We start from the raw sequence: 572,812 nt of genomic DNA, 5'->3' as shown, positions 1-572,812 counted from the left end.
GCCAGCAATAACAGTAAATTGCACTTCTAACACAATCTGTGACTTCATGCCCTGGCATATCCCTGCCAGAACGATGTTTCATTGAGTATAGAATGCCAGGAGTGGCACGAGGACTATCTGAAAATGAGATGCCAACCTGCTGAAGCTACAACACAGAACTGCCTGCATGCTAAGTAATGGAAGTAGCATTCTATATATCGGCAGCTAAACGATCCCACAATCAACGGATCAGGCAAAAAAGCTCTTCAGTCCAGCTACATCCCTACTGCGAATGGTAGTTAACTTTTTATTAAATAAATTTAGTGTACCCAATTAAGGAGCAATTTAGCATGGCCAATCCACCTAGGCTGCACATCTTTGGGTTGTGGGGGCGAAACCCATGCAAACATGGGGAGAATGTACAAACGTTAACAAAACTTAATGAAGGAGGAGGCTCCAGGAATATAGTCATCCTCAAATGATAGTGGAGCCCAGCAGGACAAATATAAAAAGACAACGGTGAAGCATTTGGAACCCTCTTCGGGCAGAAGTGCCAAATGGATGATCGATCTTGCCAGTCTTAAGCCAATGCAGCCCATTCCATGTGATATCAATGATGTGGAGATGCCGGCGTTGGACTGGGGTGAGCACAGTAAGAAGTCTTACAACACCAGGTTAAAGTCCAACAGGTTTGTTTCAAACACGAGCTTTCGGAGCACGGCCTGCTTCGGTATTCACCTGAAGAAGGAGCCGTGCTCCGAAAGCTCGTGTTTGAAACAAACCTGTTGGACTTTAACCTGGTGTTGTAAGACTTCTTAATGTGATATCAAGAAATGGCTGAATGCACTGATTATGGCAAAGGCCATCAGCCCAAACAACATCTCTGTTGCAATGTTCAAAACACAAATTCCAGAACTAGCTATGCCTCTAACCAAGCTTTTCCAGTATAGCGACTACACCCAACATGAGAAAAAAACTGCCCGGGTATCTTCTGTCCACAAAAGCAGGATAAATCCAACCCAGTCTACACCCAATTATCAGCAAAGTGGTGGAAGGTATGGTCCACATTGCCATCAACTGATACAACTAATCTGCTCAGCGAGACTTATTTCGGGTTTCACTAGTACTACTTTGCTCCAGGTGCCATTACAGACTTGGTCCAAACATGGACAAGAAAGCTGAAATTCAGAGCTCAGGTGAGAGTGGCTGCCCTTGACATCAAGGAGCATTTGACCAAGTATGGCATCAAGAGAACTGGTAGACTTGAAGTCAATTGGAAAGATTGGCAAAACTGCCACTGGCTGGTGCATACTCAGCACAAAGGAAAAAGGTTGTGTTTGTCAGTAAGTTACTGTGAAAAGCCCCTAGTCGCCACATTCCGGCGCCTGTCCGGGGAGGCTGGTACGGGAATCTCAGCCCAAGGACATCATGACTGGAGTTCCTCAGGGCAGTATCCCAAGTTCAACCATCTTCAGCTGCTTCATCAATGCCCTCTCCACCCTGATGACTGTGAGTATTCAGTTCCATTTAAAACTCTCATAATGAAACACTTTATGCCCTCGTGCAATAGGACCTGGACAATATTCAGGCTTGGGTTGATAAATGATGTTCTCACCACACATAACTGATAAATGAACAACAATAGAGGCTTTAGCCACTATTCCTTTACATACGGCAGCATTAACAGTACTCGATCCCCCACGATTAACATCCTGGGGAGTCGCAATTGACCAGAAAATGAACTGGACCAGCCACATAACTACTGTGACTACAAGATCAGGTCAAATGTTGGTCAAAGGCAGTGAGTAGTTCACCTGACTCCCAAAGCACGTCTTGCCTGGATGAGTGCAGCACCAACAAAATGCAACAAGTTTGACATCATCCAGGGCACAGCAGCCGGTTTGACTGGCAACCTCTCCACCACCTTAAACATTCACTTCCTCCAGCACTGGGGGAAGTAAGGGTGGAAATTGCAGAGGCGGTGACTACAATCTTCCTTAGATACACCTTTAAAACAGGCGAAACAATTTAACCTCAGTGGTGGGAAAACTTTTAGAAACGATAATTTGGGGCAAAATTAACGGCCTCTTGGGTATATGTGGATTCATTTGGAAAATCAGTCTGGATTTGAGATAAAGTCAAAAAATAATTTAAACTCATTTTATTGAGTTTTTCCACCAAGTAACGATGAGGGTAATGTGGTTGATGTACACATGGACTTCTAAAAAGTGCTTGATAAAGTTTCACATAACACGTTTGTCAGCAAAGTTGAAACCCATGGCATAAGAGACCGACAGCATGGATACAAAGTTGGCTCAGTGACAGGAAACAGTAGTGGGAAAACAGTTGTTTTTCAGACTGGAGGAAAGTATTCAGTGGGGTTACCCGGGGGACAATATTAGGAGCACCTCTTTCCTTGATCTATGTTCGTGATCTAGACTTAGGCGTACAAGGCCCAAATTTCAAAATTTGCAGATGGCACAAAGTCTGATTTAGAGAGGATTTAAGTGAGGGGCTTCATGGGGGTGTATAAAGGCGGAAAGGTAGCAGATAGAATTTTATGCAGAGAAGTATGAAGTGAAGAATTTTGGAAGAACTAGAAGATGTAATATAGAATAAAAGGTGCAATCCTGAAGTGGGTGCAGGGCGCAGAGGATTTTTGAGGTATATGAGCCGCAAATTATTGAAGTTGGAAGGGCAGGTTGAGAAAGTAGTAAATAAGGCACATATCGGATCCTAGGTTTTATAAATAATGACAGAGTGCAAAAGCTAGTAAGTGGGTGGCAGGATAGCACAGTGGTCAGCACTGTTGCTTCACGGTGGCAGGATCCAGGTTCAATTCCCGGCTTGGGTCACTGCGGAGTCTGCATGTTAACTCCGTGTCTCCATGGGTTTCCTCCGGGTTCTCCAGTTTCTTCCCACAAGTCCCGAAAGACGTGCTGTTAGGTAATTTGGACTTTCTGAATTCTCCCTCTGTTAGCACTGGGACTATGGCACTAAGGACCTGGGTCACTGTCTGTGGAGTTTGCACATTCTCCCTGCGTCTGCGTGGCCCCTCCAACCTAAAATGCCTCAACTGGTTTCAAATCTTCACCATGGACTGCACCACCAGGCTCCCTGAATATCTACTCTGCGCCATTGGCAACACTGCTGTCTCTCTGGCCTTTAAGCTGGACCCCTTGCAAGATTCCTTCCCCATCCTAACCCATTCTACTCCCTTTCCTTCCCACCATTGCCACATCTTTTCCACATTCAGCACCCAATAATAATGAAGCAGGTTCAGCAGCGCCCCCCCCCCCCCCCCCCCCCCCCGAAGCCTCTGTCTCTGTAGCAGGGTCCTCCCCACTCTTGGCACTTTCCCCGTCCATACAAAATCCAAAATAATTGTGTCCACCTTCCGAAAAAAGGTCTTTGGTATAAAGATTAGGAGTGTCTGAAAAATAACCACGAACCTAGGCAGAATAGTCATTTTTGCCACTTGGACCCTTCCCACCAAAGCCTATTGCAATGTATCCCACCTCCTGCGACACCCCCGCCCCGGCCTCCTCTACCAGCTTTGTTAAGCTCTACTTGTGGAGCATTGTCCATTTCCTTGCTATCTGAATCTCCAGATACCTGAACCTATCTCTAGCTACCTTAAATGGCAACCCCCCCCCCTTAATTGGCTCGCCGTCCCAACTCATTAACCGGGAACACTGCTTTTCCCTACATTCAGCTTCTATCCCGAGAACTCCCCAGACCACCCCAGCAGGCCTATGATCCTTCCCATGCTGGCTAAAAGCTTTTATCCAGTGTTGAACTCACTGCCACTTCTCTTCCAGGAATGCCTACCCTGAAGTACTTCCCTTCTCTCCAACAGGATTTGCATATGTCCCTCTCCCGCTTTCCACCTTCACTGCTTTCCATTTCTCTCTTAATGTTGGACAAGGTATTTACCAAGACTCGCTTCCACAGCCATATTTCCTTCTCAGTGACCATCTTCGTCTCCGACTTACCCCACGGGGATTTCAACTTAAATGACAGCCTGCATGTAAACTCCAAGATTACAGGCACCTCCAGGATATGCAATATTCTTTGAACATTTGCTCTCACCGCATGCTGAAAGCCACACTCAGTGCCATGTGCCGCCACTCGACATCTCTCCAACAGCACCGTCTTATTCTCTCTCAAAGCTGTCCCTGTCCCCAGTTTCATTTCGTCCTTCGCATCATTCGACGCCTGAACAAGAAACTTTTCCTGATTCTTGCAGATGTTAAGAAACACAAGCTTCAACAACTTATCAACACCACTGCCCATCCTAGGCCCTCCACCAATCCCAATCCCTCGTACCCAATTTCTTCTAGCCCCAGTCCTTGCCACGTGTTCACCATACCCTCCGACCATCCCCTCTCTGAGGCTGAGCGTGCTGTTCTCAGCAAAGGACTCGGCTTTGTACCCTTACGTTCCCACCTCAATGAATTCCGGGCTCGACATGATGTTGAACTCTTCTTTCATGGCCTTCGTCTCCTTGCCCACTTCTTTGGTTCCACAGATCCTTTCATGTGCCTCCAACATTCTGCCTCCCATTGGAAACCCGCGCCGGGCCAATTACCTGTCCTCGGTCTTTTAATTGAGAACTGTCGACGGGACATTGGCCATCTTAATATTTCTGCCCTCTCATCCATTCCAACCTCTCTCCTTCCGAACTTTCTGCTCTTCACTCCATCAGGTCTAACCTGCCGACAAAGGGAGTGCTGTTGTCATCTGGAGAACAGAACCTCTCCCTCGCAGAGGCTGAGTGCCAACTCTCAGATACTTCCTCCACCCCCATCTTATCCCCCCTTTCCTTACCTTTTCTCTCTTTGCTTCCCCCTTCCCCTCCCTCCCATCCATGCACCCCCTCTTCCCCATCTGTCACAGCTTACCCTCTGATTTTAGTTCCTCTGCTGTTTGGCCTTTCACACCTTTTATTCTCTCTGAGGACTGCCATTAGCACTCTTTCCCCTTGGTTTCTGTGGCTATTATCACTCTACCTTTGGTTTCTGAGGCTATGACTCATCTTTCATTCCCTCACCCCACAGTATAAATATCTCCCACTTTCTATGGCTTTTAGCTATGACAAAGTGTCATTTGGACTCGAAGCGTTAGCTCTTTTCTCTCCCTGCAGATGCTGCCAAACCTTCTAAGATTTTGCAGCATTTTCTCTTTTGGTTTCATCCTTCCCATACTCCCTAACAGGACCAAAACATACAACAATAGGTTGTCGGCATATAGCAACACCCAATGCTCCCTCTGTCCCTTCATAATCCTATGCCACTCAGCCAGCCTCTACTTCCTCCAACTGGGGAAACAACAGCTCATCCATAAACCGTCCATGTCCCCCTCCTCTCCCCCCAGGTCCACCTTGTACAATCCCTGGTAATACTCCCCAAACGCCTTATTTATCTTCCCCGGCTCCGAAACCACTTCCCTAGCCCTGTCTCCTCAATATTTCCCTGGACGTGGCCTGCCTCGCAGCAGGTGCGTTAGCATGCAACTCACCTTCTCTCCATACTCATACTGCACCCCTCTTGACCTGTGTAGCTGTCCTACCACCCGCCCCGTTGTCAGCCTGTCAAATCGCCACTACAGCTTTTTCCTCTTCGTCACTCACCCTCTTCTGCCGGGTTTGGTAACCAGCCGTCATACCACTCCCGGGGGAAACTACTTCGCCGACCTTCAACTACACCTTTTCGTCGAAATGACACCCACTATCCGGTAATAAGAGCTCTTTCCTATGCCTTCGAGCAGGAACTGCCCTGTGTGCAACCACTCACCATGGCCACCACTGGAAATCCCTTTGAAACATTCTTAGTATATTGAAGCGGAAACCACAAAGAAAAGATTATTACTGCTTAATGGGTACAAACAGATAAAAATAAATTTGTAAAAGTTTTTTCTATTTCATGTATCTATACATTTCTTATAATTAAAAAGTTATCTTATTCAACAAATACTTCCATTACATATCTTTTTGTCATTTAATGCGAGGAGTGATTCTGATCTTTTGGTCTCACACAATCAGTTTAATACAGTGAGTGCTTCTGGAGAGCTGGCTTTTCATTAAAGACACGTGCACGCATCCACAGACTCACCTCTCACACACACACATACTCGTATCCTCTTGGCCCCTGCAGTTTCAGCCCCGGTCGTTTTCAGCCATTGCTGTTCTCGGGACCCCCATGGTTTCGGCCTCTTCCACTCCAGAGATGTGACTTACCTTGACCCGGCATCCAGCCACCTTCGTTCTCGGTCTTGCCTGTGAGTTTAAATTCACTAAGTCGATATTTCCAGCTCATCCAATCACAGGCTGGCGTCTCAGTGCATTGGCTGCTGATATGCTGGCACATGCAGCCAACAAAGTGAAAAACCTGCCTTCGATTGATCCACCTGGAAGTTCAGCTTTTTTCCAATTTAGAACAGCCAGACCTATTACAGAACCCCTGGATGAGTTGCAGAACCCAGTTTGGGAATCCCTGCCTTAACACAACCTCCACAGAACAGCAATTATGTCAATATCTTGAACAAATGCAAAACATTGTTGCTTGCCGGATAATATAGAAGTTGCATCATTGCTGAGGATTGTTATTTGTGTATTGCGCATGCTTAGCTGTATGCAGCCATTACAGTATTGAACTAACTTTATTTACACCACCTCAATAGAGACAGCAGCAGAGAGGGCAATATAACAAAATATTCTGATCTTGCAATATGCTACACTCACTCCCCACTTGAAAAAGATGTATACATTAAAATATAAAATGCTCATGTATATAAGTTCCCAGAATATAGTATGACTAAACCAACATCAATAATAGCTGAAATTTAACAAGTTGGGTTGCAGACTTGGTTTTACTGTAATCACAACCAAATTCTATGTGACCAACAGTGCCAGAGTAATTTACATGTAAAAGCATTGTTTACTTCTACATCACAAATAATAAAGAACAATACAGCACAGGAACAGCCCTTTGGACCTCCAAGCCTGTACTGGTCATGATACCACCCTTGGGGCAGTACGGTGGCGCAGTGGGTTAGCACCACTGCCTCATGGTGTCGAGGTCCCAGGTTTGATCCCAGCTCTGGGTCACTGTCTGTGTGGAGTTTGCACGTTCTCCCCGTGTTGTGTGGGTTTCGCCCCCACAACCCAAACATGTGCAGGGTAGGTGGATTGGCCATGCCAAAATGACCTTTAATTGGAAAGAATTAATTGGGTACTCTTAAATTTATTTTTTAAATGATACCACCCTTGGCTAAAACCCTAAAGAACAATACAGCACAGGAACAGGTCCTTCGGCTCTCCAAATCTGTACCGACGAAAGGAATAACTTTTTTCTTCTTCCTTCTGAAATACTTTTAATTAACCTATTTAGCTTCTTTCTCATTGTTAGGTCATCTCTTTCCATTTACATTAGCTTGACTCTAAACAAACTAAACGTTCCCCTAGGAGTGTGTTTAAAATCAATTGCCAAGTTCAGCAACCTGCTGTACGACAGAATTCTCCCATCCTGCTCGTGGCGGGTTTGGTGAAGGACGGAAGTGGAGAATCAAGCAGGGGTCGTAAAACCACCAGCATAAAAACAGTTTGAAATTCTCCCAATGGCAGATTAGGGGCGGGCCAATTTAGCTGCTCGCTGCCTGTTGGAATGAATGTCATACACTTTTATTCATTCAGTGTGGGCAATTTTTTATTCATTCAGTGTGGGCATCACTGGCTGGACCAGCATTTTATTGCCCATCCTGAGGGCATTTAAGAATCAACTACATTGCTGTGGATCTGGAGTCACATGTCGGCCATGTCAGAAGTTTAGCTGCTGTTGTATAAAGAGTCAAAGGTACTGCTCCTTTTTACAAACACCTTTATTTCACTTTAACAGACTCTGCACAAAACTCTATCTTCACATCACCTGACACAAAGGCCACCTGAAGCCTCTTTACATATCAGTGACAATTATTGGATATTTAAATGAGACAACGAACTGGAATGTCTCTTAACCCATTACTTAACAGGCCAGACCAGGTAAGATGACCGATTTCCTAATGTAAAGGACACCAGTGAATCAGATGTGTTTTAACAACAATTAACAATGGCTTCATGTTCATCGTTAGACCTTTAATTCCAGATTTTCAAAAAATTAAATTCAAATGTCACCATCTGCCACTGTGGGATTCATATCCAGCCCCCAGAATACTAGTCCAACAACAATACCATGCACCACTGCCTCGCCAAAATCTCAGACCTTCTAATCTGTGTCACGCCAGCAGGAAATCACGTCAACTGAAACCCATTTGAAAAAGAGTGATGTGCACAAGGTAGATCTCAGTTCACTTGAGACTCCGATGCAAGTTCACCATACATAGCCAACCTGTCAGAGCGTGTGCACTTCTGTTGTGCTGAATGCCACTCCGACAGGAGATAATCAAACCATCCCCTCTTGACATGCAGTGACATTACCATTGTTAAATCACCCACCAATTTAAAATCCTGGGGGCAACCATTGCTCAGAAACTGAATGGGACCAGCCACATTAATATTGTACCAACAGGACTGGGCCAGGGAGTAATTCACCTGCTGACACCTCAAAGCCTGTCCGCCACCTAAAAGGAATAAGTCAGGAGAGTGATTGAATACTCTCCACTTGCCTGAATGAGCTCCAGCAACAGTCAAGAAGCTCAACACCATCCCAGACAAAACAATCAGCCTGATGGGCACCCCATTCACCACCTTCAACAGCCATTGCCTCCACCACTGACAGACAATGGCAAAATGTGCACCATCTTCAAGACATAATGCAGCAACTCACTAATGCTCCTTCAACAGCAGCTTCCAAGCCTGCAACCTCTACCACCTAATGGACAAAGGCAGCAGGCACATGGGAACGCTACCACCTGCAAGTTCCCCTCCAAACCACTCTCCTCATAGCTAATGCCCTCCATACCAGGCAACATCCTGGTAAATCTCTTCTGCACCCTCTCTAAAGCCTCCACATCATTCTGGTAGTGTGGCGACCAGAATTGAACACTGCTCCAAGTGTGGCCTAACTAAGGTTCTATACAGCTGCAACATAACTTGCCAATTTTTATACTCAATGCCCCAACCAATGAAGGCAAGCATGCCGTATGCCTTCTTGGCTACCTTCTGCACCTGCATTGCCCCTTTCAGTGACCTGTGGACCTGTACACCTAGATCTCTCTGACTTTCAATACACTTGAGGGTTCTACCATTCACTGTATATTCCCTCCCTGCATTAGACTTTCCAAAATGTATTACCTCACATATGTCCGGATTAAATCCATCTGCCATTTCTCCGCCCAAGTCTCCAAACGATCTAAATACTGCTGTACCCTCTGACAGTCCTCATCGCTATCCCCAATCCCACCGACCTTTGTGTCGTCTGTGTCATGACATGCGGACATGCAAATAATGATAGGCACAGACAGGCAGCTAATGAACACAGAGAATAGGACATAACCAATGAGCAGGCAGGACACTCAGGGGTGGAATCTCAATATAAAAGGCACGAGGCACTCACACTCGGCCTCCTTCCACTGATGAACATCTACAGAGTGAGTCAGGGTGTATTTACAGTATCACACCTCCAGCACATCGCCAAGAGCTAGTCTCGTTCAGTCAGACAGAGAACCACACTTAGATTAGCAGAGAGTCAAACTCACAGCGAACTGTGCTACTGGTTCAATAAATCAGATTGAACTAACTTCAAGGTCTGGAGTATCTTTTGGTTAAAGCTGCATCCAGTTGCAACCTGTGTTAGCCCAGAGTACATAACACAACAGTCTGAAAACTTATTAATCAGACCAGTTACATTTTCCTCCAAATCATTTATATTTACTACGAACAGCAAAGGTCCCAGCACTGATCCCTGTCACAGCCCTCCAATCAGAAAAGCACCCTTCCATTGCTACTCTCTGTCTCCTATGACCCAGCCAGTTCTGTATCCATCTTGCCAGCTCACCCTTGATCCCGTGTGACTTCACCTTTTGTACCAGTCTACCATGAGGGACCTTGTCAAAGGCCTTACTGAAGACCATATAGACAACATCCACTGCCCTACCTGCATCAATCATCTTTGTGACCTCCTGGAAAAACTCTTATCAAGTTAGTAAGACACGACCTCCCCTTCACAAAACTGTGCTGCCTCTCGCTAATATGTCCATTTGCTTCCAAATGGGAGTAGATCCTGTCTTGAAGAATTCTCCAGTAATTTCCCTACCACTGAAGTAAGGCTCACAGGCCTGTAGTTCCCTGCATTATCCTTGCTACCCGTTTAAAAAAATAAATATAGAGTACCCAATTACTTTTTTTCCAATTAAGGGGCAATTTAGCGTGGCCAATCCATCTAGCCACAGCCTTTGGGTTGTGGGGGTGAAACCCACACAGACACGGGGAGAATGTGCAAACTCCACACAGACAGTGACCCAGGGCCAGGATCGAACCTGAGACATCGGTGCCGTGAGGCAGCAGGGCTAATCCACTGTGCCACCGTGCTGCCCACTTGCTACCCTTCTTAAACAAAGGAACAACATTGGCTATTCTCCAGTCCTCCGGGACATCACCTGAAGACAGTGAGGATCCAAAGATTTCTGTCAAGGCCTCAGCAACTTCCTTTCTAGCCTCCTTCAGTATTCTGGGGTAGATCCAATCAGTCCCTGGGGAATTACCTACCTTAATATTTTTCAAGACGCCCAACACCTCGTCTTTTTGGATCTCAATGTGACCCAGGCTATCTACACACCCTTCTCCAGACTCAACATCCACCAATTCCTTCTCTGGTGAATACTGATGCTAAGTATTAATTTAGTACCTCGCCCATTTCCTCTGGCTCCACACATAGATTCCCTCGCCTGTCCTTCAGCGGGCCCACCTTTTCCCTGGCTACCCTCTTGCTTTTTATGTACGTGTAAAAAGGCCGGTGGTGATGTTTGATCTTTCCAGCGATGTTTTAGATTACACCCCTAAAGCATTTCAATTGTCCCTCTGGGAGTCTTCTGCCACCGTGTTAATGCAGTTGCTTCAGGAGTCTGATGTCAGGCATGCGAACAACACGTCCTCCCCAGCAGAACTGGTTTTAAGTGATTAGCGTCTTGGTGCCGGGCAAGTTGGCTTTGGAGGTGACGCTGATGTTGGACCACCTTCCTTGCCCCCGGATTTGGAGGATTCTGCTGGTACTTCTCCGGTGCTTTTAGGTGCCTGTTGTATGGTGTCCAGGTCCCTGAAGCACATGGATCACTGTTGCTCTCGGAAACCAAGACCCTAAGTTTGAGATCCTGTTCCTCAAATACTTTTTTAGTTAAGCGAAGGCTGATATGACACATTGGCGGCGATGATAAATGTTATTGTCTATGTATGATATAATAATCTTTATTGTCACAAGTAGGCTTGTGTTAACACGGAGGGAGAATTCAGAATGTCCAAATCACCTAACAGCACGTCTTTTGGGACTTGTGGGAGGAAACCGGGGCAACCGGAGGAAACCCAAGCAGACATGGAGAACATACAGACTGCACAGACAGTGAGCCAAGTCGAGCCAATTGAACCTGGGACTCTGGCGCTGTGAAGCAACTGTGCCAATCACTGTGCCACCCCATGCCTTCACTGAGAGAAGATTCCCTAAAGGTATGGGCCCATCAATTGATTAAGGCTGAACACAAACTTTACTATCCCTAACAGAGAAGGCAATATACATTACACTTTTCATTGTGAGTTCCTGTGAAGCCCTTGAAATGCCACAGAATACAAGGGTATGGGCCAAGTGCTGGAAAATGGGATTAGAATAGATATATGTATTTGATGGCTGGCATATACAATGGGCCAAAGGGTCTTTATGTGCTGTAAAACTCTCTAACTGTAATTTGTAACCAATACCCTATTGCTTAGGTACACGGGCAGCACGGTATCATTGTGGATAGCACAATTGCTTCACAGCTCCAGGGTTCCAGGTTCGATTCCGGCTTGGGTCACTGTCTGTGCGGAGTCTGCACATCCTCCCCGTGTGTGCGTGGGTTTCCTCCGGGTGCTCCGGTTTCCTCCCACAGTCCAAAGATGTGCAGGTTAGGTGGATTGGCCATGATAAATTGCCCTTAGTGTCCAAAATTGCCCTTAGTGTTGGGTGGGGTTACTGGGTTATGGGGATAGGGTGGAGGTGTTGACGTTGGGTAGTGTGCTCTTTCCAAGAGCCGGTGCAGACTCGATGGGCCGAATGGCCTCCTTCTGCACTGTAAATTCTATGAAAAAAAGATGCATTTTTTTGTTTTTAAAAAAAAAAACAAGTTTAAACTTGCGGCAGCAAGAAGACGAAGCAGATATAAAGCGAGAAAATAAAATGCTGCAACTACTCAGCAGCAGGTCTGACAGCCGTGTCGCGTCTTTTCGTCCGACGTCACTTCGTCCAACGACACTTCGTCCACGTCTTTTGGTCCAACGTCTTTTTGTCCACACGTCTTTTGGTCCAACGTCTTTTTGTCCAATTATCCAATTACAAATTTAGCTGGACTTACCTGGTGATTTTTCTTAACTAGAAATAACTGCAAATTATCTTCGATGTAGTGCAGTAACACAGACAATATGGAAAACATTGCAAACATTGTTAGAAATACTTGTTTAGAGTTCGAATGCTCTTATTTGACTGTTAAGTGCATGAAACTAGAAAGTATTTGCGCGAAGATTATTAGTTTCTCCATTTCCCACACTAAAATTCATGGCTTCTCGGAATGAGCTGCCAATTAGTGCCCAATTAGAGACAGTTTTGTGGTACACATCCGTGCCAACTGGATACTGAATGGAGACTGCCCAAACTCTCTTTAGCCTGGCCCCTTACAAGCTCATTACATCTGACAGCACTGGGGTTGCGTTTAGGTGAAAGGCCAATGTCTGATCAACGGGACCAACCCTTTCCCACAAAACTTCATAAAATGTAGCCGATTTAATTTATTTTAAAAAATCTGCGAGGGACATGCAGAGCGTTGTCACTCACGCCTGTGAACTTCTGTTAAATGAACGTTTGATAGTTCATTAAGGGAGGCATATGCAGGGTGACACCGAAATGTCAATTCCGGTGATTGAAATTTTAAAATATATCCATCATTTGGGGCACTGGCGCCTGGCATATTTTAATGCAAAGGTCTTTGCAAAATGTGAAATGACAGCTTTGCGATTCGCAGATATTAAACTGATTGTCGGAAGGAACTTGGTTCCCGTAAGTACACTAACACAGCAAAATCTGAATCAATCCGTACATGATCGGAATATACATTATTCAATATAAGATTTCAACCCTCTGCTAGGTAAAGTGCAAACACCCCTCTTGCAGAAAACACATACGAAAGGTGTATCACAAGGAATGGCGTGATTATGACAAATTGCAGCATCGGTTTTCAGTGATGTCCCCACTGCTAGTTACAGAGCCGGATCAAATTTAGACTGATTAAATGTTCTGTTTATATAATCCCTATTTCAATAATCCACGCAGAGATCAACTCTGGCAATATAAGTCAAGTTACAAAAAGTCTTTGACAAAAAAAATCATCCGACAAAAAAACGTAACAAGTCACAAAAAGTCTTTGACGAAAAAAATCATTGGACAAAATGACGTTGGACCAAAAGACGTGCGGACAAAAAGACGTTGGACCAAAAGACGTGGACGAAGTGTCGTTGGACGGAATGACGTCGGACGAAAAGACATAGCACCCTGACAGCATCTGACAAGAGAGGCACGGCGGCAGAGTGGTTCTCACACGCCACAGATCCCGGTTCGATTCTGGCCTTGGGTGACTGTACAGAGTTTGCACGTTCTCCCCGTATCTGCGTGGGTTGCCGGGTCCTTCGGTTTCCTCCCACAGTCCAAAGGTATGCAGGTTAGGTGAGTTGGCCATGATGAATTGACCCTGGACAGGCATGTGCTGGTTAGGTGGGGTTAGGTAGATATAAAGTGATGGTGGTTTGGGGGGGTAGGGTGTTGCAGAGGGTCGGTGCACACTCCATGGGCCAAATGCACTGTCGAAAATCTATGGAAACATCTCCACATCATGGAAACAAAAGTTGGCCCCTTTGCTATGATCAGAGACGGGTGACAAGGCTGCTCTCATTTTACTGTCTCATCATTAAATCAGGGGGGGGAAGTGTGAAAAGCAACAACAGAAAAATCAGCTGGGGTGGATGGATGGTGGTGCGTTTGTGTGTGTTTGGGGGGGGGGGGGGGATTTCTCCTGTTCTTGTAAATCTACTCTCAGTGAAACATAGAATTGAGCCGTGGTGACGTCTCCGGGATCTGACGGCTGTGGATAATTTCTTTCTTCCGATTGGTGCTGATGTTGTTAATATTTAAATGATAGGCTGGAATGGGCCAATGTGTGAGAGTGAGGAGGAGGCAGGCAGCAGTTGTTTGTCTGTGTCTGCCTTGCCTCTGGGTCAGCTCCTTGCATGTGACTGAAGCAGCCAAGAGTGACAGAGCATGGATCACAGTCAGGGCTGCTGCGAGGCTGAACAGAGCGGGCAACGCTGCCTGGAGAGCAAGCTTCTCACCTTTCTGTCCATGGACTAAAACAATAAGGAAAGTGGAGGGGGCTGGCGGGGGAGAGGCGAGCTGCCGGCAGGCTTAACTTTCAAAGCCCTCCCTGTGCTGGTGGTGCTGGATGAAGGATGGCCAGCCTACCAGGAAGTCGAGCGGCGGCGCTGACCGTGTTGTGCAGCAAAGCTGGGAGAGCCACACTGCATCCACTCGGATTGTGTCCAGTGCCGGCTTCCCCTGGAGCCGCCGCCCGAAATCCCGCAGGCGGCTTCACCTTGAGGAGATGGAGGTCCACCTCCTCCCTGATGGGCTACTCCGAACTAACCAGGGAAAGATCGAAGACTGTCACCTCTTTCTACAATCAATCTGCCATAGATGCCGCAGCTGAAAAGGTCAAGATCATAACTGTGTGTGTGTGTGTGTGTCTTCTCCAAGGTTGTTTCCCCCCCCCCCCCCCCCAAACCACAGAGGAGGCCGGGGTGAGGGGAATTGATGTCGACAATGACTTAAATAACAGTTCACATATAACAAACTATGAAGCTCAAAAATCTCTGGGTCAGTAAATACTGCACTGATTTTTTAAAAAACATGCTCTGTTTATTTGTTACCAGAGGGAAGCAATTGTTTTAGGCTAATGTAAGTGCTGGTTATAGCGACATGCCTATGTTCTGGGAATCTATCTAAAAAAATGTGTTTGCTCTGAGTTGGGGCTTGACCTTCTGACGAATGCTGTTGTGGCTGAGAGACTCTTTCCCCTCCCCCACCCTGTTTACCACATAATGCTTTGATATTTGCTCATATTTTCTAATGGTCATTCTCAAGAATCTGGGAACCAAACTAATCCTTTTTTCCCCCCTGCCCCTATAATCAGTCCTATTTTTTTTTAAAAAGGGGGGTCATTAGGGCAGCACGGTGGCAGCATTGTGGATAGCACAATCGCTTCACAGCTCTAGGGTCCCAGGTTCGATTCCGGCTTGGGTCACTGTCTGTGCGGAGTCTGCACATCCTCCCCGTGTGTGCGTGGGTTTCCTCCGGGTGCTCCGGTTTCCTCCCACAGTCCAAAGATGTGCAGGTTAGGTGGATTGGCCATGATAAATTGCCCTTAGTGTCCCTTAGTGTTGGGTGGGGTTACTGGGTTATGGGATAGGGTGGAGCTGTTAATCTTGGGTAGGGTGCTCTTTCCAGGAGCCAGTGCAGACTCGATGGGCCGAATGGCCTCCTTCTGCACTGTAAATTCTGTAATTATATTTGTAACTAATTGGGCTTGTCTGTTGGAGCATCTGCTGGCGACTGAGATTTATCTCCAAAGCCAACTATCGTAGCATTTTCTGTCTTTCAGATTGGCACTTCTGTAAAATCTGCCTGGGAGGGGGCTGGGTGGGGACAGCCACCCACCCCCCGTGCACAGAATAATAACAACACATCTTGTTTGCTGAAGAAAACATCAGCTACTCAAACCAATTGTTGGCAATTGATTCTGATTATAACAGAGAGGGCCATGGGATTTCCCCACTTTGTTTATTTTTAATTGTTCTCATTCTCGCATTTTTGGAATTTCCTTAAGACTGGTCTAGAGACTCGATCAGCATTTGACCACTAGGAGTCGGTGAGAGCAGCCAGAGGGTTATTTTTCACTCCTCTTGACTTAGCACTAAGACCTTAGCACCGTGGGCTGAACAGCTGGCTTGTAGTGCAGAACACTGTCAGCAGTGCGGTTCAATTTCTCCATCGGCCTCCCCAAACAGGTGCTGGAATGTGGTGACTAGTGGCTTTTCACAGTAACCATTGAAGCCTACTTGTGACAATAAGTGATTATTATTTTATTATATCTAATTAAACGTCACAATTTATTTTTACAAAAACAGGAAAGATGAATTGGCCTGATTCAAGTTATTTTGCATAGCTGACATTGCTCAAAGTTGATTTTTGGAATCATGGTGCCGATAGCCTCTAAAGCGGCTGAAAACTGACAGTTGTTTTAACTTGTTTGACTTTTTTTTCTGACACAAAACCTCCTACTAACATGGAAATTACCATACACCATTTGTACCCCAGACTAGTCTGATACTTACTTCCTTTCAGAGTTGGAAAGAGAAACCCGATTTCTATTTTAGTCTCATACATTTTATTTCAGTAGAAAAGGCTTTGTGCACACAGTCAAAATAGAGATAAATTTACTGAACAGATGTCTCGCACTACATGCCAACCAAAGATGTAAAATGCTTGTACAGTCTTGCTATGTGCACAAGACCCAGAACTCTGAGCCACCATGAATATCTGACTATTGGGTCCTTATGCGGCGTGATGCCTGTAGTCTATATATTAATTTGCTTGCTAAATAGGTGCAACTGGATTCCCATATTAGCTGCATGTGACTAGTAGCTAATATATTGAAGAGCAGTGCTCTTTCACATGCATTGTCATGGTCAAGTACCAGGCTGATTGCACTTTGTAGTACTAAAGAGGCTGAAAGTAAGGAGCTAAGAGATTAAGTTCTTGCGATAATCATACCAGACCAATACATTTTGCCTAACTGCACCAGCACTGATCTCTTGACTTCCACCAAGTCGCCCTTCCATCTTCTCTTTTCCAGAAAAAAGTGCCCTAGTCTTTCCTTAGATTTTTGTGTGAGCTAGTAGTTCCGATCAAAACTGCCCTGCTCAAAGTTGTACTGACAAGGTGGACACTCGACGGCAAACAATTTTTATATGTAAAGCAGTGCATCCTAAATTTAGTATGTTCCAGATTACAGGAACTTAAATTCAGAATTCCAATGCTGCATATTTAGAGGGCCATAGTGAATAGTCAGTGATGTACAGGGTGTGGTTTTTGCATTGGCTGTGCTCCACAATAATAGTCCCCAGTTGGGCATGGTGATTCAGTACAGAGTCGGCCAGCAAAATAGCTGCAACCATATTGCTTCCCCCTCCAGATGGCAGCCAATAACTTTTACTAGGGTGGGGTTCCATCGAGCAGTGTTTTCCAAACTATTTTACAATCTGACCCCATTGTAACACTTGAAAATCAACATAGCCCCAACGGCCAACAAAGAAAACTGGTAAAGCAGTATGCTAACATCAAATATATAATTATCAAAGTTCACAGATTATTGATCAACGTATAATAATACATCACATAAATATTAAAAACTGTGCTTTAAGGTAGCTTGTAAATGGGTTACAGCCAACTCTCCATAATGATAATAGTGGCACAGTGGTTAGCACTGTTGCCTCACAGCACCAGGCACCCAGGTTCAATCCTGGCCTTGGGTGACTGTGTGGAGTTTTCATGTTCAACCTGGCCTTGGGTGACTGTGTAGGTTTCCTCCGGGTCCAGTTTCCTCCCTCAGTCCAAAGACGTGCAGGTTAGGTGGATTGGCCATGGTCAATGCTTTTTGAATAGGGCGGGGAGATAGAGTGCTCTTTCAGAGAGTTCGTGCAGACTCGATGGGCCAAATGGCCTCCTTCTGCACTATATGGACAGAAGTCTCAATGAAGCCCCGTTCATCCATGGCCGTGCCTGTTTCCTGCTGCATAGTGCCCCATATAAAGATGGTGGCTGTTAACTGGTGAAAGCTGCACAGCTGCTGCCCCTCAATGCAAACATGGGACCAGCAACTTCTTATTGAGGGTTTGTGGCCCAGCCAGGATATCTATGCCTCACCCGCCAGGTTCATTGCCCTTTCTCTGTCTTCCCTGGGAGAGAAGCCAAGCTAGGCCAGGGTCAGTCTGGGCCTTGGCACCTCTGCAGGTTGCAGTCTTGGAGGAGGAGGAACTTGGCACTCCCCAATTGGGGTCACGGCCACTCTTTTTGGGAAGCCCTGCCATAGAGAGTTTAGCCTTGTAGTACCTTTCAGATCCTCAAGTGCAAGTGTGTCAATGAGTGTCAGCAGGCTATTGAAGTTTATAGACCTGCCTTCATCCAATATTCACATGTTCACACTTTTCACCAGGACTCGAGTATGGGAATTCTGGAGATATACAATATTTCCCAGTGTAGAGTGGGGAGAGTGAAATGCAACCCCACTTGTGTTTATTTCACACCTGATGTGCCGATGTCAAGCCCTCTGATGGGTATTTAATTACTGAACGCCTAGGTCTGCTCCCTAGTCCACGAATTCGGTGTGCAGACAGAGCACAGCCTTGGGAAATCACTGACTTGAGTCGGCATTTCCATCCATCCTTGCGATACACCCGCAGTGCGTGAGCACTGATCCTGTTGGCAAGATCGTGGAATCTCTGTGGGGAGCCAGACTTGGCAGTTAGGGCAACACATTCTGGACCCGTTGGGGGATTAGTATCACACGTCGATTGAGAAGTGAAGCACCAAACTGGGAGAATCCAATGAACTGAATGGCATAGGGAATTTGGTGAGCGTGGTATAATGGGTGGAGAATAAAGAGAGGATGTCATCAAACTGAAATTTTATGTGCTCTTATTTTAAGCCTTTGTTTTAAAACTATAAACCAGTGGCAGCTAACAGCCCATCGGCTGTGAGTTAGTAACTTGAGAACTGAGAATTGATTGTTGTGAGCTGACTGTTGACTGACTAGTTTTAACTAGGGAAGTTTCTTTTAAAAATAGTTTTATATATTAGACTATTGTTGGGTCTTGGGCAGCATGGTGGCACAGTGGTTAGCATGGTGGCACAGTGGTTCGCACTGATTCCTCACAATGACATGGATCAGGTTCGATTCCAACCTTGGGTGATTGTCTGTGTGGAGTTTGCACTTTCTGGCCTTGTCTGTGTGGGTTTTCTCCGTGTGCTTCTTCCCACAGTCGAAAAGATGTGCAAGTTAGGTGGGGTTGTGGAGAGAGTGGGGGAATGGGCCATTAGTAAGGTGTTCTTTGCAGACTCAATGGGACAAATGACCTCCTCTGTACTTTAGGGATTCTATGGATTCTGAGGAATATCTTCTGCAGCATGGGGCTGTAAGCACCAAGCTCAGAGGATCTGCCAAATGGAGGGACGTGCACCGAACTCTCACTCTCTCCAGATTCTAGTTGACGCACTTTGTGACACCAGGAAGACACCATGACACCCCAGGGGCAACTGTAAATCTATAAACATTCAGAGTTGTACATTAGATCTAAAAGTGTTCTTTTTTAAAATAAATTTAAATTATTTTTATTCCAATTAAGGGCCAATTTAGCATGGCCAATCCATCTAACCTGCACATCTTTTGGGTTGTGGGGGTGAAACCCACGCAGACATGGGGCGAATGCGCAAACTCCATACGGACAGTGACCCAGGACTGGGATGTGAACCCGGGTCCTCAGCACTGTAGGCAGCAGTGCTAACCACTGTGCCTCGTGCTGCCCTTAAAAATGTTGTTCTTAGGCAAAATGATTATAGAACAGTACAGCACAGAACAGGCCCTTCGGCCCTCGATGTTGTGCCGAGCAATGATCACCCCACTTAAACCCACATACCCCTAACCCAACAATCCCCCCATTAACCTTTACACTACGGGCAATTTAGCATGGCCAATCCACCTAACCCGCACATCTTTGGACTGTGGGAGGAAACCGGAGCACCCGGAGGAAACCCACGCACACACGGGGAGGACATGCAGACTCCACACAGACAGTGACCCAGCCGGGAATCGAACCTGGGACCCTGGAGCTGTGAAGCATTGATGCTAACCACCATGCTACCGTGAGGCCCCATTAAATTATGTGGAGATGCCGGCGTTGGACTGGGGTGAGCACAGTAAGAAGTCTTGCAACACCAGGGTAAAGTCCAACAGGTTTGTTTCAAACACGAGCTTTCGGAGCACTGCTCCTTCCTCAGGTGAATGAAGGTGAATTCACCTGAGGAAGGAGCAGTGCTCCGAAAGCTCATGTTTGAAACAAACCTGTTGGACTTTAACCTGGTGTTGTAAGATTTCTTACTGTGCAAAATGATTAGGCAGCTAAGACCCATCGCCTGCCGTTCCGATGCCCTGCGCAAACGTTGAGATGCTTCATGTGTCCTAGATAAATCACGTGCAGAAAGTGAAACCGGTTGCTCATGGTTTCTGAGCGTGAGGAGCGGCTGTAATTGCTGTGGGTCACAAGGCGATCTGGGAGTTTCCTGGATTATACATTTCGGGAGGTGGTCAACATGTAGCTACAGAGAGTTTGGGAGGGTAGCATGTTGAATGGCTGTCAGGCAAGATAGTAAGAGATAGGCAGTGCAGGAATCCTTCCAGAGCACAATGTCTTCAAAGCCAAATCAGTGGAGATAACCACACTTTGGGGAATTTGATCGAGAGCACATTCTCTGCAATCACTTTGCCCCGCGGTGTGGTGAGAGGCAGAGAAACTTGTAACAATGCAGTGGTCATAGGGAAGTCACTAGAGGAATAGACAATTGCTTCTACAACTGGCATCATGAGATGTGCATGGTATTTTGCCGCTCTGGTGTCTGGGTAAAGGGTGGAATTTGCAGAGCATGGCCACAATCTTCCAATCCCCCTTGAATGTGAAAATGGGGCCAGATGGCTGAAAGATTTGAATTGTTACGCACGTTTCAAAAACAAAGGGCAGAGGAACAAAGCCGACCAAGCCAGACCAAACGTTGGCTGTTGGGGAAACCTTCAGACGCTATGAGCAGAATTTAATCGCAACAAGAATGGACGGGTGGGGGTCAAGTAGGATTTCTAAAAATTCCGAGCTGTGTCCAACATGCCGACTTCCAGCCTTGGCAGAGACAGGAACAGTCACCCAAATAGGTTCCGGGAGGTGGGTTGGTGCCCCCCACACAAACATAGGAAAGTAGAGGAACAGGAGTAGGCCATAACCCCCCCAACCTGCTCTATCATTCTGTATGATCATGGCTGATCCTCTTTCCCCATAGCCCTTGATGCCTTTACTGTCTAGAAATCTATTTCTTTCTTAAATATACTCAGTAACTTGGCCTCCATAACTTTGTGGTAGAGAATTCCATGGGTTCACCACCTTACGAATGAGGAAGCTTGTTATTCTAAATGCCCTACTCGGTATCCTGAGACTGTGGCCCTTTGTTCTAGACACCCCCGCCCCCAATCCTTATCCAGAGGAAACAACATCCCTGCGTCTAGTCTGTCCAGTCCTGTCAGAATTTTATACCTTTCAATGGAGTCTTCATTCTTCTAAATTCCAGTGAATACAGGTCCAGTCAACCCAATCTCTTGTACGACAATCTTGCCAGCCCAGGAATCAGTCTGGTGAACTTTCGCAGCACTCCCTCTCTGGCAAGTATATCCTTTCTTGGATAACAAGACCAAAGCTGCCCACAATACTCCAGGTGTGGTCTCGCCCAAGGCCCTATACAACTACAGTAAGACACCCTTGCTGCTGTACTCAAACCCTCAATCCAGTCAAGATCAGGGCTAGTAATCTGGGAAGGTGATTGACTGGCATTTCAAAAAGTAGGGACTTAAAAATCAGTGCCTACTTCTAATTGCCATAAAGTGAATCGTACTGCCCAGCTTGACTACGTTGTTTGAAGTGGGTGGTTGATAAGCATCGTGCAGCTCATATTGTTGATATGGACCTTCAAAATGCATTTGATCATATAATAGACTAGGTATTAGAAGTTAAACGTAGAAGATTAAAGGGACAGAAAAAGGAAGAGCATTGATAAACTCTGCTGATTACTAACACAGAAAATGCCTTACCTGAGAACAAGGATATTTCGGAAGTCCTGCTGTGCAAAATGTAGACATTTGTGAAAATATATGTAAAACAGATAAATAAAAGGAACGTAGGATAAAGTTCTCCCAAGAAATAAGTGTCACTTTAGGTGGGTTTCATGGGATGGTTCCTGCCGGGTGTTTGAGTGTGATGCAGACCAGTATTCATCCACACTTAAGTCATTTCTCACTGAAAACTCCCACGCTTCAAACTAAAGACGATGGTGTGACCAACTCCTCTGAGATCAGGGCACCCTTTTAAAAGGGTGCCCAGATCTCTGAGGATGAGGCCCCCCACCCTTCCACAGACATGGCCAACGCCACCAAAATTCGACCTGGGGGGTGCATCCCCCTTTCCCCGATATCATCCAGGCATGTGGGTGACTTGGCCCCACATCTATCCATCCTCCTAGGCATTGGCCCTCTGTCCCTAAAATGAGCATACCTCAATTATGGGGTAGCTGATGCCCCCCCCCCCTCCATCTTTAGGCTTCTCCCTTCACCCCCCCCTCCCCACCCTTAATATCCCACCTTTCAAGGGCATGGCCCTTGTGGCCAGTGCCACGTTGGCAGTGCCCAGGTGCCAACCCACTGCCTTGCCCTGTCCCTCCCATCTGGTTGGGGTCCAATGGCCTCCGAGCCCTCCAGTGTGGCCATCGTGTCTGATTTCTGTTCCTGGATGCCATACTAATTCGCGCTGGCATCTGGCTTTGCCAGTGGGGCCGGTGAATGCCGGGTGCCCGGAGATTGCAGCCTAATGATTCATTTAAACATGCTTATCTGGATCACACCCAGTGAGGTGTTGCATTGAGTGGTAAATCCAGTGGCTAGGTAGGGCATCCTGGGTCTGGTGCATCGCGTGCGGCTGTGCACTCAACCCAAAACCCATGTTTGGCCCTTCCCACTATGCACCCAGCGTAACGGGATCGGCGCCTGGCACAACGTGTTGGGAAAATTGCTCCTGGTAGTTTTTGAAGGAAGGAAGTTTGAAAAGAAGTCAATTTTGAGAGTATTTGGGGAGGATGGAGGGGAAGGGGTTTTGTCCAGCTCTATGGAATATTTCTGCTCCTATCATAGATGTTGGTGGGAAGCCTATTGCCACAGAAGGAAATAATTTGAAGATGGGACCTTCATTTTTGTAGCACCTCTTGTGATTTTAGTATGTGAAATGAGATGAAAATTGCTTATTGTCACAAGTAGGCTTCAATGAAGTTACTGTGAAAAGCCCCTAGTCGCCACATTCCGGCGCCTGTCCGGGGAGGCTGGTACGGGCTGTGTCCCAAAGTGCCTCACAACCAATGGTGGGTTTTTGAAGTGTAGCCACTGCTATCATGTAGGGGACTGAGGCCAACACTTTTACACAGCAAGGTCTCACGGTGTTTGATTTTAGTGAAATTGGCCAGGAGATATTTGTTGACCATGACATTGGGAGGATTCTCATCCCTGTTGTGCTGTGGAATATTCTACACAGGCCGGAGAAGGCATGTGGGGCATTTGTTTACCAACTTATTCAAAAAACGTTGTAGCACTCCTCCCTTAGTACTGGACCTAGATTATGCGGACAATTTGTGAAGCAGGACTCCATCCCACTACCTTCCGACTGCATGCTGACGGTGCTGCTACCAAGTCACAGCTGGTTGTTTCTTTCGACTAGGGAAATTTACCAGAATTGGGGCCCAACAGACAGCAGGAGCTTTATTTGCATGTTTGCTGAGAAAGAATGATTTCAACATCCTGCTGTGTTTTTCAGGCATCCGTACGTCTGACTCCGACGACCATGTTGTATTCTGGGAAAACCCCTGATGGGAGTCATAACCTGGTAAGTTGCATTGAGTGGTAAACCCAGTAGGTAAGGAAGGACCTAGTGAAAGCAGCAGCTAGAAACATTCCCAAAAACGTCGGCCTGGGGCAGCATGGTGGTGCAGAGGTTAGCACTGCTGTCTCATGGCGCCCTGGACCCAGGTTCGATCCCGGCTTTGGGTCACTGTCCGTGTGGATTATGCACATTCTCCCCGTGTCTGCGTGGGTTTCACACCCACAACCCAAAGGTGTGCAGTGTAGGTGGATTGGCCAGGCTAAATTGCCCCTTAATTTCTAAAAAAAAAAAAAATCAACGTTGGCCTGCATTACATAAAACATATAGTGCAGAAAGAGGCCATTCGGCCCATTTGCGTCTGCACCAACCAACATTAAGCCCTCACTTCCACCCTATCCCCGTAACCCAATAACCCCTCCTAACCTTTATCTATCAAATCTCCATTTAGCTGCGTTCTCTCCAAGGAGAGCAGTCCCAACCTCTCCAATCTGTCCTCATAACTGAAATGTCACATCCCTGGAACCATAGAAGAAAAGCTAAGTCAGTCTGGAAGGCAGAGTGATTATAGACCAATAAAGGCACAAGGGAGTAGTTTGGCAAGGCTGGATGGCATTTATTTGAATGCAAAGAGCCTTGTGAGTAAGGCAGATGAGTTGAGGGTGTTGATTGACATTCAGTAATATGACATTATGTTATAAGCAGAGACATGGTTGAGGGAGGGGAAGGACTGGCAACTCAATATTCCGGGGTATAGAATATTCAAGCGAGATGAGAGGGGGTTCAAGGAGTTAGTTACTGCAGTAAGGAGGGACGACAGCTTAAAAGGTTCCTAAATGAGGCCATATGATTCAAAGGGGAAATCACATTGCAGGGAGTGTGCCATCGGCCCCCAAACAGTCAGGGAGTGTATTGTGGGAAGGCAAATATGTCGGCATGTTTTCAAAAAATATATATAAATAATAGGGTAATAATAGTTAAGGTTTTCCACTGCCCCAATATTAACTGGGATAGCCAAAGTGTGAAAGGCTTCAGGAGAGCTTTTTGTGCCAGTACTAGAAAGTCATGCAAGAGACTTTAACAATCTTTATTATTGTCACAAGTAGGCTTACATTAACACTACAATGAAGTTACTGTGGAAAGTCCCTGTGGTCAGAAAATAAAAGTTCTGAATTGGGGAAAGACCAATTATAATAGGATAAGACAGAGTCTGGCCAAAGTCGACTGTGAGCAGCTACTTGTAGGAAAACCTACAACAGAGCAGTGGGATTCATTCAAGTAGGGAATGGGGGTGAGTACAGGGCCAACATGTTCCCGTAAAGGTGAAGGGTGGGAGCAACAAGTCCAGAGACCTCTGGATGTGAAGGAATATCAGGGTTGGATAAGGAGATTAAAAAAGGGAGGCTTATGGCAGATACCGAGGATTCAAAACAGCAGAAGCCCTAGAGAAGCAAAGAGCGTGCAGGGGGTTACTCTGAAAATAAATAAGGAGTGCGAAGAGGGAGCATGAAAAGACACTGGCGGGTAAAATAAAGGAAAACCCAAAGGTGTTTTAGAAGTATATTAAGGGCAGAGGATGACCAGGGAAAGAGTAGGGCCTATTGAGAATCAATCAAACCAATGTGGAGTGGAAAATGTAGGTGAGGTAAATGAGTACTGTGCATCTGTGTTCACTATGGAGAAGGATGATGAAGTTATATAAATCAGGGAGGGAGACTATGATGTATGGTCTTGAACAAATTAACATTGAGAGGGAAGCGGTATTAACGGTTTTCGCAGGTTTAAAAGTGGATAAGTCCCCAGGCCCAGACGAGATGTATGCCAGGCTGCTGTGGGAGGTAGGGGAGGAGATTTCAGAGGCTGTCAACAATTTTCAAATCATCTTTGGCCACAGGAGAGGTGCCAGAGGACTGAGGACAGCAAATGTGGTACCATTATTCAAGAAGGGAAGTAGGGAACACAATCCCTCAGGACTTGTTGTCCGGTACTCTGCTTCTCTGAAATTGATCTTCTAACTAGTTCCTTTAGTTCTCCACGGTTTGGCCATTTTCTCACCCAATCCCAACATTCACCTTTAATTGCCACAGTTTTAAATGTAGATAAAACTCTTTTTAATAATAATATATCCTTTGGAGGGTACATACAGAGTCCTTCAACAGTCCACGGGTTGTTACTTCCTCACAGAAATGGAGGGGGTTAGTCAGGCAGGTTCATTCTCGCCTGAGTCCATGTTGTCCGCTGTTTTAATAGGTGCTGGAGCTTCACCCCTTTTAAACACGTATTACTTGTGAAATAGCTTGTGATATAGGCAATGCTGCAAAAATGGCCATATGTTCTTGTATATTTTATTCACAACTTTTTTTTCCCCTCATTAATTCAAGGAAAGGCTGCATATTGAAAGACAGAGTAATGGATTATGCAGTTTGAAAACTAAATGCTTTAAGAAGATTTTGGATATTTTCAGTAAGGCAAAATACCCGATCTGAGATTTGTTCAAGTTTGCCTCCAGAGGGGGTGGCACGTGGTGCAGTGGTGAGCACTGGGAGTGTGGCGCTGAGGACCCGGGTTTGAATCCCGGCCCTGGGTCACTGTCCGTGTGGAGTTTGCACATTCTCCCTGTGTCTGCGTGGGTTTCACCCCCCACAACGCAAGAGATGTGCAGGTTAGATGGATTGGCTATGCTAAATAAAAAGGACTAAAAATAATTGGCTACTCTAAATTTATTTTTAAAAAACACTTTTTGTGTTGTACACGTTGTACAACTCTGAATGTTTGTAGATTTACAGTTGCCCCTGGGGTGTCATGGTGTCTTCCTGGTGTCACAAGTGTGTCAACTAGAATCTGGAGAGAGTGAGAGTTCAGCGCACGTCCCTCCATTTGGCAGATCCTTGAGCTTGGTGCTTACAGCTCCATGCTGCAGAAGATATTCCTCAGAATCCATAGAATCCCTACAGTACAATAAACAAATCCAATCCAGTACAGAAGGAGGTCATTTGTCCCATTGAGTCTGCAAAGAACACCTTACATGTGAAAGAAAACGGATACTGTGCCTCTGGCATCGATTATAATTTTATAGCTTAGGTTTTTTTTACATTATAGTTTTAATTACTGGAAACAAAGCAATCAATAGCTAGATGTCAATAGTGCGAGATGGGCACTTACCTGGCAGCATGGTGATGCAGTGGTTAGCACCGCTGCCTCATGACGCCGAGGTCCCAGGTTCGATCTGGGCTATGGGTCACTGTCCGTGTGGAGTTTGCACATTCTCTCCGTGTTTGCGTGGGTTTCACCCCCACAACCCAAAGATGTACAGGTGAGGTGGATTGGCCACGCTAAATTGCCCTTAATTGGGGAAAAAAAAGTAATTGGGCACTGTAAATTTTTTTTTTTTTAAAGTGTACCTCCAGAATCTTAGAGTCGATCACAGAAAATTTGCAGCACAGAAAGAAGCCACTCGGCCCATTGAGTCCGTGCTGACCAAAACACATAGCTAACCACCCAGTTGAACCCCACTTTGCAATATTTGGTCCATCGTATGGCAGCTTGTGGCAATGTGCACATCCAGGCACATTGATGTATTGTGTGTGCGATGTAGTGTGCGGGTCAAGGCAGTAATACTTTAAGTTTGTATTTTTTCTTGATTGCACAGAGAAATGCCAGATACCTCTACAACGAATTGCCTGTCCGCATTGCTCATCGCATTAAGGGATTTCGGTGCCTTCCCTTCATCATTGGCTGCAATCCAACGATTCTGCAGGTGGTAAGTACAACCAATTAATAATTGAATCCACCCTAGAGCTGTTGCTAAATTGAGGCGCCACTGTTCAAAGTACTGAAAATAAATTCATGAAAACTGATTTTTCTTTTTTTTTCTTTTTCTTTTTATAAATTTAGAGTACCCAATTCATTTTTTCCAATTAAGCCCCTTATTTAGCGTGTTCAATCTACCTACCCTGCACATCTTTGAGTTGTGGGGGCGAAACCCACACAGACACGGGGAGAATGTCCATGTGGAGTTTGCACAATGACCCAGAGCCGGGATCGAACCTGGGACCTCAGCGCCATGAGGCCGCAGTGCTAACCCACTGCGCCACTGTGCTGCCCAAAACTGATTTTTCTGATTGCTCAAGTATTGTGATTTTTCACCATGAGGAAAATCTAGTGTTAGCACTTTGTGCAGCTAGAACTCAAAACTTTTAGTTATTCGGTTAAATAAAAGTTTTATATCATTCTTTTTCGTAAACAAATTGTGCTTAAATATGCAATAAATTTCCAAAAACAATAGACACAGCTGTAAATGGGAACATTGAAAGGGGAGGAAACGGGGAAAGCCGGAGGGGGGGAGGGGGGCTTCAAAGTTAGTTGAGGGATAGAGAGCCAATATTGCGAGAAATGTGTCCGAGCTATACAAAGAGAGACAATCCAGACCATACAGAGAAGGGGTTCAACTGGGTCAAGACTGCTGTCTTTAAGAAGGGGGTGAGGTTCGGGATGCTGTGCCCAGCCCACCTTTGGTTGACCCATAACGCCCGCGAATAGTATAATAATAATCTTTATTGTCACAAGTAGGTTTATATTAAACTGCAATGAAGTTACTGTGAATATCCCCTAGTTGCCACACTCTGGCGCCTGTTCGAGTACACAGAGGGAGAATTAAGAATGTCCAAATGACCTCTAACAGCACGTCCTTTGGGACTTGTGGGAGGAACCCCGAGCACCCGAAGAAACCCACACAGACAGGGAGAACATGCAGACTCTGCACAGACAGTGGCCCAAGCCGGGAATCGAACCTTGGACCCTGGAGCGGTGAAGCAACAGTGCTAACCACTGTGCTGCCGGCGGAGGAAGCAATGGAGTTTTTGAGAGACCATGAACTGGCAGGACAGGAGGACATTGAACTTTGGAGAAAATGCCTTTGGAGGGGGGAGGGGTTTATGCCCCCCGACCAGGCTGGTCACATGGAATGAGAGGGGGCTGAATGGGCCAGTCAGACGGTCACGTATGTTCGCACACCAGAGTTTAAAGGCGGACGTGGCACTTCTACAGGAAATGATTTTGAAGATTCAGGACCAGATTAGGCCGAGGAAGGGATGGGTTGGTTAGGTTTTTTACTCGGGGTTGGATGTGAAGACCCGGGGAGTGACGATTCTAATAATTAAGTAGGTAGTGCTTGAGGTGGGGAATATAGTGTCAGACCCGGGGTGGAGGTTTGTGATGGTGATGCCAGTGGTCTTGGTGAATGTTTATGCCCCAAATTGTGATGATGTTGTTAGTTTCTGACCACGCGCCGCACCGGGGATTAAGAATAAAGAAAAATTACAGCACAGGAACAGGCCTTTTGTCCCTCCCAGCCTGCGCCGATCCAGATCCTCTATCTAAAACTGTTGCCTATTTTCTAAGGATCTGTATCCCTCTGCTCTCTGCCCATTCATGTATCTGTCTAGATACATCTTAAATGACGCTATTGTGCCCGCCTCTACCACCTACGCCGGCAATGCGTTCCAGGCACCCACCACCCTCTGCGTAAAGAACTTTCCACGCATATCTTCCTTAAACTTTTCCCCTCTCACCTTGAACCCGTGACCCCTAGTAATTGAGTCCCCACTCTGGGGGAAAAAGCTTCTTGCTATCCACCCTGTCTATACCTCTCATGATTTTGTAGACCTCAATGAGGTCCCCCCTCAACCTCTGTCTTTCTAATGAAAATAATCCTAATCTACCCAACCTCGCTTCATAACTAGTGCCCTCCATACCAGGCAACATCCTGGTGAACTTCCTCTGCACCTTGTCCAAAGCATCCACATCCTTTTGGTAATGTGGCGACCAGAACTGTACGTAACATTCCAAATGCGGCCGAACCAAAGTCTTGTACAACTGTAGCATGACCTGCCAACTCTTGTACTCCATACCCCTCCCGATGAAGGAATGCCTAATACCTTCTTGACCACTGTATCAACCTGCACAGCCATCTTCAGGGTACATTGGACCTGAACACCCAGATCTCTCTGTACATCAATTTTCCCCAGGGCTTTTTCATTTACCGTATAGTTCGCTCTTGAATTGGATCTTCCAAAATGCATCACCTCGCATTTGCCCGGATTGAACTCCATCTGCCATTTCTCCGCCCAACTCTCCAATCTATCTATATTCTGCTGTATTCTCTGACAGTCCCTTTCACTATCTGCTACTCCACCAATCTTAGTGTCATCTGCAAATTTGCTAATCAGACCACCTATACCTTCTTCCAGATCATTTATGTATATCACAAACACCAGTGATCCCAGCATGGATCCCTGTGGAACCACTGGTCACAGTTCTCCATTTTGAGAAACTCCCTTCCACTACTACTCTCTGTCTCCTGTTGCCCAGCCAGTTCTTTATCCATCTAGCTAGTACACCCTGAACCCCATGAGACTTCACGTTCTCCATCAGCCTACCATGGGGACCCTTATCAAATGCCTTACTGAAGTCCATGTATATGACATCTACAGCCCTTCCCTCATTGATCAACTTTGTCACTTCCTCAAAGAATTAGATGTGGGGTTGTTCGCAGATGAGGAGGTGTGCGAGCGGTTGAGGACCGCCATTCGGCGGTATATGGAGTTGAATGACACACAGGTGAGGTTGAATGACACACAGGTGAGGTTTCGCCTGCTCCACTCTGGGAGGCGCTTAGGCAGTGGTCAGGGGGGAGTTTAATTGATTCGGGTGCGCAGGGACAAGATGGAGCAGGCAAAGATGGCTAAGCTGGTGGAGGAGATCCCGCAGGTTGATAGTTGACACTCTGAGACCCCAGAGGCAGGCTTGTTGAAGGAGCGGCAGAAGCCCAGATGGAATTCAGGTTGTTGTCTATGGGGAAGGCAGTGAGGCAGCGGTGGAAGGCCAGGGGGGCAGTGTATGAATATGGGGAGAAGGCGAGCGCAATGTTGGCTCACCAACTCAGGAAGCAGGAGGCGGGAAGGGAGATTGGTACGGTGAGGGATGGGAGGGGGAGGGTTGGTCCAGGACCCAGTGAGGGTGAATGGGAAGTTTGACAAATTTTATGAGAGATTATATGAATCGGAGCCCCCGGCTGAGAGAGGATGCGGCAAGTTTTAGATGGGTTGGAATCCCCCAAAGTGGAGGAGGATCTGATAGGTGGGTTGGGCTCCCATTGAACTGGTGGGCATGCTGGAGGGTATGGGAACGATGCAGGCAGGGAAGGTCCTGTGCCCGGATGGGTTCCTGGTGGAATTTTATAAGAAGTTTTCAGGAGATCTGGGGTCCTGCTGGTAAGGGCATACAATGAAGCGAGTGAGAAGGGGGAACTTCACCCATTGTTATTGCAGGATTCAATATCCTTAATTCTGAAGAAGGATAAGGACACGGAGCAGTATGGGTCTTACCGGCCGATCTCGCTGCTAAATGTGGATGGCCAAACTGCTGGCAAAGATCTTGGCCTCACGGATCGAGGACTGTGTAACCGGGGTTGGTGGAGGAGGACCAGACAGGGTTTGTAAAGGGGAGACATCTGTCCAAACGTCCTGCGCTTATTAAATGTGATTATGATGCTCCCGGTGGGACAGGAGGTGAAGGTGGCTGTCGCTATGGACGCGGAGAAAGCCCTTGATCGGGTAGAATGGGAATATTTGTGGGAAGTACTGGGACGGTTCGGGTTTGGGGAGGGGTTTGTGGATTCGGTCCGGTTGCTATATAGGGCACTGGTAGCAAGTGTGAGGATGAATCGGGTGAGCTTTGGGTATTTTGGATTGCATGGTTAGGAAGTGGGTAGTGGGGGAATGGGAACGGATGGAGGCAGCATCTTGTTGGGACACTAGTTTAGTGGCACTGTTGATGGCGCCTCTGCCGTTCTTGCTGGCCAGGTGCTCCACAAGCCCAGTGGTGGTGGTGGTGGCCCTGAGGGTGTGAGGACAGTGGCAGTAACACCTGAGGTTTCAGGGGGCCTCGGTTTGGGCATCAATCTGTGGGAATCATAAGTTTGCTCGGGGGGGGGGGGGGGGGGGGGGGGGTGCTGGATGCGGTATTCCGGGGGTGGGGATCAAGCGGTTTGGTGACCTATTCATGCGTGGCAGCTTCTCGAGCCTAGAGGCTGGAAACTGAAAGAGGAGAATGAACTACCCAGTGGGAATGTGTTCCGGCATTTACTGGTTCGGAATTATGTTAGGAAGCAGGTGACGCCCTTTCCCGACCTGCAGGGGCTGCAGGACCAGGTGGTTTCGAAAACAAACAGGAGTTGGCGAGGGTATAGTGTGTTGGAGACGTATAAGGAATTAATGGACTGGGAGCGTACCCCGACAGGAGAAGTCAAGCGGAAATGGGAGGAAGAGGTTGGGAGGGACATGGTGGCTGGGTTATGGGAGGAAGCTCTGAGTGAACGCATTCTCTTTGTGTGCTAGACTTAGCCTTATTCAATTTAAAGTAGTCCATAGGGCACATATGACGGTGGCCAGGATAAGCAGCTTCTTTGAGGGGGTGGAGGATAGGTGTGGGCGTTGCGCAGTGGGGGGGGGGGTCCACGGACCATGTCCACATGTTGTGGGCTTTTCCGAAACTGTAGGGATTCTGGCAGGGGTTCGCTGACGTTTATATCTGAGGAGAGTGAAGGTTGTCTCGAGTCCAGAAGAGGTGATCTTCGGAGTTTTGGAAGACCCGGGTGTCCAGGGGGCGACAGTGGCTGACGTCTTGGCCTTTGGCTCCCTGGGAGCCCCGCAGACAGATCTTGTAGTCCCTAAATCTTTCAATCGTCTCATTGCCGTGACTCATTTAGGAGGGCACTGAGGAGGATGTCCTTACTAAAATGAAACATTCTCCCCTCACACCAATCATGCCCAGTTTCTAATGAGGTTTTTATTATCTAAAACATGAGGAGTTGGTACAGAATAGATGGGGAGAAACTGTTCCTTTGATGAAATATCAAGACACCGGATGGACAGATTTAAGGTGTTTGGCAAAAGAACCGAGGCAACATGAGGAAAACATAGCAAAGGGTTCAGATCTGGAATGTATTACCAGAGTGTGGTGGAGGCTGATCCAGTCATGGCTTTCCTAAAGGAATTGGATGTACAACTGAAGAGAAAAGAAATAGGGTTACCGGCAGCACGGTAGCACAGTGCTTAGCACTGTTGCTTCACAACGCCGGGGTCCCAGGTTTGATTCCCGGCTTGGGTCACTCTCTGTGCGGAGTCTGTACGTTCTCTCCGTGTCTATGTCGGTTTCCTCCGGGTGCTCCGGTTTCCTCCCGCAAGTCCCGAAAGATGTGCTGTTAAGTAATTTAGACATTCTGAATTCTCCCTCTGTGTACCCGAACAGGTGGTGGAATGTGGCGACTAGGGGCTTTTCACAGTAACTTCCTTACAGTGTTAATGTAAGCCTACTTGTGACCATGAAGATTATTAATTAAAGAATGGGACTTAGCTACGTTGGCCCTACAGAAAGCTGGCATTAATCAATGGGCCGAGTGGCCTCCTCCTGTGCTGTTACCACTCCAAGTCCTACTCATGATTATATTTTCAGGTAGCTGAATAATCATTCGTATCAAATTCACAAAATTATTTGATTGGTTGCTTCCTGCTACTCATCAGTTAGGGATTGGCAGCAGTTGACAAAAATGAAGTTGATCGATCTGATTGGTCACTTTTCTTCTGCTGGATCATTCTTCAATGGTGCCCACACTGACTAAATCGAAGAGATTGGATCAAGCTTAGTTGATTACCAATGTCATGAACCGATCTTCATTTCTGTCAATCACTTCGTATTTTATGCCTCTCGGCTGTGACAACCAGAAGTGTAACACTTTTTTCTGAGGCGTGACCCTGCATTGGCCACTCTGTCACCTTCAGAAGGTCAGGGCACGATGGGTGTGCGCTGAATGCTGACTTGTAGTTTGTTCCTTTTCTTTCAGCACGAGCTGTACATCAGAGCCTTTCAGATGTTGTCTGATTTCCCACCTGTGAGTATAGCTGCAGCCATTTTACCCCCACCTGCTTCTTTCAAGGTGGAGATAGCGCTCTGTTTTTCATCGGTAAGATTTGATAAGTTTTGTACAAATCCAGCAGCACAAGAGAGGCGACCCCCTCTTTCCATTGCTTCCTTAGATCACCGACACTAAGACCGAGACCCAATACTGCAAGATGATTCGTCAGCTCCTAGACGACCACAAAGATGTTGTCACGATGCTGGCTGAAGGTTTCAGAGAATGCCGTAAACATGTGCAGGTAGGTTAAATCCATTGTCGTGTGGGGTTTCTTTATCCTTTCATGGGATGTGGATGCCCCTGGCCAGGCCAGCATTTATGTCCCATCCCTAATTGCCCTTGAGCTGAGTGGCTTGCTAGGCCGCTCCAGAGGTCAGTTTAGAGTCGACCACAATGCTGTGGGTCTGGAGTCGCATATAGGACAGACCAGACAAGGATGGCAGATTTATTTTTTTAAGTATCCAATTTTTCTTTTTTTTTTCCAATTAAGGGGCAGTTTAGCATGGCCAATTCACCTATCATGCACTTCTTTGGGTTGTGGGGGTGAGACCCACGCAGGCACGGGGAGAATATGCAAATTCCACACGGACAGTGACCCGGGGCCGGGACCGACCCCGGGTCCTCACAGCCATGAGGCAGCAGTGTTAACCACTGCGCCATCTTTCAGATTTCCTTTCCTGAAGAATATTAGGAATCCAGATTTTTGTTTTTCAATACAATCATTACAGTTTCATGGTCACCAACAATGAGACCCCATTCAATCTCAGATTTGTTAATTGAATTAAAATTCTAATGGCTCTCATGGTGGGATTTGAACCCATGCCCTTAAAGCATTAGCCTGGGCGTCTGGATTACCCATCCCATTTGTGGGCAGATCGGAGCACCACACCTTAGGAAGGTGTAGCGTAGGTTTACAAGAATGATAACTGGACTACAGGGGTTAAGTTACAAGAAGAGGTTATGCAAATTAGGCCTGTTTTTCACTAGAATTTACAAGGTTACGGGGTGATCAGATTGAAATTTTCAAGATATTGACAGGGCCGATACATGTAAACTGTTCCACTGGTTGGAGGTTGTAGAACTAGGGGGCATGGTCTAAAAATGAGGGCCAGATCATTCAGGAGAGATGTTGGGTAGCACTTCTTCACACAGTGGGTGGTAGGGGTTTGGAACTCTCTTCTACAAATGGCAATTAATGCCAGATCAGTTGTTAACAAAACCTTTTTGTTTAGCATAGGGATTAAGCGATATGGTCCAAAGGCAGGTATATGGGGTTAGGGCATAACATGTTCTCATTGAGTGGTGGAGCAGGCTCGAGGGGCTGAATGGCCTACTCCTGGTCCTATGTTCCAACATGTGACAATATCTCTCCCTCATTAGGGAGTTCCGAGTACGAGCTGTCCTGTTAAAATGAGTTCTAACTTTTGATTGAAAGAACGGTCTAAAACAACTATTTTGAACAAGATGGTTTTCGTTAGCTCAATTGGCAGCACTTGAGAGAGGGTTTGTTTTGAGCATGCCAGTTGTGCAAATTTCAGTGTTGGGCTGGGTGCCATTTTTGACAGTTGATTGTCTAATGGTAAATTATTGAATTGTCCGTCAGAAGGGCTCTTCAGCCACACTAAGGCACTTGAAATGGTTTATATGTGCCCAGTCCTGGGATAATTCTATTGTAGTCTCTCCTAATCTGGCCAGTTCTGGATCCATCCCCTCTGCTTTTCAACAACTCTAGAGCTACCCAACTCCTAATGCACAAACCTGCTTTGACTAAAGACAACTTAAATGCCATTGTTTTGAACTTACTTTTTTGATTGTATTCAAGCATCTCTTGGTGCAACAACATGATCCATGTGTGAAACTTCGGCGTTATTGCGCTCTCTGGCCATTTTGAATTGTGTGTTCTTTCAGATATTTTGCAAATAAAGTATATATTTTGCAACAACAGAAAACATGATCAAAAAGAGGTAGATTTTGAGAAAAATCTTAAAGGAATAAAAGAGAGGGGGGAAGTTTGGGGAGAGAATTTCAAGCTTATGCCCTTGCAATATCTGAAGGTGCAATCGCCAACAGGGTTTAAAATTGGGCAAGTTCGGGCAGCATGTTGGCGCAGTGGATTGCATTGCTGCCTCATGGCGCCAAGGTCCGTTCAATCCCGGCCCTGGGTCACTGTTTATGTGGAATTTGCACATTCTCCCTGTGTTTGACTAGCCCCCCCCCCCCCCCCCCCCCCCCCCAACCCAAAGATGTGCAGGCTAGGTGGATTGGCCACCCTGAATTGCCCTTAATTGGGAAACTGAATTGGGTACTCTAAATTTATAAAAACAAAATTTGGGATGCACAAGAAGCCATAACTGGAGGGTTGTGGGGCTGCAGGTGATTAGAGAGATGCAAAGGGTGTGTGGGTGCATTTCAAAACCATTTTAAAATGCCGCTGTTGCCATACTGGGAGCCAATCTAGCTCCGAGAGTACAGGGGCAGTGGGAGAAGAGGAGAATTTGGTGCGGGTTAAGATTCAAGCAGCTGAGGTTTGAACAAGCAAGTTCACGGAGAGTGCAAGGTGGGAAGCCAGCTAAGAGGGTATTGGAATGGTCAAGCCTGCAAGTAACGAAAGGCACAGATGAAAGCCCTGAAGTAAGACACTTGCTAAAAGGGTGTTTTCCGTTGCATTTCATTGTAAATTCTCAATTTTCCAGGATGAATCATTGATCCGTTCTTTCCTGGACAACACACTGACCTCTCGACTCGGAATCAGAATGCTGGCGACGCACCATCTAACCCTGTACGAAAATAATGTAAGTACACAACAGGACAATAAAACCTTCAGTAAAGATCCACTCCAACTGCCTGCACTTTTTGTGAGTTGCGTTCAGATTCTGGCAGGGTGTTGTTTGCACAGCTTTATCCGGAATTCCTATCTGGCTGTCAGACTTGCTGAGCCAGCCTTTTGTTGAAGGGGATTTGAAATACCAGGTGCTGAATCATGGCCAGCCGTCTCTCCGGGTCAGACAAAACCAGCTTCAGCCAGTCTAAAAGCAGAACTTGGCTGGTTCTCAGAAGCGAGGTGCTTGGTTTGCACATAGGGAAAATGTGTTGCAACTGGGGGAGGGAATTACTTCAAAGTAAACACGGGATATGAGTGTAATGAACATATCCAGTGGAGTGAAATCCATCTGCTGCTGGGAGCTAAGCAATCAGTGTGTTGTCCTTCCGCGTGACTCTATCTGGATAAAGTGCTGATTATGATTTAAGTGCTACCCATGGTACGTATGGTGTAGCAACAAATGCTGAGGGCGCCCAAAAGTTACTGAGTGACAGCTAGCAAAGGGAGGCAAGGGTGTTGTTAACAAGGGCAGAATTCCATGATGGCAATAGTTGCTATTTTATGTTGACGGTTGGCTTGGAAATGTTAAAATTTTCCCCTTCAAACCAGGCAAATAAAGGTCAATGATTTTTTTTCTGAATCTCTGGTGGAGATCAGCCTCCTAAAAGAGACAGCAGCAGAGCACCCAAGGGTGATGGGGCCCATTGTGTGTGGGTTTTTTTTCAATCGAGGTGAGGTTGGTTACACTCTTGCTCTTCGACATGTGCACTAAGATTGAGGGCCAACCACTTGGCCATCGCTGATATTCACTCTGGGAATACCAGTGTTGCCAGCGCTCACAACTCCCAAGAAGTAACATTTACCGATCATTGATCAAATGGAAACCTGATGCTGTGGTATGGGAATGAAAGAAAGATCTGCATTCATTTGGTGTCTTTCACAACATCTCAAAGAACTTTGCAGCCACTTTGAGTTTGTATAAAATACAACAGTCAATTTGTGAGGGGCAAGATGACCAGCTAATCCAGTTTTAGTGATGTGGGAGAGGAGTAAATCTGGCGAGGAAACCAGGGAGAATTCCCCAGTCTTTCCCCACATATATTCCCATTGAGTCTTCTATGTCCATTGGAAAATGCAACCAGGGGCCTTGATTTAAAGATGTTTCATCTAAAAGATGCCTCACACAATGTAGCTCTCCTGCAGTACCGTATTAGAATATCAACCTGAATTTTACACTCTGGTCTCTGGAATGGGGATAGAACCCATAACCTTCTGTTTCAGAGGCAAGGATCTTACCACTGCACCACCACTGATGCTGTTGTTTCTGAGACCTTATTCCTTCTGTGTTAACCTGTGCCTGAAGTTACTTATGCAGCTGTCATCAATGGGTGGGATGTATGTTTATACCTAGGACTAGCTCCAGTGCAGTTAAATAAAGTATGAGTAAGAAGGCTGGTCTCAGTCGGCAAGGGTACCTCTGAGCTCTGTTCCCTGTTGTCACTCAAAGCCCTTCAACACTCATTAATCTGAACTCAGGAAGACCATTGGTTTCCTGGCCCAAAACATATTTGGCATCTTTGGAAGGATATATTGATGCGGTGAGATGCAATTTGGTGGGAGGGAGCATGTGTGGAGCATAAACACCTATCAGGGCAAATGGCCTATTTCTGTAGATTCAATGTAATGTCTTTCCTGAATTCTGTTCCCCTATTTTCTTTCCACAGCCTGACTTTGTGGGAATTATCTGCACGCGATTGTCTCCAAAGAGGATCATTGAGAAATGGGTAGATTTTGCTCGGTGAGTTTCCCCCTCGGTTATAATGGATAGCTGGTTGGAAGCCGTGGGGAAGGTGTGGGACTGGTTCTCCGAGGGAGGGTTGGAAGTGTGAAGCCCTGTGGATCCCTGGCATTGTAGTCCAAGAGTCTTATCCAGTGATACTGGTCTGGTTCCCAGACTGCTCACAGATGCTGGAGTTGGGCACAGCAGGCTTTACTGCTGATGATGCCTCCCAAGGGAAGGAGACATATAAACAGTGATTCTCCATATACAGTACACTCAAACGCCTACTCCTCTTTCATTCCCTAAGAGGTCATTGGCAACCATGGGCTTCCATTTGATTGGCTCATGGTTATCCTTGGCAAAGTACCGCTGTGGTTTGCCGTTGCCTTCTGCGGTATGACTGACCAAGAAACATTTACTATTACTGCTTGCAATCAGGCGTATTGGAAAGATTTGCTGACTGATAATCATCATCCAGGTTATGTACACCCCTTCCATGGCCACAAAGCACTAGAGAGGGACTTGAACCTGGAGCTTCTGGCAACAGTCAAGGATGCGACCCAAATATCTTATTCCTTCTGTGTTAACGCGTGCCTGAAGTTAATTATTTAGCTGTCATAGGGATGTATGGTTATATCTAGGACGAGTTGCAATGCAGTTAAACTAAGTACGAGTGAGAAGGATGGCCTCCGAACAGAAGAGAAAATCAAAGATCACTCGCTGGTTCATCCATTGTTACCAGATAGTAAGACCTGAAAGTGAATTCTGTAGAATGGTCATTTGGATCCAAAACGTTAACTCTGTTTCTCTCCACAGATGCTGTCAGACCCGCTGAGTTTATCCAGCATTTTCTGTTTTTATTTTAGACCAGAATGTGAATTCTATTATGTAGCCACGCTAACAGATTTTAGCAAAACCATGGATCAGAAACATGTCACCTCAATTGAATGCCTGTAAAACTCGACATTACCTGGTTTGTGAAACCAATTACTTCTGGGAACTCCTTCACCATTATTTTTCAAATTCGGACCCCCTTCTGTCCCTCTCCCTCAGAGTAAAATAACACCATGCATAAAGTAACTGGCAGGGGCTTCACTGACTCTCCCTGAAGTTGGGGTTTCAATTTGATTATATATAGGATTCAGTCTTTAGTGCAGTGCGTTTTGATGCCAGCGTGCTGTGGTAAAGTTAGGATGTGGCACACACTAGCACAGTTGAACTAGAAAACCAGACGAGTACACAGATCATGGTTGCAGTTGCTTTTAACCCCTTTTCCTGTGTATTCCTAGAGGGGGGAAAGAAAAAAACATGTCTTCTGGCAGAACTGCCTGGGATATAACTCCTAGGAGAGGGTTTCTGCTGAGATGGTAATCAACGTTCATTATCTCTGCAAGAGTTTACAGTTCAGACTTTGCATTGCATCTCTTCCTTTGAAGTGTCTCAGTTGGCAAAAGGGTGTGACATTTCCGTTGTCTCCCTCAGTGCTGCAGCATCTTCTCTGAAAGGCCGCACCTTTGGTGCAGTACTCCCTCAGTGCTGCAGTGGAGTGCCAAATTGCATTTTAAACTGGTCTCTGGAGTGAAACTTGTACCTACAACCTTCTGGCTCAGACGTGTGAGTTTTACCAACTTTAGTCATGAAAAGCGGGAACTCCAAACGGATGTGTCATCCAGTTATTCTGGCACACTTTTAATAGGCAGTGGGTGACCATCAAAAGGAGCTCGACCTGTTCCTGGAAATGGGTTACTTAATTGTCTTGTGTTTTTTTGTTTTAGCTGCTCTCTCTGCATAATAGTACCTAAATCCCAGATTGTAAATTTTCTTTTTATCTATTTCCTTTTTTAAAAAATATTTTTATTCTCCTTTTTCACATTTTCTCCCGGATTTCCACCCACCAACAATAAACGATAACCAGCACCAAATATGTCAATCCCCATAACAATAACAGCGATCCCATCCCCCCACCAGCCCCCAAACATCAGCCCGCATGTTTACATAAATAAATGACAAAAAGGAATCAGGGATTACCCATAGACACCCTTAATCCACACAGCCCCCCTCCCCCCAACCCTCCCATCCACCCCCCCCCAACTAGTGTTCAATGTTATCCAGTTCTTGAAAGTGCATAATAAATAATGCCCATGACTTGTAGAACCCCTCCGTCCTTCCCCTCAGTTCAAACTTAACCTTCTCAAGAGTCAAGAATTCCAACAGGTCCCCCCGTCACTCCAGGCAACAGGGTGGAGAGGCTGTTCTCCATCCCAACAGGATCCGCCTTTGGGCGATCAACGAGGCGAAGGCTACGATATCTGCCTCCGCACCTTTTCCAACCCTGGCTGGTCCAACACCCCGAATATGGCCTCCTGAGGACCCGGGTCCAGTTTCACATGCACCACCTTGGAGATGACCCTAAAAATCTCCTTCCAGTAATCCTCTAGCTATGGACAGGACTAGAACATGTGAACGTGATTAGCCCCCCCCCCCCCCCCCCCCCCCCCGCAATGCTCACACACATCTTCTACTCCTTCAAAGAATCGGCTCATCCTCGCCCTCGTAAGGTGTGCTCTGCATACCACCTTCAGCTGTATCAGTCCCAACCTCGTGGGTAGGCTGGAGGAGTGCCTCCCGAAGGTGATAGGTGAGGTGGAGCCACTTACTCTCCGGAACACCTCACGCCAGACCCCCTCCTCTATAACCTCTCCCAACTCTTCCTTCCACTTTGCTTTGATCCCTTCCAGTGGTGCCTTATCCTCTTCCAAAATAGCTCCGTAAACTGCCGACACTACCCCCTTCTCCAGTCCCCCTGTCGTCAGCACCACCTCCAGCAATGTGGAGGCCAGTTCCTCCGGGAAGCTCTGTATCTCCTTTCTGGCAAAATCTCGAACCTGCAGGTATCTACACATTTCTCCCTGCTCCAGCCCATACTTCGCTTCCACCTCCCTCAATCCTGCAAACCGCCCCCTAAGAAACAAATCTTTTAGTGTCTTAATCCCCTTCTCTTCCCATTTCCGAAAATTTGCATCCCACCTCCCTGGCTCAAATCTGTGGTTCCCCCGAATCGGCATTTCCTTTGACCCTGCCCCCAACCTGAAGTGTTGGCGAAACTGCCTCCAGATTTTCAATGAAGCTATTATTAACGGACTCCCTGAGTATTTCCCCAGAGCTATCGGGAGTGGCGCTGTTGCTAGTGCTTTCAGTCCCGACCCTCACAAACTCTCCTCCATTCTAACCCACTGGGAATCAACCCCTCTGACCCAGCTCCGCACCTTCTCCACATTCGCCGCCGAATAGTAGGAGATCAGGTTCGGGAGACACAAACCCCCTGCCTGCCTTCCCCTCTGTAGCAGCACCTTTCTCACTCTGGCCACCTTTCTCACTCTGGCCACCTTCCCTCCCCATATGAACGAGGTAATCCTTCCCTCAATCTCCCTGAAAAAAGCCTTTTGCAGGAAGATCGGTAGGCATTGAAAAATAATCAGAAATCGCGGCAACACATTAGTTTTAACCGCCTGTACCCGACCCGCCAGTATCAGAGGGAGACCATCCCAACTTGCCAGATTTGCATTCATTCTCCCAACCAAACTAGAGATGTTGTACCTGCAAAGCCTTCCCCACTCCCGGGCAACCTGCACCCCCAGGTACCTAAAGTGAGTCCCTGCCCTCCGGAATGGCAGCCCCCACCCCCGGCCGAGACACCACAAAATATTCACTCTTGTCCAGGTTCAGCTTGTACCCCGAGAAAGACCCAAATACTCGCAGTAGCTCCAGTATTCCCCCTAGCGACACACTCCAATTCCAAACCGCTCCAGAACTGCCATCAAGTACCCCCATTTTACCCGGTCAAACGCCTTCTCGGTGTCCAATGCCACAACCACCTCTGTTTCCTTCCCTTCCGCCGGTGCCATAACGACGTTCAAAACCCTCCTGATGTTTGAAAAAAGCTGCCTCCCTCTCACGAACCCCGTCTGATCCTCACCTATCACCTTTGGGAGGCACTCCTCCAGCATACCCGCCAGTACCTTCGCCAATACTTTTGCATCCACATTCAGAAGTGATATGGGCCTATACGACCCACACTCCGTCGGATCCTTATCTTTTTTTTAGCAACAGTGAAATCGATGTCTGCCCCAAGGTTTGTGGCAACACCCCCTTCCCTATCGCCTCTTCAAACATCCCCACCATCAGGGGTGCCAGCTTATCCTAGAATTTTTTATGATATTCCACCGGAAACCCATCCGGCCCTGCCACCTTCCCCATCCTCCCAACGTATCCTTTATCTCTTGCTCCACTATTGCTCCTTCTAATGAAGCCCTGTCACTCTCGCCCTAGCCTCGGGTACTCCAACCCATCTAGAAATTCCCGTATTTCACGGTCTCCCCCCGGGTGGCTCTGACCTGTACAGCCTCTCATAAAACTCCTCAAAAACCTTGTTAATCAGCCACGGAGCCACCACCAACTTCCCTACCCTATCCCTCACCTGAAGAATTTCCCTTGCCGCTGCTTCCCTCCGGAGCTGACCTGCTAACATATCCATTGTGTTTGGGGCCATCCATGGAGCTATTTCCATGTTCATAAACTGCACCCCTTGCTCATCTTAGTTGGTGCACTGCCTTCCTGGTGGATAGTTGGTCGAAGCTCGCCTGTAGTTCCTTCCTCTTTTCCAGCTTCGCTGGGTCCCCATCTTCTGCATAATTCCTATCTACCGCCAACCTCTCATCTATTGCCCTCTGCTGCTCCAACCTCTCCTCTTTGTCCACCCTGGCCTTAAACAAAATTACCTCACCCCTCACCACCGCCTTTAGAGCCTCCAGACATCTGCCTTCGACACCTCACCTGTACAGTTGAAACCTACATATTCCGTAATTACCTTTTCAATTTTCTTACAGTACACTTGGTTCCCCAAAAGCCCCACATCCAGTTACCACCCTGGCCTCTGCGCTACCCCCTTCTCCAGCACCATATCCACCCAATGCGGAGCGTGATCTGACACTGCATTTGCCAAGTATTCCGACCCCTTAACCCCAGCCAGCAAAGCCTTTCCCACCACAAAAAGGTTGATCCGCGAGTATAACTTACGGACCGCCGAGAAAAACGAGTTCTCCCGTTCCCTTGGGTGCAGGAACCTCCAAGGGTCCACCCCTCCCATTTCCGCCATTAGCCCAGCTACGCCTTCGACCCCCCCCCCCCCCCCCCCCCGATGGGACCAGCGAGCGTGGCCGTGATCTGTCCAACCTTGGCTCCTGCACCAAGTTCCAGTCCCCCCCCCCCACAATCAGCTTGTATGTGTTCAAGTCGGAGATGGCCCCAAACACCTTCCTTGTGAATCCCACATCGTCCCAATTGGGACCGTATACACTTAACAGCGCCACTAATCTCCCCTCCAACACCCCTGTCACAATCACATATCTACCCCTTGATCTGCCACCACCTTCTCCATCTGGAAGCGTACCCTTTTGCTGACCAGCACTGCTACCCCTCGAGCCCTTGCGTCAAATCCGGAGTGGAACACTTGACTAACCCAGCACTTTTTAAGTCTCACCTGGTCCTTCACCCTCAAGTGAGTCTCCTGGAGCATTGCCACACCGGCTTTCAAACTTTTAAAAGATGCGCAAGCACCCTTGACCTCTTGAACGGTCCTCCTAACCCTCTCTCGTTCCACGTGACTATCCTAACTGGGGGTCTCTCACCCCCCCCCCCCACCTTTCTTATCCACCATCATCATACCACCGGGCCCTGCCCCATAAGCCTGACCCGCCCCTGTCCATTGTTAACATCGAACCGGCTCCCCCCCTCCCAAGAATCCCCACCCCCTCGCTCTCCTCGTAGGCCCATTGAAGCCTGCTATCCAGGCTCCAACGTTCGCAGCCCTCCTCTCACCTCCCCTCCGTTCACTAGCTGACTTTAGTTAGCTAGCGCGGGTGGCTGCCCCCGCCAAGATGTATCGTCCCCTTGCACCCAGTCCCAGAGTCTATTTCCTTTTTTAATGATACTCTGGGACCAGTCGTATCTTACCTTCGAGCTCTAGTGGTCTTGTGCCACAATGTAAATGCACTCACCTGGGGAATGCAGTACAGCATACTGTGCTGAATCCTGATTATATCTCCAGTTTGAACGCAGTGTGTAGTATGATCTACTTACCTGTATCTTGGATTTTCCTTCGCAATGCTGTGGGCAGATTACTAAAACTGGAACACTATGCGCTTCGCAGTGTCATGGTGTTCCCAAACCAGAAGCACACTATAAATTCACTTGACATCAGAATATCAAGACAGTGCACATTCACTTTTTCTACTAAAACCTGTGCAAATCCAGTGTGCAATGAATAATTCCACAATACAGAAGGATTAAGGTAACCCACTAACATAGAACATAGAACATAGAACGATACAGCGCAGTACAGGCCCTTCGGCCCTCGATGTTGCACCGACATGGAAAAAATCTAAAGGCCATCTAACCTACACTATGCCCTTATCATCCATATGCTTATCCAATAAATTTTTAAATGCCCTCAATGTTGGCATGTTCACTACTGTTGCAGGTAGGGCATTCCACGGCCTCACCACTCTTTGCGTAAAAAACCCACCTCTGACCTCTGTCCTATATCTATTACCCCTCAATTTAAGGCTATGTCCCCTCGTGCTAGCCACCTCCATCCGCGGGAGAAGGCTCTCGCTGTCCACCCTATCTAACCCTCTGATCATTTTGTATGCCTCTATTAAGTCACCTCTTAACCTTCTTCTCTCTAACGAAAACAACCTCAAGTCCATCAGCCTTTCCTCATAAGATTTTCCCTCCATACCAGGCAACATCCTGGTAAATCTCCTCTGCACCCGTTCCAAAGCTTCCACGTCCTTCCTATAATGAGGCGACCAGAACTGTACGCAATACTCCAAATGCGGCCGTACTAGAGTTTTGTACAACTGCAACATGACCTCATGGCTCCGGAACTCAATCCCTCTACCAATAAAGGCCAACACACCATAGGCCTTCTTCACAACCCTATCAACCTGGGTGGCAACTTTCAGGGATCTATGTACATGGACACCGAGATCCCTCTGCTCATCCACACTACCAAGAATTTTACCATTAGCCAAATATTCCGCATTTCTATTATTCTTTCCAAAGTGAATCACCTCACACTTCTCCACATTAAACTCCATTTGCCACCTCTCAGCCCAGCTCTGCAGCTTATCTATGTCCCTCTGTAACCTGCAACATCCTTCCGCACTGTCTACAACTCCACCGACTTTAGTGTCGTCTGCAAATTTACTCACCCATCCTTCTGCGCCCTCCTCTAGGTCATTTATAAAAATGACAAACAGCAACGGCCCCAGAACAGATCCTTGTGGTACGCCACTCGTAACTGAACTCCATTCTGAACATTTCCCATCAACTACCACTCTCTGTCTTCTTTCAACTAGCCAATTTCTGATCCACATCTCTAAATCACCCTCAATCCCCAGCCTCCGTATTTTCTGCAATAGACGACCGTGGGGAACCTTATCAAACGCTTTACTGAAATCCATATACACCACATCAACTGCTCTACCCTCGTCTACCTGTTCAGTCACCTTCTCAAAGAACTCGATAAGGTTTGTGAGGCATGACCTACCCTTCACAAAACCATGCTGACTGTCCCTAATCATATTATTCCTATCTAGATGATTATAAATCGTATCTTTTATAATCCTCTCCAAGACTTTACCCACCACAGACGTTAGGCTCACCGGCCTATAGTTACCGGGGTTATCTCTACTCCCCTTCTTGAACAAAGGGACCACATTTGCTATCCTCCAGTCCTCTGGCACTATTCCTGTAGCCAATGATGACCTAAAAATCAAAGCCAAAGGCTCAGCAATCTCTTCCCTGGCTTCCCAGAGAATCCTAGGATAAATCCCATCCGGCCCCGGGGACTTATCTATTTTCACCTTGTCCAGAATTGCCAACACTTCTTCCCTACGCACCTCAATGCCATCTATTCTAATAGCCTGGGTCTCAGCATTCTCCTCCACAATATTATCTTTTTCTTGAGTGAATACTGACGAAAAGTATTCATTTAGTATCTCGCTTATCTCCTCAGCCTCCACACACAACTTCCCACCACTGTCCTTGACTGGCCCTACTCTTACCCTAGTCATTCTTTTATTCCTGACATACCTATAGAAAGCTTTTGGGTTTTCCTTGATCCTACCTGCCAAAGACTTCTCATGTCCCCTCCTTGCTCGTCTCAGCTCTCTCTTTAGATCCTTCCTCGCTTCCTTGTAAATATCAAGCGCCCCAACTGAAACTTCACGCCTCATCTTCACATAGGCCTCCTTCTTCCTCTTAACAAGAGATTCCACTTCTTTGGTAAACCACGGTTCCCTCGCTCGACCCCTTCCTCCCTGCCTGACTGGTACGTACTTATCAAGAACATGCAATAGCTGTTCCTTGAACAAGCTCCACATATCCAGTGTGCCCAACCCTTGCAGCCTACTTCTCCAACCAACACATCCTAAGTCATGTCTAATGGCATCATAATTGCCCTTCCCCCAGCTATAACTCTTGCCCTGCGGGGTATACTTATCCCTTTCCATCACTAACGTAAAGGTCACCGAATTGTGGTCACTGTTTCCAAAGTGCTCACCTACCTCCAGATCTAACACCTGGCCTGGTTCATTACCCAAAACCAAATCCAATGTGGCCTCGCCTCTTGTTGGCCTGTCAACATATTGTGTCAGGAAACCCTCCTGCACACATTGTACAAAGAATGACCCATCTAATGTACTCGAACTATATCTTTTCCAGTCAATATTTGGAAAGTTAAAGTCTCCCATAACAACTACCCTGTTACTTTCGCTCTTTTCCAGAATCATCTTCGCCATCCTTTCCTCTACATCCCTAGAACTATTAGGTGGCCTATAGAAAACTCCCAACAGGGTGACCTCTCCTTTCCTGTTTCTAACCTCAGCCCATACTACCTCAGAAGAAGAGTCCCCATCTAGCATCCTTTCCACCACCGTAATACTGTCCTTGACTAGCAGCGCCACACCTCCCCCTCTTTTGCCCCCTTCTCTGAACTTACTAAAACACCTAAACCCCGGAACCTGCAACAACCATTCCTGTCCCTGCTCTATCCATGTCTCTGAAATGGCCACAACATCGAAGTCCCAGGTACCAACCCATGCTGCCAGTTCCCCTACCTTATTTCGTATACTCCTGGCATTGAAGTAGACACACTTCAAACCACCTACCTGAACACTGGCACCCTCCTGCGAAGTCAAATCTGTGCTCCTGACCTCTATACTCTCAATCTCCCGTACCCTAAAACTACAATCCAGGTTCCCATGCCCCTGCTGAATTAGTTTAAACCCCCCCAAAGAGCACTAACAAATCTCCCCCCCAGGATATTGGTGCCCCTCAGGTTCAGATGTAGACCATCCTGTCTATAGAGGTCCCACCTTCCCCAGAAAGAGCCCCAGTTATCCAGAAATCTGAATCCCTCCCGCCTGCACCATCCCTGTAGCCACGTGTTTAATTGCTCTCTCTCCCTATTCCTCATCTCACTATCACGTGGCACGGGCAACAACCCAGAGATAACAACTCTGTTTGTTCTCGCTCTGAGCTTCCATCCTAGCTCCCTAAAGGCCTGCCTGACATCCTTGTCCCCTTTCCTACCTATGTCGTTAGTGCCAATGTGGACTACGACTTGGGGCTGCTCCCCCTCCCCATTAAGGACCCGGAAAACACGATCCGAGACATCACGTACCCTTGCACCTGGGAGGCAACAGACCAAACGTGAGTCTCTCTCGCTCCCACAAAATCTCCTATCTGTGCCCCTGACTATTGAGTCCCCAATTACTAATGTTCTACTCCTTTCCCCCCTTCCCTTCTGAGCAACAGGGACAGACTCCGTGCCAGAGGCCTGTACCCCATGGCTTACCCCTGGTAAGTCGTCCCCCCCACAAGTATCCAAAACGGTATACTTGTTACTCAGGGGAACGACCGCAGGGGGTCCCTGCACTGACTGCTTCTTCCCAGTCCCTCTTACAGTTACCCATCTATCTCCAGTCTTTGGTGTAACAATTTCCCTGAAGCTCCTATCTATGACCCCCTCTGCCTCCCGAATGATCCGAAGTTCATCCAGCTCAAGCTCCAGGTCCCTAACACGGTTTTTGAGGAGCTGGAGTTGGGTGCACTTCCCACAGATGAAATCAGCAGGGACACTGACGGCGTCCCTCACCTCAAACATTCTGCAGGAGGAGCATTGTACTGCCTTCCCTGACATCACCTCTAGATTTAAAAAATAACAAGAAAAAGAAAAAGAAAGGAAGAGCTTACCTGATATTACCTCAAACCCTGCTCCCGCTCAAAGGTAAGCAAATTTAAAGGCACTCACTCACCTTCACGACAGGCCCCTGCTCCCGCTTCCCAACCACCGTGGGATGGGGGGGTTGGTTAGAGGAGGAGGTAGGGTGGGAAACACTCACGAAGTGTTTCGGGTTTAACTGTCACTTGCCAACAGCCTCTCCACAAACCACCTTCAACTTAGGCTGACCGCACTGCACGTATGCAAATTTCCCCAGAACAGCTGATCAGTAGCTCTGCTCTGCTGCCCTCTGCTGGATGATTGCCTTCACTCAAACTCCTCAGGTCCCCTTCGCAGATTCACCTTCAACTTAGGCTGACCGCACTGCACGTATGCAAATTTCCCCAGAACAGCTGATCAGTAGCTCTGCTCTGCTGCCCTCTGCTGGATGATTGCCTTCACTCAAACTCCTCAGGTCCCCTTCGCAGATTCACCTTCAACTTAGGCTGACCGCACTGCACGTATGCAAATTTCCCCAGAACAGCTGATCAGTAGCTCTGCTCTGCTGCCCTCTGCTGGATGATTGCCTTCACTCAAACTCCTCAGGTCCCCTTCGCAGATTCACCTTCAACTTAGGCTGACCGCACTGCACGTATGCAAATTTCCCCAGAACAGCTGATCAGTAGCTCTGCTCTGCTGCCCTCTGCTGGATGATTGCCTTCACTCAAACTCCTCAGGTCCCCTTCGCAGATTCACCTTCAACTTAGGCTGACCGCACTGCACGTATGCAAATTTCCCCAGAACAGCTGATCAGTAGCTCTGCTCTGCTGCCCTCTGCTGGATGATTGCCTTCACTCAAACTCCTCAGGTCCCCTTCGCAGATTCACCTTCAACTTAGGCTGACCGCACTGCACGTATGCAAATTTCCCCAGAACAGCTGATCAGTAGCTCTGCTCTGCTGCCCTCTGCTGGATGATTGCCTTCACTCAAACTCCTCAGGTCCCCTTCGCAGATTCACCTTCAACTTAGGCTGACCGCACTGCACGTATGCAAATTTCCCCAGAACAGCTGATCAGTAGCTCTGCTCTGCTGCCCTCTGCTGGATGATTGCCTTCACTCAAACTCCTCAGGTCCCCTTCGCAGATTCACCTTCAACTTAGGCTGACCGCACTGCACGTATGCAAATTTCCCCAGAACAGCTGATCAGTAGCTCTGCTCTGCTGCCCTCTGCTGGATGATTGCCTTCACTCAAACTCCTCAGGTCCCCTTCGCAGATTCACCTTCAACTTAGGCTGACCGCACTGCACGTATGCAAATTTCCCCAGAACAGCTGATCAGTAGCTCTGCTCTGCTGCCCTCTGCTGGATGATTGCCTTCACTCAAACTCCTCAGGTCCCCTTCGCAGATTCACCTTCAACTTAGGCTGACCGCACTGCACGTATGCAAATTTCCCCAGAACAGCTGATCAGTAGCTCTGCTCTGCTGCCCTCTGCTGGATGATTGCCTTCACTCAAACTCCTCAGGTCCCCTTCGCAGATTCACCTTCAACTTAGGCTGACCGCACTGCACGTATGCAAATTTCCCCAGAACAGCTGATCAGTAGCTCTGCTCTGCTGCCCTCTGCTGATTTGGTTTGTAGCTAATCCACAGATGTGCAAATCCTGGTCCTTTTGTGCTTCGGCCTACAGGATATTTGGGAGTTCTTTAGTCCGAAGCCATCCATCTCCACCGACCAAAGTCTTATTTAGACCGAGTTTACGTTAAAGATTAATTTCTGCAAAGGTATAATACTTTTGACCTTGGATTTGTGATATTCTAGTGATTGCACCATCTAGATTATTTGGAAATGGATAGATCATGGTAATGAGCTGAAGAGGGAAAGGTATGCAGTCTGTTTGGCAATGAACTGCTAGTTCATGGCATGTCAAGGACAGGGGAAGGTCTGACTGATATTCCTGTCATTGCTCTGTGTGTGATCCAGTGCTTGTTAAAATTAAACATAACAGCCGGGTCCTTGACTTTGTTGGAAGCACGTCATTTATTCTATTTTTCACCTTGTGTCATTCTCGTTGCTTTTACTGTATCTACATCTATTAACTTTCTGTGCCCTAGCCCTCACTATTCACCAAGCAACCCACCTGCTATTGCCAATGGCAGAGCGGGCTCGGGGGGGGGGGGGGGGCTGAATTGCCTACTGCTGCTCCTAGTTCTTAATTAATGTGACTAGTTCCTGACCTTGCCTGTGCTGAGGGCATTGAACAGGACCAGGATGAGGGAATAGGGAGCATTTGTGCTGTAAGTCACTGTCTGCTAAACTATAGAGCCCTGGGAATAGACTTGTCGACTGAATCTAGATAGCAGACTGGATGGGGGCAGAGAGGGTGAATTTCAGGATGCTGTCGATAGATCCTGTAGTTCCTTGATTCCAGTTTTCTCCTTTTCCACTCCTCAACGATTAACCCTATTTAGATGAGGGAACTAAATGTAATATTTCCAGGTTTGCTGATAACCACAAAACTTGGTGGGAATGTGAGTGGTGAGGAGGATGTTGAGAGGCTTCAAGGAGGTTTGGACAAGTTGAGTGAGTGGGCAAATACGTAGCAGGTGCAAGATAATGTGGATAAATGTGAGGTTATCCACTTCTTCGGACAGAGAAATGGAGTGTTAATTAAATGGTGACAGATTGGAAAATGTTGGCGTACAAAGGCACCCGGATGTCCTAGTACATCAGTTACTGAAAACAAGCATGCAGGTGAAGCAAGCAGTTAAGAAAGCAAACGGTATGTTGGCCTTCATTGCAAGAGGACTCAAGTGCAGGAGCAAGGATGTCTTACTGCAGCTGTACAGTGCCTAGGTGAGACCACACCTGGAATATTGTGTGTAGGTTTGGTCTCCTTACCTGAGGAAGGATGTACTTGCCAGAGAGGGAGTGCAGTGAAGATTCGCCAGGCTGATTCCTGGCAGGACTGTTTTATGAAGTGAGAATGGGCCGACTGGGCCTGTATTCACTGGAGATGAGAAAAATGAGGGGATCTTATTGAAACAAGTAAATGCTGATGGGGTGGACAGACTGGATTTAGGGATGTTTCCTCTGGCTGGGGAATCTAGAACAAGGAGACACAGTCTCAGGATACGGGGTAGACTATTTAAGATTGTGATAAGAAGTTATTTCTTCACCCAGAGGGTGGTGAACCTATGGAATTCTCTACCACAGAAGGCTGTGAAGGCCAACTCACTGAATACATTTCAGAAGCAAATAGATTTTTAGACATTAAAAGCCGATGGGGGAGGGCAGCACGGTGACACAGGGGGTTAGCCCTGCTGCCTCACGGCGCCGAGATCCCAGGTTCGATCCTGGCTCTGGATCACTGTCCGTGTGGAGTTTGCACATTCTCCCCATGTTTGCATGGGTTTCGCCCCCACAACCCAAAGATGTGCAGGCTAGGTGGATTGGCCATGCTAAATTGCCCCTTAATTGGAAAAAATGAATTGGGTACTCTAAATTTATTTGGAAAAAAAACCTATGGGGAGAGCACTAGAGCTTGGCACTGAGATAGAGGATCGGTCATGATCATATAGAATAGCAGAGCAACTTTTGAAGGGCTGAATGGCCTACGTTTCTATCTAGTTTACACTAAGGACGTTCGGAGTTCTTAGCTTCCTATTGTATGGGATATTATATTGTCCCAGAATTGTGCAACACAGATAGTGGCCAAAATCCTACCTACTTCCGGTGTCAATAAATGTTTCTCCACATGTCACCTTGGGTGCTTTTGCCAATCATCTTAATTCCAAACCTCTGATTATTGATGCTTCAGCCATTGAAATGTTTTCTTCTTTTACTCTGAACCCCTCCATGGTTTGAAACACCTCTTATCTAATTTCCTCTTGTCCTCTTCGCAGCAATGAGGCTAATCTCAGCATCTCCAAACTATTCAAGTAATTTACAATCCTTAATTCCTGGAACTATCCCAGTAAATCTCTTATCCTCTCAAACTTCCACATGCTTCCTAAAGTGTGGTGCCCAAAATTGGACACCCAATTCCAACTGGGGCCTGAACTCATGTTTTGTAAAAGTTCAGCATAACTTCTTGATTTTTGTACTCTTATATGCCTGTAAAAACCCAGGATCTCAAATGCTTTATTTATGAACTGGTATGTTCTCGCCTTCAAAAGTCTGTCTACTCATCCATCCCCTCTTAAAATTGTATCCTTTAGCATGCGTTGTGTCACCCCATTTTTCCGATCATCTGTCACTTTTCCCAATTGAATTTCAGCTGCCATGGATCCACCCATTTCCTGTCAACGTTCCCTTGCAATCAGTTTCAAGTCAGAAGTTGGAATCCTGTGGATAGTAACTCCCCTCCTGACTTCCCCAACCCTGTCCACCATCTTCAAGGCACTAGGCAGGGGTTTGATGGAATACTCTTCCCTTGCCTGGATGGGTGCAGCTCCAACAGCATTTACAAAGCTCGATACCATCCAGGACAAAGCAGTCGGCTTGATTGGCCCCTCATTTACCACCACCACCAACATTCACTCTCTCCATCTACGACGCAGAGTAGCATCAGTGTGTACTATCTACGAGATGCACTGCAGCAACTCACCAAGGCTCACTCTATGGACGTTCCAAACCCACGGATTCTGCCACCTAGAATGACAAAGGCAGCAGATACCTGAGTACATTCCCTTCCAATGATACTCCCCTCCCTAGACAAAGTAACACTATTTAGTGTATTAAGTAATGCTATTTGGCCCATCGAGCCTGCACTGAACCTCCGAAAGAGCATTCCACCTAGGGCCACCCCATCTCCACAATCTCATAACCTAACCTACCACACCTTTGGAGGGAACCGGAGGTTAGTCAGTCACTTTTAGCGCTGTCAAGCAGAGGCGGATTGATCCTTGGTAAGATTGGGGTGTTAGGTTTGGAGTTACAATCAGATCATCCAAGATCTTATTAAACGGCGGAGCAGGCTCGAGGGGCTGAATGGCTTGCTCCTTGTTCGTATGCATGTCCTAGTGAATGACAGTGCAATTACACTGGTCAGGATTCTGTCCCTTTAGGTTTCAGAGATGCACCACAGTAGGATAGAAATTTGAGAAGAGAGATATATGGGGATGAGGGGTGGGGGGAGCGAGCACTCTGGCTTGTACCTGTAGATCCTCCGGTGTCCGTGTGACGCTTACTTCGGAGTCAGAATGTTGTGGGTCCCGTTCCAGAGACTTAAACGCACAAAATTGAGGCTGACCTTGTCCATGTCAGTCCTGAGGGAGTGCTGCATTGTTGATGGGCACTGTCTTTGGATGAGAAATTAAATCGAGGCATCGTCTGCCTGCTCAGGTGAGCATAAACAAATCAATGGCTCTATTGTGAAGCACACGGGGGAATTCTCCCTAGTGTCCTAATAGACTCCTGACGGGACAGAAGTAGGCCTTTCTGCTGTCTGGACCCTTTTTTTTTTTGAAAGAGCTGTCTAATTCCCCCAGCTTTTCCCCCATAACCCTGCAAGTATTCTGTGGCACATGTTTTAAACGTGCTATTGAAATGCTTCCATAACCATTTCAGGCAGTACATTCTGAATTATTCCAATTCTCTTCCCAAACCAAGTATGCACCAAGGCAGGCACTTTCCATAGCTAGTAATACCCGGAAAAGGTCACTGGTCTGTCGCTGGGGGCTTGTAACCTGAGGGGTACCACTCCACATCAAGCATGGCTGACCAGAAGACTGTCCCGCTCTTACCGTTGATGTGTTGGAAGGACTTTGCAGGTTGCCGCTCAACCTGTTTGGCCACGTTATGAACGCACCTTCCAAGGATGGCACAGTGGTTAGCACTGCTGCCTCATGCCTCCTAGGACCCAGGTTCGATCCCGGCCCCGGGTCATTGTGTGGAGTTTGCACATTCTCCCCGTGTCTGCGTATGTCTCACCCTCACAACCCAAAGATGGGACTGGCAGGTGGATTGGCCACGCTAAATTGCCCCTTACATTGGGGAAAAAAAAGAATTGGGTACTCTAAATTTAAAAAAAAAAATGAATTTGCCTTCCTTGGCCATCACACCCTGGGGTTGGACTCTAGCTTCTTGCTCTATGGCAGGGACAGTGCCCACTGTACCAAAGGCTGCCTCATTCTGGATTCTAACATCATATTTACCCCAGCTCCTCTTAGTTAATTTGCTCATGTTATGATGCTGGAGAAAAACCTCTGGAATCATCCACTGAAATATTGGACTTTAATAAGACCTGAGTTTTATATTTTTAAGAAGGACACAAACCCCAAAGGTGGCTGAGAATGTACTGCTGGCTCCTGACCGGAATGGCTGCAGGGGGCTTCTCAAAGGAGCAATGGAACCCCTCCCTGTGGTTCCAACAAGGTCATTCTGAAATAATCCAAAGACTGATTACCTTCTCTGATAAAGACAAAGGAACAGGTCCATTCCAAAGACCATGGGCATAATTGCCTCGACCGACTAGTGGACTCCAGTTCGAATGCACTGGAGTTAAAAACTATCTGAGAGAGCTGCCAGTGTTTCGCTGCCCATCGGTCTGTGTGTGCTGTGTGTGTGTGTGCTGTGAGAAATAGCAGCCTGACATTTGCCACACTGAAGATGATATAGTAACCAATGCAGAGCTCCTGCAAAAGAAAACGCGTTCTTTTGCAAGAATATCTGAAGCTCTCTCTCTGACTGTGAAAGTCAGATTGCATCTGGAAGAAGAACTGAAATCTCTCTATCAAACTACAGAACATCTGAACTGAAGAATCAGCTACTGGGATCAACCTGTATCAGCTGCAACGTGTCATTATCTACTCCTCACAACTCTTAGACTGTTTCGTATAACTTTTTGCTATAATTACTGACTTCTAACCTGTATGAATGTAGATGCACGTGCTTTACCATTTCTCCTTGCCTTTTTAGTTGTTAATAAACTTACTCTATCTTAACTCAAAGAAAACCTGGTTAAATTGGCTCCTTTTTAAACATAACTTTGTTAGGTTATACCTTTGTTGCTACCAGCAGAGGGTGGGTTAAATAAAGACACCGAGCCACTCATTCCTCTTCACCTAGATTTCTACAATCCAGGGGTATCCCAGCTGAATGGTGACCAGTCAAGGGGTCTCGCCCAGATCAACACTTTTGGGGAACCTCACCTGGGGCTGGTTGTAACACTCACTATCTTCAGTCTTTGTATTCCTTTCACTTATTGACCCTTCGGCCATTGGAAATAGATTTTCCTTTTGAGTCTAGATTAGAAACCTTCACTGGCAAATATTTAACCCTTATCCAACATCACTAAAATATTATTTTGTCAGTAGCATATCGCTGTTTTGGGGGCTTAATGCGTCCAAATTGATTGCCCCGTTTCCTACATTACTACTGTGACCTACGTTTCCAAAAGATTGGCGCTATACAAATGCAATTCTTTCTTCTGCCTCCTCCAATAGGCCTCAAACTGAGTGCACTTTCATTGGATGGTGGACAATCAGTATTGCTAATGTAAACCAATAGCTTCATAGTAACCTTTACTGTTACCAGCTTTTTATTTCAGTTCGGAAATTAGATTGTTGAACTTTTTTTCTTCTATCACAGAATGTGGGTGTCGCTGGCTAGGCCAGCATTGATTGCCCATGCCTAATTGCCCTTCAAAAGGTGGTGGTGAGCCGTGCCTTGATCTGCTGCAGTCCATGTGGTGTGATTGCCACCCATAGTGCTGTTGGGGAGGTAGTTCTAGGATTTAGACCCACTTCCAGTCAGGGTGGTGAGTGGCTTAGAGGGGTGTTCCCAAGCATCTGCTAACCCTTGTCCTTCCAGGGGTGAGATGTTGCAGGTTTGGTGGATTCTGTTGAAGGAGCCTTAGTGAGTGCATCTTGTGGAAGGTACACACTGCTGCTACGGTGTGTTGATGGTGGGGTAAGTGGATGTTTAAGGTGGTGGATGTCATGCAAATCAAGCAGGCTGTTTTGTTCTGGATTGTTGGAGCCACACTCACCCAGGCAAGTGGAGAGTATTCCTTCACATTCCTGACTTGTGCCTTGTGGACAGTGGACAGATATGGGGAGTCAGACGGTAAATTATTCATTGCCAAATTCCAAGTCTCTCACTTGCTGTTGTTGCCACAGTATTGATGTGGCTAGTCCAACTCAGTTTCTCATCAATGGTAACCCCCAGGATGTTGCTAGTGGGGCATTCGGTGATGTAACACCATTGAATGTCAATCGAATATGGTTGGATTACCTCTTGTTGGAGGTAGTCATTGCCTGGCACTTGTGGGCACAAATGTTACTTGCTACTTGACAACCCAAGTCTGGGTATTGTCCAGGGTCTGCTGCATTCGCACATGGACTGCTTCAGTATCTGAGGAGTTGAGAATGGTATTGAACGTTGTGCAATCATCAACGAACATCCCCACTTCTGACCTTATGATGGAAAGAAGGTCATTGTTGAAGCACCTAAAGATGGTTGGTCCTCAGGTACTATCCTGGGGAATTCCTGAAGTGATGTCCTGGAGCTGAGATGCTCGGCCTCCAACCATTGCTAGTCCAGTGATGTAACCACCCACATCCTCTCACAATGAAGCAAGAAGAAAGTGGATTGGATATTGACTCCAGTAAGTTCTGGCAGTGACCCAGTGTGGAACACTGGCTATGTGCAGTACTTCAAATAGACCAGCCCACGACTTTTGGGACGGTTTTCTTGTCAGCCCCTTTAGAGGTGTTTAATTCATTTTAACTGGCTATGTGCTAGAGCACAGGACGTGACTGCCCAGGAAATATTTGAAAACATCTGCTTTTACTCTTGTACTCAACTGAGCATTGAGGATTGCAGCTTGAAATAATTCTTGTTGAGACATGGCGTGAAGGGGCTGGTGAAAATACATTTATACAAACGATTATTTAAATATGGATTCATTACTTCAAGTAGGAAGATTTATTCACAACATTTTAGACAAAGGAAAGAAAGGACTTGCATTAATATAATGGCTCACATTTTCCAATTTACTGTCTGAACAGTTCCGAACGGCACCAATCGCAGGAAGAGTACCATTTGTCTCCTGGCATTTTTAAAGACTAGACTTTCCATGATGGCAGCTCCCTAAAACCTCCATCATAGAAACCCAGGCAATGACAGCGCAGCAGAGGCCAAGCCGCGCCCCCATTTTACAGCACTAGCTGCCATGTTCTGTGAGTGAGTTGGGAGAGGGGGAACGGAGGGGTGTGTGGGCCGTCTGGCATAGGATCTGGAGGGGTGTGATCGCTGCTTGGCGGCAGGAGGTGAGATGCTTGCGAGCGCTCTTGCGAAGCTGTAAACCAGGGTGAGTATCAGATAAACAGACCAAGTCTGCATGGCTCTGGCCATTCATAAAACAATCCGGGTGGCAGCACGGTGGTGCAGTGGTTAGCACTGCTGCCTCCTGGCACCAAGGTCCCAGGTTCGATTCGGTTCTGGGTCACTGTCCATGTGGAGTTTGCACATTCACCCCCTGCTTGCGTGATTTCCCCCCCCCACCCCAACCGAAAGATGTGCAGTTAGGTGGATTGGACACGCTAAATTGTCCCTTAATTGGAAAAAATGAATTGGGTGCTCTAAATTTAAAAAATAAATCAGTAAAACAATCTGGGCAGCGTAAATCTGACTATCAGAAGTTCAGACTGCCCGTGGAAGTACCAAGGATTTATTAACATCGCGACTTCCAGTGGGTGCCAAGGGTATCTTTTGGGGCACCTCCAGTTTCTGACAATCTGGAGACGGGAATATGTTATTACACATCTCAAACATTCTCAATTGCTCCATGTGCTGTCACATTTCTTTGAACTGTACTGGCTGTTCCCGGATAGTAAACCACCATCTGGCAGTGAGGCACAACCCATGTAGGTGGTGCTGCTAATTGAAGGATACGTTGATCGGGACGCCTGGAGATTTCCCTGCTCTTGTTTGCAAAATGCCCTTTGGTGTTCAACATCTCGCCTAAACAGCAGATTGTTGTTGACTGAAGAAGAACCCGATTAAATATTTTAATAAAAACATTAACTGGCAGAGAATGCGGGAATAGGTTTGGAGCAGATTGTTTTGATGGACAGACACAGTGGGCCAAGGGATTTTCCCCTCTGCTGATGTTTCACTGATTCTGTGAAGGTTGAGACGCATTAAAGTTTGAATTATTTTGGCCAGTGGTCAAAGAGTTCTTCAACCAACTTTGATCAGAATGTGAATATTAAACTAATCTCTGTGCTACTCAGCGCACCCACTTACTGTCAATCAATTTGAACTTCAGTTCACTTCACTGGTGGGAATTGAGTTAATTGCCAGGCCTCGTCTCACGGCTGCCATTTATATGTATTGTGGTGGGCGCAGGTGGCCTTCCCTTCCAGGGATGCAGTGAGTGGTGGGGTGGGGTCTTGGCGAGATGCAAAATGTTGGACAAAATTTTAAATCAGTAGAAATGAGAGAAAACCCAGCTAAATTCAAAAAAAATTAGTAAATCTATTTTTATTTGGATAGTAACTAAAATCTGAGGAAATGAGACTTCAAAAAGTCTGTGATCATGTAAAATGAAAACTAAATTATTTACACCTGATAAGACTTTTAATAAAATGTTATCCTTTCATGGGTTGTGGGCGTTGCTGGTGAGTTCAGCATTTATTGCCCATCCCTAATTGCCCTTGAACTGAATGGGTTGCTGGGCCGTTTCGGAGGGCAGAGAGTCCACAACATTGCTGTAGGTCTGGAGCTTGTAGGCCAAGACCAGGTAAGACTGGCAGATTTCCTTCTCTGGAGTGAACCAGATGGGTTTTTACGACTACTGATGATAGCTTGCATGGTCACAATTACTGAGACTAAGGCCGGAACTCTCCAGCCGTTTACGCTGGCAGGGTCGTCTGGTCCCATTAACGGCGCACCCTCGCTACGGGTTTCCAGATGACGATGGGTGTGAACAACAGAAACCCCATTGACAGCGGTAGGACCAGAAGATCTTGCTGCTGGCCAAGATGGGCCACCTCCCTGGCTTGTCCAGTAAATCCCACCATAGGTTTATATTCAAGATATCCTTTATTCATTTAATTTAAGTTTTCCCAGCTGTCAAGGTGGAATTTGAACCCTCGTCCTCGGAGCACTTGCCTGGGCTAGATTGGAGTTCACTTTAAATATCAGCCTTATTGATTTTGTTCCCTTTTCTAGGCGCTTATGTGAACATCAGTACGGAAGCTCCCCTAAAGTCCGGATAAACGGCCACGTGGCAGCAAGATACCCTTACATGCCCATGCCTCTGGACTACATCTTGCCTGAGTTGCTGAAGAATGCAATGAGGTGAGCACTGTTTCTCCACAGGGTGATGTCCACATCAGAGTAATCACTAGATCTTTGTGGGCAACTTTCTTAGAGGATAAGAGGGATGCACTTTATGCTTCGTTGGTATGTGCAAAATCCAGGTAATTATCATCTGCACATACCAACCATCTGGCCCAAGGAAGCTCCTGGATCCTTGGATTGTTGTATTTTATTAATATTTTCAGCTATGTTCTATGTCATTGAAACATAGATGAATTTTACAGTGCTAAACCATTAAAGCGTTGATAGTGGCACAAATTTCTAAAATTCAAGCAAAACACCTTTTCTTAAAAAACATTTCCTCTTTTTCCCATTTCTATCTCCTCTAACCAATCCTTCATTCCTGACATTTCCTTTCTACTCCTTGAAGGAATTGGCTCTGAACTTCCTGAATAATCTGCTGGGACTGTGCTAAAGCGCTGCCACAATCCATTAGTACAAGGCAACGATCAGGCCTCATTCACTGCCGACCAGTTTTGGGGTATTCCAGTCACTCGTATGTGGGCAGAAGGTAGAAGCTCCGATCTCTCTGGTGCCGTGATTGCGCATGTGACTCCACCAGTGTGTCATCATGGGACCTGCCCCTTTTGATTTTTTTCTCTCTCAAGTATTTGAAAATAGGACATGGAAACCCGGTGAGGCTGCTTTCCGCTTTCCCCACCAGGGCTAACATTTAGAAAAACAACTCTTGGAAAAAGAAGTCAGAAAATTCCACCCAACATTGAACACGGGGCCATGAGGGAGCAACAGGGCACCAAGAGAGGGGTTGCATGGGGCAACCTTTCAATCTGAGGCACAGTGGGATTTTACAGATGAGTGGGGCAGGTAGGTTTTGGAGGATACACCCTTCGAAGCAGAGAGATTCACTGCCCCTTGCAAATTAGGCGGTCCTCCCCTCTGATCCTGTAAGCACTCCCAGAGATCAGTGTTGGGGAACACCATGGGTGCATTCCTGTTGTAAACACTGGGATTATGCTCCGTGGATCTTTGGAGCCATTATCTTAGGTTAGCTGAACCTGGCTGGAGAGGCAAATTTTCGGTCATTTGGAAAACCGTACATAGGCCTTGACGTAGTCTGCACCATAAACAACATTTTCCGACCGTTCCCTCTGGTTGCTTACGGCAAGCCCCCACTGCAGATTCCCTGGTGGTGGAGAGTGTGAACAACATGAAGGCAGTGGCAGGACTGTTGCTTGAGCAACATGAGGGCAGCACGGTAGCACAAGTGGATAGCACTGTGGCTTCACAGTTCCAGGGTCCCAGTTTTGATTCCCTGCTGGGTCACTGTCTGTGCAGAGTCTGCACATTCTTCCTGTGTCTGCGTAGGTTTCCTCCGGGTGCTCCGGTTTCCTCCCACGGTCCAAAGACGTGCAGGTTTGGTGGATTGGCCATGCTAAATTGCCTTTAGTGTCCAAAAAGGTTAGGAGGGGTTATTTGGGTTGCGGGGATAGGGTGGAAGTGAGGGCGTAAGTGGGTCGGCGCAGACTCGACGGGCCGAATGGCCTCCTCCTGCATTGTATGTTCTGTGATCAATAAGCAAAGTACAAATTTAAATCTGGACATGATACAGGTCCTTGGAATCCAGTTGCACCAGATGTAATTGTTTTCAATCTTCAGGACCTTTTACATGTTTAATTGACAGTCTGTCTGACAATCTGACCAGCCTCAATGTGAGGAATCTGATGTGAAAAGTTGGGAGTTCTTGTAAATGCCACAGAATTCCTGGCACCAACTCGAAACGGTTTAACATTTTGAGTGGTGCTGTTGTGCGGCTGAGTCGAACTTCAACCTGCCTTTCTGCCCTGCTTTGTCTATTCGCCTGTTCTCGCTAATCTGCATTGCCTGGGGAAATGTCCTCTGACACGGCCATAATTGGAATAGTGGCCCCAGATAAGATGTTAGTCACATCTTCATGGATGGTTCCCTCTTTTTTTATAAATAAGAGCTATTAAAACTCTTGAGGTTGACTTTTTGGCTGACAGTAGTCATGTTATGCAACTCGTAACTTGTTTAAAAAAAATAGTTCATGTTTTCTGACAGTGTAAGCTGATCTCCATTCTTATCAACAGGATACAGCCGGCAGCTAAAAACAGCTCTAAACCCCTCCTATTTCTACACTGAATGTATTTGGCAGCATCTCTGACCAGCATAAAAGAGTTCTGTCTGGAGATTGTTTTTGTTCAAACTTCTCACAGCATTTTAGCTGAAGTGGGGATATTTGGCCGTGTGGGATTCTTCAATATGTCATGTGACAACTTGTTTTCAAATAGTTTATTTCACAATCCTGTTTTTTATAACTTGTTTTTAAAGTTTAGAGTACCCAATTCATTTTTTCCAATTAAGGGGTAATTTAGCGTGGCCAATCCACCTAGCCTGCACATTTTTGGGTTGTGGGGGCGAAACCCAGCAAACGGGGAGAGAATGTACAAACTCCACATGGACAGGGAGCCAGAGCCGGGATCGAACCTGGGACCTCGGTGGCGTGAGGCAGCAGTGCTAACCGCTTGCGCCGTCGTACTGCCCCTGTTTTTTAGAACTGACTAGTTACTTACTATGATTAATCTGTGAACCTACCAGAAGATAGTTAATGGATACCAGATACTTGAGATTTACTGAATAGGGAGGGCTATCTAGTTTATCCTTCCAGAGTATTTTCAAACTGCTAGGGCCCATTCGCTCCATTGCTTCTGTTCCTCGTTGTTGCATTGATCTTTTTTTCCCCCCATCCTCAAGCCCACTTGTGGGGTTGCCTTCAGTGGCCACTCCCAGTAAATCCCCCACTCTTTTTCCACCCCCCACCCCACCACAACTCTCGAACACAATTTCTACTCGGGTTGCCAATCCTCCAGAATTGGCCTGGAGTCTCCAGGAATCAAAGATCGTGACGATTGGAGAATCTTCGGAATATTGGCTTCTAAATATTGAGAATGAAAAGCCTGAGGGTATAATGTGTTTGGCTGCGGTTTTAAAAAGGATTTTGCTTTGCTTCTAGGAAATAGCAGATTATATTGACCAGAAAAATGTGGCTTGGCTACGGAGGTCCCTGGGGAGTTAATGTACTTTTTCAGCCTGCAGAGGTGGTTTGTTTGTAAGCTTGGGAAGATGAGGTCATTGATGGGTGGAGCCCAGGAAATGCGGAGAGTTTGGAGAAGCATAGAGAGAGAGAGAGAAGTTGAATTCTGATCTGCCTGTCTGAGTCCAAAATTCTTTCTAAGTAGGATAGTTTAAAAAAAAGAGTAATAATATTTTAAAGCAGGACACTCTTGTCTGAAGACCAGGAAGAGACTGAAGCAACCTGATTGAAGCAGCTACAGCCAGAGTCTGTACCAGGGTTCTAACCAGAGCCGGAATCTGTTCTGCAAAGCAAGAATTACTCTGCCCTGCTGATTTTTAAACTTAATTGAGTGCTGTATGTTTATTTTCTTGTTGTTTAATGGGAAATTGTATAGTGTTGAAGGGTAATTGTAAGCTGTTCTTTTTGGGTGTGAAGTTAAAAAGTTTAATATTTCAATTGTTTTGTTTTAGAAATACCAAAGCCCTATATATTGTTTTAGGCAATCACTCCTGGAGCGAATCATTCTGCACAATCTTGAAATATACTAAAATGTTGGGGTTTTGGTCCAGTATCCTAGCCACTGTTGGGGTCTGGTCTGGGATTGTAATGAGATCGATCTCCAAGAATTGCTTTGCTATTACTTCACTGTTTCTGGGTCACACTCCCTAACTGTGGCTGTACTTAAAGCACATGGACTGCAGCTCACCACCATCTTGTCGAGGGCAATCGAGGATGGGCAATAAATACTGGCCCAGCCAGCGACGCCCACATCCCTTGAAACAATTTTTTTTTTTAAAAAGTTCATCCAGTGAGCAGCCGGGGAGAAAAATCATTGGAAAGCCAGGGAACTACAGACCAGTGAGTCTCACGTCAGTGGTTGGGAAACTATTGGAGAAGATTCTGAAGGAGAGAATCGATCTGCACTTGGAGAGGCATGGTTTGATCAGGGATAGTCAGCATGGATTTGTCAGAGGAAGGTCATGCCTAACAAATTTGATTGAATTTTCTGAGAATGTACCCAAGTGTAACCAAGTGTGTAAATGAGGGTAGTGCAGTTGATGTGGTTTACATGGATTTAAGCAACGCCTTTGACAAGGTCCCACATGGGAGACTTTTAAGAAGACAATTGCACATGGCATACAGGGTGATTTGATAAAGTGGATTCATAATTGGCTTAGCTGTAGGAGACAGAGGGTGATGACCGACGGCTGCTTTATTTTCTGGAAGCCAGTGACCAGTGGTGTACCACAGGGATCTGTGCCGGGCCCCTTATTGTTTATCATTTATATAAATTACATAGATGACTAAGTGGGAGATCAGTATGCGGGATCAGTAAGTTTGTGGAAGACACAAAGATTGGCTGGGTGGTTAACAGTGAGGTTGAGTGTCTTGGGTTACAGGAAGATATAGACGGGATGGTTAAATGGGTGGATAAGTGGCACATGGAATTTAACCCAGAAAAGTGTGAGGTGATACACTTTGGAAGGAGCATTTAACAAGGAAATATACTATGAAAGATCTGGCACTAGGAAGTTCCAAAGAACAAAGGGACCTTAGTGATTTTGTCTATAGATCCCTGAAGGCAGAAGGGCAGATTAATAGGGCGGTGAAAAAGGCATACGGGAGACACTCCTATCAAGCAGGGCATAGATTAAAAAAGCAGGGGCGTCATGATGGAGCTGTGTAGAACTTTGAGGCCACAGCTGGAGTAGTGTGTACAATTCTGATTGAATCATAGAATTTTCATAGAATTTACAGTGCAGAAGGAGGTCATTCGGCCCATCGAGTCTGCATCGGCCCTGAGAAAGAGCACCCTACCTAAGCCCATACCTCCACCCTAACTCCACACCTCCACCCTATCCCCGTAACCCCACCTAAACTTTTTTGGTCACCTAAGGGCAATTTAGCATACTCAATCCACCTAACGTGCACATCTTTGGACAGTGGGAGGAAACCGGAGCACCCAGAGAAAGACCACACCAACACGGGGAGAACATGCAGACTCCGCACAGACTGGGACCCTGGAGCTGTGAAGCAACTTTGCTAACCACTGTGCTGCCGTGTTGCCACATTATAGGAAAGATGGAAAGATATGATTGCACTAGAGAGGATTGACCAGAATATTGCCTGGGATGGAATATTTAAGTTATAAAGAGAGGTTGGACAGGCTTGGGTCGTTTTCTCTGGAGCAGAGAAGACTGAGGGGTGACCTGATTGAGGTGTACAAGATTCTGAGGTGTATGGACAGTGTGGATAGGGAGCAGCTGTTCCCCTTAGTTGAAAGGTCAGTTACGAGGGGGCACAAGTTCAACGTGAAGGGCAAGAGGTTTAGTGGGGTTTGAGGAAAAACATTTTTACCCAGAGAGTGTTGAGGGTCTGGAATTCATTGCCTGGGAGGGTGGTAGATGTGGGATGCCTCACATCCTTTAAAAAGGATCTGGATGAGTACTTGACATGCCATAACATTCAAGGATGTGGGCCAAGTGCTGGCGAGTGGGATTAGGTGGACAGGTCAGGGGCTCTCGTGCATCAGTGCATACTCGACGGGCCGAAGGGCCTCTTTTGCACTCTAGTATTCTGTGAGTCAAGCACTATAACTGGATAATGAGTCTTTTAGCTTTCTAATTGGCATCGAAAGGCCGAACGTCACAAGGATGGGTGTGTTGACTGGCTAATGGGCGCAAGTCATGTGATAAACCTCCAGGAATACAGTTGGGATCCCAGTTCCACTGGCATCACTTCCTGCTCCCTACTGCTTAACAACCGGCAAACATATTGCACCAATTTTGTCAGTCCCCCAACGTAATCTATGAAACTTCTGTTTGGCCACCTCAAACCATTTTTTTTAGGCAGAGAGAAACCTGACTTCCTTTGTCAATATTTCACTTGTTTCCAAAATCAGATTGACCAAACTCTCCTTGTTCCTCTTCCTTTGACTCGCTATCTTTTTCCCTATTCTGCTTTGTGTTGTGTGACTTGCTGGTGTCTGATCGGTCTCTCACTCCCATGACTCAGTTTGCCCGCCTCTCTCTCTCGGCTTGTAATTCCTCGGCTAGATGCTTTGCCTACTGCTTATGATTTGGGACCAAGCAGCCTGCCACCTGCAGCACGTCGACTGCAGAGGTTGGCGACGCGCCACAACCATCTCCGGGGCAATTAGCAATGAGCAATAAACACTCAGCTGGCCCAGCCAGCGACACCCTCGTCCCATGAAAGAGTTTTCATTAAAAACTTTGTCAGCTTGTTTGTCTATCATGAGGCACTTGCTCACTCTCTGGATCTTTAACTGCACGGTAGAGGTTTGTTGCCTTGCTCCATCATGGGAGCTTTCTTTGCTTCCTGGTTACTGGGCCCATCTTTCCTCGGAGCCTCTTGTTGTGAGGACTTGTCATAACAAACAGGCCAATAGCCCTAGTACAGTGTTTCAAAAACATATTAAGTCATCAACTCAGTTTAAATTTTAAAAAGTGATTTACTAAGTGTGTTTTCCTCTTAAACAGAACCTTCTGGTGGAGGCAGCGTGCATGGCATGAAAACCATTTGACACGTTGCATGTCTGACTCCATTCTGTTTGCAGGGCTCAGTAGAAATATTTGAGTTGTTTTCTTCTAGAGTACTTTGCAAAACACAGCCTGTGGTAACTAGTTCCTGGAACCTCACCCTCTGTGAATGCTGCCAGCCCCCATAAACACTGCAATAATTAATCCAGGGAAGAACAGCCCCTTCTATTAAATCATTGATGTGAATTTGGTCTTCTCTGCCCTCTGGGGATTCATAGAACTGTTGCTGTTGAGCTTCAGGCCATTGTTTATCGTCAGTGATGACCTACTTTAAAGTTGGTGCCTGTCCAGCACAGACTCCGATGCCGAGACTTTGGTGAGGCTGCTTATTGTAATCATTGAGATCTGAAGTTGTTTATCTGTATAGTCAATTTATTTCCCCCTAATGCTTTGAAAGTTGTTTTTCTCCAGTTACAAATTTGCCACTGCAGAAACACATTTGGGCAGCAGGGTAGCATGGTGGTTAGCATAAATGCTTCACAGCTCCAGGGTCCTAGGTTCGATTCCCGGCTGGGTCACTGTCTGTGCGGAGTCTGCACATCCTCCCCGTGTGTGCGTGGGTTTCCTCCGGGTGCTCCGGTTTCCTCCCACAGTCCAAAGATGTGCGGGTTAGGTGGATTGGCCATGCTAAATTGCCCGTAGTGTCCTAAAAAGTAAGGTTAAGGGGTGGGGGGTTGTTGGGTTACGGGTATAGGGTGGATACGTGGGTTTGAGTAGGGTGATCATGGCTCGGCACAACATCGAGGGCTGAAGGGCCTGTTCTGTGCTGTACTGTTCTATGTTCTATCACTGTCTTATCCTTAACTATTTAGTCGGAGTCGATTTTGTTCATTTTTGTTATTTGTTTCTGGGGTGTGAATGTCACTAGCCAGGCCAGCATTTATTGCCCATCTTTAATTTCCCTCAAGAAGGCGGTGGTGAGCCACCACCTTGAGCGACTGCAGTCCATCAGGTGTAGGTACACCCACAGTGAAGGGTAAGTGGGAGGAAGAGTTGGGGAGGGAGGTGGAGGCTGGCCTGTGGGAGGAAGCTTTGAGGAGGGTGAATGCATTCTCGTTGTGCGCTAGGCTTAGCCTTATTCAGTTTAAGTGGCCCACAGGGCACATATGACAGTGGCCACAATGAGCAGGTTTTTTTTGAAAGGTGTGGGCGATGCGCGGGACAGACCGCAAATCATGTCCACATGTTTTGGGCTTATCTGAAGCTTGGGGGATTCTGGCAGGGGTTTGCCGACGTTATGTCGGAGGTCTTGAAGGTGAAGATGATCCCGAGTCCAGAAGTGGCGATCTTTGGAGTGTCAGAGACCCGGGAGTCCAGGGGGCAAGACAGGCCGACGTCTTGGCCTTTGCCTCCCTGGTAGCCCGGATACGGATCTTATTAGAATGGCGGGACTCGGGTCTGCCGAAACCGGGGGTGTGGGTGAGTGACCGAGCAGAGTTTCTTAGGCAGGAGAAGATAAAGTTCACCTTGAGAAGGCATGTGGGTGGGTTTGCCCGGAGATGGCAGCGTTAATCCAGGCCCGGGGGGGGGGGGGGGGGGGGGGGGGGGGGGGGGGGGGGGGGAATAGGGTGGTTGGGGAGTGGGAGGCGGGATGATCAGTGTTCGGTATTTAGTTGGTTTGATTATTTGCAGCCCTGTTGGCTTGTTTTGTTTTGTGGTTGTGTTTGCTGTGTAAATATATAAATGCCTCAGCAAAATATTTTTCAAAATGTACACCCACAGTGCTGTTAGGGTAGGAATTCCAGGAATTGGACAGTGAAGAAATGGTGACATAGTTCCAAGTCAGGATGGTGTGTGAAGATGGTAGATTTTAGATCTATAAGTAAATATATGAATTATGTTGGTTGGTGTGGTGGTATGAATGGGAGCACTGCCATTGGTGCAGAGCATGGGTTTCCCATTGGCTCTGGCTGGTCATGTGCCTCTCATCCGATTGGCTGGGACTAGTCATGGGACTGCTCACCAATTGGTCGAGAGGCAAGTCGACCCCGCCTCCGAGGCGGGGTATAAGTACCCAGAGTTCCCGGCGGTCGGCCTTACTCTGTAGTCGATCATCGGGCTAACAATTAGCTGATTAAAGCCACAGTTCGGATCCTAATCGGGTCTTGAATCCAATTGATGGTACATCAGTTGATGATTGTGCAGGCTATAGAAAAAGGGCAGTGCATATGTATGTATGTTTTTATATATGTGAGTTACCAAGTTACATTCACCACAATATGTTTAGACAGTGGTTACATACATAGAATTTATGACCTGCTGGTTATATGCCCATCGTTTATGCTCCATACGAGCATCTTCCCACCTTACTTCCTGTCTCCCCATTCTCCAGCAGCATTTATCTAGCTTCCTCATAAATAGATCTTTTGCTACTGATCTCATCACTCCCATGTTATAGCACGTTCCACAACTCTGGAAATTTGCTCCCTGGATCTCTCAATGCTCCTTAAAACCTAGATCTCTGTCCAAACGTTAGGTCTCTAAACATTTCTCTTGCATTTGGGTGGCACGGTAGCATTGTGGATAGCACAATCGCTTCACAGCTCCAGGGACCCAGGTTCGATTCCAGCTTGGGTCACTGTCTGTGCGGAGTCTGCACATCCTCCCCGTGTGTGCGTGGGTTTCCTCCGGGTGCTCCGGTTTCTTCCCACAGTCCAAAGATGTGCAGGTTAGGTGGATTGGCCATGATAAATTGCCCTTAGTGTCCAAAATTGCCCTTAGTGTTGGGTGGGGTTACTGGGTTATGGGGATAGGGTGGAGGTGTTAACCTTGGGTAGGGTGCTCTTTCCAGGAGCCGGTGCAGACTCGATGGGCCAAATGGCCGCCTCCTGCACTGTAAATTCTATGTAAATTTAGTTGTCTGAAATCCTGTTATGTGATTCGGTTTTGAACTTTGATAATGCTCCTGTGCAGTAGCTTTGGGATCCTTGAATGCGTTAAAGGCACTACTTAAATGCAAGTTGTTGCCGTTAAGTTCCTTACAGGATTAATTGGTGACTACATTATATTTACACCCCATAGCTTTGGAATCTCACAAGTGTCATGTGAGAGTACCTTTTATAAATGGGTGTGTATATAAATATCTGTAGTGAGAGTACCTTTAAGAAATGGGTGTTTACTACAGCAGTGATGTCAGAGTGGGTGGAGCTGGGCTGTCTGTCAGCTTTTTACTTTTGTTTTTGAGCAGGCTGCAGGGTGTGTTTTAGTTTCGTTTTCAGTGTTGGAGTTGAAGCCAGACCAAGCAGGTGTACTGCTGTTCTCTCTGCCATCAAAATACTATCTCTGGATCATTTGGTGAATTGAGAATTATAAATGTTTTCAGTAGTGACTTTAACCTGATGTGCTTCTGGTAAAAGGTGTTATTTTTAAGTCGTATGGCTTAAAAGCTTAAAAGGTTTACTTAGTGCTGTAGTCTTTTGGGGTTGTTTTTGAATTAATGGTTGCTAAGATGTTCACTATGTTTTTAAAAAGGTTAACTTGAGTACATAGAATAAACTTTGTTTTGCTTTTAAAAAATACTTTTCCATTTCTGCTGTACCACACCTGTAGAGTGGGCCGTGTGATCCCCATACCACAATCTATTAATCCATGATACACGGGGGGGGGGGGGGGGGGGGGTTCTCTAAACCCTGACCCATAACACAAGTGAAACCCATCTTCTCCATGTCTACCGTATTGGCCCCCGTTTGTAATTTGAAAGAACATAGAACATGCAGTGCAGAAGGAGGCCATTCGGCCCATCAAGTCTGCAGCGACCCACTTAAGTCCTCACTTGCAACCTATCCCGGTAACCCAATAACCCCCCCCCCCCCAGCCTTTTTGAACACTAAGGGTAATTTAGCGTGGCCAATCCACATAACCTGCACGTCTTTGGACTGTGGGAGGAAACCGGAGCACCCGGAGGAAACCCACGCAGACACGGGGAGAACATGCAGACTCTGTACAGACAGTGACCCAACGGGGGAATCGAACCTGGGACCCTGGCTCTGTGAAGCCACAATGCTAACCACTTGTGCTACCATGCTGCCCTTTTTACCAAGTCACCTTTTAAGTCCATTTCTTCAGTTTTTCTTGACCGCTGTACCCATTCCGTTTTGTTATCATCCTCTTGAGTCCTTTTGGCACTTTCTCCAGGGCTTTCTATAATTTTCTACAATGGAAACCAGAGCTGTTCACAGGACTCCCCAGTGTGGTCTAGCCAAGGTTCTAGTTGAATCTTGAAAGATTGTTGTTACTGGTAAACAACCTGATCTTCCGTTCTGTAGTTTTTGAGATTTGCTGCCTGCAACTCCCTGCCAGATATCAGGGCCGGGTTTCTCCGTGGTGAGGTACTGCTGCTGGTGAGGACGAAGAATTTTGGTGCCCCATTCTCTGGCGGCAGGAGTCTCTACATCCGCCGCTAGTCAATGGGATTTCCCATTGAAGGCATCCCACGCAGCCGAGATACCCGCGGATGGAGCTGCGCTGCCAGAGGGACCAGAGAATCCCGCTGCCAGCAAATGGCTCGAGAATCCCGTCCCAAATCCCCTGTAGATACCCTCCTCAGCGGGACAGTGGATTTGAATCCTTAACTGTGTTTGTTTGTTATCCGACAGCTCCAATATTTTAGAATTGAAATGGCTCAAACTAACATGTGTAAATGCACCTCTGTATGTCTCATGGCTTTTAATTGTCTGCCTTGTCTCTCTCCTTTCACAGAGCCACAATGGAGAGTCACCTTGACACTCCTTACAACGTACCTGACATTGTGGTCACCATTGCCAACAACGATATTGATTTTGTCATCAGGTAAATCATGTTTACCTTGTAGTTTAACTTGTGCCTGTTTCTTTGTGATGACAGCCTCTTCTCCTCATCGATTTTTCTTCAGACGTTATTATTTTTTGTGTCAACTATGCAGTTTGCCAGGTTCCCCAGGAACTGCAACCAGAAAGCAACATTATGCTGAGTGTCAAATTTCCCATTTACCCTCGCAGAACCTGTCTACTGGGGCAGACCTGTGCAGGGAGGCTAGTGAAGGGTTTGACACGGAGTCATCCAGATTCGAAACGTCAGCTCTGTTCTCTCTCTCCACAGATGCTGTCAGACCTGCTGAGATTGTCCAGTATTTTCTATTTTTGTGTTAGGTCAGTAATAGCTGCTTGTGAGCGTTGGAAAGGTGGGTTGAAAGGGGGGTGATACTGAGAGTCATTCCATCCATACTCTGTGTCACAGTTCAATAGGCCACATCAATAGAACCTCAGTAACACTTTAGGCTCTGCCAATAATGAGGGAAACCAACAATTATTTGGGTGCATAGGTTGTTTTTAATGTGTAGTGAAATGTCCCAATGTGTTTCACAGAAATACTAATCAAGCAAAGTAGACACCAAACCACATTTAGATATTGAGAGGTGACCAAAACCTTGGCTAGTTAGGTTGTAAGGGGGTGTTGAGAAAGATGGGGAAGGGGAAGAGGTTTAGGGAGCGGTGTTTCAGAGCTTGAGGCCCAGGCACCCGAGGGTGCAACCTGCAGGATTGAGGCAAAGGAGAGGATAGAAAGTACTCTAAAACCTGCCCCGATAGATCACTTTTGTATGGAGGTCTTGGGGAAACACGTAACTCTTAAGTTAGGTTTGAAAGCGATGCTGGTAACTTTGCGGCAATAATAGATTCTTGCTCAGCAGTAAGGCCAGCTCATGGAGTTGGTCTTCTCTGTTGAAGGAGGTAACTGTGACACATTGTCCCCTTGTGCAGTGCTTGGTGTTGGGAGTTGCTGCATCACTCCCACCAGAGGTGCATGTAAGTAGCTAACTAAATATATTAATGATTTAGATGAGGGAACTCACATAGAATCATAGAATTTACAGTGCAGAAGTAGGCCATTCAGCCCATTGAATCAGCACCGGCTTGGATAGAGCACCCTACTTAAGCCCACACCTCCACCCTATCCCCGTAACCCAACCTAACCTTTTGGACACTAAGGGACAATTTAGCATGGCCAATTCACCTAACCTGCACATCTTTGGACTGTGGGAGGAAACCAGAGCACCCGGAGGAAACTCATGCAGACATGGGGAGGAAATACAATCTCCACACAGTCACCTGAGACCGGAATTGGACCCGGGACCCTGTGCTAACCACATGGCCACCATGCCATAATATCTCCAGATTTACAGATGTCACAGAGTTGGGTGAGCTGTGAGGAGGATGCAGAGATGCTTCAGTGTGTTTTGTATAAATGTGAGGTTATCTACTTTGTTAGCAAAAACAGGAAGGCAGATTATCATCTCAATGGCTATAGATTGAGAGTGGGGAATATGCAAGGAGACCTGGATGCCCTTGTACACCAGTCTCTGAAGGTAAGCATGCAGGTACAGCAGGCAGTAAAGAAGGTAAATGGTATGTTGGCCTTCATAGCGAGAGGACCCCAATATGGAAATGGAGATGTCTTGCTGCAATTATAAAGGGCCTTGGTGAGACCAAACCTAGAATGTTGTGTGCAGTTTTGGTCTCCTTATCTGAGGAAGGATGTTCTTGCTATAGAGAGAGTGCAGCAAAGATTTACCAAACAAATTCCTGGGATGGCTGAACTGGCGTATGAGGAGAGATTGAGTCAGTTAGGTTTATATTTGCTGGAGCTTAGAATGAGGCGGGGAGGGGAAGAGAGAATCTCATAGAAACCTATAAAATTCTCACAGGACCAGGCAGGGTAGATGCAGGAAGGATGTTCCCGATGGCAGGGGAGTCCATAACCAGCAGTCACAGTCTAAGGATCTGGGGGAAATTATTTAGGACTGAGATGAGAAAAAGTTTCTTCACCCAGAGTGGTGAGCCTGTGGAATTCGCTACCACAGAAGGTACATGAGGCCAAAAAATTGTATCTTTTCAAGAAGGTGTTAGATATAGCCCTTGGGCCTAAATGGATCAGAAAATGTGGGTGGTGGAAAGCGGGGACAAGTTATTGAGTTGGATTATCAGCCATGGAAATGAATGGTGGAGATGGCTCGAAGAGACAAATGGCCTACTGCTCCTATTTCCTATGATTCTAACCTCTAACACATATTAAATGAAAATGAAAATCGCTTACTGTCACGAGTAGGCTTCAAATGAAGTTACTGTGAAAAGCCCCTAGTCGCCACATTCCGGCGCCTATACGGGGAGGCTGTTACGGGAATCAAACCGTGCTGCTGGCCTGCTTGGTCTGCTTTCAAAGCCAGCGATTTAGCCCTGTGAAGGGGGAATAGAGCATGTCCAGGGAGTTAGACCAGTCATCTTCACATTGGTAGGAGGAAAAATAAGAAAAGCTTGGCAGATGGAAAATGTGAAGTTATGCACATTGGTAGGAAGAATAAAGGAGCTAAATATTGTTTAAATGGAGAAAATGGCAGCACAGAAGGATTTGGGCGTCTTAGTACATAAATCACCAAAAGCTAGATTGCAATTTTAGCAGGTAAGAGGGAAGGTAAATGGAATGTTGGCCTTTAGGTCAAAGGGAATTAAGTATAAAAATGGGGAAGTCTTATAAAAACTATACAAGGCATTAGTTAGACCACACTTGGAATACCAACCAGTTTTGGTCCTTTTATCTAAGGAGAGATACACTGGCATTGGAGGCAGTCCAGAGAAGGTTCACAAGGTTGACCCTGGGTATGGAGGGATTTTCTTATGAGGAGAGATTCAGTAGATTGGGCCTGTACTTTTTATTTTCAGTTACGGGCTGTGGGGCTTGGTGGTTTGGCCAGCATTTATTGCCCATCCCTAGTTGCCCTTCAGAAGGTGGTAGTCTGTTGCCTTCTTGAACTGCTGCAGTCCTTCGAGTTGTAGGTACACCCACTGTGCTGTTGGGGAGGGAGTTCCAGGATGTTGCCCCAGCGACAGTGAAGGAATGGCGATATATTTCCAAGTCAGGGTGGTGAATGACTTGGAGGGGAATCTCCAGGTGGTGGGGTTCCCAGGTATCTGCTGCTCTTGTCCTTCTAGATGGTAGTGTTTGTGGGTTTGAAAGGTGCTGCCTAAGGAACCTTGGTGAGTTACTGCAGTGCATTTTGTAGATGGTGCACACGGCTGTCACTGTTCAACGATGATGGAGGGTTTGAATGTTTGTTGGTGAGTTACTGCAGTGAATCTTGTAGATGGTGCACAGGACTGCCACTGTTCGACAGTGATGGAGGGTTTGAATGTTTGTGGAAGGGGGAGCCATCAAGTGGGCTGCTTTATACTGGACAAGGTCGAGCTTCTTGAGTGTTGTTGGAGCTGCACTCATCCAGGCAAGTGGAGAGTATTCCATTACACTCCTGACTTGTGCCTTGTAGATGGTGTACAGGCTTTTTGGGTGGGTGGGTGGGTGTTGGTTGGGGGGGGGGGGGGGGGGGGGGGGAGAGGAGAATCAGGAGGTGAGTTACTCACTGTAGGATTCCTAGCATCTGACCTGCCCTGGTGTTTAGGCAGTCTGGCAGCAGGGCAGCACAGTGCAAAACTTTGTTGCCTCACACCACCAGGGTCCCAGGTTTGATTCCTGCTTGGGTCACTGTCTGTGCGAAGTCTGCACGTTCTCCCCATGTCTGTGCGGGTTTCCTCCGGGTGCTCCGGTTTCCTCCCACAAGTCCTGAAAGATGTGCTTGTTAGGTGAATTGGAAATTCTGAATTCTCCCTCAGTGAGCCCGACCAGGCACCGGAGTGTGGTGACTAGGGGCTTTTCACAGTAATTTCATTGCAGTTTTAATGTAAACCAACTTGGGACAATAATAACCATTTAAAAAAAGAAGAATGAGAGGCGAATTTGGGATTCTCAAGGGATTACATAGATACATAGAACATACAGTGCAGAAGGAGGCCATTCGGCCCATCGAGTCTGCACCGACTCACTTAAGCCCTCACTTCCACCCTATCCCAATAACCCCTTCTAACCTTTTTTGGACACTTCAGGGCAATTTAGCATGGCCAATCCACCTAACTTGCATGTCTTTGGACTGTGGGACGAAACTGGAGCACCCGGAGGAAACCCATGCAGACACGAGGAGAACATGCAGACTCAGCACAGCCAGTGACCCAGCAGGGAATTGAACCTGGGACCCTGGCGCTGTGAAGCCACAGTGCTAGCCACGTGTGCTACCGTGCTGCCCGTGCTTGGCAAGGGAGATGCTGAATCTATCTTATGAGTGAGTCTAGAACCAGAGGGCATAATCTTAGAGTAAAGGGTCACCCAGTTGACAAATATGCGGAGGAATTTCTTAAGAGGGTCATGAGTCTGTGGAATTCTTTAGCCCAGGTGCTGTTTGTTAAGTATTTTCAACGCTTGAGATAGGTAGATAGATATTTAATCAGTAAGGGAATCTAGGTTTATGGGGATAATGTGGGAAAGTGGAGTTGAGGATGATTAGATGAGTCACAATCTCATTAAATGGTGGAGCCTGACTTGATGGGCTGAATGGCCTACTTTTGCTCCTACTTCTTATGGTCTTATCCTATGTAAATTTGTGTTTGGGGCAGCATGTGGCGCATTGGTTAGCACTGGGACTGCGGCATTGAGGACCCGGGTTCGAATCCCGACGCTGAGTCACTGTCCGTGTGGAGTTCGTACATTCTACCCATGTCTGCGTGTGATTCACCCCCACAACCCAAAGATGTGCACGTTAGGTGGATTGGCCACACTAAATTGCCCCTTAATTGGGAAAAAAAAAATTGGGTACTCTAAATTTGAAAAAAAGTAAATGTATGTTTGCACGTGGCATTCAAGTTGCACCACTCGAAGGGCAGGATGTTCTCTCTCGGCTAGGTAACCGTTATTTTCCAAACAACATAAACAGAGAAAAAATAATCATCTGATGTATCTTATTGCTATTCCTGGAAGCTTAGGGTGAGGAATTATGCTGCCGCATCTCCCTCCATCATAACTGTGACCCTCACCCCAAAAGTGCTTCATTGCCTGTGAAGTGTTTTCACGTGTCCAGGATGGAAGTCACTCTATAAGAGCAAGTTTGCCCTTTCTTCAGCAGGCTGGTTGTTTATTTACGACCTGTTTACCTTCATTTCCCTAAAAATCTCGAGTCAGTACAGATCACTTTCATGACCATCGCTGGCCGTGCTTCTGAAACCTGATGCGTGAGTAAGCAAAACTCTGATCACAGATGTTCCTGGAGTATATTACACACTTGTCTTGCCAAAATACTTCAAACATTCCTGTCAGAATACAGACAGCAAGTGCTGCCACTGTGCCGACCGATCTCATAGTGAAGTGTGGAGTGATGGCAGAATAAGGAAGCCACTTATTCTGAAAGCAAGGTGTCCGTTTTCACACCTATGCTGACGGCAAGTCCTACCTCACCATCGCCTATGATTCTTCCCCTATTGCTAAATTGTCTGATCGCTTGCCTGACATTTGATACTGGGAGAGCAGAAATTTCTTGCAGTTAAATATTAAAGAGAATGAAGCCATTGCTTTCAATCTCAGCTCCCTAGCAACTAGTCCATCTCTGTCCCTGGCAACTATCTGAGACTAAACCAGTCTGTCCGCAACCCTCATGACCTGTTGACCCTGAGATGAGCTTCTGACCGCACATTTGTGCCATCATCTAAGACCACCACTAACATTGCCCACATTTGCCCCTGCAGAGTTCATCTGCTGCTGAAACTCTCATTCAGCCTTGTTCCCTCAAGGCATAACTATTCCAATGTACCTGGGGCTGGTCTCCCACATTCTGTACTCCAAAAACTTTATATCATTTAAATCTCTGCTGCCCGTGACCGTGCTCGCTCACATCGCCCATCACTCCTGTGCTTGCTGGCCCATGTTAGCTCCCAAACAAGCAATGTCGACATTTGAAAATTCTCATCCTGATCTTCAAATCTCTCTTGCCCCCGCCCCCCACTATCTTTTTAATTTCCCCAAGTCCCACATCGCTCCAAGATATCTGTGCTCCTTGTCCTGTGGACCTTTCAGCATCCCAGATTTTAACTGAGCCGCACCTTCAGTTGCCGAGGCTCCAGGCTCTAGAATATCTTCTCTAAACCTCACTGACTGTCTACCTCTTCGACCACTCCCTGAAACCTCCTCCTTTTGACCAAGCTTTTGCGCTCTGCCTTACTTGGTTTGGTGTTTAACCTTTCTGTATAATGCCTCTGTGAAGTGCCTTGAGATGTTTTTAATACTTTTAATATAAGTTGGTAAGTAGTTCAATAATGTTGAGGAGCAAGGAGACCTGGGAATGCAGATGCATAACCATTAAAAGTAGCAACACTGGTTTTAAGGCCGCATGGAGTGCAAGCAAGTTACTGCAGCTCATGTCTAAAGGAATAGAATCCAAAAACAGGGAAGTTGCGATCTGTTCTATCGAACCTGGGTTAGAGGAAGTGTGCGGCCTCATTTCCATTCTATGGGAGAGGTAGCAAGGCGATAGAGATAGCTACATCCTCTCGATTTTTGTTACATCTGCGCTATCCGGAAAGATTAGAACATAGAACATGGAACAGTGCAGCACAGAACAGGCCCTTCGGCCCTCGATGTTGTGCCGAGCAATGATCACCCTACTCAAACCCACGTATCCACGCTATACCCGTAACCCAACAACCCCCCCCCCCCTTGAGTGTAGAACTGGAGTCACCTATCGATATGAGGGGCTGTAGGACATTGACAAATTCCATGGAGTTGAGCACCTTGCATGGTGCCTTTCTTTTGACTAACAGCCTGTGAGCCACAAGATTTATTGCAAGTTATTTCGCAATGTACCATAGCTGAATTCCCCCATTCCTTTTGGAGTGAGGAATGGCTGGCTCAGATTTTTTAAGGTTCTGTCCCTTTTGTTTTGGACCTCTCACCAGAAGAATAAAAAAAAATCTTTCACTATTTAATCGCATCTTAAATACCCCAAATAAATCACACTAATCCTCAGAGGTTCAGGCCTAATTTATGTAACCGCTCCTCGTTATTTAATCACTTTAACCTTGATATCATTTTGATAACTGCATCCCTTCCAAGAGGAGCATATACTTTCTTAGTTGGGGCAACTAGAACTCAAAGCAGCACGGTGGCACAATGGTTGGCGCTGTTGCCTCAGCACCAGGGACCCGGGTTCAATTCCAACGTTGTCTCCATGTGTTTCCTCTGGGTGCTCTGGTTTCCTCCGACTGTCCAAAAGCAATGTGCAGGTTAGATGGACTGGCCATTCTAAATTGCCCCTCTGGTGTCCAAAGATGTGCAGGTTAGGTGGGGGAGTGGATGTAGGTAGGGTGCTCTTTCAGAGGGTCGGTGCAGACTTGATGGGCCGAGTGGCCTCCTGCATTGTATACTTGAGGAAGAAATGTGAAGGTATCGGAGAGCGTACAGAGGAGATTCACAAGAATGATTCCAGGATAAAGAACTGTAGCTATGAGGTTGGGACTGTTTTCTTGGAGGAAGGAAAGCTGGGAGGAGACTTGATAAGAGGTATTCGAGATTCTGAGGGAAATGGACAGGGTAAATAGTGAGAAACTTCCCTCAAAAGAGCATCAGGAGCTAAAGGGCACAGAATCAAAATAATTGGCAAAAGGAGTAAAAATGATGCAAGGAAAATCCTTTTCACCCAGAGGGTGGTTGGAATCTGGAACAAGCTTCCAGAGAGGGTGGTGGAGGCCAGCTTGATCGAGGTATTCCAAAGGAGTTGGATTGCTATCTGAAAAGACTGAATGTGCAAGGTTACAGGGATAAGGCAGGGGGTGGGTAGGATGTTCCTTCAGAGAACCAGTGCAGACTCGATGGTCCTTCTGCACTGTAAACGTTCAGTGATTCTCTAACCCATCTACCTTGCAGTAAAGGCCAGAATTCCATTAAACATTTTGTACCTGCTTATTTTTAGTTTCTAAGGGAACAATAAGCAACAAATGTCATATTGAAGGTCGCAATGGTAATGGCTGTGACATGTCACCGACTGCCATGTCAGAATTAGTGATATCAGTGGGTCAGTTAGTGTGTATGAGTCAGCTTTGTACAGAAAGATGTTAGCATGACGTGCTCTAGCAGAAAGATTGCAGCTTCAGTTTGAATTTGTGTCACGATTATTGGTGTTTGAAAGTATTATCGATGTTATTCAGTCCAGTACAAGTATGCCCTCTAACTCAGTGGCCAATGAGTGGGTGTTTGGTTGAAAATAGAGATTAGAAAATTAAACTGGTGGGTAGTCAGCTGACATTGCAGCTTAACATGTGCTTTTATCTATCTTTCATGGGATGTGGGCATAGCTGGCAAGGCCAGCATTGGTTTCTCGTCCCTAATTGCTCTTAAACTGAGTGGGCTTGCTTGGCCATTTCAGAGGACAAGTTATACTTTTAAAATTCATTTTTACGCAATGTGGGCTTCGCTGGCAATGTGAATATTTGTTGCCCATCCCTAATTTCCCTCGAGAAGGTGGTAATGAGCTGCCTTCTTGAACCGCTCCCAGCCCATGTGGTGTAGATATACTAGCCGTGCTGTAGGGGAGGGAGTTTCAGGAAATTTGACCCAGCAGCAGTGAAGGAACAGCGATATATTTCCAAGTCAGGATGGTGAGTGACTTGGAGGCGAACCTCCAGGTGGTGGGGTTCCCAGGAATCTGCTACCCTTGTCCTTCGAGATGGTAGTGGTCCTGGGTTTGGAAGGTGCTGTCTCAGGAGTCTTGGTGAGTTGCTGCAGTGCATCTTGTAGTTGGTATATACAACTTTTGCTGTGTATTGGTGGTGGAGGGAGTGAATGTTTGTGGAAGGGGTGCCATTCAAGAAGGCTGCTTTGTCTTGGATGGTGTTGAGCTTCTTCAGTGTTGTTGGAGCTGCACTTATCCAGGCAAGTGGAGAGTATTCCATCACACTCCTGACTTGTACCTTTGTAGGTGGTGGGCAGGCTTTGGGGAGTCGGGAGATGAGTTACTTGCTGCATGATTCCTAGACTCCGATCTACTCTTGTAGCCACAGTATTCATCTGGCTAGCCCAGTTTAGTTTCTGGTCAGTGGTAGCCCCCATGGTAGTGATGGTAATGCCAATAAATGGCAAATGACGATGGTTTGATTCGCTCTTATTGGAGGTGGTCATTGCCCGCCACTTGTGTGGCGTGAATGTTACTTGCCCCTTGTCAGCCCAAGCCTGGGCATCGTCCAGGTCTTCCTGCATTTGCACGTGGACTGCTTCAGTGTGTGAGGAGTCATGAATGGTGCTGAATATTGTGCAGTTATCAGCGAACATCCCTGGCTTCGTGATGGAAAGAAGGTCTTTGATGAAGCAGCTGAAGATGGTTGGGCCTTGGACACTACCCTGAGAAACTGCTGCAGTGATGTCCCAGAATTGAGATGACTGACCTCCAACCACCACAACTATCTTCCTTTGTGCTATATGACTCCAACCAGTGGAGAGTTTCCCCCCTAATTCCCATTGACCAGTTTTGCTGGGGATCTGGAATCACATGAAGGCCAGACCGGGTAATGATGGCAGATTTCTTTCCCTAAAGGGCATTAGTGCAATAGATGTTTTTTTTCTGACAATCGATGATCGTTTTTAGGGCAGCACAGTAGCACAAGTGCATAGCACTGTGGCTTCACAGCACCAGGGTCCCAGGTTCGATTCTGTGCGGAGTTTGCACGTTTTCCCCGTGTCTGTGTGGGTTTCCTCTGGGTGCTCTGGTTTCCTCCCACAGTCCAAAGACGTGCAGGTTAGGTGGATTGGCCATGATACATTGCCCTTAGTGACCAAAAAAATGTTAGGCGGGGTTATTGGGTTACGGGGATAGGGTGGAAGTGAGGGCTTAAATGGGTCGGTGCAGACTCGATGGGCCGAATGGCCTCCTTCTGCACTGTACGTTCTATTTCTTGGTCACCGTTACCGAGACCAGCTTTTTACATAGAATTTACAGTGCAGAAGGAGGCCATTCGGCACATCGGGTCTGCACCAGCTCTTGGAAAGAGCACCCTACCCAAGGTTAACACCTCCACCTTATCCCCATAACCCAGTAACCCCACCCAACACTAAGGGCAGTTTAGCCTGGCCAATCCACCTAACCTGCACATCTTTGGACTGTGGGAGGAAACCGGAGCACCCGGAGGAAACCCACGCACACACGGAGAGGATGTGCAGACTCCGCACAGACAGTGACCCAAGCCGGAATCGAACCTGGGACCCTGGAGCTGTGAAGCGATTATGCTAACCACCATGCTACCGTGCTGCCCCTTTATATGTGATCTATGAATTGAATTACATGTTACCAGAGTGGGAATTGTCCTTGAATCATTAGCCTGGGTTTTTGCATTACTAGCCCGGTGACATTATCACTACCACTACCTCCCCCACCCCCACCAACATGTGACCTGAACATGGCAGAGGCAAACTTCAGATTAGCTTTCAGGACTGCACATAGTTGATTTTGGACAGGGATATCTGCAGAGGGGATGGAAGGGTCTGGCCTATTTCTGCTCTGACTGTGATGTCACCCAAGTTTGTCCAGGGATCATGTTGCAATAATAATGTGACAAAGATTCAAACAGGAGAAAGTTGCAATAGAACCTAAATATTTCAATAGCAAGAACAATATTGAGCTGTCTTCTTTTTCCCTTCACCTCGTGTTCATTCCTGTTTACTGGATCTTTTGTCCAATTAATTTTCTCTTCAGCTAGTACATTTGGGTGTAATTGTAAGCCGCACTGAACTAAATGAATGTCAGATGAGTTGTCTGGCTGTCTGCCATGTATCAAAATTAAAAGGCCAAGGACTGCCAGCAGGGTTCTGGGAAATGGATCAAACCAGTTTGCTGAACTGACTGGATTAGCTGGGCAGACCACGCAGAAATCTGAAACCCCTCACATGGCACAAGAGGAGCAAACATTTGCTTCTTTCCTACTCGCGGACCAAAATGAAAAATGACGCCGCCTGTAGTGAATGCTCAAACAGGACCGTGCAGAAGAGAGTTCATGGATGGTGCGTTGAAATCATCCGTTGGAAGTAATCCATTGTGTGCAGTTTACTCCCTACATTGGTAGACTTGGTTGGCTGGACAGCTGGTTTGTAATGCAGAGTGAGCCCAACAGCGTGGGTTCAATTCCTATCCCAGCCGAGGTTGTTAATGAACCTTCTCAACCTTGCCCCTCGCCCGAGGTATGGCGACCCTCCGGTTAAATCACCACCTGTCAACTCTCCTCATCAATGGGGAAAGCAGCCTATGGTCACCTGGGATTATAGAGACTTTATTCACCGTTGTTATGTCAGAAAATGTGATAATTAGTAGCTGCACTAAACTCTCACAAACACCAACGAGACAATTAGCCAGCTAACCCATTAATTGAGGGATATATATTGGCTAGGGCAATTTTTATTAATTCAAGAGATGTGGGTGTCGCTGGCTAGGCCAACATTTATTGCCCATCCTTAATTGCCCTTGAGAAGGTATGGTGAGTTGCCTTCTTGAGCCACTGTAGCCCCTGTGGGTGTAGGTACATCCACAGTGCTGTTGGAAGGGAGTTCCAGAAAATGACTCCACTACTCTCATTTGTGTAGTGCCTTTCGATCATTTAGTTTAACATCTCCGAAAAGACCGGGCCTCTGACCGGGTCAGCATTCCCTCTGTATTGCACTGGAGGTCACCTTGCAGTGTGCTTTTACATATTATAAAAATGATTTTACTTAAGTTATGAAAGGCCTTCTATAAAAATAGATGGGAATGTACATTGGTGGTCGTTTTCATTCAGTGTACAATACGGAAAGGTTTGTCTTTTCCTTCCCTTGAGTTTTCCTGTATCCAGTCTGCCGCCATCTGACTTGGCGTGCGGTCCCTGGGTTTGCCCCCTACTCCCACGTTGTACATTTGATGTCTCTCCAACCCTTTCTCCTCTTCCCCCCCCCCCCCCCTCCACTCCCCCCGGGTTGCGCGTTCCTATGGTTCCGCCTAGTGTTTTATTTCTCTCTTTTTTTCTTTCTAACTTCCCGTTTCCCTGTCTATTCATTGTTGCTAGCCTCGAATAGGTTCTAGAACAGGCCAATGAACTGCCCCCCCCCCCCCCCCCCCCCCCCCCCATGCATTTAGGAAGCCTTCCTCCAACCATTGGACAGCATATTTAATCTTCTCCAGTTGGAGAAATTCTGAAAGGTCAGCGAGCCAGTCCGCAGTGTAGATGGTGCTGCTGATTGCCAGCCGAGCAGGATTCTTTGGTGTGCGATTAGGGAAGTGAAAGCTAGGGCATCTGCCTCTTCCCCATGTGTAGCTCTGGCTGCTCCGATACTGATGCTTCACAGCGCCAAGGTCTCCGGTTCAATTCTCGGCTCGGGTCTCTTTCTGTGCGGAGGCTGCACGTTCTCCCCGTGTCTCCGTGGGTTTCCTCCGGTGCTCTGGTTTCCTCCCACAAGTCCCGAAAGATGTACTGTTAGATAATTTAGACACTCTGAATTCTCCGACCCTATACCCGAACAAGTGATGGAATGTGGCGACTAGGGGCTTTTCACAGTAACTTCAGTGCAGTGTTAATGTAAGCCTACTTGTGACAATATAAAAGATTTTTATTATTATTTTTGCTTTTGTGCAAATCCTACTCATCTACACAAGGGATTTCCTTCTCTTGAGATTTGTCCTCTCGTGTTGAAGCAGGTCTGAGAGGTGAACATGCTCAATTTATTTTGGAATGAGAATAAATTTACTTTGAAAATTGCTTTCACTGAGAGAACACCTCCTTCACTAAATTTGTTGAAATGGGTGAACACACTGGATCGTTATGGTAACCACAAAGTCAGATTGACGAGGAGATCAGATCCTGGTCAGGGTGCTGTCTCAGCAGGTTTACAGCTCACAGTTAGCAGCCAGTAAGGCAGTGAGCTGCAGTAAGTGGTAGGTAAAGTCTGCACAGATTGCACTGGAGGGTGTGCAGAGGCATGTTGCCTGGGATGAAACATTAAAGTTATGAAGAGAGGTTGGATAGGCTTAAGTTGTTTTTGTTGGAGCAGAGAAGACTGAGGGGGTGACCTGATCGAGTGTACAAGATCATGAGGGGTGTGGCACAGTGGATAGGGAGCTGCTGTTTCCCTTAGTTGAAGGGTCGGTTATGAGGGGACACAAGTTCAAGGTGAGGAACGGGAGGCCCGGGGGGATTTGAGGATAAACCTTTTTACCCAGAGGGTGGTGAAGGTCTGGAACGCGCTGCCTGGGAGGGTGTAGAGGCGGGTTGCTCAGTCTTTTTAAAAAGTACCTGAATGAGCACTTGGCACGTCTTAATATTCAAGGATCTGGGCCAAGTGCTGGCAAATGGGATTAGGATTGGCAGATCAAATGCCTTTCATGCGGCGGTACAGACTCGATGGGCCGAAGGGCCTTTTCAGCACTGCAGTTTGCTGTGTTACTGAAGTAGCCAGTGGCAGCTGGTCTGTCAGAACATAGGTACATAACATTACCATCACTGATAGGAGGCAGGCATTAAAAGTGGCAAATATACAAGGTCATTTAGCAGAATGAGAGGTACAAAGTGCAGTGTCAGAGTCAAAAGCAAACATTGATTCTGCGGGAGCCCAGCACGTCAGTAAGATCTGAGCAGATTGTGTTTGTGATTTTTCAAGTTAATGATTAATAATAAAAAGCACATTGGATTTCTGCAGCTGCTGTACAATACAATATGAACACGACATCTCAAAACACTTTTGCAAAACCATACCTGATTGAATTATGATTTTCTAAAGGTCTGATAATAATGGATACAGTATTAGTATTATCCCCAGAGAACATCGTATAAATGTAAGCTGTCATTGTAAAGAGCCATAAGGGAGTCCCCATATTGCACCTCCTGTCGAACACTACAGCACAAAAGTATTTGTTTGTGGGATACAAACACGGCAGATTTTATCACCATCCCTGGCTGCACTGAAGTGAGGATGATTGGCCTTCTCGAACTAATGTGAGGGAGTTGGGTGGGGAATTCTAGGATATGGATTGAAGGAATATGCCCCAGAGTGGATCCTAGATGACTTGGAGGGGTACTTGGAGCCTTTGGCCATTCTTAGTAGTGCAGGTTGAAGAGGGAAAGTACTGAAATGAACTTGGGAAAATGATGCAGTTCATCCTGTACATGGTAGGTACTGCATCCACAGTGCACTGGTAGTGGAGAAGAGTAGATATTGAGGCCCGTGGCAGGAGTACCGATCAAATAAAAAAACGTTCTGTCAGATAGCGTGGAGTTTGTTGACTGTTCTTACAGCTGTACCCATCCAGATGACTGGCAAGTATTTCATTGTATTCTCTGTAGGTAGTGTTTTGTTATTGGACAAGAGGAATGGTTGGGCTGCGCATTGCCGTGGCTTTCTCAAGGTGTTAATCTGACAGATTCAGTTTAAACCTCTGGTCAGTCAGGAGCCCTTCACGGTGCCCCAGACATGGAAATGTTGGAAGTTAGCACTAGATGACGGAGCATTCTTTTATTCTTGATCATTACCCCCGCAGTCACACGGTGTGCCTGTTACCTGGCTCCTGGCAGCTCAAAGCCGGCCTTGCTCGAGTCTGTCTGGCATGAGCCGAGTTGCGAATGTGCTAACCACTGTCGGATTCCCGCTGAATAGACCCACCTCTGGAGGGAAGGTCATTGATGAAACAGCTGAACATGGTTAAGCCAAGTGCACTTTCCTGAGGAACTTTGGTAGGAATGCTTGTATAACCTGGCCTGTAACAAACACCACCATCTTCCTGTGTCTTCACTGGAGGGTTTTCAATCAAAAGTTTATTTGTTTAAAATCTATGTATCCTGAACAAGGGCTGAATTGATGCAAATTTTACAATCAGTCATTTTTCAGCATAAAATACAAAAAATTATACAACAGAGTGAAATAGCGTATTGATCATGAGACTGGGGTCCTTACACTGTCTGAATTCAAAGGCTAAGATATGGTGTTGGATTATTCTTAAATCTTTATCATTTTGCATCGTAATTCCATAGGTTGTTTTGAGTTCCATCACTGGTAGCACTTATTAGGGTTTCTCTTTGACCCCAGTTGACTTCATTTATACTTGTGCTTGTGATGTGCTGCCTTGTTGTTGAGGACAGACAATCCCTTCTATAACAACGTTATCTGGTGCCCTAGATTCTGGTAGAACCCAGCTTAGTGTCAGTGAGCAGATTGGCACTATTGATGACTCCTTCCATCCCTTTTATTGATAGTTGGAGTAAGGTTGATTCTGGGTGGTAATTGACTTGTTTAATATGGATTGCCCCACATGCACCATGTCTTCCATTTCCCAACTCTGTTCCCACTGGAGTTTAGAAGAGCGAGAGGTGATGCGATTGAACTAAATAAAATCCTGAATAGTCTTGGCTAGGTGGATGTGGAAAGGATGTGTCGTCTCGAGGGTGAGTCCAGAACTAGGGGGCACTGTTTTTAAATTAGGGGGTCACCCTTTTAGGACAGAGACGAGGAGACTATTTTGTTGTGCGACTTTGGAACTCTGTCTCAGAAGGGGGTGGAAGCGGGATCATTAAATATTTCTTTAAAGTAGAGGTAGATAGATTCTCGTCAGGTAATGGAATCAAAGGTTATTGGGAGTAGATGGGAATGTGGAACTTGAAACACAAACCGACCACCCATGATCTTATTGAATGGTGGAGCAGGCTCAAGGGGCAGAATGGCCTGCTTCTCCTATTTCCTATGTTGTTATGGATATAGTGTATTCTTTAAGATGGTTGAAATTCTAGATTATCTGAATATGTCTCACATTCCATCTCCCTTAACCAGAATGTATTACTTTTGCAGCAAAAGATATTGGTTTTACAGACCCTTAGCTTTTATATTTAAATAATCACTTGGATCTGAACTACCAAAACTGGTCATACAAGTGATTGATAACAATCCTGAACTTTTAATCAATCATGCCTGAAATTATTGATCAACGGAGTTTACCTTTTCACATTGATTTTGGTGATTAAAATCCCCAGCTCTGGCCAAACCTTTCCCCCCTCGGGATGGTCCTCGTTGAGGAAATGGGCTGGAATGAAATATTATCAGGATTGGCATTTCCTCGAACGTGCTTTGCAGGGCACAGGCGGACAGCTGGCTGAGGAGTGAGGATGCTGAGGCAGTAGATTGTAATGCAGGTCGTGGTCTGTCATTTTTACTGTAGGGTCTCGGACCGCGGAGGGGGAATTCCTCACGGTATCGTTGACAAAGTGACAGACTACCACTTCACCACAGCCGAGGAGAGCTCGCAGGATGACAGAATGAACACCTTTTATGGCCACATGGTCAACAGTGGCCCACAGTCGGGACCGATGCATGGGTAAGGAATGAAAGGGACAATAATGGGAGCCTGGGCCAGAAAAACCTTCCAACGTTCTGCAGTGGTAACCCTAGCCAGTTTTCGAGGTCCTACTTGTAATTCAATAAAGAATTGAAGGTCAAATTACACTGACAGAGATGTGGCTTACAGTAAGTACAGATGGAGGCTATTCAGCCCCTCGAACCTGTTCTGATCTATATCATTATATTTTCTTTATAATCACACATGGGATATCAGTGTCGCGGGCTGGGCCAGAATTTATTCCCCATCTCTAATTTGCCACTCGGAGGGCATTTAAGAGTCAACCACATCGCTGTGACCCTGGATTAAGTCAACAGATTTCCTTCCGTGAAGGACATTAATGAACCAGATGGGTTTTTACAACAATCGACAATAGCTTCATGGTTTTCATTTGACTTTTGAACCCTGGTCGCTGGAGGATTACCCTGAGTTTCTGAATTCCTCATCCAGTGACAATGCCACTGCACTACTCTCTCCCCTTACTCCCTTTGCCCATCTTGGTTCCATGTACCTTAACACCCAGAATCGAGCTGCAGCATTTTAGTTTGTCAGTTGCTGAATATAAGATTTATCTGAATTTGTGTCAGCCAACGTTAAGCTCTTCAGTGTAATTTCCTGAACCCTTTTGGCTCTAATTTCAATAATCTGGGTAACACAAACCCCTCTCTGCTGCCACAATCTGGTTCACCATAAAGCTCAGGTTCACCATGAAGATCGGGTTCATGGGGTTGGATTTACCTGATGATTCTCGTCAATTTATCTGCCATTTTTCTGGGCTTGCCACACACCCTCCACCAAATCTAGAGTGGCCGATTGGGAGTATCCCCACTTAGAGTTATATTGGTCAGCCCTGATTGTATTGTCCAATAGATGTTCACTTATCCCTATCGTATACAAGCTTTACAATTTCTATCACTCCTACTCCATCTTTAGTTTCTCCATGTTCACATTCATATTCAAATGATCCCCTGTGGATCAAGATCATTCACTCCAAATCACATTGAAATAAAACTCCTCGGAAATTGTTTTCAAATCATTTGATTTGATTGCAGGAGACTGCAAGGAGTTGCCAACTATCACATCTTGGGCTCAAAACGTAATAAAGTTAAGCTCAATATGTCCAAAATGTATGAATATGCAATTCAATTTGAAGGGACCATCCCAGTCCGTACCCAGGTCCCTTGTCTATCTCAGCAATGTCTATTTTTGTTTTGTTTATTTAAAATAAATTTTAGATTACCCAATTCATTTTTTCCAATTAAGGGTCAATTTAGCGTGGCCAATCCACCTACCCTGCACATCTTTGGGTTGTGGGGGTGAAACCCACGCAAACACTGGGAGAATGTGCAAACTCCACACGGACAGTGACCCAGAGCCGGGATCGAACCTGGGATCTCGGCGCCGTGAGGCTGCAGAGCTAACCACTGTGACAGCGTGCTGCCCTGTCATTGTCTATTTTTAATACTTGATGTGACAAATGCACTCAAATTTTGATCCCATTGTTTTTTGTTGAGTTAACTAGCCACTGACCATTTACCCCAGCCGGGGAATATTGGGTCAGGTGGCGGAACCTGCCAGAATTCCTGTGCCTGATTGCAATCTCTTGACCTCTTACTTGCTACCTTGCCGTTGGGTGAGAACAAGATCCCAGTTTGTTGCAATGTCCCATCAACTGACTGCTGAACAGCTGAACTGTGCAAAGGGAAGAGTGATTCCCATCCTTGGCACCATGACCCAGTAACAAACACTGCTCCCCAGGAGGTATGGGAAAGGCAAAGAACTGGAGAAGTCATTTTACGATTGATAGTCTGAGCAAAACAGGAGTGGTTCTGACAGAGCGATGGAACTTCCAATTCTGTCTCGTCACCAAAACCATATTTTTTTAAATAACTTCTGTTTCAGAAGGATGTTGCGGGAATAGTAAAAACATCTGTCAACAGTGAATCATCCGAATTCCTTCACCTTAAATGTACGGCAATAATTGGAAATCGGAAGGGCAGCACGGTGGCGCAGTGGGTTAGCACTGCTGCCTCACGGCGCCGAGGTCACAGGTTCGATCCCGGCACATTCTCCCTGTGTTTGCGTGGGTTTCACCCCCACAACCCAAAGATGTGCAAGCGTGGTGGATTGGCCACGCTAAATTGCCCCTTAATTGGAAAAAATGAATTTTTACTCTAAATTTATAATTTAAAAAAATAATTGGAAATCGGTCTTGCAGGTCATTGAATTCTCCAATGATTTGAATTAAGTAATTGAAACAGCCAAGAGAGAATCTAGACACTCTTAACTCTTATGTAATCGGTACAGCCGAGTCAAAGGTCCTGGGGGTGGGGATAGCGGGCGGATGGGGGGGGTCACTGATCCTCTGGGCTTATTCCCTCTGCAACCTGTAGCCCAAATTCCAATTGAGGTGTGAGAAACCATCTGGGTAAGATTTTTGAAAAGTGTCTCGGGGTGCGGAGGGGTTTAGGGATGTTCCTTAGTTTTTCCAGGAACTTTGCCCAAGAGGGCACTTGCTCAACCCAGTGCTCCATTGAGGGAGATTCCTATCAAAGGTCCTCAAGGGAGCGCAGCGCGGTGGTGCAGTGGGTTAGCCCTGCTGCCTCACGGCGCCGAGGTCCCAGGTTCGATCCCAGCTCTGGGTCACTGTCCGTGTGGAGTTTGCACATTCTCCCCGTGTTTTCGTGGGTTTCGTCCCCACATCCCAAAGATGTGCAGGCTAGGTCGATTGGCCGTGCTAAATTGCCCCTTAATTGGAAAAAATGAATCTACTATTCTAAATTTATATTTAAAAAAAGTTCCTCGAGGGAATTCTCCATTTGGGGGCATTGGAGAAAACTCTTCCAACCCTGGCCTTTCCTGACTCGTGGTGTCTTTTATTCTTTCATGGGATGTAAGTGCCTCTGGCAAGGCCAGCGTTTGGTTACCTGTTCCTCATTGCCTTTGAGAAGCCTCTCTCTGTCAAAACTGCAGGGTGCCACAGCAGCACTGTTGGCACCGCCAAGTGACCCCAACAGTGGAAGTGACCCCATAGCTGTCGAGGCAGCATTTAGTACGGTGATGCCAATGTGTGCCGTGCGGCAGGGACAGTACATTATGTTGGGCATGGTGCCGGTGTGCAGTGACAGTGCATGTGGTGTATGGTGTTGGGATACACGTTTTTGCACACAACGTACTCTGCTATGTTTTTACTTTATTTCTGTACAGTACAGGGAATGCAAGATTGTCAATTATTCGGATGAGACATTGAACCAAGGCCCAGTCTGCCTCCGAGGTGGATGCCGAAGATCTCATAGCATGATTTGGAGAAGAGCAAGAGAGTTTTCCCCAGTGTCCTAACCAATGCTTCAAACCAGGGTCACTAAAAATTGGCATCGCTACAAACAGATTATCAGATTGCTGTATGTGGGATCTTGCTGTGCACAAATTGGCTGTTGAGTTTCCTACATTACAAAGACACATAAACTTTGAAAGTACTTCATTGGCTGGGTCTTACAGTTGTGTAAAAGCACTAAATGAGAGAGGTTATATCGATCAGGAATGACAACTTCTCTCCCTCTGAAAAAGAGAAGATAAATGGGTGACCTGATTGAGATCTTTGAGATTATGAAAGAATTTGATAAATTAGACAAAGAAGTAGTTTCTACTTGAGGAGGATGAAACTAGAAGCCATAAATATAAGATGATCACTAATAAATCCAATAGGGAATTCTTAATAAATTTTCAGTTAGAATGCAGAATGTGGCTAAAATAAATTGTTTGGATGCATTTTAGGGGAAATTCTAGATAAGTAAATGAGGGGGAGAGGATTGGAAAGATGGAGTGAGGTGAAGAAGGGGTTGGAGGAGGCTCACCTGGTGCCTGTTTCTGTGTTGTGAAATCTGTGTATTTTTGGAATTAATGAGGCCGGCTCCATCAGTGCACAGTACGGTAGCATGGTGGTTAGCACAGTTGTTTCACAGCTATGGGCTCCCCGGTTTGATTCCCGGCTTAGGTCACTGTCTGTGCGGAGTCTGCACTTTCTCCCCGTGTTTCATGGGTTTCCTCCAGGTGCTCCGGTTTCCTCCCACAGTCCAAATATGTGCAGGTGAGGTGGATTGGCCACGATAAATTGCCCGTAGTGTCCAAATAGGTTAGGTGGGGTTACAGGGATAGGGTGCAGACTCGGGCCGAATGGCCTCCTTCTGCTCTGTAAATTCTAAGATTCTATTATTCTAAGTACTGAGATAACCACACTTAGATGCATTTTCGACCAATTTTGTTGCCATTAGCCCCTGAGGTTTCCAGATTAGCCGTTAACACAAAACAGACTGATGTCAGTTGGCAAATGTACAATGATCGTTTTAGTCAGCAAATAAGTCGATATTGAAACGTGGTTAAATGGAGATTACTGGAAAAGTGAGATTGTGGAATAATCCGAGTTTCTATTCTGATATATTCAGAATGAACAATGGAGAAACACTGTGAACTGATGGGCAGGGTCACTTCATGGAATCATTTGGTTAATGCATTGTCCCTGATGGATTCTCTGACCAGGCTGCAGTAATAAAGCTGTCCTTTCTGTTGTTTGCTCAGGTTTGGCTTTGGCCTGCCCACCTCCCGTGCTTACGCCGAATACCTGGGGGGATCACTCTCCATTCAGTCTATGCAAGGCATCGGAACAGATGTGTATCTTCGTCTCAAGCATATCGATGGGAAAGAAGAAAGCTTCCGCATCTAAGCCAGTTCAGCTTAATCTTCTGAGGTGGCGATTATTAATGAGTGGTTATGTAGCACTATCCCTGAGATCCAAATGCAACTAGACATAAACTCCAATCATTCTGCTTTTGGAAGTAAAATAAAAAACCCTGGGAGAAGGGCCCCTCTTAGCAACGCTTGCAAATTGGAGAGTGGAGTGAAGGACCTCTGATTGATGTTGGAAAGAAGGGACTGCCTGGGAAAAAAAAACTTAACAATTAAGTTGTTCAGGTGGGCTTGAATGGATTTTGAATAAGGGGACTTTCATTGGCTGAACTGATGTTAAAGATGGCAGCCGGGTCAGCTGCCTCACAGCGACCAGCCACTTGGTCAGCAGTGCCCTCTGCTGGTTTGAGTCTGCTTTTTCTTTCCAGCAAGTGGCAAATGGTTGATCGTGGAAGACTTGAGGGGAAACGAATGGAAATCCCAACCCACCTACACAAACGAGAACAATTTTTAACTCTTGGAATGTAGAGAAACATTTATTTACTACAAGTTTAATACAAGCATAGTACAATAATTTCAGAATTTTAATCTTTTATAAGAATGGATGATAACTATTTCTGTATTTGACAATCAGAGGCTGCCCATTTTCCTACTGAAACCGCAGTTTGTTCTGCATTCCAGGTATTTGAATATTAATCCTCATCCTGTGTGTATCGTGAGAGGAACAATGGTTTTCATTCCAGATAATACTAAAAAGAGATTCTGTTTAAATACCATTCATTTAATTTTTTTGGAATTGAAATTGCAGTATTTTTTCAATGTTGGTGCTACCCATTTCACCTGAAGCTCCTGCACACAGATCAGAATTATAGAGTCTCTAGCCATCTATTGTGTAGGCCCTGGAGGAATTACCTGCTCAATAGAAATAGCCGATTTGGAATGGGAATCTAAAGCAACCTGTTCATGCAATCATTACCACAGCACCACAGTGACCCAAATGCTATTCCAGACTCATGATGTGTAGATTCACCTTTCTGGACCACGTAAACTGCTGCGCCCATTTACACAGAGACCACCTGACATTTGCCAGCTTGCAGTGTCACCTTTGTGGCTTAATGTTGAGTCAGCTCTTGATAGTACATCGAGACACAGTTCGAGCACTTCCTGAGGTTTCAATTCCCATCCTCCAACAAGCCGCCTGACCCCCGTCGACGCATGACATTGAGTACTCCATGACAGGGTAGGTCTTTATAACTGCTGGATTGGGAGCTTAAAAGCCATTGGAAGCAGTGAAACCCCTGGGGTACAGCTGCAAAGGCAATTGCCGTGTTGTGGAATTACCCTTGCAGTAGGCAAGGCTCTAAAGACAGGCTATGGCCAGTCTTCGCTTTCCTCGAGTGAAAGACGCGAACCCTTAATACAAGGAACACACTGTTTAAAAAGTTCATTCCTTCTAGCACGAAGATAAGGGTGGCTAAATTGAACAGAATTGATTTTTTTTTGTGTGAATAACACGATTCCCATCTTTTAACTAATAAAGAAAACACATCTGATATCTAAAGATGTTCATTTTTCTGAATAGCTTAAATCATTGAGACTGACTTTGGAACACGTCATGAGTTTTAACAAAAAATTATAGAAATGATCCCTAGAAGTTTAAAAAAATATAATGAATTCCTGATTAAATGCAATTCAAAATAATTGAAGTTTTATGTTCAGAAACAAATAAACGGAGAACTTGGGACTTTCGCCCTCTTCACATGAAGTGATGTTTTAATAACTTGCTCGTTTGCAAATTTAAATGAGTCTCCTGATTGGTCCAGAATTTCCTGGTGTGATGATAGAAGGTGATTTTTTAATTTTGTTGTTGAAGACTGCTAGTTATTACAGAGTTATTAGTGTACAGAAAATGCCTGTGTATTTATGGTATTGAATATAGTGAATAATTATCAATAAATTGTCACAAGAAGGAAAGTTGAGTCTGGTGCTATTAAAATGTAAATTATGTCCTTGATAATTGTACTTTTATCCAGCCTCTAGATTTAATTACCTGCTATCTGGAAATATCTCAAAAATTGAGAGGCCGCTCATGAAGCTTATTGAGAAATTTAAATAAAGGTAAATAAGAGCAAAAACTTTCAAAGCATTCAAACATATAAACAGCAACAGTAAAACAAGAGGAAAAAGTTTACGGTTGTATTGTTTCTGTCTCCTGCCCAGTATTTTACAGGCATCCCTGGCAAGGCTGGCATTTCATAGAATCATAGCATTCCAGCAGTGCTGAAGGAGGCCATTTGGTCCATTGAGTCTGCATGAACCCTCTGAAAGAGCACCCTGACCTTTGCACAACCCCCTCCCCCCCGCCCACCAATAACCTTTGGGCACTAAGAGGCAATTCAGCATAGCTAATCCACCTAAGTTGCACATCTTTGAACTGTGGGAATAACCCGGAGGAAACCCATGCAGACACCGGGGGAACATGCAAACTCTACACAGTTACCCAAGGTTGGAATTAAGCCCAGGTCACTGGCGCTGTGAAACAACGGGCCACTGTGCCACCCTTATTTACTTACCCCTTGAGAGGTTTGATGGGAAATTGCGTTCTTGAAACCACTGTGCTCCTGCAAGAGCTGTTGAGTAGGACTTTTGACCCAGCGCTAATAAAGGAATGGCGATATATTTCCACGTTAGGATGGTGTGTAACTTGCAGAAACCTTGCTGGTGATGATATTCCCATACACGGGCTTCCTTTCTCCTGGGTGGTAGAGGTGGAGTCTTTGGGAGAAGTAGTCACAGAAGCCTTGGCGAGTTGCTGCAGTGCGTCTTGTAGATGGTGCACACTGCTGCCTTTTGGCAGTAATGGAGGGAGTGAATGGTGAAGTTGGTGGATGGGATGGCAGCTGTCCAGCTTATTCTTAAAAAATATTTTTATTCAAGGTTTTTACATATATCCATGAAAATAACAGTAGACTTTAACATCAACATGAACAGAAACCACAAATCCCCAACCTCCCCCGATACCAGCACCCCGCCTTCCTAATTTTACCCACAATCCTCAACCTTGCGCACGATGAGGATGTGTTCACCTGTTCACCCTCTACAAGGCCTCTTTCCACATCCCAACCGCACCTCCTCTCCCATCTACATTTAATCTCCACCACCAGAACGCCGCAGGTATCTAAAACCATTCCCTTTGGGCAACTCATTCAATTCCTCCATCTACTCCAGCCCCACGAACTTGCCTCCTACAAATAAGTCCCTAAATTACTCTATCCCCACCTGCCGCCACCCCTGGAACGTCACCGGCAAAAACCTATGGTTTTGACATAATAATCTTTATTATTGTCACAGGTGGGCTTACATGAACATTGCAATTAAGTTACTGTGAAAATCCCCTAGTCGCCACATTCCAGCGCCTGGCTGGGTACACAGAGGGAGAATTCAAAATGTCCAATTCACCTAACAGCACGTCTTTCGAGACTTGTGGGAGGAAACCGGAGCACCGGAAGAAACCCACATCGACACGGGGGGAACGTGCAGACTCTGCCCAGACACTGACCCAAGCAAGAATCGAACCTGGGACACTTGAAGCAACAATGCAAACCACTGTGCTACCATGCTGCCATATTGCCGCTCACAACAACATGCCCTCCAACCTGAAATGTTGTCTACACTGGTTCCACACCCAGAATGCCAAAACTACCACTGGGCTCAGGGAGCACCTGACCGGCAAGAACGGAAGGGATGCCAACAAGTGCCCTCAAACACAGAGGATAGTGGATGCCTGGAACTGGCTGCCGGAGGAGGTGGTGGAAGCAGGGACGATAGTGACATTTAAGGGGCATCTTGACAAATACATGAATAGGATGGGAAGAGGGATACAGACCCCGGAAGTGTAGAAGATTTTAGTTTAGATGGGCAGCATGGTCGGCATGGACGTGGAGGGCCGAAGGGCCTGTTCCTGTGCTGTACTTTTCTTTGTTTAACACATCCCCCTACATGACACTGCCTCCATCGACTCCCACACCGATCCTCCTCCACCACCTATTTCCTGGGCGTTGCAATATTCGCTGCCCAATAATTCATCAAATTCGGCAACGCCAGCCCCCCCAACTCGCTCCCCTCTCCAGGAACACCCACATCACCCGCCGGGTCTTCCCCACCCACACAAACTCTAAAAGTATCCCGTTCATCCTCCTGAAAAAGGACTTGGAGATAGGGAGATTCTGGAATACAAAACTGGGCAGCACCATCATTTCACCGTCTGCACCCGCCCAGCCAGTGACAGCGACAACACATTCCACTTCTTGAAATCTGCCCTCATTCCCACCTGCAAATCCATCCAGTGGCGTGTGATTGCAAACCACAATCGGCGAGTATGAGTTGACCAACCCCACTAGCAGCGCCTTAACCATCACATGAAAGTCGATCTGGGAGAACACCCGGTGCACATGTGAGGATATGAGAACTCCTTTGCTCTCTGCATCCCAAATCTCCATGGATGCACCCCCCCCCCATTTGACCATGAACCCCGTCAACTCCCTAGGCACTGCCAACACTCTTGACGACTTAGGACTCGACCGGTCCAAACCGTATCCCAGACCCTATAACCAGCCTATGCGTGTCCAGGTCCACGATCCTCCCTAACACCAGCCTCATAAAGTCCACATCGTCCCAATTCAAGGCATACACTTCACCAGGATCACCGGCATCTTCTCCCACTTCCCACCAATCATCACATATCTACCTCCCGGATTGGCCACAATGCTCCCCACCTCAACACCGCCACCCCCTCGTCTTCATGTCCAAGCCCTAGTGGAACACCTGTTTACCCATCCCTTCCTCAGCCCTGTCTGATTTCCCCCAACTTCAGGTGCATCTCCTGCAAGAACGCACCCTCCGCCTATAAGCGCCTCAAGTACACAAAAACTCGCAACTGCTTAACCGGCCCATTCAATCTTCACACATTCCACGTGACCAGCCTGGTCAGCGGGCTCTACCCCTTTCTAAACCAGCCCCCAGCCGACATCACGCATCTCTCCAGGCCCACCCTAGATGTCCACCGCTATTTCTCCCTTCCTGACTGCGCCACACCAATCACTCACGTCAGCAACCCTCCTCAACTAAACAAAGAACCGACCCAATTTCTCTCCCCACACCTTCCTCCTGACAAACACCCAATTCATCCCCAGTAACCAGCCCACCCAGTTAGCATGGTGGCCTCTACCCCAGGTCTCTGACTTTCCCTCACCCTCATAGTCCACCCCATTCCCAACCCTCTCACCCTCATAGTCCACCCCGCTCCCAACCCTCCCTCACCCTCATAGTCCACCCCATTCCTAACCCTCCCTCACCTTCATAGTCCACCCCGTTCCCAACCCTCCTTCACCTTCATAGTCCACCCCGCTCCCAACCCTCCCTCACCCTCATAGTCCACCCCATTCCCAACCCTCCCTCACCCTCATAGTCCACCCCATTCCCAATCCTCCCTCACCCTCATAGTCCACCCCGTTCCCAACCCTCCCTCACCCTCATAATCTGCCCCGTTCCCAACCCTCCCTCACCCTCATAATCCACCCCGTTCCCAACCCTCCCTAACCTTCATAGTCCACCCCGCTCCCAACCGTTAACAAACAAAGAGAAACAAAAGACACACTCACCATCAACGCTCCCCCATCATAGCCTTACCCAATCCACCCAATATGCCCCACAATTTACACAGAACTTCTCCCAGTCGATGGTCTCTCATAAAGTCCATTGTCTCCTCTGGCGAGTCAAAATAAAATTCCAGCTTTTAATGCATCATCCACAAGCGTGCAGGGTACAAAACCCTGAACTTCAACCCCTTCTTGTAGAGGGTGGCCTTCATCCGATTATACCCGGCCCACCCCTTGGCCAGCTCCGCACCCAGGTTCTGGTAAATCCGTAGGTCACTCCCCTCCCAGGTCTGCCTCGCATACCTCAAGGTCTTCTCTTTATCCAGGAACCAATGGAGCCTCACCACCATCGTCCTCAGTGGCTCCCCCACTTGAGCCTCCTGAGCTCCCTGTGTGCCCGATCCATCTCGAGGGGCCGGTCAAAAGCCCCCTCCCCCATCAGCTTCTCCAACATGCTCCCCACAAACTTGATGCCCTCCGTACCTTTGGGCATCCTGACGATCCTCAAATTCTGTGTCCTGGAGTGGTTCTCAAGGTCCTCCAGCTTCTCTTTCAGCCTCTTCTGGCAGCTCATCACTATCCCCTTCTCTGCCTCCAGTGAGGTCAACTGATCCTCATGCCCCACCACCTTCTGTATCACCAGGCCCTCAACCCCCTGCCTCTGCTCCACCCGTTTGATCGCCGCCCTAAGCGGCTCCACCACAATGGCCAAATCCTCTAAGGCCTCCTTCCTCTGCTGCTGACTTTGCCATTTAGGAACTCCACCAGCTGCTTCATCGATCACTGGGAGGGGAGGGCTTGCCCTCCACCATCTACACCTGTGTCGTACCACAAAAACATTTGTGTTGTAACTGCTCTCTCTTCCTTGTGGCACTCCTCGTCCGCTGATCCATACACCAACCTCACCAGAGGAGTATCACCTTCCCTGGGTACTCACGCACCTTTTTACCCTCAAACACCGCAACATTCGGTGAGGAAGGACCAAAAAAATCCACCTTGAGCGGGAACCACCAAATGTGCGACCACTCACTCCATAGCTGCCACCGGATGTCAGCTGTCGAGCTCCTGAGTGCTTTTGGAGCTGCACTCACCCAGGCAAGTAAAGAGTAAATCCACCCTCCTCCTGATGGTGGACTAGCTTTGGGAGTCAGGAATTCTATTGTCATCACTATATTTATGTGGCCTTTCCAGTGAAATTTCTGGTCGGGGTGTCTATCAGTTTGGTGATGGTTAGGGATTTGAACATATTAATGCCATTGAACATAAAATGGAGGAGGATAGACTCTCTTTTGTTGGAGATAGTCATTCCCTGGCACCTGTATGGCATGTAAGTTACTTGTCATCTGCCTGCACAAGGTTGAATATTGTTCAGGTCTTGCTGCATGCGGGCATGGACTGCCTTAGTAGTTGAGGAATTAGGAATGGACTGACCACTGTGCAATCATCAGTAGACACCTGCACTTGTGCTGGAGTAAAGGTCATCGAAGCAGTTGTTAGATGGCTGCACTGAGCGTACTCCCTAAAGAACCCCTGCAGTGATGTCCGGAGATCTGATTTTGGAGCACGTCTTCAGCACTCCTGTCAATACTCGTCGTGTGCAGAACCATCTCTTTATCACGTGGAGTGAATCGAATTGGCTGAAGACGGCGATCTGTGATGTTGGGTTTCTCTGGTAGAGGTCGAGATGGATCACCCATGAATGCTTCAGCCTTATTTTTTGCACTCATATTAGGCTCTTCCACATCATTGAGGATGGGGATATTTGTTGAGAATCCTCCTCCAGTGAGTTGTTTAATGGCCTATTGCCATTCCCAACTGGATCTGGCAGGACTGTAGAACTTTGCTCTGATCTGTTGGTTGTGAGATCACTTAGCGCTGTTCATAACATGCGGCCACTGTTATTTTACATACATGCAGACTGGTGTTGTATCTTATTAACACTACTAAATAAGATTTGTATGTATTCCTAAAATAAGATTACTATATTAAACTATGCTATCTCTAACTACAGAACTCTCAAATACAACTGGTGTCTCCTATGCCTAACCATCTTCTATCTCTTCTACTCTATTCTCCTGGACTCTCTCGTCTCTCCCAGAAATCTAAGAGCCAGTGCAATTTATAGTACTGTTCCTTAGCTCCCTCTAGTGGCTAGCTGGGCTACGGGGATAGGGTGGAGGTGTGGGCTTAAGTGGGCTGCTCTTTCCAAGGGCCAGTGAGGACTCGATGGGCTGAATGGCCTCCTTCTGCACTGTAAATTCTATGATTCTGTGATTCTATGATAACTCTTCACATTTTGTACATTTGTATAATGTCACAGGCGCCACGTTTTTAGGTATACCTGTGGCTGCTCTTCTACACATAATTGAACCAGGGATTACCCTCCATCTTAATGGTAATACTAGAGCAGGGGAGATGCCAGGCCATGCGTTTACAGATTATGGTGTATACAATTCTGCTGCTGTTAATGGCCCACACATGGATGTCCCATTACGCATTGCTAAATTTGTTCTGAACCTCTCCCATTTAGCACTGTGGTAGTGCCACGCATGATGGACAGTGTGTTCCGTGTGAAGACAGGTCATCACCCGCACAAGGAGTGTGTGGTGGTCACTACTACCGATATTGTAATGGACAGATTAATGTAGCTATGAGCGGTAGGAGAGGTCAATTAAGGGTTTACCCTCTTGTGGGTGTTCTCATCTCGAGATGAAGGTCCACTCCAACAGAAAGTCTCAGCCAGCTCGGGCACGAGGAGTTCTACTGAGCCACTCTGGGTTGTGTCAGGTGATTCATGTGGTTTATTCTTCCTTTCTTTTCGTGGTTTGATTTTCTTAATGAATTGAATTCGAATTCCACCGGCCAGTAGGATTTGAATTCATATCTCTGGAGCATTTGTTAAGGCCTCTGCAATACTAGCCCAGTAACACAACCATTACCCTGACTCCAGCAGAACTGAAAGAGAAAATATCTGCAGCAACTTAACTGCCTGATTCCCAGGGTTGGGTGCAAGACAGGAGGCTGCTTATTCAATTAAACTATTATTATATCCATTTCAACAGCTTACCCTGGTTTCCACATTACTTACACCCCATTCATATTTTAATCAATTAACCCAGGAAACTTGCATATACAGTAGCTTCCTCTGCTGATGAATATTGGAGGATTCTGGCTCAACAACAGTGTGACTACAGTATATCTTCATGACTACAGTATAACTAATATCAAGAAATTCAGAGCAGCACGGTGGCACAGTGGGATAGCCCTGCTGTCTCACGGCACTGAGGTCCCAGGTTCGATCCCGGCTCTGGGTCACTGTCCGTGTGGAGTTTGCACATTCTCCCCGTGTTTGCGTAGGTTTCACCCCCACAACCCAAAGATGTGCAGGCTAGGTGGATTGGCCAGGCTAAATTGCCCCTTAATTAGAAAAAATGAATTGGATACTCTAAATTTATAAAAATAAAAAAACAAATCAAGAAATTCAGCACCTGATGATAAATATTCTTTGTCGAGGCACGAGGCAGGGAAGCCTGTGGTCCCCGCTGCTATTCGCACTGGCAATTGAGCCATTCAATCAGCGAAGGGGTGGACAGGCAATCAGAGAGGAGGCAGGAAGCACAGTGTTTCACTCTATGCGGATGACCTACTCTACGAGTTGAACCCCCTGGCCAGCAAGGGCAAGATAACAGAACTCCTGAGGGAGTTTGAAGCCTTCTCGGGTTACAAACTTAGCCTGAGCAAGAGCAAAATCATCCCACTGAACCATCGAGAAGGAGGAAAAAAGCTGGAGACGCCACCATTCAAACTGGTCCAATCCAAGTTCAGTTACCTGGGGATCCAGATAGTCCCCAACTGGACGTAGCTCCATAAGTGGAACCTGTCCAGACGGGTGGAGGAGGTGAAGAGGGACCTGGAGAGATGGGACTCACTCCCGCTCTCCCTGGCGGGAAGATTGCAGACGATAAAAATGAACGTACTGCCAAGGTTCCTCTTCCTATTCAGATCCCTCCCGATCATCATCCCCAAATCCTTCTTCACCAGGGTTGATAAACTGATCGTGGCCTTTATCTGGGCAGAAAAAAAGTCCTAGGATACTCTGCCAAACCTCCTAATCTAGTACTGGGCAGTGAATACGGAGAGGGTGCGGGTATGGTTGGGCGAACCGGAGGCAGAATGGGTGCAGATGGAGGAGGTCTCCTGTACGGGGATGCCCCATTGGGCGTTGGCCACCGCCTCACTCCTAGCCCTCCTCCCACCCCCCCTCCCCCCCAAGCAAACACTCGAGCCAGGTGTTAGTAGCCACATTACGGAGCTGGAACCAGATTGGACACCTATGCAAACTCAATGGCATGTCTGTTGCGGCACTTCATGGAAGGAACCATGGGCACGATTCTCCGCAATGGCCGACACCGGAGTGAAACCCAGAGTGTTTCACTCCGGCGGTGAAGGCCGCTCCTCACCCCCTATTCTGCTCCCCCCCCCCCCCCACCCCCGGGGGACTAGGAGTGGCGTTGCGAGAAACCCGGCCGCTGGGCCTTGACGCTTGCGTCAAAGCGGCGCGCCGAGAATGATGCGGCCGGCAGCACCTAAGTGACGTCAGCCGCGCATGCGCAGGTTGGCCGGCTCCAACCCGCGCATGCGCGGTTGCTGTCTTCCCCTCCGCTGCCCCACAAGATGTGGCGGCTTGATATTGCGGGGCGGCGGAGAGGAAAGAGTGCGTCTCGTAGAGACACCGGCCCGACGATCGGTGGGCACCGATCGCGGGCCAGTCACCTAACGAGCACGCCCGTGGTGCTCGATCCTCTCTCCGCCCCCCACAGGCCCCACACTTGCCCGCCGCGCGATGTTCACGCCGCCAGCATGAACCCGTTGGGGTCGTCAGGCCGCTCGGCCCATCCAGGCCGGAGAATTGCCGGTCACCGGAAAAACAGCAAGCGGCGATTCTCCGAGCGCCGTGTCGCAAAACGCGACACGCCATTTTGGGGGGGGGGGGGTGGGAGAATCGCGGGGTTGCCAGAGCGGCCCTCTCGTGATTCTCCCACCCGGCGTGGTGAGCGGAGAATCGCGCCCCATAAATTTATCCCAGCAAAAATAGACACCGCCTTCCAAACATGGAGTAAAGACGGAGGGGTACTGACGGTGAGGGACATGTAAGTGGACGGTAGAGTATTGACACTGGGGAAGCTAACAGAAAAGCACCAATTCCTGAAAGAGAATGAGCTTCAGCACTTTCAGCTCTGAGACTTCCTTCACAAGGAGACCACAGCGTTCCCCAGGTACCGGACACATCCTACTAGACAGGCTACTAGCACCAGACTTGCTAGAGAGAGGTAAATGTGGCGACAGATACAGATGAGTTAGAAGAGGCAATGGCCCCACTGGACGAGATGCAAGAAAAATGGGAGGAGGAGCTATGCTTGGAGATAGGAGGACGACTCTGGATCGAAGCTCTGCACAAGGCTGCACCCAACCAGGACACTCATGAGTTGGTTCTTTCCAGAGGTGGAGGACAAGTGCGAGTGGTGCAGGGAGGATATGGCCAACCACTCTCACTTGTTCTGGTCCTGCCCAAAATCCATCAGCTTCTGGACCATCTTCTTTGAGGCCATGTCCAGAGTGAAGTGTATAAAGATGGAGCCATGCCCCTCAGTGGTGGTCTTTGGGATATCGGAGCATCCAGAGCTCTTTGCGGGGAGAGGGGCTGACGCCCTGGCCTCTGCCTCCCTGATTGTCCGGCGGAGACTTCCGTTTGGATGGGGCTCGGCAGCACCACCTCAGACTGGCTCTCCAACCTAGCAGAGTTCCTAAAGAGGAGAAGAGGGAGAACCATACCACAGAAGGGGAAAATGTGCCCTACACACCGAGGTGCCCGCACATGAAAGTGACAAATAAAATGTAACTGTATGTAGTCTCAATAAGTGCATAGAAGTAAAAAGGCCAATCCACCCAACCTGCACATCTCCGTACAGCGGGAGGAAATCAGAGCACCCGGAGGAAACTCACGCACACACGGGGAGGACATGCAGACTCTGCACAGACAGCGACCCAAGCCGGAATTGAACCTGGGACCCTGGAGCTGTGAAGTAACTGTGCTATCCACAATGCTACCGGGCTGCCCTTAAGAACAAATTAATCTACACTCCACTATTCTACCATAATCCATGTACCTATCCAATAGCCGTTTGAAGGTTCCTAATGTTTCCGACTCAACTACTTCCACAGGCAGTGCATTCCATGCCCCCACTACTGTCTGGGTAAAGAACCTACCTCTGACTATATCTTCCACCATTCACCTTAAATTTATGTCCCCTTGTAATGGTTTGTTCCACCCGGGGAAAAAGTCTCTGACTGTCTACTGTATCTATTCCCCTGATCATCTTATAAACCTCTATCAAGTTGCCCCTCATCCTTCTCCGTTCTAATGAGAAAAGGCCTAGCACTCTCAACCTTTCCTCGTAAGACCTACTCTCCATTCCAGGCAACATCCTGGTAAATCTCCTTTGCACCTTTTCCAAAGCTTCCACATCCTTCCTAAAATGAGATGACCAGAACTGCACACAGTACTCCAAATGTGGCCTTACCAAGGTTTTGTACAGCTGCATCATCACCTCACGGCTCTTAAATTCAATCCCTCTGCTAATGAACGCTAGCACACCATAGGCCTTTTTCACAGCTCTATCCACTTGAGTGGCAACTTTCAAAGATCTATGAACATAGACCCCAAGGTCTCTCTGCTCCTCCACATTGCCAAGAACCCTACCGTTAACCCTGTATTCCGCATTCATATTAGTCCTTCCAAAATGGACAACCTCACACTTGTCAGGGTTAAACTCCATCTGCCACTTCTCAGCCCAGCTCTGCATCCTATCAATGTCTCTTTGCAGCCGACAACAGCCCTCCTCACTATCCACAACTCCACCAATCTTCATATCATCTGCAAATTTACTGACCCACCCTTCAATTCCCTCAATCCAAGTCATAAATTAAAATCATAAACAGCAGAGGACCCAGAACTGATCCCTGTGTTACGCCACTGGTAACTGAGCTCCAGGCTGAATATTTGCCACCCACCACCACTCTCTGGTGATATAGGTTGAGAGATGGTAGATTTAGAACTGGGATGAGGGGGAAACTATTTCTCGCAGAGGGTGGTGAATTCGCTGCCCCACAGTGCGGTGAAGTCTGAATCATTAAATTATTTCAAGAAGGAGATAGATATATTTCTGGAACAAAATGGGTTAACAGGGATAGGAGAACAGGTAGGGAGATGATTTTGAGATCAGGAAGAGGTCAGCCATGATCTAATTGAATGGTGGATCAGGCTTGAGGGTCTGAATTGCCTACTTAGAACATAGAACAGTACAGCACAGAACAGGCCCTTCGGCCCTCGATGTTGTGCTGAACAATGATCACCCCACTCAAACCCATGTAACCCGTATACCCATAACCCAACAATCCCCCCATTAACCTTACACTACGGGCAATTTAGCATGGCCAATCCACCTAACCCGCACATCTTTGGACTGTGGGAGGAAACCGGAGCACCCGGAGGAAACCCACGCGCACACGGGGAGGACGTGCAGACTCCACACAGACAGTGACCCAGCCGGGAATTGAACCTGGGACCCTGGAGCTGTGAAGCATTGATGCTAACCACCATGCTACCGTGAGGCCCCCTTCTGCTCCTAATTCCTATGTTCCTATAAAGAGATGTCCGCAATTGTAAGATGGAACAATATGAAGCAAAGACTCACATGTAATACATGGAAAACACCAATAAATTTTTTTTCGGAAAGGTGAATTGTTTTCAGTCCCTTCCTAGCTCTGTGGGTATACCTACGCATCATGGACTGCAGTGGTCCAAGGCAGCAGCTCACCACCACTTTCACAAGGGCAATTAGGGATGAGCACTGAATGCTGGTCTAGCCAGCGACTGCCACATCCCGAGAATGAATAAAACATTATATACTTTCTAACTAAATAGATGCCAACTATATCAACTATTTAACAATTATGTAGGAGCGCTCTGCAGCTTCTCAGCTCTGTATATCTCAGCTCTGTATAAATACGGGCGGCACGGTGGCACAGTGGTTTGCACTGCTGCCTCACAGAGCCGTGGACCTGGGTTCGATCCCGGCTCGGGGTCCCTGGCTGTGTGGAGTTTGCACATTCTCCCCGTGTCTACATAGGTCTCACCCCCACAACCCAAAGTTGTGCAGGGTAGGCGGATTGGCCACGCTAAATTACCCCTTAATTGGAAAAAAAAAAGAATTGGGTACTTTTTAAGAAAAGCTCTGTATAAAAACAGAAATGGTCACAAGTGCTGAACACAGTCACGACAAAAAAATGCACAAGCAAGATTCAAAACAACATTTTATTGAAACCAAAGTTCATTCACAATCACATGTACATCCGCCCATCAAAGCACATATTTACTCCCAACAGAAACAATACAACATCTGTCTGAAAGGGATCAGGAGGTAAGATTTAGGCAATGTAATTACTGGGATATTTTATCAATGATGACCTTCACAGGCAGTGATATAGCTGATCAATGTGTTAGAAACGAAAAGCCGACAAGATAACGTAACATAGTTATGTTACTGGACTAGCAATTCAGACCTGGATTCAAATTCAGTTAATTAAATGAAGCATCATCTTTAGTTCTCAACCCGAAGGCAGGTCCTACGATCCTCTAGTTTTGTCTGCGAGACTGATTCTCCTGGTCCTCCACTTTCTCCTCCAGCCGCCTCTGTTGATCCCGCATCATCCCCATCTCCTCTGCCATCGAGGCAAGCTGCTCCTCGTGCACCCCCACTGTCTCCTCCACCTTCTGGATCGCCTGGTTCTGGCCTCCAGCCTCGTCTCCAGGTGGTCAATCGATCCAGGCTTTTATCAGGTCCACCACCCTAGCCAGGTCCTCCAAATTCTCTTTCCTCTGCTGGGTGAACCTCTTGTTAAGGAAGCCCACCAGCAGTTCTGTCGACCATTGAGAGGGCAAGGCCGATCCCTGACCCTCTGCCATCTTCTCCTGTGTCGCAGGCACAACCCCAGCTATCTCCAACTATCCCTTTCTTTTTCGGCTTCTTCTGGTCCACGAATCCAGCCACAAATGGGACACACTTCCCGACCGCCCCAGTTGCACCTTTTTAGATCAACAAATCCACCTGTTAGCCGGGGAAAAAGTCCGAAAATCCCAACACGAGCGGGAGCCACCGAATGTGCGACCACTCACACCATGGCCACCACCAGAAGCAAAAGGGAGGCGAGTTAATAATATTCTTGTATAAGCATAATTTTAAGAGTAATTATATCAGGAGAGTTTGCACATCCTGTGCTATGTGGCAATCATGATAGATTCACTGTGGAGCATGTGTGGTGCTGGGCAAGTCGTGGATAGCACTTTCAGTAAGGTGGCCACACAATCAACATGTACAAACACCGCAGCCAATCACCAGTTAGAATACACACACTATAAAGGCAGAGGGCACCACGGTTCCCGCTCATTCTGGGTGCTGCCTCTGAATGTAACAGGAACTCATCCAGCCCAGCACAGACTTACAACACGTGCTGAGAGAATCAACTGGTTAGGACAAGGCTGAGGTCTCTAGTTTAAGTTAGCATCATTTAGACCCACAGTCATCGTGTGTTAGTTAGTTAGAAGTAGTTAATAAAATTAAGTTGACCTTCATCAGTGTTGGAAGTGTCTGTTCATCTCTCAAGTCTACACTAGACAACACATCATGATACCAGGAGTTGAGGAATGATCGCACTTCTGAGACCTACCTTTTAGTGATCTGCCTTCCACCAGTCTCACGCCATCCTACAGAATGGACTCCGTTCGCCCCCCGCCGCTGCCTCTCCGCATTGCAGGGAATCTGTGCTCCAACTGGAAACTGTTCAAACAGCGCTTTCAGCTGTACCTCGAAGTCAGGGACCTGGGGGCTGCCTCGGACGCACGTAAGGTTGCTCTCTTCCTCTTCACAGCCGGTGACCATGCTCTGCACATTTACAACTCGCTCACCTTTGATGAGGGGGAGGACAACTGTTGTTGGAAGTCCTGCAACTGTTGTTGGAAGTATCTGTTCATCTCTCAAGCCTACACTAGCCAACACATCAACCACCAGGCAGAGAAAAGCAGGGGAGTCCCCTGCGGCCATCCCCCTTTCTAACAGATATACCGTTTAGGATAATGTTGGGGGAGATGACTGTGTAGGGGAAAGCAATGACAGTCAACTTCATGGCACCATGGGTGGTTCTGCTGCACAAGAGGGGAGGAGGAAAATTGCCAGGGCTATAGTGGTAGGGGATTCAATTGGAAGGGGAACAGACAGGCATTTCTGTGGCTGCAAAAGAAACTCCAGGATGATGCGTTGCGTCCTTGGTGCCAAGTTCAGGGATGTCACGGAACGGCTGCAGAGTATTCTGAAAGGGGAGGGAAACAGACAGATATAGGCAGAAAAAGGGATGAGATCCTGCAAGCAGAATTTAGGGAGCTAGGAAGTAGATTAAGAAAGAGGGCCCAGAAGGGAGTAACCTCTGGATTACTTCACGTGTCACTGGAAATAAGAAGTAATCCAGATGAATGCGTGGATGGAGAGGAAGGAGGGGTTTAAATTTCTGGGACATTGGGACCATTTTTAGTGGGCGGTGGGACCTGTACAAGCTGAACCAAAATGGGACGATGTCCTTACAGGGAGGTTTGCTAGTGCTGTTGGGGAGTGTTTAAAGTAACTTGGCTGGGGGGGGGGGGGGGGGGGGGGGGGGGGGGGGGAGAGAGGGGGTAGGATCCTGAGAGAAGGTTCAGCAGGGGGAGATGCACAGCCAAAATTCAAAGAGACAGCAGGTGAGTCAGGAAGGCATAGAATTTCTACACCAGTTAAATCACAACGGAGTTTGGCAAAATTGGATAGTATTTATTTTTATGCAAGGAGTCTGACAAACAAGGGGGAAAGCTGATTTTAATAAGATCAGATCTGATTTGGTAGTGTTAATGTAAGCCTACTTGTGACAATAATAAAGATTATTATCAACACACTGCCATTTTATGGATTTCATGACTTCATAATTCTGTACGTGATTTCTCCCGTTAACGTTGACTCAACTTTGTACAACACACGGATTTAGGAATCATATTGACTGATGCACCCATGCTAACCTCCATGTTTACCAGGGCACCATGTTTGGTCAAAAATGCCCCGCGAAAGGGCAGCACGATGGCACAGTGGTTAGCACTGGGACTGCGGCGCTGAGGACCCAGGTCTGAATCCCGGCCCTGGATCACTGTCCGTGTGGAGTTTGTACATTCTCCCCATGTCTGCGTGGGTTTCACCCCCACAACCCAAAGATGTGCTGGTTAGGTGGATTGGCCACGCTAAATTGCCTTTTAATAGGAAAAAACATAATTGGGTACTCTAAATTTATTAAAAACACAATGCCCTGTGAAGTTCCACTGAACATATTTGTGCCTTGGATTGTATGGGTTTCAACAGACAACTCATTAATTTGGAGCTGTTTAACAACCTGATACAGTGACTACCATTTCCTCTTGCCACTGTTTTCTCCAGTTCACCATAGGTCCACAAGACATAGGAGTAGAAGTAGGCCATTCGGCCCATCAAGTCTGCTCTGCCATTCAATGAGATCCTGACTTATCTGATGTGATAATCCTCAACTCCCATTCCCCACAACCCTTGATTCCCTTACTGATTAAAAACCTGTCTATCTCAGCCTTGAACTTAATTAAGGACTCAGCCTCTCCAGCCCTCTGCAGTTAGGAATTCCACAGATCAACTGCCTTCTGAGAGAAGAAATTGCTCCTCATCTCCGTTTTAAATGGACAACCTCTTCCCTCTAAGATTATGCCCTCTGATTCTCAACTCTCCCACAAAGAGAAACAATCTCAGTATCTACCCTGGCAAGCCCCCTGAGAATCCTATATATCCCAATAAGGTTGCTTGTTCTAAATGCCAATGAATACAGACCCAACCTACTCACCTCTCATAAGAAAATCCCCCACACCCCGGATCAACCTAGTGAAACTTCTCTGGACTGCCTCCAATGCCAGAATATCTTTCACTCGGTAACAGGACCAAACCAGTTCACAGTATTCCAGGTGGATCTAATAAGTAAAACTATAGTTTTAGCAAGACTTTCCCATTTTTATACTCCATTCCCTTTAAACTAAAGGCCAACATGCCATTTGCCTTCCCTCTTATCTGCTGACATTGCATTCTAATTTTTTGTGATTTATACACGAGGACCCTCAAATCCCTCTGTGCTGCAGCTTTCTGCAATCTTTCTCCATTTAAGTAATATTCAGCTCCTTTATTCTTCCTTCCAAAGTGCATAACTTCAGATTTTCCTATATTATATTCCATCAGCCAGATTTTTGCCCACTCGCCTTAGCAGTCCACATCCCTCCGTCAACTCTTCGTGTCACCCTTACCACTTACCCTCCCACCTATTTTTGTGAAAACTTGGCAATAGTACATTCACTTCCCTCGTTCAAGTCATTAGTATATATTGTAAATATTTCAGGCCCCAGCACTGACATCCTAAAAATGCCTCTCTTATCCCAACTCTGTCATCTATCAATTAGCCAATCCTCTATTCATGCTAATATACTACCCTGAACACCATGGGATCTTATCTTACTTAGTAGCCTTTTATGTGGTACCTTATCAAATGCTTTTTGAAAACCCAAGCATATTACATCTACTGCTTCCCCTTTATCTATCTTGCTCATTACCTCCTCAAAGGATTCTAATAAATTTGTCAGGTATGTTTCCCCCTTCATGCGCCATGCTGACTCTGTTTTGATTTATAATATGTATTTCTAAAAGCTCTGCTATTACATCCTGTATAATGGACTCTACCATTTTACCAGAGACTGATGTTAAAGCTAGCTGGTCTATAGTTGGCTATTTATGTCTCCCTTTTTGAATAAAGGTGTTATGTTGACAATTTTCCAATCCTCTGAGATTTGTCCAAAATTTAAGGATTCATGGATGATTGCTTACATTATCTCTGTAGCTATTTCTTTTGATGTGGAGATGCCAACGTTGGACTGGGGTGAGCATAGTAAGAAGTCTTATAACACCAGGTTAAAATCCAACAGGTTTGTTTCAAATCAGTAGCTTTCGGAGCACTGCTCCTTCCTCAGGTGTTGATCAACCATCTTAGCTGCTGAACTCCATTTCCTGTCCAATCCAGCCAACCCTGTCCTTCCTTTGTAATTACCTTTATTTAAGTTTAGCACAGTTGTTTCTGACCCAAGTTTCTCACTCTCAAACTGAATACGAACTTCTGCCATGTTATGGTCACTGTTCTGAATGGATCTTTTACTCTGAGATTATTTACTCTGAGGGGTTGGTTTAGCATAGTGGGCTAAATTGCTGGTTTGTAAAGCAGACCAAGGCCAGCAGCATGGGTTCTATTCCCGTACCAGCCTCCCCAAACAGCCGCCGGAATGTGGTGACTAGGTGCTTTTCACAGTTAGTTCATTTGAAGCCTACTTGTGACAATAAGCGATTTTCATTTCATTTATAAATCTGCCTCATTATACATTACCATAATAGCCTGATTCTTGGTTTGATCCACAGCATATTGTTCCAGGAAACTGTCCCGAATACACTCTATGAATTCCTCCTCATGGCTACCGCTGAGAATTTGCTTTGCCAATCCGTATGAAGATTAAAGTCACCCATGGTTAATGTATTGCCTTTTTTAACTCTCTCGTTATCTTCTGATTTATTCTCCATCCTACAGTATAGCTACTGTAGGGGGCCTATTGACCATTCTCACCAGTATCTTCTTCCCCTTGTTATTTCTTAATCTCCCCTCATATGGATTATACATCTTCCGGTGCAAGATCATTTCTTGCTATGGTACTTGTGCTGTCTTCCACTAACAAAGCTGCCTCAGCACCCTTTCTATCCTGTCTGCCCTTATGAAATCTCACATACCCCTGACTCTTTGGCTCAGAAATTGGATCTTCTTGTGTCACATCTCTGTAATGGCTATAAAATCAGACTCATTGGCCTCAATTTGTGTTGTTAATTCATTTATTTTGTGCCAAATACTACATGTGTTTAAGTAAAGCACCGTCGCTTTTGCCTTTTTACAATTTTCCTCCCTTTGACCCTATTTGCTGCTGTCTTTTTATGTTTGTAAACTCTGTCTCTTCCTGTCACATTAACATTACCTAAATAACTGCCTTGCAATGCTGACATATCCTTTTGCTTTGTAAGCCTATATATCTCCTCTCCAGTATCATTGCACCCTCTATTTAGTTTAAAGCCATTTCTACTTCCCTAGTTCGGCGGTTTGCAAGAACACTGGACCCAGCGCCGTTCAGAAATAGGCCGTCCCAGTGATACAGCCCCGACTTTCCCCAGTCCTGATGACAGTGCCAAACGAACCAAAATCCATTCCTCCCATACCAGTGTGAGTCACGTATCATCTCTCTAATTTTATGTACTCTATGCCACTTTGCATGTGGTTTAGATAATAATCCAGAGTTTATAACCTTGGAGGTTCTGTGGTTTGAGTGTCTAGCTCCTCAAACTCTCTAAGCAGAACCTCTTTCCTCGTTCTACCTGCCTTTGGTATCTACACAGACCACGACAATGGGACCCTCCCTCCCACAGCTAGCTCCTCTCTAACCCAGAGCACATGTCCCAAATCCTGGCACTGAGCAGGCAACACAACCACCTGAACTCTGGCTCTATGCCGCAGAGAACAGAGTCAATCACCCTCGCTGTAATGTCCCCTATTACCACTACATTCTTATGTGCTCCACCTGCTTGAATGGCTTCCTATGCCATACTACCATCGGCAGTCAGCTGATCCACCCTGCGGCCCCCCACTCTCATCCGCACAAGCTGACAGAACCTCAAACCTGTTGTAGAGGCTGACACTCCTGCCCCCTTGGTTTCCTTACCTGCCACAGCTGCAGTCACCCCCCCCCCCCCCCCCCCCCCCCCCCACCCTTCATTCCTTTGACATGCCTTGAAAAAAATGACCCTTTTTGCAGCTGTACCATTCTGTCTGCAGATCGGCAGTTCCGTGTCCAATGTTGGCCTAAGCACCAGTAACAGGACTTTGCCGTACTTCTGCTATAGTAAATGTAGTGATCTCTAAATGTGCATGTACACAAGGGGCTAATGTGTAATCAGTAGCACCACATGATCACTAGAGGGCCGGACCAACAGGGATATAAAAGGCAACCACATTGGGTCTCTCTCTCTCTCTCTTGGGTGCACTGTGACCAGGGCACTATTAGACGAGTTCAGATGGCTAGTGGAGTTACGTATAGTTACCGTAGTTAGATCTTGTTAATCTTATCATTAGTATCAAAGTTAAAGTAAAGAATTCATGCAATTATTGTTATAGTTACCCAATAAACCTTTTGTTACTACTGGACAAGTTTGAGTCTTCTTCATCGAGATTCAGAAGACCTCATCATTAACCAAGGTTTGAGTAGCACATGTTACCTACCACACAGGTAACAACACAGGCGAGTGGTTTTAACAGAACTAGTTAGATTAGGTTAGACAAAAAGAGAAGACAATTCAGACTGGACATTCGACTGTGGAAGACTTTGCAGCAAATGGATCCTCGCCGACTAACTATGGGACTCATTGGACTTCTGGGGCAGCTGGAAACAACCGGTAATTTAAGTTATGACTGGAAAAGATTTGAAGCAGCCAATGATTTAAGCATGGTCTCTGATGCAACGAAAATAGCACTACTAACTCTCAATAGAAGGGCATAAAGCTAGAAAAATCTAATTGCTTTAATTACTTAGAAGGTGAAGACAACACCAAAATAGAAGAAATCCTCAAACAAAATTGATGAACACTGTAAGACTCAGTCTGGTGAGATGCCGAAAAGATTTAACTCTTGCATAAATATCAGAGAAATGGATGGCCCATCACTGATTTTATTACAAATCTCAAGTTACTATCACAAGGCTGTGATTATGCTGATTTCAGAGACACTGGGGTAATGAATCAATTAAATTCTGGACCATCTGATAAAAATTTGAGGGAAGAACTATCACACAATAAGTATCTAACCTAGAAATCGCTATACAAAAATGCCTTGCTTATGAACAAAAACAAAATCAAAACTTTGAGTCTCTACAAACACAGAATCATTATCTAGAAAACAAAATTGGTAAAAATGGCGCGAACACTCACCATGAGGCAGAGGCAAGATCTCACTCGATGCAACAGCACTTTTTGATTGGCAGCCATCTTGAGCGAGAGCTTTCCGGCCAGTAGGCACATGCGCACTTCTCAAAAAGGAAAACGGCAAACTACACTTGCGCGCATGCGTGAGAAGCCGCGCATGCACAGTTGCAAAAAGAGGGCACAGTAAAGGAATCTCAAGTTGCGCATGCACATTCGATTCCTATGCATGACGTCACGAGTGTCATGGCATCAGAGGTCCCAGACCACGCCCACTTAAAACGTAAATGCATGAAAATGAACAAAAAGAAATTTAAAGCTGCAAAACCCAATTTTTTTACCTCAAAAGACAGAACAATGCCCAAACTTACACCAGCAGTTGAAAATAACTTTCACACCACCCTGGAACAAGCAGTCTGCAGCACCCAAAGTGAAGAGCACAATGACAAATCCGAAACCCAAGAAGATGATTTGTTCATTGAACATGAAGAGAACGATAATAACTCCAAAACAAAAAGAGATGATTTGTCTACTGAACAATACAATATTACACAGACATGGCTGAGTTATTCGGATATGCTGATCACAGCATCAGCAACATGGCTGCAAAGCTCAACGCGACTCTACTCATGGTAGATGATTCTAATACCATGATGCCATGGCAGATCGTCGATACATTGGATGACAGCAACCTGTCAAATACCCAAGAAGAAGACGACGCACACAGAGAGCACAGAACAACTCCGTTGAGAGAGCACAGAACGACTCAATTGAGAGAGCACAGACCGACTCTACAGCGAGAACAATACACAACTCCACAGAGTGCACGATGAAAGACTCCACAGAGAGAGCGATGAAAGACTCCACACAGAGAGCGACGCAAACCTCCACAGAGAGAGCGACGCAAACCTCCAAAGACAGCTTTATGACAGACTCAAAAATGGAAGCAAGCAAACACTCCATAGTGAACACCATGCATGAACAAGACTATGAAAGTCTGCCAAGCTCACGTGAACAACAAAAAGACTATGACAGACTACCCAGCTTATTTGAGCCACCAGAACCCAGCTCATTTAACCAACAAGAAGACAGTCTATCCAGCTTATTTGAGCCACCAGAAGAAGAAGATTATGAAAGTCTACCCAGCTCATTTAACCAACAAGAGGACACTGAATGACTACCCACTGTATGTGAGACAAGTGACGAAGAAATCACAATTCCCATACAGGCTGTGCAGAATCACAGCAAGACTGACAGATCTCAGCTCGTCTGTACAGAAGCACTCAATAATCAGAGGACTGCTACTCATGAGTCCAGAGAGACCACATCAATTGAAATCTTGATTTTGACTCCAGAAGAGGAGCACCAAGACCCACAAGAGAATGAAATCGTGAAGATTTTGACTCCAGAAGAGGAGCACCAAGACCAACAAGAAAATGAAATTGTGAAGATTTTGACTCCAGAAGAGGAGCATCAAGAAACCAAAGGTGATTCAAATGAACCAGAAATAACTCCAGAAGAGGAGCACAAAGAAATCAATGATAATTGAAGTGAACCAGAAATGACTCTCGAAGAGAAGTACCAAGGAAGCGAAGAAGAGGAATCAAATCCACCACAAATGACTGATGTCTCTAACATCAATGCAACATCATTCTCACAATTCTCAAGAAGAAACGCTCAATGTGACAGATACCACAAAGGACACTGACACCAATAACTGTGACAATGACTCAAATCATCCACACAGAACACTCATTGAGCATAACAAGAACAACAAAAACTGCAAGAATCATAACAGAAACAACAAGCATGACAAGAAAAACAACAGAAACAACAGCAAAAACAACAAAAACCGAAACAAGCATGACAAAAACAAGAAAAAGAATGACAACAACAAGAACGACAACGAAAATGACCAAGGAGGAAACAACAATTAAACAACAACCTGTACAACATGGTACAACTCTGCACATGAAGGACAATGCCACAGCACACGACAAAACAATGGCAAGACTTCAAACATGCCATGGCATGGCAACAAATCTCACGAAATCACATTTGCTCCACAACAAACAAGCAAACCAGCTGTCAAGAAAGATGACATACAGAATCAATACTGCAAACACAGGAAAAAGTCATGATCAGACAACAAAGATGTAACACAGAATCGCTACCGCAAGCATAGAAAAACAAAAAGCATAAATCAGACAACAAAGTGATTCGACCATTCAAATACCTCATTGATGACATCTTGGTTACTTAAACACAGGAACATTGACGACGTTCACAAAGAAATAACAACATCAACATCACCACTTCAACAACAGAAGAAGAAAGCAACTCGACCGAACAAACTCAAAGTATGGCCTCACAAATTTTTTAAAATTAAGATTGGACTCATAAATATTAATTGGCTTTGTATAATCATCAAGATTAACTTGTACATAACATAATTTGTCTCCTTATTTCATGCAAGCGAAAAAGCCCAAGAGGCTAAATGTATTAACATTTGATGGACTAACTGATTGATTTTATGTAATGCATTTGCAAACTGCATCCATTATGTTTGTTCAATTTTCTTCACAACATACAGAAAATATGTAACACGAGAAAAAGGGGGATGTAGTGATCTCTATATGTGCATGTACACAAGGAGTTAATGTGTAATCAGTAGCACCACATGATCACTAGAGGGATGGACCAATAGGGGTATAAAAGGCAACCACATTAGGTCTCTCTCTCTCGGGTGCACTGTGACCAGGGCACTATTAGACTAGTTCAGATGGCTAGTGGAGTTACGTATAGTTACCGTAGTTAGATCTTGTTAACCTTATCACTAGTATCAAAGTTAAAATAAAGAACTCATGCAATTATTCTTATAGTTACTCAATAAACCTGTTGTTACTACTGGATGAGTTCGAGTCTTCTTCATCGAGATTCAGAAGACCTCATCACTAACCAAGGTTTGAGTAGCTCATGTTACCTACCACACAGGAAACAAAACATGGTACCAGGCGTGTTGGCTTTAACAGAACTAGTTAGATTAGGCTAGACAAAAAAAGAGAAGAAAATTCAGACTGGACATTCGACTGTAAAGACTGCTGTCGGGGGCCTTCTGCTTACATGGCTGCAGCTAACTTACTTCAGTAGACGACTGGTAGTTGTTAACTGTGTTTCCTCGAGTCCATGTACCACTGTGTCAATGGAAGATGCTGTTTGACAAATGTTACGCTGCTTTTCAAGAAAGGAGGGAAGAGAAAAAACAAGGATGTAGTGGTATTGTCACTGGGCTAGTGATCCAGGGTAATGCTCCTGGGACCTGGGTTCAAATCCCACCAATGCAGATGAATACATTTGAAATCAACAATAATCTGGAATTAAAAGTCTAATGAAGACCATGAATCCATTGTCAATTGTTGTGAAAACTCATCTGGTTCACTCATGTCCAATAGGGAAGGAAATCTGCCATCCTTACCTGGTCTGGCCTGCATGTGACTCCAGGCCTGCAGCAATGTCATTGATTCTTAAATGCCCTCTGAAAGGGCAATTAGGGGTGATAAATGAATGCTGGCCCACATTATATGTATGAATATAAAGACAAAGTAATGATACATAGATCAGGCCAGCAGAACAAGTTGGAGGAGGGGCTGAATGGTCTCTGCCTGCTCGTATATGAGACTACCTTTACTTACTAATGGCCCAGCAAGCCATTCAGTTCAAGGAACAATTAAGGCTGGGCAATAAATGCTGGTCCATCCCATGAATGTGTAAAAAAACAGTGGGCATAAATGGGACTTTCTCAAGTTGTCAGGCAGTGCACAGTCGAGTGCCGCAAGGAACAATGCTGGGGTCTCAACTATTTACAATTTATATCAATGTCTTAGATAAAAAGACAGAGAGTAGCTTATCAATGTTTGCTGGTGATATAAACTAGATGGGCAGATAAGCTGTGGAGAGGACACAGCGAAACTGCAAAGAGAATACAGATAAGTTAAGTGAGTGGGCAACAAGGGAAGAGGCAGATAGGAAGAGTGCAGTTATTCACTTCGGTCATAAGAATAAAAAACAAAATATTGCAAGTGTTGATGTTCAAAGAGATTTGGATGTCCACATACAAGGAACGCAAAAAGTTAGCATGCAAATACAACAAGCAATTAGGAACGTAACTGGCATGTTTACCTCTATTACGAGGGGATTGGAGCTTTGATGAGACCACATCTGGAGTACTATGTGCAGTTTTGGTCTCTATATTTAAGAAAGGATTGCAGGTGGTACACCAAAGGTTCACTATGTTGGCCCTGGAGATGAGAGGCTGAGTAAATTGGGCTTATGTTCTCTGCAGTTTAAAAGAATGAGAGGTGATCTCATTGAAACCTACAAAATCCTGAAGGGGCTTGACAGGGTGGACACTGATTGTTTCTGTTGATTGGGGGAACCTAAAACATGGGGGTGTGGGGGGAGGGAGAGAAACACTCTGAGGATAAGGGGATGATCATTTATGACTAGAGATGAAGAGAAATTACTTCACTCAAAGGGTTGCAAATTCTTGGAATTCTATTCCTCCGAGGGTTATGGGTGCTCCATTGTTGAACACATTTAAGGCTGGGACAAACGGATGTTTGGTCTCTCGGGCAATGAAAAGATATGGGGAGCGGGCAGGAAAGTGCGGTTGAAGCTCAGACGTATTGAATGGTGGAGCAGGCTCAATGGGCCATGTGCTCTACTATTGCTCCTATTTCTTATGTTGTGTTCTATGTCAGAAGTTAACTTTGGCAATGTCAGAAACTTGCTGTGAATGTGTTCACTTTTTAAAACTACACACAAACCTGTCCTGCAATGTTCTCTCTTGAAATTCTCCAAAATTCCAAACGTCCTGACTTGGAATTGTGTCACGGTTCCTTCGGTGTTGCTGGGCCGAAATCCTGAAAATCCTTAACTAACAGCACTGTAGGGATACCTACAACACAAACTGCCGTGGTTCACTACCTTTTTCGAGGGCAAATAGGGATGGGCAATTGGGCCTTGGTTGTGACACTATAATCCAATGAAGGAATAAAAAAAGAATCTCATCACCTACACAATCACACTTGTTTGGAAATGCAGGCAGTACCATTGGTCAACACAGAACAGGTAGGAGAGGAACTCGCTGTCGGCGGGACCGCAAGATCCCCCTGGCGAAAACAGCCGGAAAATTCTCGCCATTATCTTTGGCCTACACTCATTCAGGCCTGGCAGAACAGCACGTCATGCTGCCTGAAGGGAGATGCCATTTGCATCGACTGCTAAATTGTTTAGCCACTGGACTGCAAAGTAGTGCCGCATGACATTCATCAACGTGACAAAGGTTGGCAAGGTAACACACAAACGCTTTCTTCCGTGCCCGCTCTGGGCAGTGGGCACTATCACTCTTTCGGCTCTTAAATTAACACATCATGTACTCGGGTTAAAAGACAGACATGCATTTATACAGGGCCTTTCATAAAGCCTCAGGATGTCCAAAACAATTTACAGCCAATTAGGAACTTGTTAAAGTGCAATCACTTTTTTAACTGAGAAAATCTTTGCTAATGTACACACAAGGGGATAAGGGATAATTTAGGTTAGCTATGGTGGATGAGAGATAAATATTGACCAGGACTCGAGGAAGAATTTCTTTGTTCTTTTTTGAATAGAACCCCAAAGACAGGAGATCATTCAGCCCATTGTGTCTATGCCAACTGTTGAATGATTTATCCAATTCATTCCATTCCATTCCTCTTTCCACATAGTTGCTGCAGAAAAATCCATCTTCTAGTATTTATCTAATTCCCTTTTAAAAGCCTTTATTGAATCAGTATCCATCTCTTTCAGGCTGTGCATTTCAGATCATAACTCACTTTCCGTGCACGCCTCATCTCAACTCTTTCGCCAATTATCTTAATCAATGCCTTTTGGTTACTGACCCTTCTGCCACTGGGAAGAATTTCTCCCTACTTATACAAAAACTTAAGGAGGCGGTTAAGGCCAATTGGGAGGAGGAGTAGGAGATGGCACTGGAGGAGGGACTGAGGTGAGAGGTGCTGCGGAAGGTGAATGCCTCAACCTCGTGTGCGAGGTTGGGGTTGATAACAATAATCTTTATTGGTGTCACAAGTAGGTTTACATTAACACTGCAATGAAGTTACTGTGATGAGAGGCTGAGTAAAGTGGGTCTCTATTCTCTGGAGTGTAGAGGCAAGCCATTCCAACTGAACGTGCTTAAGCAGGAGAAAGGGTGAACTCATTTCTGATTTCCCTTCATAGCCAGAGTCTGGTCAATCACCAGCTCATTGCGGTGCCCACTATGCCAAAGGCACATTTTACACTGAAATTCCATGTCACTGTGTACTGTGCAAAATGTAACAATTACAACAGGTGGAAGAGGTTTAAATTTAAAGTAAATCTTTATTCAAGTATATTGAGATTTCTGAAGAATAGCATGTTTTGTGCAGCTACAAATTCAAAATAAGGATCAGGGAAGCAAGGACCAACCAGCTGAATGTTATTTACAAGTGGTGTGCCTACAAAACATCAACTGAGAAATTACTCATATCTTTACAAAATTCTGCATTTATTTTCTATTAACAAGGAGAACACCAGGAACGAAAATCACAACCTGAATTATTCGGCATTCCACAAGAACTTGTGTGGCCCTCACCAAGTATTTTGGTCAATAAATATGTATATGACACATATATACCCAACATTAAAATTCAAGTCTTGGGAGTTGGAGGGTCCCTTCAGCAGTCCTCTGCTTTTGTTCTTATTGTTTGCGGATTGAATTTACTTGCTCAATATTGCTGCACATTAAAATGACACAACCCTCCAATTTGCTGACCTTTAAGCCAGTTCAGACAATGCCGCCAAAATGTGGTTTAACAATTTTAAAGCATGAACATAGGTTAAACAGATATAAACAAAATAGGCCTAATATTCCCCCTGCTGCAGGAATGACATAATATAGGGGGAGTTTCACATCCGGCTAAACAAGTGTAATTAACAAACCCAGCAAATAGCACTTGAACGGAATGGACAACTCTTTATTTGGACTAAATATTAAACAGAATTGCACCGACCCCCACAGGCTTGAACCATACAGAAGGGAGTTTTTTGTGTATAAGGGGCAACTCGAGCCAGGATTACTTTAAATATGCCTCAATAAACTGTACCAGAGGCATAAATCCTGACCAACAAGTAAAGGAAGGGGACAGGTCAAAATCAGAAGATACACCATGTGTCATTCAATGGCAAGATACTATTACAATTTTTAAAAAGTGGCACTTAAAAAAAAAAAACTGGAGACAACGTTGAACCTTAATTTAAATATAATTACAACCTATTTGTTCCGATGTTTTGAGACAGTCAAAAAAACATTTGGCTTTGGACTAGAGTTTCACGTAAGCAATACAATTTGACACTTTAAGCAGTTAACCTGCAGGTTACAGTATATATTCCAACATGTACATACAATGTGTCCTCTGTGCCTACTAGTTATTCCAGCCAGCCACAGACAGCAGAGATATCTTTCATTGGTGTTACAGATGTGCCCAAAACAATGGGGCCTCTCCTGGTTGAGTTTTTCTTAAAATACAACAAATTTTCACATTTGATTGTCCTTTCTTGAAATCCTGTCTATTTTAAAACAGACTGCCGGATGGGAGCATTTTAAAAATAAAAGAGATCAGCCCATTGGAGGAGATGAGGTGTCGGAGTAGCATATTTACAGCACATTATATTTGTGATTACTGCAGGTATGTGCTAATTTACCAAGACTCCAAAGACAGCTGCAGGTCTTTAAGCTTTGTAATTTATTAAGTGAAGATGTAATTTTTACACACCTCAGAAAACTACTGTAAAAGTCTTACTATCCCTGGTTGGGTTTCTCCTGAAACCACCATTTTGATTTGAACTGTAAGCCATCACCTTCTTTTCACAAAGATTACTGCAACAATCGCTTTCAACTCTTACAGAAAATAACAGTTATAAAAAAAAATATTTGAAATTACTTCCCAAAAGCAAGGATGAAGTTCCACGACAAATTTTAAACAAATGCAGTGAAGCCACCCTGAAAATTCAACAAATGCTGCAGCAAACAAAAAGGCATTTTGATTTTTTTTTTGGCACCCAGGTAAGAAAGAAGTTCTGAGGTACAGTCACAGGAATTGAAGCACAAAGGTTAAAAAAAATACAATGACTGGTTTCAATGCAGAATAGTTTGGGTGCGCATTTAGAGTCAGATATCTCCACATGGGGAGAGATCAGTATTTAGGTTGCACACTAGTTGCAGTACAGCTCCAGTTTAAGCCAGGTTTAAAAGAGCTGAGTTGGGGAGTGTCACCATGGCATCCAGTCTTTAAATTGGTAGGAAAGTAGTAAATGCTGTCCCACTCCTCTTATCCTCCTAATACAGCAACAAGAGGAGCAGAGGTGTGTGCATGTACATAACCCACTCCCTGTTGGACATGGTGGCCAACCAGCCTGTATAACACCCAAGACTTTCCACATGCGGAACTATTAGTCTCAAATCAGAGCTGCAAACAGCAACTTCTAATGTATGTTTTGGGAACAGCAATGGTACATAAGAATTCAGACAATAAGCATCAGATAACAATTAGAAAGACAATTATTTTTGAACATTCAGATCAGTGTAACAATCACCACCTTGGGTCTAAATCACCAGATTTAGACAGCAGCCTACAACTTAGTGCATTCTCATGACAGTCCTCTGCTTATTTTATTTGTAATCTAGTTGTTAACCTGTCTATATTAAATGGTTAACTTCCCTGTTAAAATAGGCAGAGGAACGTCATGTGGACTCAAAGCATTTGTCCACCAATACCAGCAAGTCATTTCTAGGATTATATTATTACAAGCTATCATTATGGCCACAGGATTTAGTTTTATGGAACGCATGCTTCATCCAGTTTGGTTTGAATTCAAAAAGAAACATTCCTTCACAAATAAGGTAAAGATACAGAAGGCACTATTATAATGAGCAAGCATAACTCAACAGCATCATCCTTAGTTCACCGAATATTTGGAAGGGTTCTCAAACAAACTGCACAGCAACATGCATTTATATAGCGCTTATCCAAGTGTATTTTACATTAAGGAAATGCACTTGAAATAATGTCAGTCACAAGATTTGACAATGATGACATGGGAGGGGTGAGAGATGTGGAAAGAGGGGTGAAAAGAGTACCTGACTGATCTTCACTACTCTTGCACCTTTTACTACAAGTAATTCCATTCACTCTTTCCCGCTATAAACAATGCTGCAACAAAGGATGAAAACTCAGAGGGCAATTCACTTTACTTCTTTGCCACTTAGAACTATTTTGGAATTAGGAGCAAACGTACCAACCACAAGGCAAAACAGTCTCAATTAGATATGGACATGAGAGGAGCCTGTGTCAGCCGTGCTATTTTCCCACCATAGCTACTTTTTTCTCTATCACAATCGCAATAATGCCCTACAATTTGTCAAACGAGTGACCTGCCTCTGCAGAATGAATAGGACATGAAGTTAGATTTCTGAAAACGAGAAGAATGGTAAATTGTAGGTTAATTAAAATTGAGTGCTAATACAAAATTAGAAGGATACAAATACAAGTACTCTCCGCCTTCTCTAGAGAGCGATGCGGAAAAGACTCCCCACTTTGAGCACTAATGTTGCATCAATTAACACCTTGGAAGGTGATTTTACATTTACTGCTGGAGATTGGGTTCCAGAATCCAATGTCCATACATTTTACCATTCTCCTGTTGCGATGACGGGGTGGAAATGTAGGGAGATGGTGGATGGTCAAAGGGCTCTTGGGGCATATAGAAGATCTCTTTCTCTGATGATACTGATACTCCAGAGCCCAATTCCTTTTGAATGAAGCTTAGCCTGTCGATGATTTAGTGCTTTGTTCATTTTTTGTTCATTTACTCATATCTAAGGAGGGTTTTATGGCAGCAAAATGGAAGTTTCTGAAAGGTGGCACTGTACTTTTTGAAGCACATTAGTGACAGCTAATGGTAGGTTAGAATGGCTGAAGTATTAAAAAAAAAAGTACAGACTTTTAAAACCATAAAACCTACAATGTTTTGCACTTAAAAACAACAGGCCCCGGTTGGCTACAGAACATAAACCCAATTGTGGTTTAATATCTGAAAATGGAAAATAAAATTAGAAGTTTATAGTAAAGTAAACAAAGAATATTTGTGCATTTACCCAGTCTGATAAGCACTGACCAGTCACATTTTGCACTTTATATTAAAGGAGCAGTGGCTGCAGTCCCCAACAGCTCATTTAAACCAACCTTCCACTTTATTAGTAGGACCTACCTCTGACTGAATTACATTGACAAGTGGCACCATTTTCACCATCCATAAGTAAACAGCAAATTATAGGTTGTCGACACACTGATCTGATCAGAATCTGATCATATTGAACTGCATAAATTAGGTCTTCACTGTGTTACAACAAGGGATTCAACAGATAAAAGCAGTATATAAATTAACAAGTTTAGACACGCGTGTTTCTATAGCTTACTGACTAAATAATTCTCAATTGTTTGCATGCTGTTTCCATTTAAAAGTTTGCATTAAAATAAATCATAAAGCTCTGACTTTTTCCAGTAGATTACTTTAAGAACAATGCAACATTTGATGGGTTGAAATATTTTTGAATGGCAATATTAACCTTGGTAATCTAATTTGCTTTTTTTTTTGGACATGAAATACTCCAAAGATTACTGATCTAAAAAAGGAGGGCTGGTGATATTAGCAGACACATCTGGATGGCATTGCCCTGTTGCCATTTATTGCAACAATGGCTAGACAGGTAAATGTTGTAAAAATGTGTTAAATATCAGCAATTAATTTAGCTACTACCATTTCCAAGTATGTGATCTGGAACTCTGCTGGAAAACCAATCCACGTCAAAAGACCAAAGGCTTTGTTCTTCATAACTCAAACCATTGAATTAAAATGTTGTTCCTGCCTAATCATCCATCAGTGGACATAACATATGTTCCTCCAGCCAAACAACAGAATTTCGGCATTTGTTTAGCTGGGACACCCAGTTAATTCCTCCCAATACTGATCCTACACATTCAATCCAGTGTCATGTTTCTCCTTTTTGTTGAAATGATGAGTGGTGTAGCTTTGAGAAATGTTTTTTAAATGCCATTGTTTAGCATACATTTTATTGAATTTAACACAATCCCTTTTCACTTTTGTGATCCTTTGAATCCTGTCTTTGTACTGAAAAAATACTAACTTTTGGAAAACTTATTTCTAGGAACTCTGAAAGAGAAAGGCAGAAATGACAGCTCAGAATTTAAAAGTCAACACACTTTTTTTCAAAATAGAAAAGAAAATCGCACACACACACACACACACAACAAAAATCACTGGTGAATCCTGCAGGAGATTATCTTAAAGTGAAATTACCAATTTAAAAAAATATATTTTTGAAATTATATCATATCTTTTAACTTCCAATTTGGATTTTCTTTGTGGTTAAAAAAACAAAATTTTTACAACTCTTCCAAATGAGCACAAAGAGGATTAGTTCCCGTCAGCTGCATTATCATGGAGTATTTCTTTAAGATGTTAACCGTACAACATAAGCAGTGGAAAATTTAGATAATTTTATATTACTTATAAAAGTCACAAACAAACCACAGAAAATTCACAGAGAACTATATAACCCGATGTGATGTAAACCCTCTAAAACTGGTGTCAAAGTGCTTTCATACTAGTTTCACATATGGATTAAGCTTCCTTGCACCGTTGGGTAAATGTGTAAACAAATGAGCCATTGTGTATGCAGACTGTATAAATCGAATTCACTAAGTGCACACATTAAATGATAATCTGTACTGGGCCAGGTTTCCACTGTGAACCACAGCGCAGCTCAGTGCCACTGAAACCAAGAAATAATAAGAAACCAAGAAGTTAGGTTTACAGGAAAATAGTTCTGCTGAAATTTTAAAAGTCCATTGCAAAACGGGGAAGTAAAACACCTCATCCACGGACCTTTAAGGAGCATTTATGTCAGGTGTTGTTACCCCCAAAAATTAACCATATACAGCGGACTGTTTAGCTTGCACATTCAGATGTACACGTATGGAGCATAGGCTGTTGACCAACGAGTTTGTGAGCTTGCACTGCACAGGAAGGGGAAAATGCTGCACTGGTTAACAGAGAAAATAAATATTTTTGTACAACAGAACAAGAAGTGTAGAATTTCTTCAGAATATTGTGCTGTTTTCAGCATTTTTTTTTTTACTGACGATTTTATCTTTGGATCTAACAAAGCCGTCAATATTTTGGTTTTAGGTATAAGTTTGATAACACACCCCTTCAAAATGTAATCTATTTCAAACCCCGCTTGAATGATTTCCCCATTGTTTACAGGAAGCAGCAGACGCTTAATTAAAATGCACAGAATTTTACAACTGATGTATAAGCAGGTACCATCCATATTCGAAGGGTGCAGGTGTGGCAGTAATTTTATACATTCTGAAACAATGAATTCAGTTTTTGTTGTGTATATATGAGATATACAGACCAGGTATTGTTTTATCCATTAGGTAGCATGCTGTGGCCAGTACTTGGAATTCTTTGCTGCTAATATTTGTCGGGAGGAAGCGAGATACAGTCGAGGACAAGAAGCGGGTTTACATTGTTTTTGAAGCCAGACAATAAGCAAGGCTGTAAGGAGAGTCCTCCATTTATCAATCATTTACCCACCCTCTCCAACAGTGCACAGACTAATAACTGAAACTTAAAGATGGGTGCAATCCATGTGGAAAATTGAGCCCTCTGTTAATTTCCTAGAAATATAACCGTGAATCTTTGCCCAAAAGAAAGAAACTACAGATCAGATAATGTAAGAAAGTATCAAACACCCTGAACCCTACAGCTCTAACTAGGGCTGTTGAATACTATTAATTGGGATGGTAGTTCTGAGCCGCTTCAGCAAATATAAAGGCATTTCACCCTAGTTGCAGAACAAACAAATTTACTCGTATTAGAATCTACGGTAAAGGGCACACTTATCAACAAAAAACACATCCAATGTTAAGACAAGGCCATAATCCCAACAGTGTTTCTTCACTAGGCAAAAGAAATACAGAATTTATATCAACTGTTTTTTTGAAATGCGTGGTATCTCAAAATGCTCAGAGCATTCCCATTTAGTTAGGTTTTTGGCAGCATACTAATATTTAAAAAATTCTGCTGCTATCTACAGGCTAGATGTTACAGATGCACTTAAAATTTTTCTATAGCTAATAAAGCAGTCATGTTTAAGAGAATCATAGAAACTGACTGTGCAAACCGTTCTAACACGGGCCAAATTGGGGTGGGCATGGTAATTTACAATTAAAGTTAATTATTAAAAGCCTTACCCAACACAGATTTTTAAAAAAACTCATTTTATTTCATTTTTACACGGGCAATGAATTGGAATTTCCAAAATTGCTGTACCCTGGCTGGAACTGTAGTGATGGAATATTAACAAGATGGTACAGTAGGAATTGCGGCACCTATCTGCTCGATTATCTAAATGGTCTAAAACAGTTATCATGCTTCCATTTTCTTTATCCCATTTAAAGCAGACGAAACAACTAATAGCAAAATGATTCCTTTCAGAGTATTCATTTTCTCCAAATGCAATCGCTGCAGGTTTGCAATTTCTCTGATTAAAAGACTGCTCACTTAATTATGCCAGGTGGGTTGCTATGTGCATTTTCAAATACGATGAAATACGAACAATATCATTAAAGTAAAGCACACCCTACAAAACACAATTTTGTAACTAAGTGTGTCAGACACTTCACAGCATATCCTTTCCTATCAATTCTGAGCAGGACAGAACCATCACAGCAACCAATTTGGTGTAAGTAAATGTGCCAGTCTGTCTTGACCAAAGGAATAAGATGTCACGGAGAAAAATCCATCGCGGGAATGAGTGCAGTCTATTAATGAGGGGAATTATTTCACCACTCAAGTTTTGCAAACTGACTGAGCTAGTTTTTCAGTATTAAGGTAATGTGCTGACCCACAACCTATGCATTATAGGTTAGAAATTAGGTGCAGCAAATCGGAATGTCGACAGAAGAACTGTAATTTAAAATAGACTGTACTTGTTAGCAGTACTGGATATTGCTTTGGACTGTATTCAAATTTAGCTTTGAAGAGAAACTGGCAGCTGTCTTTTCCAAAATTAAATTGCAGCCCATCTTTAAGCTTTGTGTTTTTTTCAAACATGCATAATATCTCCATGTTCTGTGTATTTTTAAATATTCCCTAAATCTACCATATTATTATTTTCTCTTTGGGAGGGGGGGGGGGGGGGGGTGGAGGTGGAGGAAGAGAAAGAGGGATGGGAATTTTCTACCAGAGCACTTTGCTCAGAACCCTGTATTTGCAATACAAATCATTTTTGTCCTAAACCATGCTTCATCTTCTTTCCCTGGAATCACTGTCACTGGATCACTGACTTTACCGGCAGTGAAAGACATGATCACCATGACGACTCCAGACTGTCACGCATGGCCCACAAACACACACACCCCAAGCTGCAGATGGAGGCTTTTCTGATATTTTACATCTGTGCTGTCTCTGTCAGGACTTGGAGGAACATTTCAGCAAGGCTTATGGGCATCCGTGAGGCTACTTTGTCAATTGTAAACTTCTCTTTAATAATTTGTCTTCCAAGAGTTCAAAGGGGGCAACATTTGCCAGCCCTTCCACAAGTTGCTGACAGGCCTGGGGAGAAATCAGTTTGCAATTCCGAAGGTCGATTCGAGTAAGGTTTGGGCAGTGTTTAAGCAGCAATAGGCACTGATCCGTTATTCGATGGCAACCTGAAAAGAGCAAGTTAGAAGAAACGAGGTATCAGCAAATGCCAACAAGTACTATTAATACAGGCATTGTCACAGTAAAGCCATTTTCGTATTTTTCCTCGGTTTTAGGAGGACTGTCTTACAATTATTAAGGTTTCTGTCACTCTCCAGTTTGTTACTGTGGTATGCAGTCATTATCTTTTCACCATGAGCAGATATTTTTACTTTGGTGATGGTGTTTTTGCCTGCCAAGTGGAACAAATTGTGGGCGAAATTCTCCGACCCCCAGGAGGGTCGGAGAATCGCCTGGGGCCGCCGAAAATCCCGCCCCCGCCGTGGCAGAGATTCTCCGCCACCCGGGAAGTGGCGGTGGCAGGAATCTCGCCACTCCGATCGGAGAGGCCCCTGCGGTGATTCTCCGGCCCGAATGGGCCGAAGTCCCGCCGCTGGGAGGCCTCTCCCGCCGCCGAGGTTTGAACCACCTCTGGAACGGCGGGATCAGCGGCGCGAGCGGGCCCTGGGGGGAGGGGGGGCGCGATCGAACCCCGGGGGGTGCCCCCACGGTGGCCTGGCCCGCGATCGGGGCCCCCCGCTCAGACTCCGGGCCAGTGCCCTGGGTGCACTATTTCTCCTCAACGGCCGCCGCGGAAGAGAATCCCACATCGCGCATGGGCCGGCCGGCGAAAGCCTTTCGGCCAGCCCCGCTGCCGGGGGCGCTGGTTTTTTGCGCCAGTCTTCTGGTGCCAACCGCTCCGGCGCGGGGCTGGCCCCCAAAGGTGGGGAGAATTCCCCACCTTTGGGGAGGCCCGACCCCTGAGTGGTTGGCGCCACTTCCCTACGCCGGGACCCTCCGTCACACGCTGGGTAGGGGAGAATCCCGCCCTCTATTCCCCATTTAGGCAGGAAAGGAATATAAATGCGTTTAGCTCAAGAGCTTTTAGCCTTAATCGGCCTGGGCACACCCACATCAGCAGCAAATTCTGATCACAAGAATCTAGACCGAGGCAATTTTTAATTTTCTAAAGGTGAAACCTCACCAAAGTAATTTTCTCTTGAATATGTTGGGCGGAATTCTTTGACCCCCCGCCGGACGTTGAATCGCCAGTGGGCCGCGCGAATCACCGCCCCGATGCCAGGGCGCAATTCTCCGCAGAGCGGAGAATCGGCGCCACACCGGCGTGGTCGGCACGGCACTGGTTGGGGTATGCGGCGACTCTCCGGCACGGGCTGGCGCACCGATTCTCCGGCCCAAATGGGCCGGGCAGCCATCAACAAAAAGCCGAGTCCCACCGGCGCTGTTCTAGCATCCTCAGAGCCGGCGGGACCTCGGCGTTGAAGGGTCCAATGGCAGCCTGTGGAGGGGGAATGGGGGTCTGACCTGGGGGGGGGGGGGGGCTCCGTAGTGGCCTGGCCCACGATCGGGACCCACCGATCGGCGGGCCGGCCTCTCTGTCGGGGAGCCTCCTTTCCTCTGCGCTGGCTCCTGTAGCCCTGCACCATCTGGCGTCGGGGCCGACGTGGGGAGGAAGGCCACTGTGCATGTGCTAGTTGGCACTGGGCCAACGGGAAGAAGGCCACTGCGCATGTGTGGACCCCGCGGCGCCGGGTTCACGCAGGGGTCGGCAGCTGGAGCGGCGTGGGCCGTGCTACCCCACTGTGGCCCGGAGAATCGCGTTTCGGAACAGGCGCCGATGCCGGAGTAAAACACTCCCGTTTTTACACTGGTTGCGGCACTTAGCCGCCCGATGGGAGAATCCCGCCCGTTGTGTTTGTGAATATTTTTACTCTCAGCCGAGAATCAATGACTGATGTAAAGATGGCAATAATGACCCACATATTCGTCCACTCAGCGCCAATAAGGAAATAGAAAATGTTGGTGAGACACCAATGACCTTTTTACCTGAAAGGTTAATTTCACTCAGTGTTTCGCGCGTAGAAGATCCGGGTGCTGTCAGGAGGACAATCGACTGATCAGTCACATGGCTGCACTGGCTGAGGTCCAGTTTGTTCAACATTGGCATGTGGCGGGTCATCAAAGCCAGTGAGCAGTCGGTGATGTCCAGACCAGCTAACTGAAATTCTGTCAAGTTCCACAGTTTACTTTGATTATGGTTCTGACCTATGGAAGACAGAAAAAGGGTAGTTTATTTCAAAGGTCATGTTAAATTTAGAGATTGCAGCACAATCATAATCAAAGGTATGCAAGATAATAAACTCGGTGCACTCCTTGCAAAACAACAAAATAGACAGATTTCTCTCCATTGCTATACAGGGTTTTCTCCTTCACCCCTTGATTGTTGTGTTGGATTTTCAAGCTTGGGGCAGAAAGGTGATAAAGGTATGCACTGCTGAAAATATAAAAATTACCCACATTAAATTAAAAATAGTCTGAGAGGAGGATGATTTTAGTCCAATTCAATCTATTTTTGTATATTGCAATTGACAATATGATTATGTGTCTTTAATATGGTTTCCAGGTATGAATATGATATTATGTTACATACCATTAATTGGAATACAGATTGGAAGGTGGGCTGGGGAGGGTGTCAAGAGAGGGAGGGAGGAGTTCCTCCGTAGGGGGGAACAATGCCTTGGAGGAGCCAATAGAGGAAGTTGGACAGAGAACTGGAAGCATAATCTTGATCTCAATTTATCCAATTTTTAATTTTGAATGCTACTCAGGGTGAGAAAAAAATCAGATGCTAAACTTAATAATGGCATATTCCACTGACATCTCCAAACTTTGTCACTCACAAAGCGATATTCATTTCTGCACAAGCACTTCATGAGAATCACTTCAATAATAACCAGTATAGAGCCGTGAAGATTTTAGAGGTTCACAATCCAGCAAATCGAATGCTTGTTGAAAATGATCACATCAGGGTTGAATACCATCATTCAACAAACATGTAGTTTCTGCAGGTCCGACTGGATTAAATTCCACAAAATTCTTCCAGCATCTTGCTTGTTACTCTGTATCTTTAGATTTGGACATTTCTCATAACAGTAGATTGATCCCAGTGTTACTGGGACATGCATTTCACAATTGGAATTAGGTGTAAGCTGTTCAGCGCATTTCTTTTAAATCAAAGTTGAAAGTCATTTTAGACATCCCCAGGTGCATTTTATTCAAAAATGGTGGATGTAGGGGGTCTAAGTAAAGGAAGTTACGGTAATAACATGCTGTGCCAATTGTCTTCTGAGTTGTTTGTTAAGTCATGACATGATTTAATGTATTGTTTGTCAGATCAGGACAGCCCAAACCTTCAAAAAGCTGTTCCATTTGGACAGCTTTAATTCTTTGCTCTGTCATCTTACTGAAATATCAACTCTTAATGGAGACTTGGATAGAAGCCAAGATCTAACGCTGTATATGTAGCTCCGAATCTGAATTTATTTACGTTCTTTCTGAATCAAACTTCTCATTTTTCATTTACTTCACTAACGAGGGACTGGGGTATGTGTGTATATGTGTGGAAGGGGGTGGGGGTAAAGAGAGGAGAGATGGAAGGGCATGTTGCATTTAGTAGAAAGGATTGACAAAAATCAATTTAACGTTAAACATGTCGATGGATAGCAATACTGAAAGAGAATCTAAACATTAAAAAAAATGGAGAACCATTTCCCCAACATCTGGCAGTCCCAACTATTCAAATGTGATAAAAACAATTTTAACTTTAAACCAGTAAGTTGTGGAAGCGCTAGTGAAGAGTCATGCTAAAAATATATTAAATGAATACATCACTGTAAAAATGAAACAATAGGTTCAGTGCTTTACTGCAGATGAAAAGAGCATGATACTAAATTATTGCCAATGGATGAGATATGTGTACTAACTCTTTGAACTGACCTACTCTGCAATCTGTAGGTGGGGAAAGCAACTCTTTCATCTGGGAGTCTTTGAGATCCGCCACCCAGCGAAGATCGAGCATACGTAGAAGGGGGCAACTTGCTGTACAAAGCGCAGAGATTGCACTCCAAATGCAACCTGCTAGTACCAGTATTTTCAAATCTGTCACAAAAAAAGTTACACAAAAAATGAAGACATAAATACAAAATAGGCTTAATCCTTAACCCACAAAATATCTGAGAACATAATTCAGATAAACTTTCAAGTGGCTATTCATTCTGCACAATTATTCTTGGACATGCAGACTGTGCCATTTACAAAAACATTGTACAGGGTGGAAAGGCTTCCATACTAAACAAAGCAGCGGGAAGAAGCCTAAACTGCTCTCCTTGGAATGAAGCTCCACTTTAACTGGTCTTCGGTGGGAACAATAGGGCTAATTAGTCTTAAACCCTTCTGGTACAGAAAGACCATTTTAAACTTCCATAAGCACAGATTTCAGTTCCCTTTTATCAGCAGAAAACTAGGGCCATAATGTTAGTATCACAGCTTATGTGTATCTCTTGGAGTCTTAGAAACTTTCATCAACGCCTGTAACTCCCCCCACCAAGTCACACCATCATGACCTGGAACTATTAGCATCATTAATGTTGTTTGAAGAAGTACCTCCCACATTTATAAAAGAACCACATCAGTGCACCATAATGAAATTCCTTGAAATAACTGACATTTAACAGCACTTTGATGATGTAGATGACTTTTTCCACTTGACAAAATATTTTCTGGCTTATACCATTACCAAAAATTACATATATTATTATTTTTTTAAACAAACAATTTTATTGAGGTAGTTTTTTGGCATTGTAAACAGTTACAGACATCAACCGAAAAAAAGCAAAAAAGGCAAAAATGTGCAAACATCCACGTACATTCAATACTTCAATTGTAACATACTGCACAAGCCCGCTCCTTTCCCACCGGCACTACCCGCCAATTTATCCTTCCTACTCTACTCTACCCCCCCACCCCCTGCTGATGCTCACTCTCCCGCAAAGAAGTTAATGAATGGTTGCCACCCTTCGGGCGAACCCCTGTACAGATCCCCACAGGGCGAACTTAATTTTTTCCATACCCAGGAAGCTCAACATGTCCGTAAGCCACAACTCAGTCTTTGGGGGCTTTGAGTCCCTCCATGCCAATAATATTCGTCGCCGGGCTATCAGGGAAGCAAAGGCCAAAACATCAGCCTCTTTCTCACCCTGGACTCCCGGGTCTTCCGAAACCCCAAAAATTGCCACCCCTCGACCCATCGCCACCCTTGTTTTTAGCACCTGGGACATGATCCCCGCAAATCCCTCCCAGTATCCCCTAAGCATCGGACATGTCCAAAACATGTGTATGTGGTTCGCTGGTCCTCCTGCGCACCTAGCACATTTGTCCTCCACCCCAAAGAATTTGCTCATCCGAGCCACCGTCATGTGGGCCCGGTGAACGACCTTAAATTGGATCAGGCCGAGCCTGGCACATGTTGCGGTCGAATTCACCCTACTCAGGGCTTCTGCCCACATCCCGTCCTCCATTTCCCTGCCTAGCTCCTCCTCCCATTTGAGTTTCGGTTCCTCCGTCTGGGACCCTTCCTCCTTCATGAGCACCTTATAAATACGAGAGACTCTACCCTCCCCTCCTTCCCCCCTAGAGACTATTCTGTCTTGGATCCCCAATGGCAGGAGGCATGGGAAGGATAGGACCTGTCCACGGACAAAGTCCCGCAACTGTAGGTACCTGAAATCATTTCAAGCCACCCAGTATTAGTTAATCAGACTCGGCAAAGCCAGCCCTCCCTCGCTGCGGCTCCTCTCAAGCATCGCCTTCTTCACCCGCAGGGATTTTCCCGCCCAGACAAAGCTCATGATCATCTTGTTAACCTTTTTGAAGAAGGACTGTGGGATAAAGATCGGGAGGCACTGAAATATAAACAGGAATCTAGGGAAGATTGTCATCTTTACAGTCTGCACCCTCCCTGCCAGTGACAGCGGGAGTGCATCCCATCTCCGAAACTCTCCCTTCATTTGCTCCACCACCCTGGCCAAATTTAACTTGTGCAGCTTGCCCCAGTCTTGCGCCACCTGGATCCCCAAGTACCGGAGATTTTCCTCAACCAGCCTAAATGGTAGCCTTCTCAATCTGTTCTCCTGGCCCCTTGCCTGTACCACAAACATTTCACTCTTGGCCATATTTAATTTGTATCCTGAGAACTGGCCGAACTTCCTCAACATTTCCAGTATACTTCCCATCCCGGCCACTGGGTCCGACACGTACATGAGCAGGTCGTCCGCATAAAGAGAGACCCTATGTTCCACCCCGCCCCTAACCATCCCCTTCCGGCTCTCAGCGCAATCGCCAGCGGCTCTATGGCCAGCGCCAACAGCAGCGGAGAGAGCGGGCAGCCCTGTCTTGTCGCATGGTATAGTCTAAAATACTCTGACACTTCTCGGTTTGTCCTGACGCTGGCCTTGGGGGCCTGATATAATAACTTGATCCAATTCACCAATCCCTCCCCTAACCCAAACCGTCCGAGCACCTCCCATAGATAGTCCCAATCCACCCGGTCAAAGGCCTTCTCAGCATCCATCGCCACCACTACCTCCACCTCCCTGCCCGTCGGGGGCATCATTATCACATTAAGTAATCTTCTCAAGTTGGCCGATAGCTGCCTGCCTTTCACGAACCCAGTTTGGTCATCCTCAATCACCTCCGGTACGCTGTCCTCAATTCTGATCGCCAGTACCTTTGCCAGGAGCTTGGCATCTACATTGATCAGGGAGATTGGCCTGCAGGACCCGCACGCTTCCGTATCTTTATCCCACTTCAATATCAGTGATATAGTGGCTTGCGACATCGTCAGTGGCAGGGTCCCACTGTCCCTTGCCTCATTAAAAACCCTCGCCAAGACCGAGCCCACTAACTCAGAGAACTTCCTATAAAACTCTACTGGGTATCCATCCGGCCCCGGAGCTTTCCCCGACTGCATGGCCTTTAGGCCCCCCAATACCTCCTTCACTCTAATCGGGGCCCCCAGCTCATCCACTAGCCCCCCACCTACAGTTGGGAATGTTAACCCGGCCAGAAACCTTTTCATCTCCTCCGGTTCTTCCGGAGGCTCCGAAGTGTACAGCTTGCTATAGAAGTCCCGGAATACCTTATTCAATCCTGCCGGGTCCTCCACTCTGCACCCCTCCCCATCCATCACTCTACTTATTTCCCTGGCCGCCTCCCTCTTCTTGGGTTGCTGCGCTAACAATCTGCTAGCCTTTTCCCCATGCTCGTACACCACGCCCCTCGCCTTCCTAAGCTGTTCCACGGCCCTACTCGTGGATAGCGCCCTAGTTTCCGCCTGTAGTCTCTGCCTCTCCCTGAGTAAAACCTCCCCCGGGGACTCCGCGTGTCCCTCATCTATCTGACACATTTCCCTAACCAATCTGTCCATCTCTGCCTTGTCCGCCTCGGCCCTGTGGGCCCCAATTGAGATCAACTCTCCCCGCACTACTGCCTTTAGCGCCTCCCACAGGCCTCCCCCGTATCATTCACCTGAAAATAATTTTGCATACATCTCCAAAGCCTCTCACAGATCCCCTCCTCCGATAGCAGTCCCACGTCTAGCCTCCATTGTGGGCATTGGTGCTTCGCCCCTCCGACCTGCAGGTCTACCCAGTGCGGGGCATGGTCAGAGATAGTGATTGCCGAATATTCCGTGTTCTTTATCTCCCCTATACAGTCCCTGCTTAGGACAAAGAAGTCTATCCTAGAATATACTTTATGGACGTGCGGGTAAAACGAGTAGCCCCTTCCCGTCGGCTGTCTGGCTCTGCCCCCATTTCAAAAACTACATATATTAATTCCAATTTTTGTGGCTGTAATAAACAAAAGCTGCAATACTCTTGAAGTCCGTAATTGTTTCATGCAAGTTAGAATCTACAAAATTAAATTAATCTAAAATACAAAGAAAAATTGACTCAATTTTACTCAGATCAGCTATAATATGACCCCATTTTGATTTCTGCTTACATTACATGCTATTATGGTAATTAATATTGTAATATGCTTGTGTCAATACGTTATTTCTCAATTGTTGCATGAGGAGCTAATTGTTGCACGAGGAGTACTGGCAGTATAATATCCTGGTTAATTTTCTAGCATTTTAAAGCATCACTAAATTATGAGAATTGTCCATTAAAATGAATTTGTCCTGAAATGTACCACATTTCAGCAGTACAGCAGCCTTCATTCATCACTGTGAACATCTGGTATCATGATGTGGAGATGCCGGCGTTGGACTGGGGTGAGCACAGTAAGAAGTCTTACAACACCAGGTTAAAGTCCAACATGTTTGTTTCAAACACTAGCTTTCGGAGCACTGCTCCTTCCTCAGGTGAATGAAGAGGTATGTACCTCTTCATTCACCTGAGGAAGGAGCAGTGCTCCGATAGCTAGTGTTTGAAACAAACATGTTGAATTTAACCTTGTTGTAAGACTTCTTATCTGGTATCAGTGTAACGAACAAAATTGCACAAGATCAAGTTAAAAATAAGTTCAAATTTTGCATATAAAAGTGAGGTACACACATAAAACCCAAACCTTGAAGATGCACAGCCTTGAACTACTGAGTAACATCAGTCGCTAGAGCATCAGAGAGCCAACATATGCATTGGGAATAGAAACCCAGTTTTATGGAGATAGATCAACACGTTTAGTTGAGATTAATGATGGTATCAGACTGAACAATACATTTTCCAATACAACTTTCTTATTATGACAAACTTTGTACTCAGCAAAAAAACTTGGGTGCGATTAAGCGGACTTAAAAGTAAGTCCACTATTGAGCACGCATGGCGGGGTGATTCTTGGCAGCTGCAATCATCCCGCTATTCAACGGCTGTCTTTTCAGTTCCGGAACGTTTTGCACCAGAGACCGCACTAAAGAGGAATTTCCTCAGCTCACCAGCAGGAAAGGCTGCTTGCAGATTAAGCCGCCATTTTGATCAGCAGCCCCAATATTCCCACCCAACTTTCAGGACCCACCTGGATACCCCCCAAACATCGAGGTGCCTGGGAACCCCCACCCTATGGGCGAGGCCCTCCTGATCCCAAACCCTGGCAATGCCAATCTGGCACCCAGTGGCCCTTCCAGGGTCAGGCTGGCAGTGCCAAGGTTCCTGGATACCACCCTGCCCCCAAACACCTGGGGGTCTCCAAGGCCTGTGAGGACACCCCACCCCTCCGAAGTGCTGTTACACCTGATCCACGTTTGTGTGGACCAGTGCTAAATGACACCCTGGTGACGTCTTGCAGGCCCAGCTGTCGAGTCCCAGGTGCCAGGTGAATCTGGTGTCCGGGTCTTCAAATGAACAATTAGGCTCATTTAAAAATACAGATCTGGATCTCGGCAGGTGATGAGTCGGATAACTCACAATTGACACCAAGCCCGATTTTGAGCTCTCGCATGATTCACCCATTGCACCCAGATCCGCCATGCGCGACCGGGTCACTGAATTGCGCTCCTTGCGTTTGTGAGATATCCTTTTAAATCCAAAGCAAAACGAGCGTGGAAAGAGGTACAATTGAAATTCCTGGTGATAAGGTGATCAAACGTTTGAGAAGTTAGACTGTGGCTGAGGCAGCCATGGTGATGAAAGCCAAAACAAAAAGTCTAAAGCTAATTGAGTGGTATTGTGTTTCTGCCTGTGCGCTGCAGCAGGCCATAGTTATAAAAAACAGAATTTGTGAGGAGAAACAAACAAAGCTCTCCAAGAAATGGTCAGTCTTCTGTTTGGTAGTAAGAAAAAAACACAACTCCAAAAGCTTGGTGAAACAACATTTGAGTTAGCCATAAGGGACTGCGATACTATAAGTGGTACAAATAACTCAAGCATGCTAAAGAACTGAGTGTTTGTATTAGAGAACCAGACAATGAACTGGGTGTTATTAGTTGGTCAGTTGACAAGAGACTCTGGAAAGCTATGCCATCAGGACTGTCGTGATCCAAATGAGAGAGGATTCATAGACCTGCGCCTTGTTGCCGTTAACTGTAACCACAGATTTTGGTTAAAATATGGCTGCCTTTGAAAGCAACTTGAGGGCCAAATCCATTGAATGGGAAAATGAAAGATCCTATGTAGCAGAGGCCAAGTTGGAAAGACTGGGAGATATCACGTGGTGCCACAATTGAGTGGGTAATGATGGGGGTTATTGTAATTTTATGAGGCGTATCTTTGTTCCATCGACTATTTCAACTAGTACAAGTGAAATTCATCTTTGAGTGAAATACCATTTGTCTGTTAATGCATGCTTACTTTTATATTAATTTTGGGTTTGACTGTTACGGTAAACATTTTAAAATGCAAAACTTGTTACTCGATTCCTTCTGTCAGTGTTTTTTGGGATTCCTTTATTTTATCAACTTAAGAGATTTCTACGGGGATCGTAACATTTACACATGGTCCATTTCTTCTCCATAAATGATTGTACTTGTGTCTAGAGCAGGACTGTGAACAGGTACTAAACACTGTAATGGCTGGGGTAATTAACCCTTTTCATCTGTTGCAGGTGCTGTCTCAAGCTTTAATGCAATATATTTTACAGTTTCTCATTAGAAGCAGCTCAAACCCAGCAGTCTATTTCACAGTTTCTCACAAAATCATTCATCACTGCCATTCAAACTTTGCTCAATTATTTGAATTACTGGCTGAAGCAATCTCTGGTCTCAACTTCATTTTCAATTATTTTTCTCTTATTTCTGAAGAAAGCACAGGAGATTAATTTATTGTCCGAATCACTTAGCCATCTTCCCAAAGGGCAGCACCAATCATTTCACTGCCAGTAGCAAAAGTATAAACAGTCTATGTCTGCCTCAAAATGGCATAAGATACAGTTAAGAAAGCCATTCTTGATATAATCAAGTACTCAATTAGGTGTCAGAAATGTTTCTATAACATAAACATGCTTTGAAGTGAACTGGGCACAAATCTTTAGAAATTGAATTCTGAAGAAAAGGAATATTCTCCTTCCTCCTATGCTTGACAGTGTCAAAGATAAACAGCACAAATCTATTCATTGAGATGGTCAAATGTGAATAAAAGAGGAGGGTAGACAATTATCATCTTTCAGAAATAAACTAGCATACATTTGAATTGTACATCCGATCCTTCCAAGATACTATACCATTCAATGTTTGGATCCCCTTATCAATTTGAATTTCTATTTGTTTTATTTTGTGGGATCAGTCATTGACAAGGCCATGCATGTTACTTATTCCTAGTTGCCCTGGAGAAGGTGAGTCGCCTTTGTGAACCGCTGCAGTCCATGTGGTATAGGTGCATTCACAATGCTGTCAGGGAGGGAGTGCTAGGATTTTGACCCAATGATGGATCGGTGATATAGTTTCAAGTCAGGATGGCTTGGAGGAGAACTTGCAGGTGCTGGTGTTTTTATGCTTCTGCTGCCCTCCCGACGAGTTGCAGTAGTGTATCTTGTATATAGTACAGACTGCTGTCACTGCGCATTGGTAGTGGAGGGAGTTTAAGGTGATTGATGGGGTGCTGATGGTGGGCTGTTTCTTAGATGGTGCTGAGCTACTAGAGTGTTGTTGCAGCTGCACTCAGTATTACATCACTCCTGACTTGTGCCTTGTAGACTGACTTTGGTGAGTCACGAGGTGAGTTACTTACCACAGAATTTCAAGTCTCTAACCGGTTCTTGTAGCCGTAGTATTTATATGGCTGGTCCAGTTTTTGGTCAATGGCAACCACAGGATGTTGATGGTGGGGATTCACTGAAGGCAATGCCATTGAATGTCAAGAGGAGATAGTTAGATTCTCTCTTGTTCAAGATGGTTAATGTCTGGTACTTGCCATTTATCAGCCAGGCTTGAATGTTGCCCAGGTCCAGCTGCATATGGACGCTGACTTCTTCAGTGCCTTAGAAGTTGTGAATGGCATTGAATACTGCAGTCATCAGCAAATATCCCCACTTCTGACTTTATGATGGAAGAAAGGTCAATGGGTCAAGGACACTTCCCGTAGAAACTCCTGCAGTGATGTCCTGGGCTTAAGATTGCCCCCTGACAACCATTGTAGAGTCGTCTCTCCATCCCCCCTCACCTCCACCAATTTCCATTGATTTCAATTTTACTAGGGCTCCTTGATACTAATTTGGTCAAATGCTGCATTAGTGTCAAGTCTAGTAACTCGCCCTTCACTCTGGAATTCAGTTCTTTCGCCCATATTTGGAACAAGGCTGTATTGAGGTCAGGAGCTGAGTGGCCATGCTGAACCCAAACTGAGCACCGGTGAGCAGGTTATTGCTAAGCAAGTGCTGCTTGATCACATCTTTTATGAAACCTTCCATCACTTTGCTGCCGATCAAGAGTAGACTGATGAGGTGGGAACTGGCTGGATTGATTTGTGCTGCTTTTTGTGAACAGAACATACCAGGTCAACTTTCCACATAGCTGTATGGATGCCAATGCTGTAGCTGACTTGGAACAGCTTGGCTAGTGAGGAACTTCTCACCTCATTCCTAAATGGCCTAACCCATATCCTGAGACCATGATCCATTGTTCTTGAACCCCCATAACCGTTTGTTCTAGACCACCTTCAGTTTCATTAGCCAAGAATTATTTTATTCAATTGAAGCTAATAGACATAGGTCAGCATTTCATATTCGATTTAATTTGTCTTGCTCAAATTTGGAGTAGATTGGAGTTATTTTTAGGTACTATTCAAAAAAATTAAAAATGCATCAACTCTGCCAAACTACCATGTTCCAAGAGTGGCAAGCAGCAATGCCTTCCTTTCTTCACCTTGGTATAGATATTGAACTGCACCATGGTCAGAAATACACTACAGATGACTGATTGGTGAAATGGAGATTACGTAGGAGGCAGTCACCCGTTGGAATGTAAGGCACCAATCTGGATCACACAGTAAAATGGAAGGAAGAAATAAATCCCTTAACCCATTACCAATTCACGATGTTCACGGAGAAGTTACTATTATAGTCCCCAACTTTGTGCACATGCAATGATCGTGGATTCACCCTCGAGATCAAAATTCAAGCCTATCAAGATTCAAATTGCTTAGGAGGGGGTGAGACTCTCAGGGAATCAAGGGGAGGAGCCTGAAAAATGAACTAAAGCCCAAGATCAACCAATGTCGTACTGAATGACGGAGTAGGCTTGATAGGCTATATGGTTTATTCCTGCTCTCACTTCTTCAGTGTTCTTGTCCTAACAGACTGTATATTACCAGAGGGAATCCTGTAAGTTAAAATGGGCATTGAGTGATAAATGGCTAATTGTTTAAACCAACTGCACATATTTTATTTAACCACCGTTTTAACTAAAGGATAATATATTTAGCAATTGTTCAGTTGGCTAAACTCAGTCCCTTTGCTCTCAAATTACAGACAGGATTTCCCATTCTGTTGAGTCCATTTAGACAGTAAGAGTTGTTACAGTAATTCCAGTGGCTTGCAACATCCTGTACATATTTTAATTTGCATTATGAAGTACCATAATCTTATGATACATTCACAATCATACATTGGGTGTCAGTGTGACGCATAAGACACTAAAATAAGAGAGTGTGAAAACTCCTGAAACACAGCAAAGTGAGATTTTCCCCTCTTCTAGAGATGCTCAGCAGGCCCTGACTCTGGATTAAAGCTTCATTTAATTATAACTTTAGTGACTGTGAAAAGAGGAATATCTTCACAAAGGAGCGAGGCCAGCAAGTTTTAAAGAGTGTGAGTTCACTTTGGGACGGAACAAGAGTGGCGGGCCAGCCACCACCAACTGTAACCAGGAGTCCGTTTGGTAAGACATCAGATGACACCAAGATTGGTGGCATTGAGAATAGTGAAGAAGGTTGTATAAGATTGCAACAGGATTTTGACAAATTGGGCCATCGGGCCGATGAATAGCAGATGGAGGTTAAATTGGATAAATGTGAGGTGATGCACTTTGGTCGATCAAATCAGGCAGGACCTACTCAGTTAATGGTCGGGAGTTGGGGAGAGTTACAGAACAAAGAGATCTAGAAGTACAGGTTCATAGCTCCTTGAAGGTGGAGTCGCAGGTGAACAGGGTGGTGAAGAAGGCATTCAGCATGCTAGGTTTTATTGGTCAGAATATTGAATACAGAACTTGGGACTTCTTGTTGAAGTTGTGCAAGACATTGGTAAGACCACACATGGAATACTGTGTGCAGTTCTGGTCACCCTATTTTAAGAAGGATATTGTAAAACTAGAAAAAGTTCAGAAGAGATTTACGAAGACGCTACCAGGACTTGATGGTCTGAGTTATAAAGGAGAGGCTGGATAGGCTGGGACTTTTTTCCCCCGGAGCGCAGGAGGCTTAGGGGTAATCTTACAGAGGGCTATAAAATAATGAGGAACATAGATAAAGTAGATAGCCAATATCTTTTCCCAAAGGTAGTGGAGTCTAGAACCAGAGGGCATAGGTTTAAGGTGAGAGGAGAGATACAAAAGAGACCAGAGGGGAAATGTATTCACACAGAAGGTGGTGAGCACTTGGAACGTGCTGCCAGAGGCAGTGGTAGAGGCAGGTACAATTTTGTCCTTTAAAAAGTAGTTAGACCAGGATGGGGACTCGCGATTTTTGGGGTTGGGGTGGAGCCGGGAGTGCAAGAGGCGAAAGAGGCCGGTGTGCTGGCCTTTGCGTCCCTAGTAGCCCGGCGAAGGATCTTGTTACAATGGAAGGATGCGAGGCCCCCAAGCGTGGAGACCTGGATCAATGACATGGCGGGTTTCATTAAGCTAGAGAAGGTCAAATTCGCCCTGAGAGGGTCGGTACAAGGGTTCTTTAGGCGGTGGCAACCTTTTCTCGACTATCTGGCTCAACAATAGGGTACGGGGACAGTAGCAGCAGCAACCCGGGGGGGGGGGGGAGAGGGGGGGAAGGGGGAGGGAAAAGGTGGGGGGGGGCGGACAATGACTATGTTTGTTTATTTAATTTAAATTTATTTTGAAGTTCTTTTGTTGTTCATTGGGGTTGGGGGGGTGGGGGATGGGATACATGCGTCGATACGGTCTGGGGGTGGTACGGTTATTATGGGTTATTTTGTTGCATTTCATTGTTTGTCGTTATGTTTTATATTTTCTGTAAAAAATTCCAATAAAAATTATATTTAAAAAAAAAGTAGTTAGACAGTTACACGGGCAGGGTGGGCATAGAGGGATATGGGCCAAATGCGGGCACGTGGGACTAGCTTAGTGATAGAAATTGGGCGGCATGGACAAGCTGGGCCGAAGGGCCATCTATGACTCTATCATAGGGAAGAACATAGGCGATTCTGGTGAACGTTTCTTATTTATCTTAAATACAAAATTTTAATTGGTGCAAGTAGAACATTGATTGAAGTAATAATAATATAAACACAGGATAACAGCAAATTACTGTGGATGCTGGAATCTGAAATGAAAGAGAAAATGCTGGAAAATCTCAGCAGGTCTGGCAGCATCTGTAGGGAGAGAAAAGACCTAACGTGGAGTCCAATGACTCTTTGTCAAAGCTAACAGCCAGAGAATGTGGGGAATATTTATACTGTGGAGTGAGAATGAAAGATGAGTCATAGCCACAGAACCCCAGGGAAACAGGGTGCTATTAGCCACAGAAACCAAGGGAAAAGAGTGCTAATGGCAGTCCACAGAGAGGTCAAAAGGCGTGAGAGGCCAAACAGCAGAGAAACTAACATCAGAGGCTAAACTATGACTGATGGGAGATGTGGGGGAGGGGAAGGGGGAAGCAAAGGGGAGAAGGGGTAAGGAAATGTGGATAAGATTGGGGGGGGGGGGGGGTTTAAATATATATTAAGACAGACAGGAAATTAATTAAAATTCAACCAGTAAAATAACTAATTAATTAGTTAAAACACTGCAAAGGTAGCACGTCAAGTGATGTGTTGAGGCTACAGAAAATGGAAGTTCGTAGACACAGTGTAATCCAACATAAACACATCTGCAATAACTTCTGTGGCTTCAAGAATTTCGGCTCAGAGTTATTGAGCTGGAGCCTGAACTGTAGAGACTCACATGAGGAGGGGGAAAGTTATCTGGACACTGTTGCAGGAGGAGATCACACCGCTTAATACAAGGTCATTTGATTGGGTCTATGGTAACATTCAAAAGGGTGTGACTGAGAGAGGCAGGTATGGGGACCCTGAAGTTAGAAGTGGAGGAATCTCAGACCTTGCAATTGTCCAATAGGTTTGAGGTTCTTTGAGCTTGTGTGGGATGAGACAGGGGGCTGTAGGGTGGATGAGCAAACTGACCAAGGCACTGTGTTACAGGAGGCCTTTCAAGCGGGGGAAGTTAATAGGAATGTAGTGGTAGTAGGAGACAGTATAGTCAGGGCTCAGGACATGATCTGGGCTGGATAGGAACTTACAGTGGGAAGATGCAGTTCTTGTGGTCCTCTTGGGTACCAATGTCAGAGGTAGGATTAGGAAAGAGATTTTGTTCAGAGAGTATGAGCTGCTAAGGGCTAAATCAAAAAGCAGAATTTCAAAGGTAAATAATATATAATGACCTCATAGTAAAGGCAGCAATGATCATAACATGATTGAATTTCACATCCAGTTTGAGGGAGAGAAGAGTGAGTCCCAGACTAGTGTTTTAAACTTAAATAAGGGCAATAATGATGGTACAAAGACAGAACTGGCTAAACTGAACTGGGAAATGAGGGTAAGGGATAGGTCAGCAGAGATGCATTGTAAGATATCTAAAGAGAAATTTCATAACACTCAGCAAAGACACATTCCAGTGCGAAAGACAAACTTTATGGGATGCACGCACCATCTGTGGCTAAGGAAGCTAAAGATTGCATCAAATTGAAATTGAAATTAAATCGAAAGAAAAAAATGCAATTCCACGATGATTAATGGCAGGTCAGAAGATTGGACAGAACATAAAGAACAGCAAAAAAATGACTAAAAGAATAATGAGAGAAAAATTAAGAGTATGAGAGAAAACTAGATACGAATATAAACAGATAGTAAGAGTTACTACAGGTATTTAAAAAGGAAAAGAATGAGTAATGTGGGTATTGGTCCTCTAAAGAACATGTTTGGGGAATTAATAATGGAAAATAAGAAACAGCCTAATATCTGCCCCTGGGAAAATGCTAGAATCTATTATCGAGGTGGTTAAAGCAGGGCTACTTAAAGCAAGTCAACATAGCTTTGTGAGAGGGAAATTGCGTTTGACTAATTTATTAGAGCTCTTTGAGGAAGTAATGAGCAATGTGGATTAAAGGGAACCTGTAAATGTGCTGTATCTGGATTTTCACAAGCTGCCACCTCAAAGCTGACTACACAAAATGAGAGCTCATGGTGTGTGTGTGTGGGGTCTGGGGGAGGTGGGGGGGGGGGGCGGGAGGGAACGGGACATATTAATAATGGATAGAGGATAGTTTGGCTGACAAGAAACAATCAGGAAATAGAGATGGCATAAATAGTTTTGAATTGGTAAGATGGAAACAGCAGAACACCAAAGGGATCAGGACTGGGCCCTCAACTATTTACAATTTATATTAATGCCCCTGGCTGAAGGGACCGAATGTATGTTTGCTAAATTTACTGATGATACAAAACAGCAGAATAAATTGTGCAGTCACAAGAGTCTGCAAAGGGATACAGATAGGTTGAGTTATTGGGTAAAAATTTGGCTGATGCGGTATATTGTGGGAAAATGTGAATTTGTCCACTTTGACAGAAGAATAGAAAAGCAGCATATTATTTAAATGGAGAGAGACTACAGAATTCTGCGTACAGGGGGATCTGGGTGTTCTAGTACATGGATCACAGTTAGTATGTAGGTACAGCAAGTGACGAGGAAGGCAAAAGGAATGTTGCAGTTTATTGCAAAGGTAATAGAATTTAAAAGCAGTGGGAAAGTGTAAACTCCACACAGATAGTCACCCAAGGTCGAAATTGAACCTGGGTCCCTGGTGTTGCGAGGCAGCAGTGCTCGCCACCGTGCTGCCCTTCTCTCCGGGAGCGAGTCCATGCACAAATTGATATACGATATATTAAAACAAACTTTATTACTAACACAGAATTAAACTAACTTTAACATCCTGCAAGAAATGGTATTAAATTACCAGTTAAACATTGCTTAACAATAAAATGAAACACTAACTCCCAACTGTTAACTTTTAATCTCTAATCATGCAAGCCCATCTCAGGTTAAAACCCACGTTTAACCACACACAGTATTACTACTAAACATTGGACAGAGATCGTTTGAGACTACTTGAGAGAAAGACCTGACGCCCTGTCAGAATACTGCAGAATCTCTGGCTGTATTCTTCAGAATCTGCTTCTTAGCTTCTTTTCCAGCCAAAAACTAAAATTGAAAACTCCACACCTGATTGATTCAGCCGTGACTCCTCCCATTAACTACATCATCTCTATCCCACTAACTGGGTTATGACCATCTTTTGACGGCTAAACACAATGGGCGGGATTCCCCGTCCTACCAAACCCATTTTCTGGTGTGAAGTGCCCCTGCTGACAGTGGGATTCTCCATCCCGGCAGCTGGCCAATGGGCTTCCCATAGTGGCCACCCCCACGTCGTTGGGAAATCCGCTGGCATGCGTGCGCTTCTGGCCAAGTGGAGGATCCTGCCGATGGAGAATCCGGCCCAATGTCTCAAATTATCTACTCAACAGATGAACCATCTTTCTAGAAACAAAATTCCATTAGCCCTATTCAGGTAAACAATATACATGCTTGGAATGAATTCTGATTTTACTTGGATGACATCTTAATTGCCTGTTTTGCAGCCAACGTATCTGTCTTTCTTTTAAACCAGGATTTAAAAAACATACTGCAGCAGTCACATACACATACTAACCCAGGCTTTAAACCATTACTGCACCAGATTCCTATCATACAATATATATCTGAAATTCTAACATTCATTACAGGTGTCTTGGCCAATATCAACTTATGTCACAAAGGCACATTATTTGGACATTTCTCATTACTGTTTGTGGGATTTTACTGTGTAGGGCTTTGGGAAATCCTGAGTTTGTGAAAGGATATGCATTCAAATTTTTTCTTTAGCTGTTTTTTTTCCTATCCATTCTTCCCTGGGATGTGGGTGCTGCTGAGAAAGCCAGCATTTATTGTCCAGCCCTAACTGTGCTCAAGATGGCGGTGACATGGTGTGGGGAGGAAGTTCCAGGATTTTGACTGAGCAACAGTAAAAGAACGGCGGTATATTTCAAATGAAATGAAATGAAATGAAAATCGCTTATTGAGTAGGCTTCAATTAAGTTACTGTGAAAAGCCTCTAGTCGCCACATTCCGGCGCCTGTCCGGGCAGGCTGGTACGGGAATCGAACCGTGCTGCTGGCCTGCTTTAAAAGCCAGCGATTTAGCACAGTGAGCTAAACCAGCCCCAGCCCAAACCAGCCCAAGTCAGGACGGTGTGCAACTTGGGAGGGGAACTTGTACGTGGCGGTATTACCATCATGGGCTTTCCTAGATGTCATGGGTTTGGAATGCGTCCAGCATGATGATAGCACTATTCTAAAAGCTATCCAATGCCTAAAAACAAGCAATCTACAAAATCCAAAGATGTGTGGGTTAGGTGGATTGGCCATTCCAATTTGTCCCTTAGTGTCTAAAGGTTAGGTGGATTATGGGGTTACAGGGATAGGTCCGTGGAATGGGTTTAGGTAGGTGCTCTTTCAGAGGGTCAGTGTAGACTCGATGCATCGAATGGCCTCCTTCTGCACTGTAGGAATTCTATGATACTACGCACTTCGTGTTTTTCTGGATTAATCTGCAAAACAGTATTTCTTTGGCAAAATCTTAAAGGCAGTTTGCAACGTAGGGGATTAGGTGGATAGGCCATGCTAAAATTGTCCCAAAGTGTCCAAAGGTTAGGTGGGGCTACGGGGATAGGCTGGAGATCAGGCCTAGGTAGCTGTCAGATAGTCGGTGCAGACGCGATGGGCCCAATGGCCTCTTCTACGCTGTAGGGATTCTATGATCTCAAAATAGCAAACTTAAATTAAATTTGCACCATAATTAAATTGTGCAACATTCCCGACATTTCAATATTACATATTTAATGAGCTTTTAATAAAATCTGCCTCGTTCTAGAGACACTGCATTAGATACCGTTTCAGAATTCACAAATAGAGGAACCAAATCCAGTCTTACTTTGTAACTTGTTTATGAGCCAACTGAGTTGCTTTTTGGAGATGTTTGTCCAGCTAAGGTCCAGTATGATGGGCTGTCTCCTGATGATTCCACTCAGCATAGTTGGAGTGATTGATATGCAGCCACTCAGGTTAATCGTGATCCACAATCTCTTGTCACAACACCTGCAAACATTAAGAAAATAAGTCAGTCAGTAAAACCATGCTGTAGCCTACTAAAAAGTGAAAGTGAATGTTTTGATAAAATAGGACCATTATAATGTATTTAATACTCAAATACTGCAGCAGTGTCGCAGTGTCCTAGGCCCAACAATCTTCAGTTTTTTCATCAATGATCACCATAAGGTAAAAAGTGGGGACGTTCGCTGATGATTGCACAATGGTCAGCTCCATTCACAACTCCTCAGAAAGCAGTCCAGGCTTGGGCTGACAAGTGGCAAGTAACATTTATGCCAAACAAGTGCCAAGCAATGATCATCTCCAACACAAGAGAATCTATTCATCATCTTTTGACATTTAATGTCATGACCATTGCTGTATCCCCATTATCAACATCCTGGGGGTTGCCATTGACCAGAAGCTGAACTGGACTAGTCATATAAATACTGTGGCTACAGGCCAAAGGCTCGGAATCCTGCAGTGAGTAACTCACCTGCTGACTCATGAATACTTGTCCACCATCTACAAGGCAACAGTGTGATGGAATATAGGCCACTTGCTGGATGCATGCAGCTCCAGGAAACACTCAAGAAGCTCGACACCATTCAGGACAAAGCTTGATTGGCACCCTATCCATAAACATTCACTACCTCCACCACTGATGAACAGTGTTAGCAGTGTGTACCAACTAGGAGATGCCAGGAACCCACCAAAGCTCCATTGATAGCACTTTCCAAATCCTCAACTGCTACCATCCAGAGGGACAAGAGCAGCAGATGCATGGGAAACCAGCGCCTGGAAGTATCCCTCCAAGTCACTCACCATCCTGACTTGTGAATATATTGCCGTTACTTCACTGTCATTGGGTCAAAATCCTGGAATTCCCTCCCTAGCACTTTGGGTGTACCTATACTACATTGACTGCAGCGGTTCAAGAAGGCAGCTCACCACCACCTTCTTAAGGGCAATTAGTGATGGGCAAGAAATGCTGGCCCAGCCAGCCAACACCCACATTCCATGAAAGAATAAAGAGAAACTCAAACTGCTCCCTGAAAAATGTCAATTCATTTTAGATTAAATCACCCATGGTGTTGTACATACATGAGTCAGCAGCCACATAAAGGTACGCCAGCTAAAATGTGACTCGGTAAATGTGCACAATGCAGAGGTCTTACTGTACATGGTTTGTGGGGCCTCATCCCACTGCCACTCGTATTAATCCAATGGCAGGCAGGGAACTCACCATGCGAGAACAACAGGCAAACCCATGCAGGGATAGTGTTGGGATTAAGCCTCTCATTTAAAGACATTCAATGCCTGATCAAGGGATCTGGCATTAGGAAGAGGGTTTGAGAGCCATCTCCTACCCTTTGCTATTGAACACCTCCCCGCCCCCCCCTCGCAAACCCAACCCCATAACTGATTCTCACCATCATACACTTATGGCTTGAGATCCAGCAACCTAGGCCTTGGGTGGGTGTTGTACTGGCAAGTCGCATGGCATTGTTGTTCATTAGAGCTGTTGGTCTCCTATTGGCTGACTGCTCTCGGCAGACGGCACTTCCACCCCCAGGATCCTTGATCCCAAGAAAAGCCCGTCATTGTCCAGTTAAGTACCTGTGTGACAATTAATCTGGCAGGCTTTGTTGAAAAAGGGCGACGCAGGGCTCTCACTGTCTCTCCAGTCGGTGGGAGAGATTCCTGTCATCTTCATTAAGTATTACTCAGACTCTATCTCCATTTAAAAAGTACACTAATTTCTACAGGACGCCAAGTATTGGGATTCAATTCAATACGTCTTGCACTATACTGTTTTCTCAATTCTTTCATTGGATGTAGGTGTCAGTGGAAAGGACAGCATTTGTTGCCAATCTCTAACTACCCTTCAGAAGTGGAGTCACCTCCTTGAACTGCTGCAGTCCTGCGCAGGTGCATCCATGTTCTGTTAAGAAAGGAGCTTAATAGCTTGCCTAAGCATGGACTTATCCAATTGTTCAGGTACCATTCGTTTTAGGGAGCATTATTGATCCATATCCCAAGCAGCACAAAAAACCCACACTGGCCAGAAGCACTTTAGAACGGTCCAGTTTTGAAGTTTTGAATTCCGCTGAGGAATCAGCCAGCTTTCAGGCTGCATCAGCAAGTTTCTGTTCCACTTGAGATGGTGTTTTTCCCCTGCTGGCTAGAATTATACTAGCACAGCGCAAACTACTTTCAGTAAAAGGGAACTGCACCGTGACTCTGCATTTTCAGTTTTGCACTTCTGCAAAGCACAAAGAAACAAGTATCAGCTTGGTTGCTAGAGCCAGTAGCCTACTGGGTAGCCCCCCTTGGAGATACATCTCCAACTTGAATCTCTCCAACAGAGAGTCATCAGGTTGGAGACATTCCGACATTTAAGGGAGAGGAGAGGAGAACCCAGAGTTTGGTCACATCACGTAGAGAGGTACAGATTCAAAAAAGGAATAGTGTCTGTTTTTATTCATTCAAGGCATGTGGGCTTTGCTGGCTAGGCCAGCATTCATTGTGCATTCCTGGTTGCTCGAGAAGGTGGTGGTGAGCCGCTGCCTGGAAACCCAGGAGCCCATGTGATGCAGGTCCATCTCTGTTTTCTTAGGAAGGAAGTTCCAGGATTTTGACCCAGTGATAGTGAAAGAACGATGATACAGCTCCAAATCAAGATGGTGAGAGGCTTGGAGGGGAATTGCAGGTGCCGGTGTATCCGTGCATCTGCTTCCTGTGTCCTTATAAGTGGGCTTGGAAGGTTCTGTTGAAGGAGCCTTGGTGAGTTGCTGCAATGCATCTTGTAGCTGGTACACATTGCTGCTACTGTGCTTTGGTGGTGGAGGAAGTGAAAGTTAAGGTGGTGGTTGGGGTGCCAACCAAGAGGGTTGCTTTGTCCTGGATAGTGTCGAGCTCCTTTGGTGTTGTTGGAACTGCACTCATTCAGGCAAGTGGAGAATATTCCATCACATTCTTGACTTGTGCCTTGTGGATGATGGGCAGTAGGCTTTGGGGGGGGGGGGGGGGGGTCAGGAGGTAACCCTCCTGACCCAAGGATTCCAAGTCTCTGACATGCTCTTGCAGCCACAGTACTTATATGGCTAGTCCAATTCAATTCCTTGTCAATGGTAACCCTCCAGGATGTCAATGGTGGGGGATTCAGCAATGATAATTCCATAGAATGTCAAAGGATGTTGGATTCTCTCTTTTTGGAGATGGACATTGCCTAGCACGTGTGGCATGAATCCTACTTGCCACTTGGCAGCCCAAGCTTGGTTACTGTTGAGGTCTTGCTGCATTTGGACATAGACTGCTTCAGTATCTTAGTTGTCGCAAGTAATGCTAAACATTGTGCAACTAGTATGGCCATGACCTAGAGACAAAGAGAAACCCAGTCAAATTGGAGAACAAGGATCTGCAAAAACTGACCCTAACTTGCTGCCTCAGAGGGCAAGTATGAAGGTTAACTGAAGGGCAACCAGAATACAGACTATGGTACCGTAGCGCAGAAGAGGAAACGTAGTGTGGTAGTTGTAGGGGATTCAGTAATAGAGGGAAAGCGGTGGTGTAGTGGTAGTGTCACTGGACTAGTGATCCAGAGGCAGGCTAATGCTCTGGGTCATGGGTTCAACTCCCACCGTAGCGGCTGGTGGAATTTAAATTCAATTAATAAATCTGGAACTAAAAGCGAGTCAATTGTTGTAAAACTCCATTAGATTTTAGATTGTTATGGAAAAATGCATGGATGTGACATAAATCAAAGTTCTAAACTGGGGGAAGATCAATACGATTTAGGAGAGCAAAAAGGGAACATGACAGGCAAAGTAAAATAACGGAAAATTCTAAATTGTTTTACATTAAGTTAAAAGGAGAACTAGGGAAAGTAGGGCCTATTAAGGACCACAGTGGTAATTTGTGTGTGGAGCCGGAGGACATCGGAGGGTTCTAAATGAATACTTTGTGTCAGTGTTTACTAGTGAGGGGGGCAAAATCAGAGAGAAAGACTGTTAAAATTAAAGATATTAACATAGACAGAGAGGAGGTTCGGAGTGATCGGGCAGGCTTAAAAGTATATAAATCTTCCGGGCCAGATGAAATGTATCGCAGGCTGTTGAGTGAGGCAGGCAAGGAAATAGCAGGGGTGCTGGCAATAATTTTCAATTCCAGAGGACTGGAGAATAGTCAATGTGGTGCCATTACTCAAGAAGGAACCTACAGGCCTGTCAGTCTAACCCCAGTGGTGGGGAAACTATTGGAAGTAACTCTGAGAGACAGAATTAATTTGCATTTGGAGACAGAATTGATTTGCATTTGGAGACAGAATTAATTTGCATTTGGAGAGGCAGCGATTAATCAAGAATGGTCAGCATAGTTTTGTTCAGGGAAGGTCATGTCTTACCAACTTGATTGAATTTTTTGAAGAGGTGACCAGGTGTATAGATGAGGGCAATGCATTTGACATGGTTCACTTGGACTTCAGAAAGGCTTTGGTAAGGTTCCACGTGGGAGACGGATAGCAAAGGGAAGAGCCCATGAGGTCCAAGGAAATTGGGCATATTGGATCTAGAATTGGCTCAGTGGCAGAAAGCAGAGGGTGGTGGTCATGGGGTGTTTTTCTGATTGGTAGCTCGTGTCCAGTGGGGTCCCGCAGTGATCAGTGTTGGGACCCTTGAGGATGATACGAAAATTAGTGGGGTGGTAAATAGTGAGGAGGATAGCCTTAGATTACAGAAGGATATAGACGATCTGGTCAGATGGGCTGATCAAGGCAAATGAAATTAAATCTGGATAAGTGTGAGGTGATGAACTTGGGCATGACAAACAAGGCAAGGGAATACATGATGAACCCTGGGAAGCACTGATGATCAAAGGAATCTTGGTGTGCACGTATACTGGACTGGTGGATAAACTGGCTAAGAAGGTATATGGTATTCTTGCGTTTATTAGCTGGGGAATAGAGTTTAAGAGCAGGGAAGTTGTGCTGAAACTGTACAAAACATTGGTTAGGCCACAGCTAGAATATCTTGTGCAGTTCTGGAATCTGCATCAGAAGAAAAATGTGAAAGCACTGGAAAGGGTGCAGAGGAGATTTATCAGTATGTTACTTGGGCTCAAGAGTTTGAGTTATGAAGATAGATTGTATAGACTGGGATTGTTTTCCTTGGAGCAGAAGAGACTAGGAGGGGGCTACATGATTGAGATGTATAAAATTCTGAGGGGCATAGATGGAGTAGACAGGAAGAAACCTTTCACCTTGGTAGAGGGACCAATGACATGGGGACATAGATTTAAGCTAAGAGCAGGAGGTTTCGAGCAGATGTGAGGAAAAGCATATTCACCCACAGGGTGATGGGAGTGTGGAACTCACTGCCTGAAAGGGTGGTGAAGTCAGAGAGCCTCATAACATTTAGATATGCACTTGTGATGCCAAGGCATACAAGGCTATGGACCAAGTACTGGAAAATTGGATTAGAATACTTAGGTGGTTGTTTTTGACCGGTGTTGACGCAATTAGCCCATTATAACTATGACCCTTCCGGTTCAGTATTGTCCTTTAGAAAGGAAATCTGCTGTCCTTACATGGCCTGGATGTCCAGACCCATAGCAAAGTGGTTCACTCTTAACTGCCCTCTGAAATGGCCCAACAAGATACTCTGTTGTATGAAATCGCTACAAAGTATAAATGGGATGAAACTGAATGGACCACCCAGCATCAACCTAAGTACTAGAAACTACACCAACCCCATCAACCTTGCAAAGTTCTCCTGACTAACATCTAGTGGCTTGTGCCAAACTGGGAGAGTTGTTCCACAGACTATTCAAGAAACAGACTGACATGGTCATACTCATGGAATCATACCTTACAATGCACAAGGCACCATCGCTGCCCTTGGGTATGTCCTAAGGTTTGCTGCCCATGTCTAACCTGATGCCGTGAGATTTCATGGTGTCCAGAGTCACTGTTGGAGAGTCCAAGGGCAACTCCCTCCGCGACTGTGTACCACTACGCTCTGCTGGGACTGTCCAATTGACGATGTTTTCAACATCGACTCTAGACATCATGAAGTCTCCTAGCATTAGGTCAAACATTTGTAAGGAAACCTCCTGGTGGCTACCATCTACCACTCCCTCAGCTAGTGAATCAGTACTCCACTATGTTGAACACCACTTGCAGGAAGTACTGAAGGTGGCTAGGGTACAGCTTACACTCTTGCGGAAAACCATCACCAAGAGTAGTTTGGTACCACCATTATTGGCCAAGCTGATTGAGTCCTAAAAGACATAGCTGCTAGACTGGGTCTGCAGCAGGAAGTGAGGGAACCTAATGGGGGAAAACATACTTGACCTTGTCCTCACCAATGTACCTGCTTCAGATACATCTGTCTATAACAGTATTGGTAGGAATGACAATCGCACAGTGCTTGTGGAGACAAATTCCTGTCTTCACATTGAGGATACCCTCCATAGTGCGTGGCACCACCACTGTGCTAAATGGAATAGATTTTAAGCAGATCAAGCAACTGAAGACTGGGGCATGTGCAGCAGAATTATATACAAGTACAATCTATAACCTCATGGCCCAGAATATCCCCCAATCGACCATTAATATCGACCCTGGTTCAATGAAGAGTGCAGGACAGGATGCCAGGACCCGCACCAGGTATACCTAAAAATATAGCGTCAACCTGGAGAATCAATAACACAGGATTCTTTGGAAGCTAAAGATCAGAAGCAGTATGTGATAGACAAAGCTAAGTAATTCAACAAGCAACGGATCAGATCTAAGCTCTGCAGTCCTGCCACATCCAGTCATGAATGGTGGTGGACAAGAAACAATTCACTTGAGGTTTTACAAATAGCCCAATACTCAATGATACAGAGCCCATCACATCATTGAAAAAGACAAAGCTGAAGCATTTGCAGCCAAGTAGATGATCCATCTCAACGTCTTCCAGAAAACCCCAGAATCACAGAAGCCAGCCTTCAGCCAATTTGATTCACTCCACAAGATATCAGGAAATGGCTGAAAACACTGGATACTGCAAAAGTTATGGCCATCGACAATATCCTGGCAATAATACTGAAGACCTGTGCTCACTCCAGCACCCTGACCCAAGCTGTTCCAGTACAGCTACAACACTGGCATCAACCTGACAATATGGAAAATTGCTTAGGTATGTCCTGTACACAAAAAGTAGGACAAATCCAATCCAGCCAATTACTGCGCCATCTACTACTCTTGATCATGAAAGTGATGGAAAGTGTCATTATCAAGTGGTACTTACTCAGCAATAACCTGCTCACTGACCCTCAGTTTAGTTTCAGCCAGGGTCACTCAGCTGACCTTATTAAGCCTTGGTTTAAACATGGAAGAAAAAAACTGAACTCCAAAGGTGAGGCGAGGATCTTGACATTAAGGCAGCATTTGACCGAGTGCGGCATCAAGGAGCCCTAGCAAAATTTGAAGTCAAAGCTAGCACAAAGGAAGATGGTTGTGGTGGTTGGATATCAGTCATCTCAGTCCTGGGACATCACTACAGGAGTTCAAGGTAGTGGCTTAGTTCCAACCACCTTCAGTTGATTCAACAATAACCATTCCTCCATCATAAAAGGTCAAAAGTGGGGATGTTCACGGGTGATTGCACAATGTTCAGCACCATTAGCGACTCCTCAGGTACTGAGGAAGTCAATTACCACACAAATGCCGGGCAATCTAACCATCAAACCATTGCCCCATGACATTCAATGGCATTAGCATTGTTGATCCCCCATTATCAATATCTTGGTGGGCGCTGTTACCAATGGCAAGAAACTGAATTGGAATAGCCATATAAATATTGTGGCTACAAGAGTAGGTCACATGCTCGGAATCCTGCGGCACGTAACTCACCTCCTGACTCCCCAAAGACTATCCACCACCTACAAAGCACAAGTCAGGAGTGTGATGGAATTATCCCCACTCTCCAGGATGAGTGCAACTCCAACAACACTCAAAGATCTTGACACCAACAGGAAAGAGCAGCCCGCTTGGTTTGCACCCTATCTACCACCTCCGATGCACAGTGGCAAAAGTGTGTACCATCTACACGATGCAGTGCAGCAACTCCGAAAGCATCCTTCAACAGCACTTTCCAAACCAGTGACCTCTACCATCTAGAAGACCAAGGTTAGCAGATATATGGGAATACTACCACCTGCAATTTCCCCTCCAAGCCACTCGTCATCCTGTCTGGAACAATGGCATCATTCCTTCACTGTCACTGGATCAAAATCTTGGGACTCGCGTCCTAACAGCACTGTGGATGTACCTACACCACATGGACTGCAGTGGGTCAAGAAAGCAGCTTACCGCTACATTCCCAAGGGCAATTTGGGATGGACAATAAATGCTGTCCTAACCAGCGACACCCACATCCCTTGAACAAATAATGAAAAATGAGAGGGTTGGATAGCATCCCGTGTAAACAGGATCACAGAATCGTTAAAAAAGGGACACAGAATTCTTCCTCACTGGAGGTGGTAATTCGACCCATTGGACACGATCTACCAGTCGTGTCACGCCTGAACGGGAGTGCAATGCGGATAGTAGATGCCGGGAGAAGCCTTCAGTGGGCTTCCCGGCAGCCAGTATATTTCCAGCGCCCAAGTAGGTTTTAAACCCACTTCGGCATGCTCACTTGGGATCTACCAGGCTCCTGGCATCCAAAGGCCTCCCCAGGGAGACCCCAGCTGTGTGACGTTCAGTACTGGACCGCGCAGAATGCCAACCGGGGGGGGGGGGGGGGGGGGGGGGGCTCCCGGGTCATCAGATGCCTCCGAGTGATCAGGCAAAGGGCAGGGTGGTCCACTGCCCCTCTCCCTGGAATATGGACAATTGGCACTGCCACCCTGCCTAGGTGAGCCATGCCCATTAAAGGAGGGTGGGGGAGGAATGAAGCGTGGGGGGGGGGGCAGGTATGAAGGAGCCTTTTTAAGATGAGGGAGTGGGTGAAGGGTGGAGATCTTGGAAGGGAGGGAAAGAGGGTGTGGTAAGGCGTGAAAGGGGGTGCCCACAGCGACCCCATAGTGGGGTGTCATCACTTGGAGCGATGTGGGGTAATGCTCATATGTGTGCGCTCATGTGTGTGGGGTGACATTGCTCAGGGGTGGGGGAAGAGTCTGACAAGCCCTCTTAGAGGTTGAGGCACCCTATCAAAATGGTGGCCCAATGTCAGTGGAGCTGGTCTGGCCAGCGGGTTCAGCTCCCCAGTGATGAAAATAATTCTAAGTGTGGGCTTGACTGGGGAGAAACTCCCGAGGGCCCAAAAAAGTGAGTAAGTGTGATTATATAGTGGTGGGGAACTCGTCCACAGAGATGGCAAGAATCTCGCAGCAAAACCTGCCCCAAAGGACACAGAAACTTTTCATTAGATCGTTCTCATCATGTCTGCAGCGGCTCTCCATTGTAGCAATTCACTTAGTGCTACTATCCCTCCTTCATCCTAAAACCTTGCACATTCTTCCTTTTCAGGCAACAATCAAGTTCCCTTTTGATTGAATCTACCTCCACCACACTCTCAGGTAGTGAATTCCGGCCTTAACTATCACTGCTTGAATACGTTTTTTCCTCATATCGATTTTGCTTAATTTGCCAATTACTTTAAATCTGTGTCCTCGCACTCTTGATCCTTTCATGTGTGAGAACAATTTCTCCATATCTACTCTGTGCAGACCCCTCATGATTTTGAATACCTTTTGGTTCCACCAGCTGCTGTGGTGTGATTTGAACCCGGGCCCCAAGAGGATTAGGTTGGGTCTTTGCATTACTAGACCAGTAACATTAAGAAGACATGAGGATCCAGAGTTCCACATGGTACACTGTCGACCTGGTGCCAGAGTGAGGTTATTGGAGGAGGGGGAGGATCCAGTTGTGCTCGATTATCTTGGGATGGAGGGGAAGTTAGGTTGGCAGCTGTTTAGTGGAAATAGGATAGAGTTAGCAAGAGGTGGTTCTCACAGATAAGATGAGCTTGGAGAAGGCATATGAGAAGACAGAGAAAGTAAGCGAAGATGCAAGTTTATGGTTAGGGATACAAGTAAGGTTGTATCCCCTGAAATTTAGAAGATTAAAAGGAGATTTATTAAGTTCAAGATATCTACATCATTTCTCTTGGTCTACCCTATTTCTATTACTTGGGGAATCCAGGACTAGGGAAAATAGCCTATAAAATGAAGCTAGGCCGTTAAAGAAATGAAAATGCTGGCAGTAGTTTGCAATTTCTTTAAAAATGGTAGTTAATGCTAATTCAACTTTGCTAATGTTAATTTTGTATCTAAAATGGATTGCTACCTGTTAACCAAAAGGTATTAAGGGAATTGAGGCAAAGATGGGTATAATGAGTTATGCCACAGGTCAGCCATGACCTTATTGAATGCCACAAGTTATAAATGGTCTATTTCCTATTCCTATGTTCCTAAATGGTCAAGGCTTCAACTGAAGCTGATTCCGGAGGAATGTTATACAAATGTATTGGGTGCTCATCTATTATCACTAACAATAATGTACAGCAGTGGTGGGCAACCTGCATCTGGGGGCCACATGTGGCCCATCTGGGTTCCGAGTGCGGCCCATGAGACATTTTGTTGACCACTGCCCACGTGTAAAGTTACCACGTTCCGTTAATTTCCATCCGTGTAGTTTTCTTTCTACTGATATGACTGAAGTGATCCTCACGTAAGCAAGGGCAAGTGAAGTGAGGTGTGTTCATCGCTCACAACATTGACTGTGATAGCAATTTGCTCCTTCCGCGTCCAAAAGGTAAATGTTTATTTTGTTTTTAACCATTTGAAGTTGATAATATAAGTCGTTATGAAATATCGGCGTAAATGAAACGTATTTAATCTTATTCATGGAGCCATGGTTAGTGAACAAGTTCAATTTCAATCTTGTGGCCCACTGAGATAAAGGAGGACCACTCATCCAGCCCACACGAGCCTCGGTTGTACATCACTGATGTATATCTTCTCTAACATGCAATGGTAAAGAGTGAAATAAACCTGAAATTTACCAGCAGGTGGCAGCAGCTGTATAGAAACGCTATTGGGTGCAGAAAATTGCGATTGTTCAGGATTAAACCTGTGTTATGCAATACAATCTTAACCATATTTACACTTGCCTCAGCTAAAACTCAGCAAAACAGAACAATTCTCTGCGAAAAGCTTTTTCCTGTAAACTGACCCACTATCGCCTTGATCCAATGTCAATGTTGTGAAATATGCCCTCTAATAGTAACACAATGCCATACTGTACATGCAAATAGCCGGACACATTAACAAGATACCTGAATCCCCAATTTAAAAATTGGGTCATTTTAAGAATTTACCAAACAATATTTGAGATTAAAATTTAAATCATACAAATGATTCTGCTTTTGAAATTTAATTGAAAGTCCAGCTGTGGTACATTTTGATCCATTTTGCATCTTTATTTGCTGTACTTTTAAATTAACAGGGTTTGTGGAAATCTTTCTGTCATAATATCCACTCGTATAAAATGAGGTGCAGACAGGTAGTGATTGACACACAGGATGACCAGTAAGCACACAACACAGTGCAGCCAATCACCAAACAGGACACTACTACTATAAAGCGAGAGGGCACTAGGTTTCCCACTCTCTCTGGATCCAGCCACTGAGACAGTCAGAGTCCACCAGCTAGCAAATGCAAACACCATGCGGTAGCTAGTAAGTCTGGTCAGGCTACTATTAGGTCTCCAGTCAGATCTGTATAGTGTCGACCCACAGCTGAATATGTTTATCAGTTCTATCGTTGAATAAAACAGTGTTGGATTTTTTTCCAGTGTTAGACATCTGTTTCTAGCTTCCCTGCATCGAGTGCAGTCCACATCGAACCAACCTGCCTAACACATCACTTTCCAAAAACAATGGCTGCGATTCAGCGGAAACATTTCTAAGTGTAGGAATTGATGCGAGCTTCCGGGTGCTTGGCCAGCAATGCAATTCAACATTAACTGGTACACTTAACGAGACCTCATGGGCTTCTTGCCGCAAATAACGGCTCACCAACTGTTTTCCAGGACCGCGCTCGTTAGCGGGGGGCAGGCAAGGTCCAGCAGCACTTAAGCTGCACTTGCTCAGCCAACACAAGCTAACGGCACTGAGGACACCAGCCCCAAGATTCGGGGACACTGACCTGGGGAGGCTCCTGGATGCGGTGGGTGAGCTACATGGCAGCCAGTGCTGCCTGGGATGAGGTGGCGGCAGCCGCGAGTTCCAACAGTATGGCCAAGAGGATTCGCCAGCAGTGCAGGAAGAAGATCAACCTCTTCCACTGGGCAGCACGAGTAAGTAGGCACCAACGCCCCCCCCCCCCCCCCCCCCCAAGACCCATATACTCCCACAGGAGCACCCATCCCTCAATTCTCTGAGCGACCCCCCCAGCCCGCTCTCCCCCTTCCTTCTCTCCTAACCTCTCCGTCACACCCCTCTCCCAACACTGTGAACCACGCCTGTGGCTAACGATATCCTCTCTCTGCCTCTTCAGGTAAAGCTCTCCCACAATTAGCGGGAGAGGGCCCAGACATAAGAGTCCTCACCTCCTTTGTGGAGCGGGCCCTGGAGATGACTGGGGTGGCGGAGGACAGGTCAGTCAGCCACATGGACGCCGCAGAGGTGAGGTACCACTGGGCTTCACCTGGAGGACCTGTCAAATGAGAGTTGTTATTGCCTTTCTGACTGACCTATCCCTCCCACTGACCGCATCTCCATTCTGATGCAGATGATAAGGAGCAGCTGGGACATTCAGAGCGAGATGTCAGTGTTGCTCCAGCAGATCCATAATAGCTTGGAGGAGTCCCAGAGGCTACAGTTGCAGGAGATGGCGGCGGCAATGAGTGGCACCGAGGCCAACACTGCTCGGGCGGCGACTGCAATGGAGAGCCTGGTGCATGATGTCGGCACCATTAATGAAGGATCTAAGGCGTCGCGCAGTCGGTGACGGCCATGGCTGAGGATCTCGGTAGAATGACCGCCTTGCTGGGGAATGTCACCCAGCACCAGGCTGACCTTGACGAGGTTCTGCGGGACATGTCCCGCTCTTAGATGAGCATGGCCGAGGCGTTGCGGAGCTTGTCCCAGTCACTGAGGAGCATCGGCGAGGGCGTCAACACCATGTTGCAGAACATGGAGAACCATCAGGTCTGGCAGAGCCAGATGATGTAAGGGCTGCCGCAGCGCGAACCAGTTGCCCCTCTGTCCCAAGGTGGACCCCAGAGCCCTAAGGGCACCGATTGGGAGTAGGGGGTGCTGAGTGCCAGGCAGACAGGTCCCATGGAGTGGCGACGGTGGGCACCAGTTACCCAGAGTTCCACCCTCTGATGAGGCCACTCTCGAGTCCGCACACAGGACAGAATGGCATGACTGTGCATGTGCCGCCGACAAGTGAGCCGGGGCCCTCTGGCCCCAGAGGACGCCCGCCAGAGGGATCGAAGGCAACGGGGCGAGGTAAGCAGCTGGCAGCCTCTCCTTCAGATGTGTATCCTGGGGAAACACCACATTTTACTGGTAGAACTAGGAGAGTAAAGCATGTTGAGGATCACTGAGGGAACTGGGTGGGGGGGGGGGGGGGGGGGGGGGCAGGGATGCGGTGGGGAAGGTGGAGGCAGCACCTTTGGTAGTGCGGTATTGTATAGCAGATTAAACACGTTTTTGCACAATCATTATGATGCTTCTGTCACTTTCTTCCACAATATGGGCTGACTCCCGTTGCACACCTCTCGGCAGCCTCCCCGTGGTGCTCACCCACCCTTCGGCCATGGACATCTTCCCGGAGCTGTATCCCATCCCTGGGTGTTCGGATGTTGCGTTCAAGCACAGTGCCCCGGCATCAAGATCTGACTGGGAATGTCTCCCACATGCTACATGGTCCGCCCACCCACGGGAATCTACTTGGCATGTATCAAGTGCTCACACACTATTTTCAATTTAATATTTGCAATAGCCTTCAGCCGTGCAGCCAGAGGCCTCAGCAGCCAATGGGGCTGTGGGTGATTGGTGGGCAGAGACAAGGGTTGCCCCCGGAACAGGTGCACACAATCCAGGGTTTGGCATTGTGGTGCCACGAGCGATTGCCCCCCAGTGCCTCCCCCTACCCCTCCAGTTGGCAGCCCACCCCTGCAGAGGGTCCCCCACACCCCACCGAGCACTGGAGTGGCATACCCAGCGCCCCGGGCTCTTTGCCTGTGAGCAAAGATGGTTACTCATTTCCTCGGCTCCCCACAGAAGCCCTTCCGCCAGGTTAATGTTTTTCAAAAGGAGTACTAATCGACGCTAGTGTGAGCACTTGCGGGGGAGGCCGCTGAATGACGGGAGGCCATTGGATATGGGGGTCACTCTCGTTGATTGTATGGAAATGGGGCTTAAATGGTGATAATTGGTTTCTCGCCACGCTATGGTGAGGTCTCGATTTTGTCTTTGGGACCGGGCTGGTTGCATGGCAAACTGTTTGGCACCCAGTGTGGATCTCGCTTTTAGCTTCTCCAGCTATTCACCGGCCCTCGTTACGCTCGAGTGAGAGCGCAATGAGGCTGGAGAATTATGCCCAATATTTTCACCATTCTGTTAATTCTGCATTAATCTGCCCAGCTATTGTCAGTTGGACAAATGGTGAGCATGCACTGACATCCCCATTGTTTATTTAAAATTCAGAAGAAATTTAAGGTATTAGTCACTTATCCCTGTCTGCTGCACTATACCCATGGCACTGCAGGCAGGGCCCTAAAGCTCTATTCATGCAATCTGGGAAGTGTACTGAAAACAGAATCAATCAGCTCATCTCCTTGCACATCTCCAGACAAAATATACACCTGCAGCTCCACAGCACTACACTGGGACTTTTCTCATTGGTTACCACTCCAGCTCTCCGATGACAACAGCATTCCAGAGCACGGTCACATTTATTATTTTTATTTCAATTGAAACAAAAATATTCAACATTCAATTGTACAGAATGTGGAAGAGATTTGTTTTGCTCATTCTGGCAATTGGGGGTGTGTGTTAGCCACGTAACATTTATTATCAATCCCTAATTGGCCTTGAACTGAATGGCCATTTCAGAGGACAATGAAAAGATTCAACCACACTGCATTGCATCTTGAGTCGGCCACGAGCCAGACTGGGCAAAGACCAGATTTCCTCTCCTGAAGGGCATTACGACAATATGGTAGTTTTGATTATATTTTTGTTAACAAACAATTTTATTGAGGTATTTTAGGCATATAGAAAAAGAGACATTGTACAGTACAAAAAAAGTCAAGACACAAATTACAAATTAAACATAGTGAAAACCACGGCTCTGTTCACGCACGGACCTGCCTCAATATCCCCCTACTCTACTCTACCCTAGCCCCCCCCCCCCCTTTGCTGACGCTTACTCCTCTGCGAAGAAGTCAATAAATGGCTGCCACCTTCGGGCGAATCCTAGTAGAAAACCTCTCAAGGCGAACTTGACTTTCTCTAGGCCATGAAAGCTCGCCATGTCCGATAACCATACCTCAGCCCTCGGGGGCTTTGAGTCCCTCCATGCTAACAGTATTCGTCGCCGGGCTACCAGGGAAGAAAAGGCCAGAACGTTGGCCTCTCTCTCTTCCTGGACTCCCGGGTCCTCCGAAACCCCAAAGATTGCCACCTCCGGGCTCATTACCACCCCAGTTTTCAATACCCGGGACATGACATCTGCGAATCCCTGTCAATACCCCCTAAGTTTAGGGCACGACCAGAACATGTGTACATGGTTAGCCGGCCCTCCGGCACATCTAGCACACTTGTCCTCCAGCCCGAAGAATCTGCTCATCCGGGCCACCGTCATGTGGGCCCGGTGCACGACCTTAAACTGGATCAGGCTGAGCCTGCCGCAGGTTGCGGTCGTGTTTACTCTGCTCAAGGCTTCTGCCCAAATACCGTCCACCAGCCCCAGCCCCAGCTTCCATGGCTACCACTATCTCTACCTCCCTACTCTCCGGGGGGCATTATAATCACGTTGAGCAGCCTTCTTATGTTGGCTACCAGCTGCTTCCCCTTTACAAACCCGGTTTGGTCCTCCACAATTACATCCGGTAAACAGTCCTCAATTCTGGTCGCCAAAATCTTGGCCAGTAACTTGGCGTCTACGTTGATCAAGGAGATCGGCCTGTGTGACCCACAAGCCTCCGGGTCCTTATCCCCTTTCAGAATGAGCGAGATGGTGGCCTGCGACATCGCCGGGGGTAAACTCCCTCTGTCTCTTGCCTCGTTAAAGACCCTGACCAACACCGGCCCACTATCCCGGCAAATGTTTTGTAAAACTCCAGCGGATACACGTCCGGCCTCGGGGCTTTACCCGACTACATGACCTTCAGGCCCTCCAATACCTCTTCGATCCTGACCAGGGCCCCCAGTCCGTCCACCAAGCCCCTCCCCACTCTTGGGAAGGTCAATCCGTCCAGGAATCGTCTCATATCCCCCGGTCGGTTCCGAAGTGTACAGCTTCCTATAAAAATCCCTAAAGACCTTGTTCAGCCTTGCTGGATCACCCACTAGATTACCTTCCCCATCCACTACCCAGTTTTGATTATTATTAACAATACTAATTATTGGAGGATTTAATTCCATATTAATTAATTGAATTTGAATCCCCCCCTCCTCCAGCTGCTTTGTGCAATTTGAACTTATGTTTATGCAGTATTAGTCTTGCCCTCAGGATTACTAGTATATTAACATTGCCACTACGTTAGGGAGGGGTTATTGGTTTATGGGGATAGGGTGGAACTGAGGGCTTAAGTGGGTTGGTGAATGGCCTCCTTCTGCACTGTATGTTCTATGTTATTGCCCCCTAAAGGGCGAGGTGGGGCAGGGAGGTGAAACTGGCTTGGGGGGGGGGGGGGCAGGGGGCAAACCAGTCGGAGTTTTCTGTTGCCACCTCTGTCCCCCAGGGAGCTATCCTTTATCCCTCCTATTTCTCAACTATATGTTGTTCGTCAGCAACTTCATCCAGAAACAAGTCAGATTCCACATTTGTACTGATGATACCCAACTCTACTGCAATGCTATCTACTGATCCATCCATTGCTGCTGATCTGACATGCTGCTTGTCCAACCTCCAGCACTGCATCAGCAGAACTTTCCTCCAATTAATTATTGGGGAGATCACAGCCACAGACTTCCCCACCACAAACTCCACTCCTGAGTCACCAAATTCATCCCTCTCCCTGGCAATTGTTTGAAGAATATTTCCAGCATTTTCTGTTTCTATTAATATACAATGCACATTGATTGCTGGGACAACAGTGTTGTCCTGTGAGGAGAGCTTAAGTAAATTTGGGTCCGTATACCTATCTGTTGTTTAGTACTTCTAATGCAGACCTTCCTGACTCGCCTTCCGTGCTGATCTTCCTGCTCATCAACTCCCTCTCCTAAACCCTCGTTGTGAGTGAGGGCTTGGGCTAAAGTCGACAAAATGCGGGAGGGAAACTGCAAAGCAGCATAATTGTTTTCTTTTTAAAAGTCTGGGCATGCTCCGTGCTAAAGCGAAAATAATAACACTGTTATTAGGAAACCTCCATAATTTACCAACCACGCTACAATGAAAAGGCGCTATTAGAACACTCTTTAAATGGGGGAATATCAGTACTCTCTGGAGTTTAGATGAAAGGTGACCTCATTGAAATATATGATTCTGACATTTTGTTGACCACACACAGAGTTGCCAAATTCCACTGGTTTGTGAATAGGTATCTTTGCTGATCACTAAAAAACAAATAATTCTGGTAGTTTAGTGGCATAGCCTGACTTTTAAGTAGACAACAAAGAAATCTCCCAAAACAGCATTCAAATTGGAATTCAGAGCAAGCAAAGACATCTCAGAATAATTGTTTTTGGAGCATGCTGTGTCATAAACACTCAAGGAAGACTGCCATGAGATAAAAAAATTTCACCAGAACCCTGCATTTGGAGAGCCTGTCATTTGAAGTAAATTAGGTATTAACTGTAATGGAGATTGTGTCGAGCTGCATTGCCCATTGTTTCTTTTATTATTCCTAAGTCATTTGAGTTTGTTAAGTGTTATCTCGCGGAAAGCAATAAACCACAGGACCTTATAAGGAAAGTGAAAGATCAAATGGTTTAATTGCATTGGTGGTGTTGAACAGCAATGGCATTGTGCATTATATTCAGAAATATGTCAAGCCTTTTATTGGAAAAGGTGGACAAATGGAGTAGAAATGCAGATCCTTTCAGCTGACACAAGGCACAAACCCCACTCTTCTACCCAAGTTGACAAATCCACTTCAGGGTCAAGTTAGAGCCAAGTTTTCATACCTACATCTGAAAAGGCATGCAGCACCTTTGAGAAATCTAATCCACCGTTATGTTCAGTGAAATTCAAAATTGAAAATTCTAGATTAAGGTTTATTTCGCTTTTTATTAGACTAATATTTTTCTGTCAGAGCTCCGGACAATTCAAGAAAAACTGGTAAGTACAAATGAGCTAAATGAAATGAGTGCAGATTGACAACAATGTAATGACAACAATGTAACAGGCCAACGTGACAACAATGAGGCAGGCAATATTGGAGTTTGTTCTTACTTTGTCTAATTCACAAGTGTCCCATATCTCTGTAACTGAAGATATGACCTTATGCATGCAATAATCCTGAATGGAAACTGTAGGAGAACAATGGACTTACTTTAGTATGCACTAGGCATGCAGCCTCATGGCATACTCCTGATCTCTCAGACTGATGGGCAAGTAGCACTCTCACTGCACCGATTTTAAACTGGGGCCAAGGGTAACACGTGGCTGGCAGCATGAGCAACAGACTCACCCTAATTCACTGACACTATAATACTTGGGTTGATTACCTTATTGTAGGCACAACTCCTGCCTGAACATAGTGCAAATAACATGGAGGGCATAGAGCAAGTCAGGCAGGATGCATAGAAACATTACCGTGTAGAAAGAGGCCATTAAGCTCATCGGGTCCGCACCAGGCAAAGAAAAGAGAAAAGAAAGCAACTGCTCCTTTTAATCCCACTTTCCAGCAAGTGGTTCATAGTCTTGCAGGTTACAGCACTTTAGATGCTGATCCATGCACCTTTTAAATGAAGTGAGCATTTCAGCTTCAACCGCCAACTTACACTCACCACCCAAATGGGTGAAAACATCTTACCTCATATTTCCTCTAATACTTCTACCCATCGCCTTAAATCTATGCCCCCTGGTAATTGCTGGGGGAAACAAGTCATTCTTGTTTCCCATATCTAGACCCCTCATAATTTTGGGACCCGTAGCCTCCTCCGTTCTAAGGAAAACAACTCTAGTTTATCCAATCTCTCCTCATAGTTGCAATTTTCAATCCCTGGCAACATTCTTATCAATCTCCTCAGCACTCTCTCCAAACCAATTGTGTCCTTCCTGTAATGTGGTACCAAAAATTCCAGCTGTGGCCGAACCGGCATTTTAAACAGTCCCATCATTACATCCCTGCTTTTGTATTCAGTACCTTGCCCAATAAAGAAAAGCATTCCATATGATTTCTTGACCATCTTCTTGGCCTGTCCTGCACTTTCAAAGACTGTGGACGTGCAATCCAAGGTCCCTCAGTTCCTCAACCCCTCTCAATATTATCCATTGGTTTGAGAATTCCCTTGCTTTGTTTGCCCTCCCCAAATGTATTACCTCACACTTTTCCAGATTGTGTTCCATTTGCCACTTCGCTGCCCACTCAGCCAAATCATTGGTATAATTCTTGAGACAACAGCTATCCTCTTCACTATCAACTACACAGCCAATTTCTGTGTCATCTGCAAATTTCCTAGTCATGCCTCCCACATTCAATTTTAACTCATTAATATATACAACAAACAGCAAGGGCCCCAAGACTGAAGTGAGCCCTGTTGAACACCACTGGAAACCATATGCCATTCACAAAAACATCCATCATTTCTGTCACTGAGTCAATTTTGGATCCAACATACTACCTTTCCTGTACCCCATGAGATCTCACTTTTTTGACCATCTGCCATGTGGGACCTTGTCAAATGCTTTACTGAAATCCATGTTGACAACACCCATTTTACTATCCTTATCAATCCTCCTTGTTACTTCCTCAGAAAATTCTATTAAGTTAATAAGACACGATCTTTTCTTAGCAAAACCATACTGGCCATCCCTGATCAATATACACCTTTCTAAGTGACAGCTTATCCTGTCTCTCAGAAAAAGCAGTTAATGTGGACTTGCTGGAATTGTCCCTGGCAGCAGTCAAGGTTACGTCAGTTGGGGTGGGGCAGCTATCAGGAGTGGGGGGAAGGGGAGGGGGGGCAGTGAAATCTGGACCAGAAGAGGCTCGGCATTTCTTTAGGGAACCTGAAGGAGCACCTCAGTCAAGATAAATGAAAAACAATTAACAAATGAGTTTCATGTAAAAGCTAGTGAGGCTAACAGCACTTGCCATTATTTATGTGCAAATCGGACAGCAGCTGTCAAAGATTGCACATTGCATACAACAGATATTTAACTGCTATTGTTCAGCATCACAAGCTGGCATTTTTAGATTAACTTTTCCAGTCATTGTCTTATAACAATGCATGGAAAATTCTTAAAATGCTGGTTGCAGCTGCAATCCAGGACTGACGAGTATAGACCAATCTGCAGTGATGGACAACATGTGGCTTATGAGTCCTGTGTGGTTTTTCTGTGTAACTACTGCTCTTCGACCATGATTGACCGCAGTGTGGTTTCTCTGAGTGTAGCATCTGCTGCTGATGCAATGACTCAGTCACAAAGGTGGAAATCCCTTTTCTGTGGGGGAAAGTGTTTGGTAGAGCAAACTTGAAAAACAGAACGGGCATGTTTCTGCAGCAATGAGAAATGTGTTCATAGAATCCATACTCTGCAGGAGGCCATTTGGCCCATCAACCCTCTGAAGGAGCACCCTACCTAGGCCCAATGCCCTGCCCTATTCCTGTAACCCCACCTAACCTCAGAACATAGAACACAGAACATACAGTGCAGAAGGAGGCCATTTGGCCCATCGAGTCTGCACCGACCCACTTAAGCCCTCACTTCCACCCTATCCCCATAACTCCTTCCAACCTTTTTTGGACACTAAGGGCAATGTAGCATGGCCAATCCACCTAACCTGCACATCTTTGGACTGTGGGAGGAAACCCATGCAAACACGGGGAGAACATGCAGACTCCGCACAGACAGTGACCCAGCAGGGAATCGAACCTTGGACCCTGCCACTGTGAAGCCACAGTCCTAGCCACGTGTGCTACCGTGCTGCCCTAACTTGCACATCTTTGGACACCAAAGACAATTTTATTATGGCCAATCAAACTAACCTGCATCGGACTGTGGAAGGAAACCAGCGCACCCAGGTAAAATCCACACAGACACGGGGAGAATGTGCAATCTCCACACAGACAGTCATCCAAGGCCGGAATGGGCCCCGAATCTGTGGCGTTCCCAGGCTTAATAGTGGTACAACTTTGAAATGTCAAATACCAGGCCCGATCTAACCAAATGGGAACAGTCCCATGGTGGGCCCATTTAGCTGCATGTTTCCCGGCACTCTCAGCACCGAGAAACAACCTGCTATTTAACGCCCATCTGGTTAGATACTGAGCCTCAGAGGGAATGCACGCACGAGGCCACACTGAGCTCTGTTTTCTGTACTGAGGAGTTTTGCTCGCTAGAATCATTGTAGCAAGAGATTGGGATGCATCCTGACCACTCAATGTGACCTCCAAACTTTCCCCCACAGCCCTAGTTCCAACTCATTATAAGGGGGGTCTCCGGAACCCCTCTGCAACCCCCCCCAACACTTGCGCAGTGCACATCGCGGCCCGATTACCGCCGTGCAAAGAAATGGCAGCTTAGCATCTTGGCAGTGTCAGCCCTGATACACTGGCATTGCCCCTGCCAGCTGGCAGTGCCACTCAGGCACTGCCAGGATGCCACCCAGACTGGCACTGCCAGGATTTATGGCTGGTACTGCCAGGGTGCCCAGGCGGCATCAACAGTGCCAGGGTGTCACCCAGCCCAGAAGGCAAGCTCCCGGGGGCCTTCAAAAGTTCCAAAATGTCACCAGGTTGGCAAGCCATTTTTTGTAACACATAGTTTTGTTCCTGGCATGCTTTTCACATATCTTCTTGAAGCAGGGTTAGTTCCCCATCTTGAGGGCAACTGTAGAATCAGGATAGTCTAAGCCATGAGATTACAGATTGTAGTGGAAGAAAGCCCAATTTTGAACTCCTAAAATCTGTTCAGAATCTATCCCATTAGTACAGTGTACTTCATTACAAAGGCAGAACCTTTATCTCTCGAAGGTCCCTGGTCATTCCTACTAATACTGTCATGATAGATTGATGGGATTTTCCTGTCATCATCTGTTTCTGGCCCAGTCTGGTAGACATGTTTTTCAGAACTCACCCAGCTCAGTCCCTATTGGTATTACTGAGCCTCTCTCTTGGTGATGGCCATTGAAGTCCTGCAGGATACATTCTGTATCCTCACTACTATCAGTGCTGATTGTGGAGGAGTACTGATACATCAGATGAAGGAGGGTGATAGGTTGTAATCAGCAGGAAGTTTCCTTTACCGTGTTTGTCTGTTACCATAAGCTACTTGGGTCCAGAGTCAATGTTGAGAATTCGCAGGACCACTGCTGCTTAACTATATATCACTGTGCTGCCACCCAAGGTGGATCTATCATGCCAGTCAAAGAGAACATTCCCAGTGGATGGGGAAGTCCAAGATGATGGCTGAAAGGGATTGTGAGTGGCTCAGAGTGTATGAATTTGTTAGACTGGTTTGTGAACTAGACCTCCCAATTCAGACACAAATCCCCGATGTTAGTGAGGAAAACTTTGCAGGGTTGGTGTGCTGGGTGGCGCATCTAGATTTATTTTCATCATACTGTCTCACAGTTGATATAATGGAGTGGCTTGTTCAGTCAATTCAGAGAGCAGTGTCAACCACATTGCTATCAGTCTGGAGTCATGTGAAGGCCAGATCAGGTAAGGACAGCAGATTGCCTTACTTGGAGGACAGTAGTGGGCTTTTAAAGATAATCAAGTAGTTTCACAGCCTCACGGTAGCATGGTGGTTAGCATCAATGCTTCACAGCTCCAGGGTCCCAGGTTCGATTCCCGGCTGGGTCACTGTCTGTGTGGAGTCTGCACGTCCTCCCCGTGTGTGCGTGGGTTTCCTCCAGGTGCTCCGGTTTCCTCCCACAGTCCAAAGATGTGTGGGTTAGGTGGATTGGCCATGCTAAATTACCCGTAGTGTAAGGTTAATGGGGGGATTGTTGGGTTACGGGTATACGGGTTACGTGGGTTTAAGTAGGGTGATCATTGCTCGGCACAACATCGAGGGCCGAAGGGCCTGTTCTGTGCTGTACTGTTCTATGTTCTAAATGCAGACACTAGCTTCTTATTCCAAATTTATGTATTTAAACTGCATTTAAATTCTCCAGCTGCTGTGTTGGTATTTGAATCATGTCTCCAGATCATTAAACCAGGCCTCTGGACTGCTATAACCACTATACTACCGTACCTCTCCTTACTTTATTCACACCGCATGACAGCACACAGAAATATGAATGGTCATACTCAAGCAAACAACAGCTATGAAGACCCAAGTTTGGAACAATGACAAAGAGATCAGCTGTTCTTGGCAGAATTGCTTGACTAGTTCTATTTCTTTTCTGCTGGGGAGAAAATCATTTTCCTGCCTGTTTATGTGTGAAATCAATCCCCTAAACATGCCAGTCTTTTCTTTCAACCCTGAATCAGGTAGACCGATTACATTGTGCTTTCAGTCTCCAGCATTGCTGAGGAAACAGCAACCAGTTACAGGGAAGCACAAATGTCCAGCTGGAATTCAATATTCAAATTGGTCACCTTCCCCAGTTGATTTAAAATTTGATATTTCTAGAAATAGTTTTCAATCACACCACCACAACCAAGGAAGACGTATTGAGAAGATGTGTTTTACAATTTGCTCTTCATATTTTTATATACTGATTCATACTTTGCAGTTTTACATACTTTACTCAAAATGAATCATTACCATCATAATTGAAAAATTCAATAACTACTTCACTTGAGGAATATGTTTTTAAGATGTTCAGACCTCTGTTCTGACAATGTGTGCTCACAAAGTCTCAAAGCCAGTTGCTTTTTGAAGCTAGCCATTTCACGCAGTTACTATGCAGTAGCAAAACGAGGATACTACCGTCAAGGCAAAAAGATGTTGCCACACAGATGAGTAATGTGGTATATGAATTTCAGTGCTGGTGTGATACCAGTTATGTAAGCAGCATTCCCTCAACGAACTGGTGGATCTCATCAAAAAGTACATCCCTTTAACTGACCATGCATACTGGCAGCATACTGACCATGCTCAATCATGGTGTGGAGATGCCAGCGTTGGACTGGGGTGAGCACAGTAAGAATTCTTACAACACCAGATTAAAGTCCAACAGGTTTGTTTCAAATCACTAGCTTTCAGAGCACTGCTCCTTCCTCAGGTGAATGAAGAGGTACGTTCCAGAAACATATATATATATATAGACAAAGTCAAAGATGCAAGACAATGCTTTGAATGCGAGCATTTGCAGGTAATTAAGTCTTTACAGATCCAGAGAGAGGGGTAATCCCTGGTTAAAGAGGTGTGATTTGTCTCAAGCCAGGACAGTTGGTAGGATATCGTTTCACTGCCAGTGATCTTATACCCATTTTTCCACATTAAAATTACACTGGTAAGGGCAGCACGGTGGCCTAGTGGTTAGCACAACCGCCTCATGGCGCTGAGGTCCCAGGTTCGATCCCGGCTCTGGGTCACTGTCCGTGTGGAGTTTGCACATTCTCCCCGTGTCTGCGTGGGTTTCGCCCCCACAACCCAAAAATGTGCAGAGTAGGTGGATTGGCCACGCTAAATTGCCCCTTAATTGGAAAAAATAATTGGGTAATCTAAATTTATAAAAAAAATTACACTGGTACAATGCATTAAACTGCTGTGCTAGCAGCCTTGTTCTTCTAAAGTCCATTGAAATCACAGGCCGCACTAACGGCCTAGTCACATCCGACTCGGGAAGCCTCTCGAGAACCCTCTTGCGAGATTTACAAAGCTTTTATGTCTTGTGAGATAATAACGAGGTCTTGTGATCTGATCCCACCCGCAATGGACAAAATCAAGATTTGCATATTTAAGTGTGCTTTATATTTAAGTATGTTCGCGCCGGAGTTACCGAAGGCGTGGGATCTAACAGCCTCTCCTTGGAGACCCCAAATGGGTGCTGTTTAGCACTGGTTTCTACAAATGTGGACCAGGTTTAGCGACATTTGGGCGGTCTCCCAAGCGATTGGGGGGCCCTGGGTGGTTGGGCTCTGGGCAGGGCGATACCCTGACACCCTTGTGCCACCTGGGCACCATAGCATTGCCAATTTGCCACCCTGGCATTTCCATGGTGGCACCCAGGTGCAATTTAAAAATGCCACTCCGATCTCTTCTTGTACTGGCGAGTTGAACTCTTTAGTGCAGGAAATGAGCCCAAATACGGCCTCAAGAGGGGCATTCATCGCCGAGGCCCAGAAGTGAAGTAGGGTCCCATTTAATAGCGGGGTCATTCTCGACGCTGCAAGCACCAGGAAACACCCCACCAAACATGCCGAAAACGGGACTCTTTTATTTTGTTTAAATCGCACCCCACAAGTCTATCCGACTCTAGACCGAGTAAAACCATTAAAACTGGAGTTGATCCATGTAATAATTCTACAGCTTATGGACAATATAAACATGCCATTGAAATTTATTTTGATGGTTTCATCATCCCTCCATTTAGAAATGGTTCAATTCACAAAGATTTGAGTTTTGTAAACACAGTTCTGAGAAAACACCTATTACTCTGCACTTGAATGCTTTCCGCTGAAGCAAGTAGTAACAGGCTACCTAGCTTTCGATCAAAGTAACCAAAGCTTCATCTCAATAATTTTATTGAAGTTAATCAAAGTTCAATTACAAATGCCACTTAAGGGCCACACACAACTTATTATAAACCAGAATCATTGACAGCACACAGAACTTTCAAAGCCCGGAAATCATACCAATGTGTCTTATTATTATCTAGTTTTATTGCCCTATACTTCCTGTGGCCTCTAGCAGTTCTTGTCAAACTGATCTCTTGTAATTTCACAAAGAAAGAAAATCAAACTACCAATGCTGCACTTCCTGGGAAGAACATTCCTCTTTAACCAGTTGTGTCCTCGAGCTTTCCCAAGATGGTTTCTCAGATGCACCATAAATTCCATACACGTTATAGCCAAAGTTATCAAATAGAGTCAAATAAGTTACGTCCACTAAAATACCCTAATAACATATCTAAAACAGAATACTGCATTTGCAACAAGATATGGAAAATCTTTTGGATGGCTCATCCAAAAATTCTTGTGATCCTTTAAATTTCAATCCAATTTTGCAATGCAGCAGAGCATGATACACTGAAAACGATGTCTGTCCTACCTGCAGATTAACATCTCATAGAAAGTGCTCCCACCAGCAGCTAGCGCTATGTGCTTGAAAATGGGACTGTCCTTGAGATTGTTTTCAAAGTTTTCTTCATTAACAATAGAGTTAGAAACCAAAAGGATGCAATCAAGCGACAGTAGTAAACAGTGAGAATAGTAACTGACTTCAAAGGGCACTGACAGATTCGTGAAATGGGAAGATGTGTAGCAGATAAAATTTACCAGACAGAAGTGTGAAGTGCTTCATTTTTGTCAGACGAATGAGAAAAGGCAATATAATGGATACGGTAAAATGTTAACAGGGTGCACTTACACAAAGTCTTTGAAAATGGCACGGCAGTGATCAGGCAAATTTGGACGCTCGGCTTTATTAAAAGAGGCACAGATTACAATAGCAAAGCAAAATTATGCCAAACATGCCCAGAGCCCAACCACCCAGGGGCCCCCAATCGCTTGGGAGACCGCCCAAATGTCGATATTGTCCATAAGCTGTAGAATTATTACTACATCATGTCTCAGCTGGAGTATTATCTCCAAATCTGGTCACCAAGAAGGATGTGAAGGCATTCAAGAAGCTGCAGAAGCAATTTAACAGAATGGTACATGTGATGCAGGGCTTCACTTCTAGGGAGACTAGAGAAATAGTTCTTCAAGCAGAGAAAGTTAAGGAGAGATTTGGTATACAGGTATTCAAAATTATGAACAGATTTGGGCAGCACGGTAGCACAAGTGGATAGCACTGTGGCTTCATAGCACCAGGGTCCCAGGTTTGATTCCCCGCTGGGTCACTGTCTGTGCGGAGTCTGCACGTTCTCCCTGTGTCTGCGTGGGTTTCCTCCGGGTGCTCCGGTTTCCTCCCACAGTCCAAAGATGTGCGGGTTAGGTGGATTGGCCATGCTAAATTGCCCTTAGTGACCAAAAAAAAGGTTAGATGGGGTTATTGGGTTACGGGGATAGGGTGGAAATGAGGGCTTAAGTGGGTCGGTGCAGACTCGATGGGCCCTTCTGCACTGTATGTTCTATGATCTATGATTTCATAAGAGTAAACAAGAAGAAACTGATCCAGTGACAGTTGATAACCAGAGACAACAGATTTCAAGGTCATTACTGAACCAGTAGCAAGGAGGAGGGAGATCCTCTTGCAGGGGCGTAGCAAGAGGAGGCTATCTCATTGTGCAACAGTGTTCAGTATCATCTCCGTCTGCCTCCAATTCTTCATCCCCTCCCCGATGAGGTGTCCCCTGCTTAGGTTCATAATCCTCCAGGTCCATGCCCATCAGGAGGCACATGAAATGGAGAGTACAGCAGACCACCATAATGACAGAGACATTTACAGGACGGTAATGCCGGGCACAACATGATTGCACCAGGCATTGGACCCAGTGCCTCTAAATCTGCGATGCTCCATCAGTTGTGATCCTGATGTGTTTTCCAGTACTAACCTGCACATCTTTGGACTGCGGGAGGAAATCTGAGCACCTGGAGGAAACCCACGCAGACACTGGGAGAACGTGCAGACTCTGCACAGACAGTGACCCAAGACAGGAATCGAACCTGGAACCCTAGAGCTGTGAAGCAACTGTGCTAACCACTGTGCTACCGTGCTGCCTATAAATTCCTGTAAATTTAAGCAACAACTTTTTACTTGTACAAGGGCTGGTTTTCCTACTGACAGCAAGGTATTGAAACCCTAACTGCCAGCCTGAGAAGAGCAAAATTGGTGAAATTGATAATGGTGTCATGGAAGTTGCTAACTTTGATCCTTCTGTCTTGCAGTAATTCGATTGGATTTTGTACAAATCTGGATAAATGCAAGTCCTAATTGGCAGTTGGATCCGGTGATGGCGGACAAGATAGTAACAAGATTTACAGCAAACTGATGAAAATAGATGTGATTGCAAATTTACAAAATGTCATACCACATGGAGAAAAGGAACAAAGCTTGACCCAATGAAATTACAATTTCAACCCATTAAGTGTTCAGGTAAACTAGAACAATGGTCTGAGCTGCCTGGAGGAATGAGATTACAATTTCAACCCATTAACTCTTAGTGAACCGATATGCTCCCACATTTCCCTCTTTGTGCTTACCAAAGCACAATAAAACAGGGCAGCAGGGTAGCATGGTGGTTAGCATCAATGCTTCACAGCTCCAGGGTCCCAGGTTCGATTCCCGGCTGGGTCACTGTCTGTGTGGAGTCTGCACGTCCTCCCCCTGTGTGCGTGGGTTTCCTCCGGGTGCTCCGGTTTCCTCCCACAGTCCAAAGATGTGCGGGTTAGCTGGATTGGCCATGCTAAATTGCCCGTAGTGTCCTAAAAAGTAAGGTTAAGGGGGGGGGGGGTTGTTGGGTTACGGGTATAGGGTGGATACGTGGGTTTGAGTAGGGTGATCATGGCTCGGCACAACATCGAGGGCCGAAGGGCCTGTTCTGTGCTGTACTGTTCTATGTTCTATGTAAAACAGAAAAGTAGCAAGATCATCTAAGCAAAATTAATAATAATCGGGCTACCAATACAGTCTCTCGTTCAGTCCATGGGTCATGATTACCCCACGGCCGCCGCTTGATCCAGCCTCATCCACAATGGGGATTTCCGGAAGATCATTCTTATATTATGATGACTTTGGGCACAAGTTAGGCCACATCAAAGTCCAACAAAGGAGGGGAATCAATGCTAGGTACAAAATCCAATCAAATTACTGCAAGACAGAAGGATCAAAGTTAGCAACTTCCATGACACCATTATCAATTTCACCAATTTGACAGACTGTTCCATATTCAGATAGAGCTATAGTGATAGGGGATTCGATTGCAAGGGCAGTAGACAGGCGTTTCTGTGGATGCAAACGAGACTCCAAGAAGGTCTGTTGCCGCCCGGGTGCAAGGGTCCTGGGTGGCCGAGTGGTTGCAGGGTGAACAGCCAGCGGTCGTGGTGCATATATAGGCACCAACGATATCGGTAAATAACGGGATGAGGTCCTACATGCTGAATTTAGAGAGTTAGGAGATAAACTAAAAGTAGGATCTCACAGGTAGTAATCTTGGGATTGCTACCAGTGCCACGTACTAGTCAGAATAGGAATGGCAAGATAGACAGGATGAATGTGTGGCATGTAAGATGGTGCAGGAGGGAGTGATTCAGATTTTTGGGACATTGGAACCAGTTCTAGGAGGGGTGGGCCCATTACAAATCGGACGGTCTACACCTGCGCACGACTGGAACCAATGTCCCGGGGCATTGTTTGCTAGTGCTGTTGGGGAGGGTTTAAACTAATGTGGCAGGGGGATGGGAACCAGTGAAGTCAGAGGGTGGTAAAGAGGGGACTAACCGAAAACCAGTAAAGAGAAAAGTGGAAGGCAGAGAAACAGATTGAACTGCCTAGTATGGTAGGGGGGTGGGAACCAGAGCAGTAGGTCAGCGAGAGGAATAACTGAGGGAGAGCTACAGACTAAGGCCAGTAAGATTAAGACAAGAGCAGGCAGGGAGTGGTTGGTATAGTTTCAATGCGAAGAGTATTTCCGGTAAGACAGATGAAGTTAGAGCTTGGATTAGTAAATGGAATTGTGATGTTGTTGCTATTACGGAAACTTAGTTGAAAGGGGGACATGACTGGCAGCTAAACACTAGGATTTAGGTGCTTCAGGCAGGATAGAGGGGGATGTAAAAGGGGTGGGGGAATTGCATTATTGGATAAGAAGAATATCACAGCTGTGCTGAGGAAGGACACCTTGGATGGTTCAGGCAGCGAGGCAATATGGGTAGAGCTCAGGAATAAGAAGCATGTTGTCACAATGTTGGGTGTTTACTACAGACCTAACAGCCTGCGGGAGATAGAGGAGCAGATATGCAGACAGATCTTGGAAAGCTGCATAAACAATAGGGTTGTTTGGTGGGTGATTTTAACTTTCCCTATATTAACTGGACACACTTACTGCGAGAGGCATGGATGGAGCAGAATTTGTAAGGAGCATCTAGGAGGGTTTCTTGAAACAATATGTAATAGAAACCTCTAAAATTCTAACAGGACCATGGGCGGCATGGTAGCACAGTGGTTAGTACTGTTGCTTCACAGCTCCAGAGTCCCAGGATAGATTCCCGGCTTCTGTACGGAGTCTGCACTTTCTCCCCGTGCCTGCGTGGGTTTCCTTTGGGTGCTCCGGTTTCCTCCCACAGTCCAAAGATGTGCAGGTTAGGTAGACTGGCCATGCTAAATTGCCCTTAGTGTCCAAAAAGGTTAGGTGGGGTTACTGGATTGCGGGGATCGGGTGGAGGCGTGGCTTAAGCTTAAGTAGGGTGCTCATTCCAAGGGCCGGTGCAGACTTGATGGACCGAATGGCCTCCTTCTATACTGTAGATTCTAAGAAATTCTATGAAATAATGGAGAAGAGGGTATCTGTCACTTTGGTGATGCATTGGTGTGCAGCCACCTGTAAGGTATTTCAGAGGTCTGCACGGGTACTAATGTCTGTGACCCCTTCGGTAGCAAAATTAGGAAGGCAGATTATTGAATGGGTGTAAATTGAGAAAGGTGGATACTCAGCCAGACCTTGGTGTCCTCGTGCATCAGTCGCTAAATGTAAGCGAGCAGGTACAGCAGGCAGTAAAGAAGGCAAATGGTATGTTGGCCTTCATAGCGAGAGGGTTTGCGTATAGGAGTAGAGATGTTTTATTGCAATAATTTGGTCATTGATGAGGCCACATCTGGAGTATTGTGTGCAGCTTTGATGTCCTTATCCGGGGAAGAATGTTCTTGCTATGGAGGGAATGCAGCAAAGGTTTACCGGCTGAGTTCTGGGATGGCGGAACTGTCATACGAGGGGAGATTAAGTCGGTTAGGATTATACTCATTGGAGTTTAGAAGAGTGAGAGGGGATCTAATAGAAACTTACAAAATTCAAACAGGATTAGTCAGGGCAGATTCAGAAAGAATGTTCCTAATGGTGGGGGAGTCCAGAACCAGGGGTCATAGTTTGAGGATAAGGGGTAAGTTTTAGGACTGAGAGGAGGAGAAATTTCTTCATCCAGAGAGTGGTGCATCTGTGGAATTCACTACCACAGAAAGTACCACAGAAGAAATTAGATATACCTCTTGGGGCTAAAGGGGGGAGGGGGAGGCGGGATCAGCGTATTGAAATTGATGATCAGCCATGATCATAACGAATGGCAGAGCAGGCTTGAATGGCCGAATGGTCTCCTCCTGCTTCTATTTTCTATGTTTCTATGACCATCTGCCTCAAGAGCCGCTGTCTCCTTTGGCACCGGTTCTTAGTCATGTTTAATTATGTCTTACGTCTGCAGATCCTGTGCCCAGGATAGTATTGCTTTCCTCTTTGCACCCCTCGTCCCTCTCCTGTGACCTCCTAATGATCAGCTCTGTCCTTCCTGTGCAGGCTGCTACTCCTCATCTCCAACCGTCTGGTTTGCGGAGGTTACAGCACCCATTTTGAGCTCCGTCCTTCCAGTTTCTCAGCTAGAATTCAAACAGCCTTGTCCACTGCTCGTGTGCCCAGATGACACACGTGGGAGGGTGACAACCCCAGAACTGGCAAAGTTCTTAATGCTGGCTCCTCCCCAAGCTTGTCATGGGCTGCTGCAACTTTAATTTGAAAGGGTTAAAGCCCTTTAAGATGCAAAAAGCATTTTCAGACACCGTTATAAATTCTTCTCGCCTCCATGACATGCCTCAGACATGGTCCTCAGACAACTGCTAAAATCCAGCCCCCTCTGGGAAAATTCAATTTGGGGACGATAGGGTTTTAATAAGCTGGAAAATCGTTTAATTGGCCCAATGAGTGTAGGCCTGCGCTCTCTTGTCCATCAAAGGGCAGCACGGTAGCATAGTGGTTAGCACAATTGCTTCACAGCTCCAGGGTCTGTGTGGAGTCTGCACGTTCTCCCCGTGTGTGCGTGGGTTTTCTCCGGGTGCAACGGTTTCCTCCCACAGTCCAAAGATGTGCAGGTTAGGTGAATTGGTAATGCTAAATTGCCCTTAGTGTCCAAAATTGCCCTTAGTGTTGGGTGGGGTTACTGGGTTGTGGGGATAGGGTGGAGGTGTGGGCTTGGGTAGGGTGCTCTTTCTAAGAGCCTGTGCAGACTCGATGGGCCGAATGGCCTCCTTCTGCACTATAAATTCTATGAAAAGACATTAGGGAAGACAGAAATGGAGGCGGGACTTCCAGTCATGCAACATTGCAGCCATTGTTTCTTTTACTGGCCCACCATATTCCATGCCAATGTGGCCCTTTGCGTCCTTGTCTCCTTTCTGTTGCACCTAAAATTCAGTAATGATTTAGGCTATATAACAGATCACAAAGTTTAGGCATCATAAGTACAAGTATTTAATAGCACTGGTCGCTGCAACCCTTTATCATCAAGCCCATGGGCTGCTTTGTGCTTAGCACTTAAAAAAAAGTACTTTAAAAAAATGTAATTAGTTGAGTCATATCCTAAAGAAGCTTTACCAGATTTTTCTATCACCAACCCCTCTTGTCTGAAGAATAAGAAAGCAATGAGATGACACACACTTTGAGAAGTCTGTCAAGATGTATTTAACAGGCTGAAACATGTTGATTTTTATATGCAGTATATCCTGTGGCAATATCCCTCACAATCTGAGAGATGCAGAATATGACTGTTTAACATTTTCACCAATGTAACCAATTCTCAGCAAACACATTGTCCTTTGATATTCCAATTACAAACCTCATGTTGACAACTGCTTTGGTTGTCTATGTATCTAAGATACGAACTGATGTTTAACACCTCTCATTCCAAATTCAATACACAACAGCTAATTCTCAAACAGAGCTTGCTAAGAAATGCAATAACAACTAAAAATAGCCAGTTTACACACCACATTTGTCTCACAGTCTATTGTTCAATAATTTAATCAAACAGCACCAATATTTTTAAGAACTATGTACTATGAAAATTTAAAAAGCGGTTTTAGATCCATGTCAATTTGTATCTCATCTCTGCTCTAAACAGCTGCCTGGCTCAATGCCACCAGTTTGCACTACCTTCCCCACCAAATAAGCTGCCAGATAGCAACCAAAGTATATACAAACATTTGCACACCAAACAGGCTTAAATTTAATAACTGGAAAATAACCTGGCATAACTGGTAACTGAATAGTTTTCAAAAGCAAAATACAATGGATGCTGGAAATCGGAATTAAAAACAGGCAATGCTAGAAATATCCTGCAAGTCAGATAGCATCTGACGAAAGATGAAAAGGATTTCAGGCTGATGACTTCCATGATGCCAACAATTAATAAAATGGAGGAACTCATGGAAATTGGTAGATCTTTCATTGATAAATTAATAGAAACAAACAAATCTCAAGGCATAATAATAATCTTTACTAGTGTTACAAGTAGGCTTACATTAACATTGCAATGAAGTTACTGTGAAAATCCCCGAGTCGCCACACTCCGGCGTCTGTTCGGGTACACAGAGGGAGAATTCAGAACGTTCAATTCACCTAACAAGCACATCTTTCGGGACTTGTGGGAGGAAACCGGAGCACCCGGAGAAAACCCACGCAGACACGGTAGGAACATGCAGACTCTGCACAGTGACCCAAGCCGGGAATCGAACCTGTGTCCCTGGAGCTGTGAAACAACAGTGCTAACCACTGTGCTACTGTGCCACATGGAAGCATTTACTGCGTCTACGAGAAAGTATGTAAAGTAGTAGTCTAGGAAATTAGTTATAATCTTCCAATGCTGGTTGGATTCAGGGATAACAGATTGAAAGGTAGTAAATACCACAATATTATTCAAAAAGTTAGGACGAATAGGACAATGTGTTTCATGTCAGTAACAGAAAAATGTAAATGATCAGCATTAGAATAAGCACTTCGAAAAATATTAGCTGATTATTGGGAATCAGCACAGTTTTGAGAAAGGTAAGTTATGTCTTACCCATTAGAGTTGTGCCACAGATGTAGGTTGAACTGAAGATGTTTAAGGAGGAAATAAGTATTTAGGGATTAATCACTCTCGTGTGGCATCGGACATGATGAGTGAAGAGCACATTTAATCTCAAGTAAAGGTACATTTGTCTCTTATCTGTATATAATACTGTTGGTTTACATCACTTGTAGCAAAATAGCAAAATTTCATGCAATTTGGAAAGAATCGAACTGATTTGGTTGACGCATAGGAGATTATGAAGGACTAAGAGAGACAAACTCCAGCAACATCACTGACTGACAGGTGAGTTTAACTACAGTGCGACATGGATAGTTTCCATTATAAATGTTGTCACAGCAATTTTAATGGAAATAGTTGATCACAAAAAGTATTACAAAAATAGGATAACAGGGAATATATTTTAGTAGACAATATGGGTGTGCAGATTTAAAAAAATATATTATGGATGAAAAAAATACAGGAAACTGAAAGCGTCTCAGATTCGGAGGGTCAGGACCCTTGTCAGGAATGTTTACACCACCCTCTTTTCTCCCGATCCGTCCAGCGAGGATGCTCGTAGAGTTTTGTGGGACGGCCTACCACAGGTCGACCCAAAGGGCACTGGGACTTTCAAAGCTCCTAGAAGCCTGGAGGAGCTGACCAACGCCCTTGAATGCCCTTCCAGGGGCAAAATCCTGGATGGCCTGACAGCGGAGTTCTTCATCACGTTGTGGGACATCCTGGGGAACGACTACGCTGGGCCTGGGGGAAAGCATTGCGACTGGAGAATGCCCCTTTTCTGGCACAAGGCCACCTGTGCCCTGCTGCCAAAAAAGGGGATCTCCGCCTCCTGAAAGACTGGGGCGAGCGTTCTCCCTCCGCAGCACAGATTATAAAAGCTTTGCCAAAGCCTTGCCTCTACGGTTTGGCACAGTGCTGGACCACATGATCCACCCTGACCAGTCCCAGGGGCCGGACCATTTATGACACCATTCATCTAGTCCGGGACGTAAACTACCAATCCCAGAGGGCTGGTTTGATGAGCACTTTCCTGTCTCTCGATCAGGAGAAGGTGTTTGACAGGGTGGGTCACGAATACTTATTTGGAACTCTGTGAGCATTTGGGTTCTGGACACATTTTGTCGCCCGGATCCGACTTCTATACACCTCTGTCGAGTGTCTCATTAAAGTCAACAGGTCGTTTTGGGCGAGGAGCCTACGGAGGAGGCTGTTGGGACTGACTCTGTGCAGGCCAGGCATCGGGGTGGTCCTTTATGTATACGCCAGTGACATGCTCCTCATGTTCACGGACCCTGCTGACCTGCGGAGGATGCAAAAGTGTCAGGAAATGTCCATTGCCAGGATCAACTGGGCCAAGTGTTCTGGAGTCCTGGATGGCCCATGGCAGATAAACCGCTTCCCGGAGGAGCTCAGGCCCTTCAACTGGAGCAGAACCAACATCCTCAACTTGGGAATCCATATTTGACCGGCTGAGGAATCCTGGCTGGCTAACTGGAAGGAGTTGGAAGTCAAGGTCACCACTCGCTTGGACCGCTGGACAGGACTGCTCCGAGTGCGGTCTTACAGGGGTCGAGTTCTCAGCTGATTGCCTCTACGTTGCAGTGCTGGCTGTTTACTTTGACCCCATTCCCTGACTTTATCACAAAACTCCAGAGCATGCTCGTTCAATTCTTCTGGGTCGAAAGACTGCATTGGGTTGCTGCGGGGTTCTGAGTCGCCCGTTTAGGGAGGACGGTCAGTCGTTGGTATGCCTTCACACCCAGGTGGCGACCTTCTGCCTTCAGACACTGTAGCAATATCTCTACGTTGAGCTCCCTCTACGATGTGCCCCGAAACTTATTTCTTCCGCCAGGTGCACGGCTTCAATTACGACGAGCAGCGCCTGTTTATCGACCTGAGGGGTCTTCGGAACTCCTTGCAGGTGCTGCCTGTCTTTTACCAGGACCTTCTGAAAGTCTGGAACATGGTCGCCTCGCGTTGCAGCTCTCCCCGTTAGGAGTAGTGGGTATCGTAAGGGAGCTGCCGCTCAGGAATCCGCACCTTCGCCAATACCCTTTCAGATGGCTGGCAGAGCGGAGGGCTGTAGCTGATGGGGCGACCAGGATCGGGGATGTGCTGGGCAGCGGAGGGGTGGGCTGGATGACACCCCATGAGTTGGATCAACATGCGGGGGTGAGTAACCGATGCTATCTTATACCTCAAAATGGTCGTGCTTGGACCCCAGGGCACTCATGGTCTTGCTGTCTGGCGGCGGAGGTCCCCACAGGTGGTTCCACTATGGAGGTGTCCTCCCCCTCAATCTTGAGGATCTTGGGTGGAGGGTGCTCCATGAAGCAGCACCATGCAATCACCATTTGCACTGGTTCACGGGCACCCCTGGCGCCTTCCCTTTTTGCAGGCCCATGGAGTCCGTGCACCATGTCAATGGTGAGTGTTGTAGGCTGCACCCCCTTTCCAGTTTTTTGAGTAATTCTTTTTTTGAAGGGTTATTTGCACTTCAAACCCACATTCCTGATCTACGGGCACCCAGTGCGGAGAGATGCGGGGTAGGAAGAGTACCTCATGAGCCGGCTCCTGGGCCTGCAAAATTCACCATTAAACCGATCCAGGTAGCGGCCGGACTGTCTGCCCCTTTTCTGCGGCTATGTCTGCAGGTGGGTGTTTTTTGCATTGGCTTCGGTGCTTCAAGGCCTACCTGGCTGCGTCGACGACTTCCTCCGTTACAGATGAACAGAAACTAAGTCTTCTCCATGCACGGGTGAGCCATCGTATTTCTACTCAAATTGATGAAGCTAACTCTTACACTGAGGCCCTCGTGATACTTGACCGCCTGTACGTGCGGCCCGTGAACGAAGTCTACGCGCGACACATCTTCACAACTCGTCGCCAGCTCCCTGGGGAGTCGCTGGATGACTATCTACGCACCCTCAAAGCCCTAGCACGCAACTGTAACTACCAGGCCGTGACAGCCACTCAGCACATGGAACTCGTCGTCCGAGACGTGTACGTTGCGGAAGTGCGATAAAATTATGTGCGGCAGCGTCTCCTTAAGAAAGGGGCCCAGGACCTGGAGGACACGGTAAAACTGGCGACCTCGCTTTTCAAAGCCTAACTGCGTTCCCGACCGATCACGCAACCCCATCGTGGACCCCCGACCAAAGGCTGCCCCAGGCCTGTGCTGCGCGGCTACCCGCTCACCATGGAGGGCTATCTTGCCATTTTTGCGGCCAGCCCCAACACCCCGGCAGCAATGCCCGGCACGCAACGCGAACCGCAGCAGCAGCGGGCAAAAAGGACACTTCGCTAAGGTCTGCCTGGCCAAATCTAAAAACTCAAACCCTAACTCGAACACTCGCTCCTCCGACTCTCAGGCCCGCAGACCCTGCAATGTGGCAGCGTGTCTGCCGACTCCGCCTCCACACAACATGTGCCACTCACGGGGGCTGCCATCTTGGCCATCCTCCCCCACGCGGCCGGCCATGTGCGATCCATGGGGGCCGCCATCTTGGGCGCCATTTTCCTCGCCGCTCGCCACGTGTGATCCATGGGGGTGGCCATCTTCCTCGCCGCCTGCCACGTGCAATCAACGGGGGCCGCCATCTTGGCCATCATCCGCTACGCCACTCGAAGATTATGACCTTCGCGGACAGTCACCGCGGGGCCGCTCCAGCACCGCCGACCACGCCACCGACTATCCTCAACTCAGCACAGTCACCTTGGACCAGTCGCGGCCCAAGCACGTCAAGAGCTCCATGATGTCCGTCCGGATCAACGGATACGAGACACCGTGCTTGTTCGACTCCGGGAGCCCTGAGACTTCGTTCACCCGGATCTGGTAAGGCGCTGTTCGCTCCCGATATTCCCGACACAGCAAACAATCTCCCTCGCCTTGGGGTCGCACTCAGTCCAAATACAGGGGCGCACTACTGCGACTCTGACAATACAGGGCGACTAATTTCCAATTGTCTGTACTCTCAGACCTCTGCGCCCCTCTCCTCCTCGGACTGGATTTCCAGTGCAACCTCAGAAGCCTAACACTCAGCTTAGGCGGACCCCTGCCCCCACTCACTATATGCAGCCTAGCAACTCTGAAAATCGACCCACATCCACTCTTCGCTAATCTCACCGCCAACTGCAAACCAGTGGCCACTCGCAGCAGGAGGTATAGTCTACAGGACAGGGTGTTTATCAGATCTGAAGTCCGGTGTCTTTTGCGTGAAGGAGTCATAGATGCCAGTAATAGCCCTTGGAGAGCTCAGGTGGTGGTCGTCAAGACCGGGGAATAGCTCCGGATGGTGGTTGATTACAGCCAGACCATTAACCGGTTCACGCACCTTGATACGTACCCCCTCACCCAGATTGAAGACATAGTAAATCAGATCGCACAGTGCCGCGTGTTCTCCACGGTGGACCTGAAGTCTGCATACCACCAACTCCCAATCCGCCCGGAGGACCGCCACTACACGGTGTCCGAGGCAGACGGCCGCCTCTTCCATTTCCTCCGGGTTCCCTTTGGCGTCACAAACAGGGTCTCGGTGTTCCAACGAGCAATGGACCGAATGGTGGACCAGTACGGGCTGCGGGCCACTTTTCCGTACTTGGATAACGTCACCATCTGTGGCCATGACCAGCAGGACCACGACGCCAACCTCCACCGATTTTTCCAGGCCACCCAAAAACTCAATCTCACCTACAATAAGGAGAAATGCGTTTTCCGCACTATCAGGCTAGCCATCCTCGGCTACGTCGTGGAAAACGGGGTCCTAAGACCCGACCCTGACTGTATGCGCCCCTCTTACAACTCCCTCTCCCAAGGCCCTCAAGAGGTGCGTCAGATTTTTTTCATACTATGCCCAGTGGGTCCCCCAGTATGTGGACAAAGCCCGCCCACTATTTAAGGCCACCCTCTTCCCACTGTCAGCCGAGGCTCGCCAGGCCTTCAACTGCATTAAGGTGGACATCGCCAAAGCCGCCACGCGTGCGGTAGACGGGTCCGTCCCATTCCAGGTGGAGAGCGACGCATCAGAGGTCGCTCTCGCTGCCACCCTTAATCAAGCAGGCAGGCCGGTAACGTTCTTTTCCCGAACCCTCTCTGCTTCGGAACTTCGACACTCCTCAGTCGAAAAGGAAGCCCAAGCCATTGTGGAAGCCGTGCGGCACTGGAGGCACTACCTCGCGGGTAGGAGGTTTACCCTCATCACTGACCAAAGATCAGTTGCCTATGTGTTTGACAACTTGCAGCGGGGCAAGATCAAGAATGACAAAATCTTGCGGTGGAGGATTGAACTCTCCACCTATAATTAAGATATAGTATATCGCCCTGGGAAGCTTAATGAGCCCCCAGACGCCCTGTCCCGCGGCACATGCGCCAGCGCGCAAGACGACCGACTACAGGCTATCCACAATGACCTCTGCCATCCGGGGGTCACCCGGCCCGCCCATTACTTCAAGGCCCGTAACCTGCCCTTCTCCACCGAGGAGGTTAAAGCCGTCACCAGGAATTGCCCGATCTGCGCGGAGTGTAAATCGCACTTCTATAGACCAGACAAGGCCCACCTGGTAAGGGCATTCCGGCCCTTTGAACGCCTGAGTATTGATTTCAAGGGCCCCCTCCCTTCGAACAACCATAACACCTACTTTCTCAACATTATAGACGAGTTCTCCCGTTTCCCTTTTGCCGTACCATGCCCCGATATGACCACCCCCACAGTTATCAGAACCCTGCACAGCATCTTCACCCTGTTCGGTTTCCCCAACTATGTCCACAGTGACAGGGGTTCGTCCTTCATGAGCGACGAACTGCGTCAGTACCTGCTCAGCAAGGGCATCGCCTTGAGCAGGACTACCAGCTACAACCCCAGGGGGAACGGGCAGGTGGAGAGGGAGAACGCGACGGTCTGGAAGACCGTCCTACTGACCCTACGGGTCCAGGAATCTCCCGATCCCTCACTGGCAGGAGGTCCTCCCCAATGCGTTCCATGCTATTAGGTTCCTCCTTTGTACGGCCACAAATCAGTCTCCTCATGATCGCTTATTTGTCTTCCCGAGGGGAACTACCACGGGGGCCTCGCTTCCATCCTGGTTGAGGACACCGGGCCCTGTCCTCCTTCGGAAACACGTCCGGACACACAAGACCGACCCCCTGGTAGAGAGGGTCCAGCTCCTGCACTCGAACCCCCACTACGCGTATGTTGAACAATCCGATGGCCGGCAAGACACCGTTTCCCTCCGGGACCTGGCACCCGCAGGCTCTACCACCACAACCACTGATACACCCCCCTACACTACACCCAACCCGACCTCTGACGCCCCGCGTCCCCGCACGTATTTGCTTCCCGCGCTCCCTTCCACCCGGCATACCAGTCCGCAGGAACGAAGATCAGGAAGAGCCATCCCCGGAGTCCACCCACGGACCTGCACCGAACATCCTTCCACAGCCATCCAAAACGGCTGGAACACCAATGCTTCGTCGGTCGCAACGCACTATCCGGGCGCCGGACCGACTGAACTTGTAAACCCTTCACCCCCGCCGGACTTCATTTTTTTAACAGGGATTGAATGTGGTGAATGTGTGACTGGTAATTCACACTGTACCTTACTGTTGTCACTGTGGGCCCCATTTGTGAGCCACTGTGCGGCTCTGCCCACAGGGGGAGATGAGGAGCATGTACAGGGCTCCGCCCTAGACTCCGCCTCCTTTAGGGAATATAAGTGCTGCGGTCCTGCGAGACCGCCCTCAGTATCGTGCAGTTGCAGGCTGGCTCACTTGTGAGCCGATTAAAGCCACAGTTTACTCCAACTCGTGTCTCTGAGTGAATTGATGGTCGCATCAATGGGTACCATGTTACTGCAGATTGGCTTCCGACTGGTTTTTTTTACTACTCGTTCTGCATTTTGCTTTGTCGTTTCGTACGATGACCCGTTTGTATTCTGTGCCTGCTGGTTGCCAAGGGATTGGTGTCCTCATTGTATTGTCTTTTCTATTTTTGATACTGTCAATAAATCAAAATATGTGTCGGTTGTATTTGCTACGTGCTCCTGCTGGTAGCTGCTAATGCCTGGAGGCTGCTGTTGCTGCTTTCTTCCTTTTCTGTAACCTGAATGAAGGACAATTTTTTCTAAGATACCTGGGTCTGGGAACACTGGGCTCAGGGGGACGTACGAGTCCAGAAGGCAATCCGGTTTGAAGCAAGAAGACACTGTGGGACCTGGTGAATGATATTGATCCAAATGGGCCGCCTGATGACGCCATTGAAAAAGTGTTTTTGCAGATTGCTGATGTTTTTGTCGTTGTTGTGGTGAGTGCTGCATGTAACTGGCACGTCACCGGGGGTTAAACACGCGGAAGCCAAGGCTGTTCAACTACACCTCAAGTGCCAGTGGAATATGTAGATGCTGCAATTTGTTTCCGGTGAGATTGGGCCGTGTGGGAGGCCTGCACAGGTGCGGCTTCTGGATAGAGAATGGCACTGATACGTAGAACAAGTAACATATTGATGGACAGATAATTTCTGTGACAAAGTTCTGGATAGGATAACACATTCTCGGGCTTATCCTTCATTTCTGTTACGGAACCAGTGTTTGGTTTTTCTGTGAAAATTAGCTGATATAGCTTTGTATTGGTACCAATATAGAACGGTGACATTCTCTTGTTGTTTGATGGTTACTGTGATATGTGGAATGTTATGTAGTTGATGTTACTGTTGACCGTTTAATAAACAAAATATTCTCAAGTGCATTCCCATGGGTACACGTGCCATGCCTCAGATGAGTCTTATTGCCTAGCATTCCAATCACACTGCGAGGCCTGGACACTTTGCCTGAACCCAGGGGGTGTCAGCACCAGAGAGGCAGGAGGCAACAATTAAACAGCCAAGAGCTGGGCTTCAGCACTGGTGATATCCCCGCAACCAGAGGGTACCGGAGCTCGGCCCCCTAATGTTCCCAGCAGGGGTCTGGGATCTAGGGGCTCCTGCTGTGACCAAGGGTGAGCGGGGTTCTCCAGCACAACTGGCTCGGTGGAGGGTGGGGGATTTGAGTATCCCAGGATGGAAGCCCTAACTAGTTGTTGGTCTCTCCCCCTCTCCAATTTCTTACAGAAAGCACATTGGATGGTGGTCTCGACCCCGCAGTGGAAGCCCTTGCGGTGCTGGTGGCAGCCCAGGCGGCCAGATGTTGGAGAAGGCGACAGCAGCAATGAAGCAGACTAGAGGCGGAACCCCATGTGCAGGGGGCCGCTACCCACCATGCAGATCCAGCTGCCCAAGAGACAGAAGATGGACCCACAGAAGGACGCCGGCAATGGCCCAAGGTGTACAGGCGTCATTGGTGTTTTGAGGCGATGATGGACAGCATGTGCTGCAGGAGGCTCCGTCTCAATGAGGAGATGGTGCGACACTTGTGCCAAGTTCTTGCGGACGTGGCACCCCATGGAGAAGGACACCTGCTCCTGGTGTCTGTGAAGGTCACCGCGGCCCCAAACTTTTATGCTACTGGGTCATGCCATGGTTCGAGCAGGACTTGTATGGCATATCAAAAGCTACAGCCCACAAGCGCATCTGTGAGGTCACAGATGCCCTTATGCCCGAGCAACAGACTATATCAACTTTGAGCGGCTCTGAAGGGCTTTGAGAAAGAGTCATCCAGAATCGAAACGTGAGCTCCGTTCTCTCTCCACAGAAGCGGTCAGACCTGGTGTGACTTGTCCAGTATTTTCAGATTTTGTTTCAAATGCCAGCATCCACATATGCTTCTGGATCATGCAAGTATGTGCCTGATTCTCAGGGAGCATGCATGGCAGTTACATCCTGGGACACTTGGAGATTCCCGGCGTCTTCAAGGACCATCCCAGGATGATGGATTAGCTCTTGGGGGATAAGTGGTACCCGCTGAGGTCCTGGCTGATGACACCAGTGCGGAGGCCGAGACTGAGCCGGAGACCTGATATAATAAGGCTTATGTTGCCACCCGTTCTGTCAATGAGCGGTGCATCGGACTGCTCAAAATGCAATTCCAATGCCTGGACAGGTGTAACACGTTTTAACAGTGAACATTCAAAACCTTCATTGTCCCTAGCTACAGACGGTGAACCGCCAAACCCCCAGTGCCTGCTCAATGATCGCCAATCTTCTTCACCTTGCGCGCTCTGCCGCTACATCTAGCTGTATCCCCAAGATGCACATCAGAGCTGGAGGCAGTCTGCTGTTTCTCGCGCCATTTGGCCAAAGATGCCCTTGGCGAGCATCCTCTGGGGTGCCTGGTGCCAGAGGGCACCGGCCAGCTTACTGGTGTCACTGGCATCATTGCGCCACCTATTCTGCCTGCTGACCGCGAGACATGCTGGTGTCAGGAGGGGGTGGGGAAGTCGGGTGAGGTGGAAGCTGCTTTCGTTTCCCTGGTGGCAGGCACCGGGTTGGCCTACCACCTCCCGACGGAGCCCATAGGGCCCTGGAGGTCTCCATGGGATGGACGGGAAGTTGGAGTGAATCCAGAGCCCTCTGCCTCATCCAGCTCTGCCAGCCTTGACACCTCCCTGTTGTCAGTACTATGGTATTGACGGCCTCAGCGATGCTCCTCAGTGACTGGGACATGCTCCAGAACACCTCGGCAATGTCCACCTATGTCTGGGCTATGTTTTGCAATGCCTATGCAATGTCCACCTGCATCTGGGACACGTTCCTCAGTGACTGGGACATGAAGTCGAGGCCCTCAGCCCTGGTCGATGCTGACTGGGCCACGCCTTGGAGACCACCACTCATGAAGCTGACCTTGTGCTGCAGGCTTTCCATTGCAGTAGCTACCCGAGTAGTGTTGGTCTCGGTGCCATGCATTGCCAGCGCCCGTAGCCTTTAGGAGCTTCCAATTGACTATACACTCAGCGGAGTATCACTGACATCGTCTCCTGAATCTCAAGGCCTTGTCGTAGCGTCTGCATCAGCTCTGGGATAACCTTGCCCGGAGACTCGGCATCTGACTGGGACTCAGTAGACCTCTAACTCCTGATTCTCTTCGATGTTCCTGCCTCCAGCTGATGTCATCAGCAACTGTGTGGAGGTGACTGCTGTGACACCTCAATGATGGTATCCTCAGAGCGGTCATAGAATCCCCAACAGTGCAGGAGGCCATTCAGTCCATCGAGTTTGCACTGACCCTCTGAAAGAGTACTTCACCCAAACTCACTCCACCCTCAATCCGATTAACCCCTTAATCTAACTTACAAATCTCTTTGAACATGAATGGGCAATTTACCATGGCCAATCCACCTTACCTGCACATTTTTGGACCATGGGAGGAAACAGGTACACCTGGAGGAAACCCACGCAGACATGGGGAGAAAGTACAAACTCCACACAGTCACCCAAGGCCAGAATTAAACACAGGTCCCTGGCGCTGTGGGGCAGCAGTGCTAACCACTGTCCCACCGTGCTGTCCAAAGGTCCACCGAGGTGTTCTCTTGGGTGGTGGGAGTGGGCGGCCCAAGATGGTCCTGCCCCATCAGATGGAGATCCTACGGGAGAAAGGACAGGTGATCAGTGGGAGGGAAGGATCATTTTGTCTGACAACTCACTTGAGGCAGGTCATCTGGGTGAAGGAGCAGTGGATCCTCACCTCTGCGGCGCAGGCCAACCTAGCTTTTCTCTCCTTGGCCAACCCAGTGTTTTCCAGGGCCCGTTCCTCATCGGGAGTGAGGACTGATGTCTGGAACTGCACCGCTCACCTGGGCCCAGTCCGGCCTATTATCGACTAACTTCTCCTGCAGGGACAGAGGGACGGCATTGAGAGCCACCCGCTTGGTGCACTAGTGGGGTGCCTTGGCAGGTGGCATGTGTGAGCATCGTACCTGGACATGGAGAGGTTGTACTGGTGGGTGCCATGGCGTGCTGCGGCACAATCCCGGTGATCAGATATGGGGAGGGTGCGAGGTGCCAGCCACTAACATATTGGGGGGAGGCAAAGGTCAGGGGATGGCTGGCGGAACTGATGTCAGGTGACTGCTGTTAACTTGTCCTTGTGGCCCGGTGGGGGTCGCTAATCTTTCTCCGACACTGTACTGTTATGGGCCAGGGTTTAGAGAACCCCAAAGTGTATCATGGAGTTCACCTGACCCACAACCTTTAATAGATTGTGGTATGGGGAGCACACGGCCCACTCTACAGGTGTGGTACAGCAGAAATGGAAAAGTATTTTTTAAAGCAAAACAATGTTTATTCTATGAACTCAAGTTAACCTTTTTAAAACATAGTGAACATCTTAGCAACCATCAATTCAAATACAACCCCCAAAGAATACAACACTACGTAATCCTTAATAACTTCCCAAACGCCATCCAGAAGACAAAAGAAACACCTTTTAACAGAAGCACAAAAGGTTAAAGTCATACTGAATACATTCACCAAATGATCAAGAGATAATCTTTTGATGGAATAGAGAACAGCAGTACACCTGCTTGGACTGGCTTCAGCTCCAACACTGAAAATGAAACTAAAACACACCCTGCAACAAACAGCCTAAAACAAAAGTAAAAAGCTGACAGACAGCCCAGCCCCACAGACACTCTGACATCACTGATAAACACCCATTTCTTAAAGGTACTCTCACATGACACCTGCCCCCAAGAAAAAAAAAATAAACCATCAACTTCAAATGGTTTCATTTTTCACTATCCTTTAAGAATTGCACATAGTAAATATACTTTTTCGTTTCAAAAAGCAACACACGCAACAGGTATAATAATATAGTCCATTTTTGTTCCATTCTTCTTCCAACTAAAATCCTTCTCGATTTACAATCTCTTTGAACAAGAAGGTCTCTGCACGATCGTCCATTTCTCTATGCCTCGACACTTCTCTTTAAAGTCAGATACTTTAGTTCAATCTGATCACAGAGTCCCTTGTAGTTCTCCAACACAGGAGCATTGGTTATCACAGCTTTCAGGCTGTCAAATGCCTGTTGAAAGTCCGCTGTCGACTGAAATTTTTGACGTTTCCTCAGCAAGTCCATCAGTGGAGCAATCACGCTACAAAACGTTTGCACAAATGTTCGATCAAATCCACTCATACCAAGAAATCGCATTATTTCCCTTCGCCTTGAGAGTATTGAAAACTCCTCAATAACTGTTGTTTTCACATCCCGTGTGACCATTCGACCCTGTCCAACCGTGGTGGTGGCGGACTTGAGAGTCTGGGGGCAGTGGAGGAGACATGTGGGAGCAGTGGGAGCATTGGTCTGGTCCCCAATCTGCGCTAATCATCGGTTTGCCCCGGGGAGGATGGACAGGGGGTTCCGAATTTGGCGGAGAGCAGGAATTGAGAGGATGGGGGACTTGTTTATAGAGGGGAGCCTTCCGAGTATGAAGGCTCTGGAGGAGAAGTTTGCATTGGCGGGGAGAAATGAATTTCGATATCTGCAGGTGCGGGACTTTCTGCGTAGATATGAAAAATTAAAATCGCTTATTGTCACGAGTAGGCTTCAATGAAGTTACTGTGAAAAGCCCCTAGTCACCACATTCCGGCGCCTGTTCGGGAGGCTGTTACGGGAATCGAACCGTGCTGCTGGTCTGCTTTCAAAGTCAACGATTTAGCCCAGTGTGCTAAACAGCCCCAGGTACCAACCTTCCCACTCCTGCCACTAAGGGAGATTCAGGATAGGGTGTTTTCTAGAGGATGGATAGAAGAGGGGAGCGTTTCTGACATTTATAAGGAACTCATGGGATCAGAGGAGACGCAGACCGAGGAGCTGAAGCGAAAGTGGGAGGAGGAGCTGGGGGGAAGAGATCGAGGAGGACCTTTGGGCAGATGCGTTGAGTAGTCAACGCGACCGTGATGTGTGCCAGGCTCAGCCTGATTCAATTCAAGGTCGTGCACCGGGCTCACATGACAGTGGCCCGGATGAGCAGATTCTTTGGGGTGGAGGACAGGTGCGCAAAATGTGCGGGAGGACAGGCGAACCATGTTCACATGTTTTGGACATGTCCAAAGCTGAGGGGATTTTGGCAGGGGTTTGCGGACGTCATGTCTAAGGTATTAAATACAAGGGTGGCATTGAACCCAGAGGTGGCGATTTTCGGGTTGTTGCAGGATCCGGGAATCCAGGAGGAGAAAGGCAGACGTTCTGGCCTTTGCTTCCCTGGTAGCCCAGAGGCAGATATTACCGGCATGGAGGGACTCGAAGCCCCCAAAGTCAGAGACCTGGCTATCGGTCATGGCTGGCTTTCTCTGCCTAGAGAAAATTAAGTTCGCCATGAGAGGGTCATTGTTCGGGTTTGCCCAGAGATGGCAACCATTCATCGACTTCTTTGTAGAGAATTAATCGTCAGCAGAAGGGGGGGGGGGGGGGGGGGGGGTCGGTTAGTGTAGACTAGGGGGTTAAGTAATGGTAGGACCTGTGGAGGAGGGAGGCGGTATTTGCACTATGTTTATATTTTTATGTACATTGTTTATATTGCTGCTGTTACAATGCCAAAAAAAACCTCAATAAAATGTTTATTAAAAAAAAATAATTATTAAAACCTTCCCCTTTTTCTCTCCTTCCTTTTCAAAGTACCTTTTAAGCATATTCACATGACACTCTCCGTGAGTTTTCCTTCTATCTGGCGTTTTTACCACATAATTCACCTCACATAATTTCCTTTCAATCTGATAAGGGCCACAAAACCTAGCTTTTAAAAGGTTCACCTACCACTGGGAACAATACTAAAACTTTATCTCCACAGGCAAATATACGACCTTTGGATTTCTTGTCCGCCACCTGCTCTATTTAATCGTTCACTAAAATTTGACACACAATGTAATTTCCAGTTTCTCACTCACCAATTTTTCCTTCATCAATTTAAGTGTTCCTCTTACCTCATGACCAAAAATTAGTTCAAAAGGACTAAATTTGGTTGACTCATTAGGTGCATCCCTAATTGCAAACAGTATGAATAGAATTCCTTTATCCCAATCCTCCGGATAATCATGACAATAAGCCCTCAACATTGTCTTTAATGTCTGATGGCATCTTTCTAATGCTCCCTGCGATTCTGGATGGTACGCAGTTGATTTAAATTGTTTTATTCCTAAGCTATCCATAACTTCTTTGAATAACCTTGAGGTAAAATTTAATCCTTGATCCGATTGTATTTCTCTGGGTAGTCCATGTCCAGTAAAGAACTTAAGTAACTCCTCCACAATCTTTTTAGCTGTAATATTACATACTGGCATTAATGGTCTCTGGAAACCTCGTAGACACAACCATTATCGTCAAAAGATATTGATTCCCACTTTTCGTTTTAGGAAGCGGTCCTACTTAATCAATTGGGACTCGTGGAAAAGGTTCCTCAAATGCTGGAATGGGTATTAAGGGCACTGGTCTTATCACTGCTTGAGGTTTCCCTATCACTTGACATGTGTGACATGATTGACAAAATTTAACGACATCTTTATGTAGTCCAAGCCAATAAAAATGTTTTTGTATTTTAACTTGAGTTTTCCATATCCCCAAATGACCTCCCACTGGTACCTCATGTACAACTCGCAACACGTCCTTTCTATACCCTTCCGGTAATACTACTTGATGAATTTCTGCCCACTTTTCAGCCGCCTGCATATGTAAAGGTCTCCATTTTCTCATCAAGACATCACTTTTACGGTAATAAAACTCCGGTATACACTCAGATTCCTCTTTCGTGTATGCTTTCTGATACATCCGTTTTATTTCTTCATCTTTCTGTTGTAACTCCACCAATGTTTCCGAACTAAAAATATCTGCCCCATCCTCCACCTGTTCTTTTCCAACCATCTGATCAAAAATGGTTCCTAATAATTGCACTTTACCTTTATCTTCACTCTTTGATTTCTCTTCTTGTCTTAACCTGTGACTTTGCGATCTGGTTACTACACAATCCGGAAAAATCTCAGGATATTCGTCCTTCAACACTTCAGTTGTCTGATTTTCCACTGGCTTATCAACCAGAGTAGGCATCACTCCCACCTTCGATCCAGCTATATCATTACCCAAGATAAACTGTATTCCTGGACAAGGTAGTTTCTCGATTACTCCTACTACCACTTCATCACTCTTCACTGGACTTTCCAACCTTACCTTATATAATGGAACACTACTCCTCTTACCCTGAATTCCACATATTACCATCTTTTCTGGCAACATTCTTCCCAAACTACATAACTTCTCATCTCTCACCATTAAAGATTGACTAGCTCCCGTATCTCTTAAAATTTTGACTTCTTTACCTGCTCCTCCAGATACACATGAGTAAACTTTACCCACACAAGTAAATTCTTTAAAGAGATCTGGCACCTTCTTATCAATCACCTCTTGATCAGGCTGTACAATCTTTTGCACCTCCTTCGCTTCACTTGGACTTTCCTTTACCACTTTCACGACCCCCACTGTCTTATCCTGTTTTACCACATCAGCCTTCCCAGTGCTTTTCTTCAACCACCAACACTGTGACTTTACATGGCCTAGTTTATTGCAGTAAAAACATTTGAAACTTTTCATGTCTCTTCCACCCTCCTGGATTTCTTTTTTAATCTGAGATACACTCTCCTCATTATCTCCCATCAGATTACCTTTACTTTTACCACGAGTATTTCTCATGTCCCCAGTTTTTATCCCTCACAGACTAAAACTGATGTTGGAAACTAAGCTTTGATTTATGAACTAATTAATAATCATCTGCCATTTATGCTGCAAATCTCACAGTTTTAACCCTTTGCTCTTCCACACGAGTTCTTACAACGTCAGGAATTGAATTTATAAACTCCTCCAAAAGTATAATTTATCTGAGAGCTTCATATGTTTGATCTATTTTCAAAGCCCTTATCCACCTATCAAAATTACCCTGTTTGAGCCTTTCAAACTCCATGTATGTTTGACCAAATTCTTTCCTTAAATTTCTAATCCTTTGTCTTTAGGCACTATTTCGTATGCACCCAAGATGGATTTTTTCACCTCCTCATACGACCCAGATACCTCCTCCAGTAGTGATGCAAATCAGCTTTGTTTGAATCAGTAATACCCACATGTCCTGTGGCCATTTCATTTGTTTAGCTACCTTCTCAAATGAAATGAAAAAGGCTTCCACCTCCTTCTCGTCAAACCTTGGTAATGCTTGGACATATTTAAATAGATCCCCACCAAGCTTTCGACTTTGACGCTCTTTCTCGCTATCCTCATCACTATCATCCAACTGTACGTTTCCCTTTACATCTCAATTTTAACTGACTGCTATGTTTCATGGCCATTTTCTGAAGTTCAAACTCTCTTTCTTTATCTTTTACTCTGATCTTTATCTCCCTTTCTCTTTCTGTGTTCTGTAGGGCTATTCTTTCTTTTCTCCTTTCTCACTCCCCTTTTCTTTTTCCTCTCACTCTCTTTCTTTTTCCTCTCTTTCGTATTCAAGCTGCTTTAATTCTTTCTCATGTTCCATTTGTTAAATTTGTAACTGAATTTTTGCCATTTCCAATGAGTCAAACTGTATCTCAGGCAACTTTAAATGCTTAGCCACCACCATAATTACCTCACCTTTTTGCATTTTGTCAGGTAATGTTAACTGCAATGTTTTTTCCAAATTTAACAGTGCTTTTAGTCTCTGTCCGTAAGGTACTGCGTGTGACCGTCTCCACTCCCAAAAACCTCAGAGCCTCTGGAAGAGCCATTGTCCACAACACACTCCCCAGTTAAACTAGAATACCACACCTGATAAGCAACCACAATATGCTCACCCCTCACTGTCTTTAAGTTCACTCAGCCAGTCCAATAGATAGACTTTTATCCCGCACGAGCCCCCAATTTGTTATGGGCCAGGGTTTAGAGAACCCCAAAGTGTATCATGGAGTTCACCTGACCCACAACCTTTAATAGATTGTGGTATGGGGAGCACACAGCCCATTCTACAGCTGTGGTGCAGCAGAAATAGAACCATCAATTCAAATACAACCCCCAAAGAATACAACACTAAGTAATCCATAATAACTTCCCAAACACCATCCAGAAGACAAAAGAAACATCTTTTAACAGAAGCACATTGGGTGGGATTGTCCGAACCCCACGCCGGGCTGGAGAATCACTGCAACCTCACCATGATGCCCCGACACCGGCATGCGATTCTCCAAGGAGCGGACATTCGGTGCCATTTGCACCGGCGCGTTTGGCACGGCGCGGTCGCGAGCCGCTGTCCGCGGCCGGGCTGCCGATTGTCCGGCCTTGATGTGCCGAGCGGCCGGGCAGAAACTGCAGAGTCCTGCCGGCGCCGTCCACACATGCTCGCAGCCGGTGGAAACTCTGCGCGCAGGGTCGGGGGGGGGGGGGGGGCGGTCTGTGGAGGCTAGGGCGCTCCTTCACTGGGAAGGGGGGGTTCTCCAATGGGGTCTGGCCCCTGATCAGGGCCCACCATCGGCGGACCGGCCTCTCTAGCCCCGGCCCTATTTTGTTATGCGGCTAGCCCCTGAACCCCCACGTCATGTTGCGTTGGGCCGCCGCGTTGAGGAATTCCCCCGCGCATTCGCGGGTTGGTGCGGCGCCACTGCGGATGCGTGGGTTGGCGCGGCGGCCACTTGGCAGCGGGGAGGCTGGAACGGCATGAACCGCTCCAGCGGCGTGCTGCCGTGAAACGCGATGGCGTTCACAACAGCGCGGACACTCTGCCTCCATTTCGGAGAATCCCTCCCATCAGGTTTACATCCATTACCGAGAACATTTATCATTCTGAATTCACTAATTGATCAAGAGATAGTCTTTTGATGGCAGAGAGAACACAAGTACACCTGCTTGGTCTGGCTTCAGCTCCAACACTGAAAACAAAACTACAACACACCCTGCAGCAAACTGCCTGAAACAAAAGTAGAAAGCTGACAGTCAGCCCAGCTCCACCCAAACTCTGGCATGACTGATAAACACCCATTTCTTAAAGGTACATTGCTTAAGCACCCATTTCTTAAAGGTACTCTCACATGACAGTACGGATCTCCTCATTGTCACGCTGCCCGCACGGGCAGCCGCTGCCACTGCCTCTCAGATGGCATTGGTGGCCCTGCTGCTGGTCCTCTGATCCCCTCAGCGGAACAGGGTGACTTGTCTCACCTCCACAGCATCCAGAGGCCTGGCCAGGTCTAAATTGTTGGCGGAGAGGATGGAGGAGTGTGTCCCCGGGGTGGTGGCAGAAGATCAAAAAGGCTTCGTGAAGGGCAAGTAGCTCACGAGTAATAAAGACGGCTGTTGAATGTGGTGATGAATCCGTCGTGGGCTCTGGTACCGGAGGTGGTGGTGTCCATGGACGCGGTGAAGGCATTTGATCGGGTCGAGTGGCGGTACTTGTTCGAGGATTTGGGAAGGTTTGGGTTTGGGCCGAGATTTGTGGCATGGATACAGTTGCTGTATGTGGCACATGTATGAGGACGAATGATATGAGCACACAAAGCTTTGACTTACACAGGGGTATGAGGCAGAGGTGCCCGCCGTCACCGCTGCTGTTTGTGCTGGCCATAGAGCCATTGGCGATGGCTTTCAGGGGGTCAGCAGAGAGGTGGTGGATTATGAGGGGGAAGAAGGAGCATCGGGTGTCGCTCTATGCCGATGACCTGTTGCTGTATGTTTCGGATCCGTTGGAGAGTATGGTAAAGATTATCGGCCTGCTGGGGAAGTTTGGAGGGTTCTCAGGGTACAAGCTGAATGTAGGGAAAATAAAGGTATTCCCGGTGAATGAGCTGGCACAGCGGGCGAAATTAGGGGGAATGCCATTTACGGCAGTGAGAGATAGGTTTAGGTATTTGGGGATTCAGATAGCGAGGGAATAGATGGGGCTCCATAAGTGGAAGTTAACGAAGTTGGTGGAGGAGGCTAAGGAGGATCTTAAGAGTTGGGATTAAATGCACTTAATGCTTGCAGTGAGGGTCCAAGTGGTGAAAATGAATATTCTGCCGAGGTTCTTGTTTGTCTTACAAGCTCTCCCGAGCTTTATACCAAAGGCCTTTTTTCAGAAAGTGGATATGATCATTTCTGACTTTGAATGGGCGGGGAAAGTGCTGAGAGTGGGGAGAACCCTACTACAGAGGCAGAAGCAGCAGTGGGTGTTGGCGTTGCTGAACTTGTTTCATTATTATTGGGCGGCGAATGTGGACAAAGTGCGGCGAATATGGGAAGGAGCAGGGGTAGAGTGGGTTAGGATGGAGGAGGAATCTTGTAACGGGTCTAGTTTGAGGGCTATGGTGGCAGCGTTGCCAATGGCTCCGAGTAGGTATTCAAGGAGCCCAGAGGTGCAGTCCACGGAATCAGCTGAGGAGGCATTTTAGTGTGGAAGGGACGTCGGTGCTAACGCTGCTGTGCGAGAATGATGGGTTTGAGCCGGGAGGGAATGGATAATGTTACCAGGAGGTGGAGGAACGTGGGGCTGGTCAAGGTGAGGGATCTGTATTTGGAGGAAGGGTTCACCAGTCTGGAGGAGCTAGGGGAGGGGGTAGAGCTGCAGAGAGGGAGTGAGTTCAGGTATCTGCAGGTTAGGAACTTTGCGCTAAAGGTCTGGAAGGGGTTCCCTAGGTTGCCAGGATACATCCTGCTGGAGCGACTACTGCTTCCGGATGTGGAAGGGGAGGGAAAAATTGGGGATATATACAAGTGGCTGGGGGGGGGGGAGGAGCAGGGAGGTGAGCGGGTGGTGAAGATCATGGAGAAATTGGAAGCGGAGTTGGGAGGGGTGATCAATTGGGGAGTATGGAGTGAGGCACTGCATGAGTTAAGGGGCTTTTCAGGGGGGTATTGAGGAAAGATGGGGCACGTTTGTGACCGTGTTTGAGGGGCTGTTTATCGTGGGGAAGGTCAAACAGGGGAAAAAACTGTGCGGACTGTATAGTTGATTGTTGGGAAGTATGTTTCCTGGGGTGTTGATACGCTGTAACCTGTTTTGATGCATGTTTGTAATAAAATGTACTTAAAAACAGAAGCCTGGTCAAGTCAGCATCCCTGAAGCATGGAGCAGGTCTGCGTGGTGCCATGCTTGTGTGCTGACTAGGAGTGAGTTCGGAGAGAGCGTTAGCGTGGAGCTGCAGGGTACGAGTCTAGCGAATGGAGGGGGGGGTGAACAGCCAGCTGTCGTGGTGCACATAGGCACCAACGATATAGGTAAAAAACGGGATGAGGTCCTACAAGTGGAATTCAGGGAGTTAGGAGTTAAACTAAAAAGTAGGACCTCAAAGGTAGTAATCTCAGGATTGCTACCAGTGCCACGAGCTAGTCAGAGTAGGAATGTCAGGATAGATAGGATAAATGCGTGGCTCGAGAAATGGTGCAAGAGGGAGGGATTCAAATTCCTGGGGCATTGGGGCCGGTTCTGGGGGAGGTGGGACCAGTACAAACCGGACGGTCTGCACCTGGGCAGGACTGGAACCGATGTCCTGGGGGGGGGGGGGGGGGGGGGGGTGTTTTCTAGAGCTGTTGGGGAGGGTTTAAACTAATGTGGCATGGGGATGGGAACCGATGCAGGAAGTTGGAAGGTAGTAAAACAGGGACAGAAGCAAAAGGAAGTAAGGGGAAAAGTGCAAGGCAGAGAAGACATAGTCAAAAATCTAAAAGGGCGACAGTACAAGGTACAGTGACTGAGGGGAGCTCAGTGAATAGGCCCAGTAATAACAAAAGGAATAAAACTGGAGATGTTAAGATTCAAAACAGAGGTAAAAAAACCAACATAAGTGTTACACTTAAGTGTTACCTGAATGCTCGTAGTATTCGGAATAAAATAAATGAGTTGATGGCACAAATCATCGTAAATGACTATGATTTAGTGGCCATTACTGAAACATGGTTAAAGGATGGTCACGACTGGGAGTTAAATATCCGAGGGTATCAAACTATTCGGAAGGACAGAGTGGATGGTAAGGGAGGTGGTGTTGCTCTGTTATTTAAGGATGACATCCGGGCAATAGTAAGGGATGACAATGGTGCTATGGAGGATAAGGTTGAATCCATTTGGGTGGAAATCAGGAATAGTAAGGCGAAAAAGTCACTGATAGGAGTAGTCTATCGGCCACCAAATAGTAACGTTATGGTGGGGCAGGCAATAAACAAAGAAACAACTGATGCATGTAGAAATGGTACAGCAGTTATCATGGGGGATTTTAATCTACATGTCGATTGGTTTAACCAGGTCGGTCAAGGCAACCTTGAGGAGGAGTTTATAGAATGTATCCGCGATAGTTTCCTAGAACAGTATGTAATGGAACCTACGAGGGAACAAGCGGTCCTAGATCTTGTCCTGTGTAATGAGACAGGATTGATTCATGATCTCATAGTTAGGGATCCTCTCGGAAGGAGCGATCACAATATGGTGGAATTTAAAATACAGATGGAGGGTGAGAAAGTAAAATCAAATACTAGTGTTTTGTGTTTAAACAAAGGAGATTACAAGGGGATGAGAGAAGAACTAGCTAAGGTAGACTGGGAGCTAAGACTTTATGGCGGAACAGTTGGGGAACAGTGGAGAACCTTCCAAGCGATTTTTCACAGTGCTCAGCAAAGGTTTATACCAACAAAAAGGAAGGACGGCAGAAAGAGGGAAAATCGACCGTGGATATCTAAGGAAATAAGGGAGAGTATCAAATTGAAGGAAAAAGCATATAAAGTGGCAAAGATTGCTGGGAGATTAGAGGACTGGGAAATCTTTAGGGGGCAACTGAAAGCCTCTAAAAAAGCTATAAAGAAGAGTAAGATAGAGTACGAGAGTAAACTTGCTCAGAATATAAAAACAGACAGTAAAAGTTTTTACAAATATATAAAACAAAAAAGAGTGGCTAAGGTAAATATTGGTCCTTTAGAGGATGAGAAGGGAGTTTTAATAATGGGAAATGAGGAAATGACTGAGGAACTGAACAGGTTTTTTGGGTCGGTCTTCACAGTGGAAGACACAAATAACATGCCAGCGACTGATAGAAATGAGGCTATGACAGGTGAGGACCTTGAGAGGATTGTTATCACTAAGGAGGTAGTGATGGGCAAGCTATTGGGGCTAAAGATAGAAAAGTCTCCTGGCCCTGATGGAATGCATCCCAGAGTGCTAAAAGAGATGGCTAGGGAAATTGCAGATGCACTAGTGATAATTTACCGAAATTCACTAGACTCTGGGGTGGTCCCGGTGGATTGGAAATTAGCAAACGTGACACCACTGTTTAAAAAAGGAGGTAGGCAGAAAGCAGGAAATTATAGGCCAGTGAGCTTAACTTCGGTAGTAGGGAAGATGCTGGACTCTATCATCAAGGAAGAAATAGCGAGGCATCTGGATAGAAATTGTCCCATTGGGCAGACGCAGCATGGGTTCATAAAGGGCAGGTCATGCCTAACTAATTTAGTGGAATTTTTTGAGGACATTACCAGTGCAGTAGATAACGGGGAGCCGATGGATGTGGTATATCTGGATTTCCAGAAAGCCTTTGACAAGGTGCCACACAAAAGGTTGCTGCATAAGATAAAGATGCATGGCATTAAGGGTAAAGTAGTAGCATGGATAGAGGATTGGTGAATTAATAGAAAGCAAAGAGTGGGGATTAATGGGTGTTTCTCTGGTTGGCAATCAGTAGCTAGTGGTGTCCCTCAGGGATCCGTGTTGGGCCCACAATTGTTCACAATTTACATAGATGATTTGGAGTTGGGGACCAAGGGCAATGTGTCCATGTTTGCAGATGACACTAAGATGAGTGGTAAAGCAAAAAGTGCAGAGGGATTTGGATAGGTTAAGTGAATGGGCTAGGGTCTGGCAGATGGAATACAATGTTGACAAATGTGAGGTTATCCATTTTGGTAGGAATAACAGCAAACGGGATTATTATTTAAACGATAAAATATTAAAGCATGCCGCTGTGCAGAGAGACTTGGGTGTGCTAGTGCATGAGTCACAGAAGGTTGGTTTACAGGTGCAACAGGTGATTAAGAAGGCAAATGGAATTTTGTCCTTCATTGCTAGAGGGATGGAGTTTAAGACTAGGGAGGTTATGTTGCAATTGTATAAGGTGTTAGTGAGGCCACACCTGGAGTATTGTGTTCAGTTTTGGTCTCCTTACTTGAGAAAGGACGTACTGGCACTGGAGGGTGTGCAGAGGAGATTCACTAGGTTAATCCCAGAACTGAAGGGGTTGGATTATGAGGAGAGGTTGAGTAGCCTGGGACTGTACTCGTTGGAATTTAGAAGGATGAGGGGGGATCTTATAGAAACATTAAAAATTATGAAGGGAATAGATAGGATAGATGCGGGCAGGTTGTTTCCACTGGCGGGTGAAAGCAGAACTAGGGGACATAGCCTCAAAATAAGGGGAAGTAGATTTAGGACTGAGTTTAGGAGGAACATCTTCACCCAAAGGGTTGTGAATCTATGGAATTCCTTGCCCAGTGAAGCAGTTGAGGCTCCTTCATTACATGTTTTTAAGGCAAAGATAGATAGTTTTTTGAAGAATAAAGGGATTAAGGGTTATGGTGTTCGGGCCGGAAAGTGGAGCTGAGTCCACAAAAGATCAGCCATGATCTCATTGATCATGGCTCGAGGGGCCAGATGGCCTACTCCTGCTCCTAGTTCTTATGTTCTTATGAATCAACTGGTGGGACAACCAGTGCCAGCGTGAAGCTCGTGGGGGATCATTTTCGACACTAAGTACTATTAAATACGGGCTGCGGTCTTGGTCGTCAGGAAACAACTAGGAAGTCATGCCCGATATGACATTTGGACCTTTTTCCATTAAATTGGGTCCAGAATCTGGCATTACGATGAGTAAAGGATGGGGTGGAGGGCTGCAAATGATAATATCAGTTAGATTTGCAGATGACAAAGCACTTGCAGCAAGTACTAAAGAATGATTACAAGAACCACTGCAGAGACTAATAACAGCAAGCATAAACTTTGGAATGAAAGTGAACATTGGTAAAACCAAGGTGGTGCATCTCTCAAATACAAGAAATATTCATATAAGGAAGAGAACGAGAGAAAAAGTGAACAAATTGAAGCATTTGGAAAGCATAATATCTGCAAATGGAAGATGCAATCCAGAAACATACCAATGGGAAAGGCCATGTTTGGCAAGAAGAGACAGTTGCTAACCAGAAAGCTGAATAAATGTCAAGATATGACTTGTAGTGAGCTTGATTTGGAGTACTGTTTGTTTGGATGGGAGACTTGGACCTTACAGAAAGAGAAGATCGACTTGCTAAATAACTTTGAAATGTGGGTATGGAGGGGAATGGAAAGGATTAGTTGGACAGAAAAAGTAACAAATGATGAATTGCTGTGGAGCGTGAATGGACAAAGAGATTTGCTGAATGTAATTAGTAACAGACAAGAGTCTGGGTTGGCCAAATTTTAAGAAGAAAGTCAACTTGTAAGAGACATTGTGGAGGGAAGATGAAAGAGGAAAGGAAGGAAGAGAATATTAATGCCGGATAGCTTGAAAGTTGAAGGAAGTTATTGGCAAATGAAAAGACTGGGTCAAGACTAAGAGACGCAAAGACTATGACCCAAAGACCTGCTTTTGGGCAGAGCACACATGATGAGCAATAAAAATGTAAATTGGATAAAAGCAAATTACTGTGGGTGCTTTGACAAAGAGTCATCGGGCTAGAAACGTTAGCTCTTTTCTCTCCCTCCAGATGCTGCCAGACTTGCTGAGATTTTCCAGCAAAAATGTAAATTGTTTCAGTTCCATACATTGAAAGATTATGGCATAGATAAAAAATCTATAATGTTCTCAGCCATAAATATTTGAAAGCAGGCCAGCCTACAATTAAGTAAACAAACAAGATTATAATTTAGAGGTAATATAGAACCATCTTCCCTCACTCACACAGCCATTTCCATCAACAAACCTACTCCCCGTAATACAATCCCTTAACAGCCTCCCCGAACAGGCGCCGGAATGTGGCGACTAGGGGCTTTTCACAGTAACTTCATTGAAGCCTACTCGTGACAATAAGCGATTTTCATTTCATTCTTCACAAGTATCAATTTATAAGGCGTTTCCCTTTACAGAATTGAAAAACTTGATGGATTAACAATTAATTCCAGCAAATAATCTGCTTTCCCAGAATGTCAGTCTCGGCTCAGTGACTGTACACTCAACTGTGTCAGAAGGTCAACTCCAGAGATTGGAGTACATAAGCTAGGCTAGTGTTTCATAGTCCTGAGGGAGTACTGTACTGGAACTGCTGCCATTTTTGAAGAGGCTCCAGCTGCCCTCTCAGGTGGAGTTAATAAGATCCCATGGAGCAGGTGTTTTCTCCCAATGACTTGGCCAATATTTATTCTTCAACCAACTACAGCAGATTATCTTGTCACTTTCTCATGCTGCATGATATATACCTTGCTATGTGTAAACTTGTTGCCACATTTCCCTCAATTATAATGACTATCTTTCAAAACAAGTCACTTTAAATTTATTAAAAATCTACAACAAATTAGGCTTTCTTCTGAGAGAAGACGGAAGACTCTACATTTGAAAAATGAATTTTCAGGGCTAGCACTAATTCTGATGTTTTACGCAGTTGAAAAACACAGTCCTGATTAATGAGGCACAACCTTTTCATTGTTTTTAAATGAAAAAAAAAATAGTTCACACCAAATGAGTTAATTCTATGTTGATTTGAACTGCAAAGGCTGAAACCGCACACGCTCCGTAGGAGGAGAGTATGTACTATGGATTTCAATGTCCAGATGTTGGGAAAGGTGCAAAATAAGAACAAGGCCTTCGCAGAAGTCCAAATATCTACCCTATGCAAGGAAATTAAACAATCTTTTAGTGCTTACTCTTTTTCTGATTAATTTCAAGGATTTTACACACACATTTCTAATTTAAATCTGAACCTAGAACTGGACAGAATGATCACAGCGAGGATGTCAGCATACATCTTTCTTCCTGGTTAAAACTGACAGCATTTTATGGCATCCGTGCACACATTAAACGTGGAAATCCAGAAGTTACTCTCACTGAAGTCCTTGGTCAATACAGCATTAAGAACTTATGACATTTCCTCCACTCAGAGGATCCAACATGATACCCCTGAGAATTAGTCACAAGTACTTTTTCAGTATCCTGTTGTCAACTTAATAGATGTCAGAACCAACTATCTGGAAATTCTCTACAGTAGCCTTTCCCAGGTCATTACCGTATGTCATGGAATAGGGGGTTCATCAAAAACACTGAATTTTTAAAATATTTAACTGAAAACCGCACCCTTTGAAATATAAACATATTTTCATCTGCATTTTACAGATTCCACTGTATTTAGAATTTATCATAGAATTGTGCAATGATATATTCTGTTAGAATAAATTGTATCAATATTGAAGCAACCATTAGCAATTTAAATCACTGCCCTAAACTGATTCCTGATAAAGAAAATAAATTGGTCTAAAGTATTAATTGTAACAAATGTATGAAAGTAACTAAAACAGAAAATGCTGCATGAACTCAGCAGGTCTGGCAGCATCTGCAGAAAGAGACAGTTAATGGGCGGGATTTTCTGCATGCCCCTGCCGCGAGTTTGGTGGAGGCAACCCGTTTTTGGACAGCAGCAGGATTGTCTTGATCCTGCCGCTGTCAAAGGGATTTCCCATTCTATGCACCCATTGCTGCCCACGACAGGGGTTCGCCATCAACAAGACTGGAAGAGGAGCTTAAGGGCAAGTGGGGGGACGAGCTAGGAGGAGAGATAGGGGGAGACATAAGATACAGGGCTATGGGCGGACACCCTAAGCAGGGTTAATACCTCCTCATCATGCGGCAGGCTTAGCCTGATACAATTTAAGGTAGTCCACCGGGCACACATGACAGCAGCTAGGATGAGTAAGTTTTTCGGGATAGAGGATAGGTGTGCGAGGTGCGCGGGAAGCCCAGCAAATCATGTCCACATGTTTTGGGCATGCCTGAAGCTTAGAGGGTTTTGGCAGGATTTTGCGAAGGCAATGTCCACGGTACTAAAAACACGGGTGGTGCCGAGTCCGGAGGTAGCGATCTTTGGAGTGTCGGAAGATCCGGGAGTTCAGGGGACGAAAGAGGCCGACGTCTTGGCCATTGCCTCCCTGGTAGCCCGGAGACGGATCTTGTTAATGTGGAAGGACCCGAGGCCCCAGAGTGTAGAGACCTGTGTTAGTGACATGGCTGGGTTTAGCAGTCTCAGGAAAATAAAGTTTGCCTTAAGAGGGTCAATGTTAGGGTTCTCTCGGAGGTGGCAGCCGTTCGTCGACTTTCTCGGGGAAAATTTAAATGTCAGCAGATGCAGTATTCCAAAGGGGGTGAGGGGGCGGATTGTTGTTGTATGGTTGAGGTGCGTGAAGATTGGGCTGGGGGGGGAATTGTTTATTTTACCATGTTGATGTTATTGTTTATGTTACTGTTATAAAAATTTTCAAATACCTTGATAAAATATTATTTTAAAAAAACAAGACTGGAAGATCCCGCCAGTAAGAACGGCTGGAAAACTCTGGCGACATTTTGGATCTTAATAATCCTACAGAATTGTAGAAAGATCATTTAGATCTGAAACGTTAACTTTTTCTCTCCACAGATGCTGCTAGACCTGCTGAGTTTCCTGTTTTTATTCCATGAAAGTAAATGATTGATTCCTCAAACCAGGCAACCACTATTGCATATTCCCATGGTTTGGTGCTGAAACTGGATGTGCCTTCACCGTCCCTTGTTCCATATAACCATAGAATCCCGCCAGCGCTGATGATGGCCATTTGACCCATCGAGTTTGCACCAACCCTCTGAATGAGCACCGTACCTAGGCTTACTCTCCTGTTTTATCCTAGTAACCCCATCTAACCTGCACATCTCTGGACACTCAGAGGAAATTTTACCATGGTCAATCTACCTACCCTACACATCTTTGAACTTCCCTTCCCTTCCAATGTAGTCAAGAGAGAGGGGGCTTTGGGATTCAATGACGCATAACTCCAGAGAAAATAAATTCTGGTCCTGAATTTGAGGCTATTTTTTCTTTTAAAATTATGCACGTTTTCAACCCAAGGCCACCAGAGCAAACTCTTTTGGAGTTCCTGCGATCTTATTGGAAAATGACTTACCTAATCATTGTGTAATTTCTCAGCTTTGTCAGACACTTGGAGATCTCTACTTGACCAGGTTAAACACAGCTTAAGAGTTGGTCAACTATTTAAAGAGCAGTTTCTTCATTAAAAGATAGCTGAAGAAAGAATCTGCCTTAAATAGAGAAAATACATTCCGACGAATTGATTATCAATGGAGGAGATCATGAAACAGTGATGAGGATTTTTAAGGACGACTCTGCGCCTTCAGTTTAGTTGTTTACCATTTATTTTCCCTCAGTTTTAGTTTTCTCTCATTACTCTATTTTATTTGTCTATTGCACTTTGCTTCCCTTTATTTATAGCTCACTTTTATTCGCATCAGTTCGGTGTTCATTATACAAGGTTCATTTATTTTTGTTTTGCTTGACTTGGGAAGTATTTCAACAAAATTAATGGTGAAGTTCATGTCTTCAAAGCACAGAGCAGATGTGCAAGGAATAATGCTGACAACTATTGTTACCGTAAAATATTAGACATTAATAGCAATGGATTCTTCAAGATTTCTTAAAAGTACAATTTTAGTAAAACCATTCTACCATTATGTTTAATGGTTAAAAATCCTGTTGCTTACTCTGCCCAGTTTATTATTGATGGATTTAAACCGGTTATGATTGCTGAGCACATGAATCACATCCCCACCCACCGGAGTGACTTTTTCAGAATATTATGAACAGGGGAAGAAGAAAGGTCTGAACAGAAGTACTTGTTTAGGCAGTCTCCTTATTTTAATTAAAAGGACAGAGCTAATTTTTGAAGAAGTTTTTCCCCCCAAAATATTAATTTTCTTATTAACGTGGGAGACTCTCAAGTTGGCTTTCCTCCACTCTGGTGATCTGTCAGAGCACTGCTAACATCAAGGGATGTTGCACAGCCATACAACCCAAATAAATTTTACGACAGGCTAAGGGTGCAAGTGTGAAATGAAATGAAAGAGGTCGATTTGTAAAACTGAAGGAAATAACAATTGTTGAATTAGGGCACCACAGGAGATACGAATGAACTAAAAAAAGTGAAATTAAATAGTTAATTCATAAAATTAAATGACAATATCTCAAAATTGCCAGTTAAATTCTGCAATCAATTTAAATATTAGTGGAAAACAAAATAAATACAGAAAATGAACAGTGAAACAGAAGGATTGTCAGGGCAAAATTACAGGAGAGATTTATCCATTGGATTGTTGTCAACCAATAATTTAATATACAAATTTTAAAATGAACTAACTCCATTTAAAATAAAGGATTTCTGCACTATTCAGCAACTTATCCGTGTTAAGTGCTCCTTATGTGAAATATACTGCACGCATCTCCACTCCATTGTATTCAATTGTCATGAATTCTCACACAAGTTTGTACAAGGACCTGGGGCGGGATTCTCCCGTACCCGGCGGGGCGGGGGGTCCCGGCAGGACAGAGTGGCGTGAGCCACTCCGGCATCAGTCCGCCCCAGAGGTGTGGAGTCCTTTGCACCTTTAGGGGCTAGGCCCGCCCCAGAGTGGTTGGCGCCCCGCCGGCCAGCGTGGAAGGCCTTTGGCACCGCGCCAGCCGGGGCCGAAGGGACTCCGCCGGCCTGCGTGGGTCCGCGCATGCGCGGGAATGTCAGCGGCTGCTGACGTTGTCCCCGCGCATGCGCAAGGGGGGTGTTCACCTACGGGGCAGCCATCGTGGAGGCCCACACGGCAGGCGCGAAGGAAAAGAGTGCCCCCACGGCACAGGCCTGCCCGCGGATTGGTGGGCCCCGATCGTGGGCCAGGCCACTGTAGGGGCACCCACCGGGGCCAGATTGCCCCGCGCGCGCCACCCCCCCCCCCCCCCCCCCCCGGACCCCAGAGCCCAACCGCGCCGCCAGGTCCCGCCGGTAAGGGACCTAGTCCAATTTACGCCGGCAGGACCTGCATAGAACCAGTGGGACTTCGGCCCATCGCGGGCCGGAGAATCGTCGGGGGGGGGGGGGGGGGGGGGGCGCTGTGAGCGGCCACCGACCGCTGCGGTGCGATTCCCGCCCCCGCCGATTCTCCGCGCCAGAGAATTCGGCGGCCGGTGGGGGCGAGATTCACATCACCCCCCGGCGATTCTCCGACCCAGCGGGGGGGGGGGGGGGGGGGGGGGGGGGGGGGGGGTCGGAGAATCCCGCCCCTGTTTACATACAAGTGTGACGAATGGAGAGTTTTATGATTATTAGATTCTAAATATTGGGACAATTTAAGGGTTAAAAGCCTGGGATTATAGTGGATTTGACTGCAGTGGTCATGTTTTGAAAAAGGATTTTTTTCTTGTAAAGGCCTGGGAACTCCTGAGGAGCCTGAAGGTGAAATTGACCAAAGGAATGTGGTTTCTCAGTCTGGGCTAATAAAGTATGGTTTGACTGGGGAAATTCCCTGGGGAGTTAGTTAACTTGTTTTACAGCTTGGGGAGATGATGCCCTGGCCGGGTGTGGCCAAGAAATGCAGAATCAGGTTTTGGACAGAGAAGAGGTGAAGTTTGATCGGTCTGATACTGAGTCCACAATTCACTCACAGTAGGATAATTTTAGAAGAGTAATAATATTTAAAGCAGAACAGTCTTGTCTGGGGACAAGGAAGATGCTGAAACATGCCAGATGAACCAGCTTTTTGAAGGCATTCAGCCAGAGTCTGGAGGGGTTCTGACAAGAGTCAAATCTGTTTTAGAAAGCAGAAGTATTACTCTACTCAAAGATAGATTGAGAGGTGTATGTTTATGTTCTTGTTGTTTAATGGAAAATTGAGTAGTGGTGTTTAAGAGGTAAGCTGTTCTTTTTGGGTGTGAATTTAAAATGTTTAATATTGTATTCATAATAAAGTCCTGTTTTAGGAATACTCAAGCCCTATTTCTACATGCAATCACTCCTGGAGCGAATAATTCTTTCTGCACAATCTTACAAATAAAAATAAAATATTGAGGTTTTGGTCCAGAATCCTAGCCACTACTGAGGTCTAGTCTGGGATCATAATAGAAGCGAGACATATTGTGATTGCTGCACTAACAGTTCTGCAATCTGATCTTGCTGATTTTCTGCAGTCACATATGTAACCCAAAGTCAGAGACAACCTTTACTGCTTTCATTTTTAAAAAGCTACATGATATTTTTATAGTATTAAAATACTCCTCCATTAAAAACGGATTGTGAATGATTTGTCTACATTTAGCTAGGAGGGCTGTTTTTCAATTGGAGGGGAACAGAAAAAAATCTCAATTGGAGGGGAACAGAAAAAAATCTCATTGTTTATCAATTTAACTGCACCATATTCTGATGAAATACACAATACTGGGATGAATTAGTAGTTGAAACAATTAATTGCAAATTGATTTTTCATTTTGTAGATGCATTAAAGGATGTGTCCTCTGGACAATCCAATGTCCTAATTACTTGGTGTTATTTACTTTCATTGCATTCAGATCAAAGATGGGAGGAATCTCTTTCAAGTGTTCTTATGAAACCAAATGCAGATGCCAGAGCACTGCAAACCACACGGCTGCAAGCTGGACTATCACTTTAATGGTCAATTACCAAGTTTGCAAAATGCTTTTTGATTGATTATAGGAAGTACATTTTGCTTTCATACAAATGGTGGCATGGTTTTGGTCACAACCATTGTTAAACTATAGAAGTGTAATATAATCCAAATAGAGTTAATTGAATAATTACACAAGGGACCATATTCTTAAAAACAATACTTAATAGTTTCATATTACATCAACATGTACAAATATGTTACAACTAAACTATACATAGATAAAGCAGTGGCCTTGTAAAGAGACACAGACTATCGGCTGAATATCACAATCCCACCTCACATTATCCAAGCCATAAGAAGAATTGTTTTCCAAAACTCTGGCAATACCAGAAAATTAGCATAAGTAAGGTTTTCAGCCTGCAAACACTGCAAAGTTGAACAGCTATTGTAAAATGGAACTCCTTACAACTAGCTCTTACATCAGGTTTGCTACTACTTTCTTAACACAAAGTTAGTGAAAAAATACCATCTCCACAAAAAAGGTCATCAAAACAATTAACTGAAATTCACTCTGTGAACACAAAACAGCAACATTTTACATTGCGGGAATTACTTTTGTCATTAAATGCCACAGTTGCAATCCACTGGCAGTTGAATCACCCAGGTACACTGGCCAGAGTCCAGAACAGTCCCAGCTCCTGAGAAAATTTCACTTCATTGGCCTCATTACAGTAATTCTGCTAAAACATTTCAAAATGTAATCCGGCTGCATATACATTTATCAAGCATGGATGATATAATGATTGTGTAATTCACTCTACACCCAATTCAGTTACAATTAAAGTTGACCCCCCCCCCCCCCCCCCCCCCACTAAACTGGACAACAAGTCTGCACAGATCGAAAAGGAGCGTGGCCAACTTTGAAGACACAAGTCCAAAATTGGGAACGAAGAGAGCTATTCATCCCAGAGAACCAATTCTCTGCTGATTTCCATGCCAGTTCCCTTTGCTTCTTTTCTCCTGCCACCTGACCACCATGATGTCTCCTGGAGTTTGAAGGAAAGTGTCTAAAATCTGAGAGGAAGTACAAGCTAAAGTGGAATTACCCTTTCTCTGCAGTTGTAAAGTCTTAGATTTCCCCAGAAAACAGTGAAAGGCTTCTTATGCAAAAATGATATGTCACAAACAGTCTCAAAATGGTTATCATCAATTATGAAATCCGTGTCAGATACCATAGAACAGAATCATAGAATCCCTACAGTGCAGGAGGCCCATCGAGCTTGCACTGATCCTCAAAACAAGCACCCTACCTGGGATAACTCCCTCACCCTATTCCCACAACCCCGTAACCTAACCTACACGTCCTTGGAACACCAAGAGGCAATTTAGTATGGTCAATCCACTTAACCTGCACATCTTTGGACAGTGGGAGGAAACCAGAGCACCCGGAGGAAACCCACACATCTTACTGAATGTTACATTTACCTATGGTGGTTTCATTCCACACAATTTAAACAGCCTCGTTCTTCCTAATATAGCATAAAATGAGATGAAATGAAAATCGCTTATTGTCACAAGTAGGCTTCAAATGAAGTTACTGTGAAAAGCCACATTCCAGCGCCTGTTCGGGGAGGCTGATACGGGAATTGAACCGTGCTGCTGGCCTGCCTTGGTCTGCTTTAAAATTATTCTGGTAAAGCACATGACTTTGCCTGATCACCTTGAATTAGTGCCTTGCTGTAATCTATTTAATAATAGCTTCCAACAGTTTCCTGTGAAAGATAAAATTCTAAAGGAGGTGTAGGAACAGAAGGACTTGGGGATTTGGGTGTCTAAATCATTCAAGGTTATATGGCAGATTGAGAATTATAAGGCACATGGGATCCTGGGCTTTATGAATAGATGTATAAAGTACAAAGAAAGTTATGGTCAACTTTTATATAACACTGGTTCAGCCTCAGCTGGAGTATTGTCCAATTCTGAACACCACACTTTAGAAAGGGTGTGAAGGAGTCAGAGAGGGTGAAGAAAAATTTTTGAGAATGGTTCTAGAGATGAGGGACTTCAGTGAGGTAAATAGATAGACAATGTTGGGGCTGTTCTCCTGAGAAGAGAGAAGATTTGATCGAGATATTCAAAGTCATTTGGGATCAGGATGGATAGAGAAATAAATGGTTTCTATTGATGAAAGGTTAAACGGACACTAATTTGCTGAGGAGACATGAGGGGGAACCTTTTTTATGTAGTGACTGGTTAGGGTCTGAAATGCAATGGCTGAGAGTATGGTGCTGGCAGATTCAATCATGGCTTTCAAGAGGGATTTCGCCATTAGGAGTGGGATGAGCTGAGTAGCTCCTAGAGAGAGCTGCCATGGACATGGGTTGAATGACATCTGATATTCTAACAGTCATTACACTATGACTGTAATTAGTGGTTGAGAAAGGCACCATTGGAGGAGCATGGCAGCAGATTCTACATCACTGCATGTATGTTACATGGTAGGGGAAGCTAAAGCAAGAGACCCCGGTGGAAAACAATTTGAAGGGAGAAACAACTTGCATCAAAAAAATATTGTATCTCTTACAAAATTCATAGAAACATAACTTTCAAAATCTAAATATTCTACAGTATTATGTGCTTTTAGATTCTAAATTTAGTCGATACTGAAGATATTTTCGGTTGCTTCAGCTAGAGCAGAAAAATAACCTAATTCGCCTTTTACCTTGGTGTAAAGTAATACGGCTGTCTTGAGAATTTAAATCTTTTGTTACAACTGAGATAGCAGATTCCATGGATAATGTTATGATGTTAGTGGAATTTACTGAGAACAAGATGTACTATGTTTTTTTTCCTCAAAGTATCGTTTTTCATTCTAGGGTGAGTACCATGTCCAATTATTGTATTTTCAAAAGAAATGAAATCCATTACCTTTTCGTAATTGTGAAGTTTGAGGTATTGAAAAGTGACCTCAGTAATCAAAGTCTCAATGGCAGTGTGACTGCTGATGGATGGTAATAGATCAGAGAGAATGATATTGCTCCCTTTTTCAGTGTTAATTTTATCCTGATTAGATTGGATGACTGAACAACTCTCAAAGATCAGAGACACGAATAAGCTGTATAAAATATTTCTTGTCTATCCGTTACATGTGGATATAGTTTGCATTTATTTGAAAGACCAGCATTTTGTTTGTGCAGTATATAAGCCATAAAAACAGGATGTTGCAGTAAATGTAAGATACAGTTTAATAGGAACAGTTCTAATTTGTTTCCTTTTTATTACTTAGAAGGGATATTTTGAAGGGACTTTGGTTGTTCAGTGGTATCTAACTATTCTCATTATAATCCCATAATGGTGATTAATTTTAGGAGGCAGATTTGGGAGGCAAGGTTTGATCATGAATAGTCAGCATGACTTTGTCAGAGGGAGGTGATGTCAAACAAATTTGATTGAATTTTTTGAGCATGTGACCAGGAATGTGGATGAGGGTTGTGCAGTTGATGTAGTTTACATGGATTGCAGCAAAACCTTTGACAAAGTCCCACATGGGAAACTTATGATGACAGACATCTATTCTAGTAACTGGAAGCCAGTGTCCAGTGGTGTACCACAGGGATCTGTGCTGGGTCCCCTATTGTTTGTAATTTATATAAACAACATAGATGACTATGTGTGGGGTAGTATCAGTAAGTTTGTGGATGTCACAAATGTTGGCCGGGTGATTCAGCATGTCTAGCAGCATCTGTGGATAGAGGAGAATCCAAAGTGACTCTTCTTTGGAACTAATTAATGAAAGCTCATTCAACACAGTTAAATTCCTTCAAGTACTTAATCTCTTCTTAAAAAAGCAAAACAGTTGTATACATAACCACACAAAGTTTTAATAACCTCTGATCTGGCAACCAAACGGTGAACTTACAACCCTGTGATATGATAGGTTGTAGTAATTAGCCAAGCATTAATAATATTATAATGGTAGTACTTCAGGATATGGCAAGAAACAGGTCTTGAAACTGCTGGAGCAGGTCTTTTTCAACGCTCAGACACAGGCACACTTTTTTAAAGTTGAAGGGCTGGCAATTTAAATAACTTGAAAGCTTGACAGATCTACGTACCTTAACTGGACTTTGGGGGTATTTCTGACTACTCTAAAGATTTGCAATTCCCACATTATGGGATAGAACGCTTACTGCAGAAAAAAACATGGAACTCTTAAATTAGATTCAAATCGTACATCAAAGCACAATAAGGACCCCATACTAAGAATGTGAAACATATAGTTCCAGAAATATTTTTTTTGTAACTGATTTATAACTGATCACACCACTTACTATTCACTTACATCTGAACTCTCATTTGCCCCAGGTTTTTCTGCTGTGGGTAATTAGTGACTAATGTTAATTCCATTGATAGCAGATGGCAAAAGAAAGGCAGAGTCTAATGTTAGTCTTTTGTCTCAGGCTGGTTTATTTACAAGACAGCTCAGCACAGTGACAGACTCTTGTAGTTACTCCCACACCCTACTGGATTCTTCTCTATCCACAGATGCTGCCAGACCTGCTGAGTTTTTCCAGCACTTGCTTTCATTAATGAATGAGAGTGTTTTTATATATAGTAAAGGCTGTAATGTTGGAACATGGCTCCTAGGTCTTCCCATGGTGGATACTCGGTAAATTAACAAAGAGGATGTAAGGGAAAATGATGAACCCTGATGAACTTCATCCTAGATATTCATCCTAGATCTTAAAATAAGTTAGATAGCAGTTGCTGCATTGATTTTCATTTTCCAAAATTCCCTATAAATATTTATCCTATTTTAGGTTGTCCCAATTTGTGCCTCTTTATAGGTTTGCCAGTGCGCATCACCTGTCTTTAATAATGTAATTGGCATAATATAATTGCCATACAGTGCAATTGCTGATACATTGATGGCTTTGCATCGTTCTTCATGCCGCTCACATCATGTTCAATGCCAAGTCGATTATAGCACAGCCGAAGGGCAGGTAAACAAGAATCTCAACATCCAAATTTCTTCATTAAACTACACATATGCTTTGTCTGGACGCTGCTGTCCAATTCATTCTGCAATATCTATGAGCACCATTATACATAACGAAAAATCCAGGCTAATGTATTGATGGTGCAACACTGGATAACATTTAATGTAAACAGACATACTTTCAAAAAGTTTCCAAAAGTTAATTAAGCTGAATTAAATGCGGGACATTTAAATGACTCATGGTCCTAAACAACAATATCCAAAAGGTTGATTGTGCAGGAATTATTAGTTCTGACATGGTTATTACCACAAAAATACAAATTCAACAGGAGACTCAGTCTCTACTGTGCTGAACCAAAAATGTATTTCTTTAAAAAAAAACACACACCGCCCCTCCCCTTGAATTTGTGTCCCCTCGCAACTGACCCTTCAACTAAGGGGAACATCTGCTGCCTATCCACCCTGTCCATGCCCCTCATGATCTTGTATACCTCAATCAAGTCACCCCTCAGTCTTCTCTGCTCCAGCAAAAACAACCCAAGCCTATCCAATCTCTCTGCATAACTTAAACAGTGTTGCTGCTGTTGAAACCAATAGAATACAAATTGGGTGTGCTCTACAGTGGGTTAGGTAAGGTGTCTGATGACCTCAATCAAGCAATGCATCAATCAAGGAGATACAGATTTAATTTTTATTAGGTTTATTATAAACATAAATACTTCCTGAAGCAATCAGTATTAACATATTTCACAGAATCACAGAAGAACGCAGTGCATAAGCGGCCCTTCAGCCCATCAAGTCTGCCCCAACTCATTAAAGACCCCTGACCACCTAATCCCATTTGCCAGCACTTGGCCCATAGCCTTGAACATATGCTTATCCAGGTACTTCTTAAAGGATGCGAGGCAACCTGCCTCTACACCCTCCCAGGCAGTGAATTCCAGACCTTCACCACCTTAAACAGCCCGCCCCTCACCTTGAATTTGTGTCCCCTTCGCAACTGATCCTTCAACTAAGGGGAATAGCTGCTACCGATCCACCCTGTCCATGCCCCTCATGATCTTGTACACCTCGATCAAGTCATCCCTCAGTCTTCTCTGCTCCAGTAAAAACAACCCAAGCCTATCCAACCTCTCTGCATAACTTAAACATTGCATTCAGGAAACATCCTGGTGAATCCCCTCTGCACCCCCTCCAGTGCAATCACATACAACTGGCGACCAGAATTGCACACACTACTCCAGCTGTGGCTTCACCAAAGTTCTATACAACTCCAACATGACTTCCCTGCTTTTGTAATCTATGCCTCGATTGATAAAGGCAAGTAGAACATAGAACAGTACAGCACAGAACAGGCCCTTCGGCCCTCGATGTTGTGCCGAGCAATGATCACCCTACTTAAACCCACGTAACCCGTATACCCGTAACCCAACAATCCCCCCATTAACCTTACACTACGGGCAATTTAGCATGGCCAATCCACCTAACCTGCACATCTTTGGACTGTGGGAGGAAACTGGAGCACCCGGAGGAAACCCACGCACACACGGGGAGGACGTGCAGACTCCACACAGACAGTGACCCAGCCGGGAATCGAACCTGGGACCCTGGAGCTGTGAAGCATTGATGCTAACCACCATGCTACCCTGCTGCCTTTTGGGCTATCGTGCCTGCGTTGGTCAAAAACAACTACCTAATTATTCTAATCCCATTTTCAGCACTTGCCTTGTATGCCACTAAACGCTAGACTATTTTGAACCTTAGAATAGACTAAAAAAGATCATTTTTTCTGCCTTGCCTATGTTCAATATCCCCTTGCAAATTGCAAATATTTAAGATGCAAAATATAATAATTTAATTAGCTAAAGATTTGGCTATTAGATTATGTTTCCCCTTTCAAACAAATCTAGAAGGTCAACTTGGGTGTAGAAGTTAACTTGCTGTGTTTACATGTGAAAACCTTTGTCACAGCATCATATGTCCCTTTTATTCCATCGGCTTTAACTTTGCTGACAGGCCTGTTATGTGACACTTCAACCACCTTTTGGATGTTCATGTACAAATCAACCCTCACTGTTACTTCACTGAAAAACTCAAATCAAATTAGTTAAATGTGATTTAGTTGCACTTAACAAATGCATTCTTGCTTTCTTCAATGAATTCGCTTTTGTCCAAGTTACTTTCTAAAGGCTTTCTCATCATCAAGATTAAACTGACTGGCCTGCAGTTGCTGCAGTCATCCTTGAACCCTCTTTGGAACAAGGGTCAAATAATATTTTCAGTTCTGTAGATCTCTGCACCATCCCTCGATATAAGGTGGATTAGAAGATTTTGACCAGTACCTCTGCACTGTCCAACCTTTCTTCCCTTGGTATCCTCAGCTGCATCTGATTCCATCCTGGTGACTAATGAACAGTGAGCCTTTCTAATACCTCCTCTTTATCAGTTTTCAGTCTTTCCAGTATCTCAAATACCTGATCTTTCATTACGCTTTTGGTAACATCTTCTTCCTTGGTAAAGGCAGATGCAAAGTACTCATTTAATGCATCAGCCATATCCTCTGCGTCAATGTGTAAATCCTCTTTTTGGTCCTGAATTAGCCGTACTCTTCTTTTTACATTTTACGTGCCTATAGAAGACTTTTAGATTCTCTTTTATGTTGACTTCCTTCTTTACTGCTCTTATTTTCATCTCCCTCTGAATCTTCTCTACTTAGCTAGTTCCCACTTATATTATCTACCGCAGACATTGTCAAAGTCGGGGGCGCAACCCGCGTGCGGGTGTCAGGAGGGTCGTGGAGCCGTCCGGTGCGGCACTCCGATCGTGCAAATCCACGTGCAACAGCCGCAGCAGCCAGCTTTAAATAATGCCGGCTGCAAGCGGCCTTCAAAATGGGCAACGTATAAAAAAAAATGCAGCCGCACTGCGCATGCGTGCCCGCTCAGTTTTGCGCACCGATGAGCGGGCACGCATGCGCAGTGTGGTCGCATTTTTAAAAATCTGGTCCCAGCCTTTTTGAAGACCATGCGCAGCTAGCATTGTTAAAAGCCGGCTGCAGAAAGTTTGGGGGAATGTTGGTTGCTTTCTGAACTTTGATGCTGATGAAGTGGAAGTCTCTTACTCCAAGAATGGTGAGTGATCCAATGATGGTTTCACCTCAGCTGTAACTTCAACCAAGAGGTGTCAACTTTTTAAATCTTGATTTTTAAGCATTCCAAAACAAAGTGCCTGAAGGTCGTATTTGGAAGTTTTATCAATTCATTGATTTTTAAGTGTCTTTTTTTTTACATTTTTAATTGTAATATTTAGGTGAAACGTGGTGACCCTCTAATTTCTAGAGGATGAAAACATTTTCAGTTTCTGCACTTTTATCCTGTAAAGTTTATCAAATAAACGCCCCCCCCCCCCCCCCGAACTTGTAAAGAAAAAAGCTGACTGCTGCGGCTGTTGCCAGAGAATTTGCGCAATTGGAGATTATTACATTTCATAGAATTTACAGTGCAGAAGGAGGCCATTCGGCCCATCGAGTCTGCACCGGCTCCTGGAAAGAGCACCCTACCCAAGGTTAACACCTCCACCCTATCCTCATAACCCAGTAACCCCACCCAACACTAAGGGCAATTTTGGACACTAAGGGCAATTTATCATGTCCAATCCACCTAACCTAAGATGCAGAAGATTAAAAAAAAAAATTATATTTAATCTTCCTGCCTGAAGGGAGGCAGAGAGCAGGTCATGCCCCCCAAACATTGACATCACGTGCTTTGGGCATGATTGCGATTCCTCCATTTTGTCAGCAGCAAACAAGGTAAGAGAAAATGGTAGGTTGCGAAGTTCGGCCGGCGTGGGTTGCGAAGGTCGGCCGCCGTGGGTTGCGAAGGTCGGCTGGCGTGGGCCGCGAAGGTCGGCAGGTTGGTAAAAATGGTAAAAAAAAGTTTGAAATGGGCAGCACTGTGGCGCAGTGGGTTTGCCCTGTTGCCTCACAGCGCCGAGGTCCCAGGTTCAATCCTGGCTCTGGATCACTGTCCGTGTGGAGTTTGCACATTCTCCCTGTGTTTGCATGGGTTTCGCTCCCACAACCCAAAGATGTGCAGGTTAGGTGGATTGGCCACGCTAAATTGCCCCTTAATTGGGAAAAGAAAATAAATTGGGTACTCTAAAGTTATAAAAAAAAGTTTGAAAATCTATCGGACAATTACCCCGGGCACCCTTTTTCTGCTTTGACTTAATTTCTCTCTATCATCATCCAGGGAGCTCTGGAATTGTTTGTCTTATTGTTTCCTCTTGAGGGAATGTACCTCAAGTGGTGCCCAAATTATTTCCTGTACAAGGCAGCCCTTGTGCCCTTAGGAGTTCTGCATGTCATCTTTGATTTCAATTTATCTGGGCTAGATCTGTTCTCATCTCTCTGAAATTGGTCTTCCCCCAAATATTTTTTACTCTAGATTGCTTTGTCCATTTCCATAGCTAACCTAAACCATGTGAAATTATAATCACTGTACTCTGGATATTCCCCTATTGACACTTGATTCACCTGTCCCACCTTATTCCTCAGAACCAGATCGATCAAAGCGCCTTCCTCATAGGACTGGAAACACATTGATGTAGAACTTTCTCCTGAATATACTTCACTCGCTGCCATTTACACCATTACCACCCCACTCTACATTAGGATAATTAAAGACTTCATTATAATTACTTTATAGGTTTGCACCTCTTCAATACTCCTGCAAATTTATTCTTCTATATTGTTCCCATTCGAATACACCTAGTATCATGGGTGTCTATTATTTCTTAGTTCTAACCAAATGGATTTGACTCCTGACCCTTTATAGAATATCCTCTCTCTCTGCGATTGCATTATCTATAATCAATAAGGCTACCACGGGAAGGGCAGCATGATAGCACAGTGGTTAGCACAGTTGCTTCACAGCTCCAGGGTCCCAGGTTCGATTCCTGGCTTGGGTCACTGTCTGTGTGGAGTCTGCATGTTCTCCCCGTGTCTGCGTGGGTTTCCTCCGGATGCTCCGGTTTCCTCCCACAGTCCAAAGATGTGCAGGTTAGGTGGATTGGTCATGCTAAATTCCCCTCAGTGTCCAAAAAGGTTGGGTCGGGTTACTGGATTGTGGTAAGGCTGTTGTACATATATGTTCACTATTGTTCTACTGTTCTATCGCTATCATTATCTCCACTATTATTTATACTTACTGTTATTGCTGTTCTGTTATTGGTTGTTGCTGTTGTACTGTTGGAATGTTGTTATTGGTGCTGCTGTTGGCTCCGCCTATGGCTCCGCCCCTCTGAGGAGGTATAAAGCCCGTCGATCTGGGGCAGTCTTGAAGTGCGGGAGGAGCTACAGTTTGGCACACTTTTAGTCTATTAAAGCATCGGTTCACTACGACTCAGCATCTCGACTGAATTGATGTTCATCAATTTAATAGACTAAAAGTTTTTTTGATAATGGATACTGCCCTCAAACCTGAACGTCTCCAACTGGACCCGCAGGCCGCTGAAGCGTCGGCTATCTTTGAGCATTGGCTCAGTTGCTTAGAGGCCTACCTCGACTCCTCTGGTTTCCCCGGCACTCAAACAGCGTCTCCTCAACGCCCGGGTGAGCCACAGGATCTTCCAGTTAATCAGGGACGCGGCCTCGTCTACGGAGGTTGTAGACGTACTCAAGGGACAGTTTGTGCGGCCGGTCAATGAGGTCCTCGCTCGACACCTCCTGACCACGCGGTGTCAGCGTCAGGGTGAGGCGCTCGCAGAATATCTTCCTGAATTGAGGGTACTTGTCCGCAGTTGTAACTGCCGGGCGGTCTCTGCATCGGAGCATTCAGAGCTAATGATTCGGGCACTTATGTGGCTGGAGTCCGGTCCAGCTATATCCGGCAACGTTTCCTCGGAAAAGGGGCTCTTGACCTTGAGGCGACAGTGAAGCTGGCTACCTCATTAGAAGTGGATTTCCAGAGCCTCGAGGCCTTCCCGTCCGACCACACGGCATCCTCGGGGACGTCAGAGGCGAAGCCATCACCCAACCCAGGCGTACCTCACCCCTGCGCCACGCGGCTGCCGGCCAGCTCCGGAGAACCTTGCTGTTATTTCTGCGGGCAGGGCCAGCATCTCCGGCAGTGCTGCCCACAATGCAGCGCTGCGTGTAATGAGTGCGGCAAGAAAGGTCATTTTGCGAAGGTATGTCTAAGCTGCTCTAAAGCCCCAAAATCAACAGCCTGTCAGGGCCGGCCTGAGGCTCACAGACCTCGCAAAGTAGCATCGTGCCTGCCGGGACCGCCCCCTTCCGCCGCGTGCGACCCGTGGGGGCGCCATCTTGGCTGCTGTCATCGACGCGGCCCGCCACATGTGGCCTGTGGGGGCTGCCATCTTGGCCGACATCGTCAACGCCACCATGTTGTGATCACGCTGCTGCCACAAATAGTCCTCTGCATTACCTCAGCTTGGTCCAGCTCGACCAGTATCGGCCTTACCATCTGCAAAATTCTATGATGGCTGTCAAACTCAACGGGCAGGAGGCGTCCTGTATTTTCGACTCCGGGAGCACAGAAAGTTTTGTCCACCCCGATATGGTAAGGCGCTGCTCCCTCCGGGTCCTCCCTATCCTTCGCTTCTGGTTCGCACTCCGTGCAGATCCGGGGGTATTGCATCGCAAACCTGTCAAAACAAGGCGTGGAGTACACTAACTTTAAGCTCTACGTCCTTCCTCATCTCTGCGCTCCCCTCCTGCTTGGTTTAGATTTCCAGTGCAACCTCAGAAGCCTAACTCTAAAATTCGGGGGATCCCTGCCCCCTCTCATGATCTGCAGCCTCGCGACCCTGAAGGTCACCCCTCCCTCGCTCTTTGTGGACCTCACCCCAGACTGTAAGCCCGTCGCCACCCGGAGCAAACAGTACAGTACTCAGGACAGGGCCTTCATCAGGTCAGAGCTTCAGCGGCTCCTGGAGGAAGGGATCATCGAGGCTAGTAACAGCCCCTGGAGAGCGCAACTGGTGATCGTCAGGACCGGGGAGAAGAACCAGATGGTAGTCGACTCCAGTCAGACGATCAACCAGTACACGCAGCTCGATGCAGACCCCCTCCCGCGCAGATCTGATATGGTCAATCAGATTGCGCAGTATCGAGTTTTCTCTACGGTAGACTTGAAGTCCACGTACCACCAGCTCCCTATCCGGCTGGAAAACCGCCAGTACACTGCTTTCGAGGCAGATGGCCGCCTCTTCCATTTCCTCCGGGTCCCCTTTGGCGTCATCAACGGGGCTTCGGTCTTCCAACGAACAATGGACCGAATGGTGGACCAGTACGGGCTGCGGGCCACGTTCCCGTACTAGGATAATGTCACCATCTGTGGACCAGTACTGGCTGCGGACCACGTTCCCGTACTAGGATAATGTCACCATCTGCAGCGATGACCTGCACGACCATGACGCGGACCTAGACAAATTCCTCCGCACCACCCGACTTCCTAATTGAACCTACAATAAGGAGAAATGTGTTTTCCCGGCCAGCCATCCTCGGCTATGTCGTGGAAAACGGTGTCCTAGGGCCCGACCCCGACTGCATGCGCCCCCTTCTCCAGCTCCCCCTTCCCCACTGCCCCAAGGCCCTGAAATGATGCCTGGGTTTTTTCTCGTATTATGCCCAGTGGGTCCCCAACTACACGGACAAGGCCCGCCCATTCATTAAGTCCACCATTTTTCCCGACGGCTGAGGCCCGCTTGGCTTTCAACCACATCAGAGCCGGCATTGCCAAGGCCACGATGTACGCTATGGATGAATCTGTTCCATTCCAGGTGGAGAGCGATGCGTCTTGACTTTGCCCTGGCCACTACCCTCAACCAGGCAGGAAGGCCTGTCGCCTTTTGTTCCCCATACCCTCCGTGCCTCCGAGATTTAACACTCCTCCGTCGAGAAGGAGGCACAAGCCATTGTGGAAGCTGTGTGACACTGGAGGCATTACCTGGCCGGCAGGAGATTCACTCTCCTCACAGACCAACGGTCAGTTGCCTTCATGTTTAATAACACACAGCGAGGCAAGATTAAGAACGACAAGAGAATCGAGCTCTCCACCTATAACGACGACATCTTGTATCGCCCTGGGAAGCTCAATGAGCCCCCAGAAGCCCTATCCCGCGGTATATGCGCCAGCGCGCAAACAGACCGGTTACGGGCCATCCACAACGACCTCTGTCACCCGGCTTCTTCACTTCGTCAAGGCCCGCAACCTGCCCTACTCCACTGAGGATGTCAGGGCTGTGACCAGGGATTGCCAAATCTGTGCAGTATGCAAGCCGCACTTCTATCGGACGGACAAGGCTCACCTGGTGAAGGCCTCCCGCCCTTTTGAACGCCTCAGCATGGACTTCAAAGGGCCACTCCCCTCCGCTGACCGTAATGTGTACTTTCTCAACGTTGATGAGTACCCCCGCTTCCCGTTTGCAATCCCTTGTCCTGATATGTCCTCTGCCACTGTCATCAAGGCCCTGCGCAGCATTTTCTCCCTGTTTGGTTTCCCCGCCTATATACATAGCGATAGAGGCTCCTCTTTTATGAGTGATGAGCTGAGTCAGTAACAGCTCAGTAAGGGCGTCGCCTCGTGCAGGACTGCAGCTACAACCCCCGGGGGAACAGGCAGGTGGAGAAGGAGAATGCTACGGTCTGGAAGGCCGTCCGTCTGGCCCTATGGTCTAGAAGTCTCCCGCTGGCAGGAGGTCCTCCCTGACTTGCTCTACTCCATCCGGTCGCTTCTGTGTACTGCCACAAACGAGACCCCTCACAACCGTCCCAGGACGTTGATCTCCGGGGTCTCGCTCCCGGCCTGGTTAACGGAACCTGGGCCAGTCCTCCTACGGAAACATGCAAGGAGCCATAAAGCCGATCCCCTGGTCGAGTGGGTTCAGCTTCTCCACACGAACCCTCGGTACGCGTATGTGGCACACCTCAATGGACGGAACACAGTCTCCCCTCCAGGACCTGGCTCCCGCGGGTACCCCCACGGCCATTATCACCATGCCCCTCCCAGCCAACTCCCCACCCACACCAACATCTCCCACAGGATCCTTTAGCCCTGCCTCTGCGTCGTCACCCTATCCGGGACACTGTTGTGCGGATGATGTGCTCCCAGAGCCGAAGGTCTCGACGCCAGCGTCCACGCCGCAGCCGGAACCGAGGTGTTCGGAGCGAACAATTCATCCTCCTGTGAGACTGAACTTGTCAGTCCGCTTCACCCCCGCAGGACTTTTTTCTTAACGGGGGGTGAATGTGGTAAGCCACGTATGGCTACGTAAGGCTGTTGTATATATGTTCACTATTGTTCAACTGTTCTATCACTATCATTATCTCCACTATTATTTATACTTACTGTTATTGCTGTTCTGTTATTGGTTGTTGCTGTTGTACTGTTGGAATGTTGTTATTGGTGTTGCTGTTGGCTCCGCCTGTGGCTCTGCCCCTCTGAGGAGGTATAAAGCCCGTCGATTTGGGGCAGTCTTGCAGTGCGGGAGGAGCTACACGTTGTCACACTTTTAGTCTATTAAAGCATCGGTTCACTACAGTACTACTCAGCGTCTCTGAATTGATGTCCATTACACACTTCAGGTGCTCACATGCATGCAGTGCAAATCTGATTTAGATGTTCAAGAGCAGCCTCAGATCATTCTCCCAGTAGAGTAGCCCTGATTCGGAGGTCATTAATATACCAAAGGGGAGTGTGGGCATCAGTTCAAGCCTGGTTCCAACTTGCATGGCCTCCTTGTGAAATAAGTTTAACAGCAAAAAATTGGCATGAATAGCTTAAATTCATGTCCCATGCAAAAACTGTTTATTGAAACATTTTAGATCTGTAATACACATGAATATTGGAGGGAAAAGTTTAGCTCATTTGACCCTGAAGAGTAGCACAATACTGACTTTTAAAAAAGAATCACTCTGGGATCAATATTGGGGGAGGAAATGGTGCCATTTCTGCTTCTATAAAATATACTTGTTGATGTCAACATATTGGAATTTTTCCAACTGGAAAATCGAGCAGGCTGCTGGCTAGTTTTGAAAATGATAATTTATCATATCCTTAACAGCTAGAGAATACAACAACTTTGGCATCTGGGAACAGTGAGATACTGAAAGCAATGTTTAATCTTTTAATCTTATGAGCGGTTTAAAAAAATCTATAACGGAAATTAAGGTTATACAAAATGTTAAAGTAGCTACCTAATAAGAATGAATAGTTTGTGCACTATTTTTGTGTTATACAATGCCAAAATTAAATGGGCTAGTATTCAATTCCATGTAAATACAATACTGGTAGAATGGAATACAATCTACTGCGAACCTTATAGTGAGCAAGGCCCAGCCCCACTACAATGTAATTGCCAGTTAATCATCTGATACTGATGCCTATCAAATCACATCTTATAACACATCCACACAATCACAATGTAAGGGTGAAAAACTACATCTGAAACTTTTTTTTTAAAGCTAGAACCGCCACTTTGAATTACAAGTCTTTCAAAGATTATGTGACTAGGGGAAGATGGTGGAGTAGTGATGATGTCACTGGACTAGCAATCCAGAGGACCAGACTAATGCTCCAGGGTTCAATTTTAAACACTAAGACAAATTCCACCATCTGCCAGGTGGATCCACTGCAGATGGTGGAATTTAAATTCAATTAATTAATCATTCTGGAATATAAGATAGCCTCAGTAATGGTAACCATGAAATTATCGATTGTCATATATTCACACATGGTGTTTGAGGTCTTCACTTGGTCTGGCCTACATTTGACCCCAAATCCACAGAAATGTGATTGTCTCTTAATTGCTTACTGAAGTAGCCTACCAAGCCACTCCGTTCAAGGGAAATTACAGATGCGCAACAAATACTGGCCTTGCTACCAATACCCACATATGTGAAAGAAAATAAAACTTCCATTGTTAAAATAAGCTTTTTTAAAAGTCAAAAATCTCTCCTTTAAGGTCACAATACCAAGCATGCTGAACGAGATGGAACATTTTCCTTTCCTCTTTTGTTTCATTACTCAGCAGACATTTATTTAACCTAGAATCAATTAAGTGAAATTAACAGTATTCAAATGCTGGAGATGGTTATTTCCTGGAAATTAGATTAAAACTAAATGACCATTGCCTTTAAATAGAGCCATTTTGGCATGGTCTTGCTTCCCATTACGGAATCTTGGCATCTCTGAATTCCGTTAAAACATCCCGCAAGGTTTGACCACCCTGTCACTGACATTGTGATAGCACTGTGCTCACTGCCAAAAATCGGTAATAAAGACTGATACAGCTTACCACCAGGCAGCCCAGGGTGAGCAAACCTTAATTAGAATGACAAGCCTTTACTGATAGTTCAACCGGTGGTACTCATTTTAGCCAAATACCAAGGGATCAGTCAACCAGTTCCTGGATCTTACATTACTCGACCTAACTCTCCTACTTTCTGACAATGATTGCACTTCATAATACTCCACTGGCCTTAGAGTGCTTTGGGGTGTCCGGAGGTTGTGAAAGGTCGTATACAAATTCAGGTCCTCTCTTCTCTAGGCAGGACTAAACTCAAGAACATAAGAAACAGCAGAAGACCACGTCCTGTTGTGCCTGTTTCACCATTCAACATGATCATGGCTTATCTTGGGCTTCAATTCCACCTTCATGCCAGAAGGACCCTGTCAAGCCACTTGATATTCCTGAATGCGTCAATTAAATTTGAAATCATCTCTCATTCTTCTAAACTCCAGAAAACATAGACGCAATTTTACTCTGCTCTCGTCATAGGACAACCCTCTCATCCCACCCAGGGACCAATTGAGTGAATCTTTTTTTTAATATAAAATAGAGTACCCAATTATTTTTTCCAATTAAGGGGCAATTTAGCGTGGCCAATTCACCTAACCTGCACATCTTTGGGTTGTGGGGGCGAAACCCACGCAGACACGGGGAGAATGTGCAAACTCCACACGAACAGTGACCCAGGGCCGGGAACCCGGGTCCTCAGCGCCGTAGGCAGCAATTCTAACCACTGTGCCACCGTGCTGCCCTCAATTGAGTGAATATTAACTGTACTGCCTCCAACGCAAGTATATGCTTCCTTCAAATTGGAGACCAGCATCTCACACAGGCTCTTAGACTGGACTCCTGGAACCTGAACTAACAAGTGTTAGTCTAACAATGGCTTTCTGTTTGATCCGGTGTTGTGATCAGATTTCAGGACAGCAACCTCCTTGAGCTGGCTTCCTAGTGAATTATGACATTCCTATCTTGGCAGCAGTTCCACAGAAGGATGGGTCGATGGTTCTGCAGCTATGGTGGGAAGCCAGATGTAGTATTTTAAATACCAGGAACCAACTCAAGAATGCCAGTCTCCTTGGACCCAACTAAAACTGTACCAACAATAAATATGTCAATTAGCCACATTGATCAGTAACTTTAAATTAACAAAAATAATATTCAGGTTAAAATGTATTTTGCAATAAATTAAACTGGGAATTCTATATTTTATATTGCATACTATTTGAAAGCAATTTTTCAGGTAGTAGTTATGGAATGTTTGTTTCAACAGAATCAAGTTGATGAAGATGCACAATTTATCCTTCACCTGCCAGCTGACATACTCACACCATCGTGTAACTATTGCATGCACACACAAGTCAGATGCACTCAACTTTCAAGGTAGATCGGGAATATGCAATCAATATTGTAACTGGCTGATTTCCTAACTCTGTTATCACCAATGAGGCCACTTTGAACCACTGAACCACTAAATCCTCAGAGTTTACAAGAAAAGTGACCATTTGAACTATTGTGCCTGCGGTACTCTTTTTAGAACAATCCAAAAATCAGTTCTATTGCTTTTCCAATAGTGATGCATCTTCTTCCATTTAAAAATATTTATGAACATAGAACATACAGTGCAGGAGGCCATTCGGCCCATCGAGTCTGCACCGACCCACTTAAGCCCTCACTTCCACCCTATCCCCATAACCCAATAACCTCTCCTAACCTTTTTTGGTCATTAAGGGCAATTTCTCATGGCCAATCCACCTAACCTGCACGTCTTTGGACTGTGGGAGGAAACCGGAGCCCCCGGAGGAAACCCACGCAGACACGGGGAGAACGTGCAGACTCCACACAGACAGTGACCCAACCAGGAATCGAACCTGGGACACTGGCGCTGTGTAGCCACAGAGCTATCCACTTATGCTGCCGTGCTGCCCATTTATGCAAATGTTCCTTAAAATATATAAATAATCTCTACCTGATTGCTCCTGGTTTCCCAGCATTCTATTCTCCAATAACCTCTATAAAAGGTACTGTAGCTCATGGTCCACAGATGAATCAAGCAACAGCCTGAGAGTCATCTTCATGGAATCATACAATGTCCAAGACATCATCTTCATCAGACGTGGCGGTGGCACAGTGGTATACAGTCAGGAGGGAATTGCCCTGGAAATTTCAGCATCATTTCTGGACCCCATTCAATCTCATGAGATCAAACATGGGCAACACAATCTCCTGCTGGTTAACACCTTCAATGGCACTACCATCGCTGAATCCTCCACTAATATCCTGGGAATTACTATTGATCAGAAACTCAACTGGACTAGCCATTTAAATACTGTGGCTATAAGAGCAGATCAAAGGTTATGAATCCTGCCGTAAGTAACTCCCCTCCTGACTCCTAAAAGCCTGTCCACTATCTACAACGTACAAGTTAGGAGGGTGATGGAATACTCTTTCCTTTCCTGGATGAGTGCAACTCAAATAACACTTGAGTTTGACACCATCCAGGACAAAGCAGTCTGCTTGATTGGCACTCCTTTCACCAAAAACATTCACTCCTTCCTCCACCATCACACAGTAGTAGCAGTGTGTGCAGTCTACAAGATGCATTGCAGGAACTCACCAAGGTTCTTTCGATAGCATCTTCCCAACCACTATCATCTAGAAGGACCAGTGCAGCAGATACATGGGAACACCAGCACAGGCGAGTTGCCCTCCAAGCCACTTATCATTCTGACTTGGAACAACATCGCCATTCCTTCACTGTCACTGGGTGAAAATCCTGGGACAGACTCCCTCATAGCACAGCAAGTGTCCCCATGCCACATGGACTGCAGAGGTTCAAGGCTGCAGCTCACCACCACCCTCTCAAGGGCAATTATGGATGGGGAATGAATGTTGGCCTAGCCTGTGAAGACCCACATCCTTTGAATGAATAAAAAAAGAAACTACACCCCACAGCTGATGAATCAGTATTCTTCCATTCTGAACACTACTGGGAAGGAAGCACTCAGGGTGGCAAGTGCACAGAATGTCCTTCTGGTGGGGGACTTCAATGTTCATCATCATGGGTGACTCGGTACTGACTGCACGACACTGCAAAGCTGGGTCTGTGGCAGGTGGTGAGGAAACCAACAAGTGAGAAAAATCTACTTGACCTGGTCCTTACCAGTCTACCTACAATAGAAACACCTTCCATGACAGTACTGGTAGGAGTGACCACCATAAAGTCCTTATGGAGACAAAGATCTGTCATCACATTGAGGATACCCTCCACCTGTTGTGTGGCGCCACCACCACGCTAAACAGATCTAGCAACTCAAAACTGAACATCCATGAAGCGCTGTGGACCATCAGCAGCATTATTATATACAACCACAATCTGTAACATCATGGCTCAACATATCCCTCACTTTAACATTAAGCCAAGGACCCTCCACAGAGCGGGTATCAAAAGGATGGGAGACTTGTTTACAGATGGGACTTTTGCTAGCCAGAAGGCGCTGGAGGAGAAATTCAGGTTGCACCCGGGGAATACCTTTAGGTACCTGCAAGTCCGCGCTTTCTTGAAGAAGCAGGTGGTGGAATTTCCGCTGCTACCTTCCCGCAGGATACAGGACAGGGTGGTCTCGGACATGTGGGTAGGAGACGGAATGGTATCAAACATATACCAGGAGCTGTAGGAGCCGGAGGAGGCCTCGGCGGAGGAGCTGAAGGGCAAGTGGGAGGAGGAGCTGGGTGAGGAGCTGGATGAGTGCTTGTGGGCGGACGCCCTGGGCAGGGTCAATTCCTCCTCATCTTGTGCCAGGCTTAGCTTGATTCAGTTTGAGGTGGTCCACCGGGCGCACATGACAGTGGCAAGAATGAGCAAGTTCTTTGGGGTGGAGGACAGGTGTGTGAGGTGTTCAGGGAGCCCAGCAAACCATGCCCATATGTTTTGGGCATGCCCGGCACTTAAAGAATTCTGGCGAGGCTTTGCAAAGGCTATATCCAAGGTCTTGGACACTCGGGTAAGGCCAAGTCTGGGGATAGCGATATTTGGGGTGTCAGTAGATCCAGGAGTGCAGGAGGCCGGGGTCCTGGCCTTTGAGGTCTAGAGCTGAGTGACCTGGATATAACCCAAACTGAGCATCAGTGAGCAGTTTATTGTTGAGTAAGTGCCTCTTGATAGCACGCTCGACAACCCTTTTCATCACTTTGTTGATGATTGAGTGTAGACTGATGGTGTGGCAATAGGCCAGGTTGGATTTGTCCTGCTTTTTGTGGACAGGACTTAACTGGACAATTTTGTACGTTGCTGAGTAGCTGCCACTGTTATACTGGAACAACTTGGCGAGGGGCGCAGCTAGTTCTGAGCACAAGTCTTCAGCTCTCTTGCTGGAATATTGCAGTATTCAGTGCCTTCAGCTATTCTTTGAGGAGTGAATACAATTGGCTGAAGATTGGCTTGGTAGCCCGGAGACGAATCTTGTTAATGTGGAGGGATGCAAAACTCCTAAGTGACTTGGGTCAGTGACATGGCTGGGTTTCTAAGTTCGGAGAGGATAAAGTTTGCCTTGAGAGGGTCCTTGCTGGGGTTCTCCAGGCAGTGGCAACCGTTCCTTGACTTTCTCGCGGAAAGTTGTGGATAGATTTTTCTTGTAAATGGTAGTTATCCCACCTTGTTTTGTTAAGTTGTTAATTCTTTTTCTTCCCTTCTTTTAGTAATGGTTTTGTAAACATTCTGTAAAATTTTAAATAAAAACAAGTTTAAAGCCAAGGACCCTGGTTCGATGATGTATGCGAGAGGGCATTCCAGGAGCAACAGCAGGCATACCAAAAACGAGGAGTCAACCTGTTGAAGCTACAACACAGACTGACTGCATGCCGAACAGTGGAAGCTACATGGGATAATACCAAAACAAACAGATCAGATTCAAGCTCTGCAGTCCTGCCACGTCCAGTCGTAAATGGTGGTGGTGGAAAATTAAACAACTCATTGGAGAGGAGGCTCCACAAATATCCCCATTCACAAAGATAGGGAAGGCCAGCACATCAGTGCAAAAGATAAGGTTGAAGCATTTGCAACAATCTTCAGCCAGGAATGCTGAGTGGATGATCCATCTGGACGACCTCCCGAGATGCCAGGCATCGCAGATGCCAGTCTTCAGCCAATTGTATTCACTCCTCAAAGAATAGCTGAAGGCACTGGATACTGCAGTATTCCAGCAATAGTGCTGAAGACTTGTGCTCAGAACTAGCTGCGCCCCTAGACAAGTTGTTCCAGTATAACAGTTGCAGCTACTCAGCAACGTAAAAAATTGTCCAGTTAAGTCCTGTCCACAAAAAGCAGGACAAATCCACACCATCAGTCTACGCTCAATCATCAACAAAGTGATGAAAAGGGTTGTCGAGTGTGCTATCAAGAGGCACTTACTCAACAATAAACTGCTTACTGATGCTCAGTTTGGGTTATATCCAGGTCACTCAGCTCTAGACCTCTTTTAAGCCGTGGCCCATTATTGGCACAAGAGCTGCACTTGACATAAAGGAAGCACTTGACGGAGTGCGGCATCATGGCACCCTAGCAAAATGGAGTCAATTGGAATCAGGGGGAAATCTCTCCACTGGTTGAAGTCATACCTAGCACAAAGGAAGATGGTTGAGGTTGTTGCAGGTCAATTATCTTTGTCGCAGGACATCACTCAAGAAGTTTCTCAGGGTAGTGTCCTTGGCCCAACCATTTTCAGTTGCTTCATCAATGACTTTCCCTCCATCATAAGGTCAGATGTGGGGATGTTTGCTGATGTTTGCACCACGCTCAGCACCACTGCAACTCCTCATATACTGAAGCAATCTGTGGCCATATGCAGCAAGACCTGGCAACAAGCAGACTTCGGCTGATAAGTAGCATTCGTGCCACTCAAATGCCAGATAATGACATTCTCCACAAAGAGTGAATCCAACCAACTGATTCAATTACATTACCATCGCTGAATCCCCTACACCTAGGAGCTACCATTGACCAGAAACGGAGCTGGGCTAGCCAAATAAATACTGCGGCTACAAGAACAGTTCAGAGACTGGGAATTCTGCAGAAAGTAACTCACCACCTGACTTCACAAAGCCTGGCCACCATAAAAGAACAAAGAAAAGTACAGCACAGGAACAGGCCCTTCGGCACTCCAAGCCCGTGCCGACCATGCTGCCCGTCTAAACGAAAATCTTCTACACTTCCTGGGTCCGTATCCCTCTATTCCCATCCTATTCATGTATTTGTCAAGAAGCTCCTTAAATGTCACTATCGTCCCTGCTTCCACCACCACCTCCGGCAGCGAGTTCCAGGCACCCACTACCTTCTGTGTAAAAAAACTTGCCTTGTACATCTCCTCTAAACCTTGCCCCTCGCACCTTAAACCTATGCCCCCTAGTAATTGACCCCTCTACCCTGGGGAAAAGCCTCTGACTATCCACTCTGTCTATGCCCCTCATAATTTTGTAGACCTCTCTCAGGTCGCCCCTCAACCTCCGTTGTTCCAGTGAGAACAGACCGAGTTTATTCAACCGCTCCTCATAGCTAATGCCCTCCATACCAGGTAACATCCTGGTAAATCTCTTCTGCACCCTCTCTAAAACCTCCACATCCTTCTGGTAGTGTGGCGACCAGAATTGAACACTATACTCCAAGTGTGTCCTAACTAAGGTTCTATACAGCTGCAACATGACTTGCCAATTCTTACACTCAATGCCCTGGCCAATGAAGGCAAGCATGCCGTATGCCTTCTTGACTACCTTCTCCACCTGTGTTGCCCCTTTCAGTGAACTGTGGACCTGTACACCAAGATCTCTCTGACTTTCAATACACTTGAGGGTTCTACCATTCACTGTATATTCCCTACCTGCATTAGACCTTCCAAAATGCATTGCCTCACATTTGTCCGGATTAAACTCCATCTGCCATCTCTCCGCCCAAGTCTCCAAACGATCTAAATCCTGCTGTATCCCCTGACAGTCCTCATCGCTATCCGCAATTCCACCTACCTTTGTGTCGTCTGCAAACTGATTAATCAGACCAGTTACATTTTCCTCCAAATCATTTATATATACTACGAACAGCAAAGGTCCCAGCACTGATCCCTGCGGAACACCACTAGTCACAGCCCTCCAATTAGAAAAGCACTCTTCCATTGCTACACTCTGCCTTCTATGACCTAGCCAGTTCTGTATCCACCTTGCCAGCTCACCCCTGATCCCGTGTGACTTCACCTTTTGGACCAGTCTACAATGAGGGACCTTGTCAAAGGCCTTACTGAAGTCCGTATAGACAATATCCACTGCCCTACCTGCATCAATCATCTTTGTGACCTCTTCAAAAAACTCTATCAAGTTAGTGAGACACGACCTCCCCTTCACAAACATGCTGCCTCTCATACGTCCATTTGCTTCCAAATGGGAGTAGATCCTGTCTCGAAGAATTCTCCCCAGTAATTTCCCTACCACTGACGTAAGGCTCACCGGCCTGTAGTTCCCTGGATTATCCTTGCTACCCTTCTTAAACAAAGGAACAACATTGGCTATTCTCCAGTCCTCTGGGACATCACCTGAACAGCGTGAAAATCCAAAGAGTTCTGTCAAGGCCTCAGCAATTTCCTCTCTAGTCTCCTTCAGTATTCTGGGGTAGATCCCATCCGGCCCTTGGGACTTATCTACCGTAATATTTTTCAAGACGCCCAACACCTCGTCTTTTTGGATCTCAATGTGACCCAGGCTATCTACACACCCTTCTCCAGACTCAACATCCACCAATTCCTTCTCTTTGGTGAATACTGATGCAAAGTATTCATTTAGTACCTCGCCCATTTCCTCTGGCTCCACACATAGATTCCCTTGTCTATCCTTCAGTGGGCCAACCCTTTCCCTGTCTACCCTCTTGCTTTTTATGTACGTGTAAAAAGTGTTGGGATTTTCCTTAACCCTATTTGCCAATGACTTTTCATGACCTCTTCTAGCCCTCCTGACTCCTTGCTTAAGTTCCTTCCTACTTTCCTTATATTCCTCACAGGCTTCGTCTGTTCCCAGCCTTCTAGCCCTGACAAATGCCTCCTTTTTCTTTTTGACGAGGCCTACAATATCTCTCGGTATCCTAGGTTCCTGAAATTTGCCGTATTTATCCTTCTTCCGCACAGGAACATGCCGGTCCTGAATTCCTTTCAACTGAGATTTGAAAGCCTCCCAAATGTCAGATGTTGATTTACCCTCAAACATCCTCCCCCAATCTAGGTTCTTCAGTTCCCCTACTGAAACGTCTACCACCTGGCCGGGCTCATTCCCCAATACCAGGTCCAGTACAGCCCCTTCCCTAGTTAGACTGTCTACATATTGTTTTAAGAAGCCCTCCTGGATACTCCTTACAAACTCTGCCCCATCCAGGCCCCTAGCACTAAGTGGGTCCCAGTCAATATTGGGGTAGTTGAAGTCTCCCATCACAACAACCCTGTTGTTTTTACTCATTTCCAAAATACAATCTACAAGGCCCAAGTCGGGAGTGGTGATGGAATACTCTCCATTTGCCTGGATAAATGCAGTTTCAACAACACTCAAGCTCAACACCATCATGGACAGCCCACTTGATCCCCACCCCATCCACCGCCATCAACATGCATACGCTAGACCACCAACGCACAGTTGCAGCAGTGTGTACCATCAACAAGGTGTACTGAAGCAACTCACCAAGGCTCCTCCATTAGCACCATACAAAGTCACAACCGCTACCATCTAGAAGGATAAGGGCAGCACGTGTAGAGAAACACTACCTGCAAATCCCCCTCTGAGTCACACACCATCCTGACTTGGAACTATATTGCTATTCCTTCATTGTGGCTGGGTCAAATTCCTGGAACTCGCATACTAGTCGCACTGTTGGTGTTCCTACAACACATGGACTGCAGCTATTCAGGAAGGCAGCATATCATCACCTTCTCAAGGGCAATTAGAGATGGACAATAAATGCTGGCCTAGCCAGCGATGTCATATCCCATGAAAGGATTTAAAAAAGCATGCTACTTGTTGAATCAAAGGATTAGAATAGCCCCGGCCACTGATTCTATTTTCCTGAAGCTTTCAGAACCAATCTGCAATTTTAACAGAGGCCCTCGGGCATGATAGTTTGAGCTTAGCCAATTGTAGGAGATGGAACATGACTTTCTTGTTTACAGAAATAATTTAAAAGAGCTCCTTCAATATTCACCAGTATATATTGCAACTTGGAGCAAACATGCACAAAAATCAACAAAACAACAGGCGTAGCATTTATATTGTGCTTTTCATTGGCAATACTTAAATCTATGCAATTCTGTTCAAAGTTTGTTTATCTTCCAGAGTTCTGCCTTGTAGCAGAAAAATCAAGAGCAGGAATTGTTGGTCACAGTATCTGCTGAACTATTTACCATTAATATTTTCAGTTTGATATTTCACATTTGTGAATTCACATGTACTGATGACTGTACCGGCTAGACAAGCTATCACTGATGATCTTAAATAAAAATCGATTGCTCAACCCCTTCTTCGAAAGCAGGGTCCCTCAGTGTAAAAGAACTTCACATGAAGGCCTGGTTTTTATGTCTGATTTACAATGACCTGCTAAGTGCCACAACAGTTTACAATTGCTTTTATAATAGGCAAAGTTTAAGGATGCAATATGAACAGCATCTATGTTGATCATTTCATTATAACGCGAGTTACTTGAGAAACTATTCTACTGTGTTTCTAAAGCAGGAAGGATAATTGTTAAATGAATGAAAGAAGTCAGGATAGGGCTCGCTACAATTTTCAATTTCCTAGGTTCAAATATATTACATGTAGGGTAGGGTGCTCTCTCAGAGGGTGGGGTGCTCTTTCAGAGGGTCAGGTGCAGACTCGATGGGCGAATAGGTCCCTTGTGCACTGTAGGGATTCTATGAACATTTTTAGTGCAGCAACTTCATTTCAATGTTCAATTTACTATAAGTGGTGCAAATTAGTTTTTCTCAAAGTGTTTATACTGAAATTAAACCCATGTTCAAATGTGAAATATATTTATGAAACTTGTAATTTCAATGATTAAAAATTGCATAAACATACACAGGCCATAAAAGATTCCCAGTTGTGTGTACTTCGATATGTTGAGAACTGAACCGATTTGTAATATATCATTCTCTCATAGTTTATGCTACTTAGAATATTTGATTTGTAAATTAAACCCTACAGTTTGATTCCTGGAGGCTGTTATGCAGTAGAGCACTCTCGAAATTAATCAACCAGAAATTTCTTAGCCTACATAGGCTGCAGGAAAAATCTAATTGCAAATCATGAAGGATTCAAAGTGGTAGATCTGAATTCCAATACATTAACATGTGCCTTTCTTTTATATTAGCATTCAGAACGACAGAATAAAAATAGTTAATTTGATGACATGTGAGCATCTCAAGGCCAGTATTGGCTGCCCATCCCTTAATAGTCCTCGAGAAAGTGGCGGTGAACCCACTTCTTGAACTGCAGCAGTCCTTCAGGTGGTTAGGGAATTTTAAGGTATAACAAGATAATCAATGTGATCATACAAATTGTCCCAATTCAGAACCCAGTACTACAGTGTCTGAGCAAACTTGGGTAATTGTTCACCCTAAAGCAAAATACTGCAGAAGCTGAAAATTTGAAATAAAAAAAGAAAATGCTGGAAATATTCAGCAGGTCTGACAGTTCTTACAAAAGATCATCAACCTAAAACATTTACTCTGTTTCACAGATGTTGTTAAACCTGCTCAGTATTGCCACCATTTCTTCCATCGGGCAGGAAGTACAAAAATCTGAGAACACGCACTGACAGATTCAAAAGCAGCTTCTTCCCCGTTGTTACCAAACTCCTAAATGACCCTCTTATGGACTGATCGGATCGCGTCACACATCTTCTCTACCAAGTACTACTACACTCCTGTATGCTTCACCCGATGCCTGTGTCTATGTATTTACATTGTGTATTTTATGTTTGCCTATTATGTATTTCCTTTTCATGAACAGAATGATCTGTCTGAGCTGCATGCAGAACAATACTTTTCACTGTACTTTGGTAATCCAACAAATCCTATTCAATCCAATCGAATTCTGTTTTTTAAGTTAGGCAAGCACTCATTAAGTTTCAATTGTACAGTCTTAACACTTACACTTCACACCTTGTAAATAAATGGAGGCTGACTTCCATTTTTTTTTCACAAAGATTGTGGCTATAATTCATGCACAAGCAAATTAATTACTAGAATTATAGTTCTTTCGAAAAAGGGAAGAACGGAGATACAGAATCGAACTCTGCCAGTGATTTTAAAGAATTTCAGCAATTACAATACACTTGTTACATCACTGACACTTACCATTTACTCCAGGTCTTGCACACTCTCATACAGATGCATAGGTCCTTATGGCTGAGGTACCTGAATATTGCCAGCCACACCTCCCGTTGCATCACATGTTCTGATCCACCAGCCAATGGCAGAGAATCAGGTTCAGGGCTATCAGGTGGAGGCCGCACCACATGCCGCTCCATTTGAAATGGCTTAGGAGGAGATTGCACAGGGAGTTTGCTTAGTATCTGAGGACGGGCCAAACCACCTAGACCCTTGTGACAAAGCTGATTGGATGGCCCATTTTTCTTCTTCAATGAAACCTCCACTGTCCTAAAGGAGTTTTTTTGAATACTCTCTCCTCTCAGGGAATAATAGTTATTTTCTCGATCCTTCGAGGCCAAAAATGAATTGCTTTTTATATTTCTTGCATTCTCTTCATCCTCATCTTCTTCTTCCTCATCATCTTCCTCACTAAAAATATCATTAGACAGCCTTCTGAGCTTGGACCTTTGATTATCTGCCTTTGCAACAGACCTTGGGCTAGATCCACCACTGCTTCCTGCTGATCTCTGTAGGCTGGATTCTGATCCAGAACTTGAATCGGAGCCAGAATCAGAACTAGAGCTAGAGCTGGTTGCTTCATTTCGGTTGACACGTTTCATCATTTGTCGTATCCGTTCTATTCTTTCTGCATCTTCTGATCTTTCTAGGTGATTTACTTTTGTACATTCTTCAGAATTTGGAGTCGTTTTCCGTTTCTAAAGAAAAAAAATACATTAAACAGCTGAAACTATGAAAAACCATCAAATGCTACCTTCATAACAAGTTTTAATAGTTACAGTAAGTCTCAAGTGATAAAACAATCAATTACTTTTCACTTCCAAAGAGTTGAATACGGTCATTTAATTGTCTTCATTCTGCTAAAAGAAAAAGGGGCAAGCACCCGAGATAGGGTGGTTTACTGCAATTGTAGAGGGCATTGGTGAGGCTACACCTGCAGTATTGAGTGCAGTTTGGTGTCCTTATATGAGGAAAGATGTTCTTGCAATGAAGGGAGCGCATCAAAGGTTTACCAGGCTGTGATGACGGGATTGTCACATGAGGAGAGACTACGTTGTTTAGGATTATATTCATTGGAGTTTAGAAGAGTGATAGGGGATCTCATAGAAACTTACAAAATTCTTCCAGGATTAGGCAGGGTAAATTCAAAAGAATGTTCCCGATGGTGGGGGAATTCAGAACCAGGGGTCATAGTTTGAGGATAAGTGGTGAGTAAAACTTTTAGGGCTGAGAGGAGGAGAAATTTCTTCATCCAGAGTGGTGAATCTGTGGAATTCACTGCCATAGAAAGTAGTTGAGGCCAAAAAGAATCGCCGCAGCCAGTGCGAATCGCGCCACGCTACCAGCACGTGATTCTCCATAAAGCGGAGAATCGGCGCCATTGGTGCTGGCGTGGTGCGGATCGCGGGCCGCTCTGCGCGGCCGGCCAGCCGATTCTCGGCCCCCGTCGTGGAAACGCAGATTCCTGCGGCACCGACCACACCTGTTCTCAGCCGGCGCAAACTCAGCGCTGAAGGGTCGAGGGGCGGATTGTGATGTGGCCTGGCCCGCTATTGGGGGCCACCGATTGGCGGGCCGGCCTCTCTGGCTAGAGGCCTCTTTTCCTACGCGCCGGTCCCTGTAGTCCTGCACCATGTTGCGCGGGGCCGGCGCATTGAAGGAAGCCACTGCGCATGCGCGGATCCCGCGGCGCCCAGTTTGCGCCGGGATCAGCAGCTGGAGCAGCGTTAACCCCTCCAGTGCCGTGCTGGCCCCTTATAGGAGCAAGAATAAGTCATGGGGCGGCCTGTTAACACTGTCGTAAAATGCGACGATGTTCACGACGGCGTGGCCATTCTGCCGCGGGATTAGAGAATCCCGCCCAATAAATTTGGAATCTGAAAGAAGCGAAGCCACAGTGGATTTTGTTTAATTTTTTTTTTAAAAAGTGGCATTCCTGCCAAAATAAATGTTGACAAATAGCAATTAACATGGGATCAAAAAGCACTGGCTTTATTTCAGTTCCTTTTGCAATTATTGCTGTTAAATTACATGCCTCAAAACTTTTCACATAAAATAATGTACTCTGGAATGCAGTAACCAAACAAATGTGACAACCATTTTGTACATAGCAAATTAATGCAGATAGCTCCGATTTTGGTCAGGCTGGTTGAGGAAGGAAAGTTAAGCAGGACACCAGAAGAATTTGGTTTTTGATATCAGGCCATTAGGAACTTATAACGTCTCAGGACAGGATCTCTGGCAATGCAACATTACAACAGTATGATAAACTGGATTATCAGCGAAGTATTTCCGTTCAAGGGCTGGACTGGGACTTCAACTCATTTTTTGCCACAGCCATCAACTGAGCTAAGGTAAATAACCATAAAACCGTTTCAAGAAGGTCTACTTTATTTACTGGCCCTCGTGACAAGGAACAAGAAACTAAATATAAATGTCAAGTTGGCTTCGCACACGGAATTGCTCTCTTTCAATTTATTTTATTTTTAAAAGACTGCTGTAAGGAATAACCTGGAAGGCAAGTCCAGGCAAGATAGAAACAGAAGACAAACCCCAATTTCCTCCTTTCTGATGGTAAAACTGTTGCATTGTACAAAATGTTTCACTTACTATAGTTAATCTAAGAAAACACAATTCAAGTCTTGAATTCTGGTTTAGGATTGGATGGCAAGGGATATCGAGGGAAATTGGCAGAGTTAGAAAACAGATTTACAAACCACTTAATCCAAAATTATGGGATTATCAAGTAGGACATATGATAGCATCAACGCATTATGTATGGAGCTGTATAGCATTTGGGATTATGTTCAACAATATCAACTAAGCTTTCCAAGACCAAATTAGAGCATGATGAATATTAAATATTTAGAATGGCCTCTGCCTGTCATGACATACAATGAACACCAAAAAAGTCTCACTTTTTTAAGAAGCATGATTGTCTGCTTGTAGTTTTAATATGTTAAATAGGCAAAACTGTAGACCTAGCAGAATAAAATAATAATTTAACCAAAGTGATCATAATACTTAACAAGCAAAACATTCAAGATGCAAGAAAAAGATGAAAGAAATCTGAAATGTAAACAGAAATTGTAGGAGACATTCAGAAGATCAGGCAGCAGCTGTGGTGAGGAGTAGTTACCATACCATACCCTCCCTCTACCATGGGAGTAATCACGGGCAGGGGAGAGAATATGGTGGGAGCTGAACAACTGATTTCCTGCCAGCATACAATGACTTTAAAAAAAAAAAACATTTTTATTAAGGTTTTCACAAAATATAAACAACAAAACAATATTAACAAAACAACCACATCCAACAAACCCATGTTCACAATTCTCCCTCCCACCGAACCGAACCACTCCCCCCCCCCCGGGTTGCTGCTGCTGCCGGCCTATTTCCCTACCGTTCCGCCAGGAAGTCCAGGAAAGGCTGCCACTGCCTAAAGAACCCCTGTACTGATCCCCTCAGGGCAATGAACCCCGCCATATCATTGATCCAGGCCTCCACGTTTGAGGGGCTTGCATCCTTCCATTGAAGCAAGATCCTCCGCCGGGCTACTAGGGACGCAAAGGCCAGAACACCGGCCTCTTTCGCCTCCTGCACTCACGCCTCCACTGCAACCCCAAAAATTGCGAGACCCCAGCCTGGCTTGACCCTGGATCCCACCACCCTCGACACTGTCCTTGCTACCCCCTTCCAAAACTCCCCCACTGCTGGGCATGCCCAGAACATATGGGCGTGGTTCACTGGGCTCCCCGAGCACCTAGTACACCTGTCTTCGCCCCCGAAAAACCTACTCATCCTCGTCCCAGTCATGTGGGCCCGATGCAGCACCTTGAACTGTATGAGGCTAAGCCTCATGCAGGAAGAGGAGGAATTCACCCAGCTCCTCTTCCCATTTACCCTTCAGCTCCTCCACCGAGGCCTCGTCTACCTCCTGCATTACGCGGTATATGTCCAAAATCCTCCCTTCTCCAACCCACACCCCAGAGAGCACCCTGTCCCGTACCCCACGTGGGGGCAGCAGAGGGAACCCCTCCACCTGCCGCCTGGCAAACGCCCTAACCTGCATATATCTAAACATGTTCCCCGGGGGGAGCCCAAACTTCCCCTCTAACTCCCCCAGGCTCGCGAACCTCCCATCCACAAACAGGTCCCTCAACCTCCTAATACCTACCCTGTGTCAGCCCAGAAATCCGCCATCAATGCTCCCTGGAACAAACCGGTGGTTCCCCCATATCGGGGACTCCATTGAGCCCCCCACCTCCCCACTATGCCGTCTCCATTGCCCCAAAATTTTGAGGGTAGCCGCCACCGCTGGGCTCGTGGTATACCTCGTTGGAGGGAGCGGCAACGGCGCCGTTACCAGCGCCTCCAGGCTCGTGTCCACACAGGATGCCATCTCCATCCTCTTCCATGCTGCCCCTTCCCCGTCCATTACCCACTTACGCACCATCGCTGCGTTGGCAGCCCAATAGTACCCACAGAGGTTGGGCAGCGCCAGCCCCCCCCTACACCCTTCTCACCCTCGGAGTCCCATGCGCCCATACAAATCCCGTAATACTCCTGTTAACTCTCCTAAAAAAGGCCTTCGGGATAAGGATGGGAAGGCACTGGAACAGGAACAAAAACCTCGGGAGCACCGTCATCTTGACGGACTGCACCCTACCCGCCAGCGATAGCGGTAACATATCCCACCTTTTAAACTCCTCCTCCATTTGCTCCACCAACCTTGTGAGATTGAGCTTATGCAGGGCTCCCCAGACTCCCAGGTACCTAAAGCTCCTCCGTGCCTGCTTCAGTGGGAGCCTACCAATCCCCTCCTCCTGATCCCCCGAGTGCATCACGAACAGCTCGCTCTTACCCAGGTTGAGCCTATACCCAGAAAAGCCCCCAAATTCGCTGAGAATCCTCATCACCTCCGGCATTCCCCCCACCGGGTCCACCACATACAGCAACAGGTCGTCCGCATAAAGCGACACTCGATGCTCCTCCCCACCCTGCACCAGGCCCCTCAAGTTCCCCGACTCCCTCAACACCATGGCCAGGGGCTCAATTGCCAACGCAAAGAGCAAGGGGGACAGGGGACACCCCTGTCTCGTCCCCCGGTGCAGCCGAAAGTACTCCGACTTCCTCCTATTCATGGCTACACTCGCCATCGGGGCCTCATAAAGCAACCTCACCCAACGGACAAACCCCTCCCCAAACCCAAACCTTTCCAACACCTCCCACAGATACCCCCACTCAACCCTATCAAAGGCCTTCTCCGCGTCTAATGCCACCACTATCTCCGCCTCCCCTTCCACAGCCGGCATAATAATGACATTGAGAACCCATTCTGGTCCTCGTGAATGACCCCCGGCACACAATCCTCTATCCTTGTAGCTAAGATCTTTGCCAACAGCTTGGCGTCTACATTTAGCAGCGAGATTGGCCTATGTGACCCACACTGCAGAGGGTCCTTGTCCCGCTTAAGGATCAAGGAAATCAGCGCCCGTGTCATAGTTGGGGGCAAAGCCCCCCCCTCCCTTGCCTCGTCAAAGGTCCGAACCAACAGGGGGCCCAACAGGTCCGCATACATTTTGTAAAATTCGGCCGGAAACCCATCCGGCCCTGGCGCCTTCCCCGACTGCATGTTCCCTATCCCTTTAACCAGCTCCTCCAGCTCAATCGGCGCCCCCAGCCCCTCCACCTGCCCCGCCTCCACCTTCGGAAATCGCAGCTTGTCCAAGAAGCGCCCCATTCCCCCCCACCGCCACCGGGGGTTCAGACCGGTACAATTCCCCATAAAAGTCCCTGAAGACCCCATTAACGTCTAACCCCCTCCGCACCACCTTCCCATCTCTATCCTTCACTCCCCCAATCTCCCTGGCCGCGTCTCGCTTTCAGAGCTGGTGTGCCAGCATCCTACTCACCTTCTCCCCGTATTCATACACCGCTCCCTGTGCTTTCCTCCACTGAGCTTCCGCCTTCCTGGTGGTCAGTAGATCGAACCTGGCCTGAAGGCTACGCCGCTACCCCAGCAATCCCTCCTCCGGAGCCTCCGCATATCCCCTGTCCACCCTCACCATCTCCCCCACCAATCTCTCCCTCTCCTCTCCCCTCTCCCTATGGGTTCGGATAGAAATCAACTCCCCTCTAATCACCGCCTTCAATGCCTCCCAGACCGTCCCCACTCGGACCTCTCCGTTATCGTTGGCCTCAAGGTACCTCTTGATACACCCCCGAACCCTCCCGGCCACCTCCTCGTCTCCCAGCAGCCCCACCTCCAAGCGCCAGAGCGGACGCTGGTCCCTCTCCTCCCCCAGTCGAACCTGGTCCGCCACCTTCAGGTGTGTCTCTTGGAGCATGGCCACATCCGCCTTCAGCCCCTTTAAGTGCGTAAACACCCAGGCCCGCTTGACCCGCCCGTTCAGCCCCCTCACATTCCAGGTTATCAGCCGGATCAGAGGGCTCCATGCCCCCCTCCCCTGCCGACTAGCCATAAACCATCCCCTGCCCGCCACTGGCCAGCGCCCCCCCCCCGGCCTGTTCCCCACGGCGACAACTCCCCCCCCCCCCCCAGCACACTCCAGCTCCTTCCTGGCCATTTCAGCAGCAATCCCTCCTAGCCGCGCCCCTCCTCCATAGCACTCCCGTGAGCCAGCTAACTTCTGCTAACCCCGGCGACTCCCGCCACACCGCCGACCCCTCCCCACGTGGGGCGACTCCTCCTCCTCCGTGCCCATCAGCAGGCCCTCCTCCACCCCCCCCCCCCCCCCCACCCCCCGCTCTTGCGCGGGAAAATAACAAACAGCAAAGGCCCGCGCTTCACAGCCCCGACCTCATCACCCCGCAGCACGGGAAACCAGAGGAAAGCCCGTGCTTTCGCCCTGCCCAACCCCGCCTCCTCTAGGGCAACTCCCATTGCCGGTCCCCACCACCAGCTCCCCGCACTCCCAGTTTACCTCCCTGCCCGAACCCGTCCACCAGACCCATACAAAAGGACATAAAGACATCACCCCACCCACCCTAAAGCCAACACACATCCTGCATGAAACAGAGAACCCCACCTCCAAAAAAAAGACACAGAAACATTTACATACAAAACCCCCAACCCTGACCCTCAGTTTGAGTCCAATTTATCGGCCTGCACAAAGGCCTACCCCTCCTCCGGGAACTCAAAATAATGGTGATGGTCCTTGTAGGTGACCCACAGACGCGCCGGCTGCAACATGCCAAACTTCACACTCTGTCTGTGGAGCACCACCTTCGTCCGGTTGTACCCGGCCCTCCGCTTAGCCATCTCCGCACTCCAGTCCTGGTAGATCCGCACGACCGTGTTCTCCCACTTGCTGCTCCGCTCCTTCTTGGCCCACCGAAGCACGCACTCCCGGTCAACGAACCGGTGGAACCGCACCAGCACCGCCCGCGGCGGCTCATTCGGCTTGGGCCTCTTGACCAGTATTCTGTGGGCCCCCTCCAGCTCCAGGGGCCCCTGGAAGGACCCAGCTCCCATCAGCGAGTCCAACAAAACGACCACATAGGCCGCCTGGTCCGACCCATCCAGCCCCTCCGAGGCCCAGGATCCGTAAATTTTTCCGCCTCGACCGGTTGTCCAGCTCCTCGAACCGTTCCTGCCACTTTTTATGGAGCGCCTCGTGCATCTCCACCTTCCCCGCGAGGGCCGCGGCCTCATCCTCCCTTTCGGAGGCCTGCTGCTGCAGCTCCTGGATTGCAGCCCCCTGGGCTGTCTGAGTCTCCAGCAGCTTACCGGTGGTAGCCTTCAGCGACTCCAGCAGCTCCACCTTAAGCTCCTGGAAGCATGCGCCGAAGAGTCTCCTGCTGCCCCTGCGCCCACTGCCTCCACTCCTCGAGGGCTCCGCCGGCCGCCATTTTGTTTCCCTTCCCCCGCTTTTCCAGAGGCGCTGCCACCGCTTTTCTGCTCACCCCACTCCTGGTCCGGACCATAGAACCCTGGGGATCTACTGCAGACCCCTTCCCACTTTGGGAATAGTCGAAAAAGCTCCGTTGGGGGCCCTGAAAAGAGCCCCAAAGTCCGTTTCTAGCGGGAGCTGCCGAACGTGCGACTTAGCTCTGCATAGCCGCAACCGGAAGTCCGCTAGCATACAATGACAACAGGAACTTGTGGTTCCGTCTGCCATGACAGGTCACGGTTCCTGCCAGGGGCTGGTCAGAACTATTTTGCATCTCAATGATGGGATGCAGATGAAGGCTCGATTGGATTGGTATGGTGTGTCCCCAGACATGGAGGTGTCGACACTTACCTGAAGGAAGCCTAGGAGAGCCTCTGGAATTCAGGATTGACAATGTAGGCCACAGTGACCCAGACCCCGAGAACACCATATGCAACAGTGAGTGGGTGGAACATCAAACAAGTCAATCTCCTGGCAGTAGCTTCTTCCAGGAGGTGAATCTCCTGGCAGTAGCTACTTCCAGGAGGTGAATCTCCTGGCAGTAGCTCCTTCCAGGAGGTGAATCTCCTGGCAGTAGCTCCTTCCAGGAGGTGAATCTCCTCGCAGTAGCTCCTTCCAGGAGGTGAATCTCCTCGCAGTAGCTTCTTCCAAGAGGGGAATCTCCTCGCAGTAGCTCCTTCCAGGAGGTGAATCTCCTGGCAGTAGCTTCTTCCAGGAGGTGAATCTCCTGGAAGTAGCTCCTTCCAGGAGGTGAATCTCCTGGCAGTAGCTCCTTCCAGGGGGTGAATCTCCTGGCAGTAGCACCTTCCAGGAGGTGAATCTCCTGGCAGTAGCTCCTTCCAGGTGAATCTCCTGGCAGTAGCTCCTTCCAGGAATGAATCTCCTCGCAGTAGCTCCTTCCAGGAGGTGAATCTCCTCGCAGTAGCACCTTCCAGGAGGTGAATCTCCTCACAGTCGCTCCTTCCAGGAAGTGAATGTCCTCACAGTAGCTCCTTGCAGGAAGTGGATCATATTGTAGTAGCTCCTTCCAGGTGGTGAATCTCCTCGCAGTAGCTTTTTCCAGGAGGTGAATCTCCTCGCAGTAGCTCCTTCCAGGAGGTGAATGTCCTCACAGTAGCTCCTTGCAGGAAGTGGATCATATTGTAGTAGCTCCTTCCAGGTGGTGAATCTCCTCGCAGTAGCTTTTTCCAGGAGGTGAATCTCCTCGCAGTAGCTCCTTCCAGGAGGTGAATCTCCTCGCAGTAGCTCCTTCCAGGAGGTGAATCTCCTCGCAGTAGCTCCTTCCAGGAGGTGAATCTCCTCGCAGTAGCTCCTTCCAGGAGGCGAATCTCCTCGCAGTAGTTCTTCCAGGAGGTGGATCCTCTTGCAGCAGCTGCTTCAAGATGAATCTTCTCGCAGTAGCTTCTTCCATCCTGTGTTCTTCACACAGTAGTTTCTTCCAGGAGGTGCTCTTCTCACAGATGGTGGATGGCTGGACTACAATGCCCTGGGCTGTGGAGGAGAGACATAAATATGTGGGGCGGGTGTGGAGGCCTCCAGTGATGGGGTAGTGAGGTTTGGTGTGGCAGGGCAAAGAGAGAGTTGCTGCAAGGGTCATCAAATTGGTACGATGGTATGGGGTGGGAGAGTAGGAAGGGCTGTGCTAGAGTGTTGGTGGGGGTGTAATGTTAACGGGTATTGGGGATGTAGTGTTAACGGGTATGGGGGAGGGGAGAAGTGGGGAAAGGGGTTCGAAGGGTGGGGTCTGCGCCATCAAAGATGTGTTCTAGGGCCATTTTCAGGAAAATCGGTGAAAGAAGGGATGGTGAGGGTTAAAGGAGGCAGTTGGAACCAGTAGGGGGGATGGTGAGGGTTTTGCAATGTCAGGTGAAGGGACACAGGTTTGTTGGAGCGGAGGCAGAATAAGTAGATTCTAGGAGTTGACATATTTTGGAAGGAAGTAGGGGTGGGGCAGGCCAACTGTGATGGAGGTGGATTCCTTGGGAAGGTTAGGGGAGTTCCACATATACCTGCATAGGATGAAGGGTGATTGGAGAGGATTGAAGGCTAATCAAGAGGAGGTTAATATGATTCTTTGTTGGGCCCTCAATAGTAAAGACTGCAAGTAACTATGAAGAGCCTCTTGGTGGAAATCTCAAGATGCTGTATGGGATTTGGGTCATCGGAGGTGGGCAGAGATGAAGGTCTGCTCAATTGGATAACTGAAGGGAAACCCCAGCATGTAATACTTACAATGCTAGGACCCTGGGACAGATGGAAGTGTGAAGGGCAAAGGCTCAGCCTGCATGGAAGACCTCTTGCATGTGGCTCACAAGGGCCCTGACAAACACTTTTGCCTCCCTTCACATATATGATTCAGGTGAACACAGACTCAGCCTGGGGTGTCCCGTTGAAGAAGATGGTGACGGGGAGGAGAGGAGGTTTATGGACATTCAAATAAACCACATCAGATCTCAGTGAAGTGCAAGTGCACTAAATTTACAAAAGTGTCACAAGATTGACAATCATCGTGCACTCATGCAACATGTGAAATCAAAACTATTTTTTTTTGTTCCCTACCACTTCTTCTAGGTGCTCCACTGATGTCTGCAGCAGGAGTGGAGGAAACATGCTGATCAACTTGCCTTGTTGCCTTGGATAACCTTGGTGGCTGTCCTCTGGAGACCTGGAGGGCCTTGGATTACCTTAGCTGTCCTGCCGTAGGACAGCAGTTTCCACTGTGGTCACAGAAAGGCTGGTCACCCTCAGAGAACTGAATGGAGATCCTGGGGTGTCCAACTGCTGCTCCTCCTCCCTTTGGGTGTCTGCCTGACTCCTTGAGCAGAAGGGGCACCTGGATAGAGGCTGAGGTGTCCCCTCCCTATTCATACAGCCTCTGAAAAGCTCACCAAGGGCTACAGTAATGGAGGGCTGGTCTGTACGCATCTCAGACAGAAACGGCTGGACCCAGGTTCTCCATGGCCTCCATCACTCTACCCATGGAGACCTTCATGAGTGCACAGGTCAGAACCACTGCATCAGAGAGGTGGCGAACGACTCCTTAACCTCACTTGTCACTTTATTGAGGATCTTCGCCACCTCTGCCTGATGTTCCCTGTTTCTTGCTGCCTCACTAGCAACTCGAGTGGCCAATCGCAGAGCTTCATCATCCGACTCGGATGCTAGATATCTTTGCCCCTGCAATCCTAGAGTGCCGGTGAAGACCAAATTCACCTCCTCCTCCTGCTGTGGACATATATCCCTGCAGTGACCACCTTCCTAAACTAAATCTAGTACCCACCGAAGTGTGTGTCTCTGCACTGGAGGGGAGTACAGGTGATTGCTCTACAGGTGCACTTTCTTCCTCCTCCCCAAAGCCCTTGGTTCTCTGTGGGCTCTTTGGCTGGGCTTTATCCACCTGCTTTCCCTTCTTCCTGCTGGAGCCTGTAGTGAGAGAGGAAAGAGTGAGTGACTACATGAGCTGCCTCCAACATGGAAGAATATGTGACCCTTAGGTTTCAATGTGACATGTATGGATCCTTACTGGTTGGAGGCTGCCCGTCGATCTCTCCATCTTCATAGGCTTGGTTATGTTCCTTCCCTGCCAACTGAGCTGCCTGCTCCTCAAAGTCGGTCAGGTTCTTCAAGGCAGGCTGGTCCCCTCCTATCTTCCCCCTCTTTATCCTATTATTACTTAACTTTTCCTGTGCAGAGAGAGAGAAGATGGAGTTGAGAGCTATTGGGTTCCAGGTATCTTTCTCATGTCTCCAGTCTTACAAATAAGCCACTGGATTGTAGGTCATGTGATTGATGCACTGAAGGTTGTCCAGAAGAATTCTGGGGCAGCACCCTTTAGGGCTGGGCAAACATGCAGATTAGCTGTGCACGCTGATGCCTTCATCTCCTGGGCCCCTTTGCCTCGCCACCCCAGGCCCCCAAGGCAGCACGTGAGCTTTCTGTGTGGAAGGGTCAGTGACCCACAGTGGCCTCGCCTGCAGACTAAATGGCCTGCAGTGTGACTATGATGTGTTACTGTACCATGCTGTTGCTGATGCCCATGACCCTGCTACCATTCAGTGAGGTGAATGTGAGCAGTTGAGGGTTCACTTAGCCTAGGAGAGCAGAAGAGTCATTCACCTGTTTCTTGCACTGCAGGCAGTCTTCCGGTGGACGTTGTGTGCACTGACCACCCTGGAGAATTACTCCCTTACTGAGTTGGTCTGTTGATCCAGCCTCCTCCTCCCATCCGCTAGGGAGGAAATGCTGCCTGGCTTCCACTTTATTCAGAAGGACTTACAGGGCGGTATCACTGAATTTGAAGGCTGGAACTCCTGATGATCTGCGGGCTATCACCTTTTTGAACAGTAGACATGTTGCTGTCCAGGCGCATCTTAAACATTCCCGGTCCTGCCACAGGACTTAGTTCCGAAATGAAAAATTCTGCCCTAACACTCTTACCTCTGAATCAGAAGGTCATCAGTTAAAGTCCCACTTCTGAGACTCGAGAACAAAGTCTCGGCTGGAACTTCAATACATTATTGAAGGATTGCTGCATTGCCGGAATGATGTCTTTCAGGTGAGATGTTAAACTGAGGTGCTGTCAAGTTCATATCAAATATCTCATGGCACTATTTTGAAGAGAAAAGTATGGGAGCAATCATTGGTTCCCTGGCCAATATTCACCTCCAAACCAATATCAAAAATAATCTGGTCATTACAGTGCCATTTGCGTGTTCTTGCATTGTGTAAATTAGCAACTGCAATTCCTACTTTCCAACAGTAACAACTTCAAATGTACTTTGTTGGTTAGATCTCTGGGACATTGTGGTCATGAAAGGTACGATATAAATGCATGTCTTTTCTACGGATGAAAATATCATCATCCTGAAACCTTACCTCCCTCAGTTTTCCAATTTTCTATTTCATACTTAGCTACTTTGCTCACAAACCATTTCAAATTTAAAGTTGCCGTTTCTGTTTAAGAAACTAGACCTAGCTTTTTGGATGCAACAAAATTACTGCAAAAATAAAATATAAAAATAACTATACAATGCGAAAGAAGCATAGCCGAGGGTAAAATTTTGATTCAGTTCAATGGTATAAGTGGGGCCAAACAGTCTAAAAGCAGACACAGAACAAAAGTATCCATTCAAATTGCATACTGCAGTTCAGTTAGGATCCTCAGTGAACATTGAGTGACTTATTGAGCACAAAATACAGTACAGGTACATACAATGGAAAAATTAGAAAATTGAATTTGCAGGTGGTAAAATAAAAGCTATACTAAAAGGGCATTCAGCATTCTTTAAATCTAACTGTCAGAAATAATGTTTTATAAAGGCATAACAATATTTATTTCAGCAGCTACAATGCATCAGTGTAAACCAGCATGGATAATGATAAGACTTGCATTTATATAGCACTTTGCACAACCACCAGTTACCTCAAAATACTTTGCAGCCATTGAAGTACTACTGAAGTAATGTAGGAAACACAGCAGCCTATTTGTACACATCAAACTCACACAAACAGCAATGTGATAATGACCAGATAATCTGCTTCTGTGATGTTAATTGAGGGATAAATATTGGTCAGGACACTCTTTGAAATAGTGTCACGGGATTGTTTACACCCAAGCAACATCTCATTCAAAGAACAGCACCTCAGACAGTGCAGTGCTCCCTTAGTACGCACTGAAGTGTCAACCTTAATTAGTTAACCTGGAGTGGGACTTGAAATCCAGAACCTTGAGATTCAGAGGCAAAGTGTCCATCAACTGAGCCATGGCTGACATGCAATGCTCAATAATGTTCATTATTCAGCTGATCAATAGCAGTCAGTTAAATCATTTAAACTACCTTTGTTGCAAGACTACTTTTAGTAGGGAAGACTGAGGCAACATGTAATATTTTACATATAAAGTGTAATTTTGGACAGCATGCAAAATGCTACACATTATAAATTCCATATTAACCAAGATCAGATAAGGAGATTGATGGAGTAGCATAATAATGAGGCTTCCTGCCACATTGGCAGCATGGTAGCATTGTGGATAGCACAATCGCTTCACAGCTCCAGGGTCCCAGGTTCGATTCCGGCTTGGGTCACTGTCTGTGCGGAGTCTGCACATCCTCCCCGTGTGTGCGTGGGTTTCCTCCGGGTGCTCCGGTTTCCTCCCACAGTCCAAAGATGTGCAAGTTAGGTGGATTGGACATGATAAATTTCCCTTAGTGTCCTAAATTGCCCTTAGTGTTGTGTGGGGTTGCTGGGTTATGGGGATAGGGTAGAGGTGTTAACCTTGGGTAGGGTGCTCTTTCCAGGAGCCGGTGCAGACTCGATAAGCCGAATGGCCTCCTTCTGCACTGTAAATTCTATGATCTATGATTAACTGGACTGTGTCACACATTACAATTTTATTAAGCTGAGTGGAAATATCTTCCCACACAATCAAATTTAAATGCCTCTATGATATTTACTATAGTGGCTTTCCTATGCTGCAGTTCTACTTAAAAGATGGGGTGGGGTTATCTGTCCTGCCACATCCGTTTTCTGGTGGCAGTGGGATTCTCTATTCCGGTAGGTGGCCAATGGATTTTCCCATTCTGCACCCCCCCAACCCCCCCCCCCCACGCCATCGGGAAATTCACGGGCGTGAGTGCGCTGCTGCCGATACGGAGGATCATAGAAATATCATAGAATTAACAGTGCAGAAAGAGGTCATTCGGCCCATCGAATCTGCACCGGCCCTTGAAAATAGCCATCTGGAGAATCCAGCCCCATATGAATTCTGCGCAGATGAATAGCAACTAATATTCTCATTGGATATCCTCCAGTTAATACACCTTTGTTACCTCACTCACTCCTGAATGAGCTCAATAACAAATAAAAGATACTTAAAGGATCATGGATTGCAGCCTGATAGAAATATCTTAGCAAGGCCATTCTCAGCATGAAAAGGGATCCCCGTCTGGAAGCTGGAAAGTAGTGCAGACAGCGGCAGTGAGAAACATTACAGCTGTAACACTTACCTGGAATTTGCTCCTGTCCATCGCTGGAAGGAAAATGGATCTGAGGGGTTGAAACACAGGTCACAAACTATTAGCTGCAAGCCATTCATTCCTTTCCTGTAGTGGGCTATGATTGGCAGCTTTCACAAAACAGCTGCAGGTTGATTCATTCATCTCCCTTCATAGATGAGTGACTTGAAGTGATGAAACTCTAATGTTTTCAAACATCAACCACATCAAGGAGAGGTAAGTGCATTCCAATCCCCAAGTACATTCCAAGCACTCATGCATATTATTGCAATGCACTTACCGCTCTGATGTGGTTGAAGTTTGTAAATATTGCGGTTTCAGCACTTATACTCATGAAGGGAGATGAATGAATCAAGGCTGCAGCTGTCAATCAGCCCACTACTAGAAAGGAATGAATGGCTTGCAGCTATTGGTCTGTGGGGTTCAAACACAGGTCACAGTTGTTCTTTTCTAGGAATGGACAGGTGGAGCTTCCAGATAAGTATGACAGCTGTAATTTTTTTCACTGCCCCTGTCTGGACTGTTCTCTAGCTTCCTGGGCAGCAGGGTAGCATGGTGGTTAGCATAAATGCTTCACAGCTCCAGGGTCCCAGGTTCGATTCCCGGCTGGGTCACTGTCTGTGTGGAGTCTGCACGTCCTCCCCCTGTGTGCGTGGGTTTCCTCCGGGTGCTCCGGTTTCCTCCCACAGTCCAAAGATGTGCAGGTTAGGTGGATTGGCCATGATAAATTGCCCGTAGTGTCCTAATAAAAGTAAGGTTAAGGGGGGGGTTGTTGGGTTACGGGTATAGGGTGCGTTTGAGTAGGGTGATCATGGCTCGGCACAACATTGAGGGCCGAAGGGCCTGTTCTGTGCTGTACTGTTCTATGTTCTATGTTCCAGGTAGGTGACTCTTTTCTGGGTTGGGGAGGGGGCTTTATTCAGGGGGACCCTGTGACAGTCTCTGTGGACGGTTCCTTCAGTTAGGGAGTTGATTCACTGTTGATTCACAGTGCCAGGGTCCCAGGTTTGATTCCCGCTTGGGTAACTGTCTGTGCAGAGTCTGCACGTTCTCCCCGTGTCTGTGTGGGTTTCCTCCGGAGGCTCCTGTTTCTTCCCACAAGTCCTGAAAGACATTGCTTGTTCAGTGAACTGGACATTCTGAATTCTCCCTCTGTGTACCCGAATAGGCTAAGTGTGGCCACTAGGAGATTTTAACAGTAACTTCATTGCAGTGTTAATGTAAGCCAACTTGTGACAATAATAAAAGATTATTAATAAAATAGTAATAATCGTTATTGGAAACCGGAGCACCCGGAGGAAACCCAAGCAGACAGTGGGAGAACGTGCAGACTCCGCACAGACAGTGACCCAGCCGGGAATCAAACTTGGGACCCTGGCGCTGTGAAGCATCAGTGCTAACAACTGTGCCGCCTTGGGGATCCCTGGAGGGGTCTCGCTATCTAGAGGGTCTGGGGGGTGGGGGGTTCTGGTCGAGGAAGGGTGGGCAGGTAGTGCACTGTATGGGGGGGGGGGGGGGGGGGGGAAGATTCTCGGCTGGATTTAAAAAATAATAATTTTATTGGCATTTTCAACATTATGTAAATTGACATTTATTTGTATTTATTAGAACATAGAACATAACAGCGCAGTACAGGCCCTTCGGCAATCGATGTTGCGCTGACCTGTGAAACCACTCTAAAGCCCATCTACACTATTAGCTTATCATCCATATGTTTATCCAATGACTATTTAAATGCCCTTAATGTTGGCGAGTCCACTACTGTTGCAGGCAGGGCATTCCACGCCCTTACTACTCTCTGAGTAAATAACCTACCTCTGACATCTGTCCTATATCTATCTCCCCTCAATTTAAAGCTATGTCCCCTCGTGCCAGCCATCATCATCTGAGGAAAAAGGCTCTTACTGTCCACCCTATCTAATCCTCTGATCATCTTGTATGCCTTAATTAAGTCACCTCTTAACCTTCTTCTCTCTAACGAAAACAGCCTCAAGTCCCCCAACCTTTCCTCATAAGGTCTTCCCTCCATACCAGGCAACATCCTGGTAAATCTCCTCTGCATCCTTTCCAATGCTTCCACATCCTTCCTATAATGCGGCGACCAGAACTGCACGCAATACTCCCAATGCGGCCGCAACAGAGTTTTGTACAGCTGCAACATGACCTCATGGCTCCGAAACTCAATCCCTCTACCAATAAAAGCTAACACACCGTACGCCTTCTTAACCATCCTATCAACCTGGGTGGCAACTTTCAGGGATCTATGTACACGGACACCAAAATCTCTCTGCTCATCCACACTACCACGAATCTTACCATTAGCTGTTACTCCATCCAAAATGTATCACCTCACACTTTTCTGCATTAAACTCCATTTGCCACCCCTCAGCCCAGCTCTGCAGCTTATCGATGTCCCTCTGTAACCTGCAACATCCTTCCACACTGTCCACAACTCCACTGACTTTAGTGTCATCTGCAAATTTACTCACCCATCCTTCTACGCCCTCCTCCAGGTCATTTATAAAAATGACAAACAGCAGTGGCTCCAGATCCTTGTGGTACACCACTAGTAACTGAACTGCAGGCTGAACATTTCCCATCAGCCACCACCCTCTGTCTTCTTACAGCTAGCCAATTTCTGATTCAAACTGCTAAATCACCCTGAATCCCATGCCTCCGTATTTCTGCAATAGTCTACCGTGGGGAACCATAATCAAACGCTTTACTGAAACCCATATACATCTCATCAACTGCTTTATCCTCGTCCATCTGTTTGGTCACCTTCTCAAAGACCTCAATAAGGTTTGTGAGGCACGACCTACCCTTCACAAAACCGTGTTGACTATCCCTAATCAAATTATTCCTTTCTAGATGATTATAAATCCTATCTCTTATAAACCTTTCCAAGACTTTGCCCACAACAGAAGTAAGGCTCACTGGTCTACAGTTACCGGGGTTGTCTCTACTCCCCTTCTTGAACAAGGGGACAACATTTGCTATCCTCCAGTCTTCTGGCACTATTCCTGTAGACAATGACGACATAAAGATCAAAGCCAAAGGCTCAGCAATCTCCTCCCTAGCTTCCCAGAGAATCCTAGGATAAGTCACATCCGGCCCAGGGGACTTATCTATTTTCACACTTTCCAGAATTGCTAACACCTCTTCCTTAAGCCCTTTCAGTCTAGGAGCCTGTATCTCAGTATTCTCCTCGACAACATTGTCTTTTTCCTGCGTGAATACTGATGAAAAAATATTCATTTAGCACCTCTCCCATCTCCTCGGACTCCATGCACAACTTCCCACTACTGTCCTTGACTAGCCCTACTCTTACCCGAGTCATTCTTTTATTCCTGACATACCCATAGAAAGCTTTAGGGTTATCCTTGATCCTACCTGTCAAAGACTTCTCATATTCCCTCCTGGCTCTTCTTAGCTCTCTTTTTAGGTCCTTCCTAGCTAACTTGTAACTCTTGAGCGCTCTAACTGAACCTTCAGGTCTCATCTTTACATAAGCCTCCTTCTTCCTCTTGACAAGTGATTCAACTACTTTAGTAAACCACGGTTCCCTCGCTCGACCACTTACTCCCTGCCTGACAGGTACATACTTATCAAGGACACGCAGTAGCTGTTCCTTGAACGAGCTCCACATTTCAATTGTGCACATCCCCTGCAGTTTCCTTCCCCATCCTATGCATCCTAAGTCTTGCCTCATCGCATCATAATTGCCCTTGCCCTTCCCCCAGCTATAACTCTTGCCCTGCGGTATATACCTATCCCTTTCCATCGCTAAAGTAAACGTAACTGAATTGTGGTCATTATCACCAAAGTGCTCACCTACCTCCAAATCTAGCACTTGTCCTGGTTCATTACCCAGTACCAAATCCAATGTGGCCTCGCCTCTTGTTGGCCTATCTACATACTGTGTCAGGAAACCCTCCTGCACACATTGGTCAAAAACGGACCCATCTAAAGTACTCGATCTATAGCATTTCCAGTCAATATTTGGAAAGTTAAAGTCCCCCATAACAACTACCCTGTTACTTTTGCTCCTATCCAGAATCATCTTTGCAATCCTTTCCTCTACATCTCTGGAACTTTTTGGAGGCCTACAGAAAACTCACAACAGGGTGACCTCTCCTCTCCTGTTTCTAACCTCAGCCCATACTACCTTAGTAGATGAGTCCTCATCAAACGTCCTTTCTGCCACCGTAATACTGTCCTTGACTAACAATGCCAACCCTCCCCCTCTTTTACCACCTTCCCTGAGCTTACTGCAATATCTAAACCCCGGAACCTGCAACAACCATTCCTGTCCCTGCTAAAACCATGTCTCCGAAATGGCCACAACATCGAAGTCCCAGGTACCAACCCATGCTGCAAGTTCACCCACCTTATGCCGGATGCTCCTGCCGTTGAAGTAGATACACTTTCAACCACCTTGCTGCCTGCACACTCCTGCAACCTTGAAACCTTACTCATGACCTCACTACTCTCAACCTCCTGTATACTGGAGTTACAATTCAGGTTCCCAAGCCCTTGCTGAATTAGTTTAAACCCTCCCGAAGAGCATTAGCAAATACCACCCCCCCCCCCCCACCCCCACCCCCACCCCCGGATATTGGTACCTCTCTGGTCCAGGTGTAGACCATCCCATTTGTAGAGGTCCCACCTACCCCAGAATGAGCCCCAATTATCCAGGTATCTGAAACCCTCCCTCCTGCACCATCCTTGTACCCACGTGTTCAACTGCTCTCCCTATTCCTCGTCTCGCCAGCAGGTGTCACGGGTAACAACCCAGAGATAATAACTCTATTTGTTCTAGCTCTAAGTTCCCACCCTAGCTCCCTGAATTCCTGCCTTACATCCCTATCCCTTTTCCTACCTATGTCGTTGGTGCCTATGTGGATCACGACTTGGGGCTGCTCCCCCTTAAGGATCCCGAAAACACGATCCGAGACATCACAGACCCTGGCACCTGGGAGGCAACACACCAACCGCGAGTCTCTCTCGGTCCCACAGAATCTCCTATCTATCCCCCTAACTATGGAGTCTGCAATGACTAATGCTCTACTCCTCTCCCCCTTTCCTTCTGAGCAACAGAGACAGACTCTGTGCCAGAGACCTGTACCCCATGGCTTACCCCTGGTAAGCCGTCCCCCCCACCAGTATCCAAAGCGGTATACTTGTTACTAAGGGGAACGACCACAGGGGATCCCTGCACTGACTGCTGCCTCCCAGTCCCTCTCACCGTCACCCATCTATATTCATTCTTCGGAGTAACTACGTCCCTGAAGCTTCTATCTATGACCACCTCTGCCTCCCGAATGATCTGAAGTTCATTCAACGCCAGCTCTAGTTCCCTAACACGGTTTCTGAGAAGCTGGAGATGTGTGCACTTCCCACAGGTGAAATCAGCAGGGACGTTGACGGTGTCCCTCACCTCAAACATTCATTGTACAGTGTAAAAGAACAAAGGCCTTTGTCTTATGTTACTTTATTTTCAAATTGTTGCCGCCCCGTTTGGCATGTCCCACCAGCCCCCTTTCCCTAACCACCCCCCGGCACCCCCACTGAACCCCCCCCCCTTGCTGTCCCCCCTGGTCGATCCGGGGGGGGGGGGGGGATGTGGGTGCTCCCCCTTCTCCTTGTCTCCCCTTCCCTTTCTCCTTTCGTCGGCTTCAGCCGTGTTCTTTTTGTGGGGGGGGGGTTGCCAGTGTTGGGCCTCTTTGTCCGTCTCAGACTCTCTACCTCCTCCCCCACATCTCCCCTGGGTTGTGAGTCTCTGGCCTTCTTCCTTTCTTTTGTTTTTTCCCCTTTCCCTTTCTAATCATAGAATCATAGAATTTACAGTGCAGAAGGAGGCCATTCAGCCCATCGAGTCTGCACCGGCTCTTGGAAAGAGCACCCTACCCAAGGTCAACAACTCCACCCTATCCCCATAACCCAGTAACCCCACCCTATCCCCATAACCCAGTAACCCCACCCAATACTAAGGGCAATTTTAGACACTAAGGGCAATTTATCATGGCCAATCCACCTAACCTGCACATCTTTGGACTGTGGGAGGAAACCGGAGCACCCGGAGGAAACCCACGCACACACGGGGAGGATGTGCAGACTCCGCACAGACAGTGACCCAAGCCGGAATCGTACCTGGGATTCTGGAGCTGTGAAGCGATTGTGCTATCCACAATGCTACCATGCTTCCAGCTCCCTCTCTATTGGCTGTTCTCGGGTGGATTTTGATGGAACTCTCTCAAGGAGTTACCCCCTTGGACTACCTCGGGGTCCACCACATCTGGCTCACATTTGGTAGTAATCCCTGACAACTTGATTCCCGGCCCAGGGGATTGGAGAACATGGAGGGAGGCGAGGCCTAGGGTGCCAGGACTGCTAAATGGATGCGAATGGGTCATTAAGACCCATTTGCCTTCATTTACATTTTACATCTCCTGCTGGCGTGGGCATGAAACTCGATCCCGATGCCAGTGGGGGGGGGGGGGGGGGGGGGGGGGGCAGAGCATTGTGTTTGGTTCGCTGCTTGCTGACGCCCGATTTTTCGATTCTCTGTACCATCGGGAAATGTGCTTCAGGCATCTCAGGACGGAGAATTCACCCACTTATATTTAAGAAATTAACTGCACAGGTAAATGTGAAGGAACATTCTGGTATAGCCAGTAAGATCCCAGCTTATGCGAACAAGGTGCATCACATGCCAGTATGGTAAGGACTGAAAAGCACAAGTTTGTGAAGGTTTTCCAAAAGGAGCAATTGGTCAGTGTGCTGGAATAGCCTACCCATTCCACAGATTTTAAATTTCCACAGAATGGCTGTGTCATTATCTCATGGCCTGTGTGAATACTGAAAGGCCAAATCCCTAATAACTCATCCAAAACAACTGAAAACACATATGTGCACACACAGTATCAGAGTATTGTTAGCGGTTCGGAAACTAACCCAGCGAAAGAGTGAGTGCCCACAGGACAGATCAGAACATTAGAGGAGAGATAGTACTTAGCAGAAAAATCATATAATTCTCTCCATTCACAAGTCTGATTATGAGAGAACTTTGCACCCCTAAGGCAATCAAAGCAATCTCATTTAGAAAAACACTCACTGTATCTCACTGCCAGCTAGTACCGAAACTCTTTGAGCTGGATTCTCCACTGTCAGGATTCGCCGTTTCGCTTGACAGCCCAGGGATTTCCCGACAGTGTGGGGCTGCCCACAATGGGAAAACCCATTGGCCAGCTGGCGAGACGGAGAATCCTAGGGGCCCGCAGGACCAGAAATGTAGTGCGGCTGGATGGAGAATCCCCTTGTATTTGGAATTTAAGCAAACACAAAACAATATCAAAATGAAACTTGAATGTGTGCTGATACATCTTTCTAAATGATTTAACCACCTAAATACTTCTGTTGCCTTGAAATAGGCAACACTTTAATCGAGAGGATAAAATCAGTATAAATGGTTACTTCAGAGTGGAGTTTGTTACATCATTCAGAGTTTGTACAGTTACTTCCTTTGAATTTAGAAAATACTGAAATACACACTTGAGCGCCTTCAAAGTGGAACATAAAAACGATTTAAAAAGGAATTTTAATATTAACCTCTAAGTTACATAAATACTTTACAAACTTTATTATTTTAATAGAGACCATCACAAGGAAACTATAGACATGCAACTTCTAAAAGCCAACATTATTACCTACCTTTCTTTTTTGAAGTTTATCATCCTTTCCTCCTCTTAGCTAAAGAAAAGGAAATATACCCATAAAAATATAATTAGGCACTGATCTGCAATAATAACATTTTTTGCATAGCGAATAAAAGGCTTCTGAAATTTGCTTTGTGAACGCCATTTGTGTTATTTACTAAATTAAGATAAATTAGGAACTTTTGAAACCTGTTTTGCAATTCAATTAGATTTTGGTTGATCCATGACCTAAACTCAGATGCCCACCGTTATTCCTTCATACCTTTGGTTAACAGTCTATCAATTTTGGATTTAAAATTAAACAATTTATTTAGTAACAATTGTAGTTTGCTGAAGAGTTGCAACTTTCTACCACCCGTTACAAGTTTCCAAACTCTTGAATAACATCTGGCTCTAATTTTTAGGCTTATGTTCCCAAGTCCGAGACTCCTCAACCACTGGGAATACTTTATCTTAATCTACTCTATCATCTCTTCTTAATTTCTTAACCATTTTGATTAATATCAGCAAATCACCATCTAATTTCCAGGGAAGACAACCCTCGTTTGTGCAATCTTGTCTCATAATTTAACCCTGGAGTCCAGGTATTATTCTGATAAACATTGATGCACTCTCTCCAAGGTCAATCCATCTTTCCTAAGGTGTGATGTCCAGAATTGAATGCAGTGTTCCAGGTGTGGTCGAACAAGGACTTTGTATTACTACAGCACAATTTCAATCATTTTGTATTCTGGTCTTCTGGCCATGAGTCATTTTGAATATTTTCTGTATTTGTTCAGAACATTTTAATGATCCACGATCTCCATTATTTCTAACTTTTCACCTATCCTCTTTTAGGCCTAAAGGGGTTGACTTCAGCCTTGCCTACATTGAAATTAGTTTGCCACAATGTTCCCTATCCATTTAATATATTTTACAATAATAACGACACTTGAAAAAGAGCTTCATCGGCTGTACAGAGCTTTGAGATATTTGAAGATTTGCCAAGGCTATATAAATGCAGTTCTTTTCTTCCTATTAATGCCTCTCTAATTTTATACTCCTATTCACACTGCTTACAATGCCACCCATCTTTGTGTTATCAGTACATTTGAAAATGTGGCTTTCTATCATCTTTTTAAGTATGGCGATTAGTTGAAGCCCCGGCAAAGGTCCCTGGGTAGGGAAAACAATGTCACATCCTGTCAACTAGGTACTCATTATCCCTAATCTCTGGCTAATTGGTAGAAGGCAATCTCCTAACTATGTCAATCACTTCCTTCAATTCCACGAGTGCCAACTTTCAGTATCTTGTGAGGGAATTTATCAAATGCCTTGTGGAAGTCCATATGAATAACATTCCCAAGTATTCCCCTATCCACAATATTAGCTTCTCTTCAAAAGAAAATTCAATTGGATTCGTTAGGAATGACTGACCCATTACTAAACCAGACAAGCTCTCTCTGATCAGCTGAAAATTTTCAAGGTGACTAGTTTTTCCAAGTCTTAATTATATACACTAATAATTTCCCAGCAACAGATCTAGGCAAACTGATCTATAATTCCCTGGCTTCCTTCTTGCACTTCTCAACATTATCAGCTATAATAGGAGCTCACTGTACAGGCTGCGTGTCATCATCTATTGTACTCCATGCATATTTATCACTGAAGCCAAACTTCAATTTCTTAATTGCAATCCTCTCCAGTCCTCCCAAACATTGTTAGCTCTGTCCATAAGCTTAAGTGTCCAATAGCCAATGGACTTTATAATTGTATATTGTACAGAGAGAGTAACATTGAGCCCATACCAGAAATCCAGTAAACATAGAGATATAAAGACCGGTGCCGTGATTTAACAGAAAAATTTCTAAGTGTCATTTTGTGCAATTGGTGGGGTATTTCTCGACGGCAGTGTCAGAAATTAGTCTCCACGTGCTTATCACCATTCCTGGCAGTCTGATTCGCAAGACTTGTGCCTCAGCATTTCGCTGAGTTGCTTTTAAACGCTACCTCACCACTCACTCCCAGTCAACACACGCAAAGCAGCGCGAAGACCCACTTCTCACTTTGGGGATGCCAACCTGACGAGGCTGCTCGACGCCGTCAGTGTGAGATGGGACAGCCTGTTTACTTTTTTATTTATTTATTTATTTTTTTAATAAATTTAGATTACCCAATTATTTTTTCCAATTAAGGGGCAATTTAGCATGGCCAATCCACCTACTCTGCACATTTTTGGGTTGTGGGGGCGAAACCCACGCAGACATGGGGAGAATGTGCAAACTCCACACAGACAGTGACCCAGAGCCGGGATCGAACCTGGGACCTCAGCGCCGTGAGGCGGTTGTGCTAACCACTAGGCCACCGTGCTGCCCTGACAGCCTGTTTACTTGAGGGGGTGGGAGGGCAAGCAGCAGGGTCACCAATACCGCCTAGGAGGCAGTGGCAGCATGACAAGGAAACCGCCATACAATGTCAGAAGAAAACCAACAAACTCCATCAAGCAGCAAAGATATTACTGCCTCTCTCCTGGCATCAGTTCCACCTGCCACCCCTCAAATTTCCAACCGCCTCCCCCCAGCCCACAAAAGTCACTGACTAATACCTCGTACTCTCCCAACATCTGATTTTTGTGCTTGCTCCTCAGAACCCACCGGCACTCACCAGCACAATCCCTTAACGTCCAGGAGTGGTGCCCACACATGCACTCTGCTACAGACGCCCTCACCAAACTATCAACCGTGCGGCTCACAATGCCCTCTCTTTGTCCCCGTAGGAGAAGATAGCCCATAATAAGCAGGAAAGGGCAAAGATGGGGAGGGGGGGGGGGGGGGGGGGGGGGGAGGAGTACTAGCAATTTGAGTCCTCACCCCCTAACGAGGGCCCTGGAAATCTCAGGGCTGTCCATGGAGAGAGCAGTCATCCACAGCGAGGCTGGCTTGTGCCACGGAGGGGAGGGTCCTCTGCCCCTTCACCCAGACAACGTGTCTTAAGTGAGTTGTTCATGTCAGGCAAAATGATCCTTCTCTCTCACTGACCACATGTACATTCCCTAGCAGGATCTCCATCTGATAGGGCCGGGCCATACGGAGTTGTTCCTCCAGCCAACTGGGAGATCACCTCAGAGGAGAGCCCCAACGAGACCACCATCGAGCCGTCACAGCTATCATCACCATCCTGCACAGAGGCACACACCTTGGTGGGCGACATTAGTGGACAGGTTTCTGGGACACAATCTGGTAAGACCACACAGTTTCTGATGCACATCAGGCGGAGGCAGGAACATCCAAGGGAGTCAGCAAATGCAGGACTGCTGGATCCAAGGCTCAGCTGATGCCGAGCCTCTGGACATGTTTATCCCAGAGCTGATGCAGATGATAGGACACAACCGTGAAATTCAGGAGGGAATGACAGCGACATTCCAGTGAATGCATAGCCGATTGGAGGAGCCCCAAAGATAACAGACACTGGAGATGGTACTGACATGCCAACACTGCTAGAGTGGTGACCACATTGGAAAGCCTGGAGCACGATGTCAGCATCTTGAATGGTGGTGCCCAAGGCATGTTTCAGTCTGTGACAGCCATGGCTGAGGTCCTCGACATCATGTCCCAGTTAATGGGGGACATGTCCCAGACGCAGGTGGACGTTGCTGAGGCACGGCAGACAACGGGGAGCTTCCAGGACTGGCAGAGCCAGATGATGCAGCGGTGTCTGCAGTTCACTACAGCGCCCACTCCATTCAATGGAGACCCCCAGGGCTGTCATAGAGGAGGTAGTGTTGGAGGCCAACCTGGAGCCTGCCATCAGGGAGATGATGGTGGTCTCCAGTTCTTCCAAATCCCCCCTTGCTTACACTAGCACATCATAAGGGCAGCGGGCATAATAGGGTGTAACTGGTAAATTGGCCAGGGCCCCTGGCTCCAGGCCCTCCAAAAGATGTCCGGCAAGGGCATTAAAGGCCACGGGCGTAGAAAGCAGCAGGCTGCCTCTACCTCTTGATGTGCATCCTGGGGACACACCTAGACCACGAAAGATCAAGAAGAGAGGATCACTGAGCGAGCATTGGGGGGGGGGGGGGGGGGGTGTCACTATCTGTAGCTAGGGGGAATGGAAATATGCAACACCTGATACATGAAGCCTCTATCATGTTAATCTTCACAGTGGGCCTGCTTACACTCCCACTCTATGTTGCCCTATGCTCCCCCCACCCCTCGCCCCCACCAGGCACAGTGTTCCAAGATCAAATGCCCCGATATATGCCCTGTTCAGGGGATGGATGTGAGCACACTATCAGCAGAAAGACAGGAGTCAGACTTTGGCATAACTGGGAGCATGAGAGTTAATCTCACAGCGACTTATCATCGCTCTCTTGCTTTGTATGTTGACCCACTGACAGTGCTGACACATGCCCATCACTTATGAGTGATGTTTTACAGACCCTTGGTGGGTGGAAAAGGGTAGTCTGGGGATGAGGGGGGGGGGAAAGATGTTGGAGGGTCGGGAAATGAGGGGGGTGGGGGAGAAAGAAGGGAAATGGGTGGGAAGGAGGGGATGTGGGGAATGGGAAAAGGAGTCTGGAATTGAACCTGGGCCCCCGGCACCTATGAGCCAGCAGTGCTAGCCACTGTGCTGCCCTGCTTGCTTACCAAGTATCTATCCATCTCTGCCTTAAATATATCCAAAGACTGCTTCCACTACCCTTTCAGGATGAGAGTTCCAAAGACTCAGGACCCTCTATCTTAAATGGGCAACCCCTTACTTTTAAACAGTTCTAGATTTTCTAAAAAGAGGCAACATACTCTCCACATCCATTCTGTCAAGACCCCTCAGGATTTTACATCTTTAAATTAAGTCACCTCTTATTCTTTTTTTTTATAGATTATAGAGAAATACAGCACAGAACAAGCCCTTCGGCCCACGATGTTGCGCCGAACTTTTGTCCTAGGTTAATCATAGAATTTTGGACAATTTTTCATGGCCAATCCACCCAACCTGCACATCTTTGGACTGTGGGAGGAAACCGGAGCACCCGGAGGAAACCCACGCAGTCACAGGGAGGATGTGCAGACTCCACACAGACAGTGACCCAAGTCGAAATCGAACTTGGGACCCTGGAGCTGTGAAGCAATTGTGCTATCCACAATGCTACCGTGCTGCCCTTAAGAAGTTAACCTACACTCCATTATTCTACCCTAATCCAAGTACCTATCCAATAGCCGCTTGAAGGTCCCTAACTTTTCCGACTCAACTACTACCACAGGCAGTGCATTCCATGCCCCCACTACTCTCTGGGTAAAGAACCTACCTCTGACATCCCCTCTATATCTTCCACCATTTATCTTAAATTTATGTCCCCTTGTAATGGTGTATTCCACCCGGGGAAAAAGTCTCTGACTGTCTACTCTATCTATTCCCCTGATCATCTTATAAACCTCTATCAAGTCGCCCCTCATCCTTCTCCGTTCTAATGAGAAAAGGCCTAGCACCCTCAACCTTTCCTCGTATGACCTACTCTCCATTCCAGGCAACATCCTGGTAAATCTCCTTTGCACCTTTTCCAAAGCTTCCACATCCTTCCTAAAATTAGGTGACCAGAACTGCACACAGTACTCCAAATGTGGCCTGACCAAGGTTTTTTACAGCTGCATCATCACCTCACGGCTCTTAAATTCAATCCCTCTGCTAATGAACGCTAGTACACCATAGGCCTTCTTCACAGCTCTATCCACTTGAGTGGCAACTTTCAAAGAACTATGAACATAGACCCCAAGATCTCTCTGCTCCTCCACATTGCCAAGAACCCTACCATTAACCCTGTATTCCGCCTTCAGATTTGTCCTTCCAAAATGGACAACCTCACACTTGTCAGGGTTAAACTCCATCTGCCACTTCTCAGCCCAGCTCTGCATTCTATCTATGTCTCTTTGAAGCCGACAACAGCCCTCCTCACTATCCACAACTCCACCAATCTTCGTATCATCTGCAAATTTACTGACCCACCCTTCAACTCCCTCATCCAAGTCGTTAATGAAAATCACAAACAGCAGAGGACCCAGAACTGATCCCTGCGGTACGCCACTGATAACTGGGCTCCAGGCTGAATATTTACCATCCACCACCACTCTCTGTCTTCTATCGGTTAGCCAGTTTGTTATCCAACTGGCCAAATTTCCCACGATCCCATGCCTCCTTACTTTCTGCATAAGCCTACCATGGGGAACCTTATCAAATGCCTTACTAAAATCCATGTACACTACATCCACTGCTTTACCTTCATCCACATGCTTGGTCACCTCCTCAAAAGAATTCAATAAGACTTGTAAGGCAAGACCTACCCCTCACAAATCCGTGCTGACTATCCCTAATCAAGCAATGCCTTTCCAGATGCTCAGAAATCCTATCCCTCAGTACCCTTTCCATTACTTTGCCTACCACCGAAGTAAGACTAACTGGCCTGTAATTCCCAGGGTTATCCCTATTCCCTTTTTTGAACAGGGGCACGACATTCACCACTCTCCAATCCTCTGGTACCACCCCTGTTGACAGCGAGGACGAAAAGATCATTGCCAACGGCTCTGCAATTTCATTTCTTGCTTCCCATAGAATCCTTGGATATATCCCATCAGGCCCGGGGGACTTGTCTATCCTCAAGTTTTTCAAAACGCGCAACACATCTTCCTTCCTGACAAGTATCTCCTCAAGCTTATCAGTCTGCTTCAGACTGTCCTCTCCAACAATATGGCCCCTCTCGTTTGTAAATACTGAAGAAAAATACTTGTTCAAGACCTCTCCTATCTCTTCAGACTCAATACACAATCTCCCGCTACTGTCCTTAATCGGACCTACCCTCGCTCTAGTCATTCTCATATTTTTCACATATGTGTAAAAGGCCTTGGAGTTTTCCTTGATCCTACCCGCCAAAGATTTTTCATGCCCTCTCTTAGCTCTCCTAATCCCTTTCTTCAGTTCCCTCCTGGCTATCTAACCTCAAGTGGATGCAAGCCTAGCCTGTCTAACCATTCCTCATAAAATAACCTATCCATTCCAGCTATTAATCTGGTAATCTTCCTCAAACTGCTTCCAACACATTTACATCCTTCCTTAAATACAGTACACAATACTCTGAGTGTGGTCTCACTGGTGCCCTGTGTACCTGAGGCATACCCTCCCTACTTTTGTATTCAATTTCCCTCACAATAAATTAAAGCATTTAGTGTTACTAATTACTTGCTTTACCTGCATAATCACTTTTGTGATTCATGCACTAGGACACCCAGATCCCTCTCCAGGCTCTGTAATCTCTCAATTTAGATAATATGCTTCTTTTTTATTCTTCCTGCCAAAATGGACAATTTCACATTTTCCCACATTATACTCCATTTGCCAGATCTTTGCCGACTCACTTTAAAAAAAAACATTTTATTGAGGTTTTTTGGTATAGAAACAACAACAAAATAGACAATATACATGTAACCATAAACATAGTGCAAAAACAGTTTACCTTCCGTACAGGTCCCACCCTTATTACCCCCTACTCTAACCTAAACTACCCCCCTCCCACCCCCGTCTGCTGACAATTTTCCGCAAGGAAGTCGAACGAACGGTTGCCACCCCAACAGTGAACCTCTCAAGGCAAACTTATTTTCTCCACACAGAGAAAGCTAGCCATGTCCGATCGTCAGGTCTCCGACTTCGGGGGCTCTGGGTCCCTCCATGCTAACAGTATCAATCTCTGGGCTACCAGGGAAGCAAAGGCCAGAACGCCTGCCTTTGTCTCCTCTTGGATTCCCGGATCTTCCCACACCCCAAAAATCACCACCTCTGGACCCAGTGCCACCCTTGTTTTTAAAACCTTGGAAATGACGTCCGCAAACATCTGCCAAAATCCCCGAAGCTTTGGACATGTCCAAAACATGTGGACATGGTTCGCTGGTCCTCCCGCGTATTTTATACACCTGTCTTCCACCCCAAAGAATCTGCTCATCCGGGCCACTGTCATGTCCTCTATCTCACCTCCCAGCTCCTCCTCCCACTTACGCTTCAGCTCCTCGGTCTACGTCTCCTCCGACCCCATAAGCTCCTTATAAATGTCCGAGACGCTCCCGTCCCCAACCCATCCTCTGGAAATTACCCGATGTTGAATCCCCCCAGCAGTAGGAGTGGGAAGGTTGCCACCTGTTTACGAAGGAAGTCCCACACCTGCAGATATCTGAATTTGTTTCCCCTCGCCAGCCCAAACGTTTCCTCCAGCGCCCCCATACTTGGAAGCTCCCCTCGATGAACACATCCCCCATCCTCTCAATCCCCTCTCTCCGCCATACCCGGAACCCCCCATCCATACTCCCCGGGGCAAACCGGTGGTTATCACAAATTGGGGCCCAGACCAATACTCCCACTGCTCCCACATGCCACCTCCACCGGCCCCAAACTCTCAGGGCCGCCACCACCACAGGGCTGGTGGAGTACCGCGTCAGCGGGAGCGGCAGAGGCGCAGTTACCAACGCCCCCAGCTTTGCCTACTCACTTAACCTATCTCTGTCCTTACGTCCTTTTCACAACTTACTTTCCTACATATCTTTGTATGATTAGCAAATTTGGCAACCATCCCTTCATCCAAGTAATTTATATCAATTGTAAACAATATATCTACCGGGTCCCCTTTATCCACAGCACAAGTTTCTTCCTTAAGAACCCCATTGAGCTGGTTAGATATGATTTGTCTTTTCACAAAAACATGTCGACTCTGCCTGATTACCTGGAGTTTATCCAAGTGTCCTGCTATAATAAAAATGTCTTTAATAATAGCTTCTAACATTTTCCCTATGACAGATGGTAGGCTAACTGGCCTGTTGCTTCCAGCTTTCTGTCTCCCTCCCTTTTTGAATAATGGAGTTCCATTTGCTACCTTCCAACCTAATGGAACCTTCCCAGAATCTGGCGGGGTTTTAGAAAATTAAAACCAATATGTCAACTCTTTTAGTAGACACTTCTTTTAAGTCCCATTAGGTCCCAGGCTCTTAGCTTGCAACTCCTGCCATTTATTCTATACCACTCACTGAGTTTCCCTCCTTCCATTTCTGGTTTATAGCTGCTTCTGGAATATTACTTGTATCCCTTATAGCGAGGACGGATACAAAATACCTGATCAATTCATCTGCCATTTCCTTGTTTTCGTATATCAATTCACCAGACTCACTTTCTATAGGACCAACATTCACTTTGTTAACTCTTTTCCTTTTTAAGGGCAGGCAGTGGCGTAGTGGTAATGCCACTGGAATGGAGATCCAGAACAATGCTCTCTGGAGTCATTGAGGTCCACAGCACATAGAACATAGAACAGTACAGCACAGAACAGGCCCTTCGGCCCTCAATGTTGTGCCGAGCCATGATCACCCCACTCAAACCCACGTATCCACCCTATACCCGTAACCCAACAACCCCCCCCCTTAACCTTACTTTTATTAGGACACTACGGGCAATTTAGCATGGCCAATCCACCTAACCCGCACATCTTTGGACTGTGGAAGGAAACCGGAGCACCCGGAGGAAACCCACGCACACAGGGGGAGTACGTGCAGACTCCACACAGACAGTGACCCAGCCGGGAATCGAACCTGGGACCCTGGAACTGTGAAGCATTGATGCTAACCACCATGCTACCCTGCTGCCTTTTGGGCTATCGTGCCTGCGTCGGTCAAAAACAACTACCTAATTATTCTAATCCCATTTTCAGCACTTGCCTTGTATGCCACTAAACGCTAGACTATTTTGAACCTTAGAATAGACTAAAAAAGATCATTTTTTCTGCCTTGCCTATGTTCAATGTCCCCTTGCTCCTCAGTCATTTAACTTAGTTCACGTGTGGGACAAGATTTCATATTTACAGTCTGCACTGGTGTGCTTGCCGTATATCTAAATTACATAAAAGTGGATTTCATTGCAAATATTTAAGATGCAAAATATAATAATTTAATTAGCTAAAGATTTGGCTATTAGATTATGTTTCCCCTTTCAAACAAATCTAGAAGGTCAACTTGGGTGTAGAAGTTAACTTGCTGTGTTTACATGTGAAAACCTTTGTCACAGCATCATATGTCAGTACTTTGACTTCATTACTGAATTTTGTAAAAGGGGAACATGCAGTACAGAAGCAGACTTCTACATTACAACAGTGACGATACTTCAGAAGTACTTCATGAGCTGTAAAGCGCTTTGGGCAGTGGTATAAATTCAAGACATTTATATCCTGTATTAAGCACTCAACGTCACATAGCTGATAGGATTTCTTTTCCCCCACTGGGCAGGGAAAGAGAGGAAGAAAACATTTAAAGCTTGTGAAAAGGCTTTTTGAATCCCCTCAAAAGTAATTGAACTGCGTGTGACGATATTCATTCAGCAGATAATTTGTACTGTTTCCAGACTGACATTTAGGATTGATTATGACACCAACTCGGGGTATGATCAATTACAAACCCAACTTTCAAAGCTAGCATAGCTGGCTTCACCTCAACCAATTTACTGACAGGAGTGTTTAATAAGCAAGACTTCAATTCCTTTTCCTTTGCACCGGCAGAGCCCCAAAGGAAAATTGCTTAGCACTGAATCTGGTAAATTTTATTCAAAATGGCACATCAATGGAAGGGATGTGAAACGAGAAACAGAGAAATGAGGACCTAACCAGTAAACAAGAAAACCATTCAACTGCAGTCATGAGGGAAAAGAAGATATTTTGAAACTTTGTAACTAAATTTAGTTCGAGATTTTTTTCATTTAAGCTTATGACAATCCAGAATACAATGACCTCGAAATACTCTTGGAACAAGAACAGTCCCTGTCTTGCTCAAATGTTGCCTTGCTACAGAAGTATTTTTAAACTTATAAAAGATCACTGAAGGAAAGAGTAGTCAGTTTGATCATTCTTTCAAACTGATAAAATCAGGGCTAAGATAATATCTTGACAGTCCTTGTGCAAGTTATGACGGGCAATAGTCCTTCAACATCTGAATATAATTTACAAATGATTTAGAAAGATTGCATTAGGTTAAACAAGAGTTTGGGTAAAACTAAAGGTGGAGTAGTGAAGTTCAGTACCATGGGATCTTTTTCATCCACCTGAGCAGTTTAATACCTAAATCAAAAAGCTGACTGTTCAGGTGGATGGAAAGGAGCCGATGGTAAGGAGCTCTCTTTGTGCCCTAGATAATAGGCTGGATTTGCTGGTATCCAACCATGTGTTTCTTGGCGGTGGGGCATGTGCTGGCGGCAGATTCTCTACTCGCGCCGCCTTTCAAAGGGATTTCCCATTGAGGCCACCCTACGTCGCTGGGAAACCCACAGGCGCGGGTTCGCTGCCGATGGTAAAAGAGAATCCCAACGGCCGGAGAATTTCTAACCAATAGTAATTAAAAACTAGCAAAAACATTGACGGGTTATTCATTTGTTTGTTACTTTAGGGACCTTGCTGTGTGCACACTGGTTGCGGCAACTGCATATTAAAAAAAAAGGGGATGCTTTTTTAAAATGTTCTGGGACATCCTGAAGAAATACAAGATGCTCTACAAATGCATTTTTCCTTTCAGAGACTATTCTGCTTTGATGAATATGTTGCAGGATAGGTGTGCCAAATATGCATGATCACCAATGATGAAAAAAGCCAGTAAGTGGATCGACCTCAACCAATAACTATTTTGTGACCTGTTCATATTGACAAAATGGGAGGAGCATCCAATGGATAAACAAATTTCTGGCATGATCATCCAAGAATTAGATAGTCACTGATACAATCCTGATAACCTTCAATTCTTCAGCAATTGCTCTCAGAGTTGATTTGCATCTAGTCAGCACACTAACACAGCATCAAAATCATACTTTTTCAAATGTGATGGACAGAATGACAGAGTGACCAACTCTTGCAAAGAAAATTAAGGAAAAGCCTGCCATATGGTGGTGGGGTGTAGGCCAGTGTCAGACCTGGAGGGGAAGGAGTGCAACAAGGGTTGGTGACTCAACATAATGGGCATTATTACTGGTTCACACAAATGTGGACCAGGCATAACAGCACCTAGGAGGGTTTCCTAGGCCATTGAAGACCACTGGATGGTCGGGACAGGGCAGAGTGGCACCCTGCCTCTCCTTCTGGCACCTGGGCACCGCCAGCCTGGCATACCGGCAGTGCCCCCTCATACAGTCAGGGTGCTGAGGTGGGTCTGCCAGGGATGGGGCATAGGGGGCCTTACCAGGTAGAGGGAGGTGATGAGGGGGGTTTCCAGGGTTCTCCCCAAGGTTGTGTGTGTGGGGGGGAGGGGCGGAAGAAGGAGAGATTGGGACAGCCTTCCAAAATGGCTATCCAATCTGCGAGGAGCCGTTCCTGCCGGTGACCTGAAGTTCACCAGTTGGAAATCCCTCTAAGTGCAACCTCGGCAGACAGAATCTCCCAGAGGCCAAAAGTCTGACAAAGTGTCGTTAAGTAATAGGCGCCGAGGAACACCCTGCTAAACGCACCAATCAACGGACTTTATTAAGTCAAGACTGCTGAATCGTACCCACAGAATGTAGAAAGACAAAAGAGAAACTCTTTCAGTGTGCTTTATAATAAAGCCCTTTGTCTTGTTGGGTAAAAGTTGTCACACATGGAAAACAGATCCAAATATTTTATAATCATGTGCAGACTTCATCATCAATGCTCCTTCATATTTTCAAATCAAATGCAATTCTGGCCATGAAAATTCCTCTATAACTAATGTGAAAGGAAACATATTTCCTGAAAATGTGAATGCAAGCTCAGGACACCACAAAGCAGAACAGTGAAGAATAATTTTCTGGAGTCAAATTCTGTGCAAAGTCTTCAATAAATTACATAATTAATCAGTCTCCTATTTATACAGCATATGGAATTACAGGAATTTAGCTTTTAAAAGCACAGTACTTCTTCACTTGTAAATTGTGGGCAAATTTACAGCCCTTCTCTCAAAGCTCTATTAGGGAATTTATTTTAAAAAATGGTGAACATTTGTTTAATGTCAAACTTTGATATTCACCAATTCACCATATTGATAATTAAGTCATTTCGAAGCACCTTTTAAATTCAGCAATGTTTCAGATACAATGGCCTTAATTCACTTCCCTCTTTCCTGTTTGGAGTATTTCACAAAAACAGATTTTACTGAAGATGCTTTCATCTAAAAATTAGAATTTTTATTGTTGTTTGACGATGAATACCATTTACACCCTTAATAAATCTCACCCATATTCTAATGCCCTCTTATATTACAGCCCTAACTTTGGTCACTATGCAGCCACAAATTGGCATGGCTCTGTCAGAGAAACCACGGTCCATTTTAGGAGGTAGTTTTCTTAAGGCTCCAACAGAGAAGTTGCGTCACTAGGTGCAATATAAAGGCCACAAACAGTTTCCACAGATTCTGTTGGCCATCATACTTTCTGGCTGTGAACAAATGTTACATTGCTTGTCTGTACAGGTCTACCCTAAAATCAGGAGAAATTTGAAGCCAGAGGAAACGCTGATTTTAAACCCAGCATTTGCTACCAATGCTTTAAAATGCACTTAGCAATGCAGGATGGGGACGATTCCAGAGCATCGGAAGTTCCATCACACTGTTGAACTGCCACCAAGTGGAAGGGGATACAACAATAAATTTACAGCAAAACCCCCCAAAGATGCAAAAACTGTAGAATAATGATAAAGGAGGACTTCACTTATCCCAATACAGACTGGGACAGCGTTAATGTAGTGCTAAGAGGGGAGGAATTCTCGAAATATGTCCGAAAACGTTCTTAAATTGTGTGTTTGTGAAAGGAAGCAGTGCTGGATCTAGCAAGTAAAATATGTTTCAGTAGGATAAAAATAAAATGCTGGATAAAAGTCAAGAGGTCTTGGCAGCATCTGGGGAGAGGAAAACAGAGGAGTTAACATTTAGAGTCCGATATAACTTCTTTGGGAATAGAAAAAGGAGATCTTATGAGGATATGGCTGAGGTATTAAATTAGATCTTTGCATGTTTCCACCAGAAAAGAGGAGGCTGCCAATGCAGCAATAAAAGGGGCTGGTTTAGTTCACTCGGCTAAATCGCTGGCTTTTAAAGCAGACCAAGCAGGCCAGCAGCACGGTTCGATTCCAGTACCAGCCTCCCCGGACAGGCGCCGGAATGTGGCGACTAGGGGCATTTCACAGTAACTTCATTGAAGCCTACTCGTGACAATAAGCGATTTTCATTTCAAGAGGTGTTAGTATTGATACAGGGTAAGATGAAAATAGATGAGCACTTGAAACGCCATAGTATGCAAGACTACGGTCTGAGTGCTGGAAAATGGGAGTAGGATAGATGCTCGATGGCCAATGCCATTTTACTACTGAAAAAAAGAGACACGTCTTGAACTCATCAGGACATTTCGCATGACTACCAATATAAGTGGAAAATAACAATTTATACTGTTATGAGAAGAGAGAGTGCTGATTGGTTGGCGAGTGGACTCTGATTGGTAGAAGCATTGCTATGGAAGCTGTTACGGCAATGCTGCTACCAATCAGAGTCCAGTCTCCAACCAATTAGCACACTCTTCTCATACAGTATAACTTGTCATTTTCCCCATACATTGGTATTCTTGAAGTTCAATGTGTTTCATTTTTCAGCAATATTTAAGTTCTGTACTACCAAACATATTTATTGTCAAGCTTGGCTGACAAACTTAATAATTCTGTTGTGATTTATGTTTAATGAAAAACAGGCTTGGACTCAAAACAGGGATCTCTAGCTGCAATTAAAAAAGGCTCACAGCCAGACCAATCACACCAGTAGGAACAGCAATTTGAAGACAAAATAAAATGTAAATTGCATCCAAGTGTGTGCTAATATGCTACCAGATCACATTCTCCCCGTGTCTGGGTGCATCTCACCCCCACAACCCAAAAATATGTCTAGGGTTGGTGATTGGCCACATTAAATTGTCCCTTAATTGGAAAAAAGGAATTGGGTACTCTAAATTTATCAAAAAAAATGTTACCAAAGATTTCAAAACAGCATTTTGTTAACAGAACAAAAATCTCATTTTCCATTGTGGCTGTTCTACTCTTCATAAAAAAACTAATTTCACAAAGGAGCCTTGCATACACGTACCAGACATTTAATGAGCTAACTAAAGTTGTACAATTCTGGTTGCTCATAGAATTCCTACAAGCAGAAGGAGGCCATTTGGCCCATCAAGTCTGCACCAATCCTTGGAAAGAGCAACCCTACCTAGGACCATGCCTCCACCCTATCCACGTATCCCAGTAACCCCACGCAACCTTTTAGATACGAAGGGGCAATTAGCATGGCCAATCCACCTAACCTGCACATATATGGACTCATGTACTCATCTAAGGCAGACAATTCCTTGGTGTTAAACGCTGAAGTAATTTGTCCATTGAAGTATAGCAGCTAATCCACTGCCTGATAGAATTCAATATTTTGCATTTCTAATTCTTTTGCTCTTTTACTGCCTGACACTTGCACACTGCCATGTTCATCCACAATGCCCATATCAACTGATGGGTTTAATATCAATTCAATATGTGAATGCATATTAACGATGACAATAAATTTATATTTGATCTTTGCACATCATGTCAACCCAAAACTGAATGTAATATTCCCACCAGATTTAAGCACCCAGGGCGGGATTCTCCCGGAACCGGTGGGGCGGGGTGTCCCGGCGGGACAGAGTGGCGTGAACCACTTCGGCATCGCCCGCCCCAAAGCTGTGGAATCCACTGCATCTCCAGGGGCTAGGCCAGCGCCGGAGTGGTTTGCGCCCTGCCAGCCGGCGTGGAAGGCCTTTGGCGCCACGCCAGGTGGGGCCGAAGGGACTCCGCCGGCCAGCGCAGGTCCGCACATGTACGGGAGCGTCAGTGGCTGCTGTTGTCATCCCCGCGCAAGCGCAGGGGAGGTTCACCTACGTGTCGGCCATCACGGAAGCTGACACGGCTGGCGTGCCCGCCGGTGGATCGGAGGGCCCCGATCGCGGGCCAGGCCACCGTGGGGGCACCCCCCGGGGCCAGATCGCCCCACGTCCCCCCAGGATCCCGGAGCCTCCCGCGCCGCCAGGTCCCGCCGGTAAGGGACCTAGTCTAATTTACGCCGGTGGGACTGGCAAAGAACCAGCGGGACTTCAGCCCATTGCGGGCCGGAGAATCGCCAGGGGTTGCCGCTGCAAGCGGCGGCCGACCGTCGTGGCGTAATTCCCACCACCGCCGAATCTTTGGTGCCGGAGAATTCGCCGGCCGGGGCCGGGGAGGGTAGGAGAATCCTGCCAGTTATTTTTTGAAAAGTTAGCAATTTTTCAGACTTTCTCCTTTGTCACATTCAGCTTTTACAGCAAAATCTAAGGATTTAGAAGACATCAGTAATGATAGATGGTGCAGAAGGATCAACAATGCAAGGCTTCAAACACTGCAAGGTTTAAAAAAAAACAGTTATGAAAATCCATGTTTCCAGACAGAGCTTGTTTGTACAAATAGCTTGGCATTTGCTTCAGAGAAAGGAATACACAGAAAGACACTGCAATTAGCTCTGACTAAGATCGCTATTCTCATCACAAATCTTTTTGAAATCAGAGACTACACTCTGTAGAGCTTTTAAATTGAAAACTCCTACAGATTCTCAGTTTACAAATGCCCTGGGCGGGATTCTCTAATCCTGCGGCAGAGTGTCCACGCCGTCGTAAGCGCCGCGCCAACCATGCCAGCGCCAATGGCGCCGATTATCACGTGCCGCCGTCGCAGGGGTGTGGTGCAATTCGTGCCGGTCACGGGGATTCCCCGGCCTGGCCCCGGGCTGAGAGAATCCCGCCCCCTATTTCACTGGATTGAATTCACCAATTCAGTACCCGAACAAATTATTTAGATGTGTCTCCCCTTTTACCCAATTTATAAAATAATGCTGTTGAAGGAGCGGCAGAAGTTGCAGATGGAGTTTGGTCTGATATCCACATGAAAGGTGGTGGGGCAGTTGTGGAAGGGGCGGTATACGAGTATGGTGAGAAGGCCAGTAAGATGCTGGTTTAGCACACTGGGCTAAATCGCTGGCTTTTAAAGCAGACCAAGGCAGGCCAGCAGCACGGTTCAATTCCCGTACCAGCCTCCCCGAACAGGTGCCGGAATGTGGTGACTAGGAGCTTTTCACAGTAACTTCATTGAAGCCTACTCGTGACAATAAGCGATTTTCATTTTTTTTTCAGATGCTAGCACACCAGCTAAGGAAAAGGGAGGTGACAAGGAAGATAGGAAGAGTGAAGGACAGAGGGGGGAAACACATTCTTGGACCCAGCAGGGTGAATGGGGTGTTCAAGGAGTTTTACAGTCTGCTGTATGAGTCGGAGTCACCAGCTGGGATGGAGGGGATGAGGGTTCGATTTCATTGATCCTGAAGCGGATTGTATGAGCAATGTGGGTCATACAGACCAATCTCCCTTCTGAATGTCGATGCCAAATTGCTGGCCTTGAGGATAGAGGACTGTGATCCGGGGGTGATAGGGGAAGACCAGACAGGGTTTGTTAAAGGCAGGCAGTTAACGGCCAATGTAAGAAGCCTCCTGAATGTGATCATGATGCCCTCCGAGGGGAGGGTGGTGGTCACTATGGCCGCGGAGAAGGCCTTCGACCGGGTGGAATGGGATTATCTGTGGGAGGTCCTGGGACGGTTTAGGTTTGGGCAGGGCTTTATTGACTGGTCTCAGTTGCTACTTGGGTATTCAGGTGGCACGGGGTTAGGCGCAGCTACATAAACTAAATCTGGCCCGTTTAGTTGAACAAATGAAAGAGGACTTTCAGAGGTGGAACACGCTCACGTTGTCACTGGCGGGGAGGGTACTGACCCTAAAAATGACGGTCCTCCCGTGATTTTTGTTTCTTTTCCAGTGCCTCCCTATTTTTAACCAAAGGCCTTTTTTAAGCGGGTGAATAGAGTGACATCTGGGTTTGTGTGGGCGGGTAAAACCACGTGAGTAAAGAAAGTATTGTTGGACTGGAGGCGAGGGGGGTTGGCACTGTCGAACTTTAGGAACTACTACTGGGCGGCAAATATAGCCATGATTAGGAAGTGGGGGAGAGGTCAGTGTGGGAGCAGATGGAGGCGGCCTCATGTCAGGGCACAAGTTTGGGGGCATTAATAATGGCTCCTCTACTGTTTGCTCTGGCCATTGAGCCTTTGGCCATGGCATTAAGAGCCTCTGGGAACTGGAAAGGGCAGGGGCAGGGGGGTGGTGGAGCACAGGGTCTCACTCTACGCAGATGACCTGCTTTTGTACATTTTGGACCCATTGGAGGGGCTGGGGAAGTAATGCGAATCTTGGGTGAATTTAGCAGTTTTTCGGGGTATAAATTGAACATGGGGAAGAGCGAGATGTTTGTGATCCAGGCAAGAGGGCAGTAAAAGAGCCTGGGAGAGCTGCCGCTTAGAATGGTAGGGAAGGGCTTTCTATATCTGGGAATCCAGGTGGCCTGGAAATGGGAGGCACTGCACAAGTTAAACCTAACCCGGTTGGTAGATCAAATGGAAGAGGACTTTAAGAGATGGGAAATGCTCCCGTATCACTGGCGGGGAGATGGCGGTCCTCCCCACATTTCTATTTGTCTTTCAGTGCCTCCTCATCTTCAACCCTAAGGCCTTTTTCAAGCGGGTGAATAAGATTATTTCGGACTTTGTGTGGGCGAGTAAAACCCCGCGAGTAAAGAAAGTGTTGCTAGAGCGCAGTCGGGGGGAGGGTGGGTTGGCGCTGTCGAACTTCTGCAATTGCTACTGGGCGGCTAATGTAGCCATGATAAGGAAGTAGGTAGTGGGGGGGAGCAGATGGAGGCGGCGTCATGCAAGGACACCAGTCTGGGAGCATTGGTAATGGGACATCTGCCATTCTCACTGGCCCGATACTCCACAAGTCCGGATCTGGGGGCAATGGAGGAGATACAAGAGATTTGAGGGAGCATCGATTTGGACCCCAATTTATAACAACCACAGATTTCTACCGGGTAGGCTGGATGGCGGGTTCCGGAAGTGGCAGGGGGCAGGAATCAGAAGGATGGGGGATCTATTTATAGATGAGAGCGGATTATGGGCAGATGCCCTAAACAGGGTTAATACCTCCTCATCTGGCGCCAGGCTTAGCCTGATACAATTTAAGGTAGTCCACCGGACACACATGAGAGTGGCTAGGATGAGCAAGTTTTTTGGGGTAGAGGATAGGTGTGCGAGGTGCACGGGAAGCCCAGCAAATCATGTCGACATGTTTTGGGCATGCCCGAAGCTTGGAGGGTTTTGGCAGGATTTTGCTAAGGCAATGTCCACGGTACTAAAAACAAGGGTGGTGCCGAGTCCGGAGGTAGTGATCTTTGGAGTGTTGAAAGATCAGGGAGTTCAGGGGGTGAAAGAGACCGACGGTCTGGCCTTTGCCTCCCTGGTAGCCCGGAGATGGATCTTATTAATGTGGAGGGACTCGAAGCCCTCGAGTCCCTCGAGGGGATTGTTGTTGTTTGGTTGAGGTGCGTGAAGATTGGGCTGGGGGGGTGGGAGAAATGTTAATTTTGCCATGTGGATGTAATTGTTATTGTTTTTGTTAATGTTATAAAAATTTTCAAATACCTCAATAAAAATATTTTAAAATGATGGCTCCTCTACCGTTCTCGCCAACCCAGTACTCCACAGGCCCAGTGGTAGTGGCGACCAGGAGTGTCTGGGTGCAGTGACAGAAGCATATGGGAGAGGAGGGAGCATCGGTGCGGGCTCCAATTTTTGGTAATCACAGGTTTATCCCGGGGAGTATGGATGGGGGGGGTTTCTGAGGTGGCAGAGAGCAGGGATTGAGTGGCTGGGGGATCTATTTATTGATGGGAGCTTTCCCTGTTTGGAGGATGTTTGAACTGCCGGGAGGGAATGAGTTTCAGTATCTGCAGACAAGGGATTTTGTGCGAAGGCAGGTTTTGACCTGTGCGCTTCTACCGTCGATGGGGTACAGGATAAGGTAGTTTCTAGAACGGGGATGGGGGTGGTGAAGGTACCGGAAATCTACAAAGAACTTATGGAGTGGGCGGAAACCCAGATAGGCGAGATGAAACGTAAATGGGAAGATGAGCTGGGTAGGAGTTAGAGGCGGGTCTGTGGAAGGATGCTCTGAGCAGAGTCAACACGTCCTCATCATGTGCCAGGCTCAGCCTGGTATAATTCAAGGTGGTGCACCAGGCCCACATGATGATGACCCAGATGAGCAGGTTTTTTGGGGTGGAGGACAGGTGTGTGAGGTGTGCTGGAGGGCCCACAAATCATGTCCACATGTTTTGGCATGCCTGAAGCTCAGGGGATTGTGGCAGGGATTTTCGGATGTCATGTCCACAGTACTAAAAAAGAGGATGGCGCCAAGTCCAGCGGTGGCGATTTTTGGAGTGTAGGAAGACCTGGGAGTCCAGGGGGCAAGAGAGGTTGATGTTTTGGCCTTGCCTCCTTGGTAGCCCGGAGACGGATATTACTAGCATGGAGGGACTCGAAGTCCCAGAAATCAGGGGTGTGGGTGAGCAACATGGCTGGGTTTCTCAGACTTGAGAAAATTAAGTTCACCCTGAGAGGATCAACGTTAGGATTCGCTCGAAGGTGGCAGCCGTTTATCGACTTCTTCAGAGAAAACTAAACTGTTAGCAGATTCAATAACGGGGGGGGGAGGGGGGGGGGGAAGAGTTAGGGTGTGTTACGCACTGAATTGTGCTTACATTCGTATTTGTATCTTTTATTGTTATAAAAACATAAATGCTTTAATAAAATGTTTGTAAAAACAAAAAGAAATTATAAAATGCTCAAATCAGAGTAGGCCAATACTAAAAGATTAGCTGCACAAATGTTTTATACACAAATCATAGGAATGGCTGATTTGCAACAGATGCCTTTAGCTTTGGTTCATTGTAATAGCTTATCTTCTGATCCCAAGGTGAGCAGCATCCTATATGGGGGCTTGAATATTCTAAAACCCACAACGTTGTATATTCAAATTGGAAGACAGCTATTCCAATTTAGAAAATTAATTATTTTTACTGCACATTAATAAAGATCAAATGGGAACTTCTATAACTTATTTCCTGTGCCAAACAATAAATTCACATTTATTCCAACACTCAGGATCTCAGGTCAGCACAAGCGACAACCTAAACAAAATATTTATCTTCCCAAAAACCTATATACATGAGCCTGAAACGTATTTCAGGATAAATGTTTTTGCAAAGTAATGTACACACACCATGGAGTTCTTTAAACTTGTATCTAAATGAATACTTAAGACATGAAATGTCAGCAATTGTTGCCATTTTAATCCCATATCTTTGAATAAAAGTGTTTCTAATACTGCAATACCTTTTTCCTTGGGCTCAAATCAGTTGGTAGATCTTTTTCCTTTCTTCGTTTGAGCCCCAGACCATCGTCAGATTTCCGCCTGTTAGGATGATATTCCTCCATTTTGGGACGTCCAAGATCTTCAGATTTCCGTCTCCCTCCATCTTCACCTTCTTTAAACTCCTTTAAGAGAGACCCAGGAAGATTGGAGGCGAATTTAAACCCAGGGCCTCTCTTCTGTATGAAGATCGGAAATGGGAATAAACGCACATTACCACCCGCTATTGCAGAGAAGCTTGCGCTGCGCTGCCTGGTGTGGTATGTGGTCTACATGTATTTTACTTTAATCCATTTATCCTTTGTGTTTTGTTTTTAAGTACAAAGCTACATATGTAACAAAAGTCTCACATTTTCAAAACAATCACCATGGCTTAATCCATAATTTGTTCTTTTAAATGTTACATAATAATGATGTCCCATTTATTTCCTCAAAACTAATTTAAAAAGTGTTGCTATACAACTGTTCTTCAGAGTGTTGGTGCATTTACAGTACTCAACATTTTTTTGCAATGCCATACAAGCTTATCTATAAATATGCCAATGTAAACGTTAATTATATGCATTCAACATCGGTGCAGCTGAAGTCTGGTACAGGGATAACTTGAAATTTTCTCTTTCACCACAACTGTATAACATTTAATGTAGATCTCAAGACCCATGGTTTTTCTTGCTCTCAGCATCATGGCGAAAGAAACAGAGTTAACATTGAGTCCAAGTCAGGGATTTTGAAGAGTCACATGCGACTCCAAACTTTAAGTCTGATTCTCTCTCCCCGCACAGAGCTACTGGAAGTTGCAAAAGTTCTTCAGCCTTGACCACATCTTACAGTGAGACTTTAGCCTTTTGGAGTACTTGGAGACAAAGCCACCTCACCAGCACATCTTTGGGTTGTGCGGGTGAAACCCACGCAGACACGGGGAGAATGTGCAAACTGCACACCGACAGTGACCCAGGACCGGGATTCAAACCTGGGTCCTCAGCGCCGTAGTCCTATGCTAATCACTGCGTTGCATGCCGCCCTTAAAAGGAGCTTTTTGGTGTTTTTTTTTAATACATTTGCACTACGTAAATTTCTTTGCTTTTCTACAGCCATAAGACTGTCAAATTAAGAAAATATTTTGATTTGTCTCAGATCTATAAAATGGAGCGAGGGAACAAAATCTTGGTGGGGGGGGGGGGGGGGGGGGGGGAGAGATGAAAGATTCCCTCCATTACACAAGATAATGAGATTATACACAGGAGAAAATTAGAAACACGTGTATAAGATTTTGCAACAAGCAGGAGGACTTCTGATGGTGACGTGGGAGAAGGTCGCACATAAGCGACCTTCGACTAGCGGCTTTTCACAGTAACTTCATTTGAAGCCTACTTGTGACAATAAGCGATTTTCATTCATAAGGAGGCTCCCGCTATGGTCTTTTTTTTGGGACTTTTTAAACCCGGTTCTCTAGGATTTCCGGCCCATCGTATGGGATAAGGAATTTGTAACAAAAATCTGTTGAAATCTATGAAGAAGGTTCGTAGCAAGAAAATTACAGGGGGTAGTCCTTCGACAAAGCCGGAAAGCTTAGCAGGAGGGAAGGCGGTGGACGTGGCCTTGGGTGGGGCTGCTCATATGGGATTGGGCCGGAGATTGAGAAACAGTTTGTGAAGCATTTTGAGGTGCAGGGCCGGGTGATGATCAAAACCTTTCAGCGGTCAACTGAGGAGGCAGAAGCTGGAAAAAACCTCATAGGTGGTGAAGGAGAATGGAGAGGCACCGAATGGGGTGGAAACGGCCTTGTCGCGGCATGGGGATCAAATTGCCTCGTTGGAAGCTGCGATGTTGCTAGTGGAGAAAATGTACAAGACTCTTGAGGGCAAAGGTGGATAACTTGGAGAACAGGGCAAGGAGACAGAACTCGGAATCGTGGGCTTGCCAGAGGGGGTGGAGTGCCCTAAGCCGACTGAGCACCTTTCTCAGATGTTTGCCAAGCTTTTGGGGTGGGTTTTGTGAGGGCCACGAAGAATCCAGCACGAGTTTTCAGGATAAAAAGAAATAACATTTATTTACAATAACATATATATACAACAGCAGCAGCAACTTACTGCTCACTCCTCTCTCTCTCTGGTTCCAAACTGTCCAGCTCTATTTATGCAGGGAGTCTGCTAATGATTTCTCCGCCCCCCCCCCCCCCCCCCCCCCCCCCCCCCCCCCCCCCCCCCCCCTCATTGGGGAAGCTCATACCCCCACAGGATTGTGGGGTTGTCATTAGTCCCCAGCCAATGGTAAGCAGGCAGGTTATAACATCCCTCCTCCCCGAAGTCCAAGGAATCCACCGAAGACCCAGGCGAAGGAGGGTGTCGGACTCGTTTTGCCGCAGGCCGGACACCATTTGCACGAGGCGCTGGATCGGGCGGCGTGTAACGAGATGTAACGGCGCTTCCGTGATGAACGGTGTAATGGTTGTACATCCATGGCCCGTGGGCTCGAGGATTCCCCCTCCGAGGTGTCTTGTGTCTCCATCTCGGAGTCAGAGTCTGCTGCCTCCGTCATCTCGGTGTCTTTATCTCCACGCGGTTCTGTCTCGACCTGCGCAGGCTTTGAGTGAGGCACCAGAGGAAGATTGTGAGGAATACTTTCTATTGTGCCTGGTCTCTGCGGCTGTAGAAATGAGCTCCTGGGGCGGGGAATCTTTGGAAGGGATAGTCTTCTGGACCGAACATGGTCTACATGTTTGAGCTGGAGACGACCCTGGGCTTGCACCTGGTAAGAGATAGGGCCCGTTTGTCGAAAGATTACGCCAGGGACCCACTGGGCACCACCAGCAAAATTCCGAACGAACACTGGGTCACCGGGCGTAAACTGCCGAAACGGCCGATGCCGAGAAAAACCATGTCCCTGCCTTTCTTGTATGCGGCATACTTTTGCGTCAATGTCCGGGAAAACTATGCTAAGGCGGGTGCAAAGTCTCCGGCCCATTAGGAGTTCTGCGGGAGCTACCCCAGTCACTTCATGGGGGGTGGTCCTATATGTAAACAAAAAAATGAGCCAGTCTCGTGTCCATCTTTAGGCCTCGTTTGAATGTCTGCACTGCGCGCTCCGCCAACCCATTTGAAGCTGGGTGGTAAGGGGCAGTGCGGATATGGCGTCTGCCGTTCATCTTTATGAACATCGCAAACACCTCACTTGTGAACGGAGTGCCGTTGTCCGTGACCAGCATCTCGGGAATGCCATGCGTACTGAAAGACAAACGCATCTTCTCGATTGTTGCGCAGGACGTTGTGCCTACCATCTTATGCACCTCTAGCCATTTAGACTGGGCGTCGATTAATAGAAGGAACATGGATCCTTGAAAAGTTCCGGCGAAATCCGCATGCAAGCGCGCCCAAGGCCGCCCTGGCCATTCCCAGTGATGTAGGGGCACGGCCGGCGGAAGCTTCTGACGCTCCTGGCAAATGGAGCAGTTTTGGGCCACCTTCTCAATGTCGGTGTCGAGGCCTGGCCACCAGACATAACTCTGGGCCAACATTTTCATTTTGGTCTCACCTGGATGCCCATTGTGCAAGTCTGTCAGTATCAGCTCCTGTCCTTTTTCCGGGACAATCACACGCGTCCCCCACAAAAGGATGCCGTCTTCCACGCTGAATTCGGACAGCTTGGAGGAAAATGCCCACAACTCGCCTGGGAGCTGTCTATGCTGCCCACCATACAGGACTATGCGCCGAACCTTTGACAGGACTGGCTCCATCTGGGTCGACTCACGGATCTGTGATGCTGTGACAGGCAAGGTGTCCATAAAATATAGGGTTACAACCACCTCACCGGTCGTGGGGGTCGATATGGGGCCGGTCGATAAAGACAATCGGCTCAGTGCGTCGGCATTCCCTATCTGGGTTCCTGGTTTGTGCTCCAGAGAATACTCGTATGCAGCGAGCAAAAAAGCCCAGCGCTGGATCCGTGCGGAAGCAATGGGCGGTATTGGCTTATCCTCTCTGAAAAGTCCCAACAGAGGCTTATGATCAGTCATGATAGTGAAGTGGCGGCCATATATGTACTGGTGGAAACGTTTCACCACAAAGACCACTGCCAGGCCCTCCTTCTCGATCTGCGTGTACTTTTTTTCCGCTGCAGTCAATGTGCGGGAGGTGAAAGCTATCGGCCGCTCGGCCCCGTTCTCCAACTTGTGGGACAGGACGGCCCCAATACCATACGGGGATGCATCACATGTGACGAGCAAAGGCTTTCCAGGATAATAGTGGGTTAGTAACCCAGATGACGACAATTGTTGTTTAACACGCCGGAAAGAGGTTTCTTGCGGCTGACCCCAAACCCAGGTGTGATTCTTCTTTAGCAGAAGGTGCAACGGGGCCAGCGTAGTTGCCAGATTGGGGAGGAACTTCCCGTAATAGTTTACGAGGCCGAGAAACGAACGAAGATGCGAAGTGTCAGTCGGGGCGGGGGCCTGTTCAATCGCGCGCACCTTCTCTGTGATAGGGTGCAAACCTTCACGGTCCACCCGATAACCCAGGTAGACTACTTCCTTCGCCTGAAAGACGCACTTTGTGCGACGTAAACGGACTCCAGCCTCCGAAAACGTCTAAGGACAGCCTCCAAATTTTCCAAATGTTCCTGCTCCGACGTCCCTGTGATCAAAACGTCATCTAAGTAGACAGCAACACGCGGTAAACCTCTCAAAATGCCCTCCATAACGCGTTGAAAAATAGCGCAGGCAGAGGATACTCCAAAGGGCAAACGTGTATATTCATACAGGCCCCGGTGTGTATTAATCGTTACATATGGCCGGGAGGAAGGGTCCAGCTCCAACTGTAAGTAGGCGTGACTCATATCTAATTTTGTGAATGAGAGTCCGCCTGCAAGCTTCGTGTAGAGATCCTCTATGCGAAGCATTGGGTATCGGTCGAGTCGGGAAGCCGTATTCACTGTAAGGTTATAGTCGCCGCACAAGCGAACTGTGGCATCTGGCTTCATTACAGGTACAATTGGTGCTGCCCAGTCAGCAAAACGGACGGGCCTGATGATACCCAAAGTCTCCAAACGAGTGAGCTCCCCTTCTACCTTCTCGAACAAGGCGTAAGGCATCGGGCGCGCCTGGAAATAGCGCGGTGTGGCTCCTGGTTCGACTTGGATACGGGCTACAGCCCCTTTTATTTTCCCCAAACCGGGCTGGAATACATCTGGGTATCATCCTAGCACCTCAGTCAACCCACCAAAACTGTTTGGAGGATGTGCTGCCACTGCAACCGCAAATGGCGCAACCAATCCCGACCCAACAGGCTGGGCCCATGGCCGCGCACCACAATAAGTGGGAACCGCACCTCCTGGCGTCCATAAACAACAGGGGTCATCGTAGTTCCTGCAATGTCCAATGGTTCCCCCGTGTAGGTGGCCAACCTGGCCTGTGTGTCGGTTAATGTAAGGGTCTGTATACCCTGCTTGATGCGGTCGAATGTCCTCTGGGCGATCACGGAGACCGCTGCGCCAGTGTCCAACTCCATCTCAAGCGGGTGACCATTGACCCGTACTATCACTTTAATGGGGGCCACAAGGGGAGCTGCCACACAATGCAGCTGCAGGCAGTCATCCTCCATCTCCACGTCCTCGGGGTAGTCGCCGCAGGTTCATCCAAATGAAAGGTACGGCCCCTGGGCTGGCCCCAGTTTAAGTCAGAACAACGGCGCCTCTGGCGCCCCCAGGACCGGCGTCCACGACGGGGTCGGCGCCTACAAGTCTGACACTGACATGGCTCCTCATCCATTGGTTCTGGAGAAGGCTCCCTTCGGGGAGGAATGTCCGACGGCCACTGGCGTCGATCCGGACGTCACCTCGCCCAAGGTACCGCAGGGGTGCAGGGGGACGCTTTCGGACGGAAGGGGTTGCGCCCCAAGGCATGCACCTCCATTCCCTGTAGCTCCTGCACTCCTCTCGGGACAATACTATTTGAATGGCCTGTTGAAAAGTCAATGTTGGCTCGGCTAACAACTTTCTCTGGGTGGCCGCATTGTTAATATCGCAAACCAAACGGTCGCGTAACATTTCTGACAAGGTCTCACCATAGTCACAGTACTCCACAATCCTGCGTAGCCTGGATAGAAAGTCGGCAAGGGATTCTGCTGGGGTCCTCTCAGCGGTATTAAACCGGTAACGTTGGACTATCGTAGATGGGGTTGGGTTAAAATGTTGCCCCACTAAGTTCACAAGTTCATCAAATGTTTTGGTGTCCGGCGCAGCTGGGTACGCAAGGCTCCTAATCACCCCAAACGTATGGGGGCCGCAGGCGGTGAGCAATATGACCACCTGGGTCTCATTTTCGGTGTTGTTGTTTGCCCGGAAATACAACGCATCCTTTGTGCGTACTGGTTCCAGCTTTCCAGCACAGCATCAAAAACATCCAAACATCCATACAGAGGCATGGTGTAATAGAAAACAACTTCCAACCAGTATCCAATAAAAATCCAGGGAGGTGGCTTCAGCAGTGTAGACAGCTATTCACTTTAACCCTCGTCGCCAGTTTTGTGAGGGCCACGAAGAATCCAGCACGAGTTTTCAGGATACAAAGAAATAACATTTATTTACAATAACATATATATATATATATATATACACAACAGCAGGAGGAACTTCCCTTACTGCTCACTCCTCTCTCTCTCTCTCTGGTTCCAAACTGGCCAGCTCTATTTATGCAGGGAGTCTGCTAATGATTTTTCCACTCCCCTCATTGGGGAAGCTCATACTCCCACAGGATTGTGGGATTGTCATTAGTCCCCAGCCAATGGTAAGCAGGCAGGTTATAACAGTGGGGTTGGGCGATTGTCCCCTCCAGAGTTGCATCGGGCAAACCGAATACTTCGGCGATAGCCACGGGTGAATGAGCTGAAGTGGGTGGTGATTATTGGATGCCACAGCTTCCAGGAGAAGGAGCAGATTCTTCAATGTGCCAAAGTGAATCGGGACTCGAGGTGGGAAGGAAGCATCATCAAGATATACCAGGAGTGGTGAAGTGATGTTGACGAAGCGGCATGTGGCTTTTGATAAGGCAAAGTCAGTGCTATTCAGGAACGGGGTCCGGTTTGGAGATGTGCACTCGTCGAAGCGGAGAATGACTTTTCGATCGAAACATTATTTTTTGAATACGTTGCAGGAGGCGGAGTCTTTTGTCAAGGAGCATGAATTGGATTAAATGATTTGATTGGGACTTTAATGGGGACGGTGGGAGGGGTTGCAGTTTGTATCTGCTGTATGTTTGGGATGATTGTCAGGGGGGGGCAGTGGTCAGGGCAACGGAATATATGGTCCCCTGGGAAATAGTTTAAGTACTATAGGTTGTGGCTGCTCATCCGTAGCCGATATGGGCTGGGAGGCGGCTTTTTTCTTTGTTCTTGGATGGACTCACTTTGGAGCATCCGCGATGCTGAGGAGGTCGTGGATAGCACGTTCAGTGAGTTGGTCACACCGCAGAATAGGATTGGTGAGGGAGAAAGGGAATGGGTGACCAAAAGGCAGAGAAAGAGCAGGAAGGCAGTGCAGGTGTCCCCTGCGGTCATCTCCCTCCAAAACAGGTATACCGTTTTGGATACTGTTGGGGGAGATGACTCACCAGGGGAAGGCAGTAGTAGCCAGGCTCATGGCACCGTGGCTGGCTCTGCTGCACAGAAGGGCGGGAAAAAGACTGGCAGGGCTATAGTCATAGGGGATTCAATCATAAGGGGAGTAGACAGGCGTTTCTGTGGTCGAAAACGTGACCCCCGAAAGGTATGTTTTCTCCCGGGTGCACGGGTCAGGGATGTCTCAGATCGGCTGCAGGGCATACTGAAGGGGGAGGGTGAACAGCCAGTTGTCGTGGTGCATGTAATGAGCATACACCCTGGGTGAGGGGTTACCTTTGCCAGCTGTAAAGTTTCAGCTAGCGAACAGGAGTAGGGTGCTTCGGCATTTTGGACCTACTCGAGCAAGGTTCAGTGAGCCTAACTCATTTGTTTGGTGGGGGAAAGAGGAAGGAGTTGTTTTTTTGGAAAGCTTTTTTTCAGGCTTATGGGTGGGGTGGAGAGGTGGGGGTTCTGATTAGGACTTGCAAGTGTCCTAGGGTTGGTGGTTGTCTTGGGTGGGTCTTGGACCCAGACCGGCTGGCGGTGGCGAGCTTTGTCTTTAGGAGTTGGTCACAGTCAGTGGGGAGGGGTCTCGGGTTGGGGGATTTTTCCTCTTCAAGAGAAGGGAGTTGTATTTTGTTTGATGGTTGTTTGTTTTGTGTTTTATAAAATGAAAACTTTAATAAAAATATTTTTTAAAAGTATTTTGCAACAAGTAGAATTTATTTCTGTCATTTAGCTTCAAATAATTCCTCATCAGAAATTAACATGGTCCTCAAAATCATCTCAGTTGTGTATATTAGGTTTGGTATTTCTTTTTGATCGTGTATTTTTTTTCTAAAGAAATCAGTACTTACTTTGCCTGTTTTTCCTTCCTGATTACACTTTGGACATTCCCAGCAATTTGGTAACTCATCATTTATAAGTCCTTCAGACTCTTCCACCTGATAGTAAAAAAATGTATATTATATACACACACCTATTCAAGGGCAATTAGAGCTGGAGAATAAATGCTGACCTGGCCAGCAACGCCCACACTCCATGAACAAATAAATATAAAAAAGATGCACAGCAAATACCAAAGCAACTGCAGATCAAAAATGGCTAGGTAACTAGAACAGATGTCATCAATATCTGCTATGTGCAATTGTACACCAGGCAAATAACTAGTTATATTGGAGATTCTTTTCATAAAAGAACAGGTTGTGTTTTGAGTGAAAGGTTGAACAATACTCAGCTCAATTTCACAGTCCAAAGTTAACCTGCTGAAAAGTTTAACATTGCATGCTACGTTTGAATGTATGTATGCAGCCTGTTCAATTCCAAGCAACATGCAAAACTCTTGCTCACATGACCTTTCTTGACCAGCTGTAACATTCAGAATGTCACTTGGCAGATATTAAAATTAGTCCAAATTTTAACAAAGCATCAGTGAAACAATGTATGCAGTAATGGACTGCAAATTTATCTCAAGTGAAAAGAGTCAAATACAAACAAGTTCAGGGCAGGCTGACTTTCTACATCCTGGACTGCAGGCGATGGCAAAGTTCCAAGACTCTTGTTGATGTAGTGTCAGTGATGAAGGCAGATTTCCTCAGCATGTGCATGTAGTTTTAATAGGCTCTTCCGATCTCACTTCATGGCACATTTGACTGCCTTGGTAAACTCCTTCTGCTGTGTCCAAGTTGGCAACAGGAGTTTCTTTTCGGCATGTCTATTCTACAAGTTTAGTGGGTTTACAGAGAGTTTTTAACATGATTCAATGCGAGGGGATGTGAAAATGGTAAATGTATTTATAAATAAAAACCCACCAAGTTGAATACCAGAATAAGAAAACCTTCTCAAAATAAAAGCTAAACACATCCAGAAGGACCTCATTCCCAAAAGCACCATTTTAAATAGGCCTTCTGGGACAAACCATGGAAAGCATCAAGCATAAATTATACTTTCACAGCTTTTGAGCATTTAATTTAATGCTCATGTATCCACAGCAAATGTTGCCAAAGGATCTCAGTGCAGGAGTGAGTCCAAGAGTCTCAAAATCATTATGGATGGTACAGAGGGCCCATTTAGCCCATCAGTTCCTGCCAGCACTCAGCAGTGAAAATCAATTAGCTCCATTCTCCTGCTCTACCCCGTAGTCCTGCTAGCTTATTTCCTCAAGTGTCCATCCAATTTCCTTTTGAAATCATTCATTGTCCCCGCTTCTACCAGTCTGGTAGACAGCGAGTTCTCAGCCATTGCCACTCACTACATAAAAATGTTTTTCCTCACAGCCCTTCTGTATCTCTCGCCCAAAACCTTAAACCTGTGTTCCCTAGTGCTTGTACCACCACAGCTAATGGGAACAGCTTTTCTTGTTTTACCGTATCTAAGTCTCCACTCAACTTCCATTAGTCCAAGCAAAACAACCCCAGCTTCTTCAACCTAACCTTGTATCTAAAATCTCTAATGCCTGGAACCATTCTGGTAAATTTCCCTGCAGTTTTGCCTATGTCGCTGTCTCACTTATTTGGAGACCAAGAGAATCTCCCAGCAATGTGATAATCTTCTTTTTGCTTCTCAACTCCTACCAACTCTACTGACTCCCAGCATTTATGTGCCAGCACATTGACAGGCACCATTGTAAAATTTGCCCTTTAATTCTAACACTGCCCTCCAGAAATGAAACAACTACCACTTGCATAGTCTAAATTTAACTGCTTATTGGAAGCTGTGAATTGTCCGTCATCTGCTGCAAGAAACTCCAAGTATCAGCAATGATTGGTATTTAGCATCACTCCACTCTAGTCTCTGGTCCTGGGAAACCACTAAATTACATACAGAATAAATGTAAGCTATATGGGTAGCAGTCTCATTATAGAGTTATAGTCAGACTCTCTCAGAGGTTGAATGAAGCACTTGCAAGACATAAAACCTACCAATTTTAATTTCCATATTTTGTCAGGTATTCAAAATAATAATTACTTCATGACAGATTTCTATTATTTACTCATTGCAATGTTCCCTATTATGACAAATGATTACACCATCAACTTCTACTGGCATGCAATTAATAAACTGGTAGTAAGAGGTAGAATGGGTCCTGTTGGGAAACAAAATGATGATATATGCTTAGAGGTACAGGGCAAGACTAGAATAATAATCTTTTATTAGTGTCACAAGTAGGCTTACTTTAACACTGCAATGAAGTCAGTATGAAAATCCCCTATGAGTACTTTATATTGTTGTTTGTTAAGGAGGAGGAATCTAACAAAATGCCAACAGAAGGGAGGATAGTAAAAGTCATGGATAGGGTGAAAATTGAGAGCTGTGGGTGTGGGGGTACTAGCAAAGCCAGCTATCCTTAGGGTAGATAAATCACCTGGTTCAGATGTCTTATCACAGCCCTTCTGTACATCTCAGGGGCTGGTTTAGCTCACTCAGCTAAATCGCTGGCTTTTAAAGCAGACCAAGCAGGCCAGCAGCACGGTTCGATTCCCGTACCAGCCTCCTGGACAAGCGCCGGAATGTGGCGACTAGGGGCTTTTCACAGTAACTTCATTGAAGCCTACTCGTGACAATAAGCGATTTTCATTTCATTTTTTTCATGTCCTGCATTCTAGGTTGCTGAAGGAAGTTGGAGTTGAGATAGTTGAAGGGTTTCTATAACCGTCCAACCATGGGGAAGTGACAAAAGATTGGAGAGTGGCAAACGTGACACCCTTGCTCAAGAAAAGATACCAGAACAGTCCTAGCAATTACAGTTTAACATCACAGTGGGTAAGGTTTTAGAAACAATAATCATGGAAAAATAAAATCAGACACTTAGCGAGAGGTTTGAGTTAAGCGAGGGTAGACAGCATAGATTTGTAAAAAGCACATCAGGCTCAACTAATTAAATTAGATTTTTGATTAAATAACAAGAACAGGTTGAAAGGATGTGATGGATGTTGTTGATATGGATTTTAAGAATGTGTTCGATTAAGTACCACATAAAAGGCTAGTTATCAAAATTGAGGCTGACGGAATAGGAGGATCAGTGTTCAATTTGACAAAAGGAATTGGCTAAAGGTCAGAAAACAGTGAGTTGTGATAAATGGTTATTCTTTAGACTGGAAGATGGTAAATAGTGGTGTTCCCCCAAGGTTTGTACTAGGAACACTTTTTTTGCTATTTATGAATGACTTGGATCTTGGAATACAGAGAATGGAATTTCAAAATTTGCTGGTGATACCAAACGTGAAGCAAACAGCAAGATTGATACAGATCATCTGCAATATGACATACAGCCTAGGAGAATAGATAGACAATGTCAGAAGGAATTTAATAAAGAGTAAAGTGTTATGTGCTGCAATTTGGCTAAACGGATAGGGAGAGGGAATATAGAGTTAATAGCACAGTTCTAAAGAGTGGTGCAGGGAAGAAGGGACTTGGGAGTACAAAAGGCATATTCAGAGAGTGGTGAGCAAAAGCATATGGAATCTTGGGCTTCATAAGTAGAAGCAGATTAATTATGCTGGACCTTTATAAAGCTCTGGTTAGGCTACTACTAGAATATTGCGTCCAATTCTGGTCACCACACTTGAGAAAGGATATGAGGGACCTTGAGAGGGTGCAGAAAAGATTTACCAGAAAAGGTCCAGGGTAAGGGATTATAATTACAAGGTTAGGTTGGGATTGCTGTCTTTGGTGATCAAGGGGACATTTAAAAGAAGTTTACAAGATTCTGACAGGTTTGGCTAAGATAGATGAGGAAAATCCATTCCCATTAACTGATGACACAAGGGCTAAGGGACACAGACTTAGGTTTTTGGGTAAGAGATGCAGAGGAATGTGGTGAGGAACTTTGTTTTAGATAGATAGATAGAGAAATACAGCACAGAACAGGCCCTTCGGCCCACGACGTTGCGCCAAACTTTTGTCCTAGGTTAATCATAGAATTTTGGACAATTTTACATGGCTAATCCACCCAACCTGCACATCTTTGGACTGTGGGAGGAAACCGGAGTACCCGGAGGAAACCCACGCAGTCACGGGGAGGATGTGCAGACTCCACACAGACAGCGACCCAAGTCGAAATCGAACTTGGGACCCTGGAGCTGTGAAGCAATTGTGCTATCCACAATGCTACCGTGCTGCCCTTAAGAAGTTAACCAACACTCCATTATTCTACCCTAATCCATGTACCTATCCAATAGCCGCTTGAAGGTCCCTAACTTTTCCGACTCAACTACTTCCACAGGCAGTGCATTCCATGCCCCCACTACTCTCTGGGTAAAGAACCTACCTCTGACATCACCTCTATATCTTCCATCATTTATCTTAAATTTATGTCCCCTTGTAATGGTGTGTTCCACCTGGGGAAAAAGTCTCTGACTGTCTACTCTATCTATTCCCCTAATCATCTTGTAAACCTCTATCAAGTCGCCCCTCATCCTTCTCCGTTCTAATGAGAAAAGGCCTAGCACCCTCAACCTTTCCTCGTATGACCTACTCTCCATTCCAGGCAACATCCTGGTAAATCTCCTTTGCACCTTTTCCAAAGCTTCCACATCCTTCCTAAAATGAGGTGACCAGAACTGCACACAGTACTCCAAATGTGGCCTGACCAAGGTTTTGTACAGCTGCACTATCACCTCACGGCTCTTAAATTCAATCCCTCTGCTAATGAACGCTAGCACACCATAGGCCTTCTTCACAGCTCTATCCACTTGAGTGGCAACTTTCAAAGATCTATGAACATAGACCCCAAGATCTCTCTGCTCCTCCACATTGCCAAGAACCCTACCGTTAACCCTGTATTCCGCATTCATATTTGTCCTTCCAAAATGGACAACCTCACACTTGTCAGGGTTAAATTCCATCTGCCACTTCTCAGCCCAGCTCTGCATTCTATCTATGTCTCTTTGAAGCCGACAACAGCCCTCCTCACTATCCACAACTCCACCAATCTTCATATCATCTGCAAATTTACTGACCCACCCTTCAACTCCCTCATCCAAGTCGTTAATGAAAATCACAAACAGCAGAGGACCCAGAACTGATCCCTGCGGTACGCCACTGATAACTGGGCTCCAGGCTGAATATTTACCATCCACCACCACTCTCTCTTCTATCAGTTAGCCAGTTTGTTATCCAACTGGCCAAATTTCCCACTATCCCATGCCTCCTTACTTTCTGCATAAGCCTACCATGGGGAACCTTATCAAATGCCTTACTGAAATCCATGTACACTACATCCACTGCTTTACCTTCATCCACATGCTTGGTCACCTCCTCAAAGAAGTCAATAAGACTTGTAAGGCAAGACCTACCCCTCACAAATCCGTGCTGACTATCCCTAATCAAGCAATGCCTTTCCAGATGCTCAGAAATCCTATCCCTCAGTACCCTTTCCATTACTTTGCCTTCCACCGAAGTAAGACTAACTGGCCTGTAATTCCCAGGGTTATCCCTATTCCCTTTTTTGAACAGGGGCACGACATTCGCCACTCTCCAATCCTCTGGTACCACCCCTGTTGACAGCGAGGACGAAAAGATCATTGCCAACGGCTCTGCAATTTCATTTCTTGCTTCCCATAGAATCCTTGGATATATCCCGTCAGGCCCGGGGGACTTGTCTATCCTCAAGTTTTTCAAAACGCGCAACACATCTTCCTTCCTGACAAGTATTTCCTCAAGCTTATCAGTCTGCTTCAGACTGTCCTCTCCAACAATATGGCCCCTCTCGTTTGTAAATACTGAAGAAACATACTTGTTCAAGACCTCTCCTATCTCTTCAGACTCAATACACAATCTCCCGCTACTGTCCTTGATCGGACCTACCCTCGCTCTAGTCATTCTCATATTTCTCACATATGTGTAAAAGGCCTTGGGGTTTTCCTTGATCCTACCCGCCAAAGATTTTTCATGCCCTCTCTTAGCTCTCCTAATCCCTTTCTTCAGTTCCCTCCTGGCTATCTTGTATCCCTCCAGCGCCCTGTCTGAACCTTGTTTCTTCAGCCTTACATAAGTCTCCTTCTTCCTCTTAACAAGACATTCAACCTCTCTTGTCAACCATGGTTCCCTCACTCGACCATCTCTTCCCTGCCTGACAGGGACATACATATCAAAGACACGCAGTACCTGTTCCTTGAACAAGTTCCACATTTCACTTGTGTCCTTCCCTGACAGCCTATGTTCCCAACTTCTGCACTACAATTCTTGTCTGACAGCATTGTATTTACCCTTCCCCCAATTATAAACCTTGCCCTGTTGCACGCACCTATCCCTCTCCATAACTAAAGTGAAAGTCACAGAATTGTGGTCACTACCTCCAAAATGCTCCCCCACTAACAAATCTATCACCTGCCCTGGTTCATTACCAAGTATTAAATCCAATATGGCCTCCCCTCTGGTCGGACAATCTACATACTGTGTTAGAAAAGCTTCCTGGAAACAATGGTAATGACCTGTGACTCACTGTCCCCGAAAGTGGGGGAAGTGCAAGTTTGCTTGCTCTCAAAAGGAAATTGGATGAGCAATTAAAGAAATTAAACCTACAGGGCTCCACGGGGATTGAGCAGGGGTAGTGAGACTGACTAGGCTGTTCAGCTGCAAGGATTTGACGGGCCAAATCTATCCACTTATAATAACCATTTACTCTTTCACACCATAAAAATGATTCCTATTATAAATACTTTCAATCTAAAAAATGTAAGATTTTAGTAGTTTTAAAATAGGACCTGTGAGGTTAACTGAATCAAGCATACCTTTAAACATCCTGGGTGTAAGATTTCATTGCAGATGGAGCATTCCATTAAGCTAGCATTAAATTTCTCTGCTTCATCCACCACATTGTCTTCCTTTCCTGCCTCACCGCAGATCTTGCAGACTGCAGTGTGTGGTAACACAGGCTGCAATAAAATGATAGTGATCAATAGATTCTCGTCTAAAATAATATGCAATGTAAAACACACCATTTGTAACTCAACCATTGGTAGCCTTAGCTCAAATGTGGCATTTTGGAACTCATGATAAATTTGGTGATGACAATGCAGGTGGCAGAACCAATGCAGTATGTTGCAAAGCTCCATGTAATTTCACTTTGACTTCCAAATTTCAGTTTAATTGTTGAACAGAGGTCAGAAATTTCCTAATGAGAATTGAAACTGTCTGTCAGGCTACCGTGGTATACTTCACAGTTATTAGTCAAAAGCTGTACTTTTGTATGCTATGAAGATCATACTTGCATCATTCCCAAATAAATGAGTAAACTTAGAAAACGAACAATTGTTGATATGAACCTGCACTCTATATAGTCCCTTGGCATAAAACAAACCCTGTATTGCTCAAGGGCTCATGAACTCTTATGAAATAATTCAACAGGTTTGTTTGGAATCACTAGCTTTCGGAGCACAGCTCCTTCATCAGGCTCACTCACCTGATGAAGGAGCTGTGCTTCGAAAGCTAGTGATTCCAAACTAACCTGTTGGGACTTGAACCTGTTATAAGACCTCTTTCTGTGCCCACCCCACTCCAACACCGGCATCTCCACGTCATGAAAACATTCAAAGCTTTATAAAAAGGCATGAACCATGCTAATATTTGGCAACTCATTTTGTATTTGTCTCAAAAATAAAAGCTCTGCACACATTAATGTCCAGCTACGGAAAAGGGTTCAAGACTTCAGCTAAAGAAAGAACCTATATATTGCCTTTAACATACTTAAAACATCCTAAAGCATTTCACTACCAATGAGTTACTGTTAAATTGTAGTCACTATTGTTTTGTAGAAATGCAAGCTAATTTGTGCACAGCAAGGTCCCACGAATTGGAATGAAGTGGGTGGTGAGTTGATTTGTTGAGAGAAAAATATTAGTCAGTTAAAAAACTAGTCCTATTTACTATGAACAGCACCAAGGGTCTCTATCACGCCCCCCTGACAGGGCAAACAGTTTAATCTTTCATCTGAAAGACTGCACCTTAACATTGCAGTAGTCTTTCAGTACCTGTGCTGAGGTTCCAGTCTACATTAGGCATTCTGGTCTAGAAGTGCAATTTGAATCCACAAACTTTCTCACTCAAAGATGAGGGAGGTTGCATCAATGAGCCAAGTTTGACACATTGTGTCATCAATATCTATGGCGCCACTACATTTAATGTAATCTGAAGTAGTCATTTTGGAATTATTCTCATGCACCTTCTGGCATTAATGGTTCTCTTTCTTCAGGTTTAATTCCTTTCTCCTTCAAATGTGCTATCATCACTACTCGCTCAAAAAAAAACACTGTTCTTGCAAAGTACAACACCATTGTCAACTCCGCTTCCCCCTCTCCAAATTCCTTGAAAGAGTTCCAGTCTTTCCTGGAACTCTATATTGGAATCACACTATTCAGATTTTTGCCCCTCTCACAGTACTGCTCGTCAGAATCACAAATAGCACTCTATGCTTCTGTGACAAAGGCAAACTGCCCCTCCTCATCTTTCTCAACTTGTTTGCAGGCTTTGACACATTTGATCACAACACCTTCGTCTAACTTCTAACTGTCCTCCTATCATAGTTAAAGGTAAGGTAAAATCAACATAGTCCCAGATGACCATAGGCTGCTTTCCCTTTTGAGAGGGAGAGTTGACTATTAGTGGTTTAACCTGAGGATCACCACACCTCAGGCGAGGGACAAGGTTGAGAAGGCAGGCCTTCATATAACTTCAGCCGGTACAGGAATTGAACCCGTGCTGCTGGCCTTGTTCTGCATCACAAACCAGCTGTCTAGCCTATGGAGCTAAACTGGCCCCTAGGATATAGCAGGTGGGACTGCATTCACTAGTTTCCATTCTTTCCTAGCTAATCATAGCTGGAGAAATGTCATCAATATTTATTTTCCTAGTCCTGCAAAGTCACTCCTGGTCTACTCCCAAGTATTTGTCCTTGGGCCCTTCCCATTTCCCACTTGCTGCCCCTGGGCAATATCACTCAACAACATGAACTAATGACACTCAGCTCAACCAACTCACTCCGCCTCTCTAGACCCGCCCACTTTCTCTATCCTACATCCAGTACTAGTGGAATAGAAATTTCCTCCAATTAAATATTGGGGAAATTCAAGTCATTAACTTCAGTCCCTGCCACAAACCGCCAACCAATTCCATCCCTCTCCCTGGCAGCTGTTTTAGGTTTTGAGGTTGAACATAACTGTTCGTAACTTCGGTGTCATAGTTGGCCACAAGATGAGTTTTCAACCACATATTTGTCCCATCATTAAAACCCATTTGACCTCTAAAATCACCCAATTCCCTGCCTCAGCTATTCAGAAACATTTCTCGATGCTTTTGGTCCCTCCAAATTTGAAGATGCATGATCACTTAGCTCCATCTATCAATGTACTGCTTCAGCTGTTTAGCAATTTGTGGTCCTGTGCTGTAGCTTCACTGGGTTGGTAGTTCATTTTGGTGCTGCACCTGACATGCTCTCTTGCACCCCTCAATGAACTCCGTTGGTTCCCTTGCTTGATGGAATGGTCAAGTAAACATGGATTGCAGTGATTCCAGCGAGAAGCTCACCACCGCCTTGCCAAGGACAATTAGGGATGAACAATAAATGCTGGCCATGCCAGCAACGCTCACTTCCCATGATAGATTATTTTAAAAACATTCAAAACTCTGCTGTTTAACTCACACTCCTGTGCTTTCTGGCCTACACTGGCTCCCAATTTAACAAAATAATTTAAATTATCATCCTTATTTTCAAATCTCATCATGGCCTGGCCCTTTCCCATCTCTGAAATATCCTCCAACCCATTAGCCCTCTTGAGATATGTGGGCTCCTCTAATTACGGCCTCTTTAACCTTCCTTATTTTAATTACTGCACTATTGAAGGCCTTTAGCCATTTGGCCCCAAGTTCTGAAATTTCCTCCCTAAACCTCTCCACTTCCCTACCTCTTTCCTCCTTAAAATCAACCTCTTTAACCACGTTTTACGGTTCTATTACTCGCTAATTGGCTTTGGTGCCATACTTTGTTGAGAACACTCCTGTAAAGCACTTTGAAATGTTTTATTACATTAAAGGCATTATATAAATACAAGTTGTTGTTAAAGGTATTAAATTAAAAAGGGTAACTGTTAAATGTAACATTTAAATGTATTCCTTAGACTATACCTTACTTTCAAAAGGCACTATGTTTTATTATTTTACGATTCATCACTGTCAGAATTCAGATGAAATATATTTGCATGCACAAGTCAAATGAGCCCATGGTTTAATTGGTTTTATTTGCCTAATAGTCTTGGACAGTCCTGCTGCCAGGAGTAATGTTGGACCACTGCCATTACAGCATTTGATAATTATATTTAAACAACTAATCTTCATGAGCTTTCATTAAGGTCCCTAGTAAAAAGAAGTACATTTAAAAAGTTTAACCTTTCGTGATCCATTCCTTAAACTTTTATGTATAGTTAAAGGGTCAAACGAACAAACATTTTAAAATGTTAATTATAAATTCATTAGAAAGGAGCTTTTTAATCAATGTCATTTAATTAGGTTAGCCACCTGTATTGGGAATATATACCATCAGCCAGCCTTTTACTGTGATTCAAATGTGTTCATAGAATCAGATCCATCCCCACCACTTCTTCAGGTTTATTTCCTCAGCTGCTTCCTTCTGTCCCTCTACATTATGTGGAGATGCCGGCGTTGGACTAGGGTGAGCACAGTAAGAAGTCTTACCACACCAGGTTAAAGTCCAACATGTTTGTTTCAAACACTAGCTTTCAGAGCACTGCTTCCTCACCTGAGGAAGGAGCAGTGCTCCGAAAGCTAGTGTTTGAAACGAACATGTTGGACTTTAACCTGGTGTTGTAAGACATCTTACTGTCTTCTACATTATGACAGTGACTAAATTTTAAAAATATTTAATTGGCTATAAAGCACTTTGGGACAGCCAGAGCTCATGAACAGTGCTATACAAATGTGAATTCTTTTATTTATTCTTTGTCACTCTTCAATACCTTTCCTCACCTCATCTTCACGATCATGTTGCAAAAGCACCAATTCTTTCATCCATTCTCTAACACTTCATAGGTGCAACAATGGAATTTTGCAAGTTTTTCTCTGCATCTTCTGACTACAGCAGTTGTTCTAGCCTGGTTATCACCATTAAAAAGTAGTAATTGTCAGTCGATTGAGCATTGTCAGGACTTCTTATTGGATTACAAGAAATTGCACAACTCATCAAGAAGTCCCATCATGCCACTAACGTTATAAAACAACTCAAATAAGCAGTAATGAAAAAGGGTTAGTATGTGAAAAACAAGGTCATGTGACATGTTCAATTCAATAATGCACTATTATTTTTCCATTTCAGAGACTGAAAATGATTGATGTGTTTCCATATCTTAACTATTCCATCTTTACATAAAAGATAATGAACTATAGCTCAGTGTATATGAAATGAATAAATCATACAAGGAAATGACCAATTCTATTAATCGGAACATATAATGCAATATTTTCCATCAAATATTCAAAAGAATGTTGCTGTCTATTACTAATATTTCTCCCCATAAACAAGATTACGAATAGAAAAGGCTGCAACATCTCAAAATCAAATCACAGGCTAATCCCACTACCACTGAAACTGTTCTCCTTGCTGAGATCAGCCAGTGTAATTGAACAATCTCTGTTCTTCTACTTACAGCAATACACTGCCTCTTGATACAGGACTGCTTCATTCTGCCAGGGCCTCCAAATTTCTTCATGTCTTTGCAGAAGTGGCATTCGCCACACTCTGAGCGTAAGCAGGCTTCGCATTTGCGACATCGTGTCCTGCGTCTGCGTGCACCACTTGTTGATTTATGGACAAGAAGTTTAGGTCCTGATGAAGGGGCAGATCGAGGTTTTAGTCTTGTTGAGGCCCTGGACTGTAAAAGAAAACAAAAAAAGAAACACTTACAGAAATGTGCAAAATAAACATGAAGACAATTACAACGCTATATTTTTCAATCCATTCTCATTCAATGTACAAAAAAAAAGCTATTACTTCATGTTAAACATCTTCTTTAAAACAGGGGAAAGGTGAAGGCATTTCTGAACATTTAGCACTACCTGATCTCTTTGCATCACATACAGGATACAATGTACCAGCATACTTCAGATACTCATGATTCTTCAAATGACATAAACTGAGAAACTTGGGTGATTTTTTACCAAATAACCCATGAACAAAACAGGAAACCTTTCAGAGCTGAACTACCTTTTTACATACAACAGCTCTACTTGGTCCACACAAGACCTGTTGACTTGTTATGCAAAGCTGCTAAACCTCACCCGACTGGTTACTCTTGTAGAATAGAATAAAACTGTGCCATCAGCATTGACAAATGGAACAGGTTTCGAGGGTTGGGAATGGACATATTAAGTAATTCAGTGGATTACTTTGGCAGGTAAGACAAGTTTTATGAACCTACCATCATCAAATAAACACAAGAGGCTCAACACTTTTCAGAGAACTATCTAAATTAATTGATTAGCTGCCCAAACTGAGGTCTCAATGCACAGTACCTACTTGTCGCTTGTTTGCAATTAAGATTCCCATAAGGCAAGTGGTGAATGTGAAGTGTGCAGCTGTGTATTGATGCTAAATAGAGACTGTGTGTTGAAGGAGCAAAGCGGGAAACGAGAATAATGGGGAGTGTCAACAATAAGGGGCACTCATGTGCCCAGCAGTTTAAATGCAACTTTGAAAGTCAGGCCACCTAACTATTCTCTTGCCCTTGGAACAGTGTACTAGGGAGGGACGAGGATAAAGACGGCACAGAAAATATATCTTGAAAAGGCATAAGGTGAACTAAATAAAACCACGTTGATAAGGTTATCAGATATCACGTATACTCAATACAATAATGGATATTATGCCTATTAACTAACAAACTAGCTAATTTCCTCAGGGTTGAGCTTGCCAACTGTGGCTGGGTGGATTCCTGCAATTTTCTTCATGTGTCCTGCTGCGGTGAACAACCCAACTCTCAATCACCCAATATTGGTCCATTCTTCAGGCATATTACCTTCCCCTGCCAACTGGAAACAGGAACGTATTATTTTATCACTCAAATGGATTCATGTAGACCGTCTGTGAAACAGCTTTTTGGCCATTCGCATACTTTTATAACAGAAGTGTTTGAAGACAATGAAAATGAAAATAAACTCAGGAGACCCGAGAAGGTGAATCAAAACAACAGTATATTTTCAGCCCAAAGAAAAGGCGACAAAGCGGCATACAGCACATAGGTCCCAACCGGGATTACCAATCACACCAGTCCCCATCCAGGCCGGCTTTTAAGCGTTGATTCCTTCTTCTGCACTGTAAATTCTATGAGGCCCCAGCTGTTGCGCCTCTGCCCATTAGCGGGGAACCTTGTATTCCACGAGTCCCACTGGGAGATCATTTGGGTCGCCCGAGGCTCTGAAGAGGGTTATTACATCCCCCCACTGCGATGTCCGAAGATCCCTCTGTTGCTGGACGCAGAGGAGGTTTCTGTGATGACATGCATAAAGCAATTCATATTGTACATGACCTCTGACCAGCATGTGGCAGTGTAAGTCTACCATGCGGTTCTGTGCCTGGGGAGTTGAGTGTAAGTCGTGTTGGTGGATAGACGCATTTTGCAGTAGTTCTATAATAGTTAGTTAGTGTTATTAGTTATTTATTTATTCCAGTTATCTTTACCGCACAGTTGTTTCATAATAAATTATTTAAGTTAGATGTTCTGTCGTGCATCATTCATGTCGTCCAGTCTACAGAACATGACAGTTTCCTTCTCCGCTTTGCCCGCGGTTGTGCTTCCATCAGCTGTGGGTCTGGGTCGGGAATTGTTTAATGCGTCAGGGAGTGCCGTTTTCATGCCAACTGGTGGAGGAGTCCTGTCGGAGATCCATCTCTGACCAAACTGTCCTCCTAAAGTATTGAGGATTCCGTATCCGTATCTGAAGCTTGGTCTTCCATGTCATCCTCACCTGGGCCCTGGTCTCTGTAGAGTTGGGTTTGCTGATTAATGGATGGTAGGCAAGGAGGATGAGGGATCGATTCGTCTGGCGGGGTTTCCTCTGGTGGGGGCTCCCTGCATTTGAGATGGTCCACATGCTTACATACAGTCTGTTCTCTGGTTTTGACCATATGGACGACTGGTCCTGTCTTCTCCACTATGGTCCCAAGTATCCACTAGCTGCCTTCCTCAAAATTACAGACCGATACTGCATCTCCTGGTTTGACCCTCTACTTCCAGTGTAAAGATACTTCTTCAGGAGGTTTTTTCCACCTTCATGTCAAGGTTGAGAAATGTAGCTCCACCGGAGCTAACCCCGTTGTAACATGCAGCGTGGTCCGATAATTAAATAAGAAAAGTGCTAGTTTTGTATCAACTGGTCCTGTAGTTTGTTTTTCCATGCCCCTCTTAAAGGTTTGCACTGCCCACTCAGCTAGATTGTTCAAAGGGTGAAAAGGGGCAGTTTGAATGTGCTTCACCCCATTCATCTGCATAAACACCTCAAATTCCTAACTTGGGAAAGGGATTTCCATATCAGTGACAAGCACCTCTGGAATACAATGGATTTTAAATGACTGGCGTAGCTTCTCTATGGTCGCTCATGAAGTGGCGGAAGGCATCCGATATACATCCATCCACTTTGAGTGGCCATCGATTAGCAGCAGAAACATTGACTGCAGGAAGATTCCAGCAAACAAACGCAGGCAAAGGCACCCCAGCCACTCTCATGGATGGAGCGAGGCTGATGGCGGGAGCTTCCGATATTCTTGGCATGCCTCACACTGCTGCACCATCCTTTCAATATCGCCATCGAGCCCTGGCCACCGCATATAGCTCCTGGCAAGCATTTTCATTTTGGAAACCCCCAGATGTTCACTATGCAAGTGTGCAAAATGGTTTTTTGGGTTGCCTCGGGACGTCCACGCGGGCTCCCCACAGGAGGATGCTGTCCATGACACTAAGTTCCTGTTGCTTATTTGTGAATGCTCACTGTTCTTCTGGAAATTTCCCCTGTAGTCCTGCATGTAGGAAGACTTGGTGCAGCATTGCCAATGTAGGATAATTTTGCGTCCATGCACAATTTTGTATGGCTGTGACAGAGAATGTGTCCATGAAATTAAGTACTAATACAACTTTGTCTGCTAATGGCGGGGATGGGGGGAGCATAGGCAGCTGGAGTCGGCTAAGAGCATCCGTGTGCGCAATCTGTATGCCTTGGCGTTACTCATGTATATTCATATGATGCCAACAGCTGGATCTTGGCCTAAGCTAATTGCAGTATGATTTTATCTTCTTTGAAAAGGCAGTGGAAGGGTTTGTGGTTCAGACATATTGGTGAAACTTTATAATTGCAAAGATTACGGTCAGCCCTTCCTTTTCATTTGATGTATTAGCGCTTTGCGACAGCCAAGATTCTTGATGTGTAGGCTATTGGTCGCTCTGTACCATCATCAGATTGATGGGACAACACTACCCCGAGGCCATATGGGGAGGCATCGCATGTAAGGATCAGTGGTTTTGACTGGTCATAATGCATTAGTAGCCTGAAGGATAATAGCTGGTGCTTTACGCTGGCAAATGCCTCTTTTTCTGGTGCCTTCCATGCCCATTTTTGGTGCTTCCTTAGCCCTTCCTTCGCATGCAGAGGCGCCAGTATGGTTGCCAGATTCAGAATAAATTTTCTGTAATAATTAACGAGCCCTTGGGACAAACTCAGCTCTGCCGTGTTCTCTGGCATTGGGATCTGCTTGATAGCTCGGACTTTCTCTTCTACCCAGTGCAACCCATTTTTGTCAACCCAGGATCATGGTACCTGGAAGATGCACTTCCTTCTTTTCAGGCACACACCTACTTCTGATAATCGGCAGAAGACTTGTTCTAGGTTGTCCAGGTATTCCTTCGCGAGACTCCTGAAATAAGCATGTCGCCCAGAGATTGGGGAGCCCCTGAAGAATACCTTTCATTACCCGCTGGAAAATTGCACATATGTATGAGACTCTAAATTGAAGCATGATGTACTCTCCTGTGGGTGTTGATGGTTATGTATTTTCTGGAAGCCGCTTCTAGCTCCAGCTGGAGGAATTGTAGCCATCTAGGATAGCCATTTCCAAAGTCAACATGGATACTTGCAAAGACTCAAGGGAATTATGGCCAATACAGGATTCAGGCAAACTCAGAGCCTGAATGGATATTTGCTGACAGAGAACCAGACAGTATCGAAACCCCTGGCCGATTTGCATTCTAATGACCCATTTCCCTAGGACAAAAGACTGGTACTCAGGTATCAGATACAATTCCAGACACCTCGCGCCAGTCCCTTCACCCAGGAAGCCCAAACAAGCAAGGTCAATGACCGCTCAGGGCATGCCCAGCCATCAAGGCACCCGCCCCTTTATTGGTTCAAATCGAAGACAGTGATTGAAGCCTGCCAAATTATTGGGTCCCAAGCGAAGGACCGCCTGAAACAACGCGAAACCCCAAAGGATAAAGAGAGACACTGCCATGTGTTCGATCTCTTTTGACCCTGGCACACCGGCACTCTTCGGCCCGGCCTATACCTGAAGCCAACTGCAACACCACGACCAGAAGCAAATTCAAGATCAACGATCGCTACCAAGATGAATGAGCCCAGCAGAACCAAAGTTAATTCTCCAGACCCAGCCACTCCAGATCCGAACAAAGGCCTTGTTCCTCTGCCAAAGCTGGGTGCCTGAAAGTTAAGTACAGGCTGTTGTAGTGTTAGGTGTAGTTTAGCTTGTAGTGTCTTTATGCTGTATGTATGAGTTAATCTTGTGTGCAAATAAACCATTATTGAACTTGAACTAACTGCCTGGTTGTTGGGTCTTTGATCAATATCCGGTTGAACCTTGTGGTGGTATAAGCAATCTTACTCAATATTAAGAAGGGCAACATTATTGGCATCTCCAGTGCAGAATTGGCAACAGTTATTAGTGACGCTAGTGGGATAGTATTCCACTCAACAGCAACAGAATGCATGACTCATGTCCAGCTTGGTAAAATAATGCCCCCAGCTAACTTTGCATAGAGATCCCACTTGTTGCACGGGGTACCTGTCCAAATGGAAGTCCTTATTGATCACTATTTTATAGTCGCCACACAAGCGGGTGGACCCGTCTGGCTTTAGCTCCGGGACCACCGGTCCGGCCCACTCTGCGAATTGGACTGGGTGTGTAATCCTGAAGTTCTCCCTCCAGCTCAGCTCGTCATCCACCTTTGACAGCAGGATGTATAGGACTGGGCAGGACCTGAAATTGAAATATTTGGGTTGGACATCTAGGGTAATGTAAATTTTGGCCATGGACCCCTTTATCTTCCCTAATCCTTCATGGAAAACTTCTGGTTATTTTCCCAGAATCTCATACAATCTACCTGTACCCATTCTAAAGATATATTGTCAATCTAGGTGGAGTTTCTGTAACCAGTCACGGCCAAGAAAGCTGGGCCTGGGTCCCTGCACCACTACCAGTAAAACGGATTGTTGTCCATAGGTAACCGGGAACATCCTAGTCCGAATAATTGTAGTGTCCTTTAGACCAGTGTTTAATAAAATTTGTTTCCTCGGACCCACTTATACCAAACAATCGACTTTTGGGACCCATGCCAGCCGACCTTCGCGACACAACATTTTTGCTTATCTTTAATGTGACAGGTGAGCCTGCTCGGTCCTCACCATCCCACTTGCTTTGTCATTCAGTGTTACATTTCTGCTAAGGACTTCAGCTGATGATTTAAATTCTCATATCCGTTGAAATAAATCAAGAGGTTTGTCCTTGGACTCACAATGCTTAGTCTTCAAATGCCTTCGAAGTTTTGAGGGTTTTAAACTTTCATTTGCCAGTACTTCCCTGCATATAACACACATGGGCTTTGCATTGGCACAATTAACAAAGCCATACCTCAAGAAATCATTTTTAATACTGCTTTGTTCCCAATTTCAGTTTCTTCTTCATGGATTGTTCACCAGAGGCCCTGGAGCTCTGTATACAGCGCACACCAGAACTGCTTTGTTCTACCTTGGACTCTCCTGTGCAGCTCCCTCCAGCAGATTCAATTATGAGATCCTGGCCTGTTTGTGTCTCTGGCCTTCTCTTCCTTATTACAAAATGATCCATGTTCAGTTCTTCACAGTTCACTGACTTGCTCGTTCGCAGCTATAAAATGGAGGAATCTCTCTTCCGTGATTTTGCACCCAAAGCACGAATGTACAGGGCTCGTGACATCAGTGTACGTTCCGAATGCATGAACTGCTTTCTACTGCCGCTTCTGGCAGGAAGACTCCATTGTTCTTATTTAAAGGCCAGTCCCGGCCAGAGCTCTCAACTTAAAAATTGTCGCGGCCGGCATTCTTAAAAGGTCGACTGCTTCTCCTGTGATCGGGAATCCCACGACTGATCGCTCTGCGACCCTTGACCCACCTGCGGGTCAAGATCCGCAGTTTGAAAGACTCTGTTTTAGACCCAGATGCTGGATCCCCCAAATAAAGTTTACGGAACATCTGTTGGCCGATGACCAAGAGAGCAGCTCCCATATCGATTTCCATATCCGGGGGGGGGGGGGGGGGGGAAGAGGGGGGTTATTCACTTGGAGGGTTATCTTAATTGGGACTACTCAAGGTGCTGTGGTGCAACTTAGGTGCATGCAAGCATCCTTATCTTGCTGGGCAATATGTAGTGCCCTGCCTTGGGATGCATGTGTTACCCTACAAGGGTGACATGCGTTAGCTATCGATTCTGGTGCCCCCAGCCGCCATGGTTCCTATGACTTCAAGTACAGCACTATTGGGAGTCCTCTTCCTTGTCCTCTGGAGGGACGTCTCACGGGGCTATAGTGGTTCTTGGCCAATGGGTCTAACCATGACGTTGCTTAGGTGGTGACTGAATCCCATAGGCCTGCTCTCGGGGTGGGGTGGCCAAAGCTGTGTACACCGTAGTCTTTGGAAAGTGCACCTTTTATAAAAAGATAAGAGAGATAGCAAACTTTAAATTATTTTAATCACAAAGGGCGTTGTCCCTGAATTTGCTCCAAAATAGCTCCTTGTTATTTATGTGTGAATTGGGCAGTAACTTGTGAATTATGAATCACAAATTACTGGTCGATTTGCATTGCTCCAGTGTTTGTTTTTTAAAATAATTTTTATTGAAAAATTTTGAATTTATACAACAACAACAAACCATAATAAAATACCAAAAATAACAATAATAATAGCAATCATAAACATTCGCCCCACCTCCATGAACAACACAGCATATTAACAACAACGCAAATTAACACAGTATTAAGTTACATAATAGAAACTACAATAAGGAACACCCCCACTTCCCCCTCCCCCCCAACCCTGGTTGCTGCTATTGACCAAGATACCTATCTTTGAGCCAGGAAGTCCAGAAAAGGCTGCCACTGTTTATAGCACCCTTGTATTGATCCTCTCAGGGCAAATTTGACCCTTTCCAATTTTATAAATCCCGCCATGTCGCTGATCCAGGTCTCCACACTTGGGGGCCACGCATCCTTCCACTGCAGCAAGATCCTTCGTCGGGCTACTAGTGACGCAAAGGCCAGGACACCGGCCTCTTTCGCCTCCTGCACTACCGGCTCTACCGCAACTCCAAAAATCATGAGTCCCCACCCTGGTTGGACCCTGGATCCAACCACCCTCGACACCGTCCCTGCCACCCTCTTCCAGAATTCTTCCAGTGCTGGGCATGCCCAAAACATATGGGCGTGGTTCGCTGGACTCCCCGAACATCTGGTGCACCTGTCCTCACCCCCAAAGAACCTACTCATCCTAGTCCCGGACATATCTTCCAGTTCCCCCAGGCCCGCAAACCTCCCGCCAATAAACAGGTCCCTCAATTTACTGATGCCCACCCTTTGCCACCCCCTAAATCCCCCATCCCTGTTCCCTGGAATGAACCGATGATTGCCACCCAATGGGGCCTCCATCGAGCCCCCTGTTTCCCCCCTATGCCGTCTCCACTGTCCCCAGATTCTTAGGGTCGCCGCCACCACCGGGCTCGTGGTAAACCTCTTAGGGGAGAGCGGCAACGGCGCTGTTACCATGGCACCCAGGCTCATACCTCTACATGACGCCATCTCCATTATTTTTCACGCCGCCCCTCCCCTCTCCATCACCCATTTACGCACCATTGACACATTGGCCGCCCAATAGTACCCCAAAAGGTTGGGCAGCGCCAGCCCACCTCTATCCCTCCCTCGCTCCAGGAACACACTCTTCACTCTCGGAGTCCCATGTGCCCACACAAAGCTCAAGATACTGCTAGTCACTCTCCTAAAGAAGGCCCTGGGGATAAAGATGGGCAGGCACTGAAAGAGGAACAAGAACCTCGGAAGCACCATCATTTTGACGGACTGCACTCTCCCCGCCAACGACAATGGCAGCATGTCCCACCTCTTGAGCTCCTCCTCCATCTGATCTACAAGTCTGGTGAAATTATGTTTGTGAAGAGTCCCCCAGTCCCTGGCCACCTGCACCCCAGGTACCTAAAGCTCTCCCCTGCCCGCCTAAGCGGAAGCCTACCAATTCCTTCCTCCTGGTCTCCAGGGTGCACCACAAACACCTCACTCTTGCCTAAATTTAGTTTATAACCTGAAAAGGTCCCAAACTCAGCTAGCAGCTCCATCACCCCCGGCATCCCTCCCACCGGGTCCGCCATATACAGTAACAGGTCATCGGCATACAACGACACCCTATGTTCCTCCCCACCTCGCACCAAACCTCTCCACCTCTCTGAATCCCTCAACGCCATCGCCAGCGGCTCGATTGCCAGTGTGAACAACAAGGGGGACAGGGGGCAACCCTGCCTGGTCCCTCGGTAAAGCCGGAAGTACTCCGACCTCCTCCCATTCGTGGCCACGCACGCCATCGGGGCCTCATGTAGCAGCCTCACCCATCTAATAAACCCTTCACCAAATCCAAACCTCCCCAACACCTCCCATAAGTACCCCCACTCCACTCTATCGAAGGCCTTCTCCGCATCCAGCGCCATCACTATCTCTGCCTCCCCCTCAATCGCCGGCATCATGATGACATTCAACAATCTCCACACATTCGTGTTCAGCTGCCTTCCCTTCACAAAACCTGTCTGGTCCTCGTGTACAACCCCTGGCACACAGTCCTCTATCCTGGTGGCCAGGATTTTTGCCAGCACCTTAACATCTACTTTGCGGAGAGATATGGGCCTGTATGAACCACACTGCTGGGGGTCCTTGTCCCTCTTTAGAATTAACGAGATTAGCACCCGCGACATCGTCGGGGGCAAAGTCCCCCCTTCCCACACTTCATTAAGTGTCCGCACCAGCAAGGGACCCACTAGGTCCACAAACGTTTAATAAAATTCCACTGGGAACCCATCCGGCCCCGGTGCCTTCCCTGACTGCATCTGCCCGATCCCCTTAACTAGCTCCTCCAGCTCAATCGGCGCACCCAACCCCTCCACCTGCTCCTCCTGCACCTTCGGGAAAGAAAGCCCATCGAGGAACCTCTCCATTCCCCTCCTCTCCCCCGTTGGCTCCGACCGGTACAGTTCCCCGTAAAAGTCCTTGAAGACCTCATTCACCTCTACCCCCTTCCGCACCACATTCCCACTCTTGTCTCTCACTCCAGCAATTTCCTTAGCCGCATCCCGCTTGCGGAGCTGATGAGCCAGCATCCTACTCGCCTTTTCACCATGTTCGCACACTGCCCCTTGTGCCTTCCTCCACTGTGCCTCCGCCTTTCTAGTGGTCAGCAAATCAAATTTAGCCTGCAGGCTGCGCCTCTCCCCCAACAGTCCCTCCTCTGGTGCCTCTGCATACCTCCTGTCTACCTCCAGCATCTTTCCCACCAGTCTGTCCCTCTCACTCCTCTCGCTCCTCTCCCTGTGTGCCCGGATGGATATCAGCTCCCCACGAATCACTGCCTTCAGGGCTTCCCAGACCACCCCCACCTGAACCTCCCCCGTATCATTCACCTCGAGGTACCCCTCAATACTTGCCCGGACCCTCCTACACACCTCCTCCTCCGCCAACAACCCCACATCCAACCGCCACAATGGGCGCTGGTCCCGCACCTCCCCCATCTCCAACTCTATCCAATGCGGAGCGTGGTCGGAGTTTGCAATGGCCGAATACTCGGCCTCCTCCAATCTCGGAATCAGTCCCCTACTCACCACGAAGAAGTCTATCCGAGAGTAGACCCTATGTACGTGGGAGAAGAAAGAGTACTCCCGTGCCCTCGGCCTCACATACCTCCATGGATCCACCCCACCCATCTGGTCCATAAACCCTCTCAGTACCTTGGCCGCCGCAGGCCTCCTACCCGTCCTAGAGCTGGACCGATCCAGTGAAGGATCCAACACCGTATTGAAGTTCACCCCCCCCCCCCCCCCCCCCCCCCCCCCCACATGATCAGACCTCCCGCCTCCAGATCCGGGACCCGTCCCAACAAACGCCTCATAAAGCCCGCATCGTCCCAATTTGGGGCATACACACTAGCAAGTACCACCTTCTCTCCTTGTAGCCTGCCCCGAACCATGGCATACCTACCCCCCTTACCGCCACCACCTCCGATGCCTCAAATGACACATTTTTCCCCACCAGAATCGCCACTCCCCGGTTCTTCACATCCAACCCCGAGTGGAAAACCTGCCCCACCCATCCCTTCCTCAGACGGACCTGGTCCGCCACCTTCAGGTGGGTCTCCTGAAGCATTGCCACATCTGCCTTTAGCCCCCTCAGATGAGCAAGTACCCTCGACCGCTTCACCGGCCCATTCAATCCTATCGCATTCCAGGTGACCAACCGAATCAGAGGGCGTCCCATCCCCCCTCCCCCGTCGACTAGCCATGGCCCGTCGACTGCCCGCCCCAGGCCAGCACCCCCTGCCCGACCCAGTCCCCACAGCGACAACACCTCACCTCTGTCCCCCCGGCCCCCACCAGCTCCTTCCTGATCCTACCAGCAGCAACCCGGTACCCCCCCCCCCCCCCCCCCCCAGGCTAGGAACCATCCTAGCCGCGAACCGTCCTCCATTGTACTTCCGTGGGTCAGCTAACTTCTGCTGACCCCGGAAACTCCCGCCAATAACCCGACCCCTCCCAAAGTGGGATCATCCCCCAATCTATCCCTCCTCCAGGCACCGCTCCAGCGCGGGGAAGAACCAGTTAAGGCCCCGCCTCCCCCCGTCATCGTCTCCACCCCCCAGTCCCGCAGCACGGGAAACCAGAGGAAAGCCCGCGCTTTCGCACTGCCCCACCACACCCTTCTGACGCAGCTCCCAAATACCAGCCCCACTCCATACCCCCAACCCGACATAGAATACAACAAACCCCCCCAACCCTCCCAGCAAGATACAAAACTCAAACAATGCCCCACCGCAAAAAAGAAACATAACAGAACACCCCCATAAATAGCCATATCAAAATTGCAAAAGTACAGAAAAAGAGAACACAGCAACAGCAGAATCCAGCAATAAGGTATTACAACCGACCCCGCAACCCCCAACCCCTAGTTCAAGTCCAGTTTCTCCGTCCGCACGAAGGCCCACGCCTCCTCCGGGGAATCGAAATAATAATGCCGGTCCGAATAAGTTACCCACAGGCGCGCAGGCTGCAACATTCCGAACTTTATCTTTTTCTTGTAAAGCACCTCTTTCGTCCGATTAAACCCGGACCGCCGCTTAGCCACCTCCGCACTCCAATCCTGGTAGATCCGTACTACCCCATTCTCCCAATTGCTGCTCTTCACCTTCTTGGCCCAGCGCAGCACACACTCCCGATCACTGAACCGGTGGAACCTCACCAGCACCGCACGCGGGGGTTCATTCTCCTTAGGCCTCCTGGCCAGTACTCTGTGTGCTCCCTCCAGCTCCAAGGGCAGATGGAAAGACCCGGCCCCCACTAGCGAGTTCAGCATCGTGGCCACGTAGGTTGTCAGGTCCGACCCCTCCAGCCCCTCCGCAAGGCCCAAGATCCGCAGATGTTTCCGCCTCATGCGGTGATCAAACTCCTCGAAGCCGTCCTGCCACTTCTTGTGGAGTGCTCGTACCCCTCCACCTTACTCACGAGGATCCCGGCCTCCTCCTCTCGTTCAGTGGCCTGCGTCTGCAACTCCTTGATGGCAGCACCCTGGGTCGTCTGAATCTCCAAGAGCCTTTTGTTCGTTTCCTGCAGAGAGCTCAGTACCTCAGCCTTGAAGTCTGCAAAACAGCGCAGGAGAGCAGCTTGTTGCTCCAGGGCCCACTGCTTCCACTCCTCTGGAGCTCCGCCGGCCGCCATCTTGGATTCCTTCCCCTGTTTTTTCTGGGATGTTGCTGCCGTTTTTTCCCCCTTTCCACTCCGAGTTCGAGTCATGGACTGCGGGGAAAGTCGATCAGCACACCTTCTCCCACCGGGAGACGTCGAAAAATTTCCGTTATGGGCTCTCAAAAGAGCCGAAAAGTCAGTTTAAAATGGGAGCTACCAAATGTGCGGCTTCCTACGTCATCGCCGCCACCGGAAGTCCGCATTGCTCCAGTGTTAACCTCACACCTTACACTCAACCGACCAACCAGTGAGTTTCATGAGATTGCTGCATTTTCTCATGAATTGTCTAGTTAAGGCTGGTAATTAATAGACAAGCACCTTTTATCATGGAAGTTCATGTTCCTGTAATGTTACTGACAGTAATCGACTATTTCCTGATAGATCCGATAGGTAAAAGAAGGCTATTTAGTGCAAATATTAAGCCCCAGTTTTAATACCCATTTTAAAGTAAGGATTTCAGCACTCATAACTTCAGGTCAGGATAAAACACATAGATTCAACAGAGACACAAAAAGCTTGACATATGCATAAACTAATTGGAGATTAAAACAACATTTTCACCAAGCAAGATGAAAACGCTATTGTTCTAATAAACATATTTTCAAAGACAGTTTGACATTAAGAAATGAGCTGTACCAGTAATCAGATCAAGATCGAAGCAGGCACCATAGCAACATGAAGGCACCATTGTTCATAATGTGGACAAAGCAAAGTCAGCAGAAAACCAGTCAAAACCAGTCTTGATAATAGCACAGAATCGCATTCCATAACATACATAAATATTCAAACAAACATGAAAATTCAGAACTTATGTTGCACATTAAGGATTGACAGCTAACCATTGAATCAAATGTATTTGATTCTAACCCAAACCAGTTAGGACGACATAGAGGTGTAGATAGATGGCTCAAGACTGATAATATTTCCTTTAAACATGATGGTCCAAACGGCTATCTTTATTCCGGGATCTTCGTATACTTTGACCTACCTATTCGCTATCTCTATTTTTCATATTTTCACTTTTCCACTCAAACTCTTGAAGTAAATGCAAGCTGTTTTACCGGAAGCATTCTGTATTATTTTGAAAGTTAAATTGTGTACACGTTACTTCTCTTTAAGTCCTTTTGCTCGCCGGACTTTATCCTAATTGTAATCAAATAGAGGCAATAAAGATTCTTGTTTGCATCCGAGAAGTTTAACTCAAAATTCTACTGAGTTTTAGTGTCGCAAGACCTCACTAATTCCGCATGGTAGATCTCCTCAATGTGGCGTAGTTTGGCAAAAGGGGAGAAGAGCAGTCGGAGGAAATTGGAAGACCGAAGAAAGACCAGAAGGATGGAAGACCCAAAGACATCTATCCGAAAAACGGCTAACGCTGGGGTAAGAAAACATCTTTCTCACCCATTAAAAGTCTTAAAGCCGCATCAAGCAGTGCTTCGACCCCTTAGAAAGGACATTTTTCAGACTGTGTTATTCAATCGGGTGCCAATCGTAGAAACTAAAATAAAACAGGACTGATTAGTGAATAGTCACGGAAGTGTACAAAGATTGCACAAAACCATAGTTGACGACCAAAACATTGGGTGTAAGGCTGAGTTTATGGTGGACATGACTCCTAAAATAGATTCAGAACCTTCTCCAAGGGGAGGTCGCGCTGTACCAGATGTCTCTGCTGAAGATATATTGGGTGATCTTAGATCTTTGATTTATAGACAATTTGGACTGTCTAAAATTTCCACAAAAATTGAATCAAAATATGACACCTCTAAAAGGACAGTGGTCCCTTGACAACATCAAAATAGTTTTGGAAAAAAACCACACGATTGACCAAAAAGAAACCTATGAAATGGTCTTTTGCAGGAATGGCACAGCTCCATAAGCCAACAGTCACAAACACAAAACACAACTGCGAACTCAAAACTACCAAAGAAAAACTAGTGGCAGTCATTGACCAATTGCGAGCTGGAGAATCTAAGCTCAAGAAATCTGATGAAACTGAAACACTATAGGCAGACTCAAAATGCAGAACTCAGCAATTATTATTACAAATTGATGAAGATTCCAAATGAAAAATACTGACTCAGAATCCAAACTTCAACAGTTAATATCAGAAAATGATAGTCTTAAAAGTCAGAATTGCCAGTTACTTGAGGAAAAATGTATTTTGGAAAGTGACATGGACACATTGAAATGTCATAACAAATTACTGACAGACAAATTAACAGCGCCACCAACGGGAAGAGTTGAAATTATTTTAACTGAGGCCCAAGATATACCAGCGGTAACTAGATCAGATCCTGTATTATTGCAAGCTGCTACTGAAATGAAAACAACAAATACACTGATCGAAGTTCCACAGGGGGAATCTGGCCAAGTGAACTATCTGTCCATTCCGGGTTCAAGGACACTTTTACCCTAGAACAAACCGTTATCTTACTCTGATGCCGACCACGACATGTTGCTGGCCCTGATCCAAAAGCCTCTCATGGCAGCTTTAATAGACTGAGATTTTTAAACAAGAAAATCCTGTTTGGTTAAGCAACGAGCCTAGTGGTATACAAAGTGTAATACAACTTAACCCATTAAGCACCAAACATCTTGGAGTTGAAGTGATAAAGGCAACAGCCTGGGTTCTAAACCATTTAAAAGATTTATCATCAAAAACCTATTGTGTCACTGGTTTAAAACCAGAACTGTCTGCGGCTTTAAACTCGATCCTACCCAGGCCTCAGTCCGAAACTGAAACTACTAAAAAAAAAAGCACATCAATCGTTGCCTCTCCTCCTCCGTTAACGACAAATCCAACCCCTGTACTCACCTCGAAAAAAAATTCCAGCAAAGCTATGAAATTCCTTTCTCATGTTGAATTTCATTTTGCGAATTTCAGATTTCATGATTACAAACTGGACTCCTACGATGAAAGCCCACCTCCTGGCTACAGGGATATGCCCCAAGTCTTGTATCGCTAAAAAGTTGCCAAGAACTATTAACCTGAGAAAACTGTCATTATTTTGAATAATGCTTTATTAATTTTAAGAAATTAACAAATGTTGTTAGCTGTGCTTTCTTTAACAGAGCCGACAAATTTATTTACAGAAAACCAAGTCCATTCAGCGCAAGATTGAATCAGTCATATATTCAATAAGTTACTGTGTTTGATATTTTAAAAGAAATGTTTAAAATTAGCTTGGAAATTAAAACTTCAGACAATGTGGAAGCTGTTTTTAAGAAAAGTAACTCTGATTTAAAGCAAATCCATGGAGAGAACACACCGTTCTAAGATAATTGATAATGGGAATTTGGCAGCAATCCAACTTTTACTCCCAGTCCATTTGAGTGACATATATAAAAAACATTTAGAGATGCAAATGGCATAATTCCAAGTTATCCACCCACTATATGCCCTCTTTTGTCTTTGCAGGAAAATTAACTCTTTCAACAGGCTTTTGTGTATAATCCAGAAGATGTCAAAGACTTGGCAATTCACATCCAATACAAAGTTTAAAAAAAAACTTGACCAACCACTTTGGGGTGGGTTTTCCAATTGATTGGGTGGCACAGGAATTAACATCATTCAGGGACCTTTTCCTATTTTGCATATTTGGATTTATCATTTATGTACTAATGTTACTGATCAGATACTTTGGCTAATGCATGCCTACCCATAGAGCCCCACCATTCCACATGGTTCATATTAATTCATATGCACCACTAGCTAATAACATCAAAATGGAAAGTTTCTGTTGAACTATTATTTACTGTATTATTATTCATTTATTAGTGAATTATTATTAATAATTTTCTTACTAAATTATATAATCATTTTTATAATCATTTTACCATTATTAAATCATATACTCAACGTTTTACTGTATAATCATTTTATTTGAATACATGAAATTATTATTCATTGTTTATTACTGAATTATACGATTATGATGTCAATTTTTAATCAGCATATCAATGTTTTAAGCAATACTAAGGAAAGAAAAGTTGGATCCACGCATCACATGTGAAGCGCGCGTATAAGTATTAAGATCTGTAAAAATGTTTACCGTAATATTAATTTTCAGTTATTTGATTGGCTTTGTAAATGTTGTACCAGAGCTGAATGAAAACACATTCCTTTACACATCTAAGATATATGCTAAAAATTTCAACATTTCCAATTGTTGGGTATGCATTGCAACCCCTACTAACTCAGGAAAGGTATTCCCTTCTTAACTATCCCCTTTAGTGCTTCAGAAACAGCAGAATGGCACATTTATCAGAGTGTCCCTCGCTCAGTAGTCGTCCGTTCAGGAGCATATTTACATGAAAAAGGAAGGTACAAGTATTATCAAAAGAAATTTATTAACTTATGGAAATCTGCAGACTATCCACTAAACATCTTTTCAGGATGGCACCAACTTAAATATAACGCTAACAAAAATCCTAAATATATTAGTCTTCTAACTAATATTAAACAAAAAAGGTCAATATGCCTCACTAGTAATCACTCTAAAGGGATGAAAATGGGCAATAGTGTTGGCACTAATTATTTGGATGTTAACACAACTTATAAATGTACGCAAAATTTATTACCAAGGACCTCAACAATAACAGGCATACACAACATCATAAATAATAAAACATTCTCAGATCATTGGTACTTAGAAGATATTTACTTATCCTCTGCTTATAATGGGACTTATTTTATTTGTAATGACAAAGCATATTCGTGGCTCCCAAAATACTGGTCAGGATCTTGCTATTTAGGATACATAGAACCTGCCACCCGTCATCTTCCTCATCTCCCTTATGTTTCAGAACCAACCACTCAAAGAAATAAACGTGCCATAACCTTGCGAGACGCAATTTATGCCCAAATTATTCCTTTCTATTGGGAAGTAAGGGTAGCCAATGAATAAAATAAAATAACAACCATCATAGAAAACGTAGCCGATTACACCGCCACTGCGCTAGATAAAATCTCTGACAAAATTAGAGCAATTCGAACCCTGGCATTACAAAATCGAATGGCACTTGACTATGTGCTAGCTCTAAAAGGTGGCACCAGCGCCCTAATTGATGCGGAGTGTTGCACTTTCATTCCAGATAACTCACAGGAAGTTAAAGAACTGGCATCACATATCCAAAAGGAAATCAAGAACAAAGAAAAATTACAGCACAGGAACAGGCCCTTCGGCCCTCCAAGCCTGCGCCGATCCAGATCCTCTACTGTCGCCTATTTTCTAAGGATCTATATCCCTCTGCTCCCTGCCCATTCATGTATCTGTCTAGATACATCTTAAATGACGTTATCGTGCCCGCCTCTACCACCTCCGCTGGCAATGCGTTCCAGGCACCCACCACCCTCTGTGTAAAGAACTTTCCTCGCATATCTCCCTTAAACTTTTCCCCTCTCACCTTGAAGTCGTGATCCCTAGTAATTGAGTCCCCAACTCTGGGAAAAAGCATCTTGCTATCCACCCTGTCTATACCTCCCATGATTTTGTAAACCTCAATGAGGTCCCCCCTCAACCTCCGTCTTGCTAATGAAAATAATCCTAATCTACTCAACCTCTCTTCATAGCTAGCCCCCTCCATACCGGGCAACATACTGGTGAACCTCCTCTGCACCTTGTCCAAAGCATCCACATCCTTTTGGTAATGTGGCAACCAGAATTGTACGCAGTATTCCAAATGTGGCCAAACCAAAGTCTCATACAACTGTAACATGACCTGTCAAGAAACTTGATCCACCCCCAGATATCCCTCTGTGGGATAAACTTTGCGGGTGGTTGGGACACACTGGAATGTCGCCAGTAAGAATAATCTTTTTCTCCTGTGTAGCAGGATTCATCATTTACACAGCATACCAGTGTATTGTGTGCATTAAACAACTATTCACTAAACGGAGGGGCCCAACTGTCAGAATGATTCACACTAACCCCACTATTAGATGAAATAGAAATGCAATATTATTGTTGAAATGTTACTGATCAATCAATTATTTGACTATATTATTAACATATTGTTAATAGATTAATACTGAATCAGTAGAATCAAATTCGATTAATTAATTAATTGTTATTTTATAATAATGATTCTTTAAGAATTATAATAATTTTTGCTGAAATGCTTGTAATGCAATGCTTGCCCACTCTATTGTTTAAAACTGCAATGACAATATGAATGAGTTCTTCTTTGCGCTTTTACCTATCCTATCACATTTATTATATCATTTATCTTATTGTGATATATCTCACTTGTTCTTTCGATTTATCAAAAGGGCGGACTGATAGTAATCGACTATTTCCTGATAGATCTGATAGGTAAAATAAGGCTATTTAGTCTAAATATTAAGCCCCAGTTTTAATACCCATTTTAAAATAAGGATTTCAGCACTCATAACTTCAGGTCAGGATAAAACACATAGCTTCAACAGAGACACAAAAAGCTTGACACATGCATAAACTAATTGGAGATCAAAACAACATTTTCACTAAGCAAGATGAAAAAGCTATTGTTCTAATAAACACATTTTCAAAGAAAGTTTGACATTAAGAAATGAGCTGTACCAGTAATCAGATCAAGATCGAAGCAGGCACCATAGCAACATGAAGGCACCATTATTCATAATGTGGACAAAGCAAAGTCAGCAGAAAACCAGTCAAAACCAGTCTTGATAATAGCACAGAATCGCATTCCATAACATACATAAATATTCAAACATGAAACATTCAGAACTTATGTTGCACATTAAGGATTGACAGCTAACCATTGAATCAAATGTATTTGATTCTAACCCAAACCGGTTAGGACGACATAGAGGTGTGGACAGATGGCTCAAGACTGATAAGATTTCCTTTAAAAATGATGGTCCATACAGCCATCTTTATTCCAGGATCATCCTATACTTTGATCTAACTATTCACTATCTCTATTTTTCATATTTTCACTTTTCCACTAAACTCTTGTGGTAAATGCAAGCTGTTTTATCGGAAGCATTCTGTATTATTTTGAAAGTTTAATTGTGTACAAGTTACTTCTCTTTAAGTCCTTTTGTTAGCCGGACTTTATTTGATTACAATTAGGAGAAACTTAAATCTATTCTCAATAGAGTCAATAAAGATTTTTGTTTACATCAGAGAAGTTTAACTCAAATTTCTACTGGGTTTTAGTGTCCCAAGACCTCACTAATTCCACAAGGCAGATCTCATCAGTTACCCAACCTCAATCCAGAATGAGAACAATTGCAGCATGTACTCACAGTGGTTAGCACAGCTGTCTCACAGCGCCAGGGACCCAGATTAGATACCAGCCTTGGGTGATTGGTCTGTGTGGAGTTTGTATGTTCTCCATGTGTCTGCGTGGGTTTCCTCCGGATGCTCCGGGGTGTCGACCCACAGTCCAGCGACGTACAGGTTAGGTGGATTTGACACGATCAATGCACGGGGTTACAGGGAATAGGGTGGGGAAGTGGGCCGAGGTAGGGTGTTCTTTTGGAGGGTTGGTGCAAACTCAATGGGCTGAATGGCCTCCTTCTGCACTGTAGGGAGTCTATGGACATGAATTCCATAAATGCAACTGTGGAGTATCATTCTTAGTAGTAAATTGTTGTTAAACATTCATAAAAATGTCTATCCTTTTAAAAAATTTGTGTAGTTTTACTCTCAAATCAAATCTTTCAGTCTCCATCTTCTATGTTTCTTCCTGTACCAAATTTAAAAATAAATAAATTAGAGTATTCAATCATTTTTTCCAATTAAGGGGCAATTTAGCGTGGCCAATCCAACTACCCTGCACAACTTTGGGTTGTGGGGGCGAACCCACGCAAACACAGGGAGAATGTGCAAACTCCCCACAGACAGTGACCCAGAGTCAGGATCGAACCTGGGACCTCGGTGCCGTGAGACAGCAGTGCTAACCACTCTCAGTGCATTCCAGATCTTAATCACATACTGTATGAGAAAGTTTGTCTCATATCGTTTTTGCCAATTATTTGTGCTCTCCCAGATGCCTCATGATTTTGAATAACCTCTATCAAATCTCCGCTCAGCCTTCTTTCCTCAGCCTTCTCCAATCCATCTTCATAACTGAAATTCCTCATCTCTGGAATCATTCACATGGATCTTTTCTGAACTCTCTCCAGTGTCCTCACATCCTCCCTAAAGTGCAGTGTCTAGAACTGGAAGCAATAATACGTGGCCAAAGTAGTGCCTGATACAGGTTCTACATAACCTCATTGTTCTTGTACTCTATGCCCCTATTAATAAAGCTTAGGATTCTCTATGCTTTATTAACTACTTTCTCAGCCTATTCTCCCATCTTCAATGATTTATCAACATATACACCAAGGTCCCTCTTCTCCTTCACACCCTTCATTTTATATTGTCTCTCCATGTTCTTCCGACCAAAATTAATCACTTCACATTTTTCATTGAATGCCATCTGCGACCCATCCACCCATTCCAACAACTTGTCTATGCACTATCGAAGTTCTACACGATCTTTCTCACAGATCACGATGTTTCCAAGTTTTGTATCATCCACAAATTTTGAAACTGTGCCCTGTACACGAAGGTCTAGGAAATTAACATATATATCAGGAAAAGCAAGAGTCCCATACCACCTCTGGGGATCTCAACTATAAACCTTTCCCCACAACATAAAACATCCGTTAACCACTACTCTGTTTCCAGTCACTCAGCCAATTTCGTACCAATGTTGCGACTGCCACTTTTGTTGCGAGACCTATAAAACTTTGCTCACAAGTCTGTGGTGGGGCACTACCACCACAGTAAATCAGAAAGTACTCAGATGTACCAAAAGCAGTGGGGAGAGAAGATTAAAAAAAAAGTATAGTGAACGGAAAATAACAATGGGATGGTTTTCTAAGTCGAGTTACATTTCTGGTTCTTTTCCTCCTGCCTTATTCCGAATATTCCAGTTTCTATTTATACTATGCTCTGTCTCGATTTCTGAGAGAATACCTTCACTGGCACAAATCTAACATCAAGGTAATAAGTAGAAGACTTCTGTTTTTTGCTCATAGGTCTATCCTTCACTTTTTAGTGGAATTTTCATCATGTCTTTGAGAAGCAATATACATGGAAGTTCAGACTTTCTTTGAGGCTTTAACTGCCATTGAATATGTTTAATTTATAGAGAAATGAATACATAACAGTAAAATAATATACAATGGACTGAGTTTTCCCAACCCCATTTGCGGCTGGGATTTTCCCAATCCTCTTTTAAATACAGTTAGAACTCAGGGATACTTCCTGTATAGAGATGTCTTGAATACTCCACTTTAAGAAAGAGAGATTTTTTGAGACTGCTTAAAGAAAAATACCTGACACCCTGTCAGAATAATGCAGATTGTAATGCAAAATGTATTTCTTCAGAAATCCCCTCCGCTCACCTTCCAGCCAAAAACACTGAAAATCTCAACATTTGATTGCTTCAATCCCTGGTTACTCCCATTAACGACATAATCTCATTCATCTGAGCACATTGTCCCTAATGTTCTACTCAGCAGGGAATCTTCTTAATTTAAATAAAAATCCATTTACCTAAACTTTTACGATGCTTTAATTGTACATCTGGCTCCAAAAGACCTAGCTGTCTTTCAAACCAGGATTTTTAAAACATGACTTCTGCAGTCACATACCATCGCAGGCATTCAACCCTTACTGCACCAAATACATATAATATCTGAAATTCCAACATTTATCACAGAAAGTGAATGGAGTTTTGTCTGTAATGCCAGATTTTCTGTTCTCATTCACAACTAGTTCCACCATTGATGAGAGCAGAGAATCCTGCCCAATATTTCTTTTAATTGATATGTAATAATTATTCTAGGGGCTGGATTCTCCGCTGGTGGGAGGCTCCGTTTTGCTGGCAACCTGTGGGTTTCCCGACTGCGTGGGGCTGCCCCACAACGGGAAACACCATTGACCAGCCGGCGAAACGCAGCATCCCGCCGGCGTGCTGGACCAGAAATCTGGCGCGACGGATGAAGAATCCAGCCTACGTAATCTGTATGTTAAGCATTTGTACATGCAGTTATTTTCTTGCATTCATACCAACTGCAGGAAGTAACTGACCTAACGGGCTACCTTTAGTTCAGTAGTAACACTGAATAAGAGGCTGTAAATTAACTTCCTTTCCAGAAACTGGAGCACATTGTGTTGTTACTCGTGTCTTAATAAAGCTCGTAGTCTCAAGTGTGGAGAAGATGCTTTATTGTGAGTTCGTTCAGTTTCCAGAGCTCGACCTAGAACGACCTTCCAGTGCTAACTACCAGCTTTGCTTGCTGTGTGTGTCCTGCTTACCAGCCCGCCTGCTGTGGAGTGTTGTATCTGTGTTGCTCCAAGTTCTGCCCTTAGTGAAGTGTGTCCTCACTTCCTGTCCTGATCTATTTATATGGCTCTCCCGTGCTCCCTCTAGTGGTTGCTCTGTTGTGTTGCATCTGGTTAACTTGTGATCACCACATCCCCCTTTTTCTCTTAACATATTTTCTGTACATCGTTAAAGAAAATTGTACATCCTGTCCCGGTGTATTTGTAGCTCTCCCTCTGGTGTTTGCTCAGTTGTTTTGTATCTAGTAAATCTACGATCACCACATCCCCCTTTTTCTCTTTACATATTTGCTGTACATCGTTAAAGAAAATTATAGAAAACAGTTACTTATGATATGCGTATCTACACAGGTGATGGTGCTATTGCATATTTTACAAAGCCAATGTAGTTATATGTCCAATCTCAATAAAAACATTATGAGTCCAAACTTGATGAATTTGTTCAGAGCTTTTTTTCTTTTTGTTGTTGATGACGTGGTGATATTGATATTGCAAGTCCGCTGTGAATGTTGTTGGTGTTCCTTGTTATCTTAAGTACCCAATGCATCATCCCGAGGTGTTTGCATGGTCACCTCACTGATGTTGACTGGCATGGCCTTTTTTCTGTGCTTGTGGTGTTGATTTATTGTCTCATCCGCCTTGGATGCTGGTGTGCTTGCTCGTTCTGGAGCAGACGTGAGTTTGTGCGATTCGTTGTCATCCCATGACATGTTTGTAGTCTTGTCATCGTTTTGCAGTGTGCTGCGGCATTGTCCTTCATGTGCCGCGTAGTACCATTGTGTACAAGTCGTTGTTTCATTGCTGTTGTTTCTGTCGTTCCTGTTTTTGTTGTTTTCGCTGTTATTGTCGTTTCCGTCTTTGGTGTTGGCACTGTCGTTGTTCCAGACTTTGTTGTTCTCGTTGCCGGTCTTGGTGCTGTTTTTGTCGTTTCTGTCTTTGGTGTTGTCGCTATCTTTGTTCCTGACTTTGTTGTTTGTCTTGTCGCGCTTCATGTTGCTTTTATTCTTGCTGTTGTCGTTCTCGTTTCTGCTGTGCTTCTTGCTATTGTTGTTGGTCTTGTCGCGCTTCATGTGGTTTTTGTTCTTGCTGTGTTTCTTTTGACTTTTGTTTTTTTTGTTATACTCTATGAGTGTCCCGAGTGGATAATTTGAGTCATTTAGCATTCCGTCTCGCGAGTGGTGCGAATGATCTGATGTTGCATCGGTGCAGGTGACATCAATCAGTTGTGGAGAATTGGATTCCGCATCTTTGCTTTCTTGGTGCTCCTCTTCCGGAGTCAAATTCTTCTCGATTTCGTTTGACGCGGTGTCTCTGGATTCTTGGCGCTCCTCTTCTGGAGTCAAAACCTCCATGATTACAATTGACGTGATGTCTGTGGACTTCTGGCGCTCCTCTTCTGGAGTCCAAATCTGCATGATTTCAGTTGACGTGGTGTCTCCGGACTCTTGGTGCTCCACTTCTGGAGTTGAAATCTTCATGATTTCCGTTGATGTTATCTCACTGGACTCCAGGTGCTCCTCTTCTGGAGTCAAAATCTGCATGGTTTCTTCTGGCTTGGTCTCTCTGGACTCCAGGTGCTCCTCGTCTGGAGTCAGAATCTGCATGGTTTCTTTTGGCTTGGTCTCTCTGGACTCCAGGTGCTCCTCTTCTGGAGTCAAAATCTGCATGTTTTCTTTCGGCATCGTCGCTCTGGACTGTTGGGTGGCCCGACTCTGTGCTTCTGTACAGACAAGCTGAGAACTGTCAGTCTCGCTGTGATCCTGTACGTCGAGTGCGATCACCTTGTTACTGTTCTCGCTCTGTGCGTCGGTACAGACAAGCTGAGAACTGTCAGTCTCGCTGTGATCCTGTACGTCGAGTGTGATCATCTTGTCACTGTCTTCGCATGCAGTGGGTAGAGGTGCATTGTCTTCTTCTTGTTCATGTGAGCTTGTTAGACTTTCATAGTCTGCTTGTGGTTGCTCAGATACTGCGGGTTGACCTTCATGGTCTTGTGCATGCATGGTGTCAGTGGTGAGATGTACGTTGTCTTCTTCTTGTTCCTGTGAGCTTGGTAGACTGTCATAGTCTGCTTGCGGTTGCTGCATCATATGCTATGATAGCGAAATCGAACATTTGTTTAAACCTTTCCCAGACACTTCTTACTTTTCCAGGCGTGTCCAGGTGAAGTGGGTATCCAAGGCACATCCTCTCATCAGCAATGTCTTCCAAAGTCGAATGTCCAGCAGGAGATCTCCATGCCATTCTTGGTTGAGATTTCCATGCCATTTTTTTTTTGTTTTCTGTATCTGCAGCTGAGTTGTCCTGTCATAAGCGTCTGAAATCACTCCTAGGTACCATGTGTTGTTACTCGTGTCTTAATAAAGCTCGTAGTCTCAAGTGTGGAGAAGATGCTTTATTGTGAGTTCGTTCAGTTTCCAGAGCTCGACCTAGAACGACCTTCCAGTGCTAACTACCAGCTTTGCTTGCTGTGTGTGTCCTGCTTACCAGCCCGCCTGCTGTGAAGAGTGTGCTGTGTATATGTGTTGCTCCAAGTTCTGCCCTTAGTGAAGTGTGTCCTCACTTCCTGTCCTGATCTATTTATATGGCTCTCCCGTGCTCCCTCTAGTGGTTGCTCTGTTGTGTTGCATCTGGTTAACTTGTGATCACCACATCCCCCTTTTTCTCTTAACATATTTTCTGTACATCGTTAAAGAAAATTGTACATCCTGTCCCGGTGTATTTGTAGCTCTCCCTCTGGTGTTTGCTCAGTTGTTTTGTATCTAGTAAATCTACGATCACCACACACATAATACTGGCTACCACTTTGAAGTAATACTAAGATAGTGAAGTCAAGGATCCATTCTGGATGAGACATTAAACTGTGGCCCAATCTGCTTTCTTCGGCAGATGTAAAAGGTCCCATGGCATCATTTCAAAGATAAGCTAGAGTTATTCCCACTGCCTCTCATACACCCATCTTGCACGTTCACTTTCTCTTTCTTGCCCACACCCCCTCATGCACTCTGCTTTTCTCTCACCCACCCTCCGCACGCGGTCCAGCTCTCACGCACCCCCCTCATGCACCTCTCTCCCTCGCTCACTCACACACCCTCCCATACATGCTCTCCCTCTCGCCCTCATGCACACTCTTACTCACGGACATCCCCCACTTGCGCTGACTCACTCTCTCAGACCACCCAGGCACACACTCGCACGTGCTCTCTCTTGTACACACCACTCCACATGAGTAGGTGCTCTCTCTCAAGGACACCCCTTTCACTTGTGCGTCCTGTCGCACTCTTGCGCACACCCCTCATATGCCTCCACTCTCATGAACTCCCCGTTGCATGTGCGCTCACTCAGACACAGCTCCTCGCACGCACGTGTTCTATCACACGCACACCACCTGGCAAAAGCTCTCATACACCTATTCACCTGCAAGATCTCTCACATGCGCACGCCCTAACGCGCACCCTCCTTCTCAAGCACACCTTATTGTGTGAGCGCTCCTCTTATCATGCGCACCATCCTCGTGCAAGCTCTCCCCCTCTCATGCGCACCCCCGCGGGCCCTTCTACCCTCTCTCACACGCACCCTCGTGCGAGTTTCTTTCCTTCCCCCTCGCGCAAACTTCTTTCCCCTCCCCCTTCACACACGTCCACCCTCGCGTGAGCTTCTTTCTTTCTTTTTCTCCCCTCCCCCTCGCGCAAGCTTCTTTCTCCCCACCCCCCCCATTGCTTTTCCCCCTCTAGCACGTGGACCTACCTCGTATTAAGTTCAACTTTTCTCTCCACCTTGCTAGAACTGTAACATTATATTCTGCAGTCGCTCCTTCCTTCCCTATGTACGGTATGCATTGTTTGTACAGCATGCAAGAAACAATACTTTTCACTGCATACTAATACATGTGACAATAATAAATCAAATCAAAACAAATCCTCGCGCAAGATTCGTTTTCCCCTCTCGTACGCACCCTTACACAAGCTTTTTTCCCCCTCTTGCACTCACCCTCACATGACTTCCTTTCCCCCTCTCATGCGCACCCTCGCACAAGCTTCTTTTCTCTCCCCCCCCCCCCCCCCCCCCCCCTCCCCCTCTCTCTCTCTCTCTCGCGCACATCTCCACCAGCCGCGCCAAGTTCAACTTGTGCAGCTGGGCCCAACTCAATGCCACCTGCATCCCAAGATAGCGAAAGCCCGCCCCCACCAACCGAAAAGGCAATTCCCCCAGCCTCCTCGCCTATCACAGTGCATTAATTGTAACACCTCGTTTTCCCATGTTCAGCGTCTACCCCAAAATGTGGCCAAACTCACCCAGAATCGTATTGAAGCTCCCAACCAGGTCAGAAATATACAACAAGAGGTCATCTGCATACAAAGAAATTCCATGCTTGACCGCCCCACCCTGCGCTCTATTCATCTCCACCCCCTAAGCGTCATTGCCAACGGCTCTATCGCTCGGGCAAAGAACAGCGGGGAGAGCAGGCTACTCTGCCTTGTTCCCTCAGTGTAACCAAAAGTAATCTGAACTAATCTTGTTCGTCCAAACAGTTACCTTCGGCGCCTTGTACAGCAGCCGAAGCAAACCACAAGCCCCTGCCCAAACTGACCCAACACCTCAAACAGATATGCCCATTCTTTTTTGATTTTGATTTGATTTGATTATTATTGTCACATGTATTAGTTTACAGTGAAAAGTATTGTTTGTTGCATGCTGTACAAACAATGCATACTATACATAAGGAAGGAAGGAGAGACTGCAGAATATAATGTTACAGTTATAGTGTAGTTACAGCAAGGTGTAGAGAACCCAATCCACGTCCATTGCACCACCACTTCCACTTCTCGGCCTCCCGAGGATATCATAATAACATTAAGCAGCCATCGACTCATACATCCCAACTAGCAGAGGCCCCAGCTCCAACCCAAACTCTTTATAAAACTCAACTGGGAACCCATCCAGCACCGGGGCCTTCCCCGCCTGCATTGCCCCCCATGCAATCAATCACCTCTCTCAGCCCAATTGGGGCCCCCCAATCCCTGCACCTTTGCTTTCTCGACCCTTGAGAACTCTAATCAATCCAAAATCTACCTCATCCCTTCACCCCCACCAGGGGCTCCAAGTTATACAACCTCCAATAAGGCCTCAAAAACCCCATTCACCCCCTCCGGCTCCATTCCACTGTGCCTCTCTTGTCCCTCACCCTGCAATCTCTCTTGCTGCTGCCTGCTTCCTCAACTGTTGTACAAGCATCCTACTCGCTTTCATATTCATTAAATACAACAATTCGACCGTCGTGTAAACCCACATTCCCCACTTTAGAATCTCCAAAGTTCAATGACCGCACACATTTCCAGTCCATGGTCACGAACTTCACTCGCCTCCTCCGACATGTCAAAATAGAACTCTTGATTCTGGTGTGTGACCCACAGATGAGCAGCCTACAACACGCCAAACCTCACTCCTTCCTTGCAGAGGGCAGCCTTGATCCAATTATAACCGGCATGCAGCTTGGCCAACTCCGCACCCAGGTCCTGATAGATCCTCAGCATGTTTCTTTCCCAGGTGCACATTTTGTTTGCTTCACCCACCTCAGTATCTTCTCCTTATTGAGAAAACTATGCAGCCGCACTACCATCGCCCTCGGCAGGTCCCCGCCTTCAGTCTCCTCGGCGCCCTGTGCGCACGATCCACCATGGAGAGCCCCCTCCTCCACCAACTTCTCAAACATGTTCACTGCCTTTGTGGCCTGCATTCCCTCGATGCACTCAGGCAGCCCCACGATCCGGAGATTGCACCTCCTGAAACGGTTCTTGAGGTCCTCCATCGTCTCCCGCGACCTCTTATGGCTCTCCACCACAAGCACCATCTGCGCCTCCGGCGAGGCTGGCCGGTCCTTATGCTCCCCCATGGGCTCCTCAACTTTCTGGACCGCAAAACCCTGCACCTCCAGCCTCTGCTCCACTCTCTCGATAGCCACCCTAAGTGGCTCCAATCATCTCTGCCAGGCAGTTTGCTGCTGGAACTTTGCATTCAAAAAGTTCAGAAGCTGTTTGGTTGACCACTGGGTGGACAACGATGCGACAGCACCCTCCACCATCTTTTCTCCACCTGTGTTGCACTTCGAATAAACTTTGGCTCAAGCTGCTGCCTCTTGCTTGTTACACTCCTAGTCTAGTAAGCCATAAACTGGTCCCACCTTTGGAGTACTTCAATTCCTCAGTGCTCATGCACCTCACACCAGCAAACAACCCCTAAATTGGGTGAGAAAGGACCAAGAAATTCCACCTCGAGCAGAGCCACCAAATTGTGACCACTCACTCCATGCCACCACTGGAAGCCTGGGATTTATGATTTAAGTAATTAGTCTAACAACCACAGCATTGACCAAAAGCAACATTCCAGTCAAGCAACCTTCCTTCCCCTGGGGCACTTAGGTGCTGATTTTCATTTTTGCTTGAGGCAGGAGCTGATTCAAATTCTCTCAGCATAAATCAGCTGCCTCCGTGGAGCAACTGCATAGATCTTGGCTTTCTGTTTAATTGAAAGGGTTGTTATCTACTGCTGTACAAATTCCTATCCATTTTTGAAATTGTGGACAGCATAAAGTCAAATTCCCACATGTCCGTTAGCTGTATGACATATGCTTGGCGGAAGAATGATGGTCAAAAGACTATCAGTCCTGCTCCATTTACAGAATTGGAGATTATACATCCAAGTGAATAGGGTAAGGGAATGATTCACAAGTGTTTAGCACTTTTTTTGCATGTGAACAACAGAAAACTAAGTCTATTGGGGGTTGACAGAGGCAGTATGCTATTATTTCAAGATTACAGCTAATTTCCTTCCAATTTACAAAATGGAAATAGCATTCTAGTTCAGCCATCCAGTTGCTCAGTATTGCACTAGTCAGTAATCAGCCATGGCAGAAGAACCACCTTATTTCTGACCTAACATTACCATGACAGACAATATTTAATGCGCAGGTGAAATGTAGATCAACTACAAGCTGGTAGATGTTAACACATTTCCACTGAATTTTGCCAAAGATGGATCTTTACATAGGCGTTTTCAATGCACGTCAATCTGGAATGTTGTTCACCATTACCCAATTTCAACACACATTGGCAGTCATGATCATGACTGAAACAACTTCAGCACACTTTTGTTTGAATCCTCCTTCAAGTAATCTGCCAAGACAAAGATGACTTGCAGTCTTTGCAGCACTGTATTGCAGGGCAGTCGGAAACAAGGTGAATGCATTTAACTTATTAAACTCATATATTGTGAATGAATTAAAAGGAACATCACCAGACTGAAACTGGACAAATATGCTTAAGTACATTGAAAGGTGAAAAATATGCATTTATATGTAGTCTTTCATGTCCTCAGCTGGTCACAACTTATTTTAGATGGTAGTCACTGTGGCCATTTGTGTGGTAGTCACAGCAAGGCCACACAAATGGCCATGAGGTAAATGATCAAATTAACACGGTCAAAGTTTACTTAGTGACTCGGCAGCCTTTGCTTATTTAATGCAAATTTGAAGGCTGTGAAAAACAGGCAAAGTTATTTTCTTAAATAGCTGCTAATTAGGGGTAAAAAAAAAGTAAGATTGCTAACATTGTGGGCAGCACGGTAGCACAAGTGGATAGCACTGTGGCTTCACAGCTCCAGGGTCCCAGGTTCGATTCTCCGCTGGGTCACGGTCTTTGCGGAGTCTGCACGTTCTCCCCGTGGATTTCCTCCAGGTGCTCCGGTTTCCTCCCACAGTCCAAAGAGGTGCAGGTTAGGTGTATTAGCCATGATAAATTGCCCTAAGTGACCAAAAAGATTAGGAGGGGTTATTGGGTTACGGAGATAAGGTGGAAGTGAGGGTCGGTGCAGACCCGATGGGCCGAATGGCCTCCTTCTGCACTGTATGTTCTATGTTCATACCAGATGACCATAAGCTGCTTTCCTCTTTGAGGGGGAGAGCGGACAGTAGGTGAATTAACCGGAGGATCATCACACCTCAAGTGAGGTGCAAGGTTGAAAAGCCAGGGCCTTCATGAATAACCTCAGCTAGTATGGAAATTGAACCCCTCGTTATTGGCATCACTCTGGTTCACAAACCAGCTGGCAAGCCAACTGAGCAAAACTTATGCTTGGGAGGAAGCTAGATGTTACAATATTCAAACCTGCAACACGAAAGGCCTCTGTTGACGGAAAGAACATTAGCTTTGTCACTCAATCTTCAGTTTCACTTCTAACCAACTGGACTCATGTGTTGGGCAGAAATCCTCCCCTCGCACCATATAAACATTGCTTCAAGAAAGCTACAGAAGATTATTTTTTTAGAATTTAGAACAGTACAGCACAGAACAGGCCCTTCGGCCCTCGATGTTGTGCCGAGCAATGATCACCCTACTTAAACCCACATACCCGTAACCCAACAATCCCCCCCATTAACCTTACACTACGGGCAATTTAGCATGGCCAATCCACCTAACCCGCACATCTTTGGACTGTGGGAGGAAACCGGAGCACCCGGAGGAAACCCACGCACACACGGGGAGGACGTGCAGACTCCACACAGACAGTGACCCAGCCGGGAATCGAACCTGGGACCCTGGAGCTGTGAAGCATTGATGCTAACCACCATGCTACCGTGAGGCCCCTTTTCTCCAAGAGTCTTGCAGATCATATATATTCTTTCACAGTCCAATAAAGATGGTATTTTGACCCAGCGTGGACAAATTTGGTTATTATATTCTAAGTAGCTATGAGATCTGCATCTTCCTGTGACTTTCCAGTTGTGTTAATCTTTCTTGTGAGTTTAGCTCACAATACAGAGTTAAAAGATTATGAATTGAATTCCAGCGCCATGATCTGAGCGCATAACCTTGGTACCTTCATCCATTACAGATAGGGCTGCCAAAATTCCAGCATTAGTCTGGAGGCTCCAGAATTTAAGATCAATCTCCAAATCTGGATAACTACCTTAAGGGCATTTTCTTTGAATATTTCTTTGTACCAGATATAAAAATATGGAAAAAAGGCTGGCCGACGGTGAAGCACCATCCAACTGGGTGATTTTTTTTGTGAGTCTTTTCGCTTTCCAATTGGTGTCAGAAGACAGTGCGCCACAAGGATGGATGTTAGCCAACTAATTGCTGGAATGTGGGATAAGCCGTGTGATAAAACCTCCATTCAATTGCAGTTGCCAATTTATTTGCAGAGGGAATACTGCATTGTCCTAATTGAACCCTTTTTGGGCAGCATGGTGAACTGAGGTCCTGCTGCTTTAGTTGTTCAGATAGATTACATGGTGTTACAACAGTGGACCAGACCCAAATTTATAATTAGGAAACCAGATGAGACCCCAGCAACTTTCAATTTGTAAAACTGAGGAAAGGATAAGATGTTCCAGGAATGATTCCACTGTCAAATTGGGATCTTTATATTAAAGTGTTATTATTACATAGAATTATACATATCACAGAAAATAGCTTTTCCCTTAGCAGTTCAACAATTATTAAAATAAAAAGAAACCCTTTAACTGCTAACTTATACCTTCTCCATCTCCGATTAAACAAAGCCCATTATAGGTCAAATGCCACTATGTAGTGTATAAAGTTAACAAACACAGAGATACTCGCTGTACTCTTGTGTAGAGATTTCCATAGAATCATAGAAACTCGACAGTGCAGAAGGACGACACTCGGCCCATCAAGCCTGCATTGACCCTCTGAAAGAGCACCCTACCTAGGCCCACTTGCAACCCCATCCCCATAACCCCACCCAACCTGCAAATCCCTGGACACTTGAGGGGAAATTTTAACATTGCCAATCCACTTAACTTGAACATCTTTGGACTGTGGGAGGAAATCGGAACACCTGGAGGAAACCCCCGCAGGCCCGAGGAGAAAATGCAAATTTCACACAGTTACCCAAGGTCGGAATTGAACCCGGGTCCCTGGCACTGGTGAGGCAGCAGTACTAGCCACTGTCACCATGCCACCTTATTTCCTTTCATAAAAGTAGACACACTTTCAGGCACAACTTACAAATCCCTCCGTCTCTGTCAAGACACCGGCTCAACCTAAAAACATTTGGCAAAATTGATGCACAATTTCAAAACTCCAAGCAGATTGCAAAGCCTGTATCACAGAAAATAATAATAATCACTTATTGTCACAAGTAGGCTTCAATGAAGTTACTGTGAAAAGTCCCTAGTCGCCACATTCCGCCGCCGCTTGTTCGGGGAGGCCGGTAGGGGAATTGAACCCACGCTGCTGGTCTTGTTCTGCATTACAAGCCAGCTGTTTAGCCCCCTGTGCAGTGCAGAGGAAGCTCTGCAGCCCATCGAGTCTGCACTGACACATGAAAGATATCGGACTTGCCTAACTAATCCCATGTGTCTGCACTTGGTCCATAGCCTTGAATGTTAGGACGTGGCAAGTGCTCATCCAGGTACTTGTTAAAAAAATAAAAATTTTATTGAGGGATTTTTTTGGCATTGTAACAGCAGCAATATAAACAATGTACATAAAAATATTAACATAGTGCAAATACCACCTCCCTCCCCCACAGGTCCCACCATTACTTAACCCCCTAGTCTACACTAACCGACCCCCCCCCCAACCACCCACCCCCCTTTCTGCTGGCAATTAATTCTCTGTGAAGAAGTCGATGAATGGTTGCCACCTCCAGGCGAACACTAACAATGATCCTCTCATGGCAAACTTAATTTTCTCCAGGAAGAGAAAGCCAGCCATGTCCGATAGGCAGGTCTCCGGCTTCGGGGGCTTCGAGTCCCTCCATGCTAGAAATATCCGTCTCCAGGCTACCAGGGAAGCAAAGGACAGAACATCCGCCTCTATCTCCTCTGGGATTCCCGGATCCTGCGACACCCCGAAAATCGCCACCTCTGGACTCAATGCCACCCTTGCATTTAATACCTTGGGCATGACGCCGGCAAACCACCGTCAAAAATCTCCGCAGCTTTGGACGTGCCCAGAACAAGTGGACATGGTTCACTGGCCCTCCCGCACATTTTGCGCACCTTTCCTTCACTCCAAAGAATCTGCTCATCCGGGCCACCGTCATGTGAGCTCGGTGCACAACCTTGAATTGGATCAGACTGAACCTGGCACATGTTGCGGTCGCGTTGACTCTACTCAATGCATCCGCCCAAAGGCCGCCCTCTATCTCTCCTCCCAGCTCCTCGTCCCACTTTCGCTGCAGCTTCTCGGTCTGCGTCTCCTCTGATCCCATAAGTTCCTTGTAAATGTCAGAAATGCTCCCCTCACCTATCCTCTGGAAAGTACCTGTCCTGAATCCCCCTTAGCGGCAGGAGTGGGAAGGTTGGTACTGGCCTAAACAGAAGGTTGGTACCGGCCTACACAGAAAGTCCCGCACCTGCAGATATCGAAATTCGTTCCCCCCCGCCAATGCAAACTTCTCCTCCAGAGCCCTCATACACGGAAAGCTCCCCTCTATAAACGAGTCCCCCATCCTCTCAATCCCCGCTCTCTGCCAAATCCGGAACCCCCCCCCAATCCACAAACCGGTGATTATCGCAGATTGGGGACAAGACCGATGCCCCCGCTGCTCCCACATGACTCCTCCACTGCCCCTAGACTCTCAGAGCTGCCACCACCACTGGACTGGTGGAGTACTGCGCCGGCAGGAACGGTAGAGGCGCAGTTACCAACGCCCCCAGGGGAAGCACGGTAGCATTGTGGATAGCACAATCGCGTCACAGCTCCAGGATCCCAGGTTCGATTCCGGCTTAGGTCACTGTCTGTGCGGAGTTTGCACATCCTCCCCGTGTGTGCGTGGGTTTCCTCCGGGTGCTCCGGTTTCCTCCCACAGTCCAAAGATGTGCAGGTTAGGTAGATTAGCCATGATAAATTGCCCTTAGTGTCCAAAATTGCCCTTAGTGTGTTTGGTGGGGTTATTGGGTTATGGGGACGGGGATAGGGTGGAGGTGTTAACCTTGGGTAGGGTGCTCTTTCCAGGAGCCGGTGCAGACTCAATGGGCCGAATGGCCTCCTTCTGCACTGTAAATTCTATATAATATAATTAAACTTGTGCCCTTACAAGAGGCCGCCTCCATTCGCACCCATGCCAACCCCCCCCCCCCCCCCCCCCCCCATTAGCCACCTCCTAACAATGGCTATATTAACCGCCCAGTAATAAGTGCTTTAATCCGGCAGCGCCAGTCCACCTTCCCCCCGATTCCGCTCGAGCATTGTCCCCCCACAGGAAGCCCGCAATAACTTTATTGACCCGCTTAAAAAAGGAACGCGGGATGAAGATGGGGAGACATTGGAAAACGAATAGGAATCTCGGGAGGATCGTCATTTTCACTGTTTGAACTCTGTCCGCCAGAGACAATGGGAGTGCATCCCATCTCTGGAAATCCTCCTTCGTCTGATCCACCACCCGGGCCAAGTTCAATTTATGTAGCCTATCCCAATCCCTCACCACTTGGATACATAGGTACCAAAAACTGTCCCCTACCACTCTAAACGGCAGTTCCCCCAGTCACCTTTCCTGACCTCTCGCATGGACCACAAACATCTCACTCTCCCCCATATTAAGCTTGAACCCCGAAAACCGGCCGGATTCCCCTAAAATTTCCATAATTTCTTCCATCCCCTCCAATGGATCTGAAACAGACAAAAGCAGGTGGTCCGTGTCATAATATCCACTCATGTATATCATGAGATGCAGACAGGCAGTGATTGACACACAGGATAACCAATGAACACACACGATACAGAACAATCAGTCACCAGACAGGACACCACCACTATAAAGCCCACAGGGCATTAAGGCTCTCCCTCTCTCACAGGACACGGCTTGGGAGATAGTCGTAGTGCACAGGCCAATGAACATCATCTGATAGAGAGCTAGTCTGGTCAAGCCATGTGATAGAGAGCTAGTCTGGTCAAGCCAGTAGGAAGTTATCACTTAGATTAATAGAGTGTCAACCCACAGCAGATTATGTACAGCAATCAACAGGTTCATTAAAACAGGGTTGGACCATCTCCTGTGTCGGAAGCCTGTTTCTCGTTTAACTGCATCCAGTTGCAGCCGATGTTAGACCAACACAGATAACACATCATGGTACCAGAGAGCTATTAACTCTAACAAACCTACCTCGAGTGAATCTGCAACAACCAGCACGCAGCCATCCAGCGGCATGGAAAAGATCCAACCTCCTCCGCAACTCCGGATCTCCGGCAACCGGAAAGTCTTCAAACAGAAGTTCCTCCCGTATATCAAGGCCTCCGACCTCGAGGCAGCATCGGATGCCCGACGCGCTGTTCCTGTCGACTCGGGGGACCACACCATCCACATCTATGACTCGCTCACATTTGCTGATGGCGAAGACAAGACGAAGTCCAAGACGGTTCTGCTGAAATTCGACAACCACTGCGACATTGAGGTGAATGAGAGCTTTGAACGGTACATCTTCCAACAGAGGCTTCAGGGCAAGGATGAACCTTTTCAGTCCTTCTTGACCCATCTCCGTATCCTAGCGCAGTCATGTAATTATGATTCGACGGCTGATTCCATGATCCGGGGTCAGATCGTTTTTGGGGTCCAGTCCGACTCCCTGCGGGAGCAGCTCCTCAAAATCAAACAGTTGACCCTCTCCATCGCCATCTAAACATGCGTTGTCCATGAGCATGCCAGGGATCGTTACTCCTGCATCAGGGCGGCAGAAAATGCAAAACTAGTCTCCCACGAAGTAGAAAGGATGCAGGCCATCCCAAAAATGCAAGGCCTGAGCATCGAGGAGAGTGGCCGTTTCACACGCTTTTCCCGGGTCCCTACGCATGCGCGCCACGACCAGGTGGACGACGAGGCCGAAGATCCCAATGCGCATGTGCAAAAGACGGCAGACCGCACTGCTCATGCGCGATGGCGCACGGAACGCACTGACGTCAGCGTCATGACGTGTCCAAATTGAGGCTCCGCCCATTTAAAGCGGCAATGTCCAGCTAAAGGAAGGCGATGTCTACAGTGTGGAAAGCCTGGGCAGCAGGTCCGCTCCACCGACCAACAGCCAGCGATCCCAGCTGCAGCGCAGATGTGTCCGCTGCGTACCACAAGGCATGCAGGATTCCGATTCCGAAAGCCTAACGGACCCCGATGCTGACTGCCTCGAGTTTCCATACCGGGTGGGCATAATCACCATGCACGAGCTGGCCTCCCCCATGCCTGCAAACCGCTTTTCAATCCTCACTGTGGATCCTGACGACGAGTGGTGTGCTGTCATCACGATTAACCAGTCTCGCATCCGATTTAAATTGGACACTAGCGCATCTGCAAACCTCATATCACAGTCGGACCTCAACAGTATCAGAGACCAACCTAGGATTCTTCCACCAGCCTGCCAGCTCCTTGACTACAATGGCAATGTGATAACTGCCAGTGGATCGTGTCAGTTAGGTGTATCTCACAAGGCAATCAAAGTGACGTTACGATTCAAGATCGTCCGGCCTGACAAGGCATCCCTGCTCGGTGCTCGCGCATGTAAACTCCCAAATCTGGTCCAGCGCGTCCATGCCATGTCCTCGACACCGGCGACTGCTTCGCCCAATGTAAATCTCCAGGCTGAGATAGACGACATTCTCACGCAATACCACAACGTGTTTGATGGAATGGGCACGCTCCCATATCTTAAGATATTGCTCAAACCGAATGCCATCCCAGTCATCCATGCACCGCGCCGGGTGCCGGCTCCTCTCAAGGCTCGTCTGAAAACGCAGCTATGAGAGCTCCAAGACCAGGGTATCATCTCAAAGGTCATGGAACCAACAGACTGGGTCAGCTCCATGGTCTGCGTCAAGAAGTCCTCTGGTGAACTCCGCATTTGCATTGATCCCAAAGACCTGAATCGCAACATCATGCGCGAGCACTACCCGATCCCAAAGCGTGAAGAGTTAACCTGCGAGATGGCTCATGCCAAATTCTTTACCAGCTGGACGCCTCTCGTGGGTTCTGGCAGATACAGCTGGACGAGTCCAGTTGGAAGCTGTGCACGTTTAACACTCCGTTCGGCAGGTATTGCTACAACAGCATGCCTTTTGGTATCATATCAGCTTCTGAAGTATTTCATCGCATAATGGAGCAAATGATGGAGGGCATCGAGGGGGTGCGAGTCGATGTGGGCGATATGATCATCTGGTCCACGACGCCCGAGGATCACATCGCTCGCCTCAAACAGGTTTTCCAGAGGATACATGAAAACGGCCTCCAGCTCAACAGGGCCAAATGCTCATTTGGTAGGTCTGCTATCAAGTTTATGGGTGACCACATTTCACAGCAGAGTGTGCAACCTGACGCTGACAAGGTGCTGGCAATCAATACCATGAAGACCCCAGAAGACAAAAAGGTGGTCCTCCGTTTCCTCGGGATGGTGAATTTTCTTGGGAAAGTCATTCCCAACATGGAATCCCACGCCACAGCCCTCCGGCATCTTGTAAAAAAAGTCGACAGTGTTCCAGTGGCTTCCCGCACATCAAGCGGAGTGGCTTGAGCTGAAGGCGAAGTTCACCACAGCCCTAGTACTGGCATTCTTTGACCAAACCAAGGAATCCAAGATATCCACAGACGCAAGCCAGGACGGCATTGGGGCAGTGCTCCTCGTCCTAGGCTCCAGTGGCATACGCCTCCAGGGCCATGACTCCGACCGAACAATGGTATGCCCAGATCGAAAAGGAGTGCTTAGGTCTCCTGACAGGAATAGTCAAGTTTCATGACTACGTATACGGCCTGCCAAAGTTCACGGTGGAAACAGACCACAGGCCTTTTGTCCACGTAATCCAAAAGGATTTAAATGACATGACATCTCGGCTGCAGCGAGTTCTTCTTCGTCTCCGAACTCGTCTACACACCGGGTAAGGAGCTGATCGTCGCGGATGCCCTATCCCGATCCGTCACCACGCCGTGTGAACAGGGCGACTTCATTCACCACATTGAAGCACAGGTGCAGCTGTGTGCCAGCAACCTCCCACTGGTGAATGAGTTATACAAATACATGAAGAAACTGCCAAAGATCCCCTACTGCAGGGCGTGATGAAGCACCTCGCCCATGGCTGGCAAAAGGGGCAGTGCCCCCAGTTCTTCAACGTTAAGGATGAGCTGACGGTTGTTGAGGGGATCCTTCTTAAACTAGATAGAATCGTCATTCCCCTAAGCATGCAAAACATGGTGCTGAGACAGATGAGGGTCACCCGGGGGTCGAGAAATGTCGACGCAGAGTTCGGCAGGCAGTTTACTGGCCTAGCATCAGCCAGGACATTGCCAACACAGTCCTCAACTGCACAACATGCCAGAAGTTTCAACCAGCTCAGCTCAAGGAAACGCTGCAACAGCACGCGATCGTGACCTCTCTGTGGTCCAAGGTGGAGATAGACCTCTTTCGCGCCAATGTGATTACGTGCTCCTGGTCGACTACTTCTCCAGCTATCCTGAAGTGGTGAAACTGTCGGACCTCACGTAAAAGTCCGTCATGAAAGCCTGCAAAGAGAAGTTTGCCAGGCATGGGATACCACTCACGGTAATGAGCGACAACGGTCCATGTTTCTACAACCAAGAGTGGTCCGACTTTGCACGATCCTACCACTTTAGTCACATCACATCCAGTCCCCATTATCCGCAATCAAACGGGAAGGGCGAGAAAGGGGTCCACATTGTCAAGCGGTTGCTGTGCAAGGCTGCAGACTCGGCCTCGAATTTCAACCTGGCGCTATTGGCATACAGGGCAACCCCTCTGTCTACTGGTTTGTCTCCGCGCAGTTGCTCAAGAACCGCAACCTGAGGACGACTGTTCTAGCCATCCATGTTCCAGACCTTGACCACCTCACGGTGCTGAAGAAGGTGCAGTGATCCACGGACTAGCAAACAATCACGTATGATGGTCATGCCACGGATCTGCCTGCGCTGGCTCCAGACGATGTTGTTCGCGTTCAGCTGCCTGAGGGAGGTTGGTCAGCCCCAGCTGTTGTCGTTAGACAGGCTGCTCCCAGGTCTTTCGTTGTCCAAATGGCTGATGGCTCCATTTTACGGCGCAACAGGAGGACGCTGCATAAAGTTCCCTGCCCATCACCCGACCGCACTTCTACGCATGTCATCATGCCTCCTCTGGGTGTCTTGCACCACAAGGCCACCGATCTGGCAGCGATCCCACCTGTACACAAGGCCACCGAGATGGCAGCCATCCCGCCTGTCCAGGTGCCGGCGTCCCACCCTCCACCTCTGCGGCGATCAACGAGAATTCGGCGCCCACCACAAAGACTGAATCTACAGTCTTAAATCTTGTAAATTATGTTCAGTTTTCTCTGTATCTGCACTATAGACACCTTCCCATGTACATATGTTCATTCATTCCCCACTTGTACATAGTTATGCATGCATATACACCCACGTTCCAAAATTTATTTTAAAAGGGGGAGATGTCATAATATCCACTTATGTACATCATGAGATGCAGACAGACAGTGATTGACACACAGGATAACCAATGAACACACGACACAGAACAACCAATCACCAGACAGGATGCCGCCACCACTATAAAGCCCACAGGGCATTAAGGCTCTCCCTCTCTCACAGGACATGGCTAGGGAGATAGTCGCAGTGCACAGGCCAATGAACATCATCGCCATATGATAGAGAGCTAGTCTGGTCAAGCCAGTAGGAGGTTATCAGTTAGGTTAATAGAGTGTCAACCCACAGCAGATTATGTACAGCAATCAACAGGTTCAATAAAACAGGGTTGGACCATCTCCTGTGTCGGAAGCCTGTTTCTCGTTTTACTGCATCCAGTTGCAGTCGATGTTAGACCAGCACAAATAACACATCAGTCCGCACCATAACCGCCCCCACCCCCCCCGGACCAGAACCTTCCAGCCCTTCGAGGCCCTCAGATCAATTGCCAGCGGCTCTATAGCCAGTGCAAACAGCAATGGGGAGAGGGGGCATCCCTGTCACATCCCCCGGTGCAGTCTAAAATAGTCCGAAAATATCCTGTTCGTCCTTACACTTGCCACAGGAGCCTGACCCAGTCAATAAAGCCCCTCCCAAATTCGAACCTCTCCAGAACCTCCCATAAATAATCCCACTCAACCCGGTCAAAAGCTTTCTCCGCATCCATCGCGACCACTACCTCCACCTCTCTACTCTCCGGGGCCATCATGATCACGTTTAACAACCTTCTTACATTGGCCACCAGCTGCCTGCCCTTAATGAACCCCATCTGATCCTCCACAAGAACGTCCGGTACACAGTCCTCAATCCTAGTTGACAACATTTTCAGCAACAGTTTGGCGTCTCCGTTCAACACGGAAATCAGCCTGTAAGACCCACATAGCTCTGGGTCCTTGTCGTTTCAGGATAAGCAAAATTGTGGCCTGTGACATCATCTGGGGCAGGACCCCTCTTTCCCTTGCCTCGTTAAACACCTTCATCAGCACCAGTCCCACTATCCCAGACAACATTTTATGGAACTCAACTGGTACCCATCCGGTGGCCTTACCCGACTGCATGGCCTTCAAGCCCTCCACTATCTCTTCCAACCCGATCCGGGCCCCCAGCCCTTCTACCAGCTCCCCGTACACCTTCGGGAAAGTTAGCCCCTCCAGGAAGTGCCTCATCCCCTCCGGACCTGCAGGAGGTTCCGACCTGTACAACCTGCTGTAAAAATCCCGGAACGCCTTACTCACCCCTGCCGAGTCCCCAACTAAGTTCCCATCCCCGTCAATAACTTTCCCTATTTCTCTAGATGCCTCCCTCTTTCTGAGCTGCTGTGCAAACATCCTGCTGGCCTTCTCCCCGTGCTCGTATATCGCCCCCCATCACCTTTCTGAGCTGTTCTACTGCCATCCCTGTGGTTAACAAGCCAAACTCTGCTTGTAGCCCCCGACACTCCCTTAAAAGCCCTCCTTCTGGAGTCTCCGCGTACCTCCTGTCGACTTGTAGAATCATTTTAACCAGTCGGTCCATCTCTGCCCTATCCGTCCTGTCCTTGTGAGCCCGGATCGAGATCAGCTCTCCTCTCACCACTGCCTTCAGCGCTTCCTAGATCACCGCTGCCGAGACCTCCCCCGTATCATTTACCTGCAGGTAATTCAGCATGCAATTCCTCAGCCTCTGCTTCATCCGCCAATAGCCCTGCATCCAACTTCCATTGCGGGCGCTGCTCGCTATCCACGCTAACCTGCAGGTCAACCCAGTGCGGAGCATGGTCCGAGATCGTAATCGCCGAATACTCTGTGTCAACCACCCCTGCCAGCAAGGCCCTGCCCAAGACAAAGAAGTCGACCCGAGAGTACACCGTATGTACGTGGGAGTAGAAAGAAAACTCCTTCGCCCACGGCTGCCTAAATCTCCATGGATCTCTTTCTCCCCCCCCCCTCTCCATGGATCTCTTTCTCCCCCCCCCCCCCCCTCTCCATGGATCTCTGTCTCCCCCCCCACATTCTGCTCCATGACTCCTTTCAGTTCCTTTGCCATTGCCGGCACCCTGCCCGTTCTCGAGCATGACCGATCCAGGACGGGATCAATAAGTCCCCTCCCGTGATCAGCTTGTGCGAGTCCAGGTCCGGTATCTTCCCTAGCATCCTCTTTATAAATTCCAGTCATCCCAATTTGGCGCATATACATTAACCAGCACTACCTTCATCCCCTGCAGCTTATCACTAAACATGATATATCGACCTCCCACATCCGAAACTATTCTGCCCACCTCAAATGTCACCCGCTTATTATTCAAGATCGCAACCCGTCCAGTCTTTGTATCCAGCCCTGAGTGGAAAACCTAACTGACCCAGCCTTTCCTCGATCTAACCTGGTCCGTAACTCGAAGGTGCGTCTCCTGCAACATTACCACGTCCGCCTTCAGTCCCCTCAGGTGCGCGAACACACGTGCCCACTCAACCGGCCCATTTAACCCTCGAACATTCCAGGTGATCAGCCTAGTTGGGGGGAAAAAGTGCCCCTCCCCCGCCGTCGATCAGCCATCCCCTTTCTTGGGCCCGCCTCCAGCCCCTGCGCCGCACCTTCTCCGGCACGCCCCTCGTCGGCTCCGCCACCGACCTCCTCACTGTCCCTCCAACGAAGTCCGTCCCTCGTCAGCAGAACCACTCATCCCCATCTAATAAACTAAACATGTGCACCCCCCCCCCCCCCCCCCCCCCCCCCCCCCCCACACACTGCGCTTCCGTGAGTCAGCTCACCCAGCTAGCTTGGTGGCCCCACCACCCGGCACCAAAAAGTCTCCCACCTATTGTTTCCTCTGTCCCCTCCCTCCCGATCGTACAAACAAATTCCCTCATCTAACAATCCCCACACAAACATCCAGCAGCAAGAAAAAAACACCACCCACTGAAACTCAAACAAGCATGTCTCCACCCCACAAAAGTGCACATCAACGAAAAAGACATTGCCAACATCCACCGAAAAAAGAACCAGAAAACGAAAAATAAACTCCCCCCCCCCTCCCCCCCATAAACAGAACTCAAAAACAGAAACGAAACAATAAGAGGAGACAAAACCAATTTAAAACAGAAAAAAGGGCCCAATAGAGGCCAACAATTTGCCTCAAAGTTCGAGAGTTCTCAGACCCTCACCAGTCCTTTCCTTTTAACAAAGCCCAGCGCATCTTCGGGTGACTCAAAAAAAAGATGCTGGTCCTCATATGTGAGCCAAAGACGAGCCGGATACAGCAATCCGAACTTCACCTGTTTCTTGAAGAAGATTGACTTAACTTGGTTGAAGCCTGCCCTCTTCCTCGCCACCTCCACACTCAGGTCCTGGTACACCCGCAGGATACTGTTGTTCCACTTACAGCTCCTCTTCCTTGTCCAGGAACCTGTGGAATCTCACCACCATTGGCCTCAGAGGGTCCCCCGCTTGCGGCTTCCTCGCAAGCGCTCTATACGCCCTGTCGATCTCCAATGGTCGGGAGTATGCCTTCTCCCCCAGCAGCTTTTCGAACATACCCGCTACGTATGCCCCAGCGTCCGCTCCCTCAGCCCCCTCCGGGAGCCTGACAATTCTTAAGTTCTGCTGGCGGGACCGATTCTGTAGGTCCTCCACCTTCTCCCGAAGCTTTTTTTGCTGGTCCCGAAGCATCCCCACCTCCAGCTCCACCGCTGTTTGATGCTCCTCCTGCTCAGCCAGCGCCTTCGCAACCTTCTGGATCGCCCGATCCTGGGCGTCCAATCTGTGTTCCAGCTGATCAATCGATTCTTTAATCGGGTCAAGACAGTCCCGTTTCTGCTTGGCAAAGCCATCCTGGATGACCTGCATCAACTGCTCCGTTTATCGCTGCGCCGCCACCCCAGGGGTCCAGTCCTCTGCCATGCTGCCTCCTGCTGCAGCTTCAACACAGTTCTTGCCTAACTTTATTCCTGCCTTTTCATGCACTTCTGGTTTTTTCTCCATACACTAATACGTGGAAATGGTACCCAATTGCCTCAGCCTTAGAATTCACCGTTTAAACCCAGAAAATGGTCCGGGGGAAAGGTCCAAAAGTCCGACCAGAGCGGGAGCCACCAAATGTGTGACTAACTCCTTCATAGCCGCCACCGGAAGTCATCCAGGTACTTTTTGAAGGATGTGAGGCAACCCGTCTCTACCACCCTCCCAGGCAGTGCATTCCAGACCGTCATCACCCTCTGGGTAAAAAGGCTTTCCCCAAATCCCCACCAAACCTCCTACCCCTCACCTTGAATTTGTGTCCCCTCATAATTGAACCTTCAAAATAAGGGGAATAGCTGCTCCCTATCCACGCCCCTCATGATCTTGTACACCTCTCTGCTCCAGCAAAAACACCCAAACCTATGCAACCTCTCTTCATAACCTAAATGTTCCATCCCAGGCAAAATCCTGGTGAATCACTTCTCGGTGCAATCACACCCTTCCCATAATGTGGCGACCAGAATTGCACACAGTACTTCATCTGTGGCCTCATCAAAGGTCTATACAACTCCAACATGACCTCCCTGCTTTTGTAATCTATGCCAAGATTGATAACGGCAAGTATCTAATACGCCTTTATCACCCCCCCTATTTACCTGCCCTTCTGCCTTAAGAGATCTATGGACAAACACTCCCAAGGTTCCTCAGAACTTCCTAGTGCCAGGCCGTTCATGGAATACTTTTGTATCAGCTCACAGTTTTCAGGGTTAAATTCTATCTGCCACTTTTCTGCCCATTTGACCTATCTTCCTGTAACCCAAGACACTCAACTTCACTGCTAACCACCCAGCTATTCTTTGTGTCATAGAATCATAGCATTTACAATGCATAACGAGGCCATTCAGCCAATCGAGTCCGCACTGGAAAGAGCACCCGACTGAAGCACACACCTCCATCCTATCCCCACAACCCACAACCCCACCCAACCTTTTTGGACAAGGGCAATTTGGCATGACCAATCCACCTAACCTGCACATCTTTGGACTGTGGATGGAAACCAGAGCACCCGGAGGAAACCCATGCAGACATGGGGAGAACGTGCAGACTCTGCACAGACAGTGACCCAAGCCGGGAATCGAACCTGGGTCTCTGGAACTGTGAAGCATTCGCAAACTTACTGATCCTACCCCCCACATAGTCATCTGCGTCATTTATATAAATGACATACGATGAAGGACTCGGCACAGATCCCTGTGGTACCCTACTGGACACTAACTTCTATTCACTAAAGCAGCCATCTGTCATCACCCTCGGTCTCCGACAGCTAAGCAAATTTTGAATCCACCTCATCAAATTACCCTGTATTCCATGTGCATTTGCCTTCTTTATAGGTCTCCCATGTAGGACCTTGTCAAAGGCTTTGCTAAAATCCATGTAAATTACATCAACTGCACTACCCTCATCTGCACACCTGATCACACGCTAAAAAATTCAATCAATTTTTTTGGCATGACCTGCCTCTGACAAAGCCTTGCTGACTATCCCTGATCAAACCTTGCTTCTCCAAGTGGAGATCGATTCTCTCCTTCAGAATTTTCTCCAATAGTTTTCCTACCACTGACGGGAGTCTCTGGTCTGTAGTTCTCTGGCTTATCTCTACAACCTTTCTGAAATAGTGGAACCACATTAGCTAGTCTCCAGAGTCTGGCACCTCCCCCATGACCAGAGCCCCTACAATTTCCTCCCTCGCCCCCCCACAGCAGCCTGGGGCACAATTCACTGGATTTGGAGATTTGTCAACTTTTAAAGCCTGCCAACACCTCCAATATCTTGTCACTCCCTATAACAAGTTGTTCAAGAACCTCACAGTCCCTCTCTCCGAGTTCCATATCTACATCCTCATTCTCTTGGGTGAAGACAGGTGTGAAGTACTCGTTCAACACCGTACCAATGTCCCCCGGCTCCACCCAGATTTCCACCTCGGTTTCTACTCTTCCCCTGGTTACCCTCTTCCCATCGATATACTTGTAGAATATCTTGTGATTTTCCTTACTTTTTCCTTACTTGAGAAAACTAGAGCTTTCTCATTTCCCCTCATTGCTTTCCCCATTGCTTTCTTAAGCTCCATCCTACACTTTTTGTAGTCCACCAATGTTTCATAGTTTCATAGAATTTACAGTGCAGAAAGAGGCCATTCGGCCCATCGAGTCTGCACCGGCTCCTGGAAAGAGCACCCTACCCAAGGTTAACACCTCCACCCTATCCCCACAACCCAGTAACCCCACCCAACACGAAGGGCAATTTTGGACACTAAGGGCAATTTATCATGGCCAATCCACCTAACCTGCACATCTTTGGACTGTGGGAGGAAACCGGAACATCCGGAGGAAACCCACGCACACACGGGGAGGATGTGCAGACTCCACACAGACAGTGACCCAAGCCGGAATCGAACCTGGGACCCTGGAGCTGTTAAGCGATTGTGCTATCCACAATGCTACCATGCTGCCCGTGTCTCCCCTTTGCTCCCCTTGTATTTGCTAAAAGTCTCTTTTCCTTCTCATCATATCCTGAATGTCTCTGGTCATCCACAGTTGGTACTCCTTCCAATTAGCTTAGAGGGAACATGTAAGGCCTGTACCCTCCCTTTTTTATTTTTGAACACCCCCCCCCCACCCCACCCTCCACTACTCTGCTATAGATTTCCCCACAAGTATCTCTTTCCACTCTACCTTCCAGATCCTGCCTTATTTTACTAAAAATCTACTCTCCCCAATCCAAAACCTTTATTTGCAACCTGTCTATTTCTTTGTCTATAACAAACTTAAATTGTACCACGTTGTGACTGCTATTACCAAACCGCACCCCCACCAACACATCAACCACCTGTCCGGCTTCATTCCCCAGAATTAGGTCCAGCACTGTGCCGTCCCTTGATGGACTCTCTACATATTGGGCTTAAAGTTCTCGTCTATACATTTTAAGAACTCCACTCCATCTAAGCCTTTAACACGATGACTATCCCGATTAATGTTGGTAAAGTTGAAATCACCAAATATAATTACTCTATTATTATTTTTACACACCTCTGCTAATTGCGCATATATTTGCTCCTCAATTTCACGCGATGTGGGGGTCTATAATAAACACATAGCAATGTAGCTGTCCCTTTTTTATTCCTAAACTCTACCCACAAAGCTTCATATAATGCTCCCTCCAAAATATCATCTCTCCTTACTGCAGTAACGGACTCCTTAACTAATAATGCAATGCGTCCTCCTCTTTTATATTCCCTCCTGTCTCACCTAAAGATTCCATATCCCAGGATGTTGAGCTGCCAATCCTGCCCCTCCCTTAACCACGTCTCCACAATTCTTCGGGTCAATCTTCGCTTTAACTCATCCGTTTTACTTGTCATACTGCTGGCATTAGAGGCCATCCAGCCTGGTCTTACTCCCTTTAAACTTACTACCACTGTATTCCCTCTGACTTAATTGCTTTTCTGTGTTATGCTGTGTCCCTATTCTGCTGACAGTCTGCGGTGCCTACCTCTGTCGAATTAGTTTTAAACTCCTCCCAGCAGCACTACAAATCCCCCAGCAAGGATGTCAAATTGAAAAAACTACAGACAGACCTGGCTCCATCCATTAATTAAATCATTTTCATCCTATTCCGACCCATGACCTGCTTACTTAAGTCTAAACACAATATCTCAAATTAGGGCAGCACGGTAGCACAAATTGATAGCACTGTGGCTTCACAGCGCCAGGGTCCCAGGTTCAATTCCCCACTGGGTCAGTGTCTGTGTGGAGTCTGCATAGAACATAGAACAGTACAGCACAGAACAGGCCCTTCGGCCCTCAATGTTGTGCCGAGCCATGATCACCCTACTCAAACCCACGTATCCACCCTATACCCATAACCCAACAACCCCCCCCCCCCCTCTTAACCTTACTTTTATTAGGACACTATGGGCAATTTAGCATGGCCAATCCACCTAACCCGCACATCTTTGGACTGTGGGAGGAAACCGGAGTACCCGGAGGAAACCCACGCACACAGGGGGAGGACGTGCAGACTCCACACAGACAGTGACCCAGCCGGGAATCGAACCTGGGACCCTGGAGCTGTGAAGCATTTATGCTAACCACCATGCTACCCTGCTACCCCCGCATGTTCTCTCCGTGTCTGCGTGGGTTTCCTCCGGGTGCTCCGGCCTCCTCCCACAGTCCAAAGACGTGCAGGTTAGGTGGATTGGCTATGGTAAATTGCCCTTAGTGACCAAAAAGGTTAGGAGGGGTTATTGTGTTATGGAGATAAGGTGGAAGTGAGGGCTTAAGTGGGTCAGTGCGGACTCGATGGCCCGAATGACCTCCTTCTGCACTGTATGTTCTATCTACTCAGAGTGAGGGGCTGGTTTAGCACACTGGGCTAAATTGCTGGCTTTTAAAGCAGACCAAGGCAGGCCAGCAGCACGGTTCAATTCCCGTAACAGCCTCCCGAACAGGCGCCGGAATGTGGCGACTAGGGGCTTTTCACAGTAACTTCATTGAAGCCTACTCGTGACAATAAGCGATTTTCATTTTCATTTTCTATGTTCTATCTACTCTGCAGGGAATCTCCAGCAATCATAACAAAGTTCCAAACGGCATCTCTTTGTAAACAAGTACTTGGTTGGAATGAATATTATCTCACTTTTACGGCATTTTACTGCAGACACAGCACCTACCTGTATGTTAAACAAGGCTTTAAAAAAATACTGCAACAATATATATATGAATGCTCCGTCTTGAACATACTCAATGACTGAGCACTCTCAATTCTCTGGGGTAAAGAATTCCAAAGTTTTACAAGCCTTTTGAGTGAAGAAAATTCTCATCTCGGTTCTAAATGACTGACTCTTATTTTGAAACAGTGACTCAGAGTTCTACATTTCCTCACCATTTGCCCTGTTGACAAGCCCCTTGAAAGTTTTATGTATTTCAATGAGATCATCTCCAATTCTTTTATATTCTATGGTTATACGCCAACTCTGCTGAATGCCTCCTCAAATCGCCTCACCCTAGAAATTTTCTAGTAAACCTGCGTTGCTCACCCTCTGGGGCAAGGAGGCCGAAACTGCACACAGTACTTCAGGTGTGGTCTCATCATTACCCAGGATAATTGTAGTCTGACTCCTTTACTCTAATCTCTTTGTAAGGAAAGCCAACATGCCAATTGCCATCCTAATTACTTTTTATGTCTGCATTTTAACTTTGTGATTTAAGTACAAGGACATCCAAGTACCTCTGAACCGAAACACTCCTTTTCCTAAGAACAGCTCTTCAAAAAAAAAACCCCCACCAAAATCAGAATTTCTTTGGAACACCCTGAAGACATAAAATAAATTACATATATGTAGAACCTTTATCAAGAGTTTCTCATAAATTCAACTTGTTAGTTTTATTCTGAATGCACTAATTTGACAGTGTAGTACTTCACATCTTTCAAAATCTCCAATGAGTTACAATGTAATTGAGCAATATTGTACATTATCCTATTAATAGAATGTAAAGCTTGCAAGTTCTGCTTATGAAAACCGCCTCTACGGAGGTCACATAGCACTGTTGGGGAAATGTCTGAATTGTTACAATCACTGAGCGTATAAACCTTTTTTGAAAAAAAATGAAATGAAAATCGCTTATTGTCACGAGTAGGCTTCAATGAAGTTACTATGAAAAGTCCCTAGCCGCCACATTCCGGCGCCTGTCCAGGGAGGCTGGTACGGGAATTGAACCATGCCGCTGGCCTGCTTTAAAAGCCAGCGATTTAGCCGAGTGAGCTAAACCAGCCCCAGTGAGCTAAACCAGCCCCATTTTTAAAATATAATATAAACTTTAATATAAATTTAGAGTAACCAATTATTTTTTTTCCAATTAAGGGGCAATTTAGCACGGCCAATCCACCTACCCTGCACATCTTTGGGTTGTGGGGGTGAAACCTACGCAAACACGGGGAGAATGTACAAACTCCACACGGACAGTGACCCAGAGCCGGGATCGAACCTGGGACCTCGGCGCCGTGAAGCAGCAGGGCTAACCCACTGCACCACCGTGCTGCCCACTGAGCGTATAAACAACAGAATTTAATGGATGTGGTATAAAACATTTGCCATGTGCAAGAGACTTTTTGGGAACAATGAGGTCAGGTGGTACCAACTCTCTATCTTACAGGTCTATCCTATATCAAAAAGCTTTGAACACATAGTGGAGTGGTAATATATTTTGACTTGCAGCTGAACTAAGAAAAGGAAAATGATCTTTCCAAGACATTTTATTTCCAGATGATTATCTTCCCAGTGCAAGGGGACACAATTCAACAGATCCATATACCAACCAAGCTACCAGTTTTGTCAATTTTGACAAATAATTAAATTATTCTAACTGAATCTGCCTGGTAAATAGTCATCTCCATGATTTCCAAAAGCGAATCAGTGCCAATCAACCAATCTGCTGATAACTTCTGCCGAGTGTCCTTCAGGAATCCCACTTGAATCACAATTATCCATTAATCACAATTGTTTAACTGACCCTGGCTTAAGCGATTATGCAGGACAAACTTCAAAACTTCTAGACAGGCCAGCATAACTATTCCCTTGTGTTTGAACTAGCAAAGCTAAATCCATCATTGCTGTCTTTTTCAGCACAATACAACTTTTAGAATTGGTGCCAGTATCATTGCACTTCAATTGGCCTGCTTGAGGGGTGAAAATGCTCCAAAGTCTTAATCAGAACAGTATCTTCCTTTGTGCAGCCACAAAAATCAGACTCTTTCTGGAGATCATAGAATTCCTACAGTGCAGGAGATCACCATTCGGCCCATCAAGTCTGCACCGGACCTCGGAAAGACCATCCTACTGAAAGTCACGCCTCCACCCTATCCCGTAGTCCATTAACCCAAACAAAACTTTTGGACACTAAGGGACAATTTAGCATGGCCAATCCACCGAACCTGCACATCTTTGGACAGTCGGTTGAAACCGGATCACCTGGAGGAAACCCATACAGACACGGGGAGAAAGTGCAAACTCCACACAGACAGTCACCCGAGGCCAGAATTGAATCCGGGACCCTGGAACTGAGAGATCAATAAATCTATTTGATTGTTGATTCGACTTCCAGTGGGGGAAGAGAGCGGTCGTGGGTAGAAGAGGTCCTGGGGGGCGGAAGGGAAAAACACAGATGCGTCCCGTTCCCCACGGAGAACTTACGCCTAAGCGCGCAAACTTGTCCGACTGGGCTCCCCCACAGCAAGAAAGTACGGAAGAAGAGGAGCGGCCCGGACTCCAAAACGGATCAAAGTCGGAGACCTGGGCGCTCGCGAGCAACAAAGAGAGAGGGCCCCCCCTTTCCGGTCTCAACCACGAGGTGAGCGGCGACACAAAAGGTGACTCCCATCCCGACCAGAAACTCCTCTCCTGACCCTCTTAACCTAGTAAGAGGGAAGGGGAAAGAGAAGGGGAAAGAGAAGGGGAAAGGAAGGGAACCAAACAAAAAACAAAAACAAAACAAAAAACTGGACAAGGAAAAGAAACCCAAACCTGAAACCTGAGACAGGCCAGACCCAGCGAGAGCAGAGGAATGGGGCAAGGGAGAGCAACCTCAAGATAAGGAACAGCAGCGTGGAGAGAGAGAGAGAGAGAGACAGAGACAGTCTGGCTGGAGAAAAGAAAAATACCAAAGCGAAGGGCCGGCGTCGGAGCCCACTCCCAGCCCCCTATTCTCCCGCCCCCAGGGGGCGAGAAGCGGTGGCGCGTATTTTACATGCGTTGGGTCTTGGCACCGCGTAAATTAGGTCACCCACGCATGCGCAGGTTGCCGTTCTCCCCGAGGCCGCCCCGCAAGAAGATAGATAGATAGAATAGATAGAACAGTACAGCACAGAACAGGCCCTTCGGCCCTCAATGTTGTGCCGAGCCATGATCACCCTACTCAAACCCACGTATCCACCCCATACCCGTAACCCAACAACCCCCCCTTAACTTTACTTTTTAGGACACTAAGTGGCAATTTAGCATGGCCAATCCACCTAACCCGCACATCTTTGGACTGTGGGAGGAAACCGGAGCACCCGGAGGAAACCCACGCACACACAGGGAGGACGTGCAGACTCCACACAGACAGTGACCCAGCCGGGAATCGAACCTGGGACCCTGGAGCTGTGAAGCATTTATGCTAACCACCATGCTACCCTGCTGCCCCACTAGATTCAGTAAATTATTCCTCAGGAAAACTGCACACCACAAACACCAATTATACCCAAAATCGGGAAAATGTGACTTGGTAGAGAATCAATTTGATGCCAAAATTGTAGCCGGCGGCGGGTTTACGCCAAATCATAATTCTCCGGTGCCTCGATGGTGGATGGATCTTGCGGGGCGGCGAAGGAAAAGAGGTCCTCCTTTAGAGAGGTCGGCCCACCGATCGGTGGGCCCCGATCGCGGGCCAGACCCCATCGGATGCACTCCCAAGCAACCTGCACCCCCAGATATCTAAGTGAGTCCCTGCCCCCCCCCCCCCCCCCCACTCACTTTTGTCGAGATTTAATCAGTACCCCGATGGGGCGACTTTAACAGTGTGCAGGATCCACTAACCGACCGATCAAACCCCAGAACAGGGAAAAAGGCTGGGATGGCTAGGGAGCCAGGAGCTTTCATGGAACAGATGAGGGAGGTGGACCTATGGAGGTTGCTGCACCCGGGAGCAAAGGAATTCTCATACTTTTCACAAGTACACAGGGGGCGGAATTCCCCCCCCCCCCACGCCGGGTGGGAGAATCGCCGGGGCGCTGCACGAGTCCCACCACGCCGCCCCGGCACCCGTACACGAATTCTCCCACCCCCCCAAACCAACACGGCGAGAATCACGGCTGGTCGCTCGGAGAATCGGCGCTCACCGTTTGCCCGGATGGGCCGAGCGGCCGCCCCAACATGACAGGTTCCCGCCGGCGCTGTCCATGCCTGGTCGCTGCCGGCGGGAACTGCGCGGGAATGCTGGGGGGGGGGGGGGCGGCCTCTGGGGGGGGGGGGGGTATCCGATGGGGTCTGGCCCACGATCGGGGCCCACCAATCGGCGGGCCGACCTCTCTAAAGGAGGCCCTCCTTTCCTCCGACGCCCCGCATGATCCATCCGTCATCTTCTTGCGGGGCGGCCTCGGGGAGAACGGCAACCCGCGCATGCGCGGGTGACTTCATTTACGCGACGCCAACTGTGCAATTTACGCGGCGCCAAGACCCAGTGCGCGTAAAATACGCGCCACCGCTTCTCGCTCCCCGGGTGCGGGAGAATAGGGGGCTGGGAGCGGGCTCCGTCGCCGGAGTGAAACACTCTGGTTTTCACTCCGGCTTCGGGACTTTGTCTCCATTTCGGAGAATCGCACCCAGGGTGGACACACATATCGACTTCTTTGCAGTGGGGAAATCGATACTTCCAGGGATCACGTGGACAGAATCTCTGCGATCGTCATCTCCGACCACGCTACACAATATATGGATGTGAGGTTGGTGACAGGCTGGGGCCAGGGCCTCCATGTGGAGACCTCCTGGACGACAAGGCCTTCTGCTAAAAAATATCACAGGCCACAGGCGACTACGTTAGTAACAACCAAAATGGAGAGGTTTCACCCTCCACCGTTTGGGAGGCACTGAAGGCCGCGTTTAGAGGAGAGATCATAGCCTACAAGGCAAGCACACATAGGGAAGAGGGTGGCCAGGCAATAACTGATGGACTCCATTCTGAAAGTCGACAGAAAATACTCCGAGGCCCTGACCATAGAGCTACTGGCGGAGAGGAAAAAGCTGCAAATGTCCTTTAACGTGCTGTCCACTAGGAAAGCAGTGTACCACCTCCACCAGACACAGGCGACCTTCTGCGAACATGGACATGCGGCTGGCTGCCTACTGGCTCACCAGCTGAGAAAGCAGGCAGCCACGAGGGAAATAGCACAGGTAGAGGATAGCAGAAGCAGACTGGTAACAGAACTGAAGAAGGTCAACCAGGCATTTGAGACCTTCTAGGGGACTGTACACCTCCAGAGTCCCCCCCAACAGGGACGCAGGGATGAAACAATTCCACAATGGACTAGCACCAACAGTTATGGGGGAAGACAGACGGGGGGAGCTGGAAACACCAATAGAACTGGGATGAATCATGGAGAGCATCAGCTCCATTCAGGTGGGGAAAGCACCCGGACCCGACTGGTTCCTGGCGGACTTCCACAAAAGAATTTGCACCAGTCCTGGCCCCACACCTAAGGGACATATTCGCGGACTCACTGGCAAGGGGCACCCAGCCCCCCATGCTAGCGCAGGCCACAATTACACTGATACCCAAAAAAGATGAACACCTGACGGAATGTGGGAGGGACAGAGCTGGAGGGGCTCCCATTTAAAACGGCCGAGAACAGATTCCGCTACCTGGGGATTCAGATAGCCATAGACTGGACACAGATCCACAAGTGGAACCTGACCAGCCTGGTGGAGGAAGTAAGAAAAGAGCTTCAATGGTGGGGCACTCCCTGGCAGAGTGCAGACAATCAAGATGAACGTACTGCCAAGGTTCCTCTTCCTGTTTAGTTCCGCACCGTACTGTACCAATCTTCATCTCCAAGGCCTTTTTCCAAAACGTAGACAGTCTAATCATGGCGTTTGTGTGGGGTATAAGAACCCGAGAATTCCCAAACTGACATAGCAAAGAAGGAAAATCAAAGGGGGCTTGGCCTTACCAAACCTACAATACTACAACTGGGCAGCAATGGCAGAAAGAGTTAGGGGATGGGTACAAGAACCGAACATAGATTGGGTACAAATGGAGAAGGCATCCTGTAAAGGAAAGACCCTCCGGGCCCTGGCTACAGCAGCACTCCCATCCTCCTCAACAAGATACACAACGAGCCCAGTGGTAGCGGCCATGCTGAGAACATGGACCCAGTTGAGACAACACTTCAGGATAACTAAAATGTCCCCCATGGCCCCCATCTGCGACAATCACAGATTCCCCCCAGCCATGCTAGATACCACCTTCAAAAGATGGAGGAGGGACGGGGGCACACTGACAGTCGGGGACTTCTGCATAGGGCGCAGACTGGCGACACTGGACGAACTGATGAGGAAATGGAAACTAGCAAAAGGACAGGAATTGAGACACCTCTAAATAAAACACTTCCTCCGCAAAGAGACAGTAGGCTACCCCGGGGCCCCAGAAAGCACACTACTAGAGGACCTGATAGGCACAAGCAGCGAGAAGGGGGGGCTATGCAGGAAAATATATGGACAGCTACTGGACAGAGCTGGAACACCACTGCACGAGACCAGACAAAAATGGGAGGATGAACTGGTGGGGACTCTGGAGTGAAGCACTGAGCAGGGTGAACTCCACCTCCTCCTGCGCAAGGCTAAACCTAATGCAGCTCAAAGTGGTGCATAGGGCGCACCTGGCCAGAATCCGAATGAGCAGGTTCTTCCCAGAGGTGGAGGACAAATGTGAACGGTGTCAGAGGGGCCCGGCCAACCACACCCACATGTTTTGGGCTTGTCCCAAACTTGTTGAGTTCTGGACAACCTTCTCCGTGGCAATGTCCATGGTTGTGAGGGTGAGGGTGAAGCCATGCCCAATAGTGGCAATCTTCGGGGTATCGGAACAGCCAGAGTTACACATGGGGAAGGGGGCTAATGCCCTTACTTTCACTTCCCTAAATAGTACACGGGAGAATACTGCTCAGCTGCCGATCGGGAGCATCACCCACGGCTGCAGACTGGCTCACTGACCACTCGGAATTTCTCCACCTGGAGAAGATGAAGTATGCCATCGGAGGGCCGGAAGATGGCTTCCTGGTTACTTGGGGACAGTTTGTCAGCCTGTTTTAAAACCCGTTCGAGGCTAGCAACAAGGAGTAAGCCAAGAATAAAAAAAGATAGATGAGGAACCAAAGGACTGCGCAACCCGTTGGGGAAGAGGGATGGAAGATGGGGAAACCACAAGAGGAGGGGTGCTGAAGCCAAAGGGGGGAAGGAAGGGAGGGGGGGGGGCAACAACGGGAAATGGGGAGGGAAACTAGAGACCGATCCAGAGGGCAACAAAATGTATATAGAGTCAGTTAAATGAAGGACAAAATAAATCTCTCTGTACAATAAAGTAAATTAATGCAGGAAAGAAAAATGTAATGTATATACACACCAACTGTTTATAAATATGAGAAATGCCATTGAAAAGATTTCCATATAAAAAAAATCTTGTTGATTGTTGCACAAAGAAAACCTTTGAAAATATGCCATTAAAGCCTTTGCCAGATGGGGGAAAGGAGTCAAATATTCTGATCAGATAATTTTGAAAAATAGCAATTGGTTCAGCTGGAAAGCAAGTTACAAAGCCCGTTGCTGAAAGTCACTAAAACACCAGCTTTGGTGGAGATCTTCTTCTAGTGGATCACAAATAGCTGCAAGCTTTCCCACACTTGGTTCCCCTGGGATATGAAGGAATGGGATTTGATGCTGGGTCAGATGCAGAGGTTGATTCTTTGCTGCCGTGATGGGCTGAGTGTTGATGAGATCCAGATCAGTGAAATCTCAAAAAGGGTTGATACAGGATGACCATATGGTCCACAAGATCACTGGTAAGGAAAAAAAAACAAAGTAGGAATCTAAGCATTCTGAGTTAGTGTGTACACTTGATATTATTCAAATTCCTGACCACTCAGTTATGTAAAATAACTGGCAAAATAAGCTGTGCCATAATTATCAGAATTGGCACATATTTATCAATGAGACGTCAATAAACACGCCAGTCTGGCCCATTGGTAGCATAAATGTCACTTTGGGAGATCTCTGAATTGTGTGTTCCAAATCAATGTTGAGATGTTAGACAATGAGATACAGCAAATGAATGAGAGAAGCCTTTGAGTAACAAGAGGTAGTGGAACTAGCAAGGCTTTATGGACTTACCCTTGCCTCATTTTTTTCCTACATGATTTTGCACTTGCAGTTAACTCCAAAACATCAGACCCAAACATAAGGAAGCAAATTTGAAGGACTCGCAGTGAAGCATTTGTTGTGGATATATTGTGACATGTCTACTATTCTTTGGGCTCACTAGATGCAGATTTTTGAGAATGTGGTTTAGAAATGGCTTCAGCAGTAGACATATTGGCCAGTGCAGTCAGGGGTCTGGATCCACCACTAATCAAAGATTCAGGTGATGTTAGTTGATACTGAGAGGAACAACGAAATCAAATGAAGTAATAATTTAATTTCAATTTCTTTACAGCAGTACAAATGTCAATTAATAAGCACTTTCTAACATAAAAAAAACGAAATACCACATTAGTGACCCAAACCGGGAATCGAAGCTGGGACCCTGGCACTGTGATGCAGCAGTGCTAACCACTGTGCTACCGTGCCGCCCAGGTGGCCACCATGCAATGGTGGAGTTAAAAGAACACCTCACAGGGCTTAAACCTTATCAATGGTTAACGTTCTCTTTTTTAAAAACTGTCTCTAAATTTGTTTAAATGTCTTAGACGAACAGTTATGAATAAGAGATGGAGCTGAACTGAAGATTTAGAATGAGTATCGCAATTTTTGGGCTGCAAAATGAGTGGAGTATTAACACTTATTCTGGGAGGAGAAAAGTGCACCCTGACAAGGCAGGGCACATTATTCGCTGCCTGGTAGTGGATTTAGTGGGTGTCATCTCTGACATTACAAAAGATTTTATAAAAACGGTGTTCTTCCATAAAGTATTGTTTGTGTCAATCCACATCCAGTAATTTGTGGCCTTTAAGAACAGTAGAACACACGTTTCAGAGCTCTTACATAGCATATCAAAGACTGATTCTATACTTCTCTGCCGAGCTAGATGCAAAGTCAAATTGTTACAATTACTGAGGCCAAATGATAATCATAATTATTGCAAAACCTCCAAAGTACACGTGTCCCAATTCCTCCAATGCAGGTGGATCTTGCATTGCACAACGTGGAATGAATCACTGCGTTGGGAGATTTAGCTGCGAGTATTATCCTGTTTCAATCCTATAGTATACAAACGTGTCAGTTTAGTTCCCTACAATTTACTGAAATGGAGAGCTTCATAGTTTGTGAGGTACCTTCCAAGGTTTGATTTCTTATGGCATGCAACATAATTAACACAGTATAATGATTTAGAATGTTAAAAATTTTCTTGAGGATGACCAGATGAAAACTGGATTAGCAAAGAGGTATTATTCTTGCAGCAGGGACAATGAGATTTTTGTTTTTAAAAATTGATATTTAAATCAATAAATCAAATATCACAACTTTAAAAAAAACTATTAACAATTTGCATTTAATATAACAGCATCGACTGAAGCTTACACTGACCTAAAATTTCCTGCACTTTACTAATTTCAGTCAATAGCATTAGGAGCACAAGAACTGCAATGCTACTAGATTAGTTAGGTAATACAAAGAACAATACAGCACAGGAACAGGCCCTTCAGCCCTCCACGGCTGCGCCGATCACGTGTCCTATCTAGACCAACCACCTGTATCCTTCTATACCCCGTCTGCTCATGTAACTATCCAGATAAGTCTTAAAGATCGCTAATGTATCTGCCTCAACCACCTCACTTGGCAGTGCATTCCAGGCCACCACTACCCTCTGTGTAAAAAACTTCACCCGCACATCTCCGCTGACCCTTTCCCCCCTCACGTTGAACTTGTGCCCCCTTGTAATTGTCATTTCTACCCTGGGAAAAAGCCTCCAACTGTTCACCCTATTTATACCCCTAATATATTGTATAAACTTCTATCAGGTCGCCCCTCAGCCTCCGTCTCTCCAGGGAGAACAATCCCAATTTATTCAATCTCGCCTCATAGCTAATACCATCCATACCAGGCAACATCCTGATAAACCTTTTCTGTACTCTCGCCAAAGCCCCCACGTCCTTCTGGTAGTGCGGTGACCAGAATTGGACACTATTCCAAATCGCTGGTTTAGCTCACTAGGCTAAATCGCTGGCTTTTAAAGCAGACCAAGCAGGCCAGCAGCACGGTTCAATTCCCGTACCAGCCTCCCTGGACAGGCGCCGGAATGCGGCGACTAGGGGCTTTTCACAGTAACTTCATTGAAGCCTACTCGTGACAATAAGCGATTTTCAAATGTGGCCTAACCAACGTTCGATATAACTAACATCATTTTCGAGCTTTTGTACTCGATACACCGTCCTATGAAGGCAAGCATGCCACTGCTTTCTTGACCATCATTTCCACCTGCCACTTTTAAGGATCCGTGGACCTGCACGCCCAGATCTTTCTGTGTCTCTATGCTCCTGCCATTTATTTTATAGCTCCCACCTGAATTGGATCTACAAATGATGCTTATGTTACTGAATTGGTAATCCAGGCATTTAACTAATAATCTAGCAAATGCATAGTCAAATCCCACAGTAGCACTTTGAAATTTAGAACTGGTTTTATTGTCAGACTTTCTAAAAAAAAACTCATGAAAATATTGAAGCTACCAGATTGCCATAGAAACACAACTGGTTCATTCAAATCCTACCGTTTTTAATCTGGTCTCCAGACGCACACCAATAGTTGCCTTCTAAATGCTCTCTGAATTGGTCATGCAAGCAACTTATACATGTTAGGGTAGGCAAGGAGTTAAAAAAAATACATCCAAAACCTGCCTACTGGAATTGGCTATTTTTGAACATCAATTATTTTTTTCCCAGCAGAGTAGCTTTCTGATATACTACAAATCCTACCATTTAAAAGGGAGAAGGATGGGAGGGAGCATCATGCGACACACCATCACTTACTATTAGCCTGCCTGGGGCACCATGGTGGCACAGTGGTTAGCACTGCTGCCTCACAGTGCCAGAGACCTGGGTTCAATTCCGGCCTTGGGTGATTGTCTGTGTGGAGTTTGAACTTTCTCCCAGTGTCTGCGTGGGTTTCCTCCAGGTTCTCTGGTTTCCACCCACTCCAAAGATGTGTAGATTAGGTGGATTGGCCATGTTAAATTGCCCCTTAGTGTCCAGGGATGTACAGGTTAGGTGGAGTTACGGGGATAGGGTGGGGCAGTGGGCCTAGGTAGGGTGCTCTTTCAGAGGATCAGTGCAGACACGATTGACCGAAAGGCCACCTTCTGCACTGTAGCATTTTACGATTCTATTTCAGATTGTCACTGGCATAATGAGGCACATTAGGACTGTATTAGTTATTATTTCAAGCTGATTACATGGCCCAGGGGTTTCCATATTGTTGTATGTGCATGTTGTATACAATTCAGTTAGAAGTAGCTGGTGAATAACCCTCAAGGACAACATCAGATTAGTGATAGATTTAACCATATGTCCAAGTTTCCCAAAGGAAAAAGCACATTTTAGTTGGACAATATGAAAGCTAATCAAAAGCCTTCCGAATTGCATAGACTGTTGATCTAGTCATATTCTGTCACTATACTCTGTTTTGTGATGAATTGCTAAATTTTTTACACTTCCCAATCGCTCTACATTAATTTAACTCCTTTGTTTAGCGAGTATCAATAACTCAATAAGCTATGTTCTGGGCATGCCCAGCGCTGGGGGAATTTTGGAAGGGCGCAGCAAGGACGGTGTCGAGGGTGGTAGGATCCAGGGTCAAGCCAGGCTGGGGGGACACAATTTTTGGGGTTGCGGTGGAGCCAGAAGAGGCCGGTGTTCTGGCCTTTGCGTCCCTAGTAGCCCGGCGGAGGATTCTTCTCCAGTGGAAGGATGCGAGGCCACCAAGCGTGGAGGCCTGGATCAATGATATGGCAGGATTCATCAAATTGGAGAGGGTGAAATTTGCCCGGAGGGGATCAGTACAGGGGTTTTTCAGGCGGTGGCAACCTTTCCTAGATTTCCTGGCAGAACGGTGGGGGGGGGGGGGGGGGGGGGGGGGGGGGGGGGGGGGTTGTTCTTTCTTGTTTTTATAGCTGTTAATATTATTTTCTGTTATTGATATTTTGTGAAAATCTGAATAAAAATTATTTTTAAAAAAACTCAATAAGCCAATGTCATCAATATTTTTTAAATGTTTTAAAATGTTTTTAAACGTATTCTTCAATTACTTCCCTGTAACATCTTGATTGTGAGCAGTAATATAGCTTATAAGTGTGCGCCTGGAGTAACAATAATCCAGTTTGTTACAGTGTACCTCAAGTGATAGATCTTTTCTCTCATGTTGTGCCTGGGGTAACAATCTAATTATGTCATGGAATGAGTTTTAATATTACATAGAATTTACAGTGCAGAAGGCCATTCGGTCCATCGAGTCTGCACTGGCTCTTGGAAAGAGCATCCTACCCAAGATCAACACCTCCACCCTATCCCCATAACCCAGTAACCCACCCAACACTAAGGGCAATTTTGGACACTAAGGGCAATTTATCATGGCCAATCCACCTAACCTGCACATCTTTGGACTGTGGGAAGAAACCGGAGCACCCGGAGGAAACCCACGCACACACGGGGAGGATGTGCAGACTCCGCACAGGCAGTGACCCAAGCCGGAATCGAACCTGGGACCCTGGAGCTGTGAAGCGATTGTGCTATCCACAATGCTACCGTGCTGCCCACAATATGTAAAAATCCTACCAGCTTCAAACATTTATTTTAAATCAAGAAAATATTCTTTGCCTTTTTACATATTCTAAAAATTCTTCATTAACTTAATTTTGAACAATGTTACGGAGTCACTTTGATTTGCCTGATCAGCACCATGCAATGTGTGCAGCAGAAAGCAGCATTATAATCAATAAATGGATGGATTACAGCAAATCAAAAAAATGAAAGAGAAATATATAATGTAATAAGCTAAGACTAAATTTCTCACGACAGCAGATATTCTGACCCATGTGCTGGGAAAAGCCGATCTTTTCTTTTGTGCAATGTCCCTTTAAGAAGTAACTAAGTATGGTAGCCGGTGGTGCGCCGTAGCTGCATAATGTGGGAGCTGGTAGATCCCATTGCGAGCTGAAGTGTTTGCAGCTCGAAGAATTGAGTTGATGAGCTGGAGTCTGAGCTTGGAATCTGCGGCACATCAGAGAGAGAGAGGGGGGGGGGGGGGGGGGGGAAGAGTTACCTGTATGCTTTGTTCAAGAGGTAGTCACACTTCAGAGATTAAGTATCTCAAATTCGGCCACTATTGAGAGACAAAGAAACTAGATGCAGGAGAAGGTCATTCAGCCTTTCGAGCTTGCTCCACTATTCATTATGATGATGTGTGATCATCAAGTTCAGTGTTTTCCTAACTTTTTTGCCCGGGATCCATTTTTACTAACCAGCCATCCTTCGGGACCCACGCTGGCCTCCCTTTGCGACCCACCATTTTTACTTCCCTTAAATGTGATAAGTGAGCCTCCTTTGTCCTCATGATCTCACTTGCTTTGATATTCGATGTTACATTTCTGATAATGGCTTCAGCTGATGATTTAAGATCTCACTGCATCCGTTGAACAAAACAAAGTCCTTGAACTCACCATGCTTAGTCTAAGTGTCTTTGTTGTTTTGAGGGTTTTAAACTTTCATTTGCCAGTGCTTCCCTGCGCATAACACACATGAACTTTGAATCCTGATTTGCAGTGGAACAATTAATAACCCAAACCTCAAGTAATCATCTTTATGCTGATTTGTTCTTCTTTTCAGCTTCTTCATGGGTTGTTCACCAGAGGTCCTGGAGTTCACACTAGCACTGCTGGCAGCTGCAAAATGGAGGAATCTCTCTCGTGCCCAGAACACACGACGTCAGCGTGATCTACTCTCTGCCACTGCTGCAGGCAAGAAGACTCCGGTGATGAAAAAAAATATCTGCTTCTGGGTCAGCGAGCTGGGCTGCAGCCTGAGCACTGCTGAGGGGGCACGCAGCCACGGAGGCCGGCATTCTGAAAGCCGGTCGTGGCCGACATTTATAAATGTCGGTCACACCATTGGGCATGTCGATGCATGGCCCGGAGACCCTCACGACACCCGCCCGTGGGTCGCGACCCTGGGTTTGAAAATGACTGATCAAGTTCAATACCCTGATCACTCTGTTTCCCCATATCCCTTAAGCCCCAGCAGCTATATCTAATTCCGTCTTCAAATTTCACAACATTTTGGCCTCATCTACATTTTGTGGTAGCGAATTCCACAGATTCACCAGTCTGTGGGTGAAGAAATTTATCCTCATCTTAGTCCTAAAAGGGTTACCCCTTATCCTCAAACTATGACCCTTTGTTCTGGACTCTCCCCACCATCGGAACACATTCATTCTGAACTTTACCGGTCCAACCCTGTTAGAATTTTATAAGTTTCTATGAGATCCCCTATCACTCTTCTAAACTCCAATGAATATAATCCTAACCGATTTAGTCTCCCCTCATATGACAATCCAGCCATCCCAGGAATCAGCCTGGTAAACCTTTCCTGCACTCCCTCCATAGCAAGAACATCCTTCCTCAGATAAGGACACTAAAACTGCACAGTGCTCCAGGTATGGCCTCACCAATGCCCTATACAATTGCAGTAAAACATCTCTGTTCTTATACTCAAAACTCTCCCTATAAAGGCCAACATACCATTTGCCTTGTTTACTGCTTGCTGTACCTGCGCCCTTACTTTCAGCAACTGATGTACGAGGGCACCAAGGTCTCACTGAGAATCCACCACTCTCAATTTACACATATTCAAATAATAATCTGCCTTCCTATTTTTGCTAGGGAAACGGATAATCTCTCATTTATCCACATTATACTGCATCTGTCATGCATGCGCCCACATAACTCAGCCTGTCTAAATCCCGCTGAAGTATCCCTGCATCCTTCTCACAGGTCACCCACCTTTGTAGCATCTGCAAATTTGGAGATAATACATTTAGTACTCACATCCAAATCATTAGTAAAAGAATGTGAGCAATTGGGGTCCCAGCACAGATCCCTGCGGCACCCCACTAGTCATTGCCTGCCAATCATAAAAAGACCCATTTACTCCAACTTTTTGATTCCTGTCTGCTAACCAGCTTTCTATTCATCTCAAGACACTACCCGTAATCCCATGCTCATTAACTTTACATACTAATCTGCTATGTGAGACTTGTCGAAAACCTTCTGAAAAAATGAAATGAACTGAAAAGTAGGCTTCAAATGAAATTACTGCGAAAAGCCACATTCCGGCCTGTTCGCGGAGGCTGGTACAGGAATTGAACCCGTGCTGCTGGCCTGCTTTAAAAGCCAGCCAGTTGGCCCTGTGCTAAACCGGCCCCTGCTAAACCAGCCTCCAAGTCTAAATAAACCACATCCACCAGTTCTAGCTGGTCAACTCTACTAGTTACATTCTAGTAGATTTGTCAAACATGATTTTCCTTTTGTAAATCCATGCTGACTTTGTATGATGACATCACTGCTTTCCAAATGCTGTGATACAAAATCCTTGATAATCAACTTCAGAAACTGCTCTACTAAAGACGGTAGGATCACTGGTTTTTCTCTCTACCTCCGTTTAGGAAGCATTCCAGAGCCCAAAGAATTTGAGAAAATTACCACCAATGGATCTACTATTTCTAGGGACACTTCCTTATGTACTCTGGGATAAAGATGATCAGGCCTTGGAGACTCGTCCGCCTTCAATCCCATTAATTCCCCAAAACCATTTCTTTACTAATACTAATTTCCTTCAGCTACTCACTAAACTTGTGATTCTCAGAATTTCCGGTACATTATCATGTCTTCTTATTGAAGACAGAAGCAAAGTACGAATTTCCATTTCTTTTGTTCCCTGTTATTAATTCCCATTTTGATTGTAAATCATTCGTTTTATTAATCTTTTTCTCTTTATATTGTAGCCACCGAAGTTGGCCATTCCCTAAATACAAAATGGAGGAACGCAAAGCATACAGGATAAATGGACAATGTTTTGCAGCACCAACAGGCTGCACCAAGCAGGGTGTGGATTCTGTCTGCTAAGAGAGCAGAGAGCACCGAAATGAACATTCCGCATACTAATGAGGCAATCTCCGGGATAGTTAGCATATTAATGGAACGATCCTAGAGACAATGGACACAAATGGGGAAGTACTGCAACAGTGTATAGAATGCCAGACACCCCGGCACCAGGTTCGAAACAAAGAGCCTGAAAGCCCGCCCAGTACGCTAAGGAACCAGCCTCAGTATTGGGGGATTCAAACATACTCGATTGGGAAGAGACCCAATCGATTCCGAGCAGGTAAGGGAGTCCGCCCAAAGGGGCGTGGATCCCTGGGACCTATAAAGACAGGTCCCACACATGGTTCATTTCTTCTGTCCAGCCCTCTTCTCTCCTTGACCAGCCCTCCCTTGTGGACCAGCACCTCGACCAGCTTTTGCCAAGAAGACCTTGAAGGAGAGAGAGAGAGGTTTGGGACAGCAGCCGCCAGCAAGTAAGTGTCTCACAACGATCGCTACCAGAGATAGACATTCCTGACCCCTTTTAACCTATACCAACCTGAATTCTGCAGACCAGAGCAGAGCAAGAGGCCTTGTTCCCTGATCCGGCAGTTCCTTCGAGATAAGTATTAGTTTATTTAGCGGTAGGAATAGTTTAATCCTTTTAGCATGTGCATGGGTAGTTATTATAATTGTATTATAATAAACTCAGTTGTTTGAACTTACTAATTGGTGTATGGTTTTATTGCTTTGAACTTCACCTTGAACTTGTGGCGGTATCTTAACGATACCTGGTGACTCCAGAGCTAAGTAAAGAAACAGAGCCAAATTGAGTGTTAAGCACACTCACCCAGTACGAGCAACAATATACCTATAGAAACTTTTACAGTCAGTTTTTATGTTCCCACTAGGTTTAACGTCCAATTGTATTTTCCCCTTCTTAATCAATCCCCTTAGTCTGCCTTTGCTGAATCTTGAAGTGTTCCTATTCCTCAGGTCAATTGCTTTTCTAGCTATGTTGTATGCCTCTTCTTGAATCTAATACCATCTCTAATTCCCTTGTAAATCATGTTTTGGCCACAGTTCCCTTTCTACTCTTGACAAATAGGAATATAAAAACTATTGGAGTTCACCAATGTGTTCCTTGAATGCCTGCCGCATTGCCTATCTGTTGTATTCCTTACACTGATGTTTCCCAGTTATCATAGGCAGTTCATACCTGCATTACCATCATAGTTATCTTTATGAGGTTTAGGCCCTTGGTCTCAGAATCAACTACCCACTATCACCTGATAATGAATTCTACCATATTATGGTCACTCATCCCAACAGGGTTCGCACAACTAGACTTGCCAACTAATCCTTTTTCAGTGCACGACACTCAGTCCAAGATGGCCTGTTCCCTTGTATTGGTCCAGAAAACCATCCTGAATACACTCAGAAATTCATCCTCTATCTGTACTCAGACTAATTTTGAATCACCCAATCTATATGCAGATTACAAGTCACCCATAATCAGACGTTCCTTTATCACATGCATATTTGATTTCCTTTCTTATGCTATTCCAACATTACATTGCAGTTTGGTGGTCTGCATTACACCCCTAAGAATGTTTTTTGCCCCACGATATTTCTTATCTCAACCCAGACAGATTCCACATCATCTGTACTAATATCTTTCCTCAATATTGTATCAATATCTTCTTTTAAAAAATAATTAGGGTACCCAGTTCATTTTTCCAATTAGTGTCAATTAAAGTGCAGCACAATAGCATAGTGGTTAGCACATTGCTTCACAGCTCCAAGTCCAGGTTCGATTCCCGGCTTGGGTCACTGTCTGTGTGGAGTCGGCACATTCTCCCATGTGTGCGTGGGTTTCCTCCCACAGTCCAAAGATGTGCAGGTTAGGTGAATTGGCCCTGTTAATTGTCTTGGTTGTCTAAAACTGCCCTTAGTGTTGGGTGGGGTTACTGGTCATGGGGATAGGGTGTGGGTATGGGCCTTGGGTAGTGTGCTCTTTCCAAGAGCTGCTGCTGACTCGATGGGCTGAATGGCCTCCTTCTGCACTGTAAATTCTAGTTCTAATTCAGCGTGGTCAATCAACCTAGCCTGCACATCTTGGGTTGTGGGGGCGAAACCCACACAAACACATGGGAAAATGTGCAAACTCAACATGGACAGTGACCCAGAGCCAGGATCGAACCTGGAACCTCGGCGCCGTGAGACTGCAATGCTAACCACACAGCACCACCGTGCTGCACTATCAATATCTTCTTCACCTGAGGAAGGAGCAGTGCTCCCGAAAGCCAGTGTTTGAAACAAGCATGTTGGACTTTAACCTGGTGTTTGTAAGACTTTCTTACGAATATCTTCTTTAGTCAAACTTTCTGCCTTTCTAAAAACTGAATTGCCCTCAATGTTTACTTCACATCCTTGGTCACCTTGGAGCCGTAATCCCAACTATATCATATGCTTTACATCTTTCTGCGCAACTAATTTATCCATTTTATTTCGAATGCTCCATGCATTAAGGCACAAAACCTGAAGGCTAGTCCTTTTAGTCCCGTCCCGACTATTTGTTTTTATAGTACTATCTGATACAAGCCACTGATTTCTCTGCATATCACTTATCTCTTGTTCTTTATTGTACCTGCTCCGATCTTACTTAGGTTCCCATCGCCCTGCCATATTAGTTTAAACCCCCCCCCCCCCTCTTAAGTAGGCTGCTCTTTCCAAGGTCTGGTGCAGACTTGATGGGCCCAATGGCCTCATTCTGCACTGTAAACTCTATATTAACTGTATGATAACTGTTCTAGCAAGTACACCCCCCCCCGCCCCCCCCCCCCCCCCCCCCCCGCCACCCCGGTGGATGGCCACAGGAGATTCCTGCACTGCCTGCCTAGCTCTCTTGAATGGCAAATCAACAGAAGTGTATTGGTTAAACCAAAAGAGAAAGATAATAAACAAGCGAATAAAGCATCAGTGCTGAGGGACAGGAGATATAGCCCAATATCAGTTCTATATACTAATGACGGAGTGCAAGGAATAAACTAGATGAGGTGCAGGCGCAAATGCAAATGATAGATTATGAGGGCAGCACGGTAGCACAAGTGGATAGCACTGTGACTTCACAGTGTCAGGGTCCCAGGTTCGATTCCCCGCTGGGTCACTGTCAAAGGGGGCTAGGAGCGGCGTTCCGTAAATCTTGGCCGCCGGGCCTTGACGCTTGCGTCAAGGCGGTGCGCGGAGAAAGATGCGACGGCGGTGCCCAAGTGACGTCAGCCGCGCATGCGCAGGTTGGCCGGCTCCAACCCGCGCATGTGCGGGTGCCGTCTTCCCTTCCGCTGCACCGCAAGACGTGGCGGCTTGATCTTGCGGGGCGGCGGAGAGGAAAGAGTGCGTCCCTTGGAGATGCCGGCCAGACGATCGTTGGGCACCAATCGCGGGCCAGTCCCCTCCCGAGCACGGCTGTGGTGCTCACTCCCCTCTCTGCCCCACACAAGCCACAAACAAAGCTTTGGCGCCATGTTCACGACGGCAGCGACCAGGTGTAGTTGCCGCCGGCGTGAACAGGTCAGGAACGTCAGGCGGCTCGGCCTATCTGGGCCAGAAAATCGCCGGTCGCCATGAAAAACGGCGAGCAGCGATTCTCCGAGCGGGGGGGTGGGAGAATCGCAGGGGGTGCCAGGGTGGCGTGTCGTGAGTCGCCCGGCCCTCCTGCGATTCTCCCACCCGGCGTGGGGAGCGGAGAATTCCGCCCAGGGTTTCAGGTTGGTTGGGATTGGGAACTAAATATACCTGGTGTCGTGAGAATGTCACTTTAAGAAATGTTTGTCTTCTCAAGTGTCTGCAATGATATCATTGTGTGGGTGGTGCTGGGCTCTGTCTCTGCTTTTTACTTTTTGTTTTTGTTTTGAGCTGCATTCAAACCAAGGAGGTGTATTTTGGTCTCTCTCTTGGCATGCTAAAGAATGTCTCCAGATCACGATGATTTCAAAGTAATACCTGTTTCTGTAAGGAATGCAAACCTACTGTTTTTGTTAAAAAGGGTTTTTAGAACATAGAACATAGAACAGTACAGCACAGAACAGGCCCTTCGGCCCTCGATGTTGTGCCGAGCCATGATCACCCTACTCAAACCCACGTATCCACCCTATACCCCCAACAACCCCCCCCCCCCCCCCCCCCCCCCCCCCCCCCCCCCCCCTTAACCTTACTTTTTTAGGACACTACGGGCAATTTAGCATGGCCAATCCACCTAACCCGCACATCTTTGGACTGTGGGAGGAAACTGGAGCACCCGGAGGAAACCCACGCACACACGGGGAGGACGTGCAGACTCCGCACAGACAGTGACCCAGCCGGGAATCGAACCTGGGACCCTGGAGCTGTGAAGCATTTATGCTAACCACTATGCTACCGTGCTGCCCCTGCCTTATGGACTTATGGATGTTGTTACGAATGTTACTAAAGGCTACCTATAATGTACTGTATCTTTGGGGGGGGGAGAGGGTATCAGTGTTGGTAGTTGATAAGATGTCTACTGTGTGTTTATAAAATGTTAACTGGATTCATAGAATAAACATGGTTTTGTTTAAAAATACTAGATCTCTGTTGCATCACATCTGTGCTCCACATAACCACAATCAATTAAAAGTTGTGGGTCAGGTGAACTCCATGATATACTTTGATGTTCTCTAAACCCTGGCCCATAATACTGGTTATAACATTTACAGGAAGGACAGGGAAGGTGGCAGAGTGGGTGGAGTAGCCTTACTTATTAGAAATGCTATCACCTTAATAGTGAGGGAAGATATAATGAGGGGGAAAGCATCCAATGGAGGCCATATGGATAGAATGGAGTAACAAAAAAGGATCTCGAACTAATGGGTATTGTGTACCAACCCACTGTTAGAAGTTCTAAGGTATCAGATTGTCTAAATGCAGAAATTAGACAAGTGTGTCACAAAGGCAGAGTAATATTAATGGGGAATTTTAACTTACGCATAGACTGGGAAAGGCAGACATGCGCCTGTCAGAAAGGGTAGTACATTTTTTGGAAATGTTTCTTGCAGCAATATGTTCTAGATTTAACAAGGTGTCTGGCAATATTAGATTTAGTTATGAATATTGAGCCAAATTTAATTCGGAGTCTAACTGTGAGGGAACATTTATCAAATAGTGATCACAAAATGTTGAATAGCATTTGAAAGTGAAAAGCACAATTCAGATACTAAATTTCAAACTTGGGTAAGGCTTACTTCAATGGAATGAGGCAGAGACTGCCCATGGTAAACTGGGAAGAACTGTTAATGGGTCAAACGACTGAAGATCTGTGGAGAATATTTAAAGAAACATTTAACGAGATACAGAGCTCTACTTCACGAAAATAAACAGTCATGGACAACTAAAGAGGTTGCAAAGCACAAAACAGATGCAGAGGAGTGGGATAGATACAAAGACCAGCAAAGGACTACAAAGCTGCTTATAAAAGCTACTAAAAGAAATTATGAAACTTGCACGATACATCAAAATCAAGAAGGAGAAATTTTACTGCTATATATAGGGAAAGCGGATGGAGCAATGTTCGGCCCACTAAAAGATGAAAACGTAGACAAACTTTCTGAAGTCCCGAAAAAATTAATAGTCAATAGAGGACAAGGACTTAGTACAATTAACGCAAGTACAGCATCAGTAACGAGGAAATCAATGGAAATAAAGAATGACAAATTCCCAGGACCCGACTGTTTCCATCCGATGGTGTTAAAGGAAGTAGGGGAGCACAGTGTTGATACCCTAACAGTCATTTTTCTGAGTTCCCTCGATTCAGGAATAGTCCCTCTGGATTGGAAAATTGCACATGTCACTCCACTTCGACTGATTAGTCTAACATCTGTGGTGGGGAAATTGCTGGAGTTTATAATCAGAGATGGAGTAACTGAACACCTCAAAACATTTCAGTCGATCAGGGAGAGCCAGCATGGATTTGTGAAGGGAAGGTCATGCCTGGCAAATCTCACTGAATGTTTTGAAGAGGTGACTAAGGTAGTGGACAGGGGAATGTCTATGGATATTATTTATATGGACTTCCAGAATACATTTGATAAAGTCCAAAATAAGAGAACGTGGCGACTAGGGGCTTTTCACAGTAACTCCATTGAAGCCTACTCGTGACAATAAGCGATTTGCATGTTTTTTTTCATGTTAACTAAGGTGGAAACCCACGGAATTGAGGGCAAATTATTGACATGGTTCAGAAATTGGTTGAGTGGCAGGCAACAAAGAGTGGGGACATTCTTCAAATTAGCAGGATGTAACTAATGGTGTACCACAGGGATCCGTGTTGGAGCCTCAATTATTCATTAATGACTTGGATGATGGCATAGAAAGTCATACATCCAAATTTGCTGATGATACAAAGTTAGGTGGTGTTCTAGAGACCCTAGATGGTAGCTTAAAATTGCAGGGAGATATTGACAGACCAGGTGAATGGGCAAAATTGTGGCAGCTGGAATTCAATGTAAGCAAGTGTGAGGTTATCCATTTTGGACCAAAAAAAGATAGAACAAATGGAAAAAGGTTAGATACAGTGGATGCCCAAAAGGACTTGGGGGTTCAGGTGCATAGGTCCTTAAAATGGCACAAGTGACTGTGTGGAGTCAGCATGTTCTCCCAGTGCCTGCGTGGGTTTCCTCAGGGTGCGCCGGTTTCCTCCTACAGGATGTGCAGGTTGGGTGGATTGGCCATGCTAAATTGCCTCTTGGTGTCCAGGAATGTACAGGTTAGGTGGGGCTATGAGTGGGGCAGGGTGGGCCTCGGTGGGATGCTCTTGTGGAGGGTCAATGCAGACATGGTAGACTGAATGGCCTCCTTCTGCACTGTAGAGATTCTATGATTTATTATAAACATCCCTGGTTAGGCCCCACTTGGAATACTGTGAGCAGCTCTGGGCACCACACCTTAGGAAGGATATTTTGGTCTTGGTGGGAATGCAACGTAGGTTTACAAAAAGGATACATGACTGCAGCGGTTAAAGTTGCGAAGAGAGATTACACAAATTAGGCCAGTTTTCACTAGAATTTAGAAAATTAAGGGTTGATCTGATCAACGTATTCAAGATATTAACAGGGAAAGACAGGGTAGATAAAGATAAACTATTTCCTCCACTGGTTGGAGATTCTGAAACCAGCCGTCATCGTCTAAAAATTAGGGCTAGACCATTCAGGAGAGAGGTTCAGCAGCACTTCTTCACTTTGAACTCTCTCCCACAAACAGCAGTTGAAGCTAGAACAGTTAATTTTAAATCTGAGAGATAGATTTCGTTAAGCAAAGATATTAAGGGATATGGACCAAAGGCAGGTATATTGAGTTAAGCCACAGATTAGCCATAATCTCATTAAATGGTAGGACAGGCTCGAAAGGCTGAATGGTCTACTCCCGTTACTCAGAACAAAATGTGCTCGGGCATATTTTGAAAAAAAGGTTAGCTGGTTTCCCAATTATGACATCAATAGGTTCCAAGAAATACCCCTGGCGTTTCCATGGAGATGGACAGCTAAAAAACAAAGGGTAAACAATAAGCTAATTGCAGTGGGATGGAATCAGCCTATTTTTACTAGATGGCAGTTCAGGAGACTGGGTATTCAGGCATAGAGACAATACGCAAGACTCTCCAGATGGAACAGTTTTCTTTTTGGCAGTTTTTGAACAGATCTCAGAATGTGTTATACAGTTGGAAACAACAGAACACTTAAGAGAGTAGGAGCATGGGATTGTAGACAGGGCAATAGTCATTGCTGCTAAAGTAGTGCTAGGTTCCCAACCATTTAAAAGGTCAAAGAGGGTGTTGTGTTTGGTTGCTTCCTTGATCATGAAGGTACACATAGAATACAAAGATATGATTGCTACAAGTATTTATTCTTGAGGGTAACCATGCATTTCTATATACAAAAGATTCAGTCTCCGTTACTGTAAAACCATGCAGGGAGATGTCTGTCCTGTTGTCCGTCCTATTACCAAGTGCCCACCTCCAGTCCTTCCCCCGATACATATAAACGTTTGTGTTGGTGTCTGCTTCCACCAGCTGGCGGGAGGTCATAACTGTCCCTACATGCATCGGTCAGTGGTCAAGTGCTATTGTATACAAACATATACATTGGTACACCTATGTACAATTATACATAGATCTGCCCATAAACATATCACCACCCGGGGGGGGGGGAGAGTCACTGGGAATTATGTGTCATCAGGAATGTCATGGCTGGAGTGAGGGGGGTTTCACAGATGTGCACCTTGTTAGGGGTAAACATGTCCAGACACTTCATTTGGAATGCAGCTGCTGGCGAATGTGACTCAAGAGTCGAAAATGTTAGATGGGAAAGAAAACCTACAAAACTAAGGCCGACTTGGAAACAGAGATTCCACCTTTGTTACAGCAATTAAAGTGAGGTTTACCTTTTTATTTGAAACATCCTTCACATATGGTGATTTCCGTTGGTTTGTTACAATAAAAGCTTAAAAAGTCAAATCTTTCTCAGTGGGTTTCTTTATTGGTTTTATTCCCTTTTTCCAAAGTGAGAGGAAAATAAAGGTAGTTTTAAGGGATTTATATTGGGATTGGTAAACGTTAGAAGTAAGATACAGTTTTAAGTTGGTTTAATTTAATATTTCTGTGTCTGGAAGTGTAAAGCCTATAGTTAGTTTCATGCTGGACAAAGGTGTTTGTATGTGTCGGGGGTCGGTTAAGTTCCAACTTCCCTTCTATCGTACATGAGAAGGCTATGGCATGAAGAATAAATAAACCAGCAGTGGTTGTTTAGAAACTGGGATCTTGTAAAATTTGAAGTTTTAAAGTTTTTGTTTAACTAAGTTTTTTGTAGTTAAAGATAGGCAGTGAGAGAGGAGGCAGTTCTTCCTACTCTGCTCGAAGCAGTTGGTTTAGAAGGCTAAAGGAGGGAACATCTCTCTCACCCTTGCTAGAGGAAAAGCCACACACTATGGAGTAATGATCAAGAAAACAGGTGTCAGAACTCAAAGTCCAGCTGGTTAAGAAAACTAGAGAAATTAAGAGAAGTGTCCATGAAGTTTGGAGTTAAGTGAACAGAGACCAAGGCATGAAGAGTTCACTGGGGTGGCATGGTGGCACAGTGGTTAGCACTGCTGCCTCACAGCTCCATGGACCTGGGTTCAATTCCGGCCTCGGGTAGCGTTTTCACTTTCTCCCTGTGTCTGCATGGGTTTTCGCCGGGTACTCTGGTTTCTTCCCACAGTCCAAAGATGTGCAGTTAGGTGGATTGGCTATGCTAAATTGCCCCTTAGTGTCCGAAGGATTAGGTGGGGTTACTGGGTTTACCTGGATAGGCTGGAGGCATGGGCTTAAATAGAGTGCTCTTTCCAAGGTCTGGTGTAGACTCGATGGGCCGAATGGCCTTCTTCTGCACTGTAAATTCTATGATTCTATAAGGTGTTCAGAGATAAAGAGACAATTGCAGTAACTAGATTTAAAGTGGAGCAACAGACCTCAGCCTCTCTCTCCAGCAGGTTTAGTTGTGAGATCCTGGCCTGTTTGTGCCTCTGGCCCTCTCTTCCTTATAACAAAACGATCCATTCAAAATTTTACTTGTTTGCTGCTGATAAAATGGAGGAATCGCAATTGCGCCCAAAGCACGTGATGTCAGCGTTCAGGGCGCGTGACCTGCTCTCTGCCTCGCTTCAGGTGAGAAGATTGTATTGAATTTTTAAAAATAATCTTCTCCTGCGTCAGCGCGCTGATGTCAGGAGGAGGTAGTCCTTCTTGGTGGGTTCGGCACATGCGCGCCGATGAGCGGGCACGCATGCGCAGTGCACCTGCATTTTTTTACATGGTGGTGGCCGTCATTTTCAAAGCCGGTATCGTTAAAAGTCGGCTGCTGCGGCTGTTGCGCGTGAAGGCCGCGATGGACGGCTCTGCGACCCACCCACGGGTCGCGAGCTCCACTTTGAAAATGCCTTCTCTAATGGAGACTGCAATTCCAAACTGTTGATGAGCTAAACCTCGTACAAGCAAAAGGATTTGGCCGTAGAATTTTTACGAGTCTATCAAGTAACATAAATTTGGCTGCCAGTTCTACAGAAAACAAACAGGCGTAATTTGTTGCTCACTTAATCCAAATTATTTCTTAATAAATGGGTACAAGCAGTGCAATAACTGCTCTTTCTAAGCGCACAAATCACAATATGTACAGTACAAAGTTCTCCGAAACAATCCATTGTCTGGTTCAGAGGAAAGCTTAAGGGGCAGCACGGTAGCATTGTGGATAGCACAATCGCTTCACAGCTCCAGGGTCCCAGGTTCGATTCCGGCTTGGGTCACTGCCTGTGCGGAGTCTGCACATCCTCCCAGTGTGTGCATGGGTTTCCTCCGGGTGCTCCGGTTTCCTCCCACAGTCCAAAGATGTGCAGGTTAGGTGCATTGGCCATGATAAATTACCCTTAGTGTCCAAAATTGCCCTTAGTGTTGGGTGGGGTTACTGGGATATGGGGATAGGGTGGAGTAGTTGACCTTGGGTAGGGTGCTCTTTCCAAGAGCCGGTGCAGACTCGATGGGCTGAATGGCCTCCTTCTGCACTGTAAATTCTATGAAATCTATGAAAGTACCTTGTGCTCAAAATTTGCCTGTTGCAAATAAGCCATGCATATATTTGCTGAAAATCTTGGAACAGCTGATTTGATTTGATTTATTATTGTCACATGTATTAGTATACAGTGAAAATTGTTTATTGCATGCTGTACAAACAATGCATACCGTACATAAGGAAGGAAAGAGAGACTGCAGAATATAATGTTACAGCTATAGCAAGGTGCAGAGAAAAGATCAACTTAATACGAGGTAGGTCCATTCAAAAGTCTGATGGCAGTAGGGAAGAAGCTGTTCTTGAGTCGGTTGGTACGTGACCTCAAACTTTGGTATCTTTTTCCTGACGGAAGGAGGTGGAAGGGAGTATGTCCGGGGTGCGTGGGGTCCTTAATTATGCTGGCTGCCTTTTTGAGGCAGCGGGAATTATAGATAGAGTCAATGGATGGGAGGCTGGTGTGCGTGATGGACTGGGCTACATTCACGACCTTTTGTAGCTTCCTGTGGTCTTGGGTAGAGCAGGCTCAGCTCTAAGCTGTGATACAACCAGAAAGAATGCTTTCTATGGTGCATCTGTAGAAGTTGGTGAGGGTTGCAGCTGACATGCCAAATTTCCTTAGTCTTCTGAGAAAGTAGAGTCATTGGTGGGCTTTCTTAACTATAGTGTCGTCATGGGGGGACCAAGACAGGCTGTTGGTGATCTGTACACCTAAAAACTTGAAGCTCTCAAACCTTTCTACTTTGTTCGCATTGATGTAGATAGGGGCATTTTCTCCACTACGCTTCCTAAAGTCGATAATCTCCTTCGTTTTGTTGACATTGAGGGAGAGATGGTTGTCGTTGCACCAGTTCACCAGATTCTCTATCTCATTCCTATACTCTTGTCTTGTCATTGTTTGAAATCCGACCCACTACAGTGGTGTCATCAGCAAATTTGAAAATCGAGTTGGAGGGGAATTTGGCCACAGTCATGAACACTTAACGTGAACATACAAAATAACAAACAATAAAAGATCCAATGGTCCATCGAACGTGTAACACATTACAGATGCGCCCCACACACCTGGAGCCACATAATCGTCCAGGAGAGAAAAAGGAAACAGACAAAGTCAGCAAAATAACCTGGAAAATATATCTCCAAAATCCAAGTGATAAAAACTAGTCCAGGAGATTATGTGGACCCTCATTATTAAAAAATACCTAGCTCTTGCACAAGGTACCAGAAATAGGTGGAGCCTCTCCTGAAGAATACAACTAATCAGTTTTGAACATGAGCTGTGTATGTTGGCCCCTGTCCAAGTTCCAGATGAAATGATATTTTTCAAGTTACCAATGCAAGATTTGAGATTGCACGGTGGTGCTCTTCGAATAGCACTTATAATACTCATCGTAACAGAGCAAGCACAATTTATCAGTTTGTCTTCCTTCCTCAACAATATATCTAGGATTGACACTAAACTCAATCATGAAAGTCTGTACAAAATGGACAAGCTCTTTCTCTTGGAAAGAAAGGCCAAGGGGTGACCTGACAAAGGTCTTCAAGTCCAGTGAAGGAATTCAGGCACATGGAGTCAAAAAGCATAGATGCATTTAAGGGGAAAGCTAGGTAACTACATGCAACTATCAATATATTTCCCCAGAGTCCTAATTTAGTGCAAAAGCCTCTTCTGTGGTATCTTTTTAAATGAGTTTCAAAAATGAAAATCCACTACATCCACTGGTTCTTCCTTATTCACCTTAACTGCAACCTTAAAACTCCTTAAAAGTAGTCGATGAACAGCTTCCACCTCGGGGTGAACCCCTCCTCCGAACCTCAAATGGCGAACTTGGGGCGGAATTCTCCACAAGGCCCGATGCTGTCGTGAAACCTGGAGAGGTTCACGACAGCGTCGGAAGCCTCTCCCGGCCCCCTATTCTCCCCTCCCGGGGGGGGGGGGGGGGGGGGGAGAATAGGAGGGCCGTACCGGGAAACTCGGCCGCCTTGTCCCTGGCTTCAAGGCCCGGCATGCCAAGAATGACGCCGCGGCGGCGCCTAATGACGTCAGCCGCGCATGCGCGGGTTGGGCAGCTCAAACCCGCGCATGCGCGGTTGCCGTCTTTCCCTTCAGCCACCCCGCAAGACGTGGCGGCTTGATCTTGCGGGGCGGCGGAGGGGAAAGAGTGCGTCCCCTTGAGACGCCGGCCCGATGATCGGTGGGCACCGATCGTGGGCCCGTCCCCTCCTGAGCACGGTCGTGGTGCTCGATCCCCGATCCGCCCCCCACAGGCCCCACACTTACCTGGCGCGCCATGTTCACGACGGCAGCGACCAGGTGTGGTTGCTGCCGTCGTGAACAGGTCGGGAACGGCAGGCCGCTCAGCCCACCCGGGCCGGAGAATCGCGGGCCGCCGTGAAAAATGGTGGCCCACGTTTCTCCGATCGGCGTGTCGCAAAACCGGACACGCCATTTTGGGGCGGGGGGTGGGAGAATAGCGGGAAGTGTGGGAGCGGACCTCCCGCTATTCTCCCACCCATCGTGGTTGCGGAGAATCGCGCCCATGATCTTTTCCAATTGCATAAACTCTGCCAAATCGCTCAACCATCCCCCCTGCCTTTGGTGGCTCCGGGTCCCGTCAGTACAACAAAATTTGTATCTGGGCTATCGAGTATGGTGATATGCATCACTGTAAATACACAAGGGGTTAATGTAGATACATTAGGACTGAGTAAACAGTAGAGGGAGCACCAGAGACATCATGACATGCAGACATACAGCTAATGAACACATAGAATAGGACACGACCAATGGGCAGTCAAGACACCCAGACGTGACACTACCACAAGGGGCAACCCATATAAAAGGACAGGGGACACATGCGCTTTCTCTTTCCACAGACGACTCAGAGAGAAGCACAGGGTCAGATCATAAGCATCACACCCACCGCATGGATTAGAGCAGACAGGTTAGTTAGACTGAGTTACTATAGCAAGATTAGCAGGAGAGTCGAACTCAAGTAGGAAAATTGTTAACTGTTCAATAAATGTGTTAAACCTATCTCCAAGTCTGAACCTTCCTTTGTCAGAGCATACATCAAAGAAGCAGCTTATGCTACATGAATAAGCATAACACAACATGGTTCCGGGAGTGCTTTTTGAATCTTAGTTAAACTCAACATATCCGTGACAACCAGCAACAGCACCCAGGCAAGATGATCGAGATTCCGGTTCCATAGCAGCTCAGGTACCAAGGCAATCTCAGTGCAAACTGGTGTGCATTCAGGCAGAGATTTGAGATTTACCTAGTAGCATCCGACCTAGATGGTGTGGCGGATGCAGAGAAAATAAAGCTTCTACTCACCATTGCGGGTGAAAGTGCAGCATAAATCTTCAAGACCTTTAAGTACTCCAAAGGGCAAGACAAGAGAGACTTCCAGACAGTCCTGGACAAGTTTGAAAAATACTGTGAGGAAAACACAAAAGAGATTGGTAAAAGAGGCGCCAATACTCACCACGAGGCGAAGGTTGGCCTGCAACAGCAGCAAACCCCGATTTTGATTGGCGGCCATCTTGCAAAAGGAGCAGCACATGCACAGTTCCCCAAAAGACGCGAATCGGCAGAACGGTGTTCTCCGCATGCGCGAGAAGCCACGCATGTGCAGTTGCGAAAAAGGCGCAACATAAAAGGAAAAGCAATCTGTGCATGCGAAATCCATTCCTACCCTCTATGTCACAAGCGTCATGACGTCAGAGGCCCCGGACCACGCTCACTAAATGGGGAAATGCCCAAAATAAGGGGGAAAAAATTAAAGCCGTAAATAACAATTCTTTCATCTGGTATGACAGCACAATGCCTGAACTTTGACCAGCAGCTGAAAATAACTTCCACAGAACCCTGCAACAAGCAGTTAGCACCGCCCAAAGAAATGATTTGGCCCTTGAAGACTACGACTCAGACGTTGATTTCTTCTTTGGACATCGTGAGCGCAATGACAGCTCCGACACAAAAAGTGATTATATGGTCCTTGAAGACTCCGACTCGGAAGATGATTTCATCATTGGACGTGGCAATCTCAGTACCAAATCTGAACCGCAAAGACATGTGTTGTGCAGTGAAGAAGCCGACATAGACATGGACGAGTTCTTCGGATTTGAGGATCCTCAGCCCAGCACAGACGACATCCTAAGCCAGAAGTACAAGATTCTGCTGCGGCCTGACGCCAAGAGACAGAGAGCGGTACAAGCCCACAGAAAACGGCCTGACGCCAAACCAGTGGTCCACGTACCGCGAACAGTGCTCCACGCACCACGAAGAGCCCCTGACTCCACAGTGAGAGTGGTCCACACACCACAAGAATCCCGACTCCGCACAGAAAGCGATGACAGCCTCCACAGCGAGACCACTGCACGTCTCCACACAGAGAACACAGAAAGATTCCACAGCGAGACCAGTGCACAACTCCATTGAAAGCGCACAGATCGACTCCACAACGAGATCACCGCATGACTCCACACAGGGAACGAGGCCAGACTCCAGAGAGCGGTACAAGCCTCCACAGCGAGCCCGTTGACAGACTCCACGATGGAAGCAACGGAAGATCCAGAGCGCAGTCCTTGTATGAACAAGACCATGAAGGTCGAGCAACCTTATCTGAGCAACCAGCAGCAAACGATGCAAGTCTGCCAGGCTCAAGTGCACAGCAAGACGACTATGACCATCTACCCAGATTATTTGAGCCACCAGAAGAAGAGACAGTCTATCCAGCTCATTTAACCAACAAGAAGACACTGATGGTTTACGCACTGTATGTGCGACAAGTGACAAAGGCTTCACAATTCCCATACAAGATGTGCGACATCTCAGCGAGACTGACAGACCTCAGCTCGTATGTACAGAGACACTCGACAATCAAAGTGAGGTTACTAGTGACTCCAGTGACACCACGTTAATTCAAACCTCATCCACTCGAGCCTTTCCACAAGAAAATACATTCCTGAACATTTTGACTCCGGACAGGGATCATCCAGACACCTCAGATGATTCAAGTGACACCTCAAGATGATTCAAGTGAACCTGAAATGACTCCGGACGGGGAGTGTCAAGAAATCAAAGCTGATTCAGGTGAACCAGAAAGGACTCCAGACGGGAAGCATCAACAAGCCGAAGATGATTCCAGTAAACCGGACATGACTCCAGACGGGGAGCGCCGAGGAATCAGAGATGGTACGCTCAATGAAACAGCAGATGCCACAAAGGACACTGACGCAAGTAACTTTGTGAAGGACTCGAATTCTCCACTCAGTGTGGTCATTGAGCGCAACAAACACAACAAAACCTACAAAACAACAACGAAGACAACAATAAGAAGCGTACCAAAGGCACCAACGTCAACAACAAGCATGACAAAAACAACAACACTGGAACAATGACTGGTATGACATGGTACAACTCTGCAAATGCAGGACTATGGAACAGCACAGCTCCTAACACTGGCAAGAGTACAGCTATACCATGGCATGACAGCAAATCTCACCGATTCAAGTTTGCTCCACTACAAACACGCAAATCAGCTTTCAAGGCAGATGAGTTTGCTCCACTACGAACAAGTAAACCAGCTTTCAAGGCAGATGACATACTGCATCAATATCGCAATCACAAGAAACAGTCCAGGTTGGACAACACAAATGACATACTGCATTGCTACCACAAGCATAGACAAAAGGATACAAATCAGACAACGAAGTGATTTGACCAGTTCTTGGTTCCTTAAGCACAGGGACACTGATGGCGTTCACAAGGCATAACAACATCAACATTGACACTTCTATGACAACACAAGAAAGCCACTCAACCATGTTAATTCATGAATTTTGGACTCACATATTATTTGGTATTGTATAATCATCACCGTCATCATGATTTGGACATGTCATCACTTCTCTACCTAATTTGTTCAATTTTCTTTAACACTGTACAGAAAATATGTAACACGAAAAAGGGGGGGGGGGGGTTGTGGAGATATGCATTACTGTAAATACACAAGGGGTTAATGTTGATACACTAGGACTGAGTAAACACTAGAGCGAGCACATAGAATAGGACACGACCAATGGGCAGTCAAGACACCCAGAGGTGACACTACCACAAGGAGGCAACACATATCAAAGGACGGGGCACACATGCTCTTTCTCTTTCCACAGGCGACACTCAGAGAGAAGCACAGGGGCAGGTCAGAAGCATTGCAGCCACCGCATGGCTTAGAACAAAGAACAAAGAAAAGTACAGCACAGGAACAGGCCCTTCGGCCCCCAAGCACGTGCCGACCATGCTGCCCATCTAAACTAAAATCTTCTACATTTCCTGGGTCTGTATCCCTTTATTCCCATCCTATTCATGTATTTGTCAAGATGCCCCTTAAAAGTCACCATCGTCCCTGCTTCCACCGCCTCCTCCGGCAGTGAGTTCCAGGCACCCACTACCCCCTGTGTAAAAACCTTGCCTCGTACATCTCTTCTCAACCTTGCCCCTCGCACCTTAAACCTATGCCCCCTAGTAATTGACCCCTCTACCCTGCGGAAAAGCCTCTGACTATCCACTCTGTCTATGCCCCTCATAATTTTGTAGACCTCTATCAGGTCGCCCCTGAACCTCCGACGTTCCAGTGAGAACAGACCGAGTTTATTCAACTGCTCTTCATAGCTAATGCCCTCCATACCGGACAACATCCTGGTAAATCTCTTCTGCACCCTCTCTAAAGCCTCCACATCTTTCTGGTAGTGTGGCGACCAGAATTGAACACTATACTCCAAGTGTGTCCTAACTAAGGTTCTATACAGCTGCAACGCGACTTGCCAATTCTTATACTCAATGCCGCGGCCAATGAAGGCAAGCATGCCGTATACATTCTTGACTACCTTCTCCACCTGTGTTGCCTCTTTCAGTGACCTGTGGACCTGTACACCTAGATCTCTGACTTTCAATTCTCTTGAGTGTTCTGCTATTCACTGTATATTCCCTACCTGCATTAGATCTTCCAAAATGCATTACCTCACATTTGTCCGGATTAAACTCCATCTGCCATCTCTCCGCCCAAGTCTCCAAACGATCTAAATCTTGCTGTATCCTCGGACAGTCCTCATCGCTATCCACAATTCCACCTACCTTTGTGTCATCTGCAAACTTACTAATCAGACCAGTTACATTTTCCTCCAAATCATTATCTATACTACGAACAGCAAAGGTCCCAGCACTGATCCCTGCGGAACACCACTAGTCAGAGCCCTCCAATTAGAAAAGCACCCTTCCATTGCTACTCTCTGCCTTCTATGACCTAGCCAGTTCTGTATCCACCTTGCCAGCTCACCCCTGATCCTGTGTGACTTCACCTTTTGTACCAGAATACCATGAGGGACCTTGTCAAAGGCCTTACTGAAGTCCATATAGACAACATTCACTGCCTTACCTGCATCAATCATCTTTGTGACCTCTTCGAAAAACTATATCAAGTTAGTGAGACACGGCCTCCCCTTCACAAAACCATGCTGCCTCTCACTAATACGTCCATTTGCTTCCAAATGGGAGTAGATCCTGTCTTGAAGAATTCTCTCCAGCAATTTCCCTACCACTGACATAAGGCTCACCGGCCTGTAGTTCCCTGGATTATCCTTGCTACCCTTCTTAAACAAAGGAACAACATTGGCTATTCTCCAGTCCTCCGGGACATCATCTGAAGACAGTGAGGATCCAAAGATTTCTGTCAAGGCCTCAGCAATTTCCTCTCTAGCCTCCTTCAGTATTCTGGGGTAGATTCCATTCCGCCCTGGGGACTTATCTGCCTTATTATTTTTCAAGACACCCAACACCTCGTCTTTTTGGATCTCAATGTGACCCAGGCAATCTACACACCCTTCTCCAGACTCAACATCCACCAATTCCTTCTCTTTGGTGAATAGTGATGCAAAGTATTAATTTAGTACCTCGCCCATTCCTCTGGCTCCACACATAGGTTCCCTTGCCTATCCTTCAGTGGGCCAACCCTTTCCCTGGCTACCCTCTTGCTTTTTATGTACGTGTAAAAAGCCTTGGGATTTTCCTTAACCCTATTTGCCAATGACTTTTCGTGACCTCTTCTAGATCTCCTGACTCCTTGGTCAAGTTCCTTCCTACTTTCCTTGCATTCCACACAGGCTTCGTCTGTTCCCAGCCTTCTAGCCCTGACGAATGCCTCCTTTTTCTTTTTGACGAGGCCTACAATATCCCTCGTTATCCAAGGTTCCCAACATTTGCCGTATTTATCCTTCTTCCGCACAGGATCATGCCGGTCCTGAGTTCCTTTCAACTGACATTTGAAAGCCTCCCACATGTCCGATGTTGATTTACCCTCAAACATCCTCCCCCAATCTAGGTTCTTCAGTTCCCGCCTAATATTGTTATAATTAGCCTTCCCCCAATTTAGCACATTCACCCTAGGACCACTCTTATCCTTGTCCACCAGCACTTTAAAACTTATTGAATTGTGGTCACTGTTCCCGAAATACTCCCCTACTGAAACTTCTACCACCTGGCCGGGCTCATTCCCCAAAACCAGGTCCAGTACAGCCCCTTCCCTAGTTGGACTGTCTACATATTGTTTTGAGCATCCCTCCTGGATGCTCCTTACAAACTCTGCCCCGTCTAAGCCCCTAGCACTAAGTGAGTCCCAGTCAATATTGGGGAAGTTGAAGTCTCCCATCACAACAACCCTGTTGTTTTTACTCTTTTCCAAAATCGGTCTACCTATCTGCTCCTCTATCTCCTGCTGGCTGTTGGGATGCCTGTCGTAAACCCCCAACATTGTGACTGCACCCTTCTTATTCCTGATCTCTACCCATATGAGGTGTCCTCCCGTAGTACAGCTGTGATATTCTCCCCAACCAGTAGCGCAACTCCGCCACCCTTTTACACCCCCCTCTATCCTGCCTGAAACATTAAAAATCCTGCCAATCCTGTCCTTCCCTCAACCAGGTCTCTGTAATGGCAACAACATCATAGTTCCAAGTACTAATCCAAGCTCTTAAGTTCATCTGCCTTATCTGTTATACTTCTTGCATTAAAACATATGCACATCAGGCCACCAGACCCGCTGTTTTTAGCAACATCTCCCTGTCTGCTCTTCCTTAGAGCCATACTGGTCCTATTCCCTAGGACTCCCTCAATGCTTTCGCCTTCTGTAAGAGCGGCTTAGAGCAGACTGGTTAGTTAGACTGAATTACTATAGCAAGATTATCAGGGGAGTCGAACTCAAGTAGGAGAATTGTTAACTGTTCAATAAATGTGTGAAACCTATCTCCAAGTCTGAACCTACCTCTGTCAGAGCATACATCAAGGAAGCAGCTTATGCTACATGAATAAGCATAACGCAACATCGGGGAGCCAAAGGCCAACACGTTGGCCTCTCTCTCCACCTGCACTCCCAGATCCTCCGACACACCAAATATCACCACCTCCGGACTCAGAGTTACCTCTCCCACAAGATTTTTGACATTACGTTTGAAAATTCCTTCCAATACCGCCTCAACCTTGGACACACTCAAAATATGTGCACATGATTCACAGGCCTCTCCGCACACTGTCCACACCTATCCTACACTCCTGGAAAGAACCAACTCATCCTGGACACTGTCATGTTGTCTCTGTGCATCACCTTAAATTGGATAAGGCCTAGTCTTGCACACGATGAGGGCATATTCACCATCCGCAGAGCTTCACTCTGTACTCTGGCCCCAATGTCCCACCCAACAACTCCTCCCACCTACACCTAACCTCCTCCACGGGAGCACTCTCCCTCTTCAGCAGCTCCCATACATATCCGCAACCTTACCCTTTCCGATCTCATCCTCAGACTGAAGCTGATCCTGCAGCACAGGGGGCGGCAGCATCGGAACCAATGGCACCTCCTTTCTTATGAAGTCCCTAACCTGCAGATACCTGAACCCATTCCCCTCCGGCAACTCGTATGCCCTCTGCGCTCTTCCAGGCTTGCAAACTTTCCTCCCACAAACAAATCCCCAAAATATTCTACCGCCACCCCTGAACCTTGCATCCAACCCTGCCAGAGCAAACCTATGATTATCGCAAATCGGCACCCGCAAAGACATGCCTTCCAATCTGAAATGCTGGTTCCAAGACACTGGTTCCAAACCCTCAGTGCTGATACCACCACCAGGCTTGTAAAGTATCTGACGGCAAGAATAGGTGGGGCAACTACAACACTTCCCTCAGGTTGGTCCCCTTACCACCATCCGCCCCCAAACCGACTGCTCCTCCATTGCCCATTCCCTGTATATCATACCCAGTCAGAAGTAAAGTTATCTGTAATTCTTGTTTTTGATAGGCTTCAATTAAATAATTAAAACTGTTGCATGATGAAATTCTAGCTGTGCTAAAGACCAATGATTCAAAATGCCACATGGTTCAAAATAAAACGGCAACCAGTACAGGTACTAATATTTTTCACTGAAATAGTTTACTGACGTTGGGGAACCCAAATGATTAATACACAGGAAAATAACATAATAGTAGATTTTAGAAATTGTATGCCGATTTTCTTATGTGTGCTCTCTTTCTCTCTCCAACCTCTCTCCTCCTGCCCCCCCCCCCCCCCCCAACCTTTTCTTGAAAGCAGGGTTATACATGCCACCTTCCAGTCCACATCAGCCATTCTAGGGATTGGGAATTCTGGAAGGACAAATCCAATCGATCTCTAAAACATGGGAAATAGGCTGTCCGGAAGAGGGAATTTGTCAGTTTAATGCCATTCATTTATTTATTAATACTAGTTTCTTTACATTCCTATTTTTTTATTAAACCCTTGATTCCCTACTATTTCTTGAATGTTTTATATATCTTTTACCATGAATATAGATTAAAAATGTACTTTCCCTTGCTCCCCATTATAACTTCAACTCTCTGTGCTCCTAAGGAACTCACATTTACTTTTGCTAATTCTTCTATATTGTCTATAGAAACTCTTAAAATCTGTTTATATTTCTGGCATTAAGTTGCTGGTTTTGGCCTTTTTCACCTGTGTTCTGGATAGATTTGGCTGAAAAGTGAAGCAGAAAGTGAAAGGGAATAAGATCTCTCCCGGATTGGCATGTTTACTGGCTATCAGATCAGGCAGAAGACAGTGTGGGACCTCACTAAGGAGTTGGAGGAGACTTGTGGTGCAGCACCATTTGTGAAAATGGTGGAGGGGGAAGGGTCAGTGGCGGCGGGAAAGCCTTAGATGGAGCAACTAATGAGCTTCATCAAGGAGGAATTTCGGCAGCAAAGGAAGGAGATGCACAATAACTGGTCGAAGGCGATTGAGGGGCAGTAGCACCTCTTTCGCAGGTCTTTGGATTGGGTGGAAAAGTGCCTCGATGCGCAGGGGACGATGATCCGTGAGGTGGAAATGGTGGTGTCCGACCAGAGTGACCAGAATGTATCTTTGGAGGCGGAGATCTATGCACATCGCTGCGGTCGAAAGTGGAGGAGCAGGAGAACAGGTCCAGACGACAGAACATGCAGTTTGTGGGTCTGCCAGAGGGAGTGGAGGGAACTAGTGCTACAAAGTATGTTTTGATAATGTTGGCCAGGTTGGAAGAGGAGAGGGTGCTGGACAAGGCCCCAGAGGTGGACTGGGCCTATAGGTCCTTGAGACAGAATCCGAGAATAGGGGACCCGCCACGGGCAGTGAATGTGCGCAAAGTTTTTGGACGAGAAGGAGATCCTGAGGTGGGCCAGGGCAATGTGAATCTGTGAATGGGAGGGCAATTGAATCTCCCAGGACATTGGCGTGGAGCTGGCAAAAAGGCAAGCGGGATTCACTGCCAAGGCAGTGCTTTACAGACGACAGATTCTGTTGGGGGTGTTGTACCCAGCCAGACTCTGGGTAACCAATGACAGCCGAGAATATTACTTGAGATGCCGGAGGAGGCGAATGGCTTTAATCAGGGACCATAAGCTGGTGGAGAGCTGAGGGGTGGTATGGGACGGAAGAGTTAAATCCACGAAAGTTGGGATTTTCTGTTGATCCGAGTTGCTGATGGGGAGAGATTTTTACAAGGTTTAAGTTTGTAAGGGGTGGGGGTGGGGGGTGATTGCTCCCCCCCTCCCCCCCCTTTTGCTTTTTGAGAGATTTTGTGTTTTTTGGTGTTTCTTCATTTAAGAGGTGCATTGTATGTGGCTCTTTAGGTTGTGTTGGCGGTTTTGATGATTTTTAGGGTGGCTGGGGGCTTGTCATGCAGGCCGACGTGGAGTTGGTAGGGGAGGAGTAGGAGTGTGTGTAAGGAGGCATTTGCTTGGTAGTGTGGCGACTCCCACCCATTACTAGCGGACGGGAATGTGGTGGGGGTTGAGTCCGTCAGGAATGGCTATTTTGGGCGGGGGGGGGTGCGACATGGCAGGTATGGCGGATGAGCATAGTCATGGGCAAGGTGGGGGGGCCATCTTGGATGGGCCTGGTTTAGAGTGAGGTAGAGCCAAAGAGGGGTAATGGTGGACGATAGAGAGGGGTGGAGGCGTAAGCCTCTGGTAAGGATTGTGACATGGAATGTCCACAGGTTAAATGGACTGGTCAAGAGATCCTGGGTTTTTGCATACCTGCAGAGTTTTTAAGAGCAGAGGTGATTTTATTGCAGGAGGTAAACCTCCGGGCGAAGCATCAGGTTAGGCTGAGGAAGGATTGGGTGGGACATAGTTCACTCAGGATTTGATTTGAAGTCGGCGGGGGGGGGGGACGGAACATTTTGTTGAGCAAGGAAACGTTCTGTTGTGCAAGGAAACGGGGTTTGTGGGCGCCAGTGAGGTGCGAGACCCCCGCGGGACGGGGTAGGTTTGTGATAGTGAGTGCGGTGTTAGAGGGGACGTCTGTCGTGTTAGTCAAAGTTATGCACCTAATTGGGATGATGCTGAGTTTGTAAAGAGGTCACTGGGAGCCGATTCCTCATCTAGATTCTCTCCAGCTGATTATGGGACGGGATTTTAACTGTGTTATGGAGCCGAAGGTGGACAGGTCGAGCCCCAAGTTGATGGGAAGATTGAGAATGGCAAAACAGCTGGGAGGGTTTATGGAATGGTGGATCCATGGAGGTTCAGGAACCCGGGAGGGAGGGAATACACCTTCTTCTCGCACGTGTAGAGAGTTTACTCTAGGATTGAATTTTTTTTTTTTTTTTAGGTAAATCGGGCGTTGCTTATGGGAATGGGAGGGGCAGAATACGTGGGAATTGTGATTGTGATCTCGGATCACGTGCCACACTGGTTTGTTGTGAAGCTTAGTTCAGGACATTGTGCAAAGGCTAGGGTGGAGGTTGGATTTAGGACTTCTAGCAGACAAGGGGCTGGATTCTCCAATCTCTGATGCCTAAATTGCGTTCAGTGATCGCTGGGAGAATCCATGTTTACGCCAGAATGGGGGGGGGGGGGGCTGACGTTTTTGCGATTCTGTCCCCTCAAAAAGTACGCCGCACGCCTTATGGACGGCCTCAGGATGTCACCAGAGGCCCTCCCCCGACGCTCCGCCCCCGATGAGCCAAGTCCCAGATGTCGTCGCTCGCGTCTGCTCACACTGTTGGGGGACCTCACGTGGCTGCTGCTGACTGTGTCCAGCGCTGCCAGAGTCAGGGGGAGCATAGCCGCAGGATCGGAAAACCCAGCCCAAGGTGTTTTGTGGGAAGGCGAGAGTGGCAATTCAGAATTATGAGTGGCAATTAAGAATTATGTGGAGCGTAATCAGAACGATGAGATGTTGGCAGCCATATTTTGGGACGCTTTGAAGGCAATGGGCTGAGTTGAGAGTCGAGATCATTTCATAAGGTTCATAGAGATAGGAGGAGGCAGCTATTAGGCGAGATAGTTGCGGAAGACAGACACTCAGTGTCCCCACGAAGGAGTTGTTGGTGGAAAGGAAGTAGTTGCAGGGACAGTTTGATCAGTTAACGACTGGCAAGGTGATGGGGCAGCTGCGGAGGGTAAGGGGGGGCGTTGCGGTACAAGTATGAGGAGAAGGCAAGTTGTATGTCGATCCACCAGTTGCGGCCTCGGCATATTTTGCAGGTAAGGGTGCAGCTGGTGGCAGAGCTGGAAAAGATAAACAAAATGAGCAGGGTATTCTACAATAAAATGTATAAGGCTGAGACGGTAGGAGGCGGGGGATATGGAGCGATTTCTGGATGGGTAGGAGTTTCCAGAGATGGAGGAGGGGAAGAGGCAGGCACTGGAGGAGCCATTGGGACTAAGGGACATATTGGATTGTATCAGTCGGATACAGTCAGTAAAGGCCTCGGGGCCAGACAGCTTTTTGGTGGAATTTTCTAAGCAGTTTGTGACAGAGTTGGCCCTCCACTTTTTGGGGATGTTCAATGAGGCGGTGGAGAATGGAGAGTTGCCAGTGTCGATCTCGTTGATCCTGAAAAAGGGGAAGGACCCAGTGAAGTGTGGGTCCTACAGGTCCATTTCTTTGTTGAACAATGTGAAAGTACTGGTGAAGGTGTTGGTGTGTAGGTTGGAGGGATGTATGCCAGAGGTGGTCTCTGAGCATCAAACAGGTTTTGGGAAGAGTAGGCAGCTCTCCAGTAACATTAGGAGGCTGCTGAATGTAATTATAGCTCTGTCAAGGGGGTAGGCAGGCACCAGAGATATTGTATCATTGGATGCGGAGAAGGCTAATAGAGTGGAGAAATGCGTTTGAAATTCTGGGTAAGTTTGGGTTTAAGCTGAAGTTGTGGCATGGGCTTGACTTCTGGATGCATCCCGGGTGGCTCATATGCGTACGAATGAGACATATTCAGGGTATTTTGGGTCACATAAGGGAAGGAGGCAGAGGTGCCCGCTATCACCATTGTTATTTACATTGGCGAGTGAGCCCTTGGCACTAGCCCTTCAGGTGTTGGCGGAATGGCAAGGCATTGGGGGGAGGGGTATGGCGCACCAGGTATCGCTGTGTGCAGGCAACCTGTTGCTTGTTTGTGTCGGACCCGCTGGAGAGTATGGGCAGAATCGTGGTGATGGCAGAGGTGTATGGGAAGTGGATGGAGGTAGGGCTGGAGCAGGTCAGGGATATGTTCCGAGAGGAAGTATGTTGGATTGGACAAGCTGCAAGACAGGTTTGAGCTACCGAGGTTCGGTATACGCAGGTGTAATAATAGCTTGTCACAAGTAGGCTTCAAATGAAGTTACTGTGAAAAGCCCCTAGTTGCCACATTTCGGCGCCTGTTCGGGGAGGCCAGTACGGGAATTGAACCCGCGTTGCTGGCCTTGTTCTGCATTACAAGCCAGCTGCTTAGCCCACTGTGCTAAACCAGTGGGAGATAGAATGGGGACTATGGAGTAAGACGATGTGGCGGATGAACTCAATCTCCTCCTATGCGAGGATCAGCTTGATTCAGTTCAAATTGGTGCACAGGACACACATGACTCCGGCTAGAAGAGCATGGAGAATCTGGGGCGTCAGTGCCTGTGGAGCCGTTGATCAAGGAAGAGTTTAGGCACCATCGGCAAGAGATGAAAGAGGACTGGACCAAGGTGATTGAGAGAGCAGTACCTCCTCTTTGTGGGACATTTAACGAGTGGAGAAGCATTTGGAGTTATAAGGTGCGACGATCCGAGAGTTAACAAGGGTGGAATCTGACCACAGCGACCGGATTGTGTCATTGTTGGCACAGGTGGCGATGGCAGGAGAGGAGTGCAAGGTGTTGAAGGCGAAGGTGGACGATCAGGAGAATCAGTCCAAGCAGCAGAACTTATGAATTGTGGGACTTCTGGAGGAGGTGGAGGGATGTAATGGACGACATATCGAGGATGTTCACGAAGCTGGTCGAGGAGGGGGTCTTTGAGAACCCCCCCCCCGTCAAAAGTGTATCGGGACCACCGGTCGCTGAGACAGAGACCAAGAACTAGGGAGCCGCCACAGGTGGTGATCGTCTGGATGCAGTTTCAGGAAAAGTAGAGGATTCGGAGGTTGGCGCGAGACTGTAGTTCGGAGGGACAGCGGTTTCGGATCTATCAGGACATTGGGGCCAGCCTGGCCAAACAGTGGGTGAGTTTTAACAAGGCCAAGGTAGCGTTCTTTTAGAGCAGGGTTTGGTTCGGGTTGTCGAACCTGGCCAAACTATGGATGACTTTCATGGGCAAAGAACATTATTTTACCATGCTGGAGGAGGCAAATTACTTTGTCAAGGCACATGGGTTGGGTGGGGGGGCGGGCTAATGGTGGGAGCTTTTTGGTTTTGATATACATGTACAAGTTTTGTAAATTTCTATTTTTGCACCCGAATCCCGAGTGTCGTTTTCCTACTGAAAAGAGGGTTCTGGCAGGGAAGGGTGATACAAGTGGGTTCTTTGTGTAGATTTCCAGGTGGGAGTTGCCAGCTAGCAGGGATGCTAGTAAAAAGGCTGCGGCAGGTAGTAGAGGAGCTGTTTGGAGGAGTGGTGCAAAGGAAAAAAGGAAGGAAATGTTTGGGGGCTGACAGGGGTATATGCTGGTGACGCAGGTGACTGTGGCCGCGTGCAGGCAAAAATGGAGGGATCTGCCATTACGGGTGGGCCCAGAGAAGAGGGGTGCTTAGAGGTGGGGAGAGTCGAGTCAGGTTGGGGTGGCGGACCTTAATAGAGTGTGTTGGGGGGGGGGGGGGGGGGGGGGGGGGGGTGTTCAGAAACCCCCGATGGGGATAGTGACATGGAACATCTGGGGGAGGGGAGGAGTTGAACGGCCCGTTAAACAATCTTGAGTGTTCACACGTTTGAAAAGGTGTGATGTGGTGTTCTTTCACCAGACATGGTTAAGAAAGGGATGTGTGGGGCAGACATTCCACTCAGGGGTTGCTAGCCATGCTGGCACAGGCATCGACTCTTTGATCCCAAAGAAGGAGAAGGACCCAGTGGAGTGCGAGTCTTATAGGCCCATCTCCCTGTTAAACACTGATGTGAAGCTGTTGATTAAGATGCTGGGGAGACAGCTGGAGGGGCTGCTGGCTAAGTTGCTGATGAAGCAACTGGAGGGGTGCGTGCCAGTGGTGGTCGCTGAGGACCAGGCTAAGGTTAGGCGGCAGTTGTCAAGCAATATTAGGAGACTGCTGAATGTGGTAATTACTCAGTCTAGGGAAAAGCACCAGAAATGATATCAACGGGTGGGGAGAAGGTTTTTGACCAGGTAGAATGGAGGTGCTGGTTTGAGATCCTGGGGCGGTGTGGGTTTTTTGGCCAACGTTCATTTTGTGGGTGCGATTGTTGTATGTTGCCCCCACAGGAAATGTGGGGATGAACATGATGAGTTTGAAATAGGGACACAAAGCAGGGATGCCCAGTGCTGTTTGTATTGGCTATTGGGCCTTTGACCATTGTACCCCGGTCATCAAGAGTGGAAGGGCATTGAAAGGGGAGGTAGGGTACCATTGTACACAGATGATCTTCTTATGTGTTTCAAACCCACTGGAGTGTATAGGAAAAATAATTGACCTATTAATGAAATTTGGCACTTTTTCTGAGTATAAATTGAATGCGGCAAAGAGTGAGGAATTCCCGGTGAATGCCCAAGGAAGAGTGCTAATTTGGGAGCCCTGCCATTTAAGATGGCCAAGACAAAATTTCTGCATCTGGGAATTCAGGTGGCCCATGACTGTGCCACGATGCACAAGTGGAACTTGACTAGTTTGGTAAGAGGGGGTAAAAGGGGATCTGAAGAGGTGGGATGCGTACCACTATCCTTAGCGGGGAGGGTGCAGACCATAAAGATGATCATTCTCCCAAGTTTTTATTTGCTTTCCAGTCCATTCTGATATTCCTACCAAAGGTGTTCTTTCGGAGGGTAGAGAAGCTAATGTTGGAATTTGTATGGGCAGGCAAGGCGCCCAGGATTTGGAGGGCATTTTTGCAGAGAGGATAGTGGGTGGGGGGCTGACACTATCAAACCTGCTATCTTATATTGGGGGGCAAATGTTGGAAGGTCCGTCGGTGGTGGTGGTTGCTGGAGGGTAGTGGGAAGGCCAGAATGGCTCCAGGTGGAGGAGGCCTCCTGTGTGGGGGCGTGCTCAAGGACTTTGTTTTTCCAGGATAGGTATACCTGGTCATGCTGTTTGGAAACCTCAAGGTTTGGAACCAGATGATGTGGCACTTAGTGGGGGATATGTCGGTATTTCAGTACTGGCCCCAATATGCGGGAATCATAGGTTCAGACCAGCAGAGATAGATGCGATGTACAGGAAAGATATGGGATCTGTTTGTTGAAGGGAGATTCGCAAGGCTGGAAGCGATGCAGAAGGTCCAGCTGCTGAGGGGGGAGTGAATTGAGATACATACAGGTGTGGGACTTTGCAAACAAGGAGCTCCCCACATTCCCTCAGCTGCTGTATACTCTACTGGAAACATCGTTAACTCCAGGTGAGCTCGGGTAATTGCAGATCTTTATGGGTGGTTGTAGGAAACAGAGAAGGCACTAGTGGAGGAGATAAGACGTAAATGGGAGGAGGAGCTTGGGATAGAGCTCGGTGGTGGTGGTTGGGGGGTGGGGGGGGGTGCTGAGTGAAACTATGCATCAGGGGAATTCAACATTATCATCTGCCAGGATGGGCCTGTGCTGCGAATGGCCCATATGACTCGGGCTTGCATGAGTGGGTGCTTCCTGGAGGTTGAGCGCAAACGCAAGAGATGTGCAAGGGGGCCTGCAAATCTTGTCCACATGTTCGGCTCTTGCCTGAAATTTTAAAAAAAATTTAGAGTACCCAATTATTTTTTGTCCCAATTAAGGGGCAATTTAGCATGGCCAAGCCACCTAACCTGCACATCTTTTTGGGTTGTGGGGTGAAACCCACGTAGACATGGGGAGAATGTGCAAACTCCACATGGACAGTGACCCAGAGCCGGGATTCGAACCCGGGTCCTCAGCACCGCAGTCCTATTGCTAACCACTGCGCCACATGTCACCCTACTTGCCCAAAGTTAGGGGAATTCTGGACATTGATCTCTGAGATACTGTCAGACATCATGGGGGTGAGGATGGCGCCAAGTCCATTGATGGTGATTTTCGGAGTTTCAGAACTGCCTGAGAGGAGGGCTGTTGTGGCCGTCGTCACTCTGATTGCCTGTTGCCAAATCCTACTGGGGTGGAGGTTGGCAGCAGCTCAGTGAATGTCGGGGTAGTTGTGGGATACAATTGTGGAGAGAATTAAGTTTGCTCTTCGAGGGTTAGAAGAAGGATTTCATGTAGGATGGAGGCTGCTTCTGTTTCTATTCAAGGATTTGTTTGTCACCAGCCATGCCGGTGGGGGCGGTTGCTTGTTGTGTTAGTTAAGGGAATAAAAAAGGGCAATTACAAACTGTTTGTAATTTGGTTGTATCTTTTGTTGATTGTGAGATTTGTTGACTGTGAAATAAAATATATTTTGAGAAACAATAAAATGAAACATTAACTCATAACTGCTATTTTTAAACTAATAACTGCTATTTTTAAAAAAAAATCTTTATTCATCTCAGGTCAAAACCCACTTTTAACTAGAGGTAGCAAACACAGAATTACTTGTCAAACATTGGAGATATTATGAGACTGCTTGAAGAGAGAGACCTGACACTCCAGCAGAATAATGCAGAATTTCTGTCTGCATTCTTCAGAAATGGCTTCTCAACATGCCTTCCAGACAAAAACTACAATTGAAAACTCCACACCTGACTGTTTCATCCCCTGGCTCCTCCAATTAACTATATCATCTCTATCATGATAATTGGGTTATGTCCATCTTACTAAGGCTAAACACAATGTCTCCAATTATCTGCTCCCCAGGGTACCATCTTTCGATAAACAAAATTCCATTTGCCCTATTCAGGTAATAATATACTTGGTTGAAATGAATTATGATCTTACTTTTATGACATCTTAATTGCATGTTCTACAGCCAATGTATCTGTCTTTCTTTTAAACCAAGATTTTTAAAAACATTTTTGCAGCAGTCACATACACACTAATCCAGGCTATTAACTATTACTGCACCAGATACATATAACACAATATATATCTGAAATGCTACATCCATCACAAAAGCAAAATAACATTTTTATTTCAGATTTCAAACACACACACACACACACAAAGTGTTGGAAATACTCAGTACTTCTGACAGCATCTGAAGAGGGATAGCATCTGTGGAAAGAAAAGCGGAGTTCATTTGAGTCAATTAGGATTCTTCTTCAGAGCCTAGTATTTCTAGAACTTTGTTTTTACAATCTTTGGAACTCCTGGTCACAGAGAAGATGATCTATCCCACTGATTATCCAGTTCCCTATTACATTTCCTTTCATTCAAATAATTGAATGGCCTCCTGTGCACAATGCATGGGTGTGTTTACCCAACTACCCTGCAGACTACACCCTCATCAACACAGACAGCAAAACCTTTCTTTTCGATAAGAATAATGTTCCTCCAGCACTGAACGTGGCTCACAGTCACATCTTCCTCCCAACAGGTGTGCCTGCCTCCTGGGTCAGTGTCCAAGTTAGTCTCCTCCTCTCTGATACCCCACAATATCTTTGACTCAGATTCCAGCCCACAAACTCTGTGATGAAGCTCCTCGAGATGGAAATACTAATTGACAACGTGGCTGTCCAGAATCATGACACACTAAGTTCTGTCCTGCTACTGTTGTGCCACACCAATAGAACAAATCCAAATCTGCATATTTAAAAGAAGCTAATTCATATAATCTGAAGTGGGAAATTGGCACATCAGAAGGGCACTTGGCACAGAAGAAGGCTGCCTAACACACAAGATGGAGACACAGAGAATAAAGCAGACATAACTGATACCTGGAGCCCAGCGGGGTGCCAGTGGGACAGATAGGAACAGATCCAGGACAAAGGGAGCCAGACAGGAAGATTAAGAAATACATAAATGCAGGACACCACTTGAATAAAGCTGACTTCAGCCAAGGTGTGCACAATGATATGCTAATACGAATGTCTTGGGCCATTTCCTAAAACAAAGGGACAATCGATACTGCTTTCGTGCTGCTACCTGTAACCTGTAAAACCTCTTTAACTATAGCCATGTGTAAATGGCAAAACGCTTACAAATAGCGATGTACAATCTATAAAATGTTTAAAGATAACATGGTGATAATTGTTTTGTATCTGGGCTCATTGTGAACCCAAAGTATAAAATGAATGACTGCCATTCAAACCAAGAGAAAAGTTGGCTACCGTACGTACGCTTTCTCCCGAAGCTTCGTGTAACAATAAACTGCACTGATTGAACACAGCAAGTCTGACTCCCGAAGTGGTTGATTTTCCCACAACATATTGGCGTAGTCAGCAGGGTCTTACTTCTGGTAAGTTCCGATCGAAGGCCTCGATCGGAAAGCCGGGGTAAAGATTGTTTCGAATCTGCAGGAGTCAGACAGGTCAAAAGGTGCAGTTTAAAATAAGGTACCTATAGTGATAAGCATAGTGATACAAGTCTTGACTGTTCAACTCTGACCTAGAGCCGAACTCCGGTGGAGAAGCACGTTGCCCAGGTGGTAACAGTGGACACCGTGAGTATAAGTCAAACCCTGAGAGACGGTAGCGATAGCGCGGCGCTGGAATAGTAATAGTGGCTGGGGGGTAGTGAAGTCCCTTCAGTAGAGAGCACACTTTGCTGGGAGGCAGCTGCAGCCGTACAGACGGTGCCAGGGTAGTAAGTGTGGCTGGGGGGTAGTAAAGTCCCTCCAGTAGAGAGCACACTTTACTCATAGTAACCGAGGGTATTGAAGTCTGCGAGATGGCAGGCAATGATATAAAAGGGGGATCTGCAGGTTCTCTTATCGAGACATATATGACAGACAGACAAGCGTTGATAAAAAAAAGGACGGTTGGGACATTTCCCAGACCTTAGAACAACAGAGGGGTTGGATAGACAAAGAGAAGAGAAACAAGACTAAAAAGATAGGGATAATGTTAGTACATGAGTTAGCAGGACTAATTGAACAAGTAGGCGCCTCTACTGAAAAGTGGAAGGAAGACGACAAAGAGATCAGGGAATTAGAATCTAGAGCGAGGGAACTGGAGAAACACAACCACGTGTTGAGAGAACAACAAGGGAGGGGGGAAACCAATCCCCTACCCCCTTACGCGCCCACACAGCAGGGGCCAACCGCCCCTCCGGCAGGGTGGGGTGCGTTAGAATACAATTTAGCGCCAGTAACCCGAGGGGGAACAGATGCGCAGCCAAAAGCGAATTATAAACCCTTTACCCCAGGTAAGAGACAGCAGATAATAGCTTCCCTGGGCAAATTACAACCTAGAAGCGCAAACACCAAATTCTGGGAAGAATTAGACACAATCTGGGTAGGACACCAGTTACACCTAAGAGACGTACACCAGCTGGTCAGGGCAGCCTGTCCAGCAGATAAGTGGAGGCAGGTAGCTGGCGGACACGCCACTCCTGCAGCCCAGGATTATAACGGGGGACGGTGGACACATGCTGTTGCTTTAACAGCAGAGATAGATGCAGATGAACAGCAGGACCCCTTCACCCAATTTAAAACGGAAATCCAGAGAGTGTTAGGGAACGCTCCCACTAACTGGAGCAAGATCACTACCACAAGACAGCAGAAAGGGGAATGAGTTTCTGAATATGGGGAACGATTGTTCCACGTGTACCAAGAGTGCTCAGGGCCAGGGAACCCATGCCGTGGGGATCGGGCGTTCATCCAAGCTTTTAAAGATGGACTCTCTAGTGCCCACCAGACTATCCTAAAAATGGGAGTGATTATGTCCCAGGATTACGACGAGTTGGTAGAGTGGGCTAGCAGTGTACAGGTAGAGGAGACATCCCAGGTCAGAGCAAGACCAGAAAGAGTAGCAACCCCCAGTAACGGGAACTGGGCCAAGCCGAAACTGACCTGCCACAAATGTGGCCGGCAAGGGCACTATGCAAGGGATTGCGGGGCCCCACAGAAAGCAGACAGACCAGGAGACAGTGGGAAGCATTGCAGCCACTGTAATAAGTATGGACACTCAGAGGCAGTGTGTTGGGAGAAGCATGGGAGACCCCCGACCCGATCCAGGACCACCACAGAACCGGAGGGATCACGGAACCTCCAAGGTCAGCAAGGCTGACTGTCTGTAGCCCCCACTCACAAGGGTAAAAAGGAGGGAAGAATTTATGTGTCTGCACTAGTAGGGGGCAGACAATGTGAGATGCTGGTGGACACAGGAGCGTCCATATCTGTTACCAACCTACCCTTACCCCATACAAACAAAATGATTCATCTAACCGGGATAGGAGGGAACAAAACACCCGCCTACCTGAGCGAAACCACGTTAGTAGAAATAAATCATTTGTATACCATGAGATTCTATGTATGCCAAAATAACGAGGGTACAATAATGGGAAATGATTTAATGAAGGAATATAAAGTTTTAATAGATTGTGGAAAGGGAGAATTGATTTGGCCAAAACAGGACGGTCGGAAAACTAAAATAGGGAAACTTACAAATCACTTGGAAACCATTAAGGTGGCCATAGTCACCGCCAGAAATTGAGAATTAGAGACAGGGGGGTTCGGGGCCATCTGTGCTTCCATCCCCAGAGTGTGGGCGGAGACAAAATTAGATACTGGACTGACTAAAATGGACCCGATAAAGGTACCAGGACCAGAGCATAAGCCCCACCGACAGTATCCAATTAAGCCAGAGGCAGAAAAGGCCGTAATAGAAATAGTCAAAGGGTTAGTGGAGAGGGGAATCCTAAGGGAGACCACAAGCACCACTAACTCCCCAACCTGGCCAGTAATCAAGCCTGATGGGAGTTATAGGCTCACGATAGACTATACCGGACTTAATAAAGTCACGCCTAAATTGCACCCCATTGTAGTAAACCCCTCGACAATCCTGAACAGACTGTCGCAGGAACATAAAATATTCACAGTATTGGACATAGCCAACGGATTCTGGTCCCTACCATTGGATCCAGAATCCCAGGACAAATTGGCCTTTACAGTAGGGGACAGACAATACACGTGGACTCGCCTACCACAGGGATTCCGCAACAGCCCCGCTATCTTCCATCGAGTAATGAGTGACATCCTGAGTAGGGTAGAACTACCAGAGGGCAGCACGGCCCTACAATATGTAGACGATATCCTAATAGCTTCAGAGTCTAAGTCGGGACACCAGGAAGCACTGTACCTAATCCTACACGAGTTCGAAACTGCAGGGTTAAAGGTAAGCCTCAAGAAGGCACAAATCGGGAAGGCACAGGTCCTATATCTAGGACACCTTATATCCCAAGGTCTTAAACAAATACCAGCAGATCGGAAGCAGGCAATTCAACAAATGCCGCGACCCGTCACCATAAGAGGGGTCAGGAAGGTGTTAGGGTTATTCAACTATAGCCGAAGTTTTATCCCGGGGTTTGCAAAATTGGCCGAACCAATACAGGGACTAGTCAAAGGGGGAAAACCAGCGTTAGAGCCCGTAAAATGGGGACCGGAGCAGGAATAGGCTTACAGTAAACTAAAAACAGAACTAATATCAGCCCCTGGACTAGGGTTACCAGATTCGAATAAAGACTTTCATATCCATTGTAGCAATGAGGGAGGATTCTATTCCGCAGTAGTGACACAGGACCATGGCGACAAGAGGAGACCCATAGGGTACTATTCGACTGCAGAGGGACCGACAGTCACCGGGTTGCCAAGATGCATAGCCGCTTTAGATTGTGCCACCTGGGCTGTAAGAATTAGCGAACCAGTAGTGATGGCAGGGAACATAATCCTCCACACCAAGCACACCTTGGTGGAAATGTTAAATACGGGGAAATTGAGATCAATCTCGAACATAAGGAGGGCCAAGTGGGAAGCTGTCCTCCTACCCCCAAGCAAGTCCGTAGTAATAGTAAGAGATATAGGGGAGAATCCAGCAGAAGGGATTTTAGATACAGGAGAGCCACACACCTGTGGAGATGTAGACAGAGATGAAGGAGAAGGTAGAATAAAAGGCACACCATTAACAACAGCTGAGGAGACCCTCTTTGTAGATGGGTCACGAAAATATGTGGAAGGATCACCCCGGACAGGGTGGGCAGTAGTGAATGATGAGTTAGAAACCATAAGGTCAGGAAGGATTGACAGAGGTCAATCCGCGCAAGTAGCTGAACTAGTGGCACTCACACAGGCACTAGAGTTATCTGAGGGAAAAACCGTGAACATATACACGGATAGCCGATATGCATTTGGAATTATACATGATTACATGACAACATGGGGAAGGAGAGGATTCATAATCACAGGCGGAACCCCTATCAAACATCAGCAAAGAATTAAGGCGCTATTAAAAGCCAGTGAGAAACCCCGAGAAGCCGCAGTAATCAAAATTAAAGCGCATCAGAAGGAGCCAGGAAGAGACAACCCGGATTGGTTGAATTTCAAAGGAAACCAAGCAGCTGATGCAGCAGCACAACTGGCTCTAGAACAAAAAAACAATTGGCGAGCTACCAATAGCAGCTACAGAACAAGTAGAAGAAGATATAGATATTAGGGAATTACAGGAGAACACCCCAAGTGAGGAGAGAGAGAGATGGGAAGCACAGGGTGCAGCCAAAGGGGCTGATAATGTTTGGATACGAGAGGATAAGGTGATAGCACCGGAGTGCATACAAAACACCCTATTGGAATTACACCATGGGCTCTCGCATGTGGGTAGAGGCCATGATAACCAGCTTAGGAAGAGAATGGTGGTGGAAAGGGATGGGAAGAGACATAGCCCAACACTGCCACCGATGCGTGATATGTGCACAACACAACCCTGGTAAACCCATAAAAATTAAAATGGAACACCAACCCAGACCCAAGGGACCCTGGGAACACCTGCAAATGGATTTCACAGGGCCACTACCACAATCCCATGGAAAAACTTATTGTCTGGTCATCGTAGACCAATTCACCCGGTGGGTAGAAGCATTCCCTACCAGAAATTGTACTGCTACCACGGTAGCCAGAATATTGGCAGAGGAAGTAATCCCTAGATGGGGAGTGCCCCTACAAATTGATTCGGACCAGGGGACGCACTTCACTGGGAAAGTGATGAAAACAGTATGTAAGCTGATGGGGATAAAACAAAAATTCCATATCCCCTATCATCCACAGAGTTCTGGGATGGTGGAACGTATGAATAGAACACTTAAGATTACATTAGCTAAAGCCATGCAAACATCGGGAAAAATGTGGACAGAGGTATTGCCCACTATACTAATGAGGCTAAGAGCTACCACAAACCGGACAACCGGATTAACCCCTTATGAGCTAATGGCACGACGGGCGATGCAATTACCAGAAAGCATCATAACAGGTGGGACCGATGTAGGTCCGCTAAAAGACAGAATCAGGAGATATGTTTCGGAACTGAGCACCCAGCTAAAAGGGATGCGCAAATTCGTAAAAGACAATCAGGAACAAAAAGACGCACAAAGGGATCTTGAAATATTCCCTGATGTCCCAGCAGCGCGAAGTCACGTCCTAATAAAAACACTACCTGTTAAGCCAGGATTTGCCCCAAAATGGAATGGGCCATATGAAGTCATAATTAGTGGAGACACCTGTGCCTGTACTGACATAAGAGGGAAGGGAACGTGGAAACACTGGACCCAGCTAAAATTGTATAAACCTGAACATGAATGAACTAATCCGATTGCTTTCCCCCAAACACAGGAGGAGACCGTAAGCGAAGGACCAGTGTACTCGGAAAGTGTAGAATAGTTCTGCAACCAAGCATACAGACAGATTATAAACTATAGTGTTAGAATTGATACTTGCTCGTTGTAAAAATGTGTGTAACCGCGGGTGTGATTATGATACTTTGCGTTGTCGCGACTGTAAATTTGTCTGGGCTAGAGGATAATCTATTTTACAAAGCCCAAATAAACTTACATGGGAATTGAACTGTATGCTACCCATTACCGCAGTCTGTAGAAGCCCTATTTGTAGCCACCCCTGGGTGGATCCCGAGCAATTTATATACAGTTGATACATCAGGTGCACCCTGTAAGGGAGAAATCGGAAAGTATAAAAAGGGGATACAGGGGAGATGTGTGAAACTTGTAAATCCCACCGATTCTGGGAGCGGGGAGCTTCAAAAGGAGGGAGGGAAAGCTGGTCAAGATACAGCAAGCTATCTGCTTTGTTTCACAGGGCAGGGATGGGGATGTGCCTATGCCCTGGTCCCCACAAATAATTCCTGCATACAGATGCAGTGTATCCGCCAGCATTGTCGGGTTAATAAAGGATAGTTTACTTGCACCTGCAATGAACTAAAATGCATGAACATAACCACAGGAAGACAGCTCATATGTGGGCAGTGCAATGGGACTCACGTAAGCTCAGCCACATGGACATACCCGTTTGATACTTACCAAGTGGTGGAATCAAACGGGGAGTCAGGGGAACCGAGAAATTGGGAATACAGGCAGACTCATAATCAGGACACTACATGCTACCGGGCAAAGGAGGGATACGTGTTCCTCTTCAATGGAACGTACGCGACAGAAACACTAGATCTCCCGGGCCTTTTTTGCAGTGGGAACCATAGGACCACTCACCGTTCCATGCCCTCAGAAGGGACATATTCGGAGAAGAATAGTGACCCGGGCTATCAGCAAGGAATTCTGCGCTGATTGGGAAACCCCGTGCATATTAGGATCATCCCTGGGGTACGGGTTCCTCGGGACTCTATCTCTGGGAGGAGCAGCAGGAGTGATTAGTGCTAGGAACAGAAATGTAATTGTTTGTGGATTAACAATCTTGGGAAACAGTACCTCAAAAGCGCTAGAGGCTGTCAACCAAGAAATGGCTGAACTCAGATTATATGCACAACAGACACGGTATGCAGTAGACTACCAGTCAGCCCAACAAAGGGGAGTGTGTACAATCATAGGAGATAAATGTATAACCCATGTCATAGACAAATCCTATAATATTACAGAGGCCATTAACAATATCAGGGAACAGCTGGATAACTTCAGACAGGGACTCACAAAAGGAAGTAGCTGGCTAGAGTGGCTAGTGGGAAATACCTGGGGACCCTATTTAATACACGGACTGGTCATGTTCATATCGGTCACACTGGTGTGCTGCCTTAGCTTTGGGTGTCTGTAGTACCGTAACAAAGGTTGTGTCAGGAGCCAGTGTCACCCTTAACAAAACCACGATATTCCCTGAAGACTCCAGGAGATGCGGAGAAAAACAGGAAGTTGCTGACCTGTACCTATGAGAGGTACCGTGGTGTTGGTCTACGGGGCTGTTGGGGCGACAACAGCCTGGACCAAAAGGAGGGATTGAAGTGGGAAATGGTTCAGAAGGGCACTTGGCACAGAGGATGGCTGCCTGACACACAAGATGGAGACACAGAGAATAAAGGAGACATAACTGATACATGGAGCCCAGCGGGGTGCCAGTGGGACAGATAGGAACAGATCTAGGACAAAGGGAGCCAGACAGGAAGATTAAGAAATACATAAATGCAGGACACCACTTGAATAAAGCTGACTTCAGCCAAGGTGTACACAATGATATGCTATATGAATGTCTTGGGCCATTTCCTAAAACAAAGGGACAATCGATACTGCTTTCCTGCTGCTACCTGTAACCTGTAAAACCTCTTTAACTATAACCATGTGTAAATGGCAAAATGCTTACAAATAGCGATGTACAATCTATAAAATGTTTAAAGATAACAAGGTGATAATTGTTTTGTATCTGGGCTCATTGTGAACCCAAAGTATAAAATGAATGACTGCCATTCAAACCACGAGAAAAGTTGGCTACCGTACCGCGGGGTACATACGCTTTCTCCTGAAGCTTCGTGTAACAATAAACTGCACTGATTGAACACAGCAAGTCTGACTCCCGAAGTGGTTGATTTTCCCACAACATAATCAACTTAGCTTTAAAAAAAAAAATAAGATAAGCAAAATACTGAAGATGCTAGAATCTGAAACCAAGGGGCGGGATTCCGATCCCATGCCGGCACATGGGTTTCTCGGTGTCAAGGAGTGCTGTTAATGGGAGATCCCGTTGACAAGAGCGGGACCTGTAAATCCCACTGGCAAGTTCGCCTCAGCCAACAAAAAACATGCAGCGGGGTGGTCGGTGAATCCCACCCAAGAACTGGGGCTGTTCAAAAAACTCAGCAACTCTGGCAGCAGCTGTAGGGAGAGAAAGTAAAGTTAACGTTTTGAGTTAATTTGGCTCTTAGTCAGAACTAAAGAGAGAGGGAGAAATGTGTTAGATATTAAACTGTAGCTGTAAGAGATCACAATGAGATATAGCAACGTTGAAGAACAAAAGACAGGTGGCCTGGTGTGGAAGGGGAAGAGGGATTTGCATTGAGGCAATACATATATGAGATATTTAAAAAGTGGGTTTAAGAAGGAGAAAGGTCACAGTCTAAAGCTGTTGAATCCCCAACCACGGGTCATTGTCAGTGTGGAGTTTGCACATTCTCTCAGTGTCTGACAGTCACCCAAGGCTGTAATTGAACCCGGGTCCCTGGTGCTGTGAGGCAGCTAACCACTGTGTCACCGTGCCACCCAAACTCAATGTTGAGTCCAAGGGGCTGTAAAGTGCCTAATCGGAAGATGTGATGCTGCTCCTCCAGCTTGCATTGGGCTTCACTGGAGCATTTCAGCAGGCCAAAGACAGAGATGAGGGCATGAGAGCAAGGTGTTGTGTTAAAATGGCACACAGCAGGAAGTCTGGGGTCATGCTTGCAAAGGTATTCTGCAAAGTGGTTGCCCAGTCTGTTTATTCTCCCCAATGTAGGGGAAACCATATTGGGAGCAATGACTACAATAAACCAAACTAAAGGAAGTGCAAGTGAAACTCTGCTTAACCTGAAAGGAGTGTTTGGAGCCTTGCATGGCAAGGAGGGAGGAGGTAAATGGTCAGGGGGTTGCACCTTCTGCAATTGCAAGGGAAGAGGATGTGGAGTTGAACGCAATAGAAAAGTGGACCAGGGTACCACGGAAGGAGTGGTCCCTGCAGAATGCTGACAGGAAGGATGTGAGGGGACGAAGGTGAGGGGAAGATGTGTTTTGTAAAGTTGTTGAGTTAGTCATTTAATGCGTTCCGAGGTTCACCAGAAAACAGATTCTGAATGGTACCAGACACATGTAAGTTGGGATCCTCAAAGATTACTTTGTCACCTTCATGTAAGGACTAAAAAGGTAACCTATGATTTTCACAGAACTCTGTGCAACTTGCTGCTGGCACTCTCTCACTCATGACAATTAAAGCAACTAGAAATTGGCAGATCCACAGTTCCACCTGAAACAGAATATGTTTTTCAGCATTGATTGGTGCATTTCCATGTTCATTTGAATAATGTGGAATCCATTTGCACCTGTTTTATACAAGTGTGCTTTTCCAATAGGAAGAAATTTGGCAACTTGTGATTATCCCATTTGACTGACAAGTGCTTTAGACAGTGATAGCGAGCTATAAAGATGCATTTTGCACACTATACTTAAAGTCTTCCATCACTCGGAGAAAACATCCTGATCTAACTATGGAAATATTGTTTTTGATCCAAGTAACTTATCGCGTAGGTCAATGTGCAAGAATATTTCATACAGCCACAATCTAGCAGCTGAGGCACACCCTCCATAAAATTTCAACTTGTGTTTCACAAGTGCCCTTGGTTGAACTTGCCTTTTTAAACTTATTTCGTCCAACCCTCCAAGGTGGTATTACTATAGAATATAATGCCAGTGCTGAATATGCATTCTGTATATTGGGGATTTTGTCATACAGATATAAAACTTTAAATTTATGGGAAGCCTGAGTTAGTAAATAAACATCCAAGAGCAGCACGGTGGCGCAATGTTAGCACTGCTACCTCAAAGCACCAGGGACCCTGGTTTGATTCCAGTATTGGCCGACTGTGTCAAGTTTGCATGCTCTCCCTGTGTCTGCGTGGGCTTTCTCCGGATGCTCTGGTTTCCTCCCAAAGTCTTAAGATGTGCAGGTTAGGTGGATTGGCCATGATCAATGCGCAGTGTCACACGGAAAAAGTGGGAGACTGAGCCTAGGTAGAGTGCTCTTTCGGAGGGCCAGTGCAGACTCAATTGACCAATTGGTCCAGAAGGAGACTAGCTGTGGATCAGTTTAGATGACAGAACAGTCAACAATCCTTCTAACCTCACCTACTTCAAAAGAGACAGATGACTTCCGAAAGCTGTGGAAAAGACCTACGACATGAAAAGCGAACAAACTTTAGTCGAACAAGGAAGAAATATGTACTACAGCAATGGTACAGGGCATAGGCACACAGTGGCTCTATATACAATTAAATATTCTAGCAGGAGGCCCATGGAAATCCCCAAGGATATATATATTTATGAATGAAATGGAGAATATCCAATTCACTTTTTAAAAAAATAAGCATATGCTTTCATTTCAAACTCCAACCCTCTCTACCTCCTCCACCACTTGCAATCCTCCACCAATCATGCAAGCTGGGCTTGCAGCTGGAAACTTGCAATTAATTTCAAATCGCCAACTTCCCTGACCAAACCACAATTACACTCTGATTAACAGTAAGAAGTCTTACAACACCAGGTTAAAGTCCAACAGGTTTGTTTCAAACACGAGCTTTCGGAGCACGGCTCCTTCTTCAGGTGAAGGAGCCGTGCTCCGAAAGCTCGTGTTTGAAACAAACCTGTTGGACTTTAACCTGGTGTTGTAAGGCTTCTTACTGTGCTCACCCCAGTCCAACGCCGGCATCTCCACATCATGACTCTGATTAACAGACTGGTTTACTTACAACAATTAGAATCTCTGGCCTTGAGGGACGCAAGTCCACCTCAGTAGTAAAATAATGTATTGTGCATTATATTGCATCAGTCTCCTGTTCTAAGCAATATCATGGTAATTTTTTTCATTATTCAAAAAACCTATCATGACTTAGCACTAGGCAAACTGTTCAATTCAACTTCAGAAAACCTCTGGCCTCAAGACCATCAAAACACAGCTGTTATCTCAAGCTGCATCAGGAAATGGAGGGACCTGGCACCTTGCTTGATCCAGAACTCAGCTTCCTTCCCCATCTACTCAATAATGAAAACAGCTTTCTTCCACTTCCAAAATTCTGCCCACTTCCTCTCCCCATTTGTCACTGTGATCCTGATCCATGACTAGTTGAGAGAAAAAAAGAAAAATAGCATTTATATAATCAATTTTCCATGATGTTAGGACACCCCAAAGTTCATCTGACCAATAATAAAGTACTTTTTGAAGTGTAATCAGCTTTGTAATGCAAGTAACAACAGCTACATGGAGGGCTTCAAGTAGGTAGCATTGGCATACAAGGGAAGGCCTGAAGAACAAGGAAATAGGAGGTAATTTGGGGGCAATGGGGGAAAAGAGATTCAAGCAGAGTATATATCAATTGGGTCAGAAAATCCCATTTTGTGCAATGGATCCTACATAAAAATAAATGAGCAATTTAAAGGCAGTAATCTAACCTCGGGTTCAGTTATAAATCTACTCAAATAAATATATTGACCCAATTCCTGTCTTGTGAATTGCTCCTAGCTATCCATTATTCTCATGTTAGCGCACCTTTCTGACAAAAAAACATTGAATTATGAAGGTGACGTGCACGAAGGTGCCAGAGTACGTTTTCTTCTATATGTACGATGAACCCAGTAGCGTATGAACAGAAGCACTACCCAACAATTTTTAGAAATGCTGGCTTTGAGGTTATGGAAACAAAAGGCCAAGAAAGCAATTGCATTTTTATCAGATCGTTCACGACCCCAGGACATTCTGTATTTCATAGTTAAGTAAGTACTTTTGAAAAATATTCATTGTTGTAGCCAGTTTGCATATGGCACAATGCTACAAATCGTAATTAAATAAATGGACAATTAATCTATTTTGGTGGGTGTTGATTTAGTGGTAGAGTGTTGGCCAGGATACCAGGAGAACTCTCCTGTTCTCAGTCAAATATCATTCCACGGCAACTTTTACATCCTCCTGAAAGCTGGTTAAATATCTCATCAGTAAGGTAACACCTCAGACAATGCAACACTCCCTCTGTATTGCACAGGGATAGTCAGCCTACTTTTATCAATGCAGATAACTAAAGTGGGATGACTGACAGATAATGACAGTTATCTTAGGACAAAGGTTGGACAGGTTGAGCCTGTATCCGTTGGAGTTTAGAAGAATGAGAGGTGATATTATTGAAACATACAAAGTCCTGAGGTGACATGACAGAGTGGATGCTGAAAGGATATTTCCCCTTATGGACAAGATCAGAACTCGGGGACAAAGTTTAAAAATAATTTATGAGGGAGACTAGGAGAAATATTTTCTCCGAGAGTCATGGGTCTGTGGAACTCCTTTTCCCATTGGGCGGTAAAGGCAAGGTAGTTGAATATTTTGAGGGGTAGATAGATTCTTTTTTTTTTAAATAATTTTTATTCAAGTTTTTTAATAACAATAACAAATTTTCTCCCCGCTTTTTAAGACAAACAAGGCGTGTTTCCACGACAAAACAGAACAAGAAAAGAACTCTCCCCCCAAAATAAATAATAACAAATAGCAATACAAGAAAGAAGAAAATAACATAACAAACCCACCGCCGCAAACCCCCCCCCCCCCCGCCCAAACCATCCCCAAACCCCCCCCCCCCCCCCCGGTTGCTGCAGAGACCGACCACTCCCTTCGCCAGGAAATCGAGAAAGGGCTGCCACCTCCGAAAGAACCCCTGTACCGACCCCCTCAGGGCAAATTTCATCCTCTCCAACTTGATGAACCCAGCCATGTCGTTGACCCATGTCTCCGAACTCGGGGGCCGCGTATCCCTCCACTGTAACAGAATCCTGCGCCGGGCTACTAAAGATGCAAAGGCCAGAATGCCGGCCTCTCTCGCCTCCTGCACTCCCGGCTCCGAAGCTACCCCAAAGATCGCGAGCCCCCAGCCCGGCCTGACCCTAGACCCAACCACCTCCGACAAAATCCCCACCACCCCCTTCCAAAACCCCTCCAGAGCCGGACATGCCCAAAACATATGGGTGTGGTTTGCTGGGCCACCCGAACACCTCCCACACCTGTCTTCCCCTCCGAAAAACCGGCTCATCCTTACCCCCGTCATGTGAGCCCTGTGCAGCACCTTCAGCTGAATTAGGCTGAGCTGTGCGCAAGAGGAGGAAGAATTCACCCTCTCCAGGGCGTCCGACCACATCCCATCCTCAATCTCTTCCCCCCATTTCGCTTTGAGCTCATCTACTCAGGCCTCCTCCTCCTCCTGCATCAGCTGGTAGATAGCCGAGATCTTCCCTTCCCCGACCCACGTCCCCGAAAGCACCCTGTCCTGCACCCCCCTTGGCGGCAGCCGCAGAAACTCCTCCACCTGCCTCTTAACAAAGTCCCTGACCTGCATATACCTAAAAGCGTTCCATGGGGGGAGGTTCCACTTCCCCACCAGCTCCTCCAGAGTCGCGAACTTCCCATCCAAGAAAAGGTCCCCAAACTGTCTGATGCCTGCCCTGTGCCAGCTCCCAAATCCCCCACCCGTTCTCCCTTGCTCAAAACGGTGATTGCCCCGTATCGGGGCCCAAACTGAGGCCTTCACTTCCCCCCCTATGCCGCCTCCACTGTCCCCAGATTTTGAGGGACGCAACCACCACCGGACTCGTGGAGTACTTAGCCGGGGGGAGTGGAAGTGGGGCCGTCACCAAGGCCTCCAGACTCGTACCCGCACAGGATGCCACCTCCAGCCTCTTCCATGCGTCACCCTCCCCTTCCGTCACCCACCTGCGAATCATCGCCACGTTCGCCGCCCAATAATATCCACACGAGTTGGGCAGTTCCAGGCCCCCTACCTCCCTTCTTCGCTCCAAAAATACCCTCCTTACTCTCGGGGCCTTCCGCGCCCACACAAACCCCAGAATCGACTTATTCACCCTTCTAAAAAAAGCCTTCGGGATCAACATGGGGAGGCACTGGAAAAGAAACAAAAACCTCGGGAGCACCGTCATTTTAACCGACTGGACCCTGCCCACCAACGAGAGCGGAAGCGCATCCCACTTCCTGAACTCCTCCTCCATCTGCCCCACCAGCCTCGAAAAGTTAAGCCTATGCATAGCCCCCCAGGTCCTAGCCACGTGAACCCCAAGATACCTAAAGCTCCCCGCAGCCCTCCTCAACGGGAGTTCCCCTATCTCCCTCTCCTGACCCCCAGGGTGCAGGACAAACAGCTCGCTTTTCCCCACATTTAGCTTATATCCCGAAAAGTCCCCAAACTCCTCAAGTATCCTCAGCACCTCTGGCATCCCCTCAGCCGGGTCCGCGACATACAGCAGCAGATCATCTGCATACAGCGACAACAGGTGCTCCTCCCCCTCCCACCCCCGCACAATTCCCCTCCAGGTGGATTGGACATGATAAATTGCCCTTAGTGTCCAAAATTGCCCTTAGTGTTGGGTGGGGTTACTGGGTTATGGGGATAGGGTGGAGGTGTTAACCTTGGGTAGGGTGCTCTTTCCAGGAGCCGGTGCAGACTCGATGGGCCGAATGGCCTCCTTCGGCACTATAAATTCTATGAACCCTTCGAGTCCCTCAGCGCCATGGCCAGGGGCTCAATTGCCAACGCGAAGAGCAGGGGAGACAAGGGGCACCCCTGCCTCGTCCCTCTGGAAAGCCGAAAGTCCTCTGACCTCCTCCCATTCATCACCACACTCGCCACCGGGGAGCTGTACAGCAACCTCACCCAGCTAATGAACCCCTTACCAAACCCAAACCTCCGCAACACCTCCTACAGGTAACTCCACTCCACCCTATCAAAAGCTTTCTCCGCATCCATGGACGCCACGATTTCTGACTCCCCAACCACCGGCGCCATCATCACAACATTCAGGAGCCTCCGCACATTGGCATTCAATTGTCTCCCCTTTACAAACCCCGTTTGGTCCTCATGAATCACCGTCGGGACCACATCCTCCACCCTCCTGGACAGCACCTTTGCCAACAATTTAACATCTACGTTAAGGAGCGAGATCGGCCTATAAGACCCACACTGATGGGGGTCCTTGTCCCGCTTCAGGAGCAAAGAGATAATTGCCCTGGACATCGCCGGGGGCAAAGCCCCCCCTCCCTGGCCTCATTCAGGGTCCTCACCAGCAGCGGGCCCAGCAAATCTGGAAATTTCTTATAAAATTCCACCGGGAACCAGTCAGGCCCCGGCGCTTTCCCTGTCTGCCTGCTTCCCAGTGCCTCCACCAACTCCTCCAACTCAATTGGGGCCCCCAAACCCTCCACCCGCTCGTCCCCTACTCTTGGGAACTCCAGCTTATCCAAAAAGCGGTCCATCCCGCCTGCTTCCCCGGGGGGTACCGCCCGATATAGCCCCTCATAGAAGGATCTGAACACCCCATTTATGTCCTTCCCACCCCGCACTAAGTTCCCACCCGCATCCGTGGCTCCCCCAATTTCTCTAGCTGCCTCCCGCTTCCGGAGCTGGTGAGCCAACATCCGGCTTGCCCTCTCCCCGTACTCATACACCGTCCCCTGTGTCCTCCTCCACTGCACCTCCGCCTTACGGGTGGTTAAAATGTCAAACTCCGCTTGGAGACGGCGCCGCTCCCTCAGAAGCCCCTCCTCCGGGGTATCTGCATATCTCCTATCCACCCTGACCATCTCCCCCACCAGCCTCTCCTTCTCGACCCTCTCTTCCCCCCCCCCCCTCTCCTTGTGCGCCCGAATAGAAATCAGCTCCCCTCTAACTACTGCCTTTAACGCTTCCCAAACCATCCCAACCTACACCTCCCTGTTGTCATTGGTTTCCAGATACCCCTCGATACCCCTACGGATCCGACCGCACACTTCTTCCTCTGCCAAAAGCCCCACATCTAACCTCCACAGTGGGTGTTGATCCTTCCCCTCCCCCAGCTCCAGGTCCACCAAATGTGGAGCATGATCAGAAATGGCTATCGCCGAATACTCCGCCCCACCACTCTTGGGATCAGCGCCCTGCTAAGCACGAAAAAGTCAATCCGGGAGTACGCCTTATGAACATGGGAGAAAAAGGAGAACTCCTTACCCCCCGGCTTCAAAAACCTCCAAGGGTTCACCCCTCCCATCTGATCCATGAACCCCCTCAGCACCGAGGCCGCTGCCGGCCTTCTGCCCGTCCTAGACTTCGAGCGGTCCAGAGCCGGATCTAGCACCATGTTAAAGTCCCCACCCAGAATCAATCTCCCTGTCTCCAGGTCCGGGATCAGGCCCAGCATACGCCGCATGAAGCCCGCATCATCCCAGTTGCGGGCATAAACATTAACCAAGACCACCCGCTCCCCCTGAAGTCTCACCATCACATATCGACCTGCCCTATCCGCCACCACTTTGGACGCGACGAACGACATGCTCTTACCCACCAAAATTGCCACCCCATGGTTCTTTGCATCAAGCCCCGAGTGAAACACCTGTCCCACCCAACTCTTTCTTAGCCTCACCTGATCCGTAACCCTGAGGTGCGTCTCCTGGAGCATAGTCACATCCGCTCCCAGCCCCCTCAAGTGAGCCAAGACCCGGGATCGCTTCACCGGACCATTCAGCCCCCTCACGTTCCATGTGACCAACCGAACCCGAGGGGCCATCCCCCTCCCCCTACGTCGATCAGCCATAGCTCTTCCTCAACCCACCACGTGCCCGGGGAACCCCCCAAGCCCACTCCCCATGGTGGCAAACCCCCCTCCCACCCCCCCCACCACTTCACCATCCATTCCCTCAGTCCCTGCAGCAACAACCCGGCACCCCCTTTCTCCTCCTCCCCCCCAAACCCCCCCACCAAGCTAGGTCCCCCCCTAGCTGCATTACCCCCAACATTATACCTCCGTGGGCCAGGTGACTTCTGCTGACCCCAGCTACTCCCGCCATAACCACGGCCCCCCCACCCGGATGCAACACAGCCGCCAATCCCTCCCTCCCTCCCAACGCCGGCCCCGCCCCCAATTCCTCCGGCACGAGAAGAAAGCCCGCGCTTCCAACCCGAGCCCCGCCCCTCGACCCAACACGCGGGAAAAAGACGGACACATGACCCATCGGGACCCCAAACTACTCCCCAACCCACCAGTGGAAAAAACAAGAAAAAAACCATCACAATAAATAACCAACAGCCCCAAGGAAACCCCGAAAGAACCCAAATAACCATAACTCAAATAGCAAAAACGGCGAAAACAAACAGGAAACAACCATCAGCAAATACAGCCACTATGGGCGAAAGGATACCCAAGAGGACAAAGCCTCCAAGCAAAGTACATTTCCCCCCAGCCCTCAGTCCGAATCCAAGTTCTCAGCCTGGACAAAAGCCCAGGCCTCCTCCGGAGAGTCAAAGTAGAGCTGGCGGTCCTTGTACGTGACCCAGAGGCGAGCCGTCTGTAGAAGGCCAAACTTCACCCCCTTCCTGTGGAGCACTCCCTTCGCTCGATTGAAGCTAGCCCTTCTCCTCGCCACCTCCGCGCTCCAGTCCTGAAAAATTCGAACGTCCGTATTCTCCCACCTGCTGCTCCTCTCCTTCTTCACCCACCTCAACACGCACTCCCGGTCAACCAAGCGGTGAAAACGGACCAGCACCACCCTGAGCGGTTCGTTCGGCTTGGGCTTCTGCTGCAGCACTCGATGGGCGCCTTCCAGCTCCAGGGGACCACAAAACGACCCTGCATCCATCAGCGAGTTTAACATTAGGACCACGTAGGCCGCCAAATCCGAACCTTCCAGCCCCTCCGAGAGGCCCAAAATCCGTAGATTCTTCCGGCGGGAGCGGTTCTCCATCTCCTCCATCCTCACCTGCCATTTTTTGTGCAGTGCCTCATGCGACTCCAATTTCACTGCCAGGCCCAAAAGCTCATCCTCATTCTCCGAGGCCTTGTGCCGCAGCTCCCGAATCTCCCTGGCCTGAGCCGTCTGCGTCGCCACCAGTTTGTCCAGTGAGGCCTTAAACGGCTCCAGAATCTTGGCTTTGAGCTCCATGAAGGAGCGCTGAAGCAGCTCCTGCTGCTCCTGCGCCCACAGCTGCCACGCTGCTTCCCCGCCCGCCGCCATCTTGCCTTTTCTGCCTCTCGCCATTCTCTGAGGTAAAACCGATTTTTGGACCGCTCCGCTGCGAGTCCAGTCCATCCACCGGCTGCTGGGCACACTGGCTGTGTTTCCCCCCGGGGGAAAAATCGAAACAGCGCCGTTGCGGGCTCTTAAAAGAGCCCGAAAATCCAAAAAAAGCGGGAGCTGCCGAACGTGCTGCTTAGCTCCGCATTGCCGCCACCGGAAGTCGGTAGATAGATTCTTAACTAACAAGAGAGAGTCAAAGGGTATAGGGGGCATGTAGGAAAGTGGTGTTGAGGTCACAACCAGATTAGCCATGATCTTACAGAATGGTAGAGCAGACTTGAGGAACAGAATGGCCTACCTCTGTTTCTGAATTCATGTTCATATGACAGGTACTGTTCTTAATTGTTACTCACCTCATAAAAATTTTTGCTACAAAGGCTTCTACATACCTTTCAGTACCACTGTACAATTTCAAATGTTGAATATATTTTCCCAACACTCCAAAAATGAGTTAAGTCATAGAACTAGATTCCAACTACAAGGCTTTCAGGTCATGATCAATAATTTCAGTAATGTTCATTGATATTTATATCTTATTAATTTTCCCTTAAAAATGCAAGCCACAATCACATTCAAAGTATTTAAAATACTACCTTGCTTAGAACATATAGAACAGTACAGCACAGAACAGGCCCTTCAGCCCTCGATGTTGTGCCGTGCAATGATCACCCTACTCAAACCCACATATCCACCCTATACCCGTAACCCAACAATCCCCCCATTAACCTTACACTACGGGCAATTTAGCATGGCCAATCCACCTAACCCGCACATCTTTGGACTGTGGGAGGAAACCGGAGCACCCGGAGGAAACCCACGCACACACGGGGAGGACGTGCAGACTCCACACAGACAGTGACCCAGCCGGGAATCGAACCTGGGACCCTGGAGCTGTGAAGCATTTATGCTAACCACCATGCTACCGTGCTGCTACCGTGCTGCTTCTGTTCCTATTCTCAAAAAAGGAATCTCACGAGATGCCGATTCATACCATAATTTTTTCAGTTCTTGCGTTTACTCTGAATCCCAAACCACCAATCCCAGATCTCCTGGCACAATAATTAAGGCCAAAAGTAGAAGTTTGACTATCAAAAGTTGCCAAAAACAGAAGTTAGCAATTCACCAAGATGGAAAAGAAAGTTTTTCTATCAAAATGTAACATAGAGCATCAATCCTTGAGAAATACAATCCTACTGCTCCAAGTAAAGTGTATTTACTCGATGGGCAGCATGGTAGCACAAGTGGATAGTACTGTGGCTTCACAGCGCCAGAATCCCAGGTTCGATTCCCTGCTGGGTCACTGTCTGTGCGGAGTCTGCACGTTTTCCCCTGTGTCTGCGTGAGTTTTCTCCGGGTGCTCCAGTTTCCTCCCACAGTCCAAAGACGTGCACGTTAGGTGAATTGGCCATGATAAATTGCCCTCAACGTCCAAAAAGGTTAGATGGGGTTATTGGGTTACGGAGATAGGGTGGAAGTGAGGGCTTAATAGAACATACAGTGCAGAAGGAGGCCATTTTTGGCCCATCGAGTCTGCACTGACCCACTTAAGCCCTCACTTCCACCCTATACCCGTAACCCAATAACCCCATCTAACCTTTTTGGTCACGAAGGGCAATTTATCATGGCCAATCCACCTATCCTGCACGTCTTTGGACTGTGGGAGGAAACTGGAGCACCCGGAGGAAACCCACACAGACACAGGGAGAACGTGCAGACTCCACACAGACAGTGACCCAGTGGGGAAATCGAACCTGGGAACCTGGCACTGTGAAGCCACAGTGGTAATCACTTGTGCTACCTTGCTGCCCGGTCGGTGCAGACTTAATGGGCCGAATGGCCTCCTTCTGCACTGTATGTTCTATATACTCAGTGAGCAATGAATCCACTCTTACAATTCAACAACGTTATTCAACTCAAACTTGTTTCCCCTGCAATCACCATGCAACCTGACGGACAATACTTAAAATACACAATTCCAGCTGGAGGAAGAATCCTGTACACCACGGGCGCGATTCTCCCCTGCCCACGACGGGTCGGAGAATAGCGGGAGGGCGTCCCCGACATTTTTCACGCCCTCCCGCTATTCTCCCCCCCCCCCCCCACGGCCGCCCCACAACACGAATCGCTGCTTGCCGTTTTTTATCCAGGGCCCCGATTGGCACGGCAGTACCACGGCCGTGCCAAGGGGGGTATGGGCCCGCGATCGGGGGCAGTGCGTCCCTAACGGACGCACTCTTTCTCCCTCCGCCGCCCCGCAGGATCAGTCCGCGGGGCGGCCCCGCGCATGCGCGGCTGACGTCATTGTGCGCTCAGCCGGCGTGACGCTTGGTGCGCGGACTTAGCGACGGTCGCTAAGCCCGCAATGCCGTGCTTCACGGGGCCCCGCTGCTAGCCCCGCCCGGGGGTGGGGGGGGGGGGGGGGAGAGAATCGGGTCCCGGGAGGGTGCGCGGAGGCTGCCGTGAAACACGGCCAGTTTCACGGCAGCCTTTACGACTCGCCGCATTTGCGGAGAATCGTGCCCCACTTGTCTCATTTTTTCTGGGAAAACTAATGCCAGTAGACAAACTTCAGATGGTGACATGGCTAACTTACATGCTAGTGTTGAGATGGTAGTTATTAATATGTTTATTCAGTTCATTAGAATTTTAATTCTAATTACTAAATATTCACAATATTTGACATAATGAAACAGATCAAACAGAAGTTCATCAACATGTCACTTCAGTATGTTCATCAAGGGGAGGAAACAGTGAAAAAATCAACAGCTCTCTTTACCAACACGGACACATACTCTACTTCGAAAGCAGAGCCACTGTCAACAGGCAAAAACCCAAAAGATCAGATTTCTGTAATTACTGAATTACGAACATGTATTATTTCCATTACTACATACATGTTGAAACATTTTTTTTTTTAAACAAACAGTTTTATTGGAGGTATTTTTGGCATTGTAATGCAATATGCATTAGTGTGCAATTACAAAAAACATAGTGCAAATAACCGTACCACTCACGCAGATAGACCAGCCTATTCTTCCCCCCTACACTACACTATTCTCTCTCCTCCTCCCCTCTCCCTTCCCCCCCCCCCCCCCCCCCCCCTCCGCTGACAATTGGTTCCCCACGAAGTCGTCGATGAATGGTTGCCACCTCCAGGCGAACCCTGATAATGATCCCCGTAAGGCGAACTTGATTTTTTCCAAGCCGAGAAAGCTTGCCATGTCCGACAGCCATACTTTGGTCTTTGGGGGCTTTGAGTCCCTCCAGGCCAACAGTATCCGTCGCCGGGCTATCAGGGAAGCAAAGGCCACAACGTCGGCCTCTATCCCCTCCTGTACTCTCGGGTCTTCCAATACCCCAAAAATCGCCACCTCTGGACCCATCGCCACCCTTCTTTTCAGTACTCGGGAAATGACATCCGCAAATCCCTGCCAATATCCCCTGAGTTTCGGACACGCCCAGAACATGTGGACATGGTTCGCTGGTCCTCCCCCACATCTAGCACATTTGTCCTCCAGTCCAAAGAATTTGCTCATCCGGGCCACCGTCATGTGGGCCCGGTGAACCACCTTGAACTGAATCAGACCGAGCCTGGCACATGTTGCGGTTCCATTTACCCTCCTCAGAGCGTCTGCCCACACGCCTCCCTCCAGCTCCCCACCAAGCTCCTCCTCCCACTTAAGTTTCAGTTCCTCGGTCCCCGTGTCCTCCGCTCCCATAAGCTCCCTATAAATATCCAAGACTTTCCCCTCTCCTACCTCACCCCTGGAAATTACCCTGTCCTGGATCCCCCTTGGTGGAACGCGTGGAAAGGACGGGACCTGGCTACGTACAAAGTCCCTCACCTGCAAGTACCAAAAATCATTCCCCCTCGCCAGCCCGAACTTCTCCTCCAGCGCCCTCATGTTCGCGAAGCTCCCTTCCAGGAACAAGTCGCCCATCCTTCCCACCCCCGCCCTCCGCCACGCTCGAAATCCACAATCCATCTTCCCAGGGACAAATCGGTGGTTGTCACATATTGGGGACCAGACCGACGCTCCCACTTCCCCCGCATGCTTCCTCCATTGGCCCCAAATCCGCAAAGCCGCCACCACTACAGGGCTGGTGGAATACCTGGCCGGGGGAAACGGCAGGGGAGCCGTGACCAGGGCTGCCAAGCTGGTGCCCCTGCACGAAGCAGCCTCCACCCGCTCCCAAACCAACCCCGTATCCACCATCCATTTCCTTATCATGGCTATGTTAACCGCCCAGTAGTAGTTGCTGAGGTTCGGCAACGCCAGCCCCCCCTCGCTACGGTTCCGTTCCAGCATCCCCCTCTTTACCCGCGGGGACTTCCCCGCCCAAACAAATCCCAGGATAATTTTATTGACTCTATTAAAGAAGGACCGGGGAATGAAAATAGGGAGACACTGAAAAATAAACAGGAATCTCGGGAGGATCGTCATCTTCACTGTCTGTACTCTCCCCGCTAGTAACAGCGGGAGTGCATCCCACCTCCGAAACTCGCTCCTCATTTGCTCCACAAGCCTGGACAAGTTCAACCTATGCATCTTACCCCAGTCACGCGCCACTTGTATCCCTACCTAAAACATTCCCCAACCAGCCTAAATGGTAGCTCCCTCAGCCTATACTCCTGACTCCTCACCTGCACCACAAACATCTCGCTTTTTGCCATGTCCAACTTGTAGCCCGAAAACCGGCCAAACTCCCCTAGGATTTCCATAATCCCGTCCATCCCTGCCACTGCATCTGACACATACAAAAGCAGGTCATCCGTGTAGAGAGAGACCTTGTGTTCTATCCACCCCCCCCCCCCCCCCCCCCCCCGACCATTCCCTTCCATCCCCTTGCCGCTCTCAGAGCAATTGCCAGCGGTTCTATGGCCAACGCAAACAGCAGTGGAGAGAGGGGGCATCCCCGTCTTGTCCCGCGGCGTAGTCTAAAATACTCCGACATCATCCTATTCGTCCTTACACTAGCCTCCGGGGCCTGATATAGCAGTTTAACCCAGTCCACATGTCCCTATGGGCACGGATTGAGATCAGTTCCCCTCTTACCACCGCCTTCAGCGCCTCCCAGAGCACAGCTGCTGAGACTTCCCCTGTATTGTTGACCTGCATATAGTCCCGCATGCATTTCCCCACCCTCTCACATACCCTCTCCTCTGCCAACAATCCCACCTCTAACCTCCATTGTGGGCGCTGATAACTTTCTTTGCAGACCAGCAGGTCGACCCAATGTGGAGCATGGTCCGAAATAGTAATCGCCGAGTATTCTGTATCCCTCACCCCCTCCACAAAGTCCCTACTCATGATTTAAAAAGTCAATACGAGAATAAACCTTGTGAACAAGCGAATAGAACGAGAACTCCTTCTCCAGGGGTCTACCCCCCCATTTGTTCCATGAACCCTCGCAGCTCCCTTGCCATTGCCAGGACCCTGCCCATTCTGGAGCACGACCGGTCGAGGCCAGGGTCAAGGACTGTATTAAAGTCCCCACCCATAATCAACTTGTGTGATTAGTCTACATCATCCCAGTTTGGAGCGTAGACATTCACTAGAACCACCTTCACCCCCTCAAGCTTGCCCCGGACCATAAGAAATCTACCAATCCCATCCGCAACTGTGCTGTCCGCCTCAAATTTAACCCGTTTGTTAATCATGATTGCAACCCCTCTGGTCTTAGCGTCCAGCCCCGAATGGAAGACCTGGCTAACCCAGCCCTTCCGTAATCTAATCTGGTCCGCCACTTTCAAATGCGTCTCCTGCAGCAACATTATGTCCGCCTTCAGAGCCCGTAAGTGCGCGAACACACGTGTCCTCTTAACCGGCCCGTTTAATCCTGTGACATTCCAGGTGATCAGCCTGGTTGGAGGGCACCCTGCCGCCCCGCCGCCCCCCCCCCCCCACGCCGATCAGCCATCCCGCTTCTTGGGCCCCCTGCCCATGTGCCACGCCTCCCCTGGTCCGCCTCTTGGCAGCTCCCACCCCCGACCCCTCCCCTGTTACCTGGTTCAGTTCCCTCCCTCGTCAGCAGATCATCTCCCCCCCCCCCCCCCCCCCCAGCAACAACCCCTTGTAACCTAACCCCTGCCATATACTGGCTGTATACACACCCCCCACCTCGCTCCCGTTGACTAGCTCAAGCAGCTAGCCTGGTGGCTCTCAACCATGTCTCACACCTATTGTCTCTCACAGAACAAAATGTTGAAACATTTTCTGCAGTTATTCCGTTGCTCAGATGGTAGAGTTATGAAGTCGAGAACCCAGGTCCCCCTCGCGAGGAATCAATATTTGCAGGGGTGGGGGCTATTTGCATCAACATCAAAAAAAACTTTACATTAACAGTGTAAAGTCACATCTGAGACCATCATTCATGCCATAGACCTTCCCCAATATAAGCAGCAGACAGGGTAGCAATATAGTGAAAGTGCATATTGTTTGTACAACAAAGTTCAGTGGTAGGAGCCGTTATTCAGTTTTGCCAATAGTGGCACTTCTAGCAAAACAAAACCTCCAAACTGCTGAGAGCAGGTTGTAGATTTCAATCGTACTGAAATCACAAGTTATATCTGTGTTTTTGCAGACAACCCTGCAGAATAAAGGAAGTTCCTTAACTCAAAGCCAAAGACAATCTAAGACCAAAAACAATGTGTAGAATTACCCCATGAAGATGTTTCAAGTCCAACACAGATAATATTTGATTGTTTGCATTTCTCAACTGTTCAATGGAAACAAGATTTCACTTCTTCACATGTGGAAGAGAGTATAGTTTTCCTGTCTTTAGTAATTTTAAATGTGCAGTGTGGCAATTCAAATAAATAGTTTCCTTTAAATTCAATTTAGTAAGTCCTCAGTTCAAGTGAAGGGGACTATGATAGGGGAAAAAGAAACTAAAAAATAAAGTAGCATTTTATTTTGTCTTCTGGATTAATTACAATGATTCTAGTTCCTGGTAGAGAAACAACAGGGAGCTCTGGGTTGGGCTGCAGCAAAAATAAAATTAATGGATTACCGGTGTTCTTCCTCAATTCGAAGTGAGAAAAGCAACATTTAAAGAAGATTTTAAATTACGGCATATATTCATTTCAGGGGATTAGAAAAGTTTCATTTTCCAAATATTAATCAACTTGCTGGTTTTTAAAATGCAGTTTTATAAGCCATTTAATTTATGAACATTTTCTCATCATTCCATAAAATGTACATAGCTACAATTGCGTTTTACAGTAATCAGTTTTCATGTGCGGTCAGGAAATGCTGAACGAGCAAAGCCGGAACGGGAAAGTTCAATTTCGGCAAGCAAATGAACCAGTCAAACCATCTTTAAAACCAGCATCCTTTTCACTTCGGAATCAAATCCAGGTCATTATTCCCTTTGTAACAGCAAATATTTTTAATCTGTGACTAACATTGAAGGTATCAGACTTTAAGAAAAACAATAAAATTGTTGCTCGAATGCTTGGCCATGCAGGAAAATACAGTTGCTTTATCAAATGAAGAATGAGAAAATTCAGTACCTTCTTGACTCCAACCATGATTAATTTTCTCACCACAGAGATGCAATTGATTTGAACCTTTAAAATCATAGTCACAGTCCTTTTATGCAGGCCATAAACACTTCCTGTTTATCCAAACAGGGCAATGGTTAAAAAATAAGTCAACATCAAAACCCCTAAAACTCAAATCACTAGAGGTAACTTTTAACTGGGGCCAGCGGGGTGAAAGGGGAATTCCATACAAAATACCCATTCCAGGTTGTTATGTTTTAAAACAGTTGGTCAGAGGCAATGAGAAACAGCCAGAAAATGTAGGCTTCAGGTCTCTTAACGCCTCCCACACGTTTCTCTTGTGACGAACTTTATATTGGTTTCATACCAACACTCAACTCTTCAATGTTAGAAACTAGACTTATTTTATCCATACATATCTGGATTATGTCATTACTACTAAATATCAGCAGAATCTCATGTGCCTATATCTTTAATGATTGAAAGGTCTCGAACTCAGGAGGTACTCCAGAGAGATAAACAAAACATTTAGTCCAAAAAATCTGCTATGATCAGACGGGTTATTTTTTTCAGATACATTTTTGAAGCATCTTTTAATAGTTATGGAAATGATTAGCAACTTGTGAAGGCAAGAAGAGATATCTTTACTATCATGAAGATAGAAAACACTATAATGTACTGATGACATTCGGTAAAGACCTGCCCATTATTCCTGGTGTGCAGTTGGAATACTGGGGCCTCAGCTCTTCACCGTATAATTCAATAGCTGACACGCATCTATTTTGTCAAGTTTATGACACTTGCATTAGGAAGCACAGCACGTTGCGCAGACAGAAGCAAATGGCAAAGGGACAGATACAGTCAGTGAATGGGTAATGGCATGATATGCAAAAACGCAGCTAATGAACACATAGATTAGGACACGACCAATGAGCAGTCAGGACACTCGGGGGTGGTATCTCACTATAAAAGGGATGAGGCACTTGTCATAATATCCACTCGTGTATATAATGAGATGCAGACAGGCAGTGATTGGCACATAGGATGACCAGTAAGCATACAATTATAGTACAGCCAATCACCAGACAGGACACGACCACTATAAAGCCAGAGGGCACTCGGTTTCCCGCTCTCTCGGGACCCAGCTACTGAGACAGTCAGAGCCCACGAGCTAGCAAGTGCAAACACCATGCGGTAGCTAATAAGTCTGGTCAGGCTACTGCAAGGTCACCAGTCAGATCAGTATAGTGTCGATCCACAGCTGAATATGTATAGCAGTTCTATAGTTGAATAAAACAGTGTTGGATCTTCTCCAGTGTTAGATATCTGTTTCTAACTTCGCTGCATCAAGTGCAGTCCACATCGAACCAAACTGCCTAACACATCAGCACTCACACAGACGAACATCTGCAGGGTGAGAAAGGGTGTAGCCTCAGCATCACACCCCAGCACGTGGCTTAGAGTAAGGCTGGTTCAGTTAGACGGAGTTACTACATTTAGATTAGCAGAGAGTTGAACTCATTGAGAAATGTGCTAATAGTTCAATAAAACATATTGAACTCACTTCAAAGTCTGGAGCATCGTTTACTCAAAACTGCATCAAATGACAGCTTGTGTTATTCCAAATTGCATAAAACAACATGATACCAGGAGTCTGTTCAATCTAGTAAGTTCAACTCACCAAGATCCGTGATGACCAGCGACTACATACCGTCACAATAGAAAAGATTCCGGCTCCTCACCAGCTCAGGATCTCCGGCAATCTCAGTGCCAACTGGCGGACATTCAAGCAGAAATTTCAGCTTTACGATGAAGCATCAGACCTCAATGGTGCGTCTGATGCACAGAAGATAGCTCTCTTCCTCACCAGAGTGGGTGATCACGCTTTGGAAATATTCAACTTCTTTCACTTCGCCGAAGACCAGGACAAGACAAAGTTTCAGACAATCCTGGACAAGTTTGACAGCCACCGTGAGGTGGACACCGATGAAATCTTCGATCGCTACTTATTCAAGCAGCGATTGCAAGGTAAAGACAAATCCTTCAACTCATATTTAACTAACCTTAGACTGCTAGCGCCATCCTGCAACTTCGGTGATATCACTGACTCCATGATCAGAGACCAAATCGTTTTTGGAATTCACTCTGATCCTCCGAGACAGCAGTTACTGAAGAACCAGCATATGACCCTGCCAGTCGCGATTGAAACATGCACAGTGCATGAGCATGCTGAAAATCACTATTCCCAGTACAAAATGGCTGAAAATTATAAACTAGCCTCCCACGAGGCGGAGTGTGTGCAGGCCATTTCCCGGATGGCGCCTCAACATTGTCGAAAGTGGCCATTTTGCGCGTTCTTTCCGGGGCCTGACGCATACGCAATGCAAACAGGATTACAAAGCGGCCGAAACCCGCACTGCGCAGGTGCAGACGTCTGAAAACGGCACTGCGCATGTGCAACAACGCACGGACCATCAGAACGCCGACGTCATGAAGTGTTCGAATTGTGGTACCTTCCATTTAAAGAAACACTGCCCTGCAAGAGGCAGACGCTGTTTAAACTGCGGGAAACCAGGCCACTGTGCAGCCCTGTGTAGATCTGCACCACCAGTCAGGAGCCAGCGCTCCCAATTCCAACGAAAGCGCAATCAGAGTGTGCAACAACGCCTACAGGATTCTGATCCCGGCAGTGCAACGGATCCAGATGATGAATGCCTGGACAGCACCTATCGTGTGGGCATTATTACAATGTGTGAATATGCCACACCAGACACATCGCAAGTCCAATCGATCCTAGCTGTGGATTCAGAGAATGGCGAGCAGTCATGAAGGTCAACCACTGCCCCATCCAGTTCAAACTGGACACAGGTGCCTCTGCCAACCTCCTCTCACAGGCAGACTTCAGACGCATTAAGAAGCCCCCCACGGTCCTTCCAGCTGCGTGCAAGCTCCTGGATTATAATAGGGATGCCATCACGGCACTGGGATTCTGACATCTGCACGTATCCAACCGACACACACAAGGACGGTTACGCTTTGAAATTGTTAAGCCAAACAGGGCATCCCAACTAGGTGCGCGAGCAGCTGAACCTCATTCAAAGGGTTTACACCACTATATCCTCCTTTGTGGATCTTCAGGCCGGCATCGACGACATCTTCGCCCAGTATCCAGATGTGTTCAATGGGATGGGCACGCTGCCATATTGATACAAGATTCTGCTACGACCTGATGCCAGGCCAGTGGTCCACGCACCACGATGTGTCCCTGCTTCACTGAGAGAGTGCCTGAAGGCACCGCTCAAGAATCTTCAGCAAAAAGGCATCATATCCAAGGTCACCAAACCGACTGACTGGGTCAGCTCGATGGTGCGCGTAAAGAAGCCTTCGGAGTACCTGCGCATCTGCATTGATCCCAAGGATCACAATAAAAATATCATGCGTGAACACTACCCCATCCCAAAGCGGGAGGAACTCACGAGTGAGATGGCACATACGTGCTTCTTCACCAAATTGGATGCATCATAGGGATTTTGGAAAATCTAGCTGGAAGAGACCAGCAGAATACTCTGCACCTTCAACGCGCCTTTTGGCAGATACTGCAACAATCGCATGCCATTTGGCATCATCTCGGCATCGGAGATATTCGGAGTGCGACCCGTCAGCGGTTCCAGCCAGCGCAGAGCAAGGAGACGCTCCAACAGCATGACACAGTGACCTCTCCATGGTCAAGGTTGTCATCGACCTCTTTCATGTGAATGGTCGCGACTACGTATTGATCATCGACTATTTCTCGAATTACCCCGAGGAAGCTCCTGGACCTCACCACTCGGACTGTCTGTAAGGAGCCTGTTAAGGAGACGTTCGAGGCATGGCATCCCAATCACCGTCATGAGCGACAATGGCCAGTGCTTTAACAGTCAAGAATGGTCCACGTTTTCCAGGTCATATAATTTCCAGCATGTCACCTCCAGTCCGCACTATCCGCAGTCCAATGGAAAAGTCGAGAAAGGGGTGCACATTGTGAAACAGCTCATCTGCAAGGCCACGGACTGCTTCTGACATACACGCACTGCTCGCGTACAGCGCAACTTCATTGTCCACTGGCATGTCGCTGGCTCAACTCCTGATGAACAGGGACCTGTGAATGACGCTTCCAGCCATACACCTGCCCAACCTGGATCACCTCCTGGTGCTGCAGAAGATGCAGCAGCTCAGAGACCGTCAAAAGCAGGGCTACGATGCCCATGCCACCGATCTGGCCATGCGATCCCCAGCAGACACTGTCAGGACCAAGATACCGAATGATGGGTGGTCTGCCCCGGCTGTCGATGTTCGACAGGCCACGCCCCGCTCTTATGTTGCACATATGGCTGATGGCTCCATCATGCAAAGAAATCGACGGGCACTGCGCAAAGTTGCCTGCCTGCAACCACTTTCTCCTCCATTTCCATATGTTGAATTGACACCTCCTGATACCTCGCACCACGAGGCCACCAGTCAGGCTTCCATCCCGCCTGTCAAGGCGCTGTCGTCCCCTCCGCCACCTCTCCGGCACTCGACCAAGATCAGACGCAAGCCTCAGAGACTGGACCTGTGAACGTTTGTTTTGTTTGCTCTGTTCTGTTGTCCTCCGTCAGTCACGTTAGACGGTCTCATTCACATGTAAATACATTCACATACGCCGACAAAACATAAAAAAAAAAAGAGATGTCATGATATGCAAACATGCAGCTAATGAACACATAGAATAGGACACGACTAATGAGCAGTCAGGACACACAGGGGTGGTATCTCACTATAAAAGGGATGAGGCACTCACACCCCACCTCTTTCCACAGACCAACATCTACAGAGTGAGACAGGGTGTATCCTCAGTATCACACCCCAGCACGTGGCTTAGAGCAAGGCTGGTTCAGTTAGACTGAGTTACTACATTTAGATTAGCAGAGAGTCGAGCTCATTGAGAACTGTGCTAATAGTTCAATAGTACTGAACTCACTTCAAAGTCTGGAACATCTTTTACTCAAAACTGCATCAAGTGGCAGCTTGTGTTATTCCAAATTACATAACACAACAGGTAAAACTGCAAAAAAAAAATGGAATTCAACTTTGAAGGTGAGGTGATCAATTTTGGATTCACGATAGACAAATCAATATTTTAGAATTAAAAACTGAAGGGGCAAAGGAATCTGGGTGTTTAGTATACAAATTGCACAAGTATAGAAGGCATCAAAAGACTATTTGAAGGTTGACCTATCTTATAATAACATAATCTTTATTGTCACAAGTAGGCTTACATTAATACTGTAATGAAGTTACTGTGAAAAACCCCTGCACGGAGGGAGAATTCAGAATGTCCAAAGTACTTAACAAGTACATCTTTTGGGACTTGTGGGTGGAAACAGGAGCCCCCGGAGGAAATCCAATGCAGACATGGAGAGAACGTGTAGACTCCACACAGACAGTGGCCCAAGCCGGAAATCGAACCTGGGATTTGGTGCTGTGAAGCAACAGTACTAGCCAATTTGTCTATTCCTATGACACATGAAGGGGTTAAACGTGTAAATGTGTACTCGCACAAAGTAATGGCCAGTACTACTTGTATATAGTGACAAGAGATTTCAGCACATAAAAAGACAGGAGCCCATTTCATTGACTTTTGCAAGTTTCACGCTGAAGTTATCTTACCTAATCCAATTTCTGTGCTCCTTAATATTTTCAAGCAGAGCATGCGGACTCAATTTGCCAAAGATTAAATCCATGGATGGCATTGTGCAAAGCACTATTTTGTGAATATGGGATGTCACCATATAGAACATAGAACATAGAACAGTACAGCACAGAACAGGCCCTTCGGCCCTCAATGTTGTGCCGAGCCATGATCACCCTACTCAAACCCACGTATCCACCCTATACCCGTAACCCAACAACCCCCCACCTTAACCTTACTTTTATTAGGACACTACGGGCAATTTAGCATGGCCAATCCACCTAACCCGCACATCTTTGGACTGTGGGAGGAAACCGGAGCACCCGGAGGAAACCCACGCACACAGGGGGAGGACGTGCAGACTCCACACAGACAGTGACCCAGCCGGGAATCGAACCTGGGACCCTGGAGCTGTGAAGCATTTATGCTAACCACCATGCTACCCTGCTGCTATCTTCTCTTTGAAAATCACAATTAATACCACTAGCCAGTCAGTACAGTTGGATATTGTTTTCTTTTACGATTGCAAAATTACAGGCGAGGAAGGCCATTCATCCCAAGTTATCACATTCATTTGGGAATGTCACAGAATCCAGCATTATATGGTTCCAGACCATTGTCTTCCACCACACGACCCAGAAATTTTCTGAGCAGGTGAGATGCGAAGAAAAAGGCACGCATGTGCAGGAAGAATAGGAAAAGATAGGAGGAAGAAAAACAAAATTTTAGCAGGGGGGCACAAAAAAAGACAAAAGTTTAAGAAGATATAAATTGAAGTCAATGAAGTGCATGTGATGTGGCCCAAAGATTTCAGGAAGTACAAAATTAATTGAAAGCTGCATGTGGTGGTTAATCACAATTCAGCCCACCTTAAGAAGAATAAGAGCTTATTAGTTGTATCACAAGCATCTGACTGCTATCCTAAAGGCTGCACACTCTTCTATTTATCTTAGTAATAAGGCTCAGCATTCCATTTATTTCAAAATTGTTGCTCAACAATATTGAGAGCTGGAAAATAATTGGTCACAAGCTAACTGGTATGCAAACTGTCCTTCCCCAGTGTATTTTTATCATCCAATTTTGCACCCTTTCCCCACTCCCAAAGTACAAAAAAAGTGTTACTGTATTATGTGCTCCAGGAAACCTGGTACACTGATGTAGCATGAATGCAGCACAAATTTGAAGCCTGCTGTAACATACTGCTCAGTCCATAATTTAAACCATATCAGACCATCCAACTGCTACAAATCTGATGTCTGACACACAGATCAACCCTATCCCTCGCCTGTTCTCCAATGCATTCATTTTTGGGATATCTGATGTACCCCAAGTAATCTAAAAATATCCAGAGCCAACTACAACCCAGCTTTAATTACAGGATTATGCTACAATTAGATAATTTGAAGTATTTTGTCAAGTTACGTTATTGCTCATCCTAAAATCCAAACATGACGGAAAGCTGGGTGTCTATGTTTGCACAATGTGAACAATTAGATTCCTTTACGGCCAAAGTACACAGGGTGCATAAAAAGGCACCACACTACAATAATCTAACTAAAGTAGTCATTTCACTTTTAGTACAACAGAGAGCACAACATAATTTTGGAATTTTATAAATGAAGTAGCAATTGGTTTAAGAGGCGAGGCAACTGCAGCTTCAGGCAAGGCCTGGAGAAAGGAATCGCATTCAGCTTCTCTTTGCTGTTGATGCTTAATTTATCATTCAAACACAAGGCGGGTCGCGAGAATCGGGCCATGCCGCTCCGACGCCGGGCCGCCGCCGCTGCGCCGGTTGGGGGCCGTTGAAAGTGACCCCCTTGGCGATTTTCCACGCTCGACGGGTCAAATGCCCGCCGGCATGGGTTACGTATGGTCCTACCAGGTGGGACCTCGGAGTTCTGGCTGCGGGGGCCATCCTGGTGGAGCCCAGTAGGATCCGACTCCGGGGGGGGGCCATCACGGTGGCCAGGCCCGCAATCGGGGCCTACTGATCGGCAGGTGGGCTAATTCCAGGGGGGAGGGCCTATGTTCCTCTGTGCTGGGCCCCTGTAGGGCTCCGCCATATTGCCCAGGGGCTGGTGTGGAGACGGAAACCCACACACATGCGCAGACCCGCGCCGGCCGTGGCGCACAGCACTCCGGCGCTGTACTAGCCTCAGAAGAAGGGGTGAATGCCTGGGCCTGGAGGCTCGCGCCAGTTTTGACGCTGGCATCAACACTTGGCCAGGATTTCAGAGAATCCCAGCCCATGTCTCTACTTAACTACTCCATAGGCAATTCTCTTAATACAAATAAAACTTAATTAGTCAAAATTTTTACGATGCTTTAATTACACTTCTCGCTCTAAAAACACTATTGCAGCAGTCATACACACACTATCCCAAGCTTTTAATCCATAATGCACCAAATACAGAAATTCCTACATTCATCATACAACCCACAATCAGGCAAATTGCACACAGGTAGTGATTGTTTTCAGAGGCATCTGACAGTATGACCCTTGGCTGAAAACAAATGTATAGACCTGGAACAAATGCTTAGCTGACTCCGTGCACCTAAATATTTGCACTGATACTTAGCCAGAGAGTTTCCATTACTGGTGGCAGATTAGGAGACCTCACAAGATCACTGGTGCTACCAGCCAAGCCTAGGTTTAAATTTAACAGTGATCACTGACAGAGCAGACCCTGCACATAAAAATCGATAGAAGTACTGTGGAGTAGCAGGGCTGAAGAAAGTACCACATCAGAGATAGAAGAATGTGGCCGCTGAACAGAACCACACTAGATAAGAATCAACGGTCTAATTTTAATCACAGGTATAAATATGATGCCCAGCCACTTTTTTTTCCCAAAAAGTGAAGCTGGCCAGTAATTTTAATGAAGCAGAAATACTGAAATTTGGAAATTTAGTGAAGATATGTGGCATGCTATTCAAGCTTACATCTCAGTCTTTAATTATTCATTGCTTCCTGAATTAGATCCATTGTTGCTGTTTGCCATGCTCCCCTACACCACTGACAAACTCCTCACTCTGAAAAGTATTGTATGTTTTGTTCTTTTCAAGTTATAAATAAACTTCCACTGCCAGAAATTGTTTAAAAAAAACATCTGATGTACATTAAAAAAATAAAAATTTGGAAAAATAATTCCAGTGCAATCTTGGCACTTAAAAGATGTGGAACTGAGTTATGGTTTGATTAAAATCATCAGCTCACATGATAGCCTCATGAATCCAAAGCGGAATTTGATTTAAATGGCTGTGCAAATAAAATAAATTTGAACATTAAGGTTCAGTACAGTGATCAATGCGAAAAAGGAAGTCCAACTAATAATTGTAACAGTGCTTGCACAGAGAGTCAGAAAGGAACTAGCAGACCAGACAAAAGGGAACCTCAGCACTTTTATCTTGACTATATATACACACCAGTATTGTACAGTGAAACACTGTTTAAAAACCGATTGGATAAGGTAGTTTCTGGAACGGGGGTAGATAGCAAAGGTAGAATACGGAGGAAAGTATCACCAAGCTCTTTTACAGGACATTGCATGCTGGAGTGCAGAATAACTGATTAGGTCATAACTACAGTGTCTTGCAGAGTTACTTTAGTATATCAAAATTAAAGTCAGAATGAAAACCCAAATACTTAGTAGCATTTTAAGTGAAACCGTTAGGTAACTTGTAGTTAAAGATTTTAATTTTCCAAATCCTTCCCAGGGACACCAAATCCCATGTCTTTACCCCTGCCACTGTACTGAATCAGCTTTTAGCAAAATCAATGACATCCCTGTGACTGTAACAAAGGTAAAATTTGCCTCTTCGTTTTTCTCAACCCGTCTGCAGCCTTTGACAAAGTTTTTTTAAAAACATTTTATTAAGGCATTTATGGTTTTATAGCAATAAATGATACAAATACAAATGTAAACATAGTTCAGTGCGTAACACATCCCTCCATCTCCCACTGTTCCCGCCTACACTAGACACAAAATAGCCTAACACCCCCCTACCCTAACCCCCGCTTATTGAATCTGCTGGCAGTTTAGTTTTCTCCAAAAAAGTCGATAAATGGCTGCCACCTCTGAACGAACCCTAACGTTGAACCTCTCAGGGTGAACTTAATTTTCTCAAGTCTAAGAAACCCAGCCATGTTGTTGATCCAAACTCCTGATTTCGGGGGCTTTGAGTTCCTTCACACTAGCAATAGCCGATTCCGGGCTACCAAGGAGGCAAAGGCCAAAATGTCAGCCTCTCTCGCCCCCTGGACTTTCGGATCTTCTGATACTCCAAAAATTGCCACCTCTGGACTCGGCGCCGCCCTCGTTTTTAGCACAGTGGACATGACTTTCGCAAATCCCTGCCGGTATCTCCCAAGTTTCTGGCAAGCCCAAAATATGTTGACATGGTTTGCGGGCCCTCCCACGCACCTGTCCTCCACCCCAAAAAAGTTGCTCATCCGGGCCACCGTCATGTGTGCCCGGTGAACCACCTTGAATTGTATCAGGCTGAGCCTGGTACATGATGAGGTCGTGTTGACTCTGCCGAGAGTATCCTCCCACAGACCCACCTCTACCTCCCCCTCCCAGCTCACCTTCCCATTTACGCTTTAGCTCACCTATCTGGGTTCCCTCCCACTCGATAAGTTCTTTATAGATTTCCAAAACCTTCCCCTCCCCCACCCCATTCCAGAAACTTCCTTGTCCTGTATCCCCTGTGGCGGTAAAAGTGGAAAGGTCGAAACCTGCCTTCGCGCAAAATCCCTTATCTGTAGATATCGAAACCCATTCCCTCCCGGCGATTCAAACTCATCCTCCAAATCCTCTACACATGGAAAACTCCCATCAATAAATGGATCCCCCAGCATCTCAATCCCTGCTCTCTGCCACCTCTGAAACCCCCATCTAGCCTCCCTGGAACAAACTGGTGGTTGTCACAAATTGGAGCCCATACCAACGCTTCTTCCACTCCCATATGCTTTTGCCACTGCCCCCAAACTCTCAGAGCCCGCCACTACCACTGCCTTTGACAAAGTTAATTATACCATTCTCCAGCAATGCCTCTCTACTGTCATTCAGCTTGGTGGAGCTGCTCCCACCTGGCTCCATTCTCAACTAATCATTGCCAAATAATTGCTTACAATGGTTTCTATTCCTCCTCCCAGTGTAGTCTCTGGTGTCCCTCACTTCACCTTATTGGACACGAAGGGGCAATTTAGCATGGCTAATCCACCTAACCTGCACAACTTTGACTGCGGGAGGAAACCGTAGCACCCGGAGGAAACCCACGCATATATGGGGAGAATGTGAAAACTCCACACAGAGTCAACCAAGGTCGGATTCAAACCCGAGTCCCTGACACTGAGCAGCTGTGTTAACCATTGTGCCACCAATGCCACATTGCTTTCAGTCACTGCTCTGAACTCTGTTCCTTGGCACCATCATTCTCCCTTGCAATAGTCAGATTAAAGTATTCTATTGGCAATCATGGTGTCATATTGGATCCCTCTTTGAGCTTTCGACGTCAGGTTCATGCCATCACTAGGACCGTTTATTCTACTTCCCGTAACCACTCACCTTCACCCGTCTCAGCTCAGATCATTTATCCCTTTGTTGCACTCCTGGCTGGTCCCCCTCATTCTTCCGCTAACCTGAACTCATCCAAAACTTTTCTGCTTAAGTGTTAACATGCAGCTAGCCCAGTTCCCTCGTCACCCACGTTTGCTGACCTACATTGGGTCCTGGTCAAGCAACACCACGATTTTAAAATTCTCATCCTTGTTTTCAAATCCATGTCTTCGCTCTTTCCCATCTCAAATTTCCTCCAGCCCCCTAACCCTCAGATATCCTTGCTCATCTTGGAAACCTTCAATTTTAACTGCTCCATCATTGATGGCAGTGCTTACAGCTGCCTGGACCCCAAGCTCTGGATTACCTTTCCTATTCTTCTTCATCTTATCTTCCTCCTCCATGACAGTCCTTAAAAATCTACTTCTTTAGCTAGACTTTTGGCCATCCAACCTAATATCGCCTTACATGGTTTAGTGTCATACTTAGTTTTACAATTCTGTGAAGCACCTTAGGATGTTACATTTTGTTAAAAGGGCCTTCTAAAGTTTTTATTAAATACAAAATTTTATTTTTTTAAAAATTCAATCCATTGCCAATCTTGTCCCTTTATCTTACTCATCCTGCTAATTATACCCCTCCTGAAGACAGCACTTCCTTTCCAGTGCAAGTATGGGTCCAAGGACACTAGGGGCAGTATTCTATTAGCCCAACGCTGGGCCGGAGATTCCCCGCGACCAACGCCACGCCGCCCCAACACCGGCACGAGATTCTCCGCAGAGCGCAGAATCGGTGCCATTGGCGCGCCATGGTTGGCACAGCGCCGGTCGGGAGGTCCTCTATGTGGCCGGCCCACTGATTCTCGACCTGGGATGGGCCGAGCCACCGTCGTGAAAACGCCGAGTCCCACCGGCACCGTCCACACCTGCTCTTAGCCGGCTGGAACTCGGCGTGGAAGGGTCGGGGCGGCCTGTGGGGTGTCTGACCCCTTGGGGGGCCTCCAATGGGGCTCGGCCTGCGAGGGCGGCCCACCAATTGGCGGGCTGGCCTCTCTGGCTGGGGGCTTCGTTTCTTCTGCGCCAGCCCCTATAGTCCTGCGCCATGTTGTGTCAGAGCAGGCACGTTGAAGGAAGGCACTGCGCATGCGCGCGTTGGCACCGGTGCCACCGATCCCGCGGCGCCCAGTTCGCACCGGGATGAGCAGCTGGAGCGGCATGAACCACTCCAGTGTCGTGCTGGCCCCTTTTGCAGGCCAGAATTAGTCGTCGGGTCGGCCAGTTTACGACGGCGTGGACAGTCTGCAGGGAATCCCGCCCTAGGTTCTCAACATGATACTTTGTTCACATGGCTACTCTGAGTGAACCTTGGTGAACAAGTTTTCTACTAAGGGAGTACACCTGTCAAACTCTATCCTGCTCATACTGGAGTTGATTAAAAGTTACCATTTTCTTTTTGTCTATTTGGATCTGAATTGTTTATGAGTCAACGGTACCTCAGTGGTAGCACACTCGCCTTTGGGGTCAGAAGCTTATGGGTTACAGTGCCAATACAAAGAATTGCACACAAATCTTGGCTGACATGGTGCAGCACTCCCTCAGTACTGATGCTGTCAGCAGCGCTGGCCTGCAGATGCAAAGATGCTACAGCAATATTAAGCAGGGTAGTTCTTCTGGTGCCGCGGTCAATATTCATGCCTCACACCAAAGAAAATTCACAAAAATTATTTCATTGCTGTTTGTTAACCAATTGGCTGTCTTATTTCTCATGTTGCAATAGTGGCTGTTTTCCAAAAGTATTTAATTGTCTGTAAAGTGCTTTGGGGTCCCCTAAGGCTGCAAAAGACGCTACATAAACTCAAGTCTTTCTTTGGTTATATGCAATAAAAAATACGCTACTATGTTGTAGAGTCAAAATACAACAGCAAATCACAGCTCCAAAGTTCTCTTCTAATCATACCATTTGCATACACTAATTACTTTGTCTTGAGACACTGACATAAATTTCCGTTACCCTATTGCAGCAAAATTCCTTGCACAAAAACAAAATGATTCTTCCCAAGACAAAGGCTTAAAACGTCAACGGTTGGTGCACACTTCAAAGTAGAGACAAGTAAGTTAAGTGACTTGATCCTGGTGTGAAAATTATTGTGGTCAAAAATTTTGGATTACAACCCAAAAACGCCCTTTCGAAGAATGCATTAATTCCTACTTATCAGCAGTTAGGTTGATCATAATATCAAAAGATGGCAGTACATTTAGCATATCGTTAAATAAACTTTAAACAGAAATTGCGATATCCGATTTCATTTGTTGTGTGATAGGGACATCCACAGAGGTTATGCACGGCATTTTTATAAATAAGTATATATTACTGGCAGACAACAACCAATTTCTTACATTTCCTAGAAAATAGGAGGGGAAAGATATGTTACGGCCACTGTAAAAGCAGTTTCCGAAATGTGTCAGTTGGTTATGAAAATCAAACTCACCTTATGTCCTGGAACCAATGTCCTAGGGGGTGCTTTTGCTAACACTGTTGGGGAGATTTTAAACTAATGTGGCAAGGGGATGGGAACCAGATTAGGAAGTTAGAGGTCAGTAAAGAAGCAGCAACTAACGCCAGTAAGGTACGGGATAATAAACTCAATGTGACTAGGGGGAAGAGTAGACAGGGAAGAGTTGATGAACGCAAAGGAACTGGTGGTCTGAGGTGCATTTGTTTTAATGCGAGAAGTGTAGCAGGTAAGGCAGATGAACATAGGGCTTGGATCAGTACCTGGGAATATGATGTTATTGGTATTACTGAGACTTGGTTGAGGGAAGGGCAGGACTGGCAACTGAATATCTCAGGGTATAGATGCTTCAGGAGGGATAGAGAGGGAGGTAGAAGGGGGGGAGGAGTTGCATTACTCGTCAGAGATGATATCACAGCTGTGATTAAGGAGGGCACGATGGAGGATTCGAGCACTGAGGCAATATGGGTGGAGCTAAGAAATAGGAAAGGTGCAGTAACATTGTTGGGACTTTACTATAGGTCTCCCAAAACCGAGCATGAAGTAGAGGTACAAATATGCAGACAGATTATAGAAAAATGTCGGAGCAATAGGGTGGTTGTGATGGGAGATTTTAACTTCCCCAACATTGAATGGGATTAGTGTAGTGTTGGAGGTGTAGATGGAGCAGAGTTTGTAAGGAGCATCCAGGAGAGTTTTTTTAGAGCAGTATGTAAATAGTCCAACTCGGGAGGGGGCCATACTGGACCTGGCATTGGGAAATGATACGGGCCAGGTGGTTGATGTTTCAGTCGGTGATTGCTTTGGGAATAGCGATCACAATTCCGTAAGTTTTAGAATACTCATGGACAAGGACAAGAGTGGTCCAAAAGGAAGAGTGCTAAATTAGGGAAAGGCAGAGTATAACAAAATTCGGCAGCAGCTAAGGAATGTGGATTGGGAGCAGCTGTTTAAGGGTAAATCCACATTTGAAATGTGGGAGTCTTTTAAGGAAAGGTTGATTAGAGTGCAGGACAGACATGTCCCTGTGAAAATGAGAGATAGAAATGGCAAGATTAGGGAACCATGGATGACGGGTGAAATTGTGAAACTAGCTAAGATGAAAAAGGAAGCATTCATAAGATCGAGGCAACTCAAAACTGATGAAGCTTTGGAGGAATATCGGGAAAGTAGGACGAATCTCAAACGCGCAATAAAGAGGGCTAAAAGGGGTCATGAAATATCTTTGGCTAACAGGGTTAAGGAAAATCCCAAAGCCTTTTATTCGTATGTAAGGAGCAAGAGGGTAACTAGAGAAAGGATTGGCCCACTCAAAGGGAATTTATGCGTGGACTAAGAGGAAATGGGTGAGATTCTTAATGAGTACTTTGCATCGGTATTCACAAAGGAGAGGGACAAGACGGATGTTGAGGCTAGGGATGGATGTTTAAATACTCTAGGTCAAGTTGTCATACAGAAGGGGGAAATTTTGGATATTCTAAAAGACATTAAGTTGGACAAGTCCCCAGGACCGGATGGGATCTATCCCAGGTTACTGAGGGAAGCGAGGGTCGAAATAGCTGGGGCCTTCACAGATATCTTTACAGCATCCTTGAGCATGGGTGAGGTCCCGGAGGACTGGAGAATTGCTAATGTTGTCCCTTTGTTTAAGAAGGGTAGCAGGGAAAATCCAGGGAATTATAGACCTGTGAGCTTGACGTCAGTGGTAGGCAAACTGTTGGAGAAGATACTGAGGGATAGGATCTATTCACATATGGAAGAAAATAGACTTATTAGTGATAGGCAGCATGGTTTTGTGCAGGGAAGGTCATGCCTTACAAACCTAATAGAATTCTTTGAGGAAGTGACAAAGTTAATTGATGAGGGAAGGGCTGTAGATGTCATATACATTGACTTTGGTAAGGTGTTTGATAAGGTTTCCCATGGCAGGTTGATGGAAAAAGTGAAGTCGTATGGGGTTCAGGGTGTACTAGCTAGATGGATAAAGAACTGGCTGGGTAACAGGAGAGCAGTGGTGGAAGGGAGTGTCTCAAAATGGAGAAGGGTGACTAGTGGTGTTCCACAGATTTCCGTGCTCGGACCACTGTTGTTTGTGATATACATAAATGACCTGGAGGAAGGTATAGGTGGTCTGATTAGCAAGTTTGTAGATGATACTAAGATTGGTGGAGTTGCAGATAGCGAGGAGGACTGTCAGAGAATACAACAAAATATAGATAGATTGGAGAGTTGGGCAGAGAAATGGCAGATGGAGTTCAATCCAGGCAAATGCAAGGTGATGTATTTTGGAAGATCAAATTCAAGAGCGGACTATATGGTCAATGGAAGGGTCCTGGGGAAAATTGATGTACAGAGAGATCTGGGAGTTCAGGTCCATTGTACCCTGAAGGTGGCAACGCAGGTTGATAGAGTGGTCAAGAAGGCATACAGCATGCTTGCCTTGATCGGACGGGGTATTGAGTACAAGAGTCGGCAGGTCATGTTACAGTTGTGTAGCACTTTGGTTAGGCCATATTTGGAATACTGCGTGCAGTTCTGGTTGCCACATCACCAGAAAGATGTGGATGCTTTGGAGAGGGTGCAGAGGAGGTTCACCAGGATGTTGCCTGGTATGGAGGGGGCTAGCTATGAAGAAAGGTTGAGTAGATTAGGATTGTTTTCATTGGAAAGACGGAGGTTGAGGGGGGACCTGATTGAGGTCTACAAAATTATGAGAGGTATGGACAGGGTGGATAGCAACAAGCTTTTTCCAACAGTGGGGGTGTCAGTTACAAGGGGTCACGATTTCAAAGTGAGAGGGGGAAGTTTAAGGGAGATGTGCGTGGAAAGTTTTTTACGCAGAGGGTGGTGGGTGCCTGGAACACTTTACCAGCGGAGGTGGTAGAGGCAGGCACGATAGCATCATTTAAGAGGCATCTAGACGGGTATATGAACGGGCAGGAACAGAGGGAAGTAGACCTTGGAAAATAGGAGACAGGTTTAGATAAAGGATCTGGATCGGCGCAGGCTGGGAGGGCCGAAGGGCCTGTTCCTGTGCTGTAATTTTCTTTGTTCTTATGTGGAAATTAGGAACTTCAACATTCAATCGGCATCGGGAGTTTTTGCACATGCGCAGACCATGAGCTGGCTGCACACCATTTTTACATTCTTTAGGCCCAGCGCACCTATGCATGAAGAAAAATGGTGCAAAAAAATTTTTTAAAAATGAGTCAGGGCACAGAGCACCTTCGGGAAGAAAAGTCTCAGGCACGAAACAGGGAGAGATCCCAAAAGGAAAGACCCAGAGAGGGAGCAGGACCAGGAAAAAGTAAAAAAATTAGAGCAGAGGGAAAAAAGGCTCCAAATAGGAAAAGAGCTGCGGGTAGCAGACCTTAATTCAAGGGAAGTCTTGATATTTAAAGAGGACTCAGAACAAGCCTCAAGATCAAAAAAGGTAGCCAAAACTTGATGACATTGTGCTGAAGGCTGTTGGGGTATACTCCTTTGGAGCAGTAGTGTTCTGCTTGGGGATGGCCGGAGATCTGAAATTGTGCTTGGGAAAATTGGTGCTTGAATATACTCGGAAATCCAGAGGAACGGAACCTTGGGAGACAAGATTGTAACACTGCCAGTTGGGCCATTGTTGATGCCATCAGAATTGCAGTGACTTGGGAGAGAATTCCAGGTTAGATCTTTGAAGGTGAAGACTTGAATCCTTTGTGAGAGAGATAAGGTTTCAGTGATATTGGTTGCCTCAGTGATACGGATGTCTGGGTGGGATGTTCTGAAATCCATGGACAACATCGTTATTGTGCATCTGCCAGTTATTGTGTAGTGTGGTGTTCTACTTCAGGTGCCTGTTCATTTACATGCACCTCGATGTTAGAGTATAAAACAAATATTGGGCGGGATTCTCCCAGCCCCGCGCTGGGCCGGAGAATCCCCGCAACCGCGCCACACCGCCCCGACACGCGCAAAAAATCAGCACCAGCGAGTTTGGTGCGGCGCAGGTCGTGGGCCGCTCTACGTGGCTGGCCCGCCGATTCTACGGCCCAGATGGGCAAGCGGCCGCTCTAAAAAGGCAGAGTCCCACTGGCGCCATCCACACCTGGTTGCAGGCAGCAGGAACTCTGCGCGCAGGGTCGGGGGCGGCCTGGCCCGCGACCCACCGATCGGCGGGCTGGCTTCTCGCTCCCCGGGCCTATTTTCTTATGCGCCGGCCCCTGAACTCCCACGCCATGTTGCGTCTGGGCCAGCATGCGTGGGTTGACGCGGCGCACAGTTCACGCCGGGATGGGTGGCTGGAGCAGCGAGAACCGCTCCAGCATCGTGCTGGCCCCCTGGCGGGGCGAGAATCGGTACACCCAGTGGCCCGTTCGCGCCGTCATGAAACGCGACGGTGTGGACTCTCTGTCGCCGAATTGGAGAATCCTGCCCATTGTATATTGTTTTATCTTTCTCACCTTTTATAGTAAACGTTATTCTTGCTTGTTCAAACCCATGGTTTTCTTCAGTGACCAAATGCCTTTAAAATCTCAAACTTGGTCTACTTCAAATAAAACCTTACTTGTCCCCAACCTAATCTAAACAACAATTTGGGGAATCTGGCCAACGATTAAAACACAGCACAATGAAAGAGAAGGAAAATAAGGACAGAACAAGAATACACAATACAAAATCCAGAAATTGTTTAGGAAGGTTACAAATTAGAAAATATACATTTTACTCAGAAGTATAATGGGCATGTAAAAAGACACGCTGAAAAGGTAGTAGATTTTGGGTCAATTCACAATTTAAATTTTTTTTAAAAAGAGTTGGATTGAGAGGTGACACGATTGGTGTTCCTTCAAACTGAAAACAGTTCATTTGGGAGGGAAAGTCCACTAGATTCTAATCATACACCATCTCTGGATGAAGAACGTCCCCAGGGGATTTTGTATTGCAACATACAACCTTGAAAGTCCTGTGTAATTTCCCATGTAATGTTATCACTCATGGGTTCCTTACTTCAAGGGCAGCACAATGGTACAACTCTCTTATCTTTGTGACATCATGCAATTACTTAACCTTGCAGTACATGTACAAATCTGGTCATCTGGCCAGAACGAAAATTCACTTGCTTGACTGGATATGTTTCCCATTTACCAACAATCCCAACCCATGTAAGAACATTTTGGGAAAAAAAACATATTAAAACAAAAGAGAACAGCATAATCATCACCAAATCATCTGCATTCAACATCCCAGGGGTTTACCGTTGGCCAGAAGCTACGTAAATACTGTGGCTATATGACAGCAGGTCAGGGACGACTAAGACATGTCCATGAATTTCTCACCAACCAACCCAGACATCAATAACACTGAGTCAAACTCACTGAAACCAAGGTATACAGCCTGGTATGGCAACTGCTCGGCCCAGGACCGCAAGGAACTTCAGAGAGTCGTGAATACCGCCCAGTCCATCACACGAACCTGTCTCCCATCCATTGATTCCATCTACACCCCCCCCGCTGCCGGAGGAAAGCGGGCAGCATAATCAAGGATCCCTCCCACCCAGCTTACTCACTTTTCCAACTTCTTCCATCGGGCAGGAGATTCTGAAGTCTGAGAACATGCATGAACAGACTCAAAAGCAGCTTCTTCCCCACTGTCACCAGACTCCTAAATGACCCTCTTATTGACTGACCTCATTAACACTACACCCTGTATGCTTCAACCGATGCCAATGCTTATGTAGTTACATTGTATATCTTGTGTTGCCCTATTATGTATTCTCATGTATTTTCTTGAATTTTGTTTAATTCCCTTTTCTTCTATGTACTGAATGATCTGTTGAGCTGCTTGCAGAAAAATACTTTTCACTGTACCTCGGTACACGTGACAATAAACAAATCCAATCCAATCCAATCCAGAAGCTGTGAATTCTGCTATGACTCACTTCCTGACTCATCAAATCCTGCTCACCACCTACAAGGTACAAGCCAAGAGTGTGATGGCATACTTGCCTGGATGAGTGCGGCACCAACAACATTCGGGAAACTTGACACCATCGAGTACAAAGAAAGCTGCTTGATTGGCACCCCACTCAGCAATATAATCCTTCTACCGCTAGCACACGGCAACAAAAGTGTATGCCATCTGCAAGATTCACTGCAACAACTCACCAATACTCCTTTAACTGCACCTATCAAACCAATGTCCTCTACCATCTAGAAGGGCAACGACAGCTGACACATGGAAACACCTCCACTTAAATTCCCCTCCAAGCCATACACTCTTGAGCTTGGAACTAAACTTTCATTAATTGTCGCTGGTTAGAAACCAGGAACTCCCTTCCTAACAGCACTGTGGGTCTACCTACACCAGATGGACTGCAACGGTTCAAGGAAGCAACTCACCATCACCTTCTCAAGGCCAATTAGGAGTCGGTAACAAATACTGCCTGTGCCAGCGATATTCAAATCACATCTATTGAAATAAAATTAAATATTTGGATGTGATGCTATTAAATGGGACCAAAGTCACATAGCGAGCGCCTTTAGCCACGTGTCTCGCAGTGCCAAGAAACACAAGGCTATGAAACACAATACTGTTTAATAAGGGACATCAATGAGGACTGAGGAGCTCTGCTCACCGGACCTGCTCAGTGTAGTGAGAGATTGGGACACCATTTTTAAATGGCGTCCCGATCTCAAGGCCCCTGAAGCGACCCCTCCAAGCCCAATGCTCTATGCAAGGGTCTCCACAACCCCCTCACCCACACGCAATGCACCCTCGGCCTGACCGCACCTGTGCAAAAAAACTGCCAGCTTGGCAGTGCCAGGCTGGTGCCCAGGTGGCACTTCCATGGTGCCAGACAGGTAGTTCCAGGGTGCCACCCTTCCCAAAGGCAATGCACCTGGGGGCCCTACAATCCGCTGGCAGAACCCTACGAATACCGTCCCATCTGGTCTCAGTTTGTGGAGACCAGTACTGAATGGTGTTCGCCGAAGGTCTCAGAGGTGAAGGCGATTGATCCCATGCCTCGGGTAACTCAGGAATCTGCACATTAAAGTGAGACATAGGAACATAGGAATTAGGAGTAGAAGTACGGCAATTCAGCCCTTTGAGTCTCCTCCGTTGTTAAATCAGATCATGGCTGATCTCTTCCTGGTCTCAAAGCCATCTCCCTACCTGTTGCCCATATCTCTTTAACCTGTGTTTTTTTTTAAATCAAAAATATATCTCTTGCTTGAAACTATTTAACGACTCAGATTCCACTGCACTATGGGGCAGCGAGTTCCACAAATTCAGCACCCTCTGCAAGAAGTAAGAACATAAGAACTAGGAGCAGGAGTAGGCCATCGGGCCCCACGAGCCTGCTCCGCCATTCAATGAGATCATGGCTGATCTTTTGTGGACTCAGCCAAGGTTCGGGCTGTTGAAGTCATTGTACGACGAGCAGGAGAATGTGCAAGGAGGCAATGGTGATAGTGGTCGAGACCTGAGGAATGCCAGTTACCATCAGTGGCTGATGGTACACTTTCCGGCCCGAACACCATAACCCTTAATCCCTTTATTCTTCAAAAAACTATCTATCTTTACCTTAAAAACATTTAATGAAGGGGCCTCAACTGCTTCACTTGGCAAGGAATTCCATAGATTCACAACCCTTTGGGTGAATAAGTTTCTCCTAAACTCAGTCCTAAATCTACTTCCCCTTATTTTGAGGTTATGTCCCTTAGTTCTGCTTTCACCCGCCAGTGGAAACAACCTGCCCGCATCAATCCTAGCTATTCCCTTCATAATTTTAAATGTTTCTATAAGATCCCCCCTCATCCTTCTAAATTCCAATGAGTACAGTCCCAGTCTACTCAACCTCTCCTCATAATCCAACCCCTTCAGTTCTGGGATTAACCTAGTGAATCTCCTCTGCACACCCTCCAGTGCCAGTATGTCCTTTCTCAAGTAAGGAAACCAAAACTGAACACAATACTCCAGGTGTGGCCTCACTAACACCTCATACAATTGCAACATAACCTCTCTACTCTTAAACTCCATCCCTCTAGCAATGAAGGACAAAATTTAATTTGCCTTCTTAATCACCTGTTGCACCTGTAAACCAACTTTCTGTGACTCATGCACTAGCACACCCAGGTCTCTCTGCACAGCGGCATGCTTTAATATTTATCGTTTAAATAATAATCTCATTTGCTGTTATTCCTACCAAAATGGATAACCTCACATTTGTCAACATTGTATTCCATCTGCCAGACCCTAGCCCATTCACTTACCTATCCAAATCCCTCTGCAGACTTCCGGTATCCTCTGCACTTTTTGCTTTACCACTCATCTTAGTGTGATCTGCAAACTTGGACACATTGCCCTTGGTCCCCAACTTCAAATCATCTATGTAAATTGTGAACAATTGTGGGCCCAACACGGATCCCCGAGGGACACCACTAGCTACTGATTGTCAACCAGAGAAACACCCATTAATCCCCACTCTTTGCTTTCTATTAATTAACCAATCCTCTATCCATGCTACTACTTTACCCTTAATGCCATGCATCTTTATCTTATGCAGCAACCTTTTGTGTGGCACCTTGTCAAAGGCTTTCAGGAAATCCAGATAAACCACATCCATTGGCTCCCCGTTATCTACTGCACTGGTAATGTCCTCAAAGTAGTCAAAAGTAGTTCCTCTTCACCTCAGTTCTAAAGCTACCACCTCTCAATTTATATCCGTGACCTCTCGTTCTAGATTTCCCCACAAGAGGGAACATTAGGTCTAGGTTTACTTTATCAATCCCATTTAATATTTTATACACTGCGATCAGATCCCCTTTCATCCTCCTAAACTGTAGCGAAAGATTTCTCCGAGTATCCCACGGGTGCTCCAGTTTCCCCCCACAGTCCAAAGATGTGCAGATTAAGGGGATTGGCCATGATAAATTGCCCTTAGTGTCCAAAAAAAGGTAAGTGGGGTTACTGGGTTACGGGGATAGGGTGACAGCTAAGGCCTAAGTAAGGTGCTCTAAGAGCCGGTGCAGAGTCGATGGGCCGAATGGCCTCTTTCTGCAGTGTAAATTATATGATTCTATAATTATAAACCCAAGCTGTTTAATCTCGCCTCATAAGTCAATCCTTTCATCCCCGGAATCAACTTGGTGAACCTCCTCTGAACTGCCTCCAATGCCACCACATCCTTCCTCAAATAAGGAGACCAAAACTGGACACATTACTCCAGATGTGGTCTCATCAACACCCGATACAATTGCAACAACACTTCTCTACTTTTATACTCCAGTCCTTTTATAAACGCTAACATTCCATCTGTTTTTTTAATGACATGCTGTATCTGCATGTCTTGTTCGAATATGAAGATTTGCTAAAAAAATGATTCCACCCACAACGGACGGGATTCATAATTCAACAACTCATGAAGTTGCATTAGATCTCGGGAGGCGTTCCAATCGGGTAGATCTCCCGGCTTTCATTCGCCACGCTGTGCCGTGGCGAGCTGCTTTTCGGGCACAGCGTGACCATTAAACTGGAGGAGATGGCCTCATCATTGCAATTTCTGTTTTGAAAGCTATAGCGAAGGATGTTTTAAATCAATTTCTTTACTGATTGTTTCTCAGTTTTTGCATGCAAAAACCAGGAAAATAAATTAGTGAAGCAGAATTCAAGGACAAGAGTCAAGCTAGTCCGGAGAAAAATCTGGTTTTATTTTGATAATTGAAGCTCAAAAGAACAAGAAACTAACGAGGTAACATTGCACTAAATAATAAAATTGTCATTTACACACTTAGTGGGTTTCAAAGCAGTTCCCAAAGTAATGTGAATAGTTTCAGCAATCACAAAATACTGTCATTTTAACAGTAAAATACATTTCTAGTATGTCAGTGACATATGTTGACTGCTAAAATTAACAGTTAAGGAATATTATATCATCACCATTACATTATGAATCACAAACATTTTAATACCGAACTGAAGTGTTAAATAGTTGATGCTAAAATGAATTTTGCACCATGTGGTGTGAAAGTCCTATAATAATTATAATCTTTATTGTCACAAGTAGGCTTACATTAACACTGAAATGAAGTTACTGCAAAAAGCCCCTAGTCTCCACATTCCGGCGCCTGTTCGGGAACACACAGAGAGAATTCAGAATGTCCAAATTACCTAACAGCACTTCTTTCGGGACTTGTGGGAGGAAACCGAAGCACCACGCAGACACGAGCAGAACGTGCAGACTCTGCACAGAAAGTGACCCAAGCTGGGAATCGAGCCTGGGAATCCAGCAATATGGCACTGTGAAGCCATAATGCTAACCACTATGCTACCGTGCCGCTCAATATGCTACCCTGCCACATTGTAACCATTATGTGCCTAATATCCATTGTGTTAATAACCTATTTTTAGTCATTACCCGGGCTGTACAGCGCAAGTCCCAACAGTATAGATGTGACATGTGGGCATCTCTGGACATGGTTATTGATGGTCTGCAAGTAAATTGGTGCAAATATTGCATTTATCTAAATTTTCAAAACTTCTGACTCTTCATTTGACATCTAAGATGCAGTCCAGAAGAAGAGCATTAACACAATAGGGAATGAAGCAAAATCAGCATGGGTTGGTGTCACTCAAAAACACAGATTTAAGGTAGACTTTCCACAACTGGTGAAAAATACTTTGATTAACAGAACAGAACAGAGGTGGCAGATATTTAATGTGAAAAATACCCCTCTATGTTCAGTTCCCAGTACAAATAAATTCAAAACAGTCATTTCCATTCACTATATAAGAAACAGCAGGATTCGGCCTTTTAAGTCTGCTCAGCTATTCATTGACCTTCTACTTCAGCCACACCTTTCCACACTTTCCCCATATCCCCGATTCTCAAAAGGAAAGATTGTTAGCCTTATCAGAAATTAGAAAGAATCTTCAAGAAATTCAGAAGTAATAAAGAAATTATGAATCTTTTCTGCATTCATGAAATAACTGGAAAAGTTCCTGAGCCCCATGCTCAATGTCTTTTTAAAATATTCTAACTGAAATAATAGATTTTCAGATGCTGTGGTATACAGAGCTTTGAAACTATAACTGCTCAATGAGGGCTCCCTCATGCTGCTGAGTACTCCGTGAAGCAAAGACAGGTATCAAGCAAATGTAATAAAAAATTAAAAACCCCACTTTGGAATGACGAAGTGAAGGGCTAGAGAGTACATCAGCAAACATGACCCTGAAAGATTAAAAGGAGGGGAGCCAATAGGAAATCATATCCCACCAAGATACTTAGCTACTTGAGTTAGCTGAAAACTGCAACATTGATAGGTGACAACAGACAACGTTCCCTCAGGCAACCAACACAAAACATTTCATTTACAATGGAGAAATTTTAATCTGTACTGCCAATTTTTAGAGTGTATGAACCAAGTGTTTTACTGAGAGATGATATTCTAAATTTATCTGGACTATGGTACTGTTGCACTGGTGAGAATATCATGATATATACACACTTATCACATTATTTCCCACAGCTAACAGTTCACCACTTAATAAAATTAAGTCAGAAATCATTAATTCTTTAGTACAAGCATATCAATTAACAACATGAACTACCCCAGCCATTAGTGTCCAATGAGCCAGCAACCATCAGCCAGAAAACATGATACAAGGAGAGCACACACAGCATCCATAACACAAACACATAAAAGCTCCAAAACAGGGTGAAATCATCCCACAAAGTCAACAGTCTAGAACAAAAAAAAGCATAGTTGTTTCAGAACTGCATTCCAATACACAGCTCGGATCATTTGCAAACCTTTAAATGTTACAGCAGTTTATGTCAAAACTGAACTCTTCACTGCTTGATTTGACATTACTTTCCAAATCAGCTTACACAATCAAACATTTGGGCACTGCAAAGATGCAGCACTAGAAACAAGCCTATTTTAAAAAAAAGATCTTTGCTACAAGCACGGTAGCATAGTGGTTAACACTGTGGCTTCACAGCACCAGGGTCCCAGGTTCGATTCCCTGCTGCATCACTCTCCCCGTGTCTGCGTGAGTTTCCTCCGAATGCTCCAGTTTCTTCCCACAGTCCAAAGACATGCAGGTTAGGTGGATTGACCATGCTAAATTGTCCTTGGGGTGTCCCAAAAAAGGTAGGAGGGGTTATTGGGTTAGGGGGGGTAGGGTGGAAGTGAGGGCTTAAGTCGGTAGGTGCATACTCAATGGGCTGAATGGCTTCCTTCTGCATTGTAAGTTCCATGTCTAAATATAAATATTAACTGCCAAAACAGTACAGTATACAACTGAAGTGGAATGACTGTTATTTCAAGTATAGCAACATTCTCATAGACAAGATCATGTGTTGCAAAGGCAAGGCTCAACATGTACTTAAAGAGGAAGCAGCTAAAAAAGAAAATGATACAAAGTTTTACTGCAACAAATAATCTGATTCCAATTTCAAGTGTGCTGAAAAGTAACAGAAATTGTTCAGAGTTTAAAGTTTTTCACTTTCACGTGTCATTGTACAATTGTTTATCATTACGTCAGTAAAGTTTTAGAAATATGTCCCATGAAGCCACTTCCCCTTATTGCTGCACAAGCTTCACCAGCTTTCCATGACCCAGACACTTGATTTCACACTTCTCATGTTGGCTATCACATTCCACATTTCTTTTCAAACAAAATCATTCATGAGTGATGTGGAGGTGAGCTGCCTTTTTGAATATAATGGAGTGGCTTGCTTAGCAGTTTCAGAGGGTGGTTAACACTTAACCACATTGGCCTCACACTGCTCCAACTTAATGTTCTCCTCTTGTCGCATGTCCCCACATGTACCTTTCACTCCTTCAACTGGGCTTCTCAATGTTCCACTTTCCTGTTGCTGGCTTCTCATTCAGCCAACGTGCACATCTCTATCTACCTCACCATATTGCTACCACCGTCCCTACCACAACCTCCTGCTCAACGTAACTTTTGCGTCAACCCAATGCTGAGTGCTTTGAGACAACGCACTGCATGCTAGCAGCATTACAGAAATGAATGTAATTGTTGCAAACTAAAGCGCGACTTTAGTTAATAGATTAACTCTCCTTACAACTACTGAAAGTGTAAAATGTCGTTAAATAGTTTTGCTGGAAAAGGAGAAGCAGAAATGTTGTTGAAATAGTAGGTTACAAAATCCTTCACGCAGCAGATGGCTCTGCAACTATGCGGCGAGAGCCAGAGCCATAGAAGATTCTAGGTTTGATGAGAGATTTTGCTGAGTTAGCTGATCTCAGATGGGGCAGAATTAAAAAAAGAAATTTAGAGTATCCAATTATTTTTTCCAATTAAGGGGCAATTTACCGTAGCCAATCCATCTACTCTGCACATCTTTGGGTTGTGGGGGTGAGACCCACCCTGACACAGGGAGAATGTGGAAACTCCTCACGGACAGTGACCCAGGGCCAGGATTGAACCTGGGACTTCGGCGCCATGAGGCAGCAGTACTAACCACTATGCCACCATGCCTCCATTGGGGCAATAGCAAGGGTACAACCCAAGAAGCCTGCTAGAAACGCATGCATGTAGGTATTTGGCATGTAAACAATGGTCTCAGCTACTGACCGAAGCTCTCACTTGACAAATGCAATTTCAGTGCAACACAAAGGTTCCTCCGCCACAATACCACCAGCCAACCCCCACACCCCCAAATGTCAGCACCAGTAGGGAGGAAAATTGGAAGGAGCGCACGAGAGGAAAAAAAGGAAGTGAGAAAAATCCAAATAGCCTTAATCCACACTTTTTCCCCATTACCCACCAACCTTCAAGTATTTATCCAATTCCTTTTTGAAAGTGGCCATTAAATCTGTTTTCAACAACCTTCCAGGCAGTGCCTTTTAGGTCATTGCAACTTGTTACAGGTTTAAAAAAAATTAAAATATTAACATTTGTAAATGTTAGTTTATTAAAAGAATAGTAACATGAGAAATAAATGATCATTTGAAGCAATTTATTGCCTAGCTCACATAGTAAATTTCAAACTAATTTCCCAATTACCAGTTAACCTGTTGACAAGTATCACACCCACCCAATAGAATAACAACCACAAAAATTCTGCAGCCACTCACAAGACAGTAGATACCAAACAATAGGGTGCAGTATAGCAGCTAGATAACACAGTATGGTAGCTTGGGCAAATAAATTGTGCTTGAGCCATGCTTCTCAAACCATACAAAAGCAACAAAGAGACTCAATGTCCAAAACAGTACCAGCTGGCCTCAAAGACAACCTCCTTTCTCTGCCAGAAAAGCACTAATTTACTTAAAAATATTTTGCTATACTAAACCTGAAGTAAACAAGCTTTCAAAAAAAAGTAAATGCCCTGAAAATGACTATCTTGCCATCTGAAGAAGTCCATACTGTATAATTATCTGATCACAATCTTTGTTTCACAATATGGAAGTATTTAATAACCTTATTAATGAGTCCACTTATGATCTAGATTTTAAGAAATTGCCACTAAGTAGTTAATTGTATTAAACATATTAACATAATGCTCCAGACATACATTACAGGGGTCCAATCCCAGCAACCAAGTATCCATAAACTGCAGCTTATAGCTTATTTTGTATTATCGTTTTGCTTGTATTAATACTGTACTTGTCCCACATACCGAATTCAGTACAACCATTACTGCTGTCCTAGTTTTACTTTCATTCTGCAATGCCATTTACATTCAGAGATCAAGAAAGAGGCCTTAAGAGGACTTGATACAGAAACCCTCACTTCAGTGTTTGAAGATTAAACCAAGGGCATTTACAACCTGTCCCAGGTTCTGAAAATAAGCACAGGAAGACTGTAATGGCTACCCAATTCCAAAGCTCAAGACAACTTGTACAAGAGCCAAGGGCAAACAAATTTGAATTTCAATTTTGGTTTGTACCCAAGGAACATGCAGTTATAGGCATTAGGCTGTGGGATCTTTACATTCAAAAGCATATACATCACATCCTCAGAAAATGAATCTAGATGTAGAATACACACAGGCCAGAACACCATCCATACCACAACTTTGACATGCACCCCCCTAACATTTATGTGTAACCATTCCAGATAATAGTTAGCTTGTAAAATGTAAAAGCTCAACAATATGTACCGATCTTTCAGTAAAGTTAGGAACATACTAAACCCCTGAAACCCTCAGCCCCTAAGCTGTTGCTTTCCAGAACAATGGACTTTTGGTAAAACATTCGCTCATTAAGCGCAAAGGTTAGCTTTGCAATCCCCAAAATGATTTTATATCCTTCAAGGTATCAGAATAATCATTTTACTTGCCTTGCTCCTTAAAAACACTTAACAACCTATTTAGAAAAATATGATTCAAACAGGCATATTAAAGCAACCATTAAAAATCTGTGATATGCACGTTACATGTTCTAACAATAATGCTTTAAAACCATTTAAAACTGCTGAAATTGATGTCTAATATATATTTAATATGTTGGTTATACAACAAAACTAAAATAACTAGTTATTATTGACTTATCAGTAACTGAAATGTACTTTTCCAATCAAATTGGCTTACTCTGCATATATTTAGGCGTTTGATTCACTACATTCATGAATGTACTGAAGTACATGGGAGCCTATTCTGAGTTTAAAAAAATAATACCAGTTATAGGTAAACTATCAGTGCATACAGATGATGCACAGCAAGGAGGTATTCTGCTATCTAGGATAAGATGTGCAAAGATTTATGGCTAATTAAAGCAAATTCCTAAAAGGCGGTTTTGAATAATTAGGTCATTCCCTTTCTCAAAGGAGAATCTGACACCTTGAGCTGCGAAGTATCCCACTTCCCTGAAGCTTTTTGATGTCTGTGGAAAGGGCACCATTATTTTCCAGTGCTGTGTGTTGTCTAAGGGTGGGATGAAAAGGCCTTGCCCAGTAGCAACAGCAGACACTCTGAGACTTTCTCCCCACATCACCACACAACACACGCAGGCACATTAAACCTTTAAGGAAAGTAGTAAAATGATTCTTAAAAGCTGACCTGAGAGGTGTCATAGTCTTCATCATCAGGACTCAGTGCCATGACCTTTCACAATTCATACTGCCCAGCCAAAGAAATCCAGTCATGGCTCTATTAGCACACTCTCACAGAATACACTCAACATTCACTAAGGAGCTTCCTCCATCTACTGCTGCTCAACCTAACTTCACAATGAAATGCCTCGCCATCCCCGTGATTGACAGGCGCGCCGCCCAATCGCTCACAGAGCTCAAAGGCCCGCCCGCCCACCACGCTCACGTTCGCCAATCGGAACGGGGGTAGGGTGGGACCTTGCGCTTGCAGCACACGACTGAGCTGGCGACTCCGTGGTGTCAATCAGTGCGCGCGGGCGGTGCGTTAGTGATTCAAAAGTGAGCACGCGCGGAGCCGCAGCGCACGCGGTGACGGACAGCATTCCCCACAGCCCAACGGTCCCTGCGCATGGCAATTGTCAAACCCCGCCTCCAGACCGTACGCATCGTCTGCGTCACGTCATCCCAAGGCTTCAGTACTCCTATTGGCTCTTGGAAACGTCAATCAAATAACGTCTGCCGTCATAAGGTCGATTGACGGCTCGAGGCAATGGCAGTAACTGAAGAGATTGAGTGAAGTGGAAGAAAGGAGTTGAGCAAAACTTATGGTTCCGGGGAACGTGAGATTTATTTATCCATTTGTTTGCTGTTCCTTGTGTAGAAATTGGGCTGTGGTTTTAAAGGGGCAATGAATGCGCCTGGTGAAATCTGAATGGACACAGAGGATTGGATGGTCAATATAGCAAAATCCTGCAGATGTTAGAAATCTGAAATAAAAACAGAAAATGGGGGGGGGGGACTCAGCAGGTCATGCATCACTTGTGAAGAGAGAAACAAAGTTAACGCTTTGTAGTAAAAGGGTCTGGCAAATATGGGATGAATACAGTGCCACCAGCACAGTAATATGAGAACACATGACCTGCACTTCAGTGGTGTGTTGGACAGAGCTGAGAGGTGTCATAGTAAACATGGAGTCAGCTCCTAACTTGAAAACTGTGCAGTATATTTGTACATAGTTTTACTAATTAATAAATACATAAATGTAGCAATTCATTGCTACACGGTAGCATGGTGGTTAGCATAAATGCTTCACAGCTCCAGGGTCCCAGGTTCGATTCCCGGCTGGGTCACTGTCTGTGTGGAGTCTGCACGTCCTCCCCGTGTGTGCATGGGTTTCCTCCGGTTTCCTCCCACAGTCCAAAGATGTGCTGGTTAGGTGGATTGGCCATGCTAAATTGCCCGTAGTGTCCTTAAAAGTAAGGTGGGGGGGGGGGGGGGGTTGTTGGGTTACGGGTATAGGGTGGATACGTGGGTTTGAGTAGGGTGATCATTGCTCGGCACAACATCGAGGGCCGAAGGGCCTGTTCTGTGCTGTACTGTTCTATGTTCTAATTGTTATATTTCTTATTTGTGGCAGTAATGTTATTAAAACTCTGGTTTAAAATATAAACAGGCAGTATGTCTACTAAATCTGTAATTAAAGAGTCATAAATAGTGAGGGCATAATTAATTCCAACCACTTGGTAACAGATAAATGACTAATAAAATCGTGTTTTGATTACCTGGAGTGTAGATCGTAAGACATAAGAGCAGAATTAGGCCAGTCGGCCCATCAAATCTGCTCCATCATTCAATCATTGCTGATTTGTTTCCCATCCCCATTCTCCTGTCTTCTCACCATAATGTATGAGGAATTGTTAAGCAGGGCATGGAAATTAGTGGGTGTACTTAGATGAGTAATTAATGGGAGGAGCCAGGTTTGTGTAGTTTTGCAGTCTGTTACAGGATTTTAAATTGAGCATCATAGATCATAGAATTTACAGTGCAGAAGGATGCCATTTGGCCCATCGAGTCTGGATAGGCCCATAGATCACTCTATTAAGCCCACATCTCCTCCCCCATCCCCCTAACCCAGTAACCCCATCTAATCTTTTTGGAAACTAAGGGCAATTTAGCATAGCCAATCCACATCCTTGGACTGTGGGAGGAAGCCGGAGCACCTGGAGGAAACACACGCAGCCACGGGGAGAACGTGGAGACTCCACACAGCCAGAGGCCCAAGACAGAAATCGAACCTGGGACCCTGGAGCTGTGAGGCAACTGTGCTAACCACTACTACCATGCTGCCCAAATGGAGAACAGTTTTTCTAAATGCTGTTACAATTGAGCAGAAGTGTACTGGACATGGTCTTGAAATGGCCCCTATCCAAAAGCCTCTACATGAATAAGCAAATAAGTTGTTTAGTTAACCTCATTTTTTTTCTAAATTTTAGGGTGTTTTGTTCTTTTTTTTTCCAATTAGAGGCAATTCAGTCTGGCCAATTCACCTACCCTGCACATCTTTTTCGGTTGTGGAATGAGACCCATGCAGACACTGGGAGAATGTGGAACTCCACACAGTCAGTAGTCCGGGCTGGGATCGAACCTGGGTCCTCTGTGCCATAAGGCAGCAGTGCTAACCACTGCCACCATGCCGCCTTGTTGTTTTTAACTTTATTGAGAAGTGGCATTTAAAGTGTATTGGATTGCTTAATTGGAATTAGTGGCAGGTATAGATGGTACATTCAAGTTTTTTTTTCCTTTTTTGTTTAAGAGCTGTTTAACTGATAATTGTGAAGCTATTTCTTTACTGTCAATGTGGTCAATTCTTTGTTTAAATTAAAGTTTGTTTTAACATCAAAGATATCTGTTAGTCAGAGTCATCATTCCTGGGGCGAAGTATCCTTTCCTCAGTTGTACAAATAGAAAATGTGTTTGGGGTTCTCATCTAGTATTCTAACAAAAGTTGGGGTTATCCGAACATACTGCTGACCGACTTGAGACTACAAAGTTTTGTTTAGGACCTACCAAATGATATCCAATACCATATAACATGGTGGCAGCGAATGGGGGGGGGGGGGGGGAAACAAATCCTTGCTGATTAAAGCTAAAATCCTGCAATACTAAAGGAAAAAAATCAAAGAGTGATGGTATCTGGAACTCACTGCTTGACAAGATGGTAGAGGCAGGAAACCTCACAACATTCAAGATACATTTTAGATGAGCTCTTAAAACAACATAATATAGAAGGCTATGGATCAAGTGCTGGAAAACAGGTAGAATAGGTAGGTATTTGATGACCAGCACAGACATGGTAAGCGAAGGGCCTCCTTTCTATGCTATAAATCTCCATGACTAAGTAGGTGTACAGAGGAACATTGCCAGAGAGAAGATTCAAAGAAAGGCTTGAAAGCTGCAAGCTGAATTGTAAAATTCTTCACTGATGCAGAAGACCGTACGGGATCTCTTGCAAGTCCAACTTCACCCCTGTCTGATGAACTTGTTTTGAGCAGAAGCCAAAAAACCGAAAACCGATGTCACCTGCCCCAATAGTCTCGGACATGCCCATACCTACTGTCACAGTCTCAGAATTTATTAATTTAGTTTTTTAAAATAAATTTAGTGTACCCATCTTTATTTTTCCAATTTAGCATGGTCAATTAACCTACCCTGCACATCTTTTTGGGTTGTGGGGGTGAGACCCATGCAGACACGGAGAGAATGTGAAAACTCTGCACGGTCGTGACCTGGGAGCCGGGATCTAACCCAGGTCCTCGGCTGTACTAACCACCATGCCGCCTATAATCTCAGAATTTAGATCGGCCATCTCAAAAGTGAACCCACAGATCCTGACAGAGTCCCTGGTCATGTACTCAGACCCTGTGCGGACCAACTGGCGGGTGTGTTCGAAGAACTCTTTAACCTCTTCTTACTCGAGAGGTTCCCACCTGCTTCAAGAAGATCACTATCATACACCCGGTGCCAAAGAAGAACCAGACAACGTGCCTCAATGACTACCGAAGGGTGGGTGCTTCGAGAGGTTAGTCATGAAACACATCAACTCCAACCTTCCAGATTGCGTTGATCCACTGCAATTCACCTACCTCCACATCATACGTTTTCTCCCTAGCCCACTTGTCCCTGGAGCATTTCAACAATAAGGACACCTACATCAGACTCCTGTTTGTTGATTCCAGCTCTGCCTTCAACAGCATAATCCCAGCTATGCTCCTATCCAAACTCCAAAACCTAGGACTGGGCTCCTCCCTCTGCAACTGAATTCTTGACTTCCTGACCCACAGACTGTAGTCTGTAAGGTGAAACAACTACATCACCTTCATGATAGTCCTCAATACTGGGACCCCGCAGGGCAGCACGGTGGCGCAGTGGGTTAGCCATGCTGCCTCACGGTGCCGGGGTCCCAGGTTCGATCCCGGCTCTGGGTCACTGTCCGTGTGGAGTTTGCACATTCTCCCCGTGTCTGCTTGGGTTTCGCCCCCACAACCCAAAAATGTGCAGGGTAGGTGGATTGGCCATGCTAAATTGCCCCTTAATTGGAAAAAAATAATTGGGTACTCTAAAATAAACATAAAAAGTACTGGGACCCCGCAAGGCTGCGTACTTAACCCCCACAATACTCCCTATACACACATGACTGTGTGGCAAAATTAAGCTCCAACTCTATCTACAAGTGTGCCGATGAAACGACCATAGTAGGTCAGATCTCAAACAGTGACGAGTCAGAGTACACGAGGGAGATAGAAAACATAGGCATGGTGCAATGACAAATTTTCCCTCGATGCCATCTAAACTAAAGAGCTGGTCATTGACTTCAAGAAGCAAAGTGTTGTCTCCGCCCCTGTCTGCATCAGTGGTGCCGAGATGAAGATCGTGGGCAGCTTCAAATTCCTCGGTGTAAACATTATCAACAATCAGTCCTATCCACCCACATCGATGTTACAACCAAGAAAGCACAACAGCTTCTATACTTCCACAGGAAATTAAGTAAATTTGGCATGCCCACAACCACTCTTACCAATTTCTATAGATGTGCCATAGAATCTGGCTGCATCACAGCTTGGTAGGGTAACTGCTCGGCCCAAGACCGCATAAAACTACAGTCATGAACACAACCCAGTCTATCATGAGGGCCTGCCTCCCATCCATTGATTTCTGTCTATACCTTCCGCTGCCTTAAGAAAGCGGTCAGCATAATCAAAGACCCCCCCCCCCCCCCCCCAACCATGGTTATTCTCTTTTCTACCCTTTTTCCATCAGGCAGAAGATACAAAAGTTCAAGGACATTCACCACTAGATTCAAAAACAGCTTCTTCTCTGCTGTCACCAGACTCCTGAATGACCCTCTTAGGGACTGAACTGATCTTCCTGCACATTTCCTCTACAGTTGTAGCACAATATACCGTATACTTCACCCGCCATCTATGTTTATGTATTTCCATATGTAGCCTCATGTATTTCTCATTTTGTTCTATGTTTTCATGTATGGAGTGATCTGCCTGGACTGTACACAGAACAATGCTTTTCACTGTATCTCATTACACGTGACAATTAATCTAATCTAACTTCCCAGAGTGCAGAATCGGCAGACCTAGAAGCGGTGAACTAAAGCTTTTCAATTCCAGAATAAAACAAGTCCCGAGCAACATGCTGTTTAAAATCTCCAGAAAAAATATCCCAGACTCAGTGCCTGAACACTTGTCTTCTGAGCTCACTCTGACAAAAATGTGAATTAATTTGGAAGAGTAACAACTAAAGAATCAACTTTAAAGACGAGGACTCCACACTTCCATTGCTCTGAAGCAGAGCGCTGAAACTGAGAAGTCTACAGCTGATGATTCAAGCAGTCATTGGACGGAATATTCTCCTCCCAAAATGGCTAAGTGTCAAGTTCTGACTGAAAAACTGCACGCTTCTCCCTAGAGGACCAGCTGGTTTTCTCTCTACATCTTCTGACACTTTGCCAAAAAATGCGGGGCACGTGTTTTGCACCGTCGCTCTGGCAGATGAGGGCCTCCTAGAACTGGCCAGCACCGGCTCCACCGAGATCGGGGCGCCATTACTGAAGGCTTTGCCTTCAAGCTGTGAAAGTCCTTCCTTTTTTTTTTGTTCCCTTTGATCCAATTGGTTTTATTATTTTTAGACCGTGGACCAATAATCAAGATGCGCCTTTTAAGCAGAAGACCCAGTTGAAACAGTTTGCATTCCACCACCGTGTGTTTCCAAGTTTTGTTCCTGGAGAGAGGAGACCAAACTCTTTGGCACCAGGTGAATCTGAGGAACTGTTTTGGAGGAATTCCGTTCGATCGGTTAACTATAGACTTCCAAGTACTGGCAACCAGTAGTTTGGCCAGGGATACTGTTTTGCCTAACAACGATCAGTGATAGAATCAGAAATCATACAGAATCAATGAACCATAGAATTTACAGCGCAGAAGAAGGCGATTCGGCCCATTGAGTGTGCATTGGCCCTTGGAAAGAGCACCCCACTAAGCCCATGCCTCCAACCCGTAACTCCAGCTAATCTTTTTTTTGGGATACTTAAGGGCAATTTATCATGGCTGATCCACCTAACCTGCAAATCTTTGAACTGTGGGAGGAAACCAGAGCACCCGGAGAAACACAGGCAGAACGTGCAGACTCCACACACACACAATGACCCAAGCCAGGAATCAAACCTGGAACCCTGGAGCTGTGAAGCCGCTGTGCTACCGCTGCATGATGCTTTCTGAGAGAACTGGGCAGAAGTGTTTGAAGTGAAAGGAACAATCTCTCAAAACTAGTGCATACCTGGCACATCTTTGCTGTGAAGCTGAAATGATGTTGAGTTTGCAGAGAAGATAGGCAACACAGCTCAAGGCTAGAAGGAAGAAGTACCAAAAACGAAAGCCTGATTTGCAGAAAGATAGTAACTGGAATATCCCAGTGCATCAGTAATCCTTAATCCATTTATTTTATTTCCCCCTCAACCACCCTTTGCTCCTATGTTGTTTGTCTGTCTATGTGTATAGAGTGGGGGTAGTTAAGAAGGGAAGTTGGTCAACTTTTCTGAGTTTAAATATGATACTGTAAATAATAAAAGGTTACTTGTGTTAAAGTTACAACCTGGTGCCTGCAGTTTATTGGGCTCATCCAAGGACTTCAGGTTTTTAAAATAAAATCTAATTTCACCTGTGTTGCGACTCCGGGTCAAGTGGGCCTGAAATTGACCGCGCACTAGCCCAGGGTGTTGTGACAAAACAGATGATGGTGCCATTTTGAATTTCAGCAACATCTTAAAGCTGATTCTGAAACTTAGTCAGCTCAGACAAAATGGGTTAAATTTCCTACTTCAGGCCAATGTAGCTCCCCAGGTGGCGAGGACTGGGCAGACACTCCGCGTAACCATTCTATGATTCTATTTGCTGACTTCAAAGCTTCTGCACAAACCAGCTGTTCCCAAATGTGGTTTTATTGATAGGTATACAGCAAGACGTGGAGAATCAACAGATGCTACACCAAACTGGACAAGTTGCTGAAAATGGGTAGAGCAGGAGGGAGAAGGGCTCTCCGCAGGAGGCCACCTTCACCCAGGGCGTTCAGGGACCAAGTTTTCTTCCTGAGCTTCAGTGAAGAACAGTGCAACATCTGCAATTAAGTGAAGATGTTTTCAATGAAATCTGCCATCTGCTGCAGCCACAATTGGAACTTCAGGGCACGACAAAGCTGATTGCCAATGGCTGATGGGAATGTGACTGTGATGAACAATGTTTACACATTCTGGCTCCTTCCGGGGTGAAGTTGGAGATGTTTGCAACACCTTGGCAGTTTGCTGTACACTGTTCCACTGGGAAGTCACTGATGTTCTCGCTTCAAAGAAGCAGCTGGGGTGAGCACATGGCTTTGCTATGCTAGCAGGCTTCCCTTTGATATAGTGTGTCATTGATTGTATGCATGTCCCTTTGTGGATCTCGCATATGATATATGACCGCAAGGGGATTTAATTCTCCCAGTGTCTAAAATCATGCTGGTCAATGCCTCATATCCTGCAGCAGTCATGATGCCTTCATTCTGTAGTAGTCCACTGTACAAGTGACATTTGAGCCACCATATAGCGGGTGGCTACTGGACAAAAAGGACTATCCATTGTCAACATGGCCAATGACCTCTGGTACACAACCCATGAGTGCAGAATGCATACAATGGAAATCATGATGTTACACAAAAATGTGACGTAGCCGACCATTGGTGTGCTGAAACCATACACCCACTGCCTGTACCACTCTGGGGGAGCCCTGCAATATTCTTCAGTGTTGAGATTTCTGATGGTCTTCTGCATGCTGTGTAAGCTCACCAGCATGAGGTAATTGCCTTTGCCACCATCTAAACAGTGATAAACTGAGGAGGAAGTGGAAGAAGAGGACGACCAAGGGAAGAGGCAATTTAGACAGCCCCTTTCTGCCCAGGCTGTCCCCAATTAATTGATCTGAGTGCAGTATCCGCAACTCCAATTCCTCATTCACAAAGAGTGATTTACCTTCATTCTGCCACTGACCAGCATAGCGGAAGTGGAGGATCCCTTAAAATAGTGGGTGCCATCTGTCAGGCTTGTTGAGTCTTCAGAAGACAGAGCCGAATTCTGGATCCATGGGTTATTCCGCTTTGGGCCATGTTGCGCAGCGAGTGGAATTCGCACCACAGTGTCCTATGCAGAGTGAGCCATCATGCAGCAGTCATCCATACCATGAAGGTTATGGATGCCCACAGTGGTCAATCTTGCCCAGAAGCAACCAAGGTTGTCAAGCTTCCCATCCAGATGATACTGGAAGCTGACACTGGGTGGTAAGTTAACTCCGATGAAGGTCGGGTAAATATAAGTGGTGGGGACAATCACACAACCTTGGTTAACCCTGTCTGGATGTGAAAGGTGTCAGTTTCCGATCCTCCACTCAGGACATTGGCAGTCATCGTGTCATGCAGGAGTCTCAGGGTGGTGACAAGTTTCAACAGACAATGAAAGCATTGGAGGATGATCAAAAGAGGTTCACATTTGAAAGCATCAAATGCCTTGGTTGGGTAGATGAAGGTGAGGAACAATTCTTAGTTTTGCTCCTGACATTTGTCCTGGATATATCTAGCCACTAAGGCCACATCTGTAGTACCCCGAGATGGTTGTAAGCCACATTAGGTTTAAAGAGGATCTCCTCAGCAACCGGATGAAGGCAGTTCAAGAGGACGTGGCCAAGATCTTGTCCCAAAATGGACAGGTAGGAGATCCCTCTGTATTTTTTTGCAATTAGATTTATCCCCCTTCCTGTGGATAGTAATGAAGGTTGTGTTCTGAGATCCTTTGGGGGGGATGGGGGGGAGGTGGCGTGAGAGGGAGTCCTCTTCATCCCAGAAGCATAGAGTTGCGACATGAACTGATAGCCACCGGCATGGCAGATCTCTGCAGGTATATCATGTGGCCCGCAAGCTTTGCTAGCTTTCATTTGTTGGATGGCCTGCTTAAGTTCATTGAAGGTTGGTGGATCGCTGAGGGAATCCTCCACCGGGTGTTTTTGGATGGTCTTCTCCGATTTGGTGGACTCCTTGTTGAGGAGCGGTTCAAAGTGCTCCTTCCATCACTTACTGATGGTGTTGTCAACCTTGAAGAGGTGAGAGCCGCCATTTGATTGGAGATGGTTTTGCCCAATTGAGCGGGATCTGTAGACCATCTTGGTAGCCTGGAAGAAGTTATGCATGTCATGCTGATAGGTGTAGGTTTGACTTTCTTGTGCCTTCTCCACTTACCTATTGCTCTTCACGTCATGAATGCAACACTGGACCTCAGTCTTCAGTTGGTGATACACTGCTGTCTTTTGCCGGGTACATGGGTAACTTTCCTGGTGATGAAGGCTGTTCACTTCTGATTGAGGAGATTGTGGATCGCGGTGTAATCAGTCCTGATTCCGTTGCGGAACTCAATTTAGTCTATGTACAGGTATTAAAGACAATGGACTTAAAATTGCTCCTAGTGCGCCTGTTCTGGAGGTGGTATCACTGGTAGGCACTTGCTCCAGTGCACTGCAACTGGACCTGAAACTCCTCCCGCTGTCTCGGGCCCTTCAATGCTGCAACGTTCAGCTTTCTCCAGGTGGCTTTTTTAGTCCTCCCATGTCTTGGTGCCAAGCATATATTTATTACCAAGCACACAAGTCAATGTATGGCCCTCATGACAAAAAGTTCCTTGGGTCACTGCCTCGGACAATGATGTAGTCCAGGAGGTGCCAATGCCACATTCTCTGGTACCTCCATGTGGGCTTCAGTTGTTTCTTCTGGTGGAAAACTGTGTTCTTCACAATCAATCCATTTGGGTGCACTTGGCCAAAAAGTCGATATTGACCACCCAATGCAATTCTTGCAGATAGTTCCACTCCAGATTTTGTGGTGACGCAAATCGGGACATCAACGTGTCCTAGAAGGATGACTATGTTGTCCCTGGGATGGAAGCAAGGATACCTTTTTTGAGATAGAACTTCCCCTTGGCTTCTTGGTCAGAATCTAAAGTATGCACTGATGACAGTGACGCATTGGTTGCAGTGGCTGAGATGTAGGTGTAGGATCATCAGCCTCTTGCTGATGCTCAAGGAGAGTTCGGAGAGCGCAGTGGTGATCCTGTTCCCCATGGCAAAACTCACTCTGTGGAAGCGAGGATCACAGTCTGACTTCCCTTTCCAGAAGATGATGTACCCTCCACTGGCCTCCCTCAGCTGTCCCTCTCCAGTGAGCTGGGTTTCACCAAGATCAGCAATGTTGATTGTTATATCTTGCTAGCTCCTAGGCTACGATGGCAATTTCTTTCCGGCATTCACTCCTTGGCTTGTCAACCAACATTTTCACATTCCAATTCTGAAGTTTAGCTTCTTGTTTCGGCTGCAAGACCAGTGATCCGCTGGGTGCAGTTTCCCAGGAAGTGAAATGGAAAAGCCTTTTCTAGCCCCACCCCATTTGGGGTTAACTGAGGGTATCTGAAGAGGGCTGTTCAGTTATGAATGCAGCTGCCGATTGGGCACCTGTGTCGAGCAGGGATGCCTATGACCACACCGCGTGTGTGCCGAATCTTGGCTGGGGGACTCGAGGTATCACAGCCCTGCCTCTGTTGCCAATCCTCAATCGCCACAGGACTTTTGCTTTTGTCTGATGGAGGCCTGCATGTGGCATTGTTTAGTTTGGATACTCAGATGCACAGCCAGGTTCAAACATATCTTGGCATGGGTGGTCAGATTCAGTGGCATGGTAGACCATGACGACTGGGGCCACTTCCCCATTGCATTCTTCTGCTTTTGCAGCCATTGGGGTCACCGCCCTCCTCTGTCAGCTCTACTGTTGAGGACTTCTAGAATTGTTCTTTGTCTGGGACCTTCCCCTCCACCTCTCCAGTGAAGTTAGCCCTCTCAGTGCTTCGCTCCAGAGTCCCTACCCTACCTCTGTCCCCAGTTCGTCCTCCCATTTTTGTCTGATCTCGTCCAGTGGTGTATGAGATCTGTGTGACTGTCCATATATTTTTCCACATAGGGTGCCTATCAGGTCCTCTAGTAGTGTGGTTTCTGGGGCCCCTGATTACCCTTCTGTCTGTTTGCGGAGGAAGTGTTTTATTTGGACGTGTCTCAGTCCGTTTGCTAGTTTCAATTTCCTCAGCAGTTTTTCCAGTGTCGCCAGTCTGTGCCCTATGTAATAGTCCCCGGCTGTCAGTGTGCCACCGTGCCACCTCCATCTTCTGAAGGAGGTATGTAGCATGGCTGGGGAGGATCTGTGATTGCCACAGATTGGGACAAGCAGGACATTTTAGTTAGCACCACTGGGCTCATTGTCTATCTTTGTTTAGGGGGATGGGAGTGCTGCTGTAGTCAGGCCTGGAGGGTCGTTCCTTTACAGGATGCTTCCTCCATTTGTGCCCAATCTCTGCTTGGTTCGTGTACCAATCCGCTCATTCCTTCTGCCATTGCTGCCTAGTGATAGTATTGTAGGTTCGGTAAAGCCAAGCCCCCTTTGATTTTCCTTCTTTGCAGTTTTGGTTTGGATGCTCGCTTTGGGAGCGTTGTACGGGAGCCTCACCCAGGTGGTGAACCGTGCGCCTAGCCCAAATCGTTCCAGTACCTCGGAGGTAGTTCCATTCAACTCTGTCGAAGGCCTTCTCTGCGTCCAGGGAGACAATCACCTCCTGGTGTTCTACCCCCAGGGGGGGTCAGTATTACGTTTAGCAGTCGCCCGATGTTCTCTGTGAGCTGCCTACCCTTGATAAAGTCCGTTTGGTCCTCTGCGACCACCTCCGGTATGCAGCCCTCCAGTCTTTGCGAGTATTTTCATGTCCATATTCAGCAGTGAAATGGGTCGGTATGACCCACATTCCGTCGGGTCTTTATCATTTTTAGGTATCAGTGAATTTGTGGCCAGTGCAAGGGTGGGGGGCAGTGTGCCCCTTACTACTGAGTCCGCGAACATGTACCTTAGGTATGGAGCCAGGATGGGTGCAAATGTTTTGTAGAAGTCCGCCGTGAACACATCGGGCCCTGGTGCCTTCACCGCCTGCATAGAATCATAGAATTTACAGTGCAGAAGGAGGCCATTCAGCTCATTGAGTCTGCACCAGCCCTTGGAAAGAGCACCCTACCCAAGCCCACACCTCCTCCCTATCCCCATAACCCAGTAACCCCACCCAAACTTTTTGGACACTAAGGACAATTCAGCATGGCCAATCCACCTAAATTCCACATCATTGGACTGTGGGAGGAAACCAGAGCACTTGGAGGAAACCCGCGCACACACTGGGAGAACGTGCAGACCCCGCACAGACAGTGACCCAAACCGGGAATCGAACCTGGGACCCTGAAGTTGTGAAGCAACTGTGCTAACCACTATGCTACCTTGCTGCCCGGCATGGAGCTGATGCTCTTCATGATTTCTCACTGGTCTATTGGTGCTTCCCCCTTCTGTCTTTCCCCCACAACTGGTAGTTAGAATCTGTCTAGAAACAATCCATCTCGGAACTGTTTAATTCCCGAATCCCCATTGGGGGGGCTCCGAGGTGTACAGGGCCCGGTAGAAGGTCTCCAATGACTGTTTTGACCTCATTTTGGTTCGGTTATCAGTCTGCCTGTGCTATTCTTTACCTGTGCTATTTCCTTCCTGACTGCGGAAATCCCTGACGTTGACACACACTGACTGATAATGGTTTATTTCTCAGCTGGTGAGCCAATGGGCGGCTAGTCTTATCTCTGTGTTCGTAGAAGGTCCCCGTGTCTGGCGGAGTTGGTATGGTGCTTTCCTGGTGGATAGCAGGTTAATGTCCATTTTCAGCTGTTTCCTCTCCATACGGTCGGGGCCTCGGAGAATTTTCTGTCGACTTTCAGAATGGAGTCCACCAGTTGTTGCCTGGCCACCCTTTCATCCCTATCTCTGCTTACATTGTAGGCTATGATCTCTCCTCTAATCACGGCCTTCAGTGCCTCCCAAAATGTGGAGGATGAGACCTCCCAGTTGCGTTTGATAAGGTTCCCCATGGTAGGCTATTGCAGAAATTACAGAGGCATGGGATTCAGGGTGATTTAGCAGTTTGGATCAGAAATTGGCTAGCTGGAAGAAGACAAAGGGTGGTGGTTGATGGGAAATGTTCAGACTGGAGTTCAGTTACTAGTGGTGTACCACAAGGATCTGTTTTGGGGCCACTGCTGTTTGTCATTTTTATAAATGACCTGGAGGAGGGCGTAGAAGGATGGGTGAGTAAATTTACAGATGACACTAAAGTCGGTGGAGTTGTGGACAGTGCAGAAGGATGTTGCAGGTTACAGAGGGACATCGATAAGCTGCAGAGCTGGGATGAGAGGTGGCAAATGGAGTTTAATGCAGAAAAGTGTGAGGTGATACATTTTGGATGGAGTAACAGCTAATGGTAAGATTCGTGGTAGTGTGGATGAGCAGAGAGATTTTGGTGTCCGTGTACATAGATCCCTGAAAGTTGCCACCCAGGTTGAGAGGGTGGTTAAGAAGGCGTAGAGTGTGTTAGCTTTTATTGGTAGAGGGATTGCGTTTCGGAGCCATGAGGTCATGTTGCAGCTGTACAAAACTCTGGTGCGGTTGCATTTTGGAGTATTGCGTGCAATTCTGGTCGCCGCATTATAGGAAGGATGTGGAAGCATTGGAAAGGGTGCAGAGGAGATTTAACAGAATGTTGCCTGGTATGGAGGGAAGATCTTATGAGGGAAAGCTGAGGGACTTGAGGCTGTTTTCGTTAGAGAGAAGAAGGTTAAGAGGTGACTTAATTGAGGCATACAAGATGATCAGAGGATTAGATAGGGTGGACATTGAGAGCCTTTTTCCTCGGATGGTGATGTCTAGCATGAGGGGACATAGCTTTAAATTGAGGGGTGATAGATACAAGACAGATGTCAGAGGTAGGTTCTTTACTCAGAGAGTAGTAAGGGCGTGGAATGCCCTGCCTGCAACAGTTGGGTGTGTACATATTTACCAGTACCACCGGTGCCTCTTCCAAAACACCATTGACCATGATGTACCGCCCCCCTGGGTCTGTAACTGTCTTGGTTTCTGTAAATCCTGTCCTCTTATGAATTGGTATTGCCACTCTCCTTGCCTTCGCCCTGTAACCTTTTTTTTTAAATAAACATTTTATTGAGGTATTTTTGGTATAGTGACAACAAAATAAACAATATACCTGAAACCATCTTGTACAGGTCCCACCCTTGTTGACCCCCTACTCTCATCTAAAATATATCCTCCCCCCGTCTGCTGACTATTAATTTCCCGCAATGTAGTCAACGAATGGTTGCCACCTCCGGGTGAACCCGAACAGTGACCCTCTCCGAACTTGATTTTCTCCAAACAGAGAAAGCCCATGATCACTCTGTTGACCCGCTTAAAAAAGGACAGCGGAATAAAGATGGGGAGACACTGAAATACAAATTGGAATCTCGGGAGGACCGTCATCTTCACCGTTTGCACCCTCCCAACCAGAGACAATGGAAGCACGTCCCATCTCTGAAAATTGTCCTTCATTTGGTTCACCAGCCGGGCCAGATTCAATTTATGCAGCCAGTCCCATTCCCGCGCCACTTGGATGTCGAGATACCTAAACAGCAGCTCTCCCAGCCGCCTCTCCTGTCCCCTTGCCTGGACCACAAACATCTCACTCTTTCCCATATTAAGCTTATACCCCGAAACCGGCCAAATTCCCCTGGAGTCCTCATGAATTCGCCCCGTAACTTGAGTGGTATGTCTGTCCCACCCAACCCTTCCTTACTAGCAGTCAGTTCTTCTCCCTCGGGTGCGTCTCTTGTAAGTAGATTATATCTGCTTTTAGGCTTCTGAGGTGGGCGAAGACTCTGGATCTTTTCACATGGCTGTTTAGTCCTCTTGCGTTCCTGGTAAAAATCCTGGTGGGGGAGGGGGGTTTCTGACCCCCGGTCCTGCGGGATCACCATACTTACCTGCTGGACGAGTCCCTGCACTCCGGGGTTTCCCTTTGTTAGGGGGCCATCCAAAATGGCCACAGTTGCTGCTCCCACCGTGAGGTCAGGCCCTAGCGCTCCAGGGTTTCCCTTTGTCCAGGGGGCACCAAACATGGCCAACAACTATGTGGGCACCAAGTGGGTGCGCCCCTACACTCCGTGGTCTCCCTTCGCCCTGATGCCCTCCGAGTGGCTGTTTGCGGTGCCATCTTGGTTCCTCGCCCTGCTCCATCCCTGCCGACGCCTGTGTCTGTTCTGCTTCTCTACCTCAACCTTCCCTTTGCTTATCTTTCTCTTCATAATTCTGAATTCACCAAATAATCAAGAGCTAGTCTTCTCATGGCAGAGAGATCAACAGTACAGCTGCTCTGTCTGGCTTCAGCTCCCACACTGAAAACGAAACTAAAACGCACCCTGCAGAAAACTGCCTAAAATGAAAGTAAAAAGCTGACAGCCCACCTCCACCCACACTCTGACATCACTGATACCTATTTCATAAAGGTACATTTCGTAAACACCCATTTCTTAAAGGTACTCTCACATGACACCTCCCCCCAGAAAAAAATAAACCATCAACTTCAAGATGGTTTCATTTTTCACCTTTTCACTATCCTTTAAAAAATGCACACAGTAAATATACATTTTCATTTTAAAAAACAGCACAGGCAAACAGGTATAATGATATAGTCCATTTTTGTTCTTCTTCCTCCAACTGAAATCCTTCTCGATTGACAGCCTCTTTGAACAAGAAGGACTCTGCACGATCCGTCCATTTCTCTACGCCTCGGCATTTCTCTTAAAGTCAGATACTTTAGTTCAGTCTGATCACAGAGTCCCTTGTAGTTCTCCAACACAGGAGAATTGGCTATCATTGCTTTCAGGCTGTCAATGCCTGTTGAAAGTCCGCTGTCGACTGACATTTTTGACGTTTCTTCAGCAAGTCAATCAGTGGAGCAATCACGCAATAAAACATTTGCACAAATGTTCGATCAAATCCACTCATGCTAGCAAATCGCATTATTTCCCTTCGTCTTCAGGGTATCGAAACTCCTCAATAACTGTTGGTTTCACATTCCGTGTGACCATTCGACCCTGTCCGATTGTATGGCCAAAGAAAGTGACTTGGGCCTTTCCAAATTCTGTTTTGGCTAGGTTTATCACCAATCCCGCCTCCTGAAGTTGATCGAATAACGCCATCATATGTTCTAAATGTTCTGTCCATGTCTGGCTGAAAATTACCAGAACGTCTATGTATACCGCACAATTACGTAATCCTGAAATGACTTAGTTAACCGTTGAAATATGGCTGGGGTGTTTTTCATGCCAAATGGCATAACTTTGAATTGGTATATACCATCTGGAGTCACAAAAGCTGAAATCTCCTTCGGCCTTTCGGATAAAGGTACCTGCCAGTAATCTTTAAGTAAATCCAGTTTGGAAATAAAAGCCGATTGTCCCACTTTCTCAATGCAATCCTCCAAATGTGCGAAAGGTTAAGAGTCCGGTTCTTGTAACTGCATCAACCTTTCTATAGTCCACACACAACCGTTGGGTGCCGTCTGGTTTTGTTACCATCACTATGGGTGAGCTCCATTGGCTGCACACCACTTCAATAAGCATACTTTCCATCTCTTTGTTAACCTGTGCAAATTTTAAAGGGTTAAGTCTGTATGGATGTTGTTTGATTGGAACCGCATTTCCCACATCTACATCATTAGAACAGCACAGAACAGACCCCTCGGCCCTCGATGTTGTGCCGAGAAATGACCACCCCACTCAAGCCCACGTATCCACCCCATACCAGTAACCCAACAACCCCCATTAACCTTATTTTTTCGGACACTAAGGGCAATTTAGCCTGGCCAATCCACCTAACCCGCACATCTTTGGACTGTGGGAGGAAACCGGAGCACCCGGAGGAAACCCACGCACACACGGGGAGGATGTGCAGACTCCGCACAGACAATGACCCAGCCTGGAATCGAACCTGGGACCCTGGAGCTGTGAAGCATTTATGCTAACCACCATGCTACCGTGCTGCCCTTTTATAGCCATTTTAGTACTTCCCAATTTATCTCCACAAATTTGCCCGTGTGATATCAATAACTCTTTCAGGTCGGTTCATTTTTCCTCTGGAAGGTAACTCAACAATTATTCCCAATTTTTAAGAACATCCTCATTTTCCAATTTAATTTGAGGTATGTCAAAATCTTAGTCATCTGGATTTGGTTTGTCACTTTCAGTTAGAATCATTAAAACCTCCTTTTTCTCTCCTTCCCTTTCAAAGCATATTCACATGACACACACTCGGCGAGTCTTCCTTCTATGTGGTGTTTTTACCACATGATTCACCTCACTTAATTTTCTTTCAATCTGATACGGTCCATAAAACCTTGCTTTTAAAGGTTCACTGACCACTGGTAACAATACTAAAACATAATCTTCACTGGCAAAACTACGAACTTTGGACTTCTTGTCCGCCATCCGTTTCATCACATTTTGTGCAACTTTTAAATGTTGTCTAGCCAATTCACCTGCTCTATTTAATCGTTCCCTAAAATTTGGCAGGTAATCCAATAATGTAATTTCCGATTTCTCGTTCACCAATTTTTCCTTAATCAATTTAAGTGGTCCTCTTACCTCATGACCAAAACTTTAGTTCAAAAGGACTAAATTTGGTTGACTCATTAGGTGCATCCCTAATTGCAAACAATACAAATGGAATTCCTTTATCCCAATCCTCTGGATAATCTTGACAATAAACCCTCAACATTGTCTTTAACGTCTGATGCCACCTTTCTAATGCTCCCTGCGATTCTGGATGGTATGCAGTTGATTTAAATTGTTTTATTCCTAGGCTATCCATAACTTCTTTGAATAACCTTGAGGTAAAATTTGATCCTTGATCCGATTGTATTTCTGTGGTTAGTCCATATCTAGTAAAGAATTTAAGTAATTCCTCCACAATCTTTTTAGCTGTCATATTATGTCCTGGAATGGCCTCTGGAAACCTAGTAGACACATCCATTATTGTCAAAAGATAGTGATTCCCATTTTTTGGTTTTAGGAAGTGGTCCTACGCAATCAATTAGGACCCTTGTAAAAGGTTCCTCAAATGCTGGAATGGGTATTAAGGGCGCTGCTTTTATCACTGCTTGAGGTTTCCCTATCACTTGACATGTGTGACATGATTGACAAAATGTAACTACATCTTTATGTAGTCCAGGCCAATAAAAATGTTTCTGGATTTTAGCTTGAGTTTTCCTTATTCCCAAATGAATTCCCACTGGTATCTAACATGCAACTCGCAACACCTTTCTATACCCTTCCGGCAATACTACTTGATGAACTTCTGCCCACTTTTCATCCGCCTGCATATGGAAAGGTCTCCATTTTCTCATCAAGGCATCACTTGTACGGTAATAACACTCTGATTATACACTCTGATTCCTCTTCCGTGTATGCTTTCTGATACACCTGTTTTATTTTTATATCTTTCTGTTGTAACTCCGCCAATTTTCCTGAACTAAAAATATACTCCTCGTCCTCCACTTGTTCTTTTTCAACCATCTGATCAAAAATTGTTTCTGATAATTGCACTTCAACTTCATCTTCACTCTTTGATTTCTCCTCTTTTCGTAACCTGTGACTTTGCGACCTTGTTACTACACAGTCCGGAAGAATCCCAGGATATTGGTCCTTCAACACTTCAGTTGTCTGATTTTGCACTGGCTTATCAACCACAGTTGGCATCACTCCCACCTGCCATCCAACTATATCATTACCCAAGATAAACTCTATTCCTGGACAAGATAGTTTCTCTATTACTCCTATTACCACTTCACCACTCTTCACTGGACTTTCCAACCTTACCTTATATAATGGAACACTACTCCTCTCACCCTGAATTCCATATATCTCCACCTTTTCTGACAACATTCTTCCCAAACTACATAACTTCTCATCTCTTACCATTGAGGATTGACTAGCTCCCATATCTCATAAAATTGTGACTTCAAGATTTTGGCGACCAGAATTGAGGACTGTGTACCAGATGTAATTGTGGAGGACCAAACCGGGTTTGTAAAGGGGAGGTAGCTGGTGGCCAATATAAGAAGGCTGCTCAACGTGATTATGATGCCCTGCAGAGTAGGGAGGTAGAGATAGTGGTAGCCATGGATGGTGAAAAAGCTTTTGACTGGGTCGAGTGGGATTATCTGTGGGAGGTACTAGGACGGTTCGGGTTCGGGACGGGATTCATCGACTGGGTTAGGCTATTTTATCAGGCCCCGGAGGCGAGTGTAAGGACGAACAGGACAACATCGGACTACTTTAGACTGCACCGTGGGACAAGGCAGGGCTGCCCTCTCTTCCCCCCCCTGCTGTTTGCGCTGGCCATAGAGCTTCTAGGGGCTGGAAAGGGCTGGTCCGGGTGGGAGGAGTGGAACATAGAGTCTCGTTATACGCAGATGATCTGCTATTATATGTATCGGACCCAATGGTGGGGATGGACGGTATTATGACAACCCTGAGGGAATTTGGCCAGTTCTCCGGACACAAACTGAACATGGCTGAGAGCGAGTTATTTGTAATTCAGGCGAGGGGGCAGGAGAGTGGTCTGAAGGTGTTGCCATTCAGGCTAGTGGGGGAGAGTTTCCGATATTTGGCGATTCAGGTGGCACGGGACTGGGGCAGGTTGCATAAGCTCAACCTCTCCCGACTGGTGGAACGAATGAGGGAGGAGGTCCAGAGATGGGATGTGCTCCCACTGTCATTGGTGGGGAGATTGTTAAGATGACGATTCTCCCGCGGTTCTAGTTTGTTTTTCAGTGTCTCCCCATCTTTATCCCGCGGTCCTTCTTTAAGAGGCTGAATAAAATTATTCTGGGATTTGTATGTGCAGGGAAGTCCCCGCGGGTGAAGAGAGTGATGCTTGAAAGGAGCAGAGGAGAAGGGGGACTGGCGTTGCCGAACTTCAGCAACTATTACTGGGCAGCCAACATAGCAATGATAAGGAAATGGATGGTGGGTGCGGGGCACTAGCTTAGCAGCTCTGGTCACGGCGCCTTTGCCGCTTGCGCCGGAACGGTACTCCACCAGCCCGATAGTGGTGGCGGCTCTTCAGATCTGGGGCCAGTGGAGGAGGCATGTAGGGGAGGTAAGAGCATCGGTGTGGACCCCAGTCTGCGGCAACCACCAATTTGCCCCGGGTATCGACTGTGGATGAGGGCGGGGATTGTGAGGATGGGTTTCTGTTCCTGGAAGGGAGCTTTCCAAGCATGAGGGCACTGGAGGAGAAGTTTGGGCTGGCTAGAGGGAACGACTTTAGATACTTGCAGGTAAGGGATTTTGTACGCAAACTGGTGCTGTCCTTCCCACGTCTCCCGCCGAAGGGGAGGCAGGACAGGGTAGTTTCTAGGGGAGAGGTGGGAGAGGGTAGAGTCTCAGATGTCTACAAGGAACTAATGGGAGCTGAGGGTATGCACACCGAGTACCTGAAGCTTAAGTGGGAGGAGGAGCTCGGGGAGGGGGGGGGTGGAGCTGGTGGACGGTATTTGGGCAGAAGCCCTGAGCAGAGTAAACACGACCGCAACATGAGGCAAGCTCAGCCTGATCCAGTTTAAGGTTGTGCACCGGGCCCACACGACGGTGGCTCGGATGAGCAGATTCTTCGGGCTGGAGGACAAGTGTACTAGATGCGCCGGAGGACAGACTAACCATGTACACATGTTCTGGTCGTGCCCTAAACTCAGGGGGTATTGGCAGGGATTCGCAGATGTCATGTCCCAGGTATTGAAAACTGGGGTGGTAATGAGCCCGGAGGTGGCAATCTTTGAGGTTTCGGCAGACCCAGGAGTCCAGGAAGAGAGAGAGATCGACGTTCTGGCCTTTTCTTCCCTGGTAGCCCGGCGACGAATACTGTTAGCATGGAGGGACTCAAAGCCCCCGAGGGCTGAGGTATGGTTATCGGACATGGCGAGCTTTCTTGGCCTGGCAAAAGTCAAGTTCGCCTTGAGAGGTTTGCTACTAGGGTTCACCTGAAGGTGACAGCCATTTATTGACTTCTTCGCAGAGGAGTAAGCATCAGCAGGGGTGGGGGAAGGGGTAGAGTAGAGTAGAGTAGGGGGATACTGAGGCAGGTCCGTGCGTAAACAGAGCCTTGGTTTGCACTATGTTTAATTTGTAATTTGTGTCTTGACTTTTTTTTTGTACTGTACACTGTCACTTTTTCTATATGCCTAAAATACCTCAATAAAATTGTTTGTTTCAAAAAAGTAATAAATCGTGACTTCTTTACCTGCTCCTCCTGATACACATGAGTAAACTTTACCCACACAAGTAAATTATTTAAAGACATCTGGCACCTTCTTCTCAATTACCTCTTGATCAGGCTGTACAATCTTTTGCACCTCCTTCGCTTCACTTGGGCTTTCCTTTACCACTCTAACAAACCCCAATGTCTTATCCTGTTTTACCATATCAGCCTTCCCAGTGCTTTTCTTCCACCACCAACACTGTCACTTTACAAGGCCCTGTTTATTCCAATGGAAACATTTGAAACTTTTAATTTCTCTTCCACCCTCCCGGATTTCTTTTTTCATCTGAGGTACACTCTCCTTATTATCTCCCATTAGATCACCTTTAATACTTGAGTATTTCTCATGTCCCCAGTTTCTATTCCTCACAGGCGGAAACTGATGTCGGAAACCAATCTTTGATTTATGAACTAATTCATAAACATCTGCCATTTCTGCTGCTAATCTCACAGTTTTATCCCTCTGTTCTTCCACATGAGTTCTCACTACATCAGGAAGTGAATTTTTAAACTCCTCCAAAAGTATAATTTCTCTGAGAGCTTCATATGTTTGGTAAATTTTAAAAGCCCTTATCCACCTATCAAAATTACTCTGATCCTTTCAAACTCCATGTATGTTTGACCAGGTTCTTTCCTTAAATTTATAAACCTTTTTGTCTGTAGGCTTCAGGCACTAGTTTATATGCACCTGAGATGGATTTTTTCACCTTCTCATATGTCCCAGATACCTCCTCCGGTGGTGGTGCAAACACTTCACTGGCTCTACCTATGACCTTTTTTTAATCAGTAATACCCACATGTCCTATGGCCATTTTATTTGTTTAGCTACCTTCTCAAATGAAATGAAAATGGCTTCCACTTCCTTCTCGTCAAACCTTGGCAATGCTTGGACATATTTAAATAGATCCCCGCCAAGCCTTCGGCTATGACGCTCTTTCTTACTATCCTCATCACTGTCATCCAACTGTACTTTTCCCTTTAAACATGCCAATTTTAACTGACTGTCCTGTTTCTGAATTTCAAACTCTCTCTATATCTTTTTCCCTGTTCTGTATCTCCCTTTCTCTTTGTCCTTTCCATCTCTTTCGTATTTGAGCTGCTTTAATTCTTTCTCATGTTCCATTTGTTTAAGTTGTAACTGAATTTTTGCCATTTCAAATGAGTCAAACTGTATCTCAGGCAACTTTAAATGCTTAGCCACTGCCATAATTACCTCATCTTTTTGTATTTTGTCAGGTAATGTTAATTGCAACGTTTTTGCCAAATCTAACAGTCTGCTTTTAGTCTCTGTCCATAAGGTACTGCGTGTGACCGTCTCCACCCCCAAAAACGTCTGAGTCTCTGAAGGAGCCATTGTCCACAACACACTCCCTACTTAAACTAAAATACCACACCTGAAAAGCAACCACAATATGCTCACCCCTCACTGTTTTTAAGTTCACTAAGTCAATCCAATAGGTAGACTTTTATCCCAGACGAGCCCTCAATTTGTTATGGGCCAGGGTTTGGAGCACCCAAAGTGTATTATGGAGGTCACCTGTTTCACAACTTTTACTAGATTGTGGTATGGCGAGCACACAGCCCACTCTACAGGTGTGGTACCGCAGAAATGGAAAAGTATTTTATCAAGCAAAACATAGTTTATTCTATAAACTCAAGTTAACCTTTTTAAAACATACAGTGAACATCGTAACAACCATTAATTCAAACACAACCCCCAAAGAATACAACACTAAGTAATGTTTACACTGTCTTTTTAACATCCAGAAGACTTGCAAAAAAATACCTTTTAATAGAAGCACATCAGATTAAAGTCACTACTGAAAACATTTAGAATTCTCAATTCACCAAATTATCCAAGAGATAGTCTTTTCATGGCAGAGAGATCAACAGTACAGCTGCTCTGTCTGGCTTCAGCTCCCATACTGAAAACAAATCTAAAACACACACTGCAGCAAACAGTCTAAAACAAAAGTAAAAAGCTGACAGACAGCCCAGCTCCACCCACACTCTGACATCACTGATAATACCCATTTCTTAAAGGTACATTTCTTAAAACACCCATTTCTTAAGGGTACTCTCACATGGCACTGGTGTATTGAGAAACCCTGCAAGCCCCTTTTGAATACCGGTATCTGCATCCAAGATGGCAGCAGCCTGGGATTGTATGGATCCAAGCTGCGATTGCATGAGAGCAGTATTTTAATCAGAATATTTATTGTCACAAGTAGGCTTACATGAACACTGCAATGAAGTTACTGTGAAAAGCCCATAATCGCCACACTCCGGCACCTGTTCACGTACCCAGAAGGAGAATTCAGAATGTCCAAATTACCTAACAGCACGTCTTTCGGGACTTGTGGGAGGAAACCGGACCACTCCGAGGAAACGCACTCAGACACAGGGAGACCGTGTAGACTCCGTACAGGCAGTGACTCAAACCAGGGATCGAACAAACCTGGGACCCTGGCGCTGTGAAGAAACTGTGCTAACAAATGTGCTACCGTGCTGCCCTTGAGAATGTTCTGAACCTCCAGGGCTGCAAGCTAACCTTTCATGTCTTCAGTCTGAGCTTCCACTACAGTATTGATACATTGGGTGGCTTCTGCATGTGCAGCAATGGACATCAAGTCACCAGAAGCTACATTGTGGGTGGGCCTGTAATTGTGCTAATAGAGTTGGTCAGCACTCCATGTTGGAGAGGATGGGCCCCAAACTCTGTGTAAAGCCTTGTGCCAAGTTGGTGTCATACTCCTCCATGCTCTTTGACATCAGGTACAGGGTTTCTGGCAGGTCTTCCAATGCAGCAAGCATTTCATTTTGTATATCAATCAGCCTTTTCTTGTACATCTCCCCATTAAAGTCCTCACCTTAGTCTTTTGCAGCAGAATCTTTGGGCATAGAGATATCAAAGGAATCAGTGTCCAATATTGAAACAGAAGAAATCTTCTGCTAGCTGCAAGACAAAGAGCTTGAAATTATGAAATGAAAGTTGCGTATTGTCACAAGTAGGCTTCAAATGAAGTTACTGTGAAAAGCCCCGAGTCGCCACATTCCGACGCCTAGACGGTATGGTCTACTCCTTTCAACTAAAAGGTACTTAATTTGAATTACCTGATAATTTGAATACAGTGCATTTGTGTTATTTACATTGTTTATTTCAAATGATTGGATCATTTCATGTTTTAATGTAAAGAAATGGCTTGATTTCTAATGATCAGATGGTGATAAATGGTAGCACTAAATAAATTTGTCTGGAATTCCCCTTACTTTGTGGAATTTTACCTGCTTAAAATAAAATAGTAGATGATAGAACTTAATTAACAGTTAATATCTAACAGTTCCACAGTGTAATTTCAAGACCGAGGAGAATAATTACAAAATAATTATGGAGATTGGTGAGTAAGGTGGTGAATGCAGATACACAATTGGGCTCTAACAAATGGAAAAAGTACTTCCCTAAACAGTTATTTGTTGCAATGAAAGTTTCTGAACGGGTGCAGGTCGTGGATCCATGTGAATGGAGACAATCAGTTTCTTCATAGATGTAATTTCAAAATAATGGATCTCTGATGGTTCCATAGAGAAAACTGTACCAGAAAAGTGCACACAATCGTGAGTTTCAATCTAGTTAAAGATGTGTCACTAGTGTAAAACTGAGTCACAAGCTAAGTCTTCCCAAGGTGCAAGCAGCTGATTTGATTTTGTCATTACTATTAACATCAAGCTAATAACAAAAGATAACTTCAAACCTTTAAATTAAAGATGGGAAAGTTGGCATACATCACTTTCAGGTACGGTACTGAAATGTGAAACCAGTAGTATAGGCTGTGATGTTAAATGCTTGTTTCATTGAAAAGAGTATCCAATTTCTAATTTATGGGTTTGTTTCAAAAGAAATGCTCACATTTGTAGTGAACCCACAGGCTGTATGAAGTATAGTGACAGTTGTGAAGCCAAACACAGCACCACCCTTGATTCAGTGGAGTAGACTTTGACTTTGTGCATTAGTGTAAAACTGGCGATAGTGAATCAGCAGCTTGCTTTATATCTCACCTCATTTTTATTCCAATTGCAATCAATCGGAATAAAAGTCAGGAGCTGGCTACTGATTTGATCTCACCCTTTTCTCCTTATCATACAAAGTCAAGATCTACCCCCACACATGACTGTCATGCCTGTCTGAAATCGAGATATAAAGGAGCCAGAGCTTTCTCAAACTCTACATTGTCAAAACCAAAACCACCCTGTTTAATAACTGTTGTAAACTCTTCTCCTTTCCTATTGCTCCACACTCCAGAACCCACTCATTGCCCCACATCCCGAACTCTCTCCATTGCCCCACACTCCTGAACTCTCTACATTGCCCACACCCCAGAACCCTCCCCAGTCATCAGCCACATGAATACCCAGATACAGAAGCCTTATCCTGGTGAGCTTGAGCCTTGTCCTGGCCAGCTTGAATGTTGGGGCTCCCACATTCGCACTCTTCCCCTGGACATTCATCAGAAACACCTCACTTTTCACCACATTCAGTTTATACCCAGAACGTGCACCAAACTTCCCTAGTAGGTCCATTATTTTCCCCATGCACTCCAGCAATTTTGAAACATCTGGCAATAAATCATCAGTATACAGTGACACCCTATGCTCTCTACCTCCCCTTACAAGGCCCTTCCACTTTCCTGAAGCCCACAGTGTAATGGCCAAGGGCTCAAAAGCCAGCACAAACACAACGGGGACAGCGGGCATTCCTGCATTGCTCCTCTATGCAGCCTAAAATACCTAATTTATCACGTTCATAACATTGAACACTATTGAGACCACTAATAATAATAATCTAGTAATCTTTATTATTCTCACAAATAGACTTACATTAACACTGCAAGTAAGTTACTGTGAAAATCCCCTAGTCGCCACACTCTGGCACCCGTTGGGTACACTGAGAATTCAGAATGTCCAATTCGCCTAACAGCACGTCATTCGGGACTTGTGGGAGGAAACTGGAGCACACGGAGGAAACCCACGCAGACGCTGGGAGAACGTGCAGACTACGCACAGACAGTGACCCAAGCCGGGAATCGAACCTGGGACCCTGGCACTGTAAAGCAACAGTGCTAACCACTGTGCTACTGTGCAGCCCTAACGATTCGGTCCATGGAATTTTGGAATAGGGCTGGCGCAGCCGTTATTCCGAATGGCAAGTGCTTGTACCTGAACAGTCCTTTGTGTGTTACAATTGTTAGAAGAGGTGGCGACTCAGCTGCTACCTTCATCTGGAGATATGCTTGGGACAAATCTATCTTACAAAACTGTTGTCCACCTGACAATCCAGCAACTATTTAAAAAAAAAAAATTTTGAGTACCCAATTAATTTTTTCCAATTAAGGGACAATTTAGCATGGCCAATCCACCTACCCTGCACATCTTTTGGGTTGTGGGGGCGAAACCCACAAAGGACAGTTGCAAACAGGGTGAGAATGTGCAAACTCCACACAGACAGTGACCATGAGCCGGGATCGAACCTTGGACCTCTGCGCCGTGAGGCAGGAGTGCTAACCACTGTGCCACTGTGCTGCCCTCATCCAGAAACTATTAATGGTAAGGGATCCTGGTTGGCATACAACACTGGGTTTATCATAATTTTAAAATCGCCACAGATTCTTACTGAGCAATCTGGCTTGATAACTGGGACAATTGTGGTTGCCAAATCACTCATCATCACACTCTCGATCACGCCACCTTTGATCAATTTTCCAAGTTCCACTTCAAATTTTGGTTTGATAGCATATGGCACAGTTCGTGCCTTTAAGAATTTAGGGGTGCTATCAGGTTTTATCTGCCTTGACACCAGTCATTTCCCCGAAAGTGTTTCGAAATATCTTCTTGTACTTTTCCTAAAAGTTTCTGTAATGCGCTCTTTCAATCAACCAATTGGTTGACAGATTGCCAGTTTAGTTCGATTTTATTCAAACATGCTGTTCCGAATAGTGCAGAAAACTTTACTTCTACTACATGTAGTGGCCATTTTTCAGGTTGACTATTTACTTCAGCTTGTACCAAGATATAACCCTTTACTGGAACCGCCTTGTCCATGTAAATTCTCAAAATTATATCAATTCTTGATGCAAAATGTTAAAATCATAGATATCATATAGAAATTTACAGTGTAGAAGGAGGCCATTCAGCCTATCAAGCCTGCACCGGCCCTTGGAAAGAGTACCCCCACTTAAGCCCAGGCTTCTACCCTATCCCAGTAACCCGACCTAATCCTTTGGACACTTTGGGGCAATTTAGCATGGCGAATTCACCTAACCTGCACATCTTTGGACTGTGGGAGGAAACCCACGCAGACACAGGGAGAAAGTGCAAACTCCACACAGTCACCCGAGGGCGGAATTAAACTTGCGACCCTGGAGCTGTGAGGCAGCAGTGCTACCAATTGTGCCACTGTGCCGCTAAAGCTCAAGAAAATAAAATTAAAAAATTATATCAAACCGTGTTAATGGTAGTTCTTCAGATTTTGTTGACATGAATTTTCAGAGATGAGAGATACAGAGGCTCCGGTATCCACTTCCATTTTAATTTTGTTCCCATTTAGTTTCGGACCTACCCAAAATCTCTGAGAGATACAGCGGCTCCGTATCTACTTCCATTTTAATTTTGTTCCCATTTGATTTTGGATAGACCCAAAATCTCTGTGTATCGTATTGCATCGATAATACACTCAGTTTTAGTTCTTTGATCACTGAAGACATTGTGCCTTCCTGGGAACTTTCACTGTCTTTGGTCATACTGTAAACCCTTTTTGTGGATTTGAGTGCATTCTTCTTTTTACTCATCTTTGAGCGTTGAAGATTTTGTTTGGCCCAGCCCACCTTTGTTATGTAAGCTTTCTTGCCACAATTGTGACATTTGTTTTCTCGGCACCAGCATTCCTGTGGACAGTGCCCCACCTGAGCACACCTATGACATGCTTGCATGTTGAGAGATCGTTTTTCTCAGAATTTAGCTTATTTATTTTAGCGTCGGCTCCAAATTGGGAAGTTTCTTGTGCTGCCCATTCCATAGACACTGCCAGTTCAACAGCATGTTTGAGTGTTGCAGAGCTTTCTGTCAGCAATTGTCTCTGGATTCTCTTATTTCTCAATCTGCACATAAGTCTGTCTCAAAGCATGTCCTCAAGGGTCGATCCAAAATCTCAATGCTTTGCTGGTCTCCATATTACTGCTACAAGTTGTGGAATATTTTCACCTTCTTCTTCACTACGTCGATGAAATATGAATCTCTGGGATAATAATAATGAATCATACACCCTGGCACACTCATCAGTTCCCGCCACCTTTGAGGTGCTCCTTCGAATGAGGGGTTGGCTAGTGGGCGACAAGGCCAACTGCGGAGATCATGGCTAGTGATACTGTGTGGGGGCCCATGGCGGAGAACTGTTATAATGATGCTCACTCAGCAACCAGGAATGCCATTGAGCAGTGCATCAGCATTCTGAAGATCCAGTTAACTCTCTCTCTCCCTCCAATAAGCCTGTGGGTGTCAGATTCCTGAACATGGGGCACGAGGACAGGTCACAAACTGAGAACAAAGTCTCTGTCTCACCAGGAAAATTGTGAATATAGGCTGACCAGACCTCCAACAGTGGCCGGGATTCTGGACAGAAACCCCAATATTTTATTTTAATTTTGTAAGACTGTAAAGAAAGGATATCTTGCTCCAAGAGTGATTTCATGCAAGATAGGATATGGTATATTAAAACAAACTTTATTACTAACACAGTATTAAAATATCTTTAACATCACACAACAAAATAGCCGACCATTACCTCTTAAATAATGCTAATCAATATAGTGACACAATAATCCTTAACTGCTATCTTTATTTCCACTCAAACAACAAAACCATCTCAGATCCCAATCCTCTTTTAAATACAGTTAGCGCTCAAGAATACTTGCAGTATAGTGATGTCTTGCATACTCCACTTTGAGAAAGAGAGATCTTTTGAGACTGCTTAAAGAAAAATAGCTGATACCATGTCAGAATAATGCAGAATCTCTAGCTGTATTTCTTCAGAAATCTTCTCAGCTTACCTTCCAGCCAAAAACGTAAAAACATTGAAAAAACCTGAACACCTGACTGCTGCAACCCCTGGCTCTTCCCATTAACTACATCCATCATCTTACTAAATTAACTACTCTGCAGGGAACCCTCTTAATATAAATAAAAGTTCATTGGCCCTGGTGAGCTGGAGTCACCAGCAAGAGCGGCTGCCAAGAGATCAGGGCGCCATTTCGAAAGGATCTCAAAGTGAGCTTGTGGGCCCCCCATACCTCCACCCACAGACAATGCCACCCCCCCTCGTAGACATGGGCATTTCCCCCCCCCCCCCCTCGCAGGCGAGAACATTCCGCTATGGGGTTGCTGAGGGCCCCCCTCCCTCTCAGTCACCCCTTTTCAAGACCCCTCCCTTTCAGGACCCTCCCTTCACACCCTCACCTTTTCAGGGTGCCAGGTTGGCACTGCCACGGTACTGCCCTGCCCTTTCCCCAACCATCCCGGGTGCTCCAATTGCCTCCCAAAACTCCCTGAATGGCCATCGCGCCTGGTCTAATTTGCACCCAGTACTAATTTGCACCCAGTTGAGGCCTCGCTGGTGAGGCCGGTGACTCCTGGGCGCTAGGAGAATGTGGTCTCCAAAATGCCGCACATAGTTAAATGAGCCTAATGGCTCATTCAGATATCATTACCTGGATCACGCCATACAATCCAGAATGCACCGGATGCTTCAGGTTGGGAAACTTTCATGCGGTTTTGCACATGTTGCTAAGCTTGATTTGGGCCTCTCCCGCTATGCACCCGGTGTAATGCGATCGAGGCCAGGCGCAACAGTGATAAAATTGCACCCCAAGTTAATGAACAAGATAAACTTTATTGGCGTGATTTTCCCACCCCATTGTGTCGTGCACTGAACCCGTTGCACCAGGTGAATAGCCCACGGGAGAGGCCAAAATCAATTTTTGCGCCAGGCGCGAACCATTTTTCAATTCACCCAGTTCACTTCCGATGGCAAGATCCGGATCTTGCCCAAAGATAGCAAGAAGCTCATTAAGCCTAATCTGCGTTCATTTTGATCTCATTAATGAGCTGAAATGCAGCGGCTTCCCGGGTGTCACCCAACTCCAGATGAAGAAGTCACGCGGGTGTCATTTAGCACTCCTGTACAAAAACGGGAAGCTGGGGCAATGGCTATCGAGGCGAAGTGGGGAGTGATTAACCATCTTCATTTACTGACATGCAGCTCAAGGGCACCAGAGCTGCTGCCGTAGTGCTTGGTGGAGGTGGGGGCCTCAAGCCATTTTAAAACATTGTGGAGATCCTTAACAGGGGCAGCTACAGCTGCAGCCTGTCTGTCCAAACTCTCCAGGATAGAGCCCAATTGCAGCTTCTCTCATGAAAGTCAATTTCACCCCGTTTGACAGTGCGCAGCCTCAAACGTCACAGCAGAAGACTATCTCAAAGAAGGAATTAACCTTGTTAGTTGTGAGAGGACCTCACACTCCTGAACTCCTCAAAGTGCCTCCTCAAAGTGCTTCCCGTACCAGCCTCCCCGGAGAGGCGCCGGAATGTGGCGACTAGGGGCTTTTCACAGTAACTTCATTGAAGCCTACTCGTGACAATAAGCGATTTTCATTTCATTTCATTTTCATTTTCAAAGGAACAGGTGCCAAGTCTGAGAGGATGATTAGTGGACTGGATGTCCTGCAACCATTGATGCCTAAATAGTGTGCCTGAACTGTCGGAGCATCAGCACCATAGAGGGAGCTACCAACAATCAAATAGTAAAGAACAGAGCTTCACCATGAGGACCCTCTCTCAGGCACAGGATAACTATCTGGATGAGCGGTGAACAGCTTAGTATAACCTCCCTAATGTTGCTGGCAGAGATCTAGGATCTAGCGGTTCATGAACTGGCTGGGAGTGAGTCTGCAGAGCTAGGTTGGATGGCTCTTCTAGAGAAGGCGAGGCAGCCATGGTAAGGGTGGGGGACGTTTGGGAGATATGAGAGTCCTGGGCTGGAAGACCTAACTGATTATTGGTGCAGGCCAACTTTGCTGTTAGTAACTGCTCTCTCCTCATGCAACCTTACGATCTCCAGGACCCGTGCCTCACAGGGGACGAGGACTCGGATTTCTGGCATTCCATCCAATCTCCAATCTTCGCGCTTACCCTCTTATATGGGCTATCTTGTCCTGTGGAGTAAAAGAGCTCTCCCAGAGCTGATGCAGATGATAGGACACAGCCATGACATTCAGGAGGGGGTGTCAGAGACATTGTATTTCACATGCTTTGATGGGATGGGGCATCTATACTAAGTGGCTTATGAGGGCAACGGCCTTGACATGAAAATATTGTGATGGTGCGTGCTAGGGGGTTCTGAGGAACAAGCTTGAAGGTCAGATGTTGGGAGGTTGAAAAGTTTCAGCCAGTGGATTGTGTTGGGGGGGAGGAGGATTTGGTAACAACCTTGGAGATCGTTCATCTTCTTCCTAAATTGGATCGTGGTTCTCCTGATCATGCCACCTGCATTCACTGCAGTTGCCACTACGTCCCAGGCGGCATTTCTCACTGTGCTTCTGGTTCCCGATCCCCTCAGGGGAACAGGGTGCCCCGCATCTCGTCCACAGCGTCAAGAAGTCTTGCCAGGTCAAATTCCCCAAAGCAAGAAGCAGGTCTCCGTGCTGCAATGTGCTTGTGTGTTGACTGGGAGCGAGTGCTGAGGGAGTGTTTAAAAGCACCCCACCCTTGTTAGCGGTGAGCAGCTGAGGGACGGATCAGACAATAAGGGAGTCGAGCATGGAGAGATTCACGTGGAGGCTCATTTCCTGCACTAGGTGCGGGTGAATACAGGTCACGATCTCGTGCAAAACAACCTGCCAAACTCATCTGAATAACAGCTAACCATTTTTTGGGTGAATCACACCCTATATGAAGAGTGGAAACTGAGACGGCAACAGTTAAGGAGGGAATTGTAATGGTTGGAAAAAATATGTATGAGGGTTTCCAAAGTGGATGGGTGATGATAGGGCAAAAATGAGCATTACTCCTGTTATTTCTTGGTCTGTTGCTTTTTACACTGCTCTTTTCTTCCACTACACTTCTAGCTTTCTCCCTTTCATAGAATCATAGAATCCTTACAGTGTAGAAGGAGGCCATCCGGCCCATGGAGTCTTCACCGACCCTCTGAAAGAGCACTCCACCTCGGCCCACTCCCCCAACCTATTCCTGTAACCCCACCTAACCTGCACATCTTTTAAGGGGCAATTTAGCATGGTCAAACCACGTAACCTGCACATCTTTGAACTGTTGGAGGAAACCGGAGCACCCGGAGGAAACCTATGCAGGCACGGGGAGAATGTGCTGTGAGGCAGCAGTGCTAACCATTGTGCCACTGTGCTGCCCATTTTTCTCCAATGCTCTCTTTTTACTTCACATTCATTTTCTCTCTCTATTTTTCACTGATTGCCTATGTTTAGCATAACTGACCACCTCACTGATCCCTACCATTTGTCTCTTGGCATCTTTCTATCTTTCCTGGTATCCTCTTACATTCCATCTTTCTCCTGCTTGTCCAAGCAACCTCCGCTATCTTTTATATTCTCTCTCTCACCTTGATCTCCTGCTTACCGCTAATTACTCTCTCTTTAATCATATTTCTCTATGGTTGCTTCATCAGATCATTCATTGTCTACATTACACTTGCTGCCACTGTTCCTAAAATGCAACATCTCAGGCTCAGAAGTCAATTTATGGAGGTTAGTGTAGAACATACAGTACATTAGGGAGCGAGACTCCCGAAAGGTATGTTGCCTCCCGGGTGCCAGGGCCAGGGATGTCTCTGATCGTGTCTTCAGGATCCTGAAGGGGGAGGGTGAGCAGCCAGAAGTCGTGGTGCACATTGGTACCGACGATGTAGGTAGGAAAAAGGGTGTGGAGGTAATAAACAAGTTTAGGGAGTTAGGCTGGAAGTTAAAGGCCAGGACAGACAGAGTTGTCATCTCTGGTTTGTTGCCGGTGCCACATGATAGCGAGGCTAGGAATAGGGAGAGAGTGCAGTTGAACACGTGGCTGCAGGAATGTTGGAGCGCATTCTGGGGAAGGTGGGACCTGTACAAGCAGGACGGGTTGCATCTGAACCAGAGGGGCACCAATATCCTGGGGGGGAGGTTTTCTAGTACTCTTCGGGAGGGTTTAAACTAATTTGGCAGGGGAATGGGAACCGGATCTGTAGTCCAGCAACTAAGGTAGACGATAGTCAGGACGCCAAAGCACATAGTGATGCAGTGGGGAAGGTAACAATGACAAAGGAGAGTACTTGCAGGCAAGGAGATGGGTTGAAGTGTGTATACTTTAATGCAAGAAGCATCAGGAATAAGGTGGGTGAACTTAAGGCATGGATCTGTACTTGGGACTACGATGTGGTGGCCATCACAGAAACTTGGATAGAAGAGGGGCAGAAATGGTTGTTGGAGGTCCCTGGTTATAGATGTTTCAACAAGATTAGGGAGGATGGTAAAAGAGGTGGGGGGGTGGCATTGTTAATTAGAGATAGTATAACAGCTGCAGAAAGGCAGTTCGAGGGGGATGTGCCTACTGAGGTAATATGGGTTGAAGTTAGAAATAGGAAAGGAGCAGTCACCTTGTTGGGAGTTTTCTATAGGCCCCCCAATAGCAGCAGAGATGTGGAGGAACAGATTGGGAAACAGATTTTGGAAAGGTGCAGAAGTCTGGGTAGTAGTCATGGGCGACTTCAAACTTCCCAAACATTGAGTGGAAACTCTTTAGATCAAATAGTTTGGATGGGGTAGTGTTTGTGCAGTGTGTCCAGGAAGCTTTTCTAACACAGTATGTAGATTGTCCGACCAGAGGGGAGGCCATATTGGATTTAGTACTTGGTAATGAACCAGGGCAGGTGATAGATTTGTTAGTGGGGGAGCATTTTGGAGGTAGTGACCACAATTCTGTGACTTTCACTTTAGTAATGGAGAGGGATAGGTGCGAGCAACAGGGCAAGGTTTATAATTGGGGGAAGGGTAAATACAATGCTGTCAGACAAGAATTGAAGTGCAGAAGTTGGGAACATAGGCTGTCAGGGAAGGACACAAGTGAAATGTGGAACTTGTTCAAGGAACAGGTACTGCGTGTCTTTGATATGCATGTCCCTGTCAGGCAGGGAAGAGATGGTCGAGTGAGGGAACCATGGTTGACAAGAGAGGTTGAATGTCTTGTTAAGAGGAAGAAGGAGACTTATGTAAGGCTGAAGAAACAAGGTTCAGACAGGGCGCTGGAGGGATACAAGATAGCCAGGAGGGAACTGAAGAAAGGGATTAGGAGAGCTAAGAGAGGGCATGAAAAATCTTTTGCGGGTAGGATCAAGGAAAACCCCAAGGCCTTTTACACATATGTGAGAAATATGAGAATGACTAGAGCGAGGGTAGGTCCGATCAAGGACAGTAGCGGGAGATTGTGTATTGAGTCTGAAGAGATAGGAGAGGTCTTGAACAAGTATTTTTCTTCAGTATTTACAAACGAGAGGGGCCATATTGTTGGAGAGGACAGCGTGAAGCAGACTGATAAGCTTGAGGAGATACTTGTCAGGAAGGAAGATGTGTTGCGCGTTTTGAAAGACTTGAGGATAGACAAGTCCCCCGGGCCTGACGGGATATATCCAAGGATTCTATGGGAAGCAAGAAATGAAATTGCAGAGCCGTTGGCAATGATCTTTTCATCCTCGCTGTCAACAGGGGTGGTACCAGAGGATTGGAGAGTGGCGAATGTCATGCCCCTGTTCAAAAAAGGGAATAGGGATAACCCTGGGAATTACAGGCCAGTTAGTCTTACTTCGGTGGTAGGCAAAGTAATGGAAAGGGTACTGAGGGATAGGATTTCTGAGCATCTGGAAAGGCATTGCTTGATTAGGGATAGTCAGCACGGATTTGTGAGGGGTAGGTCTTGCCTTACAAGTCTTTTTGAATTCTTTGAGGAGGTGACCAAGCATGTGGATGAAGGTAAAGCAGTGGATGTAGTGTACATGGATTTTAGTAAGGCATTTGATAAGGTTCCCCATGGTAGGCTTATGCAGAAAGTAAGGAGGCATGGGATAGTGGGAAATTTGGCCAGTTGGATAACAAACTGGCTAACCGATAGAAGACAGAGAGTGGTGGTGGATGGCAAATATTCAGCCTGGAGCCCAGTTATCAGTGGCGTACCGCAGGGATCAGTTCTGGGTCCTCTGCTGTTTGTGATTTTCATTAACGATTTGGATGAGGGAGTTGAAGGGTGGGTCAGTAAATTTGCAGATGATACGAAGATTGGTGGAGTTGTGGATAGTGAGGAGGGCTGTTGTCGGCTTCAAAGAGACATAGATAGAATGCAGAGCTGGGCTGAGAAGTGGCAGATGGAGTTTAACCCTGACAAGTGTGAGGTTGTCCATTTTGGAAGGACAAATCTGAATGCGGAATACAGGGTTAATGGTAGGGTTCTTGGCAATGTGGAGGAACAGAGAGATCTTGGGGTCTATGTTCATAGTTCTTTGAAAGTTGCCACTCAAGTGGATAGAGCTGTGAAGAAGGCCTATGGTGTGCTAGCGTTCATTAGCAGAGGGATTGAATTTAAGAGCCGTGAGGTGATGATGCAGCTGTAAAAAACCTTGGTCAGGCCACATTTGGAGTACTGTGTGCAGTTCTGGTCACCTCATTTTAGGAAGGATGTGGAAGCTTTGGAAAAGGTGCAAAGGAGATTTACCAGGATGTTGCCTGGAATGGAGAGTAGGTCATACGAGGAAAGGTTGAGGGTGCTAGGCCTTTTCTCATTAGAACGGAGAAGGATGAGGGGCGACTTGATAGAGGTTTATAAGATGATCAGGGGAATAGATAGACCGTCAGAGACTTTTTCCCCGGGTGGAACACACCATTACAAGGGGACATAAATTTAAGATAAATGGTGGAAGATATAGAGGGGATGTCAGAGGTAGGTTCTTTACCCAGAGAGTAGTGGGGGCATGGAATGCACTGCCTGTGGTAGTAGTTGAGTCGGAAAATTTATGGACCTTCAAGCGGCTATTGGATAGGTACTTGGATTAAGGTAGAATAAGGGAGTGTAGGTTAACTTCTTAAGGGCAGCACGGTAGCATTGTGGATAGCACAATTGCTTCACAGCTCCAGGGTCCCAAGTTCGATTTCGACTTGGGTCGCTGTCTGTGTGGAGTCTGCACATCCTCCCCGTGACTGCGTGGGTTTCCTCCGGGTACTCCGGTTTCCTCCCACAGTCCAAAGATGTGCAGGTTGGGTGGATTGGCCATGAAAAATTGTCCAAAATTCTATGATTAACCTAGGACAAAAGTTCGGCGCAACACCGTGGGCCGAAGGGCCTGTTCTGTGCTGTATTTCTCTATATCTATCTCTATTTAATTAATCACAGGCTTGCAAGGGAACTTGGTCAGCTTTCTGAGTGGAAGTGAAATGATACCACAATGACTATGAAGGGTTCAATTTATAATGCTTGAATTATATGTTTACAAAAAAGGGTTAATGTTCCTCCACCCCCAGTGGCTCTGATGCACAATCCTCCATTACCAGCAGCTGTTGTCTGAGAAAATGAGAGCTTAATCACTGCTCCCACATTCTCAGACAGCAGGTGACGGAGTGCAGAACATGTGGGCTGGTGCTTGGGTGGGGGTCCCCTACAGGTACTCAGCTGATGTGGCGGTCCACAGCCCTGGGGTCTTCTCATCTTTCTGTGCCACATTCCTCAATCACGGCAGTCTTCGCCTTGCCATGTTTTCAATGCTTCTCATCCCCTCTGTACTTTGGTTGTAATCAGTTATACCTACCCTGGAACCATCTTTTGTTTCTTGTCCCAGTATCAGTCCCTTTTGCCTTACAACCTTTTAACAGTTAATTGCCTCTGCCTTCTATCCTATCACAGACTTTCCTTTTTCTTCTTTCTCTTAACCCTCTTGTTCTTGGATTTGTACTTGGTAAAAAATTGTCACATGTTTTACATAGAATTTACAGTGCAGAAGGAGGCCATTCTGCCCATCGAGTCTGCACCGGCTCTTGGAAAGAGCATCCTACCCAAGGTCAACACCTCCACCTTATCCCCATAACCCAGTAACCCCACCCAACACTAAGGGCAATTTTGGACACTAAGGGCAATTTAGCATGGCCAATCCACCTAACCTGCACATCTTTGGACTGTGGGAGGAAACCGGAGTACCCGGAGGAAACCCACGCACACACGGGGAGGATGTGCAGACTCCTTCCAGTTCTGATGAAAGATCATTATCCTAAAACATTAACTATCTTTCTGTCCCCACATACTATAGAATAATACAGTGCAGAAGAGGCCCTTCGGCCCATCGAGTCTGCACCAACACGTGAAAAACATGTGACCTCCCATTTACCAACACTTCACCCATAGCTTTGAATGCCAAGTGCTCATCCAGGTACTTTTTAAAGGATGTGAGGCAACCCTCCTCTATCACCCTCTCAGTGCATTCCAGACTGTCCCCATCCTCTGGGTAAAAATGTTTTTCCTCAAATTCCCCCCTAAATCTCCTGCCCCTCACCTTGAACTTGTGTTACCTCATGACTGACCCTTCAACTAAGCTGCTCCCTGTCCACCCTGTCCATGCTCCTCTCAATCTTATCTCCAGCTTAATCTTATCTCCAGCTTCCATTCCACCCTAAACACATTAAAGAAGCCAGCCCCTATGGACAAGCCCTCCGTATACACAGGATCTGCTCAGACGAGAAGGAGCGTAACAAACATCTACAGACGCTGAAAGATGCTCTTGTACGAATGGGATATGGCGCTCGACTCGATCGAATAGTTCCAACGCGCCACAGCAAAAAAACGTACTGACCTCCTCAGAAGACAAACACGGGATACAACCGACAGAGTACCCTTCGTCGTCCAGTATTTCCCCGGAGCGGAGAAACTACGCCATCTTCTTCGCAATCTTCAACATGTCATCGATGAAGACGAACATCTTTCCAACTTCATCCCCACACCCCCACTACTTGCCTTTAAACAACCGCGCAAACCATTGTTTGCAGCAAACTACCCAGCCTTCAAAACAGCGACCCCAACACCACAGAACCCTGTCATGGCAATCTCTGCAAGACATGACAGATCATCGACATGGGTACCACCATTACACGTGAGCACACCACCCACCAGGTACGCGGTACATACTCGTGTGACTCGGCCAACGTTATCCGTAAGATCCTTCAACTACCTCATATGCTGCAGGAAAGGATATCCCGAAGCATGGTACATTGGTGAGACCATGCAGACGCCGTGACAATGGATGAATGGACATCGCACCAGCCAGGATTGTTCGCTTCCAGTCAGGGAACATTTCAGCAGTCAAGGCATTCAGCCTCTGATCTCCAGGTAAGCGTTCTCCAAGGCGGCGTTCAGAACGTGCGACAACGCAGGCCTGGGCTTGCGAAATCCTACCAACTGTCCTGGCTAGAGACAATTCACACCTCTTTAACCTGGGGCTACCCCTCTCTCTGGATCTGTAAAGGCTTAATTCCCTGCAAATGGTCACATTCAAAGCATTGTCTTGCATCATTGACTTTGTCTATATATATGTTTCTGGAATTTACCTCTTCATTCACCTGAGGAAGGAGCAGTGCTGCGAAAGCTAGTGATTTGAAATAAACCTGTTGGACTTTAACCTGGTGTTGTAAGACTTCTTACTGTGCTCACCCCAGTCCAACACCGGCATCTCCACATCACCTCTTAATCTTGTACACCTCAACCAAAGAAAGAAAATTACAGCACAGGAACAGGCCCTTCGACCCTCCCAGCCGGCGCCGATCCAGATCCTTTCTCTAAACCTGTCGCCTATTTTCCAAGGATCTACTTCCCTCTGTTTCCCGCCCATTCATATATCTGTCTAGATGCATCTTAAATGATGCTATCGTGCCCGCCTCTACCACCTCCGCTGGCAAAACGTTCCAGGCACCCACCACCCTCTGCGTAAAAAAACTTTCCACGCACATCTCCCTAAAACTTTCCCACTCTCACTTTGAAATCACAATCAGGTTACCCCTCAGCATTCTCTGATCCAACGAAAACATCCCAAGCCTATTCAACCTCTCTTGGTAACTTAAATGTTCCAACCTTGGAAACATCCTGGTGAATCGCCTCTGCACCCCCTCCAGTGCAATCACATCCTTCCTATAATGTGGTGACCAGAACTGCATACAGTACTCCAGCTGTGGTCTCATCAAATTTCTATAAAACTCCCAACATGACCTCCCTGCTTTTGTAATCTATGCCTCGATGGATAAAGGCAAGTGTCCTGTAAGACATCACATAAATTCTGTCTGTGATATACTCGATCAATCTCCAAAATCAGACCATTAGAGAGAGTTGATGAGTGTATTATGGTTGGTGTGGTTGGTGTTCATGGGCTTCGAAAAGCTTTTAATAAAGTGCCATGTAACTGACTTTTCAGAAAACTTAGAATAAAATAGACAGTAACAGAATGAACACAAAATTAGCTCAGAAACTGGAAACGGGGCTGTACCTCCATCTGGAGGAAGCTATACAGTGGGATTTACCCAAGCTTGCCCCTGTTTTTCTTGATATCTGTTAACCTAGATTTAGGTGTATAGGGTACAAGTGAACTGTGAGGAGGATAGTGATACATGTCAAGATGAGGCAGCACGGTAGCATGGTGGTTAGCATAAATGCTTCACAGCTCCAGGGTCCCAGGTTCGATTCCCGGCTGGGTCACTGTCTGTGCAGAGTTTGCACGTCCTCCCCGTGTGTGCGTGGGTTTCCTCCGGGTGCTCCGGTATCCTCCCACAGTCCAAAGGTGTGCGGGTTAGGTGGATTGGCCATGCAAAATTGTCCGTAGTGTCCTAAAAAAAAAAGTTGGGTTACGGGTATAGGGTGGCTACGTGGGTATGAGTAGGGTGATCATGGCTCGGCACAACATCGAGGGCCAAAGGGCCTGTTCTGTGCTGTACTGTTCTATGACACAGGCTGGTGGAATGGATGGAAATGTAGCAAATCAAATTTAAGCTGAGAAGTGTGAAGTGGGACATTTTGGTCAGAAGAATGAGAAGAGGTCATATAAAATGCAGATTACAATTCTAAAAGGGGTGCAGACAGAAGGAATGTGCATATATGTGTTCAAATCATTGAAGATGGCAGGGTAGGTTGAGAAAGTGTTTAATAAAGCATAATGGATCTTGGGTTTTATAAATAGAGGCAGAGTACAAAATCATGGAAGTTATCATAAATGTATAAAAAATACTGATTATGCTTCAACTGGGTCTTGTGTCTAATTCTGAACGCGACACTTTAGGATGTGAAGGCATTAGAGAGGGCACTGAAAATATTGACAAGAATGGTTCCAGGGATGAGGAGCATCAGTTAAATGGATAGGTTGGAGATAGGTTAGGCTATAGGTGTTCAAAATCATTAGGGGTCTGGAGAGAGCAGTTAGGGATAAGATGTTCCCACTGGTGGAATGATCGAGGACCTGAGAACACTGATTTAAGGTGATTTGCAAAGTAACAATGGTAACATGAGGAAATGTTTGTTAACGCAGTCAATGGTTAGGATCTGGAATACACTGCCTGAGAGAATGGTAGCCATGATGTGGAGATGCCGGCGTTGGACTGGGGTGAGCACAGTAAGAAGTCTTACAACACCAGGTTAAAATCCAACATGTTTGATTCAAACTCTAGCTTTCGGAGCACTGCTCCTTCCTCAGGTGAGGAAGGAGCAGTGCTCTGAAAGCTAGTGTTTGAAACGAACATTTTAGACTTTAACCTGGTGTTGTAAGACTTCTTACTGAGAGAATGGTGGCAGTGGATTATTCATGGCTCTCAAAAGAGAATTGGATAATTATTTGAAGGGGAAGAAATTGCAGGGCTGTGATTTTAAAAAGGGAGTGGAGTAGCACTACCCCCCTCCCAATACAATATATGTTTCCAACCACTGAATTCTTCAGCGATTTCAAAATTGTTTGCTCAAATCGGAACATTAATGGTTTGTTACATTTTTGTTACAACAATCTAGGCTAGTGTGTGGTCAATTTCAGCCCCACTTGACCCAGAGTTGCAGGACAATTGAATTAACCAATAATTCTTAGAAAAATACCTGAAGACTTTAATTATTGGGCAGCCAAGGACCAAAGTCACCAGGTTTGTAAGTTTAAACGCAAATACTTTTCATTCATAACAAGAACTATAATGAAATATGCAGCAAATGCAACTGGTTAACTATTATCTAATTCCTATTCTCCCACTTTAACTTGCCCCCACCTGCTACACACATACATACAAGACAGACAAATGCAGAGGGGAGGAGAAGTGTGAAAATAATAAGCGAAAGGAAAAAGAGTCTATGGGCTCGATTTTCCGGCCTTGTTACACTCGCGCTCAAGCATAACGAGGCCGGTGAATAGCGGGAGAGGCCAAAAATGTAAACCATGCCAGGCGCCAAATAGTTTGCGATGCAACCAGCCTGTTCCTGTAGGCGAATTCGGAATCCCGCTGAAGTGTGGCGAGAAATCAGTTATCACAACTTAAGCCCCATTTCCATTCAATTAACGAGAACCACCTGTCATCCAAAGGTATCCTGTCATTTACCAGCTTCCCCAACAAGTGCTCAGGCTGGCGCCGATTAGTACTTCTTTTTAAAAACATGAACCTGACGGAAGGGCTTCCATGGGGAGCCGAGAAGGGGAGTAGCAATCTTTGCGCACAGGCAAAGAGACTGGAGACGCTGGCCTTGCCACCCCAGTGCTCGGCGGGGAGTGGGGGACCCTCCGCACGGGTGGGCCGCCATGGGAGGGTGGGGAGGGAGGCGCTTGTGGGGGGCAATCGCTCGCGGCACCACTATGCCAACCCTTGGATACCAACCCCATGACGGAGGAAACCCCTGTCCCTGCCCTTCTGCCCCACCGATCACCCATAACCCCCACTGACTGCTGAGGCCTCTGGCTGCACAGCTGAAGGCTATTGCCAAAAGGGAATTGGCAATTGTGGTTACAAGAGCACTTGATACATGCCAAGTGGGTTCCTGTGGGTAGGCGGGCCATGTAGCATGTGGGAGTCATTACCATGCATTCCAATCAAACCTTGATGCCTGGACACTGTGCTTGAACACTGCGGGAGGCAACACCACACACGCAGCAGCCAACATCAGAACATCCAGGGGATGGGTCACAGCCCCTGGGACATGACCACAGCCGGAGGGTGGGTGGGTGCCACGGTGAGTGAGGGTTGCTTGGAGAGACAAGCAAAGGGTCCGGGGGTTAGCCCGCATTACGGAAGAAAGTGACTGAGGCATCATAATGGTTGTGCAAAACGTTGTTTCATGTTCTGTACAATACCTCATTCCCGATCGTGCTGCACCCCCAATTCCCCCCGGTCCCCGACGCCACCCCCTCACAACCCCTACCTAACCCCACTGCCCTACCCCAGTGCCCTCAGGATGCTCAACATGCCTGGTCCTCCTAGATCTACCACTCTGTCTTGGTGTTTCCCCACATCTGAGGTGGGGAAGCCAGCTGCTTACCTCGTCCCGTGGCCTTTGATGCCCTTGGCGGGCGTGCTCTGGGATCGTAGGGCCCTGGCTCACCTGTCGATAGCGCATGCACAGCAGTGCTGTCCTGTCCTGTGTGCTGACCTCGGGATGTGGCCTCACCAGAGGCGTGGAATGCAGGAGAGCCGGTGGTCACCGTCACCGCCCCATGGGACGGGTCCGGGTTGGTACTCGGCGCTTCCTCCTCCCGATTGGTGCTCATAGGGCCCTGGGATTCACCATGGGATGGAGGGGCAGCTGGTTTTGGGCTGCAGCTGCCTCTGCATCAACTGTCTCTGCCACCCCTGGTGGTTCCCCATGGTCCGCACCATCGTATCAACGCCCTCAGCAATGCTCCTCAGTGACTGGCACACATCCCCCCAGTGACCGGGCCATGCTCTGCAGTGCCTCAGCCATGCCCACCTGCGACTGGGACAGGCTTTGCAGCGCCTCGGCCATTGCCATTTGAGAGTGGAACATGTCCCGCAGAACCCCATCGAGGTCAGCCTGGTACTGGGTGACATCCTCCAGTGAGGCAGACATACTGCCGAGACCCTCAGCCGCGGCCGTCACCAATTGTGCATCGCCTTTGACACCTTCACTCTTCGTGCCGCGTCATGCACCAGGCTCTCCACAGCGGTTGCCACCCTAACAGCGTTGGCCTTGTTGCCACTCATTGCCGGCACCTTCTCGTGCAGGTGTATCCTCTGGGGGTTCCTCCAATCAGCAATGGATCTCCTGCAGTGATGCTGACATCTCCCTTTGAACGTCCCAGCCGCTCCCTATCATCTCCAGCAGTCTCCGACTGCTATCTTGTCTGGGGGTTCGTGCCTCCACCTGATCTGCAGTGTGATAATCACCAGATCGTGCCCAGAAGCCTGACCATTGACATTTCCCACCGAGGTGTGTGAATCGGCGCTGGTGGAGGGTGGAGATGACAGCATCCTCGGAGCTCTCCTCCAAGGTATTCTCCCCGGAGTCAGGAGAGGGGCCCATCGGGATGGGCCGCCGCCATTGGCTGGAGGACCTGCAGAAGAATGGACATGTGGTCAGTGGGAGGGATTGGTCAGTCAGTAAGGCAACCACAACTCATGTTTGACAGGTCCTCCGGCGGTACCTGGTGGTTCCTCACCTCTTGTGACGTCTGCTATCCACCACGTGGGTGACCATCCTGTCCTCAGCCACACCAGTCATTTCCAGGACCCGCTCCCCAAAGGAGGTGAGGATTCTCAAGTCCAGCACCCCACCACTGTGTGGACCCTGCCGATTATGGGAGAGCTTTTCCTGAGGGTACACATAGAGGGCACCATTAGCCACATGCATGGTTCACAGTTGTGGAGAGGGGGTGCAAAAGGAAGGTTGAAGGTGGGTGGAGGGTTTGGGGTCACCTGGGGGGATGGTCCCTTGGGGGGGGGGGGGTTGGGGGGATGGGACGTTGATGTTTACTCACTCTGGCTGCTTGGTATGGATCGTTAACCTTCTTCTGACACTGGAGGCTGTGTTGTTCCTTGTGTCTTAATAAAGCTCGTAGTCTTAAAGTTGAAGTAGATGCTTTATTGTGGGTTTGTTCTCTCTTCAGTGCTTAACTTAAAGTTACATCTCTGCTGCTAGTCTGTCTTGCTACCAGCTCCCGTTCCTGTGAAATGTGTCCTGACTTCCTGTTCGTGTGTATTTATAGCTCTCCCGTGCTCCTTTTAGTGCTTGCTCAGTTGTATTGCATCTACACAGATTTACAATCACCACATCCCCCTTTTTTCTTTACATATTTTCTGTACATTGTTAAAGAAAATTGTACAAAACAGTTAGATTACTTATGATATGTGTATCTATACATGTGATGATATTGGATATTTTACAAAGCCAATTAATATTTATGAGTCAATCTTAATAAACACATTTATGAGTCCAAACTTGATTAATTTGTTCGTTGAGTTTTTTCTTTTTCGTTGTCAACGTGGTGATATTGATATTGCAACCACGTTGTGAATGTTGTCGGTGTTCTTGTTTTTTAAGTAACCAATAAGTCATCCCGAGGTGTTTGAATGGTCGAACCACTGATGTTGACTGACATGGACTTTTTTCTGTGCTTGTGGTATCGATTTAGTGTGTCATCTGCCTTGAAAGCTGGTGTGCTTGCTTGTTCTGGAGCAGATATGAATTTGTGAGATTCGTTGTCATGACATGGCATGTTTGTAGTCTTGTCATTGTTTTGCAGTGTGCTGTGGCATTGTCCTTCATGTGCAGAGTTGTACCATTTTGTACACGTCGTTGTTTCATTGTTGTTTCTGTCGTTTCTGTCTTTGTTGTTTTTGTTGTCGTTCTTGTTTCTGTTTTTGTCGTTTCTGTCTTTGTTGTTTTCATTGTCGTTCTTGTTGTTTTTGTCATTTCTGTCTTTGTTGTTTTCATTGTCGTTCTTGTCACTTCTGTTTTTGTTGTTTTCGTCGTTGTTCTTGTCGTGCTTGTTGTTGTCTTTGTTATGCTTCTTGTTGTTTTTGTTGTTCTTCTTGTAGTTTTTGTTGATGTGCTTGTAGTTTTTGTTGTTGCTGTTGTTCTTGTTTCTGCAGTGCTTCTTGTGATTTTTGTTGTTCTTATTGCGCTTCATGTTGCTTTTGTTCTTGCTGTTGTTGTTCTTCTTTCTGCTGTGCTTCTTGTGGTTTTTGTTTTTCTTGTTGCACTCAATGAGTGTCCCGTGTGGATAATTTGAGTCATTGTCACAGTTATTGGTGCGAGTGTCCTTTGTGGTATCTGTCACATTGAATGTTTCGTCTTGAGAATGGTGAGAATGATCTGATGTTGCATTGATGTTGGTGACATCAGTCATTTGTGGTGGATTTGATTCCTCTTCTTTGCTTTCTTGGTGCTCCTCTTCTGGAGGCAAAACCTTCACGATTTCATTTTCTTGTTGGTCTTGGTGCTCCTCTTTTGGAGTCAAAATCTTCACAATTTCATTCTCTTATGGGTCTTGGTTCTCCTCTTCTGGAGTCAAAATCTTCACGATTTCTATTGACATGGTCTCTCTGGACTCTTGGTGCTCCTCTTCTGGAGTCAAAATCTTCACGATTTCTATTGACGTGGTCTCTCTGGACGCTTGGTGCTCCTCTTCTGGAGTCAAAATCTTCAAGATTTCAATTGACGTTGTCTCTCTGGACTCATGAGTAGCCCTACTCTGTGCTTCTGTGCAGACGAGCTGAGATCTGTCAGTCTCGCTGTGATCCTGCACCTCCTGTATGTCAAGTCTGATAACATTGTCACTGTTTTTGCATGCAGTGGGTAGATTTACATTGTCTTCTTCTTGATTATGTGAGCTTGGCAGACTTTCATTGTCTACTTGTGGTTGCTCAGATACGGTGGGTTGACCTTCATGGTCTTGTTCATGCATGGTGTTCGCTATGGAGTGTTTGCTTGCTTCCATTTTGGAGTCTTTCAACGAGCTGTCTGTGGAGGCTTGCGTCACTCTCTTTGTGGAGTCTTTCATCACTCGCTCCGTGGAGTCCTTCGTCGCTCTGTCTGTCGAGCCTGTCATCGCTCTCTCTGTGGAGTCTTTCTGTGCTCTTTGTGTGGCGTCGTCTTCATCTTGGGTATTGCTGTCATCCAATGTATCGACAATCTGCCATGGCACCAAGGTATTGGATTCATCTACCATGAGTAGAGTCGTGTTGAGCTTTGCGACCATGTTGCTGATGCTGTGATCAGCATATCCGACCAACTCAGCCATGTCTGAGTAGTATTGTTCGAAAAACAAATCATCTTTTTTTGTTTCGGATTTGGTATCATTTTCTTCACCTTTTTTTGTTTTGGAATTGTTATTGTTCTCTTCACTTTTTGTGGTGCAGACTACTTGTTCCAGGGTGTTGTGAGAGTTATTTTCAACTGCTGGTGTAAGTTCAGGCGTTGTTCTGTCTTTTGACGTACGAAAATTGGGTTTTACAACTTTAAGTGTCTTGTTGTCAATTTTCGGGCATTTCCCTTTTAAGTGGGCGTGGTCCGGGTCCTCTGACAGCATGATGCTCGTGACGTCATGCGTAGGAATCGATTGCGCATGCGCAAGTCGATCTTCCTTTACTGTGTGGGTTTTTTTGTCCATCTTCGAATGGCGCGATCTTTCCTTTCAACTGGGCATGCACGGCTTGCGCATGCGCAGAACGATCCGCGACCAAAACTTTTTTTAACGGCGCATGCACGGCTTGCGCATGCGCAGAATGAAAAATGGCTGATTTTAACTGCGCATGCGCGACTTCTGTTTCCTGCGCATGCGTAGACACAGATTTTCGTCTTTTGTTCCCCGGAGACTGTAAAATGTGCTCAGACACCATTTTACAGTGGATTTCAGTGTTTTTTCTTTGTAAAACGTTCAAGTTACTTTTTCCTTTTGATCTGGACTTTTCACTCGCGATTTCGGGACTGAAGCCTTTCTGTTCTGATAGTGATTGTTTGAGTTTTGCATCACTCAGTCCCTGTGCAGTTTGGTCTCTGAGCATACAGTACTGTTCAAATTTTTTTTGTTTTATTTCTAATTTGGTTCTGTCTTCACCTTTCAAGTATTTAAAGCCATTATATATTTCTCTAGCTTCCTGTCCTGCGATGAGCAGTGCTATTTTCATTTCTTCTGAGGCTGCTTTTAAATCATTAGCTATGATATATATATCGAACATTTGTTTAAATATTTTCCATTCGTTACTTAAATTACCAGTTGTGTTCAGCTGAGGTGGGGTTCCAATCAATATCATTGAATTAGCGAAGTCTTCCCACATCGAATGTCCGGTTGGAGTTTTCCTTGCCATTTTGGTCTTTCTGTGTCTGCAGCTTGTGTAATCTTATAGTAAGCGTTCTGAAGCCAATCCTGGTACCATGTGCTGTTTCTTGTGTCTTAATACAGCTTGTAGTCTTAAAGTTGAAGTAGATGCTTTATTGTGAGTTCATTCTCTCTTCAGTGCTTAATTTAAAGTTACATCTCTGCTGCTTGTCTGTCTTGCTACCAGCTCCCGTTCCTGTGAAGTGTGTCCTGACTTCCTGTTCGTGTGTATTTATATCTCTCCCGTTTCCCTCTAGTGCTTGCTCAGTTGTATTGCATCTACACAGATTTACAATCACCAAAGAGGCCAGTCCTGGTCACGCTGCTCGAGCCGACTGCTGCCACCACGTCGTCCCAGGCAGCACTGCCTGCTTTGTGACTCACCCTCTGGGACCCTCGGGGGAACAGGACATCCCTTCTGGCCTCCACCACATCCAGGCCGAGCATCGTGAAACACGTGGCAATTCCTTCTCTTTCACTTCTTGATTTTAAAGTATCTTTGAGATGTTCTTAAAGTTTGCTACAGGAAGACAGACATAAAATACCTGAACACTTCTGCCATTTCTCTGTTTTCCATTAATAATTCCCCAGACTCCCTGTTGTGCTTGTCAGAGAATCATGCCCTTTGTTTCAGGTGGTTGTCTTTAAGCAGATCTTCCTTCAAAGTAAGCTTTCATAGCCAGGTCACTGTTTGTAGCATGTAATGGCTTTCACTGTAGACTCATTCAGGTCTCTGTCGTTTCAGAAATACAGCTACTCACAGTCTTTTTGGAGAGAGGGAGAGAGAAAGAAGAGCAGGTTCATCTCCTGAGTGGCGAGGGTTCAAACTGAGCTCCTTGGGTCTCAGAAACTCATTCCACCTGAGTAGGACCCAGTCACCACCTGGTTTTGGGTAGAATACGGCCTTTTGACCAATTCATTGGCCAGGAGATACCAGCCAATCCAGTCCCAACCCATCTCTCGGGTGTCAAAAAGTCTGGGTCTTGCTGTCCAAAGCCAGCAGCACCATATATTATGTTGCAACTTCCTGAATTCCCCCTTGTCTCTGCTGCTTGACTTAAAGATACATGTCCATTTAGCATCCATGGATCAAAATGATAAGAGGAAAAATAAAGATCACCTTCTTAGGATCACCTTTAGTCTTGGAATCTGGTTCTCTACTAGATTTTATCTTTGACAAATTTCTATGAGGAATCATTCACGCAGAGATAATTTCATCAATATCAGCAGATTCAGATTCACTGCAATTGTCATTTGATATGTGACTAATGTCTTTCAATATTTCTTTCTTTGAGTCATTTAATGCCTAATGAGTTTTCCTAATTCCCACCTGTCCTGCCATTGGTATCTCCTGGGCTATCCGCAGTACTTCCCTCGGACTCTCTGTAATCATGGGCGAAGTTACAACCTTCACTCTTGCTACATCATTCCCCAAGAGTAAGTCGATTTCCTAATAAGTAATAATTTCCTAACTACCCAGACAACCACTGGACCTGACACTAAATCACACTCTATTCTACTTTATACAATGGAACTGGGATATAATCTCCAACTATCCTATTCACTAATACCTTAGGTTTCATTACACTCTCTGGAGGGGGAACCAAATCCTTATCCAGTCAGAAATTTTGAGTAGCTCCTGCGTCCCACAAGATAATCATGGGTTTAGTTACATCAGTTGAGGAAAATGGGGTGCTCATCCCCTTAGACAAAAACCCTGTCTATCTCTACTGTACCTCATTCATCACACCTGCTCCAACAGCAGTGTTGACCTCAGGTCTCCTAAGTCCAGTTAAAGTTACAGTCTGTCCTGTAGTATTCTCCACTTTTGTTCCCTTTTCAGAGTCCTCCTTATGAACTCCAACAAGTTTCATGGGCTTTCCTGGCAATGTCCAACAGGCTGAATGAACATGTCCCACTTTGTTGCAATAGTAACATCTAGATCTTTTGAGTCTCACCTTCACCCTCAGTACCTTCCTTCCTGGTCTGAACATAGAGCATACGGGGCTGGTTTAGCTCACTGAGCTAAATAGCTGGCTTTTAAAGCAGACCAAGCAGGCCAGCAGCACGGTTCGATTCCCGTACCAGCCTCCCCGGACAGGCGCCGGAATGTGGCGACTAGGGGCTTTTCACAGTAACTTCATTGAAGCCTACTCGTGACAATAAGCGATTTTCATTTCATTTTGCATAGAACATTACAGCGCAGTACGGGCCCTTCGGCCCTCGATGTTGCGCCGACCTGTGAAACCATCTGAAGCCTATCTGACCGACACTATTTCATTTTCATCCATATGTCTATCCAGTGACCACTTAAATGCCCTTAAAGTTGGCGAGTCTACTACTGTTGCAGGCAGGGCGTTCCACACCCCTACTACGCTCTGAGTAAAGAAACTACCTCTGACATCTGTCCTATATCTACTACCCCTCAATTTACAGCTATATGCCCTCGTGTTGGTCATCACGATCCGAGGAAAGAGACTCTCACTGTCCACCCTATCTAACCCTCTGACTATCTTATATGTTTCTATTAAGTCACCTCTCAGCCTTCTCCTCTCTAATGAAAACAACCTCAAATCCCTGAGCCTTTCCTCGTAAGACCTTCCCTCCATACCAGGCAACATCCCAGTAAATCTCCTCTGAACCCTTTCCAAAGCTTCCACATCCTTCCTATAATGTGGTGACCAGAACTACACGCAGTACTCCAGGAGCAGCCGCACCAGAGTTATGTACAGCTGCAGCATGACCTTGTGGCTCCGAAACTCAATCCCCCTACTGATAAAGGCTAGCACACCATATGCCTTCATTAACCTGGGTGGCAACTTTCAGGGATTTATGTACCTGGATGCCGAGATCTCTCTGCTCATCTACACTACCAAGAATCTTGCCATTAGCCCAGTACTCTGCATTCCTGTTACTCCTTCCAAAGTGAACCACCTCACACTTTTCCGCATTAAACTCCATCTGCCACCTCTCAGCCCAGCTCTGCAGCTTATCTATGTCCCTCTGTATCCTATAACATCCTTCAGCACTATCCACAACTCCACCGACCTTCGTGTCATCTGCAAATTTACTAACCCATCCTTCTACACCCTCTTCCAAGTCATTTATAAAAATGACAAACAGTAGTGGCCCCAAAACAGATCCTTGCGGTACACCACTAGTAACTGAACTCCAGGATGAACATTTGCCATCAACCACCACCCTCTGTCTTCTTTCAGCTAGCCAATTACTGATCCAAACCGCTAAATCAACCTGAATCCCATGCCTCTGTATTTTCTGCAATAGCCTACCCTGTGGAACCTTATCAAACGCCTTACTGAAATCCATATACACATCAACCGCTTTACCCTCATCCACCTGTTTGGTCACGTTCTCAAAAAACTCAATAAGGTTTGTGAGGCATGACCTACCCTTCACAAAACCGTGTTGACTATCGCTAATCAACTTGTTCTTTTCAAGATGATTATAAACCCTATCTCTTATAACCTTTTCCAACATTTTACTCACAACCAAAGTAAGGCTCACAGGTCTATAATTACTAGGGTTGCCTCTACTCCCCTTCTTGAACAAGGGGACAACATTTGCTGTCCTCCAGTCTTCCGGCACTATTCCTGTCGACAAAGACGACATAAAGATCAAGGACAAAGGCTCTGCAATCTCCTCCCTGGCTTCCCAGAGAATCCTAGGATAAATCCCATCTGGCCCAGGGGACTTATCTATTTTTACACTTTCCAAAATTGCTAACACCTCCTCCTTGTGAACCTCAATTCCATCTAGCCTGGTCGACTGAACCTGAGTATTATCCTCGACAACATTGTCTTTCTCCAGTGTAAACACTGACGAAAAATATCCATCTAACGCTTCCCCTATCTCCTCTGATTCCACACACAACTTTCCACTACTATCCTTGATTGGCCCTAATCTCACTCTAGTAATTCTTTTGTTCCTGATATACCTATAGAAAGGCTTAGGGTTTTCCTTGATCCTATCCACCAATGACTTTTCGTGTCCTCTCCTCGCTCTTCTTAACTCTCCCTTTAGGTCCTTCCTGGCTAACTTGTAACTCTCAAGTGCCCTAACTGAGCCTTCATGTCTCATCCTAACATAAGCCTTCTTCTTCCTCTTGACAAGTGCTTCAACTTCCTTAGTAAAGCACGGTTCCCTTGCTCGACAACTTCCTCCCTGCCTGACAGGTACATACTTATCAAGGACACGCAGTAGCTGTTCCTTGAAAAAGCTCCACATTTCGATTGTACCCATCCCCTGCAGTTTCCTTCCCCATCCTATACATCCTAAATCTTGCCGAATAGCATCATAATTGCCTTTCCCCCAGCTATAATTCTTGCCTTGCGGTATATACCTATCCCTGCCCATTGCTAAAGTAAACATAACCGAATTGTGATCACTGTCACCAAAGTGCTCACCGACATCTAAATCTAACACCTGGCCAGGTTCATTACCCAGTACCAAATCCAATTTGGCCTCGCCCCTTGTTGGCCTGTCTACATACTGTATCAGAAAACCCTCCTGCACACACTGCACAAAAACTGACCCATCTATAGTACTCGAACTATAATATTTCCAGTCAATATTTGGAAAGTTAAAGTCCCCCATAACAACTACCCTGTTACTCTCGCTCCTGTTGAGAATCATCTTTGCACTCCTTTCCTCTACATCTCTGGAACTATTCGGAGGTCTATAGACAACTCCCAACAGGGTGACCTCTCCTCTCCTGTTCCTAACCTCGGCCCATACTACCTCAGTAGATGAGTCCTCAAACGTCCTTTCTACCGCCGTAATACTTTCCTTGATTAACAATGCCACAACCCCCCCCCCCCCTCTTTTACCATCTTCTCTGTTCTTACAGAAACATCTAAATCGTGGAACCTGCAACAACCATTCCTGTCCCTGCTCTGCCCATGTCTCCGAAATTGCCACAACATCGAGATCCCAGGTACCAACCCATGCTGCAAGCTCACCCACCTTATTCCGGATGCTCCTGGCGTTGAAGTAGACACACTTCAAACCAGCGTCTTGCTTGCCAGTGCCCTCTTTCGAACTTTTAACCCTATCCCTGACCTCACTACTCTCAACAGCCTGTACACTGGGACTACAATTTAGGTTCCCATCCCCCTGCTGAATTAGGTTAAACCCCCCCGAAGAGCACTAGCAAATCTCCCCCCCAGGATATTGGTACCGCTCTGGTACAGGTGAAGACCATCCTGTTTGTAGACGTCCCACCTACCCCAGAATGAGCCCTAATTATCCAGGAAACCAAAACCCTCCCTCCTGCACCATCCCTGTAGCCACATGTTCAACTCCTCTCTCTCCTTATTTCTCACTTCGCTAGCGCGTGGCACGGGTAGCAACCCAGAGATAACAACTCTGTTTGTTCTAGCTCTCAGCTTCCACCCTAGCTCCCTGAATTTCTGTCTCAAATCCCCATCTCTCTTCCTACCTATGTCATTGGTACCTATGTGGACCACGACTTGGGACTGCTCCCCCTCCCCCTTAAGGATCCCAAAAACACGATCAGAGACATCACGAACCCTGGCACCTGGGAGGCAACACACCAACCGTGAGTCTCTTTCGTTCCCACAGAACCTCCTGTCTGTTCCTCTAACTATGGAGTCCCCAATGACAAGTGCTCTGTTCCTCTTCTCCCTTCTCTTCTGAACAACAGGGACAGACTCTGTGCCAGAGACCTGTGCCCCATTGCTTACTAAGTCGTCCCCGTAACAGTATCCAAAACGGTATACTTGTTAATGAAGGGAACGACCACAGGGGATTCCTGCACTGCCTGCCGGTTCCCTCTCCCTCCCCTGACGGTAACCCATCTACCTTCTTCTTTTACCTGAGGTGTGACTACCTCCCTATAACTCCTCTCAATAATCCCCTCCGCCTCCCGAATGATCCGAAGTTCATCCAGCTCCAGGTGCCTAACGTGGTTCTCGAGGAGCTGGAGTTGGGTGCACTTGCCGCAGATGTAGTCAGCAGGGACACACGAGATGACCCTTTCCTCCCACATTCTGCAGGAGGAACATTCAACTGCCTAGCCACTGAACTAACTTCCCAACTACTGAAAACTAAAAACTAAAAAAAAAACTTGTTAGTTTAGCAATCCGACGGACAGAACTTTTTTTTTGGGTTAGAGGAGGAGGATGGGTGGGAGACACTACATAAGTAGTGTTTCGGGTAAATCTGTCACTCGAGAACAGCCCCTTCACAAACCACCTTCAACTTATGCTGACCGTATTGCACGTATGCAAATCTCCCCGGAACAGCCAATTAGAAGCTCTGCTCTGCTGCCCTCTGCTGGATGCTTTCCTTCCCTCAAACTCCTCGGGTCATTTGTGCAGGTACACCTTCAACTTACGCTGACTGTACTGCACGTATGCAAATCTCCCCGGAACAGCCAATCAGAAGTTCTGCTCTGCTGCCCTCTGCTGGATGCTTGCCTTCGCTCGAACTCCTCGGGTCATTTGTGCAGGTACACCTTCAACTTACGCTGACTGTACTGCATGTATGCAAATCTCCCCAGAACAGCCAATCAGAAGCTCTGCTCTGCTGCCCTCTGCTGGATGCTTGCCTTCCCTCGAACTCCTCGGGTCTGAGGAGGAGAGCTCTAAGCATTCCCAGCTCTCCATTCCTTATCTTGGCTACCTGCCTTCCTTTCACTCTCCTACTTCCTATCCTTTTCAAAATTACAGGGATGATGGAACAAAGGTTTAAATTTATGGATTATCTCATAATCGTCATCCATAATTGCTGCTTGTCCAACAGTTCAACAGTCGTCACCCTTTGGTCTTTAACATGGGTTACTATCATAGAAGGTAGGGAATTCTTAATTTCCTCTAAGAGAATGACCTCTCTGAGGTAGTGGCAACTCCCAATGCTCCTACCCATCTATCAAAATCATTCTGCTTAACCCTTGCAAATTTAGCATACGTCTGCCCCGACTGTGTCCTTAAATTCCGAGATGTTTGCCTATGTGCTTCGGGAACCAATTCATATGCACCGAGAATAGCCTTTTTTTACCTTGACATAATTCTTAGACACCCCGTCTGACAAGGAAGCATCCACTTCCTGTGCCCACCCCATAAATTTAGATTGCATGGATAATGTCCACTTTTGGACACCCCCTCTGGGTTGTTATTTTCTCAAAAGCCCTAATAAAGGTTTTTGCCTCCTTCTCTTTGGGTTTTCGGAGGGCCTGTATAAATTTAAACATATCACCACTGGGTTCCGTTCTAAGATTAAGCTGCTCTCCAGTTCCTGGCAGCTCCCCTCTAATCTCCAATGCCTTACGATGGAACTCTCTCTGTTTTGCTTTTTGCTCTTTATTTCCAACTTCCTTATTTTCATCTCCATTTCTTTTTCTTTTTACTGCATCTCTAATTGTTTAATTTGTAACTTGATTTTAGCTGATTCTGCTGATGATTGCCATGACCCAGGCTGTGCTTCGGCATCTCTTTCAAATTTAAATGTTGAGCAACCGTTTCAGTTCTCTCTACCGTCTTAACTTTAGCTGGTACTTCTATTTTTAATTCACCTGCCATTTCAACCAGCTTGTCTTTTCGAAGCCCTTTTAAATACGCCAAAGACAAGTTGTCCACCTGAAGAAAAATCTTTGCAGTTTCCAGAGCTATCTTGTTGTATTGCTACAAACCTGGTGTCTCTTTCTAATTTATACTGTAACACAAACTTTGCTTTCTGCCGTTCCAAAGATCCTGGACCTAAGGCCCCAACTTATGTTATGACACCCTGGGCTAGTGCGTGGTCAATTCTAGTCCTACTTCACCTGGAGTCGCAACACAATTGAATTAACCAATAATTCTTGAAAAATGCCCTTGGCTGCCCAATAATTACAGTCATCAAGTTTGTAAACGTGAACACAGTTACTTTTTATTCATAACAATGGGTACTCACCCCCTACACACACAAGGCAGACAAACACAGAGGTGAGGAGAGGGGTGAACATAATAAGTAAAAGGAAAAAGAGTCTTTGTTTCAGATGATTGTCTTTAAGCAGACCTTCCATCAAAGTAAGCTTTCCAATCCAGGTCTCTGTTTGCAGCCTGCAATGGTTTTCACTGTAGACTCATTCAGTTTCAGAAATAGAGGAACTCGCAGCCTTTCTGGAGAGAAAGAGTGAGGCAGAGAGAGAAGAAGAACAGGTCCTTCCCCTGAGTGTCCAGTGTTCAAACTCACCTCCTTGGGTTTCTGAAATTTATTCTACTCGAGTAGGACCCAGTCACCACCTGTTACCAGACAGAATACGTCCTTTTGGCCTATTCATTGACCACCAGCCAATCAATCAAACTGAGTACCACCCCATCTTTCAGGTGCCGAAAAGTCTGGGACTTGCTGTCCAAAGCTAGCAGCATCATATTCTACATTGCAACTTCTTGAGTTCCTCCTTATCTCTGATGCTTGACTTAAAGATACATGTCCATGAAGCATCCATGGATCAAAATTATAACAGCAGAAATAAAGGGGAAATAAGGGAATCATCAGGAAGTATCTTACACTTTTCACAGTCATGTATGTATTAATCATGAAGGAAGATCTTGCAAATTTCATATCCTCAGCAAACCCCAAAATGCTTTTTTGGTCATCTTTCATGGGACATGGGTGTTGTTGGCTAGGCCAGCATTTTATTGCCCATCCATAATTGCACTTGAGACGTGGTGATGAGCCGCCTTTTTGAACCGCAGTCATCCACAGTGCTGTTAGGAAGAGAATTTCAGGTTTTGACCCTGCAATAGTGAAGGAACAGGGACATAGTTCCAAGTCAGGATGGTGTGTGGCTTAGAGGGAATTGAAAGTGGTGGTTTTTCCATGCATCTGCTGCCCTTGTCCTTCTAGGTGGTAGAGATTGTGGGTTTGGAAGGTGCTGTCGAAGGAGCCTTGAAAAGTTGCTGCAGTGCCTCTTGTAGGTGGTACATACTTCTCTCACGCTGTCTCGGTGGTGTTGGAGGTGGGTGCCAATCAAGCGGGCTGTTTCGTCCTGGATGGTGTCAAACTTATTGAGTGTTGATGGAGTTGTACTTATCCAGGCAAGTGGAGAGTATTCCACCACACTCCTAACTTGTGTCTCCTAGATGGTGGAATGATTTGGGTAGTCAGGAGGTGTGTTACTAGCGACAGCATTCCCAGCCTCTGCCCCACAGTATTTATATGGCTTGTCCAGATCATTTCTGGTTAATGCTAACCCCTCAGGGAGTTGATAATGGGGGATTCAGCAATGGACTCAGCCATTTGAGTGTCATGGGGAGATGGTTGAATCCTATCTTGTTGGAGATTGTCATTGCCTAGTACTCGCGTGGGGTGAATGTTACTTGCCACTTATTAGCACAAGCCTGAATGTTTTCCTGGTCTTGCTAAATATGGATATGGACTGTTTCAGTAACTGAAGAATAATGAATGGTGATGAACATTGTGCAATAATTAATGAACATTTGCATTTCTGACCTTGTGATGGAAGGAAGGTCATTGACGAATCTGCTGAAAGTGGTTTCTGCCGAAGACACTGCCATGAGACCCCTGCACCACTGTTCTACGGCTGAGATGATTAACCTCCAACAACCACAACCATCTTTCTTTGTGCTAGGTATGACTTTAACCATTGGAGAGTTTTCCCCCAATTCCCAATGACTCAAGTTTTGGTAGGGTTCTTTGATGCCATATTCAGTCAAATGTAGTCTTGATGTCAAGGACGGTTACTCTCACGTCATCTTTTGTGTCCAGCTCTTATGTCCATGTTTGGACTAAAGCTGGAATGAGGTCATAAGCTGAGTGGCCCTGGTGGAACCCAAACTGAGTGTCAGTAAACAAGTTGTTTCTGGATAATTCTGCTGAGTTGCACTATCGATGACCCCTTCCATCACTTTGCTGATGATCACGAGCAGATTGATGGGTGATAAATGGCCAGTTTGGATTTGTCCTGCTTTTTGTGGACAGGACACAGCCGAGCAATTTGTCACATTGCAGGGTAGATACCAGTGCTGGTACGGGGACAGCTTGGCTAAGTGCGCAACTTGTTCTGGAGCAAGTCTTCAGTATTATTGCTGGAATGTTGTCAGGGCCTATGGGAGTATCCAGTGCCTTCAGCCATTTCTTAATATCACGTGGAGTAATATGAATTAGCTGAAGACGGGCACCTGGAATGCTGCGGATCAGGAGGAGGCCAAGTTGGATCATCCACTTTGCACATCTGGCTGAAAATTGTTGCAAATACTTCAGCCTTGTCTTTTGCACTGATGTGCTGGGATCCCCTATCTTTGAGGATGAAAATGTTTATGGAGCCTCCTCCTCCAGGTAGTTGTTTAATTGCCCATCAACATTCACAACAGGGCGTGGCAGGATTGTAGAGCTTAGAAATGATCTATTGATTGTCGGATCGCTAACTCTGTCTATCACTTGCTGATTTTGCTGTTTGGCATACAGGTGGTCCTGTATTATAGCTTCACCAGGTTGACACCACATTTTTATGTATGCCTGCGGCTGCTCCTGCACTGCACTCCAGCATGCTTCATTAAACCAGCATTGATCACATGGCTTGATGGTAATGGTAGATGAGGGATATGCGGCACCATTACGTTACAGATTGTTGTATACAATCCTGCTGTTGTTAATGGCCCATGGCACCCTATGGATGTCCAGTTTTGAGTTGCTAGATCTGATCGAAATCCATCCCATTTAGCACAGTGGTAGTGCCACACATGACTGTACCACACAGGGCGGCACGACAGCACAGTGGTTAGCACAGTTGCTTCACAGCTCCAGGGTCCCAGGTTTGATTCTCGGCTTGGGTTACTGTCTGTGTGGAGTTTGCACGTTCTCTCCGTGTCTGCGTGGTTTCTTCCTGGTGCTCCGGTTTCCTCCCACAGTCCAAGATGTGCAGGTTAGGTGGATTGGCCAAGCTAAATTGCCCTTCATATCCAAAAAGGTTGGGTGGGGTTACTGGGTTATAGGGCAGGGAAGGGGTGGAGGTGTGAGCTTGCTTGGGGTGCTCTTTCCAAGGCAGGTGCAGACTCGGTGGTCCAAATGGCCTCCTTCTGCACATTAAAAAATAATTCTACGATATGACGATGGAGGTCATCCTCAATGTTAAGGCAGGACTTTGTCTTCACAAAGACTGTGTGTTGGTCACTCCTACCAATGCTGTCATGGACAGATGCATCTGTTGCAAGTAGATTGGTGAGGTTAAATATGTTTTTCCCTCTTTTTGGTTCCCTCACTGCATACACAGTCTAGCGGCTATGTCTTTGGACTCAGCCAGCTCATTCAGTAATGATGCTACTGGGCCACTCTTGGTGATGGACATTGAAATCCCCCAGAATATATTCAATGCCCCAGCCACTCTCAGTGATTCCTGCAAGTGATGTTCATCGTGGAGGGGTACTAATTTATCAGTTTCCTAGCACGTATTTGACCTAATGCCATTAGACATCATGGGATCCAACACCCTCATGACAGGTACATCTCTGGTGGGTACATCATGTTGGTCGGACTGGACATACCCGGGGATAATGATGGTGGTGCCTGGAATATTGTCAAGTACAATCCGCTGAGTATGACTCTGTGAGGCTGCTGCTTGACTGGTCTGTGAGGCAGCTTGCCCAATTTTGGCACAAGACGTTAGTAAGGAGGACTTTGCAAAGTTGACAGCGCTGGGTTTGCCATTGTCATTTCTGGTACCTATTTCTATGCCAGGATATCTGTCCAGTTTTATTACTTTTTTTGTAGACTTTATAGCGATTTGATACAACTGAGTAGCTTGCTAGGCCATTTCAGGGTCAACCGCATTGCTGTGGGTCTGGAGTCACATGTTGGCCAGACCATGTAAGGATGGCAGATCTCCGAGTGACCAGATGGGTTTTTTCAACAAGCAACAATGATTTCATGGGGTGACTTCACCATTGATGGGATTCTCCGATCTGCGGCAGCGCACCGCTGCTCATGGTTTACCGGCAGTGTGGGGTGGCTGCAATGGGAAATCCCATTGGCTGACGGTGGGAACAGAGAATCTCACTGCCAGCGACAGCGCGCCACCAAGGAACACGCGGCTGGGGAGGCAGAGAATTCACCCCCATGGTTATCATTACCGAGACTAACTTTTTAATTCCAGATTTTTATTAACCAAATTTAAATTCCACAAGCGACCAGCAATCACCTGGGCCTGAGCCTCTGGATTATTCCTGATGGTGACATTACCACTGAGCCACCACGTCCCCATTTCACAGATAACAAAATCATTTTGATGCATAGATGCTGTTGTAATGTAGAGAATCGCAGCAGCTAATTTGCACATGGCAGGGTCCACAAACAGCAATGAGATAAATAATCATTTACAGAAGTTTGAGGATAAATATTGGCCAGGACCCTGGGGAACTCCTGTGGTCTTCTACACAATAGTCCTATTGAATCTTTTCTATCCATCTGAAGTTCAGATGGGGCCTCAGTTTTACATTTCAACTGAAAAACAGCACCTCCAATAGTGTAGCACTCCCTCAGTACTGCACTGAAGTGTCCACCTGATTATATGCCAAAGCAGTTTCAAAGCCTGCAGTATAAAATCTAAAAGCCTAAAAATAAAGAAAAGATGACAAATAAATAGTTGCAGTGCATCACAGTACATTTGAAAACCTATTTTTCTTTCTTCGTTTTCTTTCAATGAGCAAAAGTGAGTATAAATACATGAAGGAGTCACAACACATCTGGTGCACTCAAGCAAAGCAACTCTTTTCAAAAACATTCACTCCTAGTCCTTGCAAAGTAACCAGAATTCAAAAAGTTCCCCCGTCTCAGTTAGTCTACTAACCATAGCTCACAGAAGTCCCTAGACAGACTACTTAACCTCTAGGCTGAACTCAGTGTTTATGGAAGGCTTTTAAGCAATACTCAATTAACCTGCAGTGACCCACAATACATTAAAGATGGTCATATAAAGGTTATGTAAGTTCATCTTAGAATTACTAATAAATACTGGCATACCCTGCTCCTGAGTATTTTGATATTTTTGGCCCACCAATTTTGGCAGGATCTTCCCACCTTTGGAAAGTAGGTTGCCCCCAGTATCAAAGTTGTTCTGTAGTTTGGTAAGTACATGGCGTGGATAGCCTGTCAGTTCTGTGTGATAATTTGCCTTGAGCAGCGGCAAAAATTGGAAGTTGTATGGTTTGCTGATCAAAGAGTGCCAACTTAATTGTGTCATGGGCAGAAATGCACAGCTATAGTGAAGAGAGTCAAGTTTTAAGAGTTCCCTTTTGAATTCGCAACTCTGAAATTTAAAAAAATTCTCGTTGCCCACACCATGAAAAAGAACTCTATTCCTTTTTATATGGTGTACTGTTTTACTCTAGAATAATTTTTTAAATCATGAGTCTTAAATGGTTTACATTGTCCATAAAATAAAGGCAATATAAATTGATCTGAGACATTTTTTTTGTGGGGCCATAATGGATTATTCTAATTTGATAGATTTTGGAGGATTAGAAAACATGTTAGGAAATTAGGCAACAAAAACAGAAATAGACTGGATGTTAGGCAATTCTCCATTTTCCCGTGAGTCGTGGTCCGCTGGATTACATTACTAGCTGGTGTGCTGGTAGTTGATTCTCTGCGTGCCTTCAAGAGGAACCTGGACCAATTCTTGACTGGGGCAGAGATCACACCACATTGAAGGGAGATGGGTTAACAGATAAATCTTTTTTCCATGCTTGGACTGCCCTTGATTGCTGGAGGGAACCGGGGAGGAATATTCTGAAGCATTTTATTTCCTCATTAGACCCGCGTTTTCTCAGTGTTATTTTCATTGCCCTGGAGATTACATAGCCAGGGAGGAAGTGGGGGGAGACGGGTGTAAAAATTGTCTAGTTCTGATGCACCTGGCATCATGGTGTGGAATAGACTTTATGGACCTGCAGACTTTTTCCTTCTGTGATTTCCTATCTTCATTTATATTGAAAGAAGCAAAACTGGAAAATATCACCCTGGCAACACCTCAGCAATAATCATGTGATCCTCTCGTTTATTATATCAAACATAAATAGCTACTGTAATGCCCTTTCCTCAACAACATATCCTTAACTAAATAATTGTACACATAGGTGAGAGAATTAACTCTAATAAAGCAAGAGGTATGAATAATTTGAAATTCAAACTTCATACTCGGATATAATTTGAATCTCTGTTGATTCCAATCATATAATTTTTATAATTTTATAATAATATAATTTTTATTGGAAGATTTATTATTGTCACAAGTAGGCTTACATTAATGAAGTTACTGCGAAAATCTCCTAGTCGCCACTGGCATCTGTTCGGGTACACCGAGGGAGAATTCAACATGTCCAATGTCCAAGCATGTCTTTCAGGACTTGTGGGACGAAACTGGAGCACTCGGAGTAAACCCACGCAGACACGGGGAGAATGTGCAGACTCCGCACAGACAGTGACCCAAGCTGAAATCGAACCCGGGACCATGGTGCTGTGAAGCAACAGTGCTAACCACTGTGCTACCATGCCGCCCATAAATTGCATATCCTCAATTCTATGGAGTTGGTACTTGACCATTCAGTATGTTTTGTTAATATTCTGATCTGTTATAGTTGAGTACAATTCTGCTGCTATTGATGGCCCACAACAACTTGCAGATTTCCAATTTTGAGCTGCTATATCTGTTCTGAGTCTATCCCATTTAGTACGGTGGTAATGCCACACAACACAGTGGAGAATGTCCTTAGTGTGAAAATGGGACTTCATCATCACAAGGATTGTGCAGTTATCACTCCTATCAATACTGTCATGGACAGATGCATCTGTGAGAGAGAGATGTGTAAGGACAATGCCAAGTCAATCCTCACAAGACACAGGTGAGGCCCCAGAGGATTGGAAGTCTGCGAATGTTGCACCATTATTTTAAAAAGATAGACCAGAAAATTATAGACCAGTCAGTCTGACTTCGGTGGTGGGCAAATTATTGGAAACAATTCTGAGAGAAAGGCACGTATTGATCAGGAGTAGTCAGTATGGTTTTGTTCAGGGAAAATCATGTTTTAAGGACTGAAAAGATTTTTTTTGAAGAAATAACATCTTCAAAAATTATGTTTTGAAGATCATCAAAATCTTCAAAGTGGGTGTTGGTTATGTGAATTTCAGTAGTAAGGCATTTGATAAGGTCGCACATGGTAAACTGGCCAGAACTCATGGGATGCAGGGAAAGGTAGCAGGTTGGATCTAAAATTGGCTCAGTGACAGGAAACAAATTATTAACCTGTGTTCAGTGTTGGTGTAAACGGCAAGGTCGGCACAGAGTCCCATGAGAGTTGGAAAATGCGATTCTCGCCAATGAGATCCCATTTCACAAGCCCTTCATCCGTGACATAACGAGGTTCCCACCCAGGAAGGTGAGGAACTTCAATTAAATGCATTCGCATCTCATTTCAGAGCTGTCCTGCCAGGACTTCTGCCCTCACTGAATATTCATTACACACTGGCGTGACATCATGGCGCAATTTATGACAATGAGAACGTGGCAATCTCGGAGGTGAGCGCTAATGTTGCCATTACCCTCCATTGGCGCCTGGGCCAGAGGCCCCCACGGTGCCTGGCACCAACAGGGCCAGGGGAGCGGGAATGGGGATGGGGGTGGGGGGGGAGGGGGCAGGGTTCGCACTGAAAGTCGGGGACACCGTGTAGCCCGGGCATCCTCAAGTTGCGGTTCAGGTGCCTGGAGCGCTCTGGAGTGGCCCTCCCGTATAGCACTGAGACGTTGCCCACATTGTGGTGGCCTGCTGCGACCCCCACAACATCGTGCCACAGAAGGGCGACATGCTGGGGAGGAGAATGGATGCCAGACAAGGAGGAGGCGGGGGAGGGTGAGGATGGGCAGGATGTGAGACCCGGGCAGGCACGGGAGGCCACACCGCTTCAGCGCCAGGGCCAACGCCAGGGGCCCGGACACCGTAACCCACTTCCACACATCCCCGGTCAACCCCGCGGCACCCCGACCCCCGTTTGCAACCCCCTATGTGATACTGACCTGCCTCACTATGGGGTGTGGGCCCTGGGTTGGCCGTAACAGCGGGTCTGGCCCATGGGATGCAGGATGATGACAACCCGCTCTGGGATGAATCTCTGCATGTGAACTGCCGATTCCATCACACAGTCTCATCGAATCCCTGGGGTGGCATAGGTGGGGACGGTGGGGGTGGGGGGATGGTGATGGCGAACACCTGACCAGTGATTGATGGCTGAACTGCGGTCCCTGGGCCAAGCCCACCCACAACCTATGCCCACCCCCTCCAACCCACCCAGTCTCCTCTGAGGCTGTGGTGAATGTATTATGCCAATAATCCACCATTGTATTTGTATCTGTGCTGTTGCCCTTGTATTTGTATCTGTGCTATGCTGTTGCCCTTGTGGGCTTCTCCTATGGGCCTTTGTATGGCATTATCCATAGGTGATCATATTGGGACATGTATGGGCTCCGCCCATGGCTCCTCCCCTTGAAGGCAGGTATAAAGAGCAGTCGACCTGCAGGCAGTTCTCAGTATTTGATCAGTCATAGGCAGGCACTGTTCTAAATTGATTAAAGTCACGGATTTCTTCTACTCTTGCTCGAGTGAATTGATGGTCACATAAGAGGCCAACCCAGACTATTCCACCCCTCACACCCTTCTGACAGAGCACCAAGGCAGGTTGTAACATTGTGCACGGATGTTTAATATGATCAAATGTATACAGGTTTGTTCCCTAGCCCCTAACGCTGTGCTGTGCCATGCAGCCGTGCCAAGTAACTGGTGTCTAACATTTCTGGCCCCAAGAGCCCTCATGCTACATCAAGGTGGATTCCAGACATTACGGGAGTGGAGGTGGCCTGCTGTGATTCCCACTTGTGACTTGGGTCCCCTTTGATGGCCGTCTTCTGGGGTGACCTAGCCTGGAAGGGCCTGGCTGCTGCTCGGATGTTCTGGGTGGTGTGGTGCCACCCTGTTCTGCCCGCTGCCCATGTTTTGCGCCAGTGACAGGAGGGGGGAGTTCGAGGCACTGTGGGAGTCACCGGCATGGGCCCCATCACCTTCTCCTCCCTCGGGGTGCCCAGTGGCCCCTGGGCTAATCCATGGGATGGGGATGTGAGCAGACCAAAACCCTGAGGCTCCCCCGTCACCTAGCTGCCAGTCCTGGAGGCCCGCTCTCGTCTCAATCAGGACCTGCATGCTCACGGCCATGGAGCACAGGTGGTGGATCACCTCTGTCTGGGACTGTGCCACATCACGCTGCGACTGCCACCACTTTCTGGGTCTGCGCTACATCAGACTGTGCAATCTCCCTCTGGGTAGGTGCCAGGACGACCGGCGCCTGTGCATTGCCACTGATGCACTCAGCCATGGCCCGTTGTGACTGGGCCACGTGCAGGATCATTGCTGCAATGTCCAGGTGGCTCTGACGCATGGCTGCCTGTGATAGAGCAGTTCTGTCCTGGGCCTCGGCCACCGCCTGCACATGATTGCCGCAGGCCTTGGACATCCTGACTCATGGCTGAAACCTTTGCCCCACAAGGCCTACACCGAAGATGTCACCCGTGCAGTGTTGGCCTGTAGCATGCATGGTCAGCACCACCTCCTGCTCCTGCACGCGACTGAACTTGTCCAATTGCACCTGCAGGTGCCGGATGCTCACCAACAACCCCTCATGCAATCCCTGACTCTGCGACTGCATCTCCACAATCGATGTGACCATCCGATCCAGAAGTCCGAAACCAGTCTGGATTGCAGCTAGTCCCTGGGGCCAGCCCGCCGTCCGACCATCCACCCCTCGGGGGTTCCTACCTTCACCTGCTGTATCGGAGTTTATTTGTGGTACGCACCAGGTAGTTTCCCAGGAGACTCTTCACTGAAGTGCCCAACCGAGGTGAATGTTTCTGGGATGGTGGAGGGTGTTGGAGACAGCTGTGACGGAAAGTCAGAGTCCTCTGTGGACTTGAGCTCTGGGGTGTCTTCAAATGCCGGTCAATGAACAAAGAACAAAAAAAGTACAGCACAGGAACAGGCCCTTCGGTCCTCCAAGCCCGTGCCGACCATGCTGCGCGTCTAAATTAAAATCTTCTACACTTCCTGGGTCCGTATCCCTCTATTCCCATCCTATTCATGTATTTGTCAAGAAGCTCCTTAAATGTCACTATCGTCCCTGCTTCCACCACCTCCTCCGGCAGCGAGTTCCAGGCACCCACTACCCTCTGTGTAAAAATCTTGCCTTGCACATCTCCTCTAAACCTTGCCCCTTGCACCTTAAACCTATGCCCCCAAGTAATTGATCCCTCTACCCTGGGGAAAAGCCTCTGACTATCCACTCTGTCTATGCCCCTCATAATTTTGTAGACCTCTATCAGGTCGCCCATCAACCTCCATCGTTCCAGTGAGAACAAACCGAGTTTATTCAACCGCTCCTCATAGCTAATGCCCTCCATACCAGGCAACATCTTGGTAAATCTCTTCTGCACCCTCTATAGCCTCCACATCCTTCTGGTGGTGTGGCGACCAGAATTGAACACTATACTCCAAGTTGGCCTAACTAAGGTTCTATACAGCTACAACATGACTTGCCCATTCTTATACTCAGTGCCCCGGCCAATGAAGGCAAGCATGCCGTATGCCTTCTTGACTACCTTCTCCACCTGTGTTGCCCATTTCAGTGACTTGTGGACCTGTACACCTAGGTCTCTCTGACTTTCAATACTCTTTAGAGTTCTACCATTCACTATAGATTCTCTACCTGCATTAGACCTTCCAAAATGCATTCCCTCACATTTGTCCGGATTAAACTCAAAACTCAATGTGCCATCTCCACACCCGATCGCGGGCCAGGCCGCCGTAGGGGCACCCCCCGGGGCCAGATCGCCCCGCACCACCCCCCGCCACCCCCCCCCCCCCCCCCCCCCCCCCCCCCCCCATGACCTCGGAGTCCACCGCGCCGCCAGGTACCGCCAGTAACGGACCTCGTCCAATTTACGCTGGCGGGACCTGCATAGAATGAGCGGGACTTCGGCCCATCGCGGGTCGGAGAATCGCCGGATGGGGGGGGCACTGCGAGCAGCCGCCGACCGGCGCGGCGCGATTTCCGCCCCCACCAAATCTCCAGTGCAGTGTTTTCGGCAGCCGGCGGGGGCGGGATTCACATTGCTCCCCGGCGATTCTCCGACCCGCGATGGGCCAAAGTCCTGCTCGTTCTATGTCGGTGCCGCTGGCAGGTGGATTGGCCATGCTAAAATTGCCCTTAGTGTCCAAAATTGTCCTTAGTGTTGGGTGGGGTTATTGGATTATGGGGATAGGCGATAGGGTGGAGGTGTGGGCTTGGTAGGGTGCTCTTTCCAAGAGCCAGTGCAGACTTGATGGGCCGAATGGCCTCCTGCACTGTAAATACTATGAATCTATGATGGGACTCCTCCAGTCAGCCTTGCAGTCTGAGGAGGGACGCTGACATCTCTTCTTGATATTCACAACTCTACCTTTGTAGTTCCAGCAGCTGTGGGATGGCTGAGCCCAACGGAATGTAATCTGACTGGGCATCAGCAGAGTCCTGCGCTCTGGCATCCCTCTGAGTGCCAAATCCCTGGGACGTCGCAACCTCCACCTGCTGTGGATCATCAGCTGTGATGTGCTCACTGGTGAGTAACCCAGAAACCTGCCTACTATTTATTCACACCGAGGTGTGAGTACCTGCTTTGCTGGTGGGTGCAAGTGCCAGTTTTGAGGCCTCTTCGATGCTGGTCGCCGAGATGTTTCCCTTAGAAATCCTTGAGCCTTTGGTCTCTAAAGCGCACAAAGATGGTCTGGCTGGTCGACCGATTGACCTGCAAGGGAAGCAAAATGGCTTTAATAGAGGATAGGGACAGACTGATAGAAGAAAGTTAACTCATGTAAGGCTTATGCCTTGGCTGGATGCTTTGAGGGTTCTCACTTTTGTCTCATGCTCACACCTTGCCCTCTACACAGGTGCGGTCCAGCTCCTCACATGCCAGATCAAGGGCCCTTTTCTCAAACGGGGTTAGGGCCTTGAGCTCAGGCATGACACCGGCAGGGTGAGCCCATTAACACTAGCTGTGCTCGGGTTTGTCCTGCACTGAGACAGATGGGGAGAGTGTAGGCAGGAGTCGTGCCAGCCCAGATGGGAATGAGGTCTGGCATGCGTGGGAATGGGGATGAGGAGCAGAAGAGCTTCTAGGGAGATAATGGGGAGGACAGAGAGGAGGGTGGAATGACATGTCCTAGGACCCTGTAAGGTGGGTATGAGTGAGATCATCGTGGAGGTGTGATGGGTGTGTGAAGGGATGCAATGCGAGACAGGAAGCAGACTTACCCTGACTGCAGAAAGAAATTAATTTATCTTCTTTTGGCACTGTAGCCTGTCCTCTTATGGAATGTACCTGCACTCACTATTGTGGCCAGAGCCTCCCAGATGGCCTATGTCACCTTGCTGGCTGCCCAATTGCGAGTACAGGTTGCTGCGCCTCTGCTCGACACCATCTTGAGGTTTGATGAGGGCTCCCTCCATAAAACATGATGTTGTCTTCCTTGCAACCGTCTTCTGCAAGAACAAGTATAATATGCATTGAATACACAACATTAAGTATTGAGTAGCCTTGCCAATTCCTGCATGTGCCTTATCCTCAGTGTAACATGATTTGAAGGACTTTGGCACCTGAAATTCAAATAGCTGAATACATTTGATTTGTCAGTTGAGTGTAATAAATTAGAATGATCAACCGTTGTTACCTGCAATTTTCAAGATTTTTTTTGGCTAACTCAAATTCTTCTCATTAGTCTTCATGAGTTTTCTTTTGAAAACCCTCCAGCAGGCTAACAATATTGTTTGTAAAGCAACACATCCGATATTTGAAGCTTACTTTATGGTCCATATACAGGCATTAGGATTAGGTCATTTGGATTCAGTCTCATTACTCTCTTTAGTACTTTTCTTTGATGCAAAGCCGTCCTCTGTAACCATTCCTAACATCTGCTAATACTGGTAGTGACACAACATGGCACATCTGCCGCAATCTTCCCATAGAAATCAGTGATACTTGTGTGCTGTCCAATCTCATCCTCTGAAGTCAGGAAGTCATTTACCTATAATCTGGAGCCCGGGGGCAGAGGACAAGAGGTTAGAGGTACGTTAAGGTTATTGACCTGCTCCATTCACTTCGGCCTCAGAATCTCCACCTCTCACATCCTCACTGTGAATCCTCATTGTTCTGGCTTGAGACAATTCACACCTCTTTAACCTGTGATTATCCCTCTCCCTGGATCTGTAATGATTTGATTACCTGCAAATGCTCACATTCCAAGCATTGTCCAGCATCTCTGACTTTGTCTATATAAATGTTTCTGGAACATACCTCGCCATTCACCTGAGGAAGGAGCTGCGCTCCGAAAGCTCGTGTTTGAAACAAACCTGTTGGACTTTAGCCCGGTGTTGTAAGACTTCTTACTATGCTCACATCCTCACAGACAACGTGTTGTACTGTTATCTTTGGGGCCAGCCGCTCAATTTTTCCCATGGTGATAATAGGTTATATCCAAGAACCAGATAGAGAGAAATAGTGGGAAGACGAGCAGAGTAGGAGTAATGAATCGACTGACAATGACGCAAAGAGCTATTTTAAAAATATGCATTTGTCCATTGATATACCATCAATTCAGACACGAGCTGTGGAGTGAGTTCAAAACTTTGGCTTTAATGAGCTAGATGTTAACCCTGCAGCCGACTTACACAGAATGGCCGACTGCCAGGTGCGATGGTACTTATACCCCTCCCCGTGGGAGGAGCCACCAGCCTCTCGTCAGCCAATTGGCAGAGAGGCACATGACCAGCCAGAGCCAATGGGCAGCGAGTCCTCTGCCCCAATACAGTAGTCCCCCGTTATACCGCGCTCCGCAATACCGCGGTTCGCGATATACCGCGGGGGGGCTTATGGACCCCAACTGTCAGTTGTGTCAATTTCAGTGGCCGGCTGATTGTTTCAGTGAGAGAGCAGCTTCCCTCTCCGGATCAAAGTGAGCCGGCCGCTGAAATTGATACTGCCCGCTGCTCTCTCCCTCCAATCAGTACCCCAGCAGCCACAGCCTGTACCCCAGCAGCCACAGCCTGTACCTCAGCAGCCACAGTACCCCAGCAGCCACGGCCTGTACCCCAGCAGCCACAGCCTGAACCCCAGCTACAGAGGGGAGGGGCAATGTGAGACCATGCTGGTCTTGCAGAGGCCCGTATGACCTCCTCCTGTGTTCTCTGCTCTCTCCCTCCAATCAGCCGGCAGTGTCAATTTCAGCGGCCGGCTCACTTTGATCCGGAGAGGGAAGCTGCTCTTTCACTGAAACAATCAGCCGGCCGCTGAAATTGACACTGCCGGCTGCTCTCTCCAATCAGAAACATTAAAACTTAAAAGTTGGATTGGAGGGAGAGAGCAGCGGGCAGTGTCAATTTCAGCGGCCGGCTGATTGTTTCAGTGAGAGAGCAGCTTCCCTCTCCGGATCAAAGTGAGTCGGCCGCTGAAATTGACACTGTTTTAATTAGATCCACGATGGGGGTTTTAAATTTATTTAAAAATCTATGCTAGCGCTTCCCATTGTGAGTCTACGGGGGTCTGACCTCTCCCCCCGCCCCCCGTAGACTCTCAATGGGAAGCGCTAGCATAGATTTTTAAATAAATTTAAAACCCCCATCGTGGATATCCGCGGCTCTGTTGCAACGCGGGTGGCTGTCTTGGACCCCAACACCCGCGTTATAAAGGGGGACTACTGTAGTAGCACACCTCTTACGGTGCTGCAAGGTCTGCTAGCCATACCACCACACTCACCCCTTGTGGAGAAAGAAGCCGGGGGGGGAAGGAAAAGGGGGGGGGGTCATCGGTGGTATGACTAGAGTGTGAGGTGCACCGGGATGTCAGGTCGCTGCCCACTGGCCCGTAGTGGGTCATACAAATTAGCAAAAGGCGAAAAAAACTTTAAAACAGTCTAACAAACGTGAAAAACACTGTACCGCAGCACAAGAGTCCAGTTCAGCACAGGAGTCCAATGAAGGCCAAGTCCAGTGAGGTGTCAGATGGACTCTATCAGTCTGGCGGGTGCCCTCGGTGTCCTGCCGGACCGTCGCAGCGGTGCCAGTGAAGCATAGTCGACGGTGGTCCGGGACTCCGGGAGCGGCGGTCTTGATCCTTCGTCCGTACCCCTGGTCGGTGCTAGTGATGCTCTGGCAAGGGGAGGGGGTTCCTGCGCACTGGGTCGCGGGGGCACCGAGGGCGGTTGGGGCAGAAGGGGGGGTGTTGATGGTAGGGGCTGTGGCCGCACGCCGGCGGGTGCCAGGTCTCGAAGGGAGACCGTGTCCTGCTGCCCGTCTGGGTACTCCACGTATGCGTACTGCGGGTTCGCGTGGAGCAGCTGGACTTGTTCAACCAGCGGGTCGGACTTGTGCACCCGCACATGCTTCCGGAGCAAGATGGGCCTGGGGGTGGCCAGGCAGGTCGGGAGCGGGGATCCTGAAGACGACTTCCTAGGGAAGATAAGAAGACGTTCGTGAGGTGTTTGGTTAGTGGCAGTGCAGAGGAGTGACCGAATTGAATGGAGGGTCTCTGGGAGTACCTCTTGCCAACGGGAGATAGGGAGATTACTGGAACGTAGGGCCAGTAGGACGGTCTTCCAGACCATACCATTCTCCCTCTCGACCTGCCCGTTACCCCATGGGTTGTAACTGGTCGTCCTGCTAGAGTCGATGCCCCTGCTGAGCAGGAATTGACGCAGTTCGTCACTCATAAAAGAGGATCCCCAGTCGCTGAGAAGATGGAGAGGAGGGCCTTGATGATGGTCATTGTGGTCATGTCGGGACAGGGAATGGCAAAAGGAAAGCGAGAGTATTCGTCGATGACGTTAAGAAAGTAGATATTGCGGTTGTTGGAGGGGAGTTGACCCTTGAAGTCCATACTGAGACGTTCGAAGGGTCGGGACTCCTTTACGAGGTGCGCTTGCTCGGGGCGGTAAAAGTGCGGTTTGCACTCAGCGCAAATGTGGCAGTCCCTGGTCACGGTCCTGACCTTCTCAATGGAGTAGGGCAGGTTGCGGGTCTAGATAAAGTGATAAAAGCGGGTTACCCCTGGATAGCAGAGGTCCGTGTGGAGGTTACGGAGGCGGTCTATCTGCGCGCTGGCGCAGGTACCGCGGGACAGGGCATCAGGAGACTCATTGAGTTTCCCAGGATGATACAAGATATCGTAGTTGTACATGGACAACTCGATCCGCCACCGCAAGATCTTGTCGTTCTTGATCTTGCCCCTCTGTGCGTTGTCAAACATGAAGGCCACTGACCGTTGCCGGCCAGATAGTGTCGCAGTGTCGCACAGCTTTGACTATGGCCTGGGTCTCCTTTTCCATGGAGGAGTGGCGGAGTTCGGAAGCGTGGAGGGCCCAGGAGAAAAAGGCCACGGGTCTGCCCGCTTGGTTCAGGGTGGCCGCCAGAGCTACTTCAGACGCGTCGCTCTCGATCTGGAAAGGGAGGGACCCGTCGACAGCACGCATCGTGGCCTTTGCGATATTCGCTTTGACGCGGCTAAAGGCCTGGCGGGCCTCCATCGACAGTGGGAAGGATGTGGATTGGATGAGGGGGCGGGCTTTGTCGGCATAATTCGGGACCCACTGGGCGTAATAGGAGAAAAAGCCCAGACAGCGTTTGAAGGATTTGAGAGTGTTAGGGAGGGGGAATTCCATAAGGGGGCACTTGGGGTTGGGGCCTATCACTCCGTTACGCACTACGTAGCCGAGGATGGCTAGACGGTCGGTGCTAAACACGCACTTATCCTCATTGTAAGTTAGGTTAAGGAGTTTTGCAGTACGGAGGAATCTTTGCAGATTGGTGTCATGGTCCTGCTGGTCGTGGCCGCAGATGGTGACGTTGTCTAGGTACGGGAAGGTTGCTCGTAACCCGTACGGGTCCACCATTCAGTCCATCTCCCTTTGGAAGACCGAGACCCCATTTGTGACACCGAACGGAACCCTAAGGAAGTGGTAGAGGCGCCCATCCGCTTCAAACGCAGTGTACTTTCGGTCACTCGCGCGGATGGGCAGCTGGTGATAGGCGGACTTGATGTCCACTGTGGAAAAGACTTTGTATTTCGTGATCCTGTTGACCAGGTCGGAAATACGGGGGAGGGGGTACACGTCCAGCTGCGTAAACCTGTTGATGGTCTGACTGTAGTCAATGACCATGCGATTTTTCTCCCCGGTCCAGACCACCAGCACTTGGGCTCACCAGGGACTGTTGCTGGCCTCAATGACTCCTTCCTTTAGCAGCCTTTGGACTTCGGACCTGATGAAGGTCCTATCCTGGGCACTGTATCGTCTGCTCTTTGTGGCGACGGGTTTGCAATCTGGGGTGAGATTCGCAAACAAGGAAGGGGGGTCCACTTTAAGGGATGCGAGGCCGCAGACAGTAAGGGGGGGGAATAGGGCCGCCGAATTTAAAAGTTAAGCTCTGCAGGTTGCACTGGAAGTCCAGTCCTAACAATGCCGGTGCGCAGAGACGAGGAAGGATGAGGAGTTTGTAATTTTTGAAAACTCCCCTGGAACGTGAGGTCCGCCACACAGCACCCGGTGATCTGGACAGAATGCGAACCTGAGGCTAGCGCGATTCGGTGTTGGACTGGATGAACGGGGAGCGCGCAGCGTCTTACCGTTTCGGGGTGGACGAAACTTTCTGTGCTCCTGGAGTCCAGTAGGCAGTCTGTCTCGTAGGCGTTCAACAGAATCTGCGTCGTCGCCGTGGAGAGCGTGCGGGGCCGCGACTGGTCCAGCTGGACTGCAGCGAGTCCTGGCAGGAGCTCGGGCTGGACTGCAGTGAGTTGTGGCAGGAGCTCGGGCTGGACTGCAGCGAGTCGTGGCAGGAGCTCGGGCTGGACTGCAGTGAGTCGTGGTAGGAGCTCGGAATCTTCCTCTCCTGTGAAGTAATTGTTGGTGGGGCCCCAAGATGGCGGCGCCCGTAGCCCGCACGTGGAGTCGGGGCCCCAAGATGGCGGCGCCCAGGGCTCGCACGTGGGGCCGGGGCCACAAGATGGCTGCGCCCACGGCCCGCACGTGGCGTCAGGACCCCAAAATGACGGCATCCACGGGGCACTCGTGGTGGCTGGGAGTGGCGGCAAGGAGGTCCGTGGACGATCCGGGGCCCGAGGGCGGTGCAGGGGGGGCGATCCGCGGCCGCTGCGTGGGACAGCAGCGACCGACTTGGACTGGCAGACGGATGCATAATGGCCCTTCTTTCCGCAGTTCTTGCACACTGCGGGCCGGGCAGCGGGGGCGGGGGGTGCTTGGCCAGGCCGCAGAAGTAACACCAGGGCCCCGTGGGCTGATCGGGGCGCCCCGCAGCGCAGGCCTGGGGGGGGGTCGGAGTCAGCTGGGGCGAGTGGGGCAGCGTGCCACTGAGTCCAGGGGGTCGCCGGGGGCGTAAGTGCGAGCGTTTCGATCGGCGACCGCTAGTGAAGATGCGAGGGTCCGTGCCTCGGTAAGACTGAGGCTGTCCTTTTCTAAAAGTCTTTGGCGAATTTGAGCAGATTGCATGCCTGCAACAAAGGCATCCCGAAAGCTCAGTGTGCTCAGCCGCTGTGACCTGTGGGCAGGCGCAATTTCTCCCTAGAACAGTGAGAGCCTCATAAAATTCGTCGAGTTACTCCCCGGCGAACTGTTGCCTCGTTGCGAGTAAATGCCGTGCGTAAACCTGGTTTACCGGCCTGACGAAGTGTTCTTTGAGCAAATCCATCGCGACGTCATAATCTTCTTCATCCTCGATGCGAGAGAACACGGTGGTGCCCACGCACGAGTGGAGGATGTGGAGTTTTTGCTCCTTCGTAGATCGGGCGTCTGAGGTGGCGAGGTAGCTGTTTAGACACGTGAGCCAGTGTCTAAATGTTGCAGCGGCGTTCGGAGCATGCGGGCTGATGCGGAGGCAGTCTGGCCTGATGCGAAGCTCCATTTTTAAAAACCTAGCACATTAAATTGATATACCATCAATTCAGACACGAGCTGTAGAGTGAGTCCAAACTTTGGCTTTAATGAGCTAGATGTTAACCCTGCAGTCGACTTACACAGAATGGCCGACTGCCCGGTGCGATGGTACTTATACCCCTCCCCGTGGGAGGAGCCACCAGCCTCTCGTCAGCCAATTGGCAGAGAGGCACATGACCAGCCAGAGCCAATGGGCAGCGAGTCCTCGGCCCCAATAATAGCACACCTCTTAAGGTGCTGCAAGGTCTGCTAGCCATACCACCACATCCATGAACAATATGAACAATGCAGTGAGATAAGTGAGAGCAATGTATCATTATCATCTGGTTTTAGCTACTTTGAATCAGTTTGTAACTTTTACCCTTGACGTATTCCTGCAGTTCTAGCATTATGGCAGGAGCGTGACAGGAGGCAGAAGCAGCCCATCACAAACTATCAAGAACTTTCTCAGCCTGCCAGTCACAACCAGAAATATTGCTCTCCTCTTTCCTGTCAGTTTTGTGGTGAGAACCTGAGAGCAAAGAAAAAGCACTTGTTCATGGTTTTTATTTTTGAGTCAAACAAACATGCCATTGACACTGACCTCTTTGATTTTGTTATCGCATTGAATGCTCCAGTGATAAACAGAGCATTTGATGGTCCTTCCATCTTTAGCGCTAGAAGATTATGGGTTTAAACTTTATTCCAGGGACTTGAGCGTCAAATCCAGGCTGACACTCCAGTGCAGTACTTAAGGATTATTTCCTATGAGCGCGATCTAACGGAAAAGTTTCTAAGTGTCATTTGTGGCGGATTTTCCTGGGAGTTTCTCTCTGGCTCTGTCAGAGAGTTCCTCACCTCTATCTAACCACGTTTAGTCACTGTTTTGGGCCCTGGGGAGTTTCTCACCAGGCTAGCCCACATTTAGAATCATTTACATCATGGGGAGCTAAACTCATTGGCCAGACCGGCTCCTCCGAGACCAGACCACCATTTTGAAAGGGTGCCCTGATCTCTAAGTGTGCTTGACATACATGGGCACTATCCCACCTCCCCGCCCCAATTTATGAGACTCTGCTATGGGGACTTTGAGGGCCCCTCCTTTTCAGGCCTTCCCACACCCCCTTTTGTTTCACCCCCTCTTCCAGGACCTCATCCTTCACTTCCCATCCTTTCAGAGGTCCCCTCATATATGTCCTGCACCCTCCTTTAATGTGCAAACCCCCCTAAAGCCATGACCCTTGGCAGTGCCACCTGGGCACCCTGGCACTGGCACCCTGGCAGTGCTCCTGCCAGCTTTGCCATGCCACCTGGGCACCTTGGCAGTGCAAGGGTGACAGTGCCATGGTGCCAGTCTGGCAGTGCCAAGGTGCCCACATTCAAGGGTGAGAGCCAGGGGGCCACCTTGCCCTGTCCCTGATCAGCCAGGGGCCTCCGATGGCCCAGGATATCCCCCGGGTGTCGTTCCGCCTGGTCCCAGCTGGGGACTCCCTGGAGAGGCCGGTAGATGCAGCAGGCTGGTAGATCCTGGGTAATCATGCCTAAGTGGGTGTGAAACCTACTTAGGCACGCAAGGCTTAGTCTATCCCATTGTGGATGGGATTCTGATCGCGACACCTTGTGAGACTGTTGGGAAGCCCTATCCTGGGATCTACCGGCCATGCCACCCTCCATTTCAGGTGCAATGCGGCCGGTAGATCGTGCCCTATATTAGAACAGTGACTATACATCAAAATACTTATTTGGCTGTAAAACCATTTGTGATGTCCTGGGGTTCTGAAAGATGCTATATAAATGCAAATCTTTATTTTACTTTGTATATATCAATGGTTGATGCCCTGTTTGTGCTAAAGGCTGCTGATCCCTGGCAACACTGGGGTGCCTGGTGAACCCTAGAAACACCGAACATGTGCCTGCAACAGTCACTTTAAAAAAACGGCGGTCCTCTTCAGCATTCAAGCTACTTCCTTCAGCGATAGCCCAGCAGAGAATCAACACTGATACCCAGCATGGTGAGACTCGGTCTTCCTCGCACATGTGAAACTGATTGGGAAATCAGACAGGGATTATGAGTTGTGTCGCCAAGATGAAAGGTCAAAAATTTTATATATGAAGTGCTGTCAAACTAATGACCCTCTACTTGCAGCTCCCAATCCTGGGACCTTGTGCAAGATCAGTGGCAAACACTAATAACGGGCAAATCAGAGCACTTATATTGGGATGTCTGCCCCATGGATATTTGAAGCCTTTTTTAGAAGTAAACTAAAAATAACCACTTCAAATCATGAACCTCATCTTCCATGGTGACTCACCATGTCAAACCATCAAACCATTATCAGAGAGGGAAATTACCAAACTATAATAATCACAAATTCACTAAGTTCACTCACGGCGTGTAATGTTTTTTTTAATCCAATTTTAGGAGGCGACCTTATATTTCAATGGTGGTAACATTGACACAAAAATCTCGCTGTTTATCCCAAGGCTTCTGCAGTTCACTATTGAAGCTTGAGCCGAACATTGGATTATTCTCTGTTAAAAATACACTCCTTAGGATAAAAACCTGAGAAATCATAGGGCATTATTAATCCAGGCAATGGAGGTTTCACCCGCTGCCTGAAATCCAGAGAGTCCTGGGTCACCTCCTTTGGGGAAAGCTAGCTGTATAAAGTACCAATCAGGCCCTTGTGACCAGCAGCGGATCAAGTGGCCACTAACAGGCCTTCTTCTTAATGAAGGATGCCAGATCAGAGCTGCTGGCCAATCAGAGACCAGCAACAGTCCATTGCAGCCAGCAGGGGTAGTTGTCAGCAATGCAACCATCAGAGGCGAGGACCAGCGAGGGAGTCAAGAGCACAGGTGAATGAATGTGGGATGGGGATTGCAGGAGTGGGGGTGGGAATTGATAGGAAACACAGGGGTTGGCTCTGCAGGTCCCCCTTCCCGGTGCTGAGTCCCTTGATGAGGCACTAGACTAGGCCCGCCTCCCAAAGCTCAGAAGCAAACACAACAGGGTTTGCTTTTTAGGCCTCCCTCATGCCTGCCACTGGTTGAGTAACAGCGGCAGTAGGATGACGCCACTTAGGGATCCACTTAAGGACTTCAATTGGAGGCAGGGTGGGAAGGCCACCCATGAGCCTTCCTGCCTTGAACTTGACCAGCATCGTCCCACCCAATTAAATGTCCTCCTCCTCCAAATATGCTTCAGATCAGGGCATTAAACTCTGCTCATTATGGATGTAAATTATTCTAGGGCAATAGTGCATCAGTAGCCCATTTTGCATCCCATCTGATTTTCTTATTGAAAAAGAAAACTGATGCATCATCTCCTACTTTGGGCTATCCAAACCCAATTTCACCCTTTAGTTCCACCCGCACTGATTCTTGCTAGTTAATGTGAGTGTATAACTGTTGAAAATAAGATTGGACCGAAACGTGATGGGCCTGTGAGTGAATAACCCGCTGATGTTCATAGTGTAAACATATAAATGAGGAGTGACTGTGATGAACGTATCATAAAATAATACGCCACAGAAGGAGACCACTCAGCCTTTGAGAAGAGCTACCCAATTAGTCCCACTCCCCTGTTCTTTCCCCACAGCCCTGCTGGTATTTATCCAATTTCCTTTCATTAGTTACTATTGAATTTGCTTCCTTCAGATTCTAACAACTTGTTGCATAAACACAGTTCTCCTTTGAGCCGAAGAAATGTCACTGACTGCTTCTTTTAATCCATTTCTTTTAGAATTATAGGGAGGTCTCAAATCCAACTAACTGTTAATTATAAAGAAAAATGCTGGCATTTCTAAAAAAGCCTTATTCTGTCTCTCAGGATGTTTCCGAGTGCTTCACAGGCAACAAATTACTTTGATGCACAGTCGCCGTTGCTATGCAACCCTACATTATGGAAATTTACCTAAATTATTGGATATTCATGTAGCAGATTGCCAAATATTCCTTTCACAGCAAACAATGGCTTTAGCAAAACAAAAAATTATAATTTTCTGACATCATCAACAGCTATGTTTGCGGCAACATCCAGGTCTAAATGGATGCATTTGTTTCCTCTGTTTTTCTGGAAGATCAATCACATTTTTAGGCACAGTTTTGGAGGTCAGGCTTCTAAAATGCTGTTAATATTGCTTTTGTACTTAGCTTTTTAGAATAGATAATTTTAAGGGGCTTTCAATGTTTGTGGATCCAGGGGTTTGCAATTCATTCCAATATTAACCCTCAATGCTGTACATACTATATTTTCAATAGGTAAAATAAGGGTTTGACCTTGAAGAACAGATGGAAATCAGGGTATGTCTTATCATTGTTTGTACATAAATCACTTTACAATGATTATCCAAATTATAATAGACCACCAAGAGACTGGGAATTGACAGACTCAGAGGATTTAACTACAAGCTACAACTTACATTAAAATGGGCATATACCAGATGGCTTGCCTGTCCAAGCTTTCTAAATAAAGTCTTTATGACCCATTTAGATTCCTACCACACATCCCCATGAGGCACATACAAGTTTAGGTGAATATTTACATTCTTTTGCTGGTATGTCTGATTGCAAATACATAGAGCATCTTGGTGGACTGATGAAGGGTTTATCCATTAATGATGTGAGAATGCTAGAACAGCCCTTTCCAAACCTCCAGGACATTCAAATAGGACAGGGTGACAAGAAATAAAAGGGCAAATAGAGTTGATTGCCTGGGGATTATGGTCCTGCTTGTTAGTAACTCTTGCGTTCTGCTTCTTACATACTTTGATGCAATCTAAGTTTCTTACAGGATTTTTCTATATAAAATTCCATAACTTCCGGGTTCTCCATCACTGCGTTTAGTGGGTACCTCTATGATGCACTGGGAATCCCTCTCAGAAGTTCCCATGTAAGGGTTTACCAGCAATTGCCCAGAAGCACTAACTTCCTCTGGGCAATTGTGTTGCGCTTTGAGCCATCCAACAGAAACAATTTAAATTGCTAAGTTTGGATGGTTTCGCCCTGATAGTTACCCTAAAAGAGTTAGAAGGGAAAAAAAACTTAGAACTCCAGAGTAACTATTTAAACACCCAGACTCAACCTCGCATGGGAACCTTCCCATGCACACGAACCCCCGCAGGGGACCCACCACACCACACCGACACCCGACTGCCACCCCCCCCACCCCCCCGCTTGACCTGACCTGAACCCCGCCCCCGGCCTGACTGGACTCGGGTGGGCGTAGTAAGAAGTCTTACAACACCAGGTTAAAGTCTGGACTCACCTGATGAAGGAGCTGCGCTGCGAAAGCTAATGACTCGAAACAAATCGGTTGGACTTTAACCTGGTGTTGTAAGACTTCTTACTGTGCCAACTTGATCCAGGTATTCCTTCAACCTTCTACTCAGGTGTTTCTTCTAGAACATGAGAGATTATTTTGAATAAATATTACATTCCCCAGGCATTTCCTCCTCTTTTGCTCCCTTAATTAGCGAAAATAAATGATTATTGTACATTTATATTGTGAAAATGCAACTAGGTCCCCCAGTCAGAAAAAGAAGACATTTTATATTCAGATTTTAAGTACCAGTTTAAATACAAGGTTCTCATCAAAGCAAGTGTAGTCAATAGAATAGGTGATGTGCAAAAATAGGTCAGAAGTTGATTTGCTGAATTAATGTGTCACCACACACAATAGTTCTGAGAAAATCATGCATTTAATAATAAACTTAAACAATATGAGGTATTTTATTTGTTGATACAGTAGTCCCCCGTTATACCGCGCCCCGCAATACCGCGGTTCGCGATATACGGCGGGGGTGCTTATGGACCCCAACTTTTTTCACTCTTTTTGAAACAACACCTTTTTAAGCCGGTGAACTTGTTTGTCATTCCGATTAGCCGCGATGATTAGCCCGATTAGCCGCGATAAATAGCCGCGATGATTTGTAATTAAAGCGTATAAATACAAAATGCCTAAGCGCAAGTCTTACACAGTAAAGGAAAAGATAAATTTGATAGACCGTATTAGAAACGGCGAAACAAAGGCAAAATTATCCAGAGAGACTGGTGTGCCAGAGTCAACCCTCTGTGGGTGGGAGAAAGATGAGGACAGTTTGAGAACTTATGTTGAGACAGTCTCTGAGAGTGAAGGGCTTGCCAGGAAAAAGGCAAGGACCGCTAGTGACATTAACTTGGAGAAGGCTGTGTTCGCCTGGTTTGTCCAGGAACAGTCTGGTGGCACCCCCCTATCTGGACCTATCATCAGGACTCAGGCTGAGAAGTTCCATCACCAGCTCCACCCAGAGGACACCAATTTCGTAGCCAGCAAGGGTTGGCTCCATCGGTTCCAGAAAAGACATGGGATAGGTGCAGTTACCATCAGTGGTGAACAGACTTTTTCATGTGATTTAAATGATTTTTTAAAATATGCTTGTAAGTGCTATTTTATATATTATTGTATATATTTTTGAGTGGTATTTTTTAATAAATTTAAAACTTGAAAGAACTTTGATGTTTTTAATTTAAAACGCCCTTCCATTCTTACATTGTAAGGCTATTACATCCACAATACCTGAAACTACCCTGATAGGTTCACTTGTAATTATTCTTTCCCGCAGCAGAACATTATCTGGCCATGTGTTGCTCTTTCAAAATTTTCGTAGGCTATCCGCGGCTCGGATGCAACGCGGGTGGCTGTCTTGGACCCCAACACCCGCGGTATAACGGGGGACTACTGTATAACAGGTCAAGGTTAGCTCATTGGAAGAAGCTGAAAAAACAGATCAGGTTTGTCAGTATCTGTGGAGAAAAAGCCTGTCAATGATGGCTTACAGCCATCTTCAGAGAAATAAAGAATGACCAAGTAGCATCAAGGAAAAACAAAGAGGTAATAAACATTGAGAAGGGAGCATGAGTAGACTAACAATAGCAGTGTTTTTAAACTTTTTTTTAAAGCACAGTGGCACAGTGGTTAGCACTGCTGTCTCACGGCGCTGAGGACCCGGGTTCAATCTGTATGTGTGGAGTTTGCACATTTTCCCTGTGTCTGTGTGGGTCTCATCCCCACAACCCAACATGTGCAGCTTAAGTGGATTGGCCACGCTAAATTGGCCCTTAACTGGTAAAAGAGAATTGGGTACTCTAAATTTATTTTCAAAAGATGACAGTGACCTGGTGTTTTAAACTTTTTTTCCCGGGACCCACTTTTACCTTCGCCACCCACGCCGGCCGGCCTTTGCGACTCACGGCGGCTGACCTTTGCGGCTCATGCTGGCTGACCTTCGCCACACACACCGGCCGATCTTTGCGAACCATGCCAGATGACCTTTGCGACCCACGATGGCTGACCTTCACAATCCACACCAGCCGACCTTTGTGACAAACCATTAACTCACCTTTAATGTGACAGGCCTCCTGGCATGTCGGATCCATGCTGCCAACTATCCTCCATTCTCCAGCTCCTCCTCGGGCTTGTCCTCCAGCCCCCCCGGTCCGTAATCCTCCTCCTCAGACAAGGCCGCATGGCCCTTTGCCTCCTGCTCCTTCTCTTCCTCCAGCATGTTACCCCACTGCTGTGCCAGATTGTGATGGCACAGCGGGAGACCCTCTGGAGGCTATACTGCAGGGCACCATCAGAGTGATCAAAGCACCGGAACGTCATTTTCAGCAGTCCAACCACTCAATGATGGCATGGGTGGCAATGTGCACCTCTTTATAACGGTCTCCATGTCAGTATTAGGCCTCTGCAACAGCATTATCAGCCATATCCTCAGTGGGTATCCCTTGTCCCCCACGAACCAACCCATCATCCTGGGGTGGTCTACAAAGACACTGGGGTTCTCGGAGTGCCCCAGGATGTAGCTGTCATTCACACTCCCAGGGTAGCAGGCACATACGTGTATGATTCTGAGGCAATGGGCACACAATCTGAACATTCAGGGAGTGTAACCCCTTCCTGTTAATAAAGGGCACTCCCATTGCCCCGATGCTCGCAGGATGAAATGAGTGCTATCGATCGCCCCTGGACCTGGGGCTTCCCGGCGATGGGACGAATCCTACAGTTCGGGCATCTTGGTGGGCCTGGCCCAGCTTGAAGGTGATATAGTCTGATGCCTGGGCATAGAGAGCATCAGCCACCTCTCAAATGCACCTGTAGGCCGAAGATTGCGATATGACACAGGTCCGCGTTCGAGCTCTGGAGTGACCCAGTAGCATGAATGTTTTGAGCTGCGATGACCTTTACGGCCACCGGGAGCAGATGTCCTCCGCCTCCACGGGGTGCCATGTCCATAAGGTGCTGTCTTCAGCCTGAGCTTGCGTTGCTGCCTTCTATGGCATCTGCCCACCTCCATTGCCACAAGCAACGCAAAAGCAACCTCCATGGGATCAACACCAGCAAACACTGTTTTATCTGGAAGGAATCGAAGAAGGGAGACCGACAATCAGTTAAGGCTTCCATCCTGAGACCCTCAATTCAGCCAAGCCTCGCCCACCCTCACCATGACTGTCCCATCTTTTCTCGGAGTGCCATCGAACGAGCTAGTTGTGCTGGCAAACCTTGCACTGCGCACTCACCCCCAGCTACATCAGGAGCCCCTAGACCCCAGACCTCTGCTGGGAACATTAGGGAGGCCGTGCTCAGCTGCCCTCCTCTCATCCACACACTTACCCTTTGGTCACAAAGGATCCTCAGTGGTGAAGCCCTGGTCTTTAGTGTGTTTTATTGTTGGCAGCTGCCTCTATGGTGCTGACACTCCAAGAGTTCAGGCACACTGTTCAGGCATCAAGGTTTGCTGGACATGGAGTGCGCTAATCATCCTCTGAGACATGGCACATGTGTGCCCTCGAGGAGGCATTTGAGAGTTCAGGAGCGTGAAGTGCTCTCATAACTAACCAGGCTAATTCCTCATTTGAAATAGCCTTCAGCTGTGAAGCTAGAGGCTGCTCACTGTCAAAGGGGGAGGGCCTGAAATTGACTTTCAGGAGAGAAGCTGCAGCATGGCTTTGCCTCGGAGAGCTTTGCAGGACAGACAGGCTGCAACTGTGGTTGCCCCTGTTATGGGTCCCCACAATATTTAAAGGTGGCTTAAAGGCCTCAGCGATACAAAGCCCCTCACCCCTCCAGTCTAGTGCTGCCCTGCGACCTGGAACCCTTCAGCCCTCTCCTGACCAAGCCCAACACCGCCCCCCCCTCCCCCCCATGCCCTTGAGCTGCATGCCGGAAAATGGAAAAGGCTACTCATCTCCTCAGTTCCTCTCAGAAGCCATTGTGCCAGTTCATCTCTTTGAAAAGGAGTACAAAAGGACACCCGCGTGACTTCCCACTGGGGAGTCGGATAATTCCCGGAAGGCCGCTGTATTCGACTTCAATGTCATTTATGAGGTTGAAATTAATGTATTTAAGGGCGAGACTGGGAACTCACCATCGTGAGCAGGCTAGGTGAATTTCAAAATGGTTTGTGCCTGGCGCAAATCTCGATTTTGCCCATTCCACGCTGGGCACAACGCAGCCGCTGATGTGCGCCCAATGTGTATGTTACAGTTTGAGCTTCCTACCAACAACATTGTCCTCCCTTCAAAAGGGAGATTTCTCTGGTAAATCACACTTGTTTATATTTAACATGAACTGAATGGATTATCAGGCCCAATGTTAACAATTTCTTCAGCCACTGCAGATGGAAAACATCATGTCAGTACACCTTGAAGGCTACATTATGATATTTTTATTGTGAGCCATACATTTATACACAATTAGTGCAATGCAAAGAAAAAAAATGTGTCATCTTCAATCTATAACCAGCAGAAAATGGATGAATCAATATGCTAATTTTTTCAAAGCTAACATTCACCATCTAAAAATACTGCATAAGTGAATAATCAGATTGTTCAATTTCATGTCTTTTCAGCCACCAATTTTTTTCTTTACTCAGGCCCATGTACACAGCTGGGAATAACCTGGACATGAAACCTAACACAGGTGAGGTGGTGGCGTATTGGTATTGTCACCGGCCTGATGACCCAGAGACCCAGGGTGATACTCTGGGGACCTGGGTTCAAATCCCGCCACAGCAGATGGTGGAAATTGAATCTAATAAATATCTGGAATTGACAGTCTAATGATGATCATGAAACCATTGTCAATTGTCATTAAATCACTCCCCGGCCCAGCTGACTCACTAATGCCCTTTAGGGAAGGAAACCTGCAGTTTTTCACCTTGTCTTTTCTTTTGACTCTAGACCAACAGCAATGTGGTTGACTCTTAAGTGCCCTCCAGCGAGCCTCTCAGTTATATCAAACCGCCACAAAGTCAATAAAAAGGAAAGAAACCGGATTGACAACCCTCGGCACTGGAAATAACAATGGCAAACCAAGCCCTGTCGATCCTGCAAAGTTCTCCTTCCTAACATCTGGGGGCTTGTGCCAAAATTAGGAGAGCTGTCTCACAGTCTACTCAAGCAACAGCCTGAGACAGTCAAACCCACGGAATCATATCATAGAGAAACATCCCAAACATACTGTCACCATCCCTGGGTATGCCCTGTCCCACCGGCAGGGCAGACTCAACATTGGTGGTGGCACAATGGTATACAGTTGGAAGGAGTTATCGTGGGAGTCCAGACCCCATGATGTCTCACGGCTTCAGCTCAAACAAGGACAAGGAAACGTCCTGTTGATAACCATGTATCATTTACCGTCAGCTGATGAATCAGTAATCCGCCATGTTGAACACCACCTGGAGGAAGCACTGAGGGTGGCAAGGATACAAAATGTACTCTGGGTGTGGGACTTCATTGTCAATCACCAAAAATGGCTCGGTAACTCCACGACTGACTGAGTCCTAAAGGACATATCTGCTAGATTGGGTCTAAGATAGGTGGTGAGGGAACCAACAAGAGGAAAAAATGTCTTCATCAACCTGCCTGCTGTAGATGCATCTGTCCATGACCGTATCTGTAGAAGTGACCACTGCACAGTCCTTGTAGAGACAAAGTCCCATCTTCACATTGAGGATACCCTCCATCATGTTGTGTTCCACTACCAATGTGCTAAATGGAATAGATTCGGAAAATCTAGCACTCAAGGCTGGTCATCCATGAGGCACTATGGACCATCAGCAGCAGCAGAATTATACTCAGACACAATCTGTAACTTCATGGCCTGGCATATCCCCGACTGTACCATTACCACCAAGCCGGTTCAGTGGAGGAGCAGCACCAGGCATACCGAAAAATGAGGTGTCAAGCTGGACTACTTGCATGCCAAACAGGATAAGCAGCAAGTGATAGACAGAGCTAAGCAAATCCACAACCAACAAATCAGATCTAAGCTCTGCAGATCTGCCAAATCCAGCTGTGAATGGTGGTGGACAATTAACAACTCACTAGAGCAGGAGGCTCCACAATTCTGACCATCTTCAATGGTGGAGGAGCCGAGCACATCAGTGCAAAGGTCCAGGCTGAAGCATTCGCAATATTCTTCAACCAGAAGAGCCACGTGGATGATCCATCTAGGTCTCCTCCAGAAATCGCCAGCATCACAGATGCAGTCTTCAGCCAATTCGACTCACCCCACATGATATCAAGAAACAGTTGAAGGCACTGGACACGGACAAGGTTGTGGGACCTGACAACATTCTGGCAATAGTACTGAAGACTTGTTTCTAGAACTTGCCACACCTAGCCAAGCTATTCCAGTACAGCTACAACACTGGCATCTACCCGTCAAAGTGGAAAGTTATCCAGGTGTGTCCTGTACACAAAAAGCAGGACAAATCCAACCCGGCCAACTACTGCCCTATCAGTCTACTCTCAGTCATCAGGAAAATGATGAAAGGGGTCATCAGCAGTGCTACCAAGCGGAACTTACTTAGCAAAACCACTCACTGATGCTCAGTTTGGGTTCCGCCAAGGTAACTCAGCGCCTGACCTCATTACAGCCTTGGTTCAAACACGGACAATAGAGCTGAATTCCAGAGGTAAGGTGAGATTGACTGCCCTTGACATCAAGGTCGCATTTGACCGAGTATGGCATCAAGGAGCCCTAGCAAAACTAGAGTCAATGGAAATCAGGGGAAACTCACTGCTGGTTGGAATCATACCTGGCACAGAAGATGATGGTTGTAGTTGTTAGAGGTCAATCATCTCTGTCACAGGACATCACTGTAGGGGTTCCTCAGGGTAGTGTCCTCGGCCCAACCATCTTCAGCTGCTTCATCAATGATCTTCTTTCCAACATGAGGTCAGATATGGGGATGTTCACTGATGATTGCACTATGTTCAGCACCATTTGTGACTCCTCAGATGCTGAAACAGACCATGTGCAAAAGCAGCAAGATCTGGACAATATCCAGGCTTGGGTTGACAGATGGCAAGTAAAAGTAGCACCGCATCAGTGCCAGCTAATGGCCATCTTTAATTAAACTGATAAGAACAGATACTACACTTGATCTTAGCCAAAAGGCCGAGAAGCGATGGCCATCTTTAATAAGAGAGAATCAAAGCAACATCCCTTGACATTGAATGACATTGCCATCACTGAATGTCAGTGATGAATCAAAGCAACACCATGGGGGTTGCCATTGACCAACAACTGAACTGGAATAGCCATATAAATACTGTGGCTACAAGAGCAGTTCGGAGGCTAGGAATCCTGTGGCGAGTGTCGAGAAAATATGTCACTATCAATACTCACAAAAGATAATAATAATCTTTATTGTCAGAAGTAGGCTTACATTAACATTGCAATAAAGTTACTGTGAAAATCCCCTCATCGCCACACTCCGGCGCCTATTCGGGTACACAGTGGGAGAATTCAGAATGTCCAAATTACCTAACAGCATGTCTTTCGGGACTTGTGGGAGGAAACCGGAGCACCGGGAGGAAACCCATGCAGACACAGGGAGAACGTGCAGACTCTGCACAGACAGTGCCCCAAGCCGGGAATCGAACCTAAGACCCTGGAGCTGTGAAGCAACAGTGCTTACCACTGTGCTACTTTGCCGCCTAATACGAGAACACTTGGTTCCATTTGGCATCTCCTTGACATGTGCTGTGTTCCAACGCATCATGGAGGGGATATTATGTGGGTTTCCGCGTATTGCTGTCTATCTCGCTGATGTGTTGATCATAGGGTCCATTGAGGCTGAACACCTGCAAAACCTTGATGCAGTATTACAGAGATTTTCACAATATGGCGTCTGCCTGCTTAGGTCGAAGTGAGTTTTCAATACCAAAGAGGTGGTGTATTTGGGCTACTGGGTCGATCGGGATGGTACACCCAATGGCCAACAAAGTACAGGTGGTCAAGGTGGCCCCTGCGCCACATGATGTTCCACACCTTTGCTCCATCTTAGGCCTGATTAATTATGACAGACTAATTTAGTGACAGTCCTCAACCACCTTCATTTTTTCCTGCAGAAATGACGGCCCTGGGTTTGGAGCAATGAACAGGAGGCTGCTTTCCGGCTGGTGAAGAAGACATTGGTTTTATCAAATGTACTGAACCATTTCAATGCGACTAGGCCCCTTTTTCTGACGTGCAACCATCACCTTACGGCATTTGTGCCGTCCTCTCCCATTGGATGGGTGATGGCCATGGCCGTCTGATAGCTTTTGGCTCTAGGACGTTGAAGGCCGTGGAGTGTAACTATGCGCACATAGAGAAAGAGGGTCTGGCCGACGTGTTTGGAGGCAAACGTTTTCATCAGTACGTTTACAGATGCCATTTTTTCATAATTACTTAACAAAAGCCACCACTTGGCCTGTTTCACGACGATAAGGCAGTACCACTGATCGTGTCAGTCCGGATCCAGAGGTGGGCTCTGCTATTGGCTGCGCACCATTATTCTTTCGAAAAACGTCTGGGAACGCTGATAGCGAATGCAAACACATTGAGTCATCTTCTCCTGCTCATGATCTGGCGCTGGCTAAGATGCGACGTTTGGTTTTGTCCAGTGGTTCACAGCGACAGCTTCCAGTGGATATAAAGGCTTTTTCCACCAAGGTGTCGGAGCTGACCATCGAAGGTGGTATCTGCTGTGGGGCACAAGATTCGTTGTCCTTGAAAAAGGCCAAGCAATGGTTCTGAAGAACCTTGACACGGCAAATCCGGGCATCTCCAACATGAAAATGCTGGTCAGGAGTTAGGTCTTGTGGCCGTGCGTCAACGCAGACCTTCAGCTCGTAGTCCGGCGTGGCCTTATTTGCCAAGACCAGCAGAAGCCTCCGGCAGTGACAGCCCTGCATCCGTGGGAGTGTCTTGGACGTCCCTGGGCTCGCATTCACGCGGATTTTGCTGGCCCGTTTTAGGATCCATGTTTCTCATCTTGGTGGATGCACACTCAAAATGGCTGGAGCTCCACAAAATTTCATCCATCACCCCCCACGCAGCCATTGAACGGTTGCGCATCTCTTTTTCTACTCACGGTTTACCAGAGATGCTCATTACCAGCAACGGGGCATAGTTTACTTGTGAGGAGTTTGCTGCATTCGTGAAAGCGAATGGCATTCGCCATATTCACACTGCTCCTTATCACCCAGTGTTGAATGAACTGGGGGAGTGCACTGTACAGATGGTGAAGGGGGCCCAAAAGAAATAAACCACTTGTTCAATGGATACCCGACTGCCATTTTTTCTGTTCTCGTATAGAACTATGCCTCATGCTGTGACTGGTATGGACCCAGCCGAAATGTTGATGGGCCAGGGACTACGGGCTTGGTTGGGTTTGTTGCTCCCTGACATTGGCGCAATAGTACGCAGCATGCTAGATTTACAAAGGCGTTACCCAACAAGGCATCATCTTCTACGACGCTTCACACCTGATGAGGCAGTCCACACCCGTAACTTTGGTGAAGGTCCTTGCTGACTTCCAGGGATTGTCATTCATCAAACTGGTCACGTTTCATACCAGGTCCGTTTTTGAGCTCAGCTGATGAAACGTCGCTTAGATCACCTCCGTCGCCCAGATGGTCCAACTGCAAGCGGTGTTCTCCCGCTCGGTATATGCCGGCTGATCTGGTCCCACCGCCAGGCAATGATGTGCCAAAGTCAAAGCATCTGCGTGGTCTGACACCCGCCCGGACTGTGCCAGTTTCTTCTTTTCCTTCCTCACCATTGATGTTTTTAACTTCTTCTTCATCTACTCCTCGTCTTCATCATCCTCATCATACCCTGTGGGAGATATTTGGATTTGAGGGGAAGGAGTGTAATAACCTGCATGGGACATACGGGGCAGGTTTGATTGTTTCCCTTTGTTCCTCGAAGAGTATTATCCCCTCTCCCGCTAACTACAAGGCTGATAACCATGTTGTCTATAAGGTTGGCCAGATAGGAACCAACCCTAGGAACAAAGAGAGAGGACCTGGTGAGGTTCAACCCAGCCCCTTGTAAATAGAATGTTCTTATAACTAAACATCTTCTTTTGTTTACTCATCTGACTCCCCTTACCTTTATTAAAATAACTAGTATCCCTATTCTGTGTACTACCATCAAACCTGTTGTTGTCATACATTTCACCAAATTCATGCGCTTTCACTAATGCCAACAGCCTGTTATGTGGAATTTTGTCAAATGCCTTCTGGAAGTGCATAGAAATAACATCCATAGACATTTCTTTATCTGGCTGAATAGTGGCTGCCCAGAAAAATTCAACTAGATTAACTAGTCACAACATATGCTTCACAAATCCATACTGGTTCTCAAGCTCCTATTTGTTCAAAATTTGAAAATGTCCTGAAAAACAGATTGTGTAATTTCTCCACAATAGGCATCAGTTATACTAATTGATCCATAATTTCCTCCACTGTTCTTAAATAATAAGTGGCATTCTCAATGTTTCAATCCTGAATCAAGAGTGCTTTGGAAAATCCTGGGTAATGCTCATTGGATCTTTTCCATTGATTTTTTTTCCGCAGAAGAGTTAAATGAAGTCTTACTGATGTAGTACATTTTTGCTTATATTTAATTTCATTTTAAACATAGCTGGAACAAACAATAATTTGTGCTGACACAAAAAATACTTTACTTGCTAATGTGCTGATATAGCCTCTCAATCAATTCATAATATAAGATGCTTGCAGCAGAAAAGTGATTGTATAATTTAATCAATAATTCTCCACGGCACTAGTTCAATGAATATCGTATGTGTCTGTAACTGCAGCAAAATGGATTTTTTACCAGTTGAAGTAAGAAATCCCAGTGCTTGGGAATGTAACATGCTTCTGCAACTGTGTAAAGTGTTAGCACTCAGCAATCCTGAATCTGGTGGCAAAAAGATCAGTTTCAGAAACTGTTACTTTTAGGATTAGGATCAGTTTTGCAGTTGGGTTTAGGGTGTTGGGTTAGGATAGGGTGTTATGGATACTGTGATGTCAGGATTATTGCTTGATACATGGGTTGCTTGGTCAACAGGCTGAAGACTGTATTCTTTGGAAAAATTAATTCTGTTCATTTTTTAGGTCCCAGTGATATTGTTTCCCCCTCACACGCTAGAAGATTTTTATTCAATAAGCAACGATGCCATCAGCATGCAAAAATCCACTGACAGCTGTCACTAAACTGTCATTGGCAACAAGGAGGACACCCCCAAGTAAAATCATTTTCTGAGTTTGTACTGGTTTCCAATCAGAAATGCTGCACATGAACTACACCCACAGTGTCCTGTCATTTCTCAATAATCATAGCTGGTGGGCTCACCTCTTCCCCACAGCCCCCCTCCCCCCACCCCCCACCCCCACTCGCCATCCCCAGTGCCAATATAGTAAATATCACAGGCTTGGAAAGTCACCATAATGCAAAGTGATACAAAGGCACTGATGACAGATCACTGTTTATCTTTATCATTCTATCAATGGTTCCATTCACAAACATCATTTCTCAAGCTGAAAAGCAATAACCCGAACTAACAGCAGACAGCAACTCTTTAGCAATGAATGTGAACACTACAGGATATTGATTGTAAAAGAGTACAAAACGTGACTGCTTGAGATACAAGGCTGAATCTCAGGTTTCTGATGACATTGAATATCACTCTCAAGGTTCATAACAGCATATGAGTTCTCAAATCAATCCATATATCTAACAGCTGACTATTTATTAGCCTGTGTATAAACTATCAGATCTTCTGTATCAGATTACTACCTTGTAATTATCTCTCTTTATAAATACAAATCTAAAGGCAGCCCATAAGCTGATCCATCCACCTGCTGGAGAGCTGATGGTAAATCATATTGTGGCCGTTTCTAGGAGCCTGGCTGCTGACGGGGTTCCCTGCTCCAATTGCAGTGATTTCCCATTGGATCGCCTGGTGTGGAGCACATATCCCGCCTCCAGGAGCAGCCAGCCAATCAAATTGGCACTTCAATAGACCCAGGCTAAAGATTGTCGCTGGAGGCCTGAAGTGAAGGGAGACTCAGTGTGTGGGACAGGGCTAATAAGGGAGGTTTTGGCGAAGGGGAGAGGGTGGTCATCAAGTGTGGGGATGGCTTCCGGAGGGTATCTCCATTTCTACCAGTGAGTCTGTCCGTTGAACTCAGGATGTCAAAGAAGGAGGACGCATGCCTCCCACAGGCCGCAATCATAGCCTACAGGATTTACCTGGCAAGTTGCCCACGTGATGTGGACCCTGTCCAATTGTTCGTTGAATACCCTATTTTGAGGCAACTCAAGTAACCAATTAAAACTGGTTGAATACTAGCCACTGTGGAATGAAGCCTTTAGTTGGCCACTTAAGGGCTCAATTAGCTGCCAGGCAAGAAGGCCTTTCTGAGCCCTTCCTGCCCTGTATTTGATTTGGTGGAGTCAAGAAGGTGACGAGGTCTCCATCCCACACCCTTTTCCCAATTATATGCTGCGCTCAACCCTTAGTACACATCTGGAGGTAGCCTTTAATATTGCCCCAATGCTCTGGCAGAGATTTGTTCTTCAAAATTTTCCTTGATTATTTCAATGAGCCAGTGATGGGTCAGGGCCTCACTTATTGGAATTGCAGATTGGACAGTTAATGCAATTCACAACATGGAACTGAACTCTGGCACTTATTCAGGTGTACTGATCTCTGCGCCAAATTACTGATCCATATTGCCTTTAATAAAGGCTCCACAGCAACATTGCTGGGCCACCATTGGTGCATTGGTGAAGGGTCACCCCTGGGGAGGGGTCGCGAGGGGCTCAGCACCCGCAGTTCCAACATTCCACCCCGCGAATTGTGTATACCCATACGAGGGGCAACTTCAGCTTCTGCCTGTCCGTCCCACTGAACACCCCCAGGATAGAGCCTGGGGGTAGCCTGGGGGTTTGCGGTATTATGAGCTATTCTTGGGGGGGGGGGGGGGGGGGGGGGGGGGGGGGGCGGGGAGACGGACAGGAGTCTGTGTTGGATGGCTTCCTGACAGATGGCAGAGAATGTAAGGGTGGGGGAGGCTTGGAGGATTTGAGGTTACCGGGTTGGAAGCTATAACTGATTGTTGTTCTCACCCTCTCTCTGATTCCTTACAGATATCATATCATGGATGGTCTTGTGGACCCCGCAGCAGCTTCCCTGGCCCATCAGGGGAGGCCGGTAGTGGCCCAACTCCACCAGCATCACTGGCCGTTCAAAGAGATGTCTTAAAGCATGTGCCACATGAAGCTCCGCCTCAACAAGCGGAGGGTACGGCACCTGTGCCATGTTCTTGCTGGTTTGGCAGGAGCATCCCCATTTCCAGTGGCCATCAAGGTCAGCACAGCCCTGACATTTTACACCTTGGGTTCTTTCCAGGGCTCGAGTGGGGACTTGTGTGGCACATCCCAACCAAAAGCCCACAGGTTCATCTGTGATGTCACGAATGCTCTGTTTGCCAGGGCAGCTGACTATATAAACTTTGACCTGGACAAAGCCCATTAAGATGCCTGGGCAGCTTCTCATTGCTGCGATGCCCAGGTCCAGGGGAGTAATAGATCAGGTCATCTTGCGTGCACCGGGCGCTTTGGGAGTACCCTTCATTAACATAAAGATTCTCCCTCCCTGAATGTCAACAAGTGTGACCACGACTCAAGATCATGCATGTGTGAGCACGCTTCCCAGGGAAGGTACACATTAGCTACATCCTGGGGCAGTCGGGGATCCCCGGCATCTTGGAGAGACACCCCAGGAGAACCTGGTTATTGACCCCAGTACAGAGGCTGGGGACGGATGCGGAGACCTGATATAACAAGGCCATGTGGCCACCTGGGCTGTCATTGAGTGGTGCATCGATTTGCTTAAACTGTGGTTCCAATGCCTCGCTGGATAAGATGGTGGCAGCAGCATCAACAGAGGCATGAGGGTCGCCCACTTTGGGGTGGTCCGCTGTGCCACAGCAGCGGGGCGACGTGCTGGAGGTCGAGGAGGAGGAACAACAGGCCTAATCAGAGGAGGAAGATGGGGATGAGCCTGAGCAGGAGGGTCTGGAGGATGAGCCCAGGGAGGACCCACAGGAACAGCTGGAGGAGGATGGAGGACAGGCAGCGGTGAGGGTCCAACATGCCCTGAAGACCAGGGAGGCCCTCATCCTCGTCGGCTTCCCATCGGATGTGGCTTCGTCCGGCATCTCACCCCCTTCCCACCCAACGACTCCCTTCCCCTCCTGTGCCACCTGGTCCGCCCCTCCCCCACCCAAAGCATTCCATCACCCCCCCACATCCAATGATCCCCCTGCTACACCCTCCCAGGGTCTGTGTTGCATCACTCCAGGGTGATGGGCCTCAGCAGCGGGTCAATATACAAGGCAGGAGGGTGATGGTAACCCACTGTGAGGTGAGCTCTGGTGCCCCTCAACCCTAGTCTAACTCTTGTCTGTCTACTGACAGAACACTCACACCCATCACTTGCATGTGGTATGCCTTGGGGGGGGGGGGGGGGGTGGAGACAGATCTCGGACCACAGTGCCCTGGGGACTGGGAATGGGGCTGGGGAGGGCAAACGGGGAGGGGGGGGGGGTGCCGGCTGGTCCACTGTGCGGAATCATTTTGACAGAGGCTTTACATGCCGTCAGGGTAATGTCTTTTAATGGTGAACAATCGTGATTCTAACTGTCCATAGCTACTAATGTTACCCCCCCCCCCCCCCCCCCACACAGCCTTCAGTGCTCTGCTACTAAATCTGGCTGTGTCCCAGGATACACATCAGGACTGCATACTGCCCCCTGTGGCCTTTGATGCCCCAGCGGGCATCCTTTGGAGGGCCTGGGCCCAGAGGGCGCCGGCTAACTTGCCCGTGGCACAGTCTGCTGACCCCAAGATGTGCCAATATCAGGACGGGGGGATTCGGGAGAGCTGGTAACCTCCGACGTCTCCCTGTAGGGCTGCTCCAGGTCTTCCTCCAGTGTTCCCTCCTCTCTGACGTTGCCCGTAGGGCCTTGAAGGTCATATTGGGATGGAGGGGAATCTAAGTTGAGCTCCAGAGCCCCCTGCGTCACCTGGGTCTGCTAGCCCTGGTGGTTCCCCATTGTCTGCACCATGGTGTTGATGCCCTCAGCGATGAACCTCTGTGATCAGGCCATGCTCTGCATTGCATCACTAATGTCCACCTGCATCTGGGACACGTTCCTCAGCGATTGGGACATGCATTGGAGTGCTTCGGCAATGCCCACTTGAGACTGGGACATGCTCCGCAGTGCCCCGGTATTGTCCACCTGTAACTGGGACACAGTCCTCAGCGACTGGGACATGCTCTGGAATGCGTCTTCAATGTCTATCTGAGGCCGGGACATGCTCTGCAGTGCCTCAGCATGATCCACCTGCATTACAGACATGTCCTCCAGTGATCGGGACATGCTGTTGAGGTGCTCAGCCATGGCTATCAGTGACTGAGCAATGCCTTGGACACCACCACTTATGATGCGGACATCGTGCTCCAGACTCTCCACTGCTGTCGCCACCTGAGCAGTGTTGGCCTTGGTGCCACGCATTGCCGCTGCCCTTTCCTGCGGGCACAGCATTTGGGACTCCTCCAATCAGCTATGGATCCGCTTGAGTGTCGATGACGTCCCCCTCTGAATATCACGGCTGCACTGTAGCATCTGCATCAGCCCTGATGGTATAGGACATACCTGGGTAACAAGGGGAGTCAGTGACATAGTGGTACTGTCATTGGACTAATAATCCAAAGACCCAGGGTAATGCTCTGGGGCCCCAAGTTTGAATCCCATCATGGCACCCAAATCTTGAATTAAATGTCGAATGATAACAATGGAATCATTATTGTCCACCACTAATTATGATGGAACGTGGCAGGACTTCAGAGCTTAGAAATGATCTGCTGGTTGTGGGATTGCTTAGCTCTGTCTATCAAATGCTACTTCTGCACTTTGGCATGCATGTAGTGCTCTGTGCTGTGGCTCCATAAGGTTGACACCTCACTTTTTAGCATGTCCTTCTGCCCTCTTCACTAAAACAGATTTGATCCCCTGGTTTGATGGTTATGGTAGAGTGAGGGGATATGCGGGGCCATAGGTTACAGATTGCGGCCAAATACAATTTTGCAAATGCTGATGTCTTACATCATATACTATATACCATATACTATCTAGCATGGTGTAGCATCACAAAACATTATGGAGTGTATCTTCATTGTTAAAATTGGACCTCTCCTCAAGGGCAGTGTGTCAGTCACTCTTACCAATACTGTCAATATTCCACCACCTGCGAATAGTGGCAGCAGTCTGTATCATCTACAAGATTCACTACATGAACTCACCAAGGTTCCTTGGACAACACCTTCCAAACCCCCAACAACTACAGAACAAGGGTAGCAGATACCTGGGAATGCCATCAACTGGAGGTTCCCCTCCAAGTCACTCACCATCCTGACTTGGAAATATATTGTCATTCCTTCGCTGTCGCTGGGCCAAAATCATGGAACTCCCTCCCTAACAGCACTGTGGGTGTACCTACACCTCAGGGACAGCAGCGGTTCAGGAAGTTAGATCACAACCACTTTCTCTAGGGCAACTAGGCGCTGGTGTTTTGATCTTTGCTACTGTCTTGCTCAGCTGTTTTTTGTATGTCAATGTTGGGTCAAGAATAACACCAAGATAAACGGAATGTTGTTTGTGATTCAGTCTCTTGCCATTCAAGGAGATGTTGAGTTCTTCTTGGCACTGGCATTGTGGAAACTAAATATACTTGAGGCTATTTTGTTGCTCTTGGGTCGTGTTTTGCAGTATTGGCCAGCTTTGCAACAACGTTGTTTAGAGATGCCTCTAGTTTAGAAAACATTCAAGAGGGAGAGATACAACAGATCGTCACCATAGATGAACTGCCAAGACAGGACTGGAGGCAGATGATTGATATCGAGATTGAAAAGCTTGGGGCTAGAATAGATCCCTGGGAAAGCCCACTGGACTCTTTTCTCCAGGCGCTTGTCTCATCACCCATGTGTATCCCGAACCATCTATCTCAGAGTAATAGTTTGATGGTGTCAACCCACAGAGGGAGGACTTTTGAGATTTTGACAAGGAGACCAGTGTTCCAGACTGTGCCATAAGCTGAAGTAAGATCGAGAAAGACAGCACCTGTTCCAATGTTATTTTCAAAGCCATGTTCAATGTTAATGGTTAGGGTAAGGACCTGGCTGCATGTGCTTTGCCCCCACTGAAAGCCAGCTTGTTCAGCTTTCAAGATTTTCTCCACCTCTGGTGCTATCCGCAGTGTAAGATGAGACACTCTCCAAACCAAATTCCAATACTTGAGGATTTAAATAGCCCACGACTGGACACGGATCCACAAATGGAACCTGTCGAGTTTGATGGAGGAGGTAAAGAAGGACCTGCAGAGGTGAGACTAATTTCCGCTCTCCCTAGCAGGGAGAGTGCACTATCAAGATGACGTGCTGCCCAGATTCATCTTCCTATTCCGATCCCCCCCCAATCTTCATCCCCAAGGCCTTCTTCACTAAGCTAGATAAATTAATCATGGTGTTTGTGTGTGTGTGTGTGGAGGGGGGGGGGGGGGTGAAGAGTCCTAGGATCCTCAAGAGCATTCTACATACAAGGAGAACCATGGTGCGCCATGCCCACCTGAATTTCCAACTCTGGACAGACACCACAGAAAGAGTATGGGGATGGGTCAAGGAGCCGGGAGCAGAATAGGTAAAAACAGAGAGAACTCCTCAATGGGGAAGCCCCTACGGGCACTGGTCACGGCCCAGCTCCCATTCTCTCCAGTACTCAAAAAACCTAGTCGGTATGGTCACACTTTAAAAAAAATAAATTTAGAGTGCCCAATCATTTCCAATTAAGGGGCAATTTAGCATGGCCAATCCACCTATCCTGCACATCTTTTGGGTTGTGGGGGTGAAACCCACGCAAACACGGGGAGAATGCGCAAACTCCACACAGTCAGTGACCCAGGGCCGGGATTCGAACATAGAACATAGAACATAGAACGGTACAGCACAGAACAGGCCCTTCGGCCCTCAATGTTGTGCCGAGCCATGATCACCCTACTCAACCCACGTATCCACCTTATACCCGTAGCCCAACAACCCCCCCCTTAACCTTACTTTTATTAGGACACTACGGGCAATTTAGCACGGCCAATCCACCTAACCCGCACATCTTTGGACTGTGGGAGGAAACCGGAGCACCCGGAGGAAACCCACGCACACAGGGGGAGGACGTGCAGACTCCACACAGACAGTGACCCAGCCGGGAATCGAACCTGGGACCCTGGAGCTGTGAAGCATTTATGCTAACCACCATGCTACCCTGCTGCCCGGTATGGTCACACTTAAAGCGTGGAACCAACTCAGGCACCACTACGGACTGGTAGCAATGTCCGGCATGGCTCCCATCTGCAAAAACCATAAATTCACCCCGGTGACATTGGACACCTCTTTTACAGCGTGGAGACTGCATGAGGCAACACTGACAGTAGGAGATCTATAGATGACAAGATAGCGATCTTGGGGGAACAGACGGACAAGCTACAGCTCCCAAATGGGAATGAGTTGCGACATATGCGACTAATGAAGTTTCTTTGCAAGGAGGCAGCAACGTTCCCCCCAGCCACCAGGACTGTCCCTACTGGACAGACCTCTGGCGGCGAATTAAGGGGCAGTAACTGCGCTGACATATATAGACGACTACAGGAGGATACATGGTCACCATTGGGTGAGACAAGGGGAAAGTGGCAGGAAGAACTAGGCATGGAGATATGAGGAGTACTCTGGACCAAGGCACTGCAAAGGTGAACTCACCTCCTCATACACAAGGCTGATCCTAATGCAGCTAAACATAGTGCACAGGGTGCACATGACCAGAACACACGTGAGCGGGTTCTTTATGGAGGTGGAGGACAGATATCAATCGTGCTAGGCGAACCACGTCCACAATTTCTGGTCAGGTCTCAGGCTTGTTAGGTAGTGGACCGCCTTTTCCAAGGGCATGTTCAAGGTGGTTGGGCTGAGGGTGGAATCATGCCCACTAATGGCGGTCTTAGGGGTATCGGAACAGTGGGGTAAGGGGCAGGTGCCTTAGTCTTTGCCTCCCTGATCGTCTGTCAGAGACGCCTGCTCAGCTGGAGATCAGCAGCACCATCTTAGCCTTAGACTGGCTGTCCGACTTAGCGAAATTCCTCAAATTGGAAAAGATTAAATACAACATTAAAGAATCTGAGGAAGGCTTCTGCAATACATGGAAGCAATTTACCAACCTGTTCGAGAACCTGTTTGTGACCAGCAACCAATAAGGAAAGGGAGAGGGGGAGACCGAAACAGACAAAAGGTGAAGGGGGGGGGGGGGGGGGGGGGGGGGGAACCAGAGGAAGGAGGGAGGAAGACATCACCCAGACAACCTGGGAAGCAGGGCGGAGGGACCAAAGGGCACCGAAGGGGGGAGAACCCAGGGGAACGACCACAACAATAACAAGAGGGTGAACCTGAGTGACTTCAAATGAAATGAAATTAAATGAGCCTCTGGTATGTTTTAATACCATTGGGCTGCATGTAAATAGTGAAGCAGCGCAGCCAGGATAACCGACTACTTAGGGCCTAATGCCAACAGGCCTCAAACCTGTATATAGTTTTCCTGTGTATTTACACTGGAACACTTTGTTTCCCCTTTTCCGTTTCATTTTATACTGTGTGTTGCCTTTGGACCTTTTGCTCTCTTTTCTTTTTTATTTAAGTCTTTATTCCGCAATGTTGTTACAAGTTAAATGCAGAAAAACACTTTAAAAATGTAAAAAATGATGAGACGCTCCAAGACGTTGCAGCGCACCGAGAGCAAATATATTGGTCAGTAACTTGAAGATAAGTTTCGGTCTTTGCATGGTTTTTGGGAGTCCGGTGACTTTGGACATGTGTCTATAGCATTTCTGGCTGGAACAGCTGAAGGTCAAGTTTCTAGTGATCTCTTCCCATCTGTTCGGTGTTATATTTTAAATAATGACTTATCTAAAATATATATATTACTCTTGAATCCACCAGGATGATAAAATGACCAATAGTCTTCTTGTTGAAAGAGGAACTATTGAATGAGTAATAAAATAATAGACTGTGAGTCCTTTTACTTAATACTAAACTAACAATAAAGCATTAAAGTACAATACAGATAACTATATAACTATACCCTGTTATAACAAACTGGTTCTAACTTCTCTCACTCCAGCTATGCTCTGCCTTGCTTGTTCACTGTTATAATATCATGTCATCCAACCTAGAAAAGGCAGGAACTCAATTTTTATAGTATCTGTCTGTGAACCATCTAGTGTTGAAATGACTGTACTACATTTACACACATTGATCATGTATATTGATATCTGAATATCACTACACTCGGCAGGCAGATTCCAAGAACTCCATCAAGCGATCAGCTACATTTGGCTCAGCAGTTTCCGTGTAGTGTTGAAGGAGAGAAGCACATTCCTCTTTGAGGCAGGGGGTGTACACAGGGTGGCAGGTAGATTGGTGAGGACAAGATCCATTAGGTTTTTCCCTCTTGTTTGTGCCCTCGCCACCTGCCGCAGTCCAGGTCCCCACCCAGTGTAAATTTTGTGCCTTTGCCACTCTCAGTGCTTCTTTCAATTTGTGTTCAGCATGGAGGAGCACTAATTCATCAGCTGAGTGGGGTTGGGGTGGGAGAGTGCAGTGGTAGGTGGTAATCAGCAGGACGTTTCCTTGCCCATGCTTGACTTAATGCCGTAAGACTTTGTGGGGTCTAGATCAATGTTCTGTACTCCTAGAGGAGCTCCCTCCTGACTGTATACCTCTGGTGGGACTGTCCTGAGACAGGACATACCCAGGGATACTGATGGCGGTGTGTGGGAAATTGTCTGTCAGGTATAATTCGGTGAGTATGACTATGTCTGCCTGTTGCTTGACTAGTCTTTGAGACAGCTCTCCTAATTTTGGCACAAGCCCAGATGTTAGTTAGGAGCACCCTACAAGGTCAACAGAGCTAGATTTCCAAGCAGCAGACAAAGAAAATTGAGAAGTCAGGTACGACAAGGTTGTTAAATCTTGCCTGTTATGTATACAAACAAAATTTCAAACCAAACTGAATCGAAGACTGCTATATTTTATACAAAGCATTACATTGCGAGGTGCCCCTCCTCTAGGAGCCCCAGCAATAACTTAGTACATACATTTGTTTTTTCGTAAAATAATAATCCAATGGTTACATTTCAGATGTTTCCTTTCCAGAATTTGATTCAAGCCAGCAAGGTCAATCTGTAAAGCCTCTGTGGATTTGGTCCCTCCTCATATGTGTCTGTGCCTTCCTGGGCCTATGCTGGCTCTTGTTCCTCATGGTAAGGCTCTTCCCTGAATTGAGCCAGATGATGAAGGACCCTTCTTCTCTTCCTCGCTTGCATCAAAGCTACCAAGAAGGCAGCTTTGGCAGCAGCCTACATTCTGCATTCCTTCGTGTATCTGTATTTCAGATAGATTAGATACATGATTACACTTTAGCTGTAATGCTCTCCCTCTATCATCAAACCAGGAAGACAGTGTGAAGACCTTGGGCTGCCCTCATTCAGACATGGCATCCATAAGCCACTCCTTGAAGCTGAAGCACATCATAAAGGTTCATAGGTAGCTGAACATCCTCCTCCGACCTGACTGTGCATCCACAAAGAGGCTTTGATCTGGGTGACTACAGCTATGCTCTTCCCCCAAAAGGCTGATTCTTTAAGCATAAATACTAGCCCAGCCTTTCACAAATTTCATCACTGCAAGCATTGTGCCCTGTAAGCCATGATCATCCAGAAAATAATGTGGAGCCTTGCCTGGAGCATTTGCTTCTGTCCTGCAACCATGATTTTTTTTTCCCTTTTTACATTCCACTATGACGGACATATGCTCCATCAAACCAAATGAAATGCTGCCCCAAGCCTTAAATGTTTCTCATAAGCATGCGCTCCATGGGTTAACGTGCCAAACTCCTTCAATTGGCATTTGACATATGTTAACAGTTCCCAGCTGCGCTTTGATCTCCATATCTTCATCTGAAAATCATTAAGGTACTTCTTCAATTAGCCCAAAATTGCAGTGGTCAACTCCCAGATCCTTCCCTGGACAATTTATTTTCAAAGATATTTTGCATTTGCATCATTCCATCTCGTTGTCGAAATGGTGGCGCTGTGATTCAAATTTGAGACCAGATTCTAAGATACCCTCCTATCCTCCATCCTCACCACGTCCAAATTCCACTTTGTTCGATCAAGCTCCTGCTCCTCCTTTAACCCTGCAACCAAATGTTACTCTTGTTGATTTAAGTGGCTTTAGACAAGTCTAAACATGAGGCGTAAAGAAAACTGTTTTATTACAGAGTAAACTATATGCACAGTACACTTCAGGTCCCAGCCGGGTCTACTCTTGATTGGCTCTCATTCTGTGCTGGCTTTTATACGAGAGTCCATTTACTCCGCTAATGGGCCCCCGCCTCTCAGTTGGGAAGCTCGTATTCAATGAGGCTCATGGGTCCATCCCAGTAGGTACCGTGCAGGTTATAACATTGAGATTCCTGTCCTCCCCACTTCTTTCTTGAGGTCCCCGTACCTCATTTCGACCTGACACTTCCTGTCCTCAAGGCCACATGCACCGTGACTTACAGGGAAGCCCCATGACAACATCCAATAGCCCCCTGACTTACCAGCTTCCAGTTTACTGGCTGCAGATGCTTCTCTGACTGTGACTGTGCCAACTGCCACCCAGTACCTAGCCTCGGGTCACCAATATGTAAATGACTGACAACACCCTGCACACCATTCTGTGCATGACTGACATGGCACAAACAAACCTTCCCCTCCCAGGACCGGGAACAAAATACATGTGCCATGTATAGTCTTCAACCATGGTCTGCGCAACTCCTGGACAGCCTTTGGAATCTGCTCCTGACAGTGTGGCCTCAGCCCTAGGACAGTCTCAAACTGTCACAACCCAACCTCATGTCCCAGTCATGTTTCTGACTTCCCTTCTGTGCTATTGTCACCCTGCGCAAGTCATGCCTCTGACTCCCCCCCTCCCCTCTGGTCTTGCCTGATGGTCAGCAGCCTTGGCATTGATTCCAAGCAGCAATGAGATATGGCAGCACCGCTGTTAAAGTAGGAAAATTATCATCTTGTTCCTCAAACTCACTAGCGAAGTGAAGTTTGCCAAGTGCACACTATTTGTAAACAACCGTGAATCAGACCAGACTAATTAACCACTGGCAGAGCACTTAATTTGGAGGGAGAATGTGATTCTGGCGAGTTGAGGTTTTTATGAATATTTATGATATGGAAACGGATGCAAGTGTGGTTCCTGACGTGAATCAGAAGGAAACCTGCCCCTCCGTGAAAGTCGGGAGAACAAAATTTCAAACTAAATCCCCACTGGCGAGAATCTGACTTTACCCAACATGCCAAGTTTTGTGCCCCTGCCCACCACAATTCTCACAACTGGCAAGACTGGAAAATTCTGCCCATCATGAGCTTGAACTTTAGCTAACAGACTCTCAAGAGCAACCTTTTAAAACCCCTTCTACAAGTCCATATAAATAACATACCTTTCATGGTTTAAACATTGACTATTTTTCTGAGTGTTGTGCTAGTGAAGATTGTTAATGCTGGGAAATGAAACACTTTTACTACCCAAAGTCGAAATTCTTTTTTTTTAATAAATGGTTTTTATTGGATTTTCTAACATAGGGGCCGGGATTGGCCGAGCCTGCACTGGTTCGGAGAATCGCCGGTGATGTGGGAAATTCCCGCCACGCCGCTCCGATACCGAGAACTGATTCTCCGGCACCGGAGAATTGGCGCCAATCGTGTGGTCGACATGCCACCGGTCGGAGGCCGCTGAAAGAGGCCCCCGCGGCGATTCTCCACGGTCGACCGGCCGAATTCCTGCCGAGTGCCACCAAGTCCCACTGGCGTGGTTCCAACCTGGTACCACCTGCGGGAGCTTGGACCCGTGGCCGCGGTTGCCGTCCTGGTGGAGGGGCAGGGGGATCAGACTCAGGGGGGCCTCCACTGCGTCCAGGCCCGCGATCGGGAGCTACTGATCGGTGGGAGCCCGCAATCTGGAGGGGGCCTTCCTCCTTCCGCCTGGGCCTGCTGTGGGGCTCCGCCATGTTGCTCGGCGCCAACATGGAAACGGCCACCACACGCATGTGCCGGCGCGGAGATGGCTGTTGTGCGCATGCACTGGCGTGGACCCACGGCGGCAGTGCAGGGCCGCCTTTCGGCACCGGACCAGCGTGCAGCACTCCGGCGCCATGCTGGCTCCCTGAAGGCTGCTGAATCGCTGGGCCAGGAGGCCCGTTGACACCGGCATGCACCACTCCGGTTTTTACGCCGATGTCAACACCTAGCCAGGATTTTGGAGAATCTCGGCCAGTGTATTTATAGATATACACACAAGAGAAAAGAAAAACTGAGAAGATATTGTATACAACATAAAAACAACAACGCTATATAGTTAGCAAAATCACGTGATTAACAAGTAAAGAAAAACATGTAGTGTGGGGGAGGAAAACTGGGGGGGGGTATAAATACGTCGAGGTACTGGGGAGACAATTACAGTACATCTGTATGCCCGCCTTGTGCATTCTTTCATTTTTATGCATTTTTTTTTGTCCAGTGCAGAGAGATTGAACACACCCCGGCAATACAAAAAATGGATCAATGGATTTGGGTAAGGGGGGAATGGATGGAGGTGTGCGCCTGATGTTGTTGCTTGCTTCTCCTGGTCGGCCTGCGCTGTCGTTGTTAGAAGAAAGAACATAAGAAATAGGAGCAGAAATCGGCCATCTGGCCCCTTAAGCTTGCTCCGCCATTCAATGAGATCATGGCTGATCTTTTGTGAACTCAGCTGCACTTTCCGGCCCGAACACCATCACCCTTAATCACTTTATTCTTCAAAAAACGATCTATCTTTGTCTTAAAAACATTTAATGAAGGAGCCCGAACTACGTCACTGAGCAAGAAATTCCATAGATTCACAACCTTTGGGTGAAGAAATTCCTCCTAAACTCAGTCCTAAATCTACTTCCCCTTATTTTGAGTGTTTCCCCCAAGTTCTGCTTTCACCCACCAGTGGAAACAACCTGCCCGCATCTATCCTATCTATTCCCTTCATAATTTTATATGTTTCTATAAGATCCCCCCGCATCCTTCTAAATTCTAACGAGTGCAGTCCCAGTCTACTCAACCTCTCCTCATAATCCAACCCCTTCAGTTCTGGGATTAACCTAAGTGAATCTCCTCTGCACACCCTCCAGTGCCAGTACGTGCTTTCTCAAGTAAGGAGACCAAAACTGAACACAATACTCCAGGTGTGGCCTCACTAACACCTTATACAATTGCAGCATAACCTCCCTAGTCTTAAACTCCATCCCTCTAGCAATGAAGGACAAAACACCATTTGCCTTCTTAATCACCGTTGCACCTGTAAACAAACTTTTTGCGACTCATGCACTAGCACACCCAGGTCTCTCTACGCAGCAGCATGTTTTAATATTTTATCATTTAAATAATAATCCCTTTTGCTGTTATTCCGACCAAAATGGATAACCTCACATTTGTCAACATTGTATTCCATCTGCCAGACCCTAGCCCATTCACTTAACCTATCCAAATCCCTCTGCAGACTTCCGGTATCCTCTGCACTTTTTGCTTTACCACTCATCGTAGTGTCATCTGCAAACTTGGACACATTGCACTTGGTCCCCAACTCCAAATCATCTATGTAAATTGTGAACAATTGTGGGCCCAACACTGATCCCTGAGGGACACCGCTAGCTACTGATTGCCAACCAGAGAAACACCCATTAATCCCCACTCTTTGCTTTCTATTAATTAACCAATCCTCTGTCCATGCTACCACTTTACCCTTAATGCCATGCATCTTTATCTTATGCATTAACCTTTTGTGTGGCACCTTGTCAAAAGCTTTCTGGAAATCCAGATATGCCGCATCCATTGGTGCCCCGTTATCTACCGCGCTGGTAATGTCCTCAAAAAATTCCACTAAATTAGTTAGGCACGACCTGCCCTTTATGAACCCATGCTCCGTCTGCCCACTGGGACAATTTCTATCCAGATGCCTCGCTATTTCTTCCTTGATGATAGATTCCAGCATCTTCCCTACTACCAAAGTTAAGCTTACTGGCCTATAATTACCCGCTTTCTGCCTACCTCCTTTTTTAAACAGTGGTGTCACATTTGCTAATTTCCAATCTGCCGGGGCCACCCCAGAGGCTAGTGAATTTTGGTAAATTATCACTAATGCATTTGCAATTTCCCTAGCCATCTCTTTTAGCACTCTGGGATGCATTCCATCAGGGCCAGGAGACTTGTCTACCTTTAACCCCATTAGCTTGCCCATCGCTACCTCCTTAGTGATAACCATCATCTCAAGGTCCTCACCTGTCATAGCCTCATTTCTATCAGTCACTGGCATGTTATTTGTGTCTTCCACTGTGAAGACCGACCCAAAAAACCTGTTCAGTTCCTCAGCCATTTCCTCATCTCCCATTATTAAATTTCCCTTCTCATCCTCTAAAGGACCAATGTTTACCTTAGCCACTCTTTTTTTGTTTTGTTGTTGCGCTTTAGCCTCTGCTTCGGCCGTTCGTCATTTCTTCCTCCTGCACTTTCTTACTCTGTTGCTGTGTTTGCCGTGGTTGTTGTCATTTCCTGTACTCTCCTTCCAGTTTGTGTTCCCTCGTCTCCCTCCCCCCGCCCCACCTCTTGTTCCCCTCTATTGTTCTATGCCTCCTCTCTGTTCTGCTCTCCCCCCCCCCCTCCCCCTTCCCTGCAGTTCTTTTCTCTTGAGTTTGCTATCCCCTTGTACTGCTCTCCCCCCCACCCCCCGGCCCCCAGGTCTTTCCCTGCTTCTCATGCCTTGGCTACTTCCCCCTGGCTCTTGGCTACTTGATTATTCTTCAGCTTGTTCGTTGGCTACAAACAGGTCCCAGAACAGATGGGTGAATGGCTCCCACGTTCTGTGGCTGGCTTCCGGCCCTCGGATGACGAATTTGATTTTCTCCATTTGGAGAGATTCTGATAGGTCGACAGCCAGTCTGCAACTTTGAGTGGTGCTGCTGACCGCCAGCCGAACAGGATTCTATAGCGGGTGATCAAGGAGGGAAAGGCGCGGGCATCCGCCCTCCTCCCCATGAATAGATCTGGCTGGTCTGATACCCCGAAGACTGCCAGTTTGGACATTGCCTCGAAGAAGGCTGACCAGTACCAAGCAAGTCTGGGGCAAGACCAGAACATGTGGGCGTGATTGGCCGGGCCTCTTTGGCACCGTTCACATCTGTCCTCCACCTCCGCAACGCAAACTGGAGGAACAACATCTCATTTTCCGGTTAGGCACGCTACAGCCTTCCGGCCTGAATATCGAATTCAACAACTTCAGATGATCAGCCCCACCTCGACCCATTTGTTTTCATTTCATTTTAACTGTCTTTTACCATTTCTTTCTTTCTTAATATACATTTAATTCCCCCCCCCAAATCTTATCCACCTTTCCTGCACCTTTCTCCTCTTTGCTTCCCCCTTCCCCTCGCCCCACACCTACAGTTCATCCTCTGATGTTAGTTTCCCTGCTGTTTGACCTTTCACATCTTTTGTCCTATCTGGGTACTGCCATTAACACTCTTTCTGTTTGGTATCTGTGGCCATTAGCACCCCGTTTCCCTGGGTTTCTGTGGCTGTGACTCATCTTTAATTCTCACTCCACTGTATCAATATTTCTCACTTTCTCTGTCTGTTAGCTTTGACAAAGAGTCATCGGACTTGAAACGTTAGCTCTTTTCTTTCCCTACAGATGCTGCCAGATTTGCTGAGATTTTCCAGCATTTTCTCTTTCGTTGTTTTTGCTCATGTTGTGTTTGTAGCCCGAGAAGGCACCAAACTCTTTCAGGAGCGCGATGGTTTCTTCCATGCTGCTTTGTGGGTCCGAGATGTAGAGGAGCAGGTCATCTGCATAGAGCGAGACTCTATGCTCTCTGCCTCTCCTTTGGATCCCCCTCCAGTTTTTTGCTATTCTGAGAGTGATCTCTAGTGGTTCGATTGCGAGGGCGAGCAGCAGTGGGGATAGCGGGCATCCCTGCCTGGTGCCCCTGTGCAGCTGGAAGTACTGAGAGTTGGTGTTGTTTGTCCATACACTCGCCATGGGAGTGTTGGACAGGAGCTTCACCCAGGAGGTGAACCCTGTCCAGAGGCCAAACTGCTCCAGTACCTCTACGAGGTACTTCCACTCGACTCAGTCAAAGGCCTTTCTGCTTCCAGGGAAACAATCATCTCTGGTGTTCTCTCTACAGGTGGGGTCATTATTACGTTCAGCAGGCGCCTGATGTTCGAGCTTAGCTGTCTACCTTTGACAAAGCCCATCTGGTCATCTGCGACCACCTCTGGTACACAATCTTTCAGCCTTTTGTCTAAGATTTTGGCCAATATTTTGGCGTATGCGTTTAGCAGTGCGATGAGTCTGTATGACCCACATTCCGTTGGGTCTTTGTCTTTCTTAGGTATTAGCGAGATTGAGGCCTGTGCTAGTGTAGGTGGCAGTGTGTCCCTAGCTAGCGAGTCTGTGAACATCTCCTGCAGGTACGGGGCCAGTGATATCGCAAATCTTTTTACAGAAGTCGGCTGGGAATCCGTCCGGTCACTGAGCCTTCTCCGCCTGTATGGAGCTAATACTCTCCATGATCTCACCCAGTGGCTCGTGGTGCTTCCAAGCTCCGTTTTCTGTCCTCCCCCACGATTGGCATGTCCAGTCTATTGAGAACCGTTTCATCCCTGACTCCCGTGCTGGAAGTTTTGAGGTGTACAACCCTTGGTAAAGGCCTCGAAGGTTTTGTTGACCTTTTTTCTGGATCTGTTTCTAATGTGCCTCTGTTGTCCCTGATTTGTGCAATTTCTCTGGTGGCGGCCTGCTTTCTCAGCTGGTGTGCCAGCAGGTGGCTGGCTTTGTCCCTCGTGCCTGACAGAGTTGGTGCACTGCTTTCCTAGTGGAGAGCAGGTCAAAGTTCCTTTGTAGCTCTTTTATCTCCGCCAGGAGCTCTGTGGTCGGGGCCTCGGAGTATTTACTGTCTACCGTATGGAGTTGACCAGTTGCTGCCTTGCCGGCCTTTCGTCCCTACCTCTTTGTGCTTTGAAAGTGAAAATTTCCCCTCTAATTACGGCCGTTAGCGCTTCCCAGAACATGGAGGGTGAGACCTCCCCATTTTGGTTGTTCTCCGCATACTCCGCTATGGCCTGTAATACCCTTTCATTGAAAGCCTTGTCATCTAGTAGGGCAGTGTCCAACTCCATGTGGGGCATTGGGCCCTGCCCGTCTCCAACATCACGTCCATATAATGTGGAGCGTGGTCGAAGATCACAATTGCGGAGTATTCTGCTTTGATCAGCCCTGGAAGCACTGATTTCCCCACCACAAAGAAGACAATTTTGGTGTATACGTTGTGTACTGGGGAGAAGAAGGAGAACTCCTTTTCCCCTGGGTGGGTGATTCTCCAGGGGTCCACCACTCCCATCTGCGCCATAAAACGACTGAGTTTCTTTGCCATGTTTGAGGTCTTTCCTGTTTTGGGGTTTGACCTGTCTGTCCTTGGGTCCTGTACACAGCTGAAGTGCCCCCACATGATTAGTCGGTGTGTCGCTATGTCGGGGATTTCCGCCATGGTCTTTTTAATGAATTTCTTATTGTCCCAGTTGGAAGCGTACACGTTAACAAGTACTACCGATGCCCTGTCCAGGGCCCTGCTCACCATCCCCCTGGGCCAGTAACCATCTCCGTCGCCCTAAACACCGTCCTGTTGCTGATCAGTATTACCACCCCGTAACAGGAATAGTAGGTCTGTCCCACACAGGAATTACCCGCAGTCGGTCCTGCTCTCTCAGGTACGTCTCTTGGAGGAAGATTGTCGGCTTTCATTTTTCTTAGGTGAGTGAAGACTCTGGACCTTTTCAGTGGGCCGTTGAATCCCCTTACATTCCAGGTGATTATCCTGGTGGGGGCTTCTGTCACCCCGCTCCTGTGGGATTAACCATACTTACCTGGTTGTGGCCCTTTGTAGTCTTATTACTGTTCTCGTTCTAGCCCTAATTTCCTCTCCCTCCCTGTGCCCTCCCGATCCCTCCCCCTCCTTATCCCCGGCTCCTGTTTACCCCTCTTTTGTCCCTGTTTCCCCCGATCCTATCCCTGTTTCCTCCCCCACCCCTGTTGTGTGGTCCTTCCACCTCACCCTCTCCCGTTGGAGGCGTGCCACGGCCCTGCTCTGTTGCATACCTCCGGCGCTAGCTTTCCTGCTTGTGCAGTGACCCCCCTCCCGAGAGTTACTGTCTCGCTTCTCCCTCGCCCATTCTATATGGTCTCTGCCCGTTTTCTCACCATCTTACCCTGAGCTCCTTTCGCTTGCTTTCCCTTCGCCACCCCGCTCGTTCTCTTGTACTGGGGCCATGGTCTCCCACCTGAAGCGGTCCCTCGTGTAGTGGTTTGCCCTTTGTTGTTCAGGCTGTGTTTCCTGTGGGGGTTGCGACAGGGAGGCTAGGTGTTGCCTCACCCCTCCCCCCCCCCCCCCCCCCCCCCCCCCCTTCAGCGTGCTGTTGCTTCTTGCCTGGGGCCCATTATTTCTTCCACCGCTGTCGGTTTTCCAGCCCGCATTCCTTGACAAACGTGTTTTCCTCGGTGGGGGCTGTGATGAAATACTCTTTGTCTTGATATGTGACCCAGAGTTTCGCTATGTACAGCATACCAAAGCGTACGCCGTTCTTATAAAGGGCTGCTTTCGCTCTGTTAAACTCAGCCCGTTTCCTGGCTAGGTCCGCCCTAATGTCTTGGTATATCCTAATGCTATGTCCTTCCCACTGGCAGTTCTTAGTCTGTCTGGCCCAGTGCAGGATTCTTCCCCGGTCTTGGTACCGATGCAGTTTGGCTATTAATGCCCTCGGTTGCTCCCCGGCTTTGGGTTTCGGGCACAGCGACCGGTGTGCCTGTGGTAAACCACGGTATTGCATTGTGTTGCATTGTGTTGTGTTGTACATTCCTGGGCTTGTCCAGGCTGGCTCCGCCTGTGGCTCCTCCCCTCGGGCTTATGTATAAAGGTGGCCAGTCTCCGCCTCCAACTCAGTTCGGGTCCAGAGGCAGGAGGCTTGCTGTTTAGTGCATTAAAGCCTCAGTTACATTCATCACTTGTTGTGTGCTTATTGCAGATGTATCAATTTAATACAGTAATCTTTCCGATGAACTCATCACTCAAGCCGGATCACCTGGAACTGGACCCACAAGCAGCCGTGCCACAGAAACTTTTGAGCACTGGCTAAGCTGCTTCGTAGCATACCTTGCATCCTTCACCGAAGACTTCACAGACCTCCAGAAGAAGCAGATCTTCCACGCACGGGTGAGCCCAAGAGTCTTTCTTCTCATCAGGGACGCCCCCTCATATGCGGACGCAATAATGCTACTGAAGGGGCGATACATGAAGTCTGTTAACGAGGTGTATGCTAGGCACCTCCTCGCCACGAGACGGCAACGCCCTGGGGAATCACTTGCAGAATTCCTGCTTGCCTTGCGTATATTCTGTCGGAACTGTGATTGCCGGGCGATATCGACTACCCAGCATGCGGAGCTGCTGATCAGGGACGCTTATGTCGCGGGCATGAACTCAAACTATATCTGCCAGTGGTTACTAGAAGGGGGGACACTCAGCCTCCCAGAGACAGTGCAACTCCCCAGCACGCTGGAGGTGGCCTCCCAGAACATGGGGGCCAACACCTCTGACCGCGCGGCACCCTCATGGGCCTCATGGGCGCAGTCATCAACTGACCAGGGTGCAACGCAAACATGTGCCGCGCAGCGGCCCGCCAACGCCGGAGGCCCAAGGTGCTACTTTTGCATCCAGAGTAATCACCCCTGACAACGCTGCCCGGCACGGAGCACAACTTGGCACAACTTGCAACGGCTGTGGGAAGAAGGGCCACTTTGCAAAAGCCTGCCAGGCCCGATCTCCCTCTAAAACATCTGGGCCCAGCAGCGCTGCCTGCTGCTTGTTGGGGCCGTCCCCAGCTGCCGCCATGTGCGACCCGTGGGCGC

The 572,812-nt window shown here is 46.5% G+C and overlaps 2 protein-coding genes and 1 pseudogene across 7 annotated transcripts; 1 reads left to right on the top strand and 2 right to left on the bottom strand.

Moving 5' to 3' along the window:
* Positions 1 to 14,381: 14,381 nt before the first annotated feature.
* Positions 14,382 to 94,685, top strand: bckdk (branched chain ketoacid dehydrogenase kinase). 3 transcript variants are annotated; one of them, XM_038813745.1, is made up of 11 exons: positions 14,385 to 14,914; positions 23,930 to 23,998; positions 27,642 to 27,752; positions 33,894 to 33,941; positions 34,087 to 34,206; positions 36,659 to 36,757; positions 38,511 to 38,584; positions 60,034 to 60,162; positions 71,497 to 71,586; positions 87,851 to 88,006; positions 92,603 to 94,685. In XM_038813745.1, exons 1-11 carry the CDS (start codon positions 14,654 to 14,656, stop codon positions 92,745 to 92,747), a joined length of 1,302 nt encoding a protein of 433 aa, XP_038669673.1. In that variant the 5' UTR covers positions 14,385 to 14,653; the 3' UTR covers positions 92,748 to 94,685. The 3 variants fall into 3 exon arrangements, with proteins under 3 accessions (XP_038669676.1, XP_038669674.1, XP_038669673.1); XM_038813748.1 differs by lacking the exon at positions 87,851 to 88,006 and having other exon boundaries at positions 14,382 to 14,914; XM_038813746.1 differs by lacking the exon at positions 60,034 to 60,162 and having other exon boundaries at positions 14,384 to 14,914.
* Positions 94,686 to 120,966: 26,281 nt separating this feature from the next.
* On the bottom strand, positions 120,967 to 460,364 carry LOC119974665 (lysine-specific demethylase 2B-like). Of its 4 annotated transcripts, none has more exons than XM_038813740.1 (13): positions 460,168 to 460,364; positions 307,760 to 307,984; positions 302,837 to 302,980; positions 295,961 to 296,047; positions 287,478 to 287,693; positions 266,108 to 266,146; positions 254,902 to 255,061; positions 254,659 to 254,801; positions 243,430 to 244,160; positions 149,530 to 149,693; positions 133,278 to 133,439; positions 131,328 to 131,546; positions 120,967 to 129,448 (listed from the first exon to the last, which is right to left on the bottom strand). In XM_038813740.1, exons 1-13 carry the CDS (start codon positions 460,207 to 460,209, stop codon positions 129,255 to 129,257), a joined length of 2,526 nt encoding a protein of 841 aa, XP_038669668.1. In that variant the 5' UTR covers positions 460,210 to 460,364; the 3' UTR covers positions 120,967 to 129,254. The 4 variants fall into 4 exon arrangements, with proteins under 4 accessions (XP_038669668.1, XP_038669669.1, XP_038669670.1 ...); XM_038813741.1 differs by having other exon boundaries at positions 287,478 to 287,639; XM_038813742.1 differs by lacking the exons at positions 254,659 to 254,801; positions 254,902 to 255,061.
* Positions 460,365 to 547,528: 87,164 nt separating this feature from the next.
* Positions 547,529 to 547,740, bottom strand: LOC119975338 (annotated as a pseudogene).
* Between the last annotated feature and the right edge of the window lie 25,072 nt (positions 547,741 to 572,812).

Source organism: Scyliorhinus canicula, chromosome 12 (assembly GCF_902713615.1).
Source record: "Scyliorhinus canicula chromosome 12, sScyCan1.1, whole genome shotgun sequence".
NCBI classification, from domain to species: Eukaryota; Metazoa; Chordata; class Chondrichthyes; order Carcharhiniformes; family Scyliorhinidae; genus Scyliorhinus; species Scyliorhinus canicula.
This window is presented reverse-complemented; position numbering and strand designations above follow the sequence as displayed.

What these genes read in the sequence shown, in the direction of transcription:
- bckdk (XM_038813745.1), top strand. Translation starts at nt 14,654, where the DNA reads ATGGCCAGCCTACCAGGAAGTCGAGCGGCGGCGCTGACCGTGTTGTGC. An exon ending in TGTTGTCTGATTTCCCACCT is followed by an intron (nt 33,942 to 34,086) that starts GTGAGTATAGCT and finishes TTGCTTCCTTAG; the next exon opens with ATCACCGACACTAAGACCGA. An exon ending in TAACCCTGTACGAAAATAAT is followed by an intron (nt 36,758 to 38,510) that starts GTAAGTACACAA and finishes TTCTTTCCACAG; the next exon opens with CCTGACTTTGTGGGAATTAT.
- LOC119974665 (XM_038813740.1), bottom strand. Translation starts at nt 460,209, where the DNA reads ATGGCACTGAGTCCTGATGATGAAGACTATGACACCTCTCAG. An exon ending in ATAAACTTCAAAAAAGAAAG is followed by an intron (nt 255,062 to 266,107) that starts GTAGGTAATAAT and finishes CTCTCTGCACAG; the next exon opens with GAAAAGTTAAGTAATAATAG. An exon ending in CGACGGGCAGCCTCCAACCA is followed by an intron (nt 254,802 to 254,901) that starts GTAAGGATCCAT and finishes CTCTCACTACAG; the next exon opens with GCTCCAGCAGGAAGAAGGGA.